Consider the following 569,234-nt stretch of genomic DNA (forward strand, 5'->3'; position numbering starts at 1 on the left):
CTGTCACACCCCTGAACTGAGCCCAGCCCAGGGTAACTCTCACGGAGCCTTCCCTCTCCTAGATGCCTCCCCACATCAAGATATACACACAGTGTGCTAAGAGCTAAAGAAATAACTACTGCTGCTATTTAGCAAGGACTTGACAAGTGCCAGGCCTGTTTTCTCACCCAAAAGTATGAGGAAGGTCCTGTCAGCCTTTTTACAGATGAGGGAACTGAGGCTCAAGGAAGGCAAAAGAGTTGCCCAGGGTCTTCCAGCTGATAAAGTAGCATATTCAGGATTGAACCTGATCTCTGCCTTGACCTCTGACACTTCTGCACTACCCCAAGAATGAATATGGCTGCTTAAAGAGGAGGGGTCCTCACAGGGAAACCCTAAAATTAAAGAGTATCATTTGTAGCCAGCAGAGGATTAAAAGATGATTGTGGGGCTTCCTTGTACCAACAGGGAAACTGAGGCCCAGAGGCAGAAATCTGCCCAAGGCCTTAAGACAGAGCTGGAATGCAGTCCCACACCCTGAACTCATTCCATTTTCTTTCCAAAAATTCCACACCATGTCCTAGACTGGGATATTCTAAACAGCAATGCCTTGAGGAAGAAAAGTCTCAGCTGAGTCACTTAAAAGTAATCTAATCCCCCTCCCCCTACCCCAAAGGCAACTAGTAGAGCGAGCTCTTGGTTGGGTAACTGAACTCTAGTTTACAACTAGTCAGAAGGAGAGGGTGCCATAGCTTCCTCCAGTCACCTGTTTAGTCTGATCATTCTAAAACTGGAAAAATTTCCTAGTTCTTCCTGGCATCTTAACCTGAATCTCTCCTGCTGCAATCAGAGCCCGGTGACCTGTTCTCAGTGGAGATAAACAGTCACTAGTTGCTGCCTGCCTTCTGTGCCACAACCCTTCAAAGCTGTTTACCAGTTAAGAAGGATTTGTTGTCCATGGGACCACAGACCTCAAGCCTGCTGTCAGAACGGATGCTATACAGAAGGGTGGGAGGTAGTAGGCAGGATAAGGAAAGCCCCTTTCCAGCTTCTGTCCTGCTGACTCAGGCGGCTGCCGTGGAACTCGGTACCCTGCTGGGGCCTGCTGCTTCCTGTCTGCCTGGGCTTCTGGACTTGGGAAATGGAGGCCTGGAGGCAAAGGGTGGTGCCTGAGACAGGAACTGAGTCAGAATCAACAGGCCAGAGCTGGCAGGAGATGTCAGGCAGCCTGGCCCCCATATTCAGCAGGGGAGGAGGAGGAGTGAAGGGGCTTCCTTTCTCTTTGCCAGGCCTGTGCTGAGGGCATGAAGCTTGCAGGTGTGTACCACCACTAGGCCTCCTAGCTTAAGTGGTAGAAAAAAGAATGTTCCCTCCCTACAGACAGAAATCATTCCAAAATTGCCAGGCCTGGCCTCCCAGGTTTATGCTGTTCTGGGATTTCCAGCTTTCCCCCATGACTTAGTTCGATGACTAGTCAAAGGAAGGTCCTTGAGGGCCCAGGGCCTGCACAGGCCGAAGGAATGTCCAAGATGGAGAAGGAAGACACAGTGTTGAGTGAGCATATCTGACCATGGTTTATCAATCTTCTTTCCCTTGTGGACACCCAGCTAGGCAGGCTCTAGTCTTTGGCCGAGGCCTGGTGTTGGGGCCCTTCCTCATTTCATAGGCCTCAGCTTCATGTTCATACTGTGAGTATATATGTTTATAATAATAAAGTTGATTGGATTTTACATGAGAATAAGTTATCATCCACTCAACTGCTTTCCATCAACTCATTTTATCCTCACAACAAACCCCATTTTACACTTCAGAAAACTGAGGCTCACAGATGTTAAGTCACTTGGCAAAGGCCACAACAGCTTTTTTTTTTTAATAATTTTTATTTATTTACTTATTTTTACAGAGACAGAGTGAGAGTCAGAGAGAGAGGGATAGATAGGGGCAGACAGACAGGCACGCAGAGAGACAAGAAGCATCAATCATCAGTTTTTCGTTGTGGCACTTTCATTGTTCATCCATTGCTTTCTCATATGTGCCTTGACCGTGGGGCTACAGCAGACCGAGTAACCCCTTGCTCAAGCCAGCGACTTTGGGTCCAAGCTGGTGAGCTTTGCTCAAACCAGATGAGCCTGCGCTCAAGCTGGCGACCTCAGGGTCTCGAACCTGGTTCCTCCGCGTCACAGTCCGACACTCTATCCACTGCGCCACCGCCTGATCCGGCTACAACAGCTTTTAAGAATTGAACCCAGCTGGTCTGATTCCAAAGATACTGGCTATTCTGTCTCTCAGAAAAATAATACACATTCACAATTGGTAACTTAAGAGACTAGAAAAAGCCTGACCAGGCGGTGGCGCAGTGGATAGAGCATCGGACTGGGATGTGGAGGACCCAGGTTCGAGACCCCAAGGTTGCCAGCTTGAGCATGGGTTCATCTGGTTTGGGTGAAGCTCACCAGCTTGGACCCAGAGTCGCTGGCTCGAATAAGGGGTTACTCGGTCTGCTGAGGGCCCAGGGTCAAGGCACATATGAGAAAGCAATCAATGAACAACTGAGGTGTCACAACGCGCAATGAAGAACTGATGATTGATGCTTCTCATCTCTCTCCGTTCCTGTCTGTCCCTATCTATATCTCTCTCTGACTCTCTCTATGTCTGTGTAAAAAAAAAAAAAAAAAAAAAAAAGACTAGAAAAAGGAAAAAAAAAAACAAAACTGCTCACAGTCTCACTATGTAAAGATATGCTCTGGAAGGTGTATTTTAGTGTATTTCCTTTCCATCATTTTCTGTCTGATTTGAGCAAGGCCTGTGGGGTATCAAGCCTAAAATCCCTTCTCCTTCCTTGGAAAACCTGTAGCATCAACCCAGATATGTCTCTACTTTTCCTTCTAAAAGGCAGATCTCCCCTTTGGGCCTGCCTCAGATTGCTGGCCTAAGCCTCCCTCCTTCCAGAGGGGGAGAATGGTTGTTCAGACACCAAGAAGAACTCTGGGAGGGACAGGCCTGTGAAATGGTCCTGGCTAAAGGATTAAGATGGCTGGATCCCAGTGAGCGGAGCCCCACCCCTGAGCCCCGTCTGAGCTTTAACTAGGGGTGGGGCAGATAAGCAGGAACCTACCTTTATGGACACAATGCCAACACTTTTAACAAAAGAAACTCTTGGCTGACACAAGAACAGTACCCCATCTAACAGGGACAGAACGTTGACCACAAAGACCTCTCCATCTCTGAGGCCTCTGCCAGAGGTCAGAGGTGGAGTATAGTCAAAGGAAAGGGTCAGGAAAACTTCTGAGAGGCAGGTTGTGGGAGGCAGTACTCAGCTGCCCCATAAAACAAAATGGTATGTGTCACTGCTACCTCCTTTTTTTTGGTCCTGTCTCTCTCCTCGTTTGCTAGCGTCCCCCCCTGGGGAACCAAACTGGGCTGAGCACCCAGGTGGCCTGCTTCCCAGCCTCTGACAGAGGGTGAGCTGAGTCAGGCAGGAAAGTGGGACAGCCAGCAAACTGGGCCCCCACCCTCTGTGATCCCCACTGATAGGGGATGGCGGTGGCGTGGAGGGGGAGCAGGTGACCTGGTGTGGAGAGCCAGAGGGTAAGTCCTCAAACAAGTGGCAACAGGCCACTAACTTGAAAGGGAAAATTGTGTTGTGATGGGAAAGGTGTCCAACAAATCTACTGGGTGACTAATTACAATGGCTAGGCTGGAGCGTCAGAGGCTGCTCATTAAATACCTCATTAAGTGGCACCCTGAAAGCTGCCACCTGTGCATTCTGGGAGCTCAGAGGGGACAGGACCCTGAGAAAGGGTGAGCATGGGGGATAGAACCATTTCAATTTGCTAGTATTTTGTTTAGTATTTTAGCATCTGTATTCATTAGAGATATTGGTCTGTAGAGAATCATTTCAAAAAGCTTGGATCTCACTTCTAAATACATCCTGGAGCTCACACATCAGAGGCCTTGATGGAGGAGAAGCCTAAGGAAGTAGGATGCAGGGGACTTAGTAGCTAAATGACCTTGAGAAATCTCATCCCCTCTGAGCCTTAGTACTCCTCTCTAAAGTGGAGTAGTAGTCGCAGTCCTGTCCACCTCACAGAGATGCAGCAGGGTTAAATTAGGTCGTGAATACAAAAGTGCTTGGGAAACTGTAGAGCCCTACCTAAACTTGAATGATCTCCCCTAAACTTAGGGAGGAACCTATCTGGCAGGAATAATAACCCCATCTGCCTGCACATGGCTTTATGGGGTCTGCCCAGGCTGATGCATCCATGTGGTTAAAGCAGCCATGTGGCTAAAGCCATCCTTAGCCCATGGAAGGACACAGTGAAGAACCTGATTTGGGAAACTGGGGCATCTACTTAATGTGGGCACCCGTGTATTGGAAGCCTTGAACAAGAGGGGGCAGCGTGGAGCAGGGAAAGGTGCCTATGCAGGTGGGACCACCCAAATTTCTCCTGCTGACTAACTATCCTGATGACTCACCCCACATCCCAGCCCTTTTACCTTTAAGGAAGAGCGGGAAAGGGTGGAGAAGAGGAGAGGGAGGGAGGTCCAGGTCCTCGGTCCCGCCCTCTGCCCCTCCCTCCCCACCCTGCTCTGGGCCAGGCCATCCAGCCAAAAGGCAGGCAGGGAGCAGGAGAGGCACAGAATCTAGCTTGGTCCTGAGGCAGCCAGTTAGCGCAGTGCCTGCCCGTCTGTCCCCACAGCCATGGAGAGAGCAAGTCTGATCCAGAAGGCCAAGTTGGCAGAGCAGGCCGAACGCTATGAGGACATGGCGGCCTTCATGAAGAGCGCTGTGGAAAAAGGTGAGGAGCTATCCTGTGAAGAGCGAAACCTGCTCTCCGTGGCCTACAAGAATGTGGTGGGTGGCCAGAGGGCTGCCTGGAGGGTCCTGTCCAGCATCGAGCAGAAAAGCAATGAGGAGGCCTCAGAGGAGAAGGGTCCAGAGGTACGAGAGTACCGGGAGAAGGTGGAGACTGAGCTCCGGGGCGTGTGTGACACTGTGCTGGGCCTGCTGGACACCCACCTCATCAAGGAGGCTGGTGACGCCGAAAGCCGGGTCTTCTACCTGAAAATGAAGGGCGACTATTACCGCTATCTGGCTGAGGTGGCCACCGGTGAAGACAAGAAGCGCATCATCGACTCTGCCCGGTCAGCCTACCAGGAGGCCATGGATATCAGCAAGAAGGAGATGCCACCCACCAACCCCATCCGCCTGGGCCTGGCCCTGAACTTTTCCGTTTTCCACTACGAGATCGCCAATAGCCCTGAGGAGGCCATCTCACTGGCCAAGACTACCTTCGACGAGGCCATGGCTGACCTGCACACCCTCAGTGAGGACTCCTACAAAGACAGCACCCTCATCATGCAGCTGCTGCGAGACAACCTGACGCTGTGGACGGCCGACAACACTGGGGAAGAGGGCGGCGAGGCACCCGAGGAGCCCCAGAGCTGAGCCACCAGCTGCCCTTCCTGCCCTGCCCTGCCCAATCCAGTCCTCCACCCCCAGCAGAGGGGACTAGTATGGGGTGGGAGGCCCGACCCTTCACCCTGAGTGCTCTGCCCCAGCTCAGAGAGGCTGCAGAGAGGGACCAGCAGAGCTGAGGCCACCTAGAGCCATTGGGTCCCACTCCTTCTGCAGCAGTTGGGTGTTCCTGACCGGTGGTCATCCCACCCAGCCTTGCTCTCTGCACCCCCTCTTCAAGACCCCATCAGTGAACCTGGCCACTTCTTCCCCGGACTGGACTCCCACCTGTCCCTGCTGCCTCTGGATCTTAGGAATTGAGGAGTGTCCCACACTGGTGGCTGAGAACTGGACTGTGGCAGAGGCTGGAGATGAGTGTGTGTGTGTGTGTGTGTGTGTGTGTGTGTGTGTGTGTGTGTGTGTGTGTGTTAGAGAGGGAAAGTATATCTGCTGGGTGTGACCATGTTTCCTCTCAATAAAGTTCCCCCATGACACTCCTCCTGTCTTTTCCAGTTATTGGTGGAGGGCTGGGACTGGGATTGGTGTATGATTTACAGAAACCCTGATTTTGTACCGCTTATTTAGGTCTCTAACATCCCATGGGGCTGGCTCAGTCACCCGCAGGCAAGACTTGGGGCCGGTGACTTCAGGTGAGAGGCTGGCAGTCGGGCTGTCTCCATCAGGCCCCAAACAAACCGGTCTGGTCCCAGGAGTGTCAGGTGAGCTCAAAGGCGTCTCTGAGCCTCCTCTGCTGAAGAGCTCAGATCTGAGAGGATAGGAAACCACTGAAGTCTCAGGTATGAAGTCTGAGGACAGCGCTGCATGAATATGCTATAGTGAGCAGCACTGAGCACCCCCGATTTGAAAGTGGGGGGTAGTCACATCAGGTGCTCAGGTCTGAGAGGCGGCAAGTACGATCTTGGGAAGGGGTGTGACGCCGTCATTTAAAGTCCAGCTCTGAGGAGAGGGGAACGACTCTCAACGTTCGCAGACGGGATTAAAATGAAAACGGCTGGAGGAGGCTCGAGGCGCTGAGACCGGCCTGGACTCCTGCCCCAACTTCCAGGTGCACCACGCCCGGCCTAGCGACTGCCTCACTCGTTCCCGCCTCCACGGCTCGGGCTGGAGGCGGGCCTGAGGTCGAAGTCATCCAATTACAGGAGACGGCTGCTCGGCGTACTGGCCAATGGGAGAGTGAGTGGCGGGCGCGCGCGCGGCGCCGCGCTGCTGGTTCTGCGAGTCCCGAAAAGCCCCTGCGGGACTGAGACAACCACGCCTCCTGTCGAACTCCAGGGGTGGCGCTTTCCGGGTTTCACTCAGGCAGGTTGCTACCTGTCCCGCGCGAGAGCTAGGTATCCTAAGAGCAACTGGACAGGGCGGTGCGGAAAAAGCAGTTCCCTCCCTTTGAGTCATCTACTTAACCTGCAGTGCCTTGCTGGCACGCCAGCTGGGAAAAGGCCACCGAGTGGCCCTCACCACAAACCAGAGTCCAGGCAGCCCTGAATTGGCGGTCAGAAGGCTTGGATTGCGTCCCTCACTTGGCTGTGAGGCCTTGGAAAAGCCATTATTTCCTTGAGCCTCGGTTTTCCCTTCTGCATCAAAAGGGGCTTAAACTAAAAGCTTTCCAATGAAACCTGAAGAATCTAGGTTCTGGTGTCAAGCTGCCTGGGTTTGACTCCCAGCCTGCCTTGGCCAAGGCTCTTAACCCTTATTTTTATATCCTCTTTATAAAATGGGGATTAAAAAATAGTACCTTCCTCTTAAGAGATGCTGTGAGGTTTGAGAAATTAAGTGCACTTAAAGTAGTTCATAGTACATGTTGGCTATCATTAACCCTTCTAGCATCAATAGCCTAGGATTTATCCAGCATTTTTTTTTTTTTAACAGAGACAGAGTCAGAGAGAGGGATAGATAGGGACAGACAGGAAGGGAGAGAAATGAGAAGCATCAGCTCATAATTGTTGCACCTTAGTTGTTCATTGATTGCTTTCTCATATGTACCTTTATGGACACTGGGGGGGCTACAGCAGAGCCAGTAACCCCTTGCTCAAGTCAGGGACCTTGGGCTTCAAATCAGCGACCTTAGGGCTCAAGCCAGTGACCATGAGGTCATGTCTATGATCCCATGCTCAAGCCAGTGAATCCGTGCTCAAGCTGGTGAGCCCATGCTCAAGTCAGATGAGCCCACACTCAAGCTGGTGACCTCAGGGTTTCGAACCTGGGTCCTCCATGTCCCAGTCCAACGCTCTATCCACTGCACCACTGCCTGGTCAGGCTATCCAGCATTTTAAAAAAAGATTTTATTTATTGATTTTACAGAGAAAGGAAGGGTGGGGTGGGGAGCGAGAAGTATCAACTCATAGTTGCTTCACTTTAGTTGTTAATTCGTTGCTTGTCATATATGCCTTGACCAGGCAAGGCTAGGGTTTTTTTGTTTTTTTCCAGAGACAGAGAGTGAGTTAGAGAGAGGGATAGACAGGGACAGGCGGACAGACAGACAGGAAGGAAGAGAGATGAGAAGCATCAATTCTTTGTTGCAGCTCCTTAGTTGTTCATTGATTGCTTTCTCATATGTGCCTTGACCGTGGGGCTACAGCAGAGCGAGTAACCCCTTGCTCGAGCCAGTGACCTTGGGTCCAAGCTGGTGAGCTTTGCTCAAACCAGATGAGCCCGCACTCAAGCTGGAGACCTCAGAGTCTCAAACCTGGGTCCTCCGCATCCCAGCCCGACACTCTATCCACTGCACCACCGCCTGGTCAGGCAAGGCTAGGGTTTTGAACTGGCAACCTCACTATTCCAGGTTGACACTTTATGCACTGCGCCACCACAGGTCAGGCTCTCCAGCATTTCTGTGCCAAAAGCAGAATCATCAGTCAGGCCTAGTCCCAAGGAGCAGTTTTACTGCTGAAGCTGACCTGCATGCTCACTGGGCCACCTGGGAATGCTGGCCTGACATCAAGTGGTCACTCCTCCACCTGGCATGTTTGGGGGAAGTCAGTTTAGCCTCATCAGGTTCCCCAGAGTCCCAGTTTGGCCACACCCATGGGACTCAAAATTGAACTGCTCTTCTTTTTTTTTTTTTGTATTTTTCTGAAGCTGGAAACAGGGAGAGACAGTCAGACAGACTCCCGCATGCGCCCGACCGGGATCCACCCGGCACGCCCACCAGGGGCGATGCTCTGCCCACCAGGGGGCGATGCTCTGCCCCTCCGGGGGGTCGCTCTGCATGACCAGAGCCACTTGAACTGCTCTTATCAAAGTAATTCTACAGAGAAAGTTGGCAGAACCACTGCAATGCCTTCTCAGTCCCCTGTTTTCTCCCCTCCTTTCCTGGAAGTGTGTTGGATTTCCAAACCAGGCATAGACTCCGGGCTAAGGTAAGTGACTCCCCTTCAGCTCTGAAAGTGACCTGGTTTCTCTTACCAGACAGGTCTGGTAACTTTCTTTTAATGGAACTTCTTTTTTCTCAGCCTCTGACTGCCTACTCTCTCTAGCATTCAGGGTTGCCATAGATGGAGAAAGAAATGAGCATGTTGGTGTTGAAGGATTTCAGAAGCATATGGTGTGGATTGGATTGGATTGGAGCATCATCAAATCAGATGGCTAAATGTGAGCTGGCTTAGGCACCAGACCATGAAGGTCCCAGACCTTTTTACCTTTGACGTGTTTTTTTTTTTCTTAAATCTCTGTAAAGCTGTCTTTTAAAAAATTTTATTGATTTTAGAGAGTGTGAGAGAGAAACATCAATTTGTTATTTCATTTATTTATGCATTCATTTGTTGATTCTTGTCTGTGCCCTGACCAGGGATCACAATCTTGGTGTATTGGGACAGTGTTCTAACCAACTGAGCTACCCAGACAGAGCCAGTAAAGCTTTCTTTTTATTTTTTTTATTTTTTTTATTTTTCTGAAGTTGGAAACAGGGAGGCAGTCAGACAGACTCCCGCATGCGCCCGACCGGGATCCACTCGGCATGCCCATCAGGGGGCGATGCTCTGCCCATCTGGGGCATTGCTCTGTTGCGACCAGAGCCACTCTAGCGGTTGAGGCAGAGGCCATGGAGCCATCCTCAGCTCCCAGGCCAACCCTGCTCCAATGGAGCCTTGGCTGCGGGAGGGGAAGCGAGAGACAGAGAGGAAGGAGAGGGGAGGGGTGGAGAAGCAGATGGGCGCTTCTCCTGTGTACCCTGGCCGGGAATCGAACCCGGGAATCCTGCACTCCAGGCCGATGCTCTACCACTGAGCCAACCGGCCAGGGCTCAGTAAAGCTTTCTTACTGTTACCCAGAGTGGGGTTTCAGTGAGCATTTCTTGCCATCTTTTTCTGGCCTAGATAAGTCGTTTTAGAAATTTCAGTCCTACTGCTAATGGGTATGGAATTTCTTTTGGAGTGATGAAGTGTTCTGGATTTAAATTGTGGGGATATTTGCACAACTTTGTGAATATGTATGAAACACTGAACTGTACACTTTTTTTTTTTTTTTTACAGGGACAGAGAGAGAGAGAGAGTCAGAAAGAGGGATAGATAGAAACGGAGACAGATGAGAAGCATCAATCATCAGTTTTTCGTTGTGACACCTTGGTTGTTCATTGATTGCTTTCTCATATGTGCCTTGACCGCGGGCCTTCAGCAGACTGAGTAACCCCTTGCTTGAGCTAGCGACCTTGGGTCCAAGCTGGTGAGCTTTTTGCTCAAGCCAGATGAGCCCGCACTCAAGTTGGCAACCTCGGGGTCTCAAACGTGGGTCCTCCGCATCCCAGTCCGATGCTCTATCCACTGCGCCACCGCCTAGTCAGGCTGAACTGTACACTTTTTTTTTTTGGTTCTTTATTTTGGGGGAGGTGTTTTCTTTTTTGTGTGTGACAGAGACAGAGAGAGTTAGAGAGAGGGACAGACAGACAGGAAGGGAGAGAGATGAGAAGCATCAATTCTTCGTTGCGGCACCTTAGTTCATTGATTGCTTTCTCATATGTGCCTTGACCGCGGGCCTTCAGCAGACTGAGTAACCCCTTGCTCGAGCTAGCGACCTTGGGTCCAAGCTGTGAGCTTTTTGCTCAAGCCAGATGAGCCCGCACTCAAGTTGGCAACCTCGGGGTCTCAAACGTGGGTCCTCCGCATCCCAGTCCGATGCTCTATCCACTGCGCCACCGCCTAGTCAGGCTGAACTGTACACTTTTTTTTTTTGGTTCTTTATTTTGGGGGAGGTGTTTTCTTTTTTTTGTGTGACAGAGACAGAGAGAGTTAGAGAGAGGGACAGACAGACAGGAAGGGAGAGAGATGAGAAGCATCAATTCTTCGTTGCGGCACCTTAGTTCATTGATTGCTTTCTCATATGTGCCTTGATGTGGGGAGCTACAGAAGACCAAGTGACTCCTTGCTCAAGCCAGTGACCTTGGGTCCAAGCTGGTGAGCCTTGCTCAAACCAGATGAGTCCGCGCTCAAGCCTGCGACCTCGGGGTCTTGAACCTGGGTCCTCCATATCCCAGTCCAATGCTCTATCCACTGCACCACTGCTTGGTTAGGCTGGTTCTTTTTTTTATTAAGATTTTATTTGTTTATTTGAGAGAGAGAGAGAGATATGTGGGGGAGGGGCGGGAAGCATCAACTCATAGTACAGTGGTACCTTGAGATACGAATTTACTTTGTTCTATAACTGAGCTCATAAGTCAGTCAACTCGTATATCAAACTACTGATACTGGACCCGTGTGTGAACTAGCGGGAGCTTCCCAAATCACGACTTGTATCTCGGAATTTTGCTCGGTTCTCGAACAAAAATACGGACCAAGTCGCAGCTCGTATCTTGAAAAATTCGTATGTTGGTCTATTTGTATCTCAAGGTACCACTGTAGTTGCTTCTTGTATTTGCCTTGACTGGGCAAGCCTAGGGTTTCAAACTGGTGACTTCAGCATTCCAGATTGATACTTTATCTACTGTGCCACCACAGGTCAGGCTGAATTGTACACATTAGAAGGATGTATTTTATGGTATGTGAATTATATCTGTCTTAAAAATCAGCCCCAGAAGGCCAAGCAGGTCATAATACCAGTCAGGTTCCACTGGAAATTTCATAGTGACCATTCTCCCCTTCCCATTATCCTCTCCACTTGAGCACACTGTTATAACCTTTTCCAAATTTCAAAGCCCATCTTCAGGTCAAAACATGACTAACCAGCTTCTCTCTTCCTTTAACACATAGAACAGAGCTTTGAATATGTGCTATTTTGCCAACTCCTTTTGTTTATATAGGTACACTTATTGTTATGATTTCATATCTACTGATTCTATCTTGGGGTTTGCAGCTATGTCCTGGGTTTATTTCTTGTCTCCTCAGAGAGCTCTCTAAAAATAGTAACTTTGTCCTATTATTCATTCTCTCTTCCTACAGGTTCTCCAGCAAGGTCTAGGTACAGGAAGGTGCTCAGAACTTAGTTTTGGTGGGTTTTTTTATTTTTATAATACTGATTTATTCTTTTTTTTTTTTTTTTTCAGAGAGAGAGTCAGAGAGAGGAATAGATAGGGACAGACAGACAGGAAGAGAGATGAGAAGCACAATTTTTTTTTCCGTTGTGGCACTTTTAGTTGTTCATTGATTGCTTTCTCATATACGTGCCTAGACCATGAAGCTACCGTAGACTGAGTAACCCCTTGCTCAAGCCAGCGACCTTGGGTCCAAGCTGGAGAGACTTGCTCAAACCAGATGAACCCACACTCAAGCTGGCAACCTCAGGGTCTCGAACCTGGGTTCTCTGTGTCCCAGTCAGACACTATCCACTGCGCCTCCACCTGGCCAGGAAGAATTTAGGGATTTTTTGGTGTTTTTTTTTTATAGAACTTAATTTTTTTGTTTTTTTACGGAGACAGAGAGAGGAACAGACAGACAGGAACGGAGAGATGAGAAGCATCAATCATTAGTTTTTTGTTGCGCATTGCGACACCTTAGTTGTTCATTGATTGCTTTCTCCCATGTGCCCTGACCGCGGGACTTCAGCAGACCAAGTAACTCCTTGGTCGAGCCAGTGACCTTGGGTCCAAGCTGGTGAGCTTTTTTCTCAAACCAGATGAACCCACACTCAAGCTGGCGACCTCGGGATCTCGAACCTGGGTCCTTCCGCATCCCAGTCTGACACTCGATCCACTGCGCCACTGCCTGGTCAGGCTAGAACTTAGTTTTAAAACCATCCTTTCTCCTGACCTGTGGTGGTGCTGTGGATAAAGCATCAACCTGGATTGCTAGGTTGCGGGTTCAAAACCCCAGGCTTGCCCAGTCAAGGCACATGTGAGAAGCAACTATGAGTTGCTTCCTGCTCCTCTCCCTGCCTTTCTTTCTCTCTTCTCTCTAAAAATCAATAAAAAAAATCTAAAAACCAAACAAACAAAAACCCAAACCATCCTTCCATGCTGGAAATCTGGTTTAGTGCCAGGTCCTCAGTTGTGGAAATAGAAATATAGCTGGTTTTGAGGGCTTGCAAAGATCTTCCTCTCTTAAGAATTTGAATGGTATGGGGAAAATTTGCAACCTAAAATTTTCTAGACAAGATACCTACTCTTTTTTTTTTTTCCTTTTACAGAGACAGAGAGAGGGATAGACAGGGACAGACAGACAGGAATGGAGAGATGAGAGCATCAATCATTAGTTTTTCGTTGCGCGTTGCAACACCTTAGTTGTTCATTGATTGCTTTCTCATATGTGCCTTGACCACGGGCCTTCAGCAGACTGAGTAACCCCTTGCTTGAGCCAGCGACCTTGGGCTCAAGCTGGTGAGCTTTTGCTCAAACCAGATGAGCCCGCACTCAAGCTGGCGACCTCGGGGTCTCGAACCTGTGTCTTCTGCATCCCAGTCCGACACTTTACCCACTGCGCCACCGCCTGGTCAGGCAGATACCTACTCTTTTTTTTTTAAAGAACTTTTTTTTTTAATTTTTAATTTTTTTTATTTTTTGTATTTTTCTGAAGTTGGAAATGGGGAGGCAGTCAGACAGACTCCCGCATGCACCCGACCGGGATCCACCCAACCGGGATCCACCCGGCACGCCCACCAGGGGGCAATGCTCTGCCCATCTGGGGCGTTGCTCTGTTGCAACCAGAGCCATTCTAGCACCTGAGGCAGAGGCCATAGAGCCATCCTCAGCGCCCGGGCCAACTTTGCTCCAATGGAGCCTTGGCTGCGGGAGGGGAAGAGAGAGACAGAGAGGAAGGAAAGGGGGAGGGGTGGAGAAGCAGATGGGCACTTCTCCTGTGTGCCCTGGCCGGGAATCGAACCCAGGACTCCTGCACGCCAGGCCGACGCTCTACCACTGAGCCAACCGGCCAGGGCTTACAGATACCTACTCTTAATTGGCTCTGTAGCTCTACAGGAGTAGGTGATGGAGAACAAGGCATTGGGTTCAACGTGCCTTCTCAGAACCAACCAGACACCCTAGGGATACCAAGGCATTGGGCTTGGCAGGCCACTCTGGAGCTCCTTCTAGAAAGACAAGATACTCCTATATACACATACGTCCAATGTGCAGATGTCCAGTGCCTTTTTGGGAAAACCTGATTTTAGAAACTTGTACCGAGATTGTTCTGGCCAACAGTGTCCCACTCCTGCTTCTTCCTAGAGGACAGAGTACTGTAGCAGTAGCAGTGGGCCTCATTGCTGTTATCATCTTTGTTTTGCAGATAAAGAGAATGGGGCTCTATATAGCTAAATAATCTGGGAGCAGAATGGATTTGACTCATGATTTTTAAATGACAACAGCTATTGACAAGTTGTGTTCAGAGAGTTCCCCAGAAGCTGCCACAGGGCAGGAGCCCAGTGGTCGGGGTTTCCCGTTTCCACACATGGCTAAAATAGCCACACATATGTTTGTAATGTATATTGGAGTTACGTGAGTTAAAAATAAGTTTGAAAAGAGCCTGACCAGGCAGTGGATCAGCAGATAGAGTGTTGGGCTGGAACGCAGAGGACCCAGGTTTGAAACCCCAAGGTTGCGAGTTTGAGTGCGGGCTCATCTGGCTTGAGCGTGAGATCATCCGGCTTGAGTGTGGGATCACAGACATGACCCTATGGTCGCTGGCTTGAGCCCAAGGTCGCTGGCTTGAGCCCAAGGTCGCTGGCTTGAGCAAGAGGTCACTCGCTCTGCTGTAGTCCTCTGGTTAAGGCACATATGAGAAAGCATCAGTGAACAACTAAGGAGCTGCAAGAAACAATTGATACTTTTCATTTCTCTCCCTTCCTGTCCTCTCTCTGTCTCTGTCACAAAAAAAGAAAAAATAGTTTGAAAAGAACCATATTATGCTATGCTGCCCTGCTCCTAAGAATCAAGAAAGTCTTACTCTATTCTCACTCTAATACCACCCCAGGGCCTGGTAGAGAGGAATGATCTTTTTTAAAAAAATATATATTTCCTGGAAATGCTGAGGTCGCTGGTTCGAAACCCTGGGCTTGCCTGGTCAAGGCACATATGGGAATTGATGCTTCCGGCTCCTCCCCCCCTTCTCTCTCTCTGTCTTTCTCTCCTCTCTCTTGGTCTCTCTCTCTCCTCTCTAAAAATGAATAAATAAAAAAAAAATGAAAAAAAATTTTGTTAAAAATGAATAGAACAAATCTTAAAAAAAAGTATTAAAATATATATATTTATTTATTTATTCATTTTAGAGAGAAGAGTGAGTGAGAAAGTGAGTGAGAGAGAGAGAGAGAGAGAGAGAGAGAATGGGGGAGGAGCAGGAAGTATCAACTCCTATATGTGCCTTGATCGGGCAAGCCCAGGGTTTCAAACCGGTGACCTCAGCATTCCAGGCCAACGCTTTATGAGAGGAATGATCTTAAATGATAAAAAACTGTGTAGTGGACCAATTTCCCGACTCATTCACCAAGTTAAGGTTTCCTTATTCTGGTTATGTCCTTCGTTCCTTTTCAATTCTTCACCCGGTTCACAGGATCTACCCACCCCCCAATCCTTGCTGTGTATATGGAGTGAGGAAGGCAGGTTTCTGCAGGGTAGGTCCCCCACTTCTCAGAACTACCCCCACCCCAGCCCCTCCTACCCACTGAGTCAGGAGCCAGGAATGTCTGTGGGGGCAGTAGACAGGTATGTCACCCTGGGGGTGTCAAGCTGATTCACCTCTCATCTCCACCCAATCTTTTTACTGCTTGTTGGGAAATTTAACTCTATTTGTCTAGAGATAAAAGGGGAGATCTCAGACTCTGAACTCATGGAGTCTTCAACCCGTGGCTAGATACGGTACTTAATCAGATTGTGGTATTCAAGAAAAAAATTTTTTTTTTAAATCAGGGTACATATATTCAAAGAAAACATTTCCAGGTTATCTTGTCATTTAGTTCTGTTGCATACCCATTACCCAAAGAGAGATCGTCCTCCGTCACCCTCTATCCAGTTTTCTTTGTACCCCCCCCCCCCCCCCCCCAGTAATCACCACACTCCTGTCCATGTCTCTTAGTCTCGCTTTTATGTCCCGCCAATGTATGGAATCCTGCAGTTCTTGTTTTTTTCTGATTCGCTTATTTCACTCTGCATAATGTTATCAAGATTTCACCATTCTGCTGTAAGTGATCTGATGTCATCATTTTTTCTAGCTGAATAGTATACCATGGTGTATATGGGTATTCAAGAAATTGATGTTGAAAGAGAAAGGAGGGTGGGAGGAAGACACATTTTCTCCCCTTTCTTCCTCCAGATTAAGGTTAACCTGAAATTTCCTTGTCTGAGTGTAGAGGGGACTGATTTTTAATTCAGAATAGATTGATTATGTGACCACTAGTATGCTTTATGAGATGGGGAAATTTTACCCATGTCCCTGTGTTCCTTCTGTGCTGTTTATGGTTCCAGGTAGCAATGTGGAAGCTCTAGATTAAGATATAGGAAGAGGCCACCAATCAGTGGGAAGAGAGCTGTATTTGCACTGTAAGCAATTTCTTGAGGTTTTTTTTTTTTTTTTTTTTTTCTGAAGCTGGAAACGGGGATAGAGAGTCAGACTCCCGCATGCGCCCGACCGGGATCCACCCGGCACGCCCACTAGGGGCGACACTCTGCCCCTCCGGGGCGTCGCTCTGTCGCGACCAGAGCCACTCCAGCACCTGGGGCAGAGGCCAAGGAGCCATCCCCAGCGCCCAGGCCATCTTTGCTCCAATGGAGCCTCGCTGCGGGAGAGGAAGAGAGAGACAGAGAGGAAGGAGAGGGGGAGGGGTGGAGAAGCAGATGGGTGCCTCTCCTGTGTGCCCTGGCCGGGAATTGAACCCGGGACTTCTGCACGCCAGGCCGAAGCTCTACCACTGAGCCAACTGGCCAGGGCCTAATTTCTTGAGATTTTTTGTTTATTTGGGATGGCTTTGAAGAGGCCTCTCATCTCCCTCCTCCACAACTGATTCAGGGTTTTGGAAGAGGAAAGAAATTTAAAACTTTCCTGTGTATTCTATTCCAGAGCATTTTTACAAATGCTCATCGTTTTTTCACCTTATTTGGGCTCCTAATCCCCGGTCCATCTCCTCACTGCTTCTCAGTCTTAAGGTACATTGGCACCTGAACTTCTGGGGCTTTCTGAAATTTGCTCCCTTGCCAGAAATGAAGAACACAATTGGTTGTAAATGAGACTTATGACTTCCGTCCTCAGTAGGCTTGATGCCACAGAGATATGTTAATTGGGACGCTTCCTTCTAAAGGGGACTGGAAATAGAGGTGGGCAGCTCAGAGTAGGCTGGGTAAAGGATCAAGAGAGAAGAAAAGGGCAAGGACAGGAAGGGGCAGTTTGCTAGAAAACTTCGAGGAGTCTGGGGTAGTTGGGCCTTCCCACTGCTTTCAGAAACTAGGTGGTCCTTGGTAATGTTGGGATGGGTCTGAAGTCATTACTGGTCCCTTCTCAGGAGCCATGAGAAAGGACAGAAAAATCTCCAAGATCGACCTTCCCATAAACTATAGGATCAGTCTTCTCCTCAGCCAACTTGGGGTGAGCATTTTGTTAATTGAGAAACAGCTGAGAGCAGACTGGCTGTGCATCAGCACAGTGGACTTCAGGCCATCACCCTCACTCCTAAGCCTCTTTGGAATGGAAGACTTTCCAATTAACTGTGGTCTCTGATAAGTTCCAAACACTATTTTGCAACTGTTGGGGCTCCCATTCAGAGCCAGGAAATACATCTCTCCTACTGTCAGTGGTTAGCAGAGATGACCAAGAAGGTCCCTTCTAAGGCACTCAGACATGCCTTCCTCCCTCTAGAAGTTATTCACAATTTGCCAGGTAAGGTCTGGAGGAGACGGACACTTTCAGGAAGTGTCTGTGAGATGTAAAGTGGCACTTTTTTTGGAACTGCTGATTGTGTTGTGTGCCTTAAACTGACACTGTTGTAGAAGACACTTGGCAATATGAATTGATAACCTGGAAAACATCAGCTTTTTCATTTCTAGGATTTTACTGTAAAAAGTCGACTCAGACAAAGACTTGCATACAAAGATGTTAATCACAGGACTGTTTACTATTTTTATTTTTTATTTATTCATTTTTAGAGAGGAGAGGGAGAGAGAGAGGAGAGACAGAGAGAGAGAAGGGGGAGGAGCTAGAAGCATCAACTCCCATATGTGCCTTGACCAGGCAAGCCCAGGGTTTCGAACCGGCGACCTCAGCATTTCCAGGTCGATGCTTTATCCACTGCGCCACCAGAGGTCAGGCACAGGACTGTTTACAATAGCAAAAAATTGGTAATGACTTATAGACTGTATGGGACTTTGAGTAGGTAAGAATGTTAAAGCCATACCACAGAATATTATCATGTAAACACTAAAAAGGTCTTTGTGTTTTTAATTACATGAAATAGTGTCAACTGAAAAAAGCAGGTTACAAAGCAATTATAACATATCTCACTTATATAAATGCTATAACTATCCCTCTGCATGTGTAGAAAATGTACAAAACATACATTTAAATATAAAACATAAATTATATTTTAATTTTTATGTTATGAAATTGTGGGTCTAATTTGCTTATTTTCCAAGTTTTAAAAATTGCTATATTTATCATAAAGGTAAAGAAGAAATCTTAAGGGCAGTTGCCATATCCCAGCCATACTGGGGGATGGTCATTTCCCTAGTCCCCTGGTCGGCAAACCACGGCTTGTGAGCCACACGTGGCTCTTTGGCCCCTTGAGTGTGGCTCTTCCACAAAATACCACATGCGGGCACTACCTCGATAAGGAATGTACCTACCTATATAGTTTAAGTTTAAAAAGTTTGGTTCTCAAAAGAAATTTCAATCGTTGTACTGTTGATATTTGGCTCTGTTGACTGAGTTTGCCGACCACTGCCCTAGCCTACACATTTCACGCCGAACAGATTATCACCTGGAACAGAGCTGAAGGGTTAGCGCTCATCTTTTCTGCATTGTATCATCCTCTCCCCAACATGACAATCATTCTATCAGTGGGAGGTGGAGAGAGCTACATTTCATGGAGGAGAAAACATCCTTGCTGTCATGCCAACACCTTAAAATAAATCTTTGGATTATTCCACCCTTCTCCACTCCATGACTGGAGAGAATAAATGCTGAGGGTGCTTGGAGAGCCCGTAAAGTTCTGAATGACAGCTCTTTCCAACTTGTTTGCTTTGGAGACAGCCACGGCCTCCATGATGAGGTAAACATCAAAACCCATGACCACAGCTATTGGTACTATTTAAAAAACATAGCACCCATCCTCATTCTAATTAGGGCTTTGTCCAGCTGCTTGGGTGTCAGGATTCCTGGGCTCCAGGCCCCATAGGTGACTCACAGCCAACTTTAGGCTGTGTCTCCTGGCCTCAGTTTCCCTGGCTTGCTCTGTTGATACTCCCCACCTACTATGCAGGGTGTTACTAAGAGTGAGGTACTTTGAACTCCACAGATGAAAGAGGCTGGGGAAGCAGCACCTAATTATTATCCCCTAGAAGGCCAGATGTGGGAGTGGAGGCTGGCTGCTTTCATACTGTTCCAGCCATAGGAGCCTCCTCATGATGCTCCACTGTGCTCTGGTTGTCAAACTAGGAAGCAAAGTTCAGTCATTCCCATCTCAATGCTACTTCAGACTAGATTTTCTTAAACTGCTCAAACCACCAGTGACCTATCTTTCTCTTGATTTATGATTCACTAATATTCTACAGGTGTCTAAAACCTTCCTTTCTTTTTTTAATTAAGTGAGAGGCAGGGAGGCAGAGACAGGCTCCTGCATTGACCCCCTGGGATGCACCTGGCAAGCCCACTAGGGGGCGATGGGGCCGCTGCTCCATTGCCTAGCAACTGAGCCATTTTAGTGCCTGAGGTGGAGGCCATGGAGTCATTCTCAGCGCCTTGAGCCACCTGACCTGTGATGGCGCAGTGGATAAAACGTCGACCTGGAATGTTGAGGCCAGTTCAAAGCCCTGGGCTTGCCTGGTCAAGGCACATATGGGAGTTGATGCTTCCTATTCCTCCCCCTCTTCTCTCTCTCCTAAAACTAATAAATAAAAAAATTTAAAAAAACCGTTTGAGCCATGGTTGTGGGAGGGGAAGAGAAAGAAAGGGGGGGGGGGTGGAGAAGCAGATAGTCACTTCTCCTGTGTGTCTTGACTGGGAATCAAACCCGGGACTTCCACATGCTGGTTGATACTACCACCAGGGCCTAAAATCTTCCTTTCAATTGGTCTCAAATACTGCGGGATAGGGACGGTGACTTTTCACCAGTAAGTATTCACAATGAAGAAGTCAGCAAAGTGGACTATGAGAGAGCCAGGCCAGCTGAAGTTCAAGCTCATCTTTCTGTTTCCTTCCTGTAAAGAGGGGCTTAGTAATAGTCCCCATCTTGTTCCTATCTCTGGGAGTTTCTGTGTGAATGACATGAGGACCATGTGTGTGAAAGTACTTTGTAAAATGCTAAGCCCTTCACTTGTGTTTAACAGAATCGACTATATGCAAATAAGACTTGTGGCACAATTGCCTTCTGTTCCCTTGTGCCTTGAAATTACAATTGCAAAATAAGCCTGGGTTGCCACCTATTGGTTGAAAATATGAACTGCATCCAAACAGTTGCAAGAAAAGCAAAAGCAAACACCAGTATTTCCAACTTTAAAACCATCTTAATATTTGCCACACCCTTCTGTCATATAGACTTACTACTACTGTTCTTTAAACAATGCACTTCATTTTTAAAGTAAACTTTTAATCACTACTATAAATGGAAACTTGGTAGCACTTGCCAAAAATAGAGTAAAACTGTGAAATAAATACAATGAAAATAAAACGTTAAGATCTAGCTAGGAAGTATTGCCTGTGAAAGCTCAAGCTTGAGGATCACCATTAAAACTGAAAATTAACCTAAATGTACCACTGGAAAATAAGTGTCATTCCTCTAGTATGATCCTGTGCTTTGGGGAAATACTGCCCTGTATGAAGAAATAGAACTCTTTGGAGGGAAGGTGGCACTCACTCATTCTATCCCAGCTCCTTGAGTGGCTGAAGAAAGTTTGAAAGCTACAAAACATAGAAGAAAATAAACTTGTATTGTAGCACAGCCCACCACAGTCTGAGGGGAGCCAGTGCTGAATTCCTGGTGGCAGTGCCCACAGCTCATGAGCACTCAAGGAGTGGTGGGTGCTTCTGCTTGGCCAGAAGTCCTTTGCAGAGCTGGATGTCTCTTCGTCAGCTTCTGTTGAAGGACCTTCGTCAGAGGACTGTTGTTGGATCTGCAGCCTGCTGAGCTGTCTGCAGCTAACTGGGAGCCACAGCTTTCTCCAGCTCTGGGTTATGTGTCTTGTTCTCCAGAAGCCAGATTGTTACAACTTCATGGCTTCCTGCTCTACTGACTGGTCTGAGGGTGCCAGGTACTTCTCCTGGATGCCCAGAGTGCTGTGGGAGCGTGTGTCAAGGATGACAACATGGGCAGGGATGGGGAACTGGTCTGGACAGGATCTGACTCCACCAATGTCCACCTTCCAACCATGTCTGGCAGAGCACTTCCATCCTCCCTTCCTCATAATTATAGCTTCAGGCAGCAGGGACCAATTGGGTCTGAGAAGCCTATCAAAGCAACCAGACTCAAATGCTCCTATATTCATCCCTTCCTCACATTGCTGAGGATCAAAGGACCAGAGTGCTAACCCTTCAGCTCTGTTATGACACATGCTCAGAGCCAGACCATGGACATTTAAATCCTGATTCTGCTACGTCCTTTTTCTCATCCTTTTTTCAATACAAGAGTTATGAAGATTGATGAGACAATGAATAGAGAGTGCCTAGCATAGCACCTGGCACACAGTAGATACTTAAGAAATGCTTGTGACTTCTCTACTAAGGGAGGGAACCTAGGAAGCTCAAAGAAAACAACGAATTTCTGCCTGGGCCACAGGGTATTATCTACCCCTCTGGGACAACAGTAAGGACACAAATCAGATTCACAAAGGCAAAGACCCTGACACTGCCGATGGAACCCTGTGAGGCTGGCTGGCCTGAGGTCAGGGCCTGGGGTCTGGGGCCTGACTAGGTGATAGGGGCTGACCATGGCTGTTTACTAGATGACTCCAGTGTCAGCAGTTGAGATTCTACAACAGGGAGACTAAGGTTTGAACTGTTCTTTCTACACATGCTGAGTGGGGAACCTCAGGCTTGTCACTCTCAGAACCACAACTGCGTCTATAAAAGGGGATTGAATGACATCCTACAAATGAAGTGTGTAGTCCACCAAGTGATGTTCAAGTTAGTCTTTTCTTTACCATCCAGGGATCCATCCATCAAAATCCTCACCCCTATAAAAACTGACTCTGAACCTGTGCCTCCGCCCCTTCACTTTTCCTCAGGAGGTAAGGCCTTGTTCTTGTGCAAGCTGGCCCTGAGGATCACTCAGGGTCAATGGGAACCATCTTGCTTGACTTAGAATAATCTCAAACCTGTCTAATCTCTGGCCTGAAGCCCACACTCCTGAGCAGGGTACATGAAACTCTGTGTTCTGTCTGCCCATCTATCTGGCCCTATCACTGTTACCCAGCCCAGCCAGATGTCCTACCCACAAGTCATGCCCTTCTACTTGCAACCCCCAAGCCATGTCTCACAATCTTGAACTCTTATGCCTTTGAATGCAGTTCTTTTTGTGTTGAATTCCCTTTCCCGTGTGTGTGTGTGTGTGTGTGTGTGTGTGTGTGTGTGTGTGTGTCAGAGAGGGACAGACAGGGAGAGAGATGAGAAGCATCAATTCTTCATTGCAGCTCCTTAGTTGTTCATTGACTGCTTTCTCATATGTGCCTTGACTGGGGGGCTACAGCAGAGTGAGTGACCCCTTGCTCAAGCCAGTGACCTTGGGCTTCAAGCCAGCGACCATGTGGTCATGTCTATGATCCCATGTTCAAGGCAGCGACCCTGAGCTCAAGTTGGTGAGTTGGTGCTCAAGCTGGCAACCTTGGGGTTTCAAACCTGGGTCCTCTGCATCTCAGTCCAATGCTCTATCCACTGCGCTTTCGCCTGGTCAGGCTCCCTTTCCCTCTTAATTAATCTGGCTAATCCTCACTTTGATCCTGACCTGTGGTGGCGCAATGGATATAGCATCGACCTGGAACACTGAGGTCGCCGGTTCGAAACCCTGGGCTTGCCTGGTCAAGGCACATGTGGGAGTTGATGCTTCCTGCTCCTCCCTCTTCTCTCTCTCTCTCTCTCTCTCACTCTCTTTCCCCCTCTATAAAATAAATAAATAAAATCTATTAAAAAAAAATCCTCACTTTGAGATGATGTAACTCAAATGCCATTACCACCATGAAGCTTTCCTTACACTCATTCCTTAGCAAAGCTGATTTTCCTTTCTTTTGTGTGTGTGTGTGTGTGTGTGTGTGTGTGTGTGTGTGAGTGTGTGTGGCAGAGACAGGGAGAGTCAGAGAGAGGGACAGATAGGGACAGACAGATAGGAAGGGAGAGAGATGAGAAACATCAATTCTTCGTTGCGGTTCCTTAGTTGTTCATTGATTGATTTCTCACATGTGCCTTGACTGAAGGGCTATAGCAGACCGAGTGACCCCTTGCTCGAGCCAGCGACCTTGGGCTCAAGCTGGTGAGCCTTGCTCAAACCAGATGAGCCTGTGCTCAAACTGGTGACCTCCAGGTCTTGAACCTGGGTCCTCCGCATCCCAGTCCGATGCTCTACCCACTGTGCCACCACCTGGTCAGGTCTTTTTCTTTTTTTGAGAGAGAGAGAAGACAGAGATGAGAAGCATTAATTCATAGTTGCTTCACTTTAGTTGTTCACCAATTGCTTCTCATACATGCCTTGACCATGGGGCTCAAGCTGAGCCAGTGACCCCTTGCTCAAGCCAGGGACCTTGGGCTTCAAGCCAGAGACGATGGGATCAATTTGATAATCCCAGCTCAAGCCAGCGACTCCATGCTTGTTGATGAGCCTGTGCTCTAGCCAGAGACCTTGGGGTTTCAAACCAGCGGCCTCAACATCCTGGGTCAATGCTCTATCCACTGTGCTACCACTGGTCAGGCAACTTTCACTTCTTTATAATAATCCTCAATTACCTTATACACAGAGTGAAGTTGAACCTCATGTTCAGCCAACCCTGAAGCCTTTTAAGGCAGTGGTCCCCAACCCTTTTTGGGCCACGGACCAGTTTAATGTCAGAAAATATTTTCACGGACCAGCCTTTAGGGTGGGGCGGATAAACGTATCACGTGACCACGACAAGCGTCAAGAGTGAATCTTAGACGGATTCTGGCCATTTTAAAAAAATGTAACAGAGGAAATCTGGTCATTTTTAAAAAATAAAACATCGTTCAGACTTAAATATAAATAAAACGGAAATAATGTAAGTTATTTATTCTTTCTTTGCAGACCGGTACCAAATGGCCCACGGACCGCTACCGGTCCGTGGCCCAGGGGTTGGGGACCAGTTTTAAGGGACTTGTATTTGCACATGAAAGGTAGTCACCAGGGAGCCCAATTGGTCAACATGAAATCAGTTGCTATGTAGAGCACCTACAAGGGTGGATGGAGCCATTCTGAGTCTGTCCCATGTCTCCCCACACTGGCTGTGGCTGAGAGGCTAGAGAGTAAGGATACGAGGAGAAATGGAAGTCAGCTCCCATTGCAGCAGACATCATGGCCTCCAGGCTTCGCTGCTCTTGGACCCCAAAGCAGTAGCCATTGGCTTTATCCACAGCCTGCAGGACCCGCTGAATACTATCCTTGTCCTGGGCAGAGAAGAGAGAAACAGCTCTGTGAGTGAAACCGAGGTGTGTGGAAGTGAGGCTGTATCAAACTGCTTGCAGTCTCCGAACACTTTGCCTCAATCTTGCCTCATGAAGCATCTGTATATACAGTTTCCTTGGCCTGGAGTAGTTCTACATGTTCCCAGAGGCCTGGCCATCTCTCGTTTTTTCCGACCACCAACCCACCTAAATTGGAACAGATAAAGCTCTTCTGTGCACAACCACAGCCCCCTAGATTATCTCTATTGCAGCTCTGATCCAACCATCTTACTATTAGTAAGATATTAACTCATCTGCCTCTCCTACACCCTTTGAGGTCGGACTCATTTATCAAGATATTCCCAGTGCCTAGCATAATACTTAGCTAACAGTAGGCATCCATTAAATATGCAGGTAACCAACCTATTTATTCATCCACATAAAATAAATCACATAATAGGAAGGAAAGATCAAAATAATTCATTACAGTCCTTATTACAATGCCTAGCATAGAAAGCTTTCAGTAAGTGGGGGTTGCATTAAAAAGGGAAGAGAGAAGTTTGCTCAAGCCCACCCACTGCAGAAAAAAATTGAACATTCACAGATATTTCCCAGGTATTGTGGTAGGCTAAAGGTGAGAAGCACAGGGTTGGATACAACTCTGCAAAGTCAAAAAGCAGTTGCTCATCTTGAAAGAGCCTGTCTTTGGCCTTGGTCAAGCCCTTGCTAGTGACTTTCTGATCTCATCCATTTTCACACTGAAGAGGGAACATGTGTAGAGGACTCGGCAACACAGAATAGATAGGGGCAAAGTTTGGTCCACTCTCTTTACTAGAATCCTGCCCATCAGAGCCCCTTTGCCTAAAACCAAGGGGACCAATGATAGTTGGACTAAGGACAAAGACCATTGCTTGAGCCCTCAAAGCCTCCTGTACCCTTGGCTTGGTGAGGTCTCAGGCACTGTCAGAGCTGACAGCCAAGGGAAGAGGCCTCTTAGTCCCTGGTACCTGAATATTGAGAGGAATGAAGGAGACCAGGCTGTAGTCTTCAATGAGCTGCACCAGTTTCTCATTGAGCTGACGGTAGTGGCGGAAGAAAGGGTCAGAAGCCAAGTGGTCAAGAAGGTATGAGAGGTCCAGGACCTCTGTGTAGTAGTCCAGGTTGAAGGCTAAGGAAAGAAACCAGTGTTCAAGAGCAGCTGGCATGAGGCTAAAGCCCCCAGGGAGGGACCATATTTTTCCTTCTTCCTCTGTCTTCTTTCCCTCACTCATTTATTCATTTAACATTGGGATTGAAATAAAGTTACTAAGAAGAAAACAGTTGGTTTCATTTGCTGGCTTTGTCATTTACTAGCTATATGGACAGGTACCGTCGTGGGGCTGCTGTGAGGATTAAATGCTATAAACCCCAGTGATTGGTACCTCCCTCAAGAAGCTCAGAGTCAGGTCGCACACCCAGGACCCAGCATACACTCTAAGGACGTTAGCAGGGTGGCATCTGGGTAAATCTCTTTCCTTTTCTGGGCCAGTTCCTTCTTTTTTTTTTTTAATTTTTATTTTTTTATTTTATTTATTCATTTTTAGAGAGGACAGAGAGAGGGAAAGAGAGAGACAGAGAGGGAGAGAGAGGAGAGAGAGACAGAGAGAGAGAAGGGGGGAGGAGCTGGAAGCATCAACTCCCATATGTGCCTTGACCAGGCAAGCCCAGGGTTTTGAACCGGCGACCTCAGCATTTCCAGGTCGACGCTTTATCCACTGTGCCACCACAGGTCAGGCCTGGGCCAGTTCCTTCTTAATGTAAAATGAGATCAGACTAGATGATTCAGGGGTCTCTGACTCAGGTTTTTTTTTTTGTTGTTGTTTTTTTTTTCATTTTTCCGAAGCTGGAAACAGGGAGGCAGTCAGACAGACTCCCGCATGTGCCCGACCGGGATCCACCCGGCATGCCCACCAGGGGGTGATGCTCTGCCCATCTGGGGCATAGCTCTGTTGCATCCAGAGCCATTCCAGCGCCTGAGGCAGAGGCCATAGAGCCATCCTCAGTGCCTGGGCCATCTTTGCTCCAATGGAGCCTTGGCTGCAGAAGGGGAAGAGAGAGACAGAGAGGAAGGAGAGGGGGAGGGGTGGATGTGACTCAGTTTTATGAATACAGACTTCCCACTAAGAGAAGGAAAGTGAGCCTGCACTATCCATTTCGCCTGGAAAACTCACGCAGTTGGGCTACTTAGCAGGTTTGCACCAAAATGAACCAAGGAAGCAGGCTGTCAGAGAGTGACCAACTCACGCTGTGTGCTCTGCCTCCCAGGTTCTAATCAGCTCTAATGAGAAGCTGACACCCCTGTGCCTACAAGGAAGAATGTCCTGGGCACTTCAACAACAAACTTCTTGGGTTGCTTGACAGGTACATTTCTCAATGAGAATTAAGAAACTGGAGCCAGGTACACTCTTGGGTTTAGATGTACCTAAGCTAACATACTAGCTGTGTGATTCATGTAAGGTCTTTGGGCCTCAACCATCTCATCTGATTTACTTATCAGGCTCCTGTGAGGATGACTATCAAGAGTCAGAGCTAAGAAGGTTGAAGACTACCATGTAGCCATCTGGGCTGGAGGCTGTAAACAGGGAGAGGGGCTTGGGAGGACTATAAATCTGGGTATAGGTAAAATGGGGTTTCTGGGCTTGCCAAGAGATGGAACAGGACTCTGATTGACCAGGAGGTGCTAAGATCCCTTCATGCGCTGACTGGTAGCCAGCTGGCCTTCCCTGGACAAGACCTCTACATAGCACTCTCCCAACGACCTCCCTTTCTGCTCACTGCTGGTCACTTCAGCTGGTCTTCTTTTTGGCTAGTGATGTTATTTAGAGAAATGAAGCCCCCAGCTCAGCATAGCACTAATTTTGCAGGAAAGAAATGCTAGCCGTAGGGTCCTTATGCAATTCTTCCCTGCCTCAGACCAGCCTGCTTTTCCCTCAGTCTTTTCCACCTTGACAAATGGCAGCCTTATCTGTCCACTGGCTCCATCAGAAACCTGAGCATTGTTCTTAATTCCCCTGTCTCCATGTCCAATCCACAAACAAATCCTATTTCTTGAGCAGGTTTTGAATCTATTTTTCTCCATTCCTACCACCACTGTTTGGACTGGTGCAAAAATCTCCTAAAGGAGCTGTTTTCATTCTTGCCCCTTTTAATTCATTCTCTACAAAGCAGCCAGAATGACATTTTCAGTTCATGCTATACCCTCAGTTAATATTCATCAATGACTTTCCTCTGTGTTTAAATAGTACAAGTTCTGGCCCCTGCCGACCTCTCTGACCTCATTTCCTACCACCTTTCCCCTGACAACTATCTCAGCTACACTGCCCCCTGCCCTGTGAACACAAAAAGCTCTTTTCTGAGGGCCTTTTACTGTTAGGGTCCCTCTGCCTAGAATAGTTCTCCCTCGGCTGGCTCCTCACCATTCAGGTCTCAGCTCAGATGGTACTGCTCACTCCCCACCACTCACTGTCCCATCACTTAACTTTAATTCCTTCATAATACACATTACCATCTTTAGCTCCCTTGTCCTCAAACCCCGGAACATAATCTGGCACAAAATAAGTGGACAGGGGTTAGGACCTGACTGTGGCTGTGATCACCAGGCCATGCATGATCCCTGGAAGCAGCTTCCTTCAGCTGAGATCTCTGCTTTTCTCCCATGCAGCCACTGCCCCACACCTTGGCTGCTCAAAACAGAAGCACTTACCTAGCTTCCCATAGTGCTCAATGAGGTCCATCTTGGAGAGGAGGTTGACATGAGGTAGCTCTACGTGCAGCATGGTAGCCAGGGAGGTACACAGTACTGAAATGAACTTGGCTGGGTCTGTGCAGTAGTGAGAATCCACCAGGTGGACAGCAGTCAGCTGGGAAGGAAGAGACAGGATGGGATTGGCCTGGGGAGGTCTATGTCTCCCCCATCAGATTGAGGATGCCTGAGGAAAGAGTGCAAGCCTTCCCCATTAGTCTCCTCCTGTTTCATTCTAATAGCCACACTCATTTCCTTCTCCCAGTTGATATGGGCATTTCTTTTATAAGATGAGCCTGCCAGGGGGCAACTCGTTCAATTCCCACTGCATCTGATTCCACTCTTTCACTTACTTTTGCCCCCAACTCACAGCAACCACCATGCCATTTTTCACATAACTCCTTCCATATTTCCAATAATCACAGTTGGGTACTAACACATCCATTTTACAGATTAAAAAAATGAGACTCAGAACAATAAACTTATTTACCCAGGACAATACAGCGAGTCAGTGGCAGAGCCAGAATTCGAAATCATACCCCTTATACTCCAAAACAACTCCGCCTCTATCTCACTGTATGATATGGTGTGGGGCATGTCCTCCCTGTCTTAGTTCCTTCAACTGCAAAATGGGCCTGCCCGACCCAAGACGCACCCTGAGGTCCCACTGGGACATCTGGGAGAAGATGCTGCGCAGAGCGCCGTGGTGTGTGCAGAGTTCCACTTGGCCTGGACAGTCGAAGAGGAAGTAATGGCCGCGGAGGGGGGCAAGCTTGGCACGCAGCCAGTCCAGGTTGGCCTCCAGGTACTCCATGCAATACAGCAGGCCGCCGTTAGGCCCCAGACGCAGCGCGTCCATCACGTCGCCCAAACCCACCAGCTCGCTCACGTCCACCGCGCACTCGTAAGGCAGCCCCTCGTTGGCCGGGTCCAAGTTCACTACCGCCACACGCCGGCCCAGCGCGCGTAGAAACTCGCTCATGCCCAGGCAGTACGTGGTCTTTCCCGAGCCCGGAGGGCCGATCACCGCCTGCCCAAAGGCCGTGGTCGGAGCGGTCCCCGCCATGGGGTGGCACTCAGCCCTGTGAGCAATCAGGAAAGCTCAGCGGGTAAACAGGGCGGGCAACCGCGCCAGAAACAAGAGCTGAAGGCGATGGGATCCCCGACGTGCACTTTTGGGGGTGGCGGAGCCCCCAGAGTTGCCTAAGGAGGAACAGCAGGGAGCCGATCAATACAAGGAGAGTGAATGGCTGGGTATTGACCAGACCAGCACCGACTTCCGGACAATGTCGGAAACGGCGGAGTCCCGGAGAGGAAGTCCCGCCCTCACGGTGACGACACAACTTGGAGCCGAGGATACTGGCGGCGCGCAGATTTTCATCCCCAGGGAGGGGTTGGGTCGGGTGTGAGTCGTACCTGAGGGGCAGAGAAACCTTTTTCAGGATTTCCCCAATCTTCTTCTAGGCTCAGATTAGAAGTGAAAGAGAAATCTGGTCATAAACTTATTTTAAAATTTTTATTTACTTATTTTAACGAGAGGAGAGAGAAAAACAGGAACATCTATCTGTTCCTCTACGTGCCCTGACCAGAGATTGAACCGGCAATCTGAGCTTCAGGACAATGCTCTAACCAACTGAGAATCAGGCCTGGGCAAATCTGGTCATAAACTTATTTCTTCTCCTATTCGTTCGCAGATCCGGGCCATCTCCCTCAGATTCTAAGGTTTAGTCCCAGGAGGTTAGGGGTGGAGGCAGTGGGAAGGCCTGCTCCAAGACTGTCTCCTCGGAGCACCACAAATCCTCTTCTCTCCCAGATCCTTTCCCTGTTTTCTCTGGCTTTCATGTCCAATGGAGGTTGTGCCGATAACCTCGGTCAATCCAGCTTTTACAGTACTGGGGGAGGCAACAGGGGCAAGTGCAAACAGGGACCAGGATTAGACCAAGGAAGAGAGATCATTAAGTCCTAATATCAAAGGGGGGGACAGGAGGCTTTTTGTAAAATTGTCCCTGAGGTAGAGAGCCAAAGGCAAGTTCAGAACAAAGTACCGTGAAGGAACCTCCCAGATTGCTGCTCCCAGGTATCTTCCTGGTTCACTGGGAGATAAGGCCGGGGCAGTGGGCTGCCACTGTGCAGTTATGAGTGATCTGATTAAGAAAGCTCCTGAATCTGTCAGTCAGGCTCTGAGAAGCTGTTCCAGGCACAGCTGGCACCCCTTACAAAGGTCGTGTCTGTCCGAAACTTCATGCTGGTGGGTGGCTGGCGGCGGAGCAGCAACTCCCCTTGGTCCTGGGGTAGGGGCTCATCATAGATGGTGGAAATGAGCCCCAAACCGGTTCCACGTGGCCTCTTCAGTTGCCCAAATGGCTGTAGCTTCTCTCCATGGTAGCTGAATTAAAAAGGGCTCTCAGTGAGAGGGTTGCTCTTTCTCAAACCCAAGCTAAAAGGGCTGGGAAAGGACAGGGAAGTAACTACTGCGTATCTGGTTTGTCCCAAAGCCAGAGCCTTGGCCCTGGCTGGTTGGCTCAGCGGTAGAGCGTCAGCCTGGCGTGCAGGAGTCCCGGGTTCGATTCCCGGCCAGGGCACACAGGAGAAGCGCCCATCTGCTTCTCCACCCCTCCCCCTCTCCTTCCTCTCTGTCTCTCTCTTCCCCTCCCGCAGCCGAGGCTCCATTGGAGCAAAGATGGCCCGGGCGCTGGGGCTCTGTGGCCTCTGCCTCAGGCTCTACAATGGCTCTGGATGCAACAGAGCAACGCCCCAGAGGGGCAGAACATCGCCCCCTGGTGGGCATGCCCGGTGGATCCCGGTCAGGTGCATGCGAGAGTCTGTCTGACTGCCTCCCCATTTCCGGCTTCGGAAAAAATGAAAAAAAAAAAAGGCAGAGCCTTCAGATCTGGATCTTTGTTCTCCATCCCCCTTATCCATTCATCAACAGTGCCAGCAACCAGGGAACTCAATGCTTTTTCATTTTATTTTTTAATTTAATTTTTATTATTATTTTGATTTTAGAGAGAAAAGGGAGAGAGAGCAGCAGAAGCACTGATCTCTTCCTGTATGTGCCCTGGCCTGAGATCGAACCGGCAACCTTTGTTTATCAGGACGATGCTCTGACCAGCAGAGCTATCCAACAAGGGTAATATTTTCATTTTAAATAGTAAACAAAGTTTGGAACAGTTACCATTCTGTGACTTACAGTCACCCCCTAAAGGCAATCATCAAGTATTCAAACTCCTCAGAATAGGGGGAATGACCCCTCCCCAGCAGATCCAGACCTAGTTTTTCTATCTAACTCTGCTTTGAAGTTCACCCCTAGGAGTCTTCAGCACTCACCCCAAAACCAGAGGAAAGGGGGAGCCAGGGTCTAGTTGAAGGCTAGTTTAATACCCAGGAAGTCCATTAGCCATACTCACCCCAATCCACGCTTGCATCTGGGGTGCTGGCCATCATTATCCAGGGCCTCAGGTACCCCTGAGCACCCGCTGCCCAGGCCCTGGCCCTCAGCCCAGCCCTGACGCTCCATCACCTTCCGCCCAATGCCCTGCAGAGGGAAGCAAAAAGCCTGAGATGGGGCTCTTATGGAGGGCAGGGGAAGAGGAAAGAAGAATGGAGGTAGAGAAGGAAAAGAGGTCAATGGATTGGGCATAGCACTCACCTTGGTGTGGCGCTCAAAGGTGCCCACCTGGCATTCAATCACGGAGCTATCCTCCTGGCCATCACGGAGTCTCTGTTCCAGGCGCATTTGGACAGAGTCTCGAGCATCCTTATCTCCACCATCTGAGGAAGCAGAGCCTGGTTTACAGAAGGGTCTCTCTTAGCAGGAGGGGGGGAAATCAGGTGTCTAGGATCTAGGACCTCCTCACAAGACTTACATATTCATCTTTATGATGTTTTATTACTTTATTATTCTCATTAGATTGGGAGCTTGCCAAGAGAAGGAACCATGGTTCTCCTATCTTACAGGTGAAGAAATTATGGTGTAGAAAGGTCATAGAGTAAACAAATGAGAGACAGAATTAGAGCCCAGGTCTTCCCCTCCTCTCCCCACCCAGGTAATTTTTTCTTAGGGGGGGTGGAGATGAGAAGCATCAACTCTTAGTTGCATCATTGATCACTTTAGTTGTTCATTGATCGCTTTTTGTGTGTGTGTGACAGACAGAGAGACAGAGGGACAAATAGGGACAGACAGACAGGAAGGAAGAGAGATGAGAAGCATCAATTCTTTGTTGCAGCTCCTTAGTTGTTCATTGATTGCTTTCTCATATGTGCCTTGACCAGGGTGCTACAGCAGACTGAGTGACCCCTTGCTCAAGCCAGCAACCTTTGGGCTCAAGCCAGCGACCATGATCCTGTGCTCAAGCTGATGAGCCTGTGCTCAAGCCAGCAACCTCGGAGTTTTTAACCTGGGACCTCAAGTGTCTCAAGTCAGTGCTCTATTCACTGCACCACCACGTCAGGTCCTACCCAGGTAACTTTTTTTTTTTAAGATTTTTAAATTATTGATTGATTTTTAGAGAGAGGAGAGAAAGAGAGAGAGAGAAGTGGGAAGCATCAACTCATAGTAGTTGCTTCCTGTATGTGCCATCCAGGGTTTCGAAGTGGTAACCTCAGTGTTCCAGGTTGATGCTTTATCCACTGTGCCACCACGGGTCAGGTCCCACTCAGGTAATTTTTGTCTCCAGAATCTAGATTCTTTTTTGTGTGTATGACAGAGACAGAGAGAGGGACAGATAGGGACAGACAGGCAGGAAGGGAGAGAGATGAGAAGCATCAATTCCTGTGCTGCAGCTCCTTAGTTGTTTATTGATTGCTTTCTCATATGTGCCTTAACCAGGGAGCTACAGCAGAGCGAGTGACCCCTTGCTCAAGCCAGCGTTCTTGGGCTTCAAGCAAGTGACCTTTGGGCTCAAGCCAGTGACCATGGGGTCATGTCTATGATCCCACACTCAAGCCAGCGACCCCATACTCAAGCTGATGAGCCTGCACTCAAACTGGTGACCTTGGGGTTTTAAACCTGAATCCTCTGCACCTCAGTTTGACCCTCCATCTATTGCACCACTGCCTGATCAGGCAGAATCTAGATTCTTTTTTTTTTTTTTTTTACAGGGACAGAGAGAGAGTCAGAGAGAGGGATAGACAGACAGGAATGATGGAGAGAGATGAGAAGCATCAATCATCAGTTTTTTGTTGTGACACCTTAGTTGTTCATTGATTGCTTTCTTTTTTTCCTTTTTTTTGTATTTTTCTGAAGCTGGAAACGGGGAGAGACAGTCAGACAGACTCCCGCATGCGCCCGACTGGGATCCACCCGGCACGCCCACCAGGGGGTGACGCTCTGCCCACCAGGGGGCGATGCTCTGCCCCTCCGGGGCATTGCTCTGTTGCAACCAGAGCCACTCCAGCGCCTGGGGCAGAGGCCAAGGAGCCATCCCCAGCACCCGGGCCATCTTTGCTCCAATGGAGCCTCGCTGTGGGAGGGGAAGAGAGAGACAGAGAGGAAGGAGAGGGGGAGGGGTGGAGAAGCAGGTGGGCGCTTCCCCTGTGTGCCCTGGCCGGGAATCGAACCCGGGACTGCTGCATGCCAGGCCGACGCTCTACCACTGAGCCAACCGGCCAGGGCCTGATTGCTTTCTCATATGTGCCTTGACCGGGGGCCTTCAGCAGACTGAGTGACCCCTTGCTTGAGTCAGCGACCTTGGGTCCAAGCTGGTGAGCTTTTGCTCAAACCAGATGAGCCCACGCTCACGCTGGCAACCTCGGGGACTCGAACCTGGGTCCTCTGCATCCCAGTCCAACGCTCTATCCACTGCGCCACTGCCTGGTCAGGCAGAATCTAGATTAACTGGAGCATGAGCTACTGATCCCCACTCTACCCGGGTCTGCCCACCATAACCAGAGCTCTCTGAGGGCTGTCCCTACATGTCCTTGCTCCACAAAGAAAGGAAAAAAGCTCTACCTACAACCAGCACTTAATGCATTCAACCAGAGATGTCTTAAGAGAGGAACCTTTTCAGTGAGTTACCCCAGGGGAATAGGTATCCTGTCTCAGCCTCTGCTAAGAGGATCTTGTAAAGTGTCATAGTAAGAACAGGGTACCAGTTCCACCCCCCAGTACTACAACCCCTGGCCCAGTACCAGTACCTCTGTCGTAGTACACACTCATGTCCACATCCCAGTCATCGGCTGTCTGTTCATCAAAGTCTGCAGGTATATAAAAGCATCAGTCAGAGTGAGCTAAGGACTCCCAGTTCTGTTGAGAGTTAAATCTAGACTTAGATATATGTTCTAGAACATTTTTTTTCTTTAATTTTTATTGATTTTAGCAAGAGAAGACGAGGGAGAGAGACAGGAACATGGAGCTGTTCCTATATGTGCCCTGATCGGGGATTGAACCAGCAATTTCTGCTTTGGGATAATGCTGTAACCAACCAAGCTATCAGGCCAGGGCACTTGGGGCTTTTTTTTTTTTTTTTTTTTTTTTAAAGTTTATTTATTTTTTACAGAGACAGAGAGTGAGTCAGAGAGAGGGATAGACAGGGACAGACAGACAGGAACGGGGAGAGATGAGACGCATCAATCACTAGTTTTTCATTGTGCGTTGCAACACCTTAGTTGTTCATTGATTGCTTTCTCATATGTGCCTTGACCACGGGCCTTCAGCAGACCGAGTAACCCCTTGCTGGAGCCAGCAACCTTGGGTTCAAGCTGGTGGGCTTTTGCTCAAACCAGATGAGCCTGCGCTCAAGCTGGCGACCTCGGGGTCTCGAACCTGGGTCTTCCGCATCCCAGTCCGACGCTCTATCCACTGCGCCACCGCCTGGTCAGGCTTCTTGGGGCTTTTGATAATAGTTTTAAATCTCTCCTCTGGGAGGGTCATTCAGAATTTGCAGGAGGGCATTTTCTCTTCACCCCACTGATTCTCCCACCCCTAAAAAGGATGACTGGTCTCTCATATATAGTCAAGGTAAGCCACTTTCCTGGCCCTTTATTTGGGCCCACTGCCAGGGATTCCACCCTGGGGAACACAGGGCCTTGAGCAAATGCAGCCTGGATCACTCCCGCTCTTGTCTGGTGCCAGCATTACCTCCTTCTTCCTCCTGCCAGAACTGGGCATCAGTGTAGAACACCAGGCCAGAGCCGCCCTTCTCCCACTTGAGCTCGATCTCCTCCTCAAAGAGCCGCTCAGTGGTACGTTCCTGCCTGGTCACATCCTCATGCAGCGCTTCATGCCGCTCCCACTCCTCACCCCGGTCGTCATCCTGGAGAAGGGCAGAGGTAACCTGTCTGTTTACCTTCCTGACCTATGCCCACAAGGAGGGCAGCTCAGGGCACAGGAGGTCCCTGAGATGGGCCCCTCAACATCATTTTCCCAAAATTTTCAAAGATGCAACTCATATTATGCCTTGAGGCCTTGACCAACACATCTCTCCATCCCGTTTCCCAACATACCTGGCTCTTTCCCCTGACAAGTCTGATTCACTCTTTTTTTTTTAAATTAATTAATTAATTTATTTATTCATTCATTCATTCATTTTAGAGAAGAGAGACAGAGAAGGGGGGAGGAGCAGGAAGCATCAACTCCCACATGTGCCTGGACCGGGCAAGCCCAGGGTTTTGAACCAGCGACCTCAGAATTCCAGGTCGATGCTTGATCCACTGCGCCACCACAGGTCAGGCTAATTCACTCTTATTTCTGTGTTTTTGGTCATATCGTTCCCCGTTCTGGAAATATCTGCTCTTCTCTCTCACCACCTGCTCTGCACTTGGTTAACTCCTCCTCACCCCTTAAATTCCTTTTTTTAATTTAATTTAATTGAATTTTATTTATTCATTTTAGAAAGGAGAGAGAAAGGGAGAGAGAGAGAGAGAGAGAAGAGAGAGACAGAGAGAGAGAAGGGGGAGGAGCAGGAAGCATCAACTCCCATATGTGCCTTGACCAGGCAAGCCCAGGGTTTCGAACCAGCAACCTCAGCATTTCCAGGTCGACGCTTTATCCACTGCGCCACCACAGGTCAGGCCATCATCCCTCAAGTTCTACACTAGGGGTTGGGAACCTAAGGCTTGCGAGCCAGATATGGCTCTTTTGATGGCTGCATCTGGCTTGCAGACAAATCTTTAATAAAAATAATAATGTTAAAAATATAAAACAGGGCCCTGGCCGGTTGGCTCAGCGGTAGAGAGTCGGCCTAGCGTGCGGAGGACCCGGGTTCGATTCCCGGCCAGGGCACACAGGAGAAGCGCCCATTTGCTTCTCCACCCCTCCGCCGCGCCTTCCTCTCTGTCTCTCTCTTCCCCTCCCGCAGCCGAGGCTCCATTGGAGCAAAGATGGCCCGGGCGCTGGGGATGGCTCTGTGGCCTCTGCCTCAGGCGCTAGAGTGGCTCTGGTCGCAACATGGAAACGCCCAGGATGGGCAGAGCATCGCCCCCTGGTGGGTAGAGCGACGCCCCATGGTGGGCGTGCCGGGTGGATCCCGGTCAGGCGCATGCGAGTCTGTCTGACTGTCTCTCCCTGTTTCCAGCTTCAGAAAAATGCAAAAAAAAAAAAAAAAAAAAAAATATATATATATATATATATATATATAAAACATTCTCATGTATTACAATTTATTCATTTCCTACCGCTCATGTTCATGGTTGCGGGTCGCTGGAGCCAATCACAGCTGTCCTCTGGGACAACACCAAATTTTTATTGGATAATGCGTAACGTACACGGGTCGTTGTACGGCTCTCATGGAATTACATTTTAAAATATGTGGCGTTCATGGCTCTCTCAGCCAAAAAGGTTCCCGATCCCTGTTCTACACCCTACATGGAGCTGCCCACCCCGAGGCCCACAGCACTCTCACTGGTCTCTGAAGGTCTCAGTTGTAATCAGCACACACTGTTTAGTCTTTCATACATGATATCACAACAAAAAGAAAGGACAAGAACTACATATTATCTATTGTCTACAGTGTATCAGGCCCTTCACATAAGTTAGTTGGCAACTTTAATCACCCCAACAACCCTGTGAGGTAAGGATCATTATCCCCATTCTATAGCTGAGGAAATGGTTTCAGAGGACTAAAATGACTTACCCAAGATAGTACACCAAGAGCCTGGCCAGCATTCAAACCCAGCTCACTTGCCCATACAGCTTTTCCAGATATTGGCTCTCTTTTCCATGAGATTTAAGGCTCTTTGAGGGCAGGAAACGGTCTTAAAATATCTCTGGAATCCTGTGCTAGCCCCTTAGTTTACACTGCTTAACTAGACTTGTGGAATGACAGGATAACTCATGGTTTGAAATCTTGGGGACCCCTGTCTGGGTTAACTTCAAGGGGCCTCAGGAATCCCGGCTGCAGAACAGGTGCTGGAGAAAAGTCAGGACAGTACAACACTCAGATGTGGTCAAGATGTGTTAGCAACTCTTTGTTTTGAGCATTGAACACAGATGAATTACTTTTTATCCACAGTGGCAAAAAAAAAAGTTTCCTAACAAATCACACCTCTTCTGATTTTATGGGTGAATAACCAAGTTTGGAGAAAAAGGTAGAAGAAATAGGTATTAAAATTATAGTGGAGGCCCTGGCCGGTTGGCTCAGCGGTAGAGCGTCGGCCTGGCGTGCGGGGGACCCAGGTTCGATTCCCGGCCAGGGCACATAGGAGAAGCGCCCATTTGCTTCTCCACTCCCCCCCCTCCTTCTTCTCTGTCTCTCTCTTCCCCTCCCACAGCCAAGGCTCCATTGGAGCAAGGATGGCCCGGGCGCTGGGGATGGCTCCTTGGCCTCTGCCCCAGGCGCTGGAATGGCTCTGGTCGTGGCAGAGCATCGCCCCCTGGTGGGCAGAGCGTAGCCCTTGGTGGGCGTGCTGGGTGGATCCCGGTCGGGCGCGTGCAGGAGTCTGTCTGACTGTCTCTCCCCATTTCCAGCTTTGGAAAAATACAAAAAAAAAAAAAAAAAATTAGAGTGGAGGCTAGTATTCAATCTACAGACTTAAGGTTAGAAAATAGAGGTGACTTCTCAGCCACATAATGAAAGCACACAGAGGTTAGACAAACAGTGAAGGAAACTGGGTCACAGGCCAGCTCTGCCTCTCCTTCTTTAGATAATCTTATCTCTTGGTATTTTCATTTATTAAAATAACCCCCTCCTTTTTTTTAGTTGTTTTATTTATTTTTATTTTTTATTTTTCTGAAGTTGGAAACGGGAGGCAGTCAGACAGACTCCCGCATGCACCCGACCAGGATCCACCCAGCATGTCCACCAGGGGGCGATGCTCTGCCCTTCTGGGGCATTGCTCTGTCACAACCAGAGCCATTCTAGTACCTGAGGCAGAGGCCATGGAGCCATCCTCAGTGCCCGGGCCAACTTTGCTCCAATGGAGCCTTGGCTGCGGGAGGGGAAGAGAGAGACAGAGAGGAAGGAGAGGGGGAGGGGTGGAGAAGCAGATGGGCGCTTTTCCTGTGTGCCCTGGCCGGGAATCGAACCCGGGACTCCTGCACGCCAGACCGACACTCTACCACTGAGCGAACTGGCCAGGGCCCCCTCCTTTTTTTTTTAAAGTGAGAGGAGGGGAGATGAGACAGACTCCCTGGAATCCTGCACCCCAACTGGAATCCATGTTGCTTGGGGCCAACTCTTAAATCAACCGAGCTATAGTCAGCACCTGAGGCTGACACTCAGACCAGCCAAGCTATCCTCAACCTTGGACATCCACACACTGGGCTGACACTTGAGCCACTGAGCCAACTGGTTAAGGGCTTTTTTTTTTTTTTTTTTTAAAGAGAGATACAGGGAAGAGAGAGAGAGAGGACAAGAATGTGGAGCTGCTCCTGTATGTGCCCTGACTAGGGAATCTAACCAGCAACCTCTGGCTCCGGGAGGATGCTCCAACCAACAGAGCTATCCAGCCAGGGCTTAATTCCTTTTCTATTTTCAGAGAGACAGCGAGAGGAAGGGAGAGAGGGGAGGGGGAAGGGAAGCATTCATTTGTTGTTCCACTCAGTTGTGCACTCATGGGCTGCTTCCTGTGTTGTCCCTGACTGGGGATCAAACCTGTAACCTTGTTGTTTCAGGAAAACGCTCTTAACCTGACTGAGCTAACTGGCCAGGGCCAGGACTCTCCTCCTCTTGAGGGAATGAAAAGAAGACCCCTTTAAGAATCTTCTGATAGATGTTCTAGCCCCTTCCCAAGGGAAGTGTATATTTGCACATGAAAATGCAATATTACATTTAATGCCAGGGAGTTCTAATTCTTTGGAATTGTCCTGAGGACTCCAGGTTCAGAGTTCTTGTAATGTACAATTGAAGAGTGGTATTATTAATGCCGTGGCCTCTCTAAACTGCCAACAAGGACAGGATGGCTCATTTTACTCACATCATCTGAGTGTGACTCTTCTTCCTCCTTTTCCCCTTCTTCTTCGGGTTCTCCACAGATGCTGGCTGGTATGGCTGTCATGCAGGTTCCCTGGGGTATTTCCTCACCCTCAGCCGTGTACACAAGCTCTTCCTGCTCTACAGTCTCTGAGTCCTCATACTTGAACGGCACATTGCCGTAGCGTCGGGAGGAGCCTGTCTTGGGGAACTGAAGCTGCAGCTGGGTGATGATCCGAGGGGGCAGGCGGCAGGCCCGGATCAACTCCAAAAAGACCTGCAAGGGTGTCCCCACATTCCCATTGGGCATCAGCACTGGTGGGTTCAGCTCTGGCAGTTGCCTAAGGTCAGCGAGAGTGAAGGCTTCACTCTTAGCCTTCCAACTCTGCAGTTCCTTCCGGGTCTTGAAGGGAAAGGAGCCAAAACCTTAGGAAGCAGGGAAAAAAATGTCTCTTGAAACCAAGAAGCTTCCAGTAGCACTTGAGCCAGAAACTAGTCCTAAATGCTGTTCCTCCTTTCAAACTTTCCCAGAGTCCCTCCCTCCACTCCCTGACCAGAAACCAGAACTACACTGCTCACAAAAATTAGGGGATATTTTACTGCTTATATTCATTTTGAAATATCCCCTATTTTTGTGAGCAGTATAGTAATTTCGTGCTATTATTCATCACTTCAGTTGAGCACACAGTTTCTTCCAGATCTGGTTACTGTTGACGTTTTGATTCTCAACTGCCACCAACCCCTGCACACCCTCATATCATGTGCTCCATCCACACTGAACAATTAAACGTGCCCTGAAAATTTCATGGGCTTTCTCATCTCTGTCTTTGTAAATAACCATTTATTTTGAACACCATTCTTTCCCACAAACTCTCCTCTTTCAAGATCCAGATTAAAAGCCCCATCTCTAGGAAATCGGTTTCTCCCTCCTCTGTCTTCTCACAACATTTGGTTATAAACAGCAAAGGCTCTTGAGCAAAATGCTGGCGTTTTTTTATTGTGACTCCGCCACTTACTAGCTCTGTAACCTTGAACAAGTAACATTAACTTCTACATCCCTCACTTTTTTCACCTATAAAATAGGTAACAATAGATCCTGCCTTAAAGGATTGTTGTGAGAAAGTAAGAAAACGAAAGGCGGTCCTGGCCGGTTGGCTCAGCGGTAGAGTGTCGGCCTGGCGTGCGGGGGACCTGGGTTCGATTCCCGGCCAGGGCACATAGGAGAAGCGCCCATTTGCTTCTCCACCCCCACCCCCTCCTTCCTCTCTGTCTCTCTCTTCCCCTCCCGCAGCCAAGGCTCCATTGGAGCAAAGATGGCCCGGGCGTTGGGGATGGCTCCTTGGCCTCTGCCCCAGGCGCTAGAGTGGCTCTGGTTGCGGCAGAGCGACGCCCCGGAGGGGCAGAGCATCGCCCCCTGGTGGGCAGAGCGTCGCCCCTGGTGGGCGTGCCGGGTGGATCCCGGTCGGGCGCATGCGGGAGTCTGTCTGACTGTCTCTCCCCGTTTCCAGCTTCAGAAAAATAAAAAAAAAACAAAAACAAAAAAAAAAAACGAAAGGCTTAATATAGTGCCTAGTAAGTACACAGGAAGTGCTCAGTAAATATTAACAATTAGAATGGCATCTCTATTACCTTTGAACACATCTGTCTTCCTCTCTGGGCTCTGTGTATAGAATGAGTGCAATTGTTCTCTGCCTACCCTAGAGTAACACTAGGTCTAGCAATGTAAGCTAGATGAAAAAAAATTTTTTTTAAATTTACTCATTTTAGAGAGAGAAGAAGGGGGTGGGAGGGAGAAACATCAATTTGATGTTCCACTTATTTATGCATCATTGGTTGATTTTTGTATGTGCTGAGACCTAGATCAAACCAGCAACCCCAGTGTATCAGGAGCTATCCGGCCAGGGCTAGAAAGCTAGATTTGTTAAATGAATAAATTAGAGGGCTCTGCACTGTTTGCTGTTCCTCATCAAAGTTAATTCCTATGAATGGGAGCCTGTCCTGTGCAGTGGATGGAGGGCCCACCTGGAGCTGGGTCACGGGTTGGAAACCTGAGGTCGAAGTCGCTAGCTTTAGCCTGGGGTCGCTAGTTCCATCCTGGGTCAGGGCTTATATGAAAAGCAGTCAGTGGATGCACAACTAAAGTGGAAAAACGAGTTGATGCTTCTCTCTCTCCCAAAAAATAAAAAAAGGAAATGAAAGAAAAGAAAATGGGAGCTGTCCTGAGGAAAGAAATTGTCTCTTCGTTTGCATCTTGATGGGTGGGGAGCAAGGAATAGAACGCAATTAAAACAAAAAGGATTAAAAACCCGATTTCCTTTTAATCCTGTCAACGCAAAATCAACCCTTCGTATAAAGAAAAGGGTCTCGAAGGGGACATAATAAATTGGAAAATATTAGAAAGTACGCATAGGTCTCTCCCCACCCCCTCCATCCGCACCCCGACTAAACTAACGTGCAAGTTGAGCCTGAAACTCTGTCCAAAAATGACCTAAACTAGCGTCATAACCAGTGACCTGACTTATCCTCATCACCCATCAGGAAAGGTGCCTGCGTTCCAGGTCCAGTCTGTTATCTTTCCCAACCGTACCTGATGCCTCTGTAGGTAGCCGAAGTCTGCGGATGAAACAGCGATTGGGCAACCATGTTCCCTGAGAATCTAGCCACTGGCGGCCGGAATACATGCGAAGAAACCTCTGGGCTCGAGCCGCCCCCCGTACGGAGATGACGCAGCAGCAGGTGCGGGTCTGGGCGGGAGCAGAGGCCCGAGTGGAGAGAGTGCGGGCATCGGTAACAGAACTCTGGGCGAGACTCTGGCCAGCAGGAGTTAGGACAGAGTCGGGAGTAGCCTGGGGAGGGGCCCGCTCAGGACGATGCCGGTAATGGAAACAAAGGAAGCCACAACCGCTCTGTTCCCGGAACTGGCTAAAGTAGCTCCGTAACTGGGCCGATCGCAACTCCGATGGGATGCCACTCACTACTAGGTAAACTGCTGCCTCTTCCTCTGTCTCGCTGGGCACCGCCATCTTGGATTGTCACATGATAGGTTGGAACTAGTTCTCTCGAGAACACCGCGAGCGATGCAAGGGGCCTGTGTCACAATCTTATTAGCCCGCCGCGGATGTGGAGCCCGGGGTTAGAGAGGTCCTAGGAAAGTTGTTTGGGTCCTTTTCCTACAGAATGAACCTCACGATGATGGTAAAACCTGAGAAGTGGGATTACTAAAGTCGCATAAACTCTTAGGCCCTGGCCGGAAAGGTGGGTTGGTAGAGCATCTTCCCAAGGCGCAGGAGGTTGCCTGTTCAATCCCCGGTCAGGGCACATACAGGAACAAATAGATGCGCTCTCTCTTTCTCCCCCCTTCCCCTCTTGCTAAAATCAATGAAAACAAACAAACAAACAAACAAACATTCTTATGAGGATCAAATTAGAAGACTGGGGGGCAGATGATAGTTTTTTCTCACGATGGTCTGCGGATGCTACTGTGGGCACTGCGGATAATGCCAATTGCTTGGTTGATGCCAGGAGAAGCCAAAAAAAAAAAAAAAAAAAAAAAAAAAAAAAAGAAAAAGAATGAGGGAGGCGTAGTTTTCAAAATTTTGTTGGCATTCTCCCAAACCTATTCTCAGTTATTTCAGAGACTTTCCAATAGTTCATCCACTTACTCTTCCAAAACATGTTGGACTTAAAATCAGTAAGAAAATATAATCCAGTTGAAAAATGGACTGAAGTCACTTCACAGAAGAGAAACATTTCCAATCTCCTTTCAGGGCCGTAGGAGAAGCACTGGATGAGTACATAACTAATTGAAACAACTATGTAAGTGGAATGAGTTGATGCTTCTTACTCTTTCCCTCTCCCCATTTTCCACTCCTTTTTCTCAAATCAATGGAAAAAATTTTAAACTAATAATCAATGAAAGGCCCTGGCAGATACAGGAATCAACCAATGAATGCATAAATAAGTAAAACTATAAATGTTTTTCTAAGTCCAAAAAAATTATTTTTTATTTTTTGTGGCAGAGACAGAGAGAATCAGAGAGAGGGACAGATAAGGACAGACAGACAGGAAGGGAGAGAGACGAGAAACATCAATTCTTCATTGTGGCTCCTTAGTTGTTCATTGATTGCTTTCTCATATGTGCCTTGACCGGGGGCTACAGCAGACCAAGTGACCCCTTGCTCGAGCCAGCGACCTTGGACTCAAGCTGGTGAGCCTTGCTCAAACCAGATGAGCTTGTGCTCAAGCTGGCGACCTCGGGGTCTCGAACCTGGGTCCTCCACATCCCAGTCCGACGTTCTATCCACTGTGCCACCGCCTGGTCAGGCCAAAAAAAATTTTTTAATAAAAAAAAAGGCAATAAGACCCATTTCACATCCACCAGATTGGCAAAAAGTATTGGTGACGATATGGAGCAAATGGAGATACCATACATTGTTGGTGGAAATGTGAACCGGTACAACCATTTTGGAAAATATTTTGGCATTGTCCAATAAAAGTGAAGCTAAACATATCTTTTGACCCAGCAATTCCACTTATAGGTATATACTTTAAAGAAATTTTTGCTTATGTTTATCAGATATATTGGTGGTGTTGCACTTACCAACCTTGTGAGCCTGGAAAACGGAGAAGGTTGAGAAAGCCTTCCCACACCTCTATGCAAAGAAACACCCTGCCTTCTATGACAGATTAAACTTATGGGTGCCCCCTTGTTTACCTGTGACCATGCACAGGTTTCAAATTTCAATTCTTTGTCTCATAAACAGATGAACTGCTTGTCCCCACTGATCAATTACAAAAAAACAAAAAAAACTTGTTAACCAGACTTGGTGAGCTTCTCTTCTTCCCCCGGGTCTCTGAATTTTGCACCTCCCAAATGCCTCTAAGCTTGAGCCAGCACACAACCACTCCTTAACAGCCCCTCCAGAAAATTGGTTGGCTTCATGATCTACAGTCCCATCATGCCACTCCTGGTCATCCATATACCGAAACTCAGTTCTTTCTAGCCTTGTTTACTCCTCCCTATGAAAGAATAACTCTTTTGCCTAACCCTTTAAACACATGTTGAGCTTATAATCAGAGAGTTTTCCCAATGCAAAAGCTTTCCTCTTCCTGTTGTAATAGTTCTTTTCCTTCCTTGCAATACTTTCAAATAAAGTCTGTCTTTACTAAGTCCAGATTTATTTTTTTATTTTTTTAAATTTTTTCTTTTGTATTTTTCCGAAGTTGGAAACGGGGAGGCAGTCAGACAGACTCCTGCATGCGCCCGACTGGGATCCACCCGGCATGCCCACCAGGGGGCGATGCTCTGCCCATCTTGGGGCGTCGCTCTGCCGCAATCAGAGCCATTCTAGCACCTGAGGCAGAGGCTACAGAGCCATCCTCAGCACCCGGGCAAACTTTGCTCCAATGGAGCCTTGGCTACGGGAGGAGAAGAGAGAGACAGAGAGGAAGGAGAGAGGGAGGGGTGGAGAAGCAGATGGGCGCTTCTCCTGTGTGCCCTGGCCAGGAATTGAACCCGGGACTCCTGCATGCCAGGCCGACGCTCTACCACTGAGCCAACTGGCCAGGGCCAGTCCAGATTTATTTTTATTTGACAGTATACATACATATGTATAGCTGCATGAGTGAAAATAAGAAAGTCAGAAAAGGCATTCTATGTATATAAAGTTTAAAAATAAAAACAAAAAATGTTTTTTTGGGGGATACATAAATAAGTATGCCTTAAAACTATAAAGAAAAGTAAAGAGCGCTAGCCAGTTAGCTTCATTGGTTGGCAAATTGTCCCAATATGCCAATGTTGTTGGTTAAATCCACAGTCTGGGCACATGCATGGCTCAACTGGTGAGTGCATGAATGGGTGGAGCAACAAATTAATGTTTCTCTCCTTTCCTCTTTTTAAAATCAATCAATAAAATTTTTTTAAAAAGTAAAGAAATGATTAACCCCAAACTCAGGGTACTCATTACCTTTGGGGACTGATGAAAGTTCATTGTACTGTTATTTATTTATTTATTTATTTATTATTTTAGTGAGAGAGAGAGAGAGAGAGAGACGGAGAGAGGGATAGATAGGGACATACAGGAAGGAAGAGAGATGAGAAGCATCAGTTCTTCATTGTGACACCTTAGCTGTTCATTGATTGCTTTTTTACATGTGCCTTGACCGGGGGCCAAAGCAGACCGAGTGACCCCTTGCTCAAGCCAGTGACCTTGGGGTCAAGCCAGTAACCATGGGGTTATGTCTATGATCCCACGCTCAAGCCAGCGACCCTGCGATCAAGCTGGTGAGCTTGCACTCAAGCCGGCTGAGCCCATGCTTAAGCCAGCAACCTTGTGGTTTCGAACCTTGGACCTCTGCATCCCAGGGTGATGCTCTGTCCACTGCACCACCACAGGCCAGGCTCATCATTGACCTTTAAAGATGCAAGGTAACATAGTGTTTAAAAGCATAGGCCCTAAATCCAGACCACCTGAGTTTCAAATCCTGACTCTACTACTTATTAACTGTGCAACCTTGAGCAAGTCACTTAATCTCTCTGTGTCTTGGTTTCTTCATCTATAAAATGGAGATAAAGATAATACTTCCAGCCCTAGCTGGCTGGCTCAGTGGTAGAGCATTGGCTCAGCATGTGGAAGTCCTGGGTTAGATTCCCAGCCAGGGCACACAGGAGAGGCTCCCATCTGCTTCTCCACCCCCCCTTTCCTTCCTCTCTCTCTCTTCCCCTCCTACAGCCAAAGCTCCATTGGAGTAAAGTTGGCCCGGGCGCTGAGGATGACTCCATGGCCCCCACCTTAGGCGCTAGAATGGCTCCAGTTGCAACCAGAGCAATGCCCCAGATGGGCAGAGCATCGCCCCCTAGTGGGCATGCTGGGTGGATCCTGGTCGGGTGCATGCAGGAGTCTGACTCTCTACCTCCCACTTCTCACTTCAGAAAAATAAAAAATTACAAAGATAATACTTGCAGCACAGAGTTGTGAGAATTAAATAACATAATTCATGTACTGTGTTTGGAACACAGCTTTCAGTAAATGTTTAGTAGCTACCCAGAATGACCTGCCAGGAATGGGTGCTCCCCTTTGTTAATCCTGATTCCCCGGAGAGCTTAGCCTTGTCACCTCTATCAGTTTCACTGACATTGCCTTTCTCTGCTGCCTTGTACTGTGACATGGTCTCTGTCCACCATCTCTTGCTGTCCTGGGCCTCAGCTGCCCTCAGCTGCACTTTCCCTTGTTCCCTGAGATGCCTGTGCCTTTGCACCTATCACCCCTTCTATCTGGAATGCCCCTCACTTGGTTTGCCTGGCAAACCCCTATTTATTCTCTTTAGCTCAAAGCAGTCACCACTGGACTGAAACATTTTTCCCACCTCCAGGCAGATTTAATCACTTCTTCTCCTGAGCGCCTGCTGCCTGTTGTATTCCCTCTACCACACTTCAGATCACTCTGTGTTACAGTTACTACTTATGTGTCTTTCTTAGCCATAAACAGGGTGTTCAAAGAACTCAGGGACTGAATCTTATTTATTCCATGTCACTTGTTATCTAGCACAGGGTCTGGTACAAGTGGATGTCAAGAGAGATGTTGAATGATGGAATGAATGGATGAATGGCTGGCTAGTGGGTGTTGGCTTTTTGTAGGCATCGTAAGCTCTAGGATATGTCACTGCCCCATGGTCAGGGTGTGTCAGTACAGTTCACGTCAGTGGCTGACTACTTAATAAGCAGTCAATGATTTGGCTAATGAAGATAGTGATAATAATGATAATAAAATGGTACCTGAGGCTGACCCTGCTTCCTAGTGAGTCATTCTTGGCGGGGCCTGAGGACAGAGATCATGGCTGAAAGGTAGATGGTCAGTAAATAGTGGCTGAGCTGGCTCCAGACAGCCTGACCCTGGCCATGACTCACTCCAGCCTGTGCTCATGGCAAGAGCCTGGTTTCCAGAGTCCTACAGGCCTGCATTCAAATCCCAGTGATCTACCCAGACCTTGAGTAAGTTTTAAAGCCTGTCTGAGCCTCTTTTCTTTTCTACCGTCTCTGGTTGATGAGACATAGATCCTGCTCCTAAGATGCTGATAACAGAGAAACAGTCCTCACCTTTGGAAAGCCTACAGTCTCACAGAGAAAGCATTATTTTCCTCATTATATTGTAATATGTATCATCATCCAGTCTGGGTGCATGTCTCTGTGGTGTGAATGTGTTTGGGTCTGTTGTTTGTCGCGGAGTAAGGGTATCTGTATTTCAATGCTGTGTGGGTAGATGGAGAGTCTATTTATTTATTTATTTATTTATTTTACAGAGACAGAGAGTCAGAGAAAGGGATGGTTAGGGACAGACAGACAGGAATGAAGAGAGATGAGAAGCACCAATCATTAGTTTTTTGCTGCGACACCTTAGTTGTTCATTGATTGCTTTTTCATCTGTGCCTTGACTGCAGGCCTTCAGCAGACTGAGTAACCCCTTGCTGGAGCCAGCGACCTTGGGTCCAAGCTGGTGAGCTTTTGCTCAAACCAGATGAGTCCGTGCTCAAGCTGGCGACCTTGGGGTCTCGAACCTGGGTCCTCTGCATCCCAGTCTGATGCCCTATCCACTGTGCCACCGCCTGGTCAGGCTGGAGGGTCTATTTTATGGTCTGTGTAAGTGTGGCTGAATTGTACATCTTAGGGTGTGTGTGTGTGTGTGTGTGTGAGAGAGAGAGAGAGAGAGAGAGAGAGAGAGAGAGAGAGATATGTAGGTCTGAGTTGTGTGTTTCTTTGTTGTTGGGTCTGAATTGTGTGTTTCTGTTTCCTTCTGTGTTTCTGAGTGGTGAGTGGGTAATAGGATAAGGGACAGGGTGCCTTTTTGTTGCCCCTAGGAGCCCATAATGGGTACAGAGCCACTTCAACTGTGCCTCCTATCCTTGGGGGCCTTAGAGACCTGAATGACAACTCGCTCCTACATTGTTGTCCCTAAGTGAATGACCTCTCATTGAGCAATAATTAACTTGGCCCCCATGAGAAAAATTCTAACTGTGGTGGTGAAGGGGGTGGGACCTGGTCGAGGCAGGCCTTATTGCTGCAGAAAGGAGGAGGCCTGAAATGTTATCATTTCCTCCTGTCCACCCTGCAGGTCAGTCACCCTGACCTGGGGGTTATTCAAAATATTTAACAAATAATGAGGAACAGAGATTGACCAACCAGAACAGATTCAAGCTGTGCCCTGAATGGAGCAGTCCTGGAGGCCATGGCCATGCCAACCATTGCCTCTCTAGTTGCTGGACAATGGGAATGGATTCCAGGAGAAGGATTTGGATACAGGGGCAGCTCAAGGGAGTGAAGGGGACTCAGGGCAGTGGCTGTAAACCAAGTGCCATGGAAATGTTTCAGACTGTAACAGCTAATGTGGCAGCTAAACCTCTGCTTGCCTTGGCCTTTGAGCAGCTGCCAGCCAGCTCTGGTGTCCTTCCCCCCTTCCACAGGGAGAACAATGGGCCATCCTCTTCTGTTGGATGCAGGTATGGGGCAAGTGAATGATGCCAAACTGCAGAAGTTCCAGTGACCTTGTCTGTTTCAGTTTGGGAATGGACTGCTTCATTTTCCTTACTGGCTATGATCTGACACTCACTGAGGTGAGAGCGAGCCTGTAAGGGAAAGGAGCTGAGGGTGGGGTCAGTGAGGGGTTTGAGGATGAAGAGAAACCCTCTCTCCTCAAAGATAAAGGCCAGGAGGTGATAGGGTCTTGAAGTGGTCCTATTCCTTGGATTTAGACCCATGCAAAATAAATTTCATCCCCAGAAATGAAATCATCCACTCTGAGAATTAATATCCTAGTTCTCTGAGCCTGGCTCCTGCATCCTTTATGGTTCTTCCCTCTGATGGGGGTTGTGGGCTTAGGTGAGACTGTCCCTTCCACTTGCACAAACAACAGTGTCAGGCTCCAAGGGTGTAAAACCTTTTATTACAAAAACCAATAACTTAAGTCAGTTCTGTACAAAGTCAGTAGGACATCTGGCCCAATGAGCAGTCTAAGCTTCCAGCCCCATCCCAGGAGAGGACAGGAGTGTTGGCCCAGAGAATCTGGAGACTGTCAAGGGCCAGCCAAATAGTTGGAATACTGTGTCCAAAGCAAGGAAGGCCAAGACGGGTTATGGCTGAGTGCGGATCCATATAGTCCATCTGGCTGGGCCAGGGCCAGCTTGCACCTGGGGAACTGAGTGCTGTCTGCACAGGCTTGCCCCCTCTAGGAGCATTGGGTCACCCCTGGGGACAGCCTGGCCAGATCAGTGCTGCCAGCTTCTGCCCATGCTGCAGCTGATCTCTGCTTGAGCTGAAGCAGGTCGGCTCAGCAAAATCATGTCCTCGAGGAGGCCAGCAATGTCAACATCTCCAATGATAGGGCGAAAGAAGAGGTCCCCAAGCAGGCTGGGCGAAACGGACTTGAGGGTGGATGCTGTGACGAGGACACGGGCCAAACGGCCTTGGCCTGCTGAGCACCAGGGCCCCAGGACCTCACACAGTGCTTGATGAGCCTCCTGCTGCAGGTGCCAGATGTGCGAGGGGGCGTGGAGTCCTGGCATGTCTGTAGACAGAGGGTAAAGAAGGCTGGTGAGCACCCCACTCCCAGCCACCACAGGGTGACTGGTGGGGCCAGTAACGAGGCCACTACTCAGCCTTTGAGGTCTCATTACTACCTCCTCAATTTACTTATTTATCATTTTATTCATCTGTTGATTTATGGAGAGGCAGTGTAGAGTAATGGCAAAGAGGAAGGCTGCTTGAGTTAGAGTCCCAGGCTATCACTGATCAGCTGTGTAACCTAGAGCAAGTTATATCATTTCTGTGCCTTGGTTTGCTCATCTGTAAAATGGGTATAATAATAGTACCTATCACCTGGGCTTGTTATGAGGTTTAAATGACCTAATATATGTTAAACCACAGAATTGGACCTGACGTGTGGTAAGTATAATAAAAGTATTTCCCTCCTATTATTATAATTAATTACTATAATTTATGCATTTTTTAGGGCCTCTTGGTGAAGAATTCTCATCTAAATGCTCTCCAGATTAGCCCTGGCTGGATAGCTCGGTTGGATGGAACATCATCCCAAAACACAAAGGTTACTGGTTTGGTCCCTGGTCAGGGCACATACAGGAACAGAACAATGTTTCTCTCTCTTGCTCTCTCTCCACATTCCTCTCTAAAGTCAGTATATAAATTAGAAAAAAAAATGATCTCCAAACTACAAAGAACACCAACTTTATGTATTGCTCTCCTGGCTGAATTTTACAAAAGTTCCTCCCCACACTGCCTATTTCCATGTGATCTTTCTGAATCCACTGAGTTTTACTTGCAACAGAGGCACAGCTGTGTCTGCCCACCCACTCCTCCCCTGCTCCCACCTTCCCTGAGGGTCAGGGCAGGCTTCTTGAGCAGAGTGGTAAGGACCAGTCTCTGGTGTGAACAGACCTGAATTCTGCCCCTACCTGACTGTGACCCTCAGCAAGTCACTTAGCCTCTCTGAGCCTCTTTTGTGAAATGACTAGTGTGAGGAGGACCCAAAGAGATAATGAATGTCAAACCCTTAGAAGGTGCCTTCCCTGGCTGGGCCCTGACCACCTCCAGCCTTGGCCCTCATCCTGGAGTGTCTGGGAGCTCACCGGGGTTGAAGAGGATGGTCCCTCTCAGGTAGGCATACTCCTTGGGGCCCAGCTCCAGGCTCCAGAAGGACTCCAGGCAGCACTGAAGCCACTGCACCGCGGCCAGTGAGGGCTGAGGCCGATCCAGCTGCTGGCCACTGCCTGCACCGCTGCTGGGCTCCTCCAGCAAAATCTTCTTGAGGATGCTGGGAACTGGGGCCTCCACCACCTCGAAGGTCACAGTGTCTTGGGCCAACCCAATCAGGAAGAGGGGGCTCCAACAACCCCGCAGAAGCTGCCGCTGATCCTGGGGGGGCAGCTGGCAGAAGGACGGCAGGTTCCTGAGGAAGACCACTGTCTTGGCCAGAACGTCCAAGGCCTCCCGGCAAGTGCGATGAGGGGTACACAGCCGGACAGGCCGATGCTGCCTGCAGAGGCAGTGCCTGCGGGCTGGGGGCACAGAGGGCCTGGCCCTGACGCTGGGGCTCAGAAGTGCGTACAGAATGGTTGGGCGTCCTGTAGCATGCTGGCATGGGCAGGTCCCCGGCTGGCTGGAGCTCATGGTTGAGGATCTGCTCCTCCTTCCTCCCAGCTATCCCGCCCTCTGCTCGGCTCTGCGGGTGCTATTTATATACACAGTGGGGAGGAGGGGGGAATGGCCCCACAACCTTGACTCCAGAAGTCATGTTCATTGAAAAAAAAAATAACACACTGACCCTGGCAGGACTGGTGGGGAAGTGCCACGGGAGGGGACTTGGGAGCTCCACGTGGCCCTGATATCACTTCAGTCAATGAAGCGGCTGGTGCAGGGCATGGGGCCGCCTGTCCGCTGCCCCGGCTGCCCCTTATCAGATGACTCAAGTGGATAAACAGGGTCATTAACCCAAGCTGTACCAGGGCACCAAGGCCTCAACTGCACAATCAGCAGGTGGCCATGGCAGGTGTCCCTACTGGTGCCTGCAGGACTCTTGCTAAGCTGGCAAGTCAGCCCCTGCGCTGGACAAACCTTGAACACAAGGCCCAACCTGGAAGTGCCTTATCACTGGCTTGTTTGATTAACCTTGGGGCTCAGCTCCTGTTGTTGGTAAGGAACAGGCTGCAGGGAAGGGAGCCAGGACCCTGGGGGGCTGGGAGAACTTTGCCACAGTGCAGTTTAGTAGGCCCCGTCTCCTCACTCCAGTTCTGGGGGCCCTACAGAAAAAAATCGTTAAGAACTCTCTTTCCTGCCTGACCAGGCAGTGGCACAGTGGATAGAGTGTTGGACTGGGATGCGGAGGACCCAGATTCGAGACCCCGAGCTCTCCAGCTTGAGCACGGGTTCATCTGGTTTGAGTAAAGCTCACCAGCTTGTATCCAAGGTCGCTGGCTCGAGCAAGGGGTTACTTGGTCTGCTAAAGTCCCGCAGTCAAGGCACGTATGAGAAAGCAATCAATGAACAACTAAGGTGTCGCAACAAAAACCTGATGATTGATGCTTCTCTCATCTCTCTCCATTCTTGTCTGTCTATCCCTATCTATCCCTCTCTCTGACTCTCTCTCTGTCTCTGTAAAAAAAACCAAAAAAAAAAAAAAAAACCCCTCTCTTTCCCAAGTCTGTATTCCTAGAGCTCCTGAGAGATGTATCTGCTGGGAAGCCCTTGCAAAAAGATAATGAAATATGGCTGCTGTTTATTGAATGCCTACTATGTGCCAGGAACTTTCCACTCTAATATTCAGAGCTTCCCTATGAAGTAAGATTTTTACTTTTTAAGACTCAAAGGGGTAAAGTGAATTGTCCAAGGTCATGCCACTAAGAACAGAGAGAGTCCAGGACTGTCTTATTTCAAAGTCCTTGCTTTTTCTTTTGGTCTCATTGGCTCAGTTGTGCAGCCCAAGCTGGATGGCCTGAGTTTCCCAGAGTTGGTGGCTACCTGGGCCTCAACCTTAGTACTGCCTCATCTGTAAATGTATCCTTATCTAGGCAGAAATGTTGCTCTGCCACCAGTCACATGGCAACTCTGTCCCTGGCAACTGTCTCAGATGGTGGAGCATGAGGTGTGAGAATGGCAGGAAGGTCTCCAGTTGTGTCATATCTCTGAACCTTACCAAGCCCAGCCTGGGCAGCCGTCACCGTCCCTGGCATCTGTTCCTGGCTTCCAGTTGTGTGACCTTGGGCTGATCCCCAAATCTCTGTGGGCCTCAGGAGCTCCTCCTGGAACAGTAATGCCTGCCTGCAGGGCTGCTGTGAGGACAAAGGGAGATCCTGGATGTCAAATTCCAAGCAGTTTCTGGCATATGTTAGGACTTTGCTCCCCCATTGCCTCTGCCTGAAGAACTAAGTCTCAGCAGACAAACAGGCACACATCTTTCATTTGATTGTTAATAATCTTAATTCCTTACATTTATAAAGTTCCTTTCATGCCCCTTTTCCTCACTGAATCTTCACAGAGTCCCATCAAATGAGACTCTGGAGTCAGACTGCTTGGGTCTAAATTCTGCTCCTTCACTTAGCTGAGTGACCTTGGGCAAGTCACTTTATATTTCTGTGCTTGTTTCCTCATTTTAGAAGGGTGGGAGGAGCCTGCCCGTGGTGGTGCAGTGGATATTGCGTCTACCTGGAGTGCTGAGGTCGCCTGTTTGAAACCCTGGGCTTGCACAGACGAGGCACATACAACAAGCAACCAGTGAACAGCTAGAGTAAAGCAACTACTTCTTGTCCCTCCCCCACCACTTCCTATTTCTGTAATATCAATAAATGAAATCTTAAAAGAAAAAAAGGTGGGAAGAAAGGCAATGTCCCTAAAGTGGATATTGGTTTTATGGGGCCTGAAGCTTATACAATTTGGAGGGCCTTCTTTAATAATAGAAAAGCAAGTATATAAGTGAATATTTATTTATTTATTTATTTTTTTACAGAGACAGAGAGAGAGTCAGAGAGAGGGATAGACAGGGACAGACAGACAGGAACGGAGAGATGAGAAGCATCAATTATTAGTTTTTCGTTGCACATTGCGACACCTTAGTTGTTCATTGATTGCTTTCTCATATGTGCCTTGACCGCGGGCCTTCAGCAGACCGAGTAACTCCTTGCTCGAGCCAGCAACCTTGAGTCTAAGCTGGTGAGTTTTTGCTCAAATCAGATGAGCCCACGCTCAAGCTGGCAACCTCGGGGTCTCGAACCTGGGTCCTTGGCATCCCAGTCCGACACTCTATCCACTGCACCACCGCCTGGTCAGGCATAAGTGAATATTTAAAATGAGAAAACAGGCCCTGGCCGGTTGGCTCAGCGGTAGAGCGTCAGCCTGGAGTGCGGGGGACCCGGGTTCGATTCCCGGCCAGGGCACATAGGAGAAGCGCCCATTTGCTTCTCCACCCCCCCTCCTTCCTCTCTGTCTCTCTCTTCCCCTCCCGCAGCCAAGGCTCCATTGGAGCAAAGATGGCCCAGGCGCTGGGGATGGCTCCTTGGCCTCTGCCCCAGGCGCTAGAGTGGCTCTGGTCGCGGCAGAGCGACGCCCCGGAGGGGCAAGAGCGTCGCCCCTGGTGGGCGTGCCGGGTGGATCCCGGTCGGGCGCATGCGGGAGTCTGTCTGACTGTCTCTCCCCATTTCCAGCTTCAGAAAAATACAAAAAAATAAAAAAATAAAAATAAAAAAATAAAATGAGAAAACAGCCTGGCCAGATAGCATGGTTGGTTAGAGTGTTGTCCTGAAGCACAGAGGTTGCCAGTTCAATCCTGATCAAAATACGTACAGGTATAGATTGACATTCCTGTCTCTCTCTCTCTCAAAATATTCAATCAATAAAAAGAACCTATGCAAGAAAAAAAAGAGAAAACAAGGCACTACCAATTACAAACTAAAATAAGCTGACTGAAAACACAAACATCACAGACCCAAGAGAATAACAAAATATTTTTACTGATCAATTGCCCAACAATATTTGCCTATGTATTTTAGCTGTACACTTTTTGCTCACCTCTTCACATACCAGTGCTGTTTCTTTTGAAACCATCACAAACATAGAAAGGTTGCAAGTACTGTACAGGGAACTTTTTTTTTTTACCTTGACCATTTGAGAGTAAATTGCTAACCTGATGCCTCAGAACTCTCAGATATTTTAGTGTGTCATTCCTACAAAGATAGCCTCCTATACAACCACAGTATAATCATCAAAATCAGGAAATGAACATCTAATCTCAGACCCCATTTCAGTTTCACCAAATACTCCTGTGAAATAAGTTACAGTGAAAGGGTTCAGTCCAGAATCTCACGCTGCATTTTTATCTTTTTTCTTTTCTCTTATTTTTTCTTTTCTCTCTCTTTCTTTTAGAGAAACAGGAAAGGAGAGAGAGGGTGAAGAGAGATGAGAAGCATCAACTCATAGTTGCAGCACTTTAGTTGTTAATTGATTGCTTCTCATATTTGCCTTGACCAGCAGGCTCAAGCCTAGTCAGTGACCCCTTGCTCAAGCCAGCGACCTTGAGATCATGTCAATGATCCCACGCTCAAGCTGGTAAGCCCATGCTCAAGTGGCAAGCCTGCGCTCAAGCACTCCAGCTCACAATTGACACTCTACCCATTGTGTCACCATAGGTCAGGCACATTGTATTTCTTTCTTTGTTTTTTTGACAGAAACAGAGAAAGTCAGAGAGAGGGACAGATAGGGACAGACAGACAAGAAGGGCGAGAGATGGAAAGCATCAGTTCTTCGTTGCGGCATCTTAGTTGTTCAATGATGCTTTCTCATATGTGCCTTGGCCGGGGGACTACAGCAGAGTGAGTTACCCCTTGCTGAAGCCAGTGACCTTGGGCTCAAGCCAGCGACTTTTGAGCTCAAGCCAGTGACCATAGGGTCACGTTTATGATCCCATGCTTAAGCCAGCAACCTCGCACTCAAGCTGGTGAGCCCGTGCTCAGGCCGGTGACCTCAGGGTTTTGAACCTGGGTCCTCTGCATCCCAGTCCAACACTCTACCCACTGCGCCACCACCTGGTCAGCGCACGTTGTATTTCTTTGTCATGCCTCCTAGCCTCTGTCAGTCGAGAAACTCTTCCTTAGTATTTCCTTGCCTTTCCGGACCTTGATGCTTTGGAAAAGTTGTAGTTATTTGGGAGCAAGGCTCTCAATTTGGATTTGCTCAAAGCTTCCTTATGATTAGATTCAAGTTATCTTTAGTGGGAATATCACAAAAGTGAAGCTATATTCTTCTTGATACATCCTATCAAGGAGGCACACACTTTGGTCACTGATTAAGGGATGTCTGCCAAACTTCTCCATTACAGTTACTCTTTCTTTCTAATGAATCAGTATTTTGTGAGGAGTCATTTTGAAATGATGTAGCTATTCCTTTTCATACTTTGAGTGTATGTATCTATGTATTTTGATATGAACTCATAGTTTCCTATTTTATTCAATGGCATGTAATCTGTTCTGTGTGTGTGTGTGTGTGTGTGTGTGTGTGTGTGTGTGTGTGTGACAGAGATAGAGACAGAGAGATAGGGACAGACAAGCAGGAAGGGAGAGAGATGAGAAGCATAAATTCTTTGTTGCATCTCCTTAGGTGTTCATTGATTGCTTTCTCATAGGTGCCTTGACTGGGGGCTACAGCAGAGCAAGTGACTCCTTGCTCAATCCAGCAACCTTGGGCTGCAAGCAGAGACCTTGAACTTTATTTTTAATTTTATTTATTCATTTTTTTTATGAGAGAGAGAGAGAGAGAACAGGGGGAGGAGCTGGAAGCTTCAACTCCCATATGTGCCTTGACCAGGCAAGCCCAGGGTTTTGAACCAGCGACCTCAGTATTCCAGGTCGACATTTTATCCACTGCGCCACCACAGGTCAGGCTTGAACTTTAAGCCAGTGACCTTTGGGCTCAAGCCAGTGACCATGGGGTCATGTCTATGATCCCACGCTCAAGCCAGCAATCCTACGCTCAAGCTGGTGAGCCTGTGCTCAAGCCGGATGAGCCCACACTCAAGCCAGCCACCTTGGAGTTTCGAACCTGGTCAGGCTGATTAATTTTATTAAAAGAATTTACTTATTGATTTTTGGAGGGAGAGAGAGAAAGAGGAGAGAGAAGCAGGAAGCGTCAACTAGTAGTAGTTGCTTCCTGTATGTGCCTTGACAGGACAAGTCCAGGGTTTTGAACCAGCGACTTCAGCATTTCAGGTCAATGCTTTATCCACTGCACCACCACAGGTCAGGGCTGTCAGTGATTTTAAAAAACAAACATCTAGGCTGACCAGGCGGTGGCGTAGTGGATAGGGCGTCAGACTGGGATGCGGAGGACCCAGGTTCAAGACCCCGAGGTCGCCAGCTTGAGTGTGGGCTCATCTGGTTTGGGCAGAAGCTCACCAGCTTGGACCCAAGGTTGCTGGCTCGAGCAAGGGTTACTTAGTCTGCTGAAGGCCCGCGGTCAAGGCACATATGAGAAAGCAATCAATGAACAACTAAGGTGTCGCAATGCGCAACAAAAAACTGATGATTGATGCTTCTCATCTCTCCATTCCTGTCTGTCTGTACCTATCTATCCCTCTCTTTGATTCTCTCTCTGTCTCTGTAAAAAATAAAATAAAATAAAATAAATTTCTACAGTATGAATAGAGAAATTATTCTGTCTTTTCTCTTGCATGGTGGATCAAAAAAATTCTTTTATAAAATTTTATTCTTAATTTTTTATTTTTTTTAATTTATTCATTTTAGAGAGGAGAGAGAGAGAGAGAGAGAAAGGGGGGAGGAGCAGGAAGCATCAATTCCCATATGTGCCTTGACCAGACAAGTGCAAGTTTCGAACCGGCGACCTCAGCATTCCAGGTCGACGCTTTATCCACTGCGCCACCACAGGTCAGGCAAAATTTCATTCTTGATAATAAGGATACATAAACATTCCACTTTAAACATAGATGTAGCCTGACCCGGCGATGGTGCAGTGGATAGAGCGTTGGATTGGGATGCAGAAGACCCAGGTTCAAAACCCCAAGGTTGCCAGCTTGAGCGCGGGCTCATCTGGTTTGAGCAGTAGCCCACCAACTTGGACCCAAGGTCGCTGGCTCCAGCAAGGGGTTACTCAGTCTGCTGAAGGCCCGTGGTCAAGGCACATATGAGAAAGCAATCAATGAACAACTAAGGTGTTGCAACACGCAATGAAAAACTAATGATTGATGCTTCTCATCTCTCTCCATTCCTGTCTGTCTGTCCCTGTCTATCCGTCTCTCTGACTCACTCTCTGTCTCTGTAAAAAATAAATAAATAAAAATTTTTTTAAAAAGAAGAAAATAGCATGGAGCATTTATAATTGCATATCTGCATATTCCTTATAGGAGAGATCTTCTTTTTTGCGTTGATCTCAATATGAAATGAAATAATAATGGGTAGCATTTTATACAGCTTTGCTTCTTCTTCTTTTTAAAGGGAATCACTTCTCTTTTTTTGTGGCAGAGACAGAGAGAGTCAGAGAGAGGGACAGACAGACAGGAAGGGAGAGAGATGAGAAACATCAATTCTTTGTTGCGACACCTTAGTTGTTCATTGATTGCTTTCTCATATGTGCCTTGACCGCGGGTCTTCAGCAGTCAGAGTAACGGTTACTCAGTAACCCCTTTGTTCGAGTCAGTGAACTTGGGCTCAAGCTGGTGAGCTTTGTTCAAACCAGATGAGCCTGCGCTCAAGCTGGCGACCTCGGGGTCTCGAACCTGGGTCCTCTGCATCCCAGTCCCACGCTCTATCCACTGCGCCACTGCCTGATCAGGCAGTAATCACTTCTTTTTAAAAAATTTATTGATTTTAGGGGCCTGACCTGTGGTGGTGCACTTGATGAGAGCGACCTGGAATGCTGAGGTCGCTGGTTCAAGCCCCTGGGCTTGCCTGGTCAACGCACATATGGGAGTTGATGCGTCCTGCTCCTCCCTCCTTGCCTCTCTCTCTCTCTCTCTCTCTCCCCCCTAAATAAATAAATAAATAAATAAATAAATAAATAAAATATTTAAAAAATTTATTGATTTTAGAGAGAAAGGGAGAGACAGACTGACAGACAGAAACATCAACTTGTTCCTGTATGTTTCCTGACCAAGGATTAAACCTGCAACCTCTGCATACGGAGACAATGCTTTAACCAGCTGAGCTATCCAGCCAGGGCTTTTTCCACACATATTCTTATTTCTCCTCCACCACCCACATAGGTCCAGGTATCTTGGGAATCATTCATATTGGGAAATAGGATTAGAGTGGCAAGAAACAGTTGTTTAACCAAATGTAGTTCTACAATTTTATTTTTTCAAATTAAAAAGAAAAAATATATACAACCCTAGAAGACATTGCTGAGGTCTCTTTCAGTGCCGGAAACGGGCTCATGTAAGTGCACTGCCCTGAAGTTCGAGATTCACTAGCTTTACAGAAAGTCTGCCTCTGATAGTGTATTTCCTAGGTGTTTGTAAGGCTCATGTGAGGTGTTTGTGAGGACACAAAAGTGTCTGGTACATAGCAAGTGCTCCATAAAGAAGGATAATTGGGCCCTGGCCGGTTGGCTCAGTGGTGGAGCATCAGCCTGGCGTGCGGGAGTCCCAGGTTCGATTCCTGGCCAGGGCACACAGGGGAGGTGCCCATCTGCTTCTCCACCCCTCCCCCTCTCCTTCCTCTCTGTCTCTCTCTTCCCCTCCCGCAGCCGGGGCTCCGTTGGAGCAGGGTTGGCCCGGGCGCTGAGGATGGCTCCTCGGCCTCTGCCTCAGGCGCTAGAGTGGCTCTGATTGCGGCAGAGCGACGCCCCCTGGTGGGTATGCCGGTGGATCCCGGTTGGCGTGCGGGAGTCTGTCTGACTGCCTCCCCGTTTCCAATTTTATTTAAAAAAAAAAAAAAAAAAAAAGAAGGATAATTGTCATTATTGTTTTTGTTGCTTTCACCCTTGTTTTCTATAGGATGAGGAGATCCAATAAAAGGAAAGAGATCCCCTCTACAGGGGTCATGATAAAGTTCCCAGAGTGCCCTGGGTCACACAAAAGGCTCAGAAAATACAGTTACCCACAATGCAAACAATACAACCCCTTTCAGCTGTGTGACTTTGGGCACATGACTTCACCTTTTGGTCCCTGCTTTCTTTTTTTTCTTCTCTTTAAAGATTTTATTTATCCATTTTAGAGAGAGGAGAGGGGGTGGGGAGAAGCAGGAAACAAGTGCTTCTGTATGTGCCTTCACCCCACAAGCCCGGGGTTTCAAACTGGTGACCTCAGTATTTTAGGTTGATGCTTTATCCACTGCACCACCACCGGTCAGGCCAAAATTTCTTAATTGTTGTCCTGATACAACACGGTTGTGGGTTCAATACCCAGTTAGGGCACATACAAGAATCAACCAATGAATGTATAAATAAAGGTGGAACAACAAAATAGATGTTTCTTTCTCCCCCACCTAAAAGTCAATCATTACAGTATGTAATTACAGAGAAAGAGCAGAAGGCACTTTGAAAGCAAAAATCATGGAGATGGATACTCAATCTGTATATCAGGATCAGTGAAGGCCTTAAAGAAGTGTCATTTGGGTTGAGACCTGATAGATGAAAGTAACTTGACTGACCAAGGTCTAGAAACTAGGACAGCAATTTTTTTTATTTTTTTATTCACTTTAGAGAGGAGAGAGAGAGAGGGAGAGAGAGAGAGATAGAGAGAGAGAGAGAGACAGGGGGGAGGAGCTGGAAGCATCAACTCCCATATGTACCTTGACCAGGCAAGCCCAGGGTTTTGAACCGGCGACCTCAGCATTTCCAGGTCGAAGCTTTATCCAGTGCGCCACCACAGGTCAGGCTAGGACAGCAAATTTGAGGAACTGAAAGCAGTCAGTGAGGAGGGAGTCTGGTGAGTGAGGGGGAGTGTGGGACAAGATGAGGCTGGAGAGGTAGGCAGGGCCTTGATGGTGTTACTCCTTGGAAGCCATGGTTAGTAGTTTGGAATTTATCCTGAATGCAATGGCAATCCACAAAGGGCTAATTTTAAGCAAAGGAGTAACTAGATCTGGCTTATCCTTTAAAACAGGGGTCCCCAGGCCCTGGCCGGTTGGCTCAGCGGTAGAACGTCGGCCTGGCATGCGGGGGACCCGGGTTCGATTCCCGGCCAGGGCACATAGGAGAAGCGCCCATTTGCTTCTCCACTCCCCCCCCCCTCCTTCCTCTCTGTTTCTCTCTTCCCCTCCCATAGCCAAGGCTCCATTGGAGCAAAGATGGCCCGGACTCTGGGGATGGCTCCTTGGCCTCTGCCCCAGGCGCTAGAGTGGCTCTGGTCGCGGCAGAGCGACGCCCCGGAGGGGCAGAGCATCGCCCCCTGGTGGGCAGAGCATAGCCTCTGGTGGGCGTGCCCGGTGGATCCCGGTCGGGCGCATGCGGGAGTCTGTCTGACTGTCTCTCCCCGTTTCCAGCTTCAGAAAAAAAAATACAAAAAACAAACAAACAAACCAACAGGGGTCCCCAGCCTGACCTGTGGTGGCGCAGTGGATAAAGCGTCGACCTGGAAATGCTGAGGTCACCGGTTCGAAACCCTGGGCTTGCCTGGTCAAGGCACATATGGGAGTTGATGCTTCCAGCTCCTCCCCCCTATCTCTCTCTTTTCTCTCTCCCTCTCCCTCTCTCTCTCCTCTCTAAAATGAATAAATAAAATAAAATAAAAGTGAAAAAAAAATAAAACAGGGGTCCCCAAACTATGGCCCGCGGGCCACATGCGGCCCCCTGAGACCATTTATCCGACCCCTGCCGCACTTCTGGAAGGGGCACCGCTTTTACTGGTGGTCAGTGAGAGGAGCATAGTTCCCATTGAAATACTGGTAAGTTTGTTGATTTAAATTTACTTGTTCTTTATTTTAAATATTGTATTTATTCCCGTTTTGTTTTTTTACTCTAAAATAAGATATGTGCAGTGTGCATAGGGATTTGTTCATAGTTTTTTAATAGTCTGGCCCTCCAACGGTCTGAGGGACAGTGCTGTGTAAAAGTTTGGGGACCCCTGCTTTAAAAAGATTGCTCTGAAAAAAAAAAAAGATTGCCCTGGTTGCTGAAGGGAGGATGAACTATAAAGAAATAATGCCCTGGCTGGTTGGCTCAGCGGTAGAGCATCAGCCAGGCATGTGGGAGTTCCAGGCTTGATTCCCAGTCAGGGCACACAGGAGAAGCACCCATCTGCTTCTCCACCCTTCCCCCTCTCCTTTTTCTCTATCTCTCTCTCCTCCTCCCAAAGCCAAGGCTCTGTTGGAGCAAAAGTTGGCCCGCACACTGAGGATGGCTCCATGGCCTCTGCCTCAGGTGCTAGAATGGCTCTGGCCACAACGGAGCAACACCCCAGATGGGTAGAGCATCGCTCCCTGGTGGGCATGACAGGTGGATCCTAGTCGGGCACATGCAGGAGTCTGACTGCCTTCCTGCTTCTAACTTCGAAAAATACACACACACACACACACACACACACACAGAGAGAGAGAGAGAGAGAGAGAGAAATAAGGAGGTAAGACCAGTTATGAAGCAGTAGGAGTAGTTATCCAGGCAGGCAGAGATGATGTTGATTTAGACAGCAAGGTGAGAGGGGGCAGATCAGAATATACAGTGTGTCCATAAAGTCATGGTGCACTTTTGACCTGTCACAGGAAAGCAACAAAAGACGATAGAAATGTGAAATCTGCACCAAATAAAAGGAAAACTCTCCCAGTTTTATACCTATTCAGTGCAGTTTGATGTGGGCTCATGCACAGATTTTTTTTAGGGCTCCTTAGGTAGCTATCCCGTATAGCCTCTACAGACTCGTCACTGACTGATGGCCTACCAGAATGGGGTTTCTCCACCAAACTGCCGGTTTCCTTCAACTGCTTATCCCACCGAGTAATGTTATTCCTATGTGGTGGCGCCTCGTTATAAACGCGCTGATATTCACGTTGCACTTTGGTCATGGATTCGAATTTAGCGAGCCACAGAACACACCGAACTTTCCTCTGTACCGTCCACATCTCAACTGGCATGGCCGTGGGCTGCTCCACTGTATACACGGTTTTGTGTCATCATCTGCACATGAGCACATGCTGCCACATGATCCTACAGAAACTGGGAAGGTTTTCCTTTTATTTGGTGCAGATTTCACATTTCTATCGCCTTTTGTTGCTTTTCTGTGACCGGTCAAAAGTGCACCATGACTTTACGGACACACTGTATTTCAAAAGCTTTGTGCAGTGGCAGTATCGTAGCCAATGAGGTTTATCCGAGGCGCGATTATTATTGCTAATAGAATATATTTCAGAGGAAGAGTAAACAGGACTTACTAACGGATTATATGAGACTAGATTTTTGGTTTATGCAAATAGGTGGATGAGTGGAGGTTTGTGTTTTGGTGAATGCATGCCTGAAGGAGACATTTAACTCAATAGGAGAGACTTTGGGAAGAATTAATTTGTGTGTGTAGTTGTAAGGATGTTGGCCATGCTAGCTGTAAAAAAAAAAAATTCTTGAATAAAACCAAATATCTAGTCAGAGTTCAAATTTCAAATGGTCTTATAAAGTTGTATTTTCTATTGTAGCAAAATATACATACCATTAAACTTACCATTTTAACCATTTTTAAAAATTTATTCATTTTAGGTAGGGGGAGAGAGGCAGAGGAAGATAGAGAGAGAGAGAAAGGGTGAGGATCAGGAAGCATCAACTTCCATATGTGCCTTGACCAGGCAAGCTAGAGGTTTCGAACCAGTGACCTCAGTGTTCCAGGTTGTAACTTTATCCACTGCACAACTATAGGTCAGGATGTTTTAACCATTGTGTGTGTGTGTGTGTGTGTGTGTGTGTGTGTGTGTGTGACAGAGACAGAGAGAGAGACAGATAGGGACAGGCAGGAGAGAGAGAGATGAGAAGCATCAACTCTTCATTCCGGCACCTTAGTTCTCCATTGAGAACTCTCCCATATGTGCCTTAACCGGGGGACTACAGCAGACCAAGTGACCCCTTGCTCAAGCCAGTGGCCTTGAGCTCAAGCTGGTGAGCCTTGCTCAAACCAAATGAGCCTGCACTCAAGCCAGTGACCTCGGGGTTTCAAACCTGGGTCCTCTCCATCCCAGGCCGATGCTCTATATACTGCGCCACCACTTGGTCAGGCTGTTTTAACCATTTTTAAGTGTACAGTTCAGTGGCATTAAGTATATTTGCATTGTTGTGCCACCATCATCACCATCTATCACCAGAACTTTTTGATCTTCTCAAAGCCATGTGACTTTTAAGATATCTGTTAATTATCCAAGTGGAATTGTTCAGGAGGTAGTTAGATGAATCTGGACCTCAGGAGAAGTTTAGGCCAGAGATATTGTGAGATCACCTATGGAGAAAAGTAAGGAGAGGAAAAGATGAGAGAGCAAAGGACAAAGCCTCCAACATTTACAAGTCTGGGTAGGACGGACAGGGCACTAAGAAAGAGTGTTAGTGAGCGTGAAGGAAACCAAGTAAGTACAGTGACACAGAGTTCTATTAGTTTGCTAGAGCTGCCATAACAAAATACCACAGACTGAGTGACTTCAACAACAGAACTTTATTTTCTCACAGTTCTGGAGGCTAGAAGTCCAAGATCAAGGTGGTTGCTTTCTTCTGAGGCCACTCTATTCAGACAGCTGCCTCATGTGGTCTTTCCTTTGTGATCTCTTTCTCTTTTTAGAAGGACACTAGTCCTATTGGATGAACGCCCCACCCTTATGAATTCCTTTAACCATCATTACCTCTTTAAAAGGTCCGATCTCCAAAAACAGTCACAATGGGGCTTCAGTATATGAAATGGGAGGAACACAATTCTGTCCATAACAGAAGAAAAGTGTCTAAGGAGAAAAGTGTTTCCATAAGGAAGAAGGGGTAAACTGTGTCAAATGTAACTGAGAAAAAGAATAGTGGTCCATTGGCTTGTTAATGCCAATGAAGATGATTATAACCTTGGTCAGAGTCTTTTTTTTTTTTTTTTTTTTCCTGAAGCTGGAAATGGGGAGGCAGTCAGACAGACTCCCGCATGCGCCTGACCGGGATCCACCCGGCACGCCCACCAGGGGGCGTCGCTCTGTTGCAACCAGAGCCATTCTAGCGCCTGAGGCAGAGGCCAGAGAGCCATCCTCAGCGCCCGGGCCATCTTTGCTCCAATGGAGCCTTGGCTGCGGTAGGAGAAGAGAGAGACAGAGAGGAAGGAGGGGGGGAGGGGGGGAGAAGCAGATGGGCATTTCTCCTGTGTGCCCTGGCCGGGAATCGAACCCGGGACTTCCGCATGCCAGGCCAATGCTCTACCACTGAGCCAACTGGCCAGGGCCTTGGTCAGAGTCTTTTAAGAAAAAACTAAACTGGCCCTGCTGGCTCAGTGGATAGAGTGTTGGCTCAGCGTACGGACATCCCAGGTTCAATCCCCAGTCAGGGTACACATGAAAAACAACCATCTACTTCTCTTTTCCTCCCTCTCCCCCTTCCCTCTCTCTTCCCCTCTTGCAGACAGTGACTTGATTGGTTTGAGCGATGGCCCAGGTGCTGAGGGTAGCTCAGAGCATAGGCCTCAGGCACTGAGGATAGCTGGGTTCATTGAGCATCAGCCCAGACAGGGGTTGCTTGGTGGATCCCGGTTGGGGTGCATATGGGGGTCTATCTCCTCTTCTCTCACTTAAAAAAAAAAAGGAAGAGACTAAGATGAGGAGAGCTGGAAGTGGAGAAACAAATTTAGCAGTCTTTTTTTTAATTTTTTTGAAGAGAAAGTTTACAAAAAGTCACAGAGGTAGAAGTGAGCCGTAGAAAACATAGACTCCAGAAACAAGCTACAGAGGCAAAAGAAAGGCCCTTGGTGCTTAGGAGAGAAAAATAGCAATCTTTTGAAGTTTTGTTGTGAATTAGAACTGAAAACTGGGGCAGTAGAGGAGAAAGTGGGTCACATAATAGTAAAAAGTTCAGTGACATGAAAGCATGTTTGTAAATTGAAGGGAATGATCCAGATAAAAGAAATTTGTGAGATAGGAGATTCTTTTTTTTTTTTTTTTTTTTTTTTTTTACAGAAAATTTTTTTTTATTTTTACAGAGACAGATAGGGACAGACAGGCAGGAACAAAGAGAGATGAGAAGCATCAATCATCAGTTTTTCATCGACACCTTAGTTGTTCATTGATTGCTTTCTCATATGTGCCTTTACCACAAGCAGACCGAATAATCACTTGCTCGAGCCAGCGACCTTGGGTCCAAGCTGGTGAGCTTTGCTCAAACCAGATGAGCCCGCGCTCAAACTGGCGACCTGGGCGGGGGGGTCTCGAACCTGGGTCCTCCGCATCCCAGTTCGACGCTGTATCCACTGCGCCACTGCCCGGTCAGGCAAAAGACAGATTTTTAAAAAATGTGACCAACTTTTTTTACAATGAAAAGGAGGAGAAAAATAAATAGAAGAAAACAATATCGTAAATAAAAGGAACATTTTATTTATTGCAACAATAATATATGATAACTGCATAATAAAAACAATTGTAATATTTTATATTGTAATTATGCTTACATGCCTATTATTTTAAAATAATAATTGTAAGAAGAAAGTACTCATTTAGATACAAATACATCACATCACACGCAATGGATAGACTCTGCATCGATCGAATACGGACAGGTACAGATTAGTCTTCCAGTATCAAAAAGGAGGATATATAGGACACTTTTTGAGGGAGGACGGAACTTACAAAAGGACTGTCCTCCCTAAAAGAGGTCGATTGGTCACCTTAAAAAAAGGATAAGGGTAGATAGAGTCTTTGAAAGACTAAGATAATGAAATTCACAGCAAAGTGGAAAGGTGGGGCTTAGATGGCTGGGACACCTGTCCCCTCATCTTAGGAGCGAAGGTCAAATACAGCAATCATATAATTTACAGGGTCCAGTGCAAAATGAAAATGTAAGGTTTCTTGTTCAAAAATTATTATGAATTTCAGAACTGCAACAGAAGAGCATTAAACCAAGCACAGCGCTCTTTTAAGCCCCGGGCCAGTGCAACTGAACATTGTGTATGCCATGAACCCCGGTGGAGTTTGCAAGGGTGAGGGAGGGAGGTGGTCCTTTGGGCAGGCCCCTTGTACTTTCTGGGCCTCCATTGCCTTGTGGGATGACTGGAGAGACGACTAAGGACACCTTATGCTCCACTATCCTACAACCTGGGACGTCATTCTTAAGGCAGTAAGCAAAGTTTGTTCCTTTTTACCCCATCCCCCCGCTCCCGCTCCCGCCCCCATTTTAGCACAGGGATTTCTGGAAGGCTCCAAAGCGTCTGGTGACCATAGCAACTCACCCCAAACTCTGGGGCTCTTGGTCCCTCCCTCCGTTTCCTAGACGCGCTCATTGATTGGCTCAGCACGTCAGCCAATGGTCGGCGAAGCGGGCTGTTTTCCGCGCACTCAATAGTCACCTGCTGAAAGGGAGGCGGGAAGAGAAGGTGAGTGGGAGGGTCGGAGAGCCCGGACGCTTGCGTGTTTCCGGCTCCGCTGCGGAAGGCGGAGGGCTGGAGTCGTAGGGTCGGACGCAATCCTAAGGAGCAGGGAGAACGCGAGACTCTAGCGTGGAGCTCGGCTCTCGGAGCGTGGCTAGCGGCCGGCGCGATGGGTGGAGAGCAAGAAGAGGAGCGGTTCGATGGCATGCTGCTGGCCATGGCGCAGCAACACGAGGGCGGCGTGCAGGAGGTACGGCACGCGCAGCGTCGGCGGGGCCTGGTTTAGCGGCGCCTGCCTACCCGAGCGGCCCTAGCCAGGTTCCTTCAGCCTTTCTCTGCCTTTAAGGGCCGAGATCCACCGTTGAGTCGGGCTTCAGGTATCCCCCCACTTTCTCGCCGCTCCCCAGCTTCCGGTCTGGCCTCCCCGCCTCACGTCCCCCTTCGTATACGTCCTGGGTTCCGGCGCCTCAGTAATTTCTATCTTAACAACTGCGGCGTCACTGAACCTTCCCCTGGAAAACCCCCAGAGCTGTGGCATCACCGCCCCCTCACCCCGCCAGCCTCATACTTTTCTTCCGGCCCCGTTTCCTCTCAGATGGCTGCGTGCAAAAGGCATCCCTTAGGACAAACTATCCCAGACATTGGGAGTTGCCGCTACCGACTTGGAGCCAGCGGAGAAATGTGTTTGGGGGGCGGGGTGATGTTAGCACGTGTGTTTCTTTAGGCCTTGAATGGGGAATTGGAGGCCTAGGTTCACAATTGATTTCTACCACCCCCACTTGGGACCTTTCGATGTCTCCAATCCTCAGTTTCTTTATTTTTGAAACAGTTGTGAATCCCTGTTTTCTGAATCTTTGTAGGAGAGTAGTGTAAAGGACAGGACTAATTAGTAAGATATGTATCAGACACTCATTGGACGGTCCTGGAGATTCAGACGTGAGCAAAAATCTGTCCTATGCCTGATGGAGTTTACAAAGAGCTTTTCAAAAGCATATTTTATGCGTAGTGACTACACACAATTAACACATAATGTATGAACAACATGGACCAAGTACCGAGTAACTCCTTGCTCGAGCCAGCGACCCTGGGTCCAAGCCGGTGAGCTTTTGCTCAAACCAGATGAGCCTGCGCTCAAGCTGGCGACCTTGGGTCTTGAACCTGGGTCCTCGGCATCGTAGTCTGACGCTCTATCCACTGCGCCACCGCCTGGTCAGGCTGGAGTTGGTTTTTTTTGGACTGGAAAAATGGAAAGTTAGAGGTAGAAAAGCAGAACTCATTTTTTTTTTTCCTCCAGAGAGAGAGAGAGAGAGTCAGAGAGAGGAATAGACAGGGGCAGGCAGACAGGAACAGAGAGAGATGAGAAGTATCAATCATTAGTTTTTTGTTGATTGCTTTCTCATATGTGCCTTGACCGCAGGCCTTCAGCAGACTGAGTAACCCCTTGCTCGAGCCAGCGACCTTGGGTCCAAGCTGGTGAGCTTTGCTCAAACCAGATGAGCCCGCGCTCAAGCTGGCAACCTCGGGGTCTTGAACCTGGGTCCTTGGCATCCCAGTCCGACGCTCTATCCACTGCGCTACCGCGTGGTCAAGCCAGAACTCATTCTTTAAAGAAGCCAGTGGAACTTGCTCAAGACCATCCAACAGATTCCTGACCTAGACGGACCAGACTCCTTCAGCCCCTGTGCTTTCCACAGTTCATTGTTGATTTCTCCCACTGGGACAAGTTTTCATTGAGATTCCCATTACCATTCTTTCACCCTGACGCTTGTGACCAAGGACTCCTAAGCCCTTTGAGGTCGGAAGAGTGTTAATAAATTGCAAGTATGGCCTGACCAAGCGGTGGCGCAGTGGATAGAGTGTCGGATTGGGATGCAGAGGACCCAGGTTCGAGACCTCGAGGTCGCCAACTTGAGCGTGGGCTCATCTGGTTTGAGCGAAAGCCCACCAGCTTGAACCCAAGGTCACTGGCTCCAGCAAGGGGTTACTCAGTCTGCTGAAGGCCCGTGGTCAAGGCACATATGAGAAAGCAATCAATGAACAACTAAGGTGTTGCAACGCGCAACGAAAAACTAATGATTGATGCTTCTCATCTCTCTCCATTCCTGTTTGTCCCTGTCTATCCCTCTCTCTGACTCACTCTCTGTCTCTGTAAAAAAATAAATAAATAAAAAAGTTTAAATAAATTGCAAGTATGAAAAGACCACCCCCCCAACTTGTTCACACAAAATTGAATTTGGTAATGAGTTCATTTTTGAGTGAATTTAAATGGTCTAGATAGAAGCAGGAATTGAAACTGTTAAGATAAGCTGTTACATCAAATTTGGAACAATTTTATGCAAATAAAAGGGATAATATGTGCAAAACCTAGGTCATCACTAGATTTTTCATTCAGCAAAATATTTTGAGCTTGTATTCTGAGCCAGATTTGGTGTCGGGCAGTGGGGATGTATACAGAATAAGCCATGGTTTGTGGTGCCTATTTGTGAGGAGTTCACTCTGGCAGGTAGGCTCTTGCTCTGGGCCAGACACTGCTAAGGCCCTCACCTCCAATATCTCGTTTGATCCTTACAAGGTACCTAGGAATAGGTTCTGCTGCTGTTTCTGTTTTACAGAGTTAGGAAACTTTCCTAAGGTCACAGACCTAGTACATATCAGTCTGATATCCAAACTCATGCTCTTAATCCCTTGGCCAGACTTGGTGCCCCAGCCAGTTAGTCCTAACCTTTTTTAAGTGGCTTCATTTGCTCCCCTCCTTCTGGCTCTGCCCTAGTTACTCAGCCATTGCCATTCTCGTTGGGCTTTTTACTATCTCTAGAGAAAAGCTGAGCATAGGCTTTTTTTTTAACTTGTTTATTAATTTGAAAACAATAACAACAACAAACTCATTGCATGCTAATGTAAATATTATGTTCTTTATGAAAAATAACTATTTCCAAAACAAAATAAATTTAGTGAGAAGCATTATTTTACTTTCGATTTTTGGGTAAATCTCTTTAATGTTTGGCTTAATCAAAGACAGATTTACTATGTTCTGATATCTGCTTCTGCATTCGATCTGTTGCAGTGTCACGTGCCATGTGGTCTCTAAAAAACCTCACTGTATGTACACTGGTGAGGGCAAGAGGTGAAAAAGAAAAATTATTGTTTCTCTGGGTCCTCAGATCTCCAGACCTCATCATGAGGACTACTGTTCTATAATAAGACCCGTTTATTTCTTACTTAAAACTTAGACCCGTCTGAAATTACCTAGCTTACTTCTCTGATTCCTGTTTAATGTCTGTCTCCTTGTTCCCCCCTTTTTAGTATAATCCCCCCCTTTTTTGTATTTTTCCTAAGTTAAAAGCGGGGAGGGAGTCAAATAGACTCCCGCATGTGTCCCATTGGGATCCACCCGGCATGCCCACCAGGGGGCGATGCTCTGCCCATCTGGGGCATTGCTCTGCTGCAGTCGGAGCCATTCTAGCGCCTGAGGCAGAGGCCATGGAGCCATCCTCAGTGCCCCAGCCAACTTTGCTCCAGTGGAGCCTTGGCTGCGGGAGGGGAAGAGAGAGATAGAGAGAAGGGGGGGAAGGGTGGAGAAGCAGATGGGCGCTTCTCCTGTGTGCCCTGGCCAGGAATCGAACCCGGGACATCCACATCCGGGCCGATGCTCTACCACTGAGCCAACTGGCCAGGGCTTATAATTTTTCCCTTAAAAAATTTTTTTTTGGCCCTGGCCGGTTAGCTCTGCGGAAGAGCGTCGGCCTGGTGTGCGGGGGACCCGGGTTCGATTCCCGGCCAGGGCACATAGGAGAAGCGCCCATTTGCTTCTCCACCCCCCCTCCTTCCTCTCTGTCTCTCTCTTCCCCTCCCGCAGCCAAGGCTCCATTGGAGCAAAGATGGCCCAGGCGCTGGGGATGGCTCCTTGGCCTCTGCCCCAGGCGCTAGAGTGACTCTGGTCGTGGCAGAGCGACGCCCCGGAGGGGCAGAGCATCGCCCCCTGGTGGGCAGAGCGTTGCCCCTGGTGGGTGTGCCAGGTGGATCCCGGTTGGGCGCATGCGGGAGTCTGTCTGACTGTCTCTCCCCGTTTCCAGCTTCAGAAAAAGAAAAAAAAAATAAATTTTTTTTTTATTAAACTATTGAGGTGACATTGGTTAATAAAATTATGTAGGTTTCAAGTGTACGATTATGTAACACATCATCTGTATATTGTACTGTGTGTTCACCATCCCAAGTCAAATCTGTTTCCAGGGCCAAGGCCCTGTATGCCAGAGGGGTCCTCTATATCCTTAGACTGCTTTTGGGTCACAAGGAATGTGAAACACATGTACACATACACATGAGAAATGAAAAATCTGCCTTTCAGGTTTACAGGTAAGGTTAAGTTAGGCTTTCTGGCAGAAGTGACTAAAGTTGGGCCTTATTTGGAAGGATATCTCCTCAGTTGAGAGGCTCAGGAATGAAAGAGTCAAGCCCCAAGTTCTCTTGGAGACTAAGGATGTTGACTTCTGTGCACTTGAGGGCTCCCAATAGGTGGCATCTCCATAGCATCAGTCTTTTGTCTTTCAGCTTGTCAACACTTTCTTCAGCTTCCTACGACGCAAAACAGACTTTTTCATTGGAGGAGAAGAGGGGATGGCAGAGAAGGTGAGTATTGGGGGCCGCTGTCACTTTGGTAGCTCTGTTTCTTCCGGAGAAAAGCTCACCTGGCCTTCCTCTGGCATAATGGTAACCTTCAGCCCATGTAAAATGCCAAGGTGAAGAGGCGAGAAAGGGAAGCAAGCTGTCATTTACTCGCCTATTTCCTATGCTCCTGGGGGGTAGATGTTGCTGTCTCCACTGTACAAATGAGGAAATTGGCTATAGAGCAGGGGTTGGGAACCTTTTTGGCTGAGAGAGCCATGAATGCCACATATTTTAAAATGTAATTCCGTAGGAGCCATACAACAACCCGTGTATGTTACGCAGTATCCAATAAAAATTTGGTGTTGTCCTGGAGGACAGCTGTGATTGGCTCCAGCCACCCGCAATCATGAACATGAGCGGGAAATGAATGGATTGTAATACATGAGAATGTTTTATTTTATTTTATTTTTACAGGGACAGAGAGAGAGTCAGAGAGAGGGATAGATAAGGACAGACAGACAGGAATGGAGAGAGATGAGAAGCATTAATCATCAGCCTTTCATTGCGACACCCTAGTTATTCATTGGTTACTCTCTCATATGTGCCTTGACCGGGGGCCCTCAGCAGACTGAGCAACTCCTTGCTGGAGCCAGCGACCTTGGGTCCAAGCTGGTGAGCTTTTTGCTCAAGCCAGATGAGCCCGCACTCAAGCTGGCGACCTTGGGGTCTCGAACCTGGATCCTTCTGCATCCCAGTCCGACACTCTATCCACTGCGCCACCGCCTGGTCAGGCAAGAATGTTTTATATTTTTAACATTTTTTTTTTATTAAAGATTTGTCTGCGAGCCAGATGCAGCTACCAAAAGAGCCACATCTGGGTTGCGAGCCATAGGTTCCCGACCCCTGCTCTACAATGTTTCTTGACGACCTGGGGCAAGGAGTCCCAGATCCTTGGCCTAGCTCTGTGACTTTGTTGATTTACCACCAATTCTCTGGTCTTTTCCATTTTCATATCTATAAAATGGAAGAAGGTGGACTCTGATCTCTAGGACTCCTTCTGTCACAAATATTCTTTTGTATTAGCATTAGCATCTCCCTTTTTTTTCCCTGTGGGCCAGACAACCTTATAATATCAGCAGTCATTTGTTTTTTGAGTATTTATTAAAATTTTTTTCAATGAATATTTATTGAGCACTTAACATTTTCCCTATGTTAGATACTATGCCAGACTCTTCAGGATTACAGAGGTCAGTACAGACATGGTCTTTGTTTTCATGGATCTCACAGTATAGCAGCAGTGCTCCCTTCAGAAAAATAAAAAGAAAGGAAAAGAAGAAGGGAGTTCGGGCAGAAGTCCTGGGAGTGTAAAATGGGTATTAACTAGGTTGGGGGCTTTGGAAGACTTCATGAGGAAGTGATGCGTGAGCATGAAGGATGAGTGAGATATAGCTGGAGTAAGAGATGAATAATATTAAGAAGCCTTCGCATGTCGGAGTAGTTATAGCTAACATGTGTTTGCTGTCCGCAGGTCCCCTCTTAGATGTGTTATGCTCCTTGATTCTTTGTTTCTCTAGGGTCAGCTCTTTATGGAGAGGTTGGTCAGATTGTTAGGCAGGCAGAAACCTGTCCAGCCTTCCCACCTGGTCTCCAGCTACAACACAGTAACTCCTTTGTGTTGAGCACCTACTATAGTAGTACAGGTCCATTTCCAGGTGTGGTGGTTAAAGAGGAAAGGCTCTGGAGTCAAGCAGACGTGAGTTTGAATCCTGGCCTCTCCACTCCTTGCTTGACAACTGTATAGCATTTGCTGAATGAGTCTCTTGGAGCCTCATTTTTCTTACCTGCAAGTAGGGGTAATCTTCACCTCACAGGGCTGTTGGGAGGATAATTGGTAGTATAGATGAGGTGGCTGGCATGTGAGAATACAAGTTTTTTTTGTTTGTTTTTTTTTTAAGTTTTTTTTTAAATTAATTAATTTATTTATTCATTCATTTTAGAGAGGAGAGGGAGAGACAGAGAGAGAGGAGAGACAGAGAGAGAGAAGGGAGGGAGGAGCTGGAAGCATCAACTCCCATATGTGCCTTGACCAGGCAAGCCCAGGGTTTCAAACCGGCGACCTCAGCATTTCCAGGTCGACGCTTGATCCACTGCGCCACCACAGGTCAGGCAAGAGAATACAAGTTTATAGTATGTTTTCTGAACCTCCTTGGGCCAGTTGTGTTTGGGGATTTAGAACTCTTTGGACTTTAGCTGGCAATACAGTGCATATACTATACATTTATTTTTTATTTTTTAAATTTTTATTTATTTATTTATTTTTTACAGAGGCAGAGGTAGACAGGGACAGACAGGAACGGAGAGAGATGAGAAGCATCAATCATCAGTTTCTCGTTGCGCGTTGCTACTTCTTAGTTGTTCATTGATTGCTTTCTCACATGTACTTTGACCGCGGGCCTTCAGCAGACCGAGTAACCCCCTGCTGGAGCCAGCAACCTTGGGTCCAAGCTGGTGAGCTCTTTGCTCAAGCCAGATGAGCCCGCGCTCAAGCTGGCGACCTCGGGGTCTCGAACCTGGGTCCTTCCGCATCCCAGTCCGACACTCTATCCACTGCACCACCACCTGGTCAGGCTATTTTTAATTTTTTTTATTTTTATTTTTTTTCTTTTTGGCTCCCCGTTGGGGAATATACTATACATTTAATACACTGCCCCAATCCAGGGGTCAAGAGCAATATCCTGTAATCAAGCATATTCAAATTTCTGCAGCGAAATGTATATCAGTATTCATACCAAGTGGGCGATATGAAGACTGTAAATACCTTCATGCCACAAACTTACAAAAAGTACAGAAACACTTAGTTTTTATAGCTTTGGAGGCTAGGAATTATAAATAAGAAATTATAGATTTGAGTAAAGCCATAATAATCAAATTAATATGGTATGGACCTATGAAGAGAGATAGACCAGTGAGGCAGAAGAGAACCTAGGAGAAGTCTAACCTGAATGAGGATTTAACTTGTGTCTAATATGGTAATTCAGTTCAGTAGGGAAAGGATGATACAATAAGTCATGCTGCTACAAGTGGCTATTTGTAAAAAACCAAAATTGTACCATTTGTTTAATTCCTATGTAATAATAAATGGCAGATCAAGTGGAGTCTTGTGAGGGAAGCTAGGAAACTGCATAACCTTATGTGGAGAGGACTTACAAATGGAAACCTAGAAATTATGAAAGGAAAAGTAGCTGTTTGCCTGACTAGTGGTGGTGTAGTGGGTAGAGTGTCGACATGGGACACAGGTTCCAGATTCGAAACCCCAAGGTTGCTGGCTTGAGCTCCAGCTTATCTGGCTTAAGCTCAGGCTCACCAGCTTGAGCATGGGATCATCAATATGATCCCAAGGTCGCTTGACTTGAGCCCAAAGGTCTCTGGTTTGAAGAACCCCCTCCCCAACCTCCCATCAATGTATGTATGAGAAACAATCAGTGAACAACTAAAGTGATGCAACTATGACTTGATATTTCTCATCTCTCTCCCTCTCTCTCAAAAAAAAAAAAGTAGCTGTTTTCTTCAAACACTGAAAACTTCTATGGCAAAAGATTATCATATTAATTCAACTGAAAAAACAATAGATTTTGCAAAATGCAATGCAGAGGATAGATAAGATTTAAATTAAAAAAAGGTTTTTTTGGCCCTGGTCGGTTGGTTCAGTGGTAGGGCGTCAGCCTGGCGTGTGGATGTCCTGGGTTCTATTCCCAGTCAGGGCACACAGGAGAAGCACCCATCTGCTTCCCCACCTTTCCCCCTTGCTTCTTTCTCTCTCTCTCTTTCTTTCTCTTTCTTCCTCTCCTGCAGCCACGGCTCAGTTGGAGTGAGTTGACCCTGAGCACTGACTGAGGATGGCTCCCGTGGCCTCCCTCCACCTCAGGCTCTAAGAAGAGCTCGGTTACTGAGCAACAGATTATTGCCCCCTAGTGGGCTTGCCAGGTGGATCCTGATCGGAGTGCACGCAGGAGTCTCTATCTCTGCCTCCCCTCCTCTCACTGAATAAAACTATATACATATATAAGGTCTACCGGAAAGTTCTGTCCGTTTCTATCACAACAAGTTTTGACACGTAAGCACGTTTATTTGGCGCATGTGTGCCTCTCTATTTTTATCACTTAATGTATACATACTGACGTAGCAAATTAACTAAAACAAAGTTGATTCACATTAGTCTTATGTGTGAAGCAATAGTGTACCCATGGCTACTGATAAAGTTCATTTACGCCACTGTATTTTTACGAATTTCAACAAGGAAGAAATGCTACAGAAGCATGTAGAAATTTATTGAAAGTGTTTGGTGAAGGTACAGTTTCTGATAGGACATGCAGAAGATGGTTCGAAAAATTCGAAACAGTTGATTTCGACCTTTCTGATAAGCCACGTCTGGGCGACCGTCTTTGATCGATGACGATATTGTTAAGACCATGTTGGAGCAAGATCCTTTTCTGACAACATTGGAGATCGCAGAAAGGCTTAATTCAGTTCAGCAAATCATTAATAATAATGGCAATTACATTATTTAATAAAGTTTATTGACGGTAAGAAAAATTTGTATTTTATTTTATTCCAAAAACGGACAGAACTTTCCGGTAGACCATATATATATGTATGTGTGTGTGTGTGTGTGTGTGTGTGTGTGTGTGTGTATCTATCTATCTATCTATATAAATAGAGAGGAAAGGAAAAAGAGCAAGACAGACAGGAACACAGATCTGTTCCTATATGTGCCTTGACTAGGAATTGAACTGGCATCCTATGTATTTCTGGATGATGCTCTAACCAACCAAGTTGTCTGGCCAGGACAAGATTTAATAGGTGATTTAATATGCAGGAACTCTTATAAATTGACAAGAAAATGATAAACAAAAAAGTGGGCAAGCCCTGGAAATGTAGCTCGGTTGGATGATCATCCCAGTACACCAAGGTTGCAGGTTCTATCCCCGGTTAGGGTACATACAAGAGTCTCCATGTGTAAATAATTGTTTCATTTTTTATTTTTATTTATTCATTTTAGAGAGGAGAGAGAGAGGGAGAGAGAAGTGGGGAGGAGCAGGAAACATCAACTCCCATATGTACCTTGACCATGCAGGTCCAGGGTTTCGAACTGGTGACCTCAGTGTTTCCAGGTCGACACTTTATCCACTGCGCCACCACTGGTCAGGCTCCATGTGTAAATAATTGGAACAACAAATCGATGTTTCTCTCTCTCCTTCCCCATCCCTCTCTCCCTCCCCATCTCTTTCTTCCTTTCTTTCTCCCTTCCTCTGTCTCGAAAAAAAAATCAATTAAAAAAACAGTGATAAAAAAAGTGGCAAATTACAAGAAGAGCAGATCTAAAGAGCATATGAACAGATGCTGAAATTCACAAGTAGTCAAAGAAACAGTGAGATGCCCTTTTCTTCCTATCAACAAAAATTTTTTTTAAATTGCTTATAAGGATATGGAATTGTTTACAGAAGCTACTCTATGTATATACATTGCCGATGAAAGTGAATTGTAGATCTTTAAAAAGTTTATTATAAAATATCTCAACATTCTTAATTATCAGAGAAATGCATATCAAAACCATGAGCTACCACCTAACACCCATTAGGATGGCTTCTATCAGAAACTCCAAAAATGGCTTTGGCTGGGTATTGGTTCATGTTGTCTTAATATGCCAAGGTTGTGGATTCCATCCCTGGTCAGGGTACGTTCAAGAATCAACCAATGAATGTGTAATGAGTGGAACAACAAATTGACATTTCTCTCTCTCTAAAAAAAAAAAAAAATCAATTAAAGAATAAACTGAGAAAGTAACAGGTGTTGATGAAGATGTGCAGAAATGGAACCCTGTGCACTGCAGTGCTTGACTGGTGGTGGCGCAATGGATGGAGCATCAGCCTGGGCCGCTGAAAATCTGAGATCACCAGCTTGAGGGTGGGATCATCGATATGACCCCATGGTCACTGGCTTGAAGCCCAAGGTCACCAGCTTGAGCAAGGGGTCACTGGCTCAGCTGATGCCCCCAGTCAAGGCACATATGAGAAACAAACAATGAACAACAATTAAAATGCCGCAACTGCAAGTTGATGCTTCTCATTTCTCCCTTCCTGTCTGTGTCTTGCCAAAAAAAAAAAAAGAAAGAAATGGAACTCTGTGCACTGTTAGTGGGAATGTGAAATGGTGCTGTTGCTGTAGAAACAGTGTAGCAGTGCCTCAGAATATTAAACTGGAACCCTCATGTGACCCAGCATGCTCAGCTCCGGGTATACGCCCAAAAGAATTGGAAGCAGGGTTTTGAAGAGAGATTTGTGCTGCCATGTTCATAGCAGAACTGTTCACAGTAGCCACCGGGTGGAAGCAACCCAAGTGTCCATTGACGAATGAATGGATAAACAAAATGTCATATATGCGTACAATGGAGTATTATTCAGCCTTTTATTATTTTGTTTTATTTTTTGCATCATTATTTTTAAAATTTTACTGGTTTTTATTGATTTGTTTCACTTATTTATGCATTCGTTGGTTGATTATTTTTAATATTTTATTTCATTTAAAAGTTTTTGAAAATTGAATTTATTGGGGTGATGCTGGTTACAAAATTATACAGGTTCCAAGTGTACAATTCTACAACACATCTTTGTATTGTGTGTTTACCACCCCAGGTCAAATTCATTGCTTCATTTTTGTATGTGCCCTGACCAGGCAGGGATCAAACCTGCAACCTTGGGATATTGGAATGATGCTCAAACCAACTGAGCTACCCAGCCATGGCTTAGCTAGCCTTTTAAAGGAAGACAGACACAAAAGAACACATATTGTAAGACTCCATTTGTATCGTATCAAGTTCTAGAACAGGAGTGTTTTGTGTTTCTCCAGATGTGTTGGGGACTCCCCCAACCCCTTTCCCTCTACACAGGTTCAGGATTATGCTTAAATAAATGTCTTTCCTGGCTAGACTGTTAGGAACCACTCTATTTTCCTGTTACCGAGCCTAGGTTAGGAAAAGGCCTGTGTTCAGATATGCCCACTGAGCAGTTTGGGGCCTGTCTTCTAGAACTAGCTCAGCCTTCCTTACCCTTTCCGCACTTTGCTGGGCTGTGGTTCCAAAAGATGTGTCCAGTGATATAGCGTGCCTGTGACAGCCAGACAGTTGGCACCTCTCAGTAGGCTACACACTTTCAGGGGTCTCTACTTGGGGCTGGGCCTGGGTAAATCAGGTGGAAGGAGATGGGGAAGTGGGATCAGAGGCAGCTGTGATTGGCCTTGACTCTGCCCTCACCTAACCTCCAGGAACTAGGAGGGAACAGGACAAATGGGATATTATATGATTCACTGGAGCTGGGAGAGGGGAGGACCTTGCTCCTGCCTACCCTTGGCCACTGGTTCGCAAATGGCTTGAGTTCAAGGTTTCCCTGATTAGGAACTTGGGACCAAGGCCCTGTAGTAGAACAGCCTCCACTGGCGTAATTGTCTCATGACTGATTCTGTTTAAACAGCAGAATGGCCTTCAGGTGTCTCATTTCTCTCTATTGCATACCCCGTTTTGTTAACCCAGTTGGTTTAGGGAATTTCAGTGTCCTTTTAACATTGCAGAGGACAAAGCTACTATAGTATGGCATGGGCTGGGGGTATGGCGGTGGCAGGAAGAATTGGCATGCAATGACTGAGAAGTTACAAGGCATTTGGCAGAACCTTCAGTAGGGAACCCATAGGTGACTTTGGTGACTCTGAGTACCTCGTGGGCCTCTCAGCTTTTTCACACCCCTTCCTCCATCTTGGGCTCAGATTCTTGAGAGATGGTTTATTAGCCACTGGTTACGTGGTGGGTGCCCTAGGAGGCCTCCAGATATGTAGGTCAGCACAGAGTTGGGTTTCCTAAGTTTGGTATGTTTCTGGGCCTGCTGAAAATGAAGAGGTGAAACTCAAGATGACACTTTAGCTGGTCCTGGAGGGTGGGTAGAGTTTGCCAGGTGACCTGGGAGTAGGAACGAGGGCATTCTAGGCAAAAAACAGCTTACGCAAGACTACTTTTAGAATAAAATAGAAGCACAGAGAAAAAGGGCCCCCAGAGTCACACAGGTGAAAGGAATAGACCAGGTCTTAAATTTAGATGTGACTCCAGTGACCGTGAGAATTAGCCAGGAGGGCTTGTTAAAATAACAGATTGCTGGGCCACGCCTGCAGAATTTCTGATGGAGTGGGTCTGGAGTGGGGCCTGAGGTTTAGCATTTCTAATACATTCTGGATGATGCTAATGCTGCAGGTTAAGGGAACCATACTTTAAGAGCTACTAATGTCATAACAGGTGGAGCTATAGCTCCCATTGTATTTTTATTGCAGAGAAGGTACTTGTCCCCAACCCCAAAGCTGACATTGGGTCATCCTCAGCCAGGCAAGCAATGATGTGGCGAGGACTGTGCCAGGCTCTAGATGAGTGTCTGTAATATTTAATCCTCATGACATGTGGAAACAGTCTTAGAAAGCCCTCACTGAGTAGCTCAGTTGGTTAGAGCATTATCCCAATACACCACGGTTGTGGGTTCAGTCCAATGCATAAATGAATAGAACAACAAATAAGTGTTTTTCTCTCTCTCCGCTCCCCCTTCTCTAAAATCAATCAATTAAAAAAATTTTTTTTAATTAAATGTTAGCCTGACCTGTGGTGGTGCAATGGATAAAGCTTCAATCTGGAATGCCGAGGTCGCTGGTTTGAAACCTCAGGCTTGTCCAGTCAGGGTACATACAAGAAGCAATTACTTACTATGGGTTGATGCTTCCCATTCCTCCATTCCCCCTTCTCTCTCTCTCACTCTCTTTCTCTCAAATCATTAAATAAGATCTTTTTAAAAAAAAATAGAAAATGTTGGAGTTTTGCACTTCTCCAAAGTCACACAGACAGAGATGGGGGCAGTAGCATTGGGGCGGCTCTGGGCAGCAGGGAGGCCGGCCGCAAGGTGTGGGTCGGAAGCAGCCTAGGAAGGAATAGTGGGGGAGAAAGGCTTGTCCAGAAAACTCTCTCTGGCTTCCTGCTAATATGGCAGTTCTGGGTGTGGCGCTGAGTGCTGCACAGCCGGGCTGCGGTCTGGAGACGGGTACACAGGTAAGAGATCAGTCAGCGAGTAGGTCGGTGTGGTCCCGAGCTTGGGAGAGGCTTCTTAGAGGGGCTGAGTCTAGAGTCTAGGTGGTCCAGCTTCACTGTCCACTCTGCGACACTAAATGTGTGTTTTTCTAAAGTAGCTACTGTCTCTTGAGCCGGTATTTGTAGGTGTTCTCATCACAACTCTGTCAGGTATGTGTGTATTACCCCCATTTTGTAAATGAAGAAACAGGTTCTAAGTGCAATGCCTTGCCCAGGCACCCAGCAGGTAGAGATGGCTCATTGCCTTCACCTCCTTCCCTAGTTCATCACACAGACCTTCAGCCACCACAACCAGCTGGCACAGAAGGCACGGCGGGAGAAGAGAGCTCGGCAGGAGGCTGAGCGGCAGGAGAAGGCGGAGCGGGCAGCTAGGCTGGCCAAGGAGGCCAAGTCAGAGAGCTCCGGGCCCCAGATCAAGGAGCTAACTGATGAGGAGGCAGAGAGGCTGCAGCTGGAGATTGACCAGGTAAGAGTAGGCTTCCCTTCCCTGCCTCCTGACCCGTTGGCACTGTAAGAGGGGACCTTTTTGCCAACTGCTTTGCTGTTTGCTACAGAAAAAGGATGCAGAGAATCATGAGGCCCAGCTTAAGAATGGCAGCCTGAGCTCACCAGGGAAGCAGGTGAGATGGCCTGGGGATGCTTGGGACTAGCCAGGGCTGGGACCTTCCAGGGACTCTACAGCTTTGCCCTGTGTCCGGAATGCCTTCCACTACCCTCTTCCTCAGAATGATCCTGTTCACGGCCACTTTGTGTCCTTTTGTTTTCTGTGCTGGGCTTTCTTCCCAAGTCCCTTGGCTTGCACCCCCAGCTGGATCCTATGGGTTCATCTGTGACTGTCACTGCCTCCCAGTGGTGTCCTTTATCATTTGGTTATAATAGTCTGCGCTCATCTCAGAGATCAGAACCAGGTTTTACCTCTGACTCCCAGAGGGCCACAGAGTGACCAGGGACTGGGTGTGTTTCATTTTGTGGCTGCATGCCCTGTGCCAGCCGGTCTTGGGCATGTTTCAGAGGGAGGGTTTCAGTCTTATGTCTGTCAAATAAGTAGCTGAGCACTCCAACTGTGGGCAGGAGGCTGAAGAGGAGGAGGAGGAGGATGAGAAGGACAAAGGGAAACTGAAACCCAACCTTGGCAATGGGGCAGATCTTGCCAATTATCGCTGGACCCAGACTCTGTCGGAGCTGGACGTGAGTGGCAGGGCAAGGGCAAGGGGAGAGGGAGGGGAGCCAGCCTGGGGCCTCTCCTGACCTCCCTTCCCCCATGCAGCTGGCAGTGCCCTTCCGTGTGAACTTCCGGCTGAAAGGGAAGGATGTGGTGGTGGACATCCAGCGGAGGCACCTCCGAGTGGGGCTCAAGGGCCAGCCTGCAGTCATCGACGGGGAGCTCTACAATGAGGTGAAGGTGGAGGAGAGCTCCTGGCTCATTGAGGACGGCAAGGTGGTGACGGTGCATCTGGAGAAGGTGCGAGAGGCCCAGCCTCTAGGCCTGCTACCTAATGAGGGAAGAGGGAAGGGTTTCTGCTCATTCACTCAGGGACCATGCTAGGGACCTAGTGGATTTTTACCTTTATGTAATCCCATAAGATTTAAAGTAGGTCTGTTTTAGAGTCAGGAAAGGGATAGCTCATAGATTTGCCCAGCTCTTACATCTAGGAAAGGGTGGAGTCAGGATCAGAATAGTTTTGTTACCAAATCCTCACCTTGCCATTAGGTTCATGCATGCATTCAATCTAACAAATACTAGAACACCTACTATGTGCCAGGGACTGTTCTGTATGCTGGAGAGAGAACAGTGAACAAAATGTAGAAAGCTACTCAGGAAGTGTGTGTTCTTGCCCTCCCTCGAGAGAGATGGGACGCAGATACCAGTATATGAAGGTGGTCTCTATAAAGTGCCAAGGGTCCAAGGAGAGCTGTCCGTGGCATGTAACGCCCATCCCAGCCGCCCTGCCTGGCCATGGCTGCCTCTCACCCATACATGCCCTTGGTTTTCCTCTCAACTGGAATGTCCTTCCCTGCTTTTTAAAACTAGTATACTGCTTGTCCCAGCTAGTTGTCACTCTAACTTCTGTCCCTTTATCCTGGATAGTGTCTCTCTCCGTACTTTCTTTCTTCCCTTAATGCTGATTGGTAACTCTGTTAGGTCAGCTGTGGAGGGCTGAGGTGTTGCTCCTCTGCTTCAGGTCCCAACATAGGCCTGCTTGGGTCCCCGGTGCAGGTTTCTGGGAGGGTTGGTGAGTGATTCCTGGGGTACAGAGTGAGCTGCCTCCTATCCCCTGGTGGTTCTCATTTTATACACAGATCAACAAGATGGAGTGGTGGAGCCGCTTGGTGTCCAGTGACCCTGAGATCAATACCAAGAAGATCAACCCTGAAAACTCCAAGGTGAGCCCTGCCTGGTTGGGGGACCTTCAGCGGAGGGATGAGGGGCCTAGGGGTTCCCAGGGCTTCACCTACCCCTGGTGCTGCCTGCCCCCAGCTGTCAGACCTGGACGGTGAGACGCGCAGCATGGTGGAAAAGATGATGTATGACCAGAGACAGAAGTCCATGGGGCTGCCCACTTCAGATGAACAGAAGAAACAGGAAATTCTGAAAAAGTGAGCAATTTGGAGATGGGGGTGTTGGGTGTTGGGGCTTGGATATGGGTGATAGCAGTATTTCGATCACTGACCAGGACACAGGAGCTGCCCTGCCCCTTCCAGAATGAGCCAGCCAAGTTTATGGCTTTATAGCTTTGGCTTGCCTACCCTAATCACCTGCTGCAGTCATCTTGAGTGCAAGGTCATCTGAGGATAGGAAGGAAGATAATAGGTGGTCACTGCCATCTACAGGAGAACAGTGCCAATATTGGCACCTCAGCTTCCAGCCTGGGGTCCAGGTGGACCTCAGAGACCCTGGGGCCCCACCTCCTGCTAGGCCTGGGTCCAGGCTGCTCAGGGTTCTAAAGGGACTGACCTCACAGGGGAGGCTGGGAGAACGGTACTACTACCTTTAGGGGAGAGGGATAGGGATAGCCTGTTCACTTTCTATTTTCCCTTCCCAGATTCATGGATCAGCATCCGGAGATGGATTTTTCCAAGGCCAAATTCAACTAGCTCGCTTGCCTCCCTGAACTCTTGGGCTGAGCCTCCAGCAATCCACCTTTCTTTCTCATCCTTTCCTGGGACTTGGGCCTTAGAGCTGAGGCAGGTGTGGGACTGGCCCAGGCATACAGCTGCCAGGGCATCATGGGAGAAGGGCTGGGGCCTTGAGTCTTGTTTTCCCTAGTTGACCTACTGTTACACATTAAAACTATTCACCCAATTCTACTTGTGTCCTCTCTTCTCACTAGCCTTTACCTGGGGGACGGGCCTCTTATGGCTACTGTAGGGAGCTGGGAGCTTGGCATCTGATTCTGCCATATGACCTGGGGCATGTTCTTGTTCCTCACTGGGGCTCAATTTTTCATTATTTAGAGGATTGAAACAAGACTGTTAATTTGTGTATGATTCCGAACAAAGGTGAGTTTTTCTGGCTATAGGGACCGAACGTATGTGATTCTCAGAGGGGCCCATGACTCAGCAGAGTTTAAGACTAGCTAGACTTGATTTCGTTTCCATCATGGAGACAATGTCCCACTGCAGTGGATCTGCAGCCCTGGATTAAGTGTTTTGTTTTTATTTATTTTTTTTTTTCCTGCATTTTTCTGAAGCCAGAAACGGGGAGAGACAGACAGACTCCCGCATGCACCTGACCGGGATCCACCCAGCACGCCCACCAGGGGGCGATGCTCTGCCCCTCCGGGGCGTTGCTCTGCTGCGACCAGAGCCACTCTAGCGCCTGGGGCAGAGGCCAAGGAGCCATCCCCAGCGCCCGGGCCATCTTTGCTCCAATGGAGCCTCGCTGTGGGAGGGGAAGAGAGAGACAGAGGAAGGAGAGGGGGAGGGGTGGAGAAGCAGATGGGCGCCTCTCCTGTGTGCCCTGGCCGGGAATCAAACCCGGGACCTCTGCACGCCAGGCCGATGCTCTACCACTGAGCCAACCGGCCAGGGCCTCAAGTGTTTTATTTTTTTAAAATTCACTGATTTTAGAGAGAGAGGAAGGGAAACATCGACCCATTGCTCCACCCTCCCATGCATTTATTAGTTAACTCTCCTGCATGTGCCCCGACTGACATGGCACATTGGGACGACACTCCAACCGAGCTATGAGGCCAAGGCTGTCTCAGGTGTTTCTAAAACTACATACAGTTGTTTCCCAGCACTGAGAGCACCAAAGCTGAGGGGACAGCCCCAGATTCAGGGCTGCTCTATGTGTGGTACAGACACCTGGCCCAGAGGGCAGGGGAAAGTTCAGTGGGGTGCTATTGTTTGTGTCTTTGACTTGGATCTCTGCAGATTTCAGGACTTCTCGGAGTCAGCTGTCAGTCATGCCAGGACTAGAGAGGGGCTCACCTCTGCCCAAATCCAGTCCCTGGAGCTGACCTACTCCACTTGGGCCACAGAGGTTATGGTTACAGCAGGAATGTCTAGGTCAGGCATGGCCAACATACGGCCCGCATGCCGGATCTGGCCTGCGTAATGAGTTTATGCAGCCTGTGATTAAATTTTTAATATTCTCTGCACGACGCACTGGAAATGAAATATTTTAAATCATTATACATAAACTATGATATCTAACCTTTGTACAACAATGAAAGTTAAAATCTCAGCTACTCAGAAGGGGAAGCATCTTTGATTATTGGAAATCGAGATATTTAAGAAGAATTCTGTGTGTGACTAATCTAGGGTTAACCTCCAATAATTGAATGGATTCGCAATACTTCTTTATTTTTAAAAAAAATTCCATTAAGTTTTTTTTGTTAATTTGTACTAAATTACATTTATTCATAAACAAATTACATAATAAAGTTTTGTTTACTTAAATGAATCATTTTTGTATTTTAACATTTTTTAATTTTAATATTTTGTCCGGCGTGTAAAATGTTTTCTTTCTAATCTGTCCCGGGGGCAAAAACTGTTGGCCACGCCTGGTCTAGTTTGATGTGCAGGAGTGCTTTGCTTTGCTTTCTGGGTGAGAGCAACTGCTGAATTTCTGGAACATAGCATGTCCCTTTGACATTTCAGAACAGCTTGTTAAAGACATCAGGAAGCTGTGCAGTACCTAGCTTTGTCTGTTTCCCAGACTTGACAAACCTTTTTTTTCCTGGGAATGCCAGTAATGGTTCCCAAGGCTGTGTTTGGAAAATTGTGCTCTAGGGCCAAGGCTGAGAGGTGGGACTGTTGCATCACCCCTACTATGTTCCATAGTATCCTGGGCTCCAATGCCCTGTGCCATTTTCAGTCTTGGAGAGGCCTTGACCTGGATGAGAGCTTAAGAAAAGGGGCTAGTGTTATCATTGGTACTGGGTCTTGTGAGCATAACCCCAAGGGATCATCCAGCGTCCAATAGAAATTGGATAGACGTGTAGTTTGTCTAGTCACTTTCCAAAGGATGTCCATGAGGACAATAAAAGGATCTGGGGGCTCTAGGTGAGGTGGGGATAGAGGCAGTCCTGGACACCTCCCAGCTTGTTCAGGTAGTTGGGCTGGTGGGCCTGCTCTGGCCTCACTACTGAAAGACCCTCCTGGGTGAGCAGACAAGTAGGATCCTTCTGAACCCAACTGGTCAGGACCCTACTTCTGTCCCAGGCAGGTCAGCTTGCCAGCTTGGGGGCAGAATTGCCAAGGCCAGCTTCCAGGTCTAGAGCTCCAGTTGCTAGCTGTGTGACCCACTAAATTCCTTGACCCCTCTGTAAAACGATCCCACTCCAGTGTTGTTGGGAAGGTTAAGAAGGCTCTGGGCTGGATGGGGACTTGGAAAAACCAGGATGGTCAGAAGCTGGCCAGCCTGCAGGCAGTAAACCTAGGCAACAGCCTAGAACCTGCAATGACAGAAACCACGTAAGACCTTTCTTGGATACAGACACTAGGCTGGGCTATGGGCTCTATCTCCTGGAACTCAGTGAGTCTAAGAGGTGGGTGTTATTGCTGCCATTTTAGCCTTCTTGCTTTGACCCCACAACACTAAGGCTGGACACTGTCCTGCTTCCTGCTCCGGGCAGCAGTGAGCAATGGGACAGAAAGGACAGTATCACAGCGAAGATAACATGACGCGAACATTCTTTATTTTCCTTGTACTTGCAACTGTGTTCGTGTTAGTGTGAAGAACATCCATAAACAAACCGCTCAACATAATATAACATGGAGTAGGCACTGCCCACAGAATTCAACAAAGGCCCTCCTGCCCCCCTACACAGTCTATTTAAAATAAGCTGCTTTTAGCTGTCATGTCACTGGGCATGGGGGAGAAGTCTGCATGATTGGGTAGGGTGGCAGGGTATAGGGGTAGAGCCGGGATTCAATCCCAGAAGGTAACACCCAAGTCTGCTTTCGATGGCCCAGGCTACCTGAAGACCAGGGGCAAAAGGACAAAGTCAGGCCAGCTGGGGATCCAGAAGAATGTGGGCACCATGGCCCAGTGAAATGCACGTGGTCCAGGAACCAGTCAACCAAAGGAGGAGGAGCCAGAGTGGGCACTGCCTCCCTCAAAGGGGGTCCTGGTCCCCCTCTTCATTCTGTGGGCTGCTTCTCCCCAAAGGGGTGTGGCCAATGGGCCCAGGAGTGGTTAGCAGTACACCTGGAGCAGGGGTGCCCCTGAGGAGTCTGTGTCGGTGCCCTGGAAGGATGAGTCGTGGCTGGCTGGGTATCCTGAGGAGGAAGAGAAGAGGAAAGAGGCTGAAAGGGGGAGGAGCTTATCCAGGACCCATGGGCAGGGAGATGCCCGCTGAGAAGGAGCAGAGTGGGACTTGAGCCTGGGTTAGTGTGATCCTGGCTGAGTGACCCATTCGGATTCTTGACCTCTGAGGCCCCGCCTTCCTCTCTGAAGAAGGCTAACAGCCCTGCTCCCAGGGGCTTGTGAAGGCCAGGAAGACAGCAGTAGAAATCATGCAGTCTTCAGCACCATGCTGGATGGATGGCCTCCCGCCCTCACCAGTGACTTGGGCTTAGAAGCGGGGGTCCCATCACTTCCAGTTTGTCTGTTCTGGGCACCATCCCTCTGCTGGTTCAGGGACAGCCCCTGAATCTCCCAAATGAACCCTTTAAACTAGCTTGCAGGATTGGGATGGCATCTGTGGCCGCTCAGGCTTCTCGTTCCTTTCTGATCCCATCCTCACCCACCCCAGGAAAGAGTTGGGAGAGGGGAATGTGCGGGCCCCTAGGGCAGTCCCCTCTCCTTTCCACACTCCTCATCAGGTCAGGACCAAACCTGGGGCTCCGAAAGGCCTCAGCTTCCTGGCGATGGCGTCGGCAGTCGTCTCCTGGGAGATCTGCACTGTGAGTTCTAGGAAGGGAACATGAGGGCGGGCAGCGGTCGTTACCACATCTTTGTAACTCCACTCCCCACTCCTGCCCCCAACCAACCCAACGAGGGAGGGCCACTCACCACTGGGCTACAGAAGCATTGTTTAACACAAAGACAGATAAAGTGGTGTGTGTGTGTGTCCATGTGCATGGGTACACACAGTGGTGGGTGGTGGCTGTTTTGATTAGGCCAAATTCATACGGGTTCCTGAGTCCTGCTAACCAGGCCAGGCCTGGAAGCTACTCTGGTAGGTGGTAGCAAGGGATAGAAGGAGCCTGTTAGGGGAAGCAGAGGAGTTGAGAAAAAGGAGGAAAAGGAGGAGGAAGAGCAGGGACTGGCTAAGGGGTGGAACCACAGTGGCCAAAGACCCCAGTGCTGCCCTCCCTTGGCCAAAGCCTCCTCCATTCTCCCCCTCTGCCTGTGGGGCCCCACCTACCGTCCTGGCTCAGCCCAGAGCCCACCATGGTCTCATGGCCACTGTCAGGGGCAGTGGCAGCAGGGGCAGCAGCCCGGCTTGAGCGCCGCTCTGTGGTCTGTGGGCGGGAGCGGCTCTTTCGGGTACTGATGCGAATAATGCCGCGTACCAGGCGGCCCTCAGCATCCTGCTCATCCAGGTGGTAGTCCTGCGTGATGCTGTTGATAAGGTCCGAGATCTTACTGGTCTTCTCGAGGAACACAGTGTCTGAGGTGCACTTGGCCAGCTCGTCGATCTGGTGTACGCTGAACAACTCCGTCAGCTTCTTGAAGATAAGCACATCGATCTCTCGGCTCGACATGGAGCCACTGCCTATCTCAGGCAGGTCCAGGTCCGACTCGTGGAATGAATAGTACTCCTCAGAGCCCCGGGGGCTGCTGGGAAGGGTGCTGGGCAGGCTGTGCCGCATGGGTGGGGGCTCATACAGCGGCTCCTTGCAGCAGGAGTCCGCATCGGGGGCCGGAGCAGTGCTGCGGTAGGGGTACACAGGGATGCCTTTGAGCTTGACGTCAGGGTAGCTGAAGCTGCTACCCATGGCTGACTTGAGCCGCTGGCCATCCCGCCGGCCGGGGGGTGCACGATCGGGACTGGGGGGCACTCCGTTGTGCTCCTTGGCCCAGTTGGCTTCCGCAGCCCCCTCAGGGGATTCCCCAGTGGACAAACAGGGGCTGCAGCCCCGTACACAGGCGCCACAGCGCTGGAGGCAATCCCGGCAGCGGCGGAAGCAGAAGGCAGCCCGGCACCAGTCCCAAACCCAGGGTCGCCAGAGAAGGCAGCAGGCTGGGGCCTCGGCAGCAGGCTCAGCAGAGCTGGAGATGAAGGTAAGGCTCTCGGGACCATGGTGGCCAGGATCCTTGGGGTCCGGCCTACGGGTGCGGCGGCTTGGTGGGGGCTGAGATGGCTCATCATAGGTCTCCAGGCATAGTTCTGTTGGCTGCTCCCAGGGTCCCAAGCGTGGGGGCCCAGATGATGGGCGGGACTGTCCAGGGCGGGGCATGGCTCATTACATGGTTTGCTGCAGCCAGGCACCTGTGGAGAGAGGCCAAGAAGGAGTCAGGATCAGAGGTTAGGGGGGCAAGCTCTGGCGCCGACCTGAGGAACTTTAGACTTCGGTTTCTGAGAGGCCTGTGAGGTGGATGGACCCAAATATGCCCACAAACCCTCAGCTAGTGTGTTCTTCCTCCCCAAAGAGGTTAAATTATCTGTAGTTTAAACTCTCTGTAGTAGGTAAACTACAGAGTTGAACCTACATGTCAAAATCTACTGGGCCTTCACACCCATTAGAACGATTACTATTTGGAAAACAACAACAGAAAGTGACAAGCATTGGAGAGAATGTGAAGTTGGAACCCTGTGCATCGCTGGTGGGAATGCAGAATGGCACAGCTGCTGTGGAAACAGCAGTCTGGTGGCTCCTCAAAAAATTAAACATAGATTTACGATATGATCCAGCAATTCCACTTCTGGGTATATACAAAAGGACAGACAACAAGGACTTAAACATATATTTGTGCATGAATGTTCACAGCAGCATTGTTCACAATAAGCAAAAGGTGAAAACAACCCAGAGGTCTCTTGAGAGATGAATGAATAAAACAAAACATGATACACACACACAATGAAATACTGTTCAGCCCTAAAAAGGAATGAAATTGGCCCTGGCCGGTTGGCTCAGTGGTAGAGCATCGGCCTGGTGTGCAGAAGTGCCGGGTTTGATTCCCGGCCAGGGCACACAGGAGACGCGCCCATCTGCTTCTCCACCCCTCCCCCTCTCCTTCCTCTCTGTCTCTCTCTTCCCCTCCCGCAGCCGAGGCTCCACTGGAGCAAAGATGGCCCGGGCGCTGGGGATGGCTCCTCGGCCTCTGCCCCAGGCGCTAGAGTGGCTCTGGTCGCAACAGAGCAACGCTCCGGAGGGGCAGAGCGTCGCCCCCTGGTGGGCGTGCCAGGTGGATCCCGGTTGGGCGCATGTGGGAGTCTGTCTGACTGTCTCTCCCCGTTTCTGGCTTCAGAAAAATACAGGAAAAAAAAAAAAAGGAATGAAATTTTGCTACATGCTACAACACAGATGAGCCTTGAGACATTATGCTAAGTGAAATAAGCCTGACATAAAAGGACAAATATTGTATGGCCACACTTACATGAAGTATCTGGAATAGTCAAATTCATAGAGACAGAAAGAACGGTGGTTGCCAGGGACTGGGAGCAGGAGGAACTGGTAGAGTTTCAGTTTGGGAAGATAAAAAGCTTCCAGAGATGGATGGTGGTGACAGTTACACAACATTGTGACTGTGTTTAATGCCACAGGAATATATGGATAAAATGATTTTTTAAAATGTTAAAATGGGGCCCTGGCTGGTTGGCTCAGTGGTAGAGCATCAGCCTGGCTTGTGGATGTCCTGGGTTCGATTCTGGGTCAGGGCACACAGAAGAAGTGCCCATCTGCTTCTCCACCCTCCCCCTCTTGTTCTCTCTCTCTCTCTCTCTTTCTTTTCCCTTCCTGCAGCCATGGTTCTATTGGAGCGAGTTGACCCCGGTGCTAAGGATGGCTCCATGGCCTCGGCCTTAGGTGCTAAGAAGACCTTGGTTGCTAAGCAAAGGAGCAACACCCCAGATGGGCAGTGCAATGCCCCTGAGTGGGCTTGCCAGGTGGATCCCCTTCAGGACCATGCAGGAGTCTGTCTCTGCTTCCCGTCCTCTCACTGAATTAAAAAAAAAAATGTTAAAATGGTAAATGTAATTTATAGATAGTTTACTTTTTTTTTTTACATTTCACCACATTAAAAAAAAAAGTCTCCTAGGATCTTGCTGTCTGGGGAATGTTCTCCCCAGTTTCTTCCCACTGTCGGTAACCCACCCAGCACAGAGACACTGAGGCTGCTCATCAAATGTTTCCATGTGACTTACTACAGAACCTGATCATCACCACCTTCTCTCTCTTCCCCTCCTCCTTCAAATCAGAGATGGGAATGTAATGGGGACTTCATCAATATTTCAGTATGGCTCAGATTTGCTATTCTAGCAACATTTAGCACAAAACAGTTTTACTTCCTTTGATTAGACAAGGAAGCCAAGCCTCAAAATACATCTTCTTTCCCTTTTTGACTTGGTTGCTAGTAAGCTCAGTGTTAAGACTTCACCCATTTCATAAATACTGAGTCTGGCCCTGTGTTAGGCACTGTAGAACCAAAGATGAATGTAGACCCTGTTCTTCTGATTTATAAATGATTTTTGGGGGAAAACGGATGGGACATGTATTTAGATAAGGCATTAGGGGAGTAAATAATTCTGCCAGAGGTAGTCGGGAGACATTATGTATAGATATATTTGCGAGGGTCCTTGATCACATGTAGGGGTTTGTAGGGCAGTAATTCTCCTAAGCCTGGATTTTCTAAAATAATAATCTCTTATCTTTTTATCCCTGTGGCACTGGTGGAGTCCTAGAACTGGTAATGTGTGAGAACTAGGTGTCAGGATACCTGTGTTCTAGTCCCAGTTCTGGCTTTAACAGGCAATGTGCTTTGGGCAAACCAATGCCACCTCCCTAAACAAAACCACCATCATCTCTCACCCAGATACTCCAGACCACCATTCTGGCCACCTCCATTCCTTTCTAACTGCTCCAGCCAGTGAGAACTTTAAAACACACACACACACACACACACACCCCAAAACCTACAAGTCTGGAGAAACTTGGTAAATACCACTTTAATCAAATGATCAAAGTTAACATCATCAATAATGAGATGTACTGACATCATGTGCCTCTTGATATTATGCACTAAGAAGGATACAAGACCATTTATGAAGTATTCCTGCTCCAAATGCTTAACCTGAATGTAATCATGAGGAAACATCAGACAAGCCCAAGTCGAGGGACATGACAAATACAATATGTGATACTGGACTGGATCCTAGATCAAGAGGAAAAGCTGGAAATTGAATAATGTGAATAACTGGTGAAATTTAAAAGTAGACTGTATATTATTTAATAGTATTGTGTCAATATTAAATTCCCCGAATTTGATTACTATGGTTATATAAGATAATGTTCTTATTCTTAGGAAATTTCCACTTAAACAATTAGGGGTAAAGGAGCATGATGTCTGCAACATCTCAAAAGTTCCCCCCCAAAATCAGAAGGTGTATGAATATAGAGAAAGGAAGGGAGGGATTGTTAGCCATGGTGAATGGGGATGAGGAAGACACAGGAGTTCTTTAACTTTTCCTACAACTCTTCAACCCACTCTGCTGTCCCCATTCAGCAATCTTTCGCTAAGGACCCTCCAGAACCCCACATCTCTTTGCCCACCGCCTTCTGTTGGGCTCTGTGTCAGCTGGGTTAGCCTTGAACCCACTGTTTGAAGATAAGCCTAGAGGTACAGGGACTGTGTCTGATTCCTTCTGCCTCAGTGTCTGAAACAGGGTTGGGGACAGTAAGTTCTTCAGAGAACTGACACATTCTGTGTGACCTCAGGGTAGAACAAGGACCATTGGGTGGAAATTAAAAGGACTCAGGCTCCAGGCTGACCAGAGTGGAGATAGCAGTGTCTGGACGGGTATGTGTGTAAATCCCTTCTCCAAAGGTGTACAAACTGGAATTGTAATAGTCCCTCACAGCCCAGAAAGGCAAAGCAAGTGTTTAAAAACTTTTGCCTTGACTTGAGCAATGTGGAACTGAGAATGGATTCATTCATTCACTCAATTAACAAATATTAACTGAGGGCCTACTATGTGTCAGACAGTTTTAAATTCTGTGGACATTGGGCTAAAATAGACAAAATCCCCTAACCTCAGGAGTTTGAATTCTAGTGAAAGAGTTAGTTATTGATGACTTATACTGTTCTAACTGCTTTAAAGTATTAAATCAATTAATTCACACAATCCTATTCATGGGCATTATTATTATTACTATATATATTAGAGTCTAAATAAGTTGTTCAGAGCCACACATTTATTTGTACCCAACCAGCCTGGCCCAGACTCTTTTTTTTTTTTTTTTTTTTTTGTATTTTTCCGAAGCTGGAAACAGGGAGGCAGTCAGACAGACTCCCGCATGTGCCCGACTGGGATCCACCCAGCATGCCCACCAGGGGCGATGCTCTGCCCATCTGGAGCATTGCTCTGTCGCAACCAGAGCCATTCTAGCACCTGAGGCAGAAGCCATGGAGCCATCCTCAGCGCCTGGGCCAACTTTCCTCCAGTGGAGCCTCGGCTGCAAGAGGGGAAGAGAGAGACAGAGAGGAAGGAGAGGGGGAGGGGTGGAGAAGCAGATGGGTGCCTCTCCTGTGTGCCCTGGCCGGGAATCGAACCCGGGACTCCTGCACGCCAGGCCGATGCTCTACCATTGAGCCAACCGGCCTGGGTCCAGACTCTTATCCACTAACCCAACCCACCTATTACTTGGGAGGAAAGGGGCAGTCAAAGCAGCCAGGTGCCAGCTCCATGGACAAACCTGTGCGGGAGGAGGGTCCACAGAGGGAGCCCTGACTCTTTCAGGCTCAGACCTTGCCTGAGGAGAAAGGTGAGCTTATCTACACTGTTTCAACCACACTGAGCTCTGGGGGGTCTGGGGTTTGTAAGAACATCAAGGGGTTACTGATGGTGGTCCAGGTCACTGTCTCCTCCACCTCCAAGGCTTTAGGATTTACCATTATTCATTAAATTCATCCAATAAATATTTACTGAGCACTTACCACGTGCCCAGCATTGTGGTAAACGCTGGGGAAACAGCAGTGAATGGGCCAGAAACAGGCTCCAGTGCAACAGGGCTTTTGCTTTATTTAACGCTCACAATTGCCCTGTAAGTATTATATCTCCATTCTACAGACAAGGAGTCTGATGCCCAGAGAGATGGAGTGACTTGCCCAGAGACACAGAGCTGGAAAGGTATACAACCACATTTGTACTGTGGTCTTCCAGACTCCAGAGCCGTGAACTGTGCTCTGTGCCACAGGACTTGAATGGGAGTGGGATGAAGGGAAGGGGAGCAAACCCAGAGGTAAAGACAATATCTGGCCTCAGTTTTCCCCTCCCCTCTAGTCCCTGAACCCTCCTGAAGTCAAACTCAGCCAATTTCATCTCGGCTGTATCTTACCCTTGATGCTGCTGCCCCCACCTCCAAAATCCTAGGAATACTGGTCCTTTGGTTTTGTGAGAGGAGGGCTCCTGTTCCTATTATGGCCTGGGGCAAGATTGTAGGCTTCAGTTTTCTTCTTTAACAAGGGGAGAGGTGAGTCTCTTCGTGTATGCACCACGTGAGGTTTAAATGAGATATTGCATTCAGGGGCTTTAGCACCTGGGAGGGACTGGGTCACTGGGTGCCCCAAGGCACCGCAGGGATCTTCTTCAGGTCAGAGGATGCCAGAACCGCCCTCCTCACTTCTTATTGATGCTCTTCCCCACCCCCTTAGTCCCTGAGAACTCCCACACTCAGGGGTCTGTCTCCTTAGCGCCTCCCTCCTCCCAACGTTCCCAGGACAGACCCGGCTGCATCGGCCTCTGCCCTACACCCGTGTCCAGCCGAGTCTTGCACACCTGGCCGGGAAGGACATCCCAATTCTGCCCAGGCAACAGCCGTCTGTTCTCGCGCCCGGCATCCGTGCACCTCCAGTCTCTTCCTCCTAAGGCTCAACCCTCGACTCCCGCATTCGCGGACACCTGGTCCGTAGCAAAGGAGAACCAGACTCCGACATCGACCCTCGGAATATCACAGCCCCTACACCAGCAATGCCCTGGAGGCGAGCACCACCCTCCCCATCTGCAAGGGTCCTCCGCCCGCCGGCTGACCCAGCCTCCTGTCCTGACACTGTTCCTCTGGGTGTGCAAGGTCCCCGCCCCAAGCCAAGGCAGCCCTAAGGGCCAACACGACCCCCTTCACCCCCACTCTGCCCTCCCGGCCCAGGCGTCCGCCCAGGCCGCTCCCCGGCCCGGCCCGCGCACCCCGGAAGTGGGAGGGTGGCCCCCAAGGAGGCGGCCCCGGGACCCTCCCCCGCCCGCGTGCAGCCTCGGGGGTCTCTACAGAGTGGTGCCGCCCTGGTTCGCGCCCCCGCGGGCCCGCGCAGGGCTTACCTGTCCCGCCAGGTGAGCGCCTCTGGCTCGGCCCCTCCCCCCGCCCCCTTCTCCCCCACCGCTCACCTGGGGTGCAGGTGAGCGTCTCGCGGGAGCGCAGCACGGGCCGCCGCTGGGGACACACTTCCTACCTCCGCGAAGCGCCGCCGCCGCCGCCGTTGCCGTGCACCTGGGCCAAGGCCCCGCCCTGGGCGTTAGGTTGGCATCCAGGCCAGGCTTGGGCGCTTCGCCTGCGGACCCCGAGAGCTGTGCTCTGCCTAGTCTGGGTAAGTGAGGCCTGGTGGGCAGAGTGGACAGACGCTGGGGCCCAGTCACCTCTTCCGTAGACAGGTGGCCCTAGCATCTCCCAGCTCCAGGAGCGCATGCCTTAAAAGCTCAGCTAAAAGAGCATGTCACCTAGGATGGCCGTCCCTGACCCCGAGGCCTGTTTGATTTTCTGTTATACAGAACACTTCTGAACTTCTTTGTCACAGTACTCAGCACACTGTTGTTTTCTTGTCTTCTGTCTCTTCCTTTAGCCTCGGACTTTGAGGACAGGGTCTGGTCTTGTTCCCAGAGCTCCTGCACTGTAGAACCTGGCACATACTAGGTGCTCAGCAGATGTTCGCGATTGCATGAGCCACTGGGCTCTGATTTCTTTATTTGCCCTGAAGCAGAATTTGGTGCCTGGATCCTCTACTTTCTGGTCAGTTCACTTTCTCTATTCCAGGAAATCTGCCAGAGGAGACAGTACTTCTGCTCTGGGAGGAGGGGCCTGAGCTGTGCAGTTCTGAAAGACACATTCAACATCAGCAGCAGTGGCCAAAATGGGCCATGGTCACTCCATCCCATGGGGTCTTTACAAGAGGCAGCATTACTGAGTGGCAAGAAATCAGGCTCAGACTATCCTGGGTTCCTGCTCCCCTTAATAACAACTTAATTTAATAGCACCAATAAAGAAATTATTTAGGGAGCATCTCCAGGATACATGCTAAACCTTTTACTTGCATAGAATTATTTAATTCTTCCACTAGTCTGTGAGGTGGGGCAGGTGTTATCATTCCCATTTACCTGATAAGGAAACTGAGGCTTAGGAAGAGGCAATTATCTGCTTAGCAGTTGGCAACAACTGTGATTTAGGGCAAGGCACTTACCTTTGTAAGCCTCATCTGTGGAGGTAATAGTATCTTTTTCCAACTGGGAGAATTAAAAAAGATAATGGATGCAAAGTGAAATAAAGGCTGTAGGAAAAGATGACTGGAGGTAAGGATTGGTAAGTGGGAGTAATTTAATACTGCCTAGCCCTCTTCCCCTCCAGGTGTACCAAAACTACAGGACTCCCCCACCCAGCCCCTCTTTCACCTCCCACCCCCCAGATTGAGAGACTACCAATTAGAACAAAGCTCTTTGTCTGCCCTATTTGGGTTGGCAAGCCCTCCCCTTGCCAAGCCCTCCTCATACTCATCTTCTTGGAAGATGATTCTTACCGTAACTGGGGGGGTTTCCTATATCACCTCTCAAGACATCATCATCTCATTCCACAGGTGCCCTACCACGTGCACAGAGTAGATGTTCAATTTCCACCAGAGGCCCTCCATGGTGACCCCTCCCACTATATCTTGTCCACCTTCTCAGCTGGGGCAAGTGGCATATTGTGTCCTCATTTGGAGCACAGAAAGTGAGTCACATGGTGTACAGTTGAGCATCTGTGTACCCAAAGACCCTAAGTCCATTCCTGGGTACAAGGATTGCACACATACACTAGGAGATGTGTGCAAGAATGGTAGTAGAAACGTTGTTCACTGTAGCTCCAAACAAAAACACTCAAATGTCATTGACAGGAGATAAAGAATGAAAACAGCAATATGGCTGGGTCATGGTGATATAATATTGAGTGAAAAAATCAAGTCCCAGAAGAGCACATACAGAATGGTATCCTTTTTATGAAGTTCAAATACAAGTACAACTACTATGTTTAGGTATAATATTGGGTTGAATCATATGAAATTACTGTTTTTGACCTGTTTTAACCTATAAAAATGACAAATTCATAAGGTTCAGCATAATTTATGTGTGAAAAAAACCATTTAAAAAGAAGCAAGAGAATGAGAAACACAAAATTCAGAATAATGATTACCTGGGGTTGTGGGAAAAGAATCAGTGGCAGGGAGCCCATTAGTAGGTTTAATTTTTAGTAATGTTCTGGTTCTTGGGTTGGGTGGTAGATTCAAGGACTTTCATTTTTGAATGAATGAATGAAAATATAGAAACTTATTCTCTAAATAATTAAAGTCACTGTCTCTTGCAAAGTTCTCAAGGTAGCCAAAATGTGAACGTCTAGAGTCTATTTCACCCATCCATTTATTCTTTTTTAAAAAAATTATTTAGCGGCCCTGGCCGGTTGGCTCAGTGGTGGAGCATCGGCCTGGCGTGCAGGAGTCCTGGGTTCGATTCCCGGCCAGGGCACACAGGAGAGGCGCCCATCTGCTTCTCCACCCCTCCCCCTCTCTTCCCCTCCTGCAGCCAAGGCTCCATTGGAACAAGGTTGGCCAGGGCGCTGAGGATGGCTCTGTGGCCTCTGCCTCAGGCACTAGAGTGGCTCTGGTTGCAGCAGAGCGACACCCTAGGTGGGCAGAGCATCGCCCCTGGTGGGCGTGCTGGGTAGATCCCGGTCGGGTGCATGCAGGAGTCTGTCTGACTGCCTCCCCATTTCCAACTTCAGAAAAATACAAAAAAAAAAAAAAAAGAAAAAATATATTTAGCTATGACTTATGTATAGTAAAATTCACCTTTCTAGTGTACAGTTCTGTGAGTTTTGAAAAAATGCATGCATTGCATAACCACCACCACAACCAAGATCTAGATCAATTCCATAATCCCCGCAAATTCCCCCAAACCCCTCTGTAGTCAATCCCTCTCCTCAACCCAGCCCTTGGCAACCACACTGAACTTTTTTCTATCTCCATAGCTTTATTTATTTTTTATTTATTCTTTTTTTTTTTTTTTTTAGAAAGGGGGGTGGAGAGAGAGAGAGGAGAGAGAGAAGGGGGGGGGAGCAGGAAGCATCAACTCCCATATGTGCCTTGACCAGGCAAGCCCAGGGTTTTGAACCGGCGACCTCAGCATTTCCAGGTTGACGCTTTATCCACTGCGCCACCACAGGTCAGGCTCCATAGCTTTATTTTTTTCAGAACATTTCATTGTAAAAGTGCAGAACTGCACTACAAAATTCTAATTCTGTAGTACCTAAAAGGCTATGGATGAATAAAAACATAATGACTGAAGCGGCTTAGAACTACTTTTTTTTACCTAGAAAGAAAAAAAAATAAAAAGGAAGAAAGGCAAATATTCTTCTGAACCTCTGGCTGCACATTCTGATGTGTGAGGGATTCTTTGGAGCCCAAGCCCTGCCCCTCACCAGCTGTGTGGCCTTGGAGAAGCCACTTCCCATCTTATTGGTAAAATGGGGATGATAATGATTCCCCTTCTAGAGTGTTTTGTGGAGTGTTTTGCAAAAGGCACAAGTTAGCTGTTATTCCAACCACAACATACTGAAACCTCTCTCCTTCTTTGCTCCTCTTCCTCCCACACTTGAACACACCAGGTCCTTGCCACAGTGCATATTGAGAAACTTCATCAAAAACAGATGACTCTCTAGATGTGTACCCAAAAGAAAGGAAACAAGGACTCAGACAGATATTCACATGCCAATGTTCATTGTAACATTATTCACAATAGCCAAAAGATGGAAGAAACTCATGTCCATCAACAGATGACTGGGTAGACAAAATGTGGTATATACACAAAATGAAATATTATTCAGCAACCAAAAATGAAGTTCTGAGACATGCTGCAAAATAGATAAACCTTGAAGACATTATGCTAAGTGAAATAAGCCAGACACAAAAGGACAAAGATTGTGATTCCATTTATATTTAATATTTGGAACAGACAACTTTATAGAGACAGAAATTAGCGATTACCAGGGGCTGAGGGAGAAAGGAATAGGAAGTTGTTGCTTAATGGGTACAGATTTTTTTTTGTGTGTGTGGCAGAGACAGAGTCAGAGAGAGGGACAGATAGGGACAGACAGACAGGAAGGGAGAGAGATGAGAAACATCAATTCTTCATTGCGGCTCCTTAGTTCATTGATTAATTTCTCATATGTGCCTTGACTAGGGGGCTACAGCAGACCAAGTGACCCCTTGCTCGGGCCAGCGACCTTGGGTCCAAGCTGGTGAGCCTTGCTCAAACCAGATGAGCCTGCGCTCCAGCTGGTGACCTCGGGGTCTCAAACTTGGGTCCTCTGCATTCCAGTCCGACACTCTATCCACTGCGCCACCGCCTAGTTAGGTGGGTATAGGTTTTTTATTAGGATGATGAAAAATATTGGAAATAGATAATGGTAATGATTGCATAACAGTGTGAATGTAATTAATGACACTGAATTGTACATTTAAAAGTGTATATATATATAAACACAATCTAAAAAATATATAACAAAGGAAAGAGAGGTCTCCTGGGGTGAATTTCCCAGATAGCAATCTAGTCCTTCTGTGCACTTCCCTTTACAGTTCACAAAGTGAATACTTTTTAATTTGATCCTTGAAATAGCCCCAGGTGGGCATTGTCATATTCATCTTACAGATGGGGAAACCAGCTAATCAAGGTCCCAGGGCCCTACTGTGACAGAGTGGTGGATCTGGGTGGGAATCCAGCCCTTTTGGCCCCCAGTACAGTGCCCCACTCCCGGCCTTAGCTGCATTTGGGCTTCTTCCTAAGCAGAAAGGCCCACCTCTCTAACCAGAACCACCCAAGCTCAGCTTTGCCTCTTGGCCATGACGGGGGACGTTGTCCTCTGCTTCTACCACTGTTGTTCTGCTGTGTTCAATGTTTACTTTTCTGGTCTTCTTACTCGGCTACCATGCAGACTCCTGGGCTGGTGACAGACGGTGGTGGGAAGACGGAGGTACCAAGGATGGCTAGGTTTCTGGTTTGTGCTACTGGATGAATGGAGATGACTGAAGAGGACAAAGTTGAGGTGTAAGAGTACAAACTTGGTGTTAGACCCATTGAGTTGGAGGATTTGTGACATAGCCAAGAAATACCGTGATTGTATATATGGGTGACATTCAGAGTGATATTCAGTACCTATAAGACATGCAGCTTTGGGTGTCTGGAGGAGCAGCTGGTCAGGGGAATATGGATCCAGGTGTATCTGCTGCTTGCCTTCTGGTGTGCTTCTCCAACAGGGGGCACTAGGGGGCAGCACACAACAGCATAAAGGCCAGAACTTGAGTCTTAGGATCAGAGTTGGAGTTCTAGGGGCACCCCTGTTCAATTGCAGTGTGAATTTACTCTTTGAACCTCAGTATTTCTCATACAAAAAAATGGGTTTAATGTGAAGTAGGATGTACAGTGGTTCACAGTGTGAACTCTGGAGTCTGAGGACCCAAATCTGTGCCCCAACTCTGCCATTTACTAGCTGAGTGACTTGGGCTAACTTACTGAACTTCTCTGTGCCTCAGATACATTGTTTATAAAGTGAACGTAGTAGTAACAGTTTCATGTGGTGATTACAACATGGTAAGTGCTAAATAGATGATAGCTATTTTCTTTAAACCCTTTATTCCTGCCCAATCCCTACTGGGGCCATTCTGGACCAGTACTCTGAGGTAAGACCACCGCCTCTGAGAATCAGCAGGAGAACAAATTACTACTACTGACCATAACCACCTACTATGTGTTAGGTAAATTATGTGCCTAGTTCCATTTGATCCTCACAACAACTCAGTGAGTAGATCACAAATCCCCATTGTATATCTAAGAAAACAAAGGCTCAGAAATTTAAGCCACTTGCCCCAGATGACACAACAAATGAGTGGCAGAGCCCAGAGCTGAGCCCAAGTCCATTCTGCTCAGAGCCTGAACTCTTTGCAGTGATTCCTGTAGGTACCCCAGAAACCGGGTCCTAGAGATTGCCCCAGGCTCAACAGAATGGGGGATTCTCCCCTCAAGAATTCCCTTCTGTAATCAGCTCCAGTCTACTTACTATATACCCCTTTTCCCAGCTAGAATACCCTGGAGTTTGGAATGGAATAAATGGAATGGATTCAGTGGAAAGGAAACCTATGACACTGTGAAAGGGAACAGAATGGTGGAGGATGGGCAGAATTGGAATGTGGGAATTGAGGCTGTCTCTGCTCCTCTGATTGGTCAGGTCTGTCTGTACAGATCAGACAGTGGACCAATGACCACTCAGAGGTGCCTGTCCCCTCTCCTTTGCGGATGAAGGATGGTGTGCCCTGGAAGCTGAAGAGAACCAGGGGGGCCCAGGAGTTACCCTGGGGAGTGAGGGAAAGGTGAGCTGCGATCTGGGCTTGGCCAATGATGTGAATAAAGGTGCAGCTGTAGCCCCAGAATTCTAAGGAGATGGGCTGCAGAGGCTTCTGGAACTCTGGGTTGGGCTGTACGGTGGGGGCTCCCTGCCTTTAGCTAGTGCGGCACCCAGTTACTGAGCCTGGAGGGCGCTTTAGGGTAAGGTACCATCCTGTACCAGGGTGAGGCAGGGACTGCTGCTTGGTCCTGGAGTTGGTTCTAAACTCTAGTAGTATTTTTTACAGTCTTTGTGCCTAAAGAACCTTCATCAGACTCCTGCTGTTGAGGAAATGAGGCCCACAGGGGAATGGCTTTAAAAGCTGAGGTCACATAGTGAATAAGTGGAGGGCTCTGGAGGAGGTAGACCTCTACTTTTTCACCATGCTCTGTGTGATATTGAGAACAGTTCAAATTCTGCCTTAACCACCTAGTGGCTGTGTGAATTGGGGCAAGTGGTTCAGCCTCTCTGGGCTTTAGTTTCCACATCAGTAAAATCTTTTTTTTTTTTTACAGATACAGAGAGAGGGATAGATAGGAACAGACAGACAGGAATGGAGAGAGATGAGAAGCATCAATCATCAGTTTTTCATTGCGACCCCTTAATTGTTCATTGATTGCTTTCTATTGATTGCTTTCTCATATGTGCCTTGACCGTGGGGCCTTCAGCAGACTGAGTGACCCCTTGCTCAAGCCAGTGACCTTGGGTCCAAGCTGGTGAGCTTTGCTCAAACCAGATGAGCCTGCCCTCAAGCTGGCGACCTTGGGGTCTCGAACCTGGGTCCTTCCGCATCCCACTGCACCACCACCTGGTCAGGCAAGTCTGTCTTTTAACCCAAGTGATATCAGAACTTAGTGGAAGGTCTTGAGCAGGGGGATGGCTTGATCAAACCAAGCCCCCAAAGCTTCACTCTGGTCACCGTATGGTAACTGCAGGAGAGTAAGCCTGGAGCAGGGAGTCAGTGAGGGGCTGTGGCAATCATGCAGTCCAGAGGACAGTGGCCCAAACAAGGGTGGTGCCTGGGGATATGGTGGGAAGCGGCTAGACACATGATCTGTTCTGGAGGTGGCTCCCCCAGGACTGCATGTGGAGGAAAAGGGAGAGGAGGACTCTTGTTTAAGTTACCTATTGCTGAGACATAAACTACCCCCAAACTTAGTGGCTCTTTTTTTTCATTCAGTGAGAGCAGGAAGAGACAGATTTCTGCAAGCGCCTGACCGGAATCAACCCAGCAAGCCCACTAGGGGGCGATGTTCTGCCCATTTGGGGCGTTGCTCTGTTGCTCAGCGACCAAGCTCTTCTTTGCTCCTGAGGCGGAGGCCATGGAGCCATCTCAGGGCCCTGGGCCAACTCACTCCAACTGAATTATGGCTGTTGATGGGGGGAGAAGTGAAAGTTGGGGGAGAAGCAGTCAGTTCCTGTGTGCCCTGACTAGAATCAAACCCGGAACATCCACATGCCAGGCTGATGCTCTACCACTGAGCCAACCAGCCATGGCCAAACTTACTGGCTTAAAACAGCAATGATACATTATTTCTAAAAATTCTGTGGTTCACCTAGGGTCAGCTGGTCAGTTCTGGTTTTGCCTGGTGATCACTTACGTGGTTGCATTTAACTGGGGGCAGCTGGGCCTGGATTACCACGATGGCTTCTCCGCCCCTGGGACCTCTCTTCATCTGGCCTCTCATCATTCAGAAGTCTAGCCGACCTCCTTTACAGCGTGGCAGCTAGCTTCCAGGAGGACAAGACTCAGTGTGTGAGTGCCTGTTAAGTCTAGCCTTCCTTCATGCTTCTTGACGTCCCACTGACCAAAGCAAGTCATATAACCAAGCCCAGAGTCAACATGGGAGGTGACACACAGGGTGCAGATATCTGGAGGCTGGCTTCATTGGAGGCTACCAACGTAACAGTTTAGCACTCCCTCCCATCTTTTGTGGCCTGAGGAAATGGGTGAAATTCAAGGGTAGAAGGGAAAAGGGCGGGATTTGCCAGAGGTCATGGGGTGGTGGTACAGTGTCCTGCCCCTGGACCTCCCACGTGAGACCCTGAGGAGGACAGTGGGCTTAGGAGAGCCAGGAGCAGCGGAGACACGGTTCCAGGCCTGGTGAGTCTGGGGTGGGTGGGGTGAGGATGGGGACCAGAGGGGTAGTAATGATGGTGGAGAACCAGAAAAGCCCTGGGCTGTTCTCTCACTAAACAGGGATTGCTGAGCCTCGATGCTGTGCCTTGCCTTCGGCTGAGTGCACCAGACATGAAGAGAAATAAGACTCTCTCGACATGTGGCCTTGGGGAGCTCACAGTGTGTGTGTGTGGGGGGGGTACACCCTACCCAGAGATGCCAACACAGTGTGAGGTGACATCTTAGTGCTGCAGTGAGAGGTTGTTCAGGGCCTTTCAATGTCTCAGAGAAGGGGTTCCAAGAGTACTTCCCAAGGCAGGAATGCTAGAAGAATAAAGAGTTGATCAGACCGGGGAGGGGGGGCTGGAGCAGGCTGAGGACAGCCTGGGACAGCAGCCTTCTGCCCCAGCAGTGGACAGGTGAAAGCAGACCTGCAGGGGACTCTGGGAAGACCACCTATAGATATTATCCTTCCCACTTAATGGATGAGCAAACAGGCTGAGAGGGAGGGAGTCACCTGACCCAGATCCATCCTCTCCTCAGTACTGGGATTCCTTTCATCCTGTTCAGTTCTTGCCAAAATCATAGGGAAGGTGGGGCATGGGAGGGTTCTCTCCTGAACTGGCAGGGATGACCCTAGAGGCTAGTGTGGAAGTGGGAGGAGCTGCTGTGGGCTGTCCCTCCCTGTCCTGGATTTGGGTCACCTGCCTAAGGAAGGCAGAGCCCTGTGAGGAGACAAATGGAGCTGATGACATGGACTGGGGATGGGCAGACCCAGATGTGGAGCCCCTAGTCTAAACAGAGAATGCAGTCTTGTCCTTAGGCCCAGCTGTGGAGTCCAGCCCTGCGGGCCCCCCATCTGGGGTAGGGGGGAACATAGGTCTGAGGGATGAAAGATGGAGGGGAACTGTGTGGAGGTCAGAAGTCAGGGCCAGGGGAGAGCATGGGGCCCCTCTGGCTAGGTCTGGGCCAGGTTCCCTATCAAGGGGGGAAAAGTGAGAGGGGGTCAGGGTGAGTCCTAGGGGCTCAGGGAGAGGATAGGAGGATAGGCGGGAGCCTAGAGCCTGGCCCAGCTCAGCGTCAGCGACCTTGAGTTTGTTTCACACTTCTAGGCTAGTGCCCAGGGTCCCTAGTACCCTGTGGAGCCACCAGCCCAGGAGCTCAGAATATGTGAGGCAGCTGAGCTCTGGCCTCCCTTCTGTAGGTAAAAGCAGACCTACATCTGACCCCAGCCAGAGCTCTGCTCTTCTTTCCTCCTGGCCTTTCTGGAGGTGGTGGTGGGAGCGGCTGCTGAGTCCAGGTCTCAGATACTGGAGAGAGCAGGGTGACCCTGGCGTTTGACACTCACAGCAAATGCCTCTTTTCCTTGGGACCAGAGTGTGCTGGAAGCCAGCACCAGAGATACTGGGGGTACGGGGGTAAGTTGGGGAGAGAGGCTGGGGTGAGGGAAAGGCAGAAAGAAAAATCTCTAGAGGGAGGTGGAGACAGACCTAGAGAGTCAGTAAAAGAAGGGAGAAAAAAGGCAAAAGCAGGTATAGTGTGTATGAGTACAGGTGGGTGCACACGTTCAGGTAGGCAAGAAATAGGCTATTTACTTTTTTTAAAATTTAGTGAGAGAGAGAGAGACAGACAGACAGGAACAGAGAGAGATGAGAAAGAAGCATCAGTTCTTCATTGCGGCACCTTTGTTGTTCATTGATTGCTTCTCATAAGTGTCTTGGCCAGGGGCTATAGCAGAGCGAGTGACCCCTTGCTCAAGCCAACGACCTTGGGCTTCAAGCCAGTGACCTTTGGGCTCAAGCCAGAAACCATGGAGTCATGTCTGTGATCCCATGCTGAAGGCAGCAACCCTGTGCTCAAGCTGGATGAGCCCTGCTCAAGCCAGTGACCTCAGGGTTTTGAACCTGGGTCCTCAGCGTCCCAAGCTGACACTCTGTCCTCTGCACTACTGCTTGGTCAGGCTAGGCTATTTACTTAAAAAAAATTTTTTTTAAGGCTGTTTACTCTTTAAATGCACTCATTCCACCTGGCCTATGGGAAATCTAGTATTCATTATTGTTGAGCTCTCTAATCCATGACAGCCCCTAGAGTTGATCTAAGGCCCAAAGTTGTTACAGAACCAGACACGAACAGGTTTTATTTAGTTTGGTCATCAGCTCTCTCTGGTCAACTGGCCAGCATGACCCCATCAGATGAGAAACTGTGCCATTCAGTGCCAGTCCATGCTTGGTACATACACTCATTGGTGATTTGGGAGCCACTGATGTGAGGTCAAGTCTTCCAGATGCTGCTTGTCTCCTTGAACCCAGGGCCTTGATCCATTTGTCTCCGGAATTGGGGAGCCTGAACTGCTACCCCTCCCCATCTAAGGTTGGGGAAATGCCTCCCACTGCGTTCCCTAGAAGTCTCGGGCACTTTTCAGTCCCAGAGCCATACCTCCGCATCTCTCTGGCCCTTGGCCCTTGGGATCTGTCCCTTAGTAAAATCCTTGTCCTCAGCATCCTGCAGCTGAGCAGCTGAGACCAGCCCAGCAGCCTCTCTGGGGCATGGAGGCTTCAGGCCTAGGCAGAGAGCCTGGGGGAGGGTCCCCAGAACTCTACCAGCTCCCAGTGGTGGTGAGGAGAATGGCAGCCAGCCAGAGCTGGAGCTCCATCATGAGTGAGCGGGACCTGATCCAGAGCCAGATGGTCATTAAATTATTCAATGCAGATTTATTGTGTGTCTGCCATGAGCCAAGCTCTATCCATTACATAACCTGATCCTTACTCATTTTATTAAAAACATTTTTTTTTCTTCTTTTCCAAATGAGAGGAGGGTAGAGAGAGACAGACTCCTTTATCTGCCCCAACCGGGATCCACCCAGCATCACCCATCTGGGGCTGATGCTCTGCCCATCTGGGCTCATGCTCGCAACGAAGTTATTTTTAGCACCTGAGGTAGAGGCTCCAGAGAGCCATCCTCAGCACCTGAGGCCGATGCACTTGAACCAATCGAGCCATGGCTGTGGGAGGAAAGAGGGGGGGAGGAGGGGAAGGGTGGAGAATTAGATAGTTGCTTCTTCTGTGTGCCCTGACCGAGAATCAAACCCAGGACATCCACACCCAGGGCTAATGTTCTACCACTGAGCCAACCTGCCAAGGCCTCTGCTTCTTTTCAAAACAAAACTTCACAGAAAAGTGGTCTATACTTGCCACAGTTGCTTCTTTACTTTCAGTTTATTATTCAGCCACTTTCTTGTTTTCTCTATTGCCACCACTCCTGCTCAGGCTCCTTTCTGGTTCCTCCTCATCATCCTGACTTCTAAATGTGCTGCCTCGGGCTTTTGTCCACTTCACTTCTCCATCAACACTTTCTCCTGAGGCTATTTATCCTGTCCCATGGCTTTAAAAACCATCTACATGAAGATGACTTCCAAAATGCAAGTCTTCAGCCCTGATTCTCTAGTGCCAACTTCCAGAAGCACCTATACACCTGCCTACTTATCATGGACATCCAACTTGGGTGTTGTGAAATAACAGTAAATGTCTATACAGGCATGTCTCAGAGATACAGTGATTCAGTTCCAGACCACCACAATAAAGTGAGTGTAGCAATAAAACAAGTCATAATCTTTGCTGGTGGAAGGTCTTGCCTTCAATTTGTAAAAACTGCAGTATCTGCGAAGGGCAGTAAAACGAAGCACAATAAAATGAGGTGTGCCTGCCTGTATTGCTGTCTGCCACCAGTTCCTAAATCAGAGCTCTTAACTCTTTGAAATTTCTTGGGTCATAGAAGTGCCTTTTGTTCTAATGAAGTGACTCTTGGTGGGCACCTGGATAGCTGCAGGATGGTGGCTGGTCACCAGAAAGACCAAGCTGTGTTTAGAAGCTTGGAGCTTTTCAGCCCCAGCCACCCTCACCCTCATTGTCTGGGAAGGGGTGAGGGGGCTGGAGATTGAGTTAATAATCAGTCATACCTGTGTAATGAAGCTGCCATAGAAATCCCAAAAGAACAGAGTTCAGAGAGCTTCTGGTGAATACACCCTCTAGCTGGGAGTATGGCACCCTCCAATTCCATGGAGACAGAACTCCTACACTCAAGACACTTCTAGACCTTGCCCTATGTATCTCTTCATCTGGCCACCCATCTGTCTCCTTTATCATATCCTTTATTATAGAATACTCTGGTAGATGTGTATTCTACCGGAACAGCTCCCTGAGTTCTGTGAGCTGTTCCGGCAAATGACTGAATCCAAGGAGAAGGTTGTGGGAACCTCTGATTTGTAGCCAAATGGGAGAGAAGTTGTGGATAAACTGGGGACCTACTACTTGCGATTGGCATCTGAAATGGGGGGCAGTCTTTTGTGACTAAGCCCTTATTCTCTGTGGTCTGCACTAACTCTCGGTACTCTCAGAATTGAATTGAATTGCAGGACACCCCGCTGGTGTCAAAAAATTGGTTGGTGTGGAAAAAAACAACACACATTTGATGACTAGAATTGAAGTACTCTTTGAGCAGAGTATTGAGAACAGAGTAGAAGTACTCTTTGAGCAGAGTATTGAGTACAGAGTAAAAGCAGAAAACAGCCTGACCAGGTGGTGGCACAGTGGATAGAGCGTCGGACTGGGATGTAGAAGGACCCAGGTTCGAGACCCTGAGGTCGCCAGCTTGAGTGTGGGCTCATCTGGCTTGAGCAAAGCTCACCAGCTTGGACCCAAGGTCGCTGACTCCAGCAAGGGGTTACTTGGTCGGCTGAAGGCCCACGGTCAAGGCACATATGAGAAAGCAATCAATGAACAACTAAGGTGTCACAACGAAAAACTAATGATTGATGCTTCTCATCTCTCTTCGTTCCTGTCTGTCTGTCCCTATCTATCCCTCTTTCTGACTCTCTCTCTGTCCCTGTAAAAATAAATAAATAAATAAAAGCAGAAAACAGTTCTGGAACAGGCGTCCAAGATAACATTATTTCCAAAAGTTTATACCCTATGTGTGTAGACTTTTACCAAAAATATATATTTCTCTCTCTCTCTACTAGTTTTATTGAGTTTTGTCTTTCTCATTAGACTGATACATAATGACAGAATTTTACAAGTGAAAACTTCATTTTCCAGTGCACTGTAAGACAAACCATATTATCTGAATTCTATGTTAATACCAATTATTTCTAATAAGCTTTACAACTTTGAATGTGAAGGTACACCCTCTACAAAGTATAATATTTATTGGACTAAAAAATGGGAAGATAAGTCCTGGCTGGGTAGCTCAGTTGATCAGAGCATCATCCCATGCGAGACTGCAAGTTCGATTTCCTGTCAGGGCACATGAATGAATCAACCAGTGAATGCATAGGTAAGTGGAACAACAAACCGATGTCTCTCTCTCTCTCTCTCTCTCTCTCTCTCTCAAAATCAATAATTTAAAATTAAAAACAATAAAAATGGGAAGATATAATGGACTATTACTGTAGACCCCTTTTATTCTTACCATATTTCCCCATGTATAAGATGCTCCTATGTATAAGACAGACCTTAATTTGGGGGCACAAATTTTGAAAAAAAATTAATGTATGTATAAAGTTATTGAACTCAAGTTTTACTCATCATAAAATTTACACAACTCCTCATCACTGTCAAAACTCCCATCCATTAGCTTGTCCTCATCTGTGTCTGATGGCAGATCACTGTCTTCAACAATGAGCACAAAAACAAGCGCGAAAAAGAGGGAAATGGAAGTTAAAAAATCTACAACCACTGTATAAGATGCACCCAGTTTTTAGACCCTAAAATTTTTGAAAAAAGGTGCATCTTATACATGGGGAAATACGGTATTTTTGTAATGGAGTAATTATCATTTAGCTTTAAAAAAACCTCTTGATCTTGATTTCTCCACTCTCCTTGTCCCTTTCTTGGTAGTGGGTCTTTCCCATCTCAGTCAAGGACACCACAATCCATTCTGCTGCTCCATCCACAAACCCAGAAGGCATTCCCTCACCCCTCACTAATCCAGCCACAAATCCTCTCAATTCACCTTCAAATAAGACTCAAATTCATCCCTCTCTTATTACTCCTGGCCTGGCACTGTCATCTCTCTGCTGGATTACTGCAGTAATCTCCTAATTGGTTTCCCTCATTCCCCTCTTGCTCCCTTAAATTGATTCTCAGCACAGCAAACAGCATGCTCCTTTAAAAACAAATCAGATCGGCCTGACCTGTGGTGGCGCAGTGGATAAAGCCTTGACCTAGAATGCTGAGGTCGCCAGTTTGAAACTCTGGGCTTGCCTGGTCAAGGCACATATGGGAGTTGATGCCTCCTGCTCCTCCCCACCTTCTCTCTCTCTCTCTCTCTCTCTCTCTCTCTTTCTCTCTTCTCTGAAATGGATAAATAAAATAAAAATAATTTTAAAAACAAACCAGATTAGCCTGACCAGGCAGTGGCGCAATGGATAGAGCGTCGGACTGGGATGTGGAGGACCCAGGTTTGAGACCCCGAGGTCCCTGGCTTGAGCGCGGGCTCATCTGGTTTGAGCAAAGCTCACCAGCTTGAACCCAAGGTCGCTGGCTCGAGCAAGGGGTTACTCGGTCTGCTGTAGCCCCATGGTCAAGGCACATATGAGAAAGCAATCAATGAACAACTAAGGCAGGGGTCGGGAACCTATGGCTTGCGAGCCAGATGTGACTCTTTTGATGGCTGCATCTGGCTCGCAGACAAATCTTTAATAAAAAAAATAATAATGTTAAAAATATAAAACATTCTCATGTATTACAATCCATTCATTTCCTACTGCTCATGTTCATGGCTGCGGGTGGCTGGAGCCAATCACATTTGTCCTCCAGGACAACACCAAATTTTTATTGGATAATGCGTAAGGTACACGGGTCGTTGTGAGGTCAGGAAGTAAACTTCTCTCCTTTTAATCAAGTAGTCAGCTAGCTAATTGCAGAAACCCTTTGGACGAAGAAGATGGCTAAAAGAAAAAAAGATGAGGAGTATCGTACTTTTCAGCAGGAATGGACAGAGAAATTTGCCTTTGTGGAGAGAGCAGGTTCTGCAGTGTGTTTAATATGCAATCATAAAATTGCATTGATGAAACAGTCAAATATAAAGCAGCACTTTGACACACATTATACTACATTTGCATCGAAATATCCAGCAGGGGACAGCAGGAAGAAAGCATGTCAAGAGCTACTGTGCAGAGTGCAAGCTAGTCAGCAGCAATTCTGTGTTTGGACCCAACAAGGTGACTGGAATTCGGCTAGCTTTGCTGGTGCTTTAGCAATTGTGAGAAACAGAAAGCCATTCACAGATGGGGAGTATGCCAAAACATTCATGCTTTATGTTGCCAATGAACTTTTTGACGACTTTTTGGATAAAGACAAGATAATCAAATGAATAAAAGACATGTCTCTGTCGGCAAGAACTGTTCACGATCGTACCATCATGATGGCAAATCAAATTGAGGCAACACAAGTGAAGGACATAAATGCAGCACCATTCTTTTCTCTCGCTTTGGATGAGTCAACAGATGTAAGCCATTTATCCCAGTTCAGCGTGATTGCAAGGTAGCTGTCGGTGACACACTATGTGAGGAAAGTCTTGCTGTTTCACCTATGAAAGAGACAACAAGAGGGGAGGATTTATTCAAGTCTTTCACTAAGTTTGCTAAAGAAAAAAAATCCACCTATGGATAAACTTATTTCGGTGTGTACTGATGGTGCTCCATGCATGGTGGAGAAAAACAGGATTCGTAGCGCTTCTTTGTGAACACGAAAGAGACCCATCCTAAGTTTTCACTGCATCCTACATCAGGAGGCACTTTGTGCTCAGATGTGTGGCGAGCAGCTTGGTGAGGTGATGTTGCTGGTCATTCAGGTGGTCAACTTTATTATTGCCTGAGCTTTAAATGATCACCAATTTAAAACACTGCTGGATGAAGTTGGGAATAATTATCCTGGTCTGCTTCTGCACAGCAATGTGCGTGGGTTGTCAAGAGGGAAGGTGCTCAGCCATTTCGCAGCTTGTCTGAGCAAAATCCGAACTTTTCTTGAAATGAAAAACATCGAGCATCCTGAGTTAGCTAACACTGAGTGGCTCCTGCAGTTCTGCTATCTTGTGGACATGACTGAACATCTGAACAAGCTCAATGTGAAAATGCAAGGCATTGGAAATACAGTCTTATCCCTTCAACAAGCAGTGTTTGCATTTGCAAACAAGCTGGAACTCTTCGTCACTGACATTGAAACAGGTCATTTACTACACTTTGAAAAACTGGGAGAGTTTAAAGATGCATGCACAGCAAGTGACCCTGCTCTACACCTTGATCTCCAGCAGCTAGTGGGCTTCACATCTAATCTCCTGCAGTCATTCAAAGTGTGCTTTGGAGAATTTCATGAGCGCACTTGTCTTTTTAAGTTCATCACCCATCCACACAGTATGCAGTGGACAGTGCCGACCTGAGTTACATCCCCAGTGTCTCTGTCAGAGATTTTGAGCTACATGCTGCTGACCTGAAGGCCTCAGACATGTGGGTGAATAAGTTCAAGTCATTGAATGAAGATTTGGAAAGACTTGCACGACAGCAAGCAGAGTTGGTGAGCAAACACAAGTGGGGAGAAATGAAAAACTTCAACCCGTGGACCAGTTGATTGTCAAAACTTGGAACGTGCTTCCCATCACATACCACACGCTGCAGCATGTGAGTATTGCTGTACTGACAATGTTTGGCTCTACGTATGCATGTGAGCAGTCTTTCTCACATCTAAAGAACGTTAAGACCAACCTATGATCGTGTTTAACGGATGGAAGTCTCAATGCCTGCATGAAGTTTAACCTCACCACGTATCAACCAGACTACAAAGCCATCAGCAAAACCATGCAGCACCAGAAGTCGCATTAATGGTAAGAAGTACTTTATTCATCATTGGTTAGCAACAGCAAAACAACGTTATTAAAAAGAATTCAGAGACTTATTGTACTTTAAAAGTGTTGGTCTTACATAAAATGCACAAATTTACTTGTATTTAGTGTTAAACATATTGTATGGCTCTCACATTTTAAAATATGTGGCATTCATGGCTCTCTCAGCCAGAAAGGTTCCTAACCCTGAACTAAGGTGTTGCAATGAAAAACTAATGATTGATGCTTCTCATCTCTCTCCATTCCTGTCTGTCTGTCCCTATCTATCCCTCTCTCTGACTCTCTCTCTGCCTCTGTAAAAAAAAACCCAAAAAACCAAATCAGATCATGTTGATCCCCACTTAAACTTTTCAAAGGCTTCCCCTGTACTTATAGTAAAATTGAAAGCCTTCATCCTGGCCTCCAGGGCTAGGCTGCTCTGACCTCAACACTTCCTATTTTCCTGCTGGCTTACCAGGCACTGAACACCCTGATCTTCCTGCCTCAGGACCTTTGCACATATTATTGTTTTTTTCTGCTGGGAGATCTCTCTCCCAATTCCACGTGACTGACTCCTACTCATCTTCCAGGTGTCAGCTTAAATATCACCTCTAAAGGAGAAATCCCCTGGACTCCCCTTTCCATTGTGCCACCAGTTTATTCTTTGTTCATAATTTCTAAGGATGCCCTATAGCAGGGGTCCCCAAACTACGGCCCGTGGGCCACATGCGGCCCCCTGAGGCCATTTATCCGGCCCCCACCGCATTTCCAGAAGGGGCACCTCTTTCATTGGTGGTCAGTGAGAGGAACATAGTTCCCATTGAAATACTGGTCAGTTTGTTGATTTAAATTTACTCGTTCTAACAAACAAACAAACAATCCAATAAAAAAATGGGAAGAGGACATGAACAGACACTTCTCCCAGGAAGAAATACAAATGGCCAACAGATATGTGAAAAGATGCTCAGCTTCATTAGTTATTAGAGAAATGCAAATCAAAACTACAATGAGATACCACCTCACCCCTGTTAGATTAGCTATTATCAACAAGACGGGTAATAGCAAATGTTGGAGAGGCTGCGGAGAAAAGGGAACTCTCATCCACTGTTGGTGGGACTGTAAAGTAGTACAACCATTATGGAGGAAAGTATGGTGGTTCCTCAAAAAACTGCAAATAGAACTACCTTATGACCCAGCAATCCCTCTACTGGGTATATACCCCAAAACCTCAGAAACATTGATACGTAAAGACACATGTAGCCCCATGTTCATTGCAGCACTGTTCACAGTGGCCAAGACATGGAAACAACCAAAAAGCCCTTCAATAGAAGACTGGATAAAGAAGATGTGGCACATATACACTATGGAATACTACTCAGCCATAAGAAATGATGACATCAGATAATTTACAGCAAAATGGTGGGATCTTGATAACATTATACGGAGTGAAATAAGTAAATCAGAAAAAAACAAGAACTACATGATTCCATACATTGGTGGAACATAAAAACGAGACTAAGAGACATGGACAAGAGTGTGGTGGTTACCAGGGGTGGGGGGAGGGAGGACATGGGAGGGAGGGAGGGAGAGAGTTAGGGGGAGGGGGAGGGGCACAGAGAACTAGATAGAGGGAGGCGGAGGACAATCTGACTTTGGGCGAGGGGTATGCAACATAATTTAATGACAAAATAACCTAGACATGTTTTCTTTGAATATATGTACCCTGATTTATTAATGTCATCCCATTATCATTAATAAAAATTTATTAAAAAAAAAAAGAAAAAAAAATAAATAAATAAATTTACTCGTTCTTTATTTTAAATATTGTATTTGTTCCCGTTTTGTTTTTTTACTTTAAAATAAGATATGTGCAATGTGCACAGGGATTTGTTCATATTTTTTTTATAGTCTGGCCCTCCAACAGTCTGAGGGACAGTGAACTGGCCCCCTGTGTAAAAAGTTTGGGGACCCCTGATCTGTAGCTTCATGGTTGAAAACAGGCTCTGGAAGCAGGCTGCCTGTGTGTTGAATCCTAGCTCTGCTGGCCACTCTTTGACCATGTGACCTTGGCCATATTTACTTAACCATTCTGTCCATCAGTTTCCTCATCTATAAAATGTGGTATGTTAGGCCTGACCTGTGGTGGCGCAGTGGATAAAGCTTCGACCTAGAAATGCTGAGGTTGCCGGTTCGAAACCCTGGGCTTGCCTGGTCAAGGCACATATGGGAGTTGATGCTTCCAGCTCCTCCCCCCTGTCTCTCTCTCCTCTCTCTCCCTCTCTCTCTCCTCTCTAAAATGAATAAATAAATAAAAAATAAAATAAAATGTGGTATGTTAATAATAGCACCTCATAGGATCAGTACATGGCACAGAGTAAGCACTAAGTAAATAGTATCAGGTATCTTATTCCTTCATGACACATACATTGGGATTTAATTATTTTGATTTTTGAAATGTAAGCTTTCAGGGAACAGGGACTATACTTCTTTTATTTTCTGCTGTGCCCCTAGCACCTTGCATACTGGCAGGTTCATAGTAAGTGCTTAATGATGTTGTTGTTGAATGAATGCATGCTAACAGAAGTGATCTCACCCTTTTGGAGCTTACAATCTAGAGCTCCTGGAGACTTACCTTGTTCTGCTTACTCTTCAACACCTGGCCACTTTAGAGATGTGAAAACTGAGACCCATAAAGGTGGGGTGATTTGAGCAAAGACTCATCAAGGGGAAAGGAGTTTTCTTCTTCCCATCTTCCCAGAGAGAAATAAAATTTCTGTTTGTCAGTAATGTGATGATTGCCTTGGCCGAGTAGCTCAGTTGGTTAGACATTGTCCCTATATGCCAAGGTTGCGAGGTTGCAGGTTCAATCCCTGGTCAGGGCAGATACAAGAATCAACCAATGAGTGCATAAATAAGTAGAACAGCAAATCGATGTTTCTCTTTTTCTTTTCTCTCTCTAAAACCAATCAATAAAACAAAATAAAATAAAAAGAAGTGATGAGTCCGAGTGGCGCAGTGGATAAAGTGTCACCCAGAATGCTGGAAACCCTGAGGTCACTGGCTCCGAGCACAGGCTCATCAGCGTGAGGTTGCTGGCTTGAGCGGAGGATCATCCACATGATCCCAAATCTTGCCAGCTTGAGCCCAAATGTCACTGGCATGAAAAGCCCAGGGTCGCCGTCTTGAGCAAGGGGATACTGCCACAGCCCCAATCAAGGTATGTATGAGAAGCTCAATGTAAAACTAAAGTGAAAAGTAACTATGAATTGATGTTTCTCTCCCTCTCTCACCCGCTCTCTCCTTTCCTCTCTCTAATGAATAAGTAAGTAAATAAATAAATAAGCGATGAAGCACCAAAGCACATGAAACCTGCTACATCCATTGTGAACGCAAGTCATGCACAGGCTTTTTTTTTTTTTTTTTTTCTGAAGTTGGAAACGGGGAGGCAGACAGACTCCCACATGCGCCCGACTGGAATCCACGCGGCATGACCACCAGGGGGCAATGCTCTGCCCATCTGGGGCGTTGCTCTGTTTTGTTTTTTTATTTTTTATTTATTTATTTTTTTGTATTTTTCTGAAGCTGGAAATGGGGAGGCAGTCAGACAGACTCCCGCATGCGCCCGACCGGGATCCACCCAGCACGCCCACCAGGGGTTGATGCTCTGCCCACCTGGGGTGTCACTCTGTCGCGACCAGAGCCATTCCAGTGCCTGAGGCAGAGGCCAAGGAGCCATCCTCAGTGCCCGGGCCAACTTTGCTCCAATGGAGCCTTGGCTGCGGGAGGGGAAGAGAGAGACAGAGAGGAAGGAGAGGGAGAGGGGTGGAGAAGCAGATGGGCGCTTCTCCTGTGTGCCCTGGCCGGGAATCGAACCTGGGACTCCTGCACACCAGGCCGACGCTCTACCACTGAGCCAACCGGCCAGGGCCCAATGTACAGGCTTTTATTGTAGGAATTATAACCAGGGCAAAATTTCATAAGGGAAGTTAAAAAACAAAGAGAACCTATGAGCTCTGGGGATGGAGCAGCAGGATGGATTGGATGCTGCTGGCTGAGATGACACTGACACTGCAGCTGTGCCTTCCTGGGAGAGATGGTCCCCTGTCCAAGTAATTGCCACCACCTAAACATTTTGTTCCTGCCTGACCAGGTGGTGGCGCAGTGGATGGAGCGTCGGACTGGGATGCGGAAGGACCCAGGTTCGAGACCCCGAGGTCGCCAGCTTGAGCGCGGGCTCATCTGGCTTGAGCAAAGAGCTCACCAGCTTGGACCCAAGGTCGCTGGCTCCTGCAGGGGGTTACTCGGTCTGCTGAAGGACCCACGGTCAAGGCACATGTGAGAAAGCAATCAATGAACAACTAAGAAGTCGCAACGCGCAACGAGAAACTGATGATTGATGCTTCTCATCTCTCTCCGTTCCTGTCTGTCTTTCCCTGTCTATCTCTGCCTCTGTAAAAAAAACAAAACAAAAAAACATTTTAAACATTTTGTTCCTGCCACACTTAGGAATCCAAGGCCTCATTTTACAAATGTGGAAACAGAGACTTAGAGAGAAGGGACTTACTTGCTCAGTACACATGATGAATTAAACCCAAGCCCAAGCTTCTGACTTCCAGCACAAGATTTTTTTATTTTATTTTTTATTTTTGTTTTGTGTGAGAGAGAGAGGAAGGGAGAGAGATAAGAAGCATCAACTCAGAGTTACATCACTTTAGGTCATTGATTGCTTCTCATATATGCCTTGCAGGGGGGCTCAAGCCGAGCCAGTGACCCCTTGCTCTAGCCCAGAGGTAGTCAACCTTTTTATACCTACTGCCCACTTTTGTACCTCTGTTAGTAGTAAAATTTTCTAACCACCCACCGGTTCCACAGTAATGGTAATTTATAAAGTAGAGAAGTAACTTTACTTTATAAAATTTATAAAGCAGAGTTACAGCAAGTTAAAGCATATAATAATTACTTACCACAGGGGTTGGGAACCTATGGCTCACGAGCCAGATGTGGCTCTTTTGATGGCTGTATCTGGCTCGCAGACAAATCTTTAATAAAAAAAATAATATTGGCCTGACCTGTGGTGGCGCAGTGGATAAAGCGTTGACCTGGAAATGCTGAGGTCACTGGTTCGAAACCCTGGGCTTGCCTGGTCAAGGCACATATGGGAGTTGATGCTTCCAGCTCCTCCTCCCCCTTCTCTCTCTGTCTCTCCTCTCTCTCTCTGTCTCTCCCTCTCCTCTCTAAAGTGAATAAAAAAAAAATAAAAAAAAATAATAATAACGTTAAAAATATAAAACATTCTCATGTATTACAATCCATTCATTTCCTACTGCTCATGTTCATGGTTGCGGGTGGCTGGAGCCAATCACAGCTATCCTCTGGGAAAACACCAAATTTTTATTGGATAATGTATAATGTACATGGGTCGTTGTATGGCTCTCACGGAATTACATTTTATAATATGTGGCATTCATGGCTCTCTCAGCCAAAAATGTCCCCAACCCCTGACTTACCAAGTACTTTATAATGGATTTTTGCTAAGTTTGGCAGAATAAATCTTTATAAAACAACTTACTATAGTTAAATCTATCTTATTTATATTTTGGTTGCTCCACTACCACTCACCATGAAAGCTGGAACGCCCACAAGTGGGCGTTTGCGACCAGGTTGACTACCACTGCTCTAGCCAGTGACCTTGAGCTTAAGCCATCAACCTTGGGCTTCAAGCCAGGAACCTTTGGGCTCATGCCAGCGACCATGGGTCATGTCGATGATCCCGCACTCAAGCTGGTGACCCCACGCTTAAGCTGGAGAGCCCGTGCGCATGCCAGATGAGCCTGCACTCAAGCTGGTGACCTCAGGGTTTCGAACCTAGGACCTACTGCACCACTATCAGTCAGGCACAAGATTCTTTTAAGCTTGCTCTTAATATGAGAATTGAAAGAAAGAAGCAGTGAGGAGGAGGGCAGAGAAGTAGAAGGACTAGAAAAAGGAAAGGGAGGAGGTGTCAAGTCAGGTGCCCACTGGTGGCACACGGGTGGGCAGGGGCACTGACAGGTCTGGGAGCAACCAGAAACGTTGCAGGGAGGACAGGGAGTCTGCTGGGGAAAGAGGAGATGGAGGCTGGGCCTAGCTGGGTTATTTTCAGAGCTGCTATCTTTGTCTGCATCTGCTAAATTATTAAACTGATATCACATCCTAGAGGGTGCCAGGTCAGGTTGTGGGGAAGAGACTAAAAGGGAGGGGTTGAATCTCTTAGCGGAGGCCTCGAATCTTCTAGGCTGGGATGGAAACAGACTTTGCAGGCCTTGACCTCCTGCCTAACCCCACTCTCGGCTGATGGGGCTCCTAGTTTGGGCCACCAGCCACACTCTCCCTCCATAAGGCTCTGTCTCTGCTGGCCGCTGTCCTGGGGAGGGTATGTATATAATGAGCAGGGCTCTGGAGTCAGGTCCCCCTAGGGCTGCCTCTTTCAGTGGCTGGCTCAGACCGAGGGCAGCTATTACTAGCTTCTGCCACCTCGGATAAATCCTTGCATCTATCAACTCCCTTGTCGATGCTATAGGTGTTAGCAGCTCCATTCCTCAGACCCTGAAGAACATAGCAAAAACGTGCCTTTCTCAGGGTTTCACAGCTGGGAAAGGACTGAGCTTCAATCTAAACTCAAGTCTAATCCCACATGCCTTTCTTCTCTATATTTTTTATTTTAATGTTTTCTGTTTCCTATCTTTTTTACAGGAGGAATGTATACCTTTTATAGAGATCAGAAAAAACAATAAAACAAAAAAAATCACTATAATCTAAAAATGTATATATTTCCTAATTCCAAATGTTGTGTTTGCCAGGCCGGCTGTGCATGAAGAGGTGGCTGGCTGTGGCCGCAGTCTCCTTCTGAGAGTGCGGAGCCCCGGACAATTAAGGAAGCCAGGAAAGAAGCTGGCAGATGCCACAGCTCTCATCTGTGGTCCTGTGCACACTGGGGTCCCCTCCTGAGTCCTCCTTTTCCATCCCACGACTGTCTTTGTATTGGTTGCTCTGATTCATCCTTCAGGCCTCAACTTAAACATCATCTGCAGGGAACGCTTCCTGATCCCATCCCCATTCAACTGAGTTTGGTGTCTGCCTCTGCTTCTTCTCTCCCAGTGGATACCTCACTGAAGTGCCATCACATGTCTGTGTCCCTGCTAGACTGTGTGCTCCCTGAGGGCAGGGTCCAATCTCATCAGTGCTGTACCTCCAGCAGCCAGCCCAATAGAGAAGGTAATGATCAAATTTGTCAAATGAGTGAAATAAGAAATAAATGAATAAATGAAGAAGGGGACCTCTCTATTCTCAACAAGCTCTATCTACCCTTGTGCTATTTTTTACTTCAAAAAATGTGTTTTGAGTGCTTTATGGAGCCACTCTACTTAATTTTAGGGGAGTCTAATGATATACAAAACTAGCCTTGGGTGAGAGACTATTAAATAGCTAAACAATAATAAATATATATATATAATTTGTGGAAAATGCCATACAGGATAGGAAGAGGGAATAATAGGGAAGAGAGCTATGACTTTGGATGGGGTCAGATCTGTGTTTGAATTCTGCTGTGTGACTTTGAGCAAGTCTTATTTCTCTGGGCTTTGATTTCTCATCAGGAAGAAAAGGCTGCTGATGCCCCTCTCTCATGTATGCTGTGAGGAGATAGAGAACATTCATTCTTTTTAATATTTATTTTTATTGATTTTAGAGAGAGAGGGAGGGAGAGAGAGAGAGACAGGAACATTTATCTGCTTCTGTATGTGCCCTGACCGGGCTGGCAACCTTTGTGCTTCAGGATGATGCTCTAGCCAACAAAGCTATCTGGCCAGGGCAATATTTATTTGTCCAATAAGAATAGGTTAAATATCTTCTTCTATTTAGAGAAATGACTTTCCCAAGGTCACCCAGATGGGACCTGTGTGGGATTTGAACTCAGATCTGGCTGATGGTGGGGGTAAGTCCTAGTCTTGTTGTCTTTATTCATCCTTCAGAAGTTGGGAGCAGGTATCTGCTTGCTTCAAGCAAAACACCTGTCAATCCCTCTACAGAGATGATGATGATGACAATGATGTGTGTGTGTGTGTGTGGGGGGGTGTCTTCTGCACAGAAAAAGATACAAGGTTTTATGACACAAAGGAGACCATTCAAAGGGATGACACCATAAGCAGGGCATTCCTTCTTGCTGGGGGTAACCTGGTAATTCCTGAGCCTCCATCATCCCCATTGAGCTTCTCTGACTCCCTGAGGCCCTACCTCCCTCACGAATTTCCCTTCTCCTTCTCCCTCTGTGAGCCTCCTCTATAACAATGTGCCCACTAAACTCCCCTCTGTCCCTAAACCCATCACAGTAACTGAACACTTCTTCTTGCCCTTACTGAGCCCCTGTCTGTCCCCTCCACTGAACCTCCACCACCCCTGGTCACTGAACACCTTCCCCTCTCCTCCTAAGTCTTCTTCCCTTCATTTTCATGGAGCCTGGCCCTGTCATGGACCTCTCCCCCTTCTCTGAGCACCTTCTGGGCTGCCTCCTAGGAGCCCAGCTGTCTTGCCCACGGATCCCAGTCACTCAATCTAAGGTACCTGAAAGCACTTAGAGAATGTGGAGGGGGAGGCTCCATCGTTCAAGCCAGTGCACATCAAGCCAGTGCAGCTCCCGTACTTGCCTCCTCTTCAGCCTTGGGCAGTAATCACACTAGCCATGCTTTTGGCCGGTCCCCCAGAGCCCAGGGTCGGCTGCAGTTCCCAACCTGGGTGAATTAGTTACTGACCCTCCAGCCTCTGCCCCTGCCATCACAGAGACCTCCTAACTTTAATGGCACCTTCAAAGGATGAAAACTGAGGCAGGCTCTGGCATCTGGGCAAATGTTTAGAGGGGGTATGGCAGGGTTGAAATGGGCAGGACTCTGTTCTATCATTTTGCCAGGATGACAAGGTCTCAGTTAAGGTTTTCCCCAATAATAATGAGGAGACCTGGGTATATGAACCCCCAGAGGGCATGAATGACTGAGATAGTCCCATCCAGTGGTCCAGATTCAGTGACTGACCGGCAATGTGACCTTGAGGAAGACACCACTGCACCTTCTCCGTCTGTTTCCCCTTTGTGTAAAGGCACAGGGAGGAGCAAACGGGAGCAGGGGAAAGAATTTTGCACGCCATGGGGTCTGGGGCTCCCCTTGTGGTCCATTAAGGTTTGCAAAAGGTGGGCGGGACTCAGCGGCAGCGCCGTAATTCTGCACGCGAAGTGCCTGCCTGGTGAGGAACAAACCCGATCAGATCCCCACTGGAAGGTCAGTCGCCCCTCTGCGTTAACCTCTTTACTGCCCCAGGGAGATTGGAGAAGAGGGTCCTGGAGACCAGGCACAACCGATTGGACCAAGGGGTGCGGTACGGAAAGGAGCTAGCTATGTACTGAATTAAGCCTCTTGAGTTCTAGTCCAGGCTTTTACGGACACACAGTGGGGCCTCAGGCAAAAAACCTTCACCCAGGTGGAGACTGGAGTCAATTATTTCTAAGTATCAGCTACCAGAGCTTATTATGACTCAGGGGCCAAAACAGAGAAGATTTGGTCTTCTTTCTATCCAAAATTTGGGGGGAGGTGGATGAAGACCGGATGACCTAGGTGAGCCAGATCAAGGACCTGAGGGTGTAGGCACTGTGATGAAGGGGCGGGTCAGCGGAGGCGGGTTCAGGGTATGCCAGCCTTTGATTGGCTGTGATGTCTATCGCTCCGCCCCATGTTGTATAAGAAGCCCTGGCGGCTGGCAGGGCACTGGAGCGGGGGTTGCGTCCACATCTCTTACGTCCTTGGTGTGTATCCTCCCCCGCACAGGGGGCAGCCGGCCAAACTAGAGAACAGACCGCTGCAGACCGCTGGGGGGCGGGGGATGCCGGGCTGCCGCATCAGCGCCTGCGGCCCGGGGGCCCAGGAAGGGGCGGTGGAACCCGGGTCCCCGCGGCCGCCGCCTCAGGAGCCCCTGCCATCCCCTCAGCCCCCGCCCCCAACTCCGACCTTGACCCCGACCCAGGCCTCGTCGCTGCCAGAGGCGACCCCGGCGTCAGTGGGCTCGGCCGAGGGGCAGGAGCTGCAGCGCTGGCGCCAGGGCGCTAATGGGGGTACGGGGGCCACCGGGCCGGCAGGGGGCGCGGGCGGCGGCGCGGGCACAGCTGGGGCAGGGGGCCGCGCACTGGAGCTGGCCGAAGCGCGCCGGCGACTGCTGGAGGTGGAGGGCCGCCGGCGCCTAGTGTCGGAGCTGGAGAGCCGCGTGCTGCAGCTGCACCGCGTCTTTCTGGCGGCGGAGCTGCGCCTGGCGCACCGCGCTGAGAGCCTGGGCCGCCTGGGCGGCGGCGTGGCGCAGGCCGAGCTCTACCTGGCGGCGCACGGGTCGCGTCTCAAGAAGGGCTCGCGCCGCGGCCGCCGTGGCCGCCCGCCGGCGCTGCTTGCCTCGGCGCTGGGTCTGGGTAGCTGCATGCCCTGGAGCACCGGACGCCTGCGGCGGGGCCACGGCCCCGACCCGGACTCGCCCTTCCGCCGAAGCCCGCCCCGCGGCCCCGCCTCTCCCCAGCGCTGACCTCAGCGCCGGGACCCCTGGCCATCCCCGACAGGCCGTCGCCGAGGTGCGGACGATGGATCACGGACGCCGGCTGGATGGACGGCGTCACCAGCGTGGATGGATGAATTGACCGACCTCAGGAAGAGACAGTCGGGGGGCCGGGGGACCAGTGAAGGAGGCTGAGGTGCGGTCTTAGCGGCTGGTGCATCCAAGGGGCGGAGAGGGGTGGTGCAGGGACCGGGATTTCCCTTCTGTGGAGTTTCTGGAGTTTCCTGGGTTCCTAACAAAGCTGCCCACTTTCTAGAAGTGAAGCGGTAGCACCTAGTCCCCATTATGGAGTTGGACAAATGTCACCCCCAGGTAACATTGAGGGTGCTCAGAGCCCAGGGGGGGTTGCCAGCAAAATTTTACCAGTTGGAGCTTGCTGGATTGACGCAGCACCTCCTCCCTCCTTCCTGCATCTGCGATGACTTTCCTGAGTCCCTTGGGGCTGTAAGAAGTCTTGCCCTTGAGATTGTTGCTTTCTGGCTCCACCTAGCTCCATACCTTTAGACAGAATAATGAGGTCCCAAGATGGGGTGGGGGTTGGCATAGCAACGTGCCACTGAGTTTTCTAAGCCCCCGTTTCCCATTTGGAGAGATGGAATCCGGAGAGACTGACACCCCCCCCCCCCCCATAATACTTATACTTAAGCCCTCCACTGCTAGGAGAGATTTTTTTTCCTCATGTCCTCATAAAGCTTTTCTCAAAGTACAGCCTGACTTAGATAACCAGTGTTTGGTAACTGCCTGAAGCCTCACCTGCTCTCCTAGGGGTCCCCCTCCCAATCTGTCTCTAAAATGGCTCTGCCAGCAATGGAGCCAGGTGACATCTTTTAACACGCCCCAAGGGGGCAGGTATGTCATCAGCTTCCAGAAAGGGGTATGTCATTGGATTGTTAAAGGGCCAGACCTGAAACAAGACCTGCTTCTCTTCCTGTCCACATTCTGGGGTCCTCTTCCCCTGCCCTGATTCAGCTGTGAATGGCCTCACTGCTGCTGAGTGCAGCCTCACTTATCAGTCTGCGAAGTGGGTATCTTCACCTCTGGGAAGGGCTGTAGTGAGGTTAACAACGGGTAGAGAGGTCTGTCTTCTTCCCCCATAAATCATGGGAGAGTGCTTTATTCTCTTAAATCACACCTAGAAAGAGGCAGTGCTTTTGCTGGTGGAGACAGGAGCTAATTTAAAGTCTTCATTTTGCAGAGTGGCAAGGTCACATGCCAGCAAAGGGGCAGAACTAGATCCCAGGCTTTCTTCTAGTGTCTCTTCCCTGCTCAGGGGCAGGGGCTAGACAGAGCAGTGTTCGGCTTGTCTGCTGTGTGACCTAGAACAACTCTGTCCCCTCTTTGGGCTGGTTTCCTCAGTCTCTCTCTGGACATAGCTCCCCCTCCTGTCAGGGATTGGGAATCAAAGTCAGAGTCAAAGGAATCTGGTTTAATCCTGAGTCCTGAGGGTCAGATATACTGCTCTGAAAGGCAAAGCCCTAGAGGCCTGACCTGACCCTCCCCCCCATCAGCCCTTCCTCTCCCCTGGTACCAAACTTTTTGGCTGGTTTCTCAGCTAATAGCCCTGCCTTCTTGAACCCATTCTTAGCTGGAGAAAGGAAGTCCAGGAGGAGGTCTCAGAGATTGAGGAGAGTTTGAGGACCGGGAGAGCAGTGGGTGGCCCTGGCATTCTCTGGCCTCCCCAGACAAGAGAACCTTCTGAAGCTACTTGGGTCATTTGGGGTCTAGAGGCCCAGAAAGGACAGGACTTTCTGGGGTGACACAGTGAGGAGATTTGGCTGCAGTGCTGGGCCGCAGCCAGAACTGTTTGTTTTCTGGGTTGCATGAAAGCTGGGTACTTGGTCCAGAGAAGCTTTTAGCTAATGGTGTAAAGTGCTCTGTGCCATTGCAATTTTGCCTTTCTCTGGGATTTATTTGTAATCAGCTTTGGAGTTGGGGGAGGAGTTCGGGAATTAGAGATGGCTCTTGCTGGAGAAAGTGGTGTATGTGTGTAGGAAATTGAGATTGGTCCTGCTGTCGCAGGCAGTTCTGTCTCCTCCCTCCACTTCCAGATGTCTCACTGCTTCTCACCACAGACCTTGACCAGAGTGCACAGAGCTCAGTGGCTTAAACCCCAGTTCTTGGTTTATTGGTCTGCCCACTACCCCTCAGCCCAGGGCCCCCTCTAAAAAGCTCCATTTTCTCCTCAATTAATAGACATTGATATCTACTCAGGCCAGGGGCTCAAGAAGCAGCACTGAATCAGAGGGTCTCTGCTTTTAAGGTTTTGTGTATCCCAGTCTCTCTCTAGGCAGCCTTCTCTGACAGTCACCATCCCAGGGGATCCGATGAGGGCTGGGTAGTTTGTGTTGTTGGAGGGCTAATTCAGACCTTTAAGAATAACAATAGCCCTGCGGTCAGGAAACTGATATGCCTCCCACCATGATGTCCTGAATACTTTCTTGATGGTTCCCAGCCCCAGGGACTGGACCTGTGTGCATTGAGGACATTGATGGCCACCAGTGAATCTGGGATCTCAGCAATGGGAAATGAGGGAACAGGAATCTTTAGGTTTGTGCCTGGGCTGGGGAACCAAGTCAGGATTCTTGTCTGGAACGTGTCCATCCCCTGGATAAGCTCCTTCCCTCTCTTGGCTGGTGCCAGCCAAGTGGCATCTCTCTGATGTGGTGCCACCAGAGGGCACTGTAGGGCTGCTTCTCAGGGCACAAGTGTAGCCTGGAGCTGCTGGGCTCCCAATGTCCCCGCCTCTTCCTGGCTGTGGTAAGGCATTCTAGGCCTTGAGCTTTAAGGGTCTGGCAGAAGAGCCATTAGGGGAGGTTAGTTAGAGAAGAGTCTTAAAAGAAGCCTGGGTGGGCCAGTCCCTGGGCCTGGCAGGAAGGTCCATGAGGAAAGACTCCTGAAAAGTGGTTGCCTCTGTTGGTGATCACCATTTGTGTAAAGTTTGGAGTCATTTCACTTTGCACAAATTTCTTGCACTGATAAATGGTCAGAACTCCCCCTTGCTCCACCACCTGGGGACCAAGGCGGCCTCCTAGAGATTAGACTGAAGCAACAAGTGTTGGCTCAGGTGCTCCAAGCCTGCAAGTGGGCAGTCTCTAGGAGGCTCCTCTTCCCGGACAGCCAGCTCCAGAGAACAGCCCAGGGGCCCAGGCTTCTCAGAGCTGTAGGAGAGGCTCCTTACAGCCAGCAGGGGAGGAGGTGTGTGGGAAAGCTGGGGATCCCCAGCCCATTTCTTCCCCTATTAGTCCTGGCCAGGCGCACCCTGGCTGGGAGTCATGGGGGAAGAGCATCCTTGCTTCTGAAATAATATATCAACCGTGTCCACTGTGCCAGGCACTGTGTTAAGCACTTTACACCCATTATCTGTTTCAGTCCTCCCAGCTATTTTGCAATATAGGGGTTATTATTCCCTCTTCCTACAGAAGAGGAAACCTAGGGTCAGGAAGGACAGATGACTTGCCCAAGGACATAGAGTCTATGAATGGGAGATCCCTTAAACATTTGGCTATGTGGCTTGTCACTTATCAGGTGAATGTGGGAGGATTTCCAGAATCTCACCTTTATGTCTGGGTCCAGTGACCCCTGGTCCTTAGTTCTGGGAGTGATGTGATCAGATGCTGGAGGGGTAGCAGAAGGTGCCCTTCCCAAGGTTTGGGCACACCCCCAGAAGCTGGCTCTCCAGCCTGGTTGGGCTCTGGAGGGCAGGGGAGGTGAGTCAGGCTGAGTCAGCATACCTGGCTTCAGGCAAGGGCAGGCCAACAATGCTGAGGGCCTGCACTTGCCTTGGAGGGCTGCCTCCTTCCTGCACACCTGGGCTGAAATGTTTGGTGCAAAGGAGAGCAAAGAGCCTGGGATGGCAGCGGAGGAGGGCGACAGGCCCCATGATGGGGCAGAAAGTATCCCAGGCTTGGGACAAGACAGATCTGGGATTCTGTCGTGGCCTGGAATTTCTCAGTTGGGAGACCTTAGGCAAATAATTTACCTTCTTGAACCAGTTTCGTGTGTGTGTGTGTGTGTGTGTGTGTTTTGGGGAACTAGGGAGAAGATAACTTCTGAGTATTAAATGAGCATTCACACTAAGTGCCTAGCACATAGTGGAGATCTAGAAATGTGTAATGAAGCGGATAGGCCCAGCCTAGGAGAAGGCTGCCAAGTCATACTGCCCAGGCAGTGCGGGTCTTTGCTTCTCCAGTGCATCGCCATATCAGGAATCCCTGGAACGGCCCCCTGCTCCCCCCACCATGGGCCCTGGGGAACTCCATAAGGGGAGAGGTGAAGGAAGGGGCAGGCTTTTCATCCTAGGGACATTCCATTCCAGCTGCTCAGACCAGTGGGATCCCAGCCAAGGACAAAGGCCCAGGGGAACCTCTGCTTACTCCAGAGCCCTCACCCTTTCCAGGGCGGGTGTCGGTGGAGCCCAGTTCCATAACATTGCCCCAACACCTTCTCTCCATAATTGCCCCTTGAAAGAAGGTAGATGCTGAAGTGTCCGGGTGGGGCTGGGTGGCTGTGGAAAGAGGTAATTGAAGCTCTTGAAATTGTTCTCTCCAGCTCCTCCCAGCAACTCGGAGCCTCCACTCTATGGATCTGAACTCCTGGATTCTGTTCCTTCCCTGAGCATTTTCTTCAGGAAGACTTCTTCAGTCGACTGTACACAACTCTGAGCTCTCCTCCCTTCACAGGAGCCCTTTCTTTACAGAGGCAAGGGGCTGGATTCTGGGGAAGTTGCCTATACTATGAATTTCCTTATGTATGCCACATTTGACTTTAGCTTATGCTGTACAGTGAGAAGTGTTACTACACAATCAGATTATTTAAGAATGGAGCAAACGTTTCCATTGTGAAAGTGAAAAGGATTTCTTTTTAAAAATACAGTCATCATTCTTAAACAAGTCACATTTAAAAATACATCATTCTTAAACAAGTCACAACGTGGCTTGGTAGCTGCCATTGCTTCTCAGTCTAACAGCTGGGAGACCTGTTTGAGGGAAACCGGTTTGAGAAATCCCTGTCTTCCTCATTCATTGTCCTTGCCCTGTCCATGTGGGAGCATGCCTGTGGCCCCTCAGAAAGGTGATCAGCTCTGGCTCCTGGGGGGACACACTTTTCTCAGATGTAGTGGACACATAAAAATTCTAAGCAAAATTTTAAATGAGAAAAGGAACCACACTTATTCGCACATCCGTATAATAGAGGGAAAGTGGCCACATTTACTCGCATACAACCCAGAACTTGTAGAATTTTGCAAAATGAATGTATATTGAGTCAGTCCCCTGATTCATACATTCAGGAAGAATAAATTTCAATAGTGCGAGACAAATGCATTTGGTTTTGAAGTTTACTTTGCAAGTGTCCTTGCTTCCTTTCCTTTGTGTATCTGTCACCACTCTAAGTTGGCAGTTCCTGGAGCCGCTTTTGTTTAGTTTCATTTGGCTATTTTGGGACTGTTGACTGATTTGCAGACTGATTTCTCCCTTGACCTCCCTCTCCAGGAAGTCTTCCCTGATTAAGGCTATGATGAGGAAGCTAGCAGGTGGGAATGCACATGTGAGACTGACTGGGAGGGAGGTCATGCATGTTTGTGATAACATGGCAGCATATGACTGTGCTGGTGACTATTTATGGACCTGTTTATGAGTCAGGGTCCCAGCAGGAGGCAGGGCACACTCAAACTGGGAAGAGATTTAAAAGAAACTAATTCTGCCCTGGCTGGGTAGCTCAGTCGGTTAGAGTGTTGTCTGGTATGCCAAGGTTGTGGGTTTGATCCCTGGTCAGGGTACATACAGAAATCAACCAATGGATCCATAAATAAGTGGAACAACAAGTTGGTGTTTCTCTCTAAAATTAAAAATTAAAAAAAGGAATTATTTCCAAAGATGTGGGCTTAAGAAACTAACAAAGGATAGTGTAGCTCACAGGGGATAGCAAGAGTGGGAAGCCTTTATAACTCCTGGGCCTAAAGGGGAAAGGGGAGGGGAGGGCAGTACAGCAGTGTGAAGAGGGTCCCTGACGGAGCACTGGCCTTTGCTGGACAGATGTAGCCAACCATGACAACCTGCTGGGCGGGAGCAGGGGAATAAGCGCCCCATTCTCCAATTTCCTGCTGGGGCCTATCATTGGCCAAACCCAACAGGAAGGCCGGAACAAGGGAGTCACTGAGGCATAGTCCCTACAGATCATCCTCCCCAGGGCACAGAGCAGGGAGAAAGGTAGAAAGTGGGACTAGTGGGGCCAACATCTGTAACTGCCTGGGGGGCAGATCTCCTGTTCCCTAATGTTTACAGTGATGCTTCTTTCCCACTCTGAAGTCCCGCCATCTGCTGTGGTCATAAGGGGTGGGTGGACTGTTGCTTGGAGAGCAGGTGAAGCTGGGGAATGGGGGCTTTCCTTCCTCACCCTTCCCCTCTCTAGTTTGCTGATTTACAGTTGTTGTTTTTTTATAAATAAATTTTTGTTTTAATGGGGTGACATCAATAAATCAGGGTACATATATTCAAAGAAAACATTTCCAGGTTATCTTGTCATTTAGTTCTGTTGCATACCTATCACCCAAAGAGAGATCGTCCTCCGTCACCCTCTATCCAGTTTTCTTTGTACCCCTCCCCCTTCCCCTCTCCCTCCTTCCCTCCCCCCACCCCCCGTAACCACCCCACTCCTGTCCATGTCTCTTAGTCTCTGATTTACAGTTCTTAACTTTTTTTTTTTTTTGCAACAGAGAAGAGACAGAGAGAGGGACAGATAGGGACAGACAGACAGGAAGGGAGAGAGATGAGAAGCATCAAGTCTTTGTTGTGGCACTTTAGTTGTTCAGTGATTGCTTTCTCATATGTGCCTTGACTGGAGGGTTACAGCAGAGCAAGTGACCCCTTGCTCAAGCCAGCAACCTTGGGCTTAAGCCAGCGACCTTGGAGTCATGTCTATGATCCCACGCTTAAGCCAGCGACCCCACACTCAAGCCAGATGAGCCCGCACTCAAGCCAAGGACCTCGGGGTTTCGAACCTGGGTCCTCTGTGTCCCAGTCTGATGCTCTGTCCACTGTGCCACCGCCTGATCAGGCTGATTTCCAGTTCTTGATTCCTGCCTGTCCTGGCATCTTAGATGGCTGTAGGAATTGTCCACAGAGAATAATGCCAGCCACTGAGTCAGTGTTTTTCTCACACCCCCAAACATACCCACAGGCACGGCTGTTGTCACCACAGGCCTCTGAAATAGTCACAAGTCATGACTGTTGTCACATGTTCATCAAGAAAATGTACATCTTAACCCTGGCCAGGTAGCTCAGGTTAGAGCGTCGTCCCAATACACCTAGTTTGCAGATTTGATCCCAGTCAAGGCACATAAAAGAATCAACCAATAAATGCATGAATGGGTGGAACAGCAAACTAATCTTTCTTTTTCTCTCCCTTCTCTAACATCAATTAAAAAATAAAATAAAATGGACATCTTGTCACAGTGCTACCTTCTGCCATAGTCATACATAAAATGGTAAATGTCACAGAAATACAAACTCACTCTGTTACTTGCCAACATGCCCTGTCACATGTATGTACAGGAGACATTCTGTCACACTCATCTATGGGAAATCAGAATGTAGGGCCAGGATGATGCGGGGGTTAACAGCAATGTCTTTGGAGTCAGACAAACTTCTCTCATCGCTCTGGCATTAGTTTCCTGGTCTGTAACATAGAGATAATCTTGTCTTCTCTGTGGAGTTGTGAAGATGAAATGAGATATAACCATTGGGAAGACCTTAGCATAGTTTTAGCCTGGAAAGAAACACGCTAGAAATGGTAGCTGTTACTCCTATCTCACTCTCTCCTGCTTCTCACACCCATGCAGATTGCACATGGACACCGGTGAGTACATGCACCTGCACAAAGCCAGCCAGACACCCTCAGGTGCACACGCCCTCCCCAGACATGCCTGCTGGGAGACTGTGTACGTTATCAGCAAGTTCCCTCTGTCTGGGCACTCTCTCTCCAGACATCTACATGGCTTGCTTCCCACTACTTTAACTGTGCAATCAAATGTCACACTTTTGATGAGGTCCACCCTGACTTTTTTTTTTCTTTGTGACAGAGACAGAGAGACAGAAAGAAGGACAGATAGGGACAGACAGGACGGGAGAGAGATGAGAAGCATCAATTCTTTGTTGTGGCATCTGAGTTGTTCATTGATTGCTTTTGCATATGTGTCTTGACCAGGGGGTGACAGCAAAGTGAGTGACCCCTTGCTCAAGCCAGTGACCTTGGGCTTCACGCCAGCAACCTTTGGGCTCAAGCCAGCGACCATGGAATCATGTTCATCATCCCAAGCTCAAGCCAGTGACCCCGTGCTCAAGCTGGTGAGCCCCTGCTCAAGTGGGCAACCTCAGGGTTTTGAACCTGGGTCCTCTGCGATCCAGTCCAATGCTCTATCCACTGCGCCACTGCCTGGTCAGGCCTGACTTGTTGTCAAATTTGCAAACTCCAGCTATTCCAATCCTTTACCCTGCTATGTATATTTTTGAGCATTGCTGACCTTCTAAGACTATAGTTTATTTTCTGTCTACCCCATTAAAATGTAATTTTCTAGAGGGCAAGGATCTTGGTCTTGGGTTTACTGACATGTTCCCAACCACTAGAGGCAGAGCTGGCTCACCGAGGCCTGAGTGCAGGCATACACACATAAATGCCATGGGGTCCCGACTTTCTCATCCTCTGAAACAAGCCTATCCAGGTGAAGCCCGGCCCCCACCCTAACAAGCTAAGCCTGTGTGCTTATACTGAGTATCCCCTATGTGCCCAAATCAGGAGCGAGGACAAATTTAGTCCTTCCCAGGACCCTAGCTGGGTGGGCATGGTCAAAGTGAAGGTGGAGGCTATTTTTAGTCACCAAGCAAAGAAAGCCTTTCCACTCACTCACCCTTCTAGCCATTTTGAGCCCAACAGAGACAATGAGCAGGTGAGGTGGCTGTATTCACCCAGGTGACCTGGAACCTCCTCAGTGGCTTTTTTTTTTCTTCACCCTGGCTGAAGCCATCAAAGGCACCACTTCAGAGGCCATTAATGAGGCTGAATATGTTAAGGGCTTTGCAATCCCTGATCAAAGAGGCTGGGTAAACAGCTGGAAGCGTCCAGGACCATGACTGGCTGATGCCCTGAGGAAACAGCTCCCAGAGAGCTTGACATTCACTCCCAGGCAGCCTGGTAACCCCTCCCCCCCAGTTATATGCCCATGGACACCTGGGGTGGCAGAGGGAGCCAGGGGAATGAGGGAACCACTCCAAGATAGGCCAAACCTGGGCTCTGCCTCTGGGGGACCCTGGAAGTCCCCCAGTTTTAGCTGCCACTACTAGAGAGATCTCCAGTCTGGATTCACCCAGCTTGTTCCTGGGAAGGTAGAATGGGCAGAGATGGGGTCAAGTAGCCCTGAGCAGCACAGTGTGAGGCCAGGTCCAGGGTCACTAGGACTCTGGGTAGAAAACACTGAAATATTTACTCTTTTTTTGTTTTTAAGTGAGAGAAGGGAAGATGGTGACACAGATTCCCACATGCATCCCAACCGGGATCCAAACTCCCATCTGGTGCAGATGCTCAAACCAACCGAGCTATCCTCAGCACCTGGGGCTGATGCTCCAGCCACTGGCTGCAAGAGGGGAAGAAAGAGAGTAGAGGGAGAGGGAGGGGAAGAGAAGCAGATGGTTACTTCTCATGTGTGCCCTAACTGGGGATTGAACCCGGGACAACCAGCCAGGGCCTGGAATATTTACTCTTGAACAAGAGACTTGCTGAGGCAATGTTCAGGTGCAAGTCACATGTGTAGACACAAGCTTCTAGCACAGTTGTCAGGCTGGGGCTGGTGTTGAGGGAACAGGGGCATTCCCCCAGCCACAACCCAGGACTCAGACACCCAGTCCCCAATGTCACCTCCCACAATATAAACCAGACTTAAGCTGGGGGAGGCAGCCATAGTCCCCACAGCCATGGAAGGTCCTATTCCCAGGAGAAAAAGTGGTACTAGGCTCAGTGTAGACAATTTTTATTGGCAGGTGTTAAGAGTGCAAAATAGTAACAGGAGGTGGGGCATGGCTCTCCTCCCCTAAGTGAGGACCCTGTAGCCAGTGGGATGGGAGCATTTGACTGTGGCCACTTTGGGCCCCATACCTTCCTAAGAACAATCTCCCAGGCAAAGGGGTTCCTCATTACATGTGGAAAGTGAGCAACAGCCTGAAAGGGTCCATGGGCTGTGTCCCACCGCAGGCCACTTGGTTCCTGTCCACCACACACCTTAATAGCTCAGGTCAGGGGCGTTAGGGGACTGGGCCAAACATATCCCTCTCCGGGGTCTGCTTCATGCCTCCCTTTCCCTCTCCCCAGTGATTAGCGAGGTTGGACTACCAGGCTCTGTGAGTGGCCCAGCTGGACCCAAAGTGACTAGTTCCCATAATATTTTAGCCGTTGTGTAGGATGTAGGCTGGTCCGAGCCAAAAAGACCCTTTCTAGGTCACAGAAATCAACCTAAGATTTTGGACATGGAGTCTACCACCCCATACTGCTTTGTCTTCTAAAGGCAATTAATCCCCAAGACACACAGTTCCTGCACCCCTCAATCATGCTGGCCTAAAAGTGTGCCGCAATAAGCAAAGGGTCCATCAGCCAAGAACCCTGGATTGGCCTTAAGCCCACAGCAGCCTCACTCAGGGAGTCTGGTCTGTTCAGTTGAAGGCCCCACGCTGCAGCAGCGCTGGGCCACCTGGCCCTGGTCATGCCCTCCAAACACTTCCAGAGGCCCCACTCCATCTGGGGAGGCCCAGTTGTTCCTGGCCAGGGTCCGAGTCACTTACAAGGCAGCCAGGTGGGATAGCAGGAGTGAGCCCGGGCCAGCAGAGGCTGCACAGGGGTCACATAGTAGTTAACAGTGGCAGGCACAACCCCGTTGGGACCTGGAGGGCGCCAGGCCAGAGCAGCCGCGGCAGCTGGGCCCTGCTCAGCCAGCGCCTGGAGCGCCATGGTGGCGATGAGGTCCAGCGTCTGGCGGCGCTCATGGTTCATGAGGCACACGGTGCTCTTGTTGACGACCTGGTGCAGCGTCACGAGGCAGGCGTAGCGGCGGGCCGAGTCGGCCCCGCTGAAGTGGGCCTCCAGGTAGCGCTCCAGCGTGCGCTGCTGCTCCCCCAGGTCTGGGAAGTCGATGAAGAAGCGGGAGCACATGTAGCGCTGCAAGGCGCACACGTCGGTGCTGGGCTGCGGCCGGAAGCCACGCACCAGGAGGTGGCAGTACTTGAGGAGGCCACCCCCACGGATCTCTTCGGGGCTGCGCGTGGCGATGACCCTGTGCCGCAGGTGCCGCAGGGCTTCGTTGAAGTCCCCGTACAGGCTCTCCCCTGTCACAGTTGGATGGAAGGCCTCAGACATGGGCTTGGAGGAGCACTGGCTAAAGAGCAGCAGCGAGTCCAGGATGATCTGGAAGGAGTCAACGCTGAATTCATACTGGCGCCTAACTGAGTCCACAAATTTCAGCTCCACGTTCTTGCCACTCTTGTTGGACAGCGAGATGAGGCTCCAGCGGTCCGTGTCTGTGCACACTTTCACCAGCTTCTGCACATATGCCTCCTTGAGTGTCAGCGGCGTGATCTTGGCCCGGCTCACACCGGCTGGCAGGAAGTCCAGCAGGCAGGCCAGCACCACCTCCTTGGTCAGCTGGAAGGATGCTTCGCTATGCAGGTCCACACGGAACACGAGGTCCAGGTCCTTATAGCCCAGGCCATTCTCGGGGTGCAGCACGTGACTGGCGGCCGAGCCATGCAGCCGCACACCGTGCACGCGCAGTCCTCGTTCCTCTAGGCTGCTGCGGACAACCTGCGGAGGGGATGGCAGAAAGGAGAGGGGTCAGGAACCTGGGCCCCAGCGGTCTGCTATGGGCTTCCACGTAATAGTGACGATAACATCAATCACAGTTGACCACTTTTCAGCTGTCATGCCTTTGGAAAGACATTTAACTCTCTAAGCCTTGATTTTCTAAGGCAGAAAAAGGGCTGTTTGGAGTAAAGCCTCAGAAAGAACAGCAATAATGATAACACAAGCATAGAATTTACTAAAAGCCAGGTACTGATCTAAGCATTTTATACCTTAGGATATAAAATCACATTATTCTTGCGATAACCCTGTGAGGTAGGTACTATATTATCTCAACTTTACTTATAGGGAATGGAAGCACAGAGGGGCGAAGTAACTTGCCCAAGGTTACCCAGCTAGTGAATGCAGAACTGGGAATTAAATTCAGACAGAGTCCATGTCTCAACCACTAGGCTATTCTCCCTCTCTAAAGCTGCAAGTAAAGCACTTAGTGTTGTGTCAGGCATGATGCTAACTGTTCAAATGTGTTAGGAATGTAATTGTCAGTTCACATGCATTACTACACTATTCCTCACAATAATTCTATGGGTTTTTTTTTGTTTTGTTTTGTTTTGTTTTTTTACAGAGACAGAGAGAGAGTCAGAGAGAGGGATAGATAGGGACAGACAGGAACAGAGAGATCAGAAGCATCAATCATTAGTTTTTCGTTGCAACGCCTTAGTTGTTCATTGATTGCTTTTTCATATGTGCCTTGACCATGGGCCTTCAGCAGACCAAGTAACCCCTTGCTCTAGCCAGAGACCTTGGGTTCAAGCTGGTGAGCTTTTGCTCAAGCCAGATGAGCCCGCGCTCAAGCTGGTGACCTTGGGGTCTCGAACCTGGGTCCTCCGCACCTCAGTCAGATGCTCTATCCACTGTGCCACCGCCTGGTCAGGCTAATTCTATGTTTGAGTATTATTATCCCAATTTATAGATTGGGGACCTGAGGCACAGAGAGGTTAAGAAACAGGTCCAAGGTCAGAGTAGCCAGGCTGAGACTAGAACTCAGGTCAGTTGGATTTTCAAATCCATGCATGCTCTTTTGACTCTGAGATATTCATCTTAATTCACATTTACAAGGACATATTTACAAATGAGGCAAATATTATACTCATTTTACAGATGAGGAAACTGAGGCTTACAGTGGTGAAATATCTAGGGCTCAGAGGGGAAGCCATTCAGAAATGGCAGGGCTGGAAGTTAAAACCCAGAACTCTTCCACTTTTGGAAGAGGGGGTGGGTCAAGATCTTGGGAACCCTCCCAAACCAAGTGGGAAGAGTTGTAGCAGATTCCATCTGCTGACACAGGAGATGACAGGTAAGCCTGAAGTCATCTTGAACATGCTCCTCTAGCCAGAGGCGTCTTCCCGGACTTAAGGCCAGGTGGGGAGAAGAGAGGAGCTGGGCTGGGACACTCAGTTTTCTCGGCAACCTAGAGTACTTCACACACTGTCCTGAAAGTGACCAGGCAGCATTCCTACTTGAGTGATTCTGCAACCCTTGCTGCCAAGTCAGCACACCTGTGGAGGGGCTGCCCTCCTCGCCTCCCAGGGAATTACTACAAAGAATGCATCTAAGTGCTGAGGAGGCAAGCTGCAGTGGGGCAATCTGAGGTGGGTGGCTCCCTCCAGGAAGGCTTCCGGGAGGGAGCCTTTATTAGGAGGAGAATCTTTACTAGGGGAAGTTATTGTCATGGCGACGGGGGGCAAGCAGTTGGCTATCAGAAACTTGTGGGGGTAAGGAGACAGCTGCGGGAGAAGGAGAGCAGTATTGGTTAAGCATCTATTGAGTGCCAGGCACTGAACCCCCTCACCAGAATCTATAGAGGTAGGTCTTTATGATCTCCAAGTTAGAGATGGGACACTGAGGCTCACAGGTGTGAAGTTACCTGCCCAAGATCATGCAGAGGTGCCTTCAAATCCAGGTGTGAGTGACTCCAAAGTCTATCCTCTTTCTACCATGTTACCACTCCAGGGTTCGGAGGGAGCAGAGACCAGAAACTAGGGTTCTAATCCTTCCTCCCTCTCAAAATTTCAAAGTGAGTCCAAAGCTCCCAGCCACTGAAACCTAGAGCCAGAGTAGTGGGGAGCAGGAAAGTGGGGGTTGGGGTTGGGAAATGCCATGGCCATACAGACAGGGGACGCTGGAGGTAAAGAGCCAGCTGATGCAGTTCAGCCTTTGGGACTTCTAAACCGCACCCTGGCAGCTGTATCCATGTAGGCCAAGGAGAGAAATGGGCCAAAGACCTTGTACCAAGGACCCTGGTCAGACCTGCAGAGCAGGGCAGCCCCCTCCCCAAGTACCATTAGAGCTGACTAAGCTTTACTCAGTGCCACCTCCGGCTCCCAGTCTGATACCCACCCCAGGGCATGGCATCTGGCCTGGTGAATAGGTAGCAGTACCCTTGTTAAATCGCCTGCGTCAGGCCATGGAGCTGGCTGTGTCAGCCAGCCAGAGGCTGTTGTCTCTTTCCCAGGTGTGACTATAGCCAGCTTGGCAGACAATCCCCAGATACTGCCACACCCAAGGACTACGGGGCAGCTTGGAGCCTCCTGAATCAGACTTTCTAGCCATGGAGAGAGCAGTGGCTGCACCCTCCTTTCTCCATGGCCAAGGCCTTCCTAGAACCACTCTGCTCACAGGCCACTGCCGAAACCCGCAGGGAGACTCTAGGTGCTGCCCACCAACAGGCTTAGAAAACTAATTTTTTTTTTTTAATTTTTTTTTTTTTAATTTTATTTATTCTTTTTTTATTTTTTTTTTTAGAGAGGACAGAGAGAGGGAGAGAGATTGAGACAGAGAGGGAGAGAGAAACAGAGAGAGAGAGAAGGGGGAGGAGCTGGAAGCATCAACTCCCATATGTGCCTTGACCAGGCAAGCCCAGGGTTTTGAACCGGCGACCTCAGCATTTCCAGGTCGACGCTTTATCCACTGTGCCACCACAGGTCATAGAAAACTAATTCAGAGCCACCTTTGGCTGCTGCTGGAGAGATAAGATTGTGACCTTGGGCAACAGACTTATACAAGGCCACACAGCCAATTAATGGCTGAACTTAATTAGAACTAGGCTTCCCAGAGAGCAGGGGGCCTCCTATAAAAGAGTGGGTCTTCCTATCCCAGGTACAAACAAGACCAGAGTCTTGTGCTGCTCAGATTGCTGCTGTAGGAGAAACTTTGGGGAAAGAGAGAAAAAGATTCCAATTCTTGAACTGTACTTGTTCAAGTACTGGTGAGAAGCTCAAGTCAACAACTAGCGTCCCTACCACGCACACCCAGCACTCCCACCACACACTTCCCAGCAGCTTGTGAAGCTGCCAGCTGCAGATTCCTGCCAGGAGATGGACTTTCTTTCCTGGTGAGGCAATTGTACAGGCCAGGTGAAGGCACCTGTTCCCTTTAGATTCTAGAACCAAAAAGGATGTTGGAGAGCCATCTAATCCATCCCAATTGAACAGATGGGGACACTGGGCCCAGCAGAGGAAACAGAAAACAGTCCAGGTCCTAGAGCCAGATGTCCAACCTCCCAGTCCAGCTCTGAAATCTCTGCTGCCCCTCCCCACCACGGCAGGCAGCTCCCTGTCCTGTGATGTTTCTGACCCTTGTCTAGGAGGACACTGTGCTATTATCACATTATAAAGTCAGCTCCTATTGACCTGCAGTCTTCCCCACCTGGCTGGGAGTACCTGGAAAGCAGGGAGACTGGGTCCCAGTCATATCTATGCCCCCTAGTGTCCTGAAGAGGGCTTGACACACAGCAGGCACCAGTATAGGCAGTTTGGACCATATTGGTAAGGGCAGGTCCTTCCCCTTTTTCTTGGAGAGGGGAGCTGCCACACTGGGCCCCTCCACTTTTTCCCCATGTTGGGACAACAGTCCTGGAGGTATAGCAGTTGGGGGCCCAAGGTTGACCTGACTGGCCTGGGGAGAAAAGCCTCACTGGTTTCCTAATTACCCCATGACGGCAGGCAGCAAGGAATGCCTCTGTGAGGCGCCACTGGGCTGTGGATGAGTCAGCCCTGGAGAATCTACTCCCACCCCATCCCATTCCTTGGAAGGGAGGGCAAGGTAAATCCCCCAGTGAGTACCCTTCCCCCTCTGTGGATGGTAAGGCTTCACCTAGCTTTGTCAGCTACTGCCCCAGAAAGGAAGCCATCTCTGGAAGGAAGGTGCAGGAACTGTGGCTGATTTTTTGGTTTCTCTTAACAGAAGACATCCCATTAGACCTAGAAGTTGAGGAACGGGCAGAAACACCTTGAACCTGCAGCAGTGGCTCCTGGGAAGACCCCAGATTTTCTGGGTTTGATTTTCACTTCTTTAGGTAATCTTAGGCAGCTCACCGTCCATCTTGGGGCTTCAGCCTCCCCAGTTATAAAATGGGTACAACAATTATCATATTCTGGTATTTCAGAGTATGACAGTGCCTGGGCTGTGCAGATAAAAGAGCAATTTCAGGGTTGCTGAAGGTCAGGTAAAGGGAAGAGGGAGTCTGAGGAAGAGGAGAGAGATTGCCAAAATTCTCTTCTGCTCCTCAGGACAGAAATGGGGCCTGGGACCTGGGCTGACCTTCATCTGCAATCCTTGGAAGAGGAAGAAATACTTAAACTGGACACCTGAGGTTGCCTTCCAGCATGCAGGCATCAGGTTTGGCCTAGTGCTTAGTTAATCTCCTCCTGCTACAACCCCAGCTGAAAAGGAGACCTTGTCAGGATTTCTAGGCTTTTTCACATAGGTAGGGGGCTCTTGAGCCAAGGGCTGTGGGAGCACAGGTCAGGGTCTACCCCATAACCTTGAAAGAGGGAAGGAGGCCCAGGAATGGCATTTGGGGTGAAAAGAACTCTTTTGGACCCCAGAATGCACACCTACCCATCCAGGGCTGCCTGGCATCTTTTGTCCTTGCAGGTGAGACTGTTTCTCCCCACCTGCTGATGATCTCTCATTCAGGCCCCCTCTCCAAGCCAGGGCCTGGGTGAATAGTCCGAGGAGAATCGTGGCTCCCCAGGGGCGGTGGAAGGGAAAGCCAAGTGGGGAGGAGTTATGAAGTGCAGGGGGAAGGAGATATATATGGTCTACCATGAACTCTGTGCGATTTTGTTACAGCCCCTGTCCCTTTCTGAGCTTCGTTTTCCCTAGCTGTCCACAGAATCCAACAGTCTATGGGTCCCTTCCAGCCACGAGAGCCTCAGGATAGAGACCCCAGATGCCCCACCCTACGCCCTCTCACCTGCACAATCTGCCGGGGCTGCACGCTCAGCGTGGGGAAGTTGCCGCGTCCGTGAATAGGAATCGGCTCGCTCAGAAGCGCGTCCAGCCGCTTCACCTGTGGCCAGGACAGCCCACTCAGGTGCCGTCCGAGGGAAGCCGAGGAGGCTTCCGGGTCGGGGCCGCCGCCTGCCTGGGCGGCCGTGGCCACCGCCGAGGCCGCAGCGGTCCCTACCCGCGCAGCCGCCCGGTCCGAACCTTCAGCTCCGCTCTCCAACTGCATCATCAGCCCGGCCCCGGGGCCCCGACGGCAGAAACCGGGGGGTGGGTAAGGGTAGGAGGGCCGGGAGAGCGGCTGGGTCGGGGCCAAGTCGGGGAGCGCGGCAGTAGGGACCAGACGGCAGCGACAGCGAGGCAATTCCAAGGCACACCTACGAAGGCGACGACCTGCCGACCCTAAAGCTTGTCGCTTCGGGCCCAGCGGACTTTTATAGGCCGCGGGCGACTTGCCCATTGGTACCAGCGGCTGTCACACAACGGAGCCGCCCCGCCCCTCGACGGCCCTGCCATTGGTCAGCAGAACCAGGGAGATTTTGATTGACTGGAAGGCACGCCCCTGCCCCGCCCTCCTCCTCCGCTGAATTCCCTCCTTTGGTCCTTAAAGAACTTCTGTTCACCGTGATTGGCCTCGGCTGAGCAGGACAACTTAAAGGGATTGCGCTCTTTAGGGGCAGACGCGAGGGAAGTGACCAGTGAGTTTGTAGCGGAGTCCGACCGCTAAGAAATTTCGGAGGTTTTTTTGTTTGTTTTTGGCACTGAAAGGAATTTATATATTACCTGGCTTGGTCCTAGTCATCCGCTATTTTCAGAAGCCCAGAGAGATTGCACCACTTGTTCAACTCCACACAGCGCTCCTCCTGCTTTCCCGCAGTCTTCCAGAGTTAAAGAGAGGCAACAAACTCAGTTTACCGAGATAGAGACTTTTTAACGCACTCTCTTTATTGGTCCTTGCCAACCACAGCCTGACCAGGCTTAATGTTCAGGTTCAGAGGAGGGGGAACCTGTTCAGAGCGGGGACGTGGGTGACTCCCCCAGGATCACACAGGGGAACAAGTCGGGCCCAGGTGCTGACCCTGAGCCATAGAATCTGTGGGCGGATGCTTGTTCTGTAAGGAAGAACTCAAATTGTTAAAATCTTAGCTTGAGTAATGGTGGCGTTGATTATGGTCAGTGGTCTTAACGGTTAATGCAAGTAAAAGCTTTGTTCCAAGAACTGGGATACTGAACAGGCCTACATGACTTAATGAGATCTGCAAGTAATACACTTTTGCTGCCCCAGTAGACTGCAAGCAAAGCCTTTGTGCTCCAAGGACAGAACACCCTCTATGATCCTAGGTAGAGACTTTCTTTTTTTAAATTTATTATTATTTTTTTTTGTATTTTTCTGAAGTTGGAAACAGGGAGGCAGTCAGACAGATTCCTGCATGCGCCTGACTGTGATCCACCTGGCATGCCCACCAGGGAGCGATGCTCTGCCCATCTGGGGCGACACTCTGCCACAATCAGAGCCATTCTAACGCCTGAGGCAGAGGCCACAGAGCCATCCTCAGCGCCTGGGCCATCTTTGCTCCAATGGAGCCTTGGCTGCGGGAGGGAAAGAGAGAGACAGAGAGGAAGGAGAGAGGGAGGGGTGGAGAAGCAGATGGGCGCTTCTCCTGTGTGCCCTGGCCGGGAATTGAACCCGGAACTCCTGCACGCCAGGCCGACGCTCTACCACTGAGCTAACTGGCCAGGGCCTAGGTAGAGACTTTTTAACGCACTCTCTTTATTGGCCCTGGCCAACCACAGCCTAACCAGGCTTAATGTTCAGGTTCAGAGGCAGGGGAACCTGTTCAGAGCGGGGACTTTGCTTTGAAATTCCAAAACTGGGTACCTACCCTTTTCTTCTTATAAAAAGTTGGCTGGGGCCTGACCGGGTGGTGGTGCAGTGGATAGAGCGTCGGACTGGGATGCAGAGGACTCAGGTTCGAGACCCCGAGGTCGCCAGCTTGAGCGAGGGCTCATCTGGTTTGAGCAAAAGCTCACCAGCTTGAGCCCAACATCACTGGCTCGAGCCAGGGGTTACTCGGTCTGCTGAAGGCCTGCGGTCAAGGCACGTATGAGAGGGCAATCAATGAACAATTAAGGTGTTGCAATGCGCAACGAAAAACTAATGATTGATGCTTCTCTTCTCTCAGTTCCTGTCTGTCTATCCCTCTCTCTCTCTGACTCTCTAAGAAAAAAAAAAAAGTTGGCTGGGGATAGGGGGCTGAGACGGCTTGGGAACACAACCCCCGTCTCTACTTATTTGGCTGAAATGGTGACATGCAGCATGAACTCTGATATTTCTGGTTCCAGTTCCCCTAGACTTGGAGACACAGAGCCTTTACAGGACTGGGGGATACAGGGAAGCTGGAACTGGGGAGGGGGGTCTTCCTGACCCAGCATCTCAGGCTTTTCTGCAGCCCCATCTGTCAGAGGCTTCCTGGGTGACTGGTGGAAATCTTTCCTGCCATCCTCTTCTCAGTCTTCGCAGATCCTCTGTGCCCTTAGACAAGACACTAAACCTTTCTGAGTCCCCTTCTTCATCTGCCCAGAAAAAGTACTCAGTAAATATTTTTTAAAATTTGATTTACTTATAGTTGGCCAAAAATTTTCTTATATTCTATTGAAATAATATGTTTACAAGTTTTTGTTTCCCACTTAACAGAACCCAGAGAGATGTAGCTTATTATTATTGTTACTTTTAATCTTTATTCTGAATTTAAATATATGTTCTTGCGGCAAAATTTTAGAAATTGAGCTGTATGATTCATCCCTGCACTAGTCTGTTTTAAATTACCATATTTCCCCATGTATAAGACACACCCTTTTTAGAAAAATTTGGGGTCTAAGAACTGGGTGCGTCTTATACAGTGATGGTAGTTTTTTTTTTTTTTTACTTGCATTTCCCGCTTTTTCACGCTTGATGAGGAGTTGTATGAATTTAATGATGAATAAAACTTGAGTCCAATAACTTTATGTAATACATTTTTTAAAATTTTGAGCCCCCAAATTAAGGCACGTCTTACAATCATGCTCCTAACAATATATCAAATTAAATGCCATTCTCCTAACACTTCCATTCTGTAAGGCAGTATGGGCAAGGAGTAATATGCCCAATGTACAGAAAGAGAAATTAAGACCCGGAAATGTAAACTATATTCCAGAGTCACCACCAGCTTGCCTCTGACAGACCTAGGGCTAGAACTCAGGAGGCTGACACACTCAGCCTAGAGCAGCCACCCCTCTTTCTGGAGGCCCAGCCCAAGCAACATCCTGCCCCTGTCCCCTCTCTCCATCTTGTCTGAGATCTGAGCCTTCCTCTGGCCTCCAGAGGGGACCTGCTGCTTACTCCACTATGTGGCTGTGTGACTTTAACCAAGTCCTTTGCACTGTCCTCAGCAAACTTGCTTGCTATTTTGTTTTACCTTCTCTTGAAAGATAAGAAATAGATAAGCAACCTCCCGACCCTTGAGCTACCACCCCTATGCCTCCACAGAGGAAGGAAAAGAAAGGAAACAGTTATTGAATACTTGCTATGTGCCACCTCTAATTCCTAAAAATACACCTTGAGATGTGGGGGTCATTATCTCAATTTACAGTTGAAGAAACCAAGGCTTAGAGAGGTCAAGTGAAATGCCTAAGGTAATGCAATTACTGATTGGCAGTGTGGGACCCAAATCAGGTCTCCTGACTCCCAAGCTCTATTTTTCAGCTGCTCCTAATGGAAGAGTTGGTACAGATCATAGTCATACTTGGCACAGCATAAACATACAGCATACTGGTACCACCCACAAATCCATTCATTCATTTATTCATTCATCAGACAACATATACGGTACATACTGCTCACAAAAATTAGAGGTTTCGAAATGAATATAAAGCAATAAAATATCCCCTAATTTTTGCGAGCAGTATATATATACTAAGCACTTACTATATACCAGATGCTGGGCTAGGCCCAGAGATATGAGAGGCAAGGTTCCTGCCATTCTAGAACTAACAGTCTAATGTAGAAAGACAAGTCAAGCCCTGGCCCATTGACTCAGCAGTGGAGCGTTGGCCCGGTGTGTGGAGGTCCCAGGTTTGATTCCCGGCCAGGGCACATAGGAGAAGTGCCCATCTGCTTCTCCACTCTTCCCCCTCTCCTTTCTCTCTATCTCTCTCTTCCCCTCCTGCAGCCACCGCTTCATTGGAGCAAAGTTGGCCCGAGCGCTAAGGATGGCTCCATGACCTACGCCTCAGGAGCTAGCGTGGCTCCGGTTGCTGTGGAGCAACGCCACAGATGGGTAGCGTCGCCCCCTGGTGGGCATGCCGGGTGGATCCCGGTTGGGCGCATGTGGGAGTCTGTCTGTCTGCCTCCGCTCCCCATCCCTCCACTTCTCACTTTGGAGAAATAACAAAAAAAAAAAGTAAAAAAAAAAAAAAAGGAAAGACAAGTCAAGTAGACAAATATATAAGACATTTCAGATAGCGCTAAGATGAAAATAAAAAAGGATAATGGGATAAGGAGCAACCATGTGTGTATGCGAGAAAAAGAGGATATACTGAGCAAGAAAGAGAACTGGAGAGATTGATTACATCATTAGATGGTGTAATCATGAACGGCCTCCCTAATGAGGTGACATTTTCATTGTGTCTACTGGATCCACTTCTGCCCTATCTGCCCGTGCTTGTTCTTAGACAGTCAGGGTAGCAGAGACGGTGCTAAACCACATATCCCTAGTGCCCTGAAGGCTCAAGCTGGGAGGTCTTTAGACAACCATTTTGTTTACTCTCATTGCACTTTCTAGATAGGAAAACTGGAGTCCAGAAAGCAGAAGGGATTTCCCCTAGGAAGACTTGCTGGAGCTGGAACTTGAAACATAGGAGCAGGAACTTTGGAGGGTGGCCTGGTGCTGTGCCCACCCCACACATTTGAATCAAGTTCCCTAAGGAAGAAAACAGATCTCTTTTCCTCTTTCCTTCCTTCTATCTGGACTAGGAAGAGCAATTAGCAAATTCATGAACTGTGAATCACTCTTCTATAGACACTAATATTCCCAAAGGTAATTGGTCCAATGTTTGCCCAATCACAGTACCTGAACATCATTGTTGAGAGAGACAGAAACTCAATAGAGGTTTTCATTTTCACCAAAACCAAACTTTTTATTGTCCTAGTGAATGGAAGGAAATAGTGCTGGCTGGGGTACAACCTGAAGAGTCCAAGTGGATTTCAAATGTTATATATGAACCTTGCTCCCCTGTAAAAATTTCCCATATTCATTCTGATGTTTATTGATTTTAAAAGGGAACTTAGTCTCTATGATAATTGAGTCTTAGTGACATAGGTAAGTCACTCATCCTATTTGAACCTCAGTTTCCTATTGTGTAAAATGGGAATGAAATAGGAGTCAGATTCTTCCATTCACATCTTCTATGATTTGAGGTAGTGGGAAGGGAGAAGTTCTGGGCAGAGTCTTGGTTCCTACATTAGCCCTTCCTCAGCTTTGAGATGCTAAACCAGAGCCTGGAATCTTACTAGGCGCCAATCTTTAGATACAGGCTCAATCTCTCACTTCACCCATATAAAGTGTACAACAACTCAATACTAATTTGTATACTCACAGTTATTCAACCAGTACCATAATCAATTTCAGATCATTCTCATCACCCTCTAAGGAAACCCTGTACCCCTTTATCAGCCACTCCCATTTTTCCCCCAACCCCTTCAGCTCACAGTTCTAAGCAACTATTTTCTGTCTCTACATAGAATGGCCTTTTCTGGACATTTTGTATAAATGGAATTGTATAAGTGGTCTCTGTGATTTGTTTTTTTTTTACTCAGCATAATATTTTTAAAGTCCATCTATGTTGTAGCATGTATTAGTATTTCATTTTTTATTTATTTCCAAATAATATTCTATGGATATATGGACATACCACATTTTATTTATCCATTCATTGGTTGACGGACATTTGGATTGTTTTCAGTCTTTGGCTCTTATGAATGCTGTTATGCATATTCATATACAAGTAAAAAAAAAATTTTTTTAAATAGTTGTAGATACACAGCAAAATTGAGAGTAAGGTACAGAGATTTCCCTTGTAGCCTGTGCCCATACTATATGTTGCATAATCTTTCCCCCATTATCAACGAAACCTCACCGAGTGGCCCATTTCTTAAAATTGAGGAACTTTCATTGACACTCATAACCACCCAAGGTGCATAGTTTACGTTAGGGTCTCTCTTGGTATTATACATGTTTAAATTTTGTGTGGATATATGTTTTCATTTCTCTTGGATATATACCTAGGAGAAGAATTACTAGTCATGCTCTGGCCACGTAGCTCTTTTGGTTAAAGCATCATCCTGATGCTCCAAGGTTGTGGGTTTGAACCCCAGTCAGGGCACATACAAGAATCAACCAATGAATGCATAAATAGTGGAACAACATATCATGTTTCTCTCTTTGAGAAAATGTCTATTCAAATCCTTTGCCTATTTTTTATTGAATTCTTTTAAAAATTATTGCTGAGTTCTGAGAGGTCTTTATATATATATTTTTAGTCAGAGAGACAGAGACAGAGAGACAGACAGATAGGGAGAAAGATGAGAATCATCACTTTGTAGTTGTAGCACTTTTAGTTGTTTATTGATTGCTTCTCATACATGCCTTGACTGGCTCCAGCCAAGCCAGTGACCCCTTGCTTGAGCCAGCGACCTTGGGCTTCAAGCCAATGACCATGGGGTCATGTCTGTAATCCCATGCTCAAGCCCATGATCCCATGCTCAAGCCGGCGACCTTGGGATTTCACACCTGGTTCCTTAGCATCCCAGGTCAACACTCTATCCACTGCTCCACCACCTAGTCAGGCTGGTCTTTATATATTTTAGAGACATGTCCCTTGTCAGATATATGATTTGCAAAATTTTCTCCCATTCTAATTGTCAATTCTCAATCCTCACATTTTTTTTTAATTCATTTTAGAGAGGAGGGGGGGAGAGAGAGAGAGAGAGAGAGAGAAGGGGGAGGAGCAGGAAGCATCAACTCCCATATGTGCCTTGACTAGGCAAGCCAGGGTTTTGAACCGGCAACCTCAGTGTTTCCAGGTTGACACTTTATCCACTGCGCCACCACAGGTCAGGCCTCACTTTTTTTTTTAAGTTTATTTATTTTCTTTTTTTCTTTACAGGGACAGAGAGAGAGAGTCAGAGAGAGGGATAGCTAGGGACAGAAAGACAAGAACGGAGAGAGATGGGAAGCATCAATCATCAGTTTTTCGTTACAATAACTTAGTTGTTCATTGATTGCTTTCTCATATGTGCCTTGACCACGGGCCTACAGCAGACCGAGTAACCCCTTGCTTGAGCCAGCAACCTTGGGTGAGCATTTTTTTATTTTGCTCAAGCCAGATGAGTCCGCGCTCAAGCTGGCAACCTCGGGGTCTCGAACCTCGGTCCTCAGCATCCCAGTCCAACGCTTTATCCACTGCGCCACCACCTGGTCAGGCTCAATCCTCACATTTTATGAGACCTGTAAATTGCCCATGACACAGCTGGTCATTCCCTCTTTGAAATACTTTCTTTCCTTGGCTTTTGAGGCATCTTGCTGTCCTGTTTTTCTATTGCTTCACTGACTGCTGTTTTGTGGTTTCCTCCTTAACCGCTTAATCTCTAAACAGTGAAATGCCCGGGACTCACTTCCTGGTTAAGTTGTCTTTGTCTGTCAGCACCCAGCCCCTGGGTGATCTCTTCCAGTGTCAAGCTTTAAATGACATTTGTGCGCTGGTAAATCTCAAACTTGCATGTTCCAGTCCAGAGCTCTCTTCCCAACTCCACACTCATTTGTTAAATTTAGTCACCATCTCTACTTGTATGTTTATATAGTCTTCTTAAACTTTGCATGTCCAAAGCTGAATTCTTTTTTTTTTTTTTAAATTTTATTTATTCATTTTTAGAGAGGAGAAAGACAGAGAGGGAGAAGGGGGGAGGAGCTGGAAGCATCAACTCCCATCTGTGCCTTGACCAGGCAAGCCCAGGGTTTCGAACCGGCGACCTCAGCATTTCCAGGTCGACGCTTTAGCCACTGCGCCACCACAGGTCTCGCCAAAGCTGAATTCTTGAACTAAATTGTTCCTCACAGCAAATGGCAACTTCTAGTTTTTGGGCTAAAAATTCTAATCCATTTTTATTTCCCTTTCTCTCACATCCCACTATCACCCCTCTCTCCGGGATTATTGGAGCCTCCCTACTGGTCCCTGCTATTACATTTGTCTCTTTTCAACCCAACAGCCAGAGCAATCCTTGTAAAACACAAGTCAAAACATGTGATTTTATTTATTTATTTATTTATTTATTTATTTATTTATTGTGAGACAGGCAAGGAAAGAGAGAGATAGAAGCATCTAGCTGCTCCTGTATGTGCCCTTACCAGGGAATTGAACCCGGCAACCTCTGCACTCCAGAATCATGCTCTAACCAACTGAGCTATCCAAACTATTCGAGCTATCCAAACTTGGATATCTAAGCTTTTTTTTTTTTTTTTTTTACAGAGACAGAGAGAGAGTCAGAGAGAGGGATAGATAGGGACAGACAGACAGGAATGGAGAGAGATGAGAAGCATCAATCATTAGTTTTTCATTGCAACACCTTAGTTGTTCATTGATTGCTTTCTCATATGTGCCTTGACCGTGGGCCTTCAGCAGACCGAGTAACCCCTTGCTTGAGTCAGCGACGTTGGGTCCAAGCTGGTGAGCTTTTGCTCAAACCAGATGAGCCCGCGCTCAAGCTGGCAACCTGAGGGTCTCGAACCTGGGTCCTCCACATCCCAGTCTGACACTCTATCCACTGCGCCACCGCCTGGTCAGGCCTAAGCTTAATTTTTATTAATTTTATTTATTTATTTTTTTTAGAGAGACAGGAAGGGAGTGAGAGGGGAGAGGAAAGGGAAGGATTTGTTGTTCATTCAGTGATGCATTTTTTGGTTGCTTTCCGTGTGTGCCCTAACCAGGGATTGAACCTGCAACTTTGTTGTTGGGTCGATGCTCTTAACCAACTGAGCTAACCAGCTAAGGCCAGATCATGTCATTTTATTTATTTATTTATTTATTTAAATTTTAAATTTTTTATTTTTTATTTATTCATTTTAGAGAGGAGAGAGAGAGAGAGAGAGGAGAGAGAGACGGGGGGAGGAGCTGGAAGCATCAACTCCCATATGTGCCTTGACCAGGCAAGCCCAGGGTTTCGAACTGGCGACCTCAGCATTTCCAGGTTGGTGCTTTATCCACTGCGCCACCACAGGTCAGGCAGATCATGTCATTTTAATATCTCCATTGCACTTGGAGAAAAAGCCAAAGTCCTTTCAATCACTGCAAGTCTTTAAGGAACACCCCGCCCCGTCCCCTCCCCCCTCCCCTCACTCATCGAGGAGTCACACTGGCCTTCTCCTCGTTCTTCTCTCATCTCAAGGCCTTTGTAATGGCTCTTTTATCTGCTCCAACACCCTCTTCCCCTTGATGGTGAAGTGGCTTCTCCCCTGTTCTCTATGTGTCCTAGTGAGGCCTTTCTATTACCCCAATTAGAAGTGCAACCTCCCTCCCCAGCCCAGCTATCCTCTACTCCAGCGAAGTAGAAAAGATTTTCAACCTTTTTTATCTCATGGCACACATGAACTAATTACTAAAATTCCGTAACACACCAAAAAATATATTTTTTGCTGATCTGACAAAAAAATATATATATCAATGTTTCATTCACACTAGACAGCTATTGTTGTGTTGGCTGTTGTCACTTCTTATTTGACAATCTAAGGGGAAAAAAGTCAGTGCCCCTGACTAAATAGTTAGGTATTGCATGTTTTAAAAATTCTTGCACCCTGGCCAGATAGCTCAGTTGGTTAGAGCAGTGGTCTCCAACCTTTTTTGGGCCACGGACCGGTTTAATGTCAGAAAATATTTTCACGGACCGGCCTTTAGGGTGGGGCGGATAAATGCACAAAATAAAATTATGCGACTGGCGTAAAAACTGTGGTATTTTTAAATATAATTGTCGAACTTACGAGACAAGCATCAAGAGTGAGTCTTAGACGGATGTAACAGAGGGAATCTGGTCATTTTAAAAAAATAAAACATTGTTCAGACTTAAATATAAATAAAACAAAAATAATGTAAGTTATTTATTCTTTCTCTGCGGACCGGTACCAAATGGCCCACAGACCGGTACCGGTCCATGGCCCGGGGGTTGGGGACCACTGGGTTAGAGCATTATCCCAAAGTGCAGAAGTTGCTGGTCTAATCACCAGTCAGGGCACATGCATGAATGAATTGATGTTCCTGTCTCTCTCTCAAATCAATAAATAAAAATTAAAAAAAATATTTTTTTGGTCTTGGCCTGTTGGCTCAGTGGTAGAGCATCATCAGCTGGGTGTGTGGATGTCCCAGGTTCGATTCCTGGTCAGGGCACACAGGTGAAGCAACAATGTGCTTCTCCACCATCCCCCCTTCCCTTTTTTCCCTCCTGCAGCTATGGCTCAATTGGAGCGAGTTGGCCCTGGGCACTGAGGATGGCTCCATGGCTTCCGCCTCAGGTGCTAAAAAAAAAAGTCTCAGTTGCTGAACAACAGAGCAATGGCCCAGATGAGCAGAGCATTGCCCCCTACTGGGCTTGCCAGGTGGATCCTGGTCCAGGTGAGAATCTTTCTGCCTTTTCTCCTCTCACTAAAATAAAAAAAATAATAATAATTTTTTTCAGCACTAATGTGCCCCTTGTGGCACACCACGTTGAAAATTGCTGCTCTCCTCTATTGTTTCCATAACATCAAACATCATCTACACATCATGCTCTGTGTTTACCTATTTATTCAATGCTTGTTTCCTGTGGCTTTGGGAGGGCATGAATTTCACCTGTTTTCTGTGTATCCCAGCTCCTGGAACTGTTGACAATTATAATATTCATGGCATGAGAGAAAGAATAATTGAGGAAGGGAGGAAGGAGCACTCTTCTAGAAACATATCTTACAGTGAGTGGTGCAGTGTGGCCACAGACAGATTTCTGATGTGGGACTTTGAACTTGGGACTAGGGAAGTTTGCCCAAGGTCACTGAAAGTTGATTCCTGTTTTCCAGACAAGGAATCCTGGAATAGTGGGAGCCAAAAGCTTGAGTTCCTATCCCATCTTGGCCTCTTATTGGCTATGCGACCTGGAAGCAAATCACTTCCCTTTGCTGAGCCTCAGTTTCCTCATCTGTTCACTGTGTCATTATCACCTACTCTCGGGGCTGCATAAAAGACCCAGTGTGTGTGTGTGTGTGGCGGGAGAGTAAAGGGAGCTAAATATACAGTGACAGAAGAAAGTTTGACTTTGAGTGGTGGGCACGCAATGCAATATACAGATTATGTATCATAGAAAATAACTGAAACCTATATAATCGTATAAACTACTGTCACCCCAATACAGTTAATTTAAAAACAACACAACAAAACAACGACCCAGTGTGTTAGTGGTTCTTGGTGCCTGGTGTGTAGTCAGCACTCAGTGCATGCTTGCTAATTTGGAGCAAGGTTCAGACAGGTGTGTTATTTTTTGCAGCACTGGAAGGATGCAGGCAGAGTGAGACTATAGGGGAAGATGGAGCTCTCAGACAGAATCAGGAGGGCACAGGGCAGGACTCCTGAAGGACAGAGAGGAGCAGCAGAGGGCAGCGCTGTAGGCGGGGCACTCCTTGGCCTCACTGCCCAGGAGGCAGCTCGCAGAGCCCCTCCTTGTCCCCCAGCTCATCTGAGCCTGTCCACCCCCGTGGGGAGACTGGTGGAGATGACTGATGAGTAAGCCCATTTCGTGGAAAGGAAGATGGTGACAGAGGTCTTTGTCTCATCTCCCCTGCTAAGAGTGGCAGCTTCTCAGGTTCAAGAACTGCTTGCTCCCATTTCTGTCCCCTCAGGGCTGATGTTGCCAACTAAAAACAGGAGTGGGTGCCCATCCGAGGGTTTCCATCCCCAGCCGACCGCACCTCCCTTTTATAACAAATATCTTGCAATGCCATCTTCCCTGTATTAAAATGCAATGCATAGGTAATATATACTATTTATATACTTCCAATTTTGAAAATAAAAAGAAGATAATGCTATAACTGAAATATAAAAAAGGAAAGTAATCTGTCCTTTTTTATGGTTTAATTTTTCATTGAGATATTGACATATAACATGTTTCAGGTGTCCAACATCATTCCCTATTTGTATATATTGTGAAGTGATCACCACAGTAAGTCTAGATATTATCTATCACTATATAGTTACATTTTTTCCCCTGTGACAGAGAACTATTAAGATCTATCTTCTTAGCAGTTTTCAAATATATAATACAGTATTGCTAACTATAGTCACTGTGTTGTACATTACACCCGCAGGACTTATTTATTTTATAATTGGAAGTTTATAGATGTCTTTTTTTTTTAACCTGTAAGTGCCCAGACTGACTCTTGTAGAACAGGAGTCAAATTGGAACGTGCAGAGGAGTCGCTTGGGGATCTTGTTAAAATACAGATTATGAATCAGCAGGTCTGGGGAAGGACCTGAGAGTCTGCATCTCAAACCAGTTCCCCGGTTCTGTCCAGCTGCTGCTCCACAGGCTACAGAAGGAGCCGTCTGCTTCCCTAGGCCCACTGAGGGGCTCCGCCCACAGCCACCCCCTCTCACAGGCCCCAGGAAGGGGCCGCCCTGTCTAGGGCCTCCCCAACGGCTGCCCAGGAAAGTGCCCGCCCTGCAGCCCAGCCTCATTCCAGGAACACACGTGGCTGGGCGCCCGCTGCTGCCGAAACAGCAGTTCCCACGGGAGGAGCTCGCCCTGGAGAATGAGCCGCGGGGGAGGGAGAGGGGATGGAATTGACGTCTGAGTGGGTGGGGCCTCTGTGTCTGGCTCCCCTCCAGCCAGCCCCCATCCTTCTCCCTACCACAGCGTGGTTCGGTAAATCTCAGCACACTGATCACTTGCTGCAACCACCCTCCCATCCTCTTTCCTTCCGGTGCTCCCGCCTTCCTTTTGCCCTCTGTCTGAGCTGGACCCCTGCAGTGGGGATCCCAGGTGAATACAGCTGTAACCTGCTGCAGATAAGCCAAACAGACGCCTTTCCTTTTTAAGCAGATTTTCTGTCGAAGGAAAGGGGTAGGAAAGCACTCACTTCAGCCTCCGGGGCTCTTCTCTGGGCCAACATTAAGGGGTGGGATCTGAGGATACCCAAGGCTGGTCCAGCTCTAAAGCCTTGATCCCTTGGTGGCCAGTTAGGATTTGTCCTACCCTGAGGTGTAGAGGCCAGATAGGAGTCTTATGTTGGGCCCAAGTTGGTTCCAAGCAGGGCTGGGGTAGTGGGTGCTAAGGAGGCTCTGAGTAGGTCCCCCAGCAACCTGAAAGTGGGGCCAGATCTCTGGGCTCTCTGCTGAATGGCAAAACATTAACCCATAACAGCAGCAATCACACTGCCCTCTCTCTCCCATGAGGACTGAATTCTGCAATTTACAAAGTTCTTTGCCTGCCACTCTCTCATTTGATCCTCAAAAACTTGATGTTAGTGCCATTTGACAGATGAGGAAACTGAGGCCCAAAGGGGCCAACTCACTAGCACAAGAGCTAAGAGGACATCTGAGGACTTGAACCTTGTATCCCACATATATTTTAGAGAAAGTTTCATGGGTCTTCTGGGTCTGAATTATCCAGGAAGCACAACCCTTCTAACCCTGAACATGGGGCCCTAAATTTCCGTCAGAGGGCTTAACTTTATTAGAACTGGAAGTCTAAGTCTCTCACTGTATAGTCATGAGCCACATGACAACAGTTGGGTCAACTATGCACTACATATACAATGGTGGTCCCGTAAGATTATAATGGAGCTGACAAATTCATATTGCCTAGTGACATCTTAACCTTGTAAAGTGCTGACTTTGTAGCGCAATGCATTACACAAATACCATTCTGTTATAATTGCCTAAAGGATTCAGTACAGTAACATGCTATACAGGTTTGTAGCCTAGGAGCTGTAGGGAAACAGAAGTTCGTCATCCCTAAGTATGTTTCTCTGACATAGGATTACTTTAGGCTGCTTAATTTTAAGAGACAACAGACAGGGAGAAGCTCTGAAAACTAGATAGAGGTTACACCCTTTGTAAGATATTTACATTTGTAAGAAAAATATCTATTTGTAAGGGTGTCTCCCTTGCTGTACCTGGAAGGTGTGTGTGTGTGTGGGGGGGGTGATTTGGGGAACTCTTATCAGGCCAAGGCTGAAATCTGCATAATAACTTCACTGCTTTTTCTGGTAACCTCCCATCATTCAGTCCATTCCCTACATCATCTTCTGTCTTCAGCTGAAGATAGTATTTAAAGTGCTAGTTTCAGCCATTTGGGCAAGTTACTTGGTTTTCCTGGATCCTTCCCATGTATACAGGAAGTAGGAAGTGTACATGTTATTAAACTTTTGTTTATTTATTTTTTGGTTTATTTTTTTGTTGTTAATTTTTTCTTTCCTACAGAACAATAGGCTAGACCACATAGCCTCGGTGTGTAAAGAGCTATACCATCTAGGTTTGTGTAAGTACATTCTGTAATGTTTGCACAACAATGCAATTAATTGCCTAGTGGTGCATTGTTGAGAATGCACCCTGCCATAAAATGGACAGACTGTAAATGAAGAAACAGGCCCAGAGAGGGGAAGGGTCTTGCCCCAGCCCACAAGCCAGATAAGGTCCTGGCCTCCACCCATCATGGGCTTTCAGATGAAGTTCCTGGGGCCTTCTCAGCTCCCTCACCTCCTGGGGACCTGGAGGCTATTAGAGATAAGGGGGGGGGGGTTAAGACAAGAATTCTCCAAATCAAAGAGGGAGCCCAGCAGTGGTGCGGAGGGGTTAGGGCCTTAGAACAGCAACTTTGGTTTTAGGCTTTATTTCCTAAGATGGTGATACCACTAGAGCAAGGAGGAGTGCATTTGATTTGGTTTTGTTTTTCGTGGTTTGCTTCCCAGGCTGGAACCCCAGCCCCAACTGCAGAGGTGAACCATGGTGCTGAGCCACACCTGCTCCTGGCCTGCTCCCCTTTGGGCTCAAGGACCAGGCTTGTCCAGATTCTAGGACTGAGCCAGGGCCGGTGTCAGGCACAGATGGAGGTGAGAGTGGGTTTTCAGTGGCCTGATCAGTGCCCAACCCAGAACCAGGGTGGGGCTCTCTCTGGGCCTGGGTGGAGATCTTTGTCACCAGGCTCAGGCCCAGTTTATGACCACGGTCAGGGCTCATCCTGGGATCAGGGAACAGGGAGGAGCAGCCCTTGGTCCCTCCCTGGATAGACGCAGCCCAGAGTTCCAACTTCAGGAGGGTGAGTCAAGCAGCTGGGCTGAAAGCCACCGGCCTTAGACTCCTGGGCTGCAGCAGAGGCTCTGGTGAAGGTGATACCCCTGTGCTAGTGCCCGAGGTCTCTAATTGACCATCAGGTGGGTCTTTCCGGAGGGTGACCTCCTATCTCCACTACATCCCCCACCAGATGACCCGCCCACCAGCACTTTATGCACATGATTGGTCGGCTCCTTCCCTGGTCCTGCTCCAGGCTCTGGAGTTTACAGAGGCAATGGTGGGGATTCAGATCAGTCCTCAGAGCTCTGTCCAGAGATATGCTGATGAACTGAGGAAATAAGCTGGAGAAATAATCAAAAGCCCTCCACTGTGGCTGATTTCAAGTTACCTCTGTAATGTCCCTGCATTCTGAATTGGGAAGAGAGTCCCAGAATTGGCTCTCGCAAGCTGGTCGGAGCTGGCTGTGGCCCTGACCCAGGATAGTCCCATTGCCTTCACAGGCTCAGGAAAGGACCAGGGCTCTGCCAACTCTCAGGGGCAGGTGTCCGTGAAGATTTCATATCCTGTCCTGTGCCTGTTGGTGTGAAGGTGACAGTGATTATCATTGTGATGTAGCTGACAGTGTGATTGTGATGACTGAGGCTTCAGTTGCTACCACTGGCCTCTTCTCAGTGATCAGGGGGGAGTCAGTCAAGAAAGTGCCACTGTCCCCCTAGCAGTGTTCAGCAAACTCATTAGTCAACAGAGCCAAATATCAACAGTACCACAATTGAAATTTCTTTTGAGAGCCAAATTTTTTAAACTTAAATTATATAGGTAGGTACCTTCCTTATCGAGGTAGTGCCCGCATGTGGTATTTTGTGGAAGAGCTACACTCAAGGGGCCAAAGAGCTGCATGTGGCTCGCGAGCCACAGTTTGCCAACCAGGGCCCTAGGGAAACTGCCAGGAGGTGCCCAAGAACATGAGGGTCAGTCTGGACCTGGGTTCCTCAGGGCTGTATCATGGCTCCAGTGGCATGGCCTGATGGACACATGTCCTGCCATTCTCCCCTGCCCGCTGTGCAGCGATGACCTAGCTGAGGACTCAGGAGCCCAGTGTGGGGGAACCCTCACCTTCCCGCCATTGAGTCTGCACACCTGCCTGCACTGGCCCATATTCTCCTTCCTGATTCATGCCTGAGGATGGGTTCTTCTTATTAAAGGACAGCCCTGACTGATGAAGAAAATACCACTTCTTTACCTGGTTGACTTTCACCTCGTCTCCTCCCCCACCCTGGCCCCTTGTGCTCCTTCTGCACTGGCCACCTTTCTGATCCACAAGCACAAAAGCTTGTCCTTGCCTCAGGGACTTGGAGCCCACACTTGCCCCGAAACTCCACGTGTGTGTCTGCATGTCTGGCAGCTCATCTCTCCCACTTTAACTTAAAGAGGATTTCCCTGTTTTTGTTTTTGCTTTTTAGCAAGAGAGAGGCAGGAAAGGAGAGAGATGAGAAGTGTCATTTTTTTAGTTGTTCATTTATTGCTTCTCATATGTGCCTTGACTGGAGGGCTTCAGCCGAGGTGGTGACCCCTTGCTCAAGCCAGTGACCTTGGGCTCAAGCCAGTGACCTTGGGCTTCAAGCCAGCAACCTTTGGGCTCAAGCCAGCAACCATGGGGTCATGTTCATGAGCCCATGTTCAAGTTTATAACCCCATACTCAAGCTGGTGAGCTGTGCTCAAGCCAGCGACCTCGGGGTTTTGAACCTGGGTCTTCAACGTCCCAGGTGGACACTCTATCCACTGCACCACCACGGGTCAGGCACCCTGAATCCCCTCTTAAGGTGCTCCCCTGTCCTTCTCCATCGCATCCTCCTTGTGTTCCCAGCCTCGCACTTACCTTGTCTAGTTATGTGTTACTGGTCTGAGTGTCTTCCCACTAGATTGTAAGCTCCCTGGGACAGGGCTCTCATTCTCTGCTCTAATGGGCACCTGGTTGGTGCCAAATAAATGGACATGGAATAAATGAATAGATGTCTGTGCTTCTATCCCCTTTGTCTTCCCTGGGCCATTGACAGCATCTTGTTTGAATGTCTGGGTTCCTGCTCTGCACTGGGCTAGGAAGGCAGTGTCCCATCTGCTCTTGGCCAGAGTGTGAAAGATGGGCCAGTAACAGCAGAAATCCTGGGTGATCACAAGGGACTTTGGATCTTGCCAGGGTTGAGAGATCCGGCTACCCACCAGCTACCCACAACCTGGTTTGGTTTTAATAAAGAAGGCAGCGTCTTCTTCAGCTTTTAATCTCATCATCACTAGCAGGCTTCCTTACTGAGTGGGATTTTGTTGGGTTTTGGTTGTTCTGCATCCAAACCCTCTTCCTTTTCAGGGGGAAGCCCTCACTGTGTAAATCTTGGTGGACATCATGGTCCCACTCTGACTACTGAAGCTGAAAGGGACCACAGACCCCTCCTCCCACTCTCTGGCAGATAGGACAGGGCCACATAACCTGAATTCGGCCAAGTTATTACTTTGAATCCTGAGTGAGCAATGCAAAGACAGAAGGGTTTAAAACAGGGGTCGGGAACTGTTTTGGCTGAGAGAGTCATGAACGCCACATATTTTAAAATGTAATTCTGTGAGATCCATACAACGACCTGTGTACGTTTCGCATTATCCATAAAAATTTGGTGTCCCGGAGGACAGCTGTGATTGGCTCCAGCCACCCGCAACCATGAACATGAGCAGTAGGAAATGAATGGATTGTAATACATGAGAATGTTTTATATTTTTAACGTTATTTTTTTAATTAAAGATTTGTCTACAAGCCAGATACAGCCATCAGAAGAGCCACATCTGGCTCGCAAGCCATAGCTTCCCGACCCCTGGTTTAGAATTTCCTCGGAAAGGTGGCCTTTAGTGGCAGTGGTCAATGTGTTGTCTGATGGTGACAGTCTTGACCGGGTGTCTTGAAGTGGGGTATGGTCTGTCCAATGCTGTCACTTCCTTTGTTCCTGCCATTTATCTCAGCCAAGATCTCTGGGCTTTGTGTCCATCCTCAGAGCTCCCCAATATCTTCCTTTCCTTTTAAGTTTTATTTATTGATTTCAGCAAGAGAGAAAGGGCAAGAGAGAGAAAGGAACATTGACTTGCTCTTCTATGTGCCCTGATCAGGGATTGAACCGGCAACCTCTGAGCTTTGGGATGATGCTCTAACCCAGTGGTCCCCAACCTTTTTTTGGGCCACGGTTTAATGTCAGAAAATATTTTCACGAACTGGCATTTAGAGTGGGACGGATAAATGTATCATGTGACCGAAACAAGCATCAAGAGTGAGTCTTAGATGGATGTAACAGAGGGAATCTGATCATTTTTTTTTTTTTTTTGTATTTTTCTGAAGCTGGAAACGGGGAGAGACAGTCAGACAGACTCCCGCATGCGCCCAACCGGGATCCACCCGGCACGCCCACCAGGGGGTGATGCTCTGCCCCTCTGGGGCGTCGCTCTGCCGTGACCAGAGCCACTCTAGTGCCTGGGGCAGAGGCCAAGGAGCCATCCCCAGCGCCCGGGCCATCCTTGCTCCAATGGAGCCCTGGCTGCGGGAGGGGAAGAGAGAGACAGAGAGGAAGGAGGGGGGGGTGTGGAGAAGCAAATGGCGCTTCTCCTATGTGCCCTGGCTGGGAATCGAACCCGGGTTCCCCGCACGCCAGGCTGACGTTCTACCGCTGAGCCAACTGGCCAGGGCCTCATTTTTTAAAAATAAAACATCGTTCAGACTTAAATATAAATAAAACGGAAATAATGTAAGTTATTTATTCTTTCTCTGCGGACCAATACCAAATGGCCCACAAACCGGTACTGGACCACGGCCCGGGGGTTAGGGACCACTGCTCTAACCAACTGAGCTATCCAGCCAGGGCCCTAGTATCCTCTTTTTCTTCATAAGTCAGCCAGAGTCGGATTCTGTTGCTTGCAACTCAAGATCTCGTTATCATCTACCTCTACCACCAAACATTGTCATGATCACAATGTCCGTCAATCCCAAGATCCAACACCCATCAAACTAGTCCCCTAATCCTCACCAAATATCATCCTCCTCTGTGTCACCATAGTTGTTACCTCAAGTATCAACAGCTTTAACCATCAGGCTCTCAGATTGCATTTGTCATGGTTCAGAGCAGGAAACAGAACCCCCCTTTTTTGTTTTTATGTTGTTTTTTTTAATTTACAGAGACAGAGATAGAGTCAGAGAGAGGGACAGACAGGCAGGAAGGGAGAGAGATGAGAAGCATCAATTTTTCATTGTGGCACTTTAGTTGTTCATTGATTGCCTTCTCATATGTGCCTTGACCGTGGGGCTACAGCAGACCGAGTGACCCCTTGCCCAAGCCAGTGACCTTGGGTTTAAGCTGGTGCACTTTGCTCAAGCCAGATGAACCTGCGCTCCAGCTGGTGACCTCGGGGTCTCGAACCTGGGTCCTCCGCATCCCAGTCCGACGCTCTATCCACTGCGCCACCACCTGGTCAAACCCCCCACCCCTTGGTATTTTTAGTGGGAAGGTATTCAATATAGGACAATTGTTGGAGAGGCTCAATGAACCAAGCCTTCAGGAATGATTTCTAGAACTATGTACAACTGACCCTCCAAAACAGTCACTACTTCTGGAGCTGTGAATTCAAGAAGCTTCAATCCAGGGATCAGGAGGCTGCGTTTAAGAAGCTGCCACCACTGTGTTCACCACTGCATGGCCTCTGGGCCAGCAGGGAGCTGGAGACTAATTCTGGAAGGCGGGAGGCCTGACACCACAGAGCTGCTGTAGAAAACCTCCCGTTACCATGGCCTTGCTAGCGGGCAGAAACAGCTCAAAGGAGACAAAAAACAATTAAAGAAACTTAAAAATGATAATAGCAGCAACAACCAACATGTGTGTGGTGCTTATTATGTGGCAGGCACTATCCTCTGGTATCCCTATTTTATAAGAGAAAACTGAAGCACAGAAAACAACCGAGTCTCCCTTTAGCTGCCGGTCTTATTGAGTGAATGTCATTTGCCTGTTCCACATGCAAACGCTGTGAGGGAGGGGCACGTATTTGTTGGTTTTCCAACCTCCCCATGTAGGAGGGTGGAATGGAGGCTGAGAGCCCAGCCACAGAGTCATCACTGCGACTGTCACCTCTCCATCAATGCTAGGATCTACCACCACCATTAGCCATCACCTTAACCCCCAAGTCAATTACCAGCTCCTCCACCAACATCAAGATCTGACAGAGTTGTCATCTTTTCCATCACTTGACAACGTCACCGTCTATGTCATTACCACCACTGCCATGATTATCCCCATTACCTCCCGCCCCGGGGGCAGGGCGGTGTCGAGCAGCCAGTGAGGTCACTTCCTTGCCTTGGTGCTCTCCGGGCTAATTGCTTAATGATATGGTTGTGGCTCTGAGCGATTAGTTCCACTGCACAACTCGGATATCTTCCCAGGCCCTGACGAATGTGGGATGATTTATACACTGGAGGGGTCTTCAGCTGTGCCTTATGAAGAAAAGGAGGATACTAGGGCCCTGGCTGGATAGCTCAGTTGGTTAGAGCAGTGGTCCCTAACCCCCGGGCCGTGGTCCGGTACCGGTTTGTGGGCCATTTGGTATTGGTCCGCAGAGAATAAATAACTTACATTATTTCCGTTTTATTTATATTTAAGTCTGAACGATGTTTTATTTTTAAAAAATGAGGCCCTGGCCAGTTGGCTCAGCGGTAGAACGTCGGTGATAAGCTCCAAACAGGCATCTGGGAAGCCATTTTGCCCACCCCCTGCCTTTGTGGTGGAGAAAAGGAGCACAGCGTACATAGTAAAGAGGACTTTTAGAGTCAGCCTGGGTCAACTTAGACAAGTGGCTTCACCTTTGTAGGTCTCAGTTTCTTCATCTGTAAAATGGCAAATCTAAGAACGATCTTATAGAGGAATGTGGGGCTTGGAGATCATAGAAATAAAGAACCTGGCACAGTGCTCCACACCCAGGAGGCTCTCAAGTAAAACTCACTAATAGCTTTTATTTCTTTTATCAAACTCTTATACAGGGTGAGACAAAAGTAGGTTTACAGTTGTGAGTATGTGAAACACAGTTTATTCTTGTGTTATTATTTATTAACTATTGTATTTCCACATGAGCACCTGTAACCCTACTTTTGCCCACCTTGTATAGTTCTCACCTCGTGTCAGGCACAGGTCTGAGCACTAGACATGTTTCAGTTCATTAACTGACATTTCATGAGAGCCTCAAGAGATAGGTACTACTGTTGTTCCCATTTTACAGATGAGGATGGAGGCCCAGAGAGGTTAAGTAGCTTACCCAAGGTTACACAGCTGGTTAGTGACCGAGCTGGGAGTTTAACACAGGAGTCTAGCTCAAGCCTGAGCTCTTGACCTTGCTGCTCTTTGGCAGCTGGGGCTCTGCCCCTATAACCCCCACCCCCTGTTCAAAAACACTCCCCTCCTTCCCCACTCAGTTTGGAGAAGACACTGGCTCTTTTTGCCTAACAATTAGAGAGGGGTCACAGAAGTCACTGTGCTCAGTCCCTTGTCTTTTGGGACAGAAATGACCCCATTTATCACAGACTTCCCAGCGGGAAGTCTTTTTTGTTGTCTGATTTGAATTTGGGCTGAGGAAACAGTTCCCAGGGAGGGGCCTCCTCAGCTAGGATACCTTGTGGGGGGAGCTCAGAAGCTGTGGTGGAGGAGGGAGAGGCCTTGACCCTGGGCTCCGAGGGAGTGGATTGGGGAGGAGATCTGAGCACTGTGAGTGGTGGAGGCGCTCTGGGCAGGCCTCCCTGGGAGAGCTCTCCAGAGCAGGGGTCCCCAAACTACAGCCGTCAGGCCGCATGCGGCCCCCTTGAGGCCATTTATCCAGCCCCGCTGCACTTCCGGAAGGGGCACCTCTTTCACTGGTGGTCAGTGAGAGGAGCACATTGACCATCTCATTAGCCAAAAGCAGGCCCATAGTTCCCATTGAAATACTGGTCAGTTTGTTGATTTAAATTTACTTGTTCTTTATTTTAAATATTGTATTTGTTCCCATTTTATTTTTTTACTTTAAAATAAGATATGTGCAGTGTGCATAGGGATTTGTTCATAGTTTTTTTATAGTCCGGCCCTCCAACGGTCTGAGGGACAGTGAACTGGCCCCCTGTGTAAAAAGTTTGGGGACCCCTGCTCCAGAGGGTCCTGCTTTCACTGCCCGCCCTCCACGGCTGTACCAGGGGACCCCTCATGCCCTCACTGAGCTCCAGGCCCATCACCACCACTCCCTCCCTAGTTTCTGCATTCTTACTCGAGTCCTCTCTTCTCGGCCCCCATCCCCTCTGCCCTCTTGGTGTCTGACACCATTGTTCTCCCTGGATTCTGAAACTCTGTTCAGCCCAGGCTCCCCTGCCCCTCTGTAATCCTCACGGTCTCTTCTCCCTCTTACCCCTTCATGCTGGGGGGGGAGGGATCCTTTGGCAGAGCTCCTTCCCAGGGGCTGCTGTGGGTGGGAGGAGTCAGCTGGGCATGCTGGCCTCCGCTCCATCACCCTCCTCGCCCCCACATCGATGCCCTCGGCCGGTGCCTGCTGGCCCTGAGATCCAGGGTCTCTGTCCCAGACAATGGTGTGAGAATTATCCTTCGCTGCTGTTGCGCAGATTTGTTGAAATTGAATTGGAGCCCCTTGTGATGCTCTCTCCTGGCCCCTTTCTATTTTTCTCTCTTGGCCCTTAACCCAATTTCTAACTATTTATTTATTTGTATGATTAACTACTTGATGTCAGCTCTCTGGGAGTAGGGACAGTGCCAGCAGATACCCAGGACCCAGTACTGTGCTGCTTTATCCAGTAGACAGTAAATGCTGAATGAATGAATGAATGAATGACAGCACTTTGTAAACTATAAAGCAGGGGTGATGGAAATACTGGCTGTGATAATCGTAAAATAACTGCTTGTCTACACAGCAGAGGAAACAAAACAGCAGGAGTCTGGCCAGCGTGTGACTACCTGGGTGGGGTGTAATCTGAACAGCCTCCTCCCCACCCCATCCCACCCCACCCCCAATCCCAGGACCTGGTAACATTGAAAATAACAATAACAACAGTTGTTTCACCCATATTGCCTCATTTAATCTAAACGACAAAATCATGAGGTACTATTATTATTCCCATTGTAGAGATTTGGAAATTGAGGTTCAGGGAGTTCAAGGAATTTACCCACAGTAAATAAACGGTATGGCTGTGATTCAAGCCCAGGTCTTTCTGAGGTCATGATCCACCAGAGGGTTAGCAAGGACACTCTTCTGCTCTTCTCCTCACCTTTCAACTTTTTGGTCTTCCCTATATCCATCTTGCCTTCTTCAGACACCCTGCTCCATCTTTAGCCGCTTTGAGCAGTGTCTGTTGTCTCAGAGCCTCAGTGTATCCATCTGTAAAATGAACACACTAATCCCTTCCCATTTTGTATCAAAGGTCCATGAGGATGCTCTCTGTAAACTGTCAGGGGCTGGGTCAGGAGAAGCAGAGGTGGTGGGAGACACTGCAAAGATCTGCTGATGCCACCCTGGGGTGGCAGGTGAACAGGTCTCTGCCTACCAGCACTGGGTTCTGGCTGGGCACTGTGGGCAAGTGAGTGTGTGTATGTGAGGGTGTGGGTGAGTGTGTGAGTGTAGACCTGCCTCCAGGAAACTTAAAAGTCAAGAAAAGCTTCCCTGACCAAGTAGCTCAGCTGGTCAGAGCATCGCCCCAAAGCACAGAGGTTGCTGGTTAGATGCCTGGTCAGGGCACATACAGGGACAGATCAATGTTCCTGTTTTTCTCGTCCTCTCTCCTTAAAAAAAAAAAAAAAAGTGAAAAAAAATCCCCTCTGCTTCCAAGTTTAAAGTTTTTGGTTTATTAAATAAAAAAGTAAAAAGGGCTACATAATACATATTATGTCTTAAATGTTTACATTTAACAAATGAATGCTTTTAACACACACAAACACAATGTAATATAATTGCACTATTCACAAGATAATTACAGGATTTATAGAAAATATTAATTCACGGTGCACTGTGGGAGGTGTGGCCGGGTAATGAGACACCAGTTCCGAGCTGCCTAATGAGCGGCTGGGTGCTCCTCTCCCACCGCGCACCTTTGTCATGTGGGCATCCCAGCGGCCTGTGAGCCCCTGCATAATCGGCTCCCTCCTCCCAGTCCCTCTGGCTCCTTCGCTGCTCCTTGGACCACAGCAGGCACCCTGTGCCCAGGTCATTGCAGCCTTCCCCTTTGCCTGGGACATTCCTCCCTCACACAGCCTCATGGCTCACTCCTATCACATCTGTCTCAATTCAGAGGTCCCTTCTCAGGAGGTCTTCCTGAACCAGCCTATTTAAAATTCAAACCATCTGCACATTCCCTATTTCTCTTTTTATTTTTTTCTCCCTAGAAGAACTTTTCAACATCTCATACACCACACACACACACACACACACACACACACACACACACACACACTCTATCGGTTTATTTGCTGCATCCCCCAGGCTTCTAACAGCTGGAACATAGTAGCTGCTTAATAAACATTTGTTGGAGGAAAGGATGAATTACTAGTTGTGTCTAGTCTCTATCCCCTGCCCTCCAGGTGAAGCCCACCCCAGTTCTTTGCCCTGGGTCCTGTGCATCGTAGGAGGAAGCTCCGCCATCTCATAGGGGTTGGATGCTTGGACCCCAAGAAGTCTTCCAGTGCTGCCATCTCAAAGGGACTGATTTAAACCAGCGGGGTGCTGTGTTCCCCAGCACTGGGTCTCAGGCCATTTTCTGCTTGGATCCTGGGGCCCTGATCCTGGCCCCTGGTGGTCATCCCCGGAAGTTCATAGAGTGGTGGAGAGACCTCAACGTTACTGTGTATGCGGCGGCCCTGCGTCTCATTCTGTGCTTATTCCTATTTTGTGGGTGAGGAATCTGAGGCATAGTCAAGGAATGTGCTTCTAATGGCTCACTCGATGCATTCCCTGCAGACCTCTCTTCCCTGCTTTCTGTTCCTCCTTGAGGCTTAGGGTTCGTGCCATGCAGGCTCTCCTCTCCCTGCAAGATGCTCCTGCTCTGGCCTCTACCTAGAGTGTCTTTCCTCTTCCCTCCCTTATAGATCTCAGCTCTGCTGCCCTGTCCTTCCCTAGGAAGCCTGACCTGAGGCCCTGGGCCAGGTCTCCTGCCTCCCCTGGGCTCCTTGAGCTCCTGTAGTTCCCTCTGGCAAAGCACCAAAGGCAGGGGCAGGGGGGACAGGTCGGGGGACAGGAACCACTTCTGCCCTTTACCAATCTGCCTGTCTCACTAGGCTGTCAGCGCCTTGAGGGCAGGGACTAGTTTGTTTTTTATTTTTATTTTTTTAATGCAATTTATTTATTTTAATTTTATTTATTTATTAATTACTTTTTATTTTTGTATTTTTCTGAAGCTGGAAACGGGGAGAGACAGTCAGACAGACTCCCGCATGCGCCCGACCGGGATCCACCCGGCACGCCCACCACAAGCGACTCTGCCCACCAGGGGGCGATGCTCTGCCCCTCCAGGGCGTCACTATGCCGCGACCAGAGCCACTCTAGCGCCTGGGGCAGAGGCCAAGGAGCCATCCCCAGCGCCCGGGCCATCTTTGCTCCAATGGAGCCTTGACTGCGGGAGGGGAAGAGAGAGACAGAGAGGAAGGAGGGGGGGGGGTGGAGAAGCAAATGGGTGCTTCTCCTATGTGCACTGGCCGGGAATCGAACCTGGGTCCCCCGCACGCCAGGCCGACGCTCTACCGCTGAGCCAACCGGCCAGGGCCTATTTATTTATTTTTTTACAGAGACAGAGAGAGAGTCAGAGAGAGGAATAGACAGGGACAGACGGACAGAAAGGGAGAAAGATGAGAAGCATCAATCATTAGTTTTTCATTGCACATTATGACACCTTAGTTGTTCATTGATTGCTTTCTCATATGTGCCTTGACCATGGGGCTACAGCAGACCGAGTAACTCCTTGCTCGAGCCAGTGACCTTGGGTCCAAGCTGGTGAGCTTTTGCTCAAACCAGATGAGCCCACGCTCAAGCTGGTGACCTTGGGGTCTCGAACCTGGGTCCTCCGCATCCCAGTCCAATGCTCTATCCACTGCGCCATCGCCTGATCAGGCTAGTTTGTTTTTTAAATCTTGTATCATTCATTGATATAAGATTTGTGCCCTGGCCGGTTGGCTCAGCGGTAGAGCATCGGCCTAGCGTGTGGAGGACCCGGGTTCGATTCCCGGCCAGGGCACATAGGAGAAGCGCCCATTTGCTTCTCCACCCCTCCGCCGCGCTTTCCTCTCTGTCTCTCTCTTCCCCTCCCGCAGCCAAGGCTCCATTGGAGCAAAGATGGCCCGGGCGCTGGGCATGGCTCTGTGGCCTCTGCCTCAGGCGCTAGAGTGGCTCTGGTCACAATATGGCGATGCCCAGGATGGGCAGAGCATCGCCCCCTGGGGGGCAGAGCACAGCCCCTGGTGGGCGTGCCGGGTGGATCCCGGTCGGGCGCATGTGGGAGTCTGTCTGACTGTCTCGCCCTGTTTCCAGCTTCAGAAAAAAGAAAAAAAAAAAAAAAAGATTTGTTAGTTCATTCACGAATGTTTATTGAGCACCTATTCTGTGATCTAAGATCAGTTCTGAGCTCTGAAGACACAGCAATGAAGAAAACAGGCTAGGCCCCTGCTCTCAGGAAGCCCACAGTCTTGATGGGAGATTGACACTTAACAAGTAAATTGGGCCATATGAATGGTGACCCGCACTGTGGGGGACTAAGACAGAGGATTATAGGAGCTTCCAGTGCCTAATATAGGGTCTGGCACAGAGTTGGCACCAAAAACATATTGGAATAGAGCTGAAAGGCCCCAAGGCCAACCGCTTTAAGAGGCAGAACCGACTGGCTCAGTGTCCCTCTCCTGTACAGAGAGAAGCGTCTTCCAGTCACTTCCTAGCTGCGCGGCCTTAGGAAAACTCATTCCCTTACATCCTAAAAAGGGCTGAGCACAGAGCCTGGAATACAATCAGTGCTCAGTAAACGGGAGAGAGAAGATGGGGTGTGTGTGTGTGTCAGGAACTTGAGAAGAGTGTTGGCTAGGCTCTCTTTGCCCTTGGACCTCTGGGCTCCTTAGCCTGGGTGGGCAAGTTCAGAAATGGCCACGAGGTGGCGCCTGCATCCCAGTTATCAGGAAGTAAGCAATTTTCAGCCGGTGAAACTATTCACGGGCAAGAGAAGCAGATGCGCTCTTCCGGGGTGGGATGGGTTGCGGCTGGGGTGGGGGCTTGCAGCTACTTGAAATCCAGACTCTCCTTTTGTTTTTTGTTTTGGAATTTCTCTGTTCGTTTTCAGGCAACCCTGCCTTTCCCTGCACCCACAGCATCTGTGCCCAAGGCTTCTGCTAAGTAAGTCCTGTTTCTTGTCCATCTGAAGAGGGGCACCTTTGCCTCTCAAGCCACCCTCCCCCCATTCATGAACCAGGCAGAGAAAATTAACCGAACACTTCCTGTAGGCCTGGCAGGATGGGGAGCCAGAGGAAATGAACCAGTTCCTGTTTGTATTATCCTGGGGGGGGAGGGGGGTAGGACTAGAAACTAAAAGAGAGAAATAGAAGACAAGCGGCAGTTACCTAAGACTTCCTTCCCATCTGTATGTTCACCACATAGGAAATATGACGCTAATTTCAGAGATGTGGAAACTGGCTCAGAAGTGTTATGTGGGCAGCGATGGAAGTGGGCCAAGAGGGGAAATGTCTGTCCCTATCTGTCCCTCTTTCTGAGTCTCTCTCTGTGTCTGTCAAAAGAACAACAAAAAAAGAAGTTTTATGTCTGCATATACCTGGCTTCCCGTAAACCAGACTCCTTTGCCAGTAGTGAGATGTGGTTCAAACTAATTATACCCATAAATTCATTCAACAGCCACTACTGAACTCTGCAGATCCAGTGAGAAGCAGGCCTGACCCCTGCCCGTGGGAACTGGCTATTGGGAGGTGGAGGCTGGCAGGGCAGCTTGTCCTCAAAGTCTGTGCTGGGCACAGGGGACCCAGAGGTTCAAGTGCTGGTGTCACTTGAACAGGTAAGGGACAGCAAGGGAAGGAAGGTGTGAGAGACTTTGTAGATTCCTTGGGGACCAAGAACCTGCTCAAACATAATTTTAAAAAAGGTAAAATCTTGACCCTTATACAAATAAAAAAAGTAAACGTGTCAAAGGTTTTCTTTAGCTCATTCATTGACAAGGAACCAGCGAGATGTTGAAAATAGTTCAAATGAGAATGTGACTTCGGGTGTTTACATTCTCTACCAGACAGAGTTTCTTTCCACAGTAATGAATAGGAATCACTTGCATTGTTACTTGTTCTGAACAAGTTATCTCTATTCCTATGAAATTATAAAGTCAGTCAAAGGTAGCCAATCAGTCTCATACACCCTGGAAGGATCATCATCAGAGGACACCTAGCTGACACCTAGCCCTCCTCTGAAGGGAAATGCAGGAATCTCTTTTGTCTTTTCCAAGGCTTTACTATGTTTTCCTTCCCTCCCTCCCTCCCTCCCTCCCTCCCTCCCTCTCTCCCTTCCTTTCTTCCTTCCTTCCTTCCTTCCTTCCTTCCTTCCTTCCTTCCTTCCTTCCTTCCTTCCTTCCTTCCTTCCTTCCTTCCCTCCTTCCTTCCTTCCTCCCTCCCTCCCTCCCTCCCTCCCCACTCCCTCCCTCTCTCTCTCTTTTCTTCCTTCCTTCCTTTCTTTCTTTCTTTTTTTCTTTTCTTTCGTCCTTTCTTTTCTTTTCTCTTCCTTCCTTCCTCCTTTCCTTTCCTTTCCTTTCTCCTTTATTTTCCTTTCCTTTCTCCTTTCCCTTCCCTTCCCTTCCCTTCCCTTCCCTTCCCTTCCCCCTCAGATTAAAAGTCTGATGCTCTACTGACTGACCTATCTGCGCTCTCTGTTTTTCTGACTGATCCTCAAAGTAAGTCAGGTAAACGCTGTTCCAGGAGAGAGGATACTCCGCATTCTCTCATCCTTTCCTCCTGCATCCAGGTGAGACTTCCCTATAGTAGGAACTGGCCAGTCAGTGCCCACCAGCAGGTGGTGCTGAGGCTAATCTCAGCAGCACCCTAAGATTCTGGGGCTGAGAGCTGAGGGGCAGCTCTCAACTATTGGCCGTTGCTGGCTTCTAGAAGTCAGGTTTTATGATTTCAGAATTTCTCAGTGCTGTATCCCCGAGTGATTTCACCTAGAGTCATGAACTGAGTCATTCACCGATTCAGTCATTTTTTCATTCAACAAGTATATGACCAGACACAAATCATATTCCTGAGGTTCTCCAGACAGATTTATGAGCGTCCTTGCTTGCCTGGCTTCGCTGCCAGGACTCAGGACCACCTCTTTGAGGCTGAATTCTGAAACCTCAGGGTCTCATTTCCCCCCACCCCTGCCCTGCCTACCAGTGTATTTGCTCCCTTTGGAAAATTCACCTCATCAGAGGCTGAATATAGGCATTACTTCTGTAATCTCTTTATGATTCCCACGTCCCAGGTGGGAACGTGGACTCCCTCTCTTCTGGGGCTGTCCTGGCTGTGTGTGCAGGAAGGCTGTGCCTCCATCCCTCCCTCCTTGCTGCGCCAAGGCCCGAGGATGGCAGAGATGCCACCCCGGACTTCACTATTCCTCTGCCCTTCCTATAAGCTCATGCCCACAGAGGTCTGTGGCAGAAAAAGCATATCCCCAGCTCTTCCTAGATCCGAAAAGTTCTCCAGAGAGTAGATGGAATACCTCCAAACTCACTCTCACCCCGAGTTAGCGGACAAGGTTCTCTGGAGGGACCTCGCTTCCGTCTTCAGCTGAGACCCCTGCTCTGGGAGAAGGACAGCTGGCCCAGGGGTGGAGATGGGCAGGCAGGGTCCTGAAAGCCATTGTGGGAGTAGGTCTGGGCTGGGACACGAGTGGTGGTGGGTGCTGTGGTGTGGGGCCACCCAAGGGTGCATCTGTCCCACTGGGTACTGGGCAGAGGGTCCCAGGAGGGTCTTACCCTGGCTCCTTGGCCCTTCCCTGTATGATAGATCCACGACTAGGGAAGAAACTTTCTTCCCATCATGGGATATGGGGAGTGAGCTGGGGTGAGGGTCCCTGCCCCCACACCATGACTATAACATCAGGAGGATGGAAGTCACTACAGTGTGGTTGCCAAGGCCAACAGAAATTTACTGAAAGAGAAATCTGAGAGAAAAGAGTGGGACCACTTGGGATGTGGATCATGGGGGTAAAGGTGCCTGAAGACATGGCCTGCAGGCAGTGGGGCTTGGTGGAGGGGAAGTAGAGATGGTGGGTGAAAGGCACGTGGAAAACTAAAAGGCAGAAAAGAGACTCATAAACCCTTAGAGGCCTGCCTTTCCCTGAGGCAAATGGCCAGCGCAGATAGGCCAGGAGAATTCCCCACGGTATTAGCACAACCTGGAGACTCCCTTTCTTCCCCAGGAAGCACACAGCCTGACTCAGCATTTCAGGACTGCTGGTACCAATGGCCTGTGCGTCTTTGCTTTAACAAACTGGGACACCCCTGAGTCATTCCTTTAGGACGGGTCCCTGGATGCTTTGTGAAGGCAACATCTCACCCTTCAGTATGCTATGAGCAACTGCTGAAACTTCTGATTTGGGGAAAGGCTGTGCAGCTGAGAACTGGGGCCCCTCTGTGGTCTAGACCAAATTTCTGTGTTGTTGTTTTTTTCCTATACTAAGAAAAACTAACCAAGATGGCTTCCTTTGGACTGGTAGACATTCTGGGATCCTTGGGCTTTCCTCAGGAGAAGAAAAGGCAGACGTTTCACTATCAATAGGATGGGCACTCAGAAATTCTGGCATTTTGAGTATCAGAGGAGTTGTAAATATCTTTTGGACAGGGAAGTGAGCAGCTGCTTCCAAGGGATTTGGATCCTTCCCTCAGCTACCAGAGGGGCTCCCCTTTCTCTTATCCCCTATACAGGACAGGTTGGGGAGTCTGCATGACTGCTGTTGATGCCTGAGGTCCCCTTGAGGCAAGTCTGGGCCACGCAGTCTTACCCTGTCAACCCCTTTGTGACTTGTTTCTGGAGACATTCCAAGTTCAGCACATTCTCACACTCAGTTGTGTCAGTTATCTGTTTCTAGGCCACCAACTATCCCCAAACCCTGCCACAATAAAAACTGATTCTCTCGGCCCTGGCCGGTTGGCTCAGCGGTAGAGCGTCGGCCTGGCGTGCGGGGGACCCGGGTTCGATTCCCGGCCAGGGCACATAGGAGAAGCGCCCATTTGCTTCTCCACCCCCACCCCCTCCTTCCTCTCTGTCTCTCTCTTCCCCTCCCGCAGCCAAGGCTCCATTGGAGCAAAGATGGCCCGGGCGCTGGGGATGGCTCCTTGGCCTCTGCCCCAGGCGCTAGAGTGGCTCTGGTCGCCGCAGAGCGACGCCCCGGAGGAGCAGAGCATCGCCCCCTGGTGGGCAGAGCATCGCCCCTGGTGGGCGTGCCGGGTGGATCCCGGTCAGGCGCATGCGGGAGTCTGTCTGTCTCTCCCCGTTTCCAGCTTCAGAAAAATGCAAAAAAAAAACCACACACACAAAAAACTGATTCTCTCACAGAGCCTCTGTGGGTCGGAATCCAGGAGAGGCTGAGCCAATGGTACCGACTCAGGGTTTCTCGTGAAGCTGTGGTCAGGATGTCAGTCTGACTACAGTCACTGCTCCCACAGTGGCTCATGCACATGGTGGGCAAGTTGGTGCTGATGGCTGGCAGGCGGCCTTGGTTCCTCACCTCGCGGGCCTCTCCATAGGGGTGCTGTGTCTCCTTATAACATGGCGGCTGGCTTCTCCATCCAGGAGAGTGAGGTCAAAGCCATGTCTTTTATGACATAACCTCAAAAATCACATGCCATCTCTCCTGCCATATCCTGTTGGTCACCCAGGTCCACCCTATTTAACGTGGGAGAGGCCTGTACAAAGACCTGATCTGCAGGAGGTGGGGATTGCTGGGGACAATGGAGGCTGGCTCCCACACCAGCCTTCAGGTCAGTCTTCAGAGATATGAACCTCATACCCTGAGGTTTCTCTGCCTCCTAGAACTAAGTAAGTGGTCTTAAGCAGCTCTTCCATCCCATGGTGGGCTCTGCTGAAGAGGGTGAAGATGACGCCCAGTGCAGGCCCCACGAGCATCCCTTCGGCTCCCCCCCCCCCCTTTCTGCATCCAGCAGTGAGTTCCAGCGGCAGCACAGGATGTTCCCAGGCTGTTATGCTCTTCCAATAGCATCTTCAGCCTTTGGCATCTCATGATTTCCTTTTTTTAAGGCCCAGCTCAGTTTGGGATCCTAGGGACAACATCAAACCCACTAACTCTGACCCCACCTCACTCTGCCAGTCTGTAGCAATTAAGGTGACCAATCATCCTCCTTTATTTTTTTATTTTTTATTTTTTTGTATTTTTCCGAAGCTGGAAACGGGGAGAGACAGTCAGACTGACTCCCGCGTGCACCCGACCGGGATCCACCCGGCATGCCTACCAGGGGGCAACGCTCTGTTGCGACCAGAGCCACTCCAGCGCCTGGGGCAGAGGCCAAGGAGCCATCCCCAGCACCTGGGCCATCTTTGCTCCAATGGAGCCTCGCTGCAGGAGGGGAAGAGAGAGAGACAGAGAGGAAGGAGAGGGGGAGGGGTGGAGAAGCAGATGGGCGCTTCTCCTGTGTGCCCTGGCTGGGAATAGAACCCGGGACTTCTGCACGGCAGGCCGACGCTCTACCACTGAGCCAACCGGCCAAGGCCAATCGTCCTCCTTTAGAGAGGACAGTCCTTTTGTAAGTTCCATCCTCCCTCGAAAAGGGTCCTCCTACATGTCCTCCTTTTTGATATTGAAAGACTAATCTGTAAATGTCCGTATTCGATTGATGCAGAGTCAGTCCATTGCATGTGATGTGACGTATTTGTATCTAAATGAGTACATTTTTCTTACAATTAATATTAAAAATAGGCATGTAAGCATAATTACAATATAAAATATTACAAATGTTTTTATTATGCCTTTATCATATTATAGTGTATTATTGTTGCAATGAATAAAATGTTTCTTTTATTTACAATAGTTTTCTTCAATTTATTTTTGTCCTCCGTTTTCATTGTAAAAAAGTTGGTCACCTTACAATTAAGGTGCCTTTGGAAGCCAGGGACTGAAGCTGACTCAGCCAGTAGTGGAAGGTTGCCAGAGTTTGTCACAGGATGGAAGGAAGCTGAACAGCCAGGATCCAGGAAGGGCAGGGACCAGGCAATCCTGTAGAACATTAACGAAGGGGGCTGGGGGTCCTGGGTTTTCACTATGGAGAACAGCCATCAGTAGACTTAATACCAAAGCCCCTGACTCTGCTCTAATTTCCTGGCAGACAAAATCTGATTGGTTTAACTTGAATCAGGTGGTCATCCTGGTCCAATCACGGCTGGGAAGGGGGTGGGTCCCATCCCTTGTGGTGTATGATGTAGGCAGGTCTCAGAGCCAGTAATATTCCCGAAAGTCCCCAGACTCACTAAGAGATAGCTGTTTAGGAAGAGGATGGTTCTGTGCAGAAATAAAGTATCTGAAATAGTATTAGGGAGTTCCAAAATCACATTGCATCCCTTTCCCCTTTCTAGAATCTTTCTGGGACTTTGAGAGCCACCCACTTATTCAAAAAGCTTTCTTCTTGCTTATTCTTCCCCTCTGAGTATCCTGCCTGGAGCCTGGCACCTACTTATGGGCTTCAAAGTCACTTCAAAATGTGGTTCAAGCCCTGGCCAGTTAGCTCAGTTGCTTAAGCATCATCCTGAAACAACAGGGTTGTGGGTTTGATCCCCAGTCAGGGCACATATGGGAAGCAACCAATGAATGAACAACTAAGTGGAACAATGAATGAATGCTTCTCTTTCTCTCTCTCTCTCTCTCTCTCAAAAAAAAAATCAATCAATTTTAAAAAACCATTTAAAAAATTGTGGTTCAAAGGCTACTACTTCAGAATCACCTGGGAAGCTTGTTAAAAATCCAGGTTCAGGGATTGGGGCAAGGTCTCTGTATTTAAATCCACTCCATGGAGGATCCTAACACACAGCAAAGGGTAAGAAGCACCACCTTAGAGGGCTTCAGATGTAGCCTCAGCCCAGCTGACCTGAGCCCCACAAGGTGATAGAGCTCTCTGGGAGGCCACTTCTCCCCCCTTTCCCCTCCACCCTCCCTTGACCATTTTAAAAAATTTTATTGATTGATTTTAGAGAAGAAGGGAAAGGGGGAGAGACAGAAACATCAATCTGCTCTTTTTCTTTTCTTTTTCCTTTTTTGGTGTGTGACAGAGATAGAGACAGTCAGAGAGAGGGACAGATAGGGACAGACAGACAGGAAGGGAGAGAGATGAGAAGCACCAATTTTTTGCTGCAGCACCTTAGTTGTTCATTGATTGCTTTCTCATATGTGCCTTGACCAGGGGGCTACAGCAGACCGAGTGACCCCTTGCTCTAGCCAGTGACCTTGGGCTCAAGCTGGTGAGCCTTGCCCAAACCAGATGAGCCCGCACTCAAGCTGGTGACCTCGGGGTCTCGAACCTGGGTCTTCCATGTCCCAGTTTGACGCTCTATCCACTGCACCACCACCTGGTCAGGCACATCAATCTGCTCTTGTATGTGCTCTGACTGGGGCTCAAACCAGCAACCTCTGTGTATCTGGACAATGCTCTAACCCAGTGGTAGTCAATCTGGTCCCTACCGCCTACTAGTGGGCGTTCCAGCTTTCATGGTGGGTGGTAGCAACCAAAGTATAAATAAAAAGATAGATTTAACTATAGTAAGTTGTTTTATAAAGATTTATTCTGCCAAACTTAGCGAAAATCTGACATAAAGTACTTGGTAAGTAATTATTATTATATGCTTTAACTTGCTGTAACTCTGCTTTATAAATTTTATAAAGTAAAGTTACTTCCCTACTTTATAAATCACCATTACTGTGGAACCGGTGGGCGGTTAGAAAATTTTACTTCTAACAGAGATACAAAAGTGGACGGTAGGTATAAAAAGGTTGACTACCCCTGCTCTGACCAATCGAGCTATCCAGCCAGGGCATTTTGACCATTTCTTGATCTTGTCCCAGCATTCTCTGGAGATCCTCATGCCCCTCTCCTGGAAGAAGCATGGCCTGCTGGGACAGGCACAGGTTCTCACCCTCATCTTGGTCCATCTTTTCTTTTTTTCCCTACCTTCATGTTCCTTCTGTTCTGATTCTCTCCAGTACTCGTTTTAAATTTAATTTTATCATTTAAAAACCTTCTATATTTACACAAACAACCTGAAACACTTCTTTGAAGCTAGGTGATAAATAACCAAATAAGGGAATGAATTTCAATTATTTCTATTCCTAGGGTGTTATTAGTCCCTGTGCACATGGGCCTAATGAGCATTGCAGTAGGATTTCTAATTATCCTTAATGAGCTTCCAAAATTCATGGACATCATGACTGTTGCCCAAATGACTCAGTGAATCGAGACTCCTGGTATCTACATGCATCCGTGTGGACTCTTGGCTTTGGCTAGTGGAGTATCAGCAACCATGACACAGAGGTCAAATGAGTGCAGTGCTTTGGGATTTTCTCTGGGAACTCTCATAGAGCTACCATGTGAGGAAATCTAGCTTGGACTATCTTCCTTGAGGATGAAAAGCCACATGAAGAGGGAGGCCCAGCCATCCCCACTGTCCCAGCTGACCCCACCCCTCAGCTATTCCTCCAGCTGAATGCAGCTACACTAATAAGCCCTGGAAAAACCAGCATAAGAATGCAACCAACCCACAGAATCATAAGAAATAACAAACCATTATTTTAAGTCCTAAATTTTGGCTCTTTTGTTATGCAGCAATAGCTGACTAATACATAAGATTATAGTACTAACCATAGAAAAGTGTTTCTCTGCTACTATTTCAACCTGATACTCTGTAGCCTCATAGAGATCTGCAATAGGGGAACAGTCCAAAAATACAGTGCTTTAAACAAGATTGTTTTTTTCTTGTATGTAAGAGGTCAGAAGTAGGTGGTTTGGGGCTAGTGAGGCAACTCTGCCCACCCTCTCACAATGGTTTTTCCATGTCTGGATCCAAAGTGCATGCTCCAACTCTTGCTATTTTCTCACCAGCAAGAAGAGAAAAGAGTAAGGGGAGGGTATGCCCAATCCTTTTGATTTTTTAAAACTTACTGATTATAGAGAACGGAAGAGAGAAAGAGAGAAAGAGAGAGAGAGAGAGAGAGAGAGAGAGAGAGAGAGAGAGAGGAGCATTGGTCTGTTGCTGTATACACCCTGACCAGGGATTGAACCGACAACCTTTGTGCTTTGGAGCAATGCTCTAACCAACTGAGCTATCCAGCCAGAGCCATGCCCAGTCTTTTTAAGGGCCAAGCCTGAATGTGGCACATATTACTTCTATTCACATTCCTTGAGCATATATGGCTTCACCTACTTGCAAAGGACATATGTTATCTAGCTAGGCAGCATGTGCCCAGCTAAAAATATGGTAGTTCTTTTTACTAAAAAAAAAGCAGAAACTAAATATTAGAGAATAACCAGCAATCAATGCTACAGTCTGCCTCCTTGGTGAGTATTCTCATCAATAAATCAGTGCTCCATAGACTAGATAGTTTTATTTCTCCTTATAAATCAACACTAGTCATAAAGGAAATGTACCAATTGGTTAGGATGGTTTAGGCTGCAAGTAACAATACCCAAAGTTGCCTAAGGAGTTGAGTTTTATTATCTTCACACTTGATCTTAGCCAAAAGGCTGAGAAGTGATTTAAAATTTTTTTCTATTGATTTGAGAGAGAGAAAGAAAAACATGAACTCATTGTTTCACTTATACACTCCTTGATTCTTCTTTTACATGCCCTGACTGGGGTAGAACCTGCAACGTCTGGTGTGCTGGGTTGACACTTTATCTACTGAGCCACCTGGTCAGAGTGTAATTATTATTGTCTTAAGAGGTCTTGAGGTAAAACATTTTGAAATCAATACTCCTTTCTGCCTTCCCATCTTCTGTGTCAAGGGTCCCTCCTTCATGGCTGAAAGATGGCCGCTGTGGCTCCCAATACTATATCCACAGATAAAAATAATAATAGCTACTATATATCAGGTGCTCACCATGAGCCAGAACTATCTAAACATTTAAGATGTATCCACTCATTTGATCTTCACAACAACCCTAGGAGGAAGGCACCATTATTATTTTCATTTTGCAGATGAGGAAAAAAATCAAGTAACTCACTCAAGATCGCATAGCTAGTCAGAGGCAACCAAGCTTTTAACCATGCTTCTGAGTCCCCACTTTGACCAGCGTTCCCAAAAATCCCCAGGAAACTTCCTCTTATGTCTCATTGGCTAGGACAGGGTCACATGTCTACCCCGACCCAATCACAGTGGAGGGGAGTGGAAATACATATAATTATCTTTGACCAATCATAATGCTCTACCTCCATCCTCTCCCCTGAGCAAAACATAGACTTCTTTTTAATGGGGTAGCAGGGGGCAAAACCGGGTTTAACTAGGGGTTCCCAGCTTACTAGGATTGAAACAGGTTGGCTCAGACCCCATCCCTCACTCTCTACCAGACTTCTGCAATTTCTCAGGCTTACAATCATGTGTCTCTGGTCTGCTTCTGCTGAATTCGAGCAGCTGTTCCCTTTATTTCTACCCTGGAATTGACTCAAACAGGATGTAGCCCGTTTCTTCTCCCAAGAAACCATGAATAGCAGGCTGCTGCTCTGTGAGCAGAATTTCACTGAAGATGCGTGGGTTTCTGGAAGTGATAGAGCTGCTCAGCACACAACTGAAAGTGGCACTGGGACATCTCTGTGCTGTGGCCACCAGGTGGTCCTCATTCATCCTTCACCGCCCCTCAGCTCCAACTTCCCCCACCCCCACCCCCGGCGTCCACACAGGACTGCCTGCTCCCATCCGCTGGCCCAACTTCCCCCTTCCCTTCTTCCTTCATAGCCTCGGAGTCGCCTCACCGCCCGCAGGGGCTTCCGGTGCTCGCTCCTAACACCAACAGTTTGAACAATTCGGCCCTCCTAGCCCCTCCTTCTCTGAGACTCGCAACTCGCAGACTTCTTTTGCGGTTGAAACCCAACAATGGGCCTCCAAACCCAACAAGGGGCCTCCAAACGAAAGGACCATCTATTTAACAACACAGCGGCTACTCTCCTGAGAAGGAAAGGGGGAACTTTTATAATACCAACGTAATAAATACCAACGCCTCCCTCTGGACTCCTCCAGGTGCATTGGAAATTGAAATTTCAGAATAAGCTGACATCCAAGAGGGTTCTTCCTCCCCTCATCCGGCCTCCCTAAGCACCCTCAGTTCACAGTTAAGGACATGGTCACTTTTCCAGAATCTGAGGGAGTGACATCAAACTGCATTAAAAGAGTTTTCTAAACCCGTTTCCCAATCTGGGTGCCTCTGGATGCCTCCAGCGGTTACTCTTCCTGGCCAGCTGGTTCTCTACCTCTGAGGCTCAAAACCAGGGATCCCCAAACTACTGCCTGAGAGCCGCATGCGGCCCCCTGGGGCCATTTATCCGGGCCTGCTGCACTTCCGGAAGGGGCACCTCTTTCATTGGCGGTCAGTGAGAGGAGCATAGTTCTCATTGAAATATTGGTCAGTTTGTTGATTTAAATTTACTTGTTCTTTATTTTAAATATTGTATTTGTTCCCGTTTTGTTTTTTTACTTTAAAATAAGATATGTGCAGTGTGCATAGGGATTTGTTCATAGTTTTTTTTATAGTCCGGCCCTCCAACAGTCAGAGGGACAGTGAACTGGCCCTCTGTGTAGAAAGTTTGGGGACCCCTGCTCAAAACCCTCAGTGAATCCTTTTGGGAGCCTGGAAAGGAGGGGTGTGGGGGGAGTAAAGGAGGAAGGGAGGGCAGCTGGCTGGGCCCTGTGTGGAGTGAAGGGCTGTGAGAAGGTGAGAACCCATGTTTGTGGCATGGCCTCTGGGCCTCTGGGTTTTTGAGAACAGGAATGTCTCTGCTGCTACTTGCTGTTCTGCGCTTTAGGCCACGGTGTCTTTAGTAATGCTTGTCTCTCATTTGGTTCGAGGTCAGAAATAAAGGCAACAGCTGCAAGAAATCAGCAGAAGCAGGACAGTGGCCGTGAGAACATAGGCCCTGAGAACCGGCAGAAGTCTCTTCACAGAGTCGCGATCATGCTGGAGTTTGCATGCCCTGTCTCAGTCTCCAGGGACGGAGATGCAGTCGGAGACTGGGTTACATCTTCAGGGCAAACATTTATTCCTCCTCCCTGCCAGGATTCTCAAGGCATGGTCTCTAGCCACCTGGTATGTGCAGCATCTGGAAACTTATGAGAATGCAAATTCTTTTTTTATTTTTTGTATTTTTCTGAAGTTGGAAACAGGGAGGCAGTCAGACAAACTCCTGCATGCGCCTGACCGGGATCCACCCGGCATGCCCACCAGGGGGAGATGCTCTGCCCATCTGGGGTGTCACTCTGTTGCAACCAGAGCCATTCTAGCGCCTGAGGCAGAGGCCACAGAGCCATCCTCAGCGCCCGGGCCAGCTTTGCTCCAATGGAGCCTTGGCTGCGAGAGGGGAAGAGAGAGAAAGAGAGGAAGGAGAGGGGGAGGGGTGGAGAAGCAGATGGGTGCCTCTCCTGTGTGCCCTGGCCGGGAATCAAACCTGGGACTTATGCACACCAGGCCAATGCTCTACCACTGAGCCAACTGGCCAGGGCCGAGAATGCAAATTCTTAACCCCACCACAGCTCTCCCTAATCAAGCCTGGGGGTGGGTCCCAAATATCTGTGTTTTAACAAGCTCTCCAGGTGATTTGGATGCACCTGGAGTTTGAGAAGCCTTGGTCAAAGCTAACAGGGACTGACTTGTTCAGGGGTTGTATAACTAGGGAATTCCATTTACTTCCTCTCTGCTCGTTACTCACTTAGGGGCAGGTATGGGATCCTTTTCTGGTCAATGGGACAGAAGAGGCTCTGGAAAGATCCCCCATCCTCACCTCCCCATAAAACAAGGAGCTATCTGAGGAGAGGCCTTGCCCTGTTGTTTTGCCTTTGGATGCTATCAGAGGTCGGGAAGCAGAGGGGTTGTAAGTGGGGGCTCACAGCCGGGCTGCCAGGGTGTGCATCCTAGGAGAGAGGGCAAAGGGGATATGGGACCAAGTAATGATACTAATAGCTGCTAACATTTCTCATTTCTCAAGGGTTTTCCATATGCCAGGTGCTGTTCTGAGTCCTAAGCATCTTTTACCCTTGTAACAGTTCTATGAGGTAGGTTCAATTCCCCCTTTTTTTCTTTTATGAAGAGAGAAAGGAAGAGACAGAGAAGCATTAACTTGTTGTTCCATTTAGTTGTGCACTCACTGGTTGCTTTTTCTGTGTGCTCTGACCAGGGATTGAATCCATGACCTCAGTGCACCAGGACAATGCTCTATCCATTGAGCCACCTCGCTAGGGCTCAGTTCCCATTTTATACGAGAAAAGTGAGGTGTAGAAAGGTTTAAATAAATTGTCCAAAGTCACACAACTAATGTACAGAGGCCAGGATTTAGACACAGGCCATTGCACGTAGCATCAAGGCCACAGTGGGGATGTTGGCCTTTCCTAAGTGCAATGGGAAGCTATTGACAGGATTTAAGCAGAAGCTCTAATTTGCCTTGTAGAAGTCACTCAAGTGCTTTGCTTATAAAATTCTCTGGGTGGCTGGGGACAAGCCAGATGCACCTGCACAGCCTGTTTTTCAGCCTCTTTCACTTGTCTCGGAGACATCACCCCATGAGCAAACCCAGAGGATTGCGTGACTGTTTGGGACCAGGGTGACTCAGGTGCTGACAGAGGCAGGAGAACCACAAATCCCAGTCACCTCTGGGGGAGGGGAGAAGCACCAAATCACTATGATAATAGTTAAATAGAAGAATAGAAAGCCCTGACTGGGTAACTCCGTTGGTCAGAGAGTTGTCTTGATACCAGGGGTAGTCAACCTTTTTATACCTACCGTCCACTTTTGTATCTCTGTTAGTAGTAAAATTTTCTAACCGCCCACCGGTTCCACAGTAATGGTGATTTATAAAGTAGGGAAGTAACTTTACTTTATAAAATTTATAAAGCAGAGTTACAGCAAGTTAAAGCATATAATAATAATTACTTACCAAGTACTTTATGTCAGATTTTCGCTAAGTTTGGCAGAATAAATCTTTATAAAACAACTTACTATAGTTAAATCTATCTTTTTATTTATACTTTGGTTGCTCCACTACCGCCCACCATGAAAGCTGGAATGCCCACTAGTGGGCGTTAGGGACCAGGTTGACTACCACTGCAATACACCAAGGTTGTGGTTTCAATCCTGGTCAGGGCACATACAAGAATCAACCAATGAATGCACAAATAGTGGGACAACAAATCCATGTTTCTCTCTCTCTCTCTCTCTCTCTCTCTCTCCTTTCCTCTCTCTAAAATCAATAAATAAAATTTAAAAAGGAAAAAACAAAATAGACTATTATTTTTTTGAAGGTCAGAGAGAGGGATAGATAGGGACAGACAGACAGGAATGGACAGAGATGAGAAGCATCAATCATCAGTTTTATGTTGTGACACCTTAATTGTTCATTGATTGCTTTCTCATATGTGCCTTGACCGCGGGCCTTCAGCAGACTGAGTAACCCCTTGCTCGAGCCAGCGACCTTGGGTCCAAGCTGGTGAGCTTTGCTCAAACCAGATGAGCCTGCGCTCAAGCTGGCGACCTGGGGTCTCGAATCTCGGTCCTCCACATCCCAGTCCGATGCTCTATCCACTGCACCACCGCCTGGTCAGGCCAAAATAGACTATTTTAAAAAAAGAAAAAAGAACATGAACCCTGGTCAGATATCTCAGTTGGTTAGCAGTTTTCAACTTTCAGTCCGCGGACTAGTGCAGGTCTGCCAGAAATTTTGTGCCGCTCCGCAAAAATGTTAACCACCCTGATGTATGACCAGCAATCTACGGTTGAAAACCACTGGGTTAGAGTGTCATCAGAAATACAAAGGTTGCAGATTTGATCCCTGGTCAGGACAAATAGAGGAACTGATCAATGTTTCTGTCTCCCTCTCTTTCCCTTCCTCTCTCTCTAAAATCAATAAACAAATTTTAAACATATATAAAGAAAGAAGAATAGAAAGATGATTGTTGAAGAATGGGATTGTTGGTGATTTTTTTTACCTGAATTTGTACATTTCTACCAGTTAATTAAAAACTAATTTTATTGTATATAAAAAGAAAGAAGAAAAAAATAAATAAAAGACAGAAAGAAAGAAGAGGAACCAGTTCTCAGCTCTTTCTGGGGTGGTGGCCTCTGCTGCTACCAGCTTTAGCTAAATGGTCCTAATGATGGCGGATGCTTTGAGACTGTTGACAGCATGCCAACCCTTTTTTCCATGTTTTACGTGATGTGTGCTAACTTATTTAATCCTCTCTAGCCTGGTCAAGGTCACGAAGCTGAGGAGTGACAGGCTAGAGTCTAGGCTCTAAACTGTATGCTATTTTGTGTTTCTGGAAGTTGTTTCCAAATCCCCTGTGGGTGAGAAACTGGTCCTGCCCTCCCTTCCTCCACAGTGAAATTGGCCTCCACTCTGTGCTGGGCAGCGTTTCTTGTGTGGAGTGTGGGGGTTGGGGAGGAATTAGAGGAGACCGAACAGGAGTATCCAGCGGCTGTCTGAGTCATTGGCAGCCCAGACAGGACTCATTCTCCCAGTGGGTGTCGGTCCACAGGACCATCAGCCTAGGCCCCGGGCCCTGGGGCTTTCGTGTATGTGTGGGTTGAGGGCTGGAGACATCTGGGCCTTGCAGTTAAAATCTGTGACTTCAAATTCCAGCTCTGCCACTTGTCGGGTGTGAGACTTTGGAAGTACCTTACTTCTGTGAGTCCCACTTTTTTTCATGGGTAAAATTAAGATCTTGGTAGTTGTCAGTGTCAAATGGCTCTGAGCACAGTGCCTGGCACATGGTAAGCACTTACTTACTAAATAATGGTTATTACCGTTATTATTTAACAAGCATTTATAGAGCATCTAGGTTGTGCCTAGCACTGTGCCAACAGCAGACTGCTTCCTGAGGTGCCAGAGTCCAGCAATTGTATCTCCAGGTTCCAAACACTCACAGACATAAGAATTCAGCAGAAGCAAGAAGCCTGAGCTACAAACTTTTAGCATGGCCACAGGGCACAAGACGGGGTCTGAACAAAACTTACCTCAGTCTCCTGGGACACCCTGCTGACCCCTGGTTTAGACTTCAGGGCAGCATGTCCCCTTTCCTCCAGGCTGGCAGAGGCCTAATTGTGTCAAGGTTTTGGGGGGCATTGTACCCAGGTCTTGGGGGGGTGTAAATTGTGTCTGGTCTGAATAAGTACAGTTTTTCTACTCTTCCTTTGCCAGCAGAAAAATTGCTGAGTCACATAGGCAGTAAGCAGGCAAGGCTTACCTCTCAGTCTGTGTGTTTTTGGTGTAGGGGTGTGACCCCATTATGGCAAATAAGGAATGGTAGGACCTACCTCACAGGATTGTTAGATGAATGAAATTCATAGTTATTTATAAAGTGCACGCAGTAAGTACACAAGTGGTATTAGCTGGTTATCTTTCACTTCCATCACCCTCCCCCTGTTTCAGCTACTTCCAACACTTTCTGTGCCTAAATCATCATTTATAAACAAATACTTACAGGTTCCCTCCACACAGGTATCTAGCCATATGACCAAGTTCCAGCCAATGGAATATAAGTAGAAGTGGTAAGTGCAGCTTTCAGGAATTGCTTTTTTTTTTTTTTTGTATTTTTCTGAAGCTGGAAACAGGGAGGCAGTCAGACAGACTCCCACATGCGCCTGACAGGGATCCACCCGGAATGCCCACCAGGGGGCGATGCTCTGCCCATCTGGGGCGTTCTGTTGCAACCAGAGCCATTCTAGCGCCTGAGGCAGAGGCCATGGAGCCATCCCCAGCGCCTGGACCAACTTTGCTCCAGTGGAGCCTTGGCTGTGGGAGGGGAAGAGAGAGACAGAGAGGAAGGAGAGGGAGAGGGGTAGAGAAGCAGATGGGCGCTTCTCCTGTGTGCCCTGGCCGGGAATCGAACCCGGGACTTCTGCACACCAGGCCGATACTCTACCACTGGGCCAACTGGCCAGGGCCCCCCCCTTTTTTTTAAGAGAGAAAAACAGGAAAGGAGAGAGAGGGGAAGAAGAAAGAGATGAGAAGCATCAACTCATAATTGTTTCATTTTAGTTATTTTATTGATTACTTCTCATACATGCCTTGACAGGGGGAGGGTGTGCTTAAGCCAAGCCAGTGACCCCCTTGCTCAAGCCAGTGACCTTGGAATCATGTTGATGATCCTATGCTCAAGCTGGCATTTCTGCACTCAAGCCCACGAGCCTGCGCTCTAGCTGGCAACCTCAGTGTTTAAACCAGGGTTCTCAGCGTTCTGCGCTGATGCTTAATCTACTGTGCCACCACCTGTAGTTAGGAATTGTTCTTAAATGGAGGGATTGTGCTCCTCCTCTTTCCTCTTTCCTGCCAAATGTAACATAAGCATAATGCCTGGAGCTAGAGCAGCCATCTTGGACCAAGAAGCAAAAGCTGAATGTGGAGGATTTTGGAAATGTAACAAGATAGAAAAAGCCTATGTCCTTAATGACTGTGGTATCACCATACCAACCTGGACTGCATTCCCAGACGTTTGCATGAGAGACGTAACTTCCATCTTGTTTTGACCCCTGCTATTTTGGATATCCATCACTCATAGCTGTAACGATTCCAAACTAATACAGGAACAGAATTTGGATTGATTTGGACTCAGGTTTGCCTGACCCTGAGGCATTCCACCAGTGTAGGTGGCAGACTACCTAAATGGGAATCATAGGGTGAGGAGCTTGGTTAAAACATGTATTTGAGGCCCTGGCCGGTTGGCTTAGCGGTAGAGCATCGGCCTGGCGTGCAGGAGTCCCGGGTTCGATTCCCGGCCAGGGCACACAGGAGAGGCGCCCATTTGCTTCTCCACCCCTCCCCCTCTCCTTCCTCTCTGTCTCTCTCTTCCCCTCCCGCAGCCGAGGCTCCATTGGAGCAAAGATGGCCCTGGCGCTGCGGATGGCTCCTTGGCCTCTGCCCCAGGCGCTAGAGTGGCTCTGGTCGCTGCAGAGCCACGCCCCGGAGGGGCAGAGCATCGCCCCTGGTGGGCATGCCGGGTGGATCCCGGTCAGGCGCATGTGGGAGTCTGTCTGACTGCCTCCCCATTTCCAGCTTCGGAAAAATGAAAAACAACAACAACAAAAAAACATGTATTTGATTTTGTTGGGCAAACAAGTTCGTAACAAGTGTTTTTTAGGTTCTAGCTTGTAGTGGGGCAGCGCCATGTGTGTACAGTCTATGGAAGGTGCGGGTGCTTGCCTTCAGGGAGGCAGATTGCAGATTGCAGATTGCCTTCCTGCTTGGGAGGGGTCATTGTTTGCTATTGTTTGCTGGAGAAGGGTTTTTTCTCCCAGCTTGTTTTGCTGGGGTGGTGGTGGTGGGCAATGCTGAGGTTGGTGGGGGCCTGTGAATCCAGAGGGTAAGTCCAGAGGAGTCCGGGTTGTGGAACTGAAACGGAGACCCAGTCAGGGCTCGGGAGCCCTGAGGGAAAAAGAAGTGGTCTTTCCTGCCTGTTTCCTTGTCCGCCTTTACGAGACTTTAATAAACAGAATGGCCCACCATTTTCTGGCTCCACAGTTCCTTTACCGTCTGCCCGAATCCAGTGAGAATCTGCATGGCCACAGCAGCAGCTCCTGGCCTTACAGAGTTCTACCTCAGCTGTGCTGATTTAGACTCTCCAGAGTTGGGGCCTAGGCAGTTTCATTTTAAACAGGCTGCCCACCCAGAGGGTTCTGATGTGCACTCAACGTGATAATATGGTGTGTTATTCTGTTTCCACTGGTAAGTCTTAAGAAAATCAGGGATCTATTTTGATCCCTATGGGTGGAACTAAAGGCTGGTAGGCCTCAGGGTCCTAACATAGGGGCCTGTGGGGAGGGGGAGGCCTGTGGGCAGAGGCCCAGGGTCCAGGGCCTCAGCTAATCTGCATCCGACCCCTGAGACAGGTCTTGTGCAGCCCTCTCCGAGCAGCAGCTCTGTTACCGGGGTTCCCGGATGGTGTGGAGGACCAGCTGCCTCCTCAACCCTGCCCTCACACGTAGCAGTGCTCCAAAGCTGGAATCATGAGGCCCCGAGTGTCAGTGGCATATTGAGATGCCCTTATGGAGCCTGGGACAAGCCCCAGGAGGCAAAACTCAGCTGAGGAGCCAGGATTTTAGAGCAAAGCTGTGCCTCCTTTGCAAGCCACTGTTCTCCCTTTGAGAAACAGCTCATTGCTTTCACGACTGGCCCGGCCCCAGGGAGACTGGAAGCCTGACACAGGCACCTGGGGGCTGTGTGATGAGAGCTGAGTGCTGGCTGACCTTGCCACAAAGTCAGGTGTGCCTGGCAGATGCTGCGTCAAGGGGAGAAAGCACACATCAGGGAGGGACTGGGTCCAGGCCTGTCCTGAAGCCCAGGGGAGCTGCTGAGCTTGCAGTTCATTCCCTGGAGGCTGTCTCAGGCTTCCAGCTGCCCCTGTTTCCACCCACAACTCAGGGGCAGGTCCCTAGGACCAGTTGCCCACAGATTAAAAACTCCAGCCTGGCCTGACCTGTGGTGGCGCAGTGGATAAAACATTGACCTGGAATGCTGAGGTTGCCAGTTCAATACCCTGGGCTTGCCTGGTCAAGGCACATATGGGAGTTGATGCTTCCTGCTCCTCCCTCCTTCTCTCTCTCTTCTCTTCTCTCTCTAAAAATGAATAAATAAAATCTTAAAAGAAAACTCCAGCCTGTGCCATGCAAAGAGCTCAGGGGAGACTCACGGCAATACTCGGTGAAGAAGACTGGAACTCACGAGCAGAACAGCAGCCGCACAGGGTCCCTTGTCTGAGGCTGGAGGCACCGTGGGGCAGAGGGACCCTGGTACCCTGCCATGTTCTCCCTTTTCATTGGCAAGTATGAGAATGACCTTGAGGGTGATGGAGTGTGGAGAGTGAATGCTAAGCAGTCTGAATCAAGAGTCTGCTGTTGGAGAAAGTGCGGGCCTCGGGGCCTTGGCCCCTGTGCCCCACCACACCCTCCTCCCTGGGAGGTTGAGTTCAGGCTCAGCCCCTCCTTAGGGACAGCTGAGCCATCGAGCCAGAGCCATCGGTTGGCTTGCTAGTTGCCAGGTAACCCAGGAGGAGCCGAGCCTTCGAGGTCATTCCTCAGACAGTTCTGAGCTCTCTCCACAGCCTGTTAACAGATGGTTCTGCAAGCAGCGAGCCCAGCCAGGAACCTATAGCTGCGACACTGCTGCCCGTTTCCAGCAGCGACAGTGACGAGAAACCATCCCAGGCTTCCAGCACCACAGTGTGTTGTCTGTTTTGCACAGAAGGACAAGCAGCCTGAGGTCAAGCTCTATGTCAGATCTGGGCAGTGGCTGGTGGCCTTGCCACGTGGGCAGGGCATGGAAGGAGGGAGATTGGAGAGTTGGTGACAAGGAGGTGCTATATGGTTAGACTCTCAGAATGGGCCCAGACTGTGAGAGAATGCTTATGCCAAGTGACTGTCCATCAAAGAGCATCCCTTGAAAGGCAATGCTTAACAATCAGGGGACACCTGTGGGTGTCACTACCATCTTCCCCTTTCTGTTTTTAGGACCTGGACAAAATTCAACAATATATCTCAGCCTCAGCTGGGCCCTACCTTTGATATTTGTAACTGCAATGAGTATTCCCAGTATGACTTTCTCATCTTCTTTGAGTTACAAAGAGCTTCAACTTTCTAATAGAAATGTTAAATAGCCAGCCAGCATTTTTTTCCCCCCAGGACAAGGACACATTCCTGTAAGAATTTTGCAAACATCACATGTTCTCTTTCTCCTTGTTGGAATATGTATAATTTATCTTCTGGTATAACTTGCTTAATAGTCACAGTTTGTTAATTCCATCTGCTTCCCAAGAGGACAAATTGTTACATGGTGATGTCCTGGGTTCTGAGAGTCTGCTGTAAGCTACAGCTGGTCAAGATCCTAATCAATGGGCCCAGGAACAAAGTGGCCACGGAGGCAGGATGGAGGCTTTGCCTGGCCTCACCAGCATGCATACGCCCCACCTAGGCCAGCCTGGCCACCATCGCCTCTCAGTGGCCCAAACTGTGTCTTTGAGGCTCAGTTGGGCATTGGGTGACAGTATCTTCCTTTTTCTGTTTTGGGCAAAACCCGATTTTTCCTTACTCTGTGTCTTTCTCCTGTGTTTTTCTTTCCTATGTCTCCTTTACCGCTCACACAGAACACTTCACACCGATACTTTTGGTCACTAAATATGTGGGAGTTCCCCCCTCCCACCCACACACCAAGCAACGCTCCGTGACATCAGCTACATGTCCTACAATTTAACTCAATTTTGACACTCGTATCTGGAGACAGTGTCAGATCCCACAAGTTAAGGGCTCAGTTCCAGGAGACTGCCCCCATTCCAAAGGCCAATCACAAGTAATAGGCCCCCAGGTTACCAGCAATATCTGTCCGAACTGGCTACAAATCAGAGGTTCCCATGACCTCCTCCCCCTTGGATTTGATTAGTTTGCTAGAGAGGCTCACAGAACTCAGGGAAACACATTTACCAGTTTATGAAAGGCGATGATAAAGGATACAGATAAACACCCAGTATACAGTGTGTCCGTAAAGTCATGGTGCACTTTTGACCAGTCACAGGAAAGCAACAAAAGATGATAGAAATGTGAAATCTGCACCAAATAAAAGGAAAACCCTCCCAGTTTCTGTAGGATGATGTGGCAGCATGTGCACATGCGCAGATGATGACGCAACACCGTGTATACAGCAGAGCAGCCCACGGCCATGCCAGTCGAGATGTGGACGGTACAGAGGAAAGTTCAGTGTGTTCTGTGGCTTGCTAAATTCGAATCCATGACCAAAGTGCAATGTGAATATCGGCGCGTTTATAACGAAGCGCCACCACGTAGGAATAACATTACTTGGTGGGATAAGCAGTTGAAGGAAACCGGCAGTTTGGTGGGGAAACCCCGTTCTGGTAGGCCATCAGTCAGTGACGAGTCTGTAGAGGCTATACGGGATAGCTACCTAAGGAGCCCTAAAAAATCTGTGCGTAAGCCCACATCGAACTGCACTGAATAGGTATGAAACTGGGAGAGTTTTCCTTTTATTTGGTGCAGATTTCACATTTCTATCGTCTTTTGTTGCTTTCCTATAACTGGTCAAAAGTGCACCATGACTTTACAGACACACTGTATATATTTTCTATGACTTCACAGCTTGATTATACAAACTCCTTCCATGGGGGGAGGGCATTTGCCCACCCACAACTGATCCTCTTGTAGAGTTGGATTTGCTTTCTCATCCTCTCTCTGCCTCCCTCTGCATCTCTGCTCCTAAACTTACTGATGCCACTGTGAGGCATTGCCCAACACCAAGAATCTCTAGTTTCTGTGAAGTCGAAGCCGTATGCTAAATTCACTGGTCTTTCCTTGTACCCATTGACCAGGACTAGGTGGCGTTAATGCCTGGTGGAACGCCCTGCAGGCTCAGTTATGGTGTGAGCTGAGAAATGCCACCCCGTGAGACCTGCCGTCGGCAGATCGCGGAGTATGCTGGCCCAGGAACAACATACGGTCCTAGTTCTCCTGGGGCCAAATATGTGGGTCTGGGAGCCAGTGGGGGGACACTGGAGAGATTTACACTTAGCACCCAAGAGGAGAACTGGGCCCATAAAAGATACAAAAATGATTTCTCTGAAGTGGAAGCTGAGACTGTCACTGGCCAGTGAGAAAACAAGTAATAAGGTAGGTTATGGTATTGGCTGGGTGTTGGTCTTGACTATGGAAAAGAAATGGAGGCTGCTATAGAACAGAGATGGGGAGGAATCTGGAGAGAGCTGGGTGGGGTGGGATCACCTGGGATGCCTCCTTGTTCCCCCAGGCCCGGAGGACGCCCACCACTACCACCACCACCACCACCACATAGGTGAAAATATGCCCAAGGGTTGTGATTCTTCGAGAATAAAGGTTTGAGTCATGAATGAATCTTCCAGCTGCAGGCTGGCTAATAGCACAAGGAACATAAACTAGGTGATGTCAGAGAGAAATACTGTCCTTAGAGGACCAACAGGATTGAAGCCCCTTGGTGGGTCTTGTGGAGGGTGTTGGGGTCTAGACCAGACAGTCAGAGGAAGCCTGGTCTGACCAGTCCAGACCACCCTGGAGTCATCCGTGACCCCAAGTCCTTCCAGCCTCTTCTCCTTCCATCTCCAGCCCCTGGTGCCCAACTCTCTCTTCTGTAGGAAAGGACAGAGACCACTGGCCCTAGAGAATAGTTTGGTCTGATTCCCTCCATACCCCACACCTTTTGAAAGTGGTCGTAAGTGCTGTGCCAGAGTTTGGGTCTGGCATCTGACCTGGATTCCAGTCCTAGCACAATTACTTACTAAGGATGTGTGTGTGCCCACGTCCAAATTACTTAGCCTTTCTGTGGCCTCCATTTCTGTGGCCCCCTTTAAAGGGGGAGAAAGCATCTGACTCTTAGAAGTTGTTGAAATTAAACGTAGAACTAAAACCATAAAGCTTCTAGAAGAAAACCTAGAAGAAAAGCTTTGCAATCTGGAGGGAAGCAAAGGTTTCTTAGACTGGACACAGAAAGCAACAACTGTTAAAAACAATAAATTAGACTTCATCATCATTTAAAACCTCTGCTCATCAAAAGTCATCATTAAGAAAAGGAATAGACAGGCCATTGAGTGAAGAAGAAAAAAACATTCACAAAGCATACATCTTGGCAAGTGACTTGTTTCCAGAAAATATAAAGAATTTCTTTCTTTCTTTTTTTTTTTTTTTTTTTTGTATTTTTCCAAAGTTGGAAACAGGGAGGCAGTCAGACAGACTCCCGCATGCGCCCGACCGGGATCCACCCAGCACGCCCACCAGGGGGCGATGCTCTGCCCATCAGGGGCATCGCTCTGTTGCAACCAGAGCCATGCTAGTGCCTGAGGCAGAGGCCACAGAGCCATCCTCAGTGCCTGGGCCAACTTTGCTCCAATGGAGCCTTGGCTGTGGGAGGGGAAGAGAGAGACAGAGAGGAAGGAGAGGGGGAGGGGTGGAGAAGCAGATGGGTGCTTCTCCTGTGTACCCTGGCCAGGAATCGAACCCGGGACTCCTGCACACCAGGAAAACGCTCTACCACTGAGCCAACTGGCCAGGGCCTAAAGAATTTCTAAAATGCAGTAATAAAAAAAGCAATACCCAATTTTAAAATGGGCAAAAGAGTTGAACAGATACTTTGTCAAGAAAGATATGCACCTGGCTAATAATTATAAGCCAAGATAGTCAACAGTATTAGTCATCAAGAAAATGTAAATTGAGCCTGACCAGGCGGTGCAGCAGTGGATAGAGCATCGGACTGGAATGCGGAGGACCCAGGTTTCAGACCTGGAGGTTGCCAGCTTGAGCGTGGGCTCATCTGGTTTGAGCAAAATCTCACCAGCTTGGACCCAAGGTCGCTGGCTCGAGCAAGGGGTTACTCGGTTTGCTGAAGGCCCACGGTCAAGACACATATGAGAAAGCAATCAATGAACAATTAAGGTGTTGCAATGTGCAACGAAAAACTAATGATTGATGCTTCTCATCTCTCTCCATTCCTGTCTGTCTGTCCCTGTCTATCTCTCTCTCTGACTCTCTCTCTGTCTCTGTAAAAAAAACAAAAAACCCAAAAAACAAAAGAAAATGTAAATTGAAGACACAATGCAATGCCAGGGCACAACTCATCAGAATGGCTAAGAATGAAAAGACCACCAACCCTAAGAGTTGGTGAAGACATGAAGCCCCTGGAATGATCATAGAGTATTGATGGGAGGAGAAAATGGCTCAGCCACTTTGGGAAAATATTCTAGCCAATATAATACAGCAAAGATGATGTAATGTCACTTCCACGATTACGTATCTTACATGAGATTGTAACTTGTCTTGCATCCTTTGATGAAGCAAGTGGTTGTGTTGAAGAGGTCCATGTGGCAAGAAACAGTAGCTTTAGGCCAACAGCCAGCTAGGAACTGAGGCCCACAGTCTAATAACCCTTGAGGAACTGGATTCTGCCAGAAACCATATGAACTTGGATGTGAATCCTTCCCTGATCCTTTAGATGAGACCCTAGCCCTGGCCAACAACTGTAGCCTTGTGAGAGGTCTTGAATCAGAACACCCAGCTAAGCCTGACCAGGTGGTGGCTCAGTGGATAAAGTGTTGGCCTGGGATGCTGAGGACCCAGGTTAGAAACCCTGAGGTCACCGGCTTGAGCGAGGGCTCATCCATCTTGAGCGCAGGGTCGCTGGCTTGAATGTGAGATCATAGCCATGACCCTATAGTTGCTGGCTTGAGCCCAGAGGTCGTTGGCTTGAGCAAGGGGTCACTGGCTCAGCTGGAGCCCCCGGGTCAAGGCAGGTATGAGAAAGCAGTCAATGAACAACTAAGGTGCCACAATGAAGAGTTGATGCTACTCATCTCTCTCCCTTCCTGTCTTTCTGTCCCTGTCTATCTGTCTCTTTTTCTCACTAAAAACAAAACAAAGGAACACCCAGCTAAATTGCACCCATACCCTTAAGCCACAGAAATCATGAGGTAATAAATGTGCTTTTCTAAATTGCTGTTTGTGGTAATCTATTACATAGCAATAGATTACTAGTTATTGAACTATTTAGATATCTCATTTTTTAAAAATTCAGTTTTGGAAAATAATAGTTTTCTAGGAATTTATCCATTTTGCCTAAATTTTCAGGTATATTGCTATACAGTTGTTCAAAATATCTTCTGCTTAAAGTCCTGACTGTAAAATATAACTCACAGAAGGTGCATTAAATACAAATGCACAGTATAACGCATAATTATAAAACAAACATCTGTGTAATCGCCACCCAAGTCAGGAAAAACTATTGCCAGCACCACAGGAATCCCCGTGTGCCCCTTCTCGATCACACCCCCCTTCCCTTTTAAGGGTAATCGTTCTTGTATTTATGGAAATCTCTGCCTCGTGTTATAGTTTTACGGTTCTTTATAGTTTATTCATCCTTATGCAATACAGTCTAGAGTTTTCTGGTTTTTAATTTTATATCAGTGACATGATTCCCTATGTACCTCTTGTGTTTTACTTCTTTTGCTTAGCACTGGATTTATAACATTGATCCATGTGGCTTATTTCCATTGTTGTTTAATATTCCATGGTATGATACACAAAATTTATTCATCTACTTCACTGTTGATAGGTATTTGTATTGTTTTCTGTTTTGAGCTACATAAATAATTCTCCTTGAACATTCCTGTATGTGTCTCCTGGTACACAGTGCATGCATTTCTTAGGGCAGTCCCCTAGTGTGGTGGGGTTGGGTCACGGGGTATGAGTATTTGTATCATTTTACTGGAAAATGCCAAACTTTCCCCAAAAGGAGTTGGGCTAATATTCACCAGCAGGTATGAGAGTTCCTGTTGTCCCATGCCCTTGTCACTACTTGGTCTGTCAGACTTCTGAATTTTACCCAATTGCATGTGGATATTTTTGCGCTTTCCTGATTATTTATGGGGGTAAGCACTTTTCCATGCATTTATAGCCATTTGGATTTTCTTTTTGTTTTGTTATTTTTATGAAGTACATAGTGAATTTATATTCGCCCATTTTTTTATTGAGTAGGTTTTTCTTTTCTTGGAATTTGTAGGAGTTTTTATATATTTAAGAGAGAATTCCTTTATCAGTGATATGTGTTCAAGTCTTTGTTGTAGGGCTTGTCTTTTCATTCTTTCTTTCTCTCTCTCTCTCTTGTCTTTTTGTTCTCTTTATGGAGTTTCTAAATATTGATATAATTTAATATACCTGTCTTTTTCTTTATGGTCACTCATGGTACCTTGTCCCCTTGTTTGTGTGGTTAACAATTCACATTTTTTCTTTTTCTTTTTTTTTTTCATTTTAGAGATGGGAGGAGAGGAGCAGGAAGCATCAACTCCCATATGTGCCCTGACCGGGCAAGCCCGGGATTTCAAACCAGCGACCTCAGTGTTCCAGGTTTATGCTTTATTCACTGCGCCATCACGGGTGAGGCAACAATTCCCATTTTTTGAAATATAATTTGTTGATCTCTGTGAGGCTTGGGACAATTGTTTATTCCTTTCAGAGGGCATTTGCATTTGTTTTCATCTGGTGCTGGGGCACTACAAGCCCAGGACCATACACATACACACACACACACACACACACACACACACACACACACACACACACTTTTTTTCCCCCTGCAAAATGCTGTAGTGTTTTCCATTTGGTCCAATGCATGGGAGAAGGCTCTAGAGCAGGGGTCTCAAACTCGCGGCCCGCCGAACAATTTTGTGCAGCCCGCAGACTAATCCACGAAGTTCAAAATATTTTGGATAAAATTAAGTAAGCCTAGGGGCCTACTTGTATTTTTCATTTCTCTAGCATCCTAGCTAGATATTAGCTTAGTTAACAGCAGTTGTGATGCGAACTACAGTTTCTGGTCGTTTTGTGACACTGAGTAAACTGCATGTACGATTGTGCTTGTTGTACTGATTTTTTTTTGTTTTCAACTGCAGTGAGAAAAGTGTTGCATAACAGTTGCCTTTTGTAGACCTAGTGCGGCCCGCCGAACGGCTGTGATCTTGCTCTGCGGCCCACATGCTGAGTTGAGTTTGAGACCCCTGCTCTAGAGTGCTTAAAAGGATGCCTAATGGTTTCAAGGAGAGGCTTAGGCAAAATTTCAAAACCAAGGGAATGCAGAGGGGCCCCTCAAAGGCCTCTGGGCTCCAAAGGCTCCTAGTCGTGCTTGAGGGGGAGCCTTTTGAAGAGATACTCGCCCAGCCCAGCCTGGGGGCCAGCCAGCCTGCGGAGGTTGGTCAGGTGATCGCCCATTTTCTTGACAAGTTTCACCTCCTCATCCAGGAAGCGGTCCTCCAGGAAGTCACGGAAATGAGGGTCAGGTGCAGTAGAACCCAGGGCAGGCAGATCCATAGGGCCTGGTTCAGGTTCTTGTCCATGGCTATGACAGCTTCCATGGCATCCTAAGTTTTACCCTCCTTATTTTGGAAAGGCTTCAGCATGTCCTGGAAGACAACATGGTCACCATGCTAGTTTCTGCATCTTTAAGAGATGCTGGGTGTCCTTGAGCTTCTCCTCAGCCAACTCACAGGAGAAGTGGCCCATGCCCGCCAAAGCCACGTCGTCGCCGCGGTAGAAATGGAAGCCCAGAGAGGTAAGTGTAAGAGGCCTGCAGATGCAGGTTGGCCAGGCAGCTGACCACAGCCTCTACCTGGGTGAAATAATGCTGATGAATTTGGGAGTTCAAGATTGTTTGGCAATAAGGAGCTAAGGTAAAAAAACAGTGTTAGCTGGTCTTGGAGGCTGAGGTGGTTTCGAAGGTGGTGACTGGAAAAGAGGTTAGAGCATGGTCAGAGGCAGATTTAATGGTGGGCTCACCAGGCATGCGCCCTGGGCCCGACTTCTGAAGGGCTCCGCAAAACCCCAACTTTACACGTTTTTTCTAATGACACCAAGTTTGGTTTCATATGTGCAATTTTAACAATAATACATAATATTTTTTTTATTTAAAAATATAATTAACATATTTTTATTTTCCCTGTCTCTCTCTTTTTTAAAAAAGTCCCAATATTTTCTTCTGCGCCTGGGGCATCAACTGACCTTAATCTGCCTCTGGTTGGAGGCTAGAAAAAGGGTCTGTTCCATCTAAAAGCTGTTGAAGCGCCCTGGCTGGTTGGCTCAGCGGTAGAGCGTCGGCCTGGCGTGCAGGAGTCCCGGGTTCGATTCCCAGCCAGGGCACACAGGAGAAGCGCCCATCTGCTTCTCCACCCCTCCCCCTCTCCTTCCTCTCTGTCTCTCTCTTCCCCTCCCGCAGCCGAGACTCCATTGGAGCAAAGATGGCTCAGGCGTTGGGGCTGGCTCTGTGGCCTCTGCCTCAGGCGCTAGAATGGCTCTGGATGCAACAGAGCGATGCCCCTGATGGGCAGAACATCGCCCCCTGGTGGGCATGCCGGGTGGATCCCGGTCGGGCGCATGCGGGAGTCTGTCTGACTGCCTCCCCGTTTCCAGCTTCGGAAAAATGAAAAAAAAAATAAAATAAAAATAAAAGCTGTTGAAGCAAGAGACAGATCTGGGACTGCCGAGGTAACTGGCTAGCCCCGAGTCATTTGAAGTGTGCATTCTGAATGTTTGTAGAATGACTAGGTGGTGTGAATCTGGTATGCAATTCTGCATAAGGGACAGCTTCAGGAGGCAACTTGTTAGGGATTTTATATTTCCTCCTACAAGATCTTTGTAGCATCATGGCACAGTTCCTCGTAGTTGCCTGGGGGTGCAAGGTTGTTTTATTCTGGTTTAGTGTTAGGCTGAAAGTGTGGCCCTTTGGGGTCTCTTATCAGTTTCTCTTTCTTGGTTATATCTGGGGCCTTGTGAGACCATCAAACCTAAAACCCATGTGCCTGGTTAGCAAATGACCACAGGGAAAAACAGCTCCAGACTTTGGCTTTCTCTCTCATTTCACTTAGATTTTGGTTGGTTGTTCATTATAAGCTTGTCAGTTCTTTTCAGGAGGATGCTTTTAGGAAGATGCTTACCAGAAACTTCATGTGCTAAGACTTACATCTTTCTTTACATTTTTTTTTCATTTTTTTTCTTCTTTTTTCAGAGACAGAGAGAGTCAGAGAGAGGGATAGATAGGGACAGACAGACGAAAACAGAGAGAGATGAGAAGCATCAATCATCAGTTTTTCATTGTGACACCTTAGTTGTTCATTGATTGCTTTCTCATATGTGCCTTGACCGTGGGCCTTCAGCAGACTGAGTAACCCCTTGCTCGAGCCAGCGACCTTGGGTCCAAGCTGGTGAGCTTTTGCTCAAACCAGGTGAGTCTGCGCTCAAGCTGGTGACCTCGGGGTCTCGAACCTGGGTTCTCCGCATCCCAGTCTGACGCTCTATCCACTGCGCCACCGCCTGGTCAGGCACATTTTGTTTTTAATGACAGAAAATTTCAAACATAGGTAAGATGGAGGATGATGCAATGACTGTTCATGAACTCAAACACCCTGCTTCAATAAATATCAACACATGGCTAATGCTCCATCTCTACCTCATGTCTTTTGTCCTCTCTACTTTCTGGGTTATATTAAAGCAAGTCCCAGTTATTTATATCATTAGTAAATAAATCAGTACTTCAGAATGGATTTCTATAAGATAATGACTTTTAAAATGTGACCATAGTAGCATTGTCAATAAGAAAATTAACAGTAACTTCTGTGTGTGTGTGTGTGTGTGTGTGTGTGTGTGTGTGTGTGTGTGTGGCAGAGACAGAGAGAGAGTCAGAGAGAGGGACAGATAGGGACAGACAGACAAGAAGGGAGAGAGATGAGAAACATCAATTCCTCGTTGTGGCTCCTAAGTTGTTCATTCACTGCTTTCTCATATTTGACCATGGGGCTACAGCAGACCGAGTAACCCCTTTCCTCAAGCCAGTGACCTTGAGTCCAAGCTGGTGAGCTTTTGCTCAAACCAGATGAGCCCGCGCTCAAGCTGGCGACCTCGGGGTCTTGAACCTGAGTCCTCCGCATCCCAATCCAATGCTCTATCCACTGCGCCACCGCCTGGTCAGGCAACAGTAACTTCTAAATATTACCTAATACCAGTCTTCAAATTTCCCTAATTGCTCCACAAATGTTTTTTTGTTATATATATAGTGAGTTAGTTTGACTCACTATTCAAACCAGAGCCATTTATTGTATTTAATTTATATAGTCCTTAGATTTCTTTTTCTTTCTTTCCTTTTTTTTTAGTCCTTTTATTTTGTTGGTGAGGAATCGGGCTGTGTGGGGGACTAGGATGGGCCCTCAGTCGGGTCCTGAGCAGACCAGCTGAGAGTAAGTGCCCACAAGCGGGAACACAAGATGGCAGCTAGCTCCGGCCATCTTTCTTTCCTCCGTCATCCCCCTTTTCTTACCTTTTTCCTTTTCATACTTATTAGCTTTTTTGTGACTCTGTTCTTGGAATGGTTAAAATATGAGACAAAAGTGTATTTTATTGAAGAAAATATTGCTTTTGTTCTTTTTTTTTTAATTTAAAATTTTAATTTATTGTGTTGGCATGGTTTCAAGTGTCCCACTCCATATAACAACACCCTCTAAACGCCTCATCGTGACCCCCCCACGCTCCATGCAAAGTCGCTTTCCACGCCCATTTTCCCCTTTGCCCTCCCCCCACCCCCATTCTTAAATTTCTTTTCCTCTCAACAATCCTCCTTTCTCCTGTCCCCCATTTTTGTCTTGACATTTATTTTTGGAAAACTGTGTTCACTGTTCAAAGAATTCCCCACTTTCTGGACTCAGCTGCCTGAATCCCTGTGGTGGTGCTTCACACGTTCCTCCATCCAATGGGCCCTTTTCTGTTGTCATCAGACTCGTGGTCTCTGCAGCATTTAACACTGCTACCCGCTTTCTCCTCCTTGAGATGCTCTCCTCTCCGAGTTTTTTTATTTATTTATTTTTTTTATTTTATTATTTTTTTTAGATTTTATTCATTTTTTTATTAGAGAGAGAGAGAACAGGGGGAGGAGCTGGAAGCTTCAACTCCCATATGTGCCTTGACCAGGCAAGCCCAGGGTTTTGAACCGGCGACCTCAGCCTTTCAGGTCAATGCTTTATCCACTGTGCCACCACAGGTCAGGCTCCTCTCCGAGTTTTGATGAGAACGGTCTCTTGGCTTTTCTTCTGCTCCCCTGGCCAGCCCTCTTCAGTTTCTTTCACAGTTTGCTACTCTTCCCCCCAACCTTGAAATGCTGGCGGTTCCTCGGGCACCTTCCTCCCTTCCCCACAGGTTATTTCTCTTCTCTCCCTAGGTTATTTCATCTGGTTTTGTGACCTTTAATGCCATTTAGATCCTGTAAGAATCATACCATTTTATCTCCTGCTCACACCTCTTCCCCCAAGCTCCAGATCATTTCTGTACAGACTTGAGAGTTGCCCTCAGCTCTCTGTCTTCTCATACTAAATCTGTGCTAAAGGGAGTTTCGGATTTCCTGCTCCACAAAGCCGTCCTTTCTCTGAGTGAATGGCAGCACCCTCTCAACCCCCCTCCCTCCATCATCACTAGAGCCTGGAACCTGAAGTTTTCCTTGATTCCTGCCTCTCCCTCACCTCTCATACGCAGTCCATCCGGGTCTGTCATTATATCTCTAAATTGCACGCATCAACATCAACGCTGTCTGCCCCTAGTCCCGGCCACCGTCACATTTATTTGGAACTGTGCTCTGGTCTCCTTACTGAAGATAAAATTTACACATAGAATATGCACAAATCCCATGTGTACTATTCAATGAGTTTGACAACACCTTGATCAAGACCTTGAATACTTCTATACCCCAGAAATCCTCCCTTGCCCCTTCCAGTCAATCCAAAACCCCACAGGCAACCGCTGGATTTTTATACCCTGTTCAGGCAAGGGAAGTGGAGTGTTTCTGAAACCTCCAGCCAGTTCCCATGTCTTGCTTGACACCACTATTTTTACCAACAAGACCCGCTTCTAATATGCAGTGTGCTAACTGGTACAGCCTCCGGGGTGGCAGGGACATAGATAAACTGAAGCTCTGGTAGTGGCCAGGACTGGAGAATGGCCCCGCTGGCTAAATGAGGCCCAAACCCTCCACCCTCTCCCCTCTCAGTGCGAATTCAGGTTGGAGCAACTGTCTGCCCCGGAGCAAAGCTTAAACCAACACACATCTAACATCACACTGTTTAAGCTCAAATTCAGACACTACAGTAACATAGAACCACTGCAACAGGCTAAGCAAAAGGGGCCTTGGGCGCTGTCTGCTGGGCCTGGAAAGCCAGCCGGTGGGCCGGGCTGCGGTCTGCTGAAGCCGTGAGTGTGGTTGGTGTCCTCCAGGGCACAGGCTCCGTCAGTACACAGACCACAGTCGGGTGGTATCAGGGGCCCCTTTGGGACTGGAAGAAGAAATAGCTCCAGAGGTGCGTGACCCCTTTCTCTCTCTCTGCAGCCCCAGACTTTCTACCCTGGACTCAGGGACTTGGGCTGCTTGGTTCGATTCCCATGGACCTTCCAAAAGTCCTTCTCTGGGCCCCCCGGGGGACTTAAGGAAGTGGGTTTCAGCTCTCCACGGGTCCCCTCCCACCCCTCACCCTTTCCCTGAGCACAGAGTACAGCACACAGTACAGCACACAGTGGGCCCTCAAAAATATTCTTTGATGGAAAATTGCTTTTCTGGCTCTCACACGATTTTTTTTACTGAGCTTAAGCTGTGGGCAGAAATCAGGAATCCCTGTTCCAGATGAGAAGAAGGTGAATCTGATGTGTCTGGCCCGTCAGCCTGCGAATTCTGACAGGATAGGGCTCTGTGCTTCTCCACATCAACACGCATGCACGCACGCACGCACGCACTCATGCTGTCTGGGCCTGTTTGTAGACTTGCACAGAAGCAGCTAAGCTTTAGTTTCCTTAGCTGTAAAGTGGGGCATCATGGCAGATGTACCCCATTGGCTAATTCAGGCCCACTCTTCACTTTTCTCCATTCTGTACTGGTCAGCGGAAGCTGACGTCACCCAAGGCCACAGCTCTCACCGGGTTCTGGGACCTTCACTTGCTCTCAGGTGGTAAGAGCTTCTTGCTGCTGCTAGCGCCCAGGGCTGCACCAGCCTTTTTGTTTTTTTTAACTCTGCCCACCACTTTGTAATTGCCCCTTCAAACCCTTTCTGATTACCCTGTTAAGTGTGCTGTTTCTGTCCAGGGCTCTGACTGCTACAGTAACGGGTACTAGGCTAGCCCTGGGAAACAGATCCTCTGATGGGGGTCTGGAATTGGGGGTCGGGTTCCTCACACTTTTCTTTTTTTTTTTTTTGTGGCAGAGACAGAGAGAGTCAGAGAGAGGGACAGATAGGGACAGACAGACAGGAAGGGAGAGAGATGAGAAGCATCAATTCTTCGTTGCAGTTCCTTAGTTGTTGTTCATTGATTGATTTCTCATATGTGTGTTGACTGGGGGGCTACAGCAGATCAAGTGACCCCTTGCTCGAGCCAGTGACCTTGGGCTCAAGCTGTTGAAGCTTGCTCAAACCTAATGAGCCCATGCTCAAGCTGGCGACCTTGGGGTCTTGAACCTGGGTCCTCCATGTCCCAGCCCGATGCTCTATCCACTGCGCCACCACCTGGTCAGGCTCCTCACACGTTTTGTTAGTGCATGAATAGCCTCCTTGGCAGGGCAGTGGACAGGGGTAGTCTGTGGCAGGCAGTGGCATCACTGTAACTGATTATGATGGCAGTGGCAAGAGATAGACTGGTAACGTACTCAGAGGACAAGTGCTTATGGCACTCAGTCACTATGGTGACAGTAGTAATTGCAAAGACTAGAGTGGCCTTCTGGGGTTACATCTGATTGTCCTGGGAAACACACAAAGAAAATAAAAACAGTCCGAAAACCTTGAATTGAGCTGTACTGGGATGGAATTCTCATTATGGGCCTGGCAGCCGGGAGAGGTGATGGGGATTGGTCCTGAGGAAAGGCAGCGCCCTGCGAGGCATCTGCCCCTCAGGAAGCCACTGAAAGGTTTTTATGCTAACCAAGGCTGGTTTCCTCAGGCTGAGGGCCAGGGTGGAGCCTTCTCCAAGGATGAGTCAGCAGGTGTTGGGGTTTCAAAGTTCTTTACAAATGTCCTCATCCCATATCTGGGGTCCTGTTCTTTTTTTTTTTTTTTAGGTTTTATTTATTTATTTTACAGAGAGAGGAGAGGTAGGGGGAATGAGAAGTATGAATATATAGTTGCTTTACTTTAGTTGTTCATAAATTTGCCTGTTGTATGTGCCTTGACTGGGCAAGCCCAAGGCTTCACACCTACAACCTCAGCATTCTAGGTCGATACTCTATCCACTGTGCCATCACAGGCCAGGCCCTATTAGGTCTTAACCAGTATCCTTCCAAATGGTGGGGTTGCTTTTTTTGTTGGCTGTGCAAGCCCGGGATCCTGACAGTCAGGGCCCAGGCTTGGTCCTTTGCCATATGTGGCCTGTGGCTAGCAAAGAACAAAGATCCCTTCAGAGCCACCCTTGAGGCTTTCCAAATTTCTGCCCTTGCACCGAGTCCAAGGCTTTCAATCTGTTCTAAGCCCACAAGGATCCACTGGGACCACAGACCCATCCCGTGTCTGTGAATTAACTGGCAGAATCCCCCTGCTGATTTCCTGGCCCAGGGAGCCAGCAGGAGTGCTTAGGGGTGGAAGGGCCAAATGCAAACCCCAGAGCTACAACTTCACCACCATAGACTAGCAAACCAAAGGCAATGCCACATCCCTAAAGGAATTTCAGAAATTAGTGCCACCATCAAGGATCTGAAATATGTGCAGATGGTCATTCCTATCAAGACTCAGTTTAACTCACCAACTTGGCTGGTGTCAAAACCAGGTGGGCCACGGTGAACGACCACAAATGACTGTGAAGTTGGGTGTGATGTCAATTGCTGCTGTGGTTCTGGACATGATATTTTTACTAGAACAAATCAACACAACTTTTGGTCTGCTGTACATCTTTGACCCAAATGCTTTCTTTCCCATTCCACTAAGTAAAGATGATCAGAAATATATAGTTTGCCTTTCCTGGCCTGGTAGCTCAGTTGGCTAGATTGTCGTCCTGCCTGGTATACCAAGGTTGCAGGTTTGATCCCAGGTCAGGGCACATACAAGAATCAGCCAATGAATGCATAAATAAGTGGAATAACAAATCAATGTTTCTCTCTCTCTTTCTTTCCCTCTCTCCTCTCTCTTTCCCTCTTTCCCTCTCTCTTCCACCCTCCCCCCCACTCTCAAATCAGTAAGTAAATAAATTACTTTTTAACAGTTTGCCTTTGCCCTGGCCGAATAGCTCAGTTGGTTAGAGCATCATCCAGAAACACAGAGATTGCTGGTTTGAACCCTGGTCAGGGCACATACAGAAACAAATCTATGTTCCTCGCTCTCTCTCTCTCTCTCTCTTCTTTCCCCTTCCCTCCCTCCCTCCCTCCCTCCCTCCCTCCCTCCTTCCCTCTCTCTCTTCCTTTCTCCTTCTTTCCCTTCTTCTCTCTAAAATCAATAAAATATTTAAAATAGTTTGCCTTTGTGTATCAGGGACAGCGGTACATCTTCACTCTGTGACCTCAGGGCTTTATCTAATCTCCTGGTTTCTGTCATAATTCAAAGGGACATTGATCATCTTGATATAGTTCAAAACATTATGCTGGTCCATTATATTGATGACATTATGGTAATTGGGCCATAATGGTAAGTGAACAGGAAATTGCAAACACTTTAGATTCTTAGTAGAACATATTTATGCCAAAGAAGGGTGATAAATCACAAAAACTGAGAGGCATGGCATGTCAGCACACTTTTTGGAGTATCCAGTGATCTGGGGCATGTCAGGGTATCTCCTCTAAAGTGAGAGACAATTGGAACTTTACTGCCCACTATGAAGAAGGAAGCAGAATGTTTGATGGTAGTCTGGATTTTTGAGGCAACATATACCACATGTGTCAGTGCTGTTGTACCCATTTACTGGAAAACCCGTAAGACTGCAAGTTCTGAGTAAGGCCTACAGCAACATAAGACTCTGCAGCAGGTCCAGACAGCAGAGCAAGCTGCCCTGCCACGTGAGCTTTTTGATTTGGAAGGAACTATGGCAGAAAAAGATTCTGTGGACAAGTTCCAATGGGCGAGTCGCAGTCAGGTTACAGACCCTTAGGGGGATTAATTTATGTCCTCTGCCAATAATCAGCCTCCATTTAAAAACAGCTCCTGGCTCACAACCAGACACAGTAGAGACCGGATGCCTGACTGTGGAATACCAAGTGACCCCCGCAGCTAGAACTGGATATTATCTGATCCATTTAATCATAAAAATGGACATACGTGGTAGCATTCTGTTATTAAAGAGTATATATGAGATCATGTCTGAGCAAGTTCAGAAGGCACAAGGAAATTGCATGAGCATGTGGATCGAAGTCTTATGGTACCTACTCTTATGGCTAAACCGCTTCTCCTTAACCCACAGCTGGGGAAGTTGCTATGACCGTTTAACACAGGAAAAAGCAAAGACATGATTTCTAAGTGAGTCTGCATGGTGTGTTAGCACCTGCCACAAATGGACAACTGCTGCATTAAAGCCACACTCAGGCCCTGGCCGGTTGGCTCAGCGGTAGAGAGTCGGCCTAGCGTGCGGAGGACCCAGGTTCGATTCCCGGCCAGGGCACACAGGAGAAGCGCACATTTGCTTCTCCACCCCTCCGCCGCGCTTTCCTCTCTGTCTCTCTCTTCCCCTTCCGCAGCCAAGGCTCCATTGGAGCAAAGATGGCCCGGGCGCTGGGGATGGCTCTGTGGCCTCTGCCTCAGGCGCTAGAGTGGCTCTGGTCGCAACATGGCGACGCCCAGGATGGGCAGAGCATCGCCCCCTGGTGGGCAGAGCGTCGCCCCACGGTGGGCGTGCCGGGTGGATCCCGGTCGGGCGCATGCGGGAGTCTGTCTGACTGTCTCTCCCTGTTTCCAGCTTCAGAAAAATGAAATAAAGCCACACTCAGGGTGTCTCTAAAAGACAGTGATGAAGGAATATCCTCTTAATGGACTGAACTTCTGGTTATAGTGATTGTCCATTTTGCATGGAAGAAAAGATAACCTAAGGTACAGATCTACTCTGATTCGTGAGCAATGGCTGACAAGTTGGCTGGCTGGTCAGGGATTTGAAAGCACCAAGACCGACGACGAGGAGGCTTAAAGGAGAGGTATGTGGATGGCCTGCTGGAAACGGGAACAGGCAGGAAAACTTATTTTTAACGCACAAAAATGCTCTGAGAGGGCATCCATTTTGAAGGCGGCTCTCAATAATCAGGTGGACAAGGTGACCTGCTCTAGAGACGTCAACTTCTTTCCCCAGCTACCCTGGTTCTTGCTCAATGGGCCCATATAAATCAGTCATGGTGGCAGGAATATATATAGTGTGGTAGGCAGAATAATGATCTAAAGGTGTCTGTTTCCTAATCCTTGGGACTTGTGAATATGCTATATTTTATATGGCAAAGGGAGAATTAAGGTAGCAGATAGAATTAAGATGGCTAACCAGCTGACCTTAAAAGTATGGAGAACATCCTAAATTATCTGGGTAGGTCCAATGTAATCAGAAGGGTCTTTAAGTGTGGCTGGAGGTCGGAGGCAGAGTCTGCGTCAGAGTGGTGTGTGTGATGTGAGAAAGACTTGACCAGGCACGACTGGTTATATATATGGAAGGAGGTGAAAGCCAAGAAATAGAGTAGCCTCTAGAAGCTGGAAAAGGCAAAAAAACACATACCATCTTCTGGAGACTCCAGAAGGAAACACAGCCTGGCCAGCACCTTGATTTTAGCCCTGTGAGACTCATGTCAGGCTTCTGACATCCAGAACTGGAAGGTAAGTTTGTGTTAAGCCACTAAATTTGTGGTAATTTATTCCAGCGGCCATAGGAAACTAATTGATCCACATGGGCTCAGCCATTTCCCTTCCCAAACCAGATCTGGCAGCTGGAGCTGCGGAGCACCCAAGCTCCCCGCAGCCAAGACCACGCTGACTTTCTATATGGTACCATTCCCTGGGGCCATGGACCCTGGGGGTCCCCAAGAGTCATTCATGGCTTCTGTGACGCCAGATCTACTTTCATGCTAATATCAAGACATTCTTTGCCAGTTTTGCTGTCATTCTTTCAAGGCCAGAGAGTGGAATTTTCCAGAGGCTACATGAGATATGTACAACAGACTAAATGCCAAAGCAGATTTAAGAATCTAGCTATCTTCTATTACCGTAAGGCAGATTCTAAAAAAAATTGGCAAAAATGTCAAAGAACGCCACTCTTCTCACAACTTTTGTTTTGAAGAAGTTATTTTTCATTTAAAATGTTATATTTATATTAACCTGAAATGGGCTTATTAGTTTTAAATAATATCTTAAAGCTTTAATTTCTTCTTCTTTTTTTTTTTTTTTTTGTATTTTTCTGAAGCTGGAAACGGGGAGAGACAGTCAGACAGACTCCCACATGCGCCCGACCGGGATCCACCCGGCACGCCCACCAGGGGCGACGCTCTGCCCACCAGGGGGCGATGTTCTGCCCCTCCGGGGCGTCGCTCTGCCACAACCAGAGCCACTCTAGCGCCTGGGGCAGAGGCCAAGGAGCCATCCCCAGCGCCTGGGCCATCTTTGCTCCAATGGAGCCTTGGCTGCAGGAGGGGAAGAGAGAGACAGAGAGGAAGGAGGGGGTGGGGGTGGAGAAGCAAATGGGCGCTTCTCCTATGTGCCCTGGCCGGGAATCGAACCCGGGTCCCCCGCACGCCAGGCCGACGCTCTACTGCTGAGCCAACCGGCCAGGGCCAATTTCTTCTTTTAATTGAATTTATTGGGGGTGACATTGGTAAATAAAATCACACAGGTTTCAGGTGGACAGTTCCACAACACATCATCTGTACATTGTATTGTGTTCACCACCCCAAGTCAAGTTAAAGCTTTCATTTCTAGTCCAGTAAAATAGATATAACCCACATAAACAGAAACTCTTGTAAGTTTTGAGTAATTTTTCAATAATTTTGAAGAGTGTAAACGACTTCTGAGACAGAAAAATGAGAGCCATTGTTCTCTGGTGACCTGCTAGCTACCTATTAGCAGGTTGACTACACTGACCCCTTATTTCATAGCAGGAATAGTTATTTAGTACCTCATGGCGATAAATATGTATCTTAGACACGGATTTCCCTGCCGGCCATGCTTCTGCCAGCACCATCACTTCCCAGAATGCCCGATTCATCACTGCGCCACCCTGTGCACTGCTGATCTTCATTTTAGGGTGAAGGGCGTACAGCAATGGTCTCACCACGGAATGCAGTCACTCGAGGCAGTTGACTGGATAGAATAGTGTGCCAGTGCCAGCTAAGAGACACCACCTGCAAGGCTAGGTTATTGACAGGCAGGATGCAGTACATCTTTAAATCAGTGGCCAATAGATGCCCCCCCCCCCAGCCAGGACGGAGGCCGGGGCCCATGCTGTGGAGTGGGGAGTAACTCCTCTATTATTCCAAGTAACCTACTGGAGAAAATTTGGCTTTCCATCCCCTCAACTTTGGGTTCAGTGGGTCTGGAGTCCTTGGTGCCCAAAGGAGGAATACTTCCCCTGGGAAACACAGATGTGGCTTCTTTAAATGGTAAGAACTTCCTGCTGGTCATGTTGAGCTTAGTATGTTGCTGAACCAAAAGGCAGAGAGGAGCGTCAACTGTACCAGATAGGGTGACTAATGTGGATGACGAGAAGGAAAATGGAGGGTGGGCAGGAAGGCTCTGTCTGGCACCCAGGATTTACTGGGTGCCTCTCAGATCTCCCACGCCCCATAATGACAGTCAACGGGAAACGTGGCAACCTGACAAACCTAAGACCAGTAAGAACCTGAATGGCCTGGGAATAAAGGTTTAGGACACTCCATCAAGCAAAGATCAGCTGATTTGCTGGCAGCTGGTAAGAGGAACATGGGAAGGGGTGGAAGGAGGGTGCACGATTGCTACTATAGCCCTTGTGCCAATGCAGGAGAGCACTGTCCTAGGTTTCTGTCACCCCCCTCCCCCGCTGTCTTATTGAAAGGGTCCTGGTGCTGACTAATGTTTTTTTTTAAAAATTTTATTTTTATTGTATTTATTCATTTTTAGAGAGGAGAGAGAGAGAGACAGAGAGGGAGAGAGAGACAGAGAGAGAGAAGGGGTGAGGAGCTGGAAGCATCAACTCCCATATGTGCCTTAACCAGGCAAACCCAGGGTTTCGAACCGGCGACCTCAGCATTTCCAGGTCAACGCTTTATCCACTGCGCCACCACAGGTCAGGCCTGACTAATGTTTTAAGTTAGGTTCAAGGTGAGTGTGACTGAAGGATAAGGATATGATATGACAAATAGGAGGTGACTGATGAGACTGTTTCCTCTGTTGGGAATAAGATTTCTTTCCTTCCATTAAAAAAATTTTGAGGTGAATCTCACATGACAGAAAAAGAAACATTTTAAAGTGAACAACCAGTGGCATTTAGTACCTTCACAAAGTTATGCAACCATCACTACAATCTATTTCCAAAACTTTTTCTTCACCCCAAACGGAAATTCTGTAACCATTAAGCAATAGGGACACGAGTTTTTCATCTGAAGGACAAGAGTGGGTGGTGGAGGGACAAAAGAAATTGCTCTGCTTGGATGCCCTGTCTCTCCTCTAAATCCACTCTTCCCTTGCTCCATTTACCGGGAGGCTGACCTGTGTGGGCTGAACTCAGATGCTTCACTTAGTCACTCAGATGCCTTTCCTTCTGGCTTTCACCTGGGTTTGGCCAAAGAGAGGCAGCAGTAGGATCAGAATATTCACCTGATGGGTCCCTGCCTGGCAGGGGCTGTGTTCTGCTCCCCATGGCTGCAGCTCCAGCAGGGCAGCCCCCTCCCACGGTAACAGCTCTCTCCTCTTCCCTTCAGGTCTAAGGGTTGTAATGGCTCCCAGTAGTGTGAGCTCCCTGGGTCCCATCCCTGGTACTTCCCCTTAACCTTGCTCACACCCTTGTAAAGAATCTCTTAGTTGAAGGCTCTTCAGTATCCCTTCGGGCAAACCACCCATTTCTTTTTTTTTTTTTTTTGTATTTTTCTGAAGCTGGAAACGGGGAGACAGTCAGACAGACTCCCGCATGCGCCCGATCGGGATCCACCCGGCACACCCACCAGGGGGCAACGCTCTGCCCACCAGGGGGCGATGCTCTGCCCCTCCGGGGCTTCGCTCTGTCGCGACCAGAGCTACTCTAGCGCCTGGGGCAGAGGCCAAGGAGCCATCCCCAGCGCCTGGGCCATCCTTGCTCCAATGGAGCCTTGGCTGCGGGAGGGGAAGAGAGAGACAGAGAGGAAGGAGGGGGGGAGGGGCGGAGAAGCAGATGGGCGCTTCTCCTGTGTGCCCTGGCCGGGAGTCAAACCCGGGACTTCTGCACGCCAGGCTGACACTCTACCACTGAGCCAACCAGCCAGGGCCTCCACCCATTTCTTGGATGGACACCAATTGATCTAGAAATGGCGCGGTCCCTTCTTGCAGTCCTTTGGCACTGAATACTTCAGATATTGTGGTCAAATCACTTTCATACAGAGGTTTGAGGCTGGGCAAAGAAGATGCTTTCCTGGGCAGCCCCGGTTTCAAGAGCGCTGGGGCTTGTGCCACGCCCCCACTTCCCTCTAGTGGCCAGATCGGGAAATGCAGGGACCCTATTGTACTTGCACTGAACTAAGCTCACTGCGCTGTACTGAGCCAATTACACACCTGGGCACATTTCATCCAGGTGCTATTGTCCCCACTTTACTGGTGAGAACCTTTTCATTACTTTTAGTACAAATCAAACTCTTAACTCTGGACTTCAAGGCCCGTCTTTGCCTCCCCTCCTGTCACTCTGACCCAGCCCCACCGGGCATTTTTTCAGATCCCAGGGTGCTGGCTGCGCAGCTCCCCATTAGAATATCTGGGAACTCTCTAAACCGTCTTCACCTGGTTAGCCTCAGCTCATTCTCTAGCCCGCTCCTAGGAAGGTCCTCCTTGCTGTCCCCTCCCCACCCCTGCGTTTCACTTGCTGTCATTCACAAACACCCTGGGTTTTTCCAGGTCTGTATGAATGATTGACTAATGCTGCTCTTCCCCAGAGGCTGAGGGCTCCCGAGGGCAAGGAGCAGTTCGCTTTGCTCACAGCTGCAGCCCTGGTGCCCGGTGTGCAGCAATACCCACACCAGCAGCTGACATCGAGTGTTTCTGTGCCAGCCACTGAGCCGAGTCCTTCAGGCCCCAGGCCACCCTATTCCCCAACCTCAGTCCCAGGAAACAGCCCTCGACTCTATCAAAAACTCACATGGATTTATTAGAATATGAAAAAATTTTGGTTTCTTCTGTACAGGTGGCAGAGCAGCAGCAGCAGCTGGGTGGCTTTGAACATGTTTGTCAATGTTACCCTTGGTGACTCCTGCCCAAAACAGCACTTGCATGGAGAGGGGGGACAGATGAGCACCCACTGCCCAGTCCACTGGGAAGAGGGACACTTACTATTGCACAATCCTGGGGGAGTGCCCTAGGGAGGACAGACCAATAGTCCTGCGCCTGGCCATGATAGCAGTGGGGGTGGAGGTGTGCCTGTGAGCAAAGGCTTCTGGGAGCCTAGGATTCTGTGCACCCACCTGGCCGGGGAGGGGGCGATGCTCAGAGGAGGTCTTCTCCCCTGAGGCCTGGGCTCCACAGCAAGCGAGTGCAGTGAACATAAGACAATCCTAGGCCTACAGGGGGAAGAAGGAAAGAATAGGCCGGCAGGAACTGAAGGTCAGGCCCAAGAGTAAAGAGAGACCAGAAGGCCCAGCATCTGCGAGTTGGACATCCATGATTGGGGTTGGAGGGTCACTTCTGAAATCAGAGCCTGGGGCCCCAGTTACAAGTCCAGGAGGCAGAGGACTGATATTTGGGGGAGAGGTGGGCAGACAGGCCGAATGAGGAGGGGTATTCGGAGGAGGAGGGTCAGAGCTTCATTCAGCCAGGGGTTTTCAAAATGTTTTAAAAAGAGGAATGGCCTCTGTGCAGACATCATACAAGGAAATGTGAACAGACAAACAAAAAGGCAGGACTTTCTGGAGTCCCTGACAGCCCCTTCCCTGACAACAGCCCCTGGAGGGCTCTGGTCCCTGCTGGAAAGCTGGGTGACATCCCAGTCCAAAGTGCCCCCGCTCCACACAGAGAAGCTCAGAGATGCAGCTCTAAGAAAGGACACAGAGGGGTGGCCAGACAAGATGGCAGAGCTGGCAGGAGGGTGGACCACATGGGTCGTCACCCCCCCCCCAGACGTCTGCTCCCCCTAGTCTTTCCTCTGTTGATGGGGGGCCTGGCCTAGGCCCAGAGAAGCCCGGACTCCTTCCCTTCCCAGGTGGGACCAAGGCTGAGCCAGAGGCTCTTTGGTTAGAAACTGCAGTGTTTTGGATGAGGAGGGTGATGGAGAAGGGGGGGGCCGCCGAGGTCTGGGAACGCAGAGGCAGAGCCTGGGCAGGAAAGGGAGGGTCTGCCTCATGGCCCAGCAGTCCTGCCAGGCGGATGGGGAAGGCAGTTCTGGTGGGAGGGAGGGCGCTTCCCAGGAGGCAGGGGAAGCCGTGCTGCGCGGGGCTGCGGTCCCAGCTGCCATGCGGTGGGGAGAGGGACAATCCAGGAAGCACGAGGGAGCCCCCAGCTCCCAGCAGCCCCTGCTCTGGTGGGAGAGTCTGTGGCGGGGCAGGCACTGTCCACTGGCCCCGGCGCTACTGCCCCTTGGGGATGAAAGGCTCTCCCTCCCCAGGCTCAGGGTGGGGGCCGGGGTCACTGAGGCAGCGCTGAATCCTCTGGGAGCTGGGGCTGTCACTTGGCCCAGGGGTGAAGACATCATCAGTGCCTGGGGAAGAGGGCTCCTTGGTCCGCATCAAAATGCCCCCATCATCGTCCTCATCCTCATTAGCCACCCTGGGGGCCCAGTTCTGCCCCAGGACCTTCCCCTTCAGCTCCTCATTCACCAGGTCCACAGACTCCGGAGACTGTGGGGAGGCCGGGTCGATGGTGATAACAGGCAGGTCGGCCTTCGGCTCATAGGCCAGTGGGTCTGGGGACCAAAAGCAAAGCACAGGTTGGCTTCTGCCCGTGCCTGCCCAGAACGCGCCCCACCTCAGCCCATGCCAGCGGCTGCCACAGACCCTCCCTACGTGCAGCCATCCTGACATCTCAGAATAGCTCCACGTGGGTCTCTGTGAGCCCTCATCAGATGGTCTCTCCTCTCAGGCTGCGGTCTCAAAGGTAGAGCTGTGGTTCTCTCCTCACCGGGTGGGTGTGTGTGTGTGTGTGTGTGTGTGTGTGTGTGTGTGACAAGTGCTCCTCCTCAGACCAGGAATTCGGGCTCCACCATCAGCCCCCGGGGACCCGGGCCTGAGAGAAGGCCCGCCCTCGTTTCCTCCACATTGGGGATCCCAAAGGTGCAGACCCCTCCCGTCTCCCTGCCAGGCACTCAGCTCCCTTCGCGGTCCTCAGGGCCAGCCCACACGAGCACCTCTGTCCCCGGGGAGGGCAGGAGGGCTGCTCCCAATCCACCTGATGCAAGAAGAGCTCGTGATGCGGGAGGAGGTCAGTGAAGGAGAAGCCTGTCCTCCCTGCTGGCTTGCTGAGGCCATTCCCATGGGAGCCTCACCTTTAGAAAATGGTGGCACTGAGTGCCCGGGTGCGAGGCCCCTCGCCAGGCACCTGTGCTCGGCCTTACCTGAGCCGATGCGGGCCCGGGACATGGTGGGTGAGTCCAGCTTGTGGGCTGGCACTGTCAGGTAGTTGTTGATCTGACAGAGAAAGGACAGACGGGTGTGAGCGCAGGCAGCCCCTCCGACGGCCCCGGAGGCTGTGGCCCCCGGCGTGCGCAGGGCGGCTGCTCCCTCTTGGCGGTTCGTTAGCCTGTCATGTTGGCACTTCAGGCTCCCCTCAAGTGCTGCGGTCTCCTGGGTGGCCCTGCCTCTCCCTGGGTGACTGCCCAGGTGACACTGCCCTGCCTCCGGCTCCAGCCACACTTGCCCCTGAGGTACAGACCCATAAAGTCAACTTCGGAGTGGACACCGGGGCCCTGGGAGGCCCCCAGGCATCTCAGTGCAACATGTTGAAAATGAACTGTTTCTCATCTTCCCTTATAACCTCCTTCCTTCCTTGGTGTCCCTTATCACAGCCTCCACTCCCAGCTATCTGTCACAGGCCTTCCTCTTCCCTCAGCCCCACCTCAAACTGGCAACCAAGTCTTGCTAGTTCCACCTTCTTAATGTCCTCAAATCACACACCCCCCAAACCGTCACACCACTAACAATCTTCCTTGAAAGCCGAGCCCTTTGTTCCTAGAATGGGCCACATTCTGTGACTGGGAACTTATACACATCTTCCTTCTGCCCGGACCTCTGCCCATGCACCCTTCGCTGAGCCTTTCTCTGCGACTCTGCTTCCTAAGCTTCCCCGACTCCCTCCCTGTTCAAGGTGCTGCAGGGCCACAGCGTGAGACGCTCCTTAAGGGAGGGGCTGGGCTGATTCACCAGGATTCACAGAGGCTTAGCACTTAGGGACCACTCAACAAATGTTTCCTGAATGAATGAATGCATGTGGGCCTTCTTTTGTGATTCTGGGCAGCTCTCTTCCCCCTGGACTTTATTTTCTCACAAGAAAATAAGGTGTCAGAGTGCGTGGAGACTTCCAGTGTAGATGCCCGAGGAAAGCATGAGGCCTGGCCTCTTCGCTGCTCCTCGTGGGGACAAAGGGAAGGGGGAAAGGCTTTCTGGAACCTGCCCTGGGGCTCAGCCTTCGAAACAGCTGGAGGGAGCCCAAAAAAACAGATCGGAGTGTTCCGTCTTTAAAAGGGCTTGGTGGTGGGGGTACAACGGGAAGAGGAGGAACCCAGAGAAAGGCAGGAGCCACCCCAGTCCCGGACGCACCTTCTGTTCCAGCTGCCGGGCCTTCTGTCTCCGGAGCAGCATCTGGTTCCAGGCCTCCTCGTAGGGGTCCGCCACCAGCGTGTGTCTGTTGTAAGAGCGCAGCTGTGGGAGGAACAGCCGTCAGGCAGGGGAGGCCCCAGAGGCTGCGCCTGGAGGGCTGGCAGCTCGGGCAGTCTGGGACAGGGCTGGAGCAGGCAGGGAGCAGAGGGGCTCTGTCCCGCGGGGGGCCGGGCGGGGAACAGCCCCTCACCCGCTGCCTGGTCTTCTGCAAGTTGTTCCTCAGGATTTTGCGGATCTCCTCTTCCTTGTCCTTGGAGAGTGCAGGCAGAATGCGGTCGGGAGGCAGGGACTTGGGGTGGATGTTCCTGGAACAACATGACACAGGTTAGGTCCCCAAGAAAATTCTTGTGACCCTGAAGCCTTCTGGGCTGGGCCAGGAGGAAGTCACTTTGGGGATGGCCGCGGTGAGCGGGCGAAGCCATGGGTCCACAGGGTGTCCCCGCAGGTCTCCTCAGCCCGGACAGGATGACAGAGGGGCCTTGCTCCCCGCCCTGCCCCTGGGCGGCCCGCTCGGGTTGGTGTGGAGGGTTAGTCTGCAGGTACAGAGCGGCCGGGGCCGGCCAGCAGCACTCACTGCATGGAGACCGTGGAGACCGCAGACGGGATCTTGCCCACGCCGCCACTTTCCACCAGCTCGATCGCCTGCTTCATCTCCATCTTGTGGTAGAAAGCGATGAGCTGGGGCTCCTTGGAGCGCTCCCCGGCTATCAGACACTTCTTCACATACTTCTTGTTAAACCGGTTGAGCCTGGCAGGAGAAGGGAAAAGGTGAATGGAGCCAGCTCCTAGGGGTGGGGAGACACCCAGGCCCCAGGACCCTTAACTGCCTCTCCCCACCCACCTGCCCACCAGGCCTGCCACCTACTTGTCCTTCCAGTGGTGGTGGCCGTAGTGGCCACAGATGTCCTCGATGCCTGTCAGAAGGTGGTCCAGGAACTGAAACAGGCCCAGGGCCAGGTTAAGCCTCTCTACTGGCTCCTTCCCTACCAAGATTTCTGAGTAGCCCACCCACCCTTTCAAACTGAATGCTGCTCTGCTCAGATCAGCCCTGTAGTTCCAGGAATAGCCAGGAGGTGGCGCCTACACCTCAGTCATACTGAACCCGTGGCATCTCCAGTCTTATGCCACTGGGGAACAGCTGTACTCCTTTCTCTGAACCCACCTGCGCCTGATGCCCCCTCCTCAGCCTCCCAGTTACTCATACCATACCTCCCTATGACAAGACCTGGTGGCCTCAAGAGGCTTAAGGACCACTTGGTCCTGGGATAAGGAAGAAGGGGCTCACTGAGGGCATGGACGCAAGGCCTAGCTGCTCCCCAAACCAGCCCCTGCAATCGAGGGCCCAGCTTCCAGTACCTGCGTGTGGATCTCCTCGTTGATAGAGCGCTTTGTTTCTTGCTTTTTCTTCACAGCCAACAGGTCTACCAGGGGCCGAATGGTCATACCCTAGGGGGCAGGTGGGTGTCAGGCCTTCCAGTTCTCCTACCCTGGCAGGGAGGCCACAGAGCCTCCCACCTCCCCCAAGGGCCCCTGAGGCTGGGATGCCCTCTGCTTTGAGGTCCCCAATCTCTCAACCTCCATGCCAGACACTTCTATAAAGGCAGGTTCCCAAGGCCTCCTATTCCCGAAGACACAGCCAGAGGTCTGAGAGCCCATTCAGCCAAATGACTCACACTGGCCATCTAGCCCGGGCCAGGGGTCAAGGACCAGGGTTTATGTGTGGGCTCCACCACAGGTGCATTCTGCAGTGCCAAGGAAGTCAGGCCTGGCTAATGGGGAGAATCACCTGTGCTTTGCCTCCCTTGCAGGACTGCGACCAGGAGGCACCTAGTAATGGCAGCAGCAGCTAATTTAACTGCGTGATGACCATGTGCCAGAGCCAGCTGTGCTTTACTAGTATTAGCTCTTTTTTTAAAAATTTATTTATTTATTCATTTTAGAGAGGAGAGAGGGGGGAGAGAGAGAGAGAGAGAGAGAGAGAGAAAGAGAGAGGAGCAGGAAGCATCAACTCCCATATGTGCCTTGACCAGGCAAGCCAGGGTTTTGAACCGGCAACCTCAGTGTTTCCAGGTTGACGCTTTATCCACTGTGCCACCACAGGTCAGGCTAGTATTAGCTCTTTAACACCTACAACAATCGTAAGAGGTAGGTACTTTCATTGTTGCCATTTTACAGATGAGGAAACTGAAGCTCTGAGAAGTTAAGTACCTTTTTAAGGTCTCAAAGAAATAGCAGAGCTGGACTCAAACCCAGGCAGGGAGATCCCTACCTCAATGCTGCCTTCATTGCAGATGGGCTCGATAAGCCATTCGCATATACAACTGCAAAGTGAAGGTGATCAAAGTATTTCTGAGGTGGAAGCAGGACAAGAGAACGAAAGAGGCAGCCCCCTCTCCTTTTAAAGGATAGAAAATAAGTCCATCCAAGAAGTTTCCTCTACATTCTTTTCTCCTGAGATGAGGAGGCAATGACGTTTGCCAAGATTAGTGTCCAGGAAAGACGGAAGGGATGATCAAGAAGTGGGGGCCCGGACAGAGTGTTTTCTCACTTGCCCAAGGTCACAGTTCAGTCAGGTGGGATTTACACAATCCCAGCCTGGGCTTCCTTGGGGAAGTGGGGTGGGTGGGTTCTCAGCTAAGCCTGGGTCATTTTTCTCATTTTTTTATTTTTATTTTTTTATTTATTCATTTTTTTAGAGAGAAGAGGGAGAGACAGAGAGAGAGAGAGAGAGACAGAAAGAGAGAAGGGGGGGAGGAGCTAGAAGCATCAACTCCCATATGTGCCTTGACCAGGCAAGCCCAGGGTTTCGAACCGCCGACCTCAGCATTTCCAGGTCGACGCTTTATCCACTGCGCCACCACAGGTCAGGCAAGCCTGGGTCATTTAAATGCACTGAAATCACTGGCCAGCAGGTTGGAATGATTCTTCAGGATCATCTAGTCCAGTCCTCTCACTTCAAAGATGGGAACTTGAGACCAAAGGTGGGAGGAGGGTGTCTCCCGGGGTCACGCAGACAGCAGCAGAGCTTGGGCAGACTTTACACCTCTTGCTGCCTGGCTCAGCAACCTTTCCAGTTCCCTGTGTTGTGCTATTATTCCCATTTTACAGATGCAGAAACTGAGATCCTAAGGTATTACTTCCCTAAAGCCCTACGGTGAATGCCATGGGCCTGCTGACTGTACCTACTTCCAACCCACTGGGTTCCTAAGTTAGGCTGCACTCTGGCTCCTTTATATTCTAATTGCTCACTTTGCAATGACTCATTATCATGATTCCTCCTTAATAACTGAGGAAACTGAGGCCCAGAAAGGGGGAATGGCTTGCCCAAGGTTGTAAAGCAAGTTATTGGTAGTGCTGGGACTAGAACTAGTGGCCCCCTCTTGGGTCACATGCTTCCTCTGTCCACTGGCAGTCAGGTCCTGGGGCAGGGCTGCTCCACCCTGTCCAGCACCTGCACAAAAACGGTGAAGAAGATGACGGTGATGATGGCAGTGAGGAAGAGGTCACACATGGGGAAGTGCTTCTTGTCCAGCAGGTAGCCCAGAGAGAAGGCGATGGCCCCTCGCAGGCCCCCATAGGCAATGATGAACTGGTCCTTGGGCGTCAGCTTCACGATGCGGAACTTGTTGATGAACCAGGTCAGGCCCAGCACGCCTGCCGGGGTGGGGGAAGAAGAAGGGTCAGGCTGTTCCCAGTCCCTTCTAGCTTCTGCACTAGGGGCCTCTCTGTTTGGAGGAAGCCAGCCAGCTCACTCGTTCCTGGGTCCCTCAGCCCAAGGTGCTCAATGTCTCTGTGTGATCGGATCCTTAACGGTCCCCCAACCTGGGTGTTCTTTAGAGACAGCACCGAGGTCTCCAGGAGCCAAAGGTTGGGAGGATGATGAGAAAAGAGATGAAACAGGGTGATACCTATTAAATACGAGGGTATATGGGCTCTACTTTTCTCCAGTTTGAAATTTTCCATAATTAAAAGTTTAAAAATACAGAGATCTGGGTCCGACCTCAACCCCCAGAAACAGAATCTGTGGAGAACGAGGCCCTGGATTAAAGGGGTTTTAGAACAGGACACCAAGGAACTGTGATGCACACCAGGGCTCAGGGCTACAGATGTGATCTCAGAGAGGCGGTCAGTGAGATCCAAAAGGGGGAAACAACAGTCACCTAGGTGAGGAAAGTATTAGCAGAACCCAAGGCCCAGTCCCACGTGCAGCCCCAGGTGGCAGCATAGGTTTGGAGGAGCTGCACGCAGCTTTGCAAGTGGGACAACACAGAGAACACTCACAGCCTGGGCTGTGTGAGCCTTAGCCCCGTGCTCAGATCCCGAAAGGCCCAGAACCACAGGGTCCCTGAGGCCCCTGCACCACGACAGTGTGACTGTCTCCTCAGAGATCACAGACTCACTGCAAGCACAGGATTCTCTTCCCTTAAGGGCCCAGCACAGCCTCAGCACTGAGAGAGAAGGACTGGGGAGCAGCCGGGCACCAGGCCTCGCCCCTGCACCCAACACACCGCACGCACGCACACACGCACGCACGCACGCACGCTTACACAGAGACACAGCACCTACCCACCCAAGTCCTCCACTCACACACACCTCCCCTGGCGTGGCCCGGGGACCTCACCCAGCACTCGGGCGATGAGGCAGAAGAGCAGGGTGCTGATGACAAAGGTCCAGTTCCAGTGGTGGGAGCCGGCCACGGTGGAGACGCCGAGGAAGATGAAGATGAGGGTCTCACTGACACTGCTCCACATCTTCAGGAAATACTTGATGGTTGTGTGGGACTTGTGGGAGATGTTGGCCTCCACGTAGGGGCGCATCACCACTCCCGAGGCAATGAGTCTGGCATGGGGGAAGACGGGGGTTCAGAGTCAAGCTGCACCTTCCAAGAGCCCCTCCGCCGCCAGGGAGGCTGACGGCTGCCTGTTTACCAAGTTCTCCTATGGGCTTCCTACACCTGTTCTCACTGAAGCTTCCCATTCAGCCCTACAAACAAGAATATTCTTGTGTTTTTTAGATGAGGGAAAATAAAGCTGCCTACCCACTGTCACACTGCCGGAGAGTGACAGAGCTGAGACACACACTAAGGTCCGACCAACTCCAAAGCCTGTGCCTTGTCCCCGAGGCCATGTTGTCTCTCTGCCTAACAGGAACCAATTATACATGGATACTCGAGTTCCTTATTAAAGGGACAGTGTGTCCCTTTAATGCACAGTGTCCCCACAGGGAGCTCTGTTCCAAGCAGCAGCCCAAGCCCTCCCAGCCTGGAGCCCACGTGTGGCCCAGCTTTCTGTCACCCCAAATCCCCCAAACCAGCCTCACCCCTGCACTTCCAAAGTCCTCTCCTACTGGGAACACCTTTGCACCTCACTGCCTCTGCCTTCCAGACCCAGCCGAGGTCGCAAGGCCTCCGGGACTACTTGCTTTAACAGAAGCCATAAGCCTCCCTGCTGGGGTTGCCAAGGGGATGTGAGTGAATGTGAGTGCCTGTGTCTGGCTACAACCAAGGGGGCTCCCTTTGAGACGAATGGGGGAAAGAGTAAGGCTAGACTTCCCAGAACTTGAAACTCAGTGCTTCCAGGGGCAGTCGCAGGGCCTGGAGCACGGAGCTCGAGTCTCCTCACTGGAGTTGGAGGTTGGGACCTGGGGAGCTCCCTCGTGACTCTACAAGCCCAGGGAATCCAAGCGGGCTGCCTCCCCATGCCATGCCCAGACTCACGCCATGATGCCAGACAGGTGGAAGAGCTCAGCTGACAGGTAGGCCATGTAGCTGTAGAGGAAGACGAAGAGCGGCTCGATGACACGAATGTGGGCAGTGAACCGGGAGGTGAAGGCTGCGATGACCCCGTAGACCACACCCACAAAGACCCCGCCTAGGGACACCACGAAGAAGCTCAGGAAGCCGAGGACGATGTCCACGATGCCCACGCGGTCATAGCTGGCGAACTCCTCAAAGAGGTGATACAGGACCTGGGGAAGATGTGCAGGCTGGTCGGCAAGAGGGCAGAGTCCTGCACCAAGCCTCCCTGGGGTCAGGCCAGGGTGATCCCGTCCCCTCCAATGGCCACGGCCACAAGAGGCCACGCGGTAACAGAAAACCTAGTGCCAAATGGGTGCTCAGAACCACTGGGCACAGGAAGCTGCAGTGCCCGGCTGGTCTCGAGCAGACTGAAGCCGACCTGCCTGGGTTGGAACTCTGGCTCAGCCACTGCCTAGGGGCTCTCCCTGTGCTAGCTTTCCTATCCCCCAAAAGGGGGAAATGGTACCAACCTTACAGGGCTTTTGTGAGAACTAAATTAGTTAATAAAGGCAAAATGCCCAGAACCGTGCCTATGACAGCGTTAGCTACGACTGGCACTCCTCAGTTTGATCTTGGGCAGATCACATCCCTTCTTCAGCACAAAGCAGAGAAGTTTAGAGAATGTATGTACTACCACAGGACTTCTTAACCTCTGACACTTTCTGAAAATACATATGGCCAGGCCATCCTCTCCTCGGACCCTGTGCAGGTGGGTCCCAGAAATCTCTACTCAACAAGCTCCCTGAGTGGTTGTAAGAACAGCCAAGTTCAGATGCTACGGCACTAGTCTCCACCACCTCCCAGGTTGGGAAACAGTCATTCTAACACTACTGTCAGTCAGACGTTAAGTGGCACTTCAGACACTGCAGAGCCCTTTGACGATGGTCATCCTGCTTGACACACAACAGCCCTGTGAGGTAGGTGGGCCGAGGATGCCTGCTCCCTTGCTCAGGCTCAGAGTGGTGAAGCGACCTGCCAGAGGCCCCCAGCCCGGGGGCAGCAGAACTGGGCCCAGAACTTGTTCCCTGACAGCAGCAGGTGGCGCCTCCCTGGCAGGTTCAGCTTTGAGGTTCTGCCCCTCGTAGGTGCCGGTTCCCTGGCCTTTCCTAGACTGCTCTGCCAGGAGACCAGCTGGGGAGCTTCTGGCATGGAGCGGCCAAGGATCCCTGAGAGGGAGCCCTCCAAAGCTCCCGGACCTGGGCGGCATCCGCAGGCAGGGACAAGTGGGGTGAGGAAGGTCACTTGCTCTGAGGTCACACAGCTCAGAGGCAGCCTTCAGGTTTACTGTCTGGGAAACGAGACATGTCACACCCAGAGCTCCAGAAAGGGCCCGAACTGGGGGACAGAGCAGGGTGGGCGCAGACAGCAGGTGCACTCTCAGCCCCGGGCTACCTAAACTCAACCCCAGCCTGGAGCAATTCGTGGGTCCTTAGGGTGTACCAGCTGGGCCAGGGGGGTGGCTATGGAGGAGCAGGCCCTTCTTTCCAGTCTGGCATTACTGTCACTTGGACTGGTAGTCCCAGTGGTAAGCATCTGCAGTCTGGATTCAGACCATGTAGATTTTAAACCCCAGCCCCATCACATATCAAAGAATGTGACCCTGGATGAGTTAGTTAACCTTTCAGTGCCTAAGTTTCCTCACAGGAAAAATTGGGTGTGCAGATTAGACTAAGCAATGCATATTCAGACAGGAAGTGCTCAATGAACACCAGAAATTACCACCACTACTGCCCCCGCTTGGTGAGGCGTGGCCATGGGCCCCAGTGGCTGGCCTGAGGAATCCACTTGACACAACCACATCCCACTGCTCCCCAGTAGTGCCAGCCCAGCGCCCAGCTCCCCTGGCGGGACTTGATCTTCGGCACCCGGTGGTTTCAGACATGAGTGAGTGAGACGCCTGTAAGAACCTTGGGAGGATGCCAGGCTGCAATCCCTGTTACAGACGGGGACACTGAGGCTTCTGCGACAACCCTGGGCGAGGGGGAGCACGTAAGGAGGCCAGGACAAGGCCTGCCTGCTTCAGCGGCGGGGGGAGAAGAGGAAGCCGGCCTGTAGGCAGTCGACCGCCACTGTGTGTCTCTTCTTTGAGGTGCAGTTTCCTGAGGGAGTGCATGTGCAAAGGTGCACTGGCTGTGCACACGTGTCCTTGTGTTTTCCTGTGTGCAGATGCTGAGGGGTCCAGCTGGGAGGGGGATGGGGATGTTTTCACAACACAACGCGAGTGTGCACATACACATATCTGTTTCCTAAGGAAACTGGCTGGGAGGAAGGGCATGTGCAAGCGTACGCAGGGCTGTCTGTCCTCACTAGACCCGAGGAGAAAGTACTAAACCCTCTGCCACTTCACAGCCACCAAGGGGGGGGGGGGTCCAGAGAGGTACAGTCACTTGCTTAAGGTCACAGAATGAGCAAGTGGCCAACGCAGGCCAATCCACTTTACTTAATCACTTCCTGGAGGTTCTGGGGGCAAGGTCCCTTCCCACAGCCTGCCTCAGAACTCTGCACAAATCAAACTCTAACTTAAGAGAGAGCCAACAGGAAAGCTGAAATGCCCTTTCCAGACTAAATGGTCTACAGAGGGATACACTGAGGTACAAAGAGGATAAGTAATTTAACCAAGATCATATCACAACCCAAGCCAGGGATGGAGCGTCTCACCTGGTCAGGCCGAGAGCTCAGGCCCTGGAGTCAGATCTGGCTTCTAACCTTGGTTCCGTCACATTCTAGCAACTTATTTAATTTCTTTGGGCCTGACTCCTCCTCTGTAAAGTAAGACTACTAAGCACTTCCTAAGGTTGCGGTGAGGATGGAATAAAATCACCCATCTCCTGCTCAGCACGGTGCCCGGCACACAGGAAGCAGGAATGGACATTTGCTGCTTTATTACTATTACTGGCAGGCGGATGTGGGTCACTCTGGACTTGGGTTCGGGTCTGTACCCTGTGTGCACGCGGGTGTGGTCCCCACCCCCTCACCACAGTGACGGCGTCATTGAGCAGGGACTCCCCAAAGACGAGGATATGTAGCAGCTCATTGATGTGAATTTCCTCAAAGACAGCCAGCACGGCCACGGGGTCCACGGCCGAGATGATGCTGCCAAAGAGCAGGTTCTCCAGGAGGCCGATGTTGTTGATCTGCTCGCCCCCCACCAGGCACACGGCATACATGAGGCCGCCCAGGAAGAAGGCGTTCCACAGCGTGCCCACCACGGCGAAGATCAGGATGGTGCCCAGGTTCTCTGTGAACTGCCGCAGCGGCAGGAAGTAGCCCGCGTCCAGGATGATGGGTGGCAGCAGGAAGAGGAAGAAGACGTCGGACTGGAGGAAGGGGGGTGTCTCGCCCACGCCCTTGATCAGGCCGCCTACCAGCAGCCCCACCACGATCAGCAGGCAGCTCTCCGGGACGATGCTCGAGATAGTGGGGATCACATGGAAACCTGAGGAGGGCGAGAGAACGGGAGGCTGTGGGCTCATGGGAGCCAGAACAGAAGGCCGGGGGCGGCGGGGACGAGACAAGAAGCTGGTGAGAGGAGCACAGGCTTGGTCTCAGGGGGCCACTTTGTTCACTCCTTGCTGTAAAATGGAGGTGATAATATCACAGAGTTCACAGGGTTGCTGTGTAAGCTAAGTGACAATGTTTTTAAAGTGTTTTTTAAAGGATATACAGATGCCACCTCTGTCACTGTCATGGAATAGCAGAAAGCAGCAGCTCTGTAGCCATCAGAAGGCAGAAATTATATACCCATCACCAAGGCTCCAAGTACCCAAGGGCTTTGTACCTACACCTGAACGAAGCCCTCTATCATTCTAGGCACAAGTTCAGGGAGGCAGATGCGAGCTCAAGACCAGGCATAACAATCTAACAAGTTTGTCTGAGGGAAGACAGTGAGTTCCCCAACAGGGAGGTGTTTAAGCAGAAGGCAGACCACAGGTTGGTGGAGAAGTGCACAGGAGACAGAGGAGAATCAAAGAATATCAACGCAGGCTGGAACTTGAGGGTCATGCCACCTGGGGTCTGCAAACCCGCAGACGGCAGAGCGCAAGCACGCAGCGCGGCGGCCTCTAATCCCAGACGCTCCTGCTCTCCTGCCGAGCCCAGAGAGCTGCTTAAGAAGCCAACAGCAACCAATCAGCTTTACATGTGAGAAAAAACCTACTTGCCACCCTGTTTCTAGCTCCACCTCACCTACTTTAAAGATGGGGGACTGAGACCCATAAAGGGGAAAGGACTTAGCCATGGTGCCAACAGCAAATCCCTAGCAGAACCAGGACAAACTCCAGGAGCAGACCCGTTCCCCTCCCCCCCAGCACCCAACAAACTCCACAGTTCTGAGAGTCAAACCCTCCTATCAAGGCCTGAGACCACCAATTGTCTCCCCAAACCCTCCTATCAAGGCCTGAGACCACCAATTGTCTCCCCAAGCCAAGTCCTGGCCACAGCAGCAGGCCCCTCTGCGGTGGGCACTGTGGGGCTCTAGCCCAGAGCTGGGAGGTGGCAAGACCCCCTTCCCAGACAGCGTCTCTGAATGCCAGGCTTGGCCCCAAGTTTCCTATGGGTTTTTGGTTGTTTCTGGGTGGGGAGGTGGGGAGGCCTGGGCATCTAGCTGCATGTTGGGTGCCATAACCCCCAGGGCAGCTTGGTTAGGAGGGTATGGCATTTTGCTCAAGATGCAAGTTCTCACTTTCCTCCCATTCCTGTAAACTCTGAGCAGGCAGATTCCATATCTGGTTATAATTATATTCCCAGGGCTGGGACCTGGAAGGGGCTCAACAGTGTGTACTGATTTGAAAATGCGCAGGGCTGGGCCATTATCCATGTGATTCCCAACAGCCTATCTGACCAGGTCTCTGCTCTCATTAACCCTGAGATCCTTGGGAAGGAGGAGGAATGTCCCTCCCCAGGTCCAAAGTCCCTCCTACTTTCAGGTACTGATCTGGGTAGTGTCAGAATAGCCAGAAGTCAAGACTCACACTCAAAATACTATGGAGGCCCAGAACCTTGGCGCAGTGCCAAGTAACCAGGAGACACTCACTCAGCACACACTGAGGGGAGAAAGAACAAATTTACATTCTAGGCCAGGAGAGGACCCCAAACCATCATGTATGTTCTCCTGACTTTAAAACAGACTGACTAAAAGTCACTTGATTTGCTGAAAAGTCCCCAGTCTTTGTAGTGCCCACCAGTAAACCCCCTGTGTTCAGCGGGCTGGTACCCTGGAAAGGGCGAGGTCATGTTCACTCCAAGGCTCTTGCTGTACAGGTTGGAGTCCAAACGCTCAGCACTGCCTCCATCATCTGGTCTTGCTCATGTCCCATGCTCCCTTCTGTCAATTATTACATTTTAGCGTTGCCAAATTCTTTGTAATTCCCCCAAGTGAGCCACATCCTCTTTTGCCTGTAGATCTTTGAGTAGTCTAGTCTCTTCAGAACACTGTTCCTGTACCTCTGCCTCCACCGTGTGTGGCTGACACCGTATACTCCTGCTTGCCGCCTCCCGCGAGCGTTGCCTGACCACTCCCGCCTGTCCAGGTTGGGGCAGGAGTCCCTCTCTGACATCTCTCATCATCTTCAATCCACAGTTGTTGCCCAGATTCCTCTCTTTCCTGGCATTCGACAAAAACCACCCAGGCAAAAGCAGTGGAAACAGGGCAATGGCACCTCACTCCCAGAGGAGACGGGACAGCATGGGGGTTTGGGGGAGCAGAGCCTCTTCTGCAGGCACAAGCCAGGCAGCAGCTTCCCGAGGCCGGGAGCCCAGCTCCAGCTCTAGCCAGCAGATCTCATCAGCACCCTACCCCCACCAGCCCCAGAGTTGAGCACCAATGGCTGCCTCAGACAAAGGCAGAGTCTAAAGAAACAACCCAGGGCATGCAGATGATAGCTTCCACTCCCCCCTAGTAATTTAGGTCTGTAAATGCCCACAAAGCTTTCCTGGCCCTAAGAAGTGCCAGACAGTGCACTGGAGACCCAGAGATGAATAAGGCACAGCCCCTCAGCAGGGGAGCATGTGAAACAAGCCAAGAGTGGTAATGTGAATAATGTTCCTCTTCGTAGAGGTGCGCCATGAGCCAGGTTCTGTGCTGGGAGCTTGGCAGATATCTCTTTAGTCCTCACAACAGCGCTGTGGGATAGACATTGTTCCCATTTTGCAGAAGAGAAAGCTGGGGCTCAGCAAGATTTGGTGGCTTCCCCAAAGGCTGTCCAGGAAGAGTTGTACTCTAGCTTAAAGCATCTCATACTTATAGCAGAGAGAGCTAATTAATCCTCAACTGAAATGTGTGTTTTCTCTGAGCTAGGCCAGAGTTGTGCACTGGGAACACAGGGTTGTTCAAGGTCAGAACCTCTGTGAGGAGCTTGTGGGGATCACCGTGTTCTCCTACCTCAGGACCTTTGGGCCATCACATCTCCACCACTAGGTGAAGAGACAGCTGGCATTCCTATCTGAGAGAAAACTGGAGCTCAGAGAAGGCGGGACATGCCCGGGCCACCCAGGACTCAGTGCTGGGCCTCCTGACTCAGACACAGTTCACTTTCTTCCAAATAAGCAGCTCCCAGAGTACCCGGGGCTGGAGCCATGTTCTCAGAGAAGGACCCCGAGGTCCTCCTGTGTTGGCCCTGCCTCTTAGTGAGCAGGAGCTCTGGACCCGACAGGCAAGGGAAGGGGAGGGCCAAACCCAGGCCGAGGAAGAAGGTCTGGGATCCACTCTTGGCTCCTTGCCTGGGGAAAGCAGCTTCCAGCGGCAAGGGGGTAGATTCTGTCATCAGGCACAGCTCAGGGAAGTGGGGCCTGTGGGCCTATGGGCCTGTTCTGGCTCATCCTTCTCTCAAGGCCCTGACTCCACCAGTCATCCCCAGCCTCCATCCCTGGAGGGTTCCCTCAAAGCACAGGAAACTTGCTGACACCAGGTGTGATGAAAGGGGCAGGGTTGGGCTCCCTGAGCCCCTGACAAAGGCCCAGCATTGAGGCCAGATCCCAAGATACCAAGAAATGAGGCAAAACTTCCAAAGCATGCCTGACCAGGTGGTGGCGTAGTAGATAGAACATCAGACTGGGATGCAGAAGGACCCAGGTTCAAGACCCCGAGGTCGCCAGCTTGAGCGCGAGTTCATCGGCTTTGAGCAAAAAAGCTCACCAGTCTGGGTCCAAGGTCGCTGGCTTGAGCAAGGGGTCACTCGGTCTGCTGTAGCCTCTCGGTCAAGGCACATTTGAGAAAGCAATCGGTGAACAACTAAAGTGCCACAACGAAAAAAAAAATTGATGCTTTTCATCTCTCTCTCTTTCTGTCTGTCCCTATCTATCCCTCTCTCTGACTCGCTCTGTAAAAAAACAAACAAACAAACCTTCCAAGGCACAAACTTGTGGCAGTGGTGATGTCACCAGCATGGAATCAGGGGTGGGGCAGCGTCAGTTAGAATCAGATCTGGAGCTGTGATAGCTGAAACAGACCATGAAGAACATCCAAATCCTCCATTATGTGGTTAGGGAAACTGAGACTCACAGAGAACCAGTGAACCATCTGTTAATGGTCATGTGATCAGTTCCCACTGGGAGAGCCCATGAAGCTCCAAGTCCAGGATTTCTCAAACCACATGGCTTTCTCCGAGGGTGTCCATACTCCCGACACCCAGAGCAAAACCGAGAGAAGGTGTAGAATTCAGCATCTCCGAGCCACGGGACAAACTTGCTGAGACAGTTCCAGGCTTGCTCCCCTTCTAGGTGAAGGAGTTGGGAGAGGAGCCCTGGCCTGGCAGCTCAGTTGGTTAGAGCATTGTCCTGATGTGCCAAGATTGCAGGTTCAATCCCGGATCAGGGCACATACAAAAAAAAAAAAAAATTTAACAAATGCATAAATAAGTGGAACAACAAATCAGTGTTTTTCTCTCCCTCTCTCCCTTCCTCTCTCTCTAAAATCAATAAATTTAAAAAATTTTGTTTAAGAGGCTAGGGGAGGGAAGAAGTGTTTTTTATTCTGTCCAGTATAGGAGACAGTTGGGCAAGTAGGGGTGCTGGGGGAACACACACACTACACTCTCGCTGGCTCTGACACACACTCCCCTGCTCACTCTCGCACACCTACACTCTCATCTCACACACACATACACACACTCTTGACCAAACTGCACACTGGTGAGGGGCACCAGGCCCTCTGCAGCGTCTCTGCTCTGCTCCAGCTTTCTGTTCCTTCTCAGAGCCCCCCTCTGCTGAGACTGGCAGCGAGGCCCGCAGGCTGGGCTGCCTCATGCCACCCTGGGCTGCCAGGGTGACCAGACACCCTGATCCCCCTTGCTGTATCTCTCCCCTTGCCTGAGCAGTCAGGGCAACTGCCAGGAAGAGAGGCCTCCTTAGCCCACCAGTGCTGGGTCGCCAGGGACCCAGGGACACGTAAGGGGCTCCGCCGCCCCAGATCCAGGCCTGAGGACTCCGGGGCTGCAACTCGGCCAGGTCCCAAGGGGTTCCTGGTTGCACAATGATTCCATTTCTTTAACTCCCTCTTCAACTGCCCCAGCAACCAGTCTCGACTACAGTGATGAAAGGCAGTGCCTCCCAAGGAAAGCCTTGCATGCTACAGTTCATGCAGTGCACTCTGACACCTGAACTCATCTGCACCTTGCCACAGCTCTGGGAGGTCACCATTACTGTCCCCTACATTTTATACATGAAGAAACTAAGGCACAGAAAGGTTAAACAACTTGTTTCAAGTCAAATAGCTGGTAACTGGTTCAGATCCAGGCAGAGTCTGTGTTCTTAGCCACTCACTACATTTTCCCTGGTTTTATTCCCATTTTGTTTCTAAGGAGAGCATCACACACGGTTCCCAGACGGCCAGACGTGATATTCCTTTCCATGAGCTCTTCTCCAGGGAAGTCTCACCGCTCCTTCCCTTCTATTCTGGTGGCTTAGTAAAAGCCTCAGGAAATCCCATCTTTTAAGCCTGCCCCCTCCAGGAAGCCCTCCCAAGTTAACCAAGCCAGAAGGGATCAGTCTTCTCCACTAAACTAATGCAGAAGGTGGGAATGATCAGACTGCTCAGCCCCTGCCTGCCTGATCCGTACTCAGCTCTAGTCTCCAGTGGGACTAGTGTCCTTCGGGAAAGCAGAGGCTCTGATCCTTCTCAGTGGTAATTCTTCCCACCATCAACAACAGCCATGAGGACCAGGGACAAAGATAAACCAACTCAGCTGCTGCCTCAGCAGGTTCACAGCCAGATCAGCACAGAGACACATGGACTAGCTACCCTGCCCTGGCTTCCAATCAGGGTGCAGCCACTGACTAGCTGGGTGACCACAGGCAAGTTACATTATATCTCCTATCCTCAGTTTCCCCACCTGCATAAAAACCTGTTTCAGAGGGAGAGGATAATCCAGGTAAAGAATACCAAACACTGCTGGCACTCAACGTTAGCAAAAATGGTGACTGCTGTTATTATTTTTAATTTTTTTTTTTTTTTTGTATTTTTTTCTGAAGCTGGAAATGGGGAGGCAGTCAGACAGACTCCCGCATGCGCCCGACTGGGATCCATCCGGCACGCCCACCAGGGGGCGATGCTCTGCCCATCTGGGGCGTCGCTCTGTGCGACCAGAGCTACTCTAGCGCCTGGGGCAGAGGCCATCCCCAGCGCCTGGCCATCTTTGCTCCAATGGAGCCTTGGCTGCAGGAGGGGAAGAGAGAGACAGAGAGGAAGGAGAGGGGGAGGGGTGGAGAAGCAGATGGGCGCTTCTCCTGTGTGCCCTGGCCGGGAATCGAACCCGGGACTTCCGCACGCCAGGCCGACGCTCCACCACTGAGCCAACCGGCCAGGGCCTATTTTAATTTTCTTTAAGACCCAAGCATAACATGACTTACTCTACACCCTTGGTCGGCAAACCGTGGCTCGCGAGCCACATGCGGCTCTTCGGCTCCTTGAGTGTTTAGTGAAGGCCAGCTTAGGAGTACCCTAATTAAGTTAATAACAATGTACCTACCTATATAGTTTAAGTTTAAAAAATTTGGCTCTCAAAAGAAATTTCAATCGTTGTACTGTTGATATTTGGCTCTGCTGACTAATGGCCACTGCTCTACACCATCATGACTTGTTGGTATGCACGTGTCCATCGCTGGGCTTTTTTTTTTTTTTTAAATATTTTATTTATTGACTTTTAGAGAGAGAGAGAGAGAGAGAGAGAAGGGGGAGGAGCAGGAAGCATCAACTCCCATATGTGCCTTGACCAGGCAAGCCCAGGGTTTCGAACCGGCAACCTCAGTGTTCCAGGTCGACGCCTTATCCCACTGCGCCACCACAGGTCAGGCCATCGCTGGGCTTTAAGCTCCCTAAAGGCGGGACCTTTCTCAGTCATCTGGATCCCCAGCTCCCAGCATGGGGTAGGCACTGACTATTTGCGAAAAACGAGATAAAAGTGACTTTTAGATGTAAAGTGTGGGAAAGAGGAAGGTGGTGGGAACAGCATCTTGGTCCCTTCTCTGTAATTAGGGTGATGATGCCACCAACAGGGTGGCTGTAAGAGTCACTGAGATAACTTATTTAGAGCTCTCAGCCCTCAGGAGTCACTTAAATGATGACAATTTTTTAAAGAATGTAAACTAATGATTCACCTCAAGATACAACCTCCAGTAAAGAGCAGGAAAATGCTTACGGACACATGGCGTGGCTGATGCAAGCTGCTGGCTGGGGCCTTTTCCGTGTTCCTTAAGGGGTCATCTCATATTCTGACCCCTACCTGATTTGTGAGGAAACTGAGACACAGAAGGGTCAAATGACTTGGCCAAGGCCACCTAGCTAGGAAGTGGCAGAGTCCAAATCGGAACCCAGGCCTCCTAATGGCCGGTTCTCGGAGCCACGCTACAACAATGAGCACTAAGACCGTCAGGCCAGAGCATCTGGGATCTTGCTTCCCGGCAACTGTCATCAGTTTTGGCTCAAACAAACTCATAAAAACTCCTTTAAAAAAAACAAAGAACTAAGCCTGTCAGGATCAACAGGAAGAGAATTCAAGTCTGCAATATGTCTCCTCTGTAAGAACAGCCATAAAACAATCTGTTCTGAGTACCTGGCTGGGATTTCTCCCACCCCCACAGGCCGGTCAGTCTCTCTCTGCACCTTCCCCCATCATTCTTCCTAACGGCACCTCTAGTTCTTCCTTGCTTCAATCCACAAATCCCTCCAGGGACACCAAACCTGGCTGGAATTAGCTAAAAAGCTAGCTGAGAACACAAGGAGCATGTGCTGGGCCACCTGAGACGTGGGAAAAAGAACATGGGCCAGCGGGCCAGAACCTGGATTGAAGACCCTGCTCTGCCCTTTAGAAACAATTAGGCAAATCATTTAGCCATGGACGGGCCTCAGTTTCTTCGTGTGTAGACAAAGGAGAATCAAGGGACTGGGCACAGAAGCACCTTGTACACGGTGACGTGGTAGACAGACTTCAGAGATGCCTGATGAAGGAGAGGTTAGGAGAGAAACCACGTGGGCTGGAGGTAGCCCAGCCGCCAAGGAGACTTGAGAGCAATAAGCACAGTGATGCAGCGACTGCCAGGACCCCCTCGGAGAGCTAGCAGTAGAGGCTGCTCCAGAGGAGGCACACTGTGATCAGGATTCGCGGGTCTGGGAGCTGGTCAAGCTCTGGATAAACCCTGAGCACTTAACCTCCCATCCACATTTACGCCTGTACTCCAGTTGCCAGAAGTTCCCAAACGCCATCTGTATGCACACAGAGGGAAACTTCTTCACTTGGAACTTCTACCCGCTTTTCAAAACCCAGTGCACGTGTCACCTCCTCCGGGAAGCCTTCCACAAATGCCTAGGCTGAGTCAGGTGCTCCTGCTAGATGAGGAGCCAGGAGCTCTGTGGCTGGTGCTCCAGTCGGCTTGGCATCCCAGCACCTGGCCCTGAATCCCACAAAGGTGATGCTCAGGAAAAGCAGATTAAGGGAACGTTGGAAGCTTCCTAAAGGACGTGGGACTGAAGCAGGGTCAGTCTAGAGCAGGGGTCTCCAAACTTTTTACACAGGGGGCCAGTTCACTGTCCCTCAGACCATTGGAGGGCCGGACTATAAAAAAAACTAAGAACAAATCCCTATGCACACTGCACATATCTTATTTTAAAGTAAAAAAACAAAACGGGAACAAATACAATATTTAAAATAAAGAACTAGTAAATTTAAATCAACAAACTGACCAGTATTTCAATAGGAACTATGCTCCTCTCACTGACCACCAATGAAAGAGGTGCCCCTTCCGGAAGTGCGGCGGGGGCCGGATAAATGGCCTCAGGGGGCCGCATGAGACCCGCAGGCCGTAGTTTGGGGACCCGTGGTCTAGAGGACAAGGGGCCGGTAGAGGAAGAGTGTGAACAAATGAAAAGGAAAGAAATCTCAGTCTTCCAAAGGCCCTGAGGCCTCCAGCCAGCCTGGAAATGAGACTGTGCAGTGGGAGGCTCACAGCTGGAGCAGGCCAGCGCGCAAGGAACTGAGTCAGGGGGCCCGAGCTGATGCTGCAGGCCGCAGAGGGTCCCCTTTCCTTCAGGTCTGACCCCAAGTGCCCCTGACCTAGTCTGGAGCCAGGTTCTACTCCTGCCCTGCTTTTCAGTCCTACCAGAGTCCCCTCCCCGCACCCGGGGTCTCAAATACTCAGTATAGTGGTCTCGACCCCACCTCACCCTACCTTGAGCTGGGGCAGCACCTCTTAATACCCAGCCTGGCCTCCCCAACCACCTAAACTCTCCATAAACATTTGTTGAATGAATTTCACTCCAGCAGATTCCCCATCCCCCCACAAGAAAGGCACCTGGATGGAGAGTCCCCTTGCAGCGTGGTGGAGAATGACTCACACAGGAAGGGGGGCAGGGATGGGGACCAGGAACTAGCAGTAAACAGTCCCTGTGTGTTGACAAGATACAGAGCCCAGCAGGCAACAACAGGTCTGGCAAGGGAGAGGTCTCCAGGCAGCCAGCAGGGTGGCACCTCAGACGGCGGGCGAGGCAGGACCACAGGCTCCAAAGCTTCTCGTGTCTGGTTTAGGTCCCTGGCAGTTGACCATGGGATATACACTGGTTTCTTTTGACTTTTTCAAAATGGAGATGCATTGCTTTGGTGATTTTAAATAGAACCCATGATTATTTAAAACTTTTTCCCAACAGTATATAGGGAGAAGGAGAAAACCTCTCAGGGAGGGTGAAAGCACAGAATGAGCTGGGGAAGGACCTGGGATTAGTCTGTTTTCAAGCCACCATTCCCTGCCTTCTTCTGGGGCCCAAGGAGTGGGCTCCCCAGCTGGGGCTCTCCCTCCCCCACCCTAACCCTCCCAGGCCCTGCCTGACTCCTCACAGACAGCAGCCAGAGCGCCAAGCACCAGTCTGCCTCACACCTGGTGTAGGGAAGAAACAGAGGCTGCATAAAGAAAGGTTCCATTTCGAGAAACCTTAGAGCCATGGGAAAGCCGGATTTTTCTTTTCTTTCCCTTTGGCGGGGGTGGGGGGAGGGGTAGAATTTGCAAAACTGAGTATATCAAATACCTGTTATTTTTAGTGTCCCTTGCAGGTGAAAGTCACTTAGCTTAGAAGCTTAACAATGAATTAACTCCACTATATATAACTTGAACTTTCGTGCGATATCATCATATTTAGAGAGGTGGCAATAAGAAAGCAACACAAAGAGAAATTCTACCATCTCCAGCACAGCAGCCCTGCAGAAAGCGAGTCAGGCGTCCCATTTTCAGCTGCTAAGGAGGAGGGAGGGGGAGCTGCAGAGGGAGCCTGAGCCTCAGGCGGCCAGGCGGGAAGACAGAACAGCCACCAGGGGGGCATGGGGCCCCTCTCTGGTTCAATCAGCCACACAGTCTATTAGGTGCTTCACACTGTCTGGGGAGGTGATGAAGAAGGGGTGTCAGGCACCCTTCATGGATAAAGAAAATGACTCTCAGATGACAGAACTTGGACTGGGCCTAAGAAGGTAGGGAGGCTTCCTGGGGAGGTGGGCGTGGGGTGACCCTTAGGCCGGGGTGGCCAGGTGAGGCATGGGGTGGACCTGCAGAGTAGCAAGGACACAGGAGCAGAACTCTCATTTCCCCACCTCCGAACTAATTTCCCCTGCAATGGTCTCAATCTGCCTGCCCAACATCACCCGGTGGCTCAGGCCCCAAACCCTGGAGTCATCCTCACTCCCTTCTTTCATACCCCACATCTAATCCAGCTGCAAACCCTGTTGGCTCCACTCACTGCCCGCTGCCTCTACTGGACTTCTTGCTTTTCCTTCAGCACAAATACAATTCTACCCTAAAACCTTTGCATTTGCTGTTCCCTCTGCCTAAAGCTGCATCACGAGTGAACAGCAGACTTCCTCCATTTCTTTCAGTCCCTGCTCAAATGCCACCTCCTCGAGGAGGTCTTCTCCAAGCTTGTCCATTGGCCTCCCCTCCGTTATCCTCCTTAGAGCACTCACCACTTCCTGACAGCCTGCATGTGCTTACTGAACACAAGCTCCGTGAGGGCAGACTGTCATGATCAAGGTTGCACCCTAGCACCTGGAGTAGCACACAGAGTGCCTACAATCCGTATCTGCTCAACGGGTAATGACCTCCTGCCTCAATGACCTCACATGGTTGTGAGGATAACGCGAGACCAGATATGAGAGAATGGACCACACCCCGATCTTGTCAGGGAGGGTTATTGGAGAGCCTCGCCAGCCCCTCCACAGCTTTCCCTACGTACCGCCCTCCCAGGACAGAAACTAGTCACACATGGCCCTCCTCTGAGTCCGCCCACATCGTGTGCTTGGTATCTCCCCTGCCACACCACTCCTCAAGCACAGGGACCCTGTCTTATTTATCTTTGACCCTCCTAGCACATCTTAGCACAAAGCGTGGCACATGGCAGGATCAGTACTTGTTCGTTGGGCCTGCCTGACTATTCACAAGGGCAGAATTCCCATCTGATTTCCTAATCTGCAGGGTTTGGCACTCAGCTCGTGTGCACTAAAAGCTAGCTGAACTGGCCTGAACCTGAAGGAACGGCTGGGGTTGGAGAAGGCATGTGAGGGCCTCTGGGCAGAGCAGCGGCATGTGGAAAGGCAGGATGGGGGAACGAGCATGGCGAGTAGAGGATTTCTACTGGGTGCAAAAGACAGTGACTGCTGGAAAGGACATAATTAGTCAGGTGGTCATAAAGCAGCTGTTCCCCTGATCCTCACTAAAATCCAGAGCAGCAACAGATGAGGAAAAAGAAGTTCAGAGATGTCCGGACACTCACCCAAGGTCACAGGGTAGCTCAGAGCCAGGTCTCACATCTGGGCCTACTGACTCCCAGCCCAGTGATCACCCAGGGCCAGATCGTAAAAGGCCTTACATACATACCCTTCAGAGGGAATTCTGAGTCAGCCTGGTCAGCCAGGCAGAGCCGCCAGAGGGCTCTGACCTGAGGGTCATGTGCAAGTCCTACCTGCAGCACCTCAGGAGGAAGGCAAGGGAGATGGTGCAGCCCCCCTCCCACCCTGGCTCAGCCCCCGGAGGAGGGCAGAGCTGTCCAGAGCATGCTCAGTAAGTCTAGGCTCCAGGGACAGCTGGCCCTGACTCCTGAATATTCTAGCAGGATGTTTGAGCCCTCCTCCACCCCACCTCCAAAAGCCTCAAGAGATCAGAAAGCTACATTCGGAGAGAGGAAGGGGCTGAGCCTAGCCCAGGCTGGGGATCAGGGGACTTGGGTTCCAGTCTAGACCCTGCCACCAACTCACTAGGAACTTGGAACAAGCTGTTGCCTTTCTCTGGCCTCAGTTTCCCCATCCTCAGAGATGTGCTGAGCACTTTCCCAGCTCTGAAATCTGACTGACGACCTCTGCTATGGGACAAAGCCAGGCTCTGTAACATTCCCCATTCTGCCACGCCAACCAGCAGTGTCTGGGCCCGGGGCAGTCTTCGTGCGGAACACGATCTCACGAGGCAGCCTGGGGCAGTATGACGGGCCCTGGCGTGCTACCACAGGAGCTGGCTTCTATCTCATTCTAAACCGGAACTTCATGATCTCTAGCAAATCACAATACTGCCCTGAGCCTCACTTCCTTCCTCTTGAGCACGAGGAGAAGCAATGCTCACAGCCCAGGGTAGCTGTGAGAAAGAGGAGGGAATGGAGGTAAACATAACAAAAATAACAGAAAAACAAAAATACCCAGAGAGCTGCAGTGATCATGGTGACAACTCTTTTTTGAAAGAAAACACAAGGGGGTTCCACAAGAGCGCAGCAGGAAAATCATGACACCACAGAGGCTGGGCCCTCTGCTGGCGCAGGGGTCCCTCACTGCCGGGCTCCTCTGCAGCCTCAGCCAGCCCCACAGCCAGGCCCCAGTGCAAGGAGGATCCAGCAGTCAGGTGGCAGCCTGTACCCAAGGCAGCTTCTCTTGGAGGCTGGGGGGTCAGCACTCTGGGGACTGAGGCAGAGGGACTGGGCCTGGCCACCGGGAGGGCTGGTCCCGGGGGGGGGGGGTGTGCCATGCACAGGCTGGGAGACCCTGAGTGGGATGGCTGGGAAGGGAAAATCTAGAAAAACAAGCAGAATGTCAGCCTGGCGTGCAGGAGTCCCGGGTTCAATTCCTGACCAGGGCACACAGGAGAGGCGCCCATCTGCTTCTCCACCCCTCCCCTTCTCCTTCCTCTCTGTCTCTCTCTTCCCCTCCTGCAGCCAAGGCTCCATTGGAGCAAAGTTGGCCCGGGTGCTGAGGATGGCTCCATGGCCTCTGCCTCAGGCGCTAGAATGGCTCTGGTTGCAACAGAGCAACGCCCCAGATGGGCAGAGCATCGCCCCCTGGTGGGCATGCCAGGTGGATCCCGGTCGGGCACATGCAGGAGTCTGACTGCCTCCCCGTTTCCAACTTCAGAAAAATACAAAAAACAAAAACAAAAAATAACAAGCAGAGGTATTGGCTCAGGGATCTGTCCAAAGTTTCAGCCAGCCGTCAGGGGAGGCAGGGAGCCCTGTGGTTAAGAAAGAACTGGGTCCTGAGAACCAGGCGGCCTGGTTTCCTGGCTCTGCCATCTACTAGCCATGTCTCGTTAGCATGTACTCACTCTGAGTCCCATTTCTTTATCTAAAAAAAAGTTAGCTCATAATCACTGCTATCTCAAAGGACTGTTCTAAAGACTTTATGAGATTATATATTTGGAGCAAAGGTTTGCCAAAGAAAGTGCACAGCAAGACACAGCTCCATCTCTATATTCCTGGTCCCCAGGCCCAGAGAGGCCCACACAGTTGCCAGAAAAGAGCCAGTCAGGAGACTGGGCCACACTCTGAGGTAGCCCCTCTGAAGCTGAGCTTGGTGCTCTGTCCCTGTCACCATTGGCTCTGGGCTCAGCCCTGGCTAGCAAGAGTATCCAGAAGTGCTGAGGGAGGCTGGGGGAGAGGTCCTGAGAGGAGGCAGAAGCCCTCTGGAGCCCCACTGAACCAACTTCCCGTGCCCCGTGAAATCTGTAGAACTTCCTTCCAGGGTACCCGAGTATAGGTCATAAGAGCTGTGCAGCCTGACCAGGCGGTAGCACAGTGGATAGAGCATCGGACTGGGATGTGGAGGACCCAGGTTCTAGATCCCGAGGTCACCAGCTTGAGCGTGGGCTCATCTGGTTTGAGCAAAGCTCACCAGCTTGGACCCAAGGTCGCTGGCTCAAGCAAGGGGTTACTCGGTCTGCTGTAGCCCCACGGTCAAGGCACATACAAGAGAGCAATCAATGAACAACTAAGGTGCCACAATGAAAAATTGATGCTTCTCATCTCTCTCCCTTCCTGTCTGTCCCTCTCTCTGACTCTTTCTCTGTAAAAAAAAAAAAAAAAAAAAAAAAAGAGAGCTGTGCAAATGGCTGGGCCAGGCAGGTGCAGGTTCCCTGAAACCTGAGCAGCTGGTCCCTGAGGCCAGCTGCAGGGTGGGGAGGCCAGAGTTTCCCCTAGGCAGGTGCCTGCAGCATCCATCTCCAGGGGATGCCCTGAAAGTTTCCCCCCACAACTCCTAAAAACTGCTCAGCTGGCCGAGCATCAAGGAGAAGGGGGGCACAGAGCACACTGGAGGGCCTCTCCCTGCCTGCTGGGGATGGTTTGTCACCTCGGGCCTCTAGGAGCCAGAAGATGTACCAGCAGATGGGAGAGCTGAGCATGCTCAGAGAAGGCTGCCCTTTAGAGGACACTGCAGAGAAAAGATGAGGACACGGTCGGCTGCAGGCCTTGGTACCAGTGCCAGGAGGGCCCAGGGCTCCAGGAACAGCAAAAGGAGGTCAGGCCTCTCCTGGGGCAGGAGGGGGCACCAAGAAGCCACAGGAGGTTAGAGGAGGCAGGACCTTCCAAGACCATTCCGGGGGACATCTGAGCTCTTGCTCCCCAGAATATGTCATCTGTTTGCTCAAATAACTCTTATAATAAATAAATAAATAAAACCACTCCAATCCAATCCCTCCATTTCACAGATGCAAAGAATAAGGCCCAAAGAGGGGCAGGGATTTGGCTGAGGTCACACAGCAAGGCAGCCAGGACTCATACTTCAAAGCTGGCCTTCGCCTGGAATACAGTGCCCCCCCCCCCCACATTCCTCTCACCTTTGTTTCAACTGCCTTTTATTGAGCACTTCACTATGATGCTTCACACATTCTAGCTGCATGATTCTCCCAGAAGTTCTCTGATGTGGGTATCACCATCCTCATTCTGCAGCTGAGAAACTGACAGAGAGAGGGGAAGGGACTTAACTAAGGCCCTACGGCAGGTCTTTCTGACTCCACAGCCACAGCCAATCATGCTTTCTCCAGCTCAGCCCTGGCTTTCTGTCTGCTGTGCTGGAAACAGGAGCCCTGGTCCACTTCATGCTGTCACTCGCTTGCTGTGTGACGTTGGGGGTGAGCTATCCACTCACTCTATACCTCTGGTTTCCTCAAAGACCCCTAGCAGAACCAATATGCCTGGTTCTGTGTGTGCTCTGCCAGCAGGAGAACCAGGAGCTGTCTGGTACCCTAGGGAGAAGGAATGGAACTCTTCTGGGAACACCTGCTAGGCCTGGGTCTGGGGTAGAACGCCCCTGCTTACCACTGTGCACTGCCTTGGGGGACACGGTACAGCCTTCCAGCCACACACGCTAGCATGGGAAGGGAGAATGATCACCAAGCCCTGTTTTCTCACTTAGACTCAGCAATGCCACGAAATAGGCACTACTTCCATTTTCCAGTGAAGAAATTAAGGTTCAGAGCTTAAAGAACTTGCCCAAATGGCACAGAGCCAGTGAGCAACAAAACTGGTACTTGATCCTAGAACTGCCTGATCCTAGAGGTCAAGCTCTGCCCTCACACAGGGCTGCTCAATGGAAACGGCCTGTAACTGCTTCCTGCTGCTGCTCTTATCCTCAGGGCCCAGGTTCCGGAGTCCGGCTCAGATGTGCTGTGCGTGAGAGCCTGGTCGGAGGCTGGGAGCCCATCAGAGGCTGAGTATGTCTTGCCTGTCGCCACCCTATGCCTAGGAAGGAGTAAAGAAAGCCTTCATCAGCACCTGTTTCTGCCTGGGCAGGTACCTGCACATGACACAGAGGCAGGGACGCTTGAAGCAGGAGGAGGAACTGGGGAAGCAGCCACTGCAGGGCAGGACTGGGGCAGCAGCCACGGCAGGGCAGGACTGGGGAAGCAGCCACGGCAGGGCAGGACTGGGGCAGCAGCCACGGCAGGGCAGGACTGGGGCAGCAGCCACGGCAGGGCAGGACTGGGGAAGCAGCCACTGCAGGGCAGGACTGGGGCAGCAGCCACTGCAGGGCAGGACTGGGGAAGCAGCCACGGCAGGGCAGGACTGGGGCAGCAGCCACGGCAGGGCAGGACTGGGGCAGCAGCCACTGCAGGGCAGGACTGGGGCAGCAGCCGAGGCAGGGCCTGGACCTCAGGCTGGAGGCCTGGTTCTAATCAGCGCAGTCACTCAGCTTCCTCATGAGATAGGCATGTTGATGACGAGAGCATTTATTGAACGCTCCTGAGTCCTCCAACTACCCAGTGAAGGGCACTATCATACCCACATCCCACATGAGGGCCCTGAGGCTCAGAGAGACTAACTAGGTGATTTGCCCAACGCCACCTTGCTGGTAGTGTGTCGGGAGCCGATCAACAGTTGCTGGTTGACAGTCACAGCAAATAAGATCAACAGCTGCTGGTTGACACAGTCACAGCAAAGAAGAGGTGCAATGATAATTTCCCCTTTAACTTTTTGAATTAATTTGGTTTATTTTATCCCCCCCCCTTTTCTGGGTGTGTGTGCTATCATTTATGGCACAGGGATAACAGCACTGTGCTTTCCCTGCAGATTCGCAGTAATTTCTCTGGAAATGAAACAGAGGGTGTGAGTTCCACAAAAAAGGGGGTTCTATAAACCCCCTTGCCTGGGCACATGTGGAGGCTGGCTATGATATCCCCCGAAAAGGGGTTAAGTCTGTGGGAAAATTCCCTCCTATAAATCATATTAGGGAAAAAGAAATTGTGACTTATGAATAAGTAGGAAACAGTAACTATACACAAAAGCACCTTTCAGCCTTCACCTAATTCATTACTTTACCTCCCTAGCCTTTTCATGTAATAGAAGAATAGAAAAACTTTCCGTTCCTCTTACATACCTGACCTTCAGGTAGTGGAACACTCTGAGGAAAATAAAGTTAGAATTTAACTAGTATATGAATATAGTAGACAAATAAAATTTGACTAGACAATAGACCCTTAGGTAAGGTAGAGTTATTACTCAATACTGACCTTTTAGAAGCTTGTGCCAATATTGTTGTTGCTGCTTGTTATTGTATAACTGTACATAGAATGGCTTACCACCTGATTTATAGCCTATAGAAATGCACTAACCTGTTCCTGAAATATTCACCCATACTGAAGCAAAAACAATTATTAATCAATGTATTCTGCATACCATGTGATTGTAATTTAGTGTATAAAAATAAAGCTGTACTAGCCATTGGCAGAGAGATAGATGCCTGGCAGATGAGCTAAAAAAGAATTCGGCTCTCTCACTCATTTCATGCTGACGCTGTCTCTTCCTGTGGGACCCCTGGATTCCCCCCGGGGCTGGACCCCGGCAATCATCTGAACCACAGAGCAAATGAGATAGATAGCTATTCTTTCACTCTCTCTTTTAATTTTTTTAAGAGTTCATATGAGCCAAACTGATAACATAGGCCGCGGAGCAAGATCTCAAATGCTTTGGATAGCTATTTTCTCAATTCTCCAAAGGACAGACCTAACTAGAACTGTCAGATGTTCAAAGGAGCAGGTTATTGTTGTTATCAATGGAATGGAAGGATCACTGTCCCTGAATGCCAGCCCCTGCGCCCCTGCCCTAACTCTGGGCCTTGGGTTTGCTCAGCCATATGAGGCAAGAGAACCAGATAACATCAAATGGCTCTTTCACTCTGGCTTCAAGACTCAAGGTTGCTCAGTTCCACCACTTTCTTGTGCGATAACTTCTGTGAAATCATGTTCACAGCCACTAGAATACGTGTCACTCCACAACCTCGCCCGCCCTGAAAGCAGATACCAGGGCTTGGAGCCGCTCCCCAAACCCTGCCCTGGACCAACAGGGCACTGCCAGGTGGGCCCTGCCCGCTCCCTGATATCACTGCCGCGGGCATTTTCATAAAGAGCTTCAGTTCCAAGAGAGGTGGGAGCCAGGACGGGAACCATTTCCACCACCAAGTGCCTGGTACTGCGTGCGGTGGCTAAACACAGGGGAGAGTGGAACCCATCTGGGCTGGTACCGTGCAAATCTTATCATGCCAAATTCCTCCTGGGGAGGAGCGGCGTGAGTGAGGCACAAGCCTCAGCCCAGTCAATCAGGGTTTGGTTTCTGCATTCTTGACCTCAGCCTGGGCCATAATTTCACCGAGCTAGGGTACTCCTCTTGATCCTCTTATAGAAGCTGTGAGGGTGTAGGCTAAGGAGATCTGAACACTGAGTTAAAAGAAATTTAAAGACTATTCAAATCCAGGCTTTCATCTGCCCAAGAGGACAGGGAGCAGGGGTGCTAGTCTGGCTTCTTAGAGAGAAGGAGTGAGTTCTGTGGGGCTGAGAGATTGATAGAGGCCCAGATTTGGGGTAGAGTTAGGACAAGGGCGGTGTGTGGCCTACACTGGGGCAGTATGTCTCTCCCTATTTAAGCTTCCACTCCTCTGCCCCACCTTCCTGCTTCCTTATCCTCCTTTTGGAAGAGAATGGTGGGTACAGGTCACTGCCTGGAAGCTCTAGTCACCCCTGTGGTCTTGGCCAGAGACTGGGGGAGACGGGGGCGGGGGGAGACTAGGGCTGGGCAATTTTCTAAAGTGCTCTTATTCCCTAGCAGGGAGTCCCTGCAGGTAAGAATTAGGTTAGTGAGAGCCAAGCTCTGGTACAGGGAAATTGGGAACCAGGGGAGAGAAGGGAGCCTGGGAAGCTGCAATGCCAATGCCCCCCTTGGTTTGGTTCTGGCTCTACCACTTGCTGGCTCTGTGGCCCTTCCTGGGTCATGGTTTCCTGATGTGCGATGATGAGCTGGGTTAGCTTCTCCGAGGTCTCCTCTAGCTCCGACGGCCCACGATTTACATAGCAACCAGCATACATGCATCTTGAGTACTCTATCTCATTTCAACCACATGACATCCCCCTGAGGTGAGTATGGTTCTCCTTTGTTAAGATGAGAAAACCAAAGCTCAGGGCATTTGAGTCCAAGAACAGAGCCATACAGGGAGCAACAGAGCCAGGACTTGCACCCAGGGCTCCAGAAGCCAAAACCTGTACCCAGGGCTCAGGTTCCTCAAAAAGGAAAGCCTGAGACTGGCCCTGGGAAGCCAGGGAGGAAGGCCGGGAGGGATGGGTTCAGGAGCTCATCCCAGCCTGCCTCTCTCGAAACTGCTCCTTCGATGCGGACAAGGGCACTCTTTTTTTTTTTTTTTTGTATTTTTTGTATTTTTCTGAAGCTGGAAACAGGGAGAGACAGTCAGACAGACTCCCGCATGCGCCTGACCAGGATCCACCTGGCACGCCCACCAGGGGGCGATACTCTGCCCCTCCGGGGCATCGCTCTGTTGCTACCAGAGCCACTCCAGCGCCTGGGGCAGAGGCCAAGTAGTCATCCCCAGCGCCTGGGCCATCTTTGCTCCAATGGAGCCTCGGCTGCGGGAGGGGAAGAGAGAGACAGAGAGGAAAGCGCGGCAGAGGGGTGGAGAAGCAAATGGGCGCTTCTCCTGTGTGCCCTGGCCGGGAATCGAACCTGGGTCCTCCGCACGCTAGGCCGACGCTCTACCGCTGAGCCAACCGGCCAGGGCCTGAATTTTTTCCTTTTTAGAAACAAAGAAAAAATCCAGGGAGAAATTTTTTAAGCACCTGCTTTCGGTCAAAACTCAGCATTAAACACTTTACTATAATACAGTATCTCGCTTAATTTTCACAAAACCCCCATGAAGTATAAAAATGTTCATAGCAGCTTTGTTCACGATTGTTAAAAAATGGAACCAAATCAAATGTCTGTCAACACAAGAATGACCCAATTGTGGCATATTCACACAAGGCAATGCCACATCGCAACAGTCTGGTACATGTGATGACAAAGAGGAACCTCACGGCCAGCAAAACGCAGACATGAGAGAGCACCTGCCGTTCAATTCCAGTTCTGAGAAGTCCGAGGAACAGGTACAACCAACTGATGACAGAAATCAGGATAGTGGGTACCTCAGGAAAGTATCGGGGTACAGGCTAGGAAGGGCACAAAGAGACTTTAGGGGGTACACAGATGTCCTCTATCTGGATCTGGATGGTTGTTGACATGGATGCAAACATTTGTATATAAATCAACACTGAGCTGCACACTTTAAAATCACCACTGTATTTTATTTCTCAATTAAACAAATAAGAGAGGAAAAAGGTTGAATCTTTTTTAGACTGATTTTGAGAGAGAGGAGAGAGAGGGAGAGGGGGGAGAGAGAAGTAAAGAAAGAAGGGGGGAGGAGCCTGACCAGGAGGTGGTGCAGTGGATGGAGCGTCGGGCTGGGACGCAGAGGACCCAGGTTTGAAGCCCTGAGGTTGCTGGCTTGAACACGGGCTCATCCAGCTTGAACGCGGGGTTGCTGGCTTGAGCCCAAGGTCTCTGGCTTGAACAAGGGGTCACTCGCTCTGTTGTAGCCCCTCCCACCCACCCCCATCAAAGCACATATGAGAAAGCAATCAATGAACAACTAAGGTGCCACAACAAAGAACTGATGCTTCTCATCTCTCTCCCTTCTTGCCTGTCTGTCCCTATCTGTCCCTCTGTCTGTCTCACTAAAAAGAAAAAAGAAGGGGGGAGGAGCAGGAAGCATCAACTCTCACATGTTGCTTGATAGGGCAAAGCCCAGGGTTGCAAACCAGCGACCTCAGCATTCCACTCAGCATTCCAGGTCGACACTTTATCTGCTGCACCACCAAAGGTCAGGTGGGGGTAGGAGAGGGTTGAGAAAACAAAACATGCAAGGGAGAATAAGCTCTAGAAAAAATGATGCTCACAGGTCAGGTACTCAGCCTAAGGGCATACTGCTGTCAAGTAGTGAAGCTGGGATACAAAGACAGGTCTAATAACCATAAAGCCACCAGGCTATACTGACTCCTAACTGTCCCAAAGGATGCCCTGAATGCAGCCTTGTCCCTGGGTTCAAACGTAAGCACCCATCTGCTCCCCACTGCTCTTCAGTGGTTGCTGTGGTTCAATGACCTGCTCTCACTAAGTGGAGCCTGGCTCCCTGTAAGCCTCAGCTCACTGATAGTTGCTGTTTAACAGTCAAGGCCAAACAAAAGCAGAGTACAGGCCCATAACCCAAAGCTTTGGGCCCACTGGGAACTGAGTCAGAGGCGTCCTCTATACCAGGAAAGGGTGGCCCGTGCACATCCACTTGCCATAACAGGCTCTGGCCCACGATGATGGAATTTCAGATGTGGAAGGATAGCCGAGCAGCAGAACTGGACAGCGCTCTGGCCACTGAACCACACTGCTTTACACGTCCCCACTGGTACTCCGGCCCCTATTCATTCAAAAAAGCTAGACCCTCCCAGTCAACTTTACCCCTTCTACCCACCTGGAACCAGGAGTAGAGGAGCTTTGAGGAACTTGGCTCCCCCGGAGCCACCCACACTCGGCTTTAAATTCCCAGCCTGCCCAGGCTCTCCTCCCTCCCCCTGCAAACAGAGCCACCCCTGCTGCTTGGCATGTGTCCCTCTCTTCTGCTACATCCCCCCAACTCCTACACAATCCTTGTCCTAAACCATTTCCTGCAGTTCCCCATCTGATCAGTTTCTTAGGAAGGATCATTACCCATTCTCCACCTGCCAGGAGAGCCTTCACCCCAAACACAGGCCAATCATGGTTATACCCCCAAAACCTCTGTAGTTCACATTCATCTGCACTGAACCAGAGGCCTTCCTGATCTGCCCCAAAGCGGGTTTGGGCCTCATCACCACTACATCTACGTGGCAGTGCCGGAACCAAGAGCCGTCTGCCACCAGGGCCCACGCCGCACTGTGCTGCCTCCCTGTGTCACTTCAGCCTGCCTTGTATTTTAGCTGCTTAGTGTCTTATCTCCCACATAAAACTGGCAGCAACACAAGCGGTCGGAAGCTCCTCCCACACAGCAGTGCGGACACATAGTAGGTCCTCAGGCCAGCTGAAGAAAAGGTGGGGCACCGAGGGGCAGCCACCTCACCTCTGCAGCAGAAACAGGGGACTGTTTCAGAGGGAAATGTGTGGGAAAGAATGATCATTTTACACCATCACAGAAGAGCTTCGGACTAGGGGTTGGGAGACCTGAACTAACCCCAGCTATGCCACCACCCACTGTGGCCTGTGGGCAAGTCATTTCCGCTCTGGCCTTCTGCTTCCTCCTCCAAGAGATGAGGGGGTTGGGCCGGGCTCTGTCGTCACTGTTCACCAAACATTTCTGAGCCTTACCCCACGGCACTGTCATTGAACCTGCACAAATCTGCACATCGGCCGTGACACAGCTGCGAGAGCAAGAGCCAGGATTCTGGTCCAGGCCTTTCCATTCCCACCACCCTTATCTTTTCTATTACACCTCCTGGACTCCTCACTCTGTCTCTAGGATCCCTCCCAACAGTAAAGTCTGATTCTACGATTCTAGGCCTGCCCTTTCTGGGACTGACAACTCTCCAGGCCACAAGGGACCACAGGGTTCAGCCAGAACAGGCATATCAGGGTCCTAGTGCTGGCGGTGCCACGCCTCCCACATGATAGGTCTGGTGACTGCCTGCCTGCAGGCACTGGGGCTGGACAAAGGAGGAGGAAGGAGTCCAGCAGAGCCTGGCACCCACCCAGCCCTTCCTTTCCCCACGTGCCCTCATCCCTTCTGCTCTGCTCCTGCTTCCTGTTTACCCCTCCCTGGGCTCTTCCAGGCCCTAGCTTCTGTCCCACTCTGGCGTGGCCAGAGGTGGCTGTTTGGAAGCTTCGCTATTGATGTTCTCAGACCTGGATGAGTAGCTATGGTCCAGGGACCAGTTGTTGCTCGGCCCACTGTGGCCAGCCAAAACCCAGCGCCAACTCTCCATCTCTGACTCGCAGACTACTGTGCCCATTCCTCCCCAGGTCAGACCACATCATCCTCCTCAAAACCTCCGATGGCACCATATAGCACCTAGAATCCAATCCAACGCCTCACCCAAGGCTTACAGGCCCAATGTGATCTGGCCTTTGCCTTCCTTTACATTCTCACACACCTCCCTCTTTACTCTACTCCAGGTTCCTTGAACACATTTTTTAAGTACCTTGGTGTTTGAAAGGCAGCTCCTTCCTCTCATTGCTCAGCTCAAAAGCCATCTCCTATCTGACCAGGCAGTGGTGCAGTGGATAGAGCATAAGCCTGGGATGCTGAGGACCCAGGTTCGAAACCCTGAGGTCTTTGGCTTGCATGCAGGTTTACCAGCTTGAGCGCAAGGTTGCCAGCTTGAGCGTGGGATCATAGACATGACCCCATGGTTGCTGGCTTGAGCCAAAAGGTTACTGGCTTGAGCAAAAGGTCACTGGCTCGGCAGGAGCCCCCTGATCAAGGCACATACGAAAAGCAATCAATGAACAACTAAGGTGCCACAACGAAGAACTGATGCTTCTCATCTCTTTCCCTTCCTGTCTGTCTGTCCTTGTCTGTCCTTCCCACTCTCTCTCACTAAAAAAAGCCATCTCCTCAGAGAGGCATTTGCTGACCCTCCAAAGTAGCCAATCTCTCATTTATTTTCTTCAGGACACTTATCACTGCCATGTGTGTCCACTCTCTAACACCCCACCTACTGGCAAGTGAGCCCTTAACACCAGGAGCCTCCCTGTCTTGCTCCTAGCTGTGTCCTTAGCCCTCAGAATAATGTCTGACATGGAGGGTGGGGCTGGGAAGGAGTGTGCTTCACATTAGACTGGCTGGCCAGGGACGCCAGTGACTCTCCGGAGAGATGACATTTGATCCAGGGCCTAAATGAGAGAGCTGGTAGTGTATGGGCAGTCTTCCGGGCTGGGGAGAGCAGGTGCAGTGGCCGCCGGGAGGAACAAACAGGCCTGGCCAGGCTCAAGGCTCTGCGAGTTTGAGGAACCCAGGAAGGCCGGTGAGAGTGGAGTAGGGGAACGCAGCAGGGAGTAAAATCGAGAGGGGTGTGGGCCATTCCTCCCCTGGATTTTGCCCCAAGTTCATCAGGAAGCAATGGAAAGGTTTTTAGCAGAGGAGCACCACATTCTGGTTTACATTTTTAAATAATCCCTCTGGCTGCTCTGTGAAGAGCTGATAACAGGCAGAGGGAAGGGAAGCCAGAGCATTCAGAAGGCCACGGAGTCAGTGGGTTAGAGATGCTTGTGGCTTGCACAGGGAGATCAGAAGTGGAAATGAAATGAAGGGGCAAGCATTCAACCCGGGGAGCCGTGCTTTCCACCAGCCTGAGCAGCCCTGGCCAAGCCCCCCCCCCAAATCTGGCTGAAGTTCTAGATGCTCAGGAATACAGCAGGTCCACCCACCTAACCTTATTTCTCACTGACCTCGGGTCCAGACCCAAGCCTCAGGGGGCTGGGCCTCCTCCAGGTGCCACTCACACCCACTGCTCAGTGCCTCAGCTGGTATCGTGACCCCTGCCTGACCTACCACCTCCCCTCCCGAAGGTCTTGTGACCACACCTGCACAAAGGCCTCTGCTGCCTGCTCATTCCAGCCACACTTCTCCCCTCCATGAAGCCCTTCTGGGCTTTGAGGCAACGGCACAGCAATCATCATGCACATAATTATTCCCTTTATAACCTTCTGGAGGTAGCTATAAGCTGGATGGAGGCAGATACCACAATTCACATCCCTTGGGTTTGTTGTGACACTTGGACAGTGATGTGCTATGTGGAGCCCTCAGCACAAAGCCAGGCACTCAGTAGGTCTTAACCAACCAGATCTCAATCAACGGTAGCTCCCTCCTTACTGCCTCCTTATGGCAACACCCACCCCTGGGGCTCACAGACCCACAGAGAGGCTCAGCTTCTCTGCCCTGCCAGGCAAGTGGGTGAAATATGCCAGGGGATGGGTGGAGGGTGAAGAATGCCCCAGTGGGTTTCAAAAGCAAAGGTCAGTGGCCCTGCATTATCTATGCCTCTGCATTATTCACATCTCTCCACGCCTTTCTCCAACTCCTCCCTTCATGTGAGCCAAGCAAACTTCTGCTTAACCTTCAAGCCTCAGCTTAAAGCTCTGGGAAGCCTTCCCAGACTGGCCCCCCAGCTAACTCCTCCCATGCACCCACAGCACTGTGGGCCCCTGCTGTGACCCTTCACAGCACATCACAAGGGCCTGTTTGCACACTGGACTCCCCCTCACCCCCGTGAGCCTGGAATTACATTTATTCACCTTTCCACCTTTAGCACAGCATTTATCAGGCATGAATCAGTATTGCTAAGTGTGGACCTCTCCCTCTCCCAACCAATGCGCAAACTCACCAGTCCTGGTGACATTCAGTCTTACCTCAATGCACCCTGGCCCATATACCTAAAATTATCTTCCAATGCTAGACCCGACTCGTCTCCTCTTCCTTTAATGCTACCAGGATAGTGGCAAATCCCATTTATGAATGCTTATGATGTACTCAAAGTTCTAAAGAAATAATCTCACTCACTTTCCCTCTCTCCCTCCCCCACTCAGATCATTAAATTTTAAAAAATAAAAATAAAATAAAAATAAAGACATTACCCCATTTGATTGGGGAAACTGAGACTAAGATAGGGTGATGCAATTATGAAGTAGCAGAATCTTCTTCCCTTAACACTGGCACAGTTCACCTAGCACCTCATCATAGCTGGGTCTATTTTAAAAACCATCATCTGTTCTGCAAATTTGGAGCTTTTATAGCTACATGTCAAGTTGTCATACAAAATCATCCTTTGCTCATTAACTGTTTCACTTGATAGGTCTTTCTACTCCAGCTAGGTGGTAAAATGACTGTTCAGTGAGAGAAAACAGTATAGGACGTAAAATGGGAAGCCCTGGGTCTGGTTTTAGCTGTGCCACAGTCAGGCCATATGACCCTAGGCAAGTCACCTAACCACTCTGGGCCCCTGTCATCATTGATATAAAAGAGAAGAGCAGCATCTCCCTAAAAGATTCTCTGATGCATTCTGGGTTTGCTCTGCCCACCTTAAGGTTTTATTAATTAAGAAGAGAAATATGGCCCTGGCTGGTTGGCTCAGTAGATATAGCATCAGCTTGGTGTGCAGACATCCTGGGTTCAATCCCTGGTCAGGACACACAAGAGAAACAACCTTCTGCTTTTTCCCCCTCCTTCCTTCCCTTCTCTCCTCCCCCTCTTGTAGCCAGTGGCTCCACTGGCTCAAGCGTTGGCCCCGGCACTGAGGAGAGCTCCGTTGATTTGAGTATCGGCCCCTGACGGGGATTGCTGGGTGGATCCCGGTTGGGGAATGTGCAGGAGGAGTCTGCCTCTCTATCTCCCCTCCTCTCACAAAAAAAAAAAAAGAGAGAGAGAAATATTATTTGTCTCTAGCCACCTCACCCTGTGCACTTAGCACAGCATTGGACACACAGTAGGACATTAGTAGTTCTTGCTGAGTGATTATTCAGATGCTTGGAAGCTCAAGAGTCAGAGAAAACAAGCCAGTATTTCTCTTACTCCTGGATCTGAAAGGGGCTCCTAAGTGCCACCGTTTATTGTGTGTTCAGAATTTGCCAAACTCTGTGCCACCATCTTACAGGAGCACTCTCCCGGGATCCTCCTGACATCCCTGCCAGGTGTTCCCCATGTTGCAGATGATTAAATTGAGACTCAAAGAGGGGAAGTGACTTGCCCAAAGTCATGGTGTTACAAAGTGGTAGAGCTGAGATCAGAAGTAAAGTTCATTGAGCTGCAAACCCTATGTTCCTAACCACCATATTTGCAAAGGGAATTACTCTGGGACAGTCCTATGCAATCCTGCCCCAAGTTGAAACTTCTGGTTGTGCCCAGTGAGAGACCTGTTTCACTCAAACATCTCATCTAAATCCTAGTTTACCAATCCCTCCCCTCCATCCACCCAAGTGAGGTCTTTCTGCTTCCTTCAAATCCTCATAGAACTCCATCTGCACTTCAAATCCCAGCCACTTTCTATTGCCTGGCTGCTCTATGTCTGTACTGCATTTGTGTGTGCATGCGTGTGTGTGTGTGTGTGTGTGTGTGTGTGTGTGTGTGTCACACACACAAAGAGAGTTAGAGAGAGGGACAGATAGGGACAGACAGACAGGAAGAGAGAGAGATGAGAAACATCAATTTTTCGTTGCGGCTCCTTAGTTGTTCATTGATTGATTTCTCATATGTGCGTTGACGGGGGGTGAGGGGGGGGGCTACAGCAGACTGAATAACCCCTTGCTCGAGCCAGCGATCTTGGGCTCAAGCTGGTGAGCCTTGCTCAAACCAGATGAGCCCGTGCTCAAGCTGGGGACCTCGGGGTCTTGAACCTGGGCCCTCCACATCCCAGTCCGATGTTCTGTCCACTGCACCACTGCCTGGTCAGGCTGTACTGCATTTCTGAAACCAGTCCCTGAACTCCTTCTTAAGAGAGAGCAGTTCTGCACTTTCTGCTAGTTCTACCAGCCAGGCAGGCCTGGAAGGGTGAAGGTAGGGTGCTTGCTCCCTCCCCACTGAGCTGTAACTTGAGGCTGGGGCTGTGCTCAGCTAGGTGAGCTGGCTCCACCTCACACTGGCATCCTGCCTTCCTGGTACAGCATCCAGATTCCTGTGGGCCCTGGCCCAAGACCCAGGAGAAGATCTCATTCCCTGATTTGATGGCAAAGATACTATAAAAAGCACAGCACCCAGGCTCAACATTGGCTTGTGATGGAATACAAAGACCTGAGGAATTTGTTGGGTGAGGACGGACAGAAGCCTCTAGGCTAGCTCAGAGGTCCCAAGCCTTGCACTTGGTTCTCCTGCAAGGACCTGTGTGGCCATGGCCAGATGGCTTCCCTGTCCCTAACAGTTCTTTGATGGATACTCCAGCAGGAAGCTGCCCTTCATTAGCCTTAAAGGGCCCACTAGAGAGTAACCAAAGCTTAGATATCAATATCTAGGCCAAAGACCAGAGTCCCAGACCCTGGCCGGTTGGCTCAGTGGTAGAGCATCAGCCTGGCATGTGGATGTCCCAGGTTCGATTCCTGGTCAGGGTACACAAGAGAAATGCCCATCTGCTTCTCCACCTCTCCCTCTCTCGCTTCTCTCTCTCTCTCTTCCCTTCCTGCAGCCATGGCTGGATTGGATCTAGTTGGCCCAGGCCGCTGAGGATGGCTCCATGGCCTACGCCTCAGGCGCTAAGAGCTTGGTTGCTTAGCAACGGAGCAACAACTCAGATGGGCAGAACAATGCCCCCTACTAGGCTTGTCTGGTGGATCCCAGTTGGAGCACATGCGGAATCTGTCTCTCTGACTCCCCTTTTCACTGAGTTTAAAAAAAAAAGGCCAGAATCCCTTTTCTTGGTCCAGCTTTTAACCCCTGGGTTAGTTAACAGAACAGAGGAAGCCCTCCCTCTGCCACTGATTTGTGTGTGGCTCAGGGCACACCCTGTGGGCCTTAACCGGACTAGATCAAAACATCTTTTTCCCCTTGGGCACTGTGGCGACAGGCTCTGATATGTTCTTTCTACCTCTAATATTCTCTACTTTTACTTCCCAAAGTAAGGTGAGAGCAGAAGTTGGGAGCCCTTAGTGTAGGAAACAGCAGAGGCCAATTGGGGCTGCCTAACACTACGACCTCAAAGCCTGTCCCCTTCAGGTGCAATCCCTTGCTTCTGCTGCCTCAAAGGTAGCTGCTGCCCCTAACAGAACCTCAGAGCTGTGCTTGGGCTCCAGTCCTGTCCATAGGAAAAGGACAGGGCCCTGAGTGAGCTTCTGCAGTGTGAGCTGGGCTCACCTCAGATATCCAGCTGACCCAGGGGGTAGAAGTAACCGTCCCTGCCTGAACAGGGGAGGGAGAAACCTGCTACAGTGGCGCCGACCCCCAGTCCAGGAAAGTGTTCCCCTTCTTTCCGTAAAGTCCCTTTCCCTTCTCTTCTCCCAGGACACAGCCTCCTCATCCTGACTAGGTTCACTCCCCGTCCCTATGAGTTCCGCAGTTCCATACCACAAAGGGCTGAAGCTCTTAACGTTCAGGGGCCCGCAGATCCCTCTGAAAATCTGTTGCTACTAAGGGCCTTCCCCCTCTGATAAAAGCAAACATATATAAATATCTGCAGACTATTTGGGGGGTCTACACATTCCCTCAACTCCATCATGCACTTAGGAAGAATCTAAGAAAGCTATATCCTAGAAGAACAGAACATCCCGCCCATTCTCCCACCTAAGTCAGAATTGCTTCTCACAGCAAGCCCCCTGAATGGCGTTCCTCTTCTCCACCTGGCCCACTGCTCAAGATCACCTCGTTCAGGAAGGCTTCCTTTCTCTCTCCTCCTCCTCCTCTCTGATCCCCTCAGCATCCCAGCCTGAGCCACACAATCTCCCACCTGTGCTATCTCCCTGTGTGTTGTCTTACTTCCCCAGCAAGACAGCAGGCTCTCTGAGGACCCATGTATTTAATCCTATAACCCTCAGCTGGAGTTGGAAATAACCATGATCCTATACTTGAGGATTCTGTGTTTTGAAGCCAGGGATCATGACAGCAGTGACCCATCCCCCAAAGGATGGGGCTGTGTAGATGCCCCTCCAAGGGCCTTATACTCTGCTTAGGCCTCACCAGTGCAGGGACCCCCCTGGGATAACTGCCTTTTCTGCTGGAAAGTCCCAGAAAGCCTTTCAACAGTGGAAGTTGACAGATAGGGAAACTAAGACCCAGGGAGGCAAAATGACTTACCATAGGTCAATATGCAAGAAAGAGGCAGAGCTGGGACTGAGACCCAGATCTCAATTCCCAGTCTAGAGCTCTTTATTTTACACAAATGGCTTTATAAAAACTAAATCTGTCCTCACGCTCCCACACTCCGATATGCATAGAGAATTTCTGAAAAGATACATAACACAGTTAACAGTGCTCCCTCTGGGGAGTGTGACGGCGGGGGTGGTCAGAGAGGTGCAGAGGGAACTTCTACTGTATCCCTTAAGGCCCTTTTGTACTTTGGGGTTTTATTTTTGTTTGTTTAGGATTCTGTTGTTGTTATTTTTTACCATGAATATGTTTTATTTATTCATATTATAAAAATAAATCTGCCACAGAAAGGAGATTCTGGCCCCAGGCCACTCCCAACACACACATAAAAACAAAAAGAAGCTATAAGTCAACCTGTCCAGGTTCACAACTATAAACTGACGAGATTGCCTTCTTGTATGGTTTATGGCCACTGGTCTCATTAATTCACAGTCACAGTGTGGTTGATGGCTTGAGGAATCTTCCTGGGAAAAGCTTAATTCAATTAGGGCTCTCGCCAGTTCCCTAAGGAAGCTCTGGTCTCTTGCTTTTACTTACACAAATCAAGGGCAGACCAAACAAACCCAGACTTTCCCAGAGAGACTCCCCACCGCTAGCCCAGAGAGGATGCCCTTGCAGGACCCTCCATTAGAGCCAAGCTGAAGGACACTGGGGGGGAGGCAGGGAGGAAGCAACAACACACGGATGCATAAAGCATCACCATGTGTCTTCTCCTGAGCTCAGTTCAACCCCGTGGCCTGGCATTCAGTCTGGTGACTAGCCTCCTCTCCAACCCTTGCTCTCCCTCTTCTCTGAGCAGTCAAACTGGTTTCTGTGTGCCCAAAGGCTTCATGTGGACCCTACATCTATCTGAAAGTCAATCAAGCACTCATTCATTCCTCAAATTTAGGAGCCCTTATTTTGTGCCAGAAAGTAAGGGCTCCTAACTTCCTGTCCTCAAGTGGGCTGGGGCCAGAAAGGCTCTATCCTCAAGGGGCTTACATTCCTAGGAATCAGTACTAAGAATAGCTCTCTCTGTCCCTTATTTAATTCTTCTCCACCCTTCAAGACTGGCTCAAGTTCCACCTACTCTGAGAAGCCTCCCTAACTATCCCTGCCCTCAGGGACTAATTATTTCCTCAGAACTTTGCTCCTACTAGCAATCCACCCGGCCCTCCACACAGACCAGCCACTTTCTCCTACGTAGATTGGAAGCCCCCAAAGAGCCGGGCTGGGGAGCTGGGGACTTATACTCTTCTTGGTTCCCCGATGGGCCACAAGTTAAATGCCTGATGGCTAATTTCAGCTGACCTGCCTCTTCCACCCCAGCCTAAACAGACAAGTTAATTAGCTGCTCTCAGTCCTGGCTGGCCGGGGCCAAACACAGCCTTTGTGAATTTGCCTGGCACAAGGCAAGTGCTATGTAAGTGTTAGCTATTCATTATTTTGGTGAGCTTGTAGGCTCTGCCGGACACACAGCTGTGATGTCACCTTTCCACCGTCAGCGGCGTGGTCTCAAACAGGCTGAGCACTATGGAAGGGCCAGTGTGGGCTTAGGGGTAAGTGAGTGTTCCCAAAGAGACCAGGAAGGGGGCCTGGGAAGGAACAGGACGTCTCATCCTGAGCCTCATTCAGAGCTGTTTCACACATCTTTTCAGGAAAGATCTTGCTGGGGTAATTTGGGGAACTCCAGATTTTCAGCAAGTCAGTATCAGAACTCATGGGTCAGGTCTGGCCTAACAGACCACCCCCCCCCCCAAACTGGCCCCGCATGCTGGCTTAGCTTTAGGGGAAAGAAAGTGGAAGTCAGCATGATCCCAGGGAAGGGAGGCAGCCCACTGATCCAGGACCAATGTAAAACTTAGTTGAGTTAAAATTAGATTAGCCCATAAGATTAAAAATACCCACGTATAATCACGGGCTGCATTAAAGTATCAGTTGATGTTTATCAGCATCTAAAGAGATGGTTTGGCCCCGTGCGGTGTGTGCAGACAACCTTGGGGAGACATGTCTGAGTCAGACGTTCCGCAGGGGGAGTGAGTGCTGCACAACGAGGCCCACACAGGCGATGGATGACTCAGGAATAACTCAGGTCCTGGGTTTGCTGAGTGAGCCTTCTCCCCACCACGGAAGGAAAAGGGGAGGGCGGGGGGGGGGCGGGATTACAGGGAGAGGGAGGGAAGGCGGTAGGCCTGCCAGCTGTGTATATAGGCTGGCATTCCCAGAGGTAGCCTATGGCCCCTCAGCTCCAATTCCCAGCCCCTCCTGTGCTTCTCAATGCCAGCCACCTCTGAGAAAGACTTATTTCCTTCACAGTGGGGCTTGGAGGGGCCACAGTTACCCCCAAAACCCAAGAAATAATCCACAGAGAGCAGCCAAGATTTGAAATACTTAAACTTTTCAATCTTCCCTGTTCAAAATGATTTTGGAGAAGATAAAACTTCTGAACCGGAAGGGAGCCAGGGCATGATGATGAAAAGAACATGAGCTTCCAAGTCAGACACATCTGGGCTTAAACCCCAATGTTTTCTAGCTCTGCAAGTAGCCATACAGCCTCTGACTCACGAGCTGAATAAATGGCAGCTAATATAAAGAATATTTAACACAGATATTACAAATTAGGAAACAAGGTTCAGAGAGGCTTGGCCTTGCCTAAGGTCACACAGGTAGGCAGCAAAGAGCTAAGTTAGACCAGATCTCATGTTTTTTGACCCCTCCCTCCCATCTCGCATGTTGTCCGTTTTGATTCATTTCTCTGTCTCTCCTTTCTCCTCCCAGAGGACCTAAAATACTTCAAGGGAAAGGAAAAGCACTCCATTTCAAAGGTTTGCTGTTCCACAGAAAGAGCTCTAACAATGACAGGTCCCACGCCTGAGTCCAGCCCTCATGCTCCTCCTTCAAGCAAATACAGGTACCGGTATATTCAAGGGGTTGATACGAACTCGGACCAGAGATGACCTGGACCCTAGATCACCCCACTCTTCAGCCCTTCCTTCCTGCAGTAAGAACTGGTGTTCCTCCTGACAACCATTCAGGTTACCTCTGGATCTCTGGTTCCCCTTGATCCTCTCAATGACCCAAATGTCAACCAGGCAGGAAGAGGATAGGGCCTTGGGTTAGAAGTCCAAGGATGTATCCTTTGCCACGTACTTGCTAAGTGACCCCAGGCAGGTCACAACCTGAGACATAGTTTCCTTAGCTGTATAATGGGTACATCAATACAAGCTGCTACTCTAACCCACAGGACCATTGAGAACGATCAAATTAAATACCATTTATGCAAATTACAGTACCAATGAGAATTATTCTCAAGTCTGCCTGCCTTTTAGAGCTAAAGAAAGTTGTGCCTGCTCACCAGCTTGAGCAGGAGGTCGCTGGCTTGAGCATGGGATCATCGACATGATCCCATGATCGCTGGTTTGAGCAAAGGGTCACTGGCTCAGCTGGAGCCCCCAGTCAAGGCACATATGAGAAGCAATCAATGAAGAACTAAAGTGCGCCTGACCTGTGGTGGCACAGTGGATAAAGCGTCAACCTGGAAACGCTGAGGTTGCCGGTTCAAAACCCTGGGCTTGCCTGGTCAAGGCACATATGGGAGTTGATGCTTCCTGCTCCTCCCTCCTTCTCACTCTCTCTCTCTCTCTCTCTCTCTCTCTCTCCCCCCTCTCTATAATGAATAAATAAAAAATCTTTAAAAAAACAGAACTAAAGTGCCACAACTATGAGTTGATGCTTCTCATCTCTCTCCCTTCCTGTTTATTTGTCTCTCTCTGTCAATGTCTCTCACCAAAAAAAAAAAAGCCACCTGATCTCAACACAGAGGCTGTCCCCTAGGAGCTCGTGCTGGACCCTGAGGGTACCCCAGTACCCTTCCTGCCCAGAGGCAGGAGATCACAATCAAAAGGTTAGTCACCCCCTGCTGGGGGGGGGAGGAAACCACCCTTTAATTGGCATCTTTCCCGCCCAAGCAGGAAAGAAGCAAGCTCCAATCAGACCACCAAGAGGTCACCAGCAAAGAGATAGCGGGCAGGATCACTACCACAGCCCAGCCTGACTGCGAGATTCAGGTGCCCCCATGCAAACTCAGAGGGACAGAGAAGGGGCCCAACGCTAGCACAGAACCCTTACAGTTTTCTCAGGTCGGGGATTAGGCTCCCACCACTGACAGCTGTCCAGTCCCTAAAGGGAGTCCTACAACTCCCCGGTGCAAGTGCACTGCGGTGGGCACTTACTCAGTGCAAGGCCGTGCGCATCTGACAAGGGGAATGTGAGGGGCAGGAGATGTAGCTGCACCCCCCGAGAAGGCTATGCCAAGACCCAAACAGAAAATAAACAGCAATTCAGCATCGCAACAGATAACCTCTGAGACGTTTCCTCATCTGCCAAACAGAGATAGCCTTTATCTCATATGATTTTAGTAAGGATTAAATGAGATCATTTTTATAAAGTGCCTGACTCTACTCTCTAGATATTCAATAAATGGTAATTCTTATTAAAACACACACCCCCCCAAAAGAAGAGATGTCACAGGGCAGGCGAGGCCTAATGCCAAAGTTGTGGATAAACAATCAGGGAGACGGGTGCAGGGGGGAGAAGTGAAAGTAACTACTGTGGCCTGGAGTGGGCTGGGAAGACTGCCCAAGGGGGGCGGGACAGGAACAGGTCCGAACGCTGCCCCAGCAAGCCGCGTGCTGTGCTGGGCATTCCTACATTCAATACCCACATGGGGGCCCTGGTTGGTTGGCTCAGCGGTAGAGCGTCGGCCTGTCTTGCGGGGGACCCGGGTTCGATTCCCGGTCAGGGCACATAGGAGAAGTGCCCATTTGCTTCTCCACCCCCCCCCTCCTTCTTCTCTGTCTCTCTCTTCCCCTCCCGCAGCCAAGGCTCCATTGGAGCAAAGATGGCCCGGGCGCTGGGGATGGCTCCTTGGCCTCTGCCCCAGGCGCTAGAGTGGCTCTGGTTGCTGCAGAGCCATGCCCTGGAGGGGCAGAGCTTCGCCCCCTGGTGGGCGTGCCGGGTGGATCCCGGTCGGGCGCATGCGGGAGTCTGTCTGACTGTCTCTCCCCGTTTCCAGCTTCAGAAAAATACAAAAAAAAACAAAAAAAACCCACATGGGCCCTAGAGAGCAGAGTCGGCATGTCACCAGCATGTCACCGTACAGTGGGGCGAGTCAGGTTCAGAGGGACAAGGTGCCTGGCCCAGGTTTTTTCTGACTGTCTTTCCTTTCTGCCGGTGCTGGCGGGGTGGGGCAGGGCAGAGAGGAAAGGCATGCCGGTGGGTACTCAGCTAAATGAAGACCAAGCAATATGACCAACCCAGGCCCTCTAAGTGCCCTGGCTCTTCTGCAGACACATGTCCTACCTGAAGGCTTCCTCCCAGTCCTCAGCTGACCTCCCCTCCCACTGTCCTGCAGTCAGCTGTTTTCCCAAAAAGAAAAAAGTCACCTCTTTCTTTTTAGAAAGGTCCCACTAGGGCTTCTTGAGATAGTTTCAAGTGACCTTTAAGTTCTTCCTCTCCCCTTTTGAGAAGTAGGAGAGGAGAGTTCTAGTCTTATTTTTATAGGAAACCAGTTGCTGGCTCTGATATACATGCATGTGACGTGGGCATAATGACCCCCATTCTCCCTACTCACAGACTTGTTCTAGGAGGAAATGTCAGGATACACCTTGCAAAGAACAAAACAAGCTATAAGATGTAAAGGGACAAAGGAAGGCTTTTTGCCCTGGTCAGGAGACAAGATGAATACCTGCTTTATGGGCTGCCAGGCCTCTGCCAGGAGTTCCAGGTCAGGGATATGGGCAAACAAATTAACCGGGTGCCAGTGGTGAGCTGGGTTACAGTGAGGCTCTCCCTTGGAATAAGCACTGGACTGGGAGTCAGGTGAACTGGGACAAAGCAGAATTCATGCAGGGTTCAAATCACAATGTGTGGTGGGGGTGGGGAATGGACCTGCCCTGAGGTTTGGGGTCACTCTCAGTTCTCCTGGTGGTCTAAACCCCCTGGCGCCACAAGCCTCTCCCTACCAAGGAAAGGGCAAGAATGTCTGTCAAAGAGAGAAAAAAGGCCCAGAGAAGGGAAGTGGCTTGTCTACTCACCTGCTCAATCAGAGAAGTCAGGAGCATCTACTCTAAAACTTCAGCTCCAACCCCTCCGTTCCCACACCCATCTCTAACAGTGTCTTCCCAGGGCTCTGCTCAATGATTAGGGTAGGAATGAGAAGTGCACACAGCATGTCATAGTCTTAAAGGAGGGGTACCTTTCGCAGGAAGCAGCTGCCACAGATGACAGAATGAGGGCTCCAGCATAGCTCCTACCCATGCTGGTGCGCTGAGAGAATACACAAGACCCCAAAATGAACTCCTAGGTTCTTGGGGATCAGTGCAGAGGGAGCATGGCCTCAGCCCCCAATCCTACCCTGTAGGTCAGTTGGTGTCATCTCCCCTCCCACCAAGACCAGCTCCAGAGGCAGCTTAAGTGAAGGAAAAACAAAGTCAGCAGGACGCACTCCCAACCCTGAAGCCTTAAGGAAGGCTACCCCGTGGCAGCCTAGGGTTGGGAGATCTGTAGTCCTCCAGCCTCAGAGGAAGACTAGAGGAGGTGGGGACGCAGTTCCCTTGGGTGGTTAAAATACCAACAGGGGCAGGTGCCTCTCACCGAGTGCTTCTTATGGGTACAAAGACAAGTTGATGTGAGTTCATTTATGTCATCAACACAGTAGCAGCACTATGGCTAGATACTATTATTTCCCCACTTTATATATGGGGAAACTGAGGCACGGGGAGGGTAAGTAGAAAGGCGGTGGAGCCCGAATCTAACCTCAATTCTACATTACAAAGGTAAAGGGGAAAATGGGCTTTTGCCCCTTGAGAGCTTTCAGTCACCTTTCCTTCTATTTTCTTCCCCATGATGGCCAGATGCTAGGACTGCTCTGTTTTCAGATGCAGAAAAATGCCTTTCTAGGCCAGAAACACAGACTTTTGGAACTGCGAAGTCCTTCAGATACCATTTCCAACCTCCTCCTTTTACAATGGGAAATCAGAAGCCCTGAGACTGAGTGACTTGTCAGGGTTACCCCAGTCGGTGAAATGGCAGAAATTGCAAATCTAGAAGGGTCCACAAAGATCAACTGACTGGCCCAAGGTCACAGAGGGAGGTGGGATGAGAAGTCAAGTTTCCTAAGTTCTAGATTAATACCCTTGCCGTGACACCATTTCTGTTCTCCTGCTGCCCAGGGTCCCTGGCACAGGGTCTGGTGGGACAACGCAGACCAAGCTTGACCCCATTAAAACTAGAGATATCAGGCCTGCAGGGACAAACTCCTGCCGGACCAGAGTAAGAGCTTTGTGGTCATGCTGTCATCCCACCAGATGTCACTGAGACCTGCAATGTGTGTGCCAGCCCCCAATGCCCTAACACAATGCCAAGTGTGGTTGGGAGATGAGGGGGTTGAAGAGAGGAGGGCAATTTACAGACAGTGTTTGTGAGGTCTCTCCCTGGTGTCACACAAGCAAATGACATCATGGTCACTTCAGTTTCTTACAAAAAATTAAATCATTGGTTTCATGACTTAATTGATATGGTCACATTTAGATTCCTGCTAGTTTCACAGGTGGGTGAGACCTGCAGAATAAGGACCCAGCTTGCTCAAGGTCACGTTATTTGTCAGAATCAGTTATACATGACTCCCCTTGCCTGGTCCTTGATTTTTTCCAGGAAACTGGCTGCCATCACGATATGGGTGCCAATGGCCCAGGTCCATATATAAGCCAGACCCTACTACTGTCACAGCACCAAAGCCCCATACCAGGAAGCCAGCTCCTGGATGTGTCAAAACAGAGTGTCCTCCTGCAGCATGTCCCAGAGCTTGCCTCAGACCAGCCTGGCATTGCCACTCAGCTCCTGCATGTCCTTGGGAAGGCTGCAAGGTTTCCAGCCAAGAATCAAAAACTCCCCAAACCCGAGCCACCAGAGTCCCAGGCCCTCATTCCTTCTGCAGCTCCTGGGGCTAAAAAAGGCAAAGGCAGCTTTTAAAGACCAGCCCTTCAAGGGACTTCTAGGCTGTGCAGGCTCCGGTGAGCTCCATCAATTACCCAGCAGAACAGAGTGCTCAGGCCTAGCAAGGAGACCAACCCACTGGCAGGGAACAACTTTTCTATTTCCTTCTCCCCAAAAGAACATTTCAAAGTCTTTGGACTCAGACCAAGACATCCTGTGCCCCTCCACCTTTCCCTCTCTCACTTGGTTGAGTGGCAGGCCCTGACTGGCCAGCCCTGATACCACCTTGAGACACAGCTGAGTACCAACTTGGAGGTGGGGAGGGGCAGACAGACCAAGCTTCAACCACTTTCATTGCTCCTCTACCCCCAAAGCAGACTTCAGAAATTTCAGGCCCCCTGTCCCATAAAGTGTTTAAAGAATGGCATTCTGGGCCAGAAACTAACTTGGGGGCTCCTGACCAGCCAGGACAGGCAAAGCAGACAGATAATATTCTGGGGATAAAGAAAGGTGAAAATATTGGGATGTTTCATGGTCCACCACATGTCTAGGTCTCCAGCACACGGATCTCCCGTTATAATCAAACTCCTTAGACAGGCCAAGGAGAAATATGTTCCATCCAGGAACACCTTCCCACGAAGCGTGTAATTGCACTGGTAGCTGTTGACAGAGCAGACTGTGCCACTTGCTGGAAGACACTCCTCTCTACCTTACACACAGCTGGGTCCCTGGCACCCCCCAGAATCTGGCCCAGCCAGAGGAGACTTGCCAGGCCTGGTGGCCTTGCAGAAAGTACCTAGTATCAGAAACAGCCCATGCTCTAATCCTGCTCTTTCCCATGCATGATGCTGGCTCCAATCTTGGGAGGCCTCAGACCACAAAGGCCACAGAGCTCAAGCTTGAGAAGGACCAAGATGGCAGGATGGAGGCTGCCTTCTTATAGGAGTGCAGACCTTTATTCCTGCCTCACGGGGCAAGGGTGCGGCAAGAAGATTGCCAGTTTGGTGGCGGTGGATGCATCAGAGCCAACTGGACTTACCTATCTTCATGAGACAGGCCAGCAGGATCCAGAGGGAGATCTCGAAGGGTGTGCGCACGTGCTTGTAGTCGATGGCCAGGACTGGAAAGTTCTTTCGTTCCTTCGTGCCGTGTTCAGTGACAGAATGGTTAACAGGGAGGCTCTCAGGGGGGTGCTGTGCTGGGGCGGTGGTGACATCCCCAATTGAGCGTTCCCGTGGTGGCTCTGAGCCTCGGATGGTGCTGGCAGTAGGGCTGGGCTGGAGGCCATGGCTCCTGAGAACAGGTAGTAGCCCCACCAAGGCGACTACCACCAGTAACGAAGGGAAGATTCGAGGTGGAGAGAGGCCACAGAGGCCAAACCACAGAAGCATCCTGCTACTCCGTCAGCCCAGCAGGCCTCCACCCTTAGCAAAGTGAGTGTAAGACCTGGGACATAGGTAGCAAGGGGTCAGCAGGTGGGAAGAGAGAAGAAGGTAGGTAGTCTCTAGGAAAAGTTCATGTCTTAGAGAGGTCTTTTTGCGGAAGCAGTCCTGTGGGGACAGAGGGAGGCTGGGTTCTCAATCTAGAACTTCAAACTGGGGAAGAGGGACAAGGACCCAGGAAGGACCACAGGAGGAGACCAAAAGGTCTGGAACTCCAAGCCAGGGAAGAGGAGCGTGGGGAACAGGCTGCACCCTGGGACACAGGAAGGAACAGGACAGGTTGGTTGCTCCCCAGACACGGAAAAGGAAGAGGTAAGGTGGGTACCTTCGCTGAGGAAAGTGACTGAGGAGCGGGAACTCGACTACGGGAAGGAGCAGGGAGCCTGAGCTAAAAGAAGGGACCAGAAGGGGTGGGACTTAAACCAGGAAAAGAAGAGAGGAGGCTGAGAGCCCAGGCTGCGAAGTAGTGAAGCCAGAAAGCGGCGGGGAGCTCCCCGACCCAGAGAACCGTCGGAGTGCAGGCGCGCCGGGCTGAGATTCCGGAGAAACGGAGTGGGGAGGAAGGCGGAGGCAGGCGGCCCGGCAGCAGAACGCTTCGAGGCGGGCTGGGGGCGGTTCGCGGGGGGCTAGCAGCAACCCGCCCCTCCTTGCAGCCCCGGCGTGGCGCCGCACTCCGCCCAGACCCAGCTTCAGCTCCTCTGCATCTAGCTCCAGTTCTAGTTCCTATGCCGGGTCCGGCCCGGCGGCGATGGACTGTTACCTAGCTGAGCCGGTCGCTGCCATTTATAGATACCAACGAGCATCCAGCGTGAGCAGGCTAGAGGGACCAGTTAAGCGCCCGCGCAGCGCAGCGACCCCTTGCCGCCGACGGAAGGAAGTATTTCGTAGGAAGAGAGGAGAATCACACAGATGGCCCCCAAAAAGTCGTGAATCTGAATCTACAGAGATTCTTTCTTAATAGGGGTGAAATGTTTTACTATTCACAGAGCGCTTTCACATCCACAACCTCAGTCGTAAGGCTTCCCAATTGTCCCGTGAAGAATATATTATCTTATGTATTTAGTTACCATGTGACCTTGTCCCTGTTCCACACGTATTCACCCGTCAATTGGAAATGGTAGTAGTCCCTATCAGAGGGATACCATAATGACTAAATGAGATAATTTGTGTAAAGTGTTTAGAATGGAGCCCAGCATATAGAACTATTATTCCAGTTTCAGTTTTGCACATGAGGAAATGGGTGAAGTTCCCTAGCTAGAATGTAAATAGTTGTTATTAGTTTACTAGTGCTGCTGTAAGAAAGTACTACAAACTGGGTTGCTTAAAAAAATCCAGAAATTTATTGTCTCATATTCCGGAGGCTAGAAGTCTGAAATCAAGGTGTTGGCAGAGTTGGTTCCTTCTGAAGGCTGTGAGGGAGAATCTGTTCCATGCTTCTTTCCTGGTGGTTTGCTGACCATCTTTGCTGTTCTTGACTGTGGCAGTGTAACTCTTGCCTTCACAAGGTGATCTCTCTGTGTCTCTGTCTCTGAGTTCAAATTTAATAATATATAAAAATAAGGTCACCAGTCAGACTGGATTAGGGGCTGACCCTAATAAAATCATTTTACCTTGATCATCTTCGATAACACTATTTCCAAATAAGGCCACATTGACAGGTACTGGGGGTTTGAACTTCCACATCTTTTGGGAAGACACAATGCAACCCACAGCAGCAGCGGAATTGATATTTGAATGTATAGTGTTGGTTGGAATTGATGAGATTTTTTTAAATGAGATACTTTTTAAAAAATGTTTACTTTATTGATTTTTAGAGAGAAGGAAAAGAAAAGAGAGAGAGATTGATGTTCATCAACCTGTTCCTGCATGTACCCTGACCAGGGATCAAATTGACCACCCCTGTGCCTTGGGACAATGCTCCAACCAACTTACTAAGCTATCCAGCCAGTGTGAAATTGATAAGATTTGAGAGTCATGACTGTACATTGGAATAATTGGAATTTTTAAAAAACTACCATTCTCTGGGACTTACCTTCAGAGATTTGAATTCAGTTATTCCAGGGAAGTGCCCAAACATGATTTATATTTTTTTAAAAGCTCCCCCAGGTAATTCTAATATACAATTAGGGTTGAGAACTATTTATTTAAGTATATTTTTATTTTTTTTTTTTGGATTTATTGATTTTAGAGAGAGGAGAAAGAGAGCTAGAGAAAGGGGCGGGGAAGAGTGGGAAGCATCAACTCATAGTAGTTGCTTCTCTTATGTGTCTTGACCGGGCAAGCCCAGGGTTTCAAACCAGCAACCTCAGCATTCCTGGTTGACGCTCTATCCACTGTGCAGGTCAGGCTTAAATTTCTTTATTGATTTTAAAGAGAGAAGAAAAGAGGGGTGGGGGAAACCCATCAATTTGTTGTTCCACTTATTCATGCATTCATTGGTTACTCTCTGTATGTGCCCTGACCAGGGATCCAACCTGCAAAGGTGGCATATTGGAATGAAGCTCTAACCAACTGAGCCACCAGGCCAGGGTGGGTCAAGAACTATTGAAATTACTGGAATGCCATCCCTATTTTGCATATGAGTAAATCAAGGCCAAGAAAGTCAAGGTGACTAGCTCCAGATCACAAAATTATTTCAAAGGGGTTCAGCAAATATTTATGGGGCCTCCTGACAAGGCTTTGAACTGGGCTCTAGCAACACAGAGATAAGACCTTGGGAAGGAGGAATGTGGAAGTGATTGGGAGGGAGCACAAAGGGGCACAATGAGGGTGTCTAGAGTATTGATAATGTCCTGTTTATTTACTAGGTAGTGTTAATAAAGGCTACACAGATGTAGTTGTTTTGTGATAACTCATTAAACGCTCATTATTTGTCTACTTTTCTTAAGATATGCTATCCTTTCACAAAAAGACATATTAAAATGATAAAGTGAGGCCCTGGCCGGTTGGCTCAGTGGTACAGCGTTGGCCTGGCGGGCAGGAGTCCCGGGTTCGATTCCCGGCCAGGGCACACAGGAGAAGCGCCCATCTACTTCTCCACCTCTCCCCCTCTACTTCCTCTCTGTCTCTCTCTTTCCCTCCCACAGCCAAGGCTCCATTCGAGCAAAGTTAGCCGGGTTGCTGAGGATGGCTCTGCGGCCTCTGCCTCAGGCGCTAGAATGGCTCTGATTGCGGCAGAGCGATGCCCCAAATGGGCAGAGCATCACCTCCTGGTGGGCGTGCCGGGTGGATCCCGGTCGGGCGCATGCGGGAGTCTGTCTGACTGCCTCCCCATTTCCAGCTTCGGAAAAATACCAATAAATAAATAAATAAATAAATAAAAATAAAACGATAGAGTGATCTGTTAGTGATTGAAGTTTCCAACATTAAACTACTGTAAGTTCTCTGTACCTCACATTTTCCTGGCACAGGCCCAGCCACTTGAGAAATGACAAAAGAGCCTAGAGGAGACTTCAGAGAAGGCCGAGTGCCTGTGTCACCTGGGAGCAGATGAAAGGAGAACAGCAGTAAGGGCGAAGATCAGAATAATGACAATAATGCCTCACAATGATTGTACTTTATAGTTCACAACCAAATACCCCAGTTATCAATAATCTAAGTCGGGTCGGGAACCTATGGCTCGCGAGCCAGATGTGGCTCTTTTGATGGCTGCATCTGGCTTGCAGATAAATCTTTAATAATAAAAAAAATAACGTTAAAAATATAAAACATTCTCATGTATTACAATCCATTCATTCCCTACCGCTCATGTTCATGGTTGCGGGCTGCTGGAGCCAATCACAGCTGTCCTCTGGGACAACACCAAATTTTTATGGGATAATGTGTAACGTACACAGTTCGTTGTATGGCTCTCATGGAATTACATTTTAAAATATGTGGCATTCATGGCTCTCTCAGCCAAAAAGGTTCCCGACCCCTGATCTAAGTCCTGGTGCATAATGAGGGCTCAACAGATAGTAGCTATTATTCATTTTCATTTTAAAGATGAAACAACCAGGACTCATACATGAAGCCATTTGACCAAGGTCACACAGCTATTAGGTAGCAGATCTAGAACTTAAGTCAGCTATCTAATGTCCAGAACTCTTTCAAAACGCCACAGGTTCAGTGTTGAACAAAGAAAAGAAAAGGGAGGGGCTAGTAGAGGGACTTCCCACAGGTGACATGGGGCCAGAACTCTGAGACCTCTAGTCCTTCCCAGTCTGAGGGCAATGTTTATTGTTGCGCTCCCATCGCCCCTACTCTCTGACTCTTCCTCATTCCATCCTCAGTAATTCCTTGGGAGATAGCAAATCCCACAAAGGTCAGCCCTGAGATTCTCCACAGCCTGGAGGAGGTTATAGAACCAGGAAAGAGCCCTTGGGAGAAATTGTCTGGGACAACCCATGACCAAGGCCCAGCCCAGCCCAGGCAGTATAACATAAGTGTTAAGTACAGGCACTACTGCCCTGGCCAGTTAGCTTAGTTTGTTAAAAGCGTCATCTGGAAACAACAAGGTTGTGGGTTCGATCCCTGGTCAGGGCACACACGGTAAGCAGCTAATGAATGCACTACTGAGTGGAACACAAATGGATGCTTCCCTTTCTCCTCCTCTCTCTCTCTCTCTCCTTTCCTCTCACTGTTTCTCTGAAACAATAAATAAAAAGAAATTTAAGCCTTGGCCGGATGCTTGGTTGGTTGGAGCGTCATTTCAGAGCGCAGAGGTTGCCGGTTCAGTTCCTCTGTCAGGGCACACAGGAGCAGCTCAACATTTCTGTCTCTCCCTGCTTCTCTCTCAAAAATAAAAAACAAAAACACAGGCAATACTTAATGTGAATAGCCATATCACCTAGGTTCAAATCCCAGCACCATTATTCACTAGTTGTGAGACCTTAAGGAAATCAACCAACCCTCCTCTTCCACGGTTTCTCCCTCCATAATGTGGGGAGCATGTTATGAGGATATTAGCCAATGCACTTAGTGCAGCACTCAGCAAGTACCGCATATATTTACCTGATTATTCTAGCATGAATATAATGTATGTCAACCTCTATCAATGACAAGCAACCTCTACCATAAGTGTAAGGTATTATTTAGACAATTTAACACCAGTGTCTTCACTTCACACTCCCTCTGGTTACTGCCAAAAACTAGAGAGAATTGTCTATAATTTTTGCATCATTTCTCTCCTCCCAGTCTTTCTAATCTGGTCCAATTAAGTTTTCACCCACATAGACTATACCTAATTTGCTCTTGCCAATGTCATTAATGACCCTGTAAGGGAGGAAAATCTCTTCCTTCAACCATCTTAGGTTCTACATCTGGAGCCCTATAACATTTTTTTCCATTTTTTTCTTTTTATTGGTTCCATTTTCTCATCTGCACATTTTTTATGTATACATTGACTCAGAACTATTGATATTTTTATTCTATAACATGTGGGAAAATGTAACAAACTCATTTGGGATGCCAGATAGAACAAAAAATATAGGATGTACCATTAAATTTGAACTTTAGATAAACAATGAATACATTTTTATAAGCATATCTATGTAGTATTTGTGAAACATGAAAAGAATATAACTGTATCACAAGCAATTTAAAATAACGTGCTCGCCTGACCTGTGGTGGCGCAGTGGATAAAGCGTCAACTTGGAAACGCTGAGGTTGCTGGTTCAAAACCTTGGGCTTGCTTGGTCAAGGCACATATGGGAGTTGATGCTTCCTGCTCCTCCCCCCTTCTCTCTCTCTCTCTCTCTCTCTCTCTCCCCTCTCTATAATGAATAAATAAAATCTTAAAATAAAATAAAATAACGTGCTATTGTATTGTATTTTTTTCTTTTTATTTATGTTTTAATTGGATTTATTGGAGCGACACTGGTTAACACAATTATACAGGCTTCAGGTACCCAATTCTACAGCATATCTCTATACTGTATTGCGTGTTCACCTCCCCCAAGTCAAGTCTTTGTCCATCTTCATTCATCCCTTCCACTCCCTCCTCCACCTCCTCACCCCAGCAATCACCACATTGTTGCCCATGCTCATGAGTTTTCTGTCTTTTTTTTTTTCTCAATTGGAGCCCTATAAATTAGACTGGCCAAAAACAAATCAACAAGAGAAGAACAGAAGTTCATTAACATGCATGTCATGTACCCAGAGATGAGTGAGTGACTCAAAGATTTAGTTAGAACTTAGGCTTACATATAGCATCTTAACAAAGGAACAATAAATTTTTAGAGCCTGATCAGTGGTGGCACAGTGGGTGGAGCATTGACCTGGGATGCTGGGGTCCCAGGTTCCAAACCCTGAAGTCATCAGCTTAAGCATGGGCTCATTTGGCTTGAACATGGGCTCATCAGCTTAAGTGCAGGATCATCTACATGATCCCATAGTTGCTGGCTTGAGCAAGGGGTCACTGGCTTGGCTGGAGCCTGCTGGTCAAGGCGTGCATGAGAAGCAATCAATGAACAACTAAGAGTGCCACAACTATGAGTTGATGCTTCTTATCGCTCACCCTTCCTGTCTCTCCCTCTCCCTCTCTTCCTCTCTCTCTTTCTCTTGCTCTCTCAAATATTGATATAAATAAGTAAGAAAGGAAGGAAGGAAATAAATAAATAAATTTTTAGGGAAGTAACAAGACAAGAAAAAGGACCGGTATCTAGGGGTGACAAATTGAGGGAAGGCAAATATATGGGAAAATACTGGTAGATAAAAGCCAGTTAGTAAAGTTTTTCTATAGATTCCTCTGCTGCTGTCTCCAGGCTGATAAGAGTCTAAAGCTGTCTCTAGTGATTAACTTGTTGTTTCTGGTAGAGAGGAGAGGAGGGACACTTCTGTAAATTTGTGTTCTGCTTATATGCTAATAGGGGAAGGACAGAGAGCTTTATTCAGATCTACCTCTTCTCAACTGCCTTCAGCTCAAAATAATCCTTATGCCAAAATGACATGTTTTGGGTGGCACATTCTACTACTTTGTACCTCCATGTGAATCAAATGGTCATGTCTTATCCTGGCTAGGTAGCTCAGTTGGTTAGAACGTTGTCCCAATACACCAAGGTTGTGGGTTCAATCCCCAGTCAGGGCATATACAAGACTCAACCAATGAATGCATAAATGAGTGGAACAACAAATCAATGTTCTTCTCACTCTCTCTAAAATCAATAAATTAAAAAAAAAAAATTTAATGGTCATGTCTCAGTCCTTATCTTTCTTTACCTATTAGTAGCCTCAACACATTTGATCACTTTCTCCTTTTGTTTTGTTTTTGTTTGTGTACTTTCTCCTTAAAACACTCCTCAGCTGATCAAACCCTGCTCTCTCCTAGTTTCCCTCCCACTTGACTGGCTCTTCCTGTTCAGTCTACTGTTGCCAAATCCTTCCCCCTTTCTTCCTCCCTTTCAGTGACACCCTCTGAATGTTAGGGCCCCAGGCTTTAGTTCTCATTTTCATCTTCTATATCTATATTTACTGCCTGACTGGGTGGTGGCGCAGTGGATAGAGCGTCGGACTGGGATGCAGAAGACCCAGGTTCGAGACCCCGAGGTCGCCAGCTTGAGCGAGGGCTCATCTGGTTTGAGCAAAAGCTCACCAGCTTGAGCCCAAGGTCGCTGGCTCGAGCAAGGGGTTACTCGGTCTGCTGAAGGCCTGCAGTCAGACATGTATAAGAAGGCAATCAATGAACAATTAAGGTGTTGCAACACGCAACAAAAAACTAATGATTGATGCTTCTCATCTCTTCGTTCCTGTCTGTCTGTCCCTGTCTATCCCTCTCTCTGATTCTCTCTCTCTGTCTCTGTAAAAAAATAAATAAAAATCAGATATGTAAAGCCAGTAGTCACGGCCAGGGCCACCATCACAGCAACCGCCTGGCCAGTGCAGGTTTGCATTGGATTCGGACAGTCGGTAAAGAAACAATGGAGCCAAAAACTGGTGGGCCATAGTCTTTAATCCTAGCTTGCACCCGGCGGGCAAGTAAAAACACACACTGGGCTCCAAAACCCACTCACATTCAGTGCTCACAAAGCCACTGACTTATCCGAGTTTCCTAGAATCAAAGGTTTCTAGCTCACCAGCCTTATTCTCCTCAGTTCCTCATCTCCTTCCTTATCCCAGACACAAACTCTGCACAAACTGGCATCTCACTCAGTACTCCGCCATCTTGGCTGCTTCTCCTGGCCACATGGCCTCTTTCTGCTCTCTGCTCTGCTCCCTCTGCTCTCTCATGCTAATCATCCCAGGAACCAAGAGAGCAAGCTCCTGCTCCGTCCCCATTTTATAGTGTAGAAATCCAAACCCTTAATCCAATATACAAAACAGGGAAGTCTCTAATACAAAGTCACTTCTCTGAGGCATGATTGGATTGTACCGCCCTACATCAAAAAGGGTGAGAAAGGCTTAATCCCAAAACCAAGCCCCAGGCTACAAGGATTCTCAACACACATTAATATCACCTGGGCGAGGGCCTCACGTGGGCAGCACCATCTTTAACAAAGTGAGCATAATACATTTTATCTGCCCAACAATCCACCCCTATGCTCACTTTACTACCCATAATCTACATCACCCGCATCCCTGTACAAGGAAATTAGACACATTATACAAATTACAACATGACAACAGTTTCAACAATCACAAAGGTACACTTCACCAGTCTCTGAGCACTTTACCCAAAGCGCAAAATGTCCTCGGCCTACTTTCTAGCCATGGGAAAAGCTTCCCGGGGCAGGGGAGTGCTTCCAGCAAAGTCACCCCCACCTCCATCAGGGTATTTCACATTGTCCAAAATCCATAATCCGTAAGTCCATTCAACAAAAGAGTCAGTGCCCACTCCAGTCGAAGTCCAGGGAATCAGTCCACGCACATGGGGCGTCAGCCACCCCCCTCATTCCTGCCGTCCTCGCAGGTCTTACACTGTCCCAAAGAGGGGCACATGGCAATGGCAGTCAGCATTTCCATCTTGGCTCCGGAGAACATGTCCAGCCCTATGTCCCAAAATCGCAGACCTACCGGGGCTGTAGTAGGTGCTCCTTCCAGCTGCGCTTTCACCTTCTGGAGACTGCGGATTGCAACTCCAGTCCCAGGGTCAGCATCTGTTTCTCTTGCATTTGCTCCAGCTCCTTCCACTGCTCGGTTTGCAGGTCCCGGGCAGCCTCTTCCATAGAGCTCTCAGTTTCCTCATGCATGGGTATAAAAGTCAGCCAGCCTACGGTCCCCAAAAGGACAGCCATGGGGAACGATGACAGCAGCCAGTGCTCTACTATGCACATCAAAGTTGGCAGCTCCATACCGATCTCCGAATCCTGCCACAGACTACGCCAAATGTAAAGCCAGTAGTCACGGCCAGGGCCACCATCACAGCAACCGCCTGGCCAGTGCAGGTTCGCATTGGATTCGGACAGTCGGTAAAGAAACAATGGAGCCAAAAACTGGTGGGCCATAGTCTTTAATCCTAGCTTGCACCCGGCGGGCAAGTAAAAACACACACTGGGCTCCAAAACCCACTCACATTCAGTGCTCACAAAGCCACTGACTTATCCGAGTTTCCTAGAATCAAAGGTTTCTAGCTCACCAGCCTTATTCTCCTCAGTTCCTCATCTCCTTCCTTATCCCAGACACAAACTCTGCACAAACTGGCATCTCACTCAGCACTCCGCCATCTTGGCTGCTTCTCCTGGCCACATGGCCTCTTTCTGCTCTCTGCTCTGCTCCCTCTGCTCTCTCATGCTAATCATCCCAGGAACCAAGAGAGCAAGCTCCTGCTCCGTCCCCATTTTATAGTGTAGAAATCCAAACCCTTAATCCAATATACAAAACAGGGAAGTCTCTAATACAAAGTCACTTCTCTGAGGCATGATTGGATTGTACCGCCCTACATCAAAAAGGGTGAGAAAGGCTTAATCCCAAAACCAAGCCCCAGGCTACAAGGATTCTCAACACACATTAATATCACCTGGGCGAGGGCCTCACGTGGACAGCACCATCTTTAACAAAGTGAGCATAATACATTTTATCTGCCCAACAAGATATATCTGTATTTATTTATCTGATGATCTCATCCTTCGCTGTGGTTTCAAGCAACACTTATATACAGACAATGCATAATTTTTATCTTCTCTGCTCTAAAACTCAGACTACCACATCCAGCGATCACTCAGCATGTCCACCTGGTTGTCCAAGAGAAATCTCAGATTCAACATGTCCAAAACAGAACTCCAAGCCTCCCCACTCCCTCCTCAAGCCTGCTTCACCCACTGTCTTCTCAGCCCAGGGAACAATCCATATTCTACTTACTCAGGTAAAAAAATCTGAGTCATCTTTGACTCCTTTCCTTTCTTCCTTTCTTTTTAAAAATATATTTCAGGTGTAGGCCCTGGCCGGTTGGCTCAGCGGTAGAGTGTCGGCCTAGCGTGCGGAGGACCCGGGTTCGATTACCGGCCAGGGCACACAGGAGAAGCGCCCATTTGCTTCTCCACCCCCACCCCCTCCTTCCTCTCTGTCTCTCTCTTCCCCTCCCGCAGCCAAGGCTCCATTGGAGCAAAGATGGCCCGGGTGCTGGGGATGGCTCTGTGGCCTCTGCCTCAGGCGCTAGAGTGGCTCTGGTCGCAACATGGCGACGCCCAGGATGGGCAGAGCATCGCCCCCTGGTGGGCAGAGCATCGCCCCTGGTGGGCGTGCCGGGCGGATCCCGGCTGGGCGCATGCGGGAGTCTGTCTGACTGTCTCTCCCTGTTTCCAGCTTCAGAAAAACGAAAAAAAAAATAAATATATATATATATATATATATATATATATATATATATATTTCAGGTGTACAACATTATAATTTGACATCTCTACACACTACAAAGTAAAAGTCTAGTTACCATCCATCACCATACAATAACCCCCTTCACTCCTTTCACCCACATCCAAACACATTATCCTCTGGTAACCCCCATCTGTTCTCTCTATGCATTTGTTTCTGTCTTTTTTGTTTGTTTGCTTATTGTTCATTTGTTCTGGATTTCACATATGAGTGAAATCGTATGGAATTTTTCTTTCTCCTTCTGACTTATTTCATTAACATTATACACTCAAAGTCCATCCATTTTGTCACAAATGGCAAGATTTCATTATTTTTATGGCTGAGTAGTAGTCCATTGTATGTATGCACTACATTTATTTAGTGATGGACACTTAGGTTGTTTCTATATCTTAGCTGTTGAAAAAATGCTGCTGCCTGACCTGTGGTGGCGCAGTGGGTAAAGTGTCAACCTGGATATGTTGAGGTCGTCGGTTCGAAACTCTGGGCTTGCCTGGTCAAGGCACATATGGGAGTTGATGCTTCCAGCTCCTCCCCTCTTCTCTCTCTCTCTCTCTCTCTCTCTCCTCTCTCTCTCTCTCTCTCTCTCCCCCTCTCCTCTCTAAAATGAATAAATAAAAAAATAAAAATAAATAAAAAAAGAAAAAATGCTGCTATGGTCTGACTGGTGGTGGTGCAGTGAATAGAATGTCGACATGAGACGTTGAGGTCCCAGGTTCCAAACCCTAAGGTTGCTGCATCGCTTGAGCTTGGGCTCACCAGCTTGAGCGTGAGGTCACCAGCTTGAGCGTACGATCATTGACATAGCCCTGTTGATCACTGGCTTGAAGCCCAAAGTCACTGTCTTAAGCTCAAGGTCACTAGCTTGAGCAAGGAGTCATTGGCTTAGCTGGAGCCCCCTGGTCAAGAAATGTATGAGAAGCAATCAATGAACAACCCAAATGATGCAACTACAAGTTGATGCTTCTCATCTCTCTCCCTTCCTGTCTGTATGTCTCTCTTGCAAAATAATAATAATAATAATGCTATGAATATAAGAGTGCATATATTTTTTCTGAATTCTTTTATTTATTGATTTATGCATTTTAAAGAGGAGAGATAGAAAGAGAGAGAGAAAAAGAGAGAGAGAGAAGGGGGGGAGGACCAGAAACATCAACTCCCATATGTACCCTGACCAGGCAAGCCCAGGGCTTCGAACCAGCGACCTCAACGTTCCAGGTCAACACCTTATCTACTGCACCACCAAAGGTCAGGCACATATATTTTTTCAAATTAGTGTTTTAATATTTTTTATAAAAATGCCCAGAAGTGGATCATATGGTAGTTCTATTCTTAATTTGTTGAGGAATCTCCATACAGTTTTCTATAGTGGCTGCGCTAATTTACAATCCTACCAACAGTGCCCAAGGGTTATTTTTTTCCACATTCTCTCCAACACTAGCTGCATTTTCCTAATAATTAGTGATGTTGAACACCTTTTCATATGCCTGTTGGCCATCTGTATGTCTTCTTTGAAAAAATGTCTATTGAAATTCTTTGCCCATTTTTTTCCCCCAGAAAAGTTTTATTTATTTTTTATTTTTTTTAAATTTTCTGAAGTTGGAAACGGGGAGGCAGTCAGACAGACTCCCGCATGCGCCCGACCGGGATCCACCCGGCACACCCACCAGGGGGGGATGCTCTGCCCATCTGGGGCGTAGCTCTATCACAACCAGAGCCATTCTAGCGCCTGAGGCAGAGGCCACGGAGCCATCCTCAGCGCCCAGGCCAACTTTGCTCCAATGGAGCTTTGGCTGCGGGAGGGGAAGAGAGAGACAGAGAGGAAGGAGAGGGGAGGGGTGGAGAAGCAGATAGGCACTTCTCCTGTGTGCCCTGGCTGGGAATTGAACCTGGGACTTTTGCACGCCAGGCCGATGCTCTATCACTGAGCCAACCGGCCAGGGCGAAAAGCCGGGCGCTGAGGATGGCTCTGTGGCCTCTGCCTCAGGTGCTAGAATGGCTCTGGTTGCGATAGAGTGACACCCCAGATGGGCAGAGCATCGCCCCCTGGTGGGCGTGCAGGGTGGCTCCCCGTCGGGCGCATGCGGGAGTCTGTCTGACTGCCTCCCTGTTTCTGGCTTCAGAAGAATACAAAAAAAAGAGAAAAAAACCCCACATTTTTTTCCATTGATTTGGGGGGTGAAGAATGGGGAGAGAGAGGGAGAATCATCAACTCATTGTTCCACTTAGTTGTTCCATCTAGTTGTATAGTCATTGATTGCTTCTCACATGTGCCCAGAACTGGGGATCAAACCCACAACCTCAGGGTGTCGGGACAATACTCTATCCACTGAGCCATCTGGCCAGGGCTTTTTGCCCATTTTAAAATCAGGTTGCTTGTTTTTTATTGCTGAGTTGTATGAATTCTTTATATATTTTATTTATTAACCCCTTATTCGATGTATGCTTGTCAAATAGCTTCTTCCATACCGTAGGTTGCCTTTTCATTTTTTTTTTTTAAAGTTTGTTGGGGTTTTTTAAATTAATTAATTAATTAATTAATTAATTAATTTTTTACAGAGACAGAGAGTGAGTCAGAGAGAGGGATAGACAGGGACAGACAGACAGGAACGGAGAGAGATGAGAAGCATCAATCATTAGTTTTTCATTGCGCGTTGCAACACCTTAGTTGTTCATTGATTGCTTTCTCATATGTACCTTGACCGTGGGCCTTCACCAGACCGAGTAACCCCTTGCTCGAGCCAGCGACCTTGGGTTCAAACTGGTGGGCTTTTCCTCAAACCAGATGAGCCCTCACTCAAGCTGGTGATCTTGGGGTCTTAAACCCGGGTCCTCTGCATCCCAGTCCGACGCTCTATCCACTGCGCCACCGCCTGGTCAGGCGCCTTTTCATTTTGATGTTGTTGATTGTGCAGAAGCTTTTTAGTTTGATGTAGTCCCACCTGTTTGAATTTGCCTGATTCCTTTGCCTTTGCATGACTTCTTTTTTTTTTCATATCAGTTCTCAGCAAATATTATCAATTTCATCTTTGAAATATATCCAGAATCCAACCATTTCTTACCATCTCCCCTGCTACCACTCTGGTTCAAGCCACCACCATTTCTTGCCCAGCTTATTATAATATCCTTTGAGCAGTCTCCTCTCAACAAGGCATCCAGAGGGATCTCTCTACCCTAAGTCAAATGCCGCCTGACCAGGCAGTGGCGCAGTGGATAGAGCGTCAGACTGGGATACGGAGGACCCAGGTTCGAGACCCCAAGGTCGCCAGCTTGAGTGCGGGCTCATCTGGTTTGAGCAAAGCTCACCAGCTTGGACCCAAGGTTGCTGGCTCGAGCAAGGGGTTACTCGGTCTGCTGAAGGCCCGCGGTCAAGGCACATATGAAAAAGCAATCAATGAACAACTAAGGTGTCGCAACGAAAATCTGATGATTGATGCTTCTCATCTCTCTCTGTTCCTGACTGTCTATCCCTCTCCCTGTCTCTGTGAAAGAAAAAAAAAGTCAAATGCTGTCACCCCCTGCTCTCAGACCCCTCCAAGTTCCTTATTATGACTTATAAGGCTCCACCCAATCTAGCCCCCACATTGCTCGGGTGTCATCTCAGACTCTTTTCCCATTATTCCCTCTGCTTTAGCCACACTGGCTTCGTTGCTATTTATTTTTCAGACACTTGGGGCTTAGTACTTCCCCAGAGCCCCCCCCCCTTTTTTTTTTGTATTTTTCCAAAGTTGGAAACAGGGAGGCAGTCAGACAGACTCACGCATGCGCCCAACCGGGATCCACCCGGCATGCCTACCAGGGGGTGATGCTCTGCCCATCTGGGCTGTTGCTCTGTTGCAACCAGAGCCATTCTAGCGCCTGAGGCAGAGGCCGTAGAGCCATCCTCAGTGCCCTGGCCAACTTTGCTCGAATGGAGCCTTGGCTGCGGGAGGGGAAGAGAGAGACAGAGGGGAATGAGAGGGGGAGGGGTGGAGAAGCAGATGGGTGCTTCTCCTGTGTGCCCTGGCTGGGAATTGAACCTGGCCAGGGCCTCCCCAGAGCCTTTAACCTTGCTGTTCCCTCTGCCTGGAATGCAGTGACCCCTAGATATCTGGGTGTTTCCTCTTTTACTTTCTTAGGAAGTATTATCTCTCAGTGAGGCCTTCCCTTACCCCCTTCCCTCACCCCTCTATCAAATGTAATACCCCCACCCCACACTTTCTTTTTCCTTTCCTTTTTTATTTTTCTCTATAGCTTTTTCACTGCCTGACATACTACATATTTTTTTATGGCCTGTCTTACCCTCAATAGAACATAAGCTTCACAACAGCAGGGATTCAAAGCAGAGAGTACAATGGTTGGTAGGACAGACTTGGAGCCAGGCTGCCTGAATTTGAATGCTGTCTCTACCACTGCCTAGCCTTGTGACCCTAGGCAAGGAGCTTAACCTCACTGTACCTCAGTGTCTTTATCTGTAAGATTGGGGTGATAGAATCTATGTCATAAGGTTACTATGAAGATTAAACAAGTTAATGCATGTCAAGGTCTTACAATTACACCTGCTATAGAGTAAATGCTACATGTGCTTGCTATTATTATTACAGAATGCTTGGCTCATAGTAAGTCCTCCACAATTATTAGCTTTTACTGTTTTGTGTCCTGTATCCTCATCACTGAGTGAAGCACTTGGCGTATAATAAGTCATTCAAGAATAATCTGTTACACTTGAAACAATGTTAACACAATACATAAAAATAAAAAAAGAATGATCTGTAGATGAATGAATTATATGTATACATAAACAATAAATAGTATTTTTGAGTGTCTTTTAAAATTATATTAATGCCGTCTCACTCAATTTCTATAATGTTAACACTTTATATTACTGTGATAGATTTGTTAAAACTAAGAAGCCAGCCTGGCCTGTGGTGGTGCAGTAGACAGAGCGTCGACCTGGAATGCTGAGGTCCCAGATTTGAGACCCTGGCTTGCCTGGCTAAGGCACACACGAGAAGCAACCAATGAACAACTAAACTGGAGCAACTATGCTTCATACTTCTTGCTCTCCCCTCTCCTCTTTCTGTAAAAATAAGTAAAATTTTGGAAAAAAGAAACTAAGAAGACAATATTAGCTTACTACTATTAATTGAACTCCAGATTTTATTCAGATTTCATCAATTTCATTTTCCCAGGATACTCTGTTGCATTTAGTCCTCATTTCTTCTTAGTTGCCTCTAGTCTGGGACAGCTTCTCAGTCTTTCCTTGTTCCTGTAAGATCGGCCGAAGGAGGACACCCAAGTTCAGGTAAGTTTAGTAGGGAGTCATCTGCTGGGCTAATTCCTAAGGTGGAGGTCAGCAACCAGTTCTCTAACAGGTAGGGTTAAATAGGGGATTTGTGGGGTGGGGGTAGAGGGGTGGGAGGTGAGGGGGAGGATTAACTGTAAGTAAACTAGGGGAACCTTCCAAACCTGGGTGAGTCAATCCGGATGCTTGGTGGGAGGTGATCTGGAATGTCTAGCTTTTTAATGCCCCTTCGTCTACTCAAGGGGAGAAGGGGTCATGGCCTCTGCCTGCAACTCTATCAGTTCCTATGACCGTGATCGTCTTAAGGAGCAGTAGTCAGGTATTTTGCAGAATGTCCCTCAACTTGGACTTATTTGATGTTTCCTCCTGACTTGACTGGAGTTACGGGTTTAGAGGAAGAACAGCACAGAGGTGAAGTGCCCTTCTCATCACATTCTCTCAGGGGGCAAATGCTACCCTCATGGCTTATTACTGGTGATGTTATTATTACCTTTGAACACTTGGTTAATGTGGTGTTTCCAGGTTTCCCCACTGTAAAGTTAATATTTTTTCTCTTTCCCTACTCTATTCTTTGGAGGTGGTATCTAATCATTTTAATTTGCATTTTCCTGCTGTTCAGAGTTCTTCTTATGGGAATTGCCTGTTCGTGTCCTTTGCCTATGTTTCAACTTGTTTGCTTGTCTTTAGTTCTTACTGGTTTCTAGGTGTTACTTATATATAAATTATAATTATTTTCTCCCAGGGAGTCATTTAATATTTTAATTTTGTTTATAATGCCTTTTGTCATGTAAAAGATTTTTATTTTAATTTAATCATACTTACATATTATTGCCTTTATTCTTTGTGCTTTTTAACAACCTTTGAGCACCCAGCCATGACTCAGCAATTCCCTACTAACCAACCACTGGCTCTAGTGACTTATTCACATTACCCCTTTGCCTAAATGCCTTTCCTCCCTTTCCCTTCTAGGTAAGCTCTTACTCATCTTTAATGCCATAAACCAAATGAAACCTCCACTGAAAAGCCCTCCCTAATTCCCAAGGTAGAATTAGGTTGTTGCTCTCTTCACATGCTCCCACATATGGACCCTATCTTGTTTTTGTTTTGTTTTTAATTTTTATTGATTTTAGCAAGAGAGAAAGAGAGAGAGAGAGAGAGAAAAAGAGAGGAGAAAAGAACATCGATCTGTTCTTGCATGTGCCCCAACCGGGGATGGAACAGGCAACTTCTACACTCAGGACGATGCTCCAACCAACTGAACTATCTGTCCAGGGCTGGACCCTATCTTTATAACAGCACATATTACATGCTATTATTTTGCTCTTTGCTTAATTATTTTTGTGTCTCCTGTCCCACTAGATTATTATTACTTGAGGAAACACCATGTAAGTCATCTCTGTAACCAAGCACTGGGCATGGTGCTGTCAATGTTTATTGGATAAATGGGTAAGGCTGCCCATTTATCCAATGTATCAGTAGTCTAGTCTGCAGACTTTTTGCTCTAGTGACCCCTTTAAGATTTTTTTTAAAAACTCTGCACATCCTCTGTATTTGTGAAGATTTCAGCAGGAGACAAATGGCACACTCAAATTAAGACAATTCAAGAAGGTTATATATATAAAGGGGCTAATTTAGAAGGTGTGGTCAAGGTATCCAGAAATTACAAGGGATCACACAGGGAGCTGGGACGGCAGCAGCCAGGCTGCTACCACACGATTTCTCTGCCTTAAGAGGAGCATTAACTTTCTGTCCAGGGACAGAGTCAGACTGACCAGACTTCCAGAGTTGGAAACCAGGGGAATAGAGACACTGACCTCACTTTCTTCCCTCCCTCAGGCTCCTGTCAAGACTCCCCACTGGCCAAAGCCAAGCGAGGCTGGAAGACCCATCCAAGTCAGCCAACCAGGGGAGAGTCAGGAAGGACCAAGGCAGAGACTGGCTCTGCAGGACTACAGACTGGATGTCTGGCATATTTTTAAATTGGCAGCTGAAATATATATCTTTATAAAGAATATACTGCCTAGTATATTGTAAATAATAATATTTTAAATAAAACTGTTCCATCACCCACTGAATACACTGTAAGTATCATTGTGATTTTTTTCTTTTTTAAAAAAGGTTTTTAATGTTTATTTTATTGATTTTAGAGAGAGAGAGAGAGAAACAGGAACATAGATTTGTTCCTGTATGTGCCTTGACTAGGGATCCAACCGGCAACCTCTGTACTTCAAGACAATGCTCTAACCAATTGAGCCATCTGATCAGGGCAGTATCATTGTGATTTGATACTCCCATTCATTTCAAGAGAATACTGGAGGCGCTCTCCCTCCAGGGAGCATGCCAGCTCCTTTCCCTTCCCCCTTCCCCTCTTATTTCCCCATCCTCCCACCCGCCCCCAGCCCCCCACCCCCCAGTGCATCTCCTTAACTCAAAGGGTCTTCAAGAGAGAGACTTGCAGCCAGGGGAGCAGTGGGCAGCAGTAGCTCCCCCAGGCTAACTCCCTCACCTTGTCTCCAAGACTCCCTGTAAAGCCAGTGGCCAGGGCTACCATCATCAAAGCAGCCCAGCCCATGCAGGTTCGCATTGGATTCTGACAGTCGGTTAAGAAACAATGGAGCCAAAAACTGATAGGCCATTTTCTTTAATCCTAGCTTGCACCCTGCGGGCAAGTAAAAATACACACTGGGCTCCAAAACCCACTCACATTCAGTGCTCACAAAGCTACTGACTTATCCGAGTTTCCTAGAATCAAAGGTTTCTAGCTCACCAGACTTATTCTCCTCTGTTCCTCATCTCCTTCCTTCTCCCTGCACAAACTGCACAAACTGGCTTCTCACTCAACACTCCACCATCTTGGCTGCTCCTCCTGGCCTCTTCCACGTTGCCCTTCTCTGCTTTCTCCTCTCTAATCATCCCAGGAACCAAGAGAGCCAGCTCCTATTCTGCCCCTATTTTATAGTGTAGCTTCACAACCTTTAATCCAATATACAAAACAGGGAAGTCTCTAATACAAAGTCACTTCTCCGAGTCATGATGGGATTGTACCACCCCACATCAAAAAGGGTGGGAAAGGCTTAATCCCAAAACCAAGCCCCAGGCTACAAAGATCCTGCCTGCCCACAGAGACACACATTAATTTCACCTGGGCAACGCCATCTTTAACAAAGTGAGCATAATATATTTTATCTGCCCAACAATCCACCCCTATGCTCACTTTACTATTCACAATCTACATCACCGGCATCCCCGTGCAAGGAAATTAGGCACATTACACAAATTACAACAACATGGCAAATCATACAATTTCAACAATTACAAAGGTACACTTCACCAGTCTCTGAGCACTTTGCCCAAAACACAAAATGTCCTCGGCCTTCTTTCTAGCCATGGGAAAAGCTTCCCGGGGCAGGGGAGTGCTTCTAGGAAAGCCACCCCCCACCCCCATCAGGGTATTTCACATTGTCTAAAATCCGTAATCCGTAAGTCCATCCAACAAAGGAGCCAATGCCCACTCCGGTCGTAGTCCAGGAAATCAGTCCGTGCACATGAGACCTCAGCCACCCCCCTCATTCCTGCCATCCTGGCAGGTCTTACCTGCCCACAGAGACACACATTAATTTCAGAGACACACATTAATTTCCAAAGAGGAGCACATGGCAATGGTAGTCAGCATTTCCATCTCTGCTCCGGACATGTCCAGCCCTATGTCCCAAAATCGCAGACCTACCAGGGCCGTAGTAGGTGCTCCTTCCAGCTGCACTCTCATTTTATGGAGACTGCAGATTGCAACTCCAGCCCAATTCTCCTCATCCTCCAAAGAGGAACTGAAAACACCAGCTCCCACTGCTGGGCTTGCAGCCCCGGACCTGGCCTCAGCTTCAGCTCAGCCTCAGCCTCAGCCCCGGTCTCAGCCTCCTGCCGCTGCTGGCTCTCCACAACATTCACGGCAATCTGCAACTCATGAACCTGTGAATCCTCCTCCAGCAGCTGCTCCATTTCCAGGCGAATGTTGCAAACCTGGTCGGCCTCCTCCTCCAGCATTTCCTCCAGCTCCAGGGTCAGCATCGGTTTCTCCTGCGTTTGCTCCAGCTCCTTCCACTGCTCGGCTTGCAGGCCCCGGGCAGCTTCTTCCACAGAGCTCTCAGTTTCCTCGCGCATGGCTATAAAAGTCAGCCAGCCTACAATCCCCAAAAGGACAGCCATGGGGAACCCTAACACTAGCCAGTCCTCTACTCCACCACTCAAAGGCTCCTTGCCGATCTGTATCGAATCCTACCACAGACTACGCCAAATGTAAAGCCAGCAGCCAGGGCCACTATCACAGCAGCCTCCTGGCCCATGCAGGTTCGCATTGGATTCGGACAGTCGATAAAGAAACAATGGAGCCAAAAGCTGATGGGCCATTTTCTTTAATTCTAGCTTGCACCCGGCGGGCAAGTAAAAATACACACTGGGCTCCAAAACCCACTCACATTCAGTGCTCACAAAGCTACTGACTTATCCGAGTTTCCTAGAATCAAAGGTTTCTAGCTCACCAGACTTATTCTCCTCTGTTCCTCATCTCCTTCCTTCTCCCTGCACAAACTGCACAAACTGGCTTCTCACTCAACACTCCGCCATCTTGGCTGCTCCTCCTGGCCTCTTCCACGTTGCCCTTCTCTGCTTTCTCCTCTCTAATCATCCCAGGAACCAAGAGAGCCAGCTCCTATTCTGCCCCTATTTTATAGTGTAGCTTCACAATCTTTAATCCAATATACAAAACAGGGAAGTCTCTAATACAAAGTCACTTCTCCGAGTCATGATGGGATTGTACCACCCCACATCAAAAAGGGTGGGAAAGGCTTAATCCCAAAACCAAGCCCCAGGCTACAAAGATCCTGCCTGCCCACAGAGACACACATTAATTTCACCTGGGCAACGCCATCTTTAACAAAGTGAGCATAATATATTTTATCTGCCCAATACTCCCTTTCTCTGCTCATTTATTTTTTCCTTCTTTTTTATTTTAGAGAGAGAGGAAGGGAGAGAGAGAAAGACAGGAACATCGATCTGTTCCTGTATGTGCCCTGACTGGGGATTCTCCGCTCATTTCTTTCCCATTAGGTTTCTAGAGAGCTAAAGCAGCCCCGCCCAGGCTCTCTCCTGTTGCTTGTCTATTCCAGGCCCAGGGAAGTCTTTCACAGTCCCCAGCTCTGATAAACTTACTCTAAAAAAAGAAAGAAAGGAAAGAAGGTAGGAAGGTAAGAAGGAAGGGAGGGAAGGGGAGGGGAAGGAAGGGAAGGGAAGGGAAGGGAAGGGAAGGGAAGGGAAGGGTGGGGAGAGGTAGGGGAGGGGAGAGGTAGGGGAGGGGAGGGAGGGGAGGGGAGGGGTAGGGGAGGGGAGAGGTAGGGGAGGGGAGAGGTAGGGGAGGGGAGGGGTAGGGGAGGGGAGGGAGGGGAGGGGTAGGGGAGGGGAGGGGAGGGGAGAGAGGGAGGGAGGGAGGAAGGGAGGAAGAGAGGAAGAGAGAAAGAAAAGAAAATTCTGGGCCACTTTCCCTCTCCAGAGAACACCCACGCCTTTCTCTTCCTTCTCTTCTTCCCCCAGGCGCATTACCTTTAGCCTTCTTTTGCCTCTGTAACTTGTTTCCTGAGCCTATTTCTTCTGAATCTCACTTCTTTCTCCCTATGACTTTCTAAATAAACTTTCTCTTATTAAAAAAAAAGAGAGAGAGAGAATATTTGGCTGAATAGCTTGGTTGGTTAGAGCATCATTCTGAAGTACAGAAGTTGCCAGTTTAATCCCCGGTTAGGGCACATACAGGAATTGATGTTTGTCTCTCTCTTTCTCTCTCTCTCTCCCTTCCTCTCTCACTAAAAAAAAAAAAAAAAAAAAAAGTGAGCCTGATTGGTGGTGGTGCAGTGGACAGAGCATTGACCTGGGATGCTGAGGTCCCAGGTTTGAAACCCCAAGGTTGCTGGCTTGAGCACGGGTTTATCTGTCTTGAGTGCAGGCTCACCCGCTTGAGCCTAAAGGTCACTGGCTTAAGCAGGGGGTCACTAATTCAGCTAGAATTCCCCGGTCAAGGCACTTTTGAGAAGCAATCAATGAACAACTGAAATGCCGCAACTATGAGTTGATGCTTCTCATCTCTCTCTCTCTCTGTCTATTTGCCTGTGTCTCTCTCAAAATAATAGTAAATTTAAAAATACTGGAACAAGCTCTACTTTGACAGACAGAAATGCTACATTGTTATATTTTTCTTCTTAAATGTATGGTTACATTTTGCTTCGTCTCACAGAAAGTCCTAAGAAGATAAATTTTATGCTTGAAAGCCTATTATTGATTATCTAAATCATACTTCAACAGAAATTTTTAGATAAAATTGAAACTAGTATTATTATTATGTTAGTAAACAATTTATTAAAGCAATATAGCATATTCTTTTGATAAGTGATTATTAAGCAGAGAGTAGCCCTGGCTGGATAGCTGGTTGGTTAGAGCATCATCCAGAAGCAAAGAGGTTGCCGGTTCGATCTCTGATCATGGCACATACAGGAACAGATTGATGTTCCTGTCTCTCTCTCTCTAAAATCAATAAATTAAAAAAAATTTAATAAAGACTAAAATGAAATCAGAGATGCATCTCTTACTGAAATATTTTGCGATCAGTTCATATATTTATGGATAAATATTACTTTTTCCTGGAATGAGACTAGATTTGGCATTGATTTTATATCTTTTTTTTTTTAATAAATAGAATCCCTGAGAAACCATGTTCACACAAATAACTAGATGAGAATGGAGGAAGTTTTGTTACAATAATGTCAATTATTTTAATTCCTTTTGAGTTAGAAGCCATAAAATCACAAAGTGACCTATCATCAAAAGTTATTTTTAATGACAACAAAATTAGAAACTTTTTCAACTTTACTGAAAGCAAAGAACTAGCAACTGCCAACTTGCAAAATGCTTTATTGTCCAGTCAGAACCAGCTTTGGTTGGTGCCCTGCAGGTTTTTACCCCTGCAGTGATGCTGTGGGTGAAACCTTGAGTTGGAGAAGCCTTTGTAAAGTGTGAGCAGGGGAGGTGGGGAAGGAGAAGAAAGACCTGCACTTCAGCATGTAGTCTCCTGAAGACGGGTCTTAGGAGAGATCTGGACATCAGTTCTTGGAAGTATCTGTGCCAAGTACCCCTGACTGTAAGGTGCTGATCTGAGAGGCACCCAATGCAGCCTTGCAAGTCAGGGGACAGTTTCGGGAGGAAGATGCAAAGGGATGAACATAACATTAGGTTCAGTTTATAATTATTCTTTAGACTGTATTTTTTTTTTGTTTGATGTTTTCTCCTCTGTATATATTTCATGATTTAAAAACATAGGTTTAACCTGACCTGCGGTGGCACAGTGGATAAAGCATAGACCTGGAACGCTGAGGTCGTTGGTTCAAAACCTCAGACTTGCCCAATCAAAGCATGTATGGGAGTTGATGCTTCCTGCTCCTCCCCCACTTCTCTCTCACTCTCTCTCTCTCTCTCTCTCTCTCTCCCCCCCTCTCCAAAAATGAATAAATAAAATCTTAAAAAGAAAAGAAAAATAAAAACATAGGTTTACTCTCCAGTAGCAGTGAACAATGATCCAGCACCCAGATTTTGGTTTCTAAAAGCCATTCTCCTGGGCCCTGGCCAGTTATCTCAGTGGCTAGAGCATCGGCCTGGCATACAGACGTCCTGGGTTCAACTCCGAGTCAGAGCACACAGGAGAAGCAACCATCTCCTTCTCTCCATTTTCCTCTCCCGCAGCCAGTGGATCAATTGGTTTAGCATCAACCCTAGGTGCTGAGGATGGCTTATTGGTCTGAGCATCAGCCTCAAATGCTAAAAACAGCTCAGTTGATTTGAGCATTGGCCCCAGATGGAGCTTGCTGAGTGGATTCCTGTTGGGGTGCATGGGGGAGTCTGTCTCACTATCTCCCCTCCTCTCACTTAAAACAAAAAACATCCTCCTATAAAAAGAATCAAAGATCTTTGGAGAACATGCTGATTCTAGGGCTAGGCAAAAGAAAACACAAGATGAGCCCAGAGCATCTTAAAGTGCTAAAAAATAAGGAAGTGCTCAAAAAAACAAAGGCACACAAGAGTCAACCTGAAAGTTCCCAGTGGCCAAAGCTGGGACAATTCGAGCAACAAAATAAATAACAGTATTGGTTTATAACCCAAAATATTAAATATATGTCCATATTGATATAAATAAATAATTGGGAAAGAAGAAACAAATCTTCTTTAAAGAATTCCAGATTATTTATGTAGATACCCCCCTTCCAGAAGGTGGAGCTTAATCCCACTCTCTACCTCTTGAGTGTGGTGGGGAGGGGCAGAGGAAGGAAATAAGGAGTGAGAGTGGGTAGAAGGAACTTTACAGTGGAGAAGCCTGGCAAATATCATCAAGTGATAGAGGTTAACATCACCAGTAATAAGTCATTTGGGTAGCATGTGTCCCTTAATAGGATGTGATGGGAAAGTCATTTCACCTCTGTGTTCTTCCACTAAACCCATAACCCTAGTCTAGGCAGGAAGAAAGCATCAGATAAATCCAAATTAGGGACATTCTGTAAAATCCCTGGCTAGTGCTCCTTAAGATTCTCAAGATCAGCCTGACGAGGTGGTGGCACAGTGGAAAGAGCATCAACCTGGAATACATAGGATCCAGGTTTGAAACCCCAAGGTCGCTGGCTTGAGCAAGGGGTTACTCCTCTGCTGTAGCCCCCTGGTCAAGGCACATATGAGAAAGCAATCAATGAACAACTAAGGTGCTGCAATGAAGAATTGATGCTTCTTATCTCTCTCCCTTTCTGTCTTTCTGTCCCCATCTATCCCTCTCTCTCTTTCTCTCTGTCTTTCTCACAAAAAACAACAACAACAAAAACAATTACCAAGGTCGTATAAACAAGGAAAGAAACTGTCACGGGCAAGAGGCGACTAAGGAGACATGAGATCTAAATGCAATGTAATATTCTGGATGGAATCTTGGAACAGAGAGAGGACATTAGTGAAAAGCCTAGTGAAATCTGAATTAGTCTGGAGGTTAGCTAATGATAATATACAAACATTGATTTCCTGGTTTTGATAAACACACATTGGTAATGTAAAGTGTTAGTTAACATTAGAGAAAACTAGGTGAGAGGTATACAGGAACTCCCATGACTATCTTTGGAACTTTTCTATAAATCTAAAATTATTCCAAAGGGAAAAAAATTATTCCAAAGTAAAGCTTAATTTTTATATATCATATATATGATATGTGTGTATATATTTTCAGCATAAAAAGATGTCCAAACTTGTAGAGAATTTTTATGAGAGTTTATTTGAGCCAAACTGGAGCATATGCCAGGGAGCAATCTCAAATGCTCTAGAGCAGTGGTCCCCAACCCCCAGGCTGCAGACTGGTACTGGTCCATGGGCCATTTGGTACCGGTCCGCAGAGAAAGAATAAATAACTTATATTATTTTCATTTTATTTATATTAAGTCTGAACAATGTTTTATTTTTTTAAAGTAACCAGATTCCCTCTGTTACATCCGTCTAAGACTCACTCTTGATTGACGCTTGTCTCGGTCATGTGATACATTTATCCGTCCCACCCTAAAGGCTGGTCCGTGAAAATATTTTCTGACATTAAACCGGTCCGTGGCCCAAAAAAGGCTGGGGACCACTGCTCTAGAGAATAACAGTTTTTCAGCTTCTTTTATGCATCTCAAATTAAGGAAGATTGGAGCCCTAGCCAGATACTCAGTTTGTTAGAGCATCATCCCAGTATGCCAGGGTTCAGGTTTGATCCTCTTCAGGGCACATACAAGAAGCAACCAACAAATGTACAACTAAGTGAAACAACAAATTGATGTTTCTCTCTCTCTCCCTTCTTCTCACTCGCTAAAATCAATAAATAAAATTTAAAAATAATTTTGTGCTCTCTTGAGGATCAATACTGTTTTTGAGGGATATTATTTCTGGTATTTCAAAGGTGTGCTAACCTAGATGACCAAGACAGGGCTTACTTACGGCAAAGGTAAACCTTCTACTAAAGTAATATGCCTGTGGCATGACTAGTCTTCATGACCTACCCAGTTAGGAATTTATGATCAGCTCACCTTGTGAGGTTACTTTTTATAAAACCCCTTATTTTCATTCATGATATATATGAAACCAGGCAATGGTGGGATTCAAATAATTTAATAGCCAGTTCTCAGCCCTAATGTCCATTTTAAGTGTAAAAAACCGATATACCGAAAGGTAGTTCATTATTTCATGCATTTAATACTTTAATAAGAATAATAATGGCCCTGGCCGGTTGGCTCAGCGGTAGAGCGTCGGCCTGGCATGCGGGGGACCCGGGTTCGATTCCCGGCCAGGGCACACAGGAGAAGCGCCCATTTGCTTCTCCACCCCCCCCCCTCCTCTCTGTCTCTCTCTTCTCCTCCCGCAGCCAAGGCTCCATTGGAGCAAAGATGGCCTGGGCGCTGGGGATGGCTCCTTGGCCTCTGCCCCAGGCGCTAGAGTGGCTCTGGTTGAGGCAGAGCGACACCCTGGAGGGGCAGAGCATCGCCCCCTGGTGGGCGTGCTGGGTGGATCCCGGTCGGGCGCATGCGGGAGTCTGTCTGACTGTCTCTCCCCATTTCCAGCTTCAGGAAAAAAAAAAAAAAGAATAATAAAAGAGGTGCATAAAACCAGATTGTTATAAGAAAGAGTTTTAAAATATTAATGAAAAAATATTAAATAATACCTGACAAAAAACAATAAAGCTCTTATTTAAGATATTTCCATATTGCTTCTTCTTTTTTTTTTTTTTTTCATATTGCTTCTTGATTGGCATCCTCACTTGCAATTTTTTCACCTCTGGACAGAATGAACATTACTACAGGCGCTTAGAATATGCTGTTGCGCAGAGGAACATTAAAAAGGAATCAGGAATGTAAATTTGTGATTTCCACATTGGGTGGCTGCCCAGGCACCTACCTTAGAGAAAATGCTGATTTCAAGTGCCATTTTAACAACTGGTTCACCAAACTCAACAAAAAATTAGGTATCAGTTCTGCTGAATTGGTGCGAACCTGCTGAATCCCACCGCTGAAATCAAGGGAGAAAAGCATCGAGAAAGAAAAGAGGTCTTGCCATTCCAAGGCGAGGCCTCCGATGAGGCTGCATTGCAGGAAGTTTGGGCAAGAGGTGGGGTAGAGTAGCAGAGCCAACCTAAATTGCAGGTTGGGTTCAGGTTAAGCCTACAGGACTTTATCCTGTGGCCTAGCCTTTGAAAGCTATTGAGCAAGGGTGTGGCTGATTACACAGTGATTCAGCCTAGGTGGCATAGTTCAGCTTCCAGTGGCTCCCTACCCAGTGCCCCCTCCTTCCATGTGCTCTTCCTTCTTGGCCTGCAGAGGCCAAGCTCTGGCATAGATCTAAGTCACTAGAACAGAGATGATCATTTTCCTGCCCACCGTGTCCCACCGTGCCACACACAGCCCATCCTAGTTCAGTGGTCTTCAGAGGCTCAGCATTTAGAATCTCAATAGGCCACACCTGGGCAGCCTGGCTGGCACTGCCCACCCGGCACAGAAACCCTAGGGCAGGGAGTTAAAAGGGATGGAGCTTGTGTAAAAATCAACATACTCTAGATTGAGTCGTTCCTTCCACCATACCCCCTCTCTTCATTCCTTCCGTAATGGAATGAAAGCAGTCCATCGGTGTGGGGAAAGGACTTGGAGACAGAAGAGGAGGCTTCAAGATGGAACCTAGGATATTATGTCTCCAGGAGAATTGTCCATTATCAATCTCTCTTCAGCAGGCCTGCTTAGAAATACAAATATGTCCAGGTCAGAAGCTGGGGGAAAGAAAAAGGAGGTGAAGGAATGTATGATATATACTTTTCCTACCAGCAGTCATAGCAACGAGAGTTCAACGCTAAAATGTTTCAGATTATCACACCTCAATTAAACCAGTTTCCTCCATTCTGTATCTTCTCTCCTTCCATAGGGAAAAGAGAAAGCTAACACCATTGAGCAGTCTCAACAGCAACTCTATATTAATATGCCCATCTTATAGGTGAGAAAACTGAGGCCCGGAAAAAGTAAATGGCATGCCAAAGGTTATGCAGCTGTTAAGTGGCAGAGCTAGGTGAAAACAAAGCCAGTTCAAATCTTTAGAAGTATGGGCTCAAAAAATGATCTTGGGCTGACCTGACCGTTGGTGATACAGTGAATAAAGCGCTGACCTGGAATACTGAAGTCACCGGTTCAAAACCCTGGGCTTGCCTGGCTAAGGCACATACAAGCAAGCGATGAACGACTAAAGTGAAGCAGCTACGAGTTGATACTTCTCATTCTCTCACCTCCTCTCTTTGTAAAAAGCAGTAAAATCTTAAAAAAAAAAAAAAAAAAAAAAAAAAAAAAAGATCTTGGGGAACATCACAGTTTAGGGGAAAAGAAAATGATTTTATGATAAAAATCCAAATTTTTTACTGAGTATCCAGCTCCCATTTCTTTCTTTCTGTCTTTTTTTTTTAAGATTTTATTTATTGATTTTACAGAGGGGGATGGGAGGACGAGAAATTTCAACTCATAGTTGCTTCACTTTAGTTGTTTATTGATTGCTTATTGTACGTGTCCGGACCGGGCACGCCCAGGCTTTCCAACCAGCAACCTCAGAGCTCCAGGTTGACACTCTATTCACTGTGCCACCACAGGCCAAGCTCCAGCTTGCATTTCTGACCTCACCATCACCCCCCCCCCCGCCCCGCCATGGCTAGAGTGGCACAGCATGCAGAGAACCTCTCACCTCAAAGCCCTGCCCTTCCTTTTTGCCCAGAAAGGTGTCCCTCCCCCATACTATTCCCTCACTTCCTTTGGGTCTCTGCCTAAAAATGAGAGACGCCTTCCCTGATCACCTCACATCTAAACAGCAACCTCTATCACATTTTCCCTTACTCTGTCTCACTTACTCTGTCTTCATAGCACCTACCACATCTTGACATCTTCATATACAGTTGACCCTTGAACAACATGGGTTTGGAGCCTGTGAGTCTACTGAAACACTGTCTTAAACCGTAATTATTGTCTGTCTTCACCTACTAGATTTTTTTTTTTCAGGGTTAGGGTTAGGTTTGGGGTTAGAGTTAGGGTTAGGGTTAGGGGATAGGGTTAAGTTTAAGGTTTAGGATTAGGGTTAGAGTTAGGGTTAGTGTTAGGTTAGGGTTAAGGTTAGTCCACCGACTAGATCTTAAACTCCAGGATGACAAGGAACTGGTCTGTTTGGTTTACTGCTGTAATCCTAGAGTCTGACACATAGTAGGTCCTAATGTGTTAAATGAATACGAAGGAGAATTCTACTTTCTTCCACTAAGAGTACTTCACACCCTACTCCCCATCATCTCCCCATCTCCCCATCATCATCCCTATCATCATCTCCCTAAATCCCTCTCATCCTTAGAAGCCTCACTCCTTGCTCTCCCTTCAGAAACTGTTTTTCCCTCATCTTCCCCAGTCAAGGATTGACACAGCCACCCACACAGCTGCTCCAGATGGAAGCCAGAAGTCATGCTCACCTTCTTTCTTTCTGCCTGCCCCACCACACGGTTTCCAATTACTCAGCTTGAATCCATTTCTGCCTCTTAAATTGTCTCCCAAATCTGCGATGTTTTTCAATCCCTGCTATGCTCCCTCCACCCGGCAGCCCTCCTTTCTTGCATGGGTTGTAGCATCAGCCTTGTCACCAGTTTCTGCCTCTAGTTTGGCCCCTGACATTCAGTCTACACATAGCAATCAGAGTGATTGGTCTAAAGCTCAAATTGTCTGGTTAAACATCCCACTGAGTTTTCAGGGGCTTGATATAACATCCACGCCCCTTACCTACCTAGCCACATCTGCTTCTGCCTTATCAAACTGTGCTTATATCTTTAAATGTGCTCATCTTTCTTTTGCCTGAATGTTCTGACTAACTTCTGCTTGTCATTTGGGTCTTAGAATAGATGCCACCTTTTCCAGGAAGCCCTCCAACCTCATCCATCCCACCAAACTGGGTTAGGAATCCTTAGTGTATAGAATCCGGACATTCTCCCCACTCAGAGGGATCCCAGTAGTCACCTGGTCTAATTTTTCATCCTTTTCCATTGCGTCCCTGATGGGTATCACTGCTTGAAAATGCTCCATTGCTTCTTCAAGACCTGTCTCCAGCCCAGACTCATCCAGAAACTCTTCTGGGGAGTGAAAAAAGGGCTCCCTCTGAGTCAGAATGTCTCTAGCTCAAATCCTACTTTTGCCATTTCCTAGTGCGACCTTGGGTGTGTCACTTTACCTCTGAGAAATGAGCCTCAGTTCCCTATGTAAAATGGAGAGAATAACATTAATATTCACTTCAGGGTTGTTATAAGTAAAATTACAGATGTTAAAAGACTGAAGTGTTATGTAGATATAAGGATAGTTATCTTTCTTGGCACAGTGCTCCTGCCACACTCACAGGTCATGACCCACCATTTTGCACTTAATTATTCCCTGTCTCCAATTGTCTGCTCTTGCTCCTGTGTGGTAGCCTGCTGTTTATAATCAGCACAGAAGCCGGCAGGGGTCATGTCTTCTATAGCTCTTCTGCATACCCTAGAGTTTAGAAATTGCTGCTGAGCAAATAGAAGGTATATGTTATTACTGTGATTATAACCAAGTATCATTTATTGATCATGTATTATGCACTAAGTACTTTCTATATTGTTTCTAATTCTCAAAACTATCCAAGAGAGAGGTATTTTTACCTCCACTATGAAAACTGAGGCTCAGAAAAATCAAATAACTTGTCCAAGGTCACAGAGCTGTTATGACCTTGGGGACAGGGGTCTTGGGAATCTAGCGCTGTCCCCCATTGATGTTAAGGAGATTACAGTTTTCGCCTACTGGCTCTTCTCTTGGTTATCAGCTGAGCTATGCCAAGACAAAAAGAAAAAAATAGTAAAACTGGGGTCTTGGCGGAGAAGGCAGCTGCCATGCCATGCACCAAACACAGACAGGAACAGGTGACTTTTGACATTTCAATTAAGTACCGCCCCACCAAGAGCACACTCCCAAAGCCTTGGTTCTATGGATGCAATGGGTGACAGGTAATCAGGAAAACCCTGAGACATCTAGCAGTGTCAGCACTAAAGTACTGCCAACGTCTGTGTAAGGAGAGTAGATAGGAGTGGGATGTGATGGCCAAATTACTCACGGTGAGGGAGTGGTCAACTCACAAGAGTTTCTTTTCTCCTTGGCCAAGAATTTGATCCAGGAGGAGAGGTGCTATTCATAATCCACCACTAGGTGGCACTATACAAGGAGGGCACACAGATGACCAAGTAAAAACCATTCAATAAGAGTAATTAGAAGGGATTTTAGAGCAAACAAACGGTAAAATAAATGCCTCTTTTTTTTTTTTTTTTTTTAAGTTGGAAACGTGGAGGCAGTCAGACTCCCGCATGTGCCCGACCGGGATCCACCCGGCACGCCCACCAGGGAGCGATGCTCTGCCCATCCGGGGCGTCGCTCTGTCGCAACCAGAGCCACTCTAGCGCCTGGGGCAGAGGCCACAGAGCCATCCTCAGCGCCTGGGCCATCTTTGCTCCAATGGAGCCTCGCTGCGGGAGGGGAAGAGAGAGACAGAGAGGAAGGAGAGGGGGAGGGGTGGAGAAGCAAATGGGCGCTTCTCCTGTGTGCCCTGGCCGGGAATCGAACCCGGGACTTCTGCACACCAGGCCGACGCTCTACCACTGAGCCAACCGGCCAGGGTCAAATGCCTCTTTTTACAGAAGAGATGTGAGACCCAAAAAAGTTATCCAAATTTCCCAGTTTCATGGGTGAGTCAGCACCAGAGACTCAGGTTTGTCTGTTTCTATGTTCAATGCTCTTCACCTTTAAAGCTCATTAGGTGAAAGCTGCATGCCCTTTACTCATGGTGTGATCTTACTCAAGTCACTGACATTTTTCAAAGCTCCAGTTCATAGATTAGAGGATTAGTCTAGAGATCTGTGATGTCAATATGGTAGCCACTAACCACATATGACTATTTAAATTTAAGTTAATTAAAACAGTCTGACCTGTGGTAACACAGATAAAGCATGAACCTGGAACGCTGAGGTCGCCAGTTCGAAGCTCTGGCTTGCCCAGTCAAGGCACATACAGGAAGCAACTACGAGTTGATGCTTCCCGCTCCTCCTACCCTCTTTCTTTCTCTTTCTTCTCTCTCTAAAATGAATACATATTTTAATAAATAAAATTTAAGTGAATTAAAACTAAAATTTGAAATTCAGTTCTCAATCACTTGTTTGTTCATATCACTGTAACTTTGTAAGAACATGCTTGTGTTGCCATATAATGTATCAATGTTTTCTATTATGAGTCATGCTTTTGTTGCTATATCTAAGAAATTGTTGCCTAACTCAGAGTCATAAAACTTTTCCAGGCCCTGGCCGGTTGGCTCAGTGGTAGAGTGTCGGCCTGGTGTGCAAAAGTCCTGGGTTCGCTTCCCGGCCAGGGCACACAGGAGAAGCGCCCATCTGCTTCTCCACCCCTCCCCCTCTCCTTCCTCTCTGTCTCTCTCTTCCCCTACCGCAGGGAGGCTCCATTGGAGCAAAGATGGCCCCGGGGGCTGGGGATGGCTCCTTGGCCTCTGCCCCAGGCACTGGAGTGGCTCTGGTCGTAACAGAGCGATGCTCCCTGGTGGGCAGAGCATCGCCCCCTGGTGGGTGTGCCGGGTGGATCCCGGTCGGGTGCATGCGGGAGTCTGTCTGTCTCTCCCCTTTTCCAGCTTCAGAAAAAAAAAAAATAATTAAAAAAATAAATAAATAAACTTTTCCATTTTCTCCTGGAAGTTTGTGGTTTTAGGTATTACATTTAAGTGTATGACCCATTTTGAGTTAATTCTTACATATGGTACAAAGGTATATATTAGAATTCACATTTTTGGATATCACATTCAATTGTTCCAACACCATTTAAAATTTTTTTATTGATTGATTTTTAGAGAGGGGGGAGAGAGAGAGAAACATTGATTTGTTGTTCCACTTACTTATGCATTCATTGGTAGATTTCTTGTGTGTGTGTGTGTGTGTGTGTGTGTGTGTGTGTGTGTATTTTTTGTATTTTTCTGAAGTTGGAAACAGGAAGGCAGTCAGACAGACTCCCACATGCGCCCGACTGGGATCCACCTGGCATGCCCACCAGGGGGCGATGCTCTGCCCATCTGGGGCGTTGCTCTGTTGTGACCAGAGCCATTCTAGCCTGAGGCAGAAGCCCTGGAGCCATCCTCAGCGCCTGGCCCAACTTTGCTCCAATGGAGCCTTGGCTGCGGGAGGGGAAGAGAGAGACAGAGAGGAAGGAGAGGGGGAGGGGTGGAGAAGCAGATGGGTGCTTCTCCTGTGTGCCCTGGCCGGGAATCAAACCCGGGACTCCTGCACGCCAGGCTGACGCTCTACCATTGAGCCAACTGGCCAAGGCCAGTGGATTTCTTTTTTTTTAATTTTAATGTTTAGAGCAGCTTTATTTACAACTGCCAAAACTTGGAAGCCACCAAGATGTCCTTTCGGAGGTGACTTAATAAAGAAACTATGATACCTCCAGACAGTGGAATATTATGCAGTGCTAAAAAGGAATCAGTAGGTCCTGGCTGGGTAGTTGAGTTGGTTCAAGCATCGACTTGATACACCAAGGTTGTGTATTCAGGTCCACTCAGGGCACATAAAGAATCAACCAATGAATGCATAAATAAGTGGAAAAACAAGTCGATGTTTCCTTCTTTCTCTCACCTTACTGTCTCCCTCCTTTCTCTCTAAAATCAGTCAATAAAAAATTTAAATTAAAAAATAAGCTATAGGCCCTGGCCGGTTGGCTCAATGGTAGAGCGTCGGCCTGGCGTGCGGGGGACCCGGGTTCGATTCCCGGCCAGGGAACATAGGAGAAGCGCCCATTTGCTTCTCCACCCCCCCTCCTTCCTCTCTGTCTCTCTCTTCCCCTCCCACAGCCAAGGATCCATTGGAGCAAAGATGGCCCGGGCGCTGGGGATGGCTCCTTGGCCTCTGCCCCAGGCGCTAGAGTGGCTCTGGTCGTGGCAGAGCGATGCCCCGGAGGGGCAGAGCATCGCCCCCTGGTAGGCGTGCCGGGTGGATCCCAGTCGGGCGCATGCGGGAGTCTGTCTGACTATCTTCTCCCCGATTCCAGCTTCAGAAAAATACAATTATAAAAAAATAAAAATAAAATAAAAAAGCTATAAAGCCATGAAAAGACATGGAAGAAAAAAAGTAAAAGACATGGAGGAATCGGTCAGCACACATACACGAACAGATTGGTGTTCATCTCTCTCTCTCTCTCTCTCTCTCCTTTCCTTTCTCTCTAAAATCAATAAATAATTTTTAAAAAAAGATATGGAGGAACCTTAAATACTTATTACTAATATGAAAGAAGCCAATATAAAGAGGTTACAATACTGTATGATCTCAACTATATGACATTCTAGAAAAGGCACAACTATGGAAACAATAAAAAAATGAGCAGTGCCACAGGTTGGGGGTGCAGGGTGAGTAGGCAGAGCACAGCGGATTTTTGAAGGTAGTGAAAATATTCTGTATGATAATATAATGATGTGTTATATCATCATACATTTGTCCAGATCTATAGAATGCATCATTGGTTAATTCTTGTATGTGCCTTGACTGGGGATCGAACCTGCAACTTTGGTGTATTGGGAAAACGCTCTACCAGTGGTTGGCAAACTCATTAGTCAACAGAGCCAAATATCAACAGTACAACAATTGAAATTTCTTTTGGGAGCCAAAATTTAACTTAAACTATATAGGTAGGTACATTCCTTATCAAGGTAGTGCCTACACGTGGTATTTTATGGCAGAGCCACACTCAAGGGGCCAAAGAGCCGCATATGGCTCGTGAGCCACAGTTTGCCGACCAGGGCTCGAACCAACTGAGCTACCCAGCCAGGGCTATAGTACCATTTATTGAAAAGACTATCTTTCATCATTAAATAGTCAGTGATCCTTTGTCAATGCTGGTGAAATATAGTCAGTTGACTATTTCTGTGTGGCTCTATTTCTGGGTTCTCTATTCTGTTCTATTGATCTATTTGTCTATCTCACCAATACCACATTGTCTTGATTTTTGTAGCTTTGTAGGAAGTCCTGAATTTTTATAGTGTCAGTCCTCTGATTTGTTGGTGCTTTAAAATTTGAACTTCGGGCTGCCTGAATCTAAGTCTCAGCCTCTTGCCTTCTTCCCCAACAACATGAGTTTCAGCACCAGCTCCAGCTTGTCCAGAAACTACCAGACCCTGGGCTCCATGTAGTCACCCAGCTACTGGGCTTGGCAGGACAGCAGCATAGCCAGCATCTGTGAACCTGGGGCTCAGGCTCCCACTCCACCAGTTTGAGAGGCAGCCAGGGTCTGGGGGCCTGGCTGGGGGGATGACCAGGTGTCCAACAAGCATAGGGGCCAGAACGAAAAGGAGACTATGCAATGCTTGAATGACCGCCTAGTCTCCTACCTGGAGAGGATGCAAAGCCTGGAGTCTGCTAACTGGACACTGGAGAACAAAACCCAGAATACCTGGCGAAGAAAGGACCCCAGGTCAGAGACTGGGGACATTACTTCAAGACCATCAAGGACCTGAGGGCTCAGATCTTTGCAAGTTCTGTGGACAGTGCCCGCATTGTTCTGCAGACTGACAATTCCCATCTTGCTGCTGATGACTTCGGAGTCAAGTATGAGATAGAGGTAGCCATGTGCCATTCTGTGGAGTGACATCAATGGGTTTCCAAAAGGTCATTGATGACACCAATATCACTCGGCTGCAGCTGGAGACAGAGACTGAGTCTCTCAAGGAGGAGCTGTTCTTCATGAAGAAGAGTCACGAGAAGGAAGAAAACCATCTACAGATTGCCAACTGTGGATTGACTGTGGACTTGCATGCTCCCCAAATTTAGGGACCTCAGCAAAATCATGAGGACATCCAGGCCCAGTATGACAAGCTGTCTCGAAAGAACTGAGAGGATCTAGACAAGTAGTGGCCCCAGTAGACTGAAAGGAGCACCATGGTGGTCACCTCATGGACTGCTGAGATAGGAGCTGCTGAGATGATACTCACAGAGCTCACAAGGTCCAGTCTTTGAAGACTGACCTGACATGATGAGAAAGCTGAAGGACAGTGCAGAGAACAGCCTGAGAGAGGTGGAGATGTGCTATGCCATGCAGATGGAACAGTACAACGGGATCTTACTTCTCTTGGAGTCAAAGCTACCCCCAACCCCGCCAGAGGGGCCGCACCAGGCTCATGAGTACGAAGCCCTGCTGAACATCAAGGTCAAACAGGAGGCTCATTGCCACCTACAGCCGCCTGCTGGAGGAAGGGCAGTACTTCAATTTGGATAACAACCACTACATACAATCTATCCAAAAGACCACAATCTGCAGGATTGTGGACGGCAAAGTGGTGTCTGGGGTCAACAACACCAAAGTTCAGAGACATTAAAGGCAGCAGAAGTGGGCATCCCTTGGGAGGCAGGAAGCCAAGAAAAAGTTCTGAGAACATTGAACATTAAAATAAAATGAAATAAAATATGAATTTCAGGCCCTGGCCGGTTGGCTCAGTGGTAGAGCATCGGCCTGGCGTGCAGAAGTCCCGGGTTCAGTTCCCGACCAGGGCACACAGGAGAGGCGCCATCTGCTTCTCCACCCCTCCCCCTCTCCTTCCTCTCTGTCTCTATCTTCCCCTCCCACAGCCGAGGCTCCATTGGAGCAAAAGATGGCCTGGGCGCTGGGGATGGCTCCTTGGCCTCTGCCCCAGGCGCTAGAGTGGCTCTGGTCGCGACAGAGCGAGGCCCCAGATGGGCAGAACATAGCCCCCTGGTGGGCGTGCTGGGTGGATCCCGGTCGGGCACATGCGGGAGTCTGTCTGACTGTCTCCCCGCTTCCAGCTTCAGAAAAATACAAAAAAAAATCAAAATTAAAAAAATTAAAAATATATATATATATGAATTTCAAAATTTCAATGTGTTCTACATGCATACTGCTGGTTTCCACTTATAATTCCTGCCAAGTAGATGGTAGCATATGGTATATACTATTTACACAGGCATAAAGAGGTTAAATAACCAACTCATCCAACAGGTCACAGAATCTTGGCTTTAGTGCCTGGATGTACTAACCTGCTCCCGGGGGAGGGAACTTTGCTCTATCATCTGCAAGGTTAACAACTACTCTCCATTATACATTAAAACACTGGGATTCTATTTGATCTGTCTCTTGTGAGTTTGATTAGCAGAAGTCATCTCCCTGGTTTTGATTGATACTGGGAACTCTGGCACCACTGAGAGTCTAACCATATGGGACTGGGTTTGACCCCTGGGCTCTGAGTTCTGCCTCAAACTATCACCTCGAAAGGTTCTGTGGCAGATTACACTTGGTTGGCAAGTCCAATATCTACTCATTTATCTCTTTTCCTTTGCCCCCTCTTAAAACAGAGACTGGAGATAACTTTTCAGACTCTTCCAAACCTACCTTGTAGGTAGTTACAAAACATAGTTCTGGCTGGTGAGATATTAGCAGAAATCTGTTGGAGGCTTGTAAACAGCTTTTGCTTTCATTAATAAGAGGCAGCTAGTGCTGCTCCCTTCTCCCTATTCTCCATGCCTTGAACGTAGATATGATGCTTGGTGCTGCAGCAGCCATTTTGTTACTACAGAAAAAACCTAAAGGATGCCGGAGCTAGAAAAAAATAGAAACAAATTATGTTGAACAGCTAAACTAATTACAACAGTCATCTACCTCAGGGCTTCTTGTTATGTGAGAAAACTCAACCTGCAACTGAAAATAGTCTCAACCAATCTGCTAACTATTCTAGTGGGGCCATCATTATGCAAACATTTTTTGGAATGCTTCCTTTGGAAATACCATAGGATTCCTTGACATATTCTCTTGAATATTCCTACTAATGGCAATATCTGCCCCCCTTTCTTTTGCACGATTGAAAGGAAGTGGAGACCTTTTTATTTAGAAAGGAGAAGACACAGTTGGGATATGACAGCTATATTCATTATCTGAAGTTTTCTTTACTTTTTTTTTTTTTGTATTTTTCTAAAGTGAGAAGCAGGGATGCAGAGAGACAGACTGGGATCCACCTGGAAAGCCCACTAGGGGGTGATGCTCTGCCTATCTGGGGCATCACTCTGTTGCAACCGGAGCCATTCTAGCACCTGAGTCAGAGGCCATGGAGCCATCCTCAGCGCCCGGGCCAACTTTGCTCCAATGGAGCCTTGGCTGTGGGAGGGGAAGAGAGAGCTAGATAGAAAGGAGAGGGAGAAGGGTGGAGAAGCAGATAGCTTCTCCTTTGTGCCCTGGCCAGGAATCAAACCCAGGACTTCCACACGGCAGGCTGACGCTCTAATGCTGAGCCAACTGGCCAGGGCCTTTTTCCCCACAAGGAAGAAGCGCCCATCTGCTTCTCCACACTTCCCCCTCTCCTTTCTCTCTATCTCTCTCTTCCCCTCCCGCAGCCACGGCTACACTGGAGCAAAGTTGGCCCTGCGCTGAGGATGGCTCCATGACCTTCGCCTCAGACGCTAAAATAGCTGGTTGCTGAGTAATAGAGCAGTGGCCCCAGATGGGCAGAGCATCACCCAGTAGGGGGCTTGCCTGGTGGATCCCAGTGGCTACATGCAGGAGTCTGTCTCTCTACCTCCCTTCCTCTCACTTAATAAAAGGGAGGGGGGCAAAAGTGATCAATATGATTATCATTCCTGCTAACTCTCACTAGATTGGCTCAGACCTCTATGGTTTACCCAAATATCACCTCACTTAATACACAAATCTATGTTGCCACAGAGAACAGAGTTGAGACAAATAAGTATAAGATCTTTATTATCAAGAACTGCCTAATGATCGAAGTAGTACAAACAAGAAAACGTGCTGTCCTGTGAGACAGAAAGCTTGTTTTCCTGGGAAGGGCTGATCAGAGAACTGAGGGTGCTGAGCAGGGAGATTAGGACCCGCTTGACTCTAAGTTTCAGATCCAAGTTTGGGGAATGAGATTGGCTAATTTTTTCTAAATCAGGTTTTAGAGAAGGAACAGAAGATCAGTAAGATAAGATAAATGGGAGTACGAGAGTGATTCCAAGTGGAGAGAACATCTTGAACACAGGTGCTTTGTGTTTAAGATGACTTTGGATACTCTTTTTTTTTTTTTTTTTTTGTATTTTTCTGAAGCTAGAAACCGGGAGAGACAGTCAGACAGACTCCCGCATGCGCCCGACCGGGATCCACCCGGCACGCCCACCAGGGGGCGATGCTCTGCCCCTCCGGGGCATCGCTTTGCCGCGACCAGAGCCACTCTAGCGCCTGGAGCAGAGGCCAAGCAGCCATCCCCAGCGCCGGGGCCAACTTTGCTCCAATGGAGCCTCGGCTGCGGGAGGGGAAGAGAGAGACAGAGAGGAAGGAGAGGGGGAGGGGTGGAGAAGCAGATGGGCACTTCTCCTATGTGCCCTGGCCAGGAATCGAACCCGGGACTTCTACACGCCAGGCCGACGCTCTACCACTGAGCCAACTGGCCAGGGCCTGACTTTGGATACTCTTGATGGACTATTTGGACACTCTTGATGGACTATTTGGACCAGACAGTGTGGGCCCCTGGCGATTTTTTACTTTAGACAAGTTGCCAAACTGTTCTAGACCATAGTTTTCTCCTTGGTAAAATGAGGCAACTAACTGAATTCAGTAGATCTCAACCTTTACTCACGGTGACCTGGGCCATACACCCAAAGGCTTTGCAACCACAAACTCTAAAGGAAATAAAGGAAGTAGTACTTGGTTTTTGTTGTTGTTGTTCATTTCAACAATGAGATTCATATATGATAATAATTACCACATTACAAGTATGGATCTTTAACTTTTAAACAGGCCTTTGTCAAGAGAATTTCTGTCCCCTGATTTAACCTTTAAAAAATTTTAAAAGCCGCCCTGGCCGGTTGGCTAAGTGGTAGAGCGTCGGCCTGGCTTGCAGAATTCCTGGGTTCAATTCCCGGCCAGGGCACACAGGAGAAGCGCCCATTTGCTTCTCCACCCCTCCCCCTCTCCTTCCTCTCTGTCTCTCTCTTCCCCTCCTGCAGCGGAGGCTCCATTGGAGCAAAGATGGCCCAGGCACTGGGGATGGCTCCTTGGCCTCTGCCCCAGGCGATAGAGTGGCTCTGGTCGCAACAGAGCGACACCCCGGAGGGGCAGAGCATCGCCCCCTGGTGGGCAGAGCGTCGCCCCTGGTGGGCGTGCTGGGTGGATCCCGCCTGGTGGGGCGCATGCGGGAGTCTGTCTGACTGTCTCTCCCCGTTTCCAGCTTCAGAAAAATACAAAAAATAAATAAATAAATAAATAAATAAATAAATAATAAAAACCATTTAATTGCAAACTATTTCAAATATCCAGGAAAGTACAAATAATAATAGCGATGTTTAATATTTTGCTATATTTACTTCTAATCTCTTTTTTAAGGAATATAATGTTGCAGCCCTGGCCAATTCATTTGGTTAGAATGTCGTCCCCATGTGCCAAGATTGCAAGTTTGATCCTTGATCAGGGCACATACAAGAATTAACTAATACATGCATAAAAAAGTGGAATGACAAATCAATGTCTCTCTCTCTTACTTCTTCTCTCTCTAAAAATAAATATCAATAAATAACCAAAGGTAAAATGAAAATATTTAAAAAAAAATAAAATGTAGATATAGCTAAAACCCCATTCCTCACCCCTTCTTTCTTCCTTTTCCTCAGAGGTAATCAAAGTTAGATAGCAATTTCCCCAAAATTGCTATATATATTTCCCATTTAAGTTTCTGTATTTTTGCTACATAAGTATCTATAATATGTGATATTTTTGTGTTAAATTTTACATAAATATCAGACTGAATATATCATCTTTCAACTTCCTTTTTTCACTCATTATTATACTTTTTAAAATGTATCTATCCGTGGCCTGACCTATGGTGGCACTGTGGATAAAGCATGGATCTAGGACACTGAGGTCACTGGTTCCAAACCCTGGGCTTGCCTGGTCAAGGCACATGTAGGAGTTGATGTTTCCTGCTCCTCCCCCCCTTCTATCTCTGTCTCTCTCTCTCTAAAATAAATAAAATCTTAAATAAATAAATACAATGTATCTATCCTTGATCCTTGGCTGGATAGCTCCATTGGTTAGAGCGTCGTCCTGACATACCAAGATTGTAGATTCAAAGCCCTGGCCGGTTGGCTCAGCGGTAGAGCGTCGGCCTGGCGTGCGGGGGACCTGGGTTCGATTCCCGGCCAGGGCACATAGGAGAAGCGCCCATTTGCTTCTCCCCCCTCCCCCCTCCTTCCTCTCTGTCTCTCTCTTCCCCTCCCGCAGCCAAGGCTCCATTGGAGCAAAGATGGCCCGGGCGCTGGGGATGGCTCCTTGGCCTCTGCCCCAGGCGCTAGAGTAGCTCTGGTCACGGCAGAGAGACGCCCTGGAGGGGCAGAGCATCGCCCCCTGGTGGGCAGAGCGTCGCCCCTGGTGGGCGTGCCGGGTGGATCCCGGTCGGGCGCATGCGGGAGTCTGTCTGACTGTCTCTCCCCGTTTCCAGCTTCAGAAAAATAAAAATAAAAAAATAAAAAAAATAAAAAAAAGATTGTAGATTCGATCTCTCAGGGTACATGCAAGAAACAACCAATGAATGTGTAAATAAGTGGAACAACAAGTCGATGTTTCTTTCTCTCTCTCCCTTCCTCTCTCCTAAAAAATAATAAATCAATTAAAAATTAAATAAAGCTCTGGCTGGATTGGCTCAGCAGTAGAGCATCAGCCTGGTGTGTGTAAGTCCCAGATTTAATTTCTGGTCAGGGCATACAGAAGTGACCATGTGCTTCTCCACCCCTCCTTCTTCCCCTTCTCTCTCTTTCTTTCTCTTCTTCTCCCATAGCCATGGTTCAAATGGTTCAAGCAAGTTGGTCCCAGGCACTGAGGATGGCTCCATGGCCTCACCTCAGGAGCTAAAATAGCTCAGTTGCCAAGCAATGGAGCGTGGCACCAGATGGGCAGAGCATCACCAGGTAGAGGACTTGCTGGGTGGATCCTGGTAGGGTGCATGCAGGAGTCTGTCTCTCTGCCTCTCCACCTCTCACTTAATAAAAAAAATGTATCTATCCTAACATTTAATTCATTTTATAGTGTTTCATTATACAAACAAACCATAATTCACCTATTTTCCTATGGGACAGTTTGCTTGTTTTGACTTTTTTCACTATTTGAACACAGTTGGAAGTAGAATCCTTGCCCATGGCTCACTCCTTGGGCTCATGTGCAACAGTTCCTCTATGATATTAGAAGTAGAATTTCTGGGTTGTAAAATCTGAAGCATCTTAAATTTTAGATTGAATATGCCCCCTTTTGGTGTCCAATCAGGAGATGAAAATGGTGATATCAATGACTACCTCTGCAGAGCTGTTCAGTTGGGGTATCATTTGATATTCTTAGGAGAAAAAGAGGAGCTATGTTCATTGCCACCAAAAAAAACACACCTAATTTGAGTAACAGCATTAAAATTTTTTTAAATTGATTTTTAGAGAGACAAGAAAGGAGAGAGAGAGAGACATCAAATTTGCTGTTTTATTTATTTATGCATTCATTGGTTTCTTTCTTTCTTTCTTTCTTTCTTTCTTTCTTTCTTTCTTTCTTTCTTTCTGTTTTAATGTTTAGAGCAGCTTTATTCACAATTGCCAAAAGTTGGAAGCCACCAAGATGTCCTTCAGTAGGTGAATGAATAAAAGAACTATGGTACATACATATTATACATGCTAAAAAGAAATGAGCTATAAAGCCATGAAAAGACACAGAGGAATCTTAAATATTACATATATTACTAATATGAAAGAAGCCAATCTGTATGATCCCAACTATATAATATTCTGGAAACAGTTCTGGAGACAGTAAAAAAAGTAGTGGTGCCATAGGTTGGGGGTGCAGGATGAATAGGCAGAGCACAGCAGATTTTTAGAGGTAGTGAAAATATTCTGTATGATAGTATAATGATGTTATGTCATTATACATTTGTCCAAATCTATAGACTGTATTATTGTTTAATTCTTGTGTGTGCCTTGACTGAGAATCCAACTTGCAACCTTGGCATATCAGGATGATGCTCTAACCAATTAAGCTAACAGGGCAGGAAAAAAGCCTTATTTGAATAATCTTTTTTTGCTTCCAAAAGCCAAATCAGAGATTATTGGTATTGGTCACTTAATTAAATATCTACATAATACAATAACTGCTTCTAGAGTATCCTAGATAGATGATTGAACATCCTAAACCTGAATATTACCGAAGACAGACAGCTCACAACCTCCCAAAGTAACCCAGCTCTATTGGTTAGAAAGTTCTCTCTTAAATTAATCTGAAAACAGCTATGGTTGGGAAGGCTGTCTGATTCTGAACTTAACCCTCCTGTGAGTCTCTATGAGAATAATACTTAACTCATAAGCTGGGTGTGAAGATCAAATGAGTTAGTGTGTGTTTGAATGTCTACTATATGGGTGCATAGATACATGTATGCACACATATATGTCATATATGCATAATTTATTTGTATATGTAGAAAAGAGAAAGAGTGTTCATGAGAGAACAAACAAACTCCTGGTAGAAAATGCTCAATAAATAGTAGTTGCAGTTATTATTAGTATTTTTCTTCCTGTCATCCACTCCCTACCAAAAAAAAGTTCACTCTGACAACAAATATTTACTGAGTGTCTGCTTTATGCCAAAGAGTGTGCTAGAAGTCACAGAAATCTCATCCACACTTCTCTGTGGATCTTTCTAAGATCCTCTGTGAGAATGCCAGCACAGAATAAGGGTTTAAATGGGGGTTATAATTTCAAATAATCTGAGTTTTTATCCCAACTATACCACTTCTGGCTATGTGATTGGTGAGATTATTACTTAATTCACTAATAAGCACTTATCTCCCATAGTAAATATTCAATAACTGTTAGCTAGTGTTCAGTTTAATTGACCAGTGACCATACCCGGGTTTCAGCCTGAACCTAGGGAGCTATGGATAGATGATCTCAAAGCTTTCTTCTAGTCCCAAAGTTTATGGTTTGTTATATTCAGTGGGACATATGTGGGGGAAAGATCAGGAGGAATGACCCACGACATTTTCAGGAGAAAGGCATTTCATAAAGCTAATTTCATAAGGGTAGGTTCTAACTTCTCCAAATAGGGAGAAACCACCTTTTGGAAAATACAGACTAATTTATAATCTTTTTTAAATCAAATAATTTTAATCAAGTTAATGGTAAGCAGTGAAAAGGAAACATGAAAAGCTTCGTGTTTTACATGTTTAAATTGTTCTTCATTCTCTTTATTTGTAAGGTGTTGAAGGGGGGACTTACTCCTGAGTCTTCTCAGGTACTATTGTTCTGGAATGCTCTCGCATTTATCGTATAATTTGTCCAAATGAATTTATGAGCAGTTGGTGGTTTTGTAATTAGAGGATCGTCAGGTACACAGTGAAGCCAAGTGTTTTTGCCATTCATTTCAGTAGTGTATATAATTCATCACTGACGGCCAAAAAACTGTTTGTTGTCTTCACAGTATTTGTTTCCATGTTTGTCTTCCCCGACTAATGTATCAACCCTCACATCATGTGCTCTGAAGAGAATTCATAGATAGCTCCAGAGGCCGCCCTGGCTGCTGACCTGCTGTAGCCAGTGCTTCAGGACCTGCAGAAACTCCATCTTGTCCCGCAGCCTGGCTCCCAGCTGTGCCTTTCAAAATGCACGAGGAAGGCCCTGGCCGGTTAGCTCCGTGGGTTAAAGCGTCATAGTGAAACAGAAAGCGACAGATGAATGCACAACTTAGTGGAACAACAAATGTTGTTGTTGTTTTTTTTAAAGATTTTATTTATTCATTTTAGAGAGCGGCCGAGAGAGAGAAGGGGGGAGGAGCAGGAAGCATCAACTCCCATACGTGCCTTGACCAGGCAAGCTCGGGGTTTTGAACCGGCAACCTCAGCGTTCCAGGTGAACGCTTTTACCCACTGCACCACCGCAGGTCAGGCGGAACAACAAATGAATACTTCTCTCTCTCTCTCTCTCTCTAATCAATCAATCAATCAATCAATCAATCAATACATTTTAAAAGCACACCAGGAGGAAGTGAACACTCAGCTGCAGGGAGACTAATTCATACTGGATGTGAGCAGCAAAAGGAAAAAAAAAACAAGCAAGTCATAGAATGACAATCATGATACAAGCACTACAAACACTGAATATGTACAGTCATGAGCCACATAATGATGCTTTGGTCAACAATGGACCCATACATGACAGTGGTCCCATGAGATTATAATGGGGCTGAAAAATTCCTGTTGCCTAGTGTGGTTGTAGCCACAGTATATTTGTAGCACAGCTCATTACTCATGAGTTTGTGGTGATGCTGGTGTAAACTAATGTGCTGTACTGCCAATCATATAAAAGTATAGGACATACAGTTAGGTACAGTACACAATACTTGATAATAATAAAAAATAATTGTCACAGGTTTATGTATTTACTATACTGTACTTTTTATTATTATTTAAGAGTGTACTCTTTCTATTTGTAAAAAAAAAGATTTGCTGTAAAACAGAATGTCATATTGCTCTGGTAGTAGCAGTCTCATAAATCTCATGTTTACCATGTCTCTTGATTTATTTATTTTCTCTTGTGCTTGATTTGTATAGTAACGTGCTGTACAGGCTTGTAGCCTAGGTGCAATAGGCTATACTAACTAGGTTTGTGATGTTTGAACAACAACAAAATCAGCTAATGACACATTTCTCAATAAATATCCCTATCATTAAGTATGGCATGATTGTATATTCTGTCCTTCCTGAGGCTGGGCTCTGCTTGGCTCTCACTAGAAGGACAGGTAGTGTTCAAAAGCTTGGACTCTGGAGTCAGGCAGATCTAGGTTTGAATCTCTACTTGGTTCCTAATCAGCTATGTGACCCAGGGCAAGTTGCTTTTAACCTTTCTATGACTCAAGTTCATCTTCTGCAAAACACAGATAACAATAGTATCTGTCTAAGGAAATGTACTCAATACAGAGCTGACATAGTAAATGCTCAATAAAAGTCAAGTATTGTTATTATCCGACAAATGGCACCCTATGAGTGAGTTTCCATTCTCAGAAGATGACACTCTTCTTTTTTCTGATTTGAGGCTCCTCATGGGTGGGGCCTGGTCTCTGCCTTCAGAAAGAAGTTAAGCATAATGTCCCCCTTGTCACCTTGGGAACTTCCTAAAAGGAGGTAAAAAGGCTGGAACTGCTTCTCTTCATCTGAGGTGGAACAGCAGTGCCTCCAACAGTCTCAGATGTTATCTTGTCTCTCCCATCAGCCTGAGGGTTCCCAGAGAAAGTGTGGCTGGCTCCCCTCCAGGCCACTCCGTATAGAACTGATTGCCTTTTATTCTCTTCCTTCAGTCCCCGGAGACAGGAGTGAGAAATGTGCAGCCTCCTACAGTAAGATGGGATATACTGAGCCTGGCTCTGGGGAACCCTGGGGCCCTAGCCTGAGGGTCTCGCAATTCTGGGGCTCTGAAGAAGTCATGAGGAGGCTCTTAGGAGACTGTGTTGGGCTCTGGAGGGCAATGGGTGACTGTGACGTTTCTCCCAGAAAAGGCGTGAGGCTGCATTTTACGTGGATGTAGGGTGGGAGGTGCGTCTGGGTAACTAATGGTAACTGGGTGGGGTGGGTGGGGTGGGCCTACTCTGCGGGAGCTCTTCGATAGAGAAAAACTACGACTCCCAGGATGCCGCAGGGCTTAGTCCCGCTTTCCCGCCCTCTCACTGGCTGCCGGTCGGACGAGCGGCAAAGCGGATTGGTCGCGGCGGTGCGGGACTCCCCCACTAGCAGGTTAGTAGGCGCCGCCGGCAGCAGACGTTGACCGGGTGCGAGTGGTGGGAGAACCTGGCTCGCCATTCTGGAAACGGCCGGGCGTTCTCTCCGTAGCGTAGTGGCCGGTTGTGAGGCGCGCGGCGGGGGCGGAGACTGCGTGGCGCAGGCGCGGTGCTGGGCTTCTCCTGGGTCCCCAGACAGCTGGAGGAGATAAACAGAGAAGGAGGAGGGAGGGGAGTGCGTGTGTGAGAGCGCGCGAGGGAATGTGAGTGTGTCTGAGCGCGGGTGTGAGACGGTGCGCAGGGGCGGGCGGAGGCGCTGTCCGGCCCCGGCCAGGCGCCGGGCGGAGAGCATGGGAAGGGGCTAGAGCTGCCTGGGCACCCCAAGTCCCCTCCCCGGGATCCGCGCCCCCCCTCCCGGGAGAGGGGCCGGGCCCCCAGACGGACATGGGCTCCTGAAGTTGTGCCGCAGCCGGTCCTGGGAAGAGGCCTGACAGGTACGGGTAGCCGCCGCCCCCTGCCCTCCGCGGGCGCGGAGGCGAGGACTGGCAGCCCCGGCACACGGGCCGCTCGCTGTGGGCCGGCCCCAGCCCTGCCGGCCCGGGGGCCTGCGCTCGCCCACCTCGGAGCTTCGGGGTGTCCCGAGACGGGTTCAGGCCTCGCTGGGACGGAGGGCAGAGTGGGCCGGGGGCGGGGTGGGCACGGAGGGCTGGCGGGGACGTCGGGGAAGGCTCTGGGAGTCCGGGAGGCTCTGCCGTGGGAGAGGTGAAAGTTGTCCTATCCCGGGACTTTTTTGCGGAGTTTTTGTTTGACATCTGATCTGGCGCGTGTCTCAGGAAGAAAGGGGCAGGTGGAAGTGCCGATAGGGCAACATTTACTTGATCTGTTCTCTTAGTTTCCTTCTCTCTCCTTCTTTCTCTCTCTCCTTTCTTTCTCTCTCTTATTTTTTCTCTGTCTCCTTTCTTTCTCTCTCTTTCTGTGTGTGTGTGTGTGTGTGTGTGTGTGTGTGTGTGTGTCTCCGTGTGTCCGTTCGTGTCCAGGCTTCTGGCAGCCACAGATGTCTTCAGTGGCCCATCCTGGCACCAAACTGAACTCTGCCAAGGTATTTCCACCAGGCGACTGTATCTCCGGTACAAAGGGCCTTTACTCGGGACGGGGCTATTCAGTAGTCACTTCAAAGAATAAGTGGTGTGAAGTAGAAGGGAGACTGAGAACCTGCAGGATCCAATTCTTGTTACTGAAGGCTGCAGTGGGACGCCCCTTTACCAGCCAGGTTGAATTTGCTTAGTGCCCTCTGGCCCTCCTCTGCAGGTGTACTACCAGGGTCTCTAGAAAAGAGGTATAGGAACTTAACGACTAATGCCTAACAGCCTCATTTGACTATTTCCCTCAAAGTCCTTCTGTGACTTTCTTTAGCTTCCTGTGGTAGTGGCAGAACAACTTTAAAGTTTTCGTCTCAAGTTTGTGAGTTTAGAAGCCTGGCAGGGTTGCTGGAGCTTCCCCATTCTTCCCAAGGAAGGGGTCGATGATCAGGGTAAAGTGACAGTTAGGTGTTTTCCTTTTAACGAAGCCTGAAAGTTTTGACAAGAAGACTATTTCTGAGGGCACATCTTGACTTAGAGACGTTATGAAATCCCCACCCTAGAGCCTAGGTATTCCCAGTGGCCTGCACTGAGCTGTTCTATACCTTACAGTCCTTGAGTGGTCAGCCTCTGTTCACTAGGTGAAGGAACACCTTAAGGCTATTTCTGGTTTGAGTTCTGGCTTATTCTCCGTGTAATTCTTATGTTTTTAAAAAGATTCAGTTGATATTGGCTCTGGATAGATCCTCTATGACAGACCAGGGAGTAACTATTAGGGTTCCTTTAGGCTGAGTCTGAACTAATAAAGAATTTCTTCATTGCAGATGGTTGCGTTTCATTGGCAGGTGGGAAATGACCTTTTCTGTCATAGTTTGTGATCAGGTTGCTTTAATTCTGGGATCCTGCCATCCTTTTTTCTTTTGACTTGTTTGGGGGCACTTATGTTCAAGTCACATCTCAATTTGTAGTAGCTGTGCTTTGAGTCAGCGCTGCAGAATACTTAAACATCACTCCATATTTCTGCCTACGACTCCTTTCCTTGGGTTACTGAAGGAAAGAGAATATGTGTAGATTATGGCGATGGTATTAACGTTTATGATTTCAGTCTTAAGTTTTAGAATTTCACACAGCTGACAATTTTTCTAGCTGGAAGGAACTCAGTATTGACTCATGAGACATCCTGTGTAGGGTATTTTCACACCCCTGAACTTTGAGGTCTTGAAGGATACAACTGAAAATCCCCACTAAACATCTCTGGATCTTGAGGGGCCATCTACTGGGAAGACCCAGAACTGTGACTGACTTTATTTTCTTCTCTCCTTTTTGAATTAGGAAATGTGGTCCACATGTGGAGTCCTGGGTTTCAGAGAGGAAGTAATAGACAACATATAATATGGTGATATTTACCTTTTCTTATGGCCACTGTTTTAATGATACATACTATTTCCTTTCCTCTTCCATCCTCACCTTTCCAGATTTTCCACTGCATCCTTGGGCTGCCATTGCCGATGGTCCACATAATTTCTTCTCAGGCAGCTCTTCAAAAACCTAAGCCCTGGCGGTTGCCATCAGAAACCAATCCTTTGGTGTTATGACTGATATATTTTGAGAGATATATACTATATGGCATACATTCTAAAAAGTGGCTGCTATATGTTGGATTCTGTCATAAGTAGCGTTCTTACTTTTTTTTAGAGAGAGAGAAAGACAGAGATGAGAAGCATTGACTCAGAGTTGCATTACTTTAGTTGTTCATTGATTGCTTTTTCATACATGCCTTGACTGGGGCGGTTCCAGCTGAGCCAGTGACTGTTTGCTCAAGCCAGCAACCATGGGGTCATGTGTATGACCCTGTGCTCAAGCTGGTGACCCTGGAGTTTCAAACTTAGGTCCTCAGCATCCCAGGTTGATGTTCTATGCACTGTGCCACCACCTGGTCAGTCCTTAATTATCTAATTTAACCCTCATACCCTGTGAAGTGAAAATCATTTTCTGTATTATATATATATATATATACACACACACACACACACACACACACACACACATATACATATATATATGAAGATACAGGTTCAGAGATGTTAAATAACTTGCTTAAGGTCACATAGACAGTAAAGGAAAGGATCATAATTCAAACCCAGACTCTGGCCAGTTGGTTTAGTGGTAGAGTGTTGGCCCAGGTTCAATTCCCAGTTAAAGCACACAGGAGAAGCGACCATCTGCTTCTCTACCCCTCCCCCTCCCCATTCTCTCTCCTTCTCTCCTCCAGTCCCCTCCCCCTCCCACAGCCATGGCTCAACTGGTTTGAGTACATCACCCTGGACACTAAGGATGGCTCCCTGGAGCCTCTGCATCAGTCACTAAAAATAGCTCAGTTGCAAGCGTGGCACCAGATGGGCAGAGCATTGGCCCCAGACAGGGGTTGCTGTTGTATCCCAGTTGGGGCACATGCAGGAGTCTGTCTTTCTATCTCCCCTCTTCCCACTTGGAAAAGAAGGGGAGAAAAAGAATTCAAACCCAGATCTGTCTCTTCTGGGACTCTGACCCATGGAAGAGTTGAAAGGACCAAAGCTAAGAGCCTGGGGAAACATGATACAAATACTTGAAGAATTGTCATGTGGAAAAGGAACTGGACTTTCTCTGTGTGATTCTGGAAGGCAGCACTAAGATCAAAGGATGGAAATTCCGCCTGACCAGGCAGTGGCGCAGTGGATAGAGCATCGGACTGGGATGCGGAAGGATCCAGGTTTGAGACCCCGAGGTCACCAGCTTGAGCGCGGGCTCATCTGGTTTGAGCAAAAGCTCACTAGCTTGGATCCAAGGTTGCTGGCTCGAGCAAGGGGTCACTCGGTCTGCTGAAGGCCCACGGTCAAGGCAAATATGAGAAAGCAATCAATGAACAACTAAGGTGTTGCAACGCGCAACGAAAAGCTGATGATTGATGCTTCTCATCTCATCTCCGTTCCTGTTCGTCTGTCCCTGTCTATCCTTCTCTCTGACTCTGTCTCTGTAAAAAAAAAAAAAAAAAATTAAAAAAAAAAAAAGGATGGAGGCCCTGGCCGGTTGGCTCAGCGGTAGAGCGTCGGCCTGGCGTGCGGGGGACCCGGGTTCGATTCCCGGCCAGGGCACATAGGAGAAGCGCCCATTTGCTTCTCCACCCCCCCCTCCCTCCTTCCTCTCTGTCTCTTTCTTCCCCTCCCGCAGCCAAGGCTCCATTGGAGCAAAGATGGCCCGGGCGCTGGGGATGGCTCCTTGGCCTCTGCCCCAGGCGCTAGAGTGGCTCTGGTCGTGGCAGAGCGACGCCCCGGAGGGGCAGAGCATCGCCCCCTGGTGGGCAGAGCGTCGCCCCTGGTGGGCGTGCCGGGTGGATCCCGGTCGGGCGGCATGCGGGTGTCTGTCTGACTGTCTCTCCTCGTTTCCAGCTTCAGAAAATACAAAAAAAAAAGGATGGAAATTCCAAAAGGGAAGACAGCTTGATAGGAGAGAATTTGGCTTTCCAAAAACAAAATGGGCTGCTTTGTGAGGGAGTGAGTTGCCCATTATTGGAAGTGTTCTTTGCCACTTCTTATCAAGGATGTGGTAAAGGAGTTCTTACTTATGTAGGTAATTGGACCAAGTGACATTTTTAGTATTTTAAACTCTATTTTGTCAAAATTATATCCAAATCCTGGCCCTGGCTGGTTGGCTCAGTGGTAGAGCATTGGCCCACCGTGTGGAAGTCCCAGGTTCCATTCCCAGTCAGGGCACACAAAAAAAGGAACTATCTACTTCTCCACTCCTCCCCCTTCTCCCTCCCTCCCATTCTCCCCTTCTCTCTTTTCCCGCAGCCAAGGCTTGATTGGAGCAAGTTGGCCCTGGGCGCTGAGGATGGCTCCATGGCCTTGCCTCAGGTGTTAAAATAGCTTGGTTGCTGAGCAACAGATCAGGCCCCAGATGGGCAGTTCATCACCTGGTAGGGGACTTACCAGGTGGATCCTAGCTGGGCCTCATGCAGGAGTCTGTCTCCCTGCTTCCCCACCTCTCACTTAATTAAAAAAAATTTTTTAATTATATCAAAATCCTGTCATTTTGATCAGTAAAAAACTAACATGCATGTAATACTTTATGCCAGGCACTTGCTAGACACTTTCCCTATAATATCTCATTTAATTCTCAGAAATCCCCTAGGAGGTAGGTATTATCATTATTTTACTTTACAAATGAGGAAACAGAGGTTCCAGAAAGTTTAAAAATATGATGGAGGTTACATAGCTAGTAGTAGTAGGGCTGATTTTGAGCCTATGTCTGTACTTTCTTAGCTTTGTGACCTAGGGTAAATCACATGTCCTCTCTGAGCTACAGTTTTCTCTGTGAAATGAGACTTGTGACAGTACCCACTTTACAATGGGTTTTTGAAGACTAAATGATGTACGCTTTTCACCAGACCTCATTGCTTGCTCTCAAGAGTCCAGGCTTGGGAGTTAAGGGGTACCACTTTGATTACTTCAGGGTAAATTCAGACCTGACTGAAACCCTGAGAGTTCTAGGGTTCATTCTTTGTGCTGTTAGTAACAGCTGCTGACTCCTCAAAGGGCTTTGTGGCATTAGTGACTAATACCTTAAAAACTTGAGGCCTGAATCAGAGGAAAATTCAGCCAACAGGTTGGAAATAGGAGGCAGTGCAAGAGGCCTGTACAAAGAAAATTCTCACCCTACTATAGAGTCAGATTCAGGGATCACTGTTTGCATTTCTGTGTTTAATGTCTTATTTTGGGATGAACAAGGTCACAACTGCTAGAGCTATGACAGAGCTAGATGCCAAGAATAATAGCCCTTAATCTTCCCTGTAGCCATCTGGAGAAGTATTAACCCCGTTTTGTGGGGTTGGATGGACAGAACAGGATCAGACCTTGCCTAGGTAGCTATATAGAGGCTCTCTGGAGGCAGTGTTAGGATCAGGACCTTAGTAGAATTTTGCCCTTGTTCATAACCTCCAGATTCTGTTTTCAGAAAGCATAAAACTACTTATCACCGAACTTTTTAGAGAGCCTTTCTCAGAATGGGAGTCAGGCATTTCTGGTAAGGTAACTTCATCAGTTGAGACTTGAGTGTTCCTTCTTGAGTCAGACATCTGTATGTTACACAGTTGCAACTGAATTAGAAGGAAGCATTTCCCAATTGATTGGCTTAGTTTTCCTTGACAATTAGAAGAAGCATTTCCCAATTGATTGGCTTAGTTTTCCTTGACCTTTCTGCTAGGAGTAAAGTTAGAGGGTAAAACTTCAAAGGCTTTCTTAAGAGAAGTGCTTTGAATCATGGCAGCATTCAGAAAGATGCAAGCTAGCCTGACCAGGCGGTGGCGCAGTGGATAGAGAGTTGGACTGTGATGCGGAAGACAGAGGTTCAAAACCCTGAGGTTGCTAGCTCATCTGGCATGAGCATGGGCTCCCCAGCTTGAGCGTGGGGTCACTGGCTGAAACATGGGATCATAGCTGTGACCCCATGGTCGCTGGCTTGAGCCCAGGGTCGCTGGCTTGAGCAAGGAGTCACTGGCTCTGCTGTAGCCCACTGGTCAAGGCACATATGAGAAAGCAATCACTGAACAACTAAGGAGCTGCAATGAAGAATTGATGCTTCTCATTTCTCTCTATTCCTGTCTGCCCCTCTCTCTGTCTCTCTGTCTCTGTTAAAGAAAGAGAGAGAGAAAGAAAGAAAGAGAGAGAGAAAGAAAGAAAGAAAGAAAGAAAGAAAGAAAGAAAGAAAGAAAGAAGCTAAAGGCAAAATCCGAGACTGCAGATGCTCTTAAATACAGTGAGAGAGGACAGCATTTTCAAAATACACTCTTTTTTCTCTTTCTGTTCCCTACCTCTATCATAAAGTAATTGTGGCCCTAGCAGAGGGCAGGTAAATTAGGTATGATCACTGAAAAGCAAACTTCTGAAAACATGAAGGAAATTAATTTCACAAAGTTCAAATGGCAAGACAGAACCTGTACAGGCAGAGAAGACATCAAGGTTAGTTTTCATCCAGAGTATCCCACAAAGTGAAAGATTTCTTAGGATGGACTTCCAAAGAGAAAGCTTCAGCCAGCCCCATATGGACTCGTTTGAGCCTGGAGCCCCAAAGATGGCAAAGAACTTTTCCAAAGATGCTTTGTTGATAAGCCTATCTTATCAAACACCTTTTTCAGATGCTGTCCTTGTGCCATCTTAATCCATGACTCTGAAATGCACTCTTTGAATTTGTTAGAGTCAAGGTGATTGTGATTCCTTAGCTTAATCCTAATGAATAGTAGGAGGCAAAATTTCTTTTATGCAAGACTATTTGGTCATGGTCTGATTACAGATAGTAATAGTGATTTTTTCATGGCCAACAGTGTGGGTCCTGCAATTAAACTATCTAGTTTGACTCTCTGTTTAATGACTCTAACTTTGGCAAATGAACTTCTCTATCCCTCAGATCCTTCATCTGTAAAATGAGGATAAAATTACCTGTATTGTTGAGTTGTTATGAGTACTCATTCGATAACACTTGTAAATGCTTAGAATGGTCAATAAATATCTACCAGGCTCAGTAGCAGGTATTTCACATATATGGCTTTTTCATTCCCCATCACTCTGCAGAGGTAGGCATCATCATCCTTGTTTTACAGATTACGAAACCAAGAATTGGAAAATACTGTCACACAGAAAGTAGGTGGCAGAACTGGGATTTGAACCTTAGGTCTGTCGGACTCTATAGCTCAACTCTTTTTATTTTATTATGCTAGTTCCAATGACCTTTATGCACTGGAAGCGCATTGTTTTTTTCTTTCCCATTGGATTGCTCCAATGGGAAAACCACCGCAAATAGAGTGAAAGGAAACTTGCATACATCTTTTGCATAATTCAGAGTGTTGAAAAGGGGTCAGTTGTCACTCCTGCTGGGGGCAACTTCCTGCAATGGGAGGTAGCATGTCCAGAGGAAAGAGAATACAGGTGACTTGGGTTCCACCTCCAGTCTCCTGCTATCTAGCAGTGTGTCCTCAGAATCATAGGATAGTGGTATTGAAAGGGATTCTGTAGTTCATCGCAGAGTCTGTCTCTTATTTTATAGATGGGGAACTAGGCTGACAGAGTGCAGTGCCTCACTGAGGGTCATACAAACAGAGGCCGAGCTTGTCCTCGAGCACAAGACTATAGATCCCAAGCCGATACTTCTTCCTCAGTACTACACAGCATTGTGCTTCAGCTCTCCCTTGTTAAATGGGGATAATAATAGCTTTCAAGTCTTCTCACAGGATTGTTGTAAAGTTCAATTTAAAAGCATGAACAAAAGTACTCTGATAGGTATAAAGCACTGTATGTATGTAAGATAACCATGCTATTATTCATTCAGTAAGTATTTATTGGCACCTGTTAAGCCCACATCACTCTTTGGAGACCTAGCAGCATCAATAGATGTATTAGCTGAAGAGCTGGCCTTCAGGATGCTTTTCGTCTTTTAAGAAAAGGATATAGTGTCAACCCAGCATGCTAAAGGTCACAGGTTCAACCCCAGGTCAGGGCACATATGAGAAGCAATCAATGAGTACACAACTAAATGGAACAACTAAGTAAAATGAGAAGAATTGATGCTTCTCTCTCTCTGTCTGTCTCTCCCCTACTCTCTCTCTCCCTCACTTCTCTCACTCTCTCCCTTCCTCTCTCCTTCCTCCTACTCTCAAATCAATGGAAAAAAAATTTTTTTAAAAAGGAAAAGAAAGAGAAGCCGTATAAATAAGTACAGTTCAAGGTGGGAGACAGACAAAGAAAGGAAGGAGTGAGGACTAATTTTTTTTTCTTTTTTAAAAAATTTTTATTGAGCCTGACCAGGTGGTGGCGCAGTGGATAGAGCATCGGACTGGGATGTAGAGGACCCAGGTTTGAGACCCCGAGGTCGCCAGCTTGAGCGCCGGCTCATCCGGTTTGAGCAAAGCTCACCAGCTTGGATCCAAGGTTGCTGGCTCAAGCAAGATGTTACTTGGTCTGCTGAAGGCCCACGGTCAAGGCACATATGAGAAAGCAGTCAATGAACAACTAAGGTGTCGCAATGAAAAACTGATGATTGATCCTTCTCATCTCTCCCCATTCCTGTCTGTCTGTTCCTATCTATCCCTCTCTCTGACTCTCTCTCTCTGTCTCTGTAAAAATAATAATAATAATTATTATTATTATTGATTAATTAGAGAGAGAGAAACATTGATTTGTTGTTCCACTTATTTGTGCATTCATTGATTGATTCTTGTATGTGCCCTGACCAGAGATCGAACCCACAAACTTGGCATATTGGGATGACACTTTAACCAACTGAGATAGCCAGGGCTAAATTTTATTTTTGTAAGTTGTGATTTTGAGGTAGAGAAAAGAAGAAAGTGTTTGGGGACTTCTTTATAATTGAGATACAATTCACATATAGAAAAATCTAGCCTTTTAATGTATACAATTTTCAGTTTTTAATATATTCACAAAGTTATGTAGCCATCACCATTATCTAAATCAGAACAGTTCATCACCTGCCCCCAAAAGAAACCTGTACCGTTTAGCTTTCATCTTCCACTCCAATTACTCCCATCTTCTCCCTCAACCTGAGGCAGCCACTGATCCACTTTCTGTCTCTGTGGCTTTTCCTATTCTTGATATTTAATATAAATGGATTCATAGAATATGTGTCCTTTTGTGAATGGCTTTTTTCACTTACCATAATGTTTTCAAGTTTCATCCATGTTATAACATGAATCAGAACTTAATTTCCTTTTATTACTGAATAATATTCCATTATATGGATATACCACATTTTATTTAACCATTGATGGACATTTGGGTTGTTTCCATTTTGGGGCTATTATAAACAATGCTGCAATGAACTTTCATGCACAAGTTTTCATGTGGACATGTTTTCATTTCCTTTGGATATATATCTAGGAGTGGAATTTCTGGTTCATGTGGTAACTATATGTTTAACTTTTTGAGACGAGGCTTTTTTTTTTAAAGAGAAAGAGAGAAAGACAGGAAGAGAGATAGATGAGAAGCATCAATTCATAGTTGCAACACTTTAGTTGTTCATTGATTGCTTCTCATACGTGCCTTGACCGGGGTGCTCCAGCTGAGCCAGTGACCTTGGGCTCAAGCCAGCAACCTTTGGGCTCAAGCTGGCAACCATGGGATCATGTCTATGATCCCACATTCAAGCCAGCGATCCTGTGCTCCAGCTGGTGAGCCTGTGCTCAAGCCAGCAACCTTCGGATTTCAAACCTGGGTCTTCAGCATTGCAGGTTGATGTTCTAGCCATGTGCCACCACCACTCAGGCAGAAGAGAAGGCTTTCTTAATTTTTTTCATTTGGAAGTAACACTGTCATTCACACTTAGTGAATTATCCAGTTATCCCATTAATTCTCACAACACTACTAAGGTAGGTACTATTATCTTTATATAACAAGTGAAGAAAAAGCCAGTGTTTTTTGAGCACTTACCACATGTCAGGTATTGTACTTTTTTACAATGTATCTCATTAGTGTTCTCAATAACCCTATAAGATATATATATATATTTTTTTTAATTAATTTATTTTTTTAAGATGTGATTAAGGAGCTTGAGTTGGCGAGATTATCCTAGACATCTGGGTGTGCTCAGTCTAATCACATGAGTTCTTTGCTAGCTGTGGTCAGGAGGAGACATGGCTGTGAAAGAGGAGAGATAGAAAGAGAGAGAAGGTGGGAGGAACAGGAAGCATCAACTCTCGTATGTGCCTTGACCAGGCAAGCCCAGGGTTTTGAACCAGCGACCTCAGCGTTCCAGGTCAATGCTTTAGCCACTGCACCACCACAGGCCAGGCGATATATATTATTTTTTAAGTGAGAGGAGGGGAGATAGGGAGATAGACTCCTGTGTGCACGCTGACTGGGATCCATGCAGTAACCCCTGTTTGGGGCCGATGCTTAAATCAACCAAGCTGTCCTCAGTATCTGAGGCCAATGCTTGAACCAATCAAGCCACTGGCTGCAAGAGGGGAAGAGAGAGAGAAGGGGAGAGGGAGGGGAAGAGAAGCATATGGTCACTTCTCATGTGTGCCCTGACCAGGGATCAAACGCAGGACATCTGCACTCTAGGTCAACGTTCTATCCACTGAGCTAACCAGCCAGGGCTAGAGGTAGATAGTATTACATATACCTACATATAATGACCTACCTTGGTTTTTTAACCAAGGTAAGTTAAAAAAACGAAAACCGGGAACTTAAAGCTCAATAGTTTTGTCCAGGATCACACAAACTAGTGTGCAGTAGAGCCAGATTCAAACTCGGATTTCTTTAGTCCATAGTTGGTTTTTAACAGCTATTTCTATATTATTATAAAAACAGTAAATGGAATACTTGGAAAAAACAGAGGAACAGAGAGAGAGAAAGAGAGAGAATCACCTGCTGTCCTACCAAAGAGCTAACATTTTTGGTGGGTATCCTGCTTGTTATATAGCATAGATTTGTCTACTTTTTGGTTGGTCTCTTTTCCCTCCAAGGCTAAGATGGCCATATATATGTCTTGAACCTAATTTTTAAAAAATTTTATTTATTGATTTTACAGAGAGAGGAGGCGGGGGAACGAGAAGTATCAACTCATATTTGCTTCACTTTAGTTGTTCATTGATTGTCCTATGTACCTTGACTGGGGAAGCCCAGAGTTTTGAACTGGCGACCTCAGCACTTCAGGTCAATGCTATATCCACTGCGCCACAACAGGTCAGGCTTGAACCTAGTTTTTTAAACTATATATGGTTATGGTTGTCCATTTTGTTAATCAGTCTTCCATGTTTTTAATGACTTTATAATAGGAAAGATTTTTTTAAAGGACTTTATTAGAGAGAATTCCAAATATATACAAAGTAAACAGAATAATAAACCCCTATACACCTGCCATCCTATTTCAATAACTGTTAATATTCTGCCATTCTTGTTTGCTGTCAACCTGCCCTGCTTTCTACCCATCCCCTTCCATGTTTTAGGTAAAATTCACAAACCGTAAAAGGCAGTAATCTTGATTGTACAATTTTGACAAATGGATATACCCATGTAACCATACTCCCATCAATATATAGAACCCCTCTGTTATCCTGGAAGGTTTCCGGGTGTCCTTTCCTTGTCAGTTTCCATGCCTCCAAGTAAGACTTCTGATTTTTTTTTTTTTTAACTACAGTTTTGCCTGTTCTAAAACTTCATAGAAATGGAATCATACTGTATGTACTTTTTAATGTCTGGCTTCTATTGCTCAGCAACAGAATGAATCTATGAGATTCATTCATATTTTTGCCTGTGTTAGTAGTTCCTTTTTTAATATAATCATTTTACTGGGATATAATTCACATATGGTACAATTCAACTATTTAAAGTGTGTAATTCAGTGGTTTTTAGTATACTCACAGGTATGTACAACAATTACCATGGTCAATTTTAGAACATATAGATCACCTCAAAAAGAAATCCTGAACTGCAATGAAATACCACTTCATACCTACTAGGATGGGTATAATTTTTTTTAAAAAAAGTGCTGGTGAAGATGTGGAGAAATTAGAACCCTGTACATTGCTTCTGAGATTGTAAAATGGTTCAGCTGCAGTGAAAACCAGTTTGGCCATTCCTCAAAAAATTAAACATAGAATTGTCATATGACCCAGCCATTGCACTCCTTGATATATGCCCAAAAGAATTGAAAACAGATATTCAGACAGATACTTGTACAGGAATATTCATGGCAGCATTGTTTGCAATAGCCAGGGGATGAGTGGATTAATACAATGTGGCATAGCAATACTAACTCAGCCGTAAGATTAAAATGAAGTGCTGATACATGCTACAACATGGATTAACTTCAAAACATTATGCTAAGTGAAAGAAGCCAGACACAAAAGGTCACATATTATAGTATCACATTCATATGAAAAGCCTAGAATAGGTAAATCCATAGATACAGAAAACAAATTGGCCCTGGCTGGGTACTCAACTGGTTAGAGCATTATCCCAATATGCCAACGTTGTGGTTTTGATTCCCTGGTCAGGGCACATACAAGAATCAACCAATGGATGCATAAATAGGTGGAGCAACAAATTAGTGTCTCTCTCAAATCAATCAATAAATAAAACTTTTAAATTAATAATCCATACTTAGAAGTATTTTTAGTTGTGCTTGTCTGCCTATAACAGTCGTGAAAAGGCACTGAATTCTTTCCTTGAGAGGGGAAGTGGGCCATGCCCCAGAGTAAGCTGTATGCCAGTATGATATCATTTCTTCTCAGGGTGGGAACAGAAATGTTCACCAAAATGCCCACTGAGTTATTAAATTTGATGTTTTGTTTTTGAAACCTTTGCATACTAGTCTAATGTTATTTTAAAATTCCAGTTTTCTCTTTTTACCGTTTACCTGCATTATAGTGGGTTTTTTGCTTATGTGTCTCTGTTTTTCCTTCTATTGTTCCTTTTAGTATTTCAAAGCCACACACCAATATTAGTTTCAGTCCCTGACCCTTGATTTTTTGCTGTCTTAGTATAGGTACCATGTCTTTCTTCTCTCTCTGTATTCTCCCATGTGTAGTGCAGTGCTTGATACTTGGTAAATTCTCAGTTAATGTTTTAAGAAAATTAATGAGTGAGCAGTGACAATTTTATTATTTTTTTATTTTTATTTTATTTTTTTTGCATTCTTCTGAAGCTGGAAACGGGGAGAGACAGTCAGACAGACTCCCGCATGCGCCCAACCAGGATCCACCCGGCACGCCCACCAGGGGGCGACGCTCTGCCCCTCTGGGGCGTCGCTTTGTTGCGACCAGAGCCACTCTAGCGCCTGGGGCAGAGGCCAAGGAGCCATCCCCAGCGCCCGGGCCATCCTCGCTCCAATGGAGCCTCGGCTGCGGGAGGGGAAGAGAGAGACAGAGAGGAAGGAGAGGGGGAGGGGTGGAGAAGCAGATGGGCGCTTCTCCTGTGTGCCCTGGCCGGGAATCGAACCCGGGACTTCTGCACGCCAGGCCAACGCTCTACCACTGAGCCAACGGGCCAGGACGACAATTTTATTTTTGACAGAGACAGAGTCAGAGAGAGGAACAGATGGGGACAGATTGACAGGAAGGGAGAGAGATAAGAAGCATCAGTTCTTCATTGCAGCATCTTAGTTGTTCATTGATTACTTTCTCATATGTGCCTTGACCGGGAGCTACAGCAGAGCAAGTGACCCCTTGCTCAAGTCAGTGATCTTGGGCTGCAAGCCAATGACCTTTGGGCTCAAGCCAGTGACCATGGGGTCATGTCTATGATCCCACACTTGAGCCAGCAACCCCACACTCAAGCCGGCAACCTCGGGGTTTCAAACCTGGGTCCTCCGCATCCCAGTCTGACACTCTGTCCACTGTGCCACTGCCTGGTCAGGCAGCAGTGACAGTTTAGTTGGTTCTTTTGGTAGATTCTTATAGTGATCTTTACTCTAAGAAATTACATACCATAGTGGTTAAGAGTGTGCGTATAATTCTGGGTTTGAGTTCTTGTTCCAGCTCCAGTTTATTAGCCGTGTGGCATTGTGAAAATTATTTCAAGTCTTTTACTCTACTTTGTCATCTGTAAAATGATAGTAATAACATCTACCTTACAAGCTTTTTGAGCTACTCTTCATCTATGGCCTTGGCACTCGTTATCTCTCCTGAGAAGGGTCCTACCCTAGTTCTTTGCAACTTCTTGTCATTCATATTTCAGCTTAAATGTCATCTTCTCAGAGAGCTTATCTATATTGGGCAGGATTTGTAGTAGTAAATAACAGAAACCAACTCTGGTTGATTATTGAAAGAATATTAGGGAAACTCACAGAATATTATGGAAGGCCACAAAGCCAGGCTTGAAGAATGGGCTAGAACAAGGGAAACTGGGTAGGAGCCAGGACACATAGTCAAAGTCATTCACAGAACCAGTTCATGGGATCACTTATACCACCACCACCAGCTGACAGGACCAGCATAGCCATTATAGCTCTCCCTTACTGCCAGCATGGACTGTCTGTGTCCTCTGATGTTTTTGTTTAAATTTTTTTAATTTATTGATTTTTTTTTAATAAGAGGCAGAGAGAGAGAGAGAGAGAGAATGACAGAACGGGAGAGAGATGGGAAACATCAATTCTTTGTTGTTATTCCTTAGTTCATTGATTGCTTTTTCATATGTGCCTTGACCTGGGAGCTCCAGCAGAGCAAGTAACCCCTTGCTCAAGCCAGCAACCTTTGGGTTCAAGCCAGCGACCATGGGGTCATGTCTGTGATCCCACACTCAAGCTGGTGACCCTGCACTCAAGTTGGTGAGCCCATACTCAAGCTGGATGAACCTATGCTCAAGCCGGTTGAACCCACACTCAATCCAGCGACGCTGGGGTTTCAAACCTGGGTCCTCAGAATCCTAGGCTGACACTCTATCCACTGCACCACCACCTGGTCAGGCATAAAAGCGAAATTTTTTTGCTTTTACAAAATTTGTGCTGAATATGCTTGGGTATGGAACTTTTTTATTTCTAGTATTTTATGATTTCTTATAAATGATCAGAAATGAGATTACTAGATCTTTCTAGCCATCAGAGTTGTAAAGCAGGAACAGGTTGCTTCAAGAGGTCATAAGATTAAAAGTGTACTCATCAGGATATTGAAGAGGGATTCTTTATCAAATTGAATCTTGGACATCGCCCATTACATCTCCTATTCACTCTTTGTTTCTGTGTTAGAGAGTTGTGTGTTAGAGAGTTGTGTGTTCTGTCTCTGATACTGATTTGGTTTTGTTGAGAGCCAAGCTGAGGATCAGGGATTTGAAGCATGATTAAAAGTTTTAGACTGGTTGCCACAGATGTATACTGAGCAAGTGAAACTTGACATCTTTCTTGCTGTATACCTTTTTCTTATTTTCAAGATATGCTTCTTTCTTCATACTCATATCCAACTCTCCATTTTCTGGTAAAGCATACACGACTTATTCAGTGTTTATTTCAATACTTTCTGTGGCTGTGAGTCACCCCCCCTCCCCCCATGCCTTTCACCCTACAGAGGTTCTTCAACACTGTGGAGCAGGGCCATCCCACCATGTCATAAATCACAGGCTTCACTGAGTAGGCTGGTAGGCTGTTTTAGGGTTTAAATAGGGGCTTTGAAACCACCTTATTTTATCCTCCAAGGTTTGATGATTTTTTCCCCCAGGTAATTAAATGTGTGTCGTGTGGACCTGGGCTTTGCTGGAATGCTCAAGGGTCCTGAAGATCTTTATATAGCTTCCTTCTGTTGAATCCATTAAGAGAAGATGGCAAAAGTCAACATAACTAGAGACCTCATCCGCAGGCAGATCAAGGTAAGCAGCCCAGAACCAGAGCATGAAGTCCTTTGTTGCCCACAGGTTCAGTTTACAGCCAAAGAAACTGAGGTCTAGAGTTGGTGACTTGCCTAAAATCACATAGCTAATTAGTGACAGACTCTGGACTAGAATCAATGTCTCTTGGCTCCCATATTCTTTTACTCAAGAACATGAAATTCATGGAGACTCCTCTGTCCAAGTGCTTGTACCTGGGCCGCTGAGATTAATGGAGGCTGGTGAGAGAGGGGAGCCATCAGAATGCTGTGCATGCACGTGTGCATTCGTGTACGTGCATATGTATGTGGGGGTGGGGGCTTGCAGCAGAAGTAAATGTAGCTTCTTCATGTTGCTCCAGCTGCTAAGTTGAACATATAATAGAACCTGGGAGAGTCTTGGCCCCGGTTCAGCCTAGACTCTTCTCTTCTTTGAGGGCCTCCTGTACCAAAGCCTGCAGGATGTCCTCTGCAGGATGTTCAATAGAAGACACTCCAGTACTGTGAGATGAATGGGTGACTGAGCAGTCAAGTTCATTTAGTGAGGTAGCCCAGGGAAACCCTCAGTAAAGGAGCTCAGGGGTTTGATAGAAGAGATTCAACCAAGACATGATGTGCTTCTCTAGTAAGAACCCTCTGCTATGGTCAGGAGCTTAATCTCACCACTGCTCTAATTAACTACCTGAGCAACTTTAGTTATTTTGCCTCCCTGTGCCTCAGTTTTCTGTTGTTAAATGATAATAATGTCTGTCTGCCCGCAGGCTAATCTTGAGGATGAAATTCAAAAGAACATGAGAAAGTTCTTTGAAAAGGTTAAATTCTAAAAAGAATTCAAAATCTTTTTTTTTAAAAAAGTGGTATATAGCACAAGCTGTGGTCACCACCCAGAGGGATTGAGTGTGTGCCTTTATGTGAGCCGTGTACTTTGTGCACGGTAGTTTGTGTTTCATATCTTTTTCTCTTCATCCCTGAATCTTTTTGGAGCGTGGTCAGTTTGTGAGGGTTTTTTTTTGTGATTTAATTACACTGGTGGCCCTCAAGGGCAAGGACCATTTCCTAGAGGCACAGAACCAGAGTTGGAGGGACCGTGCAAGTTATTTTTTCTCTTTACATATCTCACACAACATGTGTCCTAAGGAAGATGCCCACCCTCTCCAACCTAATATGGAAACATTCCCTATTTATTATTTCCAATTTTTTTCTTTATTTTTTTTCATTCTTGCATTTTATTTTTATATTTTTGTAACCCACCAAGCACAATTTAGTTCTTATGTACTCTCTCCTATTATTCTCTAATCCCTGCCCTAGGATAGTGCAAGCTCCCACAAGCTGATTTCTTGTATTTTTTAACTCCTGTGGTGCCCAGCACGGTGCTGGATCTATAATAGGCACGTAGTAAATCATGTTGAATTAAGTCAGTGAACCCATGCCTTTGTTTCTGCCCCCCAGGAGCGTGGTGCCCTGAGCTTCGAGCGGCGCTACCATGTCACTGACCCCTTTATCAGACGGCTAGGCCTGGAAGCAGAGCTGCAGGTAAGGTCCAGTTTGCTTCCCTTGATACAGATGGCTGGCTCTCCTTTCTTTGCCTGCAGAGAATCCTCTTGGCATTGTTCAAGTTGTCCAAATCATAAACAAGTTTTTCTCTGCAGCTCATATCTAAAAGTTACCTCTCCTTTCCAGAAGTTTTATTAGGTAGGTAAATCTGAATCAAGATTAGTTATTTACATGGTTACACAGAAATTATTTTGGGGTCATGTTATGTACTTTGTGCTTGGAAAAAAATGTTGAATTGTGTACCACTGTTTTTAAACGGTTGGGTTAGGACAATAATGATTCTTACCTTTATACAGGAATTTAGAGTTTACAGAGTGTTTTCATATACGCAAACACATACACATACACACATACACACACACATGCTTAGTCTCTAAGAAATGCTGTGGAGAGGTAGAGGGGGAATAGGTATTGCCAAAATAAAAATGCAAATTTAGAAACGCCAAGTACCTTGTCTGTCTGTTTTGTCCTTTTCAGTCCAGAAGTTCCACTTTTTCGTTGTGTCTGACAGCGACACTCCATAATGTTAGTTCCATTCCCTTTTCTTCCTCAGGATCATGTTTTGAATCCAACTTATAACTGTCTTTTCCAGCTTAGTGTTATCTGCAGGTCAAGTAAGAATTCTCTTTGGTTCCTTTAGGTTAGTGTTTGTAAGTGATTGTGTTGGTCTTAGAAAAAGGCTAACAAGAAATTTATTGAATGTTAACAGTGTTATCTCAAGCCTGACCAGTGGTGGCGCAGTAGATAGAGCATCAACCTGGGACACTGAGGTCCCAGATTCGAAACCGAGGTCACTGGCTTGAGCACGGGCTTATCCGGCTTGAGCGCAGGCTCGCCAGCTTGAGCATGGGATCACAGACATGACCCCATGGTTGCTGGCTTAAGCCCAAAGGTCACTGGCTTGAGCCCAAGGTTGCTGGCTTGAGCAAGGGGTCACTGGCTTGGCTGGAGCCCCGGGTCAAGGCATGTATGAGAAGCAATCAATGAACAACTAAAGTACCACAACTACGACTTGATGCTTCTCATCTCTCTCCCTTCCTTTGTGTCTTTCTCACTAAAAACAAAAACAAACAAAAACACCCACAATGTTATCTCAAGGTAGTGAGATTATAGATGATTATTACTTTCTTTTAATTATGCTATTTTATTTATTGTAAACTATAACTATATTAACAGTAATATGGAAAAGGTAAGTAATAACTTCTTGGTCCCCCCTCCATAATGCAATTACTGTTAGCATTTCATATACTTTGTTTTATCTCCTGCATATTTTTACATCAAATTTTTAAGTTAACATAAACTAATTCTTTTCTCCACATTACCAAGTAATTGTCACAACTTCTACTTAATTTTATTTTCTGCTTATAGAAGTAATAAATGTCATAGTATAAAATATGCACTAGATAGAAAAAATGTAGAGAAGAAAACAAAATCACTTTTAATTCTACTATCTAGAGATAAACATTGTTAACATTCATTGTACTACTTTTGTGTATTATGAAGCAGAATAAGAGATGGGCGCTGGATGCCTGACCTATAGTGGGGCAGTGGGTAAAGCATTGACCTGGAATGCTGAGGTTGCCGGTTCAAGATCCTGGGCTTGCCTGGTCAAGGCACATGCAAGAAGCAACTACTATGAGTTGATGCTTCCCGCTCCTTGCCCCCCTTCCCACCATTATCTCTCTCTCTCTCTCTCTCTCTCTCTCCTCTCTAAAATCAATAAACAATTTTTTCTTGACAGAGACAGAGAGAGAGAGTAAGAGAGAGGGATAGATAGGGACAGACAGACAGGAAGGGAGAAGGATGAGAAGCATAAATTCTTCATTGTGGTTCCTTAGTTGTTCATTGATTGCTTTCTCGTATGTGCCTTGACCGGGGGCTACAGCAGACCAAGTAACCCCTTGCTCGAGTCAGCGACACTGGACTCAAGCTGGTGAGCTTTGCTCAAACCAGATGAGCCCACACTCAAGCTGGCGACCTCAGGGTCTCGAACCTGGGTCCTCCACATCCCAGTCCGACGTTCTATCCACTGTGCCACCGCCTGGTCAGGCAATAAATAAAAATAAAAAATAAAAAAGAGCATTGGAGCTTCATAAATTTAGTTTTAAGACCTATCTTCTCCAATACTATATAGCCTTGTACAGGTTACCCCTAGTTTCCTGATTGATAAAATAGAGCAATAACTGAAAATTGTTGTGTTGATTAAATTAGGAAGTTTGTGTGAAGCACTTAACACACTGCCTGAATCAGAGAGGCTAATGCAATAAGACAGCAACTATGAGTCAGGTCTTCTAGGTTTTCTCCATACTGAAAAATGGAGCTTGCGCTGTTTACATAGTTTAATAAAACCATTTATACTTTTATATTATCATTGTTTTCCCATATTTCTAAAAATTACTTAAGAACATAATTTTTTTTTTTTTCATTTTTCTGAAGCTGGAAACAGGAAGAGACAGTCAGACAGACTCCCGCATGCGCCCGACCGGGATCCACCCGGCACGCCCACCATGGGGGCGACGCTCTCCCCACCAGGGGGTGATGCTCTGCCCCTCCGGGGCGTCACTCTGCCGCGACCAGAGCCACTCTAGCGCCTGGGGCAGAGGCCAAGGAGCCATCCCCAGCGCCCGGGCCATCTTTGCTCCAATGGAGCCTTGGCTGCGGGAGGGGAAGAGAGAGACAGAGAGGAAAGCGCGGCGGAGGGGTGGAGAAGCAAATGGGCGCTTCTCCTGTGTGCCCTGGCATAATTTTTAAAAACTTTTTAGTTATTGATTTTAGTAAGAGAGAAATGGAGGGAGAAAGAAAAATAGACAGGAACATTGTTCTGTTCCTTTGTGTGCCCTGACCTGGGATCGAACCTGCAACCTTTGCTTTGAACAATGCTCTAACCAACTGAGCCATCCAGCCAGGGCTAAAAACATAATTTTTTATGTATTTTATTGTTTACCCCCCCCCCCTTTTTTTTTTTTTTTTTTTTAGTTTCTCTCCATATTTCCTTCAGAACATAACTCAAAGTACATCCCTGTAGTGCATTTGGGGGTAGGGCACGAAAGGTTCTACCTCCCAACAGGACATTTGGCAATGTCCAGAAACAATCTTGATTGTCAAAACTGGAAGAGTACTGCTGGCGTAAGTGGCTCAGGATGCTGCTAAACATCCTACAATACACAGGACGATAAAGAAAGTGCTACAGAGAATTATGCAGTCCCAAATGCCAATAATGTTGCTGTTGAGAAGCCCTGCTCTGATGGATGCTGAAGAGTCAGTGACCCCTGGCTGGCTGGGCTTCTCCTCATAGCTGTGCCTCCTCCCAACCCATATTATCTTTACCATCTCTTCCTGTTTTAATAACTCTGTCCAGAATAGACTTGGAAACTTCTATGACTACAAGATGGGATTCCATCTATTGTTTCCCAAGGTCTAGAACTCAAAAACAATTATGTTAAGGTGAACTGTTTCAGTGTGCACTTGCCTAAAGGCTACCTTGCCTAGGACCTGTATTAGCAGTGCACAGTGTGAAGGATGTGCACAGGTTTAGATGTTTAAAAAAAATACCTAGTTTAAATCTCAGCTTTGCTACATATGAAATTTAGAAAAGTGAGAGCAGATAGCAAGAAGGGGACTGAAAAAAGAGGACAGAGAGAGAATGGGGTTGGACCTGTTAGGTTTGGAAGCCTGTTGGATAGCTTGGTGGCAATGGCAGGTACAATTGGGAGAGAGCTCCAGACTCTAGGGAGAAATCTGGAGACTTCAATTGTCCATAGAGCCTTAGAGAATAGGGTCCAAGGCATTCCAGCTCTCAGAAGTTAATTACAAGGTAAGGAAATAAAAAAAGGTAACTAAGAAAGAGTAATCAATGAAGTAGAAAGGAAACAAAATGAAGAGAGTGTAAAGGCCAACTAATGAAAGTATTTCAAGAAAAGAGTGTTTGGTAGTACTCCGTGCTTCTGCAGGCTGAGTCAGATGGGGACAAAACAATGACTGTGGACTTGACTAGTGTAGTTTTATTGGAGTAGTGGGGATAGGTGCTAGTTTGGAGGGTTGAGGGGTGAATTGGAAGTGAAGAAACAGCAACAAGTGTAGACAATTATCTTTTTCTTGTTTTAGAAAGTAATGGAAGTTTCTTTTTATTTATTTATTTATAACAAACATTTTCCCCAGATGAAAGGAATTATAAGATATAAGCAGTAAAAAGAGTGAACTTGACAAGTTATCGTCTCTTGCCCCTGTACATCTACTTTTCACCTTTCTTCAGCTCACTACCTGGACAGCTGACTTGCTCAGGTATATCAGTGTTCTCCTTTGTCCTCTTTCTTCTTCTACTTGACATTAACCAATGGGGAGTCATTTCAGGAGATTGGAGGAAGAATGACATCTTTTTAAAAATTTTTTATGCAGTGAGAAGAGGGGAGGAAGAGATACAGACTCCCACATGCACCCAAATAGAGATTCACCTGGCAAGCCCACTAGGAGGTGATGTTCTGCCCATCTGGGGCATTGCTCTGTTGCTCAGCAACCAAGCTCTTCTTAGAGCGTGAGGCGGAGGCCATGGAGCCATCCTCAGTGCCCGGGGCCAACTCACTCTAATCAAGCCATGGCTGCAGGAAGGGAAGAAAAAGAGAGACAGAGAAGTAAGAGGGGGAGGGGTGGAGAAGCAGATGAGTGCTTCTCAAGCAGATGGGTGCTTCTCAAGCAGGTGGGTGCTTCTCAAGCAGATGAGTGCTGCTCCTGTGTGCCCTGACTGGGAATCGAACCTGGGATGTTCACACACTGGGCTGATGCTCTACCATTGAGCAACTGGCTAAGGCCAAATGACATCTTTTTTATTTCTCTTGCTTCCTCCCTTCAAAGTCATTTTGTTTTGTTTTTCTCCCAGCTTTATTGAATTATATAGATAACTGTTGAACAACTTTATTTATAAAAGGAAGCATATGGGGTGGTAGCTGGAGGGGCCAATGGGACCCCTAAAGGAGAGATTTGTAAGAATGGGGAGAAATACTAGAGCATGTTTATGCTGATGAGAGCAGAAGGGGTTGCTTATATAGGAACAGGACAGAATAACTGAAGGAGCACAGTCATGGGGAAGGCTGGTGCGATTGGATTGCAGAGTTTAAGCAGGAGACTTGATCTTTGAATTGAGCAAAGACATTTGGCTTTGTTACAGGGTCCAGGAAGTCTGATATCAGGTGAGAGGCAAAGACTGGGAGAAAAACTGGAGAATCATTGACATGTGGATAATCTATAATAGCAGTTCTCAAAGTGTGGTGTGCAGACCCCTGGGGATCCCCATGACTCTTACAAAGGAATTCACTGGGTCAAACTACTGTCACAGTAATACTAAGACATAGCATCAAACTGTCATTGAATTCTTTACCCCTGCACATAAAGTGACAAAAATATCCAGATTTACTTAAAATATTCTTAATGTGAAGCAGTGAAAGTTATTAATTTTGTGAAACTTCAACCTGTAAGTACTCGTCTCTTTACTTTTCTGTATTATGGGATGGGAGGTGCCAATAAAGTACTGCTGCTGCATGTTGAACTGTGATGGTTGTCTTGAGGAAAAGTACTTGTGCAATTTTTTTCCCTCTTTATTGACTTTATTGAGGTGACACTGGTTAACAAATTTTATGAGTTTCTACAACACATCATCTATATACTGTATTTGTGTGTTCACCACCCCATGTCAAGTCTCTGTTCATCATTATCTACCCCCCATGCCCTCCTCCGTGTCTCCCCACCCTCCCCTTGCACTTATGCAGTTTTTTGAGTTGCAAACTCAACTATCCACTCTTTTCACGGAACACCATCTGAAAGAAAGATGTAAATGAAAGCTATAGTTATTAAATGTGTGTATTTGGCAGACGTTTTCTTGAGAATGAATGATATGAACTGTCACTTCAAGAAAAGCTACTGACTATATTTGTTGCCCAGGATAATATTTGAACTTTTAAGTAAAAAAAGGAAAAAAGAAAGAGAACATGGGAAAACATGTATCTGCTACCTAAGCTTGATAGTTTCTCAGTACTTTAAAGACTTTTTTAATTTATTTTTTGACAGGGTCAGAGAGAGGGACAGACAGGAAGGGAGAGAGATGAGAAGCATCAATTCTTCATTACAGCTCCTTAGTTGCCCAGTGATTGCTTTCTCATATGTGCCTTGACTGGGGGGATACAGCAGAGCACCAGTGACCTTGGGCTTCAAGCCAGTGACCTTTGGGCTCAAGCCAGGGACCATGGAGTCATGTCTATGATCCCATGCTCAAACCAGCAACCCTGTGCTCAAGCTGGTGAGCCCATACTCAAGCCGGATGAGCCTGCGCTCAAGCCGTCAACCTCAGGATTTTGAACCTGGGTCCTCCACGTCCCAGTCTGATGCTCTATCCACTGCACCACTACCTGGTCAGGCTTAAAAGATTTTCTTTCTTTATTTATTTTTTTTTAGATTTTATTTATTCATTTTTATTAGTGAGAGAGGGGGGGGGAGAGATAGAGAGAGAACAGGGGGAGGAGCAGGAAACATCAACTCCCATATGTGCCTTGACCAGGCAAGCCCAGGGTTTTGAACCGGCGACCTCAGCATTTCCAGGTCGACGCTTTATCCACTGCACCACCACAGGTCAGGCAAAAGATTTTCTTGATGAAAGCTGTGGTGATAATAACAAATGTCAACAATATTGCATAATGAACGTTAACATTTAGAATGATTCACTGTTTTTGTTTTTTTGGGTTTTTTTAATTGTAGTGAAAGTTTATTTAGAAAGTCATAGACTGACCCTGGCCAGGTGGATTGGTTGGTTAGAACATCCTAAAGCACAGAGGTTGCCAGTCTGATCCCCAGTCAGGGCACGTACAAGAGCAGATCAATGTTCCTGACACTATCTTTCTTCCCTTCTCTCTAAAGTCAATAAAATAAACATTAAAAGAAAAAAAAAAGGGGAAATACATTAAAAAGAAAAAAAGGCACCAGCTTCCCTGGCTAGATAGCTCAGTTGGTTAGAACATCATCTCAATATACAGAGATTGTGGATTCGATCCCTGGTCAGGGCACATACAGAATTTTTTTTTAAATAATATTGGCTTTAAAATGAAGATTGCCAAAGACTAAACTGGGGCCAGCCAGACCAGTTAAGAGGCAGCAATAGTGATCCAGGAAGAGGTGATGGGTCACCTGAACTAAAATAATGGTAATTTGGATGGAGAGGAAAACGTTTAAGACGTAGAATTAGCAGAACTTTTGGTGACTGAACGTAGAAAGTTAGGATAAGAGAGTCAAGGAAGAAAGTCAAGTTTCTGGCTTGAGTGGCAGGGAAAACGGTAATATTGTTCACTGAATTAGGGAGCACTGGAGAAGGAATAGGAAAATGATGAGCTTGATTAGAGGTGTCTGGATCTGTGGGCCATGTATTGTCTAATGCTTTTTTTTTTTTTTTGTATTTTTCTGAAGTTGGAAATGGGGAGGCAGTCAGACAGACTCCCACATACGCCCAACTGAGATCCCCCAGCACGCCCACCAGGGGGCGATGCTCTGCCCATCTGGGGTGTTGCTCTGTTGCAACCAGAGCCACTCTATCGCCTGAGGCAGAGGCCACAGAGCCATCCTCAGCGCCCGGGCCAACTTTGTTCCAATGGAGCCTTGGCAGCGGGAGGGGTAGAGAGAGACAGAGAGGAAGGAGAGGGGGAGGGGTGGAGAAGCAGATGGGTGCTTCTCCTGTGTGCCCTGGCCGGGAATCGAACCTGGGACTCCTGCACGCCAGGCCGACGCTCTACCACTGAGCCAACGGCCAGGGCCTCTAGTGCTATCTTGATAGGTAGTTGGAATAGTTGGGTCTGAGCTCATGATAGAGGTATACATTGGAGTTGTTGGTTTGGGAACAGTGAGCAGCATATAGATTGGAACAATGAAAGTGAGTTGTGATTGCTTTTGGGGGTGTGCAGAGTACCAAGAAATTCCACAAGTGAAAGAAATAGAATGAGTCAAAGTGTGAGCAGGACTTTAAGGATGATCAACACTGATATAGTTGCTCATTTGCTGAATTTTACAATATACACAAAATATAGAATTGCTACAGCAATATCACTACAAATGACAAATCTACTTCCTAGAGTTCAGTTAAGATTTCCTTAAAGTTTATTTTGTCTTTAAAATATACACAGTCAAAGAATATATACCGTATTTCCCCATGTATAAAATGCTCCCATGTATAAGATGCATCTTAATTTTGGGGCCCCAAAAATGGAAAAAAAAATGTATTACATAAAGTTATTGAACTCAAGTTTTATTCATCATAAAATTCATAGAACTTCTCAACACTGTCAAAACTTCCATCCATTAGCTTGTCCTCATCTGTGTGTGATGACAAATCACTGTCTTCATATATTGCCTCGTCCTCAGTTACATCTATGGCATTTGAAATCTACAACCACTGTATAAGACGCACCTAATTTTTTTTTTTTTTTGTATTTTTCTGAAACTGAGAATGGGGAGAGACAGTCAGACAGACTCCTGCATGCGCCCGACTGGGATCCACCCGGCACGCCCACCAGGGGCGACGCTCTGCCCACCAGGGGGCGATGCTCTGCCCATCCTGGGCATCACTATGTTGCGACCAGAGCCACTCTAGCGCCTGAGGCAGAGGCCACAGAGCCATCCCCAGCGCCCGGGCCATCTTTGCTCCAATGGAGCCTTGGCTGCGGGAGGGGAAGAGAGAGACAGAGAGGAAGGAGAGGAGGAGGGGTGGAGAAGCAGATGGGCGCTTCTCCTGTGTGCCCTGGCCGGGAATCGAACCCGGGACTCCTGCACGCCAGGCCGACGCTCTACCGCTGAGCCAACCGGCCAGGGCCTTAATGTTGTTTTTTTTTTTATTTTTCTGAAGTTGGAAACGGGGAGGCGGTCAGACAGACTCCCACATGCGCCTGACCGGGATCCACCTGGCATGCCCACCAGGGGGCGATGCTTTGCCCATCTAGGGCGTTGCTCTGCTGCAATCAGAGCCATTTTAGCGCCTGAGGCAGAGGCCATGGAGCCATCCCCAGCGCCCGGGCCAACTTTGCTCCAATGGAGCCTTGGCTGCGGGAGAGGAAGAGAGAGACAGAGAGGAAGGAGAGGGGGAGGGGTGGAGAAGCAGATGGGCGCTTCTCCTGTGTGCCCTGGCTGGGAATCGAACCCAGGACTCCTGCACGCCAGGCCGACGCTCTACCACTGAGCCAACCGGCCAGGGCCAACGCACCCAGTTTTTAGACTGAAATTTTTTGGAAAAGGATACATCTTATACACGGGAATATACAGTACATATAGTTAAAGTACTGTGTTCAAAAATACTTCAGTTAGTTGGCATCCCTTCCCCATCTTTGTTGATTTTTGAATGTGCAAAACCTCAACTTTGTACTAAAAGTAAAAACTCTAGCCTGACCTGTGGTGGCGCAGTGGATAAAGCATCAACCTGGAACGCTGAGGTCACCGGTTTGAAACCTTGGGCTTGCCTGGTCAAGGTACATATAGGAGTTGATGCTTCCTGCTCCTCCCCCCGTTCTCACTCTCTCTCTCATTCTCTCTCTCTCTTTCTGTCTCTAAAAATGAATAAATGTAAAAAATTAAAGTAAAAGGTCCAGAGAAGGATCACTGCATTTTCTCTACCCATTAGAGGTGACCAATCATTAGTTTCTACTTATCTATTCTGTGCTTGTGTTTGTAAAAATATGCAAGTACATATATAAATTGTTATTTTCCCTCCTTTCTTATACCAATATTGACAAAAATAATATTAAAATAGCCTTTAAACATACGTAAAAGATTCAATTTTACTCATAAGAGAAATGTAACTTAAAACCATGTTCAGTATCATTTTTCATCTGTCAGAATGGTAAAAATTCAAAAACTTAACTACACAGTCTGTTGCTGAGTTGCAGAGAAACAGGCACTCTCATGCATTGCTACTGGGAAGGCAAAATGGTGCAATTCTCATGGACAGAAATTTGGCAATATCTAATAAAACCACATATACATTTATTCTTTGGCCAAAACTCCCTCTTCTAGGTTTTTACCCTAAAGGCACATCACCAGTAATAATAAAATGCATATGCACAAGGTTATTTATTATGGTATTTCTGTAATTGCAAACTATTGGCAACAACTCAAGAATCCATACATGGGAATTCATTGAATAAATCTTGGTTCATCTACACAATAAAGGGCTATGCAGCTGTGCAAAAGAACTCTATGAACTGACATGAATGATTTCCAAGATATATTGGTAAGTGAAAAGAGAGTATATATATCTGTCATGCCTTAATGATTCTTCATCCTCAAGTCCTCCAAGTCCAGTAAAACCTCTGTTCTCTCCTTACATGTTACCTCATGTCTTTACTTCCTTCCCTACCCCCCTGAGAATCCATGATTCATTACTACAGTCATTCTCTTGCAACATTCATCTGACAGAACCCCAACCCCAGATGATCTCTTAGCTTTCCTGTGTCTCTAACTTTCCCTTTCCCTACTGATTCTTCTCCCTTGGGATGAAGCATGCCCAAGCTTCTTTAATCTAAGAAAGTCCTTCCTTGATGCCAAGTCCACATCTAGCTATAACTTTCTACTTCTCTTCCCCTTCTTGGCCAGACTGGAAGAGTAGTCTGTACTCAATATTGTCACTTCCTCACTTCCTGATAGTCATACACTGCTTAATGACAGTGATACATGCTGAACAATGAGTTGTTAGGCCATTTTGTCGTTGTGCAACATATTAGAATGTGCTTACACAAACGTTGATGGTATAGGCTGCTACACACCTAGACTATATGGTATATATCACTGTGGCTCGTCATTGACTGAAACATTGTTATGTGGCACATGACTGTAATCCCTCAGCCCACTTCTACTTATCTATACCACACACCACAAATGCCTCTTGCCAAAGTTACTGTTGTAGCTTCCTTGACCTAAATCAATATTCACTTCCTAGTCCTCACCTTGCTTGACCCAGCAGTATTTGGTAGTACTGGGCACTTCCTCAATGTAGCTTTCTTCATCTGAGTTCTGAGGCATCACCTTCTCTGTTTTACTTCCTACTGCTCTAGTTTCTTTCTTGATACCTTTTGCATACTCTTTGTCCACCTGGCCTTTATGTTGGTCTTTTTTATGGCTCTGTCATAGGCTTTCTTCCCACTCTACTGTGAGGAAAGGAATCTCACTTTACAAATAAGGAGAATAAAACAGCATTTCCAAGGTCACATAAGTGGCAGGCGATTAATATTTATATCAGGCCTGTCTGGCTCCATAGATCATATTCTTTTTACTTCAACAATGCGTCTACTTTTTTTTATTGTTATTATTATTATATATATATATATATTTTTTTTTTTTTTTACAGAGAGAGAGAGTCAGAGAGAGGGATAGACAGGGACAGACAGACAGGAACGGAGAGAGATGAGAAGCATCAATCATTAGTTTTTCATTGCGTGTTGCAACACCTTAGTTGTTCATTGATTGCTTTCTCATATGTGTCTTGGCCACGGGCCTTCAGCAGACCAAGTAATCCCTTGCTCAAGCCAGCGACCTTGGGCTCAAGCTGGTGAGCTTTTGCTCAAATCAGATGAGCCCTCACTCAAGCTGGCGACCTCAGGGTCTTGAACCTGGGTCTTCCGCATTCTAGTCCGACACTTTATCCACTGCGCCACCACCCGGTCAGGCTTTTTTATTATTATTGAGAGGCAAGGGAGGCAGAGAAATAGACTCCTGCATGTGCCCTGACCTGGATCCACCTGGCAAGCCCCTACCAGGCAATGCCCTGCCCATCTGGGGCTGCTGTTCCATTGCTTGGCAACCAAGCTATTTTAGTGCCTGAGGTGAGGCTATGAAACCATCCTCAGGACCAGGAGCCAACTTGCTCAAATCATTGGAACCGTGGCTGCAGGAGGGGAAGAGGAAGAAGAGAGAAAGAGAGGGGAGGGGCAAAGGTAGAGAAGCAAATGGTTGCTTTTCCTGTGTGCCCTGACTGAGAATCTAACCCAGGACTTCCACACACCAGGCTGACGCTCTACTGCTGAGCCAGCTGGCCAGGGCTGTGTCTACTTTTTTAAAGGGTTAAACCAATAGTTCTGGACTTGGAGTATTTATTCTCTTGCCTTACTTATTTCCTTAATATTTTCCTTAAACAAGTAATAAACATATATCTCTCCTTCACAGTCTTCCTTGTTTGCTTTTATTTCTAATTAATTTGAATATAAATTCACTGGAAACAAGTCAGGTCAAACTAGATTGGTTTCTTTTTGAAAATATTTGGTAGACTAAGGCAGTTTCACAGTGTAACCTGATTCTAACAAAGACTTGTCAGAGTTTTGTTTTGTTTTTTACAATATTAGTTTAGAAAAGTAAATCAGATACCAAATTCATTGAGTAATCACCCTCAGAAAAAGAAGGGAGATCAACTCTGTGAGAGATTGAAAGGCTATTTTTTGTGTGTGTGTGACAGAGAGAGTCAAAGAGAGAGACAGATAAGGACAAACAGACAGGAAGGGAGAGAGATGAGAAGCATCAATTCTTTGTTGCAGCACCTTAGTTGTTCATTGATTGCTTTCTCGTATGTGCCTTGACCAGGGGGGCTACAGCAGACTGAGTGACCCCTTGCTCAAGCCAGAGACCTTGGGCTCAAGCTGGCAAGCCTTGCTCAAACCAAATGAGTCCGCGCTCAAGCTGGTGACCTCAGGACTTCGAACCTGGGTCCTCTGCATCCCAGTTCAATGCTCTATCCACTGCACCACCGCCTGGTCAGGCAAGACTATTCTTAAATTAGGGGTCAGCAAATTATGGCCAGCCTGACACCTGTTTGCTGGCTTTTTTTGTTTGTTTGTTTCTTTTCTTTTTAGGTGAGAGGAGGGGAGATAGTGAGGCAGACTCCCATATGCACCCTGACCGGGATCCACCCGGCATCCCCCGTCTGGGGGCTGATGCTCAAATCAACCGAGCTATCCTCAGTGCCATAGGGCAATGCTCAGACCAGTTGAGCCATCCTCAGTGCCCGGGGCCAACAATCGAACCAATCCCAAGCCACTGGCTGTGAGAGGGGAAGAGAGGGTAAAGGGGGAGAGGGAAGGTAGAGAAGCAGATGGTCACTTTTCATGTGTGCCCTGACCAGGGATTGAACCCAGGATCTTTGTACCTCGGGCTGATGCTGTCCATTGAGCGGATAAGCCAACTAGCCAGGGCTAATGTTTCCCATTTTAATACACTTTTCTACACCGTGACTGCTCATCTGAACTCCTGAGTAGCATAGGATATACCTAAGATTACAACACAGATTCTGTATATATCTAGTCAAGTGCAAAAAAACCATGATATTGTGTCTAGTCTGGACCACCCAATCACCTGTAAATGTTTTATTCCCACTGGATGTTTAAAACGTATTAATTCACCAAAATTGGAACTAACCTAAATATACAACACTAAGGTAGAAATAAATACAGTTTGCCTGACCTGTGGTGGTGCAGTAGATAAAGCGTTGACCTGGAAATGCTGAGGTCGCCGGTTTGAAACCCTGGGCTTGCCTGGTCAAGGCACATATGGGAGGTGATGCTTCCAGCTCCTCCCCTCCTTCTGTCTCTTCCTCTCCTCTAAAATAAATTTAAAAAATAAAATAAAATAATAAAAAAAGAAAGAAATACAGTTTAACCTTTGGAGGAATAGTCTGTAGCCATTTGAAATGATGCTTATGAGGAGATCATAATAACATGGGGAAAGGCTTATGTTATAAGTTTGGAGAAACAGAGGAGAAAACAAAACATCATTAGCTCTGTGAGTACCAGAGATGTGTCTGTCTGACTCACTCTCTGAGCTAGTACAATACTGTCAGGCACAGAGCAAAGATATGTTTTAAGAGAGACATCCCAGAATTAAAAAGGCAGTATGTGACATCATGATTAAGAGCCACGCTCTAGAATCTATCAGACAGGGGTTTATATTTTGGCTATACTGTTTACACAATCTGAAAAATGAGAATAATCATGGTGTTTTTATCACAAGGTGGTTGTAAAGATTAACTAAAAACATATAGGAGGACACAATATTGTCCCTGTACATGGTGAGAATGTGCTTAAGTATATATTAGCTACTACTATTGTTATTATTACTACCTTTTTTTCTCTTTCTTTATTGAGGAGTGATTTACATAAAAATATAGTGCATATCTCAAGTATTGAGTTAGATGAGTTTTGACACTTGTGTAGCTACCACGCACACACAGCAAGATAGAAAATACTTTCGTCTCCCTAGAAAGTTCCCATGGTACCCTTTGCAGTCAACCCTCCCACCTCAGAGCATTCACTTTTTTGGCTTCTGTCTCCATAGATTACTTTTGCCCATTCTTATACTTTGTGTAAATAGAATTTTATGGTGTATTTTTGTGTGTGTTTGGCTTCTTTTGTCTAGCATGTTTTTTGAGTTTCATCCATGTTGTTGTACATAACTATAGTTTGTTTCTTCTTATTGGTGAATAGTGCTACACTGTATGGATGTATTATATTTTGTATATCCATTCTCCTATTGATGATCATTTGGATTATTTCCAGTTTGGGGCTTTTAAAAATAAAGCATCTATAGATATTCTTAAACTAGGTTTTTTGTTTGTGTGTGTGTGTGTATGTGTTTGTGTGTGTGTGTAACAGAGTCAGAGAGAGGGACAGATAGGGACAGACAGGAAGGGAGAGAGATGAGAAGCATCAGTTCTTCATTGCAGCACCTTAGTTATTCATTGATTGCTTTCCCATATGTGCCTTGACTGGGAGGCTATAGCAGAGCGAGTGACCCCTTGCTCAAGCCAGCGACCTTGAACTTCAAGCCAACGACCTTTGGGTTCAAGCCAGGGACCATGGGGTCATGTCTATGATCCCACACTCGAGCCAGTGAACCTACGCTCAAGCTGGATGAGCCCGCACTCAAGTGGGTGACCTTGGGGTTTCAAACCTGGGTCTTCTGCATCCCAGTCCAATGCTTTATCCACTGCGCCACCACCTGGTCAAGCTTAAACCAGTTTTTTTTTGTGGACAAATCTTTTCACTTCCCTTGAGTAAATACCTAAGAATGGAATTACTGGGCCATTGGATAGATACACACTTAACTTTATATGAAACTACCAAACAGTTCTCTAAGGTGATAGTAGCAATGAGATCTCTTTTTAATACAGGTAGAAATAGGATGACATTTGAGGTAGTCCAACATAGCCAAGGACTTTGGAGTCATATTGACCTGGGTTCCCATCTGGGCTCTGATATTAACCACTTTTGTGGCCATGGGTAAGTTATTTATTATCTGAGACTTAGTTTTACCTGTAAAAAGAAAGCGATAAGATCATGTATATTAATATCTGATATTCTACCTAGCAGTGGAATACTAAGGTGGGGGGAATACAGCCCCAGTTGGGTAGCTTATTTGGTTAAAGCATCATCCCAATACACCAAGGTTGTGGGTTCGATCTCTAGTCAGAGCACATACAAGGATCAACCAATGCCTGACCAGGCAGTGGCTCAATGGATGGAGCATCGGACTGGGATGCCGAGGACCCAGGTTCGAGACCCCAAGGTCGCCAGCTTGAGCGCGGGCTTATCTGGTTTGAGCAAAAGCTCACCAGCTTGGACCCAAGGTCGTTGGCTCCAGCAAGGGGTTACTCAGTCTGCTGAAGGCCCGCGGTCAAGGCACATATGAGAAAGCAGTCAATGAACAACTAAGGTGTTGCAATGCACAACGAAAAACTAATGATTGATGCTCTCATCTCTCTGTTCCTGTCTGTCTATCCCTGTCTATCCCTTTCTCTGACTCTCTCTCTGTCTCTGTAAAAAAAAAAAGAAAAAAAAAAGAATCAACCAATGAATGCATAAATACAGGGGGTCCTCGGGTTATGACAGTCTCAACATATGTTCGAGTTTACGACACTCCCATAAAAACTTTAAAAAATTGAGGCATGAGTGTTTCAGCTTACGCCATTAGCTTCGTACTTATGGACTATGTGGGTGAACTAGTTTGGTTGCATGCAGTGGAAGAATACACAGTACAGTGTACAGTATGGTATATCTATGTCCTTTTCCTTTTTCTGTGGCTTAGTTGTATTTTTATATTCTACATTATGATTTTACAACTGTGTTAGGATAGGTAAGTGACTTAGGCTAGTGTGTGTATGTGTGTGTGTGTGTGTGTGTGTGTTTTGTGACAGAGATAGATAGACACAGAAAGGGACAGATAGGGAAGATACACAGGGAGAGAGAGAGATAAAAAGCATCAATTCTTCATTGCAGCATCTTAGTTTGTTGATTGCTTTCTCATATGTGCCTTGACTGGGGGCTACAGCAGAGTGAGTGACCTCTTGCTCAAGCCAGTGACCTTGGGCTCAAGCCAGTGACCTTTGGGCTCAAGCCAGGGACCATGGGGTCATGTTTATGATCCCACGCTCAAGCCAGCGACCCCACGCTCAAGCTGGTGAGCCCATGCTAAAGCCAGATGAGCCCATGCTCAAGCCAATGACCTTGGGGTTTCAAACCTGGGTCCTCTGAGTTCCAGTACAACGCTTTATTCACTGCACCACTGCCTGGTCAGGCAGCTAGGGTATGTTTTGAGTTACACCAAAATTTGGGTTATGTCACTGTTGTAGAAACTAACTGTGTCATAACCTATGACCCCCTATAAGTGGAACAACAAATCAATGTTTCTCTCTTTCTCTAAAATCAATTAATAAAAAAATTAAGGGCCTTGGCTGGTTGGCTCAGTGGTAGAGCGTCAGCCTGGTGTGTGAATGTTTCAGGTTCAATTCCCAGTCAGGGCACTGGAGAAATGACCATCTGCTGCTCTACTCTCCCCCCTCTGCCTTCTCTATATCTCTCTTCTCCTCCTGCAGCCATGGCTTCAGTGGAGCAAGTTGGCCCAGGTGTTAAAGATGGCACCATGGCCTTGCCTCAGGCGCTAAAATGGCTTTAGTTGCAACAGAGCAACACCCCAGATGGGTAGAGCATCGCCCCCTAGTGGGCATACCAGGTGGATCCCTGTCCGGCACATGCAAGATTCTGTCTCTCTGCCCTCCTTCTTCAAACTTAAGAGAGAGAGAAAAAAATTAAGGTGGAGACAGTGCAGGCTATAAGGGGGTATATAGTTTGTAAAGAATTTAAAGCAGTGCCTGACCTGTGGTGGCAAAGTGAATAGAGCATCGACCTGGAACACTGAAGTCACCAGTTCAAAACCCAGCGCTTGCCCTGTTGAGGCACATATGACAAGCAACAAGCAAGCAATGAACAAATAAAATGAAGCAACTATGAGTTGATACTTCTCTCTCTCCCCGCCCCACCCCATAAAATCAATAAATCTTTTTTTTTTAAGTGAGAGTAGGGGAGATACAGAAACAGAATTCCACATGTGCCCCAACTGGGATCCACCCGGTTATCCACCCTGTCTCTGGGGCCAATTCTCTGTCCATTTGGGACCGCTCTCAACCGAGCCATTTTTAGTGCCTGCAGCAGAGGCTCAATGGAGCCATCCTCAGCACCTGGGCGACATGCTCAAATCAATTGAGCCATAGCTGCAGGAGGGGGAGGGAGAGAGAGAGAGAAAAAGAGAGAAGGGGAGGGTGGAGAAGCACATAGTCACTTCTTCTGTGTGCTCTGACTAGGAATCTAACCCAGGACTTCCACATGATGGGTTGACACTCTACCGCTGAGCCAACCAGCCAGGGCCAATAAATAAAATCTTAAAAAAAAAAAAAAGTTAAAACAGGCCTGACCTGTGGTGGCGCAGTGGATAAAGCGTCAACCTGGAAATGCTGAGGTCGCCGATTCGAAACCCTGGGCTTGCCTGGTCAAGGCACATATGGAAGTTGATGCTTCCAGCTCCTCCCCCCTGTCTCTCTCTCCTCTCTGTCTCTCTCTTTCCCTCTCTCTCTCCTCTCTAAAATGAATAAATAAATAAAAGTTTAAAAAATTAAAACAGTAGTAAATCAACTAAAAGTCCATTTGCTGTTTATTATTATTATGTGCCTACGATTCTTTCTATGCAACATCAGTGATGAAATGCTTCCCTTTGCTTTTTTCCCCATACACCATGCTACCTAGATCAGTATAGGGTCTCACAATACATAGCAATTATAATGAATATTTAATAAAGCTAAGCAGGAACTAAGAGTTGGGTTGCAATTTGGAACTTAAATGAGATTTAGAACTTTTATTGCAGGATCTTCCTCTATGTACTTTGTATCCTCCAGGTCCCTGGTGCGCAAGGCTCACTCTATGTACAAACATTCCAGGGTTGCAGGGAGGCACACAAGTCTCTTCCTCTCCAGTAGCCTCCTCTGAATTGCTTCAAAATTTCAAGTTTTATCTCCTTACTTTTACCCACTTTTTTTTTTTTTTTATTCAGTGAAATGAGGGGAAGCAGAGAGACAGGCTGCCGCATGCACCTCAACTGGGATCCACCTGGAAAACCCACTAGGGGGCGATGCTCTGCCCACTGGGGTGTTGCTTTGTTGCTCAGCAACCGAGCTTTTCTTAGTACTTGAGGCAAAGGTCATGGAGCCATCCCCAGCACCCAGGGCCTGCTTGCTTTAACTGAGCCATGACTACAGGAAGGGAAGAGAGAGCGTGCAAGAGAGAGAAACGAGAGGGGGGTATGGAGAAGCAGATGGTCACTTCTCCTGTGTGCCCCGACCAGGAATCGAACCCAGGACATCCACATGCTGGGCCGATGCTAAACCACTGAGCCACCCAGCTAGGGCCTTTACCCAGCTTTAAATTCTGATATAGGCATATTTTCTTCCATTGTGTTCTTCAACATGATTATAAATTGTACATCCAACCTTACTTATCAAGGCAATAATAACTCCTCTTAAACACTGTTTCTTGTAGTACATGTGCTGCCAAAGCGAGCACAACACTGTTTCTTGTAAAGTAGCTTCCCAAACACATGCTGTAACTTATAAAGCCCTTTATTAATATAAGGTCTACCGGAAAGTTCTGTCTGTTTCTATCACAAGTTTCGACACGTAAGCACGTTTATTTGGCGCATGTGTGCCTCTCTATTTTTATCACTTAATGTATACATACTGACGTAGCAAATTAACTAAAACAAAGTTGATTCACGTTAGTCTTATGTGTGAAGCGATAGTGTACCCATGGCTACTGATAAAGTTCATTTACGCCACTGTAATTTTTACGAATTCAACAAGGAAGAAATGCTACAGAAGCTTGTCTGTCACATCCACCATATTCCCTGGACTTAGCACCCTCCAACTATCACTTGTTTTTGTCCTTACAAAATTTTTTTATAAGGGCAAAAATTCAAAAATGAAGAAGATATCAAACGAGCACTGGTTCAATTTTTCGCATCAAAAGATAAAACACTTTTCAAGCCTGACCAGGCGGTGGCACAGTGGATAGAGCGTCGGACTGGGATGCAGAGGACCCAGGTTCGAGACCCCGAGATCGCCAGCTTGAGCGCGGGCTCATCTGGTTAGAGCAAAAAGCCCACCAGCTTGGACCCAAGGTCGCTGGCTCCAGCAAGGGGTTACTCAGTCTGCTGAAGGCCCGCGGTCAAGGCACATATGAGAAAGCAATCAATGAACAACTAAAGTGTCGCAATGTGCAAGGAAAAACTAATGATTGATGCTTCTCATCTCTTTCCGTTCCTGTCTGTCTGTCCCTGTCTATCCCTCTCTCTGACTCACTCTCTGTCTCTGTAAAAAAATAAACAAAAAAAAACAAAAAAAATTTTTTTTTCAAAAATGGGATATACAAATTGCCCTCACACTGGCAAGAAATCATTAATAATAATAGCAATTATATTATTTAATAAAGTTTATTGACGGTAAGAAAAATTTTTATTTTGTTTTATTCCAAAAGTGGACAGAACTTTCCGGTAGACCTTTTTTGTCAATACTGTTGACCCTTGAATAACGCAAGGGGTTAAGGGCACCAACCCTCCCTCTAACACAATTGAAAATCCGTGTTTAACTTTTCTTTTTTTTTCTTTCCTCCCACCGACTGAGAGGTGGAGAGGCAGAGAGACAGACTCCTGCATGTGCCCCAACCAGGATCCACCTGGCATGTATGAGAAAGCAATCAATGAACAATTAAGGTGTTGCAATGCGCAACAAAAAACTAATGATTGATGCTTCTCATCTCTCTGTTCCTGTCTGTCTGTCCCTATCTATCCTTCTCTCTAACTCTCTCTCTGTCTCTGTAAAAAAAAAAAAAGAACACAAATTTCATATCCTACAGTTCTGTAGGGCAGAAGACTAACCAGGCTGAAAGCAAGGTCTTGGCAGGGCTGTGTTGCAGTTCCAGACTCTAGAGCCTGCTGCATTTCTAGGCTCATGACCCATTTTTCCATTTTCACAGCCAGCAGGTTAAGTCCCTTTCCCACCTGCATCTCTCTATCCTATGCAGCCAAGAAAGCTCTGATTTTAAGGACTTGTGTGATTATATTGGGCATTTGGATAATCTGGGACAGTCCATCTCAAGGACCTTAACCTTAATCACGTCTGCAGAGTCCCTTTGCCACCCAACATGACATACTCGTAGGTTCCAGAGGACCAGAACATGGACATCTGCGGGGGTCAGTGTTCTGCTGACCACAAGTGCTTAGCACTGTTCCTACCTCTTTGTAAGCCCTCAGTTAGCAGCAGTCTCTCCAGGTCCTTGGACCTCTGGGAAGTTCCAGACTCAAGATTTGACCCCACCCCCTGCCCAGGCACACGTAATTTACAGCCTGCCAAAAAAATGAGAACGCCAATGACAGAAATGATGCTAACTCAGAAAGAGTGACCAAAGCCATGGGAAAATGAGAGGCTTCAGATCAGCAAGTGCTCTGAGAAGTTTAAACAGAGTAAATGTGTCTGTAATGTATGTAAGTTCAGAACCTGGAAAGAAATGAGGTCCAACCCAGATGAGAATCTTTATAGAACAAAGGGGAAAGAGAAGGCAGAGGAGAGGCCTTTTCTGACTGATAGTCGGGGAATTATATTTGTTCATATCACTTCATTCTTCCCGTTAATTCCACTGGACTCATTCGTTCATTTATGCAACAGGTATGTACCAGGGACTGGACCCGGCCTTGCGGATACAGTGAACACAATACACAAAAGCCTGCTTCCACAGGGCTCAGTCTGGTGAAGCATACAACCATGTCAACACAGAGCCATAACACAGTGTGACAGTAGGAGCCCACAGGAAGGCTATGGCTCCCTCCCAAATTTACACAACAGGAAAGGCATCTTGAAAAAATGCCTATAAACTGAAACCTGAAGAATGAGCTAGAGCAGTGATAGTCAACCTGGTCCCTACCGCCCACTAGTGGGCGTTCCAGCTTTCATGGTGGGCGGTAGCAGAGCAACCAAAGTATAAATAAAAAGATAGATTTAACTATAGTAAATTGTCTTATAAAGATTTATTCTGCCAAACTTAGCGAAAATCCAACATAAAGTACTTGGTAAGTAATTATTATGATATGCTTTAACTTGCTGTAACTCTGCTTTATAAATTTTATAAAGTAAAGTTACTTCCCTACTTTATAAATCACCATTACTGTGGAACCGGTGTGTGGTTAGAAAATTTTACTGCTAACAGAGATACAAAAGTGGGCAGTAGGTATAAAAAGGTTGACTACCCCTGAGTTAAAGTATTATCAGTTTCAGTTAGGATATTTTGGGTCACAAGTAACAGCCCAATTTAAATGGCCTTAAACAGTAATGAACCAATTGGCTCACATAAGTGAAAATCCAGTAGAGTAGACATCTGAGTTGGTTACTGTGGTCACTCTGGCTTCATTTTTCTATGATTCCATCAGCTGGGCTTTCCCCTCTATGTGAGTTTCCCTCTCAGGCTGGCATCCCTCATGATGGCAATTCCAGGTGTCACATCAGAACTTCGAGCATTCTCTCCTGTGAATGAGGAAACTGCTTCCACAGAAGCTCCCAGCAGCTGTCCCCCTTTTATCTGATTGGGATCACAGGCTCATTTCTGAGCCAATTCCTGCGCTCAAATGAATGCCATGTTCAATTTCGCTTAGGACTAAGTTTCTGACCCTGTCACTGTGGAAAGAACAGTGGATTTACCCTTCCTGAAACACATGGTCTGATTTGGGCAGGGGGATAATTAAGTGAAAATCAAGTTACCATTAGGATTGAGGAGGTTGAGGAAATAGAACAGTATGTAGGAATGCCTAGTGACTCGTTTTCTTCTTCTCCCATATAAGACCTGTTTCTGCCACTCCATACTTGCTGCTTTTCATGGATTCTGTTTCCTCATAATTCCAGATTTCTCTCTGTGTATGCTTTCAACTTCAGCATTTGTTAACTGCCTCACTCTCTAGTGTTTCTTAATTCAAATCCCCAAGCTCCAGACACTGGCCCAGTGTACCTTACTGTTCAAGGCTCCACCTACTGGAAGTAAGTTCCAGAAGATCAGGGACTTTGATTTGTAGACTGCTGCACTTCCACCATCTGAACAGTACCTGGCTTGCAGTGAGTGCTTGATAAATTAAATATACGCCGAAAGGATGAGAGATCAAAGATCAGCCTTCTCATTAATTGGCTGCCCTTGGGTCAGATGCTTCTCTGGGGAAATTTTCTGTGATTGAGGGGCTGTCCCTTGAAGGACTGTTGACATGTCCCTTCTAGTGGTAGGAGCAGAAATTTGTTTGTATCTCACTTCCTATTACTTACTATTATCTGAACTTTAATTTTCTTTTCTGCAAAATGGGATCAATGAAACCTGCCCTTTATGACTCAGGGATGTTTAGTATCAAGTAAGATCATGAAAATGAAAGTGCTTTATATATTATAAGATGCCAGGCAGTTTAATGAAGTTCTGGTCACTCACATGCACCTGGAAAATATTGATGATGGAAAGGTTAGTTTACCTATTCAGTTCTGCTTCTTGGTGTTGAGTTCCACTTCTTGGTGTTGAGTTCCCCAGGAGAACCTCTAACTGGCTCTCTTCTTGTCCCTTTCCATCGCTCCTCCAGGGTCACTCAGGATGTGTCAACTGTCTGGAGTGGAATGAGAAAGGAGAGTAAGTATAAGCTAGAGCACCTAGGGGGTGCTAGAGAAAGGGAGTGGGAGGCTGGGAATCCTCTTCCTAGGTCGAAGGAATGAACACCCAAGTGAAAAGAGACTGCTGTTCTCTGCTGCGTACTTTAGTCTGTCATTATCAGCACACAGTAAAACAAGGAAGCCCAGACTGATGGAAGGTTGGATGACCATTCAAACCCTGCTTTTTGATAAGCTAATGCAAAACTTAAGGAATAATGGCAAATTCTCAGGACAAATAGAAGAGAATTGACCAGTATTTATAAGATAGCCTTAAACTCTGTGACATATACTGTTATTTAAGTTCTGTGTGACTTAACTCCTTATTGTTTGGGAATGTGGGGTAGAGAGACATTGTCCACGAACTTGAGGCAAGGTCAAAACCCCTCACTCTGCTTCCAGCTTGCTGGCCTCTGGTTCCGATGACCAGCACACAATTGTGTGGGACCCACTGCACCATAAGAAGCTGCTCTCCATGCACACAGGCCACACTGCAAATATCTTCTCTGTCAAGGTGAGCAGGATAAGCCACAGAGCAAGTGAACAGGATGGCTGGGCTGTATACATGGTTGTGTTTGCAGGGTATGCGTCCCATGAACCCCGTGGGGTCATATACACCTTTGTGATCTGAGCATCTAACGGTGATTCCTGAAACCCCATCTCTTTTCCATATTCCACTTCCTCTTTTAGAGCCAAGAGGCCAGCTCTAGATGAGTTTGTATTTATGTGAGTGGTGATGGTGGGAGGTATGGTTTTGAGCATGAATTTAGTTACAGGAAGACCTGTGTGACTCCCTTGGAAGCTATGAAGTTGATGAGGTCAGGCAGATGACCTGACCTCTCTGAGCCTGTTTGCTCATCTGTAAAAAGGTAGTAGCTAAGGAATCCCTAAGATCCACAAATAAACGAGTGAATAAATCACTTAATCTTAAAAAAGGAAGTACCAATCCACAAGGTTGATGTTACCTGGCACAGGTTCCACCTTTCATAGAAAATGTGTCGGCTGATTGGTTGGTGGAGGGGAGTTGAGCTGAGAAGAGTTGAGAAAGGAACTTATAAGTGTCTTCAGACCTCTGAAGACCTATTACGTAGAAATGACATGAAACTCGTTCCTTTCAATACCAGAGAGCAGGCCTAGGACAAGTGGCTATCAGGCCGCAGAAGCAAATGCCGGTGTGATGAAGGAAAGAACTGTCTAAGGCTTAGAGCAATTTGAAAAAGGTAGAATGGGCCCTCTGAGGATGTAGTAAATGTACTCACACTGAGGTGTTCTGCCTTCTGGGAATTTTATCTACCAGGTTTAAGGGTGGACAAAATGACCTTTAAGGACCTTTCCAGCTCTGAAATTCTATAAGGGATGTATGTGAGAGTGAGGATATCCTTTGGAAAGCCCTCTCTTTTCTGGTATTAAAATACTAGATATACTTACATGGATGGGGAAAAGTAGGCTAACAGTAGTTCATATGGAAAATAATAGAATAATTAATAATAATACAGGAATAAACTTTCACATACAATCGTATACCTACTTTGCCCACCTCTGTATTTAACCCACGAGCTCCTCCTAGTGGCAGCTACAGTGTGTGACTGTGGCAGCAGCCACAAGTTTTTCCCAAGGCTCGCCTGTTTATTTTTTGTGCACGGAGTATATGCTATCTCCAAACAGCATTAAAGACTACTAGTTGTCCCTAAAATTTGCTAAATTCCCTATGTTTTATCTAGCCCTTGACCTAGTGAGCCATTAGAGAAGTATATGTGGGAAGAGTGACTTGTTGCTTTTGCTTGACCATTTAAGTCAAGTGGGACAATAGTTGTTTAAACGCAGAGTAGTAGCCTCCTCAGCACCCATTCAGCCTTGTGGGTTGCTAGAAACATCAATTCACAAAACAGATAATTTAGTCTTTTGAACTCAAGAAAGAAGAGAGGAACCCAACTAACACCACATTCAAATATTTTTCTTCCTCAAAACGAGGTGTTAGACCAACATACTTTTTTTTAAATTGTATTTATTGGGCTGACACTGTTTAACGAAATTATACAAGTTTCAGGTGCACAAGTCTACAACACATCTTCTGTGCACTGTATTTTATGCTCAACCCCCCAAGTCAAGTCTCTGTCCAGAACAGCATACTTTTTAAAAATTATTATTCAAACTATGTTTGTGACTATTTTGTTCTTACTGTATGTCATTTGGAATATTTTGTTCTCAAGTTCATTAGAATAGTAGGGTCTTGTTCTTTTCAAATTATTTTTCAGAAGTAGAAGTTTTGGGTCAAACAATAGAAATAGTTTTTATCTTTGCTACCTATTGCCAGATTGTTCTCCAGAAATACATGAACTAATTTAAAACACCCACTCCCTTAAAACACTGAAAGTTCTTTTCATGTTAAGACTGATTTACTAGCTAACCCCCAGGCTTTTAAATAGTGGACATGAGGCAGTATAGCATATGGGAGTCAGACAGACTTGAGTTTCAACATAGTCATGCTGAATGTTAGTGCCAAACTTAAAGGGGATTTTTATGTTTGTTGTTGTTTTTAGCGAGAAGGAGAGACAGACAAGACAGACATGAATAGCATCTACTCATAGTTGCAGCACCTTAGTTGTTCATTGATTGCTTTCTCATAGGTGCCTTGACTGGGGGCTCCAGCCATGCCTGTGACCTTGGGCTTCAAGCCAGCGACCTTTGGGCTCAAGCCAGCGACCATGGGGTCATGTCCTGAGCCCACACTCAAGCTGGCTACCTCAGGATTTCGAACCTGGGTCCTCAGCATCCCAGGCTGACGCTTTATCCAATGTGCCACCACCGGTCAGGGGTTATTTTAACTATCACTAAGATAAACTGCCTGCCCTGTTGTTTAGCACATGGTAAGTGCTTAGTAAATAGTGACAGCTCTGATTACCATTCACTCAATCTGTGGAAGAATCAGAGGAAAAAGTTTGGCATAGGTCAGGACTACCCTGGCAAAGTAAAGGTGTGTGCCCCGATTTTGTCCCTTAGGCCTCAGGGCTGATGTCTGAGGCCCACAGTTTTCTGTGGCTTTGTCTTGAATGGGCTCATTTTCTTATCTGATATGGAGAGGGAAGGAGGGCTCTAACATCCAGGCCAGTGTCCTTCCCTGGCCTACCCTACCTCCACCACCTGCCAATCTCTCCTTCACTCTCTCGGAGCAGTTCTTGCCTCATGCCGGGGACCGCATCTTGATCACGGGGGCAGCTGACTCGAAGGTGCATGTCCACGACCTGACGGTGAAGGAGACCATCCACATGTTTGGAGACCACACAAACCGGGTGAAACGCATCGCCACAGCACCCATGTGGCCCAACACATTCTGGAGTGCCGCTGAGGATGGGCTTATCCGGTAAGGGCCGGAGGCGTTGATGGGGCCTGTGCCTCCCCCTGCACGTTGGCCCCCCTCATGCACACCTACCCATACCACTTCCTTCCACAGGCCTGACTCCTTCCCTCCAGCAGAGCCCCAGCCTCATTAGTCTGCCCAGAGCGGTTGTCTGTGGGCAAGCTCGGCTGGGAACAGTGCTTCCCCTGCTCGCCTTCCCCACGTCCTCTCCTGCGCTATGTGCAGGCCTGCCGGCCCCCCACCTCAGACGCATGCCTCCTCCGGCCTGTCACACTGCTGTTCTGTTCCCTCAGCTGGTTTCCTCTGTGCCCCGCTCTTCTGTGCAGGACTTCTTACCCTGAGATCTGCTGAAGAGTCACCCGCTCAGAAGCACTTCTCTGATCATCCTAAAGGAGACCCCTCCCGTTACTTTCTGTCTCACTGACCTGCTATATCTTCTGTAACTCGAGTCACCATCTGTAGTTATTTTATTTACGTTTTGGTTTACTTTTTAAAAAAGATATTATTTATTAATTTTTTAGAGAAATAAGAGAAAGAGGAGTGGGGGGTGCAGAGTGGGAAGCATCAGTTCGTAGTAGTAGTTGCTTCTAGTGTGCATTGACTGGGCAAGCGCGGGGTTTCAAACCAGCGAACTCAGCGTTCCAGGTCGACGCTTCGTCCACTGCGCCACCACCAGTCAGGGTGGTCTGCTTTCTTGTCTGTACCTCTTACTGAATAGTAAACTCTCTCAGAGCAGCTCTGTGTCTGTCTTGTCTTTGTGTTCTGTCCCTAGGGCCCAGCACAGTGCCTGGCACATAGAGACACTTGATACGATTCTCTTGAACAGTTAGTCAGTGAATTAATGCCTGTGAGGGGAAGAGTCATCCAGAAATGGTAAAGTGGACTGTCCCCTTTCCCAGGGGCCAGTATTGTCACACCTTTGACTCTACTTCCCTTCATCCCAAAATGGTCTCATTGTACTTCTTTAACTTCTCTCTTCAGATATGACCTTAGAACTTTTTCCTTATCTCCCCAACCTGTTTTAACTGCCTCTGTTAAGACTCCACCCACCCACCCAAAGGACCTTGTGCCCTCTTCCCTGTTACAGAGGAGGAGAGGTATCTAAGTCATGTCTAAACTGTAACACATCAATTAGAAGCAGGGCCCTGAAGTCAGACAGATCTGGGGTCAAGTCCTACCTCTGTCACTCAGTGTTTGACTGGGGGAAGTCACTTCACCCTTGAACCTCAGTTTCCTCATCTATAAAATGGGAATTATCATAGTATGTTCCTTTTGGGTTTGAGCATTGAAATTGAGATAGTGCCAGTAAAACCTTAGCATAGCACAGTAAGTCCTCGCTTAACGTCATCAGTAGGTTCTGTGACTCTAAGTGAAATAACATAAAATGAAACTGATTTTACCATAGGCTAATTAATATAAAAAAGACCTAAGTTCCCATCAATGTTATAGTGAAACAGCCCTGAATGACAAGAAGGCGTTATTCAAGGACCTGCTGGACTTAGAAGACAGAAAGCACTTGGTTAGCGGCTGTCCAACTCTGTGTTGCACCTGCTGACCTTGACTGACCAGACTGTGTCAGGGCAGCAGGTAGAAGCTGCGCGTGAAAGGGCGTGGGTAGCAGCCTGAGCACTTAGGTGCAGACACAGTCAGGGGAGCTGTCCTAGTAGAAGGAAAACATGAACCGACCTTCCAGAATAGAGAGGATTTGGACGGGCAGGTAAAGCAGAGTGGACCCCCAGCTTGAGCAGAGTCTGTGAGGGCGCAGGTAACTGTGGCATGTACAGGATAGAGTTCTGCAGTTATAACTGACCCACGTTTAGGAGACTGAGGAACACAGTTGGAGAGGGATGTGAAATCAGGTCTTGAAAACCAGGCTGAGGAGTTTGGTGAAAGTAAAAGTACATTCAAGCTAAAAATATTGAGGAATCACTGCTATTTTGAGCTGGAAAGTTAGTTTAGAAAGAGAAGGTGAACAGTGAAGAGATCATTGCAAATGTCTAGGCAACAGGTAGGTGAGCACAGGGTGATGTGTCCTCCACTTTCTGTATGTGCCTGTGTATCGGCAGCGAAAAGGCTCCCCAGCTGCCGCGGCGGGCGTGTGCTGCTTCCAGGTGGACGTTTGGCATGACCTTTGCCACCTGGATGGGACTCCTGGACTTCTCTTGGCACTTGGTGTTTCTGGGTAGCTCTTAGATCTCCAGATTCTCTTTTTTGTCACCTCCATACTTCTTTTGTTTCCTACAGGAAACTGGACTTACAGCAGGAATTAGAATTAAGGAGCAGGGCAGTCTTAGGAGGCTGTCCCAGCTCTGCACTTACTAGCAGTGTTGTCCCAGGCAGGTTATTTAATTTCTTTGAACCTCGGTATTCTAATGGTACCTAGGGATGGGATGACGATTTAATTAGATAATACATGTGCAACACATAGGGACAATACTGGACACAAAGCAATTTCTCACTAAGTGTTAGTAAGTAGTAGTAATAGCACTTAGTAGCAATAATACTGACACCTGTTTTGTTTTTCTTTTTAAAAACAAAGGACTTATGTTAGAATAAAGCACTGTATGAGAAGCCTGCTACAGGGGCCTGGCACACAGAGGGCACCAAGAAGTGAGAATGGTTTTTGACATTCTTATTATTTACAAACAGTCCAGAGCCCCTTCCAATCACCCAGCATTACGAGGCCCTGCTTCTCCCCTGCCTTCCACATGTGGACTCGCCCTGAGTCCCCTAACTCGGTCCTTTCCCACAGCCAGTATGACCTTCGGGAGAACAGCAAACACTCAGAAGTGCTGATCGACCTGACAGAGTACTGCGGCCAGCTGGTGGAGGCCAAGTGCCTCACTGTCAACCCCCAGGACAACAACTGTCTGGCAGTGGGGGCCAGCGGGCCCTTCGTGAGGCTCTACGACATTCGCATGATCCATAACCACAGGTAGGAACCTGCGGCCCCTTCCCCTCATTGCCTAGCCCTTTTCTCTTTGAGGTGGTTTTTAAATTTCTGTGATTTAAGAAAATTTAATTCATGCTTGTTTTGGAAATATGAAAAGTATGATTTAAAAGTGACCATAATCCATCACCTGAAAGAAATCACTGTGTATAGTATTTCCTGCTTGTTCTTTGACTATGAGTGTTTGTAAGAGCTATAATCTTGTACGTGAATTTCTTTTTTGTACATGTAATTTTTTGTTCCTTAAAAAAAAAAGGAGACTATATTAGGACCTCCGCAGAAGTCCCAGCCCCAAGCAGCTCTGCCAGCCTGGGTTCTAATGGACTCGTGGGACCAGTGCAGGAATATCTGGCCTGCCTCGTTTTCATTCATGGGCGTGGGAGCACGCTGTTGCTCCTCACACATGACACGATCTGGACTAGGCCTTGAGCCTCAACTTCCTCTTCTGTAAAACGAGGACAAGGGGGTGGTCACAAGGACCAAGACAGTTGGCAAGATGTACTTGTTAATCACTGCAATGTGTGTGTCCACAGCTGTCTAGTTGGGGGGACTTTGGGGTTGTGAGGGAAGGAAGAAAGGTACTTGCTGCAGCTCTCAGGGATACGGACTTAGGTCTTCTTCTAGGGCAGAGGTCCCCAAACTTTTTACACAGGGGGCCAGTTCACTGTCCCTCAGACCGCTGGAGGGCCGCCACATACAGTGCTCCTCTCACTGACCACCAATGAAAGAGGTGCCCCTTCCGGAAGTGCGGTGGGCCAGATAAATGGCCTCAGGGGGCCGCAGTTTGGGGACGCCTGCTCTAGGGGGTGTGGTGTGCTCTAACCAAGGGTAGTACTAGGCGTTGTAACCAATCTGGTTTGCCTTTCCACCAGAAAGAGCATGAAGCAGAGCCCTTCAGCAGGTGTGCACACCTTCTGTGACCGGCAGAAGCCCCTTCCGGATGGTGCAGCCCAGTATTACGTAGCAGGTAGGGCTTAGCCCAGCTCTGGCCCCAAACTCGTGACTGGGTGCTGGCTCACTCTGAGGCAGTGCAGGGAGGTGGTGTGGCACACTGGTCAGTAGCAAGGGGTTCAGAGTCAGACATACCGGGGCTTGAATCCTGACTGCCATAACCAGCCATCATGTGACCTTTGGCAAATTATGAAGCCTGGATGAGTCTTCATTTCTTTTCTATTAAGTGGGTGTAATGAGTAAATGAGGTAAAGCATGTAAAGCAGTTTTCCCATGGTATAGGGGCTCAACACTTGTACCTGTTTTTATAATGAAGATGATTGCTATCATCATCAAGATGGCTGACTTCACACAACTCTATGCCCCTTTTGGGAGGTCCTGGGAGCCTGACACTGGGGTGACTGGGCTGTTCCCTGCAGGTCATCTGCCAGTGAAGCTGCCTGACTACAACAACCGTCTGAGAGTGCTGGTTGCCACCTACGTGACCTTCAGCCCCAGTGGCACAGAGCTGCTGGTCAACATGGGTGGGGAGCAGGTACGTACAGCTGGGCAAGCTGGCTCTGCCCTTACCCCACACCCAGAGCCAGGGCTGTGTCCCTCATGTCAGCTGCCACAGTGCAGACAAGTAGCCTTATTGTGAGTGACACTATTGTGAAGTGTGGGAATGACATGGCATCATTGGAATTCCCGGAGAGGTGCCCTGGCCTGGTCTTTTTCTTGAGCATAAGTTTTAGAACTGACAGACCTGTCTTCAAATGCTGACTTTCTGTTTACTAGCTGTGCGCTGTCACTTTGAACAAGTCTCTTCATTTTCTAAGCCTTGGTTTCCTCATCTGCTCCTTTCCTAGGAGGGGATTCTGGGGGCCAGGCACGCAGCCAGGCCCTGGTTTGGGGCCAGTTTTGAGAAGTGTCTATAGATAATGGCAGCCTGCTAAATCTTCTGTTTGCACCTTTTAAGTCAGGATATTCACTAAGTCTTGCGCAAATTCATTTATTCTACAAATACTTGGTGAGCTTGTACTCTGGAACTAGCATTATCATAAACACGAGGGAGACAGGTATGAACTATAATCCATCCCAGGCTAACGGAAGACACAGCAAGTGAAACAGATACCAGGTCAGGTGGGATCTTGTACAAAAGAACAGAATAGAGAATAGGTGAGTGCCTGAGCTCGGACAAGGGTAGCATAAGGGTGAGGGAGAGACAGTCTTACAGAGTGGGTCAGAGCTAGACAGCCTTGATTTTGGGTCCTGGCTTGTCACATGCTGCTTTTATGGCCCTAGATAATTTTTTTAGCAAGAGAGAGACAGACAGATAGGGACAGACAATTAGACAGGAAGGGAGAGAGATGAGAAGTATCAATTCATAGTTGCAGCACTTCAGTTGTTCATTGATTGCTTCTCATGTGTGCTTGTCTAGGGGGCTCCAGCTGAGCCAGTGAACCCTTGCTCAAGCCAGGGACCTTGGTCTCAAGCCAGCAACCTTTGGGGTCAAGCCAGCACATGGGGTCACATCTATGATCCTACACTCAAGCCGGCAACCCTGCGCTCAAGCTGATGAGCCCGCGCTCAAGCCAGATGAGCCCTCGGTCAAGCTGGTGACCTTAGGGTCTCAAACCTGGGTCCTCAGCATCCCAGTTTGATGCTCCATCCACTGCACAACCGCCTGGTCAGGTTGGCCCTAGATAAACGTACATTTCTTCATTTGTAAAGAGGATGATGATAATAGTACCTCTTCATGGGAAGGTTTCTGGGATGAAGTAAGTCATATAAAACACTAAACATAGTTTCTAGAGCAAAGTAGGAATTCAACAAATGTTAAGTAATAATAGGTAATATTTACTGAGGGAAGTACTAACAGTATTATTTTAGGTAAATTGCTTCTCTTCTCTGAGGCTTCGGTTTTCCCATCTGTAAAAATGAGACATTTTGTTCTGTGACTTCTCAGGACCTTTTCAGCTTAAACATGTGATTCTAATTAATGACAGTATTTCCAGCAGGAACCAGGAAGATTTTCTTGCTGAGGTTTGCTCCCTAGAAACCCCTCCTGGCCTTACGCCATGGTTCCCCTGCTCAACACTTCCTGTGTGCCTGAGAGCCACCCAGGCCTGCTCGTGCTTGCCTCCCAGCCTCGCCTCTTCTTGACCCCTCCACTTTAGGTCTATTTGTTTGACCTGACGTACAAGCAGCGGCCGTACACCTTCCTCTTACCCAGAAAATGCCACTCCTCAGGGGGTAAGTTCTCCTTTAGTTGTCCTTTAGGGAAGCTTGAGTGTGCCACTTCTGGCTGAGAAACCTGCCCCTTCCCTTGGGCTGTGACTGTGATCCTCCAGAATGAGTAGATTCTCTGAAATGCACCGTCTGCACAGTAAAGAGGGAAGATAACAATAGGTCACAAGTTCTGTTGGAGAGATTTGTGTCACAGCCCTTTTTACTTCCCTCTGAGAAAGCAGGTTCTTTCCATGGGTTGGCTCTTGAGAACCTGAAGTTGTTGCTCTTCCCTTATCATCCTGGATCATTCTCCTCATTGACTTCTTACTGGGGCCGAAAGTTGATTTACTCACCTCCTCATCCCCCCATCCTTATCCCCATCCCCCCATCCTTATCCCCATCCCCATTCCCAACTCCTGCTAAGGGTAATGCCAAGTTGAAGCTGTGTCCCCTTTCAGCCAGCAGAGGGCGCACAGGCTTTTCTTTATGCCCTTGCTTGCCGGCCTGCCAGAACTTGCTTTCTGGGAATGGATCTTATACCCTGGGAGGATGGCCTCAGAATGGAACCATCAGACCTGGTGATGGAAGCTGGAGGGCTGCCAAGGAGAAATGAGGACCTCTTCTTGAGTTGTTGCTGTTCCTTTCTCCCCATCCCCTTCCAGAAGTTCAGAATGGCAAGATGTCCACCAATGGCGTGTCCAATGGCATGTCCAATGGCCTGCACCTCCACAGCAATGGCTTCCGGCTGCCAGAGAGTAGGGCACATGTCAGGTGAGGCCAGCCTCGTGTCCAACCCTCCCAGCCCCCGTTACATCTTAGGGACTAGAGGAAGGGGCATGTCTTATAAACTTCCTCCTGAACCCCACCCAGGCACATATGCCAGAGTCAGGGGCCTGAGACAGAGTGTTTTCTGGAGGGTGATTAGTGGTCCCAATGCCACTCCTGCCTGGTAGGACTCAAGTCATGCTCAGCCTGAAGCGCTGGTCCTTTAGACCGGAAGCTGTGGTCAGGGCCCAGAGGCTAAGTGCCTCATCACGGAGCTCCCTCCTAAGCAGGTGCCACACAGACGGGCCTCTCCCATTACACTTTTCTCTAGCCCATAGCATCTTTTGCCCTCTGTGCTCTGCCGGGCCCTGTCCTGGGCTTTGGATACAGGGGTATTCAAGTCCTCTAACCCTGAGGGAAACAGAATTCTCTCTAGAGACATCCATGGGAGGGACTTGGGTAGTCACGAGGTTCAGCTCAGTGGGGAGGCAAGTCATGTCAGCTACTGTCACGCCCAGGAGTTTGGTTAAGAATTGCCTTAAACCTGTCTGGGACAGCTTCATTTTTCCCTCTTTTGTTTTTTAATTGTATCCATTACCTGTCATGGTAACTCAGGCCAAGGATAGGACTGGTTCCCTCTTCTAGATGACAGTGCAGATCTCAGGGGCCAAGAAAACCTGGGTGACCCTCAGACAAGGGTACAGACTTCCCAAGGGGCTGCTCTGACCTTCTTAGGCTGGCCTGACTTGGCTGTCTTTCCCCTGTAGCCCCCAGGTAGAGCTGCCCCCATACCTGGAGCGTGTGAAACAACAAGCCAATGAGGCTTTTGCCTGCCAACAGTGGACCCAGGCCATTCAGCTTTATAGCAAGGCCGTGCAGAGGGCCCCTCACAATGCCATGCTCTACGGGAACCGAGCCGCTGCCTACATGAAGCGCAAGTGGTGAGTGGGTCTGGGCCGGGGCAGTGGGTGGAGGCAATGGGCTTGATGGAGCCATGTTGCTGAGGCATCCAGGGAAGGTGGTGGTAACATCCTGCAGCCTTTTTGGGCTTCTTAGGGCCTCTAGGCTGGTGGTGGGCAGGTACCTGACCCATGAGTCAGGAAGTCTCCAGCACCAGGGAAGCTCACAGCTAAGTGGAATGTGTGCACAAGTAGCTTCGACATGGGGCTTTGTTATTAAGTGCTGTGGCCACTGGGGAGATAGGAATTGAGAGACTGGTTAATCCCGACTGTTGGAGATTTGGGCCTTCATTTGGACATTGAAGGAGCAGCGGAATCTTGCTAGATGGAAATGAGGTGTTGGTGAATTTAGTTTATTTGTTTGAAATGACTCTGTAGCTTCTTGACCTTGGAGAGTGCTTTCCTGTGCTCTTAGACTCTTTGGAAGCACAAACAAGATCCCAGATATCTGAAGCTGGCTGTTGAGTCATGCCGGGTTGTAGTGGCGAGTGGCAAAGGAATGGGTCCATATCCTGAAGAACCCTTGATCTTTGGGGAGCCTCGTGGCCCCCAGCCCTTCTGCCTATAGCACCAGCAGGCAAGCAGACAGGCAGACCCCATCCCCCAGCCAGGGCCAGGACTAGAGATGGATAGAGCTGGGCCCACAGCCATTTCTGCTCCGTCTGGCATCCGTCGGCTCTGCCCAGACAGACAGGCCAGCTGGTGTGCCATCGTCTGGCTGCAAGTAGGCAGGCCAGAGAGGGAAGCTTAAGAAACCCTCCCAAGTCAGCAGGATGGTGTGGGGGTTTGGGAAGATGCTACCCCCACAGGCCTTAGCTCAGGCATCAGGAGTTTGCCAAGGGTTCATATGGCAGCCAGACCCAGGAGATGACAGTTTGGGGGCCATCCTGAGGTGTTTTGCCTCTCTGTCCCAGCAGTTGGGTGGGTCCTCATCTAGGCTCTAGCTGAGAGCTATTTTACTCCTGTGTTCTTGCTAAAAGAGGCAGATAAGTTTCCAACCCTTGGGTGCCCTCGACATGTTCTCTGAACTCCTACTACGCACTAGGTACTAGAGACACCAAGTTCTGTCACTCTCAGTTCTTTTGCTCCCAGGGCTCCCAGCCTCTGAACAGGAGACAAAGACATGGACATGGTCCATCGTGGAAGAGAGAGGAAGCAGTAGGTCTTTTTGAATGGTCAGGTGAAGTGCTGACCATTCAAAGAAAGGTTGGGCCACTTTAGCTCGGGGTCAATCAGGAAAGCCTCGGGAAGATGTGGTGCTGAATGGGCCAGAAGTGTGGGCAGGCTTAGACAGGAGATGAAAAGGCGGAGGGACTATGGGGGAAGGACATTCCCAGGGAGATGAAATGGTATGAACAAAGGCATGGGGGTGGGGGCTGACTGAAAAGCTTGTTTGCAGAACAACAAATCCATTTGGCTGGAGCAGAGGGTTTGGGAAGGGACTGGCAGGAGATGAGTCTGTGAGGTAGCCTGGGGCCGGCTTGGGAAGGACTTGGAATGCAGAGCGGTGGTGCGTTTTGGCCTCGATTCAGTGGATGATGGGCAGCTACTGAAGAGCATGAGCAGGAGAGGGTGTGCTGAGGGCCGTCCTTTCAGGGAGATTGATCTGGCAGTGAGTCTGGGTGGGTGAGCCCTGGGGCCAGTCTGCTCTCTCCTCATTCCCACATGCCTGCCACTGACCCCTAGAATGTCACATTCTGGCCCAGGCCAGTCTCCCCAGGGCTGCCATCTGCTCCTGGATGCAGTGGGAGCTGTCACCCTCTGGATTCTGGCTAGTCTCTGGTCTGGCCCTCCCCAGGAGCTCTGAGGGGCACCTTGCAGGCGCTAATTGGGTTTCCAAACAGCGCCTGCTCCCTCATCACAGCCCCTCGCCTGATACTGGCCACACCATGGAAGCACTGTCCCCTGCCTGCCCACACTGGCTAAGCTACTCCAGGGCTGGCTGCCCCTTTGAGTGCCATAGGAGAGGAGGGTCAGGAGGACATTGGCTGTGTCGGGCCCGTGTGGGCCTGTGCAGGAGGGCTGGGAGCTGTGCCGTGGTGGAGGGGCCATGGGCCATGGGCCCTGGGACCGCTGCTTGGCCTAACTGGGTCTTAGGCCCAAAGAAAAACAGAAAAACAGCTCCCAAAGGGGAAGTGCCCCCCGTGACCCATCTGGCTCTCCAGGTGAGAGGTAGGATCCCGTCTATGAGTGCTGGGGGAGTGTGGATCTTACGGTCTGGAGGGGGGGTGGCTCCTTCTTTGACCCTCCCCACTGACTCCCCCACAAGGAAACATTCCCACTTCCCCTCAGGCATGCTTTAGGAGGTTGGAAAAGTGAGTGGGGACGATCAGGAGCTCCCGGTGTGCAGGCCGCCATCGCCCTCCCCTCGCCATCAGCTTCCAGAGAGCTGACTCTGCCAGTCTGTCAGGCCCCATCCTCCATCCCCGGGAGGTAGAGGCCACAGCTGCTGTGGATCAGTCAGCCAGGACAGAGGGGGGTCTGGCTGAGGGCTTGCTGCCTGCTGCTCAGACCCTAAGTCTCCAGCCTGGCACTTCTGGCTTCACCAGACCACAGAAGTGTCCTTGAGGGCCCCCTACCTCAGACATGGCTTTGAAGACCAGTCAGGGGGATTTGAGGAGGTGGATGGAGGAAGAGAGAAGGAGGGCTTGGGGAGCCTGAGACGGGCAGGATGCCAAGCCTTCTGCTGCAGAGCTGCGGGTGGCTGGGGTGATTGGGGGTGCAGTTTCACACTATTTCCAGCAGAGGGCAGCCTGACACTAGGTTTTGCCACACACCCACTTCCCACCCCATCCCACCCCACCCCCAAGACTTCAGAGTTCCTGGCTTGCCCCCCTTAACATACTCTATCTCCTGGGGAACAACCTGGTCTGAGCCAAGATTCTTCATCCCCAAGTACCCTTGCTCTGAGATCTGTCAGAGGTGGGACGGCCACAGAAAGCCGGGGCTGAGCGGGGACGACTCTTTGCTTGCCATATGGCCCCACCTTCAAGCCACACTCTCCTATCTTATCCAGGGATGGTGACCACTACGATGCCCTGAGGGACTGCCTCAAAGCCATCTCCCTAAATCCATGCCATCTGAAGGCACACTTCCGCCTGGCCCGCTGCCTCTTTGAGCTCAAGTACGTGGCTGAGGCCCTGGAGTGCCTGGATGACTTCAAGGGGAAGTTCCCGGAGCAGGCCCACAGCAGCGCTTGTGACGCACTGGGCCGTGACATCACAGCCGCCCTGTTCTCCAAAAACGATGGTGGTGAGAGGGCACTGGGGCGGGGCTGCTGTCACTCTTTCTGTTTGAGGTGCTACATGACATTCTGGAGAGGACGTGTACCTGGGACTGGAGAGGCTTGGGTTCAGATGCTGATTCAGAAATCATGTGACCTTGAGACAGTCACTTGGTTCCTTTGAGACTCAGTTTCCTAATCTGAAAAGGAGGAGGGATGGCACCTCCCGTTCAGTTTCTATTGAGGATTAGCAGTAGCCTGTTCAGAGCACCTAGTGTCATGCCCGGGACTCGGGATAAGAGTTAGCCGAGCGCATTCAGGCAGTGTGGCTTGCAGGGCATTCTGATGCCCTCACAGACGGGCCTGTGGGCATCTGAATGAGGGGCAGCCACCGGGGGCTGTGCTTTCCTGTTGGCACACTTACAGCAGACACAGCAGCAGAGGGAACAGAAGTGCCTTGGGTGCAGGATGTGCAGCCGTGGGCTGCCATCTCTGCTGTGTGGTGACCGTGTGACCTTGGGTAAAGCACAGCCTGTGCAACTGCTGCCTTCCCTGCAGAGAGAGCATCTGAAGCCCTGCCCGGCTCACCCCAGCAGCTTTGGTGAGCATGCTGGGTGATTGTAGTGGGGTCTATACACACGAAAGGTGAGCTCCCTGGGGCAGATGTGGACTCCTGCCTCTCTCCTTTGCAGTTTACTAACCATGCCAGCAATTTGTTTGTTTGAAGTTATGAAGCATCTACCATGTGCCAGGCACTGTGCTGAGTCCTGGAAATATAGCTGTGAACATGTCAGATGGGATTTCTGTATTCGTGGAGTTTACAGCCTAGTGAGGGAACCAAACAAAGGAGAAACAAAGAGTGCTGGGTGCCGTGGGGACCCGATGTGGTGTCGGTTTATGGGGGAAGGCTTTATGGCAGTCTGGGGTTTTGTTTTAATTTTTCCTTTGATGGGGGGGGAGCATCAACTCGTTGTTCTGTCTAGTTGTGCATTGTTGATTGCTTCTTGTACATGCCCTGACTGGGGGTTGACCCTGTAACCATGGTTTGCCGGGAGGACACTTATCCACTGAGCCACCCGGTCAGGGCTAGTCTGGGGTTCTTGTAGAAGAGACTTTTAAGCTGAGCTCTCAAGGATGAGAAGGAAGTGTTGAGTAGATACAAAGTGTGGGAAGCTGTGGGAAGTGACTAGTTCCTGGCATAGGCACCAGCATGTGCAGAGGCCCTGAAGCAGCCAGGAACAAGGCACTTTTAAGAAAACTGGTGTGATTTTACCCAAAGCCCTTAACCTATCAGTACCTCAGTTGGGATCCATGATAACTTGTCTTCAAAAGAGGAAGGGCTTGGACCTCACTGCCTTTGGAACTATAGATCTATTTAGAAAAATCGCCTCCTCAAGCTTTCTTGGTAGTGCTTTACCCTCTCCCCCTCTCACCTCCACAAAAACAGACCATGGGCCTCTGCATCCTTGGGGCTTCCAGACATTATTCAGGGACCTGAGCGAAGGCCCTCCTGGCATAGAAATCTCCTCTTGAATATCCTCAAGGGCTGGATCCAAAGATGCTTCTCTCCCACAGTCGTTCCCAGTTTTCCAGGGTAGGGTTAAGGGCATGTAGCCCACATTGCTAGTGCTTGGGCTGAAAACAGGACTAAGACTAAGGGTGGAGGGAGATGGGGGAGGGGAGAGAGGGACGGGACTCTCACCTTCCCTTGCTCTCTGCCCCCAGAGGAGAAGAAGGGAGCTGGTGGTGGCGGAGGCCCTGTCCGCCTCCGCAGCACAAGCCGCAAGGACTCCATCTCAGAAGACGAGATGGTGCTGCGGGAGCGAAGCTACGACTATCAGTTCCGCTACTGTGGCCACTGCAACACCACCACGGATATCAAGGAGGCCAACTTCTTCGGCAGGTCCGAGGCCCTGATGAGGAGCCGGGCACAGCCTGGCTGGGCAGCAGGAGGCTGGGGGGCATAATTCTTCTAGAAAAGTTTCAACTCTGTGCTCTGCCTCTGTACCCTTGGTTACATGGCTTTACCTCTGTGGGCCTCAGTTTCTTCATCCATAAAATGAAACCAAGGACCCCCACTCATGGAGCCACAATGAGGACTAATGAGATTATTCGGTGCAGTGCCTGGACTGTTCCATCTCCCACCTCCTCCTCCTGTCTCCATGTGCAGAGTTTGGTTTCTTTATCTGGGTGCTGGAGCCTCCCTCTGCTGGGGTATGCGGCAAGGGCCCGCAGAGACCGCCAACCTTGGCACACCTATCATGTGCTCAGAACAGTGCCCCGGGTACTGAGGGACGGAGTCTGTCTCCTAGACACCGTCACCCCAACCCCGCTTTGTAGATGTTGCACTTTCTCTGTTAGGCAAGACACATGAACATGGATCAGTAATCTCTCCACCGAGATCCCCCTGAATGCCCATGGTGTGTGAGGGCAGATGTGCTGTAGGATTTGGGGTCTTGATCTGGAGGACAAGAAGGAAGATCTAGGACACTGAAGGAAGGCTCAGACAAGGGTGTCCCACAACACGAAATCTGATCCTGGCACCCAAGGAGCTTAGGATGTACTTCGAGGGATGGTATCTGGGAGGGACCCAGGCAGTCCATGACCTCAGTTTAAGGGAATAGTTAAACAGTCACTTGAGCCCTACAGTGTGAGCGGACTGCCATGTGCTGAGTCAAGTGAAGACCTCGGAGTTTGGGGGGCTGAGCAGCTACAGAATTCCCTACTCCCCTTGCCCTAAGCCACACAGCCTCTACTTGAGTCTACTTGAGGCTGCAGGGCAGTGCACACCTGACCTCCCTGCCCTCTGTCCCTCCCCCCACCAGCAATGCGCAGTACATCGTCAGTGGCTCTGACGACGGCTCCTTCTTCATCTGGGAGAAGGAGACCACCAACCTCGTCCGCGTGCTCCAAGGGGACGAGTCCATCGTCAACTGCTTGCAGCCGCACCCCAGCTACTGCTTCCTGGCCACCAGCGGCATCGACCCTGTCGTTCGGCTGTGGAATCCCCGGCCAGAGGTGAGGGTGCGGACAAGGTGGCTGAAGCCAGACAGGAGGAGGGCAGGACAGCCTGCGTGCAGGCCTCCGGGGCTGAGCCTGTGAGGGTCGGGAAGGGAAGGGAGTCCAGGGGGTAGGAGCTGCTAGGGGGACGAGCCCACGGCTGTGGAAGTGGGGCCTCATCCTGACAGTTCCTGACGCAGTGGGCAGTTCCAGGGACAAGAGTTGGCTCCTCCTCTGAGCACACTGTGAAGATGAGTCTCACATACAGGACAGAGCGACCAGGGACAGGGCAGGGAGGGAACCAAACCAGCTCCAGCACAGTCATGAGAACAGGCCCCTCCCTCACTGCTGTGGTGAGTCCCCGAGAAGCCGAGCAGAGGGCTGTCCCTCAGTCACATGGAAGTGCTCAGGCTTTGGGGTCTGGTGGGCCTGAGTTTGCTTTAAAGATTGGAGAAGTGATGCCTATGAGGTATCACTTAGGACAGTGTCCTGGGAGTCCCTTCCACTCCCAGGGCGGGTGGCCAGAGGCTTCCAGTGCCTTCTGCCCCATCTCCTCCCTCTTCCCAGCTGGCAAAACAGAAGGCAAGTGGTGTATCTAATTCCTAAGTCAGTTTGCTGCGAATTCTACAGAGAGAGGGTGCAGCGTCCTCCCTTGACAGGAGAGGAGAAGATAAAGGAAGGGCTGTTGGGGGTGACAGCAGCAAGGGTGAGGTGGGGGGACTTGTGTCTGCACCCCCACTCCATGTATCTAGTACGGGCCCAGCATAGGCTGGTCTGTGTCCTCCCTTGCCTGTGCCCGCGTGCGGGTGCCCTGATGTGATCGGTATGTCCCCATCATTTTCTGGTGCAGACTACGTTATGTACACCCTGATGTGTGTATTTCCCCCAATGTCTATCGCAGCGTTTGCATCCCCCCAAATATATCCAGTGTGTTTTGTCCCCTCCCATGTGGGACACCCATATATAACCCATGGTATGTAGGTCCCTCACAGCTATCCTGGCGTGCGTGTGTGTGTGTCCTGTGCGTCCCCCAGTGTGTGTGCTCCCTCTACCCATGTGCACATATGGACAAACCGATATAAACCCACAGCCTTCTGGTGTGCGCATTCCCCTCCAGTCTGTGTGTGACCGCACACTGTATACCAGAAGAGTGTCGCCTCCCCCACAGAGTGAAGACCTCACTGGCAGAGTTGTGGAGGACATGGAGGGCGCTTCCCAGGCCAACCAGCGACGCATGAATGCAGACCCGCTGGAGGTGATGCTGCTCAACATGGGCTACCGGATCACAGGCCTGAGCAGCGGGGGCGCAGGGGCCTCTGATGACGAGGACAGCTCCGAGGGCCAGGTGCAGTGCCGGCCCAGCTAGACCCTCCTGTCCTGGTCCCAGCCCCTGCTGCTGGCTGGACCCTCCGCCCTGGGCAGGAGGTCAGGGGTTCTGTTTGATTTGTCTTCCCCCCACCCCATTTTTTCATTTCCTCTATTTTGTTTGTAGTTTGGCATTGGGGGTGGGGTTGCTACAACTTGCTGGCTTTCAGACTTTTGGGCAGATTGCCCTTGACTGACCCCAGCCCTGAGCAAGAGAGCAGGAGGGGAAGCCCCTCCGTGTGCCCCCCACCACCCGCTTCCAGGTCCCGGGAGGGCTCTGGCCTGCCTCAGGCGTCCAGGCAAGGCTGAAACCAGCTTCAAGGACTGCCCCACCCTTCAGTTGGCAGCAGGGAGGGGAGTGGGACTCACAGTCCATAAGGGCTCGCCTTGACCTGTTGCCACTCTTGCTCCCTGCCTGGCAAGGCTAGTTCCCTGTGGTCTTCAGGGAAGGTTCTGACAAAGGATGGGGTTCCACCATCCCTCCAGAGCCACTGTGTTGGGGTGGAAACGGAAGGAAGGAGTGGGAGCAAGGTGGGTGAGGCCGGGCCATTGCGCCTCTGGGATTCAGCCTTCCCCAAGGACCCTGGCAAGGGCGGGCACACATGGTCCCCTGCCGGCTGGTGCCAGCCCCCTGCACTACAGCAACTCTCCTCTCGGGTGCTCCTGGCCTCACTGTGACCTTCCTGCCAGAGCCCCAGCCAGCCCACTCCTGCTGAGGTGGCGCTCCCTGCTAAGGGCCCTCTCGCCCTTTCTGCCCTCCCTCCCAGCCACATGCAGAGCCGCCACAAAGACCAAAGAAGTGATGGCTTTTCTCTGTCCCCTGCTGCTGTGGGAGGAGGAGGGTGAGTCTCCTGAGCCACTCAGATGGGAAAGTCCCCAACTCAGCCCCCTCCCTCCTCAGCAGCCCGAAGCTTTACACTGGATGCAGCGGCCCCCGCCACCCACCATGCCTCCCTCTCTGTCCCCTTGGCTCTCAGCTCAGGAGCTGCTCCTGGTGGTTGGTTCATTCTCCCCCCCTCTCCCTCCTTCTCCCCCTCAGTGCTTACTTGGCTCCAGCCCTCCAGCTGCAGCCTCTGGGGAGAAGCAGCCTCCTTTCTTCTTTTTCTCCCTCCCTTCTTCCGCCCTGCCTCTGCCAGGTGCCTCCTCTCAGTCAGCCTTCAGAGCAGCCCTGGAGACAGGAGGGCCATGTTAAAAGCTTTTTCACAGTTTTAAGAAGACACAAAGTAGTGGGCAGGAGGGGGGTCTGAGGATAGTAGTGGGGGGTCTGGCACCATCTCATCTTGCTTTAATCCCAGCAACACAGGTGGCAGTTTCTCTCCCTTCCTCCCCGTCCCTGTCTCCATTCCCCGTTCCCCTGTTCCCACCCCTCTCTCCTAGCTTGGTAATGAAGTGTATTTATTGGCGAAGGAAACAGCTGCTGCTGCTTCTCCTGCTGCTGGGACTTGCTCCCCTGTCTCTTCTCCATGACTTTTCTGCAGCCAGGGAAGGGAGAGCTGGGAGGATTGGGGATGGGCCCAGAGGCCCCTTTGCTTTCCTGTGTTCAAGCTGCCCACCATTTCCTCTCTCCCTGCTACCTGCCGCCGCCCTGCCCCTCTGCGCCCTGCCTGTCCGCCCGCCCGGCTGGGCCCTGCAGTGTGGAGAGACACATAAGCCTTACTGTCCTCTGGGGGCAGGAGCCGAGCCTTTTTGTTGCTCTGCTCCCAGAAGAGTGAGGGTGACGCAATTGATTAAAACCGTTTTGTTCTAGGTGTGGCTAGTGGCATCTGTGGGGTGCAAATGGGTCTTGGGGCCAAAGTGAGAGTACTTGATCCCTCACCTCTGTAGCTCTGTGACTGAGTAACCACACCCCTCCCAGGCAGGTCCCTGTGATCTGTGGCCACCAGCCTAGCAGGGCTCAGTCCAGAGCCAGCACTGGTAGCTGTGAATTGCAATAATCAGCTCTCATTCTCTGGTTGGTTTTCTCATCTGTAAAATAATGCAGTTTGGGGTCTTAGTGGTTTTCAAACTTTTAAATTAGAACCCAAACAAGAAGTAGACATTTTACATTGTGACCCAGGATACCTATGCTTATTTGTGTGTATATAATGAACATAAGTTTTACACAGTAATACCCTTGCTACATGCAATGTGTTCTATTTACCATTCTGTTTTATTAAGGAGAAAAAAATGCTGCTTCTAACACACTAATTTGACTTCCTAGCCTGCGGGGTTTTTAGGTGTCCTGGACTGGAGGATTTCTTAGACCAGAGGTGCCCAAACTTGCTCAGCCCACAACACCTCCAGCATTAGCACCTTGGTAATTTTGTCATGGAACCTCTAACCCAAAATACCTCACAGTTTGATTTAGTAAGCAGTTAAACTAAGAATTTATGTCTTACCAAGACAGTCATCATTTAAAAAAATAATACATATAAATGAAAAAAAAAATTTTTTATTTCTTTCTTAAACAACTACAGTAACTAATGGGATCTGTGTGCTTGGTGGGCACCGAAAAACATGCCAGACTTTCTAATCAGATTGGAAACCACCACCCTCACTTCCTGTTGCATGTTGACTTTTATTTGCCTTTTATCACAGCAGCCACTAAAAACCTAGCTTCTCAAAGATGCCAAAGGGCTGTAGCGCAGCCTAATCATGAAACTGGGAACTACCTGAGCCAGTTCTCTCCAGAGCCAACAGATGCTGAATATCTCAAATTTAAAATACCCTACTGTGCCCCCTGTGAATTTGACGTGGCTCCCTAAGGCGCCTTGATGTGCAGCTTGGGAACTGTAGTTCAGTACTGTGGGAACAATAGTTTCACTACTGAAATGTTGTTATCCTGTTTGCACATTTGAAAAGAATCAGGCTGGGGCCAGCAGGGCACACTGGGCTGTGCCGGAGGCCGACAGGAAAGAGGGCCTGCAGAAGCACAATAGGTGGTGTGTGTATGGAGCAGGTGCTGTGGGCTGGGAGCATTCCTCCGTGTTCCCAAACTGAAGTGTGCAGAAGCTCTTGCAAAACATTTGCAGACCTGCCTTACCAGGCGGTGGTGCAGTGGACAGGGCGTCGGACTGGGATGCGGAGGACCCAGGTTCGAGACCCCGAGGTCGCCAGCTTGAGCGCGGGCTCATCTGGTTTGAGCAAAGCTCACCAGCTTGGACCCAAGGTCACTGGCTTGAGCAAGGGGTTACTCGGTCTGCTGTAACCCCACGGTCAAGGCACATATGAGAAAACATTTGCAGACCAGGCAGGGGAAAGACAATGTTCCAGGCTGAGAGAGTGTAGTGCAAAGTCCCAGAATCCCTCACGGAGCCTGACTGATGCAGTTCATCTGCATTGCTGAGGGAGGGGTGACCCATGGACTGAAGGGGCAGTCAAGTTGTGGAGGGCTCCCTTTGCTTGGTAAGAGCCTGTAGGTTTAATCCGGTTTAATCCTGTAAGCAGGAGCCACTGGAAGACTTCTCTAGGGGGCTCCCTTCCATTTGGAGATGGTACTCATTTTTTTATTTTTTAAATTAATAGACTTTATTTTTATTAATGTTTTGTTGATTTTAGAGAGAGAGGAAGGGAGAGAGGGAGAAAGACAGGAACATCTATCTGTTCCTCTATATGCCCTGACCAGAAATTGAACCGGCAACCTCTGAGCTTCAGAATGATGCTCTAACCAACTGAGCTGTTCAGCCAGGGAAGAAACTTATAGACTTTATTTTATTTTATTTTTTGACAGAGACAGAGAGTCAAAGAGAGGAACAGATAGGGACAGACAGAAAGGAAGAGAGATGAGAAGCATCAGTTCTTTGTTGCGGCACCTTAGTTGTTCATTGATTGCTTTCTCAGATGTGCCTTGACCAGGGGGCTCCAGTTGAGTCAATGACTCCTTGCTCAAGCCAGCAACCTTGGGCTTCTAGCCAAGGATCATGGAGTCATCCATGTCTATGATCCCACACTCAAGCTGGCAACCTTCAGGTTTCAAACCTGGGTCTTCAGTATCCCTAGCCAACGCTCTATCCACTGCGCCATTGCCTGTCAGGCTTAATGAATTAATACTGATACATTATTATTAACTAAAATCTGTAGTTAACAATAGGGTTGCCTGACCCATGGTGGCGCAGTGGATAGAGCATCGACCTGGGATGCTGAGGTCCCAGGTCCAAAACCCTGAGAATGCTGGCTTGAGTACAGGCATATACCAGCTTGAGCATGGGGTTACAGGCTTCAGTGTTGGACCATCAACATGATCCCATGGTCGCTGGCTTAGCCCAAGATCTTCAGCAAGGGGTCACTGGTTTGGCTAGAGCCACTCCCTCATCAAGGCACATATGAAAAGCAATCAATGAACAACTAGAGTGTTGCAACTTTGAGTTGATACTTTTCCTCCCTCTCCCTCTCTCTCAAAAAAATGGGGTTCACCCTTTGTATTGTACAGTTCTGTGGGGGGGTTGTTGGGGTTTTTTGTATTTTTCTGAACTTAGAAGCGAGAAAGCAGTCAGACAGACTCCTGCATGCGCCCGACCAGGATCCACCCACATGCCCACCAGGGGGTGATGCTCTGCCCATCTGGGGTGTTGCTTCCTTGCAGTCGGAGCCATTCTAGTGCCTGAGGCGGAGGCCATGGAACCGTCCTCAACGCCCAGGCCAACTTTGCTCCTATGGAGCCTTGGCTGTGGGGAGGGGAAGAGAGAGATAGAGAGGAAGGAGAGGGGGAGGGGTGGAGAAGCAGATGGACGCTTCTCCCATGTACCCTGGCCGGGAATTGAACCTGGGACTTCCAAATGCCGGGCTGACGCTCTACCGCTGAGCCAACCGGCCAGGGCCAGTTCTGTGGGTTTTGACAAATGCATGATGTCATGTGTCCACTATTAACACTGTCATACAGAACACTGTGTTCCACCTATTCAGCCCTCATCAGCAACTCCCTCAATAAAAAAGAAGTAAAAAAAGAAAAAATAAATATAAAAGCAGTACTTAGGAATAAATCTGACAAAGTATATACAAGATCTATATAACAAAAACTACAAATTGATGAAAAAAATCAAGGATAATCTAAGCAAGTAGATATTCCATGCTCATGGATAAAAAGACAATATTACTAAGATGTCATTTCTTCCCAATTTGGTCTATAGCTTCAATGAAATCCCAATTGAAATCCAAGCAAGTTATTTTTGGATTATTGACAATTTTTTAAGTTTATAAAGATTGTCAAAAGACCCAGAATAGCCAACACAATAAAGTCAAAGAAGAACAAAGTCGGAGGATTGATGTTACCCAACCTCAAGACTTACCATAAAGCTACAATAATCAAGATAGTGTGGTCTTGCAAAGAATAGACAAATAAATTAGTGGAATGAATAGAGATCCCAGAAGTAGATCCACATAAATACAGTCAATGGATCTTTAACAAAGGAGCAAAGTCAATTTAATGTAGAAAGAATAGTTTTTCAACAAGTAGTGCTGGAATAATTGGACATCTACATGCAAAAATATGGAGCTAAACACTGATTTTATACCATTCACAAAAATGTACTCAAAATAGATCATAAGCCTAAATGTAAAACACAAAAGGATGAAACTTCTAGAAGATAAAGAGGAGAAAATCTCAGTGACCTTGAGTTTAGCAAGGACTTTCTAGATGCAACATCAAAAGCATAATCCAAGAGCCCTGGCTGATTGGTATCGGCTCGGCGTGTGGAAATCCTGGGTTTGATTCCCTGCCAGCACACACAGAAGTGCCCATCTGCTTCTCCACCCTTCTCCTTCTTTCTCTCTATCTCTCTCTTCCCCTCCCACAGCCAAGGCTCCATTGGAGCAAAGTTGTCCTGGGCACTGAGGATGGCTCCGATTGCAGCAGAGCAACGCCCCAGATGGGCCGAGCATCACCCCCTAGTGGGCATGCCGGGTGGATCCCAGTCAGGCGCATGTGGAGTCTGTGTGCCTCCCCCGGCTTCTCACTTTGGAAAAATACAAAAAAAAAAGAAAAGAAAAGCATAATCTACGAAATAAAAAAACTGTTAAGTTGAACATTAAAAACTTCTATTCTGCCTGAGCTGTGGTGGCACAGTGGATAAAGCATCAACCTGGGATGCTAAGGTTGCTGGTTTGAAACCCTGGACTTGCCCAGTCAAGGCACATATGGGAGTTGATGCTTCCTGCTCCTCCCCCCTCCTCTTTTTCTCTCCCCCCTCTCTAAAAATTAATGATTAAAATCTTTAAAAAAATTTTTTTAAACTTCTGCTCTAGGAAATCACTTAAGAGAATGAAAAAGACAAGGACTGGGAAAATTTTTGCAAAATACATCAGATAGCCTGACCTGTGATGGCGCAGTGGATAAAGCGTTGACCTGGAACACTGAGGTCACCGGTTCAAAACCCTGCACTTGTCTGGTCAAGGCACATATGGGAGTTGGTGCTTCCTGTTCCTCCCCACCCCTCTCTCTCTCTCTCTCTCTCTCTCTCTCTCCTCTTTGAAATGAATAAATTTTTAAAAAATTAAAAAAAAACAGTAGTGTTAACAAAAAAATCAGATAATATGAAAACCTAATTTAGAAAATGGTCAAAAGATCTGAACAGACACCTCACCAAAGAGGATATACAGGTGACTAATGAACATATGAAAAGATAGATGCTCAGCATTATGTCATTAGGGAATTACAAATCAGTGAAATCACTACACACCTTTAGCATGGCTAGAATCCAAAAAACTGACAACACCAAATGGTAGCAATGATATGGAGCAACGGGAACTCATTGCTGGTGTGAAGCAAAATGTTACAGCCACTTTGGAAGACAGTTTGGCAGTTTCTTACAAAGAAATACAGCATTACCATAGGATCCAGCACTTGCTCTCCTTAGTAATTACTCAAATGAGTTGAAAACTTAGGTCTGCTTAAAAACCTATGCAAATGTTTACAGCAACTTTATTTTTAATTGCCAAAATCTGGAAGCAACCAATGACTTCTTCAAAACATGGACGTATAAAGTGTGGTACAGGCATACAATGGATAGTACTCAGCGATAAAAAGAAAGGAGCTCACAAGCCACAAAGACGTGGAGAAATCTTAGGTGCGTAATGCTTGGTGAAAGAAGCCAGTCTGAAAGCCACACTGTATGATTCCAACTATCTGACATTCTGGAAAAAGCAAAACTATAGACAGTAAAAAGATCCCTGGTGCTCCATTTTTAATGTGTTTCCACATGTGTGACTCATCCAAAGTTCCCAGCAGCCTGCTGATAGAGAGCCTGGGGCTCAGCTAAGCCCACACAGTGAGCGTATAGCAAAACAGACATTAGGATTGGGGCTCCTGTGTTTGTGGTGTAGCCCCAGAGGTCTGCTGCAGGTCTTTGTGCTTAGGAGCATGCTGAAATGTGGTTGCAGAACTTAAAAGACAGTTAAGAGATCATCTAGCTCAGAGGTTCTTAGCTCTGACTATACATCAGTATCACCCATCCATTATTTTAAGCATCTGATATTCATTCTAATTACCACCAGAGCTGAGAACCACTGATCTAGCCCTGCCCCTACATTGTACAAATAGGGAGGAGTTCCAAAGAGGGGCAGGGAAAAGGGACAGGCTGTCTAAGGACCCCAGTGAATTAGAAGCAAACCCAGGACTGGATTCCTAATCTCTAATTGCTGGTCCAATTCTTTAAAATAACTTTCTTATTCAATGTCATGAAACTTTTTGAGCTCCTCCTCTGTGCCTCACACTGACTTAATGAAAATGTACCCAACCAACTAGCCCCTGCCCCTCTGGAGCCTCCACAGTATTTGGAAGACGTGCAATAGCAAACATGGGGGTTGTGTGAGATCCCTGCATGTTGTATTTCACTGGGAACTGTGAGTCCTCCCCCATACATCTGCCATGGACTGCTCTGCTGTGTGCCAGGTTCTGTGCCTGGCAGGGGAGGAAGGCATTCTGATGGACACATGGCACACATGAGGCACTCTATTTGGGCTTGTTCTTCCTGCTCCCAAGCCATTTCTTTTTTTTATAAGTTCTGGCCTGACCTGTGGTGGCACAGTGGATAAAGCATTGACCTGGAACACTGAGGTCACTGGTTTGAAACCCTGGGCTTGCCTGGTCAAGGCACATATGGGAGTTGATGCTTCCTGCTCCTCCCTCCTTCTCTCTCCCTCCCTTTCTCTCTCTCCTCTCTAAAATGAATAAAGTCTTTTAAAAATAAATAAATAAACAAAATTAAGTTCTAGTCCTAATGAGGTCATCATTTACACCTGTGTTATGGTGAATTACAGAATCTCAGGCTGGCCTCATCCACTCAAAGGCCCTAAAGAGGTCACCAGCAGAGACAGCCCAGGTTTGAGGTTCAGAACCCTAACTGTCTAATATATGCTTAGACTTCCGGAAAGTTCCTGAACCTCTCTCAACTCATTTTCTTTATTGGTAAAATGGATGTTACCCATTTACCTCCTCTAGTTACTTTACTACATTGTAAGGAGGCTGCAAATCATAATGAGATTATATATATGCCATCAAAATGCGTTTTAAATAGTTAAGAGTCCTACAAAGATGATGTGTGGTTTTAACTGCTGTAATAACTAACACTGAGTGTTGGGGGGGGGGGGTTACAAAATGTTCAGGTATAGCCAATCAAACCTTACAAGAACCCTACAAGATGTGAATTATAATTTCCCATTTTAGAGATAAAGAAATTGCTGCCCTGACAGGTTCAATTCCTTTCCTAAGGTATGACAACCACTGAAAGAGAGAGGTTCAAACACTGGGCTTCCTGGCTGACTCATGAGTTCACTTGTTTAACCATAGTGCTTTACTGCCCACCTGGAGGTGGGAGACTTAATTTCTGGTCCTAGCTATGCTTTCGATAATCTTGGGTAAGTCTGTTCATCTATAAAATGAAATGGAAGAGAAAATCGTAAACTCTGATGTCTAAAGGGTCAGAAGTTTGTGCTTAAATGATCCCCTTCTCGGCCTGACCTGTGGTGGCGCAGTGGATAAAGCGTCGACCTGGAAATGCTGAGGTTGCCGGTTCGAAACCCTGGGCTTGCCTGGTCAAGGCACATATGGGAGTTGATGCTTCCTGCTCCTCCCCCCTTCTCTCTCTCTGTCTCTCCCTCTCCTCTCTAAAATGAATAAATTTAAAAAAAAAATTTAAAAAAAAAAAAAAAAAAATGATCCCCTTCTCACCACGAAAAGGCTTAGAGCTATCTTGGAAGACAGTCTAGGGTTTTATGGGGAGAATCCCAGTCTCCAGGAACTAGAGAAGGTAATGAGGGAATAGAAGCAGAAAGGCTGCGGAAGAGAGGACACTACTCTCCCATACACCACACTCACTGCATGACGCCCAGCAGGTTCTTCCTGCAGCCGTGATTGCCCCTGGCTTGGCCCACTTCCCTGGGTTATTGATTCAGGTGATTCTTCCCCAAAGCCTTAAAGGAGGCCATCAACGGTCAACAAATAGCTCCAGTGACATTCTCCAAGCGCTTCCTATTGGTTGGTTCCTGTGCTGAATACAGGAATCAACAGATGCAGTCAGTCAGTACTCTCCTCAAGGAGTTCACAGTCTCTTGGGGGAGACATGTAAACAGCTAATGCTAATGCAAATACACATGAATATTCAATAGGTAGAAATAGCCTCCGTGCTCTGGGAGCAAAGAGGGTGCATTTGCTAGAAACCTTGAAAGTGGTGTAAAAGAGCAGGGAAGGGCATTCTGCTAAAGGAACTGTGAGCAGAGACATGAGAAATGCAGTACAGGGCTCTGTTCTGTCAGGCAGACATCTCAGTGAGGTTAACTTAGCAAGTCCCAAGGGAGACAGAGATGAGGCTGGAAAAGAAGGTTGGAGTTTGGGGCCAGACCATGGGGAGCTTTGAATGCCGGGGTGAGGAGTGAGATGGCCTGAGGGAGGTGGTATGTGAGCCCTGGGGACTTGCACCTGGGGCCAACTGAAGGGTGTCCTGACTCCCACCAAGAGAGAATGTGCCCCGAGTTCACCCTTCAGACAAGCAACAACTTACCCTCCAAGCTTTCCCAGCTTGACAGTTCCAGCTCTGCCCTCCTTCCCTCCCCCAGCGTGCCCTAAAAGTGGATCCAGATGGTCATTCCTATTTTAGGTCGGTGTGTGTTGGGGGAGGGGTAGCTATGAGCCCTATCAATCCTTTCCTGAGCTCTCTGTTAGAGGAGCTTCTTCCAGGATCCTGCTGGGATCCTGAGCCTGGAAGGAAGTGTTAGCCTTTGATGGAGATTTCCCATCTGTCTGTGGGTGATAGGGGTGACAGCAGCAAAGGAGGAAAGGACACAAGCCAGGGAGGTTTGTACGGTGGGTGAAACAAGGTGATGTGTATGTATGAGGCGGGAGGATGGGCTGTGATGGGGAACAAGCCTGGGTTAGGGCCCCAGAGGAAGCAGAGGAGGAGCTGGCTTCTCCCTCCAGGTACCTGGCCTTACTCATGTGCCTGCTTCTTCAGCTGCCTAGGCCAAGGGTAGGAAGGTGCAGGCCATAGGGAAGGGAACATGGGCTCTCTGGTCAGACCCTACTCCTGAGCATTGTGCCTATCAATCTCCATGGGCCCCTTCAAAAAGTCTGGGGCACCTAGAGGTAGCAGGTGATAGGCTAGGTTCCTGCCCTTATACTGTCTATAGCAAGCACGTGGCACCAAGATTATAAATATTTGCCATTCGCTCAATTTAGCAAATATTTATCCAGAAAATGCTATGTGCTAGACACTTCTAGGCACTGGGTTTACAGAAGTAAATAGGGAATTTCTGCCCTCAAGAAGTTTCTAGCTTAGTGGAGGCCAGCAAATGTGCTGTGAAGGAAAAGAGCAGGGTATTCCCAGGGAGATTGCCAGGGGCTTTCTAATTTAGATTGGGTGACGAGGGAAGGGTTTTCTGAGAAAGCGACATTTAATCTGAGATAAATGGAAACGATCCAGTTTAAGTGTTGGAGGACAGGGGGGATTTCAGTCAGAGAACAGTTTGTGCCAGGTTCCCAGGTATGAAAGCATGGCACATGAGAGGAACTGAAAAAAGGCCAGGGTGGCTATAGAATAGTGAACAAATAAGAAAAGGCCATAGTCCAGACACAGGGCCTTGTAAACCACAGTAAGATATTTTTGTGTTTATGTGAACTGCAATGGAAACCCACTGAAGATTGTTAAATTAAATGCAGTACTTAGGTTAGTACTACCAAATTTGTGGCAGTCCCTAAGAAGGACTTAGGTTGTTTATTCATCCACACAGTAAGTGCTTAAAGGGCACCCATAAGCCCTGTGCTAGAACTGTACTGACAGTGATGGTAAAGGAATGTTTAAGGCTCAGAGCCTGTGATAGAGAAGAGACTACAGAGCTACAGTGGTTGAATTGAGAAGTAATGTAATTTATTCACTCAACAAACATACCGCACACCTAATCTATTCTGAACTTTGTGCTAGATGCTGGTTGCTACCCTTCAAGGGTCACACACTGCACACAGGGTCACAGGATACACAAACAAACTCAAAGAATTTTGACTAGGTTAGAATTATTTTCAGCTGTGATTTCTATCAGGCCTTTAAAATACATCCATTTAATCATTCAACAAGTCAGAAAAACATCTAGTGGGCATCTGCTCTGCACTAGGAACTATGCCAGCTACTCAAATCAAGGACCTTTGAGTTCTGTAACAGAGACAGGCATACCCCCTCAACGTGCATTAAAATATTGTTAAAAAAAAAAAAAAGAAAGAAAGAAAGAAAAAGAAAACAGGGCGACAGACTTTCTATAGATCAGCGTTGAGGGAGGTTAATTCAATGGAAGAAAGACCTTCCCAAAAAGAGAGAACCACCACCTTCCTGAGCAGACTTGCTCACATCTCCTAGATCACATGGTCTGGATTTTAACTGCTGTTTTCCTTCTTGTTCGCGCATTTCCCTTTTCCACCCCAGCAGATTCTATTTTCTTTGTCTATCTTGGCATCCTTTAAAAAGCCTAAAGAATCCAAGATTTGAGCCAGGCTTCTTTATATGATTGTGTGTGATTTCAGATAATTACAGTACTTAACTTCCCTGAGCCTCAGTTTTCCCATTTATACAATGAACGGATGGGATCGCATCTAACGCTTGTGATTTACTCCAGCCAAGGTGATATTCACACCCCTGCACGCTGTGCTCTGCCAGGCCTTTCTTTGCATGGCTGCACATATCCCTCCACCCCCACGCCTACCCCACCCCCGTGCCATCCGGCAACATCAAGACTGGCGCAAATATGTATCTTCAGGCAAGCCTCCCTACTTCAACACACACCACACACAATATTTTTTTCCTGTCCTTTATGCTACCACTGCCTCGTGAGAGATCACAGAATGAAAAAGGAAAAGGGAGACAGACTTGGGTTTGAGTCGTGGCCTCTCACCTCACCCCTTGTACAATTGCTGCTCACTTGTAACCTAGGGGAAATCTCTAAATTCTTATGTCTAACCAATTTATGGGGATTAGAAATAATATACTATATGTCAAATGCTTGGCACCTAAAACGTGCTCAATAAATAGGAACTGTATCACATCTTTCAGGAGCGAGCCCTCAGCTTACTGATTTATCGAGTTCTTAGTCGTTCTACCGCTAGACTGCGCGCTGCCTGAGGGCATCTGCTCCTCGGCAGCGCAATGTGGGCGCAAACCCTCAGGGCTGGCGGGCGCCGAGGGCGGCGGGGGTAGGGGTATGTGACAGACACCCCGGGCCCAGAGGCACGCGACTGCAATTCCCGGGGGGAAGACCAAACTAGAGGACCCCACCTCCCGGAAGTGACGTCTCGGGGAAAGCGGCGCCGGAGCACGGGTGGGCCGGAGCGGGTCGCGCGCAGCATGGCGGAAGCGGAAGGGATTTCGCCACTTCTGTTGCCGCCGCCACCACCCCCGCCCGGAATGGCGGAAGTGGAGGTGCAGACGGCGGCCGAGACGGACAAGAAGCACTTTACCGATTCGGGCGGCGGCGCCATGGACGTGGAGCGGAGTCGCTTCCCTTACTGCGTCGTGTGGACACCCATCCCAGTGCTCACGTGAGTTTCTTCCGTTTTCCGCCCGAGAAAGGGAGAGCCTGGGCCCGTCCCGCGTCCCCAGGCCGCCCCGGACCAGCCTCCGGCTCCAATACACAGCAAGCCCTTCCCTCGGGTCCAACCCGCAGGCCTTGCCGGGTGCAGTGCCAGTTTCTGTCGACGATTGGACACGCTCCCCGCCCTCATTGCACGGGTCTAGTCAGGGAGAAAGATAATTGTAGACCGGCGGGAAAGGTTCTGTAGCTGCGAAGCTCGTACAGAAGAGGGGCCCCTAACACGGTCTGAGAAGACATCTTCATTCATTCACTGGTTTATTCATTCATTGCGCAAATGCTAGCAGATCGCTTCCTATACGCAAGATATCCTGCTGGGTCTGGAGGATTTGGGTTGGGACCATGCAGGCTCCTGGGATGTCAACATTGTTGGGCCCCCAGCCATCTGGGGGGCCAACCCTTTGTCTTAGAAATGAGACGGAAGGTTACACAGCTTCTCAGCTGCAAAGCGTGTTTAAGTCTTAGGGTGTTTGCTTCCCAGACAAAGGTTCTTTTTGTGGCATTAGCCTGTCAGGAGAGAAAACAGGTGCTGCGTTAGTGCTGACACTTTTTAGCGAGGAGCTCCTGGTTGGAGTGAGCTGATTTGCCCTTCTGCTTCAACCTTGACAGCCTATAATAACCACTGCTCACAGTGCTGGGCAGTTGGCTGGGCTCTTTCAACCCTTTTTCTCTGAATTTCAGAGCCACTTTCTAAAGTAGGAATTACTTTCTCAGATGATGAAGCTGACCTTGTAGCAATAAATGTCTTGATCAGGTTCACACACCACTAAGCAAAGGCATTCCAAACTCAGTCTTCTGACTCCATAAGTTACTTCCTTTTGACTACAACCTATATGCTCTTTCTTCTGATGAGATGGATTTGTTTCTTCTATCAAGAACAGCCAACTGGGCCTGACCAGGCAGTGGCTCAGTGGTTAGAGTGTCGGACTGGGATGCGGAGGACCCAGGTTCGAGACCCCGAGGTCGCCAGCTTGAGCGCGGGCTCATCTGGTTTGAGCAAAGCTCACCAGCTTGGACCCAAGGGGTTACTCAGACTACTGAAGGCCCATGGTCAAGGCACATACGAGAAAGCAAGCAATGAACAACTAAGGTGTTGCAATGAAACACTGATGATTGATGCTTCTCATCTCTCTTCGTTCCTGTCTCTCTGTCCCTATCTATCCCTCTCTCTGACTCTCTCTCTGTCTCTGTAAAAAAAAAAAAAAAAAAAAAAAAAAGAACAGCCAGCTGGTGTGGAGATGGAGGCATTTTGGGCCTTTTATGTTGCTAATCCTAAAATGACCTTAATTTTTGTCTTCTGTAAAAATACTTCAGTTGTTTTTCATTTTCAAATGCTTGTGTGTTTGTTTAAGAACATCCAAGTCGGCCCTGGCCGGTTGGCTCAGTGGTAGAGCGTCGGCCTGGCGTGCAGGAGTCCCGGATTTGATTCCCAGCCAGGGCACACAGGAGAAGCGCCCATCTGCTTCTCCACCCCTCCCCCTCTCCTTCCTCTCTGTCTCTCTCTTCCCCTCCTGCAGCCAAGCCTCCATTGGAGCAAAAAGTTGGCCCAGGCGCTGAGGATGGCTCCAAGGCCTCTGCCTCAGGTGCTAGAATGGCTCTGGTTGCAATAGAGCAACACCCCAGATGGGCAAAGCATCGCCCCCTGTGGGCATGCTGGGTGGATCCCGGTCGGGCGTATGCGGGCGGGAGTCTGTCTGACTGCCTCCCCATTTCCAACTTCAGAAAAATACAAAAAAAAAAAACAAAAAAACATCCAAGTCTGAGTCCTTTAAAAAATAAAAGGTTGCCCTGGCTGGTTGACTCAGTGTCGGCCTGGCGTGCAGAAGTCCGGGGTTCGATTCCCGGCCAGGGCACACAGGAGAAGCGCCCATCTGCTTCTCCACCCCTCCCCCTCTCCTTCCTCTCTGTCCCTCTCTTCCCCTCCCGCAGCCGAGACTCCATTGGAGCAAAGATGGCCCGGGCGCTGGGGATGGCTCCTTGGCCTCTGCCCCAGGCGCTGAAGTGGCTCTGGTCACAACAGAGCGACGCCCCAGAGGGGCAGAGCATCGCCCCCTGGTGGGCAGAGCGTCGCCCCCTGGTGGACGTGCTGGGTGGATCCCGGTCAGGCGCATGCAGGAGTCTGTCTGACTGTCTCTCCCCGATTCCAGCTTCAGAAAAATACAAAAAAAAAAAAAAAAAAGGTTAAGAAAGTATGTTCATTAATTAGTTTAATATTCTTTTAACACCTTTGCTAAGTGACCCCTATGTGCCTAGAATAGTTCTAGGTGATAAGAATATACAGTAGTGAACAAAGCAAATATGGTTCTTGCTGTCATAGAGTTTAAATCGTGGTGCTGGCCCTGGCCAGTTGGCTCAGTAGATAGAGCATGGGCCCTGTGTATGGAAGTCCCAGTTCGATTCCCTGTCAGGGCACACAAGAGAAACAACCATCTGCTTCTCTTTTCTCCCTCTCCCCCTTCTCTCCCTCTTCTCCTGCAGTCAGTAGTTCCATTGGTTCAAGCATTGGCCCCAGGCACTGAGGATGGCTGGACCTAGTGGTCCTAGTGGTCAGCCTCAAGTGCTAAAAATAGTTCAGTTGTTCCAGCCTCTGCTGAAGATAGGAGTTGCCAGGTGAATCCTGGTGGGGGCCGATCCGGGAGTCTGTCTCACTATCTCTCTTTCACTTAAAAATAATAAATAAATAAATAAAATAAATTGTGTTGGAAGGAGATAGTAAACAAGTAAATGAATAAGAGATCTTCTCTTAGTGTTAGTGTTATGAAGAAAATAAAATGTTAATGGAAGAATGGATAACTGGGAGGGATAGTCAATGAATGGATTGATTTTGCTAAAAACCTGTCTTGTTATCCTAAGATCTCTTTGGTTTTTCTCTGTTCTCAAAAACACATTTGTGGAGTTCTCTGCTCTTTATTTATTTATTTGTTTGTTTGTTTGTTTATTTTTGAGAGAGACAGACAGGGAATGATAGGCTGAAAGAGAGAGAGATAGGAAGCATCAGTTCTTCATTGCGGCATCTTAGTTGTTCATTGATTGTTTTCTCATGTGCTTTGACCCAGGGGACTCCAGGAGAGCAAATGAGCCCTTGCTCAAGTCAGAGACCTTGGCCTTAACCCAGTGATCTTTGGTCTCAAGCCAGCGACCATGAGGTCATGTCTATGATCCCACGTTCAAGCTAGTGAGTTTGCACTCAAGTTGGCAACCTTGGGGTTTGAACCTGGGTCATCAGCATCCCAGGCTGATGCTCTATCCACTGAGCCACCACCTGGTCAGGCTAAAGTTCTCTGCTCTTCAGAGAGCTGGTAGCAACATGAAGTGGAGGCACCATAGTCCCCAGTCATCTGGGCCAGAAGCAGTTTACACCCCATTTCTTTTTTTTCTTTTTTTTTAAGTTTTTTTTTTGTGTGTGTGTGTGTATTTTTATGAAGTTGGAAATGGGGAGGCAGGCAGACAGACTCCCGCATGCGCCCGACCGGGATCCACCCGGCACGCCCACCAGGGGGTGATGCTCTGCCCATCTGGGGCATTGCTCTGTTGCAACCAGAGTCAGAGTCATTCTAGCACCTGAGGCAGAGGCCATAGAGCCATCCTCAGCACCCGGGCCAACTTTGCTCCAATGGAGCCTTGGCTGCGGGAGGGGAAAAGAGAGACAGAGAGGAAGGAGGGGGAGGGGTGGAGAAGCAGATGGGCGCTTCTCCTGTGTGCCCTGGCTGGGAATCGAACCCGGGACTCCTGCATGCCAGGCCGATGCTCTATCACTGAGCCAACCGGCCAGGGCCTACACCCCATTTCTATGTACAGCGTTCATAAAACCATGATGAATAAACCAGAGTGCCCCATCAAAGGGCTTATGTTCCCATCAAAAAACTTACCCTCCAGCAGGAGGGAGACACAGGAACTACCCTCCTACATAGTGATGACAGCTGACCTAGAGCACAGAACTAGGAGTAGATGTGGCACAGGAACTGTCACCTGTCTTTGATGGGGAGATCAGAGAGGAGGCAGCTGAATCCAAAGATCTGTCCACCCCCTCAGAGGTGTTAATAGCTCTTCACGAAAAACCAGATAATAACTACTATTACTAATAAAAATAGCTAAGATTGGATGGATACTTACTCTGTTTTAAGCCAAACATGTTATATTTACTCTCATTCAGTATTTACTTCAGCCTAATGAAAATAGATACTGTCATCCTCCTTTTTTTTAATACTAATTTGAGAGAGAGAAACATCGATTTGTTGTTCCACTTAATTATACATTCATTGGTTGATTCTTGTATGTGCCCTGACCAGGGATCGAACTTGCAACCTTGACTTATCAGGAAGATGCTCTAACCAACTGAACTATCCGGCCAGGGCCCATTTTATAGATGAGGAAATAAAGGCTTAGAAGTCAGCATGGGGCTTTTTTCACTGAGATATTCTACCTTCCCAGATAGAAGCTCCAGGGTCAGTAATTCATTCACTCATTCATTCATTCGTTCATTCATTCATTCAACAAATGGTTGTTAAGGACCTGTTATGTACTAGGTCTGCATAGAAAGCAGCTGTGGAGCTTGCCTTCGTGAAGCTTCCAGTCTGACAAATATGTACTTGGAAAGCTTCTTCTTTGGAGCTTCCCTGCGCACAGGGCTCTGCTGTTGTCTCCAGCCTTTACTCTCTCAATTTCCATCAGCAGATGCCAGCACAGCTCTAGTATGTGGGGTACAGGTCCAGGACCTTCTCCCCAACTCGATGAAAGGAACTGGAGGTGGGAAGGGTCCTGTGGTTGGGGTCTGAGAAGCCAGAGAAACTACTTTTCTGTCATTCTGAATGTCCATCCTGTGGCCACTATGGGTCTTCAGCAACCTAATCTATGCCAGTCCAGCCAATCAGATAGCAAGTATTTATTGAACATAACGTAATAACACTGAGCAACTACCAACTGCAAGGAAGTGTGCTAAGCACTTTGCAAGCATATCCTATTTAATTCTCACAGTAGCCCCCACTGAGGTAATTATCATTACTATCCACCTCACTGACAGATGGGAATGAGTAACTCACCCAAACCAAAGTCAGGACTCAACCCAGGTCTGACGTCAGAGCCTGACTGTATTCTTAAATGCGGGACATTTGTTCATTCATTCATTCATTCATTCATCCATAATTTAGTCAATACTGCATGCCAGGCATTGCCTTGGGGGTTACTCTAATAAGTAAGAGAAAATCCTGCTCTCTTGCAACTTATGTACTAATGGGAAGAGACAGAAACCAGGTAAGTAAACAAGATCATTTCAGAAAGTTGTAGATACTATAAAGAAATCAAAACAGCAAGAGGATCTGGGGTGCCTGAGGTTGTGTGTTGCCACTCTAGAAGGCATGGTCAGGCAAGATCTCCAAAGTTACAGTCGAGCTGAGGTCTGAATGGGAAGAAATGTTGGCGCTCCGAAGCTCTGGGGGAAGTTCTGGGCAGAGGCCAGCATTGAGGTGGGAAGATTTGGTATATTTGAGGAACCAGAGGCAGGCAGTGTAGATAGAGAGAGCATGAGGAGACATCAAGGGATACACAGGGCCAAACTTTTGAAAGAAGTTTGAAGTATAATGGGAAGCCATTAATGGGTGGTAAGCGAAGGAATAATGGAAACTGAATTATGTTCTCAGAAAACCACTCTGGCCCCATCCTGTCAGGTGCTCAGGCTGTAGACCTGGAAGACCTGTATCCTATAGTTATAAAACTGTCTACTTTTTCTCTTAAAGATCTTTGAAGTCATTGGCTTCTCATTATCTCTTGCCAGTATCCCAGAATAACCTCTGAACTGGCCTCTCAGCTTCACCCCATTCCTGATCCCGGCCATTCTCCAGACACATGAAGCACTTTGCTACCACTGGCCCTGTGAGCCCTTCATAAAATGGATCAACCTCTCCAGCACCTAGACCTTCAGAGTCATGGTTCTCAGACTACATACAGATCTGGGGTTCCTATGTGTTTTGCATATTGAGATCCATCTGAGATTAGTTTTCTTTTTTAATGCCCACGGCTTTTAAGAATTTGAACTGTAGTGTGTGTGTGTGTGTGTGTGTGTGTGTGTGTGTGTGTGTGCGAGAGAGAGAGAGAGAGAGAGAGACTGACAGAGACAGGAAGGGAGAGAGATGAGAAACATCAATTCTTCGTTGTGGCCCCTTAGTTGTTCACTGATTGCTTTCTCATATGTGCCTTGACCGGGGGGCTATAGCAGAGCAAATGACCCCTTGCTCATGCCAGCGACCCTGCGCTGATACTGGTGAGCCTGTGCTCAAATCAGATGAGCCCACGCTCAAACCGGCGACCTCAGGGTTTCAAACCTGGCTCCTCTGTATCTCAGTCCGATGCTCTATCCACTGTGCCACTGCCTGGTCAGGCAGAATTTGAACTTTTAGTTCCTAGAGTACACCATGCTTTTGTCCTAAGCTCTACCCTTGCACATACTGTTTTTTCATTTCCTCAGGGAAGCCTTCTTTGAATTATCCCAACCCCCTACCCACAGATTGGTTTAAATGGCTCCCCTACCTTTTTAGAAAAACTTTTTATTAACATACAACATATACCAGTAAATGTATAAATCTTAAGTATAGGGCTTAGTGAGTTTTCACATATGTATACTTATGTCACCCAGGTCAAGATGAGAACATGTGCAATACCTAAAGGGCTTCTTTATCCCAGGTGGTTCGGCCACAGAGATCACCCCTCTTTTTCCTTCTAGTAATACAGATTACCTTTTCCTTTCCTTGAATTTCATACAAACAATATTTATGCACCTTGAGTAAGGTTTCTTCCACTCCGCCTTCTATCTATGAGAATCTGTGTTGTGTGTAACAGAAATGTGTTCTTTTTCATTGTTACCGACTATTTCATTACATGGCTGTAGCCCAATTTACTTATTCATTTTACTCTTGTTAAATACTTGGGTTCTTTTATTATTTTTTAAATTAACTTTATTGAGATATAATTGACGAATAATGAAGTACATGTATTTTAAGTGTGAAGTTCAGTAAGTTTTGACAAATGTTTCTGGCTATTTTACGTAAAGGTGCTGTGACTATTCTTGCACTGGGCTTCTGCGGGCATGACTGTCCATTTCTGTTGGGTGTACGCTCTGAAGTGGAATTTCGGAAGCCTAGAGTATATTGCCAGTTTTTCCAAAGTGCTAGAACAGTGTAGACTCCCACCAGCGGTGAATGCAGGTTTCGGTTGCTCCTCATCCTCACCCACTCGATGTTATTGTCCCTTTAATTATAGCCATTCTGTGGGGGTGGGTGGGACCCCACTGTGCTCTCTGTTTGTACTTGCCCTGCTGGCACCCATCACACAATGTCACAGGCAGAGGCTCTCCCACTGGAGAGAGTGTCCCTAACGTCTGTCTGACTGGCCGAGTGACCCCCTAAGCTCAGCTCCTTCCCTGTTCTTTCTTCCTTGCAGGTGGTTTTTCCCCATCATTGGCCACATGGGCATCTGCACATCCACAGGAGTCATCCGGGACTTTGCTGGCCCTTACTTTGTCTCGGTGAGCCCTCTAATGCCCCCGCCCGAGGGTTCTAAGGCTTAAGTGGAAGGTTGGCCTGTCTTGCTCACAGGCAGCTTCCTGTCTCCCCAAGACCCAAGGGAATGCAGATAGCACGCAGCCCTCTGCTCCTCACCAGTGTTTGACCCCTTTACCCCTTCTCTTGCCTCTAGGACAGGCCAGGAGGGCAGTGTGGCCAGAAGGATTCTTAAAGTAACTGACCCAGCCCTTTGCCCATCCCTTGGGTACCGAGACATGGGTAGGGGTTAGAGGCAAGAGTGGAGAGTCAGATCGTCCAGGAACCACATCTCTGGACCTTCAGAAGGTGGGAGTCACAAGGTCGGGACATGGGAGGCTGACATGGTTCCCTGGGTGTGGCCATGGAGAAGAGGGGGATGGGTTTTCTGAATGAATCAGCTGGGTTTCAGGTGTTTTGGGTATGATGTGCCTAAGAGGCATGCGGTGGGCTTGTGTCAGACGCACAGGCAGCATCCTGCCTATTCCAAGGTTGCAGCTTCATCAAAGGCTGAAATTGAAGGGTGTGGTGGCACCAACCTGTTTATATTAATAGTTGTCATGATCATCTTAGCACAATAAAGGTCTTTGATATCCATTGCTTTCACTGCCATCTACTTTTATGGTAATTCGTCTTTGATCAGCTGTCAGCAGAACCTGTCCCTGCATATCTCCTGTACCACACATCTAATGTGGCAGGTCCAGGACTTGATGAAATGCCTCCCTTATGGAAGGCCTTCGGAGCCCCAAACCCCCTTCCCAGTCCTGCTCTGAGTGCAGTCAGACTGCAGATGCGAGGAGGGGCTCTCCGTGTGGGCACTGCTGTCGGGTCGGGAGGTCAGAGGGTGTCCTCATTCATACCACAAAGGAAACTGTCTCTGACCAAAAATCAGAGAGAACCTGGAGAAAGGGAGGCCCAGAGAGAGTGAGAGAATGAACTGGGAGCCATACCAAGGGGCCGCTTTGGCTGGTGCCCCGCGTCCTTGGTCTCGGCATACAGTGCTCTCTGCACTCCCGCCTTGCTGCCTTCTCCCCCAGCAGGCTGCTGCTGGCACGTCACATGTCACATGCAGTGCCAGCCCCGAAGCAGGGCCCGGCCCCACCCTGCCCACCTGTCATACCTCCTCCTAAGTCACTGTCTGTTCCAGGCTGGATGTGGGTTCCTCACTGACCTCTGCTCTTGTCCCTCCACAGGAAGACAACATGGCCTTTGGGAAGCCTGCCAAGTAAGTGATGACCACCCATGTATTGGCCCTAGGGCCAGGCCCCTCCTGGCCGGGTCCTTTATCAGCAGGCCAGCTAGGCCTTGCCTCAGCTCTGTGAGCTCATGTTCTTGGCTCACTGGAAGGGTGAGGAGAGGGGAGAGACTTGGTCAAAATACCCGGAAGTGGCAGGGCTAGGACTCACACCCAGATCTGTCTCACTCCAACACCGAGACCCTTTCTCCTGTCCCTCAAGGAGTGAACACACCATTTACGGTGTAAGGAGGCATTGTTTGAAACTTCTTTGGAAAGTTCTGGTTGGAGAGAATAAAAACAGTTTAAGCCCATCGAGAGCTATTGCTAGTTTGCTTGGAGGTTTGGACTTAGTTTTTTCTCTCTTTGGGGGGCCCACCTCAAATGTGGTTCTAGTAATAATACTTCCATCATCTGTGTGCTCAGACCAGCGCCAGTGCTCTGTTGCCAGAGGCTGTATCCAGGAAGAGCCGCGGCGCAGGGAGGAGTTGGTATCCACACAGCAGAGGCAGCCCACTGGCTTTCTTGGAGGTGGCGGTGTGGGCCGGGGCCTCTGAGTGGGCTGGCTGCTGCCAGGCGCTGTTTCCGGTTCCTGGCACCCGTTTCTGGGCAGGAACCCCTGATCAGCCCCTGCCCAGGCCATGCTGGTTTCTCACTGGTCCCCTGTCTCTAAGCCAGCGATTTTCAGCGATTTTTTCATCTCATGACACACGTAAACTAACTACTAAAAACTGCGGCACATCAAAAAAATATACTTTTTGCCAATATGACAAAAAAAAGGTATAATTTTGATTGATTTATACCAGATGACTATTGTTGTGTTAGCTGTTATCATTTTTTTTATAAATTTTTTTTTATTTTTTATTTATTCATTTTAGAGAGGAGAGGGAGAGACAGAGAGAGAGAGAGAGATAGAGAGAGAGAGGAGAGACAGAGAGAGAGAAGGGGGGAGGAGCTGGAAGCATCAACTCCCATATGTGCCTTGACCAGGCAAGCCCAGGGTTTCAAACTGGCAACCTCAGCATTTCCAGGTCGATACTTTATCCACTGTGCCACCACAGGTCAGGCTGTTATCATTTTTTAAATTGACAGTCTAAGGCAGGGGTCTCAAACTCAACTCAGCATGTGGGCCGCAGAGCAAGATCACAGCCGTTTGGCGAGCTGCACTAGGTCTACAAAAGGCAACTGTTACGCAACACTTTTCTCGCTGCAGTTGAAAACAAAAAAAAAATCAGTACAATAAGCACAATCGGACATGCAGTTTACTCTGTCACAAAACGACCAGAAACTGTAGTTCGCATCACAACTGCTGTTAACTAAGCTAATATCTAGCTAGGATGCTAGAGAAATGAAAAATACAAGTAGGCCCCTAGGCTTACTTAATTTTATCCAAAATATTTTGAACTTCGTGGACTAATCAGTCTGCGGGCTGCACAAAATTGTTCGGCGGGCCGCGAATTTGAGACCCCTGCTCTAAGGGGAAATAGGTCACTGCCCCTGACTAAAAGTCAGGTATTGCATATTTTAAAAATTCTTGCTGCAACCCTGGCCAGAAAGCTCGGTTGGTTAGAGCATTGTCCTGAAGCACAGAGATTGCTGGTTTGATCCTCGGTCAGGGCACATGCGGGAACAGATCTATGTTCCTCTTTCTCTCTCTCTCCCCCCTACCCCCCTTCCTCTCTCACTAAAATCAATAAATAAAAATTTTAAAAACAAAAAATTCTTGTCCACTGGTTGAGAATCGCCACTCTAGGCTCATGTACCAAGCCATTCCCCTCACAGCAGCTAGAGGGCGCTCTGACCTCCCAGCACCCTTTCGGGGTCTCACCCGATTTGAAGTTTATGAGCTTTAGCTTCACTGGCTGCTGTCCCGCTCCTCCTAGTCTCCCCTCACCCTAGTCTCCCATGTGGAGAGATGAAGGTAATGCTGTCTGGTGGATAAACTCCTCAGGGTGACATTCGGGTCCCCTACATCATCACTCTACCTGTATCTCCATCCTCACCTTCCAACATCCCATCACCCTGTCCCTCCCTTGATATCTGGTACACACTGCACAGTGTTGTGCCCCTTCCTCTCTTCAGGCTGTTTCCTCTGCCTAGAATGCCCACTTCCTGTTCTGTGCCTGGCTAACCCCTCTTCCTTCAGACTGGACTTGGTGTCACTCCAGGAAGCCTCTCACGCCCAGCTGAGTTAGTTCACGTCCTCCCCAGGATCCGCATGGCACTGGGCACATCACCCTGTCACACGGACCGGGACCTGGCTCACCCCTACCGCTTCAGCACCCAGCTCAGGGCCCAGCATAGCGGGCATCGGGGAGCACTGGAGCTGAGCCAGCGCCCAGAACCCCCTCTCCCCTCAGGTACTGGAAGTTGGACCCTGCTCGGGTATATGCTAGCGGGCCCAATGCATGGGACACGGCTGTGCACGACGCCTCCGAGGAGTACAAGCACCGCATGGTAGGTGAGCCACTGCTGAGGGTGGGGACCAGGCCAGGGGGCCCCCCACCGCCCAGCCTGACCTCATCCTTTCTGCACCTGCAGCACAATCTCTGCTGTGACAACTGCCACTCGCACGTGGCATTGGCCCTGAACCTGATGCGCTACAACAACAGCACCAACTGGAACATGGTGACACTCTGCTTCTTCTGCCTGCTCTATGGGAAGTATGTCAGGTGAGCTGCCCACCACTGCCTTCCCAAAGGCTGTTCTCCCAGGGGTCCCAGCAGGGCCATTTCTGGACTCCTTCAGCCAACAGGGATAAAGCAGATGCTGGTTGAAGTCATGAAGGCTTTAGAACCACTAGCTGAGTTTCTGGTGGAGGAAGTGGCTGTGCTGAAGTTCAGCTCCCCCTGTGTGCCACTTGCTCTGGGAGGTCCTAGGTAACTGCCTTGGCCTCTCAGCTGCAGCTGTTCTTGCTGAAGTGGGGACAATGATTCTGGCTCCTCTGGGAGGCTCTGAGTGCACAGAGCCCTCTGCTCGGGTCAAGGGACCAGGTGGACCCTTAAGGGACAGTGGGCGACTTCCCTACAGGGTCCTTTCTCAGCATCCATCATCTGAGGCCAGGTTGTAGGCAGGTGGGCCTCAGTGGTGGCCTGAGAAGCAGAGGCAGCTCAGAGAGATTGAGTGGCCTGCGTGCTTGGTAGCCAGCACGCAGCTGGGCCGCCAGGCCCCCTCCTCATGCTTCCCTCTAGCTGCCCTCATGAAGAGCTTCTGAAAAGGGGAGCCTCAGGCTTCTACAGTCCAAAGGCTTTTAGAGGTCCCCTGAGAAGACTGTGACTGTGCCACACAGTCTGAGGCAGAGCCGGAGCTGTGCCCAGAGCCCTGACTCCAGCCACAACACTGTGCTGCCTCCTCCCCTCCCGGGGAGCCCCATCACGAGCGCTCTGGGCAGATGGTGCTCCTGGCTGCCATCCCCGACAAGTTCCTGGTCCGCCTACTGGAGACCGCTTCCCGAGTGGGGGATTGTAGATGGAGCCAGGAAGGCCTAGAAAAGGTGGACACGTCTCCTGCAACCCACCCAGAGAGACGTCACATCCCCGCCAGGAGCTGGGCTAGCTCCTACCCAGAACCATAGTTGGTAGTCCTCCATAGTGGGCACTAGGCCCAGCCCAGTCCCTTGGGTGACCAAGTTGGGGGGTGAGGGCATGGTTCCGGGAGCTTCCGCAGGGGCAGCAGCCCCTTCTGGGTGTGCATGGACGGGGCTGTGGGTGGCACGCCCACTCACCAGGCCCTTCTCACCATGTTCCCCTTCTGTCCTCTGTCAGCGTGGGGGCCTTCGTGAAGACCTGGTTGCCCTTCGTCCTCCTCCTGGGTGTCATCTTAACTGTCAGCCTGGTCTTTAACCTGCGGTGATGGCTGCCTCGTGGCCCTGGACCTGCCACTCCTTTTGGTTCCAAATTCTTGCTCCTCACTCCAAAAGGCAGGGGTGGGCCCGCTGCTGGTTTTGACCCAGGGGTCTAATAGAGCTGAGAATGGGGGGGTACGTGTTATGTCTCACTGGTCTCTCAGAAGCTCCCTGTCCCCTCCTTCCCAGGCTTGTGACGCCTGCGCTTGAGGCACCCTCTTTGTTCATATGTTGGAAAGGCCTTAGCTTCTCTCTGTAGAGCTGCTCCTGCACTGCCTGCTGGGCTCCCTCTGCCTCAGCTCAGTGCCTGGTGGGGCAGGGGAGGACATTTGGACCCACCAGACAGGGCCAGAGCTGGATTTGGAGCCCATCCTCCTGCCAGGCTTCTGGTCCCCGGGTGGGTGGGCTACACTAGAAAGTCTTCTTCGGGCCACGGGTCCTCACCACTGGCCTCTCGAATGGTCCCGTAGGGCTAGAGGGCCCCATTTTTTCCAGAAGCCACACTCGGGGTAGTTTGTGCCCCACCTCCGGGCCTCCGAGCACTTGGGCCCATCTCCCCCTGCAATTTGGGGCCTGGGCTCCCCCAGCCAGGCTGGAGATGTGAGTGACGCTGACGTGTCCAGAATGACACCCTGTAGATCAGAGCAGTGGAAACAAAACCTGGCCCTGGCCCTAGTGTAGGCCTCACGCTGGTGATGGTACCCCTTGGGTACAAACTGTGGGGGCTGTCAGGGCCGCTGGAGCCATCAGGGAGCTGCAGGGGAGCTGTCCTCTCCCTTCTGCCGTGGCTCCCTCTTCTCTCCGTGTTGTGGGAAGGGTCTGTGCAGCCCCCGCCCCCCGCCCCGTGGATCCTATGTGTGGGGCTCCCTGGACAGAACAATAAAGAGTTTTAACTTCAGACAGTGCCCTTGTCCTTGATTCTCCCTTCAGTGGTCCCTTCACCTCCTCAGCTTGTATCGCCTCGGTGTCCTTGGGCCCCTCTGTCTGTGACAGGGGTTCTAAGGCTAAGTCCTTATCCAGTGTCCGGGTTAGCGGGACGGAGCGTCCCTTGGGTATATGCTGCCCTGGGCCCCGCCTCCCCACCATCCCAAAGCTTCTCTTCAAGGAAAATGAATGTTGAAACCTCTCCCACACTCCCTGTTGGGAGGAACTTGGAAGTAGGCTTGGGAGTTGGGCTGAGCAGACCACAGCCCAGGGGTCTACAGTTTAGGATAAACCAATAGATCCCAAGCCCATGGCTCCTGCCATGTTCATCAGTCACACTGCCAGGTTCCCTGCACTGACTCGCAGTGGCCCAGGCACTGTCCTGCCCCCATGTCTCACTTCTCTGTGGCCTCAGGGCCCCACATTCTCCACGCCCCACGCGCCCTGCTGTCCTGTGACACAGAGCAGACCTGTTCTCCAGCACCCTCCCACTTCTGGCCCTGTGCTTTTCACCTGTTAAAATCAGTCTTTCACATGACCTGTGCTGGTGCAGTGCCTAAAGCGTCGACCTGGAACGCTGAGGTCGCCGGTTCGAAACCCTGGGCTTATCTGGTCAAGGCACATATGAGAAGCAACTACTACAAGTTGATGCTTCCCACTCCTCCCTGCCCCCCTTTCTATCTCTCTCTAAAACAAAACAGAACAAAAAAATTCAATACAATCATGGCCTTTCCTTCCAAAGCCAAGCTTAAAAGTCACTTCTGGTGGAGTCTTTCTCGACCTTACCCTCAGCCTTGTGTCACTAGCCAAAGATTTACCCTCTGAGCCTTCAGGGCCCTTTGTGTTCATCCTGAGGTTGGCCTTGAGGACGGCAGAGCCGCTGGCCCTCAGCCCTGGCTCAGGTGTCCATCAGCTCATCCTGGACCGCGCGGCGCTGTGGTTCCCAGCCTGGAGTTTCTCCAGGGCGAGTCACCCTCCACTTCAGAAAAATTCCATTTTCAGAAATCTTTCTTGCATGTTGTGGTCCATCTGAGGTGGGTTGGGGTGGGGTGTGAGTTCCAGTACAGAGAACAATCACAGCGAAACAGTCACAGCAAAAAAGGCCTGCTTCTGCCTAGCAGAATTTTCAGTTAGCCTTGCAGAGAAGGGACATAAACAGGTACCAAGAAAATCACCCCACAGTTACTGGGCCTCACTATGTGCCGTTTGCCTCACGGCCCCATGAGGCGGATGCATCATCCCCATTTTACCAACGGAGAAATGAGCAGAGAGGTAAACTGATTTGCTCAAGGTCACAGGTGGGAAAAGTTGAACCATGTTCAAACCCGGCAGCTTGGCCCTGGAGCCCCGCCCGGAGCCACCCGGCAGATGGCCTCGCTGGAGCACAAGGAGGAAAGTGGGAAGGAGCTGTTTCTCCAAAGGAGGGGGGCACTGTAACCAACAAAAGAGACCTGAGAAAGGGAACACCCCTGACGACAGTCCTATGAGATGGCTGCTGCTGTCATCCCTGTCCTCTAAAGGGAGAGAGTGAGGCTTCCAGATTGTCATTGATTCAAAGCCACAGAGGACCACGTGGCCCTCCAGGGAATTTCAACCCAGATCTGGGGCCTGTTGACCATTTAAGTTGCCTAGAGACTGGCCATAGTGCAGAGGCAATGAGCCCGCCCCAGCCCCCCAGCGGCTGGTGGCAGGTGGGGAAGCACTCTGCACTGGAGGATCAGGGAGCACAGATGGCCAGGGTGCTGAAGGGACAGGGACAGTCTAGTAAGGCTCTAAGGACAGTCAGAGACAGGTGGTGTCCTGGGTTGGGCTGAGGGGTTGGGCACCCAAAGGAGAGTGGGCTGAGGGGAGGTGATGAGACTTCTGTCAGTGAGAGTGTCTGAAGGAGGCCGGCTGGTTTGGAGGTTTGTTAAAGGGTCACAGGGTTCCCCGGATGTCTGCTGGCACCTTCCAACGCTGAGGAATGACAAAGTGGGGTGTTGACAGGGCCCTCTAACAGCTGTACAAGAAGAGCTGGAGGAGCTGGGTGTGGAGGCCAGGAGACAGTGAGGAGGAGGCTTCCAGGAGAGGCTGGGCGGGGACAGCCAGGCCATGGGAGGGAGGGAGATGGAAGACAGAGGGGAAAGTGCTCCCACAGGAAGCAGCAGGAGGCCGGGGGGCCAGGACAACCTGGGGGCTGTTCACAGAAGAGCAAAGTTGAAAGAGGCTTCATTGGGGGGAGAGCAGAGTACAGGTTGAGCTGACAGGAGACAGGGGAGTTGGACAGAAATACCAGACAGAGTCAAGGAGTCACAGCCATAAGGACAGATCAGAGGAGGCAATTCAGAAGCCGGGGAAAGGAAAGAACAAGGTTTGCTGTCTTCCAGGGGTCAGGGCTGCTGAGAGGTGGGAAGTTGGGGGCCATAGAAACATCCTTGGTTGGAGCCAGGACCAGGATGAGAAAGGGCGAGCATGCCGTTGGCCACCCTCCTCGCATATTGGGAGACTTGGTGGAGGAAGCAGGCATCACAGTAACCCCTCCCACAGTGGACGCTCAAAGGATATTGTTTACACAAATGCATGTGTATACTTATGAAGGGCCTGCAGGGTTCGCATTGAATTGTAGTGACAACTCTCTGAAAAGGAATTATTACCCTCATTTAACAGATGAGTAAAAAGAGGCCCAGAAAATAAGATTGACTTGCAAAAAAACAAACGGGGAAGATTGGACCTTGGGCTGGAGGAGAGGAGAGACCCGAGGTGCTCAGAGTGGTGATAATGTTACTGAGCCAGTTCTGATGAGGGAGGGGAAAGGAGCAGGGTGTTGTTTAGAGTCCTCCCTGCCCCATCTACTCTCTTGGGGGTCTGTGAGGTACCCTCTGATCTTTAATCATACCAAGAAGGGAGACCCAGCAGGACAGGCTGAGTGGAATGAAGCAGACTTGTAGGGAGGGGTCTTGAAGTTTTTCTGTGGCCTTGGTTCCTGGTCCCAAAGCAAATGAAATCTAGGGCCCAAAGCCATTCCTGGGGTGGGGCGGAATCTGGGAGCAGAATGGAGTGCTCACAGGGGTTCCCTCGGGGCATAGGGTGTGGGGTTCTCACTTGGGCCCTGGAAGTGTCCAGGCCTCCTCACACAGATGGGGCCCAGAGAGCAGCTAGCTCTGCTGTGGCCAGCACTTCTCAGGAGGCGTGTGCAGACATGGAGAGGCAGGGGTTGTCAAAAGGGACTGTGTTGGAGAGGGGACACCTGGTACCCACCAAATGCCAGCTTGTGCCAGGCACTTTCATTTCGCTTATAATAGGCTCTTCGCACTCTGCTGTCCGCAGTTTGCATTGGAGGAAATTGCAGCTCAGATGGTTAAGAGACCTGCTCAAAGTCACGGGGGCAGAGCAAAAACTGCTCAGGGCTGTCTGACTACAGTCTGCAATCCTTGCATTACCCTGGCTCTTAGAAAGATTTCTTTTTTCTTTTTTTAAAAAAATATGGAACAAAAAAAAAAAAGAAAAAGAAAAAAAAAATGGAACACTTCACAGATTTAAGTGTCATCCTTGCGCAGGAGCCATGCTAATTTCTGTATCGTTCCAGTGTTAGTATATGTGCTGCGAAAATGAGCACTAGAAAGGTTGCTAACTTTGCTGTCAGAGCAAGTTTCTGTCAGCTGCCCAGGGGGTAGGGTGGGGCTGCTATCCACACCAGGGATGGGACGGCCAAGGCCTTAAGGGGTGACGAGAGTTACAGAGTAAGCCTGCAGTGGAGCAGGGGCCAAGTCCTAGGCATCTCCCACCCTGCAAACTAGCTCTGGGTTTTCCGAAAGCAGAGGCGCGGGCACACCCCCGGGAACCGAAATCCAGGCCTGGTTTTGCATCAGGCCCTCCTAAGAAGGTGTTTCCTCCTCCTAGTGGGGCAGCTACACCGCTGAGCTGCGGGTTGAGTCAGCCTTAGTCCCACACTGCTCTTCTCCAGGTCCCTGAAACTCGGCTGCCAGGGGAGCCGGGGCCACCCCACGAAGGTGTCCCCTCCATACTGGACCCCTACAGGTAACGTGCCTAAGGACGAGAGTCCCCTGCCAGTGTCCCAAGGGGCAGGCACTGCCACCTGGTATCCTGAGCACCCTCTGGACCTTGTGGTGGGGGAAGCGGGAGTGTGTCTGGGACTGGAACAGCCAGACAGATGGATAGTCCCTTGTGTTGAGCAAAGGGCCTGTCCCATAGTGTGGGAACAAGAAGGAGGACCAGACACTTGATTCTGCCCCTGGGAGGAGAGGGGACTGCAGGAAGGCCTGTGCTGCTGGGGGACTCAGGGCTCAGGCACCCACAGTCCAGCCCAGCAGGATAAGAGCAGGGTCAGTTTTACAGAATGTCCCCCCACCTCCACACTCTCTCACACACACACACACACAGCTGATGACCCTTGGAATACCAGAGTACACACCACACCACACAGCTAAGCTACACATATAGCACAGTAGGAAATACACAGTGCACACACCGTACAGCTTTGTCACCCAGAAAGTCACCGAACACATCACACAGACAACAATCATTTGGTATCACACCATGACATGACACACAGACACACATGCAGTGATATGATATTCACACCAACAAAATATACAAGCTCATAGACCAACTCTTGGCATGCTGGGAGCATGGTTTATTTACTGAGCTACCCGGCCAGAGCTGGACCACCTCTTAAAGCAGCACAGCTGAAAAAAGACATCACTGTGGGTTCACACACAGCCATCGTAGAGTCCCAAACCCTGTGTTTGCAACACCCAGTACCTTGAACACAGTAGGTGTGCAGGAACTAGTGTTAACATGGAGCACACGGGCATTCACACAGGCTGTGCACAATGCCTGGCGGAGACAGGCTCGACCCCAGGCTCACAGGTGAGGGCGGGGCAGCAGGGGGCGAGGGCTTGCTCAGGCTTGGACACTGACTCAACCGGGAGGGCACAGAGCAGACGCAGCCAGCACAAGCCAGGACCTGCCTTCCCATGCAGCCCTGGCATGGGAGGGGACAGGAGGGACAGGGAGGAGAGTCCGCCTAGTGGGCTCAGGCATGGCTCTGCTCTGCCTGTGGCCCAGTTGGGCCCCTTGCCACGTCCACACACCCACACGCCCCTCAGGGCTGGGCAGGTGTTTTGCTTCCGGAGTCACTGTGGGACCTGAGTGTCCTGAGTTGCTTTGCCAGCACCTGGCCTTCACCACTGGGACCCCAGCCAGGTCCTGTGTAAGGGGGTGGGGGACCCATGTGGTCAGAGCAAGGGGCCCAGGGCATCTGGGCAGGAGGGCAGGGCTGGCAGCCAGGGCATCCCTGGGCTGGAGGCCTGTGGGAGGGGGTGCAGCGGTTACCTCCGGGGGAGGGGGCGGAAGTTGGGGGTGTGGGCTGGGAGGAGGTTGCCTCAGACAGGAAGGCCAAATGGGCCAGGGCTGGGTGGAGGTGAGGGTAGAGGGAGGGAACCCAGGCTGGGAGGTTCCAGGGCAGGGCGGTGAGCAGACATGTGCGTGTGCCTGTATGTCTGGGTGCACATTTGTGTGTGTTGATTTCCCAGGTGTGTGCAGACGTATTTCTGTTTTTACTTAATCAAATTTTTACCAACCATCTGTTATGTGCAAAGTACTGGCTTTGAGTCTAAGGGCCTTTTCCTACCTTCAGGGAGCTCACAATTCAGTTGGGTGTGCAATATGTGTGCAAAAGTCTGTGGCATTTGTGTATATCCAAAGACGAGTCTTTGTCCCAGGAGTTATTCTTGTACAGGTGAACTCACCCTGCAGGTCCTGCCTTCCTTTGTGCAGGTTTAACAATGTGTTAGGTCTGCCTCTCGCTTTAGGGGTGGGTTTGGGCCTTTGACTGCATAGGGCTCTTCATGGAGGAACGGGGATGTTGTGCCTGTCTTTATACAGGTGTCAGTGTGCATGTGTGACTGGGTGTATATGTCACTGTGGGGAGTGTGCTTATATCTATCAGTGTGTGCGCCTGTGTGTCTCTGTATATGACTTCAACTGTGTCCCTGAGTCTGTGTGTGGCCAGTGTATGCATGTGTCCATGGGTGCATCTCATGCCACCTTGAACTCAGCCTTCCTGGGGTTGTACCCTGTCTACCACCTAGCATATATTTGGACAGAAAGGGGCAGTCAACTCCAGAATGTGCCCTATATTTGGACAGGGCTTGACCTGACCCTTCGTCTGTCCCCAGGGAGCCATGTGTGCCCCGTGGAGGCACTGCCCCAGCTGATGTCCCAAAGGGGCCACCCACCTCATGGCGCATGAGTCAGAGCCAGAGGCCGACAGGCTGTTGGACCTCAGCTTCCTGACAGAGGAGGAGCAAGAGGCCATTGCCGATGTCTTGAAGAGAGATGCCCACCTGCGCCAGCTGGAGGAGGGGCGGGTCAGGTGAGGCAGGGCGGGAAGCCCAGAAGGAGAGGGCCTCAGGCAGTGTGGGGCTGGGTGGCCCCCACCCTGCCCCCACCAACTTGCTGCCTGTCAGATATCTGAGTAGTTCTTGTTTTTACCTTTTGGTTCCCTGTACCCCTGGCCAGCTCAGCTTATCACCTCTCCCAGGGAAGCTGCATCAGCTCTCTGCCAGCCTCCCCCCTGCCAAGCTTTCCCACTTCAGCCGACCCACCATACCGCGGCTGGACCTCCTCAGATCTGTCCTTAGTATGCCTTGTTGAATCCTCTCATGGCTCCTCAGCATCTCGTGTCAGGGGTCAGCGTGGTCCGGAAGGCCTCCCTGATTGGTCCCTGCCAGCCCCCCCATGTCTCCCACCAGTAACCACCACCGCTGACACCCACATACAGAGTGTCCACTACAGGATGTGAGGGCGATCTGGCAGCGACATCTGTCACCCCATTGATCGCCAGGGTTGATTCAGCTGATCTGGCTGGCTAGGCGGGTGTCCCCTTCCTCCCTCACCGCTCCATGTGCGTCCCTCCCGAAGCTGCGCCCTTAGTCGAAGAGGACGACCTTCCCCACTAGAGGAGAGGACCGTTCTTCGGTCAAGGGTATACGAGTAAGCTTTGCTCCCCTGCTAGAACCTCCAAACAAGTCTCAAGAGTGTCCACTACAGCCATTCAGGTGCTCCACAGTCCCTGAACGCGTACACCCACCTTTCATTTCTGGGCCGTTTCTTCTTCCTGTAAGAGCACAGGGACAGAGCAGCATGGGACTTATAAGTGGTCCCTAGCTATGTAACCTTGGGCAGCTCATCTGACCTTCCCTGCACCACTATCTGCAAAGTGGGGCTAAGGAACTCTACTTCATAGAATTAGGAGGGATTATGCACAGTAGTCACTTTAATGACTAATAATTCTCCTTCTCTACCTGGAGATCGCCATTTTTTTTTTTCCAATTTGTCTTTTAAGAAGCAATTCAATCTGACCAGGTGGTGGCACAGTGGATAGAGCATTGGATACAGCATTGGACTGGGACGTGAAGGACCCAGGTTCGAAAACCCAAGGCGCCAGCTTGAGCGTGGGTTCATCTGGTTTGAGCAAGGCTCGCCAGCTTGAGCCCAAGGTTGCTTGGTTAGAGCAAGGGATCACTCACTCTGCTGTAGCCCCCCCCCCCCCCGTCAAGGCACATATGAGAAAGCAATCAATAAACAACTATGGTGCCACAACAAAGAATTGATGCTTCTCATCTCTCCCTTCCTGCCTGTCCCTATCTATCTCTGTCTGTCACACACACACACACACACACACACAAACACACACACACAATGACAACAACAAAAAGAAGCAATTCAAATGCTGCCTCCTCTGGGAAGTCCTCCTAGATTCCCACAAGCAAAGCTGGCCCTTCTTATATCTGTCATGGCACCTACTTCACTATAGTGTACTTTTCTATTCTGGACTTGGTTTCCCCACCAGCCTGAACTTCTCCAGAGCAGGGATCAAGTCTGATTTGCTGTTGTGTCCCTGGCCCCAGGCACAAGGCCTGGCACATAGTGGGTGGCAGGAATGTTGGTCAGGTGAGTGGTAACAGCTATGGCCTTCCTTATCCTCTAGCAAGCTCCGGGCCTCACTGACAGACCCTGGGCAGCTGAAATTCCTAACAGGGGACTGGTTCCAGGAAGCACGTGTCCAGCGGCACCACCATGCCCACCTTGGCTCTGACCTTGTTCGAGCCTCTATCCGTAGGAAGAAGAGCTCCAGAGGTAAAGAAAAAGAAAAAAGAAAAAAAAAAAAAAAGCAAGCCCCAGGGGTGAGAGAAAATCCTCAGGGCAGGGCATCATGCAGGCTATGGTACCCAGTATATGTGGACAGGTAGAGGGCAGGCACCTGGGTTCTAGTCCCAGCTGCCCCTGGTACTGTGTCTTTGACTGGGTACCACCCCTCAGTGGGCTATGGGAGCTGAGTGGCATCCCTCAGGGCCAGACTTTCTGTGGAGGGAGGTTCACAGAACTCCTCTCCTGCACACAGGTGACCAGGCTCTGGGTAGCAATAGGGAGACTGAGGCTGCTGGGAAAGAGACTGAAGAGGCGTTGGAGCCCAGGTGAGTAGGTGTGGCGGGGAGAGGAGGGTGCCTTCCAGTCATCTGGGTCCCATCTCTCACGACCACCTCTCCTTACTCCTAGGCCCCTCATAGACAAGGCCCCCCAGGAGAGGCTCAGTGAAGCTGAGGTGAGTAATGAGTGACTAAATGAACTAATGAATGAATGTATAGTGGAATGGAGGTGACGTGTTGGGAAAGAGACCCAGCCTGAGAATCGAGAGACCCTGGTCTGTGCCTCTGTCATCCTCTTCTGTCAAATGGGAGTTCAGACCTCTAAGGAAATCCTGAATCTGGCTATTACAGGTGGAGTAGGGACTGAGTGGAGCGAGGTCCAGGACTCAGATACTACTGTCCTCCACTAATGGGACCCTGGGAGTCAGGCAGGGAAAGCACTGAAGTGTGAAGAGGTGTGAAGTACAGGCCCAACTGGTCCTGCAGCTGATCGCCAGCCCTGCCCTGATGGCGGTGCTAAATCTAAAGCTAGGCAGCCAGCTGGAGCCTCTGACCTATGACCCCATCATCACTAGTCCCCACTGTGATCTCTACCCCGTGCTTCTTTCAGGTGCCTGACTTCCCCTCACCATATGACCCTCCAAAGGCTTCAGATCATGAGGAGGAACGCCAGGCCCAGAAAGGTAAGTGGGAGGATGTGTGTTGGGGAGCAGAGAGGTTGTGAGATCAGAGGCAACTCGAAGTGGCTCCAACCAGCTGTGTTGACCTTCCTCCTCCTGGGCTGGGGGTGGGGGGAGGCATGTGGTCTCTGTGGACGACTCCAGGACAGCACCAGAGCCCCAATCTTCAGGTCACGGGGGTTGTAAACCAGTCCCTCCAAATTTGCTCTGGACGGGCTGAGTAGGGCTGGTTCAGTAGCTTGTGCCCCACCCCAGCCCGTGGCTCAAGGGGTACACAAGTCTGCGAGAAGGAGGCGGACCCGGAGCCTGCGCCGCCGTCGGGGGGAGAGGAGGAGCTGCAGCCCCGCCCAGCTCAGGTAGGCGGGAGCGGCCAGCGGCTGCTCGCAAAATCCGGAGCAGATTTCGAGCTGAGAGCGAGCGGTCCGGGAGCGAGCGCGGTCGGGGAAGAGGCTGGGAGAAAAGGGGCGTCCCCGTCACTTGCCCTCTCCTCAAATCCAGGCGGCGTCCGAGATCCTAGAGAACGGGGAGGGGGCCCCGGGCCCCGGCCCCTCACTCGACCGCATGCTTAGCAGCAGCTCCTCCGTGTCCAGCCTCAACTCCTCCACGGTGAGAAAGGTGGAGGCTCCTATCCCCACATCTCGACGCTTAGTCCTTGTCTGATCCCTCCCTCGCCTCCGGGCCTGACACTCCGGCCCTTAGGCAAGCTACGTTGCAGTGCCCTTTACCTCGTCACTTCACTTTGTTCCCATACCCCCCCCCCCACAACCCCAGCTCAGACGTGAGCGTGCACCCTGCCCTAACCTCCCGATCCCTCTCTCCCGACCCCAGCTGAGCGGCAGCCAGATGAGCCTGTCCGGGGAGGCGGAGGCGGGGGCCGTGCAGGTGCGCGGCTCTGTGCACTTCTCACTGCGCTACGAGCCCGACGCTGCCGAGCTGCGCGTGCATCTGATCCAATGCCAGGGTCTTGCGGCCGCGCGGCGCCGCCGCTCGGACCCGTGAGTGCCCCACCCCGGCGGGCGGGGGCGCCATGGAGCCGCTCTCACCTCCCCCAGTCCCACCACTTGTCTCGGCCTACTTCCCAGTCTTCAAAACGCGAGTCACAGCGTTCTTGGAAGCTGTGGGGTCGAGTGAGATGACACCTGTAAAGCACTGCACGAGGCCTGGAACGGGAAGCTGTGTTCTAGGCTGTGGTTGGGGAAGCCCCCAGGCCGGGGAGGACGTGCTGGGAGGCCGCCTCCCCTAATCTCTGGTCCTCACCTCCCCCATCCCAGCTACGTCAAAAGCTACCTCCTTCCGGATAAGCAGAGCAAGCGCAAGACGGCAGTGAAGAAACGGAATTTGAACCCCATCTTCAACGAGATTCTCCGGGTAAGGCTGCAACGACGGGCGGCCCCCTATTCATCAATCGAACGTCCCTTCCCTAGGGCTCAGGGTGGCAGAAGCAGCTATAGTATAGTCATTGTCCGTCGTCCCAGTCCTTTATTCAGCCAGAAGAAGGGCAGGGAGTCTAGTGGTGAGCACAGCGTTAGTTCTGGCTCCCATTGATGCCTTTCGGGGCACCGCAGGATTCCATCCTGCAAGGAGAGTGCTAGGGCAAGCCCCAGTCAACACCTCCCGCAGCACTGAAGCCGGGCCATCAGCGATGCTCTATTAAAGCGCACCTCTTGTCCCCCAGTACTCTGTCCCGCAGGCGGAGCTCCCGGGCCGCGTGCTGAGCCTGTCGGTGTGGCACCGAGAAAGCCTGGGTCGCAATGTCTTTTTGGGCGAAGTTGAAGTGCCCCTGGATACTTGGGACTGGGACTCCGAGAACATCTGGCTCCCCCTGCAGCCCCGGGTGAGACAGCCTGTGTGGAGGGACCTGCGGCACAGATCTGCCCCGTTTTCACCCCACCGAGCTTTCCCCTAGACCCCTCAGACTCCGCCTTCCGTAGAGCCTCCGCTCCGCCTTGAAACCTTGAATCGGGCCCCCTCCCGCCGATTTCTCTCGAGGCCCCGCCCCTACAGACCCCGCCCTCCCTGCTAACCACGCCCCATCGGTGTCTGGAGACTCGACCTAGTTGGGACCTCTTTGCCTTGGGCCCTGACCCCGCTCTCTGACGAGCCGCCTCTCGCAGGTCCCGCCCTCTCCTGACCGCCTTTCCAGCCGCGGGCGGCTCTCTCTGTCCCTCAAGTACGTCCCTGCCGGTTCTGAGGGTGAGTGGCTGTCCATGAGAGACTAAGTTGGACAGGCCCCTGGGAGGCGGGGGACAGGCGTCCCACAAGGAGGAGGGTTCTGTCCATGGTGCCAAGCCTGAGCCGTGTCTTGATGCAGGCGCGGGACTGCCTCCGAGCGGGGAGCTGCACTTCTGGGTCAAGGAAGCTCAGGACCTGGTGCCTCTTCGTTCAGGGTCCCTGGATACTTACATTCAATGGTGAGGGGTCCTGAGACCTCCCCACTTCCCTTCCTTCTGCCTGTAGTGGAGCTCCCCAACCCCTTCTAGTAACCCACCCATGATCTCCCAGTCTGGGCTTTGACCACTAAGCAGGGGTGAAGAGGAAAGTTTGAGTCCGGAGAGTGGAGGACACCTTTGAGGAGTGTCATTTCTGTGGCTGATACTTACAGGATTTGTTAGAAAGTTGAGGCTGAGACCTGGAAGGTCGCAGGGGCCCTTGGCATGGAAAGGCTAGGCTGTGGGGCCTGCAGTTCAGAGTTTCAAAGTAAGCTCCAGGGGACTGCTAGCAGTGTCCCTATGTTCTGCCACACCCTCAGAGAGTAAAATAGAAGTGGGATGAACAGGTTCTGAGATCCCAGCTCTGATTCAACCCGACATTGTTTTTCTCTTAGGTTTTATATGTCAGCAATATTTTATCTTGCAGAAAGTGTTCCAAGGCTTTAACAAGTTTGGAAACTACTCTAGGGGACAGCGAGGAGTCAATGGACATTGAGCTGGGGAGGCTGGTGCAAAGTTCCCAGGATAGCGAGGGTTTAAGGCCAGGTCTCAGGCAGGACATGGACATTGTGAGGAAGTATAGGTAGGACTTGGTGACTGGTTGATTCTGGGGAGTGTGAGGGGTGGCTACTTAATGCCAACCCCCCACCCAGAGGTGGATTAAGGTTGGTTGAGGCCCCTGGCGCAGAAGAAAATATTGGGTCCCTTACATTAGAAAAAAGTGTAGGCCCTGGCCGGTTGGCTCAGCGGTAGAGCGTCGGCCTGGCGTGCGGGGGACCTGGGTTCGATTCCCGGCCAGGGCACATAGGAGAAGCACCCATTTGCTTCTCCACCCCCACTCCCTCCTTCCTCTCTGTCTCGCTCTTCCCCTCCCGCAGCCAAGGCTCCATTGGAGCAAAGATGGCCCGGGCACTGGGGATGGCTCCTTGGCCTCTGCCCCAGGCGCTAGAGTGGCTCTGGTCGCAGCAGAGCGATGCCCCAGAGGGGCAGAGCATCGCCCCCTGGTGGGCAGAGCGTAGCCCCTGGTGGGCGTGCCGGGTGGATCCCGGTCGGGCGCATGCGGGAGTCTGTCTGACTGTCTCTCCCCGTTTCCAGCTTCAGAAAAATACAAAAAAAAAAAAAAGAAAGAAAGAAAAAAGTGTAAAGTTGGGGTTTTGCGGGGCCCTTCAGAAGTCAGGGTCCAGGGCACATGCCCAGTGCACCTGCCATTAAATCCACCTCTGCCCCCACCCCCATAGCTCGGTGCTGCCTGATGACAGCCGGGCCAGTCGCCAACGGACAAGAGTGGTGCGAAAGAGCCTCAGCCCTGTGTTCAACCACACCATGGTTTATGACGGCTTCGGGCCTGCTGACCTGCGCCAGGCCTGTGCTGAGCTCTCTCTCTGGGACCATGGGGCCCTGGCCAGCCGCCAGCTGGGGGGCACACGCCTCAGCCTAGGCACTGGTGAGTGGGGCAGGACCCTGGGGACAGCCAATGCTGGAGGTCAGGGTCTTAATGTATGGCCTTGGACACTTCTCTGCCCTTTTATAAGCTTTGGTGTCCACTGATGGATCCGTGCATATTCCTTGGGACCTGGGGTGTCCAATGTGACCATGCCCTCCACTCTTACCCAGGCAGCAGCTATGGGCTCCAGGTACCCTGGATGGATTCCACACCTGAGGAGAAGCGGCTGTGGCAGACACTCCTGGAACGACCATGTGAGTGGGTAGATGGCCTTCTGCCCCTCAGAACCAATCTGGCCCCCAGGACATAGCTGCTGGACGAGCCTTACCAAACTCCTCTCTGGACCCACATCTCAGGGCCTGCCCTTGGCAAAAGTCAATAAAGTCTATTCTAAGGGCAGTAGGGGCTGATGTCTGCTTGGGGTTGGGGGAAGGGGTGATGACAGGAAAGAGTAGGGGGCCAGGTGAAGTCATTTTAGACTCAGACATAAAGACTGTAGAGACCTGGTCCCAGGACCCCCAAACACTTCAGAAGTTGACAATCTCCTCATACCTCAGAAGGTGCCAAAGGTACAAAAGTGTTCTGTTTAATAGTCTTTGTCGAAGGGTGCTCAGTGAACATGGGGCATCTCTGTGGTTAGACATTCCCCCCTACCCACCCCCGGTCTCCTCCGGTTGCCCCTGGGTCCTGGGGTGAGTGTGCCAGAAGTTGCTTGTGTATCTTCTCCATTCACCCATCCTTGGATCTAGCCTCCTTCCTGCTTTGGATGCCCTCATTCAGCCTCCTGGGCGCCAGGGGTAACAGCCGTGGATCCTGCTCGCTGTGCCAAGATGGCTGTCCAGATGCGGCAGACCATCCCTCCCCTGGGGGTAGCAAGTTCAATGTGAATCAGCCAGAAGGCCCTGGGCTCCCTCTGTTATCCACTGTCTGCCTAATGCCCCTTCTGTCTCCAGGAGACCCTGGTGTCCCTGTACTTTCCAGAGAGGAAACTAGGCAAGCCTGTAGCTGGAGGTCAGGAGCTGGCCAGCGTGAACCCATATGTATGAGTCATCCCGGAGGCCCCAGGACATACCTGATGTGGGTGTAGGTGAGGTCATCTCTAGTGGCACAGCTCAGTAAGGCATGGAGGGTGAAACTGTGGTTCAGCAGCTGGTTGTGGACAAAGACCCATACACAGAAACAGGGAAAGATTAAAATTAGAAAAAAGATGTGTCAAGAGCATCAACAGCTAGTTCTGTTTTACTAATAACATGCTAGGACAGATCCCACCCTTTCTGGGCCTCCATCTGTTCATCTATACAGTGGGACAGATATACTAAGTGCTCCTCTAATGTCAAGATTCTCTGCATCAAAAGGGAAAAGTGAGAAGAACTGATGGGCAGAGGTGGAGTCTTTGGCTGGTGGAGGTTAGGGACAGCCAGCACTCTCACTGTCTGGATGGTGCCTGGATCCACGTTCCGTTCCTGTAGCCACCGCACCAGGTCCTGGTCCACTGTTTGAGCAGCTGTCAGGGAGAAATCAGGTGAATCCAGAGGTGCCTCCTGTGGGAAGATGTCTCACACCATCATTAATGTTCTCCAGCCAGATCCTGCTCACCTGGGGGCTCTGAGGCCAGGGAACAGGTCCTGGCATCCTCATTCGCCCGCTGTAGAGCTTGTTGCATCAGGGCCTGGCACTCCCATTCCTTCTCAGCCAGAACATCTCGAAGCCTGTTGGAGGGCAGAAGGGCAGTAGAAGGAGGGCGGAGTTGGGTGAAGCTCATACAGAGGCTATGGATGGGTCCCAGGAACCTTACCTATCAGTCTCTGTTTGCAAGAGGCCCAGCTGTACCAGCAGAGGTGGGGGTCCTTGCTCGGGCTCCTTTGGGAGCAGGCCCTGCTGGGCCAGGGTCTCCTGCTGCTGTGGCTGGGACTCCTCTTTACTGTACTCTTCTGACCTTGCTGGGATTGCATCCTTTTCCACATCTGCCAGTCAGAGTGAGGTGAGCTCAGGCAGGCCAAGAACTCCCATTTGGCCTGACCTGTGGTGGCGCAGTGGATAAAGAGTCAACCTGGAAATGCTGAGGTTGCCGGTTCAAAACCCTGGGCTTGCCTAGTCAAGGCACATATGGGAGTTGATGCTTCCTGCTCCTCCCTCCCCCTTCTCTCTCTCTCTCTCCCCTCTCTATAATGAATAAATAAAATCTTAAAAAAAAAAAAAAAAAAGAAGAACTCCCATTTGGGACTCTCAGACACTGGCGGAGGGTGCACAGGGCTCTGCACACTGGCCAGGCAGTGTCAGTCTGGGAGATGTTCTCTTGGTCACGCCCTACTCCCTTCCCAGCCAAGGTCAAACCTGGTGACCACACCCCCTGCCAGCTCGGTGTGTGTTCACCAGGCCTCCAGGGGCCACAACCTTGCCCACAAGCAGGCAGGCTCCACTCCCTGGCCTACCTGGGCTCAGCACCGCCAGGGCTACCCGTGCAGCGCGGCTGAGCAGCGAGTGGAGCACGAACATCCAGTGTGGGCGGATCTGGCGCCTGCGGAGAATCTGCTTCACCTGGAGACAGAGGATGTGCGGCGCCTCTGAGACGGCTAAACCTCAGATAGAAGTGGGCTGGAGTGGGAAAGCCCTAGAAAGTCTTCTGCCTGAGGCAAGTGGGGTGGCCGGGTTTGGAGTAAAGGGAAGGGCTGGGAAGCTAGAACTAGGCAGATGTCCCTTCCCTAATGGCTCTGTCTTCAGAGTAGACATGGAATCCTCCAACATCAAGTTCTTGCACCTTCTCAAGCACAGGGAGCTCATTAGCTCTTCTTGGGCAGCCCTGACTGTGAGAAAGCTCCCTTACCGCTTCCGGGAAGGCAAAGAGCGGTCCGTGCAGAAGCGTGGGCTCCAGGCCCTGAGCCCGCAGCTGCCCTTGCAGTGCCCGCAGCTCCTGAGCCAGCTGCCGGCGATTTGGAGTGTGGATGTGCGCCCCAAGGCAGCGCAGTACCTGTTCCACAAGATTCCTGCCCAGACGGGGGCCCTGAGAAGGAAGACAGGAGTCGTCAACTGGTATTCCCACTTGAGCCAAGAGAGAGATGCTAGTGTGAGGCTGGGGCTTGGGGAGGCCATCGCGAAGAGTCCTGTCGGTGCTCAACCACCAGGGGGCGCTGGGGCGGGCCACCCACCTGTTCCTGCTCCAGGCTCAGAGTCTCCGCCAGCGCTGGCAGCTCCTGCTTCAGCACCGCGGCCAGCATGGCCCGGCGCTTGCTCTCCTGATGCAGCAGGCTCAACCCCGAACTCTCTTCAGGGGACGCGGGCTCCTCGGCCCCAGGCTCCTCAGGCACCCTGGGTGAAATGGGGAGCAGCCAGTGGAGAATGGACAGCAACACCGTCCAGCCATCTCCGCCTCAGGATTTGAATCCTGGGTCTGTCTTGGATTTTCAGGCCTATCTCACAGGGATAAGAGAGAGAAATCCAGCACAGAGGGGGCACCTTAACGAAATACAAGTAAGAGCATTTGGGAAGTAGGCACCAACTGCCGTCCTTGCAAGAGGCCAATGGGCCCAGAGGGCTTATTCTGGAGGGAGTACAAGGGAAAAACCAGATAAAGTGAACCCACCCCTGGACCCTGGGCTCTCACCGGAGCTGGCTGGTGTCCCCATAACTGAGGCAGCGCTTTGGGGGACTGGGCGGGTGTTGAGAGGGTGTCTGAGGGCGTGGGAATGTCTGGGACTGGGTGGCGGAGTCCACTGAAGGAGGAGGGCTGGCTGAAGGGGCCCCTGAGGGAAGGACAAGGTGGTCAGCCTGGGCCCCCTTCAGCCCTGCCAGTCCACAGCTGCTCTGCCCTCACTCCCGGGTGCTCACTCTTCCCAGCGGCACAGTACCTGTGGGCCGTGGAGCATGTCGGGGGGAGCCTGGGCTTCGGCTCCTCTTCCCAGGCTGCAGGAAGGGGTCCCCCAGCAATGCTTGAGCACTGGCCCGGAGGCGAGGGTCTGGCTCAAAAGTTTGTAGGAGGAAGGCTTGGGCTTCGGCTGATAGAGAACTGGGCATTGGTGGATGTACCTTGTACATGCCCACCTGGGAGAGGGCGGGGAGGGTAAACAAGGGTTAAGTTTAGAGGTGTTGAGGGCCAAGTCTGTCCCCACCCCACCTCATGAGCCAGGGCCTGAGGGGTCTTACCTTAAACATGGCAGCCTGAGGGCTCCCTAGCTCATGGAAGGGTGGGCGACCTGTGGCCATCTCGATTACAGTGCAGCCCAACGACCAGATGTCAGCTGCCTTCCCATACCCTCGTGGGCCCTGGTCAATGATTTCTGGAGCCATATACTGTAGTGTCCCTAGGACAGGGGCAGTAGCAATGATGCTCATCTAGGCTTTATCGCTATGGGAGCAGCAGGGCCTCTATCATCCTTTGATGGCCTCTACTTGCCTTGAACTTTCATCCAAAACAGTTCCCATCACCTATCCTGGTTGTCAACCATCTCTCTGAGTTTCCTCACTCATCTTAGGCTCCATCACATTCATGGACTCCATCGCCCACAGAAGTTCCATCATATATCCTGGATTACATCATCCAGTTTGACATCCCACGTCGGTCCACATCAACACTTCTGGATTCCGTATCAGGCACTAAACTCAATGTCCTCAAGCTATCCAAACTCCAATTCTAGATTCTATCACCTCATCCCTGGCTCAATCACCTGCCCTGGGTTCTCTCCCCCATTAGGACTCTAACTCCATTCCCTGGAAGGTCACATGAGTTCTGTCCCAGGTCCATTCTGCATCCCCACTCAACCACCCCACACACTGTTACCTGTGAAGGTCTCAGTGCAAGGCGTGATGCCTGCCAGCCGCTTGGAGGTGCCGAAGTCAGAAATCTTGAGTAACCCACTGAAGGTGTTGATTAGCACATTGTCTCCCTGAGTAGAGTGGACATTGCACTCAATGGACATCAGGCTGGGCTCCTGGTGCCAGAATTGGACCCTATCCTGAGACCCCATCTCCTGGGAATCCCAGACTGACTCTGCCTCCATCAGCCTCCTCCCCCTGCCATACCACTATGCTCCTTTGGAAGCTGACACCTGGTTTCGCTTCAAATCTGAACTTTTTTCCTTCTTAGGGGAATCTTCTTGATGAATTCTCCACCCTTTGCAAAGCATCTGGCCACTAAGTCTAAACTGCCAGCCTCTGGCGCCATATCTCCTTCTTCCCCCTCCCAGCAAGCCAGGGTGGGCCAGCTACAGGACTTACCTTGATGTCACGATGCACAATTCGGTTGTCATGCAGGTAGCTGAGTCCCTGCAGGATCTGGCGTGTGTAGAAACTGATGGTGCTCTCATTGTCCTGCAGGGGGCCCCACACTGACCGCAGCAAGGAGGACAGGCTGCCTGGGCAGGTGCAGTTCAAAGTCATCATTACCACCCACTTATTCCAGCCATGGCCTAGACTCCATCACCCAACTGCACTGTGTCAGCGAATTCTGGACTACACCACCCACACGTTCCCCCTAAGGGTTCTCCACCCTGTCTCGCTCCATCCCTACACCACCCATTTCCATCCAAGCAGGGCAGAAACCTCCAGGCACTTCCTCCATGAAGATCTTGAGGTAGCCGCCCTGGCTGGCTGAGCCCAGATAGCGCACGATGTTCTTGTGGCGCAGGCGTTTGTGCAGAGCGATCTCCTCATGCAGGGGCTGAGAGAACCTAGGAGCGGGTAGGGAGAGAGGAATAAGCCCGATTTGGGCAGAGACGCTTACCCAACTCCAGCGCCAGTCAGGCCACACCTTCAGGATCAGTTTCACCCACAAGTCCCTCTTACACCTTCCCCACCTCATCACCCAGCCCACAGGCCCTTCCAGACCTTAGCCTGACCCCCTGGTCCCTGCCTTTCCGCCCACAGGATTGGGTCCACTGGCCTCTTACTCTAACGTCCATGAGCCCGCCCACTTGTGCCGGATAAGTTTTTCCTGCTTACTGCCCCGCCCACACGACCCTATTAACTCAGGGCTCCACCCATTTGGCCCGCCCACTTGTCTCCCTCCTGAGCCCTCTGGCCCCTCTGGCTTGCCCTGCGAACCGCACCTGCTGTCGCGTTCTGGGATCTCCTTGATGGCGATGCGTACCCGCGTGTGCCGGTCCCGGCCGGCGTACACGACTCCGTAGGTGCCCTTGCCTAGCACCAGCCTTTCGCCAGTCTCCGTGTACTCGTAATCAAACTGAGGGGCGGGTGAAAAGGGGGTTCAGCAGGGCTCTCAGCCCCTTTCCTTCCTCAAACTCCCAGTCGCCCTTTCTCACCTCCAGCACCTCCCCCACGCCCTCTGCCTCCTCCACCGGCGATCCGGAATCCGGAATCGTCTCCAAGGCCTGGATAAGGCCGCAGAACCTGAGGGCGGGAGAGATTAGACCGGCCAACCTGACGGGTACCTTGGGCGCAAAACATCCCCTCCTAACCGAGAGCACCTAGAATACACATCCTTTTCTTTCCCTCACTCCCCTGGGCATCCCAGCTTTCAGAGTACCCCGACCCCAAGAGGCTGCGCTCACCACTGGCAGTGCCTTGCGCTGGGGAAGCACAGCTGGACGTCCTGAGCCGGGGGGAGGGCATAGAGGAAGCAGCAGCGTTCATCCCGCTTGGAGACACTGGGAAGGATGAACACAAGTGAGCGCCAAGGCAGCTAGCAGCGCCGCCCCACCAGAACTGCCTTAGGCCTTGCCCCTCACCTGGCACCGCAGATGGAGGTGGCTGAGAAGGTCCAGCTGGAAGGAACGTCCTGTGAGAAGAAAGTGAGTCAGGGGAGGGTGCTAGGGAGCAAAAGAGGGATCTGGAGAAGGAAGAAAGCCTGAAGAGAACGGGGTGCTTTATGGTGAGTGGGGGACTCAGTGGCGACCTCACCTGGGTGTCAGGTTCTAGCAGGCTCAGGGTCACTGCACTCACTGGGTTCACACCCTGAACCTCCAGCTTTGCAGGCAGCAGCACTTGGTTCATCTCCAGGACCAGAACCTGCAGGTGACAAGGGAGTGTGGGGGCATAAGTCACAAGGGGCCTGCCCCTCTCCTAGGTCCCTCACCTCCACAGGCCTCACCGAGCACTGGTCCTCTTGGGGACCAGCTGTTTTGAGCAGATGGCAGGACTGTAGTAAGAAGTGGAGCCAGAAGTGGGCACGGCGTGGAGGTCCTCCAAGGGGCTCTGGCGTGGGTCTGAAGTGCTGGTACAGCAGGAATGTTTCCATCATGGACACTAGGTACCTGCAGGCACAGCACTGTCTTCAACTCAGCCCAGGTACCCATGTTTAGAGTAGACTAAACATGGGCATTGGGTGCCCTGGGCACTGGTCTGGAAGGACCCAGGTCATTGGCTCAGGACTCAGGCCAGTGGACATAGGTACAGGAGCTGACAGTACAAACCATGCCAAGACTGATGAAGGAGCCACTTACCATATGGGGGGATTGAGCTTGTATAGCTGCTCTGCAGCCAGTGCCACCTGGATGGGGTCATTAGCAAGGATCTGAGCTCCTAGGTAGAAGCCTACATCCCAGTAATACTGCATCTTCGCCACACAGCCTTTTCGGGCCAGCAGGCAGCCCAGCTTCATACCTGGGAGAGAGGGGCATAGGCCCTAGTGAGTGTGGTTGTAGTTGTGGGCAGAGCCTGAGTGTGGGCCACAACATTCATGTAGGCAGGAACACACGTGGGTGAAAATGTAGGTGTAGCATGATCGCAAGTGGGAGTAGGAGCTCAGATATAGGTGGGGGTTTGGGAACAAGTATATATGGAAGGAACAGATGTGAGCTTAGGAACAAAGAGTCATGGGCTTAAGGGCTCATGAGGGCCCAGGACAGGTATGAGGACCCAGATGTGGATTCAGGCAAAAAAAAAATAGATGAACTCAGTCCCAGGTCCAGCCCAGTGTTCTCTCTCCCTGACCTGAGCCCCTGTTGGAGGGACAGGCGTGCAGGATTGGGGCTCACCAATAATCTGGAGCTCTTTGGAGTCCTCAAAGCGCTGCCCAGCAGCGATAAGGAGCACAGCGGCATTGATGCCTGAGTGAAGGCTAGGCTCGACATCAAAAGCCTTCCGGTACCTGGGGGTCAGGCAGAGGGATGCGAGGCTGGACTGCTGCCACAGCTCCACCCCTCGCCCACTGTCCACTTGCTTGTGCCCCTTACCAGTGATAGGCCTGCTCTCGGTGCCCAGCATCCTGGAAGCCAGAGCTGAAGAACATGTCTTTATAGACACGGCCACACATGCAGTACAGGTCGGGTGCCACAGGACCCTCACACTGGACCAGTGGCAGCAGCACAGCCAATGCCTTCTCCCGGTCCCCAGGCTTGTTCCTCCTAGGGGGAGGGGAAGATGAGCTGGGGACCTGCCTGATAGCCCTGTCTCACTCTGAACACCAGGGACTCCACTAGAAACCTGACAGTAATGAACCAAGAATGACAGTGACCCTGGTCAACACTGACTTTTCTAGAGGTAGTGATCCCAGATGGAAGTGATTTCTAGCTGCAATGACTCTGAAGATAGGTGACCTTGGACAGCTGTGACTTCTCCAAGGGCACCTCCTCACCCCACCCCGGGCAGCAGTAATAGAACGGCCCATCTGACATCAGCATGATCCTAGTCAGCAAATTCCTTGAACAGCACTGATCCCAGACAGCAATGACATCATACAGCAGGGACCCACGTTTCCATGCGGCTATGACCCACTCACCGGTTGAGAGCAAATGTATAGTGGAAGCAGACGTTGTGCTGCTCAGCCACGTCACAGGTGGGCAAGGCCTGCAGCGTCTCCACCAGCTCAATGATGGCTGAGTAGTCCTGCATGAAGGAATAGCACACACTGACACAATGGCTTCTGGTGGGTCCCATAGTGCCTCGGACCCTTAGGAAAATCTTGAACTTGGGGTTCCCTACCACCCCTGACACCACACCTTCCTACCTACCATCCTCTGCACACCTCCCTCAGGCCTGGCATATAGTGCAGACACCACACCTTTCACAGAGAACCCACTGTGTGCCCCAACCTCACAACTGGGAGACAATGACATGATCATCCCCATTACAAACTGAGGCTCAGAGACGGCAGAAAATTTGAGCAGGCACAGCCAGAAGCTGAACTCCGGTTTGTCTGACATGAAACGCTACAGCCCAACTGCCTCTCTGAGCACACCTGTACATCTCGGTAGGAAAGCAGTAGATTCATGATAATGTCAGGGCTCAGCAGCTCCACACTGTCCAGTCTCCGCTGCAGGCGAGCGAGCTCCTGCCGCAGCTGCTGCCCGCTGAACCGCTCCCGGGCCTGCCGAATGTCCTGCCGAATGGTCTCCCGGAAGTAGCCACTGATGCCGGCCACAGGAGAGGGAAGGACAGAGAGGGAATGGTGGGGTCTGTTCCTCAGCCCAGGCCACTGCACCCTCTCCAGCCTCCTCCTTCTCTAGGTCCCCTTTACCAAGAGTCCGTGGGCGTAGCCTCCAGCAGGCGGGCAAGCCGGCCCACCAGGGGTGTGAGCAGGGCTTCAGTGCCCACCCCGGGCTGGACTAGCCCATCAGCCAGGCACCTCAGGAGACCTACATCACCACACAACACACGACCAGTGGCTGTCACCACATAGGGGATCAGCGTGTAGCTGCCAACGCAATCCTGGTTGGAGGGAGGCAGGAATCAGTAGAAGTCAGAGGTCAAAACCAGGTTAGAGAGGGGCAGTGAGGGGATCAGAGTTCAGCACCAGTGGGCACTAGAATAGCATGGAAAGGGCACACTGCAGGAAGGGAGGCAAAAGAGAACAGAGGGTCACACAGATGTGTGTGTGTGTGTGTGTGGGGGGTAGTTGAAAGGTGACTGAGGGGCCAGGAAAGGTAGTGGGGCATCAGAGGTCATAATGAAAGCCAAAGAGCACCTTGGAGTGAGGGGTGGATTCTGCTCACCGAATTCTTCTGGAAAACGTCCTCCTGCAGGAAACAGACAGATACTGATGTTCTGGATAGGCCCCACCCTTGCCCTGTGCCTACCCCCACCAGCTACATGGCCACCTACCCGCAGAGCCTGCAGGTCAGGAATGTCCTCCTGGGAGCAGAGAAGCACGTTGTTGGTCATGCTGAAGCTCTCACGCACACCAAGGTGGTAGAACATTGAAGGCTGTGCCAGGGAGCTGCTCACCTCCAGCACTACTACGTCTGTCGGCACACAGGTGGAGGCCCTGAGTCCTGAGGCCCAGCTCCGTGGGGGAGGAGGCTGCCTGTCTATCTTGGCTCAGCCTGCCTTCTCATGTGACTCCAGCAAGGTCCAATTTTGCTCCTGGCCTTAGTGTCCCCCTTTTAGGGTCCTTTCGGCTCTTAAACAGAACTAGTATCTGTGGGGTTGCAGGCGTGGAGTTGGGTTCAATGGTAGGACTCTCATCCCACTGTTAAGAGGCCTGTAGGCACTGAAGACAGGAGAGAAGTCTGTGCACCAGCCCAGAGCCTGTTTTGGCCATTTGAGAGGCAAAAGTTGGGCAAATACGTAAGTCCCATTCCCTGTGTCCTCAACCCAGTTTCATGAATGGTACCAGCATTGTGTGTGCCTGTGCCTGTGTGTGTGTGTATTTTACTGTGACTGGATCTCTGTGTGTGACAGGGTCGCCGAGGGCCTGAGTATTGACATATGTGATTTGTAAGTCTATCTGTAACTGTGTGTTTGTTTGTGTCCTCGAGGGCGAGTCAGCTTTTATTTTTCACGCTAAGACTTTATGGACATCCGGCAAGCACTGGCGCCCAGACTCTTGGATAAACAAATAAGTATCGCGAAGCTGGGCGTCAGGGTTGGCGGAAGGGAAAGGGAAAATCCGCCTTCTGGCCCCACCCCCGACAGACTCGGCCCTGCCTCCAGGTCCTCGCCCATTGTCTCGGGAATACGGGCTACGGGCTCATAACCTTAGCTCCCTTGCCCTAAATCCAGTCCCATCGCTTCCCTTTCTGCCTCTCTAGCCCGATCCTTGGAAGTAGTATGCTAGGACCCCTGAACTTCAGCCCCTTTCCTAGTCCAAGATCCACTTCCCAGGATCCGCCCTCATAAACTCCGCGCGTAAATCATCCCGAGGCGGAGTTCTCCAACCCCACTCCTAAAATACCGCACACAGCCCGGCTCCCAGCTTTGGCCCAATCCTAGCCCCGCTCCCTAGGCACAGTGCCGACTCCAGAGTGCTTAAGTCCCAACCCTCAACCCTGGAGCCGAACCTGGATCCGCTAAATCCTAGCCCGAGTTCAACCGCGTTCCAGATTCCCTAAATTCCACTTTTGTCAGGGCCCCGCCTCGGGTCCCTCAGCTTTAGCTCACCTATCACACCCTAGACCTCGCACCCATCTGGGTCCCACCCGGGAGTCGCAGAGCCTCTCCCCCTTAGGCCCCGCCCATGGCACTAAGCCCCGCCCCGGTCCTGGCCCCGCCCCCAGCGCGAGCTCACCCGCATTGTAGAAGGAATCCAGCGCTGTTGTGTCTCCCAACGCCAGCGTCCCAAAGGGTAGGCTGCGCAGCTGCGGCCGCGGCCGTGGCCCCGAGAGCTGCGCGCAGGCCTCGCGCAGGCAGCGGAGGGGCAGCGGCTCCGCCTCCGCTTTCCCCTCCCGTTCCAGTTCAGGCTGCGGCTCCCGGGTCAGCACGTAGACTACACTGAGCGGCCGGCTTCGCGCGCAGCCCCGGCCAGCAGGAGCCACAGTCGATCGGCCCCGGCTCAGCGCTTCAGCCAGAGGGTCCTGCCAGCAGCTGCCGGCGCACTCCAGGGCCCTGGGCCGCGGGCACTGCCCCGCCATGCGGGGGCGCTCCGGCGTCGGGTGCTCTCGGGGCGGGGCAGGAGCCAGGGGCGACGGATCCAGGGATCTCGAGATTGGGAATCCAGCTGGGACCAGGAATCTCCTACGGGATCTGGAAATCCGCGGTCCCGCCAGAGGTCCCGTTCCCGGAATCTGGAGTCCAAAGCGAAAGCCGGGCTCCGACTTGGAAGGTCCTGAGGATCTGTAATAGGAACTGGGTCCCGGGAATCTGGGCCATCCAGTGATCCCGGGTCCAGAGTCGCGTGAGAGATCCCGGGAATCAATCCGACCCTGTCTACCCCGCAGACTCCGTAGGAAAGCGTCCGCGGTCGCTCTCGCCTGTCCTCACATGTAGGCCGGGCCCAGCCCTTTCACAGCCAACAGGGAAAGCTCCACCCTCGACCCTGGGGCAGCTTCGCTCCCTAGCGGCCCGGGACTCGGCTTCTCTCCTCCCTCCTGTCTCCAGCTAGAGCCTCTGAGTCCGGCCGCTTCCGGAATAGCCTGTGCCACTGTGCAGGCCGGCCACTGTGGAGTGCTCAAAACAGGAGCTCATAATAAGTGTGCCCAGGTCAGTGCTAGGGAAAAGGAGTGAATTGCAGGCCCTGCCCTTCAGGGATCTGTTCAATGAATGAATGGATCTCCAGAGACATGAGGTGTGCAGAGCACTGTAAAGAGTGAGTTTTCTCCAGGGAGGGACTGGAATGTGGATAGTCTGCCCCTCCATTTGTCAGGATACCATCAGCCCTAGTATGGGACTTGGCCGTACCTTTGCCCCCTTACAAGGAGACTGCTTTCCCCAGCATCCAATCTGCTTACCTTTGACCTCCACTTAGAACATGACTATGGGATCTAAGAGTCCCCACACAAACATTTCTCTACCCCCGTGAAGCAAAACCCCAGAACTTCAGCCCTTTGGCTCCGACAACTTCCCATTTCTAAATTCCTAAGAACTCCTACCCTTTTAGTGTGAATTAGTGAGGCAGCAACCTGGCCCTGGCCAGTTGGCTCAGTGGTAGAGTGTCTGCCTGACATGTGGAAGTCCCAGCTTTGATCCACAATCAGGGCACACATGAAAAACGACCATCTGTCCTACTTCTCCCCCTTCTCTCTCTCTTCCCCTCTCACAGCCAGTGGCTCAATAAGGCTGAGTGTTGGCCTCAGGTGCTGAGGATAGCTCAGTTGATTAAGCTCCAGACAGGGGTTGCTGTGTGGATCCTGGTAAGGGTGCATGCAGGAGTCTATCTCCCTTCCTCTCACTTAAAAAAAAAAAAAAAAAGTGGGGCAGCAATCTGGTGTGAACTTCAATGGACTCTGAAATCAGGAACTAGGAACCTAGAGAGGTTGAGTAACTTGTCCAAGATCACTCAGCCATATGACAGGGCAGGATGCAATCCCAGGACTCCTTATCAGACTGCAAATAATCAGATACTTAACTTCCTACCTCTCCCATTTTCTAGAACATAGCTCTGGCAAATTAACTGATTAACAAATGCTATATTGTCTTGATTTTAGAGAGAGGGAGGAAGAGAGGGTAAAAATAGAGAGGAACATCAATTTGTTCCTGTATGGGCCCTGACCTGGGATCGAACCAGCAACCTCTGTGCTTCAGGATCATGCTCCAACTAACTGGGCTATCTGGCGAGGGCAAATGCTAGCTTAATAACTGCTGTTTCACTACCTGTATCCCCTTAGAAGAAAATGTACCTTCCTTAGTTTGACCCTTAGTTTAAACCAGCACATAGTGAAACCAGTGAGAAGTAGCAAGGATAAGAACTTGGCTTACAAAAGAGGTTGAGGTGAAAAACAACCTAGAAAGGACAGGCATGGACAACAGAGAGGGTGAGAAAGCTGTGCCATTTCCACCACAACACCATTCACTTGTAGGATCCACAGGGCCCAGGGGTCCTGTCAGTGGATGCTTGAATCCAAGGTCCTTCATTAAATACTCACCTGGCCTTGGCTTGCATACCTCCAGAGATGGGAGCCTTACTACCTTATGAGACTGACCTATCTTTCTGACTAAAAGTCTTCCTTGAATGGAGTTAAAACCTATGTCCTTACTCTGGCCTCTTGAGCTTTTGCCAGTAACTGGAGAAGCCAGGAAAGGGTTAAAATGATTTTATTTTTAAGTGCAGATAGGAGAGCAGAGGCAGTTAGCAATGGGAGGGGTAGCTGAGGATCCGGAAGCTGTCCAGGAGAGATAAGTGTGCTGGTTGCCAGGGTGCCCTAGCGAAAGATTATGCAAACCCTGCGGTAAGGGTGGCCCATGCCGAGGCCTGAGGTCCAGTCAATGCCATACTTGGGGGCATAGTGCCCATTGAGATTGGAATGATGGCAGGGTCCATACCTCCAGGCACCATGGACAGTCACTGCATCATGGTTAGTGTCGTAGGAAAGGGATAGGAGGCACATTGGTGCCGGCACCATGCCTGACATCCTTGAAGAGATGACCTCATAGGAGCCTCAGAGCAACTGACATGCGGGTGCTATTGGGCCCCAGGAGAAAACATCAGTACCAAGGAGCCAGGGTGTTTGCCCAAGGTTACTCATCTAGTCACAGGGGCACTGGGACTTGAACTCAGGACTGTGGCTCCAGAGCCACCAGCGCCTTTCCGTGCCTTATCCCCTCCCAGAATCCCCAGCGTCCCTCTGGCTCCCTTGCCTCTTCCTAGCTCCTGTCAGTAGCCTGAGCCACTGTCAAGAAGAGCTGGCAGGGACTTCTCAGAAGCCTGGGCAGGAAAGGGGGCTCCCCTGAGGCAACTCCTCGTAATCACTTCCCTCTTTCAAGTCTTTCCTCAACAGCTGCTGTTTCTCTGAGACAAAGCCTTCCCTAGTTCCTCTTCCAAAGCCAAGATGCTCACACTCCACGGGGCCTCAGAGAGTCCCCACAGCTCCCTCCCTGCCTCGTCACCAGTTTTTCCGCACAGGAAACTGAGGCTGACATGAAAGGGACCTGTCCAGGGCCACATAGTTAGTAAATGACAGAGCTAGATTCAGACTCAGGTCTGTTTACCTCCAGAGCTTAAATTTTTTACTACTGAACCCTCATGATTGCCATTTCTCAGATGAGGACACTGAGGCCCATGGAGGAGAAAAAATGTTCCTGGGTCATTATAGAAGGCAGAGACAGCACTAGACAAGTATCCAGCCTCCTTCACCTCCCCCCCCCCACTCCAGGGCTCCACCTTAGGGTCACTCATCTACAGGGCTAAGAACAGGGGTCCCCAAACTTTTTACACAGGGGGCCAGTTCACTGTCCCTCAGACTGTTGGAGGGCCGGACTATAAAAAAAACTATGAACAAATCCCTATACACACTGCACATATCTTATTTTAAAGTAAAAAAACAAAATGGGAACAAATACAATATTTAAAATAAAGAACAAGTAAATTTAAATCAAACTGACCAGCCTGACCTGTGGTGGCGCAGTGGATAAAGCGTCGACCTGGAAATGCTGAGGTCGCCGGTTCGAAACCCTGGGCTTGCCTGGTCAAGGCACATATGGGAGTTGATGCTTCCAGCTCCTCCCCCCTTCTCTCTCTCTGTTTCTCTCTCCTCTGTCTCTCTCTCTCCTCTCTAAAAATGAATAAATAAATAAAAAAAAATCAAACTGACCAGTATTTCAATGGGAACTATGGGCCTACTTTTGGCTAATGAGATGGTCAATGTGCTCCTCTCACTAACCACCAATGAAAGAGGTGCCCCTTCTGGAAGTTCGACAGGGGCCAGATAAATACCCTCAGGGGGCCGCATGCGGCCCCGCGGGCCGTAGTTTGGGGACCCCTGGCTAAGAACTTGCCCAGAACCAGCTGGTAGTAAGCTGCCTCCCCAAGGTGGCAGAAGGACCCGTAGTAGGCAAAGGTGCGGCTGCCATGAAAGTCCTCCAGCTCTACCTGCAGCTCCCAGGTACCTGAGGGGTGGGGCAGGGAGGAGTAAGCGTCAGACCCCAGAATGCCAGAGGAATGCCCCTCAGCCTCTCTGGACCCTGCTGGGAACTTACTCTGAAGAGTCGGCTGGTGCAAATTCTCATTTCTTGGCCAGAATTCAGACTCCTGACTCCCAAAACCTGCTTTGTAGGAGGACTGAGAGCGGAAGAAACCCACAGAACGATTCTGTCACCTCCAGAGGTGACACTTAGGGAGGCAGAGAAGGCTAGCACACCAGCCATTACTCCAGGCTTGGCATGGGATGAGGGGAAGCAGGGAGCAGCGGCAGCGGAGAGTGGGCATAGTGTGAGGTGTGGGTACATTTCGTACCTCTTTGGACTAGAGGCTTGTTGATAATGTATGAGTCCAAGTAAGCTCTGCCTGTGAATATACTGATGAACTCCACATTTTCTTATTAACTTTTAGTGTCAGTAAAATACTCAACTTCACATTGGAACTTTGCAAGCCCTGAGGGAGACTGAAATGATAGAAATATCATTCTGGCCTTCTGGAAATGGTAGTCTTGCTGGGAGTCAGATTCAAAATAATTTGCTTTAATTTACTATGGTAAGAACCAAGACATTATAGCAGAGAGGTCACCTCCAGAGGCCCAAGCTGGATTCCTGGTCTTACCCTGATAGTTTAAAACAAGCAATCTCCAGGCTCTGTGATCTCTCTTCTAACTGTCTCTCAGTCTAGGTGCCTGTATTTCCGTTGTTGCCACTGCCCACTTTCTTCTCCTGCCCAGACCTCTGTAGCCCTCCTAACCTGTGTCCCTGACTCCATTCTTGTCCCCCACTGCAATGCATCTTCCACGTTGTCATCTTTCTAAAACAAGTCTGACCTGGCAATTCCCTGCGTAAAACTCTCCTGTGTTCCCCATTTACCTCCATGACCTTCAATCATTCATTCAGCGCCCTCTATGAGCTGGCCTTCGCAGAGGCCTTCAATTCATTCTTCACCCAACCCAGTGGACCTCAGCCAGCCACTCATACCTGCTCTCAGCTCACTCACACAGTGCCCCCTCTAGCTCCCTTGTACTGTCCTATCTCTCTGTGTATATCTTTCCTTCTATCTGGAATGCCCTTCTGCATCTCATCTGTCCTGAGAACTTCTACACAGCCTTCAAAGCCCTGTCAAATGGCCTCTTGTCTGCGAAGCCTTCTCAGACATCAGATCCCCTGGGAGCTCAGTAAACATTTGTCAGGGAATTACTGGAAATGTCTGGCTCCAGTGGGCTCTGGCTCCCCCTAGGGACCTAGGGGCAGAAGTGCCCACTGGGCCTGGCCTGTAAGTCTCCTCTCAGACACTCACCAGCCAACAACCCCCCTGGGTGTCCATATCACCAAAAAACTGGAATGGCCTGACCTGTGATGGCGCAGTAGATAAAGCATTGACCTGGAATGCTAGGGTCACAGGTTCAAAACCCCAGGCTTGCCTGGTCAAGGCACATACAAGAAGCAACTGCTACAAGTGAATGCTTCCCATTGCTCCCCCACCCTTCTCTCTCTCTGTCCTCTCTCTAAAATCAACAAATAAAATCTTTAAAAAATAGCCTGACCAGGCGGTGGCGCAGTGGATAGAGTGTCAGACTGGGATGCGGAGGACCCGGGTTCGAGACCCGAGGTTGCCAACTTGAGTGCGGGCTCATCTGGTTAGAGCAAAAACTCACCAGCTTGGACCCAAGGTCGCTGGCTCGAGCAAGGGGTTACTCAATCTGCTGTAGCCCCACGGTCAAGGCACATATGAGAAAGCATTCAATGAACAACTAAAGTGTCGCAATGCGCAACGAAAAACTAATGATTGATGCTTCTCATCTCTCCGTTTCTGTCTGTCTGTCCCTGTCTATCCCTCTGACTCTCTCTCTGTCTCTGTCTCTGTAAATAAATAAATAAATAAATAAATAAATAAATAAATAAATAATAATCTTAAAAAAAATCTTTAAAAAATATAAAAATCTGTAAAGGCTCTGCCTTCAGGTAGGCACAGACGGTATCAGGTACTCAAGGTGGCACCCTGCCTTGGCATCTCCTGGGACCTAGGGAAGGAGAATAGACTGAGGGTCCCCAAGTTATGCCCCAACCCGAACCCCATGGGCAATGGAAGAGGCTAAGTGTAGGACCTCAGGGGCCCTCTCTGTTCCTTCAGCCCCTGAAAGGGGCTCTGGGGCTGGACCACACGTGGCGGCCACCCATACCCCAGCGCCACTGGTTTCGAGCTGCAGGCTCCTGCAAAGGCTGCTTCACCCCCCACGGAAAGACTGAGTGTTGGCTCTGAGGTCTGAGTACTCCCAAGGGGATACCTGAAGATCACCGGAAGGGAGGGTGTGCAGGCCCTTCTTCTAATCCTGTCCACTTTTCTCAGCCTTCCACCCACGGCTCACCCCTGGGGCCCATCTTGCCTGGTGGTCCAGGTTGCCCTGAAACCCCAGAAAGAGGGATGAAATAAGTCCCACCCCTTACCCAGGGCCAAAAACAACAGGGAAACCAAGCCAGAAGTCAAATCTCAGCTGCATCGTTCACTGGCTGTGACTGTGGACAAATGACTTAACTTCTCAGACCTCACTTTCCCTCTCACTAAAATGAGGGAAGGCCTGACCTGTGGTGGCGCAGTGGATAAAGCGTCGACCTGGAAATGCTGAGGTCGCCGGTTCGAAACCCTGGGCTTGCCTGGTCAAGGTGCATGTGGGAGTTGATGCTTCCAGCTCCTCCCCCTTCTCTCTCTCTGTTTCTCTCTCTCCCTCTCTCTCTCCCTCTCCTTCTCTCTCTCCCCTCTAAAAATGAATAAATAAAATTAATTTAAAAAAATAGATTCCTTAAAAAAAAACAAAATAAAATGAGGGAAAATGTGCCTGATCACAGTGGTCCCCAACCTTTTTTGGGCCACGGACTGGTTTAATGTCAGAAAATATTTTCACAGACCGGCCTTTAGGGTGGGATGGATAAATGTATCACGTGACCAAGACAAGCGTCAAGAGTGAGTCTTAGACGGATGTATCAGAGGGAATCTGGTCATTTTTTGAAAATAAAACATCGTTCAGACTTAAATATAAATAAAACGGAAATAATGTAAGTTATTTATTATTTCTCTGCGGACCAGTACCAAATGGCCCACGGACCAGTACCAGTCCACGGCCCAGGGGTTGGGGGACCACTGCCTGATCAGATGATGGCACATTGGATAGAACATTGGCCTGGGACACAGAGGACCCAGGTTTGAAACCCCAAGGTTTCCAGCTTAAGCGCAGGCTCATCGGCTTGAGCATGGGTTCACCAGCTTGAGCGTGGGCTCACTGGCTTGAGTGTGGGATCATAGACATGAATGACCCCAATGGCCACTGGCTTGAGCCCAAAGGTTACTGGCTTGAAACCCAAGGTTGCTGGCTTGAGAAAGGGGTCAGTGGCTCGGCTGGAGCCCCTGGTCAAGGCACATATGAGAAAACAATCAATGAACAATTAAAGTGCCACTTCTCATCTCTCTCCCTTTCTACCTGTCTGTCCCTGTCTGTTCCTTTTTCTCTCTCAAAAAAAAAAAAAAAAAAAAAGAGGGAAAACGCTTCCCTACCAGGCCCAGCCCGGAGCCCAGCACACAGTATGCTGTGGCTTCTTTGTCATGGCCTCTTAGTATAGACAGTTATTGCTACACCAGCAGCCTCCCAGATTAGCCCAGGCCCCTGCCTACTCCCTGGTATCTCTCACCTTAAGGACCTGGAGCTCCCTTCTCTCCAGGACTTCCTGGGGCCCCAGGAGAGCTGGGCAGGAGGACAACTTTGCTGACTCCCAGTTCCCTGGGTTTGCAGGGCGACACAGGACCAGGCAGACACAGAGTAGTCATAGGGGATGGGCATGTCTCTCTCCCAGCTCCCTCTGCAGGTCTCGCCCCATATCCCGGATCTAGCTGTCAGGACACTTGCCTCCAAGAGCTTGCGAGGCTTTGCACTGTTTGTATCTGTCTGCAGAGCCTAGATTATCAAACTCCCACCCTGCTCCTTGCGGCTAGTGAGCCTGGGTGGGAGAAGGACACCTAGGGAGGGAGTGAGGGTGGGTTGATGGGGAGGGCACCCTAGGACCCGACCTGGACAGCTGGGGTGGTCCTCCATCCTCAGGCAGGCAGGCTCCCTGAGCAAGAGAGGAGGCCAGTTTATAAAGGGGCCAGGCTGGTAAAAGAACATGAAGAAAGATTTCTGTCCATTGTCCCTCCCCAGCGACACTCCCCCCAGATTGGATCAGCAGGAGATGAGGGCATTTCTTCCCTCAGCCCTGAGAGAATGGGCATTATCCTTGCCCTGTGCCACCGGGATGGAGTCTAACCTCTGATCCTGGCCACCAGGGCTCCAGGCCACCTCTCCAGACCTTTGCATTTACAGGGGAATTTTGCCTTTGAACCTTATCTCATTCTGAGCCTTCCATCTGGAATGTCCTTTTCTTCATTTCTACTGTGAAGCTCTACCTGTCCCTGAAGGTCCAGCCCTGATGTCATCTTCACTAGGAATCTTTTCCCGATCCTGTCAACAGTATTAATGACCACTGCCACTATTTGCTGGGCACCTACTTCACTCCACAAGTCACGTTGGGTGCAGTTTGTACGTTGCCTCTGATCCTCACAGTCCTGCTCATAGTCATTATCATAGCCCCCGGGATATAGGCCTGGTACAAGGCAGGTGTTTAATAAATATTGGTTAGATTAAGAAATAACCAAGAAGAAACTGAGGCCCAAAGATAGGACATGATTCGTGCTCTCTTCGGCACTTATATGCCCAGAGTCACAGAGATTTTGCCCAAACTTCATGCCCCTCACCAGGGAGTCATCCTTAGCAAAGTGACTTCATGCCCACCCTCAAGCTCCTTGGGGATCCCCTGGTGGGGACTAGAAAACAGCTAATACAGGCCAACTGCATGGGTGGCCCGGACAGGCAGGCCTGGAGGCTGGGGGGGCAGTAAGGAGGCAGCAGCCATGATCCAGATGTGAGGAGTGAGGTCAGAGTTAGGGGCCTCAGGTGATAAGGGAGGAGAGGGGAGTTTTTCTTTCTTTCTTTCTTTCTTTCTTTCTTTCTTTCTTTCTTTCTTTCTTTCTTTCTTTCTTTCTTTCTTTTTTCTTTCTTTTCTTTCTTTCTTTCTTTCTTTCTTTCTTTCTTTCTTTCTTTCTTTCTTTCTTTCTTTCTTTCTCTGTCTCTCTTTCTTTCTTTCATTCATCAAACCCTCCCTGAGGGCCTCCTCTATGCCAGGCCCAGAGCTTATGGGGGTAGGGAGGGCTGAGGTTCAATGGGGCATCAGGGAAGGTGGAGGCCAAGTTTGCCAGACAGAATGAATCCACGAGATGGATGTTCTGAGGCTCTGCAGTTCCAGTTGTGGGAATCTGTCCTTCCCAAACTCTCCCACAGGTGTGCCAAGATCCGTAGACAAACCTAGTTATCATGATGCTGTTTATAATAATCAATGTGGAAATGACCCAACTGGACATTGATAGGATGTAGGCAAATAAGTTATCACCATGTGGACAAGTCATAGGGGAAATCTGATAGATGATGAAAGCAGCAAAATTGCAGAACAATATGTATAGTACAGTCCCATTTTGTATTTTTAAAAAGCTAAATGTTGTAAATTCACAGGAAAAGGTCTGAAGCATACTGTAAACCAGGGGTCCCCAAACTTTTTACACAGGGGGCCAGTTCACTGTCCCTCAGACCATTGGAGGGCCGGACTATAAAATAAACTATGAACAAATCCCTATGCACACTGCACATATCTTATTTTAAAGTAAAAAAACAAAACAGGAACAAATATAACATTTAAAATAAAGAACAAGTAAATTTAAATCAACAAACTGACCAGTATTTCAATGGGAACTATGCTCCTCTCACTGACCACCAATGAAAGAGGTGCCCCTTCAGAAGTGCGGTGGGGGCCGGATAAACGGCCTTAGGGATCCGCATGTGGTCCGCAGGGCCGTAGTTTGGGGACTCCTGCTGTAAACCATAGTTACCTCTGGGGAGTGAGACCAGTGAGATAGCGATTCTCACTCTTTTTATAAACTTCTATCTCGTCCTTTTGTTCCTCACAGCCATTTACTACTTTTGAAAAAGAAAACATCCAGTGAAGAAATTTTCTTAACTGAGGGGAAAGCTAGCAGGAGGTGGGGGCATTTCTGCCCTTAGCCCCAGAGAGAATGGGCATTATACCAGCCAGCTCTTAACTGCTGGCTGCAGAAGCCAGAGGAGGGCGATCCAGGCAGAGAAACTGCTTGTGCAAAGGCTTGGAGCAGAGAAGAACAAGGCAAGCCGGGAAACAAGAGGTAGATCCAAGTAGCTGGAGGGGTGGCTCAAGGGGGGTGCTGTCCGGGAGGACGGTGCGCATTGATGGAAGTGGGGGTGGGGAGATGGACTCTTTGGCGCTGTCAGTGATGGCATGATGTGTGTGCAAGTGAGACCTCTATGAGGCCAAGGAGTTGCCGGAACTACCCGTGGACTTCCCGGCAGGGGCTGGACCCTGCAGGGAGGCGAGGCCTGTAGAAGAGGTACAGAAGGCTCAGCTGCAGGCTGCACAGCTGGAGGGCGGATGGGTGCCCTGGCAGGAAGCAGGTGGAGCATGCGCCTGCTCTGAACCTGCCCTGTGTCCCACTGAGATGGATACTGCTGTTACCTCACCTTACTGATGAGGAAACTGAGGCCGAGAGCTATTAAAGAACTTGCTTCAGTTCACACAGAGCAGTTAGGTTGCACAGACTGAACTCTCAGCCATTCCTCTCTCTACTGCTTCTCAGCTTCCCAGGACAGTCCTGGGATTGATTCTATATCAGACTCTGAGCCACAGGCCTGGTTTCCAGCACGTGCTCCCTCAGTGGGAGATTTTATTAGTCAGAGAAGACTTCTGGGCTCAGGGATGGGGGAGGGTGGGAGGAGGGCATGTGTGGGGTTTCCCAGGAGGGCCTGGGTGAGGAAGGCCCCAGTGCAGAGATGGCTGTTGGCAGTTATGGGGGTGTCTCCACCTTGGCACTGGGGCAGAGACATAACTTAAGGAGCTGGAGAGCCTGGAAGATGCCTGTGTAGGAGAGTTTGGAGGTTCTGCTAACTCTGCAGCCAGAAAAACTTGGACTAAAATCCCACCCCTGCCTGACCAGGCGGTTGCACAGTGGCTTGTGTCAGCCTGGGACACTGAGGACCCAGGTTTGAAACCCCAAGGTTGCCAGCTTGAGTGTAGGATTATAGACATGACCCCATAGTCACTGGCTTGAAGCTCAAGGTCACTGGCTTGAGCAAGGGGTCACTGGCTTGGCTGGAGTACCTGGTCAAGGCACATATGAGAAAGCAATCAATGAACAGCTGCAACTATGAGTTGATGCTTCTCATCTCTCCACCTTCCTGTCTGCCTGTCCCTGTCTCCCTCTCTCATTAAAAAAAAAAAAAAAAAAAAAAAAAGGCCCTGCCCCATTCCACTGTGTGATCTTGAGCAAATATACTTACCTCTCTGTGTCTCTGTACCCTCAGCTGTAAAGGGGCAGGGAGAGGGTCCTGCCCAAGGCCACAGAGCTGCAGGCCAAAGTCTCGCCTGAAAATATTTTAAGAGGTGATAGCAACAGTCCAAGTCTAAATTCTCCTTAAAGAGAAACAGTGGCCAAACCTCCACCCCATCCAATCCACATGCTCAAGACATGGGACACAAAGCACAGTGCTGGGAAGAGTTCTTTTATTTGGGGGCAGTGCCCAGGCCCGGTTGGTGGGAAGAGGCACACAGACCCAGTGCCAAGCAGGGGGCCAGCAGGGGGCCCACAAGGATGACAGATGAGACAGGAGGTGGTTGAAGGATGCTCTCAGCTGCAGGGACCAGGCCCAGACAGGAGAGGATGTCAGGTATTGGACACTGAGACTGCTCGGTGCCTTCAGGGGCCAGAAATTGGTGGCCAAAGTTTTTCCTATCCCTAGTGCCCATAAGGGGGCCGAGAGGGCAGCCTCTTCATCCTCTTTCCCCCCAGTGTGGAATCCAGGCCTGAAGGGGTCAGATTCTGCAGAGGCCAGACAAAGAGGGCACTCAGGCGGTGGCCCTGCCCCAGCCGGCCGAGGACCCCCACCCCAGAGAGCGGGCAGCAGCTGGAAGAGCAAACACTTTAATGGAGGCTGCAGCGGCCCACCCCACAGCACACACGGCACACGGGGGCCCGAGCAGCTCCCCTTCTCAGAGGAAAACCAAACTGCACACACAGCCAAGGTCCTGCCCAAGGCCACAGAGTTGCAGGCCAAAGTCTCGCCTGGGCTGTCACCTACTGGTTCTCCTCCCTGCTGGCAGCATGAGGGAACAAAGACAAGTGGGCTCAGCTGTGCTCTCAGACACCAGGCCGAGGCTGGGTCCTGGCCCGGCCAATACCTGGCAGAGAGAACCCTACAACTGGAGGAGGGAGAGGGATGTGGCTCACATGGGGGACACTGAGAGGGAGTCAATGCCCTTCAGGCTGTCCCACTGAGAAGACAGTACACTGTCACTTTAGGGGACCCAAGGGGCAGGAAGGGGTGGGGGAAGTGAGTGGGACTCTGCTGGCTGGCCAGGTACTCACAGTGTCTGGTAGGTGCTGTCCTTGGCCTTGAGGAAGCGCAAGACGAAGAAGGCCACTGCCTGCAGACTCAGCACCAGCACAGCGCCTCCAATAAAGCTGGCCCCGTCAAAGCCAGGGGTGTGGGCTTCGGGGACAGAGGGGCTCTCTGTAGGGTGGAGGTCATAGCAGGCCACTGAGGACCAGGATCCCAGGCCTACCCTAGTGACCCACACACATCACCTGGAGGCCCCAGGCCAGATCCTGTGGGTATCTGGGAGGTGCCCGATGGGAGGGACAGGGCCAAGCTGGGGAGGGCAAGGCCTTGGCTCCAGCCCTGGCTCTGCTCCTGAATTGCCCTGGGGCTTGATGCTTCTCATACCCTCTCTGGGCATCCGGACCACATGGACCAGATGGCAACTGAGCTCTCTTCCAGACTCCCTCTCTCACATTGGCCCAACAGATGAACCAAGAACTTGGGCATCCAAACCCCTTATGACTTTGGGTCTCTGGGTTCAAAGCCCAGATACAGATGATGTGGTCCCCTTTCAGGACTCGTGAGACCCTAGAGCTGCCCCATGTCAGAGACCTGACTTAGAAAAGGAAGGAGCAGAGGAAAAAGTGAATCCCACACCCTAGGCCCCCCTTACAGAGTGGATAAATTGAGATTAGATGATGTATGTCAGAGAGAGAAGCTGGTATCTGAGGGCCAGACCTGTCCGGAGTCACCTCACAGGACAGCCAAACTCACAGTGTTCCCTAACCTCTTTCCTTGCCCCTCCTTACGGCTCATGGATGCCAGACTGTGCCTGGGTGGCTCCCAGCTGTGCCACATTAGCCATCAACTCTCACCAGGGATTCGATTTCAGGCCCTGGGACAGGTGCCCAGGGCAGGGCAGGACTGGTGGTGGGAGATCATTCTGGGGCAGTGGACAGGGGCCCAGATGGGAGCTGGGTCCACCTCTCAGAGGGTATAGTTTGTGTACGGAGGTTTGAGAACATGAAGGGCAAAGAGTGGTTTCAACTGCAGCTCAGGAGCCCTTTCTGAGGGAAGAGAAGCAGAAGAGGGAAGAAATGAGCTGCACAAGACGGATCTGGGGCTTGAGCTGGAGCGAGCTGAACCATCAATAATTCAGCCTTCAAGATCACGTTTCTGGCTTTAATTAACCAAGAGCCTCTTCAGCCATCCCTGCCAAGCCTGCTGAACTCCAGGCCCTGAGGTGCAGTAGGGGCCAAGGGGTGGGATTCTTGCCTCTGTTCTGCCAGGAATCTGCTTTGTGACCCGCTCTGGACCAAGAGATGGTCACAGTGGACATCTCATTGGCAATCTGAGCCATACATCCTCAGGACCAAGCGCAGGTCCTTGAAGGAGTCGTCCTGAGTTTGCAGAAGTGGTATTGGGGAGAAGGGATCGGAACCATCACTTCTTGATCACCTTCCTTGTATCAGACACTGAACTAGCTAGCTAGGTGCTATACACCCTTTCATAAAATCCTCACGGCAACAATGTGAGGTGGTGTCCAATCCATTTTATAGACGTGGAAACAGGTTCAGAGAGAGAAGTCACAGGTCTGAGGTCACAGAGCATGTCAGTGCCTGAGCCCAGCTCTGTCTTTCCCTGCACCTCTAGTCCTCCCACTGTCCAGTATCCCCACGTAGTACCTACCTGTTGTGATCGCCTTTGGTTCATAGGTGGGGTGGTGGTGGGCAGCTGAAGAGATAGGGAATCCATAAGAAACCAGCTCTCACACCCTCTCACTCCCATCAAGACCCCAGCCCGGGCCACCGGGCTGGACTTCTGAGTCAGATCAGGCCCTCTGTCCCAGGTCCAGGTCCACCCAACATACTTTCAGGCCTTAGTTCACGTAGCTCCTTCCACCAGACGTGCCCTCTCTCCATCTCAGCTTTTCAGGGTCATCTCTGATGCCACCTCCTCCAGAATGCCCTCCCCGGTTCCCTTCTGAACCTCCAAAGTCCTCACTATGCTTTAAATTTGAAGAGCTAACTCCCCTACCCCCTCCACACACCTGTCCTGTATCTTCCATCTGTACCAACTTACAGATGAGGAAACAGGCCAGAGAGGGAAAGGGAGTTCCGGTGAGCTAAAGGCAGAACTGAAACTGGACCCAGGTGTTCGTAGGCATGGTCTGCTCCCAGAGAGAGACAAATTCCTCCTGGAGGGCAAGCTCTGGCTTGGGGACACCTAAGTCCCCTTCCCCAATTTGGCTTAGACCAGCGGGAGCCCCTTTACCTGAACATGACTCTGAGTGGTTGTAGACAGAGCAACCTTCCTTGACCCCCTCAGCTTGATCCACACAGTGTCCTGGGGAAAAGTGCAAGGGGAAAGGTTTGGGAAGAGGGGCTAAGGCCCTGGGGTTCAGAATTGAGGCATGCACCTTGGGGAAGGCCAAACTCCATACCTGGCTCCTCGGGCCAACATTGCTCCCACACGCAGCCAGAGAGGTTGTGTGCTCTGTCCCCCTCCACACAATGCTCACAGAGCTTCAGCTCTTTGCAGGTCCCCCGGACAGCTGGCCAGATGTTCATACGGAGCAGGGCTCCCCGCCCAAAGCCTCGAGCTCCTTTACCTGGGAGTAGGGTGGAAACAACTCCTAGAATCCGAGCTGCAGCCCCCTTCCTCACCACTGTGGCTCTCACCTTCTGCACATATACACTCACTTGGACTCCCTATTCCTCACTACACACCTGGAGCTTCCGCAAACACATGCTAACACACACCTAGAACCTCCCTGACGTTCACCCAGAGACCTCTCCCTTTGCAATACCTGGGGTTCCCAGATACATTTGAAGCTGCCTCCCCCAGACACACCTGAAGCTCCCTGCTTATACACACATATGAGGCTCCACACACGACTAGAGCCGCCTTTGCCCACCCCTGGATCGCTGCACACGTCTGGAAAGTTCCCTTCTATCCCCATCCCCTCCCAGCCCTGAGTGCTCCTAAGCAAGGCGGCTGGTTGAAGGTCTCGCTCTATCTGCCCCTACTCCTAACCAGACCCCGGCCCGCGTTACCAGCCACAGCGAGCTGGGCACACAGGAGGAGACAGCAACAGCCACCACACAGCGCAGCCCTTAAGGCTCGGGGTCCCGGCAAGGCCATGGGCGCTGGGGCAGGGGCTGGGGGACGGCGGAGAGTTGGCGTGGTGCGTCCCTTCTGGACTCGTCTCCGCCAGGGTGTGGGGAACAAAACCGGGGCGACAGGGGCGGGGCCAGCGCAGCATCCAGGAGGGGCGTGGCTTGATGGCCGGGTGGGGCCGTATAGGGCGTGGCTAGTAGGCGCGGTCAGCTGGGCGGGGTTCGGTGGTCTGGGGCGCGGCTAGAACAAAAGGGGGCGGGGTCCAGGACTAGCAGGGGACCTGCTCTGGTCCCTAGTGCCCCCAGCAGCAGCTTCACGGGAACTGCTGAGTAGCGAGCGCGCGTTATCCCTACTTCACAGGTGAGGAAACTGAAGCTCAGAAAAGGTGAGTGACTAGTTTAGAGGTCACAGAGTTAATGGCATCATCTGGGTTTGATGCAAGGTCACTTTCTTGCCTCCCTAGCTCGGCACAAGCGGGGCTTTGTCAAGTGTACACTCCATCCAGGTCCCTCGACTGCTGACCAGCTCCAGTTCGCTCCTAGGCTATGGCTGCCCACCTGGCTTTAATCTTTGAACCCTGCTCTCTTCAGCCCCTCAGCCCACCATGTCTGCCTCCAACCCACTGTACCCCTGACCAAGTCCCTGGTCTCACTGTTACTGGGGCAACCGAGCTTTTTCACAGCTTTCCCTTCTGCCTTAAGTCCTGTCCTGGCACCGACCTCTTCTGGTTCTTCTCCCACTACAGCCACTTCTCAAGGTCCTTTTCCCCTTCCCCCTTTCCTCTTCCCCTCTCTTTCTTCCCTCTCTGCTCCTCCTTTCCCTCTTTCCCCATTTTCATCGCTAGTCACCTAGTTCAGTCCAGAGCCCGATTCCACCTCTCTTGGGGTCAGCCCCGGCATTCCTCTGCCATCAGTTCTTATTTGAAAGACAATACGCGTATCTCGATTCTCCAGCCCAGTGCTCCCTCCCCAGCTGCCACACCTGTAACTAATAATACATAGTTAACAATTATTGACCCCTTCCTATTAGCTGAATGTACATTCTACTAAGAACTTTTAATTTTAGCTTCTCATTTAATGTTTTGTTATCCCCAAATTGCAGGTTCCAGAAGTAACATCACCTGCCCAGGGGCACATAATTACAATGGGGGGATCAGGGTGTTGCCCAGCTTCCATGAGGCCAGAGGCTGCTCTCCCTCTCTGCCTCCTTTGGGTCCATCTGTTTCCCAGGCACTTCCACCTGAGTGTGCCTCAGGCCCCTAAAACTTCCTGGTCCCTCTTCCCCACCCATGGAGGCCCACTCATTCTTTGAGTCACCCAGTTGGAAACCATGGTCTCATCCTCATCCCCTCGTTTTGTCTCTACATATCTCCTAGGTCCTACTCCCTCTTCCTCTCTTTGCTAGCCTCACTCCTGTCAGCCTCCAGGCCATTCCTCAGATTGGCTCTCACTGCAGGGCTCTACTGAAACCTCGGATCTGACCATGTTTGTTCCAGTTAATAATGGCTTAGCCTCGACAACCCTTTGACTCCTGGCTCTATAAGTCTCTCTGACATGTCTTGGGATCACCCCAACGCCTTCCTACCCTCCAAGAAGATTGGACAGCCCCTCCCTAACACACCTTGCCTTTTATTTTTGTTTTTATTTTTATTTTTTTATTTTTTTTTCTTCTGAAGCTGGAAACCGGGAGAGACAGTCAGACAGACTCCCGCATGCGCCCGACTGGGATCCACCCGGCACGCCCACCAGGGGGCGATGCTCTGCCCCTCCGGGGCGTCGCTCTGCGCCACCAGAGCCACTCTAGCGCCTGGGGCAGCGGCCAAGGAGCCATCCCTAGCACCCGGGCCATCTTTGCTCCAATGGAGCCTCGGCTGCGGGAGGGGAAGAGAGAGACAAAGAGGGAGGAAGGGGGGTGGAGAAGCAAATGGGCGCTTCTCCTATGTGCCCTGGCCGGGAATCGAACCTGGGTCCCCCGCACGCCAGGCCAACGCTCTACTACTGAGCCAACCAGCCAGGGCCACACCTTGCCTTTTATACCTCTGCCTTTATCCTATAGCTGTTCTGTCTTCTGGAGTGTTTTCTTTCTCCCCTGACTCTATCTGTCTTGCAAACTAATCCTTCATGACACCACAAAAGGGTCACCTCCTGCAGGAAGCCCTCTGTCACTGTCTCAGAGCAAGGCTGAGCAGCTGCAACACTTGTCCCAGCTGATGGACCTGAACCCATCTGCTCTCCCACACCAGAGCCCTCGCCTCTTCACCATCTCTTGCCTGGGTAAATGCACGCCTCCTGGTAGGCTCCTCCTTCTGCTCTCCCCTCTAGTCTGCTTTCCACTCAGCAGTCAGAGCAATTCTTTGAAAATGTAAGCCAAATCATATCATTCTCCTGCTGAATCCCACCAATGGTTCCCATTTCACTGCTTTCCATGACTTTCATGAGCCCCCCCCCCCCCCCCCCCCCCGTCTACTTCTCTGAGCTCAATTCCTACCTCTCAGTTCATTCGGCTCCAAACACACTAGCCTCCTATCTATTCCTCAAACACATCAACCCTTTCCTTTCTCAGAGACTTTGCACTTGCTCTGCCCTCTCCTTGAAACTCTTCTGTTCTCTCTTCAAATGACTCACTCCATGGCCTCCCTACTTTAAAGAGGTCTCCTGCTTATTCTATGTCATGCCCCCTCCTTTTTCCTTCAGAACATGTGCCAAATTATTCATTTGTGTCCTAGGCTGTAAGTTCCATGAAGGCAGGAACAATATATGTCTTCTTCCATAGTTAACTTCCTGCACACATAGGGCTAAGTAGGTGTTTATTATATAACCATACTGTAACATGCTGTGACTGTCTGACGCACTGGTCTGTGAGACTCTCAAGCACTCCCTAATCAATATCATATTAACTATCTATTTAATTATTTTTTAATTCATTTTTAGAGAGGAGAGAGAAAGAGACAGAGAGGGACAGAGAGAGAAGGGGGGGAGGAGCAGGAAGCATCAACTCCCATATGTGCCTTGACCAGGCAAGCCCAGGGTTTCGAACCGGCAACCTCAGCATTTCCAGGTCAACGCTTTATCCACTGCGCCACCACAGGTCAGGCCTAATTATTATTTTTTTTACTGTCTGGCCTGTGGTCGTGCAGTGGATAAAGCATTGACCCGGAACGCTGAGATCACCAGTTCAAAACCCTGGGCTTGGCCCTGGCTGGTTGGCTCAGAGGTAGAGCATCGGCCTGGCGTGCGGAAGTCCCGGGTTCGATTCCCAGCCAGGGCACACAGGAGAGGCGCCCATCTGCTACTCCACCCTTCCCCCTCTCCTTCCTCTCTGTCTTTCTCTTCCCCTCCCACAGCTGAGGCTCCATTGGAGCAAAAGATGGCCCGGGCGCTGGGGATGGCTCCTTGGCCTCTGCCCCAGGCGCTAGGGTGGCTCTGATCGCGACAGAGCTACTCCCAGGAGGGGCAGAGCATCGCCCCCTGGTGGGTGTGCCGGGTGGATCTCGGTCGGGCGCATGCGGGAGTCTGTCTGACTGCCTCCCCGTTTCCAGCTTCAGAAAAATCCAAAAAAAAAACAAAAAAAACCTGGGCTTGCCTGGTCAAGGCACATACGAGAAGTAACCAATGAACAACTAAAGTAAAGCAGCTATGAGCTGATACTTCTTGCTCCACCACCCCCCACATAAAATCAATAAATAAAATCTTTAAAACAAAATTTTTATTGATAGATTTGAGAGAGAGAGAGATTTGTTCTAACCAACTGAGATGCTCTAACCAACTGAGCTACCCAGCCAGTGTTTAAGTATCTAGTTGTTGAGTGTCCATCTTTTCCAATTAGAATGAAAGATTCATGAAGAAAGCAGGGATTTTTGTTCATTGCTGTCTGCTCTGTGCCTAGAACAATGCCTAGAAAATAGCAGATGCTCAAAAAATATTTTCTGAATGTTGAAAATGCCAATGTTGATATGGCCAATCAAACCCAAGCCTAGGAACTGCCAGTGAATACTGGCTGAATGAATGAATGGGTCTGTGCTAAGAATGTGTGCACTGACAATGCCCAGATTCTTGGGGCTTAGACAAGGAGTTTGTGTAGATCTTTGTGTCTCACACACACAAACTTTCCTTGAGAGCCTTAGGCCCACAGGAAGGAAGTCTCTTACCTGGAAGTGAGTGCTCACAGCCATCTGGTGGTCACCTGGGGAACTGCAGGTATTGTCAGTTCTGGTCAAAGGACACTTCTGGGGAAGATGGTGAGGTCTAGGCTAGAATGGGAAGGCACACTGGACTTAGTTACAGATAGCCCTGGCTTCAGATCTTAGCTCTGTCATATACTGTGATTTAGGGCAAAAGTTTCTTCTCTGAACTTCACCTATGAACTTAGAATGTAAGGTTGTTGTAAACACTGGGCTCTGGTTTGGTACCTGGTAGATGGGAAAGATTGGAGAGGGTGTTGATAGTGGAAAGAAGTAAGGAGGTAGGGCAGGGGGCATGAGAGGAGAGAGGAGGAAGGGCTGTTTCTTCCTCTTGACAGCATATCTTTGGTTGGCTGTGATGGCCTTAATTGTCCTGTTGACATGGGGTGGGTTGGGAGCATGAGAGTGTGCACGTGAAAATCCATAGGCTCGGCCCTGGCCGGTTGGCTCAGTGGTGGAGCGTCGGCCTGGCGTGCAGAAGTCCCGGGTTTGATTCCTGGCCAGGGCACACAGGAGAAGCGCACATCTGCTTCTCCACCCCTCCCCCTCTCCTTCCTCTCTGTCTCTCTCTTCCCCTCCCGCAGCCGAGGCTCCATTGGAGCAAAGATGGCCCGGGCGCTGGGGATGGCTCCTTGGCCTCTGCCCCAGGCACTAGAGTGGCTCTGGTCGCAACAGAGCGACGCCCCAGAGGGGCAGAGCATCACCCCCTGGTGGGCAGAGCGTCGCCCCCTGGTGGGCATGCCGGGTGGATCCCGGTCGGGCGCATGTGGGAGTCTGTCTGACTGTCTCTCTCCGTTTCCAGCTTCAGAAAGATAAAGCCTGACCTGTGGTGGCGCAGTGGATAAAGCGTCAACCTGGAAATGCTGAGGTCGCTGGTTCAAAACCCTGGGCTTGTCTGGTCAAGGCACATATGGGAGTTGATGCTTCCTGCTCCTCCCCCTTTCTCTCTCTATCTCTCCCTCTCTCTCTCTCTCCCCTCTCTCTCTAATAAAAAAAAGTAAATAAATAAAAAAAATCTAAAAAAGTAAATAAATAAATAAAAATTAAAAAAAAAAATCCATAGGCTCACTGGAATCTCTTGGATCTCATGATTTCTCAGGGTTAGAAATATCACTGCACTCTTTTCCTCCCTGGCTGCCTGAGGCTCAACCTCCACCATGAATGACTCAGTAACTAGCTGGATCAGGAAGTTCAGGTCAACTAACTACTTCAATGGAAACATGGTCATCAATGTCCTTCCCCCTGGGACAAACTAGCCAGAATGTACAAGACCACACCATATGTCATCTCTATATTGGAGTCAAAACACATTTTGGTGGTGGTAAAACAACTGGCTTTGACATAATATGTGATTCCTTGAATTATGTAAAGAAAAATAAACTCACCCTGGCCAGATAGCTCAGTTGGTTGGAGTGTCATCCTGACACACAAAGTTTGTCGGTTTGATCCCAGTCAGGCCACATACAGGAACAGATTGATATTTATCTCCCTTCTTCTCTCTCTCTAAAATCAGTCAATAAATTTTTTTTTTTTGGTATTTTTCTGAAGCTGGAAACAGGGAGAGACAGTCAGACAGACTCCCGCATGCGCCCGACCAGGATCCACCCGGGGCGATGCTCTGCCGTGACCAGAGCCACTCTAGCGCCTGGGGCAGAGGCCAAGGAGCCATCCCTAGCGCCCGGGCCATCTTTGCTCCAATGGAGCCTCGGCTGCGGGAAGGGAAGAGAGAGACAGAGAGGAAGGAGTGGGGGGGTGGAGAAGCAAATGGGCGCTTCTCCTATGTGCCCTGGCCGGGAATCGAACCCGGGTCCCCCGCACGCCAGGCCGACAATAAATTTTTTAAAAAAGGAAAATAGTGAACCTAAACACAAGCTTGCAAGGGACGGCCTTCAGGAGAAGAAAAAGACCTTAAGAAGACAGTGAATGAAATGCCAGAGTATAGAAGGTCAGAGCTATGAGAAAGGCCAATACTGGTGCAAACAGAGGGAGTAAATATTCTGCAATAACTTCATCTGTGATAATTGTGCAGGTGTTTCCGAAGATAATTAGTAAACTATAAAAAAAATTAGCACTGCCACTCAGAATAGCAGAATATAGTCTATTGTATATCCCTTTCCTGCCAACATCCCAGTAGCTTTCACCCCTGTCTGAAGCTATCTGGACAGCTGTTGGGACCCAGCTCTGATGGGGGAGAAAATGAATACCTGAGTCCTAAGGCAATGATGCTCTTTAGTCTCTCTCTTTGACACCCCCACCTTCCTTGACACCATGGTTATTACTACTCTCTGTTTTCCTTCTCTTTCTCTAGATGTTGCCTTTTAGTTTAATTAGCCAGTCAAAAAATATTTGTTGAACACCTATGACAGGCCAGGCACTGTAGGAGAGTGCTAAAATAGGATGGAAGCCAGGAAAGTCTGCTTGAGAAGAGATGAGTTGGGTGCAGAGACCTTAAGAAGTGAAGGGTTCTAGGCAGAGGGAACAGCCAGTGCAGACCAGGAACAGGAATACTGTCATCCAGTCTGTACCTTTAATGGTGGGATTCCCTGAGGCTCCTCTCTCTCTGCTCCCTCCCCTAGGTGATGTCATCTACCCCTAGAACTTCAGTTACTACCTGCATACCTATTCCTCCTGGGTGTCCCCTCCTGCCAGATATACTACTGGAAGCCCAGACAGCCAGTGCTGACAACATGCCAGGCCCCTCCCAACGATCCTGTGAGGCAGATACTAACATTATCCCTATCTTATTGATGAGAAAACAGGCAAAAAGAGTCTAAGAAACTCACCCAAAGTCACATAGCTAGGAAATAGAGGAACTGGGGTTTGAATCCAGTCTACACTCTTGACCACTTCCACCTGCGAAGCACCCTTAACTTACTGTATCCAACCTGAAGTGCATTCTCTTCTGCAGCCCAGCCCTCTACTCCTCCCAGGTACCCTGCCACTGGCCTGGCACCACCTTCCTCCTTCCCTACACTCACTGTGAGAACTGCAGTGGTGATGTGCTGGGGAGAAGGTGGGTGAGGCCTGGGATCTGGGCCGCCCTGGTTTCTTCAAACCTGATCCCTACCCTCTCCCCCATTCCTCAGGACCTAGATAATTCCAATGAAGTTCAAGGCTAGAGAGAGGGAAGAAGAGCAGCCAGCTCCTCTCCCCCAGGACTGGCCATATCTGTCCCATCTGGAGACATCTGGGACTAAGGACAGACAGAGTTGGGAAGATGGAGCTCCTTCTCCATGCCCTATCTGCCAGGATGCCTGAGATGGAAGGTTGAAAGGGGCCTGCTCTGTAACTGAGCTGCCAGGTTTTCTGCTTCCAAGTTCTTCCTGGCTTCCCCTCTCCAGCTGCTTCGAGGAAGTGCCCTCCACCCCCCACAGACACAGCACACTGCTGGCTTTCCAGACCCCTTGAATAAATAATTCATGTTTTGAAATCTCACCAGGCCCAACCCTCCATGCTTTGAGGGTGCTATCAGGCTTACACGAGTGAGCTCGCCAGGCTTCTCATCCCAGCCTCCGCATCACGGAGACCTGTCCTGGCCACAGCTTACCTGCCTGATTGCTGCCAGTAAAGACCCTCTACCCTGCCCCACTTACCCTGGGGCCCACTCACCACAATCACCTGGGTGCTTTATTCCAGGACCCCACAACCCTCATCACTTAAGTAACTTTGTCACCTCAGTACTTGTGACAGGGGTCATAGTGACCCGAAGTAAAACCTGCACATTCCCATCTTCCCTTGCCACTGCCTCTGCCACCCTGGGATCTCTGAACTCCATCGCGCCAGAGTCTCCCTCACACTCTTATGGTTGCCCTGGGGGCTTCCCTCTTTATGTCAGCGTTCCTCAGCCACCATCCCCTAAGATCCTGTCACCATGCTCATACTGTCACTGCCACCCACCTTCCTGCTCGCTTGTGCTCCTGTCATCGTCATCTCAGGGACCCCGTCATCCTCACCGGGGACGCCCAGTCAGCCCCATCACTTGGTCTCCGTCACCTGAATTTCGTCAGCCTGTCTCTGTCACCCGAAGGTCTCATTATCCCACAGCCTATCCGGGTCCCCTTGCCTCTGCACTCCCCCACATCCTCCGCAGCCTCTCTGAGACTTTTCTAAGGCTCTCCCACCTGCGCCCCCAAAATCTGCTGCCCGTAGAGGGCGCCGCGTCAAGGACAGCGCGGGCCGAATGGTGAGGGGCGGGGCCGCAGCCGCGGTTGCTTTTTATGAATGGGGGAGCAGGCGGTACGAGACCTTATTACTATGCCCCGCAATGCACTTTGCGCTCCAGCGTGACGCTCCCATTGGTTAGCTGAACCACTGACGTCACCTAACCGGTGGCTGGGGGTGGGGTGGGGCGGGGCGGGGAGGGGTGACTCACGCCGCTCTCCCGCGGCAGCGGGGGCTTGTCGGGGTCCGCTCACACCCTGCGCTATCCAGACCCGAGTGGAACCTTCTTGGGTGGCCCGGCCGTGGCTAGTCCCTAGAGGTAAGTAGCGGTCCCCACCGCGGTCACCAGGCGTCTGGGAGGGCACTCAGGATGCTGGGCCACTGAGCCGGCAGTCAGGTTCCCAGGGGTGGGCCAGGGTCAGAGGTCAAGACCTGGAACCCAGATTCTGGGCTAGCAGGTGGAACCCAGTGTCCGGGTGCTGAGCGCCATCAGCGGGGTGATCCAGCGGGGCTGAGCACTCACTCCTACAGGGACGCAAGGCCCTGGAGGAACTAATGGTCATCTAAGGTTGGACCGGCAGAAGGTGGCTGGGACAGGGACCTAGGTGTCCTAAAGGAGGAGCAGTCTGACTTAGGGATCCAGACACCCAGACATCCTGGCAGAAGGAGTCAGGCCCAAGATCCAGGTGTCCCGGCAGGAGGGGTCTGACTCATGCATCCAGCAGGGGGTGTCTGTTCCAAAGACCCAGAGTTGTAAGCAGAAAGAGGGGTCTGGCCTGGGCAGAAGTCTGAGCAGGTATGTGTTGGGAAGGCTGAGTTCCCAGATGTTACCCCAGGAGTGCAGGGTGAGGACTGGAGGGAGCTTCCCCCGAATTCCCTGGGGGCGGGGCCTGGGGCTGGCAGTTCTGAGAATCGTGAAGTGTCTGGTGAGCCTCAGAAACTGAGCGTCATCCTCTCTGATGGAGAGGGAGCAGAGCTGTCCTCATTCTTGAAATGTGTTTCCCTCTCCCAGTCCTGGCCTTTCCCAGCATCTCCTGGGTCTTACAAGTAGTCCCCACCCACTTATGATAGTCCTTTTATCTGGTTCTCTGGTCATACACGTGGGAGGAAGAGGCCTACAGGACCCAGGGAGTTGGAAGGGAGATGAAGAGACCTAGGACAGGATCCCCGGGGGAAAAAAGACCTGTACTGGCCTATGGGCATGGAAAAGGACAAAAGTATCCTGGAAGGAGCCCCAGGGCATGAGTAGGGGACAAGACATTGGGACCCAGCTAGGTATCCTGAGGAGAGAGTCCCACCAAGGATCTAGAGAGGCACCTCAGCTATTGCAGACTCCTCTACCCAGCACCTAACCCTGCCAACTTCTCACAGGGCCTTTCTCCTACAGGTACCATGATGTGGGGTGCAAGCAGCCCCCTGGCCTGGCTCTCCGCTGGCCCAGGCAACGTGAACGTGAGCAGCGTGGGTTCAGCAGAGGGGCCCACAGGCCCAGATGCACCACTGCCCTCACCTAGGGCTTGGGATGTGGTGCTCTGCATCTCAGGCACCCTGGTGTCCTGCGAAAACGCGCTGGTGGTGGCCATCATTGTGGGCACTCCTGCATTTCGTGCCCCCATGTTCCTGCTAGTGGGCAGCCTGGCTGTTGCAGACCTATTGGCAGGCCTGGGCCTGGTCCTGCACTTTGCTGCTGTCTTCTGCATTGGCTCGGCGGAGATGACCCTGGTGTTGGTTGGCATCTTGGCAATGTCCTTTACCGCCAGCATTGGCAGCCTACTGGCCATCACCGTAGATCGCTATCTTTCTCTGTACAATGCCCTCACCTACTACTCAGAGACAACGGTGACACGGACCTATGTGATGCTGGCCCTAGTGTGGGGAGGTGCATTGGGCCTGGGGCTGCTGCCTGTGCTGGCTTGGAACTGTTTGGACACCCGGACCACGTGTGGCGTGGTATATCCACTCTCCAAGAACCATCTGGTAGTCCTGGCTGTTGCCTTCTTCATGGTGTTTGGCATCATGCTGCAGCTCTATGCCCAGATTTGCCGCATCGTCTGCCGCCATGCCCAGCAGATTGCCCTCCAGCGACACCTGCTGCCCGCCTCCCACTATGTGGCCACCCGCAAGGGCATTGCCACCCTGGCTGTGGTGCTTGGCGCCTTTGCTGCCTGCTGGCTGCCCTTCACTGTCTACTGCCTGTTGGGCGATGCCCACTCTCCATCCCTCTACACCTATCTCACCCTTCTCCCTGCCACCTACAACTCCATGATCAACCCCATCATCTATGCCTTCCGCAACCAGGACGTTCAGAAGGTGCTGTGGGCCGTCTGCTGCTGTTCCTCTTCCAAGATCCCCTTCCGATCCCGTTCCCCCAGTGATGTCTAGTCGCTTATTGGTGACCATTCAATCCTGATCACTACAGATTTCCAGAATGTTAGGTCCTCCAGGGCTTTGTTCCAACCCCCCCAGCTCCACGCCCCCAAGACCCAGCTGGTTCTGGAGTTTTAGGACATTGGGTGTTTCACAGGATTTTGTTCAGATCCCGGCAGGGCCCAGATGGCTCCATGGTTCCAGAATGTTCAGAAGGTCAGGGTTCCACTCAGAAATGTCCCACAGTCCACCTGGCTCAGAGTCCCAGGATGCTGCTGGGTGTTTTACAGTGCCATTTCAAGTCCCTGGGCTTCCCCTTTCTTGACCTTGACCATGTCACTTTACTTTTGGATTTCTGAGCTAGAGTCAGAGATATTAGTCACTCAGTTGCCTAGATAGGAGAAAAAGATTTATTTATTTATATATATATGTGCACATACAAAGAATATCTATTTATACTTTATTTATTTATGAATTTATTTATGGATATAAGGGGGGGAAGAGAATAACACCTTGAAATCCAGGCCATACCAGGGTACCACCAATCCCTACACCCCCATTTCTGACCTCAGTTCCTAGAGGGGGGAAAGGGAGAAAGAGAAACGATGTATTTTGTTATTATTTTTGCTTATTTTTTATTGAAGAGATCACAGAGACCAGAGCCTTCTCCCCTGGCCTGCCTCTCTGGGGTTTGTGAGGGGAGCACACCAGCCTCTGGTTTTTTATTTTTTTAAGAAGCCATCACCTGAGCAACCAAGAATTCCTCTGTGCTGGGGGCCTGCTGCCCTCTGGTGGTGGTTTGGGGGAAACCAGCCTGGCCAAGAAGCCAGGACCAAAGGTGGCAACCCCAACTCCACTCCAGCCTGGCGTCCAGCGCCACAGCTATGGCCTGGGAGCCAGGCCTCACCATGAGGTGCCCTAGGGGGGCAGGATGCGAGCCAACACCTGACCCCTCTGCCAATCTGGGTATGGCCCCAGTGCATTCCCTATTCCTGTCCCTGACCCAATCCTTAATAAAAAATGATTTTGTAATAAATATTTGTGTGTGTGTGTGGAGGTAGTCAAATGGGCCTCATGGGAAAGCATGGAATGGGGGGATTAATACACAACCTGGTGCCCATTAGGGGACATGAAAAGCTGGAGATCCAGGATGGAGTGTGGCTAGCAGGTGACACAGGTGATCCTCCCACCCCAGGATGCCAGTCTGATGGGCCCCTCTACTCAGACCCAGGCTCCACCGACAAAGACCCCACCTCCTTCTGGGGGACAGGAACCAGGATGTTGGACCCTTCTTGGGTTGATGATGCCCACATCCTGCCAACATTATTAGCTGTAGTTTGGGGCTTTGGCATGAAGTATGTATATACTCAAAGCATGTTAATTTGCTTAACAGCCCCTTCAAACTGTGGACATGCATTGTGAGCTAAGTACTGTGCTAAGTGTGGTACACGTGCTACCTCAGCTATGCCTATTGAGCATCCCAGGGCACAGGTAGTATAGGCTCCATTTTACAGATGAGAAAACAGGCTGAGGGAGGATTGGTGACTGGCCCATGTTTCCAGAACCTGGGCTCTGTGAACTGGTCAATTGCCTCTCACCTCCTTTCTTTTTTTTTTTTTGTATTTTTCTGAAGTTGAAAACCAGGAGGCAGGCAGACAGACTCCTGCATGCGCCCGACCGGGATCCACCCGGCATGCCCACCAGGGGGCGATGCTCTCCCATCTGGGGCGTTGCTCTGTTGCAATCAGAGCCATTCTAGCACCTGAGGCAGAGGCCATAGAGCCATCCTCAGTGCCTGGGCCAACTTTGCTCCAATGGAGCCTTGGCTGCAGGAAGGGAAGAGAGAAACAGAGAGGAAGGAGAGGGGGAGGGTGGAGAAGCAGATGGGCGCTTCTCCTGGCTAGGAATCAAACCCGGGACTCCTGCACACCAGGCTGACGCTCTACCACTGAGCCAACCAGCAGGGCCTCCTTTCTTTTTTTTTAAGTGAGAGAGAGGGGTACAGATGGATAGACAGGAAGGGGGAGAGATGAGAAGCATCAACTCATAGCTGTGGCACTTCAGTTGTTCATTGACTGCTTTCTCTTATGTGCCTTGACCCGGGGGGCTCCAGCCAAGCCAGTGACCCCTTGCTCAAGTCACCAACCTTAGGCTTCAAGCTAGCAACCATAGGGTCATGTCTATAATCCTGTGTTCAAGCCGGCTGGTGAGCCCGCACTCAAGCCAAAGACCTCAGTGTTTCTGGGTCCTCAGCATCCCAGGCCAGTGCTCTATCCACTGGCTACCTCCTAGTCAGGTGCCTCTCACCTCCTTTCCTCAAGGCCTAGGGCCTACAACATTCTAGACCCTGATTTATGCTGGGGTTCATCCTCAGAACCAGCGGCAACATTTGGGAGCTGGTTGGACGAGGTCTGGTTGTTCTGGAGCTAGAATAGCTTTTTTTTTCTTTATGCAAAGGCGAGTGAGGGTAAGTATGTGCATATGCCCTTGAGTGAATTGGAAGACATAAGTGTGCAGGACCCTGAATTTAGGGGTTTTGGAAATAGAAACGATATGTTCACTGGGCAAAGGGCAAGAGCAAGTTTGAAATGCGGCTGAAGAGGAAATGCTGACTAGCCCCTCTCTGCCTTCAGGGCCAAAGCCTGGAGGTACGGCTGTCAGAGCATTCTGGCCCACCCCACCATTGCACAGCTAGAGACTGAGGCCCAAAGAGCAGCAGCCATTTGCTCAAACTCACACAGCTGTGCCAAGCTTTCTGTATTTCCCTAGGCAGAGCTCTTCTGCCTGGTGTTCAAGACTCCTCCCCTTTAGTGGCCACAGGAATCTAGGGGCGTGGACATGCCAGACAGCAGCAGGGCTGGATCAGAGCTGGTGGAAAACAGGCCTGGCTGAGCTACACATCGCTCCAGCCCAGCACACAGTGAGGAGGCCTTACCAGTTCAGGTTGAGCCTTATTTTCTCTCCCTACCTTCCTGAAGTGTACCTGGGAAATGACCCCTGCTCAGCAAGCATCTCCCCCATGACAAGCTTTGAGCCAAACATTTCATACAATGTCATAGGACCCACTGAATGGTATTATCGTTCTCCCCATTTCACAGAAGAATAAGTTGAGGTTCTGAGAGTAATGGGTGTTCAATCATGTATCACTGTCCTTGTGGACAGCTTAAATTCTAGCCAGGGGAAATAGTAAGAAAAAGCTAAGTTAGCCCCGGCCACATAGCTCAGTTAGTGAGTGTCATCCCGATACACCAGGGTTGCGGCCTTGATTCCCAGCCAGGGCACGTACAAGAAACAGATAGATGTTTCTGTCTCTCTCCCTTCCTCTTTCTCTAAAATCAATAAATAAAATTAAAAAAACAAAACAAAACAAAACAGGCTAACCTGACTGGCGGTGGTACAGTGGGTAGAGCATGACCTGGAATGCTGAGGTCCCGGTTTCGAAACCCCAAGATCGCCAGCTTGAGCGCAGGCTCACCAGCTGGAGTGCGGGGTCTCTGGCTTGAGCCCCCGCTCCCCGTCAAGGCACATATGAGAAAGCAATCAATGAACTAAGGAGCCGCAGCTACAAGTTGATGCTTCTCATCCTCTCCCTTCCTGTCTGTCCCTAAAAAAAAAAAAAAAAAAAATTAAAAAAAGAGCTAAGTAAAAAAAAACAAAGAAAAAAAAAACTAAGAACGTGGTAGTATCAGTGAGAAATCCTCTGAGAAAAACAAAGTAGGGAAGGGACACAGGAAGCGTGTGCCCCTTGTTTAAATGAGGGTGCCCAAAAAGGGCCTTACTGAAGGTGACATCTGATTTGCCTCCAGTTACACAGTTCATAAGTTGAGCTGGAATTTGAACCCGATCCATTTGACTCCAAATCTGTTTCTTTCCTGGGTGAGGGAGTGGGTTTCAGGCACAGCTCAGAAACAGCATGCAAGGAACCCAGGCGTTCTCTCCTGGGCTGGGGAAGTTAGGGGTCTCCAGGATACACCCAAGCCTTTGAGAAGAGTGGTGCCAGGAAGGGCCTCCTTACTGCCTCCCCATGCTCCCAGGAGCCCCCGCCGTGGCCCAGAGGACAGAGGCCATTGCCCTTCCTACCCTGGCGGGTTTGACCCGTGGTTTCCCCACCCCACCTTCTGGCTCCAGGGGTCAGCAGGATTAATGCTGACCAGCCTCCTGTCTGGGGGGCTGTGGATCCCCCGCTGTCTGTCTAGGTGTGGTTATGTAGATAGATAAGAGGAATTTCTGGGGGCCTGCATCTGGAGTCTGCCTTGGGTCCTGGGCCCACACTGAGGGGTGTCTGAACCTGCCTCCAGGTTGAACCCTGTGGGCCTATGTGATGGCTTCTTCTTCCTCCCAGGTTGCTTAGATACATCTCAGGATCTCCCTGCACACCCACTGTCAGGAAGCCTCCTTGGCTAAGTCCTCCTGTAACTATGAAGCTGTGTTTAATGCAACACACCTTGTTACATTTCTCCTGAGTAAACATTTATAGAAAATTCTTTTTTTTTTTTTTTTTTTTTTTTTTTTTCCTGAAGCTGGAAACAGGGAGAGACAGTCAGACTCCCGCATGCGCCCGACCGGGATACACCTGGCACGCCCACCAGGGGCGATGCTCTGCCCACCAGGGGGCGATGCTCTGCCCATCCTGGGCGTCGCCATGTTGCGACCAGAGCCACTCTAGCGCCCGGGGCAGAGGCCACAGAGCCATCCCCAGCGCCCGGGCCATCTCTGCTCCAATGGAGCCTTGGCTGCAGGAGGGGAAGAGAGAGACAGAGAGGAAGGCGCGGCGGAGGGGTGGAGAAGCAAATGGGCGCTTCTCCTCTGTGCCCTGGCCGGGAATCGAACCCGGGTCCTCCGCACGCTAGGCCGACGCTCTACCGCTGAGCCAACCAGCCAGGGCTATAGAAAATTCTTGTCTTCCTTGTGCGAATGGCAAGGCTGTGCGTCACCCCCTCCAACTGAGAGTCCCTGAGACAAGGGACATGCCTGCCCCTTCAAACTGAATAAAGCTTTCTATGTCTCTTTTAGCCTCAGACTCATCTGGTGCTCAGCCTGGGGCTGCTTAAACTTGTGTGTGTGTGTGTGTGTGTGTGTGTGTCTCTCTCTCTCTCTCTCTCTCTCTGCATTTTGGGGATGGATAGCCAAGCCTTCCAGCTTCTCTTATCACTGCATTTTCCAACCCCATGCCCCATCCCATCCAGCTGGAGGCCCAGGAGGGTGAGATGGACTCTTTGGCCTAGGGGAGCAAGGGCTAGGGCCCACAACCCTGCCTTCCTGCTGGGGTAGGCCCTGGGGTGGAGGTGGGGCCCATTTCGCCTCCCCTTCTTTCCAGGTCCTGTGTGGGGAAGTGGGGGCAGCTCTGATTGCTGAACCCTGCTGGGGCCATGACCGCCTCTCCCTGCAATAAGTGAGGAGACAGCAGCTATTAATATAAGATGAGTTCACGGGCTCACAGTTTCTGCAGGCTGGAAAACAGGCTCCTGGGGCCGGGGGCTGCGGCAAGTCTCGTCTATCAGATCCTCTCCCAGAGCCTGGAGCCCCTCCAGCCCTGCATCCCCCAGCTCCCTATGTTCTGAGACCTGTGCGCACACAGCACATGCACACAGGGACACATATGGGGGGCCAGCCCCGTGGCTGTTCAGAGAACACGCACATGCATACTTACCAAAACACACATTATAACCAGACATATCTGCACAAATGGTATACACATTTGTACATAAATACATCATTGCACAATGTATACAGACCATGTCAGCTTCATGTGCACATGTATGCAGGGACAATCACTTGCCCTTGCACACATGTATATACATAGACACACTTATCCTTGTATAATGTGTGCACACGGGACCAGACATGCTCACAGACCCTGACCCAGTTGCACACCATTGCATACACACATATACAGTATAAACACAAATCTGTACATGTATATACAGATGGTATCTATAGGCACGTACATACTTTTGCATACAGGACCACATTTAATGACTTGAAGGAGGCGTATACATGCCCCTTTGTACACAGTGTACACCGTCGCACAGGCTCCCCACTGTTGTCAATGCTCAGCAATCACGAATTCACAGGCAGAGCCTTGGTTTCTAGCACCATCGAGCTGGTTCAGCCTCCTCTCCCTGCCTCTCCCCTCCCCCACACTCATGACAGGCAGCTGGAACTGCTGCCAACCCCAATGCCTGCCTTCTGGCTTCCCGCCCCCCAGGGGTCCCCAGATCCCTGATTAACCCCCTCGCTAATTGGCCACCAGCCCCTTGACTTTGCTGCAGGCCTTCTCGGGAGCTGGGAGCGAGAGGCTGCAAATTGGCTAAGCAGGATGGGTCTGGGGAATAGAGTGCAGGGGCAGGGTGGGGATGCTGGAAGCCCAGCGCCTGGCTGCAGCCAGGCAGGGCACCCTCCATACCAGAACTGGGGGAACACTGACATATTTTCTTGGGAGGGCACTCCTCTGACTCACGTGTATGCAGGTCTATGCGGCCATCCCTTCATGCACATCCACCAGTCGTGTACATGGACATGCCCCACTCACTTCACACAAATGAATGTGATCATTTGCATATACCCAAGTACACTCATGAACAAACCCAATAGGCATGCAAGGAAAATCTTACATGTACATAAATGCCCCTGCCCAATATGCCGAGACCAGTTATATATATACATCCAAACACATCAAAATGCACAAATGCAGTCACATGTACAGGCTTGCAAGCACATACTTACATGTTGCACATCCCATGAATGTAATCCTAAGTATACTTGCAGGCATGCACAACCATATACCTACATGTGTGAGTGCACACTGTGGAGTCCAGGCACACATGTGCACCCTACGTACATGTATGTGAATACTTGGATGAACAAGTTACTAGGTGACCACAGCACAGGGAGAAACCCCTGTAGTCTGCCTCTGGTTTTGCAGTGGGAAAGGATGCTTACGGTTGGTGCAGTGTACTAGGGTAGGGGGGAGTGGTGGAACCTACCCAGGTTTCAAACTTTTTCCCACCTCCCTGTTAATGCCTAGGCCTGGGAACTCCTCTGAGTTCCCTTCAACCTTCAGGGCTCCCAGACAGAAGGGCAGAGCTTCTGGCTTTAGCCTCTGTAGTTCCTGTCTCCTTGGCTCTGGGACCAAACCCACAGGGTGTTCTACTTTCTTGTAAGCAGCCTGGGGCATTGGAAAGAAGAGGGCTTCTATTTCCATGCCTGATACCAATTTGCTGTGTGATTTCGGCCAAGTTGCTGTGCCTCTCTGTGCCTCATTCCCTCAACTATAAAATAGAAATAAAAAGCTTTGTGTTGGTAATCCTCCCAGGACTTGTCTTAGTCCATGGGGTTATGCTTATGGATGTGCTTTACTCAGCCATACACTTGGGGAGATGTTTGTTCCCAAGAGAGTGAGATGCAGGAGTGGAAGGGCCTGCCTACATGATCATGGCCTGCTCCTCACTGAGGTGAGGAAGCTGAGGCCCAGAAAGGGAGCAGCAGGCGGGAGCCTCAAGACCTGACCTTCAATCTCAGCCAGTAAGCCTGCTCCTCTTTATGTGTGAGCACGGGCACACAGTTGCCAAGGTAAGGGTGGAGGTACTGACTGCTGCGATGGAAGAGTGCTATGCAGGACTCCTGCTACCACAATACTGACGGTTGAGTCACAAGATTTCTTTTAGTGTGAACGGCTTTCTTTGTCCTCCAGCTTCATTTGGAATCCCCTCTAGACAACCTCATCTCCTGGGGCTGAGGGGTGGTTCATGGTGAGCACCTGAAAATGCTCTGATTCCTCATGATCTAGGAGGGAACTACCTGACAACCAACCCCAGAACTTAGAGAAAATAGAGCCAGAGTGCCCTGGCCACTGGGCGGCCAGGAGGGGGCAGTGAGAAACTGGCAGTGCAAAGGGAGGGGTGGCTCCCGGGCACTCTGGTGCGGTTTGCCTGTGACTGTGTGTATTCCTGTAACTGCGTGGATGTGTCCTTGTTTGCACAAGAGCAGGGCTCTGTGTGCAGTGTGTGTAAGCGCCCTGGAGCCTGGGTTCTCAAGTGTGCCCGCTGACATGCATAGGTGTCTACTGTGTGTATATGGCTGAGTGTGCCTGAATGCGTGCATTGGAACAGATGTGTATGCACGGACTAAGCAGGGAGTCTGTGGGAAGCCCCAGCCCATACCTAGGGAAAGCTGAGTGCAGGGTACTTCCAACTCTGAAGGTCTACAATAGCTGGGTCCTCAGTACAGCTCACTTGATTTCAAAGCAAAAACAAAATTAACCGTTACCTGTAAAACTGGGCACCAGGAAGTGGGTAGGCAAGAAAGAAAACCTTTAACAGACCCCGTACGGCACTACTATGATTCTAGAAGAGATTCTGAAAGTTAAGTTGCACAGTGAACAGAGCACCAGCTCTGGCTGAAAACCCACGTTCCAACTGTGGCTCTGCTCCTGGCAAGTTACGTGATCTTAGGCAAACTCACCTTACCTCTTTGAACCTGTTTTTCTCATGTGTAAAATAAGGTACACTTGCCTCGTGAAGGCTGAAATCAAGTGCAGTGTGGGGCAGGTAGTAGGCACTCAGTAAATGCTCTTTCTTCTAAGGCTTAGCCCAGGCGGTGAAGCGACTTGCACAGGGTCACAGCTGCAAGTGAAGCCAGAATTTAAGCTTGAGCCTCTGGCTTCCCAGATCTACATTCCTTCCCTCCAATTCCCCAGCAAGGGCGGCTCCCGACACCATTTTGTCTTCTCCCAGGGCGGGCGTCTGGCTGCCTGTCAGTCACTGGCCTTGGGAAGCCAAGTGCTGACTAAACACAGGCCTGAGCAGGCGGGTGGAGCGAGGGGCTCCACAGGGACAAGCCAGCCCCTGCGCCCCCTCCCCTGCACCCCCACCTCCGGCGATGAGCTCAGAGCGGCTGGCGCAGCAGTTGCTGACAATTCAAAACTTCTGCCCCCTCTCCTGGGACGCCAGTGGGTGACTCTCTCTTGAACAGCAGGCGTGACCAGCAGAGTCACCAACCCCGCTCCCGCCCCTCTCCTGGCCACTCCACTGCTTCTGCTGGGTCCGGAACTGGGTGTCTGTTCATAAATTACCCCCAGGGACAGTTACCCACAGCAGCTGTGCTCAGAACAACCACAGCCGTTGCTTCCTGGGTAGGTAATTTTTTTGGGTCAGAATATAAACCCAGCCCCCACGCCTGGGAGAGGGGCATGCAGCAGCCTAAACCTTTTCCTGGATTCCATTGTAAATTGTTCTATTTAAGGTAAGTTGCTTGGGTCTGAGAGGCACACAAGATGCCGGCCAGATGTTGGGAGGCAGCATCAGCATTCAGCCTGCGCTTCTCTCCTGCCCAATGTAAGGAGTTCCCAGCAGCTAGTCTCCCCTGGTCTCAGCACACTCCCCTCAGCTAGCTGAGGGGGGCCCCTGGGCCTCTAGGTTCCACAATTTGGGTTTCTTCCTAAATCAAAATGGTTTCCGGTCTTTACCCCCACCTCCCAAACAGGGTGCACCACCCACACCCTGCAGCCTCCTACCCTCCAAGCCCACCCACAATGGACCTCCCTCTGGAGCTGAAGCCACCACCTGTGGCTCATCGTTGCCCCCTTCTAATCCCTTCTCCCATTAAACACACACACATACACACCAGAGGTGGCTGAACAGCTACAAAGATTTTTATCAAATTACTTAAAATATTGGCATTTATGTATTCGTGTATAGTTACATGGAATCTTTAGGTCACTGGGGAGCTAATGCGGTACATACGTGAGCCTGTCAGGGAAGGACAAGACCAGGCTTGGAGCCACAGGGCTTTAACAAGCTGGACATCCTTCTAGGAGCCGAGAGTAGCAGGGCAAAGGGAAAGGGCCACTTAGGGGTTCAGCTTAACCCTGCTGCTCAGATCTGACGCTCCTTTCCCATCCTCGGGGGGAAGGGTCTCATCTTCAGAACGTATCCCCACTACGTATGTGCTCACTCCCTTCAATCCTGATGAGGCAAACACACCCAAGAATCCACTGGAATAGGTCCTTATAAATATGCTTAGATCAGAAAAGAAGGCACTTCGGGAGCATTACAGCTCACTCTCCTACATGTACATCATTCTAGACAGAAAGTACAGATTGGTTAGTTTCTTGAGTGAGTTAACTGAGTATAGTTCATACAATAACATTGTTCCCTAGTACTCACTGAGACACAGAAAGAGGCATGTTTCTGGGCAATACCTGGTCCCCAGGTCAGCTGGACCCCAGTCAAGCACAAAGCCTGATGCTCTTAGGAAGCCTGACATGTCTCCTGAGCAAAACCCCCTGGCCTTGGGGACCTGCCCCATCCCCAGGCCCTGAAGTTGGGTGAGGGGGGCTGCAGTCAGAGGCACGCAGAGCAGAGCTAGGAAGGGAGGTGGCTCAGTGGGAATGCTTAAGGAGGGTCACCAAAGCCACAGAGACCTCAATCTGTCCAAGCCGGTGCTGCAGAGCTGGAGGATCGGCACCACGGGAAGAGATTTCACATTAGCCCTGACAACACCGCCTGGGCTCTGCGGTGACATTGACCAGGGTCATTTCTGAGGGCGCTCGAGCTTCCGGAGGCAAGCTGGAGCTTGGGTCTGCTGCTCTGAGCTTCCAAGGGATCAAGAGCCTGCCCTCTCCCTGAGGCTGCTCCTTTGGAATGTACACATCTCACAACCTGGGCAAAGCTGCCAGTCCCTCTGACACTGCCTGCTGGTCAGAAGCTGGGCCCCTAGGCCACAGGAATGGGGGCAAATCCCTTGGGCTGAGCAGACCAGGAAGGGAGGTGGCTCATTGGCTTCAGAACTTAAGAGTCCTTACAAGCCACTGTTCCATAGGCTTACCAGCCTTGGCCAATTTAAATAATCGCTAAACTTTGCATGCTACAATTAAAAGATTCCAAAGACACATGATTACCTGCATAAGGTCCTTTATCATCTTAAAGGGCTCTGGGTTTAAAGAAGCATTTTTGGGGCGCATATAAGCATAAGTAGAGCCCAAAGGGCCTCTCAGCTGACTGGGTCCTAGCCCACCCCCAACCCCCACTCCTAGCTGAGGAGGCTTCGCAAGGCCGGCTGCTACAAAGCGCCGAGCTTGGCTGCATAGATTTTAATGAGAGCGTCAGGCAGAGCTGTGCTGTTGCTCTCCGGGACTTGCAGATCATTACCAAACCAGCTGTAGGATGAGAACACAGCACATCGAAACCCTAGGAGGTCACTGAGCTAATGATCTAATCCTACCTTCCGCAGGCAGTGCCCCCCCACCTCCTCCTGCCCCCAGACCTTCCCACCGTGGACTCTGTCCATTCCAGAAGCCAGGCCAACATCACCCCCTTCAAGGTCAGAGCAGAATGATAGAGTGGCACTGGTTCCCCCTTTTTCCGGCAAGGAGGGGGATGAAGGTAATTTAGTCAAAGCCATTAGGCCCAAACCCTGGCCTGGCCAGGCCCCAGGACTCCTATTTGGGAGAACCACTGCCCTCTGCCTGCCTCTCCAGCCACTCCTGGGCTGCAGCCAGGGGCACCTTCATCGGCCATTTCAGGGTTCTGAAGAATGTACCTTCAGCTTCCAAAGTGCAAGGTGGGAAGCCAGGCAGGGTACACACAACCAGGTATGCGCAGCACTACAGCCAGGAGCGGGCTTGTGCCAGAGGCCTGACCAGGGAGGAGGGCACACTATGAGCAGCCCCAGCAGGAGGGCACGCTGGCCCCGCAGGCTCAGTCCTGGCCCTGGTTCAAGGAAAGCAGACAGAGGGGGAGCATTCAGCCAGGGCACAGCGGCGGTACCCATTATTACACACTCCTCAAGCTGGAGGGGTTTATGAGGGCTTTGGCAATTACTACAACCATTTGCTGTGCTGGGTAGAGACAGATCCTGTTTCTCTTTGTTTCAGGGCTCTGAAAGAAGGAGAAGCCAGGAGAAGCCCGTTTCAGCATACGAGGTTACACAATAGGGCAGAAGAGACGAAACCTCATTGCTGGCCAAAGCTGACCAGTTTTTTTCTGAATAATAGCACCTGTGTATTAGCTCTGGGGAAAATGGGGAAAAGGGAGGGAACATCACTGTGTATAGTGAGGAGGGGAGCTGGAAAGAAGACCCAGAGTCCCTCTGCTTTTCAGCCCTCCTCACGGCGGCTGCGAGGCCCCCCAGGCAGCTACCCGCGGCAGCTGCCAGCCTCAGGGACTGAAATTTCTACAGTTGGCAGAACCCATGCCTAAATTGGGGAAATAAAAGGGGGAGGAGTTGAAGAGGAATCGAAAACAGCACCTGTCAAAGCTGCCCACCCCTTCCTTCTCTCACTACCTCTAGTCCCCCAGAAGGGCAGCTCTCAAGGCCACGTGGTTGGCTAGTGACAGCAAAGGGGAAGCAAACAATTACAAGGCTATACAGGTCTGAGCAGCACTGACAGTCCCGGCATAGGCCCCACACCCCCTGCTGAGATCCCTACCTATGGCGAGGTCTGGAGCAGCACAGAGCCAAGGCTGCTCCGCCCAGGCTCCAGCAGGTGCCCACTATTTGGTCCCAGAAAGCACAGGTGACTTGGAATCAGAAACCTTGAGCTCTAGCCCTATCACAATCCAACTGTGTGACTTTGAGCAGGTCACTTCCCATCTCCAGACTTCAGCATCAAGAGGTTAGGACCCAAGGAGTCCTGCCACTCTTCTAGTCCTAGAGTTCCAAGTCTCTAAGCTTGGCTCCTGACATCCAGCAAAGGCCCAGATCCCTGTGTGTCAGGGCCAGTTTGGTCATGGGTATTAGAGGTCTGAACTGGGCTATGGTGCCCAGAGGCACCTGGTGGCAAGGGAGGGGCATTTAAAGGACACCTGAACACTACAGTCAAGAGAGGGAGCCTGGCAGGAAGGCAACCCAGTCTTCAGAAAGGCATCGTTTCTAGGCGGAGGGGCTTGATGGCTCCTAGAACAAAAGGGATCTGGATACAGAAAGAGCTTAGTAAAAGGCAGCCTCGCCCTGCTGACCCAGGCAGAAGGTGCAACAGCCTGGCTGCTGGCACACACGGCCTGCTCTGACCTCTCAGTCATGGGGGCGGTGCCACCTCCGTCCATGCAGGCTTTAGGACCAGGATCAGATGGCTGGCATTATTCAACATAGCTGAAGGCAAGGACTTTGGGAGAAAACCACAGTTGAAAATGACACCTAGGGAAAGGCATCAACTCCAATTTAAACCCACTCAAAGGAATCAGCTTTGGGGTTCTCCCTTCTCTTCAGTATGCAAGACACTTGATGGGAAGAGGGGGTCTCAGCTACTGATCGGCAGGGCCTGCAAGAGGTGGGAAATACATGTGATTTGGAGGAAGGTGGGAGGTGGGAAATACATGTGGATTTGGAGGAAGCACTTAGATATATCTTTGGTAGCTTCAGGGAAGGCACTGGCCCCTTGAAATTCTTTTTCCTCATGGGACTTCTGGGATAGGCATCAAAGAAGGCAGGTAGGAAGACAAGAAAAAAGGTGGGCAGCAGGCAGAAAGAGTTAATCCGACCAGTCGTCCTCATCAAACTCGGAGGAGTCATCTTCTGAGTCGCTGTACTCAACCGCAATGCGACGTGACAAGATGGTGGCCACATCGTTGCCTACGACATCCCGCTTCTCTTGTTCCTGCTGCTCCTCAACCCTGCGCAGCTGGAAGCCTGGTGGGGGAAAGAGAGGAGGTAAGGAGGTGAGTCCGTCTCAGACTCCACCAGGACTGATGGAGAGGGAACGGCCCTTGGCTGGTGGAATATAGGAAAGGACAGCAGACAGGGATCCTCTGGGAAAGGAGGAAGCAAGAAAAAATACAGAATAAGGTTTATGAAATGTTGGTCCTGGTGCTACAGGTGTGTCTGAAAGGAAGCCGGCCATTCTTCCCTGTTGCCAGCTCTCAGGCTGGTGAGGATGGTACTTCTCATGAAGCTCTGAGTGGGGACCGGCCACCACACTCCATCCATTAGACATACAGTCTGCCCAACTCTCCGATTACCACTGAGCCCAGCTGCCTTAGGCTGTCTTCTCTAGACAATCGTTCAGTTCCTTGGGGATGACAAACAGAAGAAACTACTCTAGCCCCTTGGCCCAGACCTGGCCTCTGACAGAAAAAGAATAAATGCTCCACGAGGGTGAGATGATGATGAGGGAGGGGAGAAAGGAGGGAAGAGAAGGAGACAGAAAGACAGGGACAGGAGAATAAGAGGAGAAGGAAATGGGTGAGAAAGAGGGAACAAGAGCAGGGAGGAAGGATATGAAAGGCAAAAAAGTTAAGGACAAAGAGTTCAGCCAAAGAACCTTCTAAGAGAGTGATTCTTTTTTTTCTCTGGGGCACAAAATAGACACAAACACACAAAAAGCACAAATTTTCAAGGAGTTCCAAGATCCCAGGATAATAATGCTCTACTTTAAAATCAAGGTGGAAAGAAATCTAAATAAATCCCCATATTTTTAGGGTCAAGTCTTTCTTCAAGCTGACCTGAGGCCTGAGGTCCCAATATCCCCCCAAACAACAAAAGTCACTCACTGGGAAGGGCAGAGAACCCCTCAGCCATCCCCCCGTCAGTCAATCCAGCTGCAGAAAGACAACACTTCATGGTCCTGGACCCCATACTGGGGTTTACCTTGACGGATGGCTGAAAGCAAGTCGCTGCGGGCATCGCTCACAGGAGGCAAGGAGGACTTGGACTTGGGCGTATCAGAAGGTGGTGGTGGTGGTGGTGCAGCGGGCTGGCCATCTGCACCGCCGTAAAAGAGAGGGGGCGGCCCAGGAGGAGGGGGCGGCGGGGGGGGGAGGAGGTGCCCCTCCTGTTGGTTGGGACAAGGGTGGCAGAGTCGGGTAGTCAGCTGCCGGTGGTGGGGGAGGAGGTGGAGGGGCAGCAAAATCGGGGTGAGGTGGGAAAGAGGGTGGTGAAGGTGGTGGAGGGGTCCCTGGGGATCCAAACCCTCCAGGTGGGGGTGGGGGTGGGACATTTATCATTGGCGGCGGAGGCGGAGGGGCAGAGGGTGGCGCAAAGCCTGGTTTGGGGCCTGGTGGGGAGCCCAGAGGAGGAGCTGGGGGTGGATGGCTTGGGCTGACCACACTGGATCTTTTGGGTCCAGCCAAGCCAGACCCCCTCTGGTTGTTGTCAGCTGGATAGCTAAAAGGACGAAAAAAAAAAAAAAAAAGACCACCATCACTTTCAGGATGCAAATATTCACCTACAGTTAAGCTAATCTATAAGCCTAGGTTCATTTTGGTTGACCATATAATTTCATTTTGGCTCAAATAGAAAGAAAAACCTGGAAATGGTCAGATATGACGAAATGGGCAGCCTTTTAAGGTTAATGAGCTTTCTATCAGCAGAGGAGTTGAAGCAGAAATTGAAAAAAACTAACCGAAAGAACTAGACTTGGGATTCCTGTCTAGTTCAAGGCTGGTCAGGATCACCGCCTAGGTTCCCTTAAAACCTTTCGTCTCTCCCAGGAAAGGCACTCTCCTAAACCCTCCTCTAACAGAAACGGCCATTTTAGTCATAAAGCCAAAACTACAAAGGCATGCAAGAAAGAACTGGAATAAAAATTCTAACATCACCTACCCACCCTCTGTTCTGCAGGCTATTAACATTCACTAGATCTTGCAAGGGCAGGAAACCCTAGCCAAGTAACCGAAGCTGAGCGGGGTACAGATTTGAGCAAAGGTATTTTCAGTGTTATGTGTGAAAACCTGAGAAAGAATGGAGGCCTGAGGGTCAGTCGAGAAATGAATGTGCCACCAGACTTGACCCAGATTGAGAGAGGACTAAGGTGCGCCTCTCCTGGGTCAGGTATGCTCAGCTGCAAGGTCTCAGACCATGTATGAGGCTGAGGGCTTCTTCTTCCACCTTTGTGAAAGTGCCCTGCACTAATAGCTACTCCTTAGAAAAGCATCCATCTTGCAAGTTCCCACAGACTTCAAGCTTTAGCTGCATCTGACAGGACAACCAGCAGGGAGTGATCTGGGAGGCAGAAGGAGATGTGGGATTAGTGTTTTCAAGAGCCAAGAAGAATGGGGCTTGGGATAGGGGTGAGGGTGATGCCTAGAGCCTTGCTTTAGGTTTCCATCTGAGGGGGTCCTCAACATTTTCAAACTCTGACTGAATAGTGTCCAGACAGAAAAGTTTACCAGGCACCAGAAAGGGAGAAGTAACTGAGGAAACTGAATTCTTCTTGCCTGACCAAGTGGTGGCGCAGTGGATAGAGCATCAGACTGGGATGCGGAAGGACCCAGGTTCGAGACCCCGAGGTCGCCAGCTTGAGCGCGGGCTCATCTGGCTTGAGCAAAGAGCTCACCAGCTTGGACCCAAGGTCGCTGGCTCCAGCAGGGGGTTACTAGGTCTGCTGAAGGCCCGCGGTCAAGGCACATGTGAGAAAGCAATCAATGAACAACTAAGACGGCGCAACGCGCAACGAGAAACTGATGATTGATGCTTCTCATCTCTCTCCGTTCCTGTCTGCCTGTCCCTGTCTATCTCTGCCTCTGTAAAAACGAAAACAACAACAACAAAAAACTGAACTCTTCTTAGGGCCCTTGTCAGCCATTCCTTGCTAACTCTTCCCCTGTATACCTCTGCCAGGAACACGGACAGATACCAAAATGATTCTAAGCCTCATCTCTTTTTTCCCTTTGTTTTTTATTCTTCTGAAGGGTCTATCCAATAGCGAAATGAACCAGAAGCAACAGGAGAAAAAGGTGACTGTTGGCTAGGTTCCTAGATAACTAGACAAAGTGTCATAAATATTTTAGACAGTAAATTATACCACTTCAGTTCATGCTGAGTTAAAGCTAAGTAAAATAGCCTGACAAAGTAGGTGGTGGCGCAGTGGATAGAGCGTTGAACTGAGATGCGGAGGACCCGGTTTGAGACCCCGAGGTCGCCAGCTTGAGAACGGGCTCATCTGGTTTGAACAAAGCTCACCAGCTTAGACCCAAGGTCGCTGGCTCAAGCAAAGGGTTACTCGGTCTGCTGAAGGCCCGCGGTCAAGGCACATATGAGAAAGCAATCAATGAACAACTAAGGTGTTGCAACGAAAAACTGATAATTGATGCTTCTCCTTTCTCTCCGTTCCTGCCTGTCTGTCCCTCTCTCTGTCTCTGTAAAAAAAAAAAAAAAAAGCTAAGTAAAATAAAAGAGGTAAGTTTGGTGACTACCAGGGATAGCTGGTAGCAAAGAACACAGGTTCTGGGGTCAGACTGCTATGCTCTTCAATCAGGATGGACTCTGCCTCTTCCTGGCTCAGTGACCATAGGTAAGTTCATCGACCTCTCTGTGCCTTGCCATTTATTCACCTGTAAAACGGCTACCTATCTCAAGAGGACTCTGGGGATTCAGTAACATATATACTGTTTGGTATAATATTTGGCACCTTACAAACACTTGATAAATCTTAATTATTTCTATGATTTAGACTGATTTGCCTGAAGTTATTTTAGGGGTCCTGGCCTAGCTTTGAAACAAAAGATTTTATTTATTGATTTTAGAAAGAGGGGAGAGAGAAAGGAGGGTGGTAAGGAACAGGAAGCATCAACTCATAATTGTTGCTTCTTCTCATAGTGCCTTGACCAAGCAAGCCCAAGATTTTGAACCAGCGACCTCAGCATTCCAGGTTGAAGCTTTCTTCACTGCGCCACCACCGGTCAGGCATTGTTCTTGAGTTTTTAACCACCCAAAGTAGATAAAAAGATACCACCATTTACCTGAATTCCGCTGGTGGCGGAGGCAAGCTGTCTTCAGAGAAGGAAGATGGTGGAGAAGCGGAGTCTGACTGTGGTGGTGGTGGGTAGCTGCTCGCATCCATATTTTCAACAGAGCCAATGCTGCCATTCTGGTACACCAATGTGGGCGGGTACCTGACAGTGAACCCAATGAGAAAACTGTCGTTTAAAGTCTCAGGGATACTCTTGTTTTCTTAAAAGACCCCACAAAAATGAATTTGATATAAAAGTTATTATGGAGAAATAAAATAAGTATATTCCCCATATAGTTTCGTTTTATAGAAATTTTATTTTAGGACTAAATATCTTATTGTTGCCACCTCCCAGGTATTTCTGCTGAATTGTTTGTAGGAATGGGATTCAACACAGATTATCAAAACCATGCTGTTCTTTTCTCAGTGTTGGCTTTGTCAAACCCAGCAGTTATTTTAAATTCTCTCCCAAGTGTTAGGAGCAGCTTAGTCCCAAATCCCAAAGTCTGTCTTGTGGCACAAGGCAAAGCCACACCCCAAGGCTAGTGAGCTGTAAACACGTGACTGGCACACAGCCTGGTTCTGAGGTCAGCAAGCCTATGGAGGGCTCAAAGGCCAAGGAGCATTTGATTGCTAAATCAAACTAAAGACCAGTGCAAGGTGCTATGTGGTAGTTACATGTGGCCTCTCTGCCAGGACTCTTATCAATAACAAAATGAGCTGCCCGTTAAAGTAGGGTGCTAGGACCTGCCTCGTGAAATCTGCCCCGCAGAGCGCTGATCCTTGGGTGAATTTGCTCTGGGTGAACAACAACAAACCTCCAAACAAGCACAAAAACACCAAGCAGCAGCTAGCAAAATGTAGCCTGTCCTGCCCTCCCCTTCTTTCCACCATTGTTGGGTTCTAAAGAATATATCTAAAATAGACCCCAAGGAGACAGAGTCGGAGAAAACTAACTAAATCAAATGATGCTCTGATGCCCCAAATCCCCAAGGCCTGGAGCCCTATAGGCCTGGCACATCTCTTCACAGGTTCACCAACAAGCATGGTCAGGTAGACCAGCCATGCAGCCCAATTCCAAATATCTTGGACAACAGAAAATGGAAGGCAAAGTCCTTATTTTCACCAACCTCATTCCACAAACAATATAAAACAAAACAACAAAAACTCCCACAAAATAGCATATTCTGAACATGCAAGCTTCTGGCCTTAGGGTTACTGTACTGATGACAGGGCCTGTCTGAACAGGAAAGGACACCACAGAATAAAATGGCCCTTTTACTGGGAGGTGAAGGTAATGGCGGTACCCTCAGGGCTGATTTCCCTATAGAGAGAAAGCTTCCTTTTTCCTCTCACCATCTTCATCACTCTTTAAAACAAATCTCTTAATCCAGGAAGAACAAGTGTCAGAAGTGTCAAGATTTTTAAAAGTCAAGATTTTCATGGTAGAGTTATTTCTAAAAGCAAGAACAACTCAACTCTTTCCTTTTATCATTCCTAGACACCCGACATGGGCTGGCATGGCTCTGACAGTCAGGATGCAATGTATTTTTGGAAAAAACCAGGGCAACATTCACACCAAGCAGTTGTAGTGACTTGACTTTGAATGTCACACAGGTTGGACACCAGGATAAGCATCAAACCAAGCTTTAAAACCATTTCCCCCCTTTTAAACCTCTAGTGTGATTTGGTATTGGGAAATGGGGTCAGACTGACATCTACGATTTCTCCATGGAGATATATAGCCTCAACACTGGCTGAGCGACCTTTCCCACACTGTCTCTGAGGTCTGCTTTCAGTCGCTTGGCCAGCCTCTCTCCGGAGACTGACAAAGGCTGACTGAAAAGTTGCTTTGGTGATGTGCACAAACTCTCTGCCTGGCCCTCCCCACTCTTGTGAAAGGCCCAGATCTTAGTCACTACCTTCAATCAATGCTCTGAAGGCAAAGGGCTCCCAAGACCACTTTTCTTCCCTTCCCAGTCTTTCCTTTGAGGCTCTTAGACATACCAGTGTCAGGCAGAGTAAGGGCACTCGCAGCCGTGGGCTTCCTTTTACAGACTACTTCGGTCACCTGATTTAAACTGCTGAGTCTTGATTATTTAGCAAATTTTAATCAACAGATGGATGTACTTTAAAGTAGCTGATTAACAGCAGTATCGATCTCAGCCATACAGCAGACTTTAGGGGGTGTGAAAGGTGTTTGCTGTCACACTGATGTCCTCAGCCTCTTCAAAGAATGTTACAATGGTACAAAAGTATCACTTACCCAGAAGGCCCCAGCTTTTCCTTGGATTCCACAAATTCTTGTCCCATCTTCATTTTCTCCCACTCTTCCTTACGTGTCTTGATTTTACGTGGGTTTACATTTCCTCGATTTGGATTATCTTTCTTTTCTTTCTATAATGAAAAGAAACATTTCCTTTATAAAACATTTTCCAAAGTTCTCTAGAATTCCATCCACCTTCAAGGATGCACACCCAAGAGATGCTTTTCCAAGGCAACATATAGTAACTAGAGAATTTACAGAATTACTGAATTTGGAGTGACAGAAGTCACTGAATCCCAACCATCTTCAGGTCCAAGCCCATTCTCTCAATTCCAAATTCAAACACCTCTAGTGATAAGAAACCCACTACCTCTTTGGTTAACTCATTCATGTTTTTGAACAACTCTGATTGTCAGAAAGTTAGTAAATAGCTATTTGTTACTTGTTCTGCCACAAAGGTCAGTCAAAAGAGATGAGAAGTAATGACAGCTGTAGATATCTGGGGCAGATATAGGGAAATAGTTAAAACAACCAGTGAGGGATTCTTCAGCCTGTGCAGCTGCACTAGCCCCTGGCACTCTCTTGGGCCTCCTAGCAGCCATGCTAATGGGATTGTGAGGTTGCAACTGGTAGGTCATACATGCTTACACACATCACTGGGAGTCCAAGGGGAGAGGAGCCTCTCCTGAAACTAGGTCCATTCCTTCTCCCCCTGTCCTGCCCTGCCCACCAGTAGTGAAGGTGTTAAATTGCTACTGTTGCAAATCAAACACTGTAGAGCCTTGTGCTGATCTCTGAGAAATGAGCTGCAAAACTGGCAGGGAAGGGACTAGCCTAGCTTGAGTGTCCAGCAGAGTCAGGTGCAAATTGCAAGAGAAATAAATGGTGAATAGAAAAGTCAATTTCTAAAACTCAGCCTGAATATACTCAATTGTTAATAGCACTGGGGGGAACAAACACATTTTTGGTGTGATTTATACTTTCATCTTGGTTGTGCTTGGAGTGGACACATTTTTTTAAGAGTTTCACCTGGCATCCAAGCAAGCAGCCACTCAGAATGATTACTTCACATAAGACTGGCTTCCTTTTTATCCCCCCTCCACAATCGTGCCTACTGATGTGTAGAACAGAGGCCCCTTTCCCCTCACCCTATGCTTTCTCTTCTCTTTCATGATATCCTTGGTGTCCTGCAGCATCTTCTCCTTCCAAAGATCAAAGAAGTACGAAGGGTCTGTGTAGAATTTGAGTGCCTCTTTCCCATCGTCCCTGGGATAGAAATGAAGACAAGTAGCTGTCAGTAGACAGATCAGCTCCTAACCAAATCCAATATTCCGAATACCTACCAGTTAGCAGTTTTTACACTCAGGAATCAAGAAGTCATTCAAATTGATTGCATCCTTCCTCTCCCACACCAATGTTCCAATGCCCCTTGAATGCCACCTCTTTATTTATCTAGCTTTTATTTGTTTGTTTGTTTATTTATTTATTTTTTACAGGGACAGAGAGAGAGTCAGAGAGAGGGATAGATAGGGACAGACAGGAACGGAGAGAGATGAGAAGCATCCATCATTAGTTTTTCGCTGCGACACCTTAGTTGTTCATTGATTGCTTTCTCATATGTGCCTTGACCACGGGCCTTCAGCAGACTGAGTAACCCCTTGCTCAAGCCAGGGACCTTGGGTCCAAGCTGGTGGGCTTTTTGCTCAAGACAGATGAGCCCGCGCTCAAGCTGGCGATCTCAGGGTCTCGAACCGGTCCTCCGCATCCCAGTCTGATGCTCCATCCACTGCGCCACTGCCTGGTCAGGCTTATCTAGCTTTTAAAGAACCTTAGCTTTACTTTCAATTCCCGGAAGAGGAATTTGCCTGGACAGGGCAAAGAATAGGCTATAGCAGCAGGGATCCTGATTATTTCTAATGATCTGCAGGGCCACAGACATCTCCCTGAGGATATCCTGATACACTGGCACATCAGAGGGGATTTCACTGGTTCTCTCTCTCCAAACCAATTGCTCTGGACCCTCTAGGAAGCATTAGTAGCTTCCCACCCGCCTGAAACCTGTGCACACATGCATATGTTCACATGTGCACAAATGTATAAATATATACATACCACTGTGTATGTGTGCAGCTGTTATTCCTCTGTGAAAACAGATAACCATAGCACTCCACCTTCCTGCTCCCTTCTAGAATAGCTAAGCACCCGCCTCCAACCACAAGGGGGCCCCATCGAGAACAGATGGCCAGTTGTTTTATGACCACAAGATTTAATGACCATCTCTTAGTGGCTGTGATGAATAGAGAGTTATTGAGTGTTAAGGTAAGAGTTATCTGCCAGACTCAATGATCCTCATTGGAATCCTGCACTTTGGCATAAACTTCTCTTACTTTCCAGAAAGCATGTGCTTAGGGGTGGGCATTTATTTTAACGCTATTCTGAACTAAAAAGAATTGGAAAGACAATTCTGTGCCCTGGTTTCCAATTCCATCACAACACACAGAAAGCATTTCCAAATCAAACACTAATGATTTTTATATTAAATTTTGTTGAGTTAGGTACACCTCCACTCACTTCTGTTAGGCCAAATTCAGATAATTAAGAGGAGGAATGTTAAAGCGGAAAATACCATTACCTAAAAAATAAACTTGTTTTACATCATCTGTTTATCTTAAATCATACTCCCTTTGATACTGGCAGGCATGCACTCCCTTCGCCCCATAGCTCCTCTACCCAAACACAACTAAATGATAGAAGCTGCAGAGTCAAATCTCTGTCCTACAATGCTAGCTGGCCCCTTTGAAAGCCAAGAGACAAGCACAATTTCTCACAATTAAGATATAGGATAGATGTCATGTACTTTCTTGATATCTGTGAGAAGCTCCCATGCTCTTGTTCCAGGCTACCTGGATGAGGCGGTGCCCTTGAATTCCAACCCCCATATACTCTCCTTTGCAGTATACCCATATCTCACAGAAGATGCCTGCCTCTAGCTATCTGTAATTAACTTTTTACCTGTTCCAAAGATACTTATGGATGCAAGCAAGATAAATATTTGCTTTCTGCCCTTGCTCTGTGGTTATTTGCAGGATGATAAGACTATCAGACCATTAGAGGGGAAGGGCTTGAAAGTATCTACAAGGCTACCCTCTTTTGTTAAAGTCCAGCCGCAGCAGGGTTGCTACTTTCAGAGGGGAATGCTGAAAGGATGTTCAAAAAGTGAACAATACTCATTTGGAAGAATGCCAGTCACTCCTTAAGCTTTGGGAGGACCCTCAGGGCCCAGAGCAGCCAGTCCACAAGGCTGGCCCCACTAACACGCCCAAACATCTGGTAATCTAGTGGTTTCCAAGTAAGTGGGAGCCTTGCTAGAATGTTACCCCTGGGATGCTTGCTCTAGGACTGCCTTGTAACAAAGTCTTTTGGTTCTGTAACACTAAATTCCTTGGATGGAGTCCAAGACGGACCTGGCTACACCAAATTAAACTCTGCAGCATGCAATATAGAAACTTCCAATATATATTATATTTACTATGAATTTCAGAAATCAAATGATAATAATAGTGACAACTGATTATGTGGTAAATGTTAGCTTCTGCTGCCACAAGCAACTCTGGCATAGGTTGTTTTTTAATGCAATTCTCTGACCTAAACAACATCTTTAAATAAAAAGACAATCTAATATTGTTGACCACAAGCCAGAAGAAGGAGGCGCCAGCCAGGTCACCTGTAAGGGGTAAGATTGTTGAGAGGCGGAGGAGTGTCACAGGTGTTGTATGTCTCCAAGACAGGTACCGGGAGAGAGTTTCTGTCAAAAAGCTTCTGGTCTTGAATGGTAGAGCTTCGGAAGGCCTTTCGGGTGTTGATTCCTTGTAGTGACACTGAAAGAAGATGGAAGGCATTATTAGAAAATGGACGACAGGCTATGTGAGCAAACTCCAAGTCACGCCAGTCAGAGAAGCCTCAGCTGCTCCATTTCTTGGCCGCGCTGTCGGCAGCGAGGTTTTTTCTCCCCCTCTGGGGAAGCCCCACGAGGCTGTCAGCAGCCCGGCCATTTCACCACTGAACAAAATGAGGCAACACAAAGGTTTACTATGTGGCCAGAGCTAGCAGGCCTCTCCTGAGGAGGAATGAATCTTCCAAGTACTTTTATGGTAGCAAAAAAAGATGGGGGGAGGGGGGTTTGAGAAAGAGGGAATTGGGGGAATGGGAGAGAGGGCGTGTGTGGGAGGGCAGTAGCGCTAAAAAGGTTTCTCTACGCCACCCAGGCTTGTGTCATTTCAAAGCACAACTCCATAGGTCTCTGTGATTTCTCCCCACACTTTTTTTATAAATCAGGAAAAAAATTCTAAGAAACTGCTCAGCAGAGCCTGCAAATGCTGAGCTCAGCTTCCTTACCTTCTTCTTCCTTGGGATCCAGCTGAGTGACTTTAACTTGTAGGCGGTCAACCCTCTCAGCAAGGGAGCTTACCCGAGAGGCAAAGGTTTTTGCCTGAGTAAAGAGCTCTCCAAAAATGTCCTCTGCAAATTTACCTGAAAGAACAAAGAGACCAAGTCATTAGGTGCATAAAAAGTGACACACAGGGTCAGATAAAATGGTTACTAAAGATTGTACGCCCCGCCTCCCAAATAGCCCTTCTCTCCCTTAAAATGGTTTGGGTTTTATGTAGATGCTTGCTCCTGGAAATAGAGACATATCCTCCATAGCTTGGGGAATCTATATATGTTCTATAACTAAGAGTCTTTTTCACAAACTCTGAAGAGTCACAAAACTCAAAGCAGTCTGAATAAAATCGAAAGGTATAATACAAAAAAATGAATCCTGGAAGGGAAGACAATATGTCTACATATTTGCCTATAACCCTTAGCCCCTTGTAAAATGGTTCCGGAAAACAGACTGAAGTAAGAAGAACCTTCTAGGTGTCTACAATTAACATGAAATATAAGAAATTAGGCCCTGGCTGGGTGGCTACGTGAATATTGCATTGCCCCAGCATTGCCATGGGTTTGATCCCTAGTCAGGGCACGCACAAGAGGCAATCAATGAGTGTACAGCTAAATGGAACAACTAAGTGGAACAAGTTGATGCTTCTCTGTCTCTCTCTTTCTTCCCCTCTCTTTCTTTCTCTCTTCCTCCCTGCCCCTTACTCTCAAATCAATGGAATTTTTTTTTAAAAGAAGAAAAGAAATTATATCCTCAGTGTATATTCAATAACCATGATGAGTAGTGGTATCTTCATGGAGCCTTGAACTTATCAGCAACTCACAGCAGAGACTTACGACTTCTTCTAAGGAGAGAAAAGCTTATTTTATGTTTCATAACCTACATCTTTGAAAGTCTTTGCTCTAGGTTATAATCCTTCAAATCTACATCTCAGGAAAAAAGTGAAAAGCTGAGACTTTCAAGCCCTCCCTGAAAAACAACATACCAGTGGTCTCTTTCCACAATGTCTTGTGTTTTAGAAAAAGAGTTCTGTCGATTTCCGTACTTTCAACCCTGGAATGCAAGGAGTATTTGCAGCCAAAGAAACATAACAGCAATTTGACGCTACTTTCATATTGTCATTCCAAGCCACAAAGCACATTCTTGCTAGGAATAAAAAGTGGTGCACAGAAACAAATACATCGAGTTTCTCACTTGCATGGTGAAGGCAGGCTTAAGTGACTGTGTTCAACCAAAAGATAACTGCTTTGAGAACTATTTAAAGTGGGCTCTGATTTTTAGTTTCTAAACTTCATTTACACTTAGTCCATGCTTAAGGAGAAAAACTTAGTCCAAAAGGCCAAAACTACGTCTTCAGGGTGAACTGCAGCTCACCTTCCCAGTGTAACCTAGAGAGTAAGAATAAGACCAATCAACTGCATATTTTGAATTGCTGATAAATTTAGTCAATAAGGAGTTCCTAATCAAGGAAAGGAGCAAGTCTTTGCATACCGAATGGTTTTGTGATCTAAAGAGCCACGGGAAGCTTCTGGGCTCAAAGGAAGCAAATTGGCTAATGAGCTGCATTTCTCCTCTGCAGGCCAAGGACCCTATCTGATCCCTGTCCATAATATAGCTAAGCTCCTGTAAAAACCATACCGTGTCATGCTTGTCCAGGTAACAGAAAATTATGAGTTTAAGGTTAAAGCAGAGAAACACACATTATCTTTGGAAAATAAACCAGGCTCAGAATTATCTGTTGCCATCCAGCTGTTCTAGAGGAAAAGAAAATCCTAAGTTAACTTACCTTTAGGTCTCCAAGAGAGTACCCAGGATTTCCTACTCCTCAGTGAAGGGAGCAGTGATCGTGGGTGTAGAGGCTTACTGTAGCACAGTGGTTTTCAAGATAAAAAACCTAACATATAAAAATGGTGATAATGGGCCCTGCCTGGGTAGGTCAGTTGGTTGGAGCATCATGCCGATACGCCAAGGTTGCAGGTTTGATCCAGAGTTATGGCACATACAAGAATCAACCAAAGAATGCATAAATGAGTAGAGTGACAAACTGATGTTTCTCTCTTTTTTCTTGTAATTTTTATTGATTAATTTTTGTTGTTCTACTTATTTATGCATCCATTGGTCGATTCTTTTTTTTTTTTAATTTTTATTTTATTTATTCATTTTTAGAGAGGAGAGAGAGAGGGAGAGAGAGAGAGAGGAGAGAGAGACAGAGAGAGAGAAGAGGGGAGAGCTGGAAGCATCAACTTCCATATGTGCCTTGACCAGGCAAGCCCAGGGTTTTGAACCGGCGACCTCAGCATTTCCAGGTCGACGCTTTATCCACTGCGCCACCACAGGTCAGGCCCATTGGTCGATTCTTGCATGCTCCCTAATGGCGGATCAAACCTACAACCTTGGTATGTGAGGACGATGCTTTAACCAACTAAGCTACCTGGCCAGGGCCAACAACTTGATGTATCTTTCTCTCCCTCTCTTTCCATTCCTCCCTCTGTAAAATACAATATATAATTTTAAAAAATGGTAACATTAGCCTGACTGATGTTGGTATAGTGGATAGAGCGTCAACCTGGGGTGCTGAGGTCCCAGTTTCAAAACTCTGATGTTACCAGCTTGAGTGTGGGATCATCTGGCTTGAATGTGGGACCATTGACATGATTCCCTAGCCACTGGCTTGAGCCCAAAGGTTGCTGGCTTGAGCAAGGAGTCACTGGCTCAGCTGTAGCACCCCAGTTAAGGTACATATGAGAAGCAATCAATGAACAACTAAAAGTGACGCAACTACAAATTGGTGCTTCTTATCCCTCTCTCCCCTCGTCTCTTTCTCTCTTGCAAAAAAATAAATAAAATTTAACACTGAACATGCTATTTGAAGAGAAAGCGAGGTGGTATGGAGGCTTCCCCACTGTCACATTATGTCAGGCCATAGGCATACTTAGAACTACAAGATGAGCCTAATCTGTGGTGGCGCAGTGGAGAAAGCATCAACCCCAGGAAAGCTGTGGTCGCCTGTTCAAAACCCCCGGGTTTGCCTGGTCAAGGCACATATGAGAAGTAATCAGTGAACAAGTAAAGTGAAACAGCTATGAGTTGATGCTCTTCACTCTCTCTCTTCTCTTTCTTTCTCAATATCAAGAAATAAAAATTTTTAAAAAGAACTATGAGATGATACATGGAACTCTCTCCTCTCTCTCAAAATTAAAAAAACAACAACGCACAAAAGTACAAGATGATACGTGGAAGAAGCAGTGAACTTCAAATCAGAAAATAGGAATTTAAGTCTCAGTTTTTTCTATTTACACCTGTATACTTTTAAGCAAATCACAATCTCTCAGCTTCAGTTTCCTCATCAGTAAAACAGGGATAACTATATCTACCTCACCAAGTTGTCATTAAATGAGCTAAAAATATAAATCACTAAAATGAGATTCTTCCTTATATTGCTCAACCTTATCAGATGATTTTTAAGAGTGTGACTATCTAAATATCATAAGTTGTGTACTTAGAGGAAAGTTTAAATATAATTCCAGTCAGTAATTTGATAGTCCCGATTCTTCAAGTACTAAAAAATTACTCCCACCTTAGGAGAAACCCAAGTGCCTGATCAGAGTTAAATTCCCCTCATTCAGATTACCAAGTCAGAGCGACTCTCACATCAGGACCACCACATCAAAATAGATATCACATTTTGCAAGAGATTCCAAAAGCAGTCATCAATTTTTTTCCCCTTTCCAGTACAACTCATCAAACAAACTCTCACATGAAATTGGAACAGGTAAAACTGATTTTTTAAAATGTGAAGCTACTAAAAAAAAAAAAGTGAAGCTACTCATGTTGAATTCTGAGTGGGAGTCTTGGAGCCCTCCCAATGGCATGACCCCACAACACTTAGTTGGAAAATCCAGTATCATAGTATGATTTCTTAATGACCCAAATGGGGGTTCTACTTTCCTGGGTGGTCAAAAGTGCTGGCTAGCTGTGCCTTTATTTCCTGAGATACGGCAACCTAATATGTGAAATACTGGTCTCATTGCACTAAGGGAAAAGAATAATTCTGGATATACTACCACGAAGCAACCCACAGCTGTGGAATTTTTAGTTTTGTGCTTTATCCATTCCATAATCACACTTTCCCTTCTAGACTGAGCACTTCGGGCTACAGTACAATACACGAGGCCAAGATCATGAGCTTGAAGCACATGTAAGCCCGTTCCAGTGTTGCTGTCTGCTATATAAAATGCTCACATCTTTCAAGGCCTGGTTCAAATGTTACCTCTTTTATGCAGCCTTCCTTGACCTTCCCCTAACCCCACCTATGCTCCCATTAACCATAGTCAGTATTCATTCCTTCCTTTCCTGTATTCTGTCTGAACCAACATCATGAAATGGTGAAGAGAATACAGGCATGAATCATTTAACAAACATTTACTGAGCTTCTCTACTGGGTGCCAGGTACTATTGTATATAAGATAGTCGCTGGGGTTCAAGGACAAACAACACACGATTTCTGCCTTCAAAAAACTTTTAACTTAAAAGATAATTTTCAATATAATGTGGTAGGTAATAATACAAGCATGTAGTAGGAACTCAAGAGGAGCACTTAGTCTAATTTGGAGGAGGAGATTTCTGAGCTGGGTCTTAAAGATCAGCTGTAAGGATGGCAAGGGCTCTCCAGGCAGCGGGAACAGGAAGGGCACTGCATGGAGTTATGAGTATGCTCTGCCTAAGAGGAACTACAAGTAGTTGATAACTCATTCTTTCTTCCTCCCTTTTTTATTTTTTAAAGGATAAATTTTATTGATTTTAGAGAGAGAAAGAGGAACGGAGGAAGAGAAACATCAATTTGTTGTTCCAGTTAGTTGTGCATTCATTGGTTACTTCTTGTATGTGCCCTGACTGGGAATCAAACCCGCAACCTTGGTGTATCAGTATGACACTCTAACCAACCGAACTATTCAGCCAGGGCTCCTTTTTTCATTTTAAAATAATCTTTTTAAAAGACTATAAAATAAAGAGAAGATGGATTGCAGAAAATGAGGCTGGGAAGGAAGGCAGGTCTTGAAGAGTCTTGAATGCCAGGCCAAGGAATTTAAGATCGATGACAGGGAAAACAAAGGGAGGCTAGTGCGAGGCTAGGGTAACAGTTTTGGTGAGAGTCAACAATGGTCTGAAACAGGGCCCTACTGGCATAGACAGGAGCAGGGGACTGAGATGAGAAACCCTTAGGAAGTCTGACCTGCTTTTATTGGATGTTGTCTCTCAAGGCAAGCTACTTTAATTTCTGAGCCTTCATTTCCTCATCTGAAAAATGGGAATACAACTATCGACCAGTACAAGATTATTGAGAGGATTAAATGAGATCATCTATGTCAAGATCCTATTAAAATCTGGCATAGGCCCTGGCCTGGTAGCTCAGCTGGTTAAAACATTGTCCCAGTACACCAAGGTTGCAGGTTCGATCCCTGGTTAAGGCACATGCAAGAATCAATGGCCTGGAACACTGAGGTTGCTGGTTCAAAACCCTGGGCTTGCCTTATCAAGGCACTTATGACAAAAGTAAAGCAACTGAGTTGATACTCCTTCCCCACCAGCTCTGCAAAATCAATAAAAACAAACTTTTTTGGAGAGAGACAGCAATACTGAGCTGTTCTTGTATGTGCCCTGACTGGGGACTGAACCTGTATCCTCTGCACTTTGAGACAACACTCCAACCAACTGAGCTATCCAGCAGGGCTTTTTATTTTTTGATTGGTTTTCATTCATTCATTCATTCATTCTAGCAAAAGAGAGTGAGCAACATAAGGAGAGGAACAGACAGATAGGAAGGGAGAGAGATGAGAAGCATCAACTCGTAGTTGAGGCACTTTAGTTGTTCATTGATTGCTTTCACATATGTGCTTTGACCAGGGGGCTACAACTGAGCCAGTGATCCCTTGGCTCAAGCCAATGACCTTGGGTTCAAGCCAGTGACCTTTAGGATCAAGCCAGCAACCATGGGGTCATGTCTACAATCTCATGCTCAAGCTAGCGACCCTGTGCTCAAGCAGGTGACCTCAGGGTTTTGAACCTGGGTCCTCAGAGTCCCAACCCGACGCTCTATCTACTATGCCATCACTTGGTTAGGCTATTTTTTTTTTTTTTGGTATTTTTCTGAAGTTGGAAACGGGAGGCAGTCAGACAGACTCCCGCATGCGCCCAACCAGGATCTACCCGGCATGCCCACCAGGGGGCGATGCTCTGCCCATCTGGGGTGTTGCTCTGTTGCAACCAGAGCCATTCTAGTGCCTGAGGCAGAGGCCATAGAGCCATCCCCAGCGCCCGGGCCAACTTTGCTCCAGTGGAGCCTTGCTGCGGGAGGGGAAGAGAGAGACAGAGAAGAAGGAGAAGGGGGAGGGGTGGAAAAGCAGATGGGCACTTCTCCTGTGTGCCCTGGCTGGGAATCGAACCCGGGACTCCTGCACACCAGGCCGACGCTCTACCACTGAGCCAACTGGCCAGGGCTAGGCTATTTTTAATTTACTTGAATTTTACTTAATGATTTTAAAAAGAGAAAGATGGGATGGGGGCAGGGGGGAAGAGCAAGAAGCATCAACTCGTAGTTATTTCTCATATGTCTCTTGACTGTGCAAGCCAGGCACTTCAAACTGGCGACCTCAGCATTCCAGGTTGATTTTTTTTCTTTTTTATTAAGTGAGAAGCAGGGAGGCAGAGTGACAGACTCCCACATGCGCATCAACTGGGATCCACCCGGCAAGCCCCCTACCAGGCAATGCTCTGCCCATCTGGGGCCATTACTCTGTTGCTCAGCAACCAAGCCATTATAATGCCTGAGGCAAGGCCATGGAGCCATCCTTACTGCCTGGGGCCAACTTACTCCAACCCAGCCATGGTTGCAGGAGGGGAAGAGAGTGACAGAGAGAGAGAGAGAGAGAGAGAGAGAGAGAGAGAGAGAGAAATGAGAGGGCAAGGGGTAGAAAAGCAGGTGGTCACTTCTCCTGTGTGCCCTGACTAGGAATTGAACTGGGATATCCATATACTGGGCTGACACTCTACCACTGAGCCAATAGGCCAGGGCCCTAGGTCAGTTCTTTATCCACTGCGCTACCACAGATCAGGCTTTATTAATTGATTTTCAGAGAGAAGGAGAAGGAAAAGAGAGGAAGGGAGAGAGAGGGGAGGGGGAAGGGAAGCATTTATTTGTTGTTCCACTCAGTGGTGCATTCACTGGTCACTTCCCGTGTGTGCCCTGACTGGAGATATAACCCGCAACCTTGTTGTTTCGGGATGATGCTCCAACCAAGATAACTGGTCATGGCCAATAAATAAAATCTTTTAAAAAAGGAGAAAAGAATCAACCAATGAAGGTATAAGTCAGTGGAACGAATCGATGTTTCTCTCTCTCTCTGAAATCAATCAATAAATTTTTTTTTAAATATTTAAAACTTTCAAAATAAACCTGGCATAAAGTAAGCAATCAATAAATGTTGAGCTCCCTTCTCACTCTCTTCCCATTCTCCCCTTGAGAATTATTTATCTCTGTCTCCTCTAGTAGATTCTAAGTTCTGGGAAGGCAGAGACCATTTCTTATTATCACTGTATCCCCCCAGCATCTGGCACATAAAATATGTTCAATACATGTTTATAGGATGAATAAAGGGTTGGCTGGTTAGCTCCATGATGTAAGGACATTTTGTTTCTATAGGTACAAGCTGACCCTGGCCCTCAGATCAGCTTCCTTAAGATAGAAGTGGTCTGATCACAAGTGGGAGAGTGAGCAATGGCATCCATCAACACTACCCAGCAGAAACACCTGAGAGAGAGCATAACTCCTGCTGAGTGAGAATAAGAAGCATCATTAGCTAGATGTCCTTTGTCCTATATGAAGAAGAAACCAGTGTGTGATTGACTTCCACCGATTTGGCCTTCTCAGGGTGACAGAAGCAGAAATGATGCTTTTAAGAAGCAGTGAGACTCCCTGCACCTTCATATGCTTCCCCGTCAGCCGCACTGCTGCTGCACTGCTGTCAATGTTCCTTTGTGTAAGACAGGCTTTGACAGGGTTTCATTTCTTCGTGACACCCATCCAGGTTTCCCTAAGCCCTGGATCAACTGTGATGGCCTCCGAGAGAGGTGAAGGCTCAGGAATCTCAGACCCTATACATCATCTGGTCACTGAGCTCTGTCTCCTCAGGCCCCTATTTTAAAGGCAAGGTCGATTACTAGCTGGGGGAATGCAGGCTTTCTTGATATTCCACTGCCTTAACTAAGGACAGTGATATAAGAGATCTTTTCACTCGCTGTGTCTCCAGGACTCCAGAGGCCCAGCTCCCCGTCTTACGATGTCACCGATCATCCCCTGTCCCTGATGCTGTCATTTACTGCTTTCTTCTCTTATGATAAAGAAATGCACATGTCAGAGTCATAGCACCTGTACTGTGTTTTATTTAAAAAACATTTTTGAAATAAAATTCACATAACAAAGTTCACCATTTCAGCCATTTTTAAGTATACAGTTTAGGGGTATTTAGTACATTGACAATGTTATGCAATCATCATCTCTATCTAGTGCCAGAATATTTCAGAATATTCCAGAATGTCTGAAATAATTCACATCAAGATGCCTTTGCTAAGGAAGATCACTAAAATGGCACTTTGACAGAGGTTCTTACGGGGAACTGGAGTGACACTAGACAAATGCACAGCCTATCCAAGCATCTGCCCTTACCATAACTCGGCTTCAAGCAAAGTCAGCTTGATTCAGGATGAAATCCAAAGCACATGCATGTACCCCACCCAAGGCAGTCTCATTCATTCTTGCCAATTAAAAAAAAATTACAGTTGAGCTGGCTTTCCCTCAGCTCCAAAACAGACTGGGCTACACCCCCCATCTTCCTCCTAGAGAAGAATGGCTCCAGCTACAATTTGTGTCACTGTGTGTTCATGCAGCTTGCAAAACTCCCAATACTCACGAGACTGCAGAAGTAATTTGTACCCTGAACTTGGACCTAGGGGCTTACAGCACAATAAAATGTGTACCAGGGTAGACAAGTCAGCCAGAATCTCTCTGAGTGCATGTTTGCTTTACCCCTCTTTGAGAAAAAAGGCGGGGGGTTGGGGAGTTGTTGGGTAGATAAAAACTATTGGCACATTTGAGGCTTCAACAAAGTCAGGCTACATTGAACAGCTCGTGCAATTACAGGCACATTCCCCAACCCAAGATACTGTTCTGTGAACCTCCCACTTTACACACACAGAATTCTGCTCTGTCATTCCATCTGCAGTTTCTGCTGCAGCCCTTCCTGCCACCCTTCCCACAGATTTCTTTTGAAGCAGGTGGAGAGGGAGGTGGAGGGAGCCTAGAGGGTGGTGGTAGATGAAGAAAGGGTTGTGGGGAAGAATCTGTACCAAAAAGGAGCCTCTCTTTGGGGAGAGGGGGGTGGGATGCATTTTTGCATTACCTAGGGAAGGCAGATGGGGGAGAAATAGGAACACGGAAGGAGAGGAAACTAAATAAAGAGCACCAACGACCCCTGAGGGCAAAGCACAGGCTCTCTGCGGCACTCACTCAGGCTGCCCAGCTGTCGGATGACATTTGCCAGGGTGATGTTGGTCACGCATTCCAGCTCGCTTGTAACGCTAGGCAACGTCTGACGGCACAGGTGCCTTGGCTCGATGTTCCTCGTTACTAACGGCATGGTGGACCTGCTTCAGGCAATGTTCTGAATGATGAAAAACAACCTAAAAAAGAAATAACAGGAAAGTATTACTCAACCACAAATTCCAGGCACACTAGGGCTGTGTGAATCTTTCTTTCTTTTGTCTTGCTCTGATCTAAAACAGCTTTCAAAAATCTTCTCTCTCCCTATCTTTTTTTTAAGACTTCCCTCCATCCCCTCCCCCTTTTAAGGTTTGTTAATAGAAGGCTTGCTGGATAAGTTTAGAAATTCTGAACTGGTGACTGTTGGCTAAGGTACCACAGGCAGTATAAAAAAAACTAAAAACTTTAAAATAACAACTATGCTCCAACCAACAAGAATCTCCAGAGGCATGAAGGCATGGTCGAAAAACAGCCCATTCAGCAGATCCTAGATGGTACAGACCCTCCTATCCTGTGGTGTCCATAAGCAGGGCAGATCAGAATCCAGATGATCAATTATAAGGAGCAAAAAAGAGCTTCTATCATCTGATAATCTCCATAATGAAATTAAGTTGCCAATAGTGATTCTATTGATCTACATCAAGACATAACTTCTCCCTGATGGATGACTGCTAATGTACAACTAAACACTAGCTGCCAGTATCTATTACACTACTAAAGTTTAGTCTGTAAAGTGACAGAAAGAATATCAAGAAAAATTTTACATGTTCAGTATGTCAAACATAATGCCAAGCAAACTGTGCTTTAAGATTCCCTAGTCCTTTCTCTTCTACCCAACAGCTCCCTTTCTCGTTCCCATCTGGTTCAACACACCTGGGCCAAAGGCTCTTGAGACAGCAGGAAGTGTCTGGAGCAGATCCGGAAACCTTCCAATTACTGTTTCTTGTCCTGTCAGCTGAGCCCCTTTCCCTAGGAAATCCCCCAGCACTTTAGGTTCATGCTGAGCTATTGTTTTAGAGTTAGATTACCAAATTTCTAGCTTTACAAGGATAGAAGCAGGTTTTAGTCTCAACAAAATGGATAAGACTACAGCCAAGGCACACTGGGCTGTGGTCCTGTTTCCATCTTGTGAAACTGAAGATATCCAAAACAGTCTAATGATTTCCATGCTAGGGAAAATGGCAGATTCACCTCAAATAAACAGGTGAAACATAAAGGTAACATATGCAAGTCCCCAATCTTGCAAAGTCTTCTTAAACAACAAGAAAAGCAAAACACAAGTTTACTTACATCAGATCTTATAACACCAGTTCATCACCAAAAAAAAAGCTGATTGTGAATATAAAATACTTAAACCAAGCTAAATATCAAAGATCTTAAAAGCAAACCAATATATTGTCCGACCAAAAGTAAAAAATACCCTTCAGACTCAAACGGGGAGTACAACCCTTTGGAACAGACTGCTCCTTGTTATGGACATTCTGATCTGCTAAGAGTAAAAATAAAACAGGAAGCCAGCAGCTTGGGGAACAAGATTTCCTGTCACCAACAGCAACAGCCCAAGAACCAGAGAATCAGCTGTTTGCTCATAACTTTGAACCTCCCTTTAATAGGCACTATGTGGCAGCTGTGCCTATCTTTGGGGTGCAGAGGTGTTTCCTGAATATTTTTCTACTGTCTAAGGAAATAATTTCCATTCCGTTCCTCTGCCCAGTTCCTCTTTGACTCAACAGGTTTTCTAACCTAAACTCTGGGCTTTCCCGTCCAATCAAGCTCTTCTTTTGTTACTTAATGTAAAGGGTATCAGGTACTAAGATGCAATCTTTAGTACCTCATGGTGAAAAGAGAGTTTAGAACAGCAAAGGAGGCAAGAGGTTACCTTGCCTATTTTATTATTTACCTAATAAAAGAACCTCACAGGGCTCTGTACACCATCTTCAGGATGCCCTTAGACTCCCATATTTCAAGCTTTCTGAGAGAACCAGAAATTCAAAGGTACAGTCAGAGATGATTGAAAACAGCCACAGTGGTTCATTCCCTCCATTAGCAATAATTTCAGTCTTGTTCCAGCTTCTCAAAGGTGCTAAAGGAGCCAGATCTCCTTGAAATTCTATGTTGAATGAGGCTACTGACAGGGCATTCCAGAAGTTCTCTCTGAACACCTAATAGAAACTGGATTCCAGATGGCTAGGTAAATGCCAGATTGGGGAGATGGGTAGGAGGGGCAACTTCTAAGGTCTTGGTACTTTAGCATTTATGCTTTCCCAAGTGTAAGCAGATACAAATGGAGTCAACTCTATGTCATCTGGGTGGGAGTTACCTAAAATAAAATTTTCAATAGCAAGATGGCTTCCTCTTGCCAGAAAAAGCCAGGTAAGGAGGACTGAAAGAATGACAATGTCAATAACCATCAAGACAAAACAATTAGCTTGACCGGGAGGTGGTACAGTGGCTAGACTAGAGCATCGACTCGGGATGCTGAGAACCCAGGTTCAAAACCCCAAGGTTGCTGGCTTGAGCACAGGGTTGCTGGCTTGACCATGAGATCATAGACCTTGTGGTCACTGGTTTGAGCCCAAAGGTTGTTGGCTTAAAGCCCAAGGTCACTGCCTCTAAGCTAGAGACCCCTGGTCAAGGCACGAATGAGAAAGCAATCAATGAACAACTAAAGTACCGCAACTATGAGTTAATGCTTCTCATCTTTCTCTCTTTCTGTCAGTCCCTATCTTGTCTGTCTGTGGGTATCTCTCACTATACAAAAAAAAAAAAAAAAGACAAAACAATTAGCCTTGGCCAGGTAGTTTAATTTGGTAAGAGCACTGTCCCAAAGCACAGAGGTTGTTGGTTTGAGTCCCTAGTCAGGGCACATACGGAAGCAGCCTGATGTTCCTGTCTCTCTCTCTCTCTCCCTGCCTTTCTCTTTCTCTTTCTCTCCCTCCCCACTCTCAAAAATAAATAAATAAATAGATAGATAAATAAATAAATAAATAAATAAATAAATGTATGTGTGTTTATTGCAGAAAGGCACAGAGAGAGGAAGGGGGGGAGAAGGGAAAGGAAAGCATTTGTTGTTCTACTCAGCTGTGCGTTTTTTGGTTGCTTCGCATGGGTGCACTGACTGGGGATCAAACCTGCAACCTTGCTGCTTTGAGCCGATTTTTTTTTTTTTTTACAGAGGCAGAGAGTGAGTCAGAGAGAGGGACCAACAGGGACAGACAGACAGGAACGGAAAGAGATGAGAAGCATCAATCATTAGTCTTTCACCGCGTGTTGCAACACCTTAGTTGTTCATTGATTGCTCTCCCATATATGCCTTGACCGCGGGCCTTCAGCAGACCGAGTAACCCCTTGCTGGAGCCAGTGACCCTGGGTTCAAGCTGGTGGGCTTTTGCTCAAACCAGACAAACCCGCGCCCAAGCTGGTGACCACGGGGTCTCGAACCTGGGTCCTCTGCATCCCAGTCCAATGCTCTATCCACTGCGCCGACTGGTCAGGCTGAGCCGATACTCTTAACTGACTGAGCTAACTGGCAGGGCCACAATAAACATTGAAAACAAAACAACAGGCCCTGGCCGGTTGGCTCAGTGGTAGAGTGTCAGTGTGGCGTGCAGAAGTCCCGGGTTTGATTCCCGGCCAGGGCACACAGGAGAAGCGCCCATCTGCTTCTCCACCCCTCCCCCTCTCCTTCCTCTCTGTCTCTCTCTTCCCATCACGCAGCCAAGGCTCCACTGGAGCAAAGTTTGCCCGGGCGCTGAGGATGGCTCTGTGGCCTCTGCCTCAGGCGCTAGAATGGCTCTGATTGCGGCAGAGCGACGCCCCAAGATGGGCAGAGCATAAATGCTAAAGTGGGCATGCCGGGTGGATCCCAGTCGGGCGCATGAGAGAGTCTGTCTGACTGCCTCCCTGTTTCCAGCTTCGAAAAATACAAAAAACAAAACAAAACAAGACAATTAGAAAAGTGTATCTGCTAGAAAAAAAAGGTCGTTTAATATGCTTCAGGGCCACCAAAGAAAGACGAGATTCCCTATTATATGGAATTAGGGGGATCACTATTTTTTTTAAGATTTTATTTATTGATTTTAGAGATACAAAGAAGGGAGGTAAGAGCTGGAAGCATCAACTCATAGTAGCTTCTTCTCATATGTGCCTTGACCAGGCAAGCCCAGGGTTTTTGAACCAGCAACTTCAGCATTCCAAGTTGATGCTTTATCTATTGCGCCCCCACAGGTCAGGCTCACTGCTCATTTTTGTTTTGGATAGTTAATAGTTAAATTTGGCATAAAAAGAATGAAATTATGCATGATATGAACCACAGTAGTAACTTAGCCTAGAAAAAAAATCCTACCTTCTGGTGAAGATAACCTTAGAAATGGGCAGACTTCTAGGCTCTTGACTCTCTCAACTCAACTTCAAATTGTAGAGTTGAGACATATTGGATTAGTACACTGACTGACACTGGACTAGGTGTGTCATTTCGGGCAATTTTCCTAGATATACTAAATAATATAACGTATCTCCTGTCCACTACAGGGCTAAAACAAAATAAAAAGTAGTTATTTGTAGTTCCATGAACCCTAGGCAAATCTTCCTGGAAAATCCATTTTATTCATTAGTAAATATTTTGAAACACTTTTAACCCTGGACTTATTATGTAGTAGAATGCAACAGTCACATATTTTAAAGATGAAACCCCAGGCTGCCCAGTGGTGGTGCGCAGAGTGTCAACCTGGGACACTGAGGATATTGAAACCCCAAGGTCACTAGCTTGAGCATGGGCTCTCCAGCTTAAGTGTGGGGTTGCCAGCTTCAGTGTGGGATCATAGACATGATCCCATGGTAGCTGGCTTGAGCCCAGTGGTCTCTGGCTTGAAGCCCAAGGTCACTGGCTTGAGCAAGAGGTTGCTGACTCAACTGGAGCCCCCAGTCAAGGCATGTATGAAAAGCAATCAATAAACAACTCAAGTGCTGCAACTACAAGTTGATGCTTCTCATCTCTCTCCCTTCTTGTCTCTCTAAAATAAAAGATGAAACCCCAAACTTCTTTCTGGAGGTTGCTCTGAGCCATGCTTCTGGACATAGTAAAGAATATACAGAGAGTCCTCTGGTTACGACAGTCTTGACATACGATGTTTCGAGTTTACGCTGGCAATGCCCCTTCCAGTGTGCAAGCCAACCACAGGAGTAAAGGTAAGTAATTTTTTTTCATTCACTTTTTGTCATTTTTTCTGTTACTACAGTACAGTATATTTATGTCCTTTTCCTTTTTCTGTGGCTTAGTTGTGTTTTTATATTCTAGATCAGGGGTCTCAAACTCGCGGCCCGCCCACCAATTTTGTGCGGCCCGCAGACTAATCCACGAAGTTTGATTAGTCTGTGGGCCGCACAAAATTGGTGGGCAGGCCGCGAGTTTGAGACCCCTGTTCTAGATTATGATTTTACAACTGTGTTAGGATAGGTAAGTGACTTAGGCTGTTTTGTTTTGACTTACACAAAATTTGGGTTACGTCACTGTCATAGGAATGGAACTATGTAATAACCCAAGGACCCCCCTGTGCATTCATTCTCTCTCCTCCACTCTTTCATACCAGGTTTCTCATCTGAACCACAGAACCACAGAATTCAAATAAAGAAAATTATTTGAATGACTATCTTCTCAATTCTCCTCAAGACTGTACATAGCTAGCATCATTCCAGATGCACTGGATAAAAGTTAATATATTTACATACAAAGATGCCCAGTGGCATCAGAGTTTAATTCTCTCGTGGAAATACACTTAAAGCTCCTCTATCATCAGAAGTCATTAAGTGGAAAATTTGTGGAGCACTAGGTTTGAGGAACCACTGAATTAAGGAAGTTAACACAGTCAAATTTACATTTTAGACAAATCATTCTAACAGAAGCAAAGAATTTATATTTGGGCAGGAAAAGGCTGGAGGTAAGAAGACCAGTTGGGAAACTTCATAGGCTAAGGAGACAACAGAAATGGAGAAGCCCACCACAGCAAGCAAACAAATATAAACTGAGAAACCAAAGACAGTTTTCTGCCATCAAAACTCCTGACACGGCCTGACCAGGCAGTGGCGCAGTGGATAGAGTGTCGGACTGGGATGCAGAGGACGCAGGTTTGAGACCCCAAGGTCACCAGCTTGAGCGCGGGCTCATCTGGTTTGAGCAAGGCTCACCAGCTTGAGCCCAAGGTCACTGGCTCGAGCAAGGGGTTACTCCATCTGCTGAAGGTCCACGGTCAAGGCACATATGAGAAAGCAATCAATGAACAACTAAGGTGTCGCAACGAAAAACTAATGATTGATGCTTCTCATCTCTCTCGTTCCTGTCTGTCCTTATCTATCCCTCTCTCTGACTCTGTTTCTGTATATAAAAAAACAAAAACAAAAAAAACTCCTGACCCTTTGCCCAAGCCAGATAGCTTGGATGGTTAGAGCGTTGCCCTGAAACACAAAAGTTGAAGGTTCGATCCCCAGTCAGGGCACATACAGGAACAGGTTAATGTTTGTCTGTCTCTCTTTCTTCCTCCCTAAAATCAATTTTTAAAAATCCTGATAGTTTAGTAGAGTTATGCCCACGAAGTGATAAAATGTAGGTCTCTTTATTAAAAGTTGCATGGATAGAGCTAAATGCTAGTGTCAATTACAGAAATGAAGAGTAAGTGAAGAAAACCAAGAAAGCAGCAATTCTTAGCTGAGAAGTTTTGAATACATAGAACAGAAGAATCAACAAAGTTCTTTTTTCAGTTATACTTTAGTTTGATTAAGAAAAGCATATGTGGTCCTGGCCAGTTGGATTAGAGGTAGAGCATCGGCCGTGAGTGTAGATGTCCCGGGTTCGATTCCCGGTCAGAGTACAAGGAGAAGTGACCATCTGCTTCTCCACCCTTCCCCCTCTCCTTCCTCTCTATCTCTCTCTTCCCCTTCCACAGCCATGGCTCAGTTGGAGCAAGTTTGCCTTGGGCACTGAGGATGGTTCCATGACCTCACCTCAGGGACTAAAATAGCTCTGTTGCTGAGCAACAGAGCAGTGGCTCCAGATGGGCAGAGCATCTCCTGGTAGGGAACTCGCAGGGTGTATCCAGGTTGAGGCACATGTGGGAGTCTGTCTGTCTGCCTCTCTGCCTCTCACTTAAAAATAAAAAATAAAATAAATTTAAAAAAAAGAGAGAAGTATATGCTATAATGATATTAGCTAATTTGGGGATTTGAGAAGGTTTTACCTTGGGGGATTTTACATAGGAAAGAAATTAAATTAAACCACTGAGAAGATAAAAGTTTCAGGAAAATAGATTTCAATTCAGTTAGTTCCTTTTAATTAGCACTGTTGTCTCTTTACAAATTATGAGTTCCCTAGTACTATCCTCTGGGTGACCAGCTATCAGTAATGTTGGGGGGAGACATTCCTAGACATTTTAAAAAATAATTTTATTGATTGATTTTAGAGAGAGGAGGGTGAGGAAAGAGAGAGAGAGAGAGAGAGAGAGAGAGAGAGAGAAAGGTGGGGTGGGGAGGAGCAGGAAGCATCAACTTATAGCTGCTTCTTGAATGCGCCCTGACAGGGCAAGCCCAGAGTTTCAAACCTGCGACCTCAGCATTCCAGGTCAATGCTTTATCCACTGCGCCACCACAGGTCAGGCCATTCATAGACTTGAAAATGTTGAGGTTGGCAGGTCAGACTTCTACAATGCCTTCTAAATCAAAGATGAAATAATTCTCACTCTGGGCTACAGTTTCCTCATCTGGAAAATAAAGGGACTAAGCTAGCTGATCTTTAAGAAGCTCTAAAATTCCTGGACTTGTTCTACCTAAACTGCCATAACCTCCTCACTTGGCTAACATCCATTTGCAATCTGAACACAAGGCCAGAGACAGGTCTAGGTGAACCATGGCCATGAATCAAGCCCTTCTCCAGGTCTAGATTCATCTAGTTATCAGGACCGGCAGGATCCAGAATGGTCCAAAGGTGAAGTTATTTACGCCACTGGACGCTCCCAGACTGATCTGGGCGTTGGCTAACCAAAGAAAAACAAAAGAGCCTTGGACTAATTCCAGACATCCACCCAGACTCAGAAGCAACCCCCATCTTCAACCCTGTATTTTCAGCCTAAGGGACTTGAAAATGAGTGAGAACAAATAAAAGACTTCAGGCTTCCCTTCCTAGACACATGGCCTAGCAATATAGCAATTAATTAGTCTAGACCAGCAATTTTCAAACTTTCTCATCTCATGGCACACAAACTAATTACTAACATTCTGTGGCACACCAAAAAATACATTTAAAATACATTTTTTGCCAATTTGACAAAAAAAATAGGTATAATTTTGATTCATTCAAATGGATGACTACTGTTGTGTTGTCTGATGTCATTTTATTTGACAATATAAGGGAAAAGAAGTCAGGGCCCCTGACTAAATAGTCAGGTATTGCATGTTTTAAAAATTCTTGCAGCACATTAGTTGAAAATTGTTGCTCTAGACCAGGGGTAGTCAACCTTTTTATATCTATAGCCCATTTTTGTATCTCTGTTAGTAGTAAAATTTTCTAACCGCCCACCGGTTCCACAGTAATGGTGATTTATAAAGTAGGGAAGTAACTTTACTTTATAAAATTTATAAAGCAGAGTTACCGCAAGTTAAAAATATAATAATAACTACTTACCAAGTACTGTATGTCGAATTTTCGCTAAGTTTGGCAGAATAAATCTTTATAAAACAACTTACTATAGTTAAATCTATCTTTTTATTTTATACTTTGGTTGCTCTGCTGCCGCCCACCATGAAGCTGGAACACCCACTAGTGGGCGGTAGGGACCAGGTTGACTACCACTAGACTGTCAGTACCATGGCAGGATTCATGCTTTGAACTGAAAACTAAATGAAGTGTTCTTTCAGATCCCTCCAAATACTAAGATTCTGTAAGTTTGTATATATTTTTTAAAAGACTTTATTTATTCATGTCAGAGACAGGAGAGAGAGAGAGAGAGAGAGAAAGAGAAAGAGAGAAAGAGAAGGGGGAGGAGCCAGAAGTATCAACTCCCATATGTGCCTTGACCAGGCAAGCTCAGGGTTTTGAACCGGCAACCTCAGCGTTTCCAGGTTGACGCTTTATCCACTGCACCACCACTGGTCAGGCTAAGTTTGTATATTTGAAGTTATATGGAATATTTATAGTATATCACATTTGGTCAGTGTAAAGTCAAAAGAAGACTTTGCCATCTGCCTGACACTCTGAACTCTCACAACTCTGATCCCAACAGTTAGGGGCAAGAGTGGGGTGAGGTGAGAAGTAGGGATTGGGAGGGTAGAAGAAGGTAACAAAGGAAGGCTGAATGAGAGAGGGAGGATGCATTAGTACTCCACACTCTGAATTCCTGTTATTAACAGGACAGAAGATAGACGACTGCTCATTCTGACAATGATATGTATTACTAGCTGCTTATTATAAACAACACTTCATTTAGAGTCAAGGTCACTAATAACATCTGCAGATTTCTACGGTCACATCCAAAAGCAAGTATATTTTGAGCTATAGCAATAACCATAACAACAGAAATGCTTCTTTCTCAAGGCAGTTTCTCTTTGAAACATACCCCTAAAAAGCTGGTCAGCAGTAGCAGGGGATGACACATGTAGGGATGCTGTATGTGTGGCAATAAGGACTTCTGCTTTCACTTCAGCATTTCCCACTGTTCTATAGTTAACAGCATTTTGGATGGGGACATATGAGAAGAGCTTTACTCTGAAGACCAGTTTTCTCTTTCAAGAAATAAATTTCTTTATGTTAAAGAATATGCATTTCACCCTGGCCAGACAGCTCAGTTGGTTAGAGCATCATCCTGAGATGCAAAGGTTGAGGGTTTGATCCCCAGTCAGGACACACACAGGAACAGAGCGAAGATTCTGTCTCTGTCTGTTTCTCTCTTTCCCTTCCTTTCTCTCTAAAGTCAATAAATAAAAAATAAAAACATTAAAAAGAAAAAGATGCATTCCAAGGGGGTTCAAGAATTTCAATTGAAAGGTGAAATAATCATTTAACTTCAAAAAGAGAGCTGACACACAGGCTTACTATAATCTAAGTTTGTCTATTAAATGTTTAAAGAAGTAAGAATTTACTGTTGCATATAGTCATCCTTACTACCATGAAACAACTACAAGGAAAAATGCCTCATTATAGACTTAAGCACCCACCCACTTCCTGTTGAAATACAGTGTAGAGCTGAACCTTCAATATAACCAGACTCTCTCCAAACACAAGGTGTTACTGACAAATTAGTTTAGGTCAATACAATAATGTCCAAAGGAGCTAGTAAGGCAGAAATGGACCTCCTAGGGTGGAGAAAGTATCTGATTGGGAGAACCAAGAAAGAGAGTTTACTTGTGATGTAAAACAAGGAGAAATTTCTAATTTCATAAAGGAATACTATCAGCTATGAATCTGTATTCAATAAATGGAAGTCTCCTTCTTGCCCTGATTTGGTTTTAGGAAAGTCACCCAGGAAACAGGACTTCTAAACCCTCATATCTTACTTCTTGAGCACACTATCAATCTATCAAGGACAATTCACACCTGGTAATTCTGTAACTTTCTATTACCTTTTGGGGGCAATACTACCTTGTGTTCTTACCTTTATTACTCTTCGCGTTCTAATCACAGCTTTGCTCTTAAAGCTAAAATTGGTGGATCACTTTTCCCTTCAGAATTGGTTTCTTCTAGTATCAACTATTTCATAGAAAACTGTCTCTTAAATGGCCTAAGTCAGGCTTTCCTTTTAGTAGGATTCATCTGCTTGTCCAAAAGAAAATACATTTAAACTGTGATTCCAGTTTAAATGGAAACCTGAATTCCAGTCTTTAGTCTAACGATGACTGGCAATTGGGGAGGGGGGGGGATTTCAATTCATCCTTCTAGTCCAGCTGTAAGCTACACTAAAAAAATGCTTAAAAGATGCTATATGAAACAGGTTTTGTTTGCAAAGTACTCTGAACTCCAAAGAAAAGATTTATTCATATAAAATATTTCTTATATCTGTATCTTGGCCCAAGTTACTTGTCATGGATCCACTTAAATTACCCAGGTTCTACAAAGTTATCATTGATGATTTTCGGTCAAAGACTCCAACTTCATTTTACTTTCCCAGTTTAATACCAATTTCTAGCAATACCCAACTCATCAAAATAGAATGGCTTGAAATATTCCAAACTACTCATCTAAATGGGCTTACTTTTACTCTGATTAGATAAATATAAATTATGATTGATTTTACTCAGGATTAGAGAAATCTTAGTCCTAACCCTTATGGGTATTCAAGTATTGGAATTCTTTCAGTTCTAATCATCAATTGGGCAGTATATTCACAGAGGAGTTTAACATGAAAAACAACTAAGCCGCTCTGAAAAACAAATACAAACAAAAGTACCAAATCTCAACAAATCATTTCACAATATTATTAGAAATATGTCATAACTTACAATAGTAACAATAATAGACCCTAATAAAGTAGTTTTCATTTTTAAGAGTTTTTTTTATTTATAGCCAATGACAGAAGAGAGTGATCTCTTCAGCTAGTGGTGTTCAAAAAGTTGAGATAAAAGGATACAAAAATGCATTCTTCTCCAAGTACTTGGGCTTCAGTATCCTGGGAGGAAGCCAAACCTGGGCATGTGCTACCACATGGGAAAAACACAGTTGGTTTTTATGCCAGAGTGCCTAATTCCACTTTACTACCTTACTCAGAGATGGAGAAGATGGGGCTAGGCTGTCACCTTGCTTTCCTGTTTCCTTCAAGGAGTAATGAGTACTGTACTATGTTAAACTCCCTATGGACAAGGTACTGGAGCACCCACCGGGGGTAATAGATACAGGGGCAGGTTTGAAAATGAAGGAGGAAGGAGGTAATCAGAACCAAATCACATACCAGGCACCAAGTAAGTCTCATTTCATCCTGCCAGCTGTCTAACCATTCATTTTCATCTCTATGATGCCTCACTTCATATTTCAAGCTTCTCTGCAGTAACTGCTCCCTCTCTGGGATAGAAAGGCCGAAAAAGAAACTGACTTTACACAACTGAGAAAGGCCAGGGAAAAAAAGGTTGCACAGCAACAACAAAAAAGGAAATTCAGCAAAATGTTTTGCTGACAGTTCAGGGCAATATACAAACACACCGTGTGGTTATGCAGTAGACAGAAGCAACAGTCCTAGATGTAACTGTTAATACACCAACTAAAGCGAGGAGAGAGATCTAGCCATCACAACTACATCTGAACACTAGTGAATGGAATTATGGAGCAAACTGACATGCAATTCCATATCAACTATTCTATTCTGCCAGCTGTAACAAGAATTCATTCCTGAAAAAGTGTCACAAACTCATCTGTCACTAATGGCCAAGCTGCCAGCAACTAAGAGTCAGCAGCAAATGGCAGCTGTACATCTACTTCCTCTCACAAGGTCTATTCACCACTCAATACATGGGATTTATAAGAGAAAGTCCTTGAAGCAGAGAAAAAAAGCAAGTACCCATATTCTTTTCTTCCTAACCTCCATTTATTAGGCTGTTACCAAAACCCTCATAACCTAATAAGCAGTGGTACAGAGCAGCAAGAACATGGACATGAAGAGACAGAGGTGTCAGCTTTGGGACCTTGGCAAGCAATCAATTCTCGTGGTCTGTTAGTATAATAATTCCTAGTTTGTAAAGTTGTGAAGAAAAATGAAATAATGCATGTACAAAAATCTTAACACAGCCTGACCTGTGGTGGCGCAGTGGATAAAGCGTCAACCTGGAAACGCTGAGGTTGCCGGTTCAAAACCCTGGGCTTGCCTAGTCAAGGCACATATGGGAGTTGATGCTTCTTGCTCCTCCCCCTTCTCTCTCTCTCTCTCTCTCTCTCTCTCTCTCTCTCTCTCTCCTCTCTATAATGAATAAATAAATAAATAAATAAATAAATCCCAGTAAAAGAATATTATCCTTTAAAAAAAAAAAAATCTTAACATGGAGGCCTGGCTGGTTGACTCAGCAGTAGAGCATCGGCCCAGCGTGTGGATGTGCTGCGTTCAATTCCTGGTCAGGGCACACAAGAGAAGTGAGCATCTGCTTTTCCATCCTGCTCCTCCATCCCTGTCTTCTCCTCCTGCAGCCATGGCTCAAATGATTTGAGCAAGTTGGCCCTGGGCACTGATGGATCCATGACCTCACCTCAGGCATTAAAATAGCTTGGTTGCCAAGCAACAGAGCAGCCCCAGATGGGCAAAGCATCACCGGGTAGGGGGCTTGCCAGGTGGATCCCAGTCAGTCGGGACACATGTGGGAGTCTGTCTCTGTGCCTCCCCACCTCTCACCCTCTCACTTAAATTAAAAGAAAAGAAACAGCTTAACATGGTGCCTAGCAAAGAACACATTATTGTAGTTGTGGTGGTGACAGTGATGGTGTAAGTACTAGTTCTACACCTATCCAGCATTTAACTATGAGCTAGGCATTGTTCTAAATGTTTTATATGTGGTTCTCTTAACTATTAAACAACATTAATAAGCTCCAGGTTGTATTGATGATTATATTAGACTATTAATTATAGTATTCTTATCAGTCAACGAATTTATCAAGTAGATACCAGAAGACTACAAAGAAGTATAAAATCCCTCTCTGGACTCCAAGAGCTTATAATTGAGGAGACAGATAAAACCAAAGCAACAATATAGCAAGTAAATAGAAGTTTGATTATTAAATAACTGAAGTGGTCACTAATGACAACAGGAAAGATGAAAAGATTGCTGTGAACTAAAGAGACTGAGAATATTTCCGGGAATAAAGTTCCGATCTCGGCAGGATTTGGACATAAAAAATAAAAAGGGAAAGGTTTTCTGGGTGGGGGTAATATAAGCAGAAGCCTTGAACTCTACTGCTAAGAATTTGTGGAAAAGTCACAATTCTAACAAATTTTTACTGGATTTCATCAAATCTAAGATGACACTGATTGTTAAGCTGCATCATGATTCAAGAGACGTTAAAATGTGGAGAAAATGTACATCTCAAAATCTATAAAATATAGTATTTCTTTTCCTAAAATATGAGAGGGTAGACAAGATAATCTTTAAAAGTTTTCTCCAACCCTAAAATGCTGATTCTGTAACTCTGACTTACAATATGCAAAGTTTAACAACACCAAAGGAAGAACAAAAATAACAGAAATAGACACAAATGATACTCCAGTATTTACTTGCAAGACTAAAATATCTATCTCCTAACTAGTATGTTCATGTTTTCCTTTATAGATGTAACAGCTACTTTAATATCCTTGTCTGCTAATTCCATCATCTCTGTCATTTCTGAGTGTTTCTACTGACTGATTTTTCTCCTGGTTATGGGCCATATTTTCCTGGCCAAGTCTGGTAACTTCCCAGTACAAAAATGTGGTCCTTCTAACATCTCTACTGGACACTCCCAGTGAGCTACAATGGGCTCTTCACTACAGCTAGTAGGAACTTAAACACCTCCCTGCTCTGGCAATCAGTTAGCTCACGGCTTCCTGGTCATCTTTTTCCAACCTCCTAGAATTGGACACCAGGCATGTGTGAGGTTAGCAAAGACTCAAGGGGATCCTGAGGATATTCCTAGAGTAGGTTTTTTTTCAGCATAGAACCCACCTTTCTTAACTCCACCCCACAGTTCCAGATGCCCCAGCCTCCCTGAACCAAAACTGTCTTTTCAGTTCAGCAAGACTAAAGAGCTCTGCTTGAGATCCCCACCCTGCTCCATGGTTTGAACGTACATTTAGACAATAAACCAGGTTAATCGTGGGGCTCTCTCCTCCCCTCCTTTATTTTCCTTCTACAGGATATAACAACCCCATGCTTCCTATTCAAGTCAGGACTGACTTCTACTATAGTTTTGCAAGGCCCCCAATCGTAAAGAGTTACTGTAAAATTCTTAAAATTAGATTAATTTCAATTTATCTTCAATACGTATGTATGTCATGAATACTTTTAAAATAATAGGAAAAAGTAGGTGTTCTGAAATCAAAGGAAAGCACAGCAAACAGAAAGGATATCATCACATAAGTATATAACATACTTGAATAACATTTAATCTTTTTGAATGACTGCAATTGAGAACTATGAAGGAAAATGGTCTTTTCTTTTTAAAAGTTAATACTCATATATGTGCTAACCACATTTAAAAATCAATGGTGCCCTGGCAGGGTAGCTCAGTTGATTCGAGCGTTGTCCTGTTATGCCAAGGTTGCAGGTTCAATCCCTGGTAAGAGCACAAACAAGAATCAATCAATAAATGCATAAATAGTAGAACAACAAATCGATGTTTCTCTCTCTCTCCCTAAAATCAATTTTTAAAAAATTAATGGTGAACCCAGAGACCTGTTCAGTCAAGAGAATCAAGGATGCCCTGAGACACTACTTATATGACTTTCAGGCTGCTTAATCTCTGAGTCTCACCTGTAAAATGGGAAAAATGAAACCTACGTCATAGGATGGTTGTAAGGATAAAATAACATATGTATGCTTTCTAGAGGGGTGTCTAGCACCAAGTAGGTACTTAGTAACTGACAGCTCTCATTATTACTAATTCAAAGGAATGCTGAGTTTGTTTGGACTCACCTCCTAGTGGTAACGAAATAACTAAGGAGAGCCGGTCAAATTAAACAGCATTGAGCATTACACAAAGGGCTCTCCTAATTGGTCCTCTTTTCTTTGGTCTCAGTGGAGGCCTAGTAGTAGGTGGGCCTCTTACCTTCTAAGACAGGCTCTCCAGGAGTATGAAGACATATGCTGAGAAAAAACATGGATGGCCTCTGCTTATGCCAATTTTAAGGATTAAGACAAAGGGTATCAGTCTTCCAAATCATAGCCGAGTCAATTCAGTATTTTCACTTTAGGTACTTTGAAAGCAAAACAGTCTCAAAGGGACTATACTATTACCTGGATTGTGGCATTTCTTTTTTTAAAAATCCTTTCATCTTAAAGCCCCAAGGCAAACTGTCACCATTTCTACAAAACCTTCCTTGACTCTTCTAGTCTGAAGTTAATTCTCTCTCTCCAAAAGTTCCAAAGAGGTATGCTGAACCTTTTTTAATTACAGTCACTACATTCTATTTTGTAGCAAGGTTTTTGGAGTATACAACTCTTTGAGCTCTTTGAGTACAGGAACCGAAAAGCTATCTGATGCCAAGGGTGGGATTCTTGTTGTTTTTTTAACTGATTGATTTTTAGCGAGGGGGGGGACATTAACCTGTTCTTGTATGTGCCCTGAGAGGGGTCAAACCAGCAACCTCAGCACTTTAGGAGGATGGGCAGGGATAGTCAACCTTTTTATACCTACCGCCCACTTTTGTACCTGTTAGTAGTAAAATTTTCTAACCACCCACCGGTTCCACAGTAATGGTGATTTATAAAGTAGGGAAGTAACTTTATAAAATTTATAAAGCAGAGTTACAGCAAGTTAAAGCATATAATAATAATTACTTACCAAGTACTGTATGTCGAATTTTCGCTAAGTTTGGCAGAATAAATCTTTATAAAACAACTTACTATAGTTAAATCTATCTTTTTATTTATACTTTGGTTGCTCTGCTACTGCCCACCATGAAAGCTGGAACGCCCACTAGTGGGCGGTAGGGACCAGGTTGACTACCACTGCTCTAACCAACAAAGCTATCTGGCCAGGACAAAGATAGAATTCCTTTTTTTTTTTTTTTTACAGAGACAGAGAGAGAGAGAGAGAGAGATAGGGACAGACAGACAGGAATAGAGAGACATGAGAAGCATCAATCATTAGTTTTTTGTTGCAACACCTTAGTTGTTCATTGATTGCTTTCTCATATGTGCCTGGACCGTGGGGCCACAGCAGACTGAGGAACCTCTTGCTCAAGCCAGCGACCTTGGGTCCAAGCTGGTGAGCTTTTGCTCAAACCAGATGAGCCCACGCTCAAGCTGGCGACCTCGGGGTCTTGAACCTGGGTTCTCCGCATCCCAGTCGGACGTTCTATCCACTGCGCCACCGCCTGGTCAGGCAAGATGAAATTCTTAAAACTTCTTCGTATCCTATATTGTGTCTGCTCAATAAATTTTTATTGAATTCCTAAAATGCCAGGCATGTATTCACACTTTTTTTTTTATATCTTTAATCCTCAAAACACTTCTTCATGGTTAAATAGCATTCTGATTTTACCAATGAGAAAACTAAGAGGGGTTCTGTATAAACCTGTTTGATTTTGTCAAAGTCACATAGTCCACTTCTAAATCCAGGCTGATCTGCAGCCAAAGTTCATGTTTTCCATGACAGCACACCGCTTCATTCACAAAACAACCAAATCAAGAAGTTAGATATTTATATGCCCATATTTCTCATTTTCATATACAAATGCCACCGAACCCAAGACTAGTTTCTACCCCCTTGAAAAAGAACTACAGGCTAACACAAGAAAGCCTTCCTGACATACTTACCTTAGAAGTGAAATGGTGTTAATGAGGATTAACACCCTGCTCTCTCTCTCTCTCTACCCAATTTTAGCCAGATGCTCAGTGGCTTCACATCTTTAACTTTAAACAACATAAACACTGGCTCATTTAAAGGACCAGCCTCAGATAACATGTTCAGATGCTATTGCTTTTAAAACAAATTCCTGTTTTCAAACAGCTAAGCATTTGGGGTTGTCATTTCTGACGGGTTACTTTTATCTACAGGATCCCTGAGAATCACTTCTAGCTTTACTCTGTGCACTCTTAAGCTCATCGAATCTTGTCATTGGGGACTTTTTTATTTTTAAGCAGCTAATCTTTCATTTTCTTTTACAATAAACCAAAATACCTTCCTATTGGTAATTCCTAAACTGTATATGTATATTTTAAAATAATATTCTTTTGACCATTCTTCTAAAAACCACAGTTGTTTTCCCTTTCCAGTAAAGATAATTACAGTATATCAGAAGTGAGTTGCTGACCAGGCGGTGGCGCAGTGGATAGAGTGTCGGACTGGGATGCAGAGGACCCAGGTTCGAGACCCCGAGGTCGCCAGCTTGAGCGCGGGCTCATCTGGTTTGAACAAAGCTCACCAGCTTGGACCCAAGGTCGCTGGCTTGAGCAAGGGGTTACTCGGTCTGCTGTAGCCCCACGGTCAAGGCACATATGAGAAAGCAATCAATGAACAACTAAGGTGTCACAATGAAAAGCTGATGATTGATGCTTCTCATCTCTCTCTGTTCCTGTCTGTCTGTCCCTATCTATCCCTCTTTTTGACTCTCTGTCTCTGTAAAAAAAAAAAAGTTTTCCCCATCTCTTTCTGCATATGGGGAATACTGAAAAGATAAGTCTTTTTTAGTTATTAAATGTAAATAGCTCATTAACTATAATCCAATTACTTTAATGGTAAAAAGGAAATAATTACAATATGTACATGTATTCTTGCCTAGATTTAATATCTGAAATTAATCTGTTCAGCATTAATATTTTAAATTAATCTTTGGCATTAATAAAATGCAAGAAACTGATGTCTCTTTTAATATATATATATGTATATATATATATGTGGCTGTACTTTGTGGATCTTTGTTGTGATTTTACCCGCAAACAATTTTGGTGGAAACAGCCAACCCCACAGAGAGGGATATATAAATACCACCTGCCCTTACTGAACTGGTATTTCTTGTCTGCCATAAATCATGTTAAAGGATCTGTTTTAAATTCTAATGCCTTCATGGGATAAAAAACCAGTAGATGAATTCTGTGGCATTCCAATCATCACAAACGCTTTACTTAGAAAGACAATTTCAAGCCAAAATTTGTTAGAAGCACATCTTTGGTGTAGTAGCCTAAATTTTCCATTACCTAATTTCCATTCTGTTACTACCAATCACAGCTCCTTGAGACCACCCCCAAGCATTCTTCTTGCTCTCTGTTCTCTAGCCCCTCAAGTTTGCTGTTACATTTCTCCTCAGCAGCCATCTGCTTCCTTGGTTTTTATTTTCTTGATGACCATGGGTAAATAAATCGCACAGCTAAATCTCTATGAACTGCTTTGAAAATGAGCTCTGCCTTAGCCAGGTAGCTCAGTCGGTTACAGCTCTGTCTCAATATACCAAGGTTTCAGGTTTGATCCCCAGTTAGGGCACATACAAGAATCAACTAATCAATGAATAAATAAGTGGAACAAACTGATGTTTCTCTCTCTCTCTCTCTCTCTCTCTCTCTCTCTCTAAATGTCAATAAATAAATTTACTAAAGAAAAGGAAATGGACCCTGGCTGGTTGGCTCAGTGGATAGTGTGTCAGGCCGGTGTGTGGACATCCCGGATTCGATTCCCAGTCAGGGCACACAAGAGAAGCAACCATCTGCTTCTCTCCCCACTCTTTTCCCCCTTCCCTTCTTCTTCCCTTCCCGCAGCCCGTGGCTCAACAGGTTCCAACAGGTTTCAGTGCTGGCTGGGGCACAGAGGAGATCTCGGTTGGTCCGAGTGTGTCAGCCTCAGCGGGTGGATCCAGGTCAGGGCACAGGTAGAAGTCTGTCTCACTATCTCCCCTCCTCAAAAAGGAAGGGGGAAAAAGAGCCTGATCTGTGGTAGTACAGTGGAATAAAGCATCAACCTGGAACACTGAGGTCGCCAGTTCGAAACCCTGGGCTTGCCTGGTCAAGGCACATATGGGTGTTGATGCTTCTTGCTCCTCCTCCTCTCTCTCTCTCTCTCCCCCTCCACCCCCCTCCTCTGAAAATTGAATAAATAAAGTCTTGAAAGAAAAGAAAATGGGCTCTGCCATGGACTAGGCACTAAAGAACTTCTACTAAAATGGAAGGAAGCCTTGGTTGCTTAGCTCAGTCAGTCAGAGAGTCATCCAGAAACACCAAGGTTGCAGGTTTGATCCCCAGACAGGGCATATACGGGATGTGACCAATGAATGCACAATATAAAACAACAAATGAATGCTTTCCCCTCTCTCTGTCTCTTTATAGTCCATCAATAAACCATAAAATATATCTTTTTTTAAAAATGGAGAGAAAAGATTACACAGATGAGAAATTAAGACTAAACTTTTTCTACCTCCTCAGAAAATCTAATAATGAGTGTTAAGACATGAATATGTATTTAGAAAAATTAAATTTTTATTTAGATTAACACAAAACTTTTCCCCAAGCTTTAGAAATAGCAAGATCTATATGAATATATATATGTTGTACAGGCAACGCTGGGGTCATGTTTGATAGCACTTTCCCTCCAAAGTAAAATAGTTCTATTTAAAGTACTAAGAAGCATCATGTGTTTTCAGCAACTCTCAAGAATTTCACTGAAATAGATTCTCCTGTTCGGACCCTGTATTAATGAGCCAAAGGTACAGCTCTGCCTCACTGATACCATTTCCCAAAACAAATTAATGAAATGAAGGCGGCTGACTGTGACTAATTCCTCTGGTCATTCAGACTGTAGCCATGTTGGAGCAGTTACTGACTGCATGAGGCTGGCTTCTACTGTTATCCAGGCTAACTATGGAAAACTATTTTATGGTCGGAAAAGATAGTGACGTGACGGTCACTGTGGGTTCCCTCATCCCAGACACTATACCAAAGGTTAGCAGAAGAAATGGAGCCTAATATCTGATCACAAAGTTCCTGAAGGACAGCACCATTAAAAGACAAGAATTTCACAGGTAAAAGATGCACCAATTGCACCAGCAGCTAAAACTAAGCTCCTTTCAAGATTTAAATGACTCAAGTCTCATCTTAATAAACTGGTATTTTTGTACAAAATATATCTTATTAGGCCAGCCCTCGAAAGTTAAAATGGTGTCTTTAAACACCTGCTGACCTAAAATTGCCATGTTCCATGCTTTAAAGGGGTTGATTTTCTGGAGGACAATAACAGCCAAATTCAGTTCAATGGAGATCAGAATACTATTTGGTGAACCTATTCTGCACCTGTGGAAGCAAAAGAAAGACCGGCTCATAACACCCAAGAGGGAGGATGGTATTTATGTGAGCTCTCCCTATGACCTCTTTGGCAGCAAATGTAAGAAGTCCTTTTTTGAGACTGAGGGGCGGGTCCAGAACTTTCAACTACCATTCAAGCAGGGTTACAATTCCCCTCCTCCATAATTAAGTTCCCTTTCCCACTCTCCATGCATGCATGAATTGCAGTGACATTGACATAGGGGCCTGACATTAGTCTTTGAAGGTCATTTAAATCCTCCTCCTTACACGCTGCCTTAAAAGCTATGCATCATCCACTCCACAATGCCTGAGTGTAGGGTTTGACTAGATGGTACTCAAAGTGGAGTCATTTAAACCATAAAAAGAAAGAACTCCAATTCAGGTATCATAAAAGAACAAATCAAAAAAATAAAACATGATAAAACTCAGTTGCTCAAGAGACAATATTTAAGAGAAACACTACACACCTAACATTGGATGAATGGAAACATTTCTACTTGACGTTCCCTTTTATTTAGTAAAGTAGAAAAGGTCATTCACAATATGGTCCCTTTATATGCCTCCAGTGTCATCTTCTATCACGTTTTCATACATACATATTCTTCCCTAAAGTCCTACAGACCTTCCCATTGCTCCCCATTGCATCACGTTCTCTTTTCTTTGTTCTTTTGCTCAAGTCTGACCACCCACCACAATCCCCACCACCTTCTAAGGTCTTCCAAGATTGATCTCAAGTAAAATATCTCGACATGCCTTGCACCAAAGTTGGTTCTCCCCCCTCTGTACACTCTTTAAATTTCCGTAACACCTGTGAATGCCTAGCCCATCACATTGCATCAAAATTACTGATTTTCTTACTTGCTCTCTCTCCCACTAGACTGTGACTTCTTTAAAGGTGGTGATCAGTCTTCTCTAATCCTAGTGCCTACCACCATGCTAGGTGCAGAGAGAATGCTCAGTAAACATCTATCAAATGAATGAAACCAGTTAATGGCTCTTGTGTTTTGGCCCTTAAGAAGGTGAGGCTAGCCTGACCTGTGGTGGCGCAGTGGATAAAGCATTGACCTGGAATGCTGAGGTCGCCAGTTCGAAACCCCAGGCTTGCCGGGTCAGGGCACATATGGGAGTTGATGCTTCCTGCTCCTCCCCCTGTTCTATCTCTTTCTTCTCTTTCTCTCTCTCTCCTCTTTCTAATAAAAATAAATAAATAAATAAAATTTTAAAATGTTATATATATTAAAAAAAAAAGAAGGTGAGGCTATGGAGGGTGTCTGGACCGCTGGTCTTAAAGCACTGCCTGAGAGAAGAGAACCTGATCAGAATAGCCCAAGTTTAACCTGTTTTAGAATTAAAATTCCTAGTAGCTCAGGATCTACAAACACTCTCTAAGCCCTAGAAAATGATCAGGGGTCTAATCTGGTACAGAGAAGAATGAGATGTCAAAAACTAAAAACCAAGGCTACCCTGACCAACATAAGCTATTCCCACCTCCTTTACTCAGGCACCTCAAAGCTCTTATTCTCTAATGTAAAGAGAGAAATATTACAAACATATCAGCCAAAGGAGAAAAAATTATCAAAAAGGCTAAGGAAGGTCAAAATAGGGTAAGTCATCAAAATCAGCACATAACCAAAGCTTGAAAGGGTGTCATTAAAATCTCCAGGCCCTTGGCCTAAATGATAAAAGGCTCTGAACCTTTCCTTTCCTTCCCACATCAGCTTCCTGCTTCCCTTCCCTCAATACTTTCCCCCACAAACAGCCAGCCTTTCTCTTTCCCTTTCTTTTCTTTCCTTCCTGCCTTTATAAATAGGGATAGAGTTAGTAAGAATCTAGCAAACAAATGAAAACTTCGAACTATATATATGTGGGATTTGTATAAAATGATATCCAATTATTTTGTCAGTTCATTTGTTTGTTCATTCGTTCGTTCATTCATTCAATGACCCTTATGTACCTGGCACTGTGCCACACACTGGGGCTATAACTCAACAATGTCCCTGCCTTCACAAAGCTCAAAAGCTACTGAAGGTGAAAAGAAAAAAAAAAGCTATTGAAGATGACAAAAAAAAGTGAACAATACTTGGTGATAAGTGTGACTCCAAATATAAGTTCAAGTTGTTATGAAGGCTTTCAGTTTAGGCTAGGGGCTGAGGGGGTGAACTGAGAAAAGATATTTTAAAGGACAAAAAAGGTTAGTTAAGAGAAGTTGTAGATGGAGGGAGCACTGTGCAGAGAGGCAGTATTCGTGGAACAGCAAATAGCCTGGTGTGGCTGAAGTGCAGGAAGTCATGAGTGATGAAGCTAATAAGGGAGACATAAGCCGAGAGGCACAGAGAGCCTTGTATGCCACACTATAGCACTTGGAGTGTGCTGAAGACTATTGGTAACTATTTACGATTGAGGCCAGAGAGTGACATGATGGATTTGCATTTAGAAAGCTCTCTGGCAGCAGTGCAGAGAACGTACTACACGAAGGGGTGAAAGACTGGGGTAGTTATCCAAGTGGAAGCACTTCTAACTGATCGATAGAATCTACATAATGGTAAGGTTGCAACCTAAAATGACAGAAAGTGCTCTATGCTGAGTTTTAGACCTGGTGGTCACTGATAAGCTTTCTCTTGAACAATTAATCTTTCTGGGCCTCAGTTTTTATATTCTGAAAAATGTGTTTATGTATGAAAATAGAGCTAGAAGGACACTAGGTCAGGTACTAACAACCTTTTCTTAATGTTTTAAAATTTATAGATGTAGAAAAATTTTAAGTATATGCAAGGCATAAAGAACAGTAATACAGCAAATATTAGTGTACCTACCACCTAGGTCAGTCATGAGCAATCTTTTGAGCTTGGTGTGTCAAAATTCGCCAAAAAACCAAGCATAACTCGGGTGGTGTGTCACTTCAAGAAAAACCCCCATGGCCCTGGCCGGTTGGCTCAGCGGTAGAGCGTGGGCCTGGCGTGCGGGGGACCCAGGTTCGATTCCCGGCCAGGGCACATAGGAGAGGCGCCCATTTGCTTCTCCACCACCCCCTCCTTCCTCTCTGTCTCTCTCTTCCCCTCCCGCAGCCAGGGCTCCATTGGAGCAAAAATGGCCCGGGCGCTGGGGATGGCTCCTTGGCCTTTGCCCCAGGCGCTAGAGTGGCTCTGGTCGCAGCAGAGCGACGCCCCGGAGGGGCAGAGCATCGCCCCCTGGTAGGCAGAGCGTCGCCCCCTGGTGGGCGTGCCGGGTGGATCCCGGTCGGGCGCATGCGGGAGTCTGTCTCTCCCCATTTCCAGCTTCAGAAAAATACAAAATAAATAAATAAATAAATAAATAAATAAATAAATAAATAAGAAAAAACTCCATAATTTTGCGATATTTATAGTTTAAATAACAAAAAATGTATAATTGTAATATATAACTGTATTTAATAAACCAAAAACTAATTATTTAACTTATCTATTTAGTGACTTATTTGTTCATCTGTTGGTTTCTTTTGTTGGTCTTGATATTATTTAACTTGTGTGGGGTGCTGTGAACTAAGATAAGTGAGGGGGAGGGGGAATTCTTTAACTAACCTCCCTATTAGTGACTTTTTTGTTGCTGAATTTCATTGGCTAAATCTTCAATTGAAGGTTGGTATTTTGTACACTTCAAGCCCAAGCAAATGCTAACTTCATCTGTTAATCTGTTTCTTTTGTTGGTTTTGATATTATTTAACGCTGAGAATAAGGTCTCACAAAGGTACATAGAGGGAAAAATTGTGAGTAAAGACATTGTTATATTTTTCAGGGTGCTAAAAGTGTCTGGTAATCAGTTCCAGGCACTCCAAATTTCCTGTTTGTAGTGGCACTCCTCTTGATTCTCCAAGCGGCATCTTTCCAGATTCTCAAGCTTTGACCTCAAGTCAACAAACATCTGAGCCCAGATGCTGTCTTGAAATTCTGCAAGTTGCACTTTATGTAAATTAAGATGGCTGACTCTATTTCTAATAGTGGGAAGTGAAACTCATAGCACAGGCCCTTGCCTCTCCCTGCCTCCCCCCTCACTTATCTCAGTAATGATGGTCAATTAGAAATCCACGACACCCCAGAACAGTAGATTGGATGATAGTTGCTGTGGTTATGTGGTTGCTGGTAATGGCAAAACAGGGCCCCCAGAGATGCATCCCCAGCGGCATTATGCTCCTCCCAGCTTCTCCAGCAGGAAGTGAGGTCAAAGAACCCCTAACGGTCTAACCGAAGTCCCAGAACTAGATGCTCTGTGCCGGAGTTCTGTTGTTTTGGCCTACAGACCTCTGGCACAGAGTGTCTACACTACAGCAAATGTTTTATCCTTGGCTACTGCACCTGGCCGTGCAGGAGCCGAGGATGAAACGTCCTTCTCGGCATGCGACCCCATACTTCTCTGGTATGCGGCCGCGTGTCATCGAAAATGGCTACACATGTCAGTGCTGACACGCATGTCACAGGTTCGCCATCACGGACCTAGGTTAAGAATATTACCATTAGTACATGTGCTGCCAAAGTGAGCATAAGAATATTACCATTTGCTTTGAAGTACCCTGCATGTCTCTGCCCCAAAATTTACTATTACCTTTGTTTTCTTTATAGTTTTATCACATTTGTATTTCTAAACATTATATTGTTTAGTTTCACTGTTTCTGAACTTTGTATGAATCTAGTCATAATGCATATACTTCTGCAACTTTTCACTCTACAATTTGTTGAGATTCATTCAGGTTTCTATAGCTGCAATTTAATGAGTTCCACTATCATATAGTATTCTACTGTATGGCCATACCATTATTTATTTATCCAATTTAGAGTTGATATAGATATTCACTCTGGCCAGGTAGTTCATTTGTTAGTGTACTGTCCCAATATACCAAGGTTGAGTGTTCCAATGCTCAAGTCAGGGCACTTACAATGAATGAATAAACAAGTGGAACAAAAAAATCACTGTTTCTCTCTCTCTCTCAAATCAATAAATAAAAATTTTTTAAAAATAAAGTAGATAGATATTGGGATTTTCCCCAGTTTTGATTTTTTGTTTGTTTTTGCTATTACAAACAGTGTTGCTATAGATACTTTTGGATATGACTCTTCGTGTACATGTGCAAGAATTCTTTAGGGTAGATACCTAGTAGTGAGACTGCTAGGTCATGGGGTATACCCATCAATCCTGAGACGATGATGATGTCAAATTGTATAGCAAAATGGTTATACCCACTTACACTTCTGCTTGCAGTTTCTGATTGCTTCATATCCTTGCCAATACTTTATCTCAAACTTTAATTTTTGCCAATTTGATATACATAAAACAGTATATGCCTATAGTTTTAATTTGCATTTCCCTGATTGCTAATGAGCATCCTCAACCCTTTTTTGTAAAAAGAAACTTTTTATTTTTCTAAAACACTGAAATCAAATCCCTTCTGTAAAAGCATAGAATGGCTAGAGTTCATTCAGAATGCTGTCTCCCAATAATTTATCAGATGAAGACTGGTCTCTTTTAGTCCTAAGGTAAAACTATATGACCAAATCTCTGGCATACTGACATGTGACACAGGCAAACTTAAAATTTTTCATCTGAGAATTGAAGGTGAGAGAGATTTTAGGACTGAGATTGAGACAGAAAAATCAGAGAGGAAATGAATGATCAGGGCAAATATGTGGTATTTAAAGCCTTTCCCTATGTGACATTGACATACTTCTTTAGACTCCTTTCTGTCCCTACCTTTCCAATGCTCTACACTTCAGCCATGTTCACCTCCTGCACTTGTGCTTCTGTGGTTTCATTCAAGACATTTTTTGCTTCCTGGAGTGGAATACCCACCTTTTTTGGGTTTTCCCCTGCTCTTGCTTCTTGAAATTTTATTAATCCTTCCCTGCCCAGTCCAAATATAATTGCTTCCACAAAGTCATCCTGACCCTGTTCCCCAGAAAGAATTAATCAAGCCCTCCTCCACTTCAAAAGCACTCTATTATAGCATCCATCCCATATTACAGTTGTAATGGGGATAGACTGTGAGCTCTTTGAGGGAAGGTACTGCCTTTTAAATCCTGAAGTGTTAAGCAGTACTTCTGCTACCCATCAATCCTTCATAAAATATTGGATAAGTGGATATAAAGATGAACAGAATTTGCTGAGGGAAAAAAAATCTCTAAATAGTGCAAAGGTTCTTTCTCATTCTTACTATGAAGAAAAAAAATCAGAGAAAAAGCAAGAAGAGTAAAGGAGTGGGAGTTGAGGAAAAATAAAATGGGACAATTAGGTCCCCTTTACAGAGAAGCATGTCAGGAAGGGCTGGAAGTGAAAATGTAAACCACACGGTCACTTTGTTAATGGGGGACAATAGCATAAAAAAGTGGAATTTATAACTGATTCTAAACCTTAGGCTGTATCTTGAAATTCAACTGGAAATTATTTTGGTGGTATTTTCTATAGGACAAATTGCTTTACTACAACTTCAATTTGCTTAAAAGTTTCCATTTTTTCTTGCATCTCTTGGTAAATTATCTTTTGCTACGACTTTGTCCATTTTATCTAAAATTTAAAATTAATTGATATAGTAATCATAGTACTCCTTAAATTGATTAGCAAAAAATATTGTTATTAAAACAAAATGGTTAGAAGAATGAAATAATGGCAGAGAAAAGAATCTAAGACATAAAGAAAATATTGCAACATTTTCATGTGTCTTTGTTTTCCTAGAATAGAAGCTTCTTTAGAACAGGGGATCATGTCTAGCATAATTGTTGTATATAATGTGTTCTTAAAAGTATTTGTTGATTTCCAGGATGACATTCCAACCATCCGAGGTATCTGGCCAGGGCTTAATTTTTTTTTTTTTAATTAACTGACAGATTTTTAGACAGAGAAAGGAAGGGAGAGAGAGGGGAGAGGAAAGAGAAACATTCATTTGTTGTTGCACTCAGTCCTGCATTCACTGCTTGCTTCCTATGTGTGCCTTGACTGGGGATGGAACCCCTAACCTTGTCAATTCGGGACGATGCTATTAACCAACTGAAATAACTGGCAAGGGCCTAAAATAAAAATTTCTAACCTTGGCTAGATAGCTCAGTTAATTGGAACCTTGTCCCGGGGTGCACAAATTGCCAGTTTGATCCTGGATCAGGGCACATACAGGAAACCCAACGTTCCTGTCTCTCTCCCTTCCTCTCTCTCTGAAATCAATAAATAAAAATAAAAAATAGCCTGACTAGGCAGTGGCGCAGTGAATAGAGCGTTGGACTGGGATGCAGAGGACCCAGGTTTGAGACCCCAAGGTCACCAGCTTGAGCGCGGGCTCATTTGGTTTGAGCAAAGCTCACCAGCTTGGACCCAAGGTCACTGGATCAAGCAAGGGGTTGTTCGGTCTCAGGGGTCCCCAAACTTTTTACACAGGGGACCAGTTCACTGTCCCTCAGACCGTTGGAGGGCTGGACTATAAAAAAAACTATGGCCTGACCAGGCAGTGGCGCAGTGGATAGAGCGTCGGACTGGGATGCAGAAGGACCCAGGTTCGAGACTCCAAGGTCACCAGCTTGAGCGCAGGCTCATCTGGCTTGAGCATAAAGCTCTCCAGCTGCTGAAGGCCCATGGTCAAGGCACATATGAGAAAGTAATCAATGAACAACTAAGGTGTCGCAAAGAGAAACTAATGATTGATGCTTCTCATCTCTCTCCGTTCCTGTCTGTCCCTATCCCTTTCTCTGACTCTCTCTCTGTCCCTGTAAAAAAAAAACAAAAAACTATGAACAAATCCCTATGCACATTGCACATATCTTATTTTAAAGTAAAAAAACAAAACGGGAACAAATACAATATTTAAAATAAAGAACAAGTAAATTTAAATCAACAAACTGACCAGTATTTCAATGGGAACTATGCTACTCTCACTGACCACCAATGAAAGAGGTGCCCCTTCGGGAAGAGCAACAGGGGCCAGATAAATGGCCTCAGGGGGCCGCATGTGGCCCATGGGCCGTAGTTTGGGGACCACCTGCTCAGTCTGCTGAAGGCCCATGGTCAAGGCACATATGAGAAAACAATCAATGAACAACTAAGGTGTTGCAACAAAAACTGATAATTGGCCCTGGCCGGTTGGCTCAATGGTAGAGCGTCGGCCTGGCGTGCGGGAGTCCCGGGTTCGATTCCCGGCCAGGGCACATAGGAGAAGCGCCCATTTGCTTCTCCACCCCTCCCCCTCTCCTTCCTCTCTGTCTCTCTCTTCCCCTCCCGCAGCCGAGGCTCCATTGGAGCAAAGATGGCCCGGGCGCTGGGGATGGCTCCTTGGCCTCTGACCCAGGCGCTAGAGTGGCTCTGATTGCCAGTCTGTCTGACTGTCTCTCCCCATTTCCAGCTTCAGAAAAATACAAAAAAATACAAAAAAAAAAAAAAGAATTTTAACAATGAAACAATATAACAATATAATCTAACAAAGTCCTTATCTAAATTCTACCATCCTCCTGATAACACTGTTTATAGCAGTGGTCCCCAATCTTTTTTGGGCCACAGACCGGTTTAATGTCAGAAAATATTTTCATGGACCAGCCTTTAGGGTGGGATGGATAAATGTATCACATGACCGAGACAAGCGTCAAGAGTGAGTCTTAGACGGATGTAACAGAGGGAATCTGGTCCTTTTTTAAAAATAAAACATCGTTCAGACTTAAATATAAATAAAACGAAAATAATGTAAGTTATTTATTCTTTCTCTGCAGACCGGTATCAAATGGCCCACGGACCGGTACCAGTCCGCGGTCCGGGGGTTGGGGACCACTGCTTTATAGAATATTTCCCCCCTCAATCCAGAATCTCAATCCAGAATTGTGCGGCTTCTTAATCTTTGTGTATCAGTTTCCCCATCTGTACAATGGAGATTAATAACAGTACGTACCTCATGGGATATTGTGAGAAATAGAGAAGTAAATATATATAAAGAATTTAGAACAGCTGCTGGCATTTAGTGCAGGTGTTAGCTGCTTTTAGGGAATGACAGACTCTACATAAGGTAGAATTATCAGATAATGGAAATAACTCTTCAGACACTATACTTTTTAAATCCATTTTATAAAAATATCTGTAAAATATATTGTGCATCTACTAATCATAATTTAACCTTTTCCTGGTAACTCAGGGTCTTCACATCAGCAGTGGTACAGTGTTGTAACATCGCGATGCTGTCAGAGGCTCCTGAGGTGTGAGGACCAGATGCCTCTGCAGTAAAATGGCTCTGAAGTTCTGGACAGACATCTTGGATCTCCTCCTTCTGCCTTCATGCTTCTGATCATCAGTATGTATTAGTACACTAATCTATATTATTCTAATAATGCTTAGGGTCATACAAAGCTTCTAGTTAAAAAAGCACTTTCATGTCATCTCTCATTAATTTAATAAGTATCTACTATATCATTTGATTTAATAAGCTGATGTGAATCTCACAGAAGTCTATGAGGTAAAAGGAACATGTATTACTGCTCCCGATTTTTTTTTTTTTTTTTTTTTTTTTTTTTTTTTAGAGAGAGAGAGAGTCAGAGAGGGATAGATAGGGACAGACAGGAACGGAGAGAGATGAGAAGCATCAATCATCAGTTTTTCGTTGCGACACCTTAGTTGTTCATTGATTGCTTTCTCATGTGTGTCTTGACCGTAGGCCTTCAGCAGACGGAGTAACCCCTTGCTCAAGCCAGCGACCTTTGGGTCCAAACTGGTGAGCTTTTGCTGAAACCAGATGAGCCCGTGCTCAAACTGGCAACCTCGGGGTCTTGAACCTGGGTCCTCGGCATCCCAGTCTGACGCTCTATCCACTGCGCCACTGCCGGGTCAGGCTACCGCTCCCAATTTTAATTACCTTATTATAGATGAATAAATTGAGGCTCAGGGAGGTGAAGTGACTTACTTTGGGCCACAGAGCCAATAGACACAGTCAACCCTCACATCCTGGAACCTGTGTTCCTCAATACAGTTATCTCTGAGTGAGGCCCTAAGATGAAACATTTTTTAAAAGATTATATTTATTGATTTTACAGAGAGGAAAGGGGGTGGGGAGCGGGAAAAGGGGTGGGGAGTGAGAAGTATCAACTCATAGTTGCTTCACTTTAGTTGTTCATTGCTTGCTTGTTGCTTGTTGTGCCTTGACCCAGGCAAGCCAGGATTTTGAACTGGCAACCTCAGCATTCCAGGTCACGCTTTATCCACTGCGCCACCACAGGCCAGGTGTGAAACTACTTTTGAGATAAAGAACAAAATTTTTGAAAGCTAATGCCACTCAGGATTCTCCGCTTACTTTTAAATGGAAAGAGTTGCCTGACCTGTACTTCCTCAGACATTCTCTCTAAAATACTCTGAACTTCATGGCAACACTTTCTTAATACAAACTCCATCGCTTCTTGGCCTCTTGGCTAAGATCAAGTGTATTAATACAAACTCCACACATTTGAAACTTGAGATAAATACAGACCTCAGCTAAAATTTACCTCTGTACTCTAATAAAGACTGGCCAAGAAAACACTGTAAATAAGATTGCCTGGAGAAATGTTTAATGAGTTGTTTTTAAGCATTTCAGGAGTCTAATTTACATACAATTAAAGTTAAATTGCACATCATTCTCAGCTATTCATTAAACCAGGTACAAGGACCTCTACCTAACAAAATAACCTGGTAACACTATTAGCCTAGTTTCAGCTACTGTATGACTCAAAGTAACAGCTGCACCTAAAGAAAAACAACATACAACACTCTCACTAGGATTTATCCCAATTAGCCCAAATTAATGAGGTCTGATTGTACCTCCAATGATGACCCACAAAACCTATCTTCTGATGGCCTAGAGTAGAAGCACTAATGCAGTTAACAACCTCTCCTAGAAGCTAGGTAAAGGTGTCAAGACAAAATAGCAATGGCACAGAGCTAACAGCCAGGCTAGGGTTCTAGGCCATATTATGTTGCTAAACCTGTGTGACCTTGGTTAAATCACTCTACTTCTGCCTGGCCTGTGGTGGCACAGTGGATAAAGCATTGACCTGGAATGCAATGCTGAGGTCACCAGTTTGAAACCCTGGGCTTGCCCAGTCAAGGCACATACAAGAAGCAACTACCTATGAGTTGATGCTTCCTGCTCCTCTCCCCACCATATCTCTCTCAAATCAATAAATAAAATCTTTTAAAAAATCATTCTACTTCTCTAGCCTCCAGTTTCCTCATTTATCAAATGAAAAAGCCAATAACAATGTGGTCTCTAAATACGGTATCTCACTAAAAGAATCCAGAAATTTTTGGCTAAAGGGAAGGAAAGGTACAAGAAGAATCTGGAACATCTTATAATAGAAAGCAAGAAACACTATCAAAGGCCACTACAGCTATGTCAAAAGGAATCAGGAGCCAACCTGAAGAGGCTCCCATTGGTCCAAGATGGAATAAACTGAACATCATTAAGAATAACTTCATTGGATTAAAACATAATAAATATGTTAAAACCCATAAATTCACAATAATGCTTTAAAATAAAAATCTTTGGAGTTTGTCAGAAACAACTTATTTTGAAAATCTGTAGCCTGACCTGTGGTGGCACAGTGGATCAAACCTTGACCTGGAATGCTGAGGTCGCCGGTTCAAAACCCTGGCCTTGCCCGGTCAAGGAACAAACGGGAGCTGATGCTTCCTGCTCCTCCCCACCTTCTCTCTCTCTCTGTCTCTCTCTCCTCTAAAATGAATAAATAAATAAAAATAATTTTCCTGGCCTGTGGTGGAGCAGTGGATAAAGCACTGACCTGAAACACTGAGGTCGCTGGTTCAAATCCATGGGCTTGTCTGGTCAAGGCACATATGGGAGTTGATGCTTCCTGCTCCTCCACCCATCTCTTTCCCTTCTCTGTCTTTCTCTCTTCTCTAAACGGAACGGAACGGAACGGAACGGAACGGAATGGAATGGAATGAAAAAAATAAATCTGTGCCTGAACTGTGGTGGCACAGTGAATAAAGCGTCGACCTGGAATGCTGAAGTCGCCAGTTCAAAACCCTGGCCTTGCCCAGTCAAGGCACATACAGAAAGCAACTACTATGAGTAGATGTGTCCCACTTATCCCCTCTCTTTCTCTCTCTCTCTCTCTCTTTCTCTCTCTCTACTAAAGTAAAATAAAATGAAAAATTGTAAATAGAGGAATAAAAAGGGAAAAATCCTGCCTTTCCTACACAAATAAAACCTCAAGGTAACCAAACAGTTATTGAAAAGTTTTTCTTTTTTTGATGTCAGCTAATAAATGAAGAAAGAATGATAGATTTAGAATATCATCATTTTGCAAACAGCTAATGAAATAAAAAATCTAGATAATCGTTATCCATGAGCACTCACACACAAAAAGAGACACCTGGACATTATAAGCCTCCTGATGGAAGAATTAAACCACTGCTTCTAAAGTAGTATTGCCAAAGCTGGAACCTATTCAGGTCAAGCCTCTAGAGTTGTGCTGTCCAACATGTATTGAATCGCTGAAATGTGATTCATCTGAATTGATATGCACAGTAAGTCCCCGACTTACAAACATTAGACTTAATGTACAACTCATACTTAGGAACGGAGCGCCATGAAGCCTACTGGTAATCAACTGCAGTTGGATATCAGTGAAAATGACATTGTAGAGTTATTCAACTCCTACGGCAAAGAACTATTCAATGAAGATCTCATGGAACTAGAGTAGCAGATAAAAACAGGAACCTAGAAACTCCAGTACCAGAAGTTTTCTACAAAAGAGTGAGATGATACTTCTCCTCTCACTGAAGCAGAAATGCAAAGTTAGAGAAGCAAGATCTTGATACAGAGAGCTTCACCAAAGTTTACCATGCAGTTACCGAAGGCCTGAGATGCTACAGGGCCATTTATGATAAGAAAAGGAAAAGCTCTGTACAAACCTCCCTTGATGTCTACCTCTAGGAACTGACTCCAGCAGCAGAATAAAACCCTGACTCTTAACACCAGTCCCATTCTCTCCAACAGGCCCATCATCTTCTGCATCATCCAAGATTGTTTATGGTTGTATTTAAAAATGTTTAAGTATTACATGCACAGAAATATAAAAATAAATAGTAGGGTTTTTTATTTCTTTTTATTACTTTTATTGATTTTTTTGAGAGAGGAAGGAAGAGAGAGGGAGAGACAGGAACATCAATCTAATCTTGTATGTGCCCTGACTGGGGATCAAACCCGCAACCTCTGCACTTAGGGGCAAACCAACCAAGCTATCTGGCCAGGCAATAAATAACCTTTTTTAAAAGATTTAAACAATTTGCATGACCAGGCAGTGGCATGGTGGATAGAGCGTCGGACTGGGATGCAGAGGACCCAGGTTAGAAACCCTGAGGTCACCAGCTTGAGCGTGGGCTCAGTCGGCTTGAGCGCAGGGTCACCCGCTCTGCGGTAGCCACCCCCCACCCCCCACCCCCGTCAAGGCACATATGAGAAAGCAATCAATGAACAACTAAGGTGTCACAATGAAGAACTGATGCTTCTCATCTCTCTTCCTTCCTGTCTGTTCCTATCTGTCCCTCTCTCTGTCACAAAAAAAATAAAATTAAAAAATATAAATAAAAAGGTCTGCTTCTTTTTAAAAAATGATTTAAATAATTTTATATCAATTATATGTTGAAATGATAATAGTTTGCAACTATTAGGTTAATAAAAATATTATTAAAATGAATTTCACCTGTTTCTTCTTACCTTTTAATGTGCCTACCAGAAAATTTTAATTTCATTTGAGGCTTGAAAATTTCTATTAGACAATGCTGCTTTATTTCTAACAACTAGTTTACAGGGAATACAAGGTATAGAATAGATGTACATAAATGAATCACAGAAATTCAATTAGCAAAATCCAGAATGAGAAAAATATAGAACTTGCTTTCTTCAACAACAACAAAATACAGGGGGGGAAAAGAGGCAAGAGAACCTAGAGACTAAAAGATAATTAGGAGCCAAATCAATGTATGGACCTTTTTTGGAACCTGATTTGAATAAATGAAATGTTAAAAGATACCATATTTGCCCATGTATAAGATGCACCTTAACTTTGGGGCCAGAAATTTGAAGAAAAAACAAGTATTCCATAAAGTTACTGAACTCAAGTTTTATTCATCATAAAATTCATACAATTCCTCATCTGCACGAAAAAACGGGAAATGCAAGTGAAAAAATCTACAACCACTATATAAGATGCACCCAGTTTTTAGATCCCAAATTTTTCGAAAAAAGGTGCATCTTATACATGGGGAAATACAGTAAATGGAGACAAAGACAAGGGAGACAGGGAGAAAGAGAAAGCAACTGTGGAAATTTGAACATTACCTGGATATTTGATGAAGTACTCTCTTCATGTTTATTTATTTAAAGGCTACTTAACTTTTAGAGCTATATAAATTAGTTACAATGTAAATGATATGGCATCTGAGATTTGTTTTTTTGAGAGAGAGAGTGAGACAGGAAGGGAGAGAGAGAGTAAGAAGCATCAACTCATAGTTGCTTTCACTTTAGTAGTGCACTGATTGCTTCCAAGGGAGGAGAGACAATGAGAAGCACCAACTCATAGTTGTACTCACAGTGTAAGCAGAAAACATAATGAGATCTTCTGGGGAACAAAGATGAGTACAGTATTGCAAAAGAAGTGGGAAGCAGGGCTGGAAAGACAAGTAGGGCCAGATCACAGAATCTTCAAGATCAGGCTGAGTCTGTACTTTAGTCATTAAATGAAAAAATTCACACAAGTAGAGCCATAAATTATAGAATATTTAGGAAGATACTATACACCTTACTTAAGCAAAGAACAGAATGGAGCTGGAAAAGGAGACTGGAAGTAAGGACAACAGTCAAGGCAAAAGATAACAAAGGATCTAAACTGGAATACTGGGAGAAAAAGACAAGGAGGGACCTGAGAGTGGCTTCATATGAACAGAGCAGGTAGGTGTTCAGGGAAGTCAACAGAAACTAAAGCCTTACATCTGAATACACTGGGAAATTAGTGGGACCAATGATTGGTATGTTGGCAGTACTATTCCAGTCCTGACTAAGAAATGAATAAATACAAATATGTGAGTCATCATAAAGGGTAGCAAGTCATGGAAGAGGGGGGTGGGCAAAAGATAAGCTTAACCTTCACATTTATTTTATTTTATTTTTTTTATTTTGTATTTTTCTGAAGCTGGAAACGGGGAGAGACAGTCAGACAGACTCCCGCATGCGCCCGACCGGGATCCACCCGGCACGCCCACCAGGGGCAACGCTCTGCCCACCAGGGGGCGATGCTCTGCCCCTCCGGGGCGTCGCTCTGCCGCCAGAGCCACTCTAGCACCTGGGGCAGAGGCCAAGGAGCCATCCCCAGCGCCCGGGCCATCTTTGCTCCAATGGAGCCTTGGCTGCGGGAGGGGAAGAGAGAGACAGAGAGGAAGGAGGGGGGCGAGGTGGAGAAGCAAATGGGCGATTCTCCTATGTGCCCTGGCCGGGAATCGAACCCGGGTCCCCCGCACACCAGGCCGACGCTCTACCGCTGAGCCAACCGGCCAGGGCATAACCTTCACATTTTTTTTAAAAAGATTTTATCTACTGATTTTTTTTTAGAGAGAGAGAAAGAAAGGAAAGGAGCAGGAAGCAACAACTCGTATTAGTTACTTCACGTATGTGCTTGACCAGGCAATCCCAGGGTTTTGAACCAGTGACCGCAGTGTTCCAGGTTTATCCACTGCACAGGTCAGGCAACTTTCACATTTTAACCTATAAGGAAGCCAAGGTGAGAAAAATGCTGCCCAAGTATGCTAAGCATGTTTCTTAGAAAAGCAAAGGTTTCCATCATTAAAACCTGTATAAAAGGTATAAAATCCATCCATAAAACCTGCTAACATGTCTTCCAAGCAAGGAGGAGACAAGCTGTATCAATCTGACTATTAGTTCCCAAAAGCAACAGTCCAGGCAAAGCTGGAGATGCAAAAAGGGTGTCTTAGGTGGTGTAATCCATAAGAATTCTGGGACTACGTATGTCAACTGTAATAAATAAGTTTTAAATTATCTTATTTTTTTAATTCTGGGACTGGGTTCAGAGGTGGAAATACAGATTTGGAAGTTACTATATATATATATATATATATATATATATATATATAGAGAGAGAGAGAGAGAGAGAGAGAGAGAGGTTGTCGTTAAAGAGATGAAAGAGTAGCCCTGGCCAGATAGCTCGGCCTGGTCCTGAAACGTGAAGGTTGCAGGTTTGATCCCCATTCAGGGCACATACATGAACAGATCAATGTTTCTGTCTGTCTGTCTGTCTCTCTCTCTCTCTCTAAAATCAACAGACAAAGTTTAAAAGAAAAAATGCTAATAAATCCACACAAAAAAATTGTTAGAATCAAAGTAACAGAATACAAGATCAATATACAAAAAGCAATTGTATTTCTATAAAAGAGCAAGTAACAATTCAAAAATAAAGTTAAGAAAATAATTTCATTTACTATCACATCAAAAAATACTTAGGAATAAATTTAACATAAAGACTTGTGCACTAAAAACCACAAAACAGAAAAATTTAAAGACTTAACTAAATGAAAAGATATCCCATATTAATATATTAAAAGACTCAATATTGTTAATATGGCAATACTTTCCAAATTAATCTACATCTTCAATGAAATATCCCTATCAAAATCCCAGCTGGGCCTGACCAGGCAGTGGCGCAGTGGATAGAGCTTCGGACTGGGATGAAGAGGACCCAAGTTCGAGACCCTGAGGTCGCCAGCTTGAGCGTGGGCTTATCTGGTTTGAGCTAAGCTCACCAGCTTGGACCCAAGGTCACTGGCTAGAGCAAGGGGTTACTCGGTTTGCTGTAGCCCCACGGTTAAGGCACATATGAGAAAGCAATCAATAAAACTAAGGTGTCGCAATGAAAAACTAATGATTGATGCTTCTCATCTCTCTCCATTCCTGTCTGTCTGTCCCTATCTATCCCTCTCTCTGACTCTCTCTCTGTCTCTGTAAAAAATAAAAATTAAAAAATCCCAGCTAAAGCGGCTTTTTTGCAGAAATTGACAAGCGGAGCCTAATTTCATTTGGAAGTACAAGGAACTCAGCACAATCAAAACAATACTGAAAAGGAACAAAGTCAAAGGACTCACCCTTTTTTGTTTCAAATTTTACAACAGAGATACAGTAATCAAGACTGTGTGGTACTGGCATAACAATAGACATTTAGATCAATGGAATAGAATGAAGAATCTAGAAACAAACCCATACATTTATGGTCAACTGATCTTAAAGATGTCAAGAAAATTTAATGTGGAATGAATTGTGTTTTCAAGAAATGGTGTTGGGAAATCTGGATACCCACATGCAAATGAAAGTTGGACCTCTACCTAATAAAACACACAAAAATTAACTCAAAGTAGATCAAAGGTCTAAAAATACAAAACTAAGTGTAAATCTTTACAATAGTAGATTAGGCAATAATTTTTTAGATATGATACTTAAAAGTATAATCAACCAAAGAAAAAAAGATAAACTGTACTTTATCAAAATTAAAAACTTGTCTTTTAAAGGGCACAATCACGAAAGTAGAAAGACAACCCATAGAAATGGGACAAAATATTTGCATACCATATTCAATAGTATATCCAGAATATGTAAAGAATTATTACAACTTCATAATAAAAGGACAAATAACACAATTTAAGAATAGATAAAACATTGTAATAGTCTCCAAAGAAGATACATAAATAGTTAACAAACACATGAAAAGATGTTCAACATCATTAGTCATTAGAGAAACACAAATCAAAACATGAGATATCACTTCAAACCCACCAGGACAACTAGATTAAAAAGATAAGACATACTGGTGAGAATGTGGAAAAACTGGATTATATACTGCTGGTAGAAATGTAAAATGATGCAGCCACTTTGGAAAACAGGCAGTTCCTCAAACACAGTGTTATAGGAATTAGCAAATCCACTCATAGGTATATATTCATGAGAACTGAAAACATATGTCCACACTAAAAATGTATACATGAATATTTATAGCAGTTATTCATCAAGCCAAAAAGTCACAACAACCCAAATGTCCATCAACTGATGAAATACATGTAGTACATCCATACATACATTGGAATAGTATTTAGCCATAAAAAGGAATGGAGTAGTGACACATGCTTCAATATAGATAAACTTTGAAAATGCTATGCTAAGTGAAAGAAGCCAATCACAACAGACCACTTATGATATGACTGAATTTTTATGAAATGTCATATGCAAATCCATAGACAGAGAGAGTAGATGAATGGTTATCTAGGGCCAGGAGGGAGCAGGGAATGGGAAGTGACTACTAATAGGTATGTGGTTTCTTTCTGGGATGACAAATATGTTCTGGAATTAAATAGTAATGATGGTTGTTGCACAACCTTGCAAATATACTAAAAAACACTGAACTACACATTTTAAATGGGTGAATTTACTCGGCCTATCAATTATGTCAATTTTAAAAATAAAAAAGAAATGCCCATACAAAGACTTGTACACAAATGTTCACAGCAGCTTTATTTATAATAGCTCCAAACTGAAAACAATCCAAAGGAACACCAACAGGTGAATGGATAAACAAATCAGTATATTCATATAATGGATTATTACTTGGCAACTATTGAGACCTGCAACAGCATGGATAATCTCAAAATAATTATCCTGAATAAAATACACCAGTATGTCCTCAATGAGTACATACTGTATGACTCCATTTATATAAAATTCTAGAAGATACAAACTAATTTATCATAATAGAAGGCAGATCAGTGGCTGCCTATGGACTGGGGAGGTAGGCAGTGGAGAAGGAATAGTGATTACAAAGGGGCAGAAGAAAACATTTAGGGGTGATGGATACATTCATTATCTTGACTATGGTGGTGGTTTTACTGGTATATGGGTATATCAAAACTTACTAAAGTTTACATTTTAAATATGTGTTTTATTATATATCAATTTCTCAATAAAACTGCTGTAAAAATAAGGTAAAAGCACTGTTAGTTGAAGTACTTAAACAGCTAGAGTTCTATAAGTCAGATAATGTTTAAAATGTGTTTATTTTAGAAAGAGAGGAAGGAAGAGAGAAACAAAAACATTGATCTGTTCCAATATGTGCCCTGACTGAGGATTGAACCCAAAATGTTTGCACATTGGAAGGATACTCAAGCAACTGAGGTATCTGGCCAGGGCTACAGGTCAGATGATTTTAAATAAAAGTTACATTATTAATGGGACTACGTGAGGTGATGAATGTGTTAATTCTCTTGATTGTGGTAATCATGTTACAGTGTGTGTGTGTGTGTGTGTGTCAAACTATCATGCAGCACATCTTATATATATAAGATTTTTGTCAAGTATATCTTGAAAAGCTGGAAAATATAGAAATAAATAAAAATTACATTAACTATTGAAAAAATAATAGGGGATGATAAAAGGGTACTAGGAGAAAAAAGACTGGCCATGAGTTAATAATTGTTGAAGTTAGAATATAAATAAATCGGGATTCATTATACCATTTTTCTTTACTTTTATATTTGCTTGAAATAGTGGATTTAAAATTTTTTTTAGGCCCTGGCCGGTTGGCTCAGTGGTAGAGTGTTGGCCCAGCATGTGGATGTCCCAGAATCGATTCCCGTTCAGGGCACACAGGAGAAGCACCCATCTGCTCCTCCACCCTTCTCCCTCTCTTTTCTCTCTATCTCCTCCCCCCCCCCTCCTGCCGCAGCCAAGGCTCCATTGGAGCCAAGTTGGCCCGGACACTGAGAATGGCTCTAGTTGCAACGAAGCAATGGCCCAAATGGGCAGAGTATCGCCCCAAAGTGAGCACACTGGGTGGATCCTGGTAGGGCACATGCAGGAGTCTCTCTGCCTCTCTGCTTCTCACTTAAGAAAAGTATAAAAAATTAAAAAATTAAAAAGTTTGGGGTTTTTTTTATACAGGGACAGAGAGTCAGAGAGAGGGATAGATAGGGACAGACAGACAGGAACGGAGAGAGATGAGAAGCATCAATTATCAGTTTTTCATTTTGACACCTTAGTTGTTCACTGATTGCTTTCTCATATATATGCCTTGACTGCAGGCCTTCAGCAGACCGAGTCCCCTTGCTCAAGCCAGTGCCCTTGGGTCCAAGCTGGTGAGCTTTTGCTCAAACCAGATGAGCCCATGCTCAAGCTGGCGACCTCAGGGTCTCGAACCTGGGTCCTCCACATTCCAGTCCGATGCTCTATCCACTGCGCCACCGCGTGGTCAGGCAAAAAAAAGATTTTAAAAAAAACTCCAAGCACAGCCTGACCGTTGATAGCACAGTGAATAGAACATCCTGGGACAATGAGGTCCTAGATTCAAAACCCCAAGGTCACCGGCTTCAGTGTGGGCTCATCCAGCTTGAGCACAAGTTCATCAGGCTTGAGCACAAGCTCACCAGCTTGCCCACTGGGTTACCGGCTTGAGCGAAGAACCATGGACACGATCTCATGGTTGCTGACTTGAACCCAAAGGTCAATGGCTTGAGCAAGGGGTCACTGGCTCAGCTGGAGCCCCCACCCCACCCCCATCAAGGCACATATGAAAAGCAATCAACGAACAACTAAAGTGCCACAACTACATGATGATTCTCATCTCTTCCTCCACCCCTCCTTGCCTGCCTGTCTCTCTCTCTAAAACAAATTTAAAAAAAATAAGTTACTCCAAACATATCAATTAAAAAAAAACTTTTTAAAACTTCCCATTTACTTAAAAAAGAACTATCAGTATCACAAAGCTCTGAATACCTTTGCCCTTAAGAATTCCTTAAACTTTGGAAGTTTCTTTCTTCATCTCTTTCTTTGGCTGGTTCATATTCATTCTTCAGTTTCGGTTTGTCACCTTCTCAAAGAAGCCCTCCCTGACCATCTTAATCTAAGTTCTTCCATTACTCTTTATTATAGCACACAATTTTATTCTCTTCATAACCTACCATAATATTTTAACGTTTTATTTATATGTTTGTTTGTCTCCAAGCCTCCTTAAAGTACATGAGAACAGGCACCCTGCTTTCTCATAGTCACTGAGTTCTATTCCTTGTATTTGGCACATAGCAGGTACTCAATAAATTTGTTGAATGTTAAACTAAAAATTCAATACTGGGCAATTACCCCATTATGGATCATTTAGTATGACAAAGCCTTACAGAGAACCTACTGTTTATGAGTCTTCAGGTAAAACATATGCACACCTGAAGTGAAAGGATACATGATATAATGTGAATTAAACAGAAAAAAAACAAACAACAATAAAAATCTCTTCCAATGGCTATTTGCTGTTTTCTTGCTAAAAACAGCAAATAGGCCCTGGCCGGTTGGCTCAGTGGTAGAGCGTCGGCCTGGCGTGCAGGAGTCCTGGGTTTGATTCCCAGCCAGGGCACACAGGAGAAGCGCCCATCTGCTTCTCCACCCCTCCCCCTCTCCTTCCTCTCTGTCTCTCTCTTCCCCTCCCACAGCCGATGCTCCATTGGAGCAAAAAGATGGCCCAGGCGCTGGGGATGGCACCTTGGCCTCTGCCTCAGGCGCTAGAGTGGCTCTGGTCGCTACAGAGCAACGCCCCGGATGGGCAGAGCATCGTCCCCTGGTGAGTGTGCCGGGTGGATCCCGGTCGGGCGCATGCGGGAGTCTGTCTGACTGCCTCCCGGTTTCCAGCTTCAGAAAAATACAAAAAAAAAACCCAAAAAACCAGCAAATAAATATGACTTAAGAAGACTAATGTTTCCCCCAGAGATTTCATTTAGAAACAGTATCAAGAGAGTTCTGATAGAGTCCCTTCTCTGGATCAAGATGTATAAACAAAGGGGTCCCCAGGGATTGATGCTGAATGAAACCCACCACAAGGAACATTTTTAGAAATTATCTAGAAAAACAATATCCAATGAAATCTGTTTGCAGATAACTCTACAGCTATAGCTAGAAGTATGATGGTACAAAGTTGCATGTTGAGAAATGTGAAAAATAGCTTCCATGTGGACAAAAATAAGGTAATGCCAATGGAAAAAATAGTCCAAACTATAATTATCAGATGATGAGCTCTAAAGCTACCTGTTTCAATATAAGAAAGTCCAGGGTTTCCGAGTCCCTGGACTTACCCTGAATACAGCTACAAAAAGGCAACAAAATGCTGGCTATTATTATGAAAGCTTTGGAAACACAGAACACATTATCCTGCCCTTGTACAAACCAAAGTGTACCTGTACCTAGAATAGAATGTGCAGTGGTGGTCATCCTAGTACAAAAGAAAGGTAAAATAGAGAAGACCTAGAAAGGTATCTAAAAAGACCCAAAAGACAGAAGTTTCTGCAGGCATACCGTTTTTTAAATAGAGATATAGATATATAAAGGACACTTTAATATGAAACGAAAAGAGTGTGAAATAGTAAACATAGACTGTAACAAATATTAGGATTTATAAACCAGAAGTCTAAAGAAACAAAGTATATTTTAAATTTTTTTAACAGAAAGATAGGAGTTTTACATCAAAGGGAGGAAGGGAGGGAGGGAGAGAAAGAAGAAAAAGAGAAAGAAAGAGAGAGAGAAAGAGAGAAAGAAAGAAAAAAAAGAGAAGAGAAAAAGAAAGAAAGAAAAGAAAAAAGAAAGAAAAGCCCTGGTTGGTTACTCAGTTAAAACGTCATCTCCCAAAACCAAGGTTGTGAGTTCAATTCCCAGTCAGGGCACACACAGGAAACAACCAATGAATGGACAACTACATAAATGGAACAACAAATAAATGCTTTTCTTTCTCTCCCTCTCTCTCCCTTCCTCTCTCTGCCTCTCTTTAAAAAAAAATCAGTCAGGCCCTGGCCGGTTGGCTCAGTGGTAGAGCGTCAGACTGGCGTGCAGAAGTCCCGGGTTCGATTCCCGGCCGGGGCACACAGGAGAGGTGCCCATCTGCTTCTCCACCCCTCCCCCTCTCCTTCCTCTCTGTCTCTCTCTTCCCCTCCCGCAGCCGAGGCTCCACTGGAGCAAAGATGGCCCGGGCACTGGGGATGGCTCCTCAGCCTCTGCCCCAGGCGCTAGAGTGGCTCTGGTCGCAACAGAGCGATACCCCTGAAGGGCAGAGCGTCGCCCCCTGGTGGGCGTGCCCGGTGGATCCCGGTCGGGCGCATGAGGGAGTCTGTCTAACTGTCTCTCCCCGTTTCCGGCTTCAGAAGAATACAGAAAAAAAAAAAAAAAATCAGTCGCCTGACCAGGAGGTAGCGCAGTGGATAGAGTGTCAGACTGGGATGCCGAGGACCCAGGTTCGAGACCCCGAGGTCGCCAGCTTGAACACGGGCTCATCTGGTTTGAGTAAGGCTCACCAGCTTGGACCAAAGGTTGCTGGCTCAAGCAAGGGGTTACTTGGTCTGCTGAAGGCCCGCAGTCAAGGCACATATGAGAAAGCAATCAATGAACAACTAAGGAGCCACAATGAAAAACTGATAATTGATGCTTCCCATCTCTCTCTGTTCCTGTCTGTCCCTATCTATCCCTCTCTCTCTGTCTCTGTAAAAAATAAAAATAAAAAAAAAATCAGTTAATAAATTTTAAAGAAATTAATTTTTTTAAAAAAAGAAGAAAAGAAGGGAGGGAGCTTGGTTTTGAATTCTAGTCCCAGTAGGCTTAACTGTGTGACCATGGGCACATTACTGACTTTCCTTGAGCCTCACTATTCTCATCTGACTCATCTGAAGGATTGGTATTAGGATGGAGATACACACACTGCTTGGCACATAGTATATTCTTACTACCTAGCAGCTATTACTTTTATTAGAACCAATAAAAAGTAATAGTTTAACTGTGGCCAGAGAGCTTAGCATGGCCCCAATATACAAAGGTTGTTAATTCAATCTCCGGTCAGGGCACGTCCAGCCTGACCTGTGGTGGCACGATGGATAAAGCGTAGACCTAGAATGCTGAGGCTGCAGGTACAAAACCCTAGGCTTGCCCAGTCAAGGCACGTACAAGAACTACGAGCCTGACCTGTGGTGGCGCAGTGGATAAAGTGTTGACCTGGAATGCTGAGGTTGTCGGTTCAAAACCCTGGGCTTGCTCAGTCAAGGCACATATGGGAGTTGAAGCTTCCTGCTCCTCCCCCCTTCTCTCTCTCTCTCTCTCTCTCTCTCTCTCTCTCTCAATCTCTCTCTCTCTCCTCTAAAATGAATAAATAAATAAAAATAATTTTTAAAAAAGATACTATTTCTTATAAAAAAAGGAAAAAAAAAAAAGTAACTACGAGTTGATGCTTCCCATTCCTTTCCACCCCCTGCTTTTCTCTCTTCTCTAAAATCAATAAAATCTTATAAAAAAAAAAAAGAAACAGATGTTTCTGTCTCTCCCTCTCCCCTTCCTCTCTAAATAAATAAATTTAAAATATATAAATACACATATACATACATATACATACATATACATATGTGTGTGTGTGTGTGTGTATAAATAAATGACTGACCAGTGGTGGTGCAGTGGATAAAGCACTGACCCAGAACAATAGGGTCTCCAGCTCTGAGATCAAGTTCATCAGTGCGGGGTCACTGGCTTTAGTGGGGGAATCATCCACATGATCCCAAAAGCTTGTCAGTTTGAGCCCAAAGGTCACTGGTTTGAACAAGGGGATGCTGGCTCAGCCCTGGTCAAGGCATGTACGAGAAGCAATCAATGCACAACTAAAGTGAAGACAACTATGAGCTGATGCGTCTTACCCTTCCTGTCACTCTCTCACTCTCTAAAAAAAATAAAATAAATTAAATTAAAAATTGGCCCTAGGCTGCCTGACCAGGCGGTGGCGCAGTGGATAGAGCGTTGGACTGGGATGCAGAGGACCCAGGTTCGAGACCCCGAGGGCACCAGCTTGAGTGCGGACTCATCTGGTTTGAGCAAAAGCCCACCAGCTTGAACCCAAGGTTGCTGGCTCCAGCAAGGGGTTGCTCGGTCTGCTGAAGGCCCGTGGTCAAGGCACGTATGAGAAAGCAATCAATGAACAACTAAGGTGTTGCAACACGCAATGAAAAACTAATGATTGATGCATCTCATCTTTCTTCGTTCCTGTCTGTCCGTCCCTGTCTATCCCTCTCTCTGACTCAGTCTCTGAAATAAATAAATAAATAAATAAATAAATAAATAAAAATTTTAAAAAATTGGCCCTAGGCTGTTCACTCAGTTGGTCGGGTGTATAAACATGCCAGGTTCGATTCCCAGTCAGGGTACACAAGAGAAGAGACAATCTGCCTCTCTCTCCCTCCCGCAGCCAGTGGCTTGACTGGTTCAAATGTCGGCTGGGCACTGAGGATGGCTCAGTTGGTCCGAGCACATCAGCCTCAGTAAAAATAGTTCGGTTGAATTGAGCATTGGCCCTGGGGGATCCCGGCTGGTGGGTACACAGAAGTCTATCTCACTATCTCCCCTCCTCTCACCTAAAAAAAGTTTTTTTAGCCTGCCCAGGCGGTGACGCAGTGGATAGAACGTCAGACTGAGATGCGAAAGGACCCAGGTTCGAGACCCCAAGGTCGCTGGCTTGAGCAAGGGGGTCTGCAGAAAGCCCACAGTCAAGGCACATATGAGAAAGCAATCAATGAACAACTAAGGTGTCACAACAAAAAACTGATGATTGATGCTTCTCATCTCTCTCCGTTCCTGTCTCTCTGTCCCTATCTGTCCCTCTCTCTGACTCTGTAAAAAATAAATAAATAAAATCTTTAAAAAAAATTTTAATTAAAAATAAAATATATTTTAAAAAAGTAATAACATACTACCCAATCCAATAAATAAAGTACTAAAACTTATTACTCATACAGGGAGTACAGAATATTAAAAAAAATAATTCAATGATATCTAGATAAACCCAAGAGTAACACTTCCTTAAGAAATTCCTAAAACAAATTATAAATTTTGGACAACATGGCCCTAAATTTTGACCTTGACAATCTTATCCCTTTCCCCCAAAGCAGTAAAATTCTGAGCCAGACAGACCAAAATTTTATGGGATTAAATATGCCTTTTCTTAATTTATAACGACAATTGCTACGTTTTATTGAGCACTGGACAAATAATGATGCTATTTAATCCTTCCAATACCTTTTGAGATATGCTCTATATTTTATAGTAAAATTGAGGCAAGTCCCCATTTTACAGATGAGAATGCAAAGGTTAAGAGTCATTGGCCGGTTGGCTCAGCGGTAGAGTGTTGGCCTGGCGTGCGGGGGACCCGGGTTCGATTCCCGGCCAGGGCACATAGGGGAAGAGCCCATTTGCTTCTCCACCCCCACCCCCTCCTTCCTCTCTGTCTCTCTCTTCCCCTCCCGCAGCCAAGGCTCCATTGGAGCAAGGATGGCCCGGGCGCTGGGGATGGCTCCTTGGTCTCTGCCCCAGGCGCTAGAGTGGCTCTGGTCGCGACACAGCGACGCCCTGGAGGGGCAGAGCGTCGCCCCTGGTGGGCGTGCCGGGTGGATCCCGGTCGGGTGCGTGCGGGAGTCTGTCTGACTGTCTCTCCCCGTTTCCAGCTTCAGAAAAAAAAAAAAGAGAGAGAGAGTCATTGCCCAAGGGTATATATAAGCTGGTGAGGAGAGAAGCCAACATTTGAACCCAGACAGAGGAGGAACTTCAGAATCCCTCCACTCATAACCTCAGAACCATACTGCCTCCTACTCTGGAAGAAATACTGGGTACTGCATATACAAGAATGAGGTTAGTAATGAAGAAGTGCACAGCTGAGTATTCAAAAATGTTGCCTGACAAGACCAACCCAACCAAGGTCACTGCCAGTCACTCAGATTTATGGTGGCCACAAGCATGAACATTGAAATAACAAAAACTGGTTAACGAGGATGTGACAAACCTAATATAAGAAAGGAAGCCTAAAAATCCCTAAGCTATGGTTTCAACTGTGGTGTAGTTCAGAGAAAGGAAAATATATCAAATTGCTAACTGGTGGGATTATGGGTGGTTCTTATTTGCTGCTTTGTTGTTGTTTTTTATTTTAATTTTAGTTGCTTTTAGAAAGAGGGAAAGACACAGGAACATCAATTTGTTGTTCCATTTATTTATGTATTCTTTGGTTGATTCTTGTACATGCCTTGACTGCGGATCAAACCTGCAACCTTGGTGTACAAATATTGATCGACTTATAACCTACGCAACTTAGGACCATTCGACTTTATGACCATAATCGCTAGCCACGACTGCTCCGCGTCTGGCAGTGCAAGCGTTGCCCAGCTGGGCGTACGACAGTGCACACGACCAGGTTCCGGCAGCACTACCATCTCCACATGCACCATTTCAACTGTTATCCCAGACTTGGTACAGCAATTTGTGTTTTGTGTCTTGTATATTTTTCATCAAACCCCTCCCAAGATGTCTACCAAAAGGAAATTGTCTTTGCAAATATTAAACCAGTTGTACTGGTAATGCAGTGTTTTACTTAAACCTGACGAATGTAAAAATAAGAAACAAAATGGTGTAGAGATGATACAAATGGCATAAAATGAACAAAAAAAATTATGATATATAACAATAATGAAAGAAAATTATGATAAAATATGACTTAAAGATTTTTATAACATCATTTCACAGTACTGTACATATAGCCTACTCAACTTACGACCAAATCGTGTTATGACCAGTCTCTCGGAACCAATCGTAAGTCGAGCACTAGCTATACTGGAAAGATACTCTAACCCAGTGGTCCCCAACCTTTTCTGGGCCACAGACCGGTTTAATGTCAGAAAATATTTTCACGGACCGGCCTGTAGGGTGGGACAGATAAATGTATCACATGACCAAGACAAGCGTCAAGAATGAGTCTTAGACGGATGTAACAGAGGGAATCTGGTCATTTTTTAAAAATAAAACATCGTTCAGACTTAAATATAAATAAAACGGAAATAATGTAAGTTATTTATTCTTTCTCTGTGGACTGGTACCAAATGGCCCACGGACCAGTACCAGTCCGTGGCCCAGGGGTTGGGGACCACTGCTCTAACCGACTGAACTATTGGCCAGGGCTGCTTTATATATATATATATATATATATATATATATATATTTTTTTTTTTTTTTTTTTTTGTATTTTTCTGAAGCTGGAAACGGGGAGGCAGTCAGACAGACTCCCGCATGCGCCCGACTGGGATCCACCCGGCATGCCCACCAGGGGGCGATGCTCTGCCCATCCGGGGCGTCGCTCTGTCACGACCAGAGCCAGTCTAGCGCCTGGGGCAGAGGCCATGGAGCCATCCCCAGCGCCCGGGCCATCTTTTGCTCCAATGGAGCCTCGGCTGCGGGAGGGGAAGAGAGAGACAGAGAGGAAGGAGAGGGGGAGGGGTGGAGAAGCAGATGGGCTCTTCTCCTGTGTGCCCTGGCCGGGAATCGAACCCAGGACTCCTGCACGCCAGGCCGACGCTCTACCACTGAGCCAACCAGCCAGGGCCTGCTTTATATTTTTTACTATGGCAATTGTTTTAAAAAACAAAGACCAGGCCTGATCTGTGGTGGCGCAGTGGATAAAGTGTCGACCTGGAAATGCTGAGGTCACTGGTTCGAAACCCTGGGCTTGCCTAGTCAAGGCACATATGGGAGTTGATGCTTCCTGCTCCTCCCCCCCTTCTCTCTCTCTGTCTCTCTCTCCTCTCTCTCTCTCTCTCTCCCTCTCTCTCCTTTCTAAAATGAATAAATAAAATAAAAATAAATTAAAAAAAAAACAAAGACCAGCCCTGGCCAGTTGGCTCAATGGTAGAGCGTTAGCCTGGCATGCAGGAGTCCCGGGTTCGATTCCCTGCCAGGGCACACAGGAGAGGCACCTATCTGCTTCTCCACCCCTCCCCCTCTCCTTCCTCTCTGTCTCTCTCTTCCCCTCCCGCAGCCAAGGCTCCATTGGAGCAAAGTTGGCCAGGGCACTGAGAATGGCTCTGTGGCCTCTGCCTCAGGCGCTAGCATGGCTCTGGTTGCAACAGAGCAACGCCCCAGATGGGCAGAGCATCGCCCCCTGGTGGGCATGCCGGGTGGATCCCGGTCAGGAGCATGTGGGAGTCTGACTGACTGCCTCCCCGTTTCCAACTTCAGAAAAATACAAAAAAAAAACCCACTCATTTATTTTGGAGAGAGAAAGAGAGAAGGCAGGGGAGGAGCAGCAAGCATCAACTCTCATATTTGTCTTGACTAGGCCAGGGTTTTAAACCAGGGACGCCAGCATCCCAGGTTGACACTTTTTCCACTGCGCCACCACAGGTCAGGCATTATTTTTGTAATTGTAAAAAGATAAAGATAAAAATAAATCCGAGGAAACTTTCATTCTTTATTCACTCCTTGTTGGGTAATTGTTATAGTAAACGTGCATTACTTTTGTAATTCCAAAGAGATTTTAAAAACACGTAAATCTAGGCCTGACCTGTGGTGGTGCAGTGGGTAAAGCATCGACTTAGAACGCTGAGGTTGTCAGTTTGAAACCCTAGGCTTGCTGGGTCAAGACACATATAAGAAAAAAACTATCTATGAGTTGATGCTTCCTGTTCCTCCCCTACCTCCTTTCTCTCTCTCTCTCTCTCTCTCTCTCTCTAAAATCAATAAATAAAATCTTAAAAAAAATACAAACAAAACAAATAAACCTAGGATGTTAGAAAAGGCAAAGCCTGACCAGGTGGTGGAGCAGTAAATAAAGCACAGACCTGGGATGCTGAGGTCCCAGGTTCAAAACCCTGAGGTTTTTGGCTTGAGCATGGGCTCATCTGGCTATAATGCAGGCTCATCAGCTTGAGCATGAGGATGCTGACTTGAGCGTGGGATCACGGAAATGATCCCAAGGTCACTGGCTTGAGCCCAAGATCTGGCTTGAACAAGGGGTCACTGGCTCAGCTTGAGTGCCATTCCCCCACCCTCGCCCCATCAAGGCACATATAAGAAGCAATCAGTGAACAACTAAAGTGATGCAACTACATGTTGATACTTCTCATCTCTCTCTCTTCCTATATCTCTCTTAAAGAAAAAAAAAAAAGACAGGTTTCAATCTCAAATCCATTATTAGTTGAGTGACTTTAAAGAAGTTATTTAACCTCTCTAAGCTTGTTTATCTATAAAACATAGCCACTGACATAATAAAATTTATCTCAAGTACTGAGGACTGACTGTAATGGTACAGATCAAAGTGGGAGCACTCTGCTTTGCAAATGATCATCCAATGAGTACTGAAGAAGCTTTAAAAATAAAGAAGGGAGCAAAGTTGGTCTTATATTTCTCATAATTCAACAGATACCTTTGGCATCAGAAATACTATTCCTTAAAAACTACCAGTATTCTGCCCTGGCTGGGTGGCTAAGTGGATAAAGCATCGACCCAGAAGTAGGTCTGATCCCTGATCAGAGCATATATAAGAAGCAATCAATGGGTATACAACTAAATGTGATGCCTTTCTCTCTCTCTCTTTCTCAAATCAATGGAAAAATCTTTTAAAAAAACTATCAACATCCTTACAAAGGGAAATTTACTTACAGTTCTCAACTGTAAATAAAGAACATCAATGGGTATGACATAAGACCTTCTTTTACACATACAATTTGAGAGAAAGTTTTTAGATTGAGTACTTGCTAGAATAATGGCATTATCAGGGGCGAAAAAGGTCTCAATTCCAAATGCTTGAGAGTAAAAGAATTGCTCTTGTAACTTTACTATGTCAATTATAAAGTTTAAATGTCACTGTCGGCCCTGGCCGGTTGGCTCAGCGGTAGAGCGTCAGCCTGGCGTGCGGGGGACCCGGGTTCGATTCCCGGCCAGGGCACATAGGAGAAGCCCCCCCCTTCCTTCCTCTCTTTCTCTTCCCCTCCTGCAGCCAAGGCTCCATTGGAGCAAAGATGGCCCGGGCGCTGGGGATGGCTCCTTGGCCTCTGCCCCAGGCGCTAGAGTGGCTCTGGTCGCGGCAGAGCGACGCCCTGGAGAGGCAGAGCATCGCCCCCTGGTGGGCAGAGCGTCGCCCCCTGGTGGGCAGAGCTTCGCCCCTGGTGGGCGTGCCAGATGGATCCCGGTTGGGCGCATGCAGGAGTCTGTCTGACTGTCTCTCCCCGTTTCCAGCTTCAGAAAAATACAAAAAAAAAAAAGTCACTGTCATTTATATGTGTGTAAGTTATGTATGCGTACATATACACTCAAATTTGAACTAAAATGAACCACTGCTTATTTCTAAAACATCTTCTATACTCTAAAACTAAGAAACTTACCGGTAATTCTGTTTAACTGGAATTAATCTTACAACTAAGAGCATATGTCTCAGACTTTTCTATATTTTACCAAAAAAAAAAAAAACCAGCTTGAAAAATAGTGTGTCCTTCAAGTCATGGTGCACTTTTGACCAGTCACAGGAAAGCAACAAAAGATGATAGAAATGTGAAATCTGCACCAAATAAAAGGAAAACTCTTCCAGTTTCATACCTATTCAGTGCAGTTCGATGTGGGCGCACACACAGATTTTTTAGGGCTCCTTAGGTAGCTATCCCGTATAGCCTCTAGACTCGTCACTGACTGATGGCCTACCAGAATGGGGTTTCTCCACCAAATTGCCGGTTTCCTTCAACTGCTTATCCCACTGAGTAAAGTTATTCCTATGTGGTGGCACTTCATTATAAATGTGCTGATATTCACATTGCACTTTGGTCACAGATTCAAATTTAGCGAGCCACAGAACACACTAAACTTTCCTCTGTACCATCCACATCTCGACTGGCATGGCTGTGGGCTGCTCTGCTGTATACACGGTGTTAAGTCATCATCTGCGCATGCGCACATGCTGCCACATCATCCCACAGAAACTGGGAGCGTTTTCCTTTTATTTGGTGCAGATTTCACATTTCTATCGTCTTTTGTTGCTTTCCTGTGACCGGTCAAAAGTGCACCATGACTTTACGGACACACTGTACATCACAGGCAAAGTTGAATAGCCACTCTTACTGATTTCAAACTGTTTTTATTAGTGTGTGAAAATCATGACGAAGAGCAAATTTTTCTGAGATACTTCTATATCTGAACGTTATTTCCTCTGCAAGCATTCAACAATTCTTGTTTCCATTCTTCTCCTTTCTAATTCAAATCTGTTTGGTTTCTAATTTCAGAAGAATGTTTCATTTGCATAAATGGTAACTATTCTGAGATACCATTCATAACTATACACTTGAATTCTCTAGAGTACCATTCATAACTTCTAAGGGTTATGAATGGGGGGGAACACTCATTCAACTTCACTTTAATGGTTACCGAGACATGAATGATTATGTTATTTGTGGAGGGTTGGCCATAGGAGAGTAAAGTCCCCAAATATTACTACTAACTTGTCATCACTTTGTGAATGTCCAAAGGGACAAAGGATGGCTGCCTCGACCAATCTACCTATCACAAAAAATACTGAACTTATAAAAACATGTTCTTCGGAAGACCCAGGTTCAAGACCCCAAGGTCGCCAGCTTGAGCACGGGCTCATCTGGTTTGAGCAAGGCTCACCAGCTTGGACCCAAGGTTGCTGGCTCGAGCAAGGGGTTACTCGGTCTGCTGAAGGCCCGCGGTCAAGGCACGTATGAGAAGGCAATCAATGAACAATTAAGGTGTTGCAATGCACATGAAAAACTAATGATTGATGCTTCTCATCTCTCCGTTCCTGTCTGTCTGTCCCTGTCTATCCCTCTCTCTGTCTCTGGAAAAAAAATAAAAAAATAAAAAAACATGTTCTTTACAGTACAAAGTGTCTATTCAGGGACATCAAAAGATATATTTTAGCCATGAAATTCAAATTTTAGCAAAGAAAATTGACAAGTGCTGGCAAGTTCTCTATAAAACCAATGCTGGTTCTTCTTTAAATATTAAACTTTTCAGCTATGAGCTTTTCTGGAAAAGTCTTTTATGCAAGGTAGTAATATTCTAGTAGTTCTTTACTCCATCTAATCAGTGGTAGAAACTTGTTACACAAAGAAATCTGGCTGCATAAATAATTCAGCTATCTGTACTACTCTAATGTATTTAAACAAAATAAAATATGAACAGAATAAAAATAATGGGGCTATTTTAAGGTTGTCACTTCCTGATTTCCTTCATTTTTATTTTTATCCAAAGTCAGAGACAAGAGACTACATAACTACAAAGAAGGAATATGAGGCATGTACACCAGAGGATATTTATACTCACTTCCTTCTACGACTATAGACCACCCCCAGCCCTTGATTCAGTAGTCCTAAAGAGGGAGTAATTTTGCCCTCCAGGGGACATTTGACAATATCTGGAGACATTTTTGGTTGTCACAGGTAGTGGGTCGATTCAGGAATACTACTAAACATGCTACAGTGTACAGGAAAGTCTTCCATAATTACAGAATCATCCGGTCCAATATGTCAGTAATTCCTCAAGGTCCAAGAAAGACCTACCTACCACTCACAGTAATAAATGTTTGCTGATCTGAACTGCAAAGACCATGATCGGAAGAGAAGCCTACAAGAAGAAAAGCAAAAGCCCTGGCCGGTTGGCTCAGTGGTAGAGTGTCGGCCTGGTGTGCAGGAGTCCTGGGTTCGATTCCCAGCCAGGGCACACAGGAGAAGCACCCATCTGCTTCTCCATCCCTCCCCTCTCCTTCCTCTCTGTCTCTCTCTTCCTCTCCCGCAGCCAGGGCCCCATTGGAGCAAAGTTGGCCCGGACGCTGAGGATGGCTCCATGGCCTCTGCCTCAGGCGCTAGAATGGCTCTGGTTGCAACAGAGCAATGCCCCGGATGGGCAGAGCATCGCCCCCTGGTGGGCATGGCGGGTGGATCCCGGTCGGGCACATGCGGGAGTCTGTCTGCCTCCCCGTTTCCAACTTCAGAAAAATACCAAAAAAAAAAAAACAACAAAGAAGAAAAACGAAGCATGACCAGACGGTAATGCAGTGGATAGAGCATTGAACTGGGATGCGGAGGACCCAGGTTCAAGACCCTGAGGTTGCCAGCTTGAACGCGGGCTCATCTGGTTTGAGCAAAGCTCAGCAGCTTGGACTCAAGGTCGCTGGCTTGAGCAAGGGGTTACTAGGTCTGCTGAAGGCCCACGGTCAAGGCACATATGAGAAAGCAATCAATGAACAACTGAGGTGTCGCAAGGAAAAACTGATGATTGATGCTTCTCATCTCTCTCAGTTCTTCTCTGTCCCTATCTATCCCTCTCTCTGATTCTGTCTCTGTAAAAAAAATTTAAAAATTAAAAAAAATAAATTTTAAAAAAAAGAAGAAAAGTGAAGAGAGAGGCCATAAGTTAGCATCTATTACATCATTTAAGTTGTAGGTTGAACACCAATCATACAAAATAAACCAATACAGCCTGACCTGTGGTGGCATAGTGAGTAAAGCGTCGACCTGGAAATGCTCAGGTCGCCGGTTCGAAACCCTGGTCTTGCCTGGTCAAGGCACATATGGGAGTTGATGCTTCCAGCTCCTCCCCCCTTCTCTCTCTCTGTGTCTCCTCTCTCTCTCTCTCTCTCTGTCTCTCTCTGTCTCTCCCTCTCCTCTCTAAAATGAATAAATTAATTAATTAATTAAAAATCAAAATAAACCAATACAGTTTGGCCCTTAAGGAGCTCACAGCCAGGTAGAGGAAAGAGTTTTGTAATTTGTCTGCTATCAGATTTAATAATCTGATACATGCATTAAGGAAGGAGAAAAAAATACAAGGTAGTCATTCAACTTTTCCCGAATATGCTTCATGGAATAGATGATATCTTAGTTCAGTTCTGAAGGATGAGTAGGAGGAATCTTATTTCATAATTTACAAGCCTCTTTCCAAACAAAGAGCCATTCATTTCTTCAGTCAACAAAAAGCTATGGAATATCAATTATATTCCATGCACTGTGTTATGTATTGAAGACCCAAATTATAATATTCCCAATTTAGCAATTGTCACCCTAATAGATGTTAGTTAGTAAGGCCAACAAAACCAAAAGGCAACAAAACTTTGAGTTGTCTGTTGACATAGACTAATTTATCTTGCTAGGTCACAAAATTAGCATGGTAATGCTAGCCAAGTAGCTAGCAATGAACTATGGGTTAATACAGGGGTCCCCAAACTTTTTACACAGGGGGCCAGTTCACTGTCCCTCAGACCGTTAGAGGGCCGGACTATAAAAAAAACTATGAACAAATCCCTATGCACACTGCACATATCTTATTTTAAAGTAAAAAAACAAAACGGGAACAAATACAATATTTAAAATAAAGAACAAGTAAATTTAAATCAACAAACTGACCAGTATTTCAGTGGGAACTATGGGCCTGCTTTTGGCTAATGGGATGGTCAATGTGCTCCTCTCACTGACCACCAATGAAAGAGGTGCCCCTTCCGGAAGTGCGGTGGGGGCCGGATAAATGGCCTCAGGGGGTCGTAGTTTGGGGACCCCTGGGTTAATACCTGCCAACTGTTTGATGTGTTGATATCTTGGAAAGCTATTTTACTTTAAGAAAAAATCTGGGGCTTCTTCTATCCTATCCAATTGATGCCAGGACCAATAGTAAATTAATCAATATGTATTTATTGAGCACCCACAATATTCTTAGGTCAGTGGTCCTCAACCCTGATTGTACACTGACATCAAAGCTCTCAAGCCAGCCTGACCTGTGGTGGTGCAGCAAATAAATCATCAACCTGGAATTCTGAGGTCACTGGTTTGAAACCCTGGCCTTGCCTGGTCAAGGCACATGTGGGAGCTGATGCTTCCTGGTCCCCCCCTTTTCTCTCTCTCTCTCTCTCCGTTCTAAAATGAGTTTAAAAAAGAAAAAAGAGCTCCCAGGCCAGATATGATTATTTTTATTTTTTTTAGAAGAAAAAAATTTTAATTGATTCGAGAGAGAGAACGAGAGAGAGACATCAATTTGTCGTTCTACTTATTTATGCATTCTTTGGTTGATTCTTGTATGTGCCCCGACAGGGGATCAAACATGTAACCTTGGCACACTGGCCAATGTTCTAACCAACTGAGCTACCCAGCCATGGCTGAATTTTTTTTTTTTTTAATTATTTTTTATTTACTTATTCATTTTAGAAAAGAGAGAAAGGGGGGGGGGGGGAGCAGGAAGCATCAACTCCCATATATGCCTTGACCAGGCAGCATAGGGTTTCGAACTGGCAACCTCAGAGTTCCAGGTCGATGCTTGATCCACTGTGCCATCATAAGTCAGGCCGGCTGAATATTTTTAAATGGTAAATTCTTTTTTTTTTTTTTTCATTTTAGAGGAGAAAGAGAAGGGAGGAAGGAGCAGGAAGCATCAACTCCCAATGTGCCTTGACCAGGCAAGCCCAGGTTTCAAACCTGCGACTTCAGCATTCCAGTTCAATGCTTTATCCATTGTGCCACTACAGGACAGGCTTTAAATGGTAAATTCTGATGCAAGAAAAGTTTGGTGCCCTGGCCTTTAAGCATTACAGAATACAAATAAAGTATAAGGCACAGTTCCTGTCTTTTTTTTTTTTTTTTTTACAGAGAGGAAGAGTCAGAGAGAGATGAGAAGCATCAATCATTAGTTTTTCGTTGTGACACCTTAGTTGTTCACTGATTGCTTTCTCATATGTGCCTTGACTGCGGGCCTTCAGCAGACTGAGTAATCCCTTGCTCAAGCCAGCGACCTTGGGTCCAAGCTGGTGAGCTTTTGCTCAAACCAGATGAGCCCATGCTCAAGCTGGCGACCTCGGAGTTTCGAACTCAGGTCCTCCACATCCCAGCCCGACACTCTATCCACTGTGCCACCACCTGGTCAGGCCACAGTTCCTGTCTTGAAGAATTTATCCACAATCACAATAGACCTGGAATAGAATGTTAGTCCACTAATGTGTAACCGTTTTACAATATTATCTGTGCTTATGAAATAGAAGAAACTGACCATGGCAAGTTTGCTCAGTGGACAGAGCATCAGCCTGGTGTGCAGACATCTCAGGTTCGATCCCGGGTAGGGCACACATGAGAAGCGACCATCTGCTTCTCTTCCCTTCACTCTCCCCCGATTCTCTCTTTTCCCTCTCTTCTCCTCTCATAGCCAGTGGCTCCACTGACTCAAATGTTGGCCCTGGGCACTGAGGATGGCTCGGTTGATTACAGCATTAGCTCCAGACTAGGGTTGCTGGGTGGATCCCAGTCAGGGCGCATGCAGGAATCTGTCTTAACTATCTTCCCTCTCACTTAAAAAAATAAATAGCCTGACCTGACCTTTGGTGGCGCAGTGGATAAAGTGTCAACCTGGAAACGCTGAGGTTGCCGGTTCAAAACCCTGGGCTTGCCTGGTCAAGGCACATATGGGAGTTGATGGTTTCTGCTCCTCCCCCCTTCTCTCTCTCTCTCTCCCCCCTCTCTATAATGAATAAATAAAATCTTTATAAAAAATAAATAAATAAATAAATAAATAGCCTGACCAGGCGGTGGCACAGTAGATAGAGTGTCGGACTAGGATGCGGAGGACCCAGGTTCGAGACCCCAAGGTCGCCAGCTTGAGCGCAGGCTCATCTGGTTTGAGCGAGCTCACCAGCTTTGAGCCCAAGGTCGCTGGCTCAAGCAAGGGATCACTCGGTCTGCTGTAGCCCCCCCCCCCCCCATCAAGGCACATATGAGAAAGTAATCAATGAACAACTAAGGAGCTGCAACGAAGAATTGATGTTTCTCATCTCCCTCCCTTCCTGTCTGTCCCTATCTATCCCTCTCTCTGACTCTGTCACACACAAAAAAAATAAATAAAAATAAAAAGAATAAATAAAAAATTTTAAACAATGAAACAGAAGAAACTGAAGTAATTTGGGTAAGAATTGCTCCTATTCCCTAGTCTAGTAATCATACACTGACTCTACCTACACTTTTCCAATACCCTTCTCTTCTAGACAGTGACAGTACTGTTCCCAGGAACTGTGGAGACACCCCAAGTAGAAGAATAAATTGAGGTCCTCAAATCATGTGGCTATGTGGTATCCTGAAGTCCAGAATCTCTCAAATTCATGCTGTCATGGAGCTTCTCTTAGAAAGAAATAATTCACCCTGACATGTGGTGGCACATGTGGATAAAGCATCGACCTGGAACACTGAGGTCACCAGTTCGAAACCCTGAGCTTGACTGGTCAAGGCACATATAGGAGTTGATGCTTCCTGCTCCTCTCCCCTTCTCTTTCTCTCTCCCTCTCTCTCCTCTCTAAAATGAAAAAAAAATTTTAAATCTTAGAAATAATTCTTTAACCTCCAACAATATCAGTCACCTCAGTCTATGATGTTCAAGAAAAGTAAAGAATAGACTGAGTTTTTGCAAATTTTCTCTTAGAGGTCCTTGGTCATTTAAAGAAACTACCCAAATTCATAAGGCTAATAAACTCAAGTTTCTCATAGAGCATATGCTCAAGATAAAAATACTCTAAATTAAACATGTTTTAGTAAACTCCTTTCCAAGAGTTGCAAATTGCGGAGGCTTCATACATTAAAAATAAAAAGTTTTTGACATAAATCTCATCTAGCAGCAATAAATTATACTAAACACTACCCTGAAGGGAATCTCAGCTTTAAATTCTGCATACATGAATCTACAGATCCTCACCTGATTAAGTCTTTCTCTGAATTATACAGAAAAAGGTACAAGTCTCTTAACTGCTATACAGAGAGGAGAGCAAGACACTGTAAGTTACTTTTTATAAAAGAGGGGTATAGCCTGACCTGTGGTGGCGCAGTGGATAAAGCGTCGACCTGGAAATGCTGAGGTTGCCAGTTCGAAACCCTGGGCTTGCCTGGTCAAGGCACATATGGGAGTTGATGCTTCCTGCTCCTCCCCCTTCTCTCTGTCTCTCCCTCTCTTCTCTCTCTCTCTCTCTCTCCTTTCTAAAATGAATAAAATAAAAATAAAATTTAAAAAAAAAAAGAGCGGTATAGGGTATCAGTCAAACATCTAAAACAGTGAACAATGCCCTAACCTGGCAGTTCAGTTGGAGAGAGTGCTATCCTGATTGCCAAGGTTGCAGGTCTGATCCCAGATTGGGGCACATACAAGAAGCTATCAATGGCCCTAGCCAGATAGCTTAGTTGCTTAGAGGGTCGTCCGAACAGGTAAAGGTTGCAGGTTCAAGCACCAGTCAGGGCACATACAGGAACAGATCAATGTTTCTTTCTCTCTCTCACAAATCAATAAAAGAAAAAGAAAAAAGAACCAACTAATGGCCCTGGCCAGGTTGCTCAGTGGACATAGAGCATTGTCCCTGCATGCCAAGGTTGTGGGTTCCAGAGAAGCAGCCAATAAATGCACAATTAAATGAAACTAAGTAGAATAACAAGTTGAGTTGATGCTTCTCTCTCGCTCCTTCCCCCACCTTTCTCCCTTCCTCTGCCTCTCTCTCAAATCAACGGAAAAGTAAAAAATAAAATAAAACAAAAACAATCATCCAATGTATACATATAGAACAAATTGATGTTTCTCTCCTGTTTTCATCTCTCTAACTCAATAAATAAAAATTAAAATAAATAAAAAATAAAACAGGGACCAATGAGGACATTAAAAAGTAAATTTGGTACTTAAGGTAAAATGCAAACTGGCACATATTAATTAGAGTAAGATGATTATCTGAAAGAAACAACAAAATAAATAACTTCTATGTAATAGTGTTTTTATGATGCATGACTTTTAAAATTGGCTTGGTTTACAAAATTTTTCCTTGTAACTGTTCTTGTCATCATATAAGTTTTATCCACAGAGGTCCACAATCCCTTAACTTCAACTCCAAAATCCAAAAGGCTGCAATAAACAAGTTTTTCATTATTCATTTGGTAGCAAAATCCAACATGAAATGATACAAGGCTATTTATAGTATTTATTTATCCCAGTTGGTATGAATATTTTGACATTTTACTACAGTAATGTGTTTGATTACAAGGTACTGCCCCAGACCTCTCTGGAATGTTACATAACCAGAGTACATGTACCATATTCTGTATCTAAAATCCAAAAAATTCAAAATTCAGAAACACCTGAAGCTCCAAGAACAACTTTTTTTCTGGCCACAAAGTACTGTAAACTGGTATACTACTTAAAACTACCATAAATCTCATACAGAAAAATATAACCAATACTGAGAATAAAAGTAGATCTTCACATGCAATAAATCAATGTCTTAACAACTATTCACAATACACAATCCTATAAAATAAGGTATTAAAAAGACAACAAATGTCAAAAACATAACACTTGTTTTTCAAGTGATGGTGACATTTGCATCATCCAATACCTAGATCAATTCCTCTTAGGTTAAAATGTGCTAATTTAAGCCCCAACCAGGAGCTCAGTTGATTAGATCACTATTTCCATATGCCAAGGTTGCAGGGGTTTCGTGTTTTTTTTTTCTGAAGTTGGAAATGGAGAGGCAGTCAGACAGACTCCTGCATGCGCCCGACCAGGATCCACCCAGCACGCCCACCAGGGGGCGATGCTCTGCCCATCTGGGGCATCGCTCTGTTGCAACCAGAGCCATTCTAGTGCCTGAGGCAGAGTCCATGGAGCCATCCTCAGCACCCGGACCAACTTTGCTCCAATGGAGCCTTGGCTGCAGGAGGGGAAGAGAGAGACAGAGAGGAAGGAGAGGGGGAGGGGAGGAGAAGCAGATGGGTGCTTCTCCTGTGTGCCCTGGCCAGGAATCGAACCTGGGACTCCTGCACACCAGGCTGATGCTCTACCACTGAGCTAACCGGCCAGGGCCTGGTTGCAGGTTTGATCCCTGGTCAGGGCACATATAAAAATCAACCAATGCATGCATAAATAAGTGGAACAACAAATCAATGTTTCTTTCTCTTCTCTTTCTCTCTCTCTCTTAAATAAATAAACTTAAAAAATAAAACAGAAAAAAAAATAAAACAGACTCAAAGACTGCAATTAATTATGTTGAAAAAAAGAATCATCCACTAATTAGTAACACACCCAATAAAATGTCCTAATTTCCTTAAAGCTTTATCTCAGACAGTTTAAGACTTAAAATTATTTTATTTTATTCCAGATTATAATTTCTGAACATTGAACAAATTACAACTGACTTTTTCTGTGAAAGCAGAGCCTAGGACAGGAACAGCAACAGGGACAGCTCTTAAATATATCTGAACGGGAAGAAGAGTTTCACAGTTCTTTCCTTCCTTCCTCCTTCAGTTGCTGCTTTCTGGTTTTAGAATTTCAAACAAAGAAATATATATTGGCTCCACTGCTAAGAAACGCCCTCTTTCTCAGCAACTTCCTCTTCTAATTTTCTTCCCTACCATTGACATATGAAAACACACAGACAGTCCTACCACTTTGATTAACCAAAAGCTCTGAGGTTTGGAAAAATTAAGGGCTGCAATTTATAATTACCCAACTACCTACCAATTCAGGTCCACAATTTTGACTCAGCTAGATGTTAGGTAACAGGGAGCACAAAGAAAGAAAGATGCTTAATCAAAGGCAGGCTATTGAACTTTTTACTCTTGGAATCCAAAGAAATTTGAACTAACAAATGAGAAATTTCTTCCATCCCAAGAAAACTTGGCCTTCATAGGAAGCAGAAAAAATTACTGGGCTAGCAGCACTCTGAACCAAGTGTCAAGTCTATGCACCAATAGTTGGTGAACTTTCTTCTACAGACCAACCAGTCAGGATTTAAACCGAGCTCTCAAGTTCTAACACACTTGAAAGTGACTTTTACAACTTAGAAATAGTCCTTTCCAACTCACAGACTGACCATTGGGGAGATCTAGACCCACCCTACCTTACCAAAAGCGTCTGGGACCGGACCTCTCCCCCGATTTGTAACAAAGCAAAGTTCTTTTAAGTGGACAGAGACTTCCCCCTTGCCCAGTGAGTATCAAAGGAAAACACCTTACCCTTGGTAAGCTCTGCACCTGCACCTTATTGGGTGACCTTGAGCAAATTACCTAACTCCTTAACTTAGTTTCTTTGTGTGCAAATTCTCAAGGATAGCTGTAAAAATTAAATAACATATGCCTAAACGAGGTCTGGTGCATAGTAGGCGTGCCAAAAATGTTCTCCTTTCTCCTCCTAATTCTCCTGAATTCTTTTGGGCCTCAATTTCAATCATAGCCCCAAGAGATTCCAAAGACTCCTTCCTCTTCTGATTTTACAGAGAACTATATAAAACTTTCCCATGTCAGAGGCTCTAGGATTCTGGAGGTCCAAGACATCACTCCATCCTAGTCTGGGGTTCATCCAAAGCCTTCGTGGAAGAGCCCTTTAGCCAACTTTCCTTATTCTGCAGTACCATCGTGAACACATAGATATACCTCCTCCTTACTGCAGTAGTGTCTTGTACACATAGGTATGCACATGGAGGTACACACGCATATACACAGTCCCAACCTCCACTTGGCACTTAGCAGACCAGGGGTCTCAAAGAACAAATCAATTCCTTCATGGACCAGAGATGGAAACTGAGGCTCCGCCTGCGGGAAAACTTGCCCAAGACTTCAGACAACATCTGGGATACAACTCCTGTATATATCTAACTGCCTGCAAAGCCTCCGCTTTACAAATGATGAAAGTGAGGCCCAGAGAGGGAAGAGATTTGCTCAAGGTCAAACAGCGAGCTGGTGGCACAGCTAGGTCAAGTTAGGGCACTTTCGAAACCTCACAGACTCGTGCCCCCCGCCCCCCAGTCTCCGAGGGGGTCTCCAGGACATCTACTCCCTGAGCAAGGGAATGAAGAATAAGACGCCAACCCGAGCAGACCGATCACCAGGCTGCTGCCAGTACGTGGGAGAAGGCGAGGCCCACACTCCCGCAGGACCCTGCACGGCTCGGGAGGGGCGGCCCGACCCGGCCCGGCCCAGCGCCTGACCGCGGGGCCCGCCCGCGGGGACTTGTTGCTCACCTGGTCTCGCGCAATCGCCGTCAGCGACAGACCGGCCCTTTGGCCGCCCTTCTCCGCCCGGAGTCTGGCCACGCGTGCCACCTCGCAGGCTGCCACACTGCCGGACCCCACTCAGTGCGCTACGCCCCCAGCCGCGCTCACCCGGCCCGTGTCCGCCATTACGCGATTCCCCGCCCTGGGACGCAGCCACACCCCGCCAGTGGTCCTGATTGGTTCTCTGCTCCACCCGCCTCTGGATTTCGGGCATTTCATTGGCCTGAGTGGAATGCCAGTTAAATAGCTACGCAAAAAACGTACTCAAGGGTACTGTCCCCGGAGCTCCACCCGAGCTACTTCCGCAATCGGAGTAAACAGCGAGGGGTCAAACCAAGTGAAGTAGGGGTAGAAATTAAACTAAATCAATTCCTAAATTAGAAGTAGGAAAGTTCACCTAAAAAAGTATAAAAACTCATACAAAGTGTATTGAAAAGCGAATTCTTTTTCTCAGAGTTAAAAGAACCAGTTTTTTTGATGGAGGAGAAGGACCAGACTCATGAACTTTTCCGTGGGCACCCCTAAAGTTGCGAATAGTTTTTTTGTCCCTTCCCTCCGGGTCTCCGCCCCGCCGAAAGGGTGGAGAAAGTGAGTCACGGGCTCGAACCCGCTGCTAAAGTATCCAATATGCAGCGAGGCCTGGGGTCCTGGGAATGGGAGGTGGTTCTGAAAGGCCAGGGTCAGGTGATCTGGACCCTGGTTCAGCCCCACCTCATTGTGCAACTGAAGACTACTCCCTGGATTTATCTGGATCTCAGTTTGTACTTCTTAAATAGGAGTAGTCCTGTCTTCCTCAAGTCTTGGCGTGTTTGATGAAGATTCATGAATGAATGGGTATATGTGCGTCTTGTTGATTATAAAAGGATGTAGCTGGTTATCAATGTGATATTCACAAGTTAGCAAAGATACCTCATTTAGTTCTCTAGAGCAGTGGTCCCCAACCCCCGGGTCGTGGACCAGTACCGGTCCGTGGGCCATTTGGTACTGGTCCGCAGAGGAAGAATAAATAACTTACATTATTTTCGTTTTTTTATATTTAAGTCTGAACGGTTTTTTATTTTATTTTTTTTACAGTTTTTTATTTATTTTTTTATTATTTTTTTTACAGGGACAGAGAGAGAGAGTCAGAGAGAGGGATAGACAGGGACAGACAGACAGGAACGGAGAGAGATGAGAAGCATCAATCATCAGTTTTTCGTTGCGACACCTTAGTTGTTCATTGATTGCTTTCTCAATGTGCCTTAACCGCGGGCCTTCAGCAGACCTAGTAACCCCTTGCTGGAGCCAGCAGCCTTGGGTCCAAGCCGGCGAGCTTTTGCTCAAACCAGATGAGCTCATGCTCAAGCTGGCGACCTCAAGGTCTCGAACCTAGATCTAACGCATCCCAGTCCGACACTCTATCCACTGCGCCACCACCTGGTCAGGCTGAACGATGTTTTATTTTTAAAAAATGACCAGATTCCCTCTGTTACATCCATCTAAGACTCACTCTTGACGCTTGTCTCAGTCACGTGATACATTTATCTGTCCCACCCTAAAGGCCGGTCAGTGAAAATATTTTCTGACACTAAACCGATCCGTGGCCCAATAAAGGTTGGGGACCACTGCTCTAGAGCAACTGTGTGAGTCAGATACTGTTCAAGGCAAATACTGTTCTTGTTTTATGGAAGAGAAAACTGAAAACCTCATGACTAACCCTAGGTCACCCAGGGAATTTAAAACAACCCTGGGACTCAAACCTGTATCTTTTGGCTTGCAATTCCTATATGTCTCCCCTCCAGGCCTGGTGTCCCCTGAGAAAGACTTCCCTCCCCAAACCCCTTAGCAGTCCAGGAAGGGTCTTGAGGGTGCCAGGTCCCATCTCTCTGGCCACCCTCCAGCTATTGTAATCATTAAGGTTTCAGGGGAAAAGTTACTCTCTGGGTGTATGCCTGAGCTGTTTCTGGTATCCTAAGAATCAGGAAGTGAGTAAGGGATGACAGGTGGGTCAGCAACCAGACAGAATCCCAAAGGAGGACACAGAAGCTTCAAAAAGGGCAATAACGCCATTGTGGGCCCTCAGCAAGGCAACTTCCATGTCAGGACTTAAATCCAGGTCTCTCTGAGCTTAGAACAGGGCTCTTTTCACTGAAGGATTATTCCCAGAAGGGCTGCCTTGGCTGTAATTTCCGGTCGTTTTCCTTCTCTGAATAAAAAGGAAGTCAAGAGGGAACGGGAGGGGAAATAGCCTAAAGCTTTTTTTTTTTTTTTACAGACACAGAGAGTCAGAGAGGGATAGATAGGGACAGAGAGACAGGAACGGAGAGATGAGAAGCATCAATCATTAGTTTTTTGTTGCGCGTTGCAACACCTTAGTTGCTCATTGATTGCTCTCTCATATGTGCCTTGACCATGGGCCTTCAGCAGACCGAGTAACCCCTTGCTTGAGCCAGTGACCTTGGGTCCAAGCTGGTGAGCTTTGCTCAAACCAGATGAGCCCAGGCCTGATCTGTGGTGGCGCAGTGGATAAAGCGTCAACCTGGAAATGCTGAGGTAGCCGGTTCGAAACCCTGGGCTTGCCTGGTCAAGGCACATATGGGAGTTGATGCTTCCAGCTCCTCCCCCCTTCTCTCTCTCTGTCTCTCCTCTCTCTCTCTCTCTCTCTCTGTCTCTCCCTCTCCTCTCTAAAAAATGAATAAATAAATAAATAAAAAAACAAAAAACAACAACAACAAAAAAAAACTAAGCTTTAAAAAAAAAACAGATGAGAACCCACGCTCAAGCTGGTGACCTCGGGGTCTTGAACCTGGGTCCTCTGCATCCCAGTCCGACACTCTATCCACTGCGCCACTGCCTGGTCAGGCTATTTTATTTTTTATTTATGGATTTCAGAAAGAGAAAGGAGAGAGAGAGAGAGAGAAACATTGAGCTGTTCCGGTATGTGCCCTGACCAGGAATCGTACTGGCAACCCCTGCGCTTCAGGATGATGCTCTAAGGAACCAAGTTATTTGGCTAGAGCCAGCCTAAGATTTTATAAGGGTGGAAACACCAAGTAGGTAGTGTCCATGGCCCCAGTGCTGGCTGGGTCATGACCTCCCAGCTCAAACTGGGACATATGGTCTGACAACCAATTACTATTTAAATCCTGTCTGTGGCCATTGGGTGCTGGGAGGCAGCGGGTGCTATGCAGAGGTCAGTGGCTTTGGGGTTAAACTGACCTGAGATTGAATCCAAGCTCCACCACTTTCTAGCTCTCTGAGTCTCATCTAAGTCTTCTCTAAAATAGGGACAAAAATAAATAAGTAAAAATAAATAAAATGGATACAACAGGGCAGTTGTGAGGATTTATTGAGTTTATTGTGGAAGTGGAATTAATGAGTCGTGTGTAAAGTGACTAGTAACTATTCATTCATGAATTCAATTATTCAATAAAAAATTATTAAGCACAGCCCTGGCTGGTTGGCTCAGTGGTAGAGCGTTGGCCTGGTGTGCAGGAGTCCCGGGTTCAATTCCTGGCCAGGGCACACAGGAGAAGCGCCCATCTGCTTCTCCACCCCTCCCCCTCTCCTTCCTCTCTGCCTCTCTCTTGCCCTCCCGCAGCCAAGGCTCCATTGGAGCAAAGATGGCCCGGGCGCTGAGGATGGCTCCATGGCCTCTGCGTCAGGCACTAGAATGGCTCTGGTTGCAACAGAGCGATGCCCCAGATGGGCAGAGCATCGCCCCCTGGTGGGCATGCTGGGTGGATCCCAGTCGGGCGCATGCAGGAGTTTATCTGACTGCCTCCCCGTTTCCAACTTCAGAAAAAAATAAAAATAAAAAATAAATTATTAAGCACAGACCATGTGTAAGGCAGCCTGCCAGGAACGCAGCTATAATGGTGAGCAAAACAGACTCAGACCCTCATGGAGCTTAGAGTTTGGTGAGGAAGTAAGTTGTTAAACAAATGATCAGATGAATCAAAATACAGTTAGAAACTGTGATAAGAAACAAGAAGGCAAAGTACAATGTGTTTATGAGAGTGAATGTCAGGGGATGGGGTGGAGTCAGAGGAAGCTTCCTGATGAGGTGATATCTCTGGTGAGTTGATGAGTGGAGGTTAACTAGGCAGTAGGTAGTTGAGAGAAGCGTTCCAGGCCAAGGGCAAGGGTGTGGAAGGCTTCTAGGCCAATAGAAATAGTGGCAGTGGGGAGGGAAGGCAAAGCTCACTGGGGCCTAAATAAATTAGGTGTTACAGAGAGGGAAGCTGGCTTTGAAAGTGGGGCTATTCTCCAAGGGTCTCTGTACTTCTGATAGTGCCTGAAAGAATGTGAGCTCTGAAGCCAACCCATCTGGATTTAAATCTTGGCTCTGCCATCTTATCTTGAACTATGTAACCTTGAGCAGTCACCACAACTCTCTGTACCTCAGCTACGCTTCTGAAAAATGGGGATAAAGATAGGAGGTCATGCCTGACCTGTGGTGGTGCAGTGGATAAAGAAAGCATCGACCTGGAATGCTGAGGTCGCCAGTTCGAAACTCTGGGCTTGTCTGGTCTGGTCTGGTCTAGGTACATACAGGAAATGGAAACAACTATGAGTTGATGCTTCCCACACTTTTCCCTACATTTTTCTCTCTCTTTCCTCTCTCTAAAATGAGTAAATAAAATCTTTTTTTAAAAATAGGGGGTCTGTGCCCTGGCCGGTTGGCTCAGCGGTAGAGCGTCGGCCTAGCGTGCGGAGGACCCGGGTTCGATTCCTGGCCAGGGCACACAGGAGAAGCGCCCATTTGCTTCTCCACCCCTCCGCCGCGCTTTCCTCTCTGTCTCTCTCTTCCCCTCCCGCAGCCAAGGCTCCATTGGAGCAAAGATGGCCCGGGTGCTGGGGATGGCTCTGTGGCCTCTGCCTCAGGCGCTAGAGTGGCTCTGGTCGCAACATGGCGACGCCCAGGATGGGCAGAGCATCGCCCCCTGGTGGGCAGAGCATCGCCTCATGGTGGGCGTGCCGGGTGGATCCCGGTCGGGCGCATGCGGGAGTCTGTCTGACTGTCTCTCCCTGTTTCCAGCTTCAGAAAAATGAAAAAGAAAAAAAAAAAAAAAAAAAAAAATAGGGGGTCTGATAAAGCGTCGACCTGGAAATGCTGAGGTCGCCGGCTCGAAACCCTGGGCTTGCCTGGTCAAGGCACATATGGGAGTTCATGCTTCCAGCTTCTCCCCCCTTCTCTCTCTCTGTCTTTCCTCTTTCTCTCTCTCTCTCTCTCTCTCTCTCTCTCTCTCTCCCTCTCCTCTCTAAAATGAATAAATAAAAAAATAAAATAAAAAAATAGGGGGTCATATAGGGTGGGAGCGAGGATTCAATGTGGAAATGTATATAAGGCATTCTGGCACATAGAGGGCACTCCATAAAATGGTGCTTGGTCGTTCCAACATGAGACTGAGGCAACAGATTCAGCAGATACATGCATTTGGAAGAGAACTGATGCCATAGTCTATACAGTGGGCAAGCTGTCATCTGACCTTAATTGTCACAGAAGACTTTGAAGCCAGGCAAGCCGGGGTTAAATCATAATTATACCACTTCCTAGCATATGACCTTGGGCAAGTGACTTCACCTATCTGAGCCTCAGTTTCCTAATTTATAAAATAGAGATCATAATTGTTTCTATTTCCCAAAGCTGTGAAGATTAAATGAGATAATAAACATAAGCACTTAGCACAGTGATTGGCATATAGTAAACAATTGTTGAATGTTAGTTTAGCTTTTTAAAATTAAATTAGACCTTTTATTTGTTTGTTTGTTTATTTATTTATTTGTTTGTTTATTTTGTTGAGTGAGAGGAGGGGAGGCAAAGACAGACTCCTTCTAGCACCCCAACCAGGTCTCACCCGGCAAGCCCCCTACAGGGCGATGCTCTGCCCATTTAGGGCCATTGCCTCATCGCTCACCAACCAAGCTATTCTTAGCACCAGAGGGGGAGGCCATGAAGCCATCCTCAGCACCCGGAGTTAACTTGCTCCAATTGAGCCATGGCTGCAGGAAGGGAAAAGAGAGAGAGAGAGAAAGAGAGAGAAGCAAGAGGGGGAAGGGTGGAGAAGCAGATGGTGGCTTTTCCTGTGTGCCCTGACCGGGAATTGAACCCAGGACATCCACATGCCAGGCTGACATTCTACCACTGAACTAACTGCCCAGGGCCAAAAAAATTAGACTTAAAATTTTTTTTTTTAATTTATTGATTTTAACGAGAGAGGAAGGGAGTGAGAGAAAGTTAGGAACACTGATTTGTTCCTGTATGTGCCCTGACCAGGGATTGACTGGCAATCTTTGTGCTTTGGGACAATGCTCTAACCAACTGAGCTATCTGGCCAGAACTTCAATGTTAATTTTAATAATCATCATCATTATGATATTAGCAGTTACAAGCTGTACTAGATAAGATTCTGGGTCTTTGCCTGAAGGTTGTCTGTCAGTAGGAGCCTTAGTTTTGCCTTTTAGACAATAGAGAAAGACAGATTGCTTTCAGAGGGGGTGTGCTGTGAACTTTAATAGTAGTATTAATAAGCACTAACATTAACTATTTACTATGTGCCAGCCATGTGCTACGTGCTGTATATGCATTAACACATAAATCCACATAGCCAGCCCTACAAGTTAAGTCCTGTTATCATCATTTTACAAATGAGATAAAGGAAACAGAGAGAATGAGTGCCCAAAGCTACCCCCCATCCTGGAAGCAGCACAGCTGGAAATTAAACCAAACCTTGAACTTGAGGTGTTTGCTGCTTTTGTTTTGTTTTCCTCTTTTTTTTACAGAGACAGAGAGAGGGATAGATAGGGATAGACAGACAGAAATGGAGAGAAATGAGAAGCATCAATCATCAGTTTTTCGTTGTGGCACTTTAGTTGTTCATTGATTGCCTTCTCAATGTGCCTTGACCGCGGGCCTTCAGCAGACCGAGTAACCCCTTGCTCGAGCCAGCGACCTTGGGTCCAAGCTGGTGAGCTTTGCTCAAACCAGATGAGCTCGCGCTCAAGCTGGCAACCTCGGGGTCTAGAACCGGAGCCCTCGGCATCCCAGTCCGACGCTCTATCCACTGCGCCACCACCTGGTCAGGTGGGAGTTTGCTGCTCTTGAGGGCAAGACCTCCCTCTTCTGTTCAAGGAGTTATAGTTATCACCTGGAGGGATAAAATTATTTACTGCTTATAGCGAGTCCCCAGGTTCTGAAGGCCAAACCCCATTCCTTTCCCATGAATTCTAAAGGGTAACTCTTGTCTATTTCCTGTCCCCTGAGGCTGATAAGAACAGGAAACAGACTCTCTTCCAGGGGTATAAAAGATATATATGTATCTGTGTGTATGTGTGTGTATGTTTAGTGAGAGAGAGAGAGAGAAAGAGAGGAAGAGAGAGATGTGAGAAAAATCAACTAGTATTTGCAGCACTTTAGTTGTTCATTGATTGCTTCTCATACGTGCCTTAAGGGGTGGAGGTGCTCCAGCCAAGCCAGTGACCCTTGCTCAAGTCAGAGACTTTGGGCTCAAGCCAGCAACCTTGGGTTTCAAGCCAGCGACCATGGGATCATGTTGATGATCTCATGCTCAAGCCGGCAAATTCATGCTCAAGCTGGTGAGCCTCCTCTCAAGCCGGATGAGCCCGTGCTCAAGCTGGCAACCTCAGGATTTCAAACCTGGGACCAGCGTTCCAGGTTGACACTCTAACTACTGAGCCACCAGCGGTTAGGTGGTATAAAAGATATTTAGAGTCACTAGAACTGGGTTTGCATCCCAACTATGCCCTTTAATGTCTCTGTAATCTTGACCAAGTTATACCCACTCTCTGCGCCTCAGTTTCCTCATTTATGAAATAGGGATGATTACAGCCCTGCCTATGGGGCTGTTGTAAGGAGCAGAAAAAATAAGACCTGCATAAACTATAAAATGTCAGCACAAGAGTGCCTCTCCTTGTTGCTATGGGGATGGCAAGCACTCTGGGAAAGCAGCCCAAACCAGTATAACAGGCAAAATAGCCATCTCTGAAATACAGTCCTAGGTTTGAGTCCAAGGTCTGCCTTTTACACCATGTGTTACTTTGGGCAAGTTATATAACCTGGCTAAGCAGCCTCAGTTTTCTCATCTATGAAATGGAATGAACAGCGCTGGCCAGACAGCTAGCTTGGTTAGAGCTTCAAAGCTCAGAGGTTGCCAGTTCCCCCAGTTAGGGCTCATACAGGCACATACAGGAAGAGATCTATGTTCCTGTTTCTCTCCCTTTCCTGTTTTTTCCCCTCCCTTTCTCTTTCAAATTAAAAAAAAAAAAATTTGGCCCTGGCCGGTTGGCTCAGTGGTAGAGCGTCGGACTGGCGTGCAGGAGTCCCGGGTTTGATTCCTGGCCAGGGCACATAGGAGAGGCGCCCATCTGCTTCTCCACTCCTCCCCCTCTCCTTCCTCTCTGTCTCTCTCTTCCCCTCCCGCAGCCAAGGCTCCATTGGAGCAAAGTTTGCCCGGGTGCTGAGGATGGCTCTGTGGCCTCTGCCTCAGGCACTAGAATGGCTCTGATTGCGGCAGAGCAATGCCTCAAGATGGGCAGAGCGTCACCCCTGGTGGGTGTGCCGGGTGGATCCCTAGGTCGGGCGCATGCAGGAATCTGTCTGACTGCCTCCCCGTTTCTGGCTTCGGAAAAAAAAATACAAAAAAAAAAAATTAACAAGAACGAATGAATAATACTGATCTTGTAGAGCTGGAAAAAAAAACACAAGAATGCATAAAAAGCCATGAGCCAATGGCTGGTACAGAGCGAAGCCTGATAAGGGATTCTAGGGGGAGAGACCCAGAAGAATCACCCTGACTCCTCCATGCCATCCCTGTCTGAGGGGAAGAGCATAGAGAGCTCTGTGCGCAGAGTCTCAAATGTTCTCTAGCCGCTACCCTACCTCTGGCAGCAGTATTCTCAGCTCTTGCTGGGTTTGTTCTTTCCCTCTCCCTCTCTCTCCCTACCCCCTTCTTTCTCTCGTCAAACAAGTTCTTCTCCACTGAGCAATCCCAGGGGGCCCCAAACCTCGGTTCCAGCCAAGCTCGAAGGCTTTCCCCGCCTCCACATCCTTAATCCACAGCCTTTGCATTTGCCATTCCTTCCACCTGGAATGCTCTCTCCTCCCGTAGCGCCTTTGATGGGGATGAGGGGGGGTACTGGAGGGAAAGGACCTGGAATGATGCTCCCCCACCTTCTCACTCCCCTCCCTTGCTTCCCCTACGCTGCATGCCTGACCTCCCCGCTCACAGCTTGGGGACCAGGCAGCACTGGGAGGGGGAGGCCTCAGTGAAGGGCCCTCTGTGGGGTTTTTCACCTGCTCAGAAGAGGCAGACAGAAATGAAAGCTCGTCTAGAAAAACGCCTGCTGCTCTGCTCCCGAGGCCCCAGCTTGGTGAAGCCTCCTGCCTTCCCACTGTGCCATCTTCTCTTCCTCCACCTCCTCCGGTAGGCAGGTGCCACAGTCAAGAAACATTGGTGGGCGGCAGGCTAGCAAGACCAGGGTTCAAATCCCATTCCTGCCACTTACCCAGAGAGTGGCTTGCTTACAGCACATTCCTTTGTGAAAGGACACAACACTCTCTGCCTTTCAGGCTGCTGTGAGGACTGAGATGCCAGATGAAAGTGCCTGGCACAACCAAAGCGCTCAGCAATGGAGATAATAACAATGAGAGCAAGGACTTGCCATACCCAGGTGTGTCTGGTACAGCTCTCAGCACCTTGCATATAGTAACCTATTTAATTCCTGATAAGGTAGATATCATTACTATCCCCACTTTACAGATGAGGAAACTGAGGCATAGAGAGATTATATAACTTGCCCAAGGTCACACAGCCAGTAAGAGGCAAAGCATAATCTCTGTTATCACCCACCACACTATAGTGTGCTCAGTGATATTTGGTCATGATTATTGTTAATATTATTTGTTTCTATCTATACTGACTGCCCTCAGTAAGCACATATTTTTCTCTTTCCTCCTACCTTCTAAATCCTGCCTGAATTTTCCCTCCTTTATGACAACTTTTAGTCTATTTATTTAATGAGCATGTATTGCCATCTGCTCTCTCCATGCCTATGCAGGGCACTGAGGACCCAGGGATCAGTCCACCCAGTCTCTGCCCTCCAGAAGCTCCCAATCTGGTAAGGGAGAAGACACATACATAGAAATTACAATTAAAGAGCCTGATCAGGTGGTGGCACAGTGCATAGTGTCAACCTGGGACACTGAGGACCCAGCTTCGAAACCCTGAGGTCGCCAGCTTGAGTGTGGGCTTATCCAGCTTGAGTGTGGGATCACCAGCTTGAGCATGGGGTCATAGACATGACCCCTTGGTTGCTGGCTTAAGCCCAAAGGTCACTGGCTTGAAGTCCAAGGTCGCTGGCTTGAACCCAGTGTCACTGGCTCAGCTGGAGCCCCTCCCCCCCATCAAGGCACTCATAAGAAAGCAATCGATGACCATCTGAAGTGCCGCAATTCTCTCTCCCTTTCTGTCTGTCTTTCCTTACCTCCCTCCCTCTCTCTCTCTCTCTCAAAAATAATTGCAATAGGCCTGACCTGTGGTGGCGCAGTGGATAAAGCGTCGACCTGGAAATGCTGAGGTTGCTGGTTCGAAACCCTGGGCTTGCCTGGTCAAGACACATATGGGAGTTGATGCTTCCAGCTCCTCCCCCCTTCTCTCTCTCTGTCTCTCCTCTCTCTCTCTCCCTCTGTCTCTCCTTCTCCTCTCTAAAATTAATAAATAAATAAAAATAATAATAATTGCAATATAAGAAGGAAACACCAAATGCAGCAAAAGCTATGAATTTTTTTTTTTGTATTTTTCTGAAGTTGGAAACAGGGGGGCAGTCAGACAGACTCCCACATGCGGCCGACCGGGATCCACCCGGCATGCCCACCAGGGGGCGATGCTCTGCCCATTTGGGGCATTACTCTGTTGCGACCAGAGCCATTCTAGCACCTGAGGCAGAGGCCATGGAGCCATCATCAGCGTCCAGGCAATTTTGCTCCAGTGGAGCCTTGACTGCGGGAGGGGAAAAGAGAGATAGAGAGGAAGGAGAGGGGGAGGGGTGGAGAAGCAGATGGGCACTTCTCCTGTGTGCCCTGGCTGGGAATCAAACCCGGGACTCCTGCACGCCAGGCTGACGCTCTACCACTGAGCCAACCAGCCAGGGCCCTGAATTTTTTTTAACATTTGTTTTTGTTTATTCATTTTAGAGAGGAGAGAGAGAGAGAGAGAGAGAGAGGGAGAGAGAGAAGGGAGAGGAGGAGCAGGAAGCATCAACTCCCATATATGCCTTGACCGGGCAAGCCCAGGGTTTCAAATTGGCGAGCTCAGCATTCCAGGTTGATGCTTTATCCACTGCACCACCACAGGTCAGGCCAGGAGCTATGAATTTAACTAGGGCATTGGGGCAGGCTGACAGAGGAGGGGGTCATTTGAGTGGGGTCTTGAAAAATGAGTAGAAGTTCTTCATACAGAGTTATGAAGTAGCAATATAGAATACGATGTGTAATGCAGACCCTGCAAAAAGGACTGAATAAATTAAGACTAGAGAATAAAGTGTCTGATGTTAGCTCTATGCCAGGTCCTGTACTTGGTATTGTAGGTATAGATGTGGAAATATATAAACTGGGCCCTCAGGGAATGTACAGATTTGGTATGAGGGTTGGGAAGGGGGAATGGAAAGCAACAAGTAAAGTAAAAATATTGATATTAGGCCCTGGCTGGTTGGCATAGTGGTAGAGCGTCGGCCTGGCGTGCAGGAGTCCCGGGTTCTATTCCCGGCCAGGGCACACAGGAGAAGTGCCCATCTACTTCTCCACCCCTCCCCTTCTCCTTCCTCTTTGTCTCTCTCTTCCCCTCCCACAGCCAAGGCTCCATTGGAGCAAAGTTGGCCCGGGCGCTGAGGATGGCTTTGCCTCAGTTGATAGAATGGCTCTGGTTGCGGCTGAGCAACGCCCCAGATGGGCAAAGCATCGCCCCCTGGTGGGCATGCCAGGTGGATCCCAGTCGGGCGCATGCAGGAGTCTGTCTGACTGCCTCCCTGTTTCCAGCTTCAGAAAAATACAAAAAAAAAATTGATATTAAAGAAAAATCCAGAGGAGCTTTGGGACCACAAAAAAGGGACCTAAACCTGTTCGGGGTTCAGTGAAGACTTCCTGGAGGAGTTTTTTTTTTTTTCCTGAAGCTGGAAACGGGAAGGCAGTCAGACAGACTCCCGCATGCGCCCGACTGGGATCCACCCGGCATGCCCACCAGGGGACGATACTCCGCCCATCTGGGGCGTTGTTCTGCCACAATTAGAGCCATTCTAGCGCCTGAGGCAGAGGCCACAGAGCCATCGTCAGCGCCCGGGCAAACTTTGCTCCAATGGAGTCTTGGCTGCGGGAGGGGAAGAGAGAGACAGAGAGGAAGGAGAGGGGGAGGGGTGGAGAAGCAGATGGGCACTTCTCCTGTGTGCCCTGGCCGGGAATCGAACCCGGGACTCCTGCACGCCAGGCCGATGCTCTACCACTGAGCCAACCGGCCAGGGCCCCCTCGAGGAGTATTTGATGCTTAAAGTATTTGATGCTTAGAGTATTTGAGATTTTTTTTTTGGCTTCTTTTTTTTTTTTACAGAGGCAGAGATAGACAGGGACAGACAGGAACGGAGAGAGATGAGAAGCATCAATCATCAGTTTCTCGTTGTGCGTTGCGACTTCTTAGTTGTTCATTAATTGCTTTCTCACATGTACCTTGACCACGGGCCTTCAGCAGACCGAGTAACCCCCTGCTGGAGCCAGCGACCTTGGGTCTAAGCCTGTGAGCTCTTTGCTCAAGCCAGATGAGCCCGCACTGAAGCTGGCGACCTCGGGGTCTCGAACCTGGGTGCTTCTGCATCCCAGTCCGACGCTCTATCCACTGCGCCACCACCTGGTCAGGCCTAGAGTATTTGAGATTTAAAGATCAGAGCCAGATTATTTCACCTACTGTCAGCCCAGCCCATATATAAATTCAACATAAAAACAATACTAACTATAGGCCCTGGCCGATTGGCTCAGTGGTAGAGCATCGGCCTGGCGTGCAGGAGTCCCGGGTTCGATTCCTGGCCAGGGCACACAGGAGAAGTGCCCATCTGCTTCTCCACCCTTTCCCCTCTCCTTCCTCTCTGTCTCTCTCTTCCCCTTCTGCAGCCAAGGCTCCATTGGGGCAAGGTTGGCCCGGTACTGAGGATGGCTCCGTGGCCTTTGCCTCAGGCTCTAGAATGGCTCTAGTTGCAACAGAACAATGCCCCAGATGGGCAGAGCATCGCCCCCTGGTGGACATGCCGGGTGGATCCCGGTCAGGCGCATGTGGGAGTCTGTCTGACTGCCTCCCCGTTTCCAACTTCAGAAAAATACAAAAAAAAAACAACCCAAAACAATACTAACTATAAAATAAGAATAGGGCCTGACCAGGCGATGGCGCAGTGGATAGAGCGTCGGACTGGGATGCGGAAAGACCCACGTTCGAGACCCCGAGGTCGCCAGCTTGAGCGTGGGCTCATCTGGTTTGAGCAAAGCTCACCAGCTTGGACCCAAGGTCACTGGCTTGAGCAAGGGGTTACTCAGTCTGCTGAAGGCCCGCGGTCAAGGCACATGTGAGAAAGCAATCAATGAACAACTAAGGTGTCACAATGAAAAACTGATGATTGATGCTTCTCATCTCTCTCTATTCCTGTCTGTCTGTCCCTATCTATCCCTCTCTCTGTCCCTGTAAAAAAAAAAAAAAAAAAAAAAAGAATAGGAAATTCCATAAAGTTCTGATTTTTCCCATGAACACTACTTCAATGGTTCTTATTTTACTTATGTTTTTAAAATGATTGATTTTAAAGAGAGAGGTAGGAGGAAAGAGAGACAGAAACATCAATTCATTTCTTTTTTTTAAATTTATTCATTTTTTAAAAATTTTATTTATTCATTTTTAGAGAAGAGAGAGAGACAGAGAGGGAGAGAGAGGAGAGAGAGACAGAGAGAGAGAAGGGGGGAGGAGCTGGAAGCATCAACTCCCATATGTGCCTTGACCAGGCAAGCCCAGTGTTTCGAACCGGCGACCTCAGCATTTCCAGGTCGACGCTTTATCCACTGCGCCACCACAGGTCAGGCCATCAATTCATTTTTGTATGTGCCCTGATGTAGGACTGAACCAGCAACCTTTGTGTACCAGGACAGTGCTCTAACCAACAAGCAATCCAACCAGGGCATCAATGTTTTTTTAAAAATTATTTAGGCCCTGGCCGATTGGCTCAGTGGTAGAGCGTCGGCCTGGCATGCAGGAGTCCCGGGTTCGATTCCCTGCCAGGGCACACAGAAGCGCCCATCTGCTTCTCCACCCCTCCCCCTCGCCTTCCTCTCTGTCTCTCTCTTCCCCTCCCGCAGCTGAGGCTCCACTGGAACAAAGATGGCCCCGGGCGCTGAGGATGGCTCTGTGGCCTCTGCCTCAGGCACTAGAATGGCTCCAGTTGCAGCAGAGCAACACCCAAGGTGGGCAGAGCATTGCCCCCTAGTGGGCTTGCCAGGTGGATCCTGATCGGGCGCATGTGGGAGTCTGACTTCCTGCCTCCCCGCTTCTCACTTCAGAGAAGTAAAAAAAAAAAGTGTTTTTAGCCTGACCCATAGTGGTGCAGTGGATAAAACGTTGACCTGGAATGCTGAGGTCACCAGTTTTAAACCCTGGGCTTGCCCAGTCAAGACACTAATGAGAAGGAACTACAAAGCAACTAAGAGTTATGCTTCCTGCTCCTACCCTTTCTCTCTCTTTCTCTGTCTCTCTCTCTAAAAATCAATAAAATAAAATCTTTAAAAAGAAGAAAAAAGATTTTATTTTATTTCATTTTAGAGAGAGAGAGAGAAAAAGGCAGGGGGAGAGGAGCAGGAAGCAACTCATAGTTGCTTCTCGCATGTGCCTTGATCAGGCAAGCCTAGGGTCTCCAACCAGCAACCTCAGCATTCCAGGTTAATGTTTTGCTTTATCTACTGCGCCACCACAGGTCAGACAAAATAAAATCTTTAAAAAAGCCTGACCAGCCTGACCAGGGGGTGGCACAATGGATGGAGCATTGGATTGGGACGCAGAGGACCCATGTTCAAAACCCTGAGGTTAGGCCCTGGCCGGTTGGCTCAGCAGTAGAGCGTCAGCCTGGCGTGTGGGGGACCCGGGGTTCGATTCCCGGCCAGGGCACACAGGAGAAGCGCCCATTTGCTTCTCTACCCCCACCCCCTCCTTCCTCTCTGTCTCTCTCTTCCCCTCCTGCAGCCAAGGCTCCATTGGAGCAAAGATGGCCCGGGCGCTGGGGATGGCTTCTTGGCCTCTGCCCCAGGCGCTAGAGTGGCTCTGGTCATGGCAGAGCGACGCCCCAGAGGGGCAGAGCATCGCCCCCTGGTGGGCAGAGCGTCGCCCCCTGGTGGGCGTGCCGGGTGGATCCCGGTCGTGCGCATGCGGGAGTCTGTCTGACTGTCTCTCCCCGTTTCCAGCTTCAGAAAACTACAAAAAAAAAACAAAAAACAAAAAAAAAACCCTGAGGTTGCTGGCTTGAGCATTGGCTCATCCAGCTTGAGCGTGCAGTCACTGGCTTGAGTGTGGGATCATAGACATGACCCCACGGTCACTAGCTTGAGCCCAAAAGTCACTGGCTTGAAGCCCAAGGTCGCTGGCTTGAGCAAGGGTTCACTCACTCTGCTGGAGCCCCCGCCCATCCCCCAGTCAAGGCACATATGAAAAAGCATTCAATGAACAACTAAGGATCCGCAACGAAGAATCATTGCTTCTCATCTCTCTCCTTTCCTGTCTCCTGTCTGTCCCTATCTATCCCTCTCTCTGACTCTCTCTGTCTCTGTAAAAAAAAAAAAAAAGAAAAAAGAAAGAAAGCCTGACCAGGCGGTGGCGCAGTGGATAGAGTATTGGCCTGGGATGCTCGAAACCCTGAGGTCACTGGCTTGAGCACGGGGTCTCCAGCTTGAGTGTGGGATGATAGACATGACTTCGTGATTGCTGGCTTGAGCCCAAGGTCACTGACTTGATCAAGGGGTCACTGGCTTGGCTGGAGCCTCCCCTACCCACATCAAGGCACATATGAGAAAGTAATCAATAAACAACTAAGGTACCACAACAAGTTAATGCTTCTCATCTCTCTCCCTTTCTGTCTGTCCCTCTGTCCCTCTCTCTTTCTCATTAATAATAATAGTAATCTTTAAAAATAATAATAATGATTTTAGTTTTTAGCCCTAGCTAGATGGCTCTGTTGATTGGAGCATCGTTCTGAAATTCAGAGGTGGGGATGGTTCAATATTTGGTCGGGCACATACAGAAACAGATTGGTGTTTCTGTCTCCTCTTTCCCCCTTCCTCTCTCTGAATTAAATTGGAAAAAAAAAAGAATAAAAAGAAATAATGTTTTTATTGCCCTGCTTTGCTGGTGCCTACACACATGCTTGCTCTGCACATTGGGTAATCTAAAAGGGTGACTGGTCAGGGGCAGTCAACCAGGTGAGAGGTGGAGAAGGGTGTGGCAGGCATGGGGGAATTTCACATGCAAAGGCCCAGAGGCAAGAGAAAACATGGTGGGGAGGGGAGGAAATCCTTTGATGAGAGCTGGTGAGTGGAAAGTGGTGGGGGTGGAGAATTGGACTAAAGTCTCAGGGTACTGTGTAAGCACAGGAGGGTTTTAACAGAATATTCTCTTTTCTTTTTTTCTTTTTTTTTTTTAGATTTTATTTATTCATTTTAGAGAGAGAGGACAGAGAGAGAGAGAAAAAGACAGCAAGAGAGAAGAAGGGGAGGAGCAGAAAGCATCAACTCCTATATGTGCCTTGACCCGGGAAGCCCGGGGTTTAGAACCGGCAACCTCAGCATTCCAGGTCGACGCTTTACCCACTGTGCCACCGCAGGTCAGGTAGCACAGGAGGGTTTTAACCAGGATTCACCATAATCAAATGTCCTTTTTGTGAAATCACTAAATATTTCTAGAGACTATGGTTTCAATTCATTCATTCAAGAGACATACTGTGTTTCAAGCACTGACCCAGGCACTCAGGCTGCAACAGGTAATTAAGATTTCTGCAGACAGAGGAAGACGGAAGAGGGCCATTGAGTGCCACCCCTACGGAGGTGTCTGAATGGATAAAGGTTTGGCGTGTGAAAATGTATGACTTTCACAGAGAGAAAGCTAAGCCCTGTGCCGGACAATGAAGCAATGAAATGGGAGATGGCTCTCAGGGAACTTGCAGTGGAGAGACCAATGACTCATAAGACAGGCGAATAAAGGAATGAAAGCAGGACTAGAAGCAATCGGTTAGGGGTGAAAAATCATGATCTTGTAACCTCCTTAGAAGGTTGCCAAGTGGGCAGAGGGGCAGAGGGGCAGAGGCCCCAGCCAACCTCTTCAGCCTCCCCCCCCACCCCCTCCGCCCCGCTCTATTTCCTCAGCTCTGCTGAGTCCTGCAGCTTGCCCTCTGGCTCCAGAAATCAGACCAAACCCTGAAGGAGAACAGAAGCGGGTGAGGAGGGAGTGGACCAGGAGACAAGCCCAGACCTCTCAGCCCAGCAGGGCTTTCCTTCCCAGCAGCTGGAGCCAACCCAGCTGAGTGAGGAACCAGAGGTTACAGGGAAGGATTAAGGAGTTGGTTGCTTTTTACCCAAACTATGGCTGTATTTCTCTTTGTTTCTTTCTTACTCTCTCTCTCTCTCTTTTTTTTTTTCTTTTTAAAGAAAAATGTTCCTGTACACGCACCCAGAGGCTTTTGCAGGAGGCGGCTCTTGGAGAACCGGGAAAACAAGCCAAGAAACAAGAGAGAGGAAAAAGACCACGCCTCGCCTGGCGGATCCCTAATGGCCCGGGAGACCTGAGGCTTTGCAGTGGGAGTCCGGTGGGGGCTGCCTTGGGTGGGAGGGAAGAGCAGGCCAAAGGACAGCCACTTGCTGGCGGGTGACCTTGGGCGGGATGCTGCCTGCTTCCCTCTGGTGAGAATGGGGAGGAGGGGGGCAGGGGCAGGGCTGGCCAGCTGAGGTCACAGGAAGGCCCCTTCAAGCCTGAAACGCGATCTCGGGATGTGGGGCCTGCCAACCTGCAGCGACCCTGGGCCAGCAGAGATGAAAGGCTGCCTGTCCCCAGTTTCCGGACCCCTGAGGCCCCAATGCCTCAAACTTGAAGGGCAGTAAAGCTGCTGCAGCTGGCTGGAGCCTGGTTGTTGGGCTCCCCACCCCACCTGATGTCATCCAACCCTCCCTTCCCTGTTTTGCAGAGGACACTCGGGCGCAGAGAGGCTGGTGACCTGCCCGAGGTCACACAGCAAATTGGAAGCTGAGCCAGGACTCATCACAAAGTCTCTGCGTCTCATTCTCTTTCACAGAAACGGGGCTGCCTGGGGCTTACCCTGGGGAGTTGGAGAGACCCAGACTTAGGGAGGACAGTTGGGAGCCCTGTCTGTTTGAAAGCTTAACGTTGACCAGAGTGCTTTTTTTTTTTCTTTCTTTCTTTCTTTTTTTTTTTTTTAAAGACAAAAAGAACCATTCCTGGCCCCTGCCATGAGCCTGGACTTGCTCTGCTGGCAGGGGAAGGAATGCAGCTCTGGCCGCCACAGCTGCTGGTGGCCAGCTGCGGCTTCGCTCCTGCTGCTCCCACCCCAGCAGGCAAAGGGACAAAGGCCTCTTCTCAGGCCTGTCCTCTCCAGCCCCCTGGGCTAGTGGGGGCAGAGAATCCACCAAAAGGCTTGGTCACTGACTAGCTAACAACTTAACCGTTCCCCTCTGGATCTCAGTGTCCTTCCTGGAAAATGGGGACAGAGTGTTTGCCTGACTTGCTTCTTAGCTTTGTTTTTCCAAGGGGTAAACTGAGGGAAGTACAGACTTCTCAGTACCTCCTTCAGCCTGGAGGTCTGACTACTCAGAGACCCCTCTGCCTCAAATGCCCTTCCCTACCTCCTGCCTTGCCTGGCCCGCCCCTACTCACTCAGCTCAGCTCAATGGGCCCATCCCTGGCTCTAGGGAGCCTTCCCTAACCTCCAGACTGAGCTGCTCCTTCAGGGTATTTATCACTGTTGTAATTAATTAATTAATTAATTAATTAATTAATTGTGTAATTGGTTCTGTCTCCCCACTAAAATGTGAACCCTATAATATTAATGGCTGACACTCCTTGAATGCTTCCCCAGTGCCAGAGACTTCACATGTATTAACTAACCTGCTTAATCTCTTTGGCAGGTACTGTTAGTTTCCCCATCTTCCAGATGAAGAAACTGAGACAGTGAGAGGTCCAGTAACTTACCTGAGGTCACAGCAGGTTGGAGGCTGAGCCAGGACTTAGTACAAAGAAGTTGCAGGAGCAGGATTCAAATTCAGACCCCAAGCTATAACCGTTACCCCACTAATAAGTCAGGTAAACTTGCTCCCTGCTTATGCCAAGCTCTCAGAACTTCTGGTATAGAGTAAATGCTCCACTTATCCTGGATGAATGAATACTCAAACAGGTGATGAATCACATGAGGAGATGGAGAAGAATAAAGCACCTCCCAGGAGTGAGTTTTATAGGTGCCATATATGGAGCTGAGCCGTGGCGAGGGGAGAGGTTGCCCATATATTCTAGTTCCCCCCTTATCTGCCTTTTCTCTTTCTGCGGTGTCAGTTATTTGTGGTCAACTGAGGTCTAAAAATATCAAATAAAAAATTCCAGAAATAAACAATTCATAAGTTTTCAATCACATGCCATTCCGAGTAGCGTGATGAAATCTCTCACTATCCTGCTCTGTCCCTCCTGGTACACGTATCCACACTGTAGACACTCCTCATTAGTCAGTAGCCACCTCAGTTATTAATCAGATCAACTGTCATGGTAGCACAGTGCTTACATTCAGAAAACCTGCATTTTACGTAGTAATGGTCCAAAGCCGAAGAGTAGTGAAGCTGGCAATTTGGGCATACCAAAGAGAAGCTGTAAAGTGCTTCCTTTAAATAAAAAGGTGAGTATAGTACAGTTAAGATGTTTTGAGGGAGAAAGAGACCATATTCATATAACTTTTATTACAGCACATGGATATAATTGTTCTATTTTATTATTGTTGTTAGCATCTTACTGTGCCTAATTTATAAATTAAACTTTATTACTGTATAGGTATGTATGTACAGGAAAAAAACATAGCCTGACCTGTGGTGGTGCAGTGGATAAAGCATCGACCTGGAATTCTGAGGTTGCCAGTTCAAAACCCTGGGATTGCCTGGTCAAGGCACATACGGGAGTTGAAGCTTCCTGCTCCTCCCTTCTCTCTCTCTCTCTCTCTCTCTCTCTCTCTCTCTCTCTCACTCCTCTAAAATAAACAAATAAATAAAAATAATTAAAAAAAAAACAAAACATAGTGTATACAGGGTTCGGTACTAATCTGTGGTTTCAGACATCCACTGAGGGCTTGGACCATATCCCCCGTAGATTAGGCGGAACTACTCTATTGTTAAAGATCAATTATTGGACTTCCTTTGGGAGCGCATAGGCCAACAATCTGGGACATCATCTTTGACTCTTACTTCATCTGCCAGAGCCAGTCAGTCCCAGGTTCTACTTGGTTTCTCCCCAGTGCATCCCCTCTTCTTCATCTCTCAAACGCTCTCTTTTACTTGCATTTTTGCAGCAACCGCTACACAGACTTCTCTATCTCTAATGTCTCCTCCTTCAAAGTGGGCCTCTAAAAACAGAAAGCTGATTGTGGGTGCCATCACTCTTTACCCCTTCCCTCACTAATGAACCTTCCATGGCTCCCCATTGTTCTCTGGATAAAATTTGCACTCCTCACCAAGGTTTCCACCACTCAACCCCTACCTCCAGCCTTCCAGCCTCACCTCCTGCCCCTCTTCTCTATATGTCCTTTGCCCAGGCCACTATATGTAGTAGAAGTTAAAAACATAGAATCAGACAGACATAGGTTCAAGTCTTGGTTCCACCACTTACAAATCAATTCTCGTCTTTAAGCTTCAGTTACCACATCTGGAAAATGGGCATAATTATAATACCTACTTCCTAGAGTTATTGTAGGGACAAAATGAATACATAAGGTGCTGAGCACAGTACCTGAGACTCTCAATAGTCACTATATTTCTTATACTTCCCTCTGCTACAAAGAGCACTTCTTGCTGTCAGTCTTATTCTTTATGACCCAGCTCAAATGTCACTTCTTGGAAGAAATTTTCTTGATATTCACACTCTGTTCCCCAAGTGAAATCAGCCTCACTTTCTATACTCACTTGCACTTTGCACCTCTATAAAGCCCTTGTAATGTTGCACTCTTTCTCCCCCACTACCCCAAGAGTACTCTGACAGCAGGAACAATAATACGTAAAAAATTTTTTTTTAATTTTTTTATTTTAGAGAGAAGAAAGGAGAGAGAGAAACAGGAACATTGATATGTTCCTATATGTGCCCTGACTCAGGATTGAACTGGCAACATCTGCACTTAAGGATGATGCTCTAACCAACCGAGCCATCAAGCTGGTGTAATAACGCCCTTCTTTTTTTATTTTTATTTTTATTTATTTATTTGTTTGTTTGTTTGTTTGTTTGTTTATTTTTTACAGAGACAGAGAGAGAGTCAGAGAGAGGGATAGACATGGACAGACAAGAACAGGGAGAGATGAGAAGCATCGATCATTAATTTTTCATTGCGCGTTGCAACACCTTAGTTGTTCATTGATTGCTTTCTCATATGTGCCTTGACCGTGGGCCTTCAGCAGACCGAGTAACCCCTTGCTAGAGCCAGTGACCTTAGGTTCAAGCTGGTGGGCTTTTTTTTTTGCTCAAACCAGATGAACCCACGCTCAAGCTGGCGACCTCGGGATCTCAAACCTGGGTCCTCTGCATCCCAGTCCAATGCTCTATCCACTGCGCCACTGCCTGGTCAGGCATAATGCCCTTCTTGACTCTAGCACAAAGTCTGGCATGCAGCAGGTACTCAATAAATGTTGGTTGAATTGAATAGAGCCACCACTTTCAGTGCTTTTCTTGAGTACCTTGCAGGGAGGAGACTTGAGTGATGAGATAGTGGGACTTCGCTGAGACCTGGTTGCTCAAGTCCCACTCCAGCTCCAGTTCAGGGTGTATTGGTATGTGTGAAAGTGGGAATGGATGGAGGAAACTCCTGACCTCTGGCTTTTTCTTTCTGGTGGGAATTCTTCTGTCCTCTAAGGGAGAGAAATAGAGGAAAGAAGAGATAGAAGAGAGAAGGTGAGGAGGTCCAGGTGCTAAACTGGGGTGAGGTAGGGCAATAGCAGGAGCTGGGGGCATGGGTGGGAGCTGGCAGACTCCAGCTCCTATAAGACCAGGGTTGGGCCTGGCAGGACAGAGCCTCACAGCCCAAGTCCCCACCTGCAATGCCCCGCCTCATCCCAGCACCTGGATTAAGTGACTTTTTAAATTGTGAAACTACAGCTTGATTTGCAAGGAAGCAGACTCCAGGCCTGGCCTTGTCCATTTGCTGAGCAGAGAGAAAAGGGAGTGTTTTCTTTTATTCTCATTTCTGTGTAGGCAACACCTTGCAATCCTGGTGTACATCAAAGAAGGCAATATTCAATTTTGCAAACCCAGGTTAAAGTCACATTATCTCCAATGGTTGCTTCAGTTGCTGTTCCTGCCACTCCCCCAGCTGAAAACCCTTCTCTGGCTGCCTAGTACCCTCAGGATAAAGCCCTAACTTCTAACCTAACTCATGAAGCCCTGGGTGGTCTGGCCCCTGTATACTTCTTGGACTTTCTCCTACTTCACTCTCCCCCTGCCTTCACTTCACTTATCCTGGCTTTTTCTCAGTTCTTGCAACACACCTTGCCCCTTCTTTCCTGTGGGCCTTCACACATGCTCTTTTCTCTGCCTTGAATGCTTTTCACCATCCTCCTGGTAATTTGTT

The 569,234-nt window shown here is 48.0% G+C and overlaps 17 protein-coding genes, 4 non-coding genes and 2 pseudogenes across 28 annotated transcripts; 11 read left to right on the forward strand and 12 right to left on the reverse strand.

Annotated features, from left to right (window-relative positions):
• Positions 1–4,594: 4,594 nt before the first annotated feature.
• Positions 4,595–5,934, forward strand: SFN (stratifin). The gene has a single exon (XM_066375526.1). It carries the CDS (start codon positions 4,682–4,684, stop codon positions 5,426–5,428), a length of 747 nt encoding a protein of 248 aa, XP_066231623.1. The 5' UTR covers positions 4,595–4,681; the 3' UTR covers positions 5,429–5,934.
• A 14,986-nt stretch (positions 5,935–20,920) lies between these two features.
• GPN2 (GPN-loop GTPase 2) lies at positions 20,921–29,777 on the reverse strand. Its single transcript, XM_066375527.1, has 5 exons — positions 29,046–29,777; positions 28,352–28,508; positions 25,617–25,777; positions 24,482–24,612; positions 20,921–21,285 (listed from the first exon to the last, which is right to left on the reverse strand). The coding sequence occupies exons 1-5, from the start codon at positions 29,454–29,456 to the stop codon at positions 21,213–21,215; spliced, it is 933 nt and encodes a 310-aa protein (XP_066231624.1). The 5' UTR covers positions 29,457–29,777; the 3' UTR covers positions 20,921–21,212.
• A 138-nt stretch (positions 29,778–29,915) lies between these two features.
• On the reverse strand, positions 29,916–42,893 carry GPATCH3 (G-patch domain containing 3). Its single transcript, XM_066375528.1, has 7 exons — positions 42,326–42,893; positions 39,743–40,164; positions 35,469–35,643; positions 34,526–34,585; positions 32,040–32,161; positions 31,798–31,925; positions 29,916–30,776 (listed from the first exon to the last, which is right to left on the reverse strand). Exons 1-7 carry the CDS (start codon positions 42,759–42,761, stop codon positions 30,560–30,562), a joined length of 1,560 nt encoding a protein of 519 aa, XP_066231625.1. The 5' UTR covers positions 42,762–42,893; the 3' UTR covers positions 29,916–30,559.
• A 283-nt stretch (positions 42,894–43,176) lies between these two features.
• On the forward strand, positions 43,177–43,263 carry LOC136401520 (small nucleolar RNA SNORD35). The gene has a single exon (XR_010750551.1). It is a non-coding gene; the product is annotated as a small nucleolar RNA SNORD35 (small nucleolar RNA).
• Positions 43,264–49,651: 6,388 nt separating this feature from the next.
• Positions 49,652–51,972, reverse strand: NR0B2 (nuclear receptor subfamily 0 group B member 2). Its single transcript, XM_066372068.1, has 2 exons — positions 51,373–51,972; positions 49,652–50,294 (listed from the first exon to the last, which is right to left on the reverse strand). Exons 1-2 carry the CDS (start codon positions 51,911–51,913, stop codon positions 49,996–49,998), a joined length of 840 nt encoding a protein of 279 aa, XP_066228165.1. The 5' UTR covers positions 51,914–51,972; the 3' UTR covers positions 49,652–49,995.
• An 11,533-nt stretch (positions 51,973–63,505) lies between these two features.
• On the forward strand, positions 63,506–63,648 carry LOC136401835 (U4 spliceosomal RNA). Its single transcript, XR_010750771.1, has one exon. It is a non-coding gene; the product is annotated as a U4 spliceosomal RNA (small nuclear RNA).
• Positions 63,649–67,789: 4,141 nt separating this feature from the next.
• On the forward strand, positions 67,790–84,791 carry NUDC (nuclear distribution C, dynein complex regulator). Its single transcript, XM_066375529.1, has 9 exons — positions 67,790–67,995; positions 72,294–72,371; positions 81,782–81,985; positions 82,074–82,139; positions 82,591–82,707; positions 82,787–82,981; positions 83,821–83,904; positions 83,999–84,117; positions 84,564–84,791. Exons 1-9 carry the CDS (start codon positions 67,915–67,917, stop codon positions 84,613–84,615), a joined length of 996 nt encoding a protein of 331 aa, XP_066231626.1. The 5' UTR covers positions 67,790–67,914; the 3' UTR covers positions 84,616–84,791.
• A 1,704-nt stretch (positions 84,792–86,495) lies between these two features.
• On the reverse strand, positions 86,496–425,821 carry KDF1 (keratinocyte differentiation factor 1). 5 transcript variants are annotated; one of them, XM_066375583.1, is made up of 4 exons: positions 425,715–425,821; positions 89,340–90,407; positions 88,808–88,882; positions 86,496–88,248 (listed from the first exon to the last, which is right to left on the reverse strand). In XM_066375583.1, the coding sequence occupies exons 2-4, from the start codon at positions 90,373–90,375 to the stop codon at positions 88,166–88,168; spliced, it is 1,194 nt and encodes a 397-aa protein (XP_066231680.1). In that variant the 5' UTR covers positions 90,376–90,407; positions 425,715–425,821; the 3' UTR covers positions 86,496–88,165. The 5 variants fall into 5 exon arrangements, with proteins under 5 accessions (XP_066231680.1, XP_066231681.1, XP_066231679.1 ...); XM_066375584.1 differs by lacking the exon at positions 425,715–425,821 and adding an exon at positions 377,294–377,316; XM_066375582.1 differs by lacking the exon at positions 425,715–425,821 and adding an exon at positions 96,513–96,611.
• Positions 123,591–129,728, forward strand: TRNP1 (TMF1 regulated nuclear protein 1). Its single transcript, XM_066375531.1, has 2 exons — positions 123,591–124,547; positions 128,960–129,728. The coding sequence occupies exon 1, from the start codon at positions 123,698–123,700 to the stop codon at positions 124,379–124,381; it is 684 nt and encodes a 227-aa protein (XP_066231628.1). The 5' UTR covers positions 123,591–123,697; the 3' UTR covers positions 124,382–124,547; positions 128,960–129,728.
• On the reverse strand, positions 131,573–141,950 carry TENT5B (terminal nucleotidyltransferase 5B). The gene is made up of 2 exons (XM_066375532.1): positions 141,507–141,950; positions 131,573–136,249 (listed from the first exon to the last, which is right to left on the reverse strand). Exons 1-2 carry the CDS (start codon positions 141,768–141,770, stop codon positions 135,227–135,229), a joined length of 1,287 nt encoding a protein of 428 aa, XP_066231629.1. The 5' UTR covers positions 141,771–141,950; the 3' UTR covers positions 131,573–135,226.
• Positions 196,765–197,467, reverse strand: LOC136398281 (ferritin light chain pseudogene; annotated as a pseudogene).
• Positions 211,905–264,990, reverse strand: SLC9A1 (solute carrier family 9 member A1). Its single transcript, XM_066375550.1, has 12 exons — positions 263,808–264,990; positions 224,369–224,829; positions 221,313–221,563; positions 220,218–220,435; positions 219,048–219,250; positions 216,953–217,042; positions 216,462–216,532; positions 216,171–216,344; positions 215,787–215,901; positions 215,537–215,638; positions 214,336–214,408; positions 211,905–213,687 (listed from the first exon to the last, which is right to left on the reverse strand). Exons 1-12 carry the CDS (start codon positions 264,157–264,159, stop codon positions 213,353–213,355), a joined length of 2,445 nt encoding a protein of 814 aa, XP_066231647.1. The 5' UTR covers positions 264,160–264,990; the 3' UTR covers positions 211,905–213,352.
• On the forward strand, positions 259,503–259,578 carry TRNAD-GUC (transfer RNA aspartic acid (anticodon GUC)). Its single transcript has one exon. It is a non-coding gene; the product is annotated as a tRNA-Asp (tRNA).
• On the forward strand, positions 299,552–300,793 carry LOC136397567 (keratin, type I cytoskeletal 18 pseudogene; annotated as a pseudogene).
• WDTC1 (WD and tetratricopeptide repeats 1) lies at positions 311,264–372,750 on the forward strand. 2 transcript variants are annotated; one of them, XM_066375556.1, is made up of 16 exons: positions 311,264–311,696; positions 327,481–327,628; positions 329,074–329,157; positions 352,159–352,205; positions 352,625–352,736; positions 355,396–355,583; positions 358,333–358,515; positions 359,403–359,497; positions 359,901–360,016; positions 361,641–361,716; positions 362,355–362,463; positions 363,225–363,398; positions 366,433–366,668; positions 368,365–368,542; positions 369,465–369,657; positions 370,808–372,750. In XM_066375556.1, exons 2-16 carry the CDS (start codon positions 327,581–327,583, stop codon positions 371,003–371,005), a joined length of 2,037 nt encoding a protein of 678 aa, XP_066231653.1. In that variant the 5' UTR covers positions 311,264–311,696; positions 327,481–327,580; the 3' UTR covers positions 371,006–372,750. The 2 variants fall into 2 exon arrangements, with proteins under 2 accessions (XP_066231653.1, XP_066231654.1); XM_066375557.1 differs by having other exon boundaries at positions 311,264–311,465.
• On the forward strand, positions 383,776–397,547 carry TMEM222 (transmembrane protein 222). Its single transcript, XM_066375533.1, has 6 exons — positions 383,776–383,992; positions 391,474–391,558; positions 392,765–392,796; positions 395,166–395,262; positions 395,347–395,477; positions 396,570–397,547. Exons 1-6 carry the CDS (start codon positions 383,799–383,801, stop codon positions 396,655–396,657), a joined length of 627 nt encoding a protein of 208 aa, XP_066231630.1. The 5' UTR covers positions 383,776–383,798; the 3' UTR covers positions 396,658–397,547.
• On the reverse strand, positions 401,065–401,168 carry LOC136401935 (U6 spliceosomal RNA). The gene has a single exon (XR_010750858.1). It is a non-coding gene; the product is annotated as a U6 spliceosomal RNA (small nuclear RNA).
• SYTL1 (synaptotagmin like 1) lies at positions 401,454–410,957 on the forward strand. Of its 2 annotated transcripts, XM_066375534.1 has the most exons (15): positions 401,454–401,590; positions 403,753–403,949; positions 405,567–405,715; positions 405,981–406,053; positions 406,136–406,181; positions 406,616–406,688; positions 406,941–407,041; positions 407,184–407,291; positions 407,514–407,680; positions 407,957–408,053; positions 408,361–408,519; positions 408,800–408,878; positions 408,997–409,096; positions 410,353–410,558; positions 410,729–410,957. In XM_066375534.1, the coding sequence occupies exons 2-15, from the start codon at positions 403,816–403,818 to the stop codon at positions 410,866–410,868; spliced, it is 1,632 nt and encodes a 543-aa protein (XP_066231631.1). In that variant the 5' UTR covers positions 401,454–401,590; positions 403,753–403,815; the 3' UTR covers positions 410,869–410,957. The 2 variants fall into 2 exon arrangements, with proteins under 2 accessions (XP_066231631.1, XP_066231632.1); XM_066375535.1 differs by lacking the exons at positions 401,454–401,590; positions 405,567–405,715 and having other exon boundaries at positions 403,756–403,949.
• On the reverse strand, positions 411,149–422,744 carry MAP3K6 (mitogen-activated protein kinase kinase kinase 6). Its single transcript, XM_066375536.1, has 29 exons — positions 421,957–422,744; positions 420,552–420,691; positions 420,443–420,466; positions 419,968–420,158; positions 419,689–419,857; positions 419,230–419,336; positions 418,685–418,855; positions 418,487–418,599; positions 417,953–418,112; positions 417,601–417,763; positions 417,411–417,518; positions 417,239–417,288; positions 417,062–417,157; positions 416,813–416,900; positions 416,600–416,733; positions 416,094–416,221; positions 415,770–415,906; positions 415,333–415,438; positions 414,699–414,856; positions 414,404–414,596; positions 414,160–414,298; positions 413,705–413,864; positions 413,383–413,559; positions 412,991–413,096; positions 412,354–412,522; positions 412,155–412,267; positions 411,989–412,062; positions 411,631–411,707; positions 411,149–411,421 (listed from the first exon to the last, which is right to left on the reverse strand). The coding sequence occupies exons 1-29, from the start codon at positions 422,297–422,299 to the stop codon at positions 411,331–411,333; spliced, it is 3,885 nt and encodes a 1,294-aa protein (XP_066231633.1). The 5' UTR covers positions 422,300–422,744; the 3' UTR covers positions 411,149–411,330.
• On the reverse strand, positions 423,859–430,396 carry FCN3 (ficolin 3). The gene is given in 8 exon segments (XM_066372638.1): positions 423,859–424,728; positions 426,081–426,209; positions 426,300–426,432; positions 427,534–427,571; positions 428,178–428,263; positions 428,602–428,644; positions 429,924–430,019; positions 430,300–430,396. Coding segments are annotated over 8 exon segments (825 nt in total). The 3' UTR covers positions 423,859–424,525.
• Positions 430,397–434,419: 4,023 nt separating this feature from the next.
• CD164L2 (CD164 molecule like 2) lies at positions 434,420–437,923 on the reverse strand. 2 transcript variants are annotated; one of them, XM_066372069.1, is made up of 6 exons: positions 437,779–437,923; positions 437,166–437,333; positions 436,997–437,068; positions 436,412–436,456; positions 434,770–434,914; positions 434,420–434,494 (listed from the first exon to the last, which is right to left on the reverse strand). In XM_066372069.1, exons 1-6 carry the CDS (start codon positions 437,864–437,866, stop codon positions 434,479–434,481), a joined length of 534 nt encoding a protein of 177 aa, XP_066228166.1. In that variant the 5' UTR covers positions 437,867–437,923; the 3' UTR covers positions 434,420–434,478. The 2 variants fall into 2 exon arrangements, with proteins under 2 accessions (XP_066228166.1, XP_066228167.1); XM_066372070.1 differs by lacking the exon at positions 434,420–434,494 and having other exon boundaries at positions 434,766–434,914.
• Positions 437,924–447,575: 9,652 nt separating this feature from the next.
• GPR3 (G protein-coupled receptor 3) lies at positions 447,576–448,565 on the forward strand. The gene has a single exon (XM_066372071.1). The coding sequence runs from the start codon at positions 447,576–447,578 to the stop codon at positions 448,563–448,565; it is 990 nt and encodes a 329-aa protein (XP_066228168.1).
• A 9,615-nt stretch (positions 448,566–458,180) lies between these two features.
• On the reverse strand, positions 458,181–546,515 carry WASF2 (WASP family member 2). The gene is given in 11 exon segments (XM_066375558.1): positions 458,181–462,179; positions 463,137–463,300; positions 463,302–463,652; positions 466,229–466,381; positions 468,485–468,615; positions 469,633–469,750; positions 472,209–472,362; positions 472,880–473,014; positions 482,488–482,660; positions 515,214–515,331; positions 546,327–546,515. Coding segments are annotated over 9 exon segments (1,494 nt in total). The 5' UTR covers positions 482,618–482,660; positions 515,214–515,331; positions 546,327–546,515; the 3' UTR covers positions 458,181–462,021.
• Positions 546,516–569,234: the final 22,719 nt, after the last annotated feature.

The sequence above is a fragment of the Saccopteryx leptura genome, chromosome 3, assembly GCF_036850995.1.
Source record: "Saccopteryx leptura isolate mSacLep1 chromosome 3, mSacLep1_pri_phased_curated, whole genome shotgun sequence".
Lineage (NCBI taxonomy): Eukaryota > Metazoa > Chordata > Mammalia > Chiroptera > Emballonuridae > Saccopteryx > Saccopteryx leptura.

Coding starts and splice junctions, on each gene's coding strand:
- SYTL1 (XM_066375534.1), top strand. CDS start 403,816: ATGGCGCATGAGTCAGAGCCAGAGGCCGACAGGCTGTTGGACCTCAGC. Junction 406,689..406,940: donor GGAACGCCAGGCCCAGAAAG/GTAAGTGGGAGG, acceptor GCCCCACCCCAG/CCCGTGGCTCAAGGGGTACA. Junction 408,520..408,799: donor GGCTCCCCCTGCAGCCCCGG/GTGAGACAGCCT, acceptor CGCCTCTCGCAG/GTCCCGCCCTCTCCTGACCG.
- SLC9A1 (XM_066375550.1), bottom strand. CDS start 264,159: ATGCTTCTGTGGTTTGGCCTCTGTGGCCTCTCTCCACCTCGAATCTTC. Junction 214,409..215,536: donor CCCGGCAGCTGGAACAGAAG/GTGCGTCCGGGA, acceptor TTTCTCTGTCAG/ATCAACAACTACCTGACAGT. Junction 213,688..214,335: donor CCGGGCCCGCATCGGCTCAG/GTAAGGCCGAGC, acceptor TTTGGTCCCCAG/ACCCACTGGCCTATGAGCCG.
- TRNP1 (XM_066375531.1), top strand. CDS start 123,698: ATGCCGGGCTGCCGCATCAGCGCCTGCGGCCCGGGGGCCCAGGAAGGG.
- MAP3K6 (XM_066375536.1), bottom strand. CDS start 422,299: ATGGCGGGGCAGTGCCCGCGGCCCAGGGCCCTGGAGTGCGCCGGCAGC. Junction 417,519..417,600: donor CCCAAGAGGACCAGTGCTCG/GTGAGGCCTGTG, acceptor TGTCACCTGCAG/GTTCTGGTCCTGGAGATGAA. Junction 415,439..415,769: donor TTGTGCATCGTGACATCAAG/GTAAGTCCTGTA, acceptor CACTCTACTCAG/GGAGACAATGTGCTAATCAA.
- CD164L2 (XM_066372069.1), bottom strand. CDS start 437,866: ATGGCCTTGCCGGGACCCCGAGCCTTAAGGGCTGCGCTGTGTGGTGGC. Junction 437,069..437,165: donor ATGTTGGCCCGAGGAGCCAG/GTATGGAGTTTG, acceptor ACTTTTCCCCAG/GACACTGTGTGGATCAAGCT. Junction 436,457..436,996: donor CCACTCAGAGTCATGTTCAG/GTAAAGGGGCTC, acceptor CTATCTCTTCAG/CTGCCCACCACCACCCCACC.
- TMEM222 (XM_066375533.1), top strand. CDS start 383,799: ATGGCGGAAGCGGAAGGGATTTCGCCACTTCTGTTGCCGCCGCCACCA. Junction 391,559..392,764: donor CTGGCCCTTACTTTGTCTCG/GTGAGCCCTCTA, acceptor GTCCCTCCACAG/GAAGACAACATGGCCTTTGG. Junction 395,478..396,569: donor CTCTATGGGAAGTATGTCAG/GTGAGCTGCCCA, acceptor GTCCTCTGTCAG/CGTGGGGGCCTTCGTGAAGA.
- WDTC1 (XM_066375556.1), top strand. CDS start 327,581: ATGGCAAAAGTCAACATAACTAGAGACCTCATCCGCAGGCAGATCAAG. Junction 359,498..359,900: donor AGCCCAGTATTACGTAGCAG/GTAGGGCTTAGC, acceptor TGTTCCCTGCAG/GTCATCTGCCAGTGAAGCTG. Junction 366,669..368,364: donor GTTCTCCAAAAACGATGGTG/GTGAGAGGGCAC, acceptor CTCTGCCCCCAG/AGGAGAAGAAGGGAGCTGGT.
- TENT5B (XM_066375532.1), bottom strand. CDS start 141,770: ATGATGCAGTTGGAGAGCGGAGCTGAAGGTTCGGACCGGGCGGCTGCG. Junction 136,250..141,506: donor AGCCCCGGCAGATTGTGCAG/GTGAGAGGGCGT, acceptor TCCCCTCCGCAG/GTTGTCCGCAGCAGCCTAGA.
- GPATCH3 (XM_066375528.1), bottom strand. CDS start 42,761: ATGGCGGTGCCCAGCGAGACAGAGGAAGAGGCAGCAGTTTACCTAGTA. Junction 35,644..39,742: donor AAGAGTCACACTCAGATGAT/GTGAGTAAAATG, acceptor GCCCTTCTCCAG/GATGACGACCGGGGTGAGGA. Junction 32,162..34,525: donor GAGTGTGTACTACGACAGAG/GTACTGGTACTG, acceptor CTGCTTCCTCAG/ATGGTGGAGATAAGGATGCT.
- NR0B2 (XM_066372068.1), bottom strand. CDS start 51,913: ATGAGCTCCAGCCAGCCGGGGACCTGCCCATGCCAGCATGCTACAGGA. Junction 50,295..51,372: donor GACCATCCTCTTCAACCCCG/GTGAGCTCCCAG, acceptor CTCTGTCTACAG/ACATGCCAGGACTCCACGCC.
- GPN2 (XM_066375527.1), bottom strand. CDS start 29,456: ATGGCGGGGACCGCTCCGACCACGGCCTTTGGGCAGGCGGTGATCGGC. Junction 28,509..29,045: donor TGTCCCAGTGGGACCTCAGG/GTGCGTCTTGGG, acceptor CTTCCTTCCCAG/CTGACTGCTGTCCACCTGGT. Junction 24,613..25,616: donor TCATTCCTCTCAATATTCAG/GTACCAGGGACT, acceptor TTCTCTGCCCAG/GACAAGGATAGTATTCAGCG.
- KDF1 (XM_066375583.1), bottom strand. CDS start 90,375: ATGCCCCGCCCTGGACAGTCCCGCCCATCATCTGGGCCCCCACGCTTG. Junction 88,883..89,339: donor CTCTGGGCTGAGCCAGGACG/GTAGGTGGGGCC, acceptor TTCCCTTCCTAG/AACTCACAGTGCAGATCTCC. Junction 88,249..88,807: donor GAGGCCTTTCGGAGCCCCAG/GTTTGGTCCTGA, acceptor CTTCCTCCTCAG/GATACCCAGCCAGCCACGAC.
- GPR3 (XM_066372071.1), top strand. CDS start 447,576: ATGATGTGGGGTGCAAGCAGCCCCCTGGCCTGGCTCTCCGCTGGCCCA.
- SFN (XM_066375526.1), top strand. CDS start 4,682: ATGGAGAGAGCAAGTCTGATCCAGAAGGCCAAGTTGGCAGAGCAGGCC.
- NUDC (XM_066375529.1), top strand. CDS start 67,915: ATGGGTGGAGAGCAAGAAGAGGAGCGGTTCGATGGCATGCTGCTGGCC. Junction 67,996..72,293: donor ACGAGGGCGGCGTGCAGGAG/GTACGGCACGCG, acceptor TTTGTCTTTCAG/CTTGTCAACACTTTCTTCAG. Junction 83,905..83,998: donor TCAACCCTGAAAACTCCAAG/GTGAGCCCTGCC, acceptor GCCTGCCCCCAG/CTGTCAGACCTGGACGGTGA.